General features: G+C 38.9%; 8 protein-coding genes and 1 long non-coding RNA gene across 48 annotated transcripts; 3 read left to right on the top strand and 6 right to left on the bottom strand.

Annotated features, from left to right (window-relative positions):
- Positions 1 to 25,164: 25,164 nt before the first annotated feature.
- Positions 25,165 to 48,065, bottom strand: LOC308185016 (sperm flagellar protein 2-like). Of its 2 annotated transcripts, XM_080572596.1 has the most exons (8): positions 47,936 to 48,065; positions 42,467 to 42,573; positions 38,621 to 38,803; positions 36,570 to 36,662; positions 35,712 to 35,876; positions 31,652 to 31,840; positions 31,403 to 31,525; positions 25,165 to 26,503 (listed from the first exon to the last, which is right to left on the bottom strand). In XM_080572596.1, the coding sequence occupies exons 1-8, from the start codon at positions 47,940 to 47,942 to the stop codon at positions 26,420 to 26,422; spliced, it is 951 nt and encodes a 316-aa protein (XP_080428722.1). In that variant the 5' UTR covers positions 47,943 to 48,065; the 3' UTR covers positions 25,165 to 26,419. The 2 variants fall into 2 exon arrangements, with proteins under 2 accessions (XP_080428722.1, XP_080428723.1); XM_080572597.1 differs by lacking the exon at positions 38,621 to 38,803.
- On the bottom strand, positions 46,666 to 115,160 carry SPEF2 (sperm flagellar 2). 5 transcript variants are annotated; one of them, XM_080572552.1, is made up of 33 exons: positions 115,002 to 115,160; positions 114,164 to 114,266; positions 105,648 to 105,900; positions 104,144 to 104,314; positions 101,583 to 101,723; positions 100,811 to 100,890; positions 99,650 to 99,866; positions 95,107 to 95,295; positions 93,756 to 93,943; positions 91,826 to 91,994; positions 87,616 to 87,835; positions 86,957 to 87,087; positions 86,676 to 86,745; positions 82,388 to 82,461; positions 81,321 to 81,424; positions 80,234 to 80,490; positions 78,435 to 78,543; positions 77,456 to 77,613; positions 76,293 to 76,432; positions 73,235 to 73,362; positions 72,992 to 73,130; positions 69,783 to 69,920; positions 67,092 to 67,252; positions 66,061 to 66,247; positions 65,104 to 65,266; positions 62,810 to 62,932; positions 60,461 to 60,599; positions 58,918 to 59,147; positions 49,513 to 50,705; positions 49,193 to 49,410; positions 48,898 to 49,106; positions 48,680 to 48,803; positions 46,666 to 48,575 (listed from the first exon to the last, which is right to left on the bottom strand). In XM_080572552.1, the coding sequence occupies exons 1-33, from the start codon at positions 115,126 to 115,128 to the stop codon at positions 48,200 to 48,202; spliced, it is 6,429 nt and encodes a 2,142-aa protein (XP_080428678.1). In that variant the 5' UTR covers positions 115,129 to 115,160; the 3' UTR covers positions 46,666 to 48,199. The 5 variants fall into 5 exon arrangements, with proteins under 5 accessions (XP_080428678.1, XP_080428679.1, XP_080428680.1 ...); XM_080572553.1 differs by having other exon boundaries at positions 87,616 to 87,676; XM_080572554.1 differs by lacking the exons at positions 46,666 to 48,575; positions 48,680 to 48,803; positions 48,898 to 49,106; positions 49,193 to 49,410; positions 49,513 to 50,705 and adding an exon at positions 52,216 to 57,166.
- On the top strand, positions 115,129 to 282,200 carry PRLR (prolactin receptor). 29 transcript variants are annotated; one of them, XM_080572586.1, is made up of 21 exons: positions 115,151 to 115,259; positions 117,160 to 117,242; positions 119,967 to 121,268; positions 135,756 to 135,841; positions 137,126 to 142,409; positions 153,078 to 153,126; positions 186,623 to 186,721; positions 187,303 to 187,396; positions 249,625 to 249,693; positions 255,031 to 255,144; positions 256,175 to 256,307; positions 258,454 to 258,623; positions 261,833 to 262,002; positions 263,265 to 263,406; positions 264,906 to 265,038; positions 267,072 to 267,241; positions 268,537 to 268,706; positions 269,690 to 269,834; positions 270,678 to 270,777; positions 273,050 to 273,119; positions 273,756 to 282,200. In XM_080572586.1, exons 10-21 carry the CDS (start codon positions 255,075 to 255,077, stop codon positions 274,776 to 274,778), a joined length of 2,496 nt encoding a protein of 831 aa, XP_080428712.1. In that variant the 5' UTR covers positions 115,151 to 115,259; positions 117,160 to 117,242; positions 119,967 to 121,268; positions 135,756 to 135,841; positions 137,126 to 142,409; positions 153,078 to 153,126; positions 186,623 to 186,721; positions 187,303 to 187,396; positions 249,625 to 249,693; positions 255,031 to 255,074; the 3' UTR covers positions 274,779 to 282,200. The 29 variants fall into 29 exon arrangements, with proteins under 29 accessions (XP_080428689.1, XP_080428712.1, XP_080428696.1 ...); XM_080572563.1 differs by lacking the exon at positions 119,967 to 121,268 and having other exon boundaries at positions 115,129 to 115,259; XM_080572570.1 differs by lacking the exons at positions 119,967 to 121,268; positions 137,126 to 142,409 and adding an exon at positions 145,228 to 145,285 and having other exon boundaries at positions 117,160 to 117,237.
- Positions 282,201 to 285,423: 3,223 nt separating this feature from the next.
- Positions 285,424 to 303,045, top strand: AGXT2 (alanine--glyoxylate aminotransferase 2). Its single transcript, XM_080572594.1, has 14 exons — positions 285,424 to 286,271; positions 287,307 to 287,392; positions 287,768 to 287,952; positions 288,286 to 288,409; positions 289,517 to 289,611; positions 290,722 to 290,815; positions 291,865 to 291,958; positions 292,978 to 293,078; positions 294,168 to 294,260; positions 295,083 to 295,215; positions 295,839 to 295,927; positions 296,903 to 297,052; positions 297,371 to 297,469; positions 297,765 to 303,045. Exons 1-14 carry the CDS (start codon positions 286,229 to 286,231, stop codon positions 297,873 to 297,875), a joined length of 1,497 nt encoding a protein of 498 aa, XP_080428720.1. The 5' UTR covers positions 285,424 to 286,228; the 3' UTR covers positions 297,876 to 303,045.
- Positions 298,514 to 312,842, bottom strand: DNAJC21 (DnaJ heat shock protein family (Hsp40) member C21). 2 transcript variants are annotated; one of them, XM_080572593.1, is made up of 12 exons: positions 312,386 to 312,842; positions 311,921 to 312,014; positions 309,098 to 309,221; positions 308,099 to 308,221; positions 304,895 to 305,199; positions 304,190 to 304,344; positions 303,744 to 303,831; positions 303,335 to 303,493; positions 302,700 to 302,739; positions 301,487 to 301,677; positions 301,013 to 301,085; positions 298,514 to 300,303 (listed from the first exon to the last, which is right to left on the bottom strand). In XM_080572593.1, exons 1-12 carry the CDS (start codon positions 312,480 to 312,482, stop codon positions 300,139 to 300,141), a joined length of 1,614 nt encoding a protein of 537 aa, XP_080428719.1. In that variant the 5' UTR covers positions 312,483 to 312,842; the 3' UTR covers positions 298,514 to 300,138. The 2 variants fall into 2 exon arrangements, with proteins under 2 accessions (XP_080428719.1, XP_080428718.1); XM_080572592.1 differs by having other exon boundaries at positions 301,013 to 301,088; positions 312,386 to 312,831.
- A 1,678-nt stretch (positions 312,843 to 314,520) lies between these two features.
- BRIX1 (biogenesis of ribosomes BRX1) lies at positions 314,521 to 319,372 on the bottom strand (the record flags this gene model as incomplete). Its single annotated transcript, XM_080572595.1, has 10 exons — positions 314,521 to 315,146; positions 315,452 to 315,580; positions 316,100 to 316,201; positions 316,443 to 316,493; positions 316,586 to 316,659; positions 316,755 to 316,804; positions 317,184 to 317,254; positions 317,896 to 317,939; positions 318,323 to 318,434; positions 319,139 to 319,372. 10 exons carry the CDS (start codon positions 319,370 to 319,372, stop codon positions 314,883 to 314,885), a joined length of 1,131 nt encoding a protein of 376 aa, XP_080428721.1. The 3' UTR covers positions 314,521 to 314,882.
- Positions 319,373 to 319,428: 56 nt separating this feature from the next.
- Positions 319,429 to 324,304, top strand: RAD1 (RAD1 checkpoint DNA exonuclease; the record flags this gene model as incomplete). The annotated part of the gene is made up of 5 exons (XM_080572598.1): positions 319,429 to 319,623; positions 321,085 to 321,193; positions 322,231 to 322,489; positions 322,851 to 322,949; positions 323,259 to 324,304. 5 exons carry the CDS (start codon positions 319,429 to 319,431, stop codon positions 323,440 to 323,442), a joined length of 846 nt encoding a protein of 281 aa, XP_080428724.1. The 3' UTR covers positions 323,443 to 324,304.
- A 12,260-nt stretch (positions 324,305 to 336,564) lies between these two features.
- RAI14 (retinoic acid induced 14) lies at positions 336,565 to 422,771 on the bottom strand. 6 transcript variants are annotated; one of them, XM_080572557.1, is made up of 18 exons: positions 422,592 to 422,753; positions 412,118 to 412,210; positions 373,049 to 373,179; positions 356,229 to 356,317; positions 354,464 to 354,528; positions 352,229 to 352,286; positions 351,428 to 351,498; positions 349,895 to 350,001; positions 347,285 to 347,463; positions 346,590 to 346,618; positions 345,454 to 345,540; positions 344,731 to 344,808; positions 344,000 to 344,060; positions 343,544 to 343,662; positions 341,496 to 343,022; positions 340,545 to 340,694; positions 338,863 to 338,928; positions 336,565 to 338,604 (listed from the first exon to the last, which is right to left on the bottom strand). In XM_080572557.1, exons 2-18 carry the CDS (start codon positions 412,151 to 412,153, stop codon positions 338,527 to 338,529), a joined length of 2,931 nt encoding a protein of 976 aa, XP_080428683.1. In that variant the 5' UTR covers positions 412,154 to 412,210; positions 422,592 to 422,753; the 3' UTR covers positions 336,565 to 338,526. The 6 variants fall into 6 exon arrangements, with proteins under 6 accessions (XP_080428683.1, XP_080428686.1, XP_080428684.1 ...); XM_080572560.1 differs by having other exon boundaries at positions 344,000 to 344,057; XM_080572558.1 differs by lacking the exon at positions 422,592 to 422,753 and adding an exon at positions 422,314 to 422,557.
- LOC308185018 lies at positions 373,186 to 412,111 on the bottom strand. The gene is made up of 4 exons (XR_013943073.1): positions 400,462 to 412,111; positions 397,145 to 397,286; positions 395,929 to 396,054; positions 373,186 to 395,716 (listed from the first exon to the last, which is right to left on the bottom strand). It is a non-coding gene; the product is annotated as an uncharacterized lncRNA (long non-coding RNA).
- Positions 422,772 to 463,220: the final 40,449 nt, after the last annotated feature.

The raw sequence follows: 463,220 nt of genomic DNA, 5'->3' as shown, positions 1-463,220 counted from the left end.
CAATTGCTGCTTTTTATTCTTTAAGTGTTGGCATCACACAAGTCCCAAACAAGACAATGCCAACCCAGAAAAGTTGTGATTTACAGGACTAATCCTGCAAAACCCGGCTCCTGAGAACAAAGTGGTATGTCTCCCTTTTTTTTTTTTTTTTTTTTCATTCTGTGGACAAAGCAGGGGCAGAAAAAGGATGATAAAGAGGTGTTAAATATTTCCTATGCACACTTTCTGTGGCTGTATACACCAACGCACACCAGAGCGTATTGCAGGGCCATGCACACAGCTGACTGATGTGGGTAACTACAAGCGAGCAGAAGACCTGAGAGAGGAGAGCAAGCTCCTGCATAGCACTGGCTGCACCAAGAAAGCTGCATGTTGCAGGCGTAAAGGAAACTGAGGGCAAAGTTGGTAACAATGCCCGAGCAAGCAGAAAAGTGGTGACACTATAAAAAGATACAACATGCAAGCCACAGTGACTTTTTTGTTTGCAAGGAAAGAAACCGCTCAACAGAACTATGAAAGCTCAGCCCTCCTGTCTAGAACAGTGTCCTTCTTGGCAGGGAGCTGGGGGCTCTTCGCCAGTGGCACTCCCTGCCCTGACCAGGGGCAGTGGATACCCCATGGTGTGCTTCTGGGCTCCCCCACACTGTTTTAATAGGAGGAAATAGCCCCCTTTCCATGAGAGCTCAGTGGGGCTGCCTGGAAGCTGGAAATTTCCCACTCCTGTATCAAGTCCCTTCCTGGGATGGGACCCTTCACCTGACAAAATGTAGGTATTTGCAGTGTATATTCTATGCTAGAGCTTCTCAGACTTTCCCCATGTATACTTGGTGGATAGCACAATTCATCTCATCCTAACACAGACTTTCAAAAGACAAAATCTAAGCCTTTAAATATATTCATTTATCTCCATGGCATGAAAAAAAAAAAACAAGCTGAAATAGGGGTAGACTTCTGCTTGGCAGACCTCCATGATACATCCTGCTCATGGACATGGAAGGGAACTATCCAAATGCAATGGACATGGCAGCACCTTGGCCTGACCAGACCCTGCTCAGGATGGCCTTAAAAAATTATCTGGGGCACTTCCCCATTCATACAATATCCCTTTCAAGAAATACCCTCTTTCAGAGGACTTTGTCAGCTGGCAGGACTTTAGGAGTAGTAAGACCCTCATCTCTCCCTCCTGAGTTTCCTATACTTGACTCCAAGCTCATTGACCCCAAATGTGAATCAAAGAGATTGGGTCTCAGTGACTTCATGTCCCTGTGGCCTACCCTATCTCATTAGAAAAGTTTATTTCAGGATTTCATCACCTGGCTTAGTAATATTCAATATCATATTAGTCTAGAAACCCTCAAGGTAATTTCTACTGCATTTTCAGCCAGAAACATCAATAAAGGAGGGCTCTTCCATGCAAACTGATTGTTATCCGGAAATTACACCTTCTCACTTTAAATTTTTCTTGTTTATAATTGAGTGGGCTATCATTTTGATCATTTTTTTTTTTCTTTTTTCCTGTTTCAGCTGAAGCAAAATAAAAGAAAAAGACTTTTCAGAAATAATATTTTGGCTGAGCCTTGAACAACCTTACTATCAGAGCTGCACTGCTCAGGGGATTTCCATGTTGTCATAGCTGCATTTTGTCTGGGTGGGGAAATGAGGGACCACAATGAAAAGAAAAAAAATAGTATAAAGAAAAACCCAGAAGCAAAAGTACATTTTGTTTTACTTCTGGGTCTTTGCTTCAAAAGTTATTTGATTTCTAAGAGGTACTTGAGTCCATCAGTCTCACTTTGTTGTCTTTCTCTAATATGCTGGAGATAGGAAATCAAATTTGTGCGAGTCCAAATTTTAGGGTAGCTGCAGTGTTAGTACTCAGGTGAGGCTGAAAGGAGACTGGATTAATCTTGCTATAAATTTACTCTGCATCTGCCTCCTTATTCAGGGTTCCATAAAAAAGAAAAATACATTTTTCTGAATCTAATCTTCAAATTTGACCAAAGGGATACATTTGTCTATTTTTTATTTAAAGTCTTAAGACCTCTGGAAAGCTGACAGATCAGGTTAATACACACATCTATCAAAAGCACATTGCTCAACAATGACAGTTTAAACAGGTAAGATTTCTGATGGTACAGCAAAAAACATACTAGTCCTTCAGTGGTGTGCCAACCTTTGCTGGTCCCAACACTTTGCTTGGAGCTTCTGAGCTACTCTGAGCCTTCTGACATTTTTAGCCATGAGCAAAATCCAGGTTACAACCCACCAGTTGGGTAAAGCAAGTTTTTCAGTGCACTGTGTTTCACAGCTACGTGCTGTCCATATGGTGTGTCAGCTCCTCAGCATGTCCCATTGACTGGTCCACATGACCTGGTACCCTCTTGGGTTATTGCTTACATTTCATCTGTTGATATGACTGATCAAGAAAGTAATTTACAAATTAACACTTCGTTCACTTCTTACACAGTTTGTTCACTTGTTTTTTGATTACCCTTTGGACACAAAAGTCTGTTTTAATTCTGTTTTGTCTCCAAAAAAAAAAAAAAAGGAAAAGGCCTCTGTACATACTCTAGAATTAAGTCTGCCACCACTACCTGTTTAGTAAGATGAAGATGGTAGATATCATTCTACCATCTATCCTCTTCAAACAAGCCAGTTCAAGGAGATTGTGGCACTTGTGGAAGCCCAGTGAAGCACGTTCTCAGACATCCCAGTGTGTAGACAGTTCACATTGACAGTGACAGTTGGAAGATATGGGCATCCTTGTGTTTGAGGAACTCTGTGTTTCCTGGTCATATATCTATGGGTAAATTTGTGAACCAGATTTGTCAGAAACTGTTGGGCTTCTTGGCTCTCTCCATGGTGTGGCAGGGGGTGAGGGTTCTATATATTACAGAACAAGGGTGCTGGTCCTTCTGCCTGACCTGACCTGACCTGCTCTGCCCTGCTCCTCAGGGAGGTGAGAGGCTGGAGGAGAGGATGGCACAATCTCTTTTCCCTTCTATGGGCCACAAGTGCTTATTCAAGACAGATTCTTAACACCGTTTAGGTCCACCCTCCTTCAATACAATATTTACATCTGTGCATAATCTTAACATGCTTCCAAACTGCCTTAATTAAAGCTTCAACACCCTGTAAAAATCTGCTGTAGGATGTTTCTTTAGATTATTGACAAAATGAAATTGGTGGATTCATTCATCTCTGAAACAAAATTTATAAAATTCAGTACACAGGAATTTGAGATGTTAATAACCATATTTGTAAGTTACAGATACAGATTGGTGCCTAAGACTAAAACATGGTTATTATTATTTTGTTGTTGTTGTTTTTAGGAAAAAGTTTGGTAAAGCTGAAACAAGTAAGAAAGCAGAATGTTGTTAGAACATATATTATATATATACTCAAGCATAATTTATACTTAGATTTATTTTTTTTTTTTACCCAGATATGCTGAGAAGCAGAAATCTTCCAGCTAGCTTCAGCTGTGAGCGGTTTTTCCACTTAAAAAAGAATTCGGATTTTTTTCTTTCTTCCTCACATTTCTCACTCTCACCTGCCACGAGAACTTGGTTCCTTGTATCTTCTTCCAGTGGAGCCATCCTCATTAGCTCATCAGCTGAGGGACTTCTCTTTAGCCTCAGGCTCCTACGATTCTTATTTTGCTAGCCCAGGAGCAAAAGCATGTAGGAGCTGGTATTGCTTAAGGCAGCATCACCATGGACAAACATAACTTTAAGCCTCAAAGAGAGAAAGTGTGTATGTGCACGTGTGTGTGTAAGAAACCATCTCTGGTAAAAGTGAAATTGAATGTAGTTACTCTGGAGAATATTTTGCTTCCCCCCTCACCAAATTACTTTGGGCTGAAGAACACAATGAGCAATGCAGGGTGGAAGGTATATAGTTCATTGACGCATTGTCCCAAAGAGAGGAGCCATGTGTAACAGAGAACAGAATATGTTCACCCCTTCTTTGAACTTCCTTTGTCTTTGAGATTTTGATACTTGAAATTACTGCTTTACATTTCCTACTTGAGGACTAACTTATAAATTGGTGCCACATTAACACGGAATCCAGTTACACTGAGAGAAGAATAAGGAAAAGTTAGAAAAATATCGCTGTGCGGAGGCTAAAACGGGGGTTGGGTGTGCACTTCAGGCATTCAAATAATACGAGTTCAGCCCCCTAAACTACAAGACTGGCTACAAGAGATGATTTTTTTTTTCTTATGTTCCAAATACAGCAATAGAGCAAGTATTGCTGCAAATACAGCAATAGAGCAAGTATTGCTGCAAATACAGCAATAGACAAGTGAGACTCACAGGGTTCTAATAAATGGGGTTACATGGGGCTGGCAGCCAGTCACCAGTGGGGTTCCACAGGGCTTCGTTTTAGGGCCAGTTCTCATTAAAGCTTTCATAAATGACCTGGATGCAAGACTTGAATGCATAGGAGGTAAGTCGGCAGACAATACTACATCGGAAGGAGCGGTTGACTCCCTCAAGGTTAGAGAGGTCTTGCTGAGAGATCTTGACAAATGAGAGAGCTGGGCAGTCACCAACAATATGAAGTTTAACAGGAGCAAGTGCTGGATTCTGGACGTAGGACAGGACAACCCTGGCTATACGTACAGACTGGGGGGCAAGAGGCCAGAGAGCAGCCCCGCAGAAAGGGATCTGGGGCTTCTGGTCAACAGCAAGTTGAACATGAGTTGAACAAGTGTGCCCTGGCAGCCAGGAGGGACAACCGCACCCTGGGGTGCATCAGGCACGGCACTGCTAGCTGGCCAAGGGAAGGGATTGTCCTGCTCTGCTCTGCGCTGGTGTGGCCTCACCTCCAGTACTGTTTGCAACTTTGGATGCCACAATATAAGAAGGACATAAAACTATTGGAGAATGTTGAAAGGAGGGCTACAAGATGGTGAAGGATCTGGAGGACAAGATGTATGAGGAGCGGCTGAGGTCCCTGGGTTTGTTCAGCCCAGAGCAGAGCAGGCTGAGGGGAGGCCTCATGGCGGCCTGCAGCTCCCTCACGAGGGGAGCGGAGGGGCAGGCGCTGAGCTCTGCTCTCTGGGGACAGCGACAGGACCCGAGGGAACGGCATGGAGCTGGGACAGGGGAGGGTCAGGCTGGGTGCTAGGGAATGGGGAGCTGGGGCCTCTTCTCACAGGTAACCAGTGATAGGGCAAGAGGGAATGGTCTCAAGTTGCACCAGGGAGGTTCAGGCTGGAAATGAGGAGACATTTCTTCTCAGAAAGAGCAGTCAGGCACTGGAACAGGTTTCCCAGGGAGGTGGTGCCGTCACTGTCCCTTGGGGGTGCTTATGGAAAGGTTGGATGTGGTGCTTAGGGGCATGGTTTAGTGGGTGATGGGAGGTGGTTGGAACAGATGACCTTGGAGGTCTCTTCTAACCTCAATAATTCAATTATTCTTACCTTCCTTCTACACCAGCTGATGCCCGCTGCCCAGCCCATGCAGTACACTACTGAGCAGCATTGAAAAACCAGCCATAGTCATACTGACCATTAGCCATAGGGATAACAGAATGTATCGCTTAAAATGACCCGCTGTCGAATGCAGCTTAATCCATAAAGATGAACTCATCAACATATTTTTAAAGAGTATTTAAAAAAAAACAAACACATAACATTTAAAATGTGTAAGCAGATAGGCATTAGATAACAAAAGGTCAAAATTAGAGAAATCATTTAAATATATTTAAATTTAAATATATTTTAAAATCTCTTTCCTGGCATGAAACCTACATAGAGTAACTGGAAAAAAAAAAAAAAAAAGAAAAAAAAAAAGAAAAGAAAAACACACGCAAGAAAATGAAATTGCAATCAAAAGAACCATACTGCAAACATACACTATCAAAGGTAACAAAAATATATGTAATTTAGGTAACCAAGATGTGATTCAGTTTGGCATGAATTCTGTGCACTGCGTTTATCTGTTCAAAATGAATTATAGCTGTCATCTCAACAATTTAACTATGAGTAATTTTTGAAGTATCATTACATTGAGACACTTCATGCAAGAAAACCACTGGAAATTTTGAGATTAAGCTGAAAGATTATCCCCCATACTATATTCAAAGACAAATAATAATCACACTTTTCCTTCCTGCTTGTCCCAAAAGCAGGGTGCAACAGCCAGTACCACAAGGCAAATATGCAGTATTTTTTCCTGGGAGAGAACACAAAGAACACTCCTCAACCAACTAAATAAAACAGATGAGCTACTAAGCTAATGCAGATCTGCTGTCTACCTAGTTCACCCGAAGGGAAAGGTTCTTATCTGTTTCATATTTTTTGTTTCATTCTTAAATTGCTTGTCATCCATGCAGATCAAAGCAGGCTAAAACCCCAAACTGAATATGATTAGTCTTTTTTTTCCCCTCTGGAGGATTAAATCTGTCTGTGAAAAAAAAAAAAAAAAAAAAAGAAAGGTGGCATAGTACTGAAACCTAGAATGTGTTGTCTGCCTGATGGGAGGGTTGAGCAGCAGCAGCACTACAGGGCACAGCAGAACACTGTTTGACATCCTACTGTTTCTTCCCATGGCAATTCTTTTTGAAGAATTGCTGTAGCAGTGTAGTTAGTGTAGTTTCTTAGTGTAGTTTCTAATGAGTAGCAGCATGGAACTAAAACCTGTCCAGCTCTCCTCTGGCATACACTGGGGCAAATCAGTTGAAAGACCCAAACAAGCAAAGGGAGTTGCATCATACAAATACTTAGAAAATACATGACAAAAGATAATCTAATTCAGTGGATATTTCATCCTAGCTAAAGTGAAGAAATGAGTGAAGGTTACAGCTAAAAAAAATTGCTCTCAAATTTGCTGAACTTTCAATGTAATTAGAAAGCTGATTTCTCAGGCACAGCAATATTCTCAGTGCACAGTCCAACAAAGATTACAGGTACAGGCGCCATCTCAAATACCGTAAAGCTGTAGCTAGGAAAGCAGGAAGCTATGTAGCATTATTAGCATACAGTTCTGATCCACCTAATTTACCATAATGAGGGGTGAGCTTAGATAGACTCTGTGTCAACACAATTCTATCATCAGTGTGGTTCACTCTTTGATCAAGCTAAGGTGTCTCTATCCTGTGCTTCACTGCGTACCGTAAACATTACCTGAGATTTTTCAGGGCAGAACAGGCTGTTAGGATGATGTGGTCTGCCCTGCAGTCTAAAGAATGTCACTCTCTCATCTGTCAGACTTATTTCTGACCTGTTACATTTGGTTTTCTAAAGACTTGAAACAGTTGAAGAAGCTACTGCACACCTGATATCAGCTGTCCTGACTGCTCAAGAGATATGTGTAAATTTGTCTAAACCCAACCCGTAGTGAGTGAATCTGTTGTTTACAAAAATTAAGATCCAAGTATTATCAGAAATCCTTTTCCATGCTGATAACTGTAGTCAACCAAGAAATTATCATTTTATCATGTTTTTGAACAAGTAAAATAAATCTAGGGGTTTAAACTTATAGCTCAGTAAGATATGTCTTCCTGATACCAAATTTTCCTTCCGCTTTTTATGAGTTTTCAAAACTGTTCACAATACTGTATCAGGAGTCTCACTTATCTCTGTATGCAGGGTTATTATCATCACTGAGGTTCTCCGTGTTCTACAGCTTACACATCCTGGATCACAATTGTCATTTTACCTACTGCATCTCCTGTTGTCACCTTCTGAACTATATGGCCAGGGTCTTACCTGACTCTGTTTTGGAGTCATTACTTCCCTGAGCTCAGGCCTTAATCTGATAAAAGGGATGAGAGAGTGCAAACATGGTCTAGATTGAGACTCTAACTGCTTAATCTGATAGGACTGTTACATACCTTGGCTTCTGTCCATGGTATAGTTAATAGCCCAGCTGCTTGGTCTTTCTACCTGGGTGGAAACAACGGATGTCATTGTAATTAAGAAGTAGATTTCATTACACATTACCTATGGTTCCAATGAACAAAGCAAGGGTCATTATTCTGACCTAACTCCAAGATTTCAGCTAAATCATTGTTCCTGATTTCAGCACTGTGGTTAGAGGTGTTGCCTATTTGGAAGGAGTAGAGGAGCAAAAGCAAAAGGAGGGCTGGAAATTGTAGTGCACGGGGAGAGGCGGAGAGGAGCTCTCAGCACCTGCAGGGCAGCACAAGCAGGGCAGGGCGACCTGCAGTGGGAGGGCTCACCCATCTCATGGGGTCCTGCACCCAGGCCTGGTGCAGAACACCACGCTCTGAATTTACACCTTCTTGTAATTTTGGGGGTGAATACAGTTGCAGTGTCACTAGGGATTTTCCTTGGTGCAACACAGACCAAGAAGCAGCCTTTTGTTTGCTGTTAAGTGAGCAATATGACTGCCATTTGTAAAAGAGCAGCCAGGAGAGCTGCATGCTGCAGAGGAGAGCTGGAAACCTGCTGCCCCGCAGCCCAGCCTGGTGGAGCCGCTTCCTCCCCGACCCCTGCAGCAGCTCCCTGCCACAATCTGCCCTGCACAGCATCAGCCAGGGGTTTCTGCCGGTCCACAAAGCTGGTTTCTCTCCACTAAAATACCTGCAGGAAAGTTGGGTGTGTGCTGGCCTTTACTGCCTACCATGCGTGCAGATTAACGTTACATACTGCAGTCTGGATGTAAGGGTGTGGCCCAGGGTTTTCTGCGCAAGGCACAATTTTTACCACAGGCTTCACTCCATGTTGATTTAAATACAATGAGCAATGTATATCGCTTTTTAAAGTCCGAATGGAAGGAAAAGGTCAAAGCCAAGCCATAAATTTATCAAAGTTTAATGAACCTGTGCCAAGGCGTCATATGAAAGTATTGAAAAGACGCTGAAAAGCGATAAACATGGGATTGCTTACAGGCTATGGAGGTTGCCCAACCTTTCAGTGACCTTGGCCTGTGGTGGAGTTTGTAGCAAAACATGAAAACAGGAATACCTACCTGGTTTCACTTTTCAAGGCAAACGCTGTGAGCTGAGCCTCAGCATAACTGAGATACAACTGCAGCTGGAGCCATCAGCTTCAAAGCGTTTGTGTTCACAGCCAGAACGTGCTGCAAACCTGCACTGAATCACCTTGACCTGGGAAAAACAAACAAACAAACAAACAAACAAACAAAACAAAACAGGGAGGGAAACAAAATCTTGAATATGAGGCCGACAAAAAGAGAAAACAAACCACAACAGACACCAGCTGCTGAAATGCACATTTGTTGCAATCCGAGATTCAGGCAGGAAAATGTTCAGTAAGAAAATAAGTGCAGAAAACAGAGGGATGGCTCTCACCATGGACATCCGCTGGGGTGGTGATACTGTTAGGCAATACCCACTATTTTTCCTCTGGAGCCAAGCAGAAAGGAGAAGCCATGAGCTCTTACTTCTGTCAAGAAGCAGTGAAAACCAGGTGAGGCCGATGGTTTGGGACCTCTGCTCTGCGCTTCCCACACCATGACTGGCAAGATGAAGTGAACTCTCACGGACAGGAGCTGCCTGCATCTTGGCTTCTGCATCTTTCAAACACTCCTCTTGTGATGACACAGCGCCATTCCTCATTCCCAGAACTGTGCTGTATAGTCTGACCATCATGTGGGCAATCCAAGCTTATCCCAAGCATTTACAGTTCCTCGGCTGGATGTTCCCATTCCCTGAATGTTTCATTTCCCTTCGAGTCTCACACCCAGCAGAATTTACCAAACTGTCCCTCAAAGACACAGCCACACTTGAAGAAAAATCAGGAGAAATTGTAACTGTTTGATGTTATAACTATTGAAAAGCAAGAGTGCACCATGAGATCCTCCACAATCACAGCTATCCCCCTTAATGGATCAGGATTTTGCAGCATCTGTTTATATCTGCAGTGAAGAAAGCCTTGCAAGGACAAGGGACTTGCATTATAAGTGCTACTGAAATCATAACTTTGCCCTTCCTCAGCTGTTACCTTTAACTTTCTCAGCTTTCAGATTACTGTAGACCAATGTTTTTCAAAATGGAACCTCCCAGTTTAGCTTGCACTCTAGGAAAAGATTTTCAAAGTATAGAAGTGAATGAGGAGAAAAAAAAAATCTCATTTCACAGGGATTTGTGCTTCTCACAGACACACACACACACAAAAAGTCTTTGGAAAACCCCACTGTAACCCTTTTGTTACATAATATTTGGCTTGATTTTCATAACTGTTCAACATCCTACACTGGTCTGTTAGAAGTTAGTTATTGCCTCTAATTATTTAACTATATATTTGGGTACCTAAAAATGGATTTTTGACTTCAAGTAGCTATTTTAGAAAAGACTGTACAGGGTTTCTTCCATAGATTAGTACAAACAAGGCTGTTGCTGCTCCAAATAACATTCCTTCCATTTTACAGCCCCCTCGCCTAACTACTGGGTTACATGTGGCAGTTTTATTGATCACTCTGGATTGCCATTCAGCAATTATGGGAAGCTGAATGTATAACATTTTGGAGAAATGCCCAGAATTGGAAGTGATTTTATGTTGACTCCTTCAGCACTTATACTGTGTAGGAGGAGTGCTGATTTGCCTCAACAAAGTAGTCAAAGAGGGGTAGGAAATACACTATTTCTGTCTCATTTCATTTAAGTGCTAACATTTATGAGTACAGATTTAAGGGCATGCAGGGTACAGGAGGGGTTGCAGTCATCCCACATCTGCAGTTCCCTTCCCAGCACAGGCTGGCTGCAGAGTTTCCCTCTGTCTGTTGCAGTTACCTTCGGTCCCACAGAAATGAGGATGTAGATGCCGTCACAGACTTTCTTTGTAAAAGCAAAGTAGATGGAATCGTGCTATCTACAACACACTGATTTGAGACTATTGATAAAAAAAAAAACTACAAACCTTAACTTTTTGAGATAAGTAAATATTAGCATCATTTGACAGAGGAAACTCACTCAGCAATGTGAGCTATAAGTCCTGCCAGGAACACAGAGCATCTCGATCCTTAGCCACTTGTTCTGTTCACTTGTCTGCCAGATTCAAACAGCTGAAACAGCTCAGGAGAGGAATTGGACACTGCCATGGTAGGTTAGGAAAGCAGATTGGAAAAATTGCCAGCATTTTTCCAGAACTGCATGTTTTGGAGTAGTTTGTACTTCTGCCCGACTGAAAACTTAACAAAGGCAACCACATTAGCAGTAATTAGTAGCTGAAAGCAATAGATGAATGAATAAACCTTTCCAGTGAAGGAATACCAGCTGTCAAACTGAGTTTGAGGAGGACAGGATTTTCACCAAACACAACTGATACATAATGAACCATGATTTTACACTTAGTAAGTAATAACAATAATAATAACAAAACTTTTCATTTCTGCTTCTTTTTGAAACCACAAAAAGTCTTTACCAAAAATGCAACTTCTTACTGTCAAGAAATTTGCACTTTCATCTCAGCTTTGCTTTACTTTCTTTAAAATTGTTCACTCATGTAAAACTGCAACGTGGACTGTGGATTTTAGCTATGCCGCTGAGCAGAGCAACAAGGGATGTAGTGTGGGAACTGTAGTGTGCATCAGAGCAGGACACGTGATCATTCTGCCTCTGCCACAAATACACAGCTTTTGGTCCTCTATAGGTATGTTGAATCTATCCCAGGCATCTTTGCTATCTAACAGTGGTTTACGCTGTCACAGAAGTGGTATTTTAATAAACACATGCAGAATCTTGAAGTTTCCTGACAATCAACTTGTACATACATGCAAAAGAGAAAACAGTGTTGGTAGGAAGCTATCAAAAAATTATGTTTTCCTGTTTACACAGCACTGCTAATACTTATAGCTTGAAAAGCGTATTATAGTCCTGAATAATATTAAAATGTTCTTACTAATATAAAAGTTACAAACACTTCGTGTGCACTGTACACCTGAAATTTTCTGTTCCAAGGTGAGAATACCCAGCTGATGAAACAGAGGATTAAACAACAGCTGTCAGCAGAGAAGACAGCAGCTCTGGGGACTACAGAGAGTTAAACCACTTGAACTCGTTTGAACTAGTTGCAGAGTTAAGCTAGAAAGCCTCAGAACAGAGATTTTGGAAACAGAAGGAGATTGATAACTTGTTTGTAACAGCATTTTCCCATGCTTGGTCAGTGGAATGCTGCAGCCAGTGTGGGTTTCTTGCACCACTGGGATTTTGTCAAGGGCTTACATGAGGCAAAGGTAGCTCTCAGCAGCTGTCCCATTTAGCTTTCTTCTCTTCATGTATTATTATCCAACATTTGTAGGAACAATATTTGTTTTACATAAATATTTGAAACTTGTCTTTTACCTTAGTTGCTACAAACATCTGTATTTGAATGTGAAGGAGATTGTTATTAATGTGTGAACCAGAATACCTGTTACTCATTTCCATCTCACTATCCCCAGATATAAATAGAAATGGTTTCATTCATCTGCTTGTGTGCATTATCCATACAAATTGCTAAAAATGTATAGGACTGATACAAACAAAATGAAAACTGTCAAATCAAAGTCTAAATGAAGTAAGGAGGTTCATGAATCACAAATATATTTCCACATCTTTGAATCAATTTGTGAAGGACTGACAATTATGAAAAGGGCTAACTTTTTTTTTTTTAAAATTTATTTGAAAATAATAATTCCAATAATTACATAGAGTGATGGGTTTGAGAGCTCTGCTAATGTTGTTTGTCATGCAGTTCATTCTGAAAGCCTTTCATCTTCAGTAAACCCACAAAAATCTAGTGCCTTCAAATCAGATTCAGGAGTTTACTACATCTGTAAATATAGTCTATGACAGCTATTTCGGATGACAATCTCCAGCTGATTACCTCAATTAAAACTTTACATCTCTTACACAGAGTTTCACATCTTCAAAGAGATACAGAAATTCATTTTACCATGTTTTGTTCCACTTCTTTTAAACTCATCACCTGATAGACTGTTTTTTGTGTAAAAATAAACAAAGGTACCTCTGAAAAAACATTGACCAATGTAGATTTTTAGTTACCCCAAAGATGTATGAGTGGTTCACTTAGGTGTGGGTGCGACGTGACACTTTTGCCTGTGGTTTATGTGTTATAACTTTTTCATCTAATGAGCTACTAGCATGCAGGCAAGCTGCTGCTGGTTGTACATGTTGGGAATGAATGATCGTGATCTGCATGTTTGTCATAGATCAGCACTATACAGTTATTTAATTACATAAGAAGAGAAATCTCTGTCTTTTGAAGAAATTTCACTTATGACAGGTCCTTCCCTTCCCTTCCCTTCCCTTCCCTTCCCTTCCCTTCCCTTCCCTTCCCTTCCCTTCCCTTCCCTTCCCTTCCCTTCCCTTCCCTTCCCTTCCCTTCCCTTCCCTTCCCTTCCCTTCCCTTCCCTTCCCTTCCCTTCCCTTCCCTTCCCTTCCCTTCCCTTCCCTTCCCTTCCCTTCCCTTCCCTTCCCTTCCCTTCCCTTCCCTTCCCTTCCCTTCCCTTCCCTTCCCTTCCCTTCCCTTCCCTTCCCTTCCCTTCCCTTCCCTTCCCTTCCCTTCCCTTCCCTTCCCTTCCCTTCCCTTCCCTTCCCTTCCCTTCCCTTCCCTTCCCTTCCCTTCCCTTCCCTTCCCTTCCCTTCCCTTCCCTTCCCTTCCCTTCCCTTCCCTTCCCTTCCCTTCCCTTCCCTTCCCTTCCCTTCCCTTCCCTTCCCTTCCCTTCCCTTCCCTTCCCACACGTCATTATCTTCCAAGTATGTTAAAATGGAAAATCTGTCAGTCTTTTGCTGTACAGACTAATCCTCCCAAATTCATTTGTCAATGCATTAATTTTTACCAGTATTTTCCTAAATAAGAAACTGAAGTCAGGCTCCTATGCCTCTACTTGCCTGTCCTGGAGACACTTGACTGAAATAGAAGATAGGTGTTTAAAGATCAGTACTCCCAATGAATATTCCCTATGCTACAGAGATAAAGAACATAGTTAAAATGGTAATATCTAAGTCTGTCAAAGTCAGACAGGGCGTGTTTACACTGGTTCATGAATATGAGTAGAGCTTGAGCACAGGACCCCAGGTCTGTCACACCGCTGACTTGTTGGATAACTCCTTGCTCTCTTTAAGGCCAATGCAATGACATCTCTCTAATACAAAACCTGCTCATGCTGCACTGTGGGACAAAGACAAAATGATGTATGAAGAAGCATGAGTGGGTTTTAGTAGTTTTGACTCTATACACCCTCCACAGTCTTCCGACACAATTTCAGTTGTAATTTCATCCTCCAACACCATTTCATGCCGCCATGTGTTACAGCTGTAAGTATCGCAGTACGTATTTTCAAGCTCATGCTATAGAAACACTGCCATGATGGGCTGCCACACACTCCTGCTTTGAACCAAAAAGACACACAGAAGATAAGGCTACAGGCACTGTGTGAACCTTGGAGGAGACTTAGGTTCAAGTGTGATGTAGTGTGGATGCTCTACGTATGTGGATGCGCTATGCTCTTGGGAGGTTGATCCTAAACAGCTTGGTTAGCAGCAAGCCTGGGCTTAGCATCAGGTCGGGATAGTCTTCAACCTTTCTTTGTTTAGCAATAAAGACATAGACTGTGAATCTTTCTACTGTCTGAAAATAGATCTCAGCGTTTCCTTCAGTGAAGTCTCTGGGATCTGTCAGCTTCTGTTTCTGTCCTTCCCCTCCTTTCTCTCCCAGTGATACTCCTCAGGAGCACTACTCAGTAGTTTTGTCCAAAATGCTAGTTGAACTACAAAACAACTATAAGACAACAGCAGAGTTGAAGAAAAAAAGAAATCATAGCTTCCTCCTATAAAGCCAAAATCACTTTTAAAAGAGCCTTTTAAACAGAAGAGGTTAACTGGACCTAACTTCATGTCCATTCTAGTCCTGCAAAGTTACAGGCACACTGAAGAAGGAGAGGAAATAAAAGCTTACTCTTTCTGACCAAGAATGCAGAAGAAAAAAGTTCCTAATTAATGTTATTGACTTTGTATTTGAAAAATACAGAAGCTTATATAAAAGAGGCTGAAGATGTCCTCCAGCACTGCAACAGTCTGACAAAAGATGTCTTTGCCATCTTTTCAGATAATAGGGGAAAAAAATGACCTGATATGGAATTTTCTGGGGATATTTCAAATGTTGATTAAACATAAAGTAGAAATACAATGTTTAAAGCATGTTGGCTTAAATTCAAATATGTAAATGATTATAACTGAGTCATTGCTGCTATAGCAATTACTGAGATGTTTGTCAAATTTGTTTCAGATCTCTGAAAAGTTTCCAAAGCACTTAACTTTTACATAAGCATGACAATCAATTGAATGCAAGGACCTTTTCACCACAGTAACACATGATCTAAATTAGGTCACCTTGTATTTGTGCGTGTTCGAAGTGTAACCTACTCAAATCAAATTAGGTCAGCCCGCAGTGTCCTGCTTATCAAAATACCCCTCTAGAACAGAAGATACAAGATCTATAGAAATATTAACTGAGGAATTAAGAATGACAAGGAACATACCATGGTCAGTTTCAGATCAGTTGGAGTTACTCAAATGTGTCTAAACTTGGCCTGTACAAATGGAAGTGAGAAAACATACTGGCAACTTACCTTTCCTTAGACAGTGTAAGGTTATTCTTATCCATAGCCCAATATTATGTATCTCCTCCTCCAATATTATTTACCTCTTTATTTCTATTGGATATCTGGCTGAATACATTTACTTAACCAGGCAGACAAAAATTGTTAAAGATATTCCACAATATAGTCAATGCTTGCATAGTAAAAACAACAATGTAAAACTTGCACTGGCTTCATCTTTAATTTTACCTTAATATTCTAGTCTTTTATTTGTTTACTTTTCATGTTCACACACTCTGGCTAAGGAAAAGCAAAATGAAAACATATATTGGAACTTTTTGCTTAGGTGTACAGCTTCATCCCTGACTAAGCCTTTAAACATGATGCTTTTGTTTCCTTTAACTATTTAAGTGTAAGCTGGTCTCCTTGGGTATTTATGTTATACCATGTTTCTGTATGTATTGACAGCTCTCTAATAATACAACACTACTAAAATAAGATTATCATGAAGGTGCAGCTTAACTTCAGTAATTCCCTATAAATACTTTTGATGCTGACACGTATCTTTCAGTTTATAAAAACATGAATGCACAGTAAAGTCAGTATTCTTGACACTTCACTATTGAAAACAGATGGCATTCCTTACACGAAGGCAAACTATTTAGTACACAAAAGCTTTTATACCTGTAATAGAAATTAACATTCTTTCTGCCAAGCTTCCTGAAACTCTGCCTGACTTCTGTTTTGTGTATGCTTCACTCATCTGAGATAAAAGCCCGATCGTGAGCAATAGTTTAACACAGCCAACTCCATTAACCTGCCATTGTAACAGCATTATCCTGAAAACCTCTGGTAAAATATTTTTCAAAATATTGTGCAACTCCTGTCAAACAAACCAAATTCTGTTTGATATAACATAAAAATTTGCAAATCTATGTTACATGAGAATGAGTTTGTACTTCTAAATATAGAACAGGTGAGTAATTTCACCCAGTTCTGGCATCAGCACTTGCCTACAGATTAAAAAGGAACAATGAATAATGGAGATCTGAAAACGCAAATTACAGCACCTAACTGCGCTTAACAGCTAAGCCTGCTCTCTGACTCTGAGAGTGCTTAGTCCACTCACATTGCATATATAAAACCAACACTGAGGTGAGCTCTGTGTTTCATAACTAAGTTCCCAAGAGTTTTGATGTGCTCATGACCAGCTCTAAACCTCACAGATAATGACTTAAGCTGCTAGAAGACAGCACATCCCCCAAATCCTCCTGAGGTTCACAAAGAGCACAGATGGTGTCAATAACACATTTTAAAGAAAAAATTAGTACTGCAGTAGTAAGGGCTCACTGATTTTTTTAAGCTGATATCGTGCTTTATAACTGTGTTACATATGTGTTTATATGTGGCCTCTTCTACTGTAAAAACATAACAGATTTTTTTGTTAGCAATTTATTAAATAGAAGATATAAGGTGGGAGAATTGTGAATATTGAATGATACATGGTTTCTAGATAAGTTTAATGCAAGTGAAACTGTAAAGTCTGACCGAATACTTGGGATGCTTGATTCCAGAATGTGAGCTCAGTAATATAAAAGAATGCCACACAGACAAATGCAGAGAGGCATCAGAACTTCAGTTTATTTGTTCACTTTAAATGAAGGATAAAGAAAATACTTCATCATTGTATCTAGCTTCCAAAAGAAATAAGGCCTTTCAGCTTGGAACATAAAGCATAAGCAAGTCCAAACACTGGACTCTGAAGGTAGAACTTAGTCTGAAGAAGAGGTTGCACATGAGTGTAATTAACTGTTAAAATAAACTGGTATGTGATCTGAAATCTCTTTCTCTTAATCTCTTGCAATCATACATGGACACTTTTCTAAAAAACACTCAGAGCATTTACTTTTAGTAAATTTTGTAAATATGTAAATGTATTTCGTAAATACTTTTTGTGGGGTACTCTAGGATGAGGTCTCTCACAATCAAAAAGTAAAATATCCAGATGAAAATTTGGCTTAGTATGAAATGAGTAACAAACAGTCCACTGATTTTAGCAGAGACAAGAAATCACCCTATGAGTATAAATGCTCCAAAACAAACTGCAGGTAGGAAACAATCTCTTTGATTTTATCTGACTACCAGCTCTTTCTTTTTTTTTTTTTTTTTTGATTTTGAGTTTGTCCTCATTTTGTTCCTTACCTTACCATTGTTTTTGTTGTTTGTATGTTCAGATGTGGGTAGTGGTAGAGCAGAGGAAATCTGTTTCTTACTTCTAATTCATCTGTTTCTGAGAAGCCACCCTAGCCCTTCCTTTGCTCAGCTTTGGATTTTTAAGGAGTCCTGCATTTTAACCTTTGGACTTATTATTGATCATGGCAACAATGAAGTAACAGGAAGATTTTTCTCTTTTGCCTTAGTTCTAGACTGAAGAAAGGTCAATTCAAACTAGGATAGTTTGCCTGAGGAAAAGAAAAGGTTGTTCTGACTATCAAGTAGTCTAGGTAATTCAGGTAATGAGAGGTGAAAATATGCCATAGGCTAAGCCTCAGAGGGTTCATCTAATTCAACAGATTTTAAAGGATGTGGTAAGGGAGAAAAAAAAGCCAAATAGGCTGAGGTACTGAAAACATATTTCCTTTAAAGTAAAAGTTAATTGTTGTTAAAAGTGTTAGGCAGAAAACATGAAGAAATAAATGTTAATCTAAAAATATGGAAAAAAAATGCTATGGATTCTTGGCAACCCCATTCATACTGAAATAAGCTAATACCCTCTATTATCTAATGTAAGAATGAAAAGATGAGAGGCATTTTTCAGAAAGCTGATTTTTGTCTCCAAAGGATCTATGCCTGCTTAACATGGTATGAAGTTCAGGTGCTCTAAATTTAGCCATGGCACTATAGTAAATTACCAGCCTCTGTTGCAGCAGGATTGCTGCCAGTGCCTGAATTAACTAATTAACCTATTTAGATCCAGCTTTGACACCTCTATATTGCATTACATTTGACAAAGTAGACATATCCTTATTGCAGAACTCTAACCACAAGACCATCCTTTTTCCCTTTCAGGCTTCCTCCCAGTAACAATGTGAATGACATGCCCAGTTTAAAAAAAAAAAAAAAAAAAAAAAAAAAAAAAAAAAAAAAAAGCTGTGTTCATTGTGTCACTATTAATCATTATGGGGCTGAAAACGAAAATACAATGCTAAATCAAGTCCAACATATCCTAATTGAACTTAAGCTGTCATGGTACCACAAAGTTTTGTTGTGTGTTAAATTCATCCCAGCGTACTCACAGAGCTGGCTGGTTAATGTCATTGAGACATCTCTCAATTATTTTTCAATGGTTTTAGGAAACTGGAGAGGTCCTAGTTGACTGGAAGCTGGCAAATGTTGTCCCAGTTTTCAAGAAGGCTGAGAAGGAATACCCCACTAATTACAGGCCTGTCAGTCTCACTACAATGCCCAGAAAACTCCCAGAAGATTATTAAGGGAGTTATTGAAACACACTTGAAAGACAACAGTCATTGCTCACAGCCAACGCAGGTTCATAAGGGGTACGTTCTGTTAAATGAACTTAATTTCCTCTTATGACAAAGTCACCCACCTGGTTGAACAAGGGAAGCCAGTCGATGTAATCTTTCTGGATTTCAGCAAAGTTTTTGATAATGTTTCTCACAGTACCCTTCTGGACAAAATGTCCAGCATGCAGCTAGACAAATACATAATACAATGGGTGAGCAATTGTCTGAAAGGTTGGACTCACAGGTTTCTAGCAAAAGGGGTCACATGGGGCTGGCAGCCAGTCACCAGTGGGGTTCCACAGGGCTTCGTTTTAGGGCCAGTTCTCATTAATGCTTTCATAAATGACCTGGATGCAAGACTTGAATGCGTAGGAGGTAAGTCGGCAGACAACACTACATTGGAAGGAGCGGTTGACTCCCTCAAGGTTAGAGAGGTCTTGCTGAGAGATCTTGACAAATGAGAGAGCTGGGCAGTCACCAACAATATGAAGTTTAACAGGAGCAAGTGCTGGATTCTGGACGTAGGACAGGACAACCCTGGCTATACGTACAGGTTGCGGGGCAGGAGACCAGAGAGCAGCCCCGCAGAAAGGGATCTGGGGCTTCTGGTCAACAGCAAGTTGAACATGAGCCAGCAGTGTGCCCTGGTAGCCAGGAGGGACAACTGCACCCTGGGGTGCATCAGGCACGGCACTGCTAGCTGGCCAAGGGAAGGGATTGTCCTGCTCTGCTCTGCGCTGGTGCAGCCTCACCTCCAGCACTGTGTGCAGCATTCGGTGCCACAACATAGGAAGGACATAAAACTGTTGGAGAGTGTACAAAGGAGGTCTACAAAGAAGGTGAAGGGACTAGAAGGGAAGGTGATGTATGAGGAGTTGCGGAGGTTACTTGTTCAGCCCACATATATACACATATTTGAAACAAAGAAAATATGAACTATTGTTATGAGAAAGAGAAAAGAGAAAAACCAAAGTCTTTGCCTAAATTAAACTTTGAAGTGGGCATGGCACATTCTTTGCTACTGGCAGGTACTGCTGCTATCTTTTAACAGGTATGATATTCATAGTGGGAGATAAGTACAGACAACCATTGCATTATGCTAAAGGAGCAAGGCCATCAGACAAAGCTGCTAAGTCGACGACCACTTATTCAGAAGTGCATGGACATCTGAAGATACTGCTCATGAGAAATGAAAGTAAGAAATCTTGAATGTAAAGTGACTACGGAAAACAAAGGAAATGAAACTGAGAGGGTAGACACACACTGGAACAGGCTCCCCAGGGACATAGTCATGGCACCAAGCCTGTCGGAGTTTAAGAAGCGTTTGGACAATGCTCTTAGTCATATGGTCTGAATTTTTGGGTAGACCTGTGTGGTACCAGGAGTTGGACTCGATGATCCTTGTGGTTCCCTTCCAGCTCGGGATGTTCTATGATTCTATGAAATTCAAAATGTTTGAGAGAGTTTTAAAATTATGAATGGAATAATCATAGGTCAGGAAAATCCCCTTACCTTTTCAAAATGAATGCTCCTAAACAAAATGTAGGTAGTGGTGTTTTATTTCTATTTTCTTTAACTTTATTAAATCAACTTCTAGATATAAATTATTCATAAAGTACATAATGCATATATGTAAAAGCCAGGGGTGAAATTGAGCACACACTTAAAAGTGACAGTGGAAGATGACATTTCTGCAGGACAATGGTGCTACCTGGAGATAGCCAAAGTCATACCTGTTGATCTGAGTAAAGAAAGGATGTATATTCACTTTTTCACTCCTCTCATTATGGTGCTAATAAGAAAAGCAATAACACTTTATAGGACTCTTAACCATTTTCATCCCCAGGAGAACTACTTATTAAGAGCCCATTAGTTATGCTTGTGCAATGCCAATGAAATCAGTGGTTTTGCATGGTATAACTGAAAATAATAAACATGATAGAATAATTCAGAAGAAATATCCAGAGGTCATCTAGTCCAATCTCCTACTCAAGAATCAGCAGCATGAGGTCAGCCCAGTTTGCTCAGGGATTTATGCAGTCAGGTCTTGAAAAACTTCAAGGACAGAGACTGCAGAACCTCTCTGGGCAACCTGTTCCACTGCTGGACTTTCATCAGCTTTTTCCTATGTCTGCTCAGAATGAGTCATATTTCAAATTTTGCCCATTTTCTCATGTCCTCCTGCCATATCCCGCAGCAAAGAGTTTGACTCCATCTTCCTGATAACTGTATCACAGGTATTGTAAAACTACTGTTAAATTCCCTCAGAGACTGCTCTTCTCCAGGCTGAACAAGCCCAGTTTCTTCAGCCTGTCCTCCCCTGGAAAGAGGTCAATCCTCCAACCCTCTTAGTGACCCTCCACTGAACCTTCTGCCATTTGTTAATGTCTTTCTGGTATCAGGAGTCCCAAAACTGGACACACTATTCTAGAAGTAATGAGTAATTGCTCAAGAACAGTGACTTTTCTCATTCTACTAGGTATGTTCCAGTTAATAGATGCCAAGATGCTGTTGGCCTTTGGTGCCAGGGCATGCTGCGCTCATGTTCAGCTTGCTGTCCATGAAGATCCACAGGACCTTTTCAGCGGAACTGCTCCCCAGCTAGCAAATCCCCTGTTTTTATCATTGCAAGAGATTACTCCTTCCAGAGGTGCAGCCCTTTGAATCTGTCCCTGAGTTTGCAGGAATGTCCAAAGATAAGATGCCAAACTACAGAATATTCATTATACGTGCTACTTAAAATCAAAGGAAACAAAATATTTTATATTCTAGTGCCAAGGGAAGTTTGTAAAATCAGGAATGAAATAAAATTGCATTTTATTTATGAATGAGCATATTTGTAATAGAATCTTTTGGAGGTAACAAAAGCAGTACCAAAGCAAGTAATTTGTACTGATAAAGTGAATATCTTTTGATTTTTTTTTGATTGCTGTTGCTTTAATTTCATAATTATAGCTACAATATTGCATACAAGCTTGTGAAGTATGCTTGATTTTTGGATTATATCTGCCATACTGTGTCTTTTGAATGGTTTGGAGAACTTCTCTTTGGCAGTCTTCATGCATTAAGAAAACTCAGCATAGCTAAGAAGCTTTTCACAAGATGGCTTGCTTCACTTGTAAAGAATGTGAAAAGAAACCATGGCTGAACCTCATGCTCAGTGGAAATTTTGAGGTATGGACCACAGAGCAGATTGAGGAACTTTTCTCGCTAGCATGGTGACAATGTGACATCACATAGCCACATTCTGAAGTGAGAAAAATAGTGCCTTAGAAAATGTTCTGGTTAATTGCAAAATGTTTTGAATCTTCCTGTGCCAGTCTGCTTCCTGAGAGATGTGCCCAGAGTGGTTCTTTTTATATAGGGAATTGATCACAGCCTGGATTCTTCACAGAATGAAATATTGAGCCATATTTATGCAGAGAAATTTTATGCCAGTCAGTAAGTGTTAAGAGACTTCCTAACTCAGCAGTATTTTCTGGTTAGTTGTTTTTGAGTTTTTTTTTGCAGGGATGGACTATAAGTTGTTTTAATCATGATAAGAGTATTGTTAAGATAAACTCTTGCATGCTTTCTAAGGTAGACTACCCAAGGCATTTTCTATGCAGCATACAAAAGAATAACTAAGGCAAGTGAAATTAGGGAGTACAGGAAATAAAATAGTAAGTTACAGCAAACTTTGAAAAAAAGGACCTAACACATTGAAAATGATTAACTGAAAGCTGAACTAGGTTTCAAGGTGTTTTTTTTTTGTTTTTTTTTTTTTTTTTTGTGTGTGTGTGTGTGTGTGTTTTAATATCAAAAATGCAGATATTTCATCCCAGCTTCCATCACAAACTGGATTTAAAAGCGTTATTCATCTTCATTTTATGACCCTGTGATGAGAAATTTTCCTTGACCTTGTTTCAACACTTGATCCTCTTCCCTGCTAAAAATCTCTGTGTTATTTTGAAGCCTAAAAGTTCCAGCCATTGAGTCTTGCTATATCTATATGTCTACTGGAATGGAGACTTTTTATACGGATCCTTGTAAATGGAAATCTGACATGACCACCCCTTAACTTTTCCTTTGATGAGTTAAAAAGAACAAGTTCCTTGAATTTTCGTGTACAAAACATGATTCCCCATCATTCTCATGGTTATTCTCTGAACACTTTCCAGTTTTCAACATTCTGCTTGAAGCTTAGATATTAAACTGAACAAGATATGACTGTAACTCCACTGCCAAAACTGAGTGCATAGCTACTTAGCTTTCCCCCTTCCTAAATACTGGACCTATTTTGTTCTCTGGGTCCCAGCATTATGCTGGGAATCAAAGTCTATTGGATATCCACTGTGAAACTCAATTATAATCAAGTTGTAACAGTTATAAAAAAATAAGTTGGTATTGTCAGGACATACATTCTTTGCTTCTTAAATTATGCCTTTGCCTTGACAATATAGAAATATGTACTGTCTTTCACATGTACTATTTCATACTTCACCATGCAATCCATTTCACTTTTTATTATTCAGCGTAACTTCAGAATTTGTGCTTATTCTCAAACTTTATCAGTAATGATTTTGTTCTATTCCAGGACATTGATAAAACATATACTGTGTGAAAAAGGAGCAAGAATTTAAGAATCCTACCTAAAACAGCAATTCACGATTTTCAGTAGCTGAAGTACCTGTTTACCTCATTGGGATTTACAGATCATAGGAGAACCTTTCTGAGAAGAATACCTTTCTAATTTCCCACAGAGAACATCAGTATGTAAAGTTGGAATTCAACACCTAGTGATTAATGCTGGCTTTTACTAAAGAAATTAGACATGGAAAAAAAGAAAAAATGTAAATTTACTATGCAGTTCTCTTTTGGAAATTTTTAATATCCTCATAGTATTTTTCACACAAGAAGAAGAAGACATAGTCTTGTATGAGTATACATATGTAATGTCTCAAGAATCTGGGGGATGAAATACAATGAAATTTTGACAGAGTTGTACGTGCTGTAAGAAGAAATTATTCTGGTAACAAAGCAGATTATTTTGTATGCATCGTAAAGTCTGTTGTCATAAGTAAAACGAGGATGTTGAGGTTTTAGCATGGTTTGCGGGGGCACAACAGGGTTATATCTGTTTCTAAGATAGTACTTAGCTACAATGTGCCGGTGTGGTTAGCACAAAGCATGTAGACTGCAGAGACACAACATTATTTGCCTGAAGTGATAAGCCTACTGGGTTCTATTTTGAATTTGTATATCATGTATAAATGCTTTGATCTGCTGTGCTAGTCTACCAACTTTTCTTTCAATATTTGACTGTCTGAAATCAACTAAAATGAACCTGCCATTATTGACACCAAGAAGTTTTAAAAATCTGACAAAATGTTTATAATTTTAATCATCACAGAAAAAAGAATTTATTTTACACGTTGGTCTGCTAGATATTGTCTAACTATAACTATGCCAGCTTCTCTTTTTTGCATGCTGGTATTCCTTTTTTGGTGCATAATTGTTTTATAGCTCAAGCAGGCCATTTAAAATCCTTGTTAGGAACATCAGAAATGTTGTGTAAGTGCTATACTGTGTCAAGCAGACTTCACTAAAAAGTTACAAAGATACATTAAAAATGTAAAAATATTCTGTGCAGAGAGCGCTTCTCAACAAAGGTTTGTGGTTCTCTATGAGCTAGCTGACTTCAATGGGACTACTTGTATTCTTAGAGAGCATCATATGTTTGAGTGCTTTGCTGAATCAAACCAGAGAAAGGAAGCTTTAAATGTTTTGTGTGATTGTTACCAGGGTACTGCCAAAATGCAGAAAAAAATACCCCAGAATGACGGAGCAGTGTTCAGGTATGAGTAGGCAGGCGTCTTGGAAGTATTTACTTATTAATTATGTTTCTAATCTAGTAATACATTATAGAGCGCACAAGGTTTGCTAAAAGCTTGGGCAGTTGTCAGATTTCAAATTAGAAGTTATACTGAGTTTGGATAATCACAAATACATTCTTGCCATGTCCAGTCTTCCAACAACTTGAAACCATAGATCAGAAGAATGGGTATCATTGAAAGCCAAGGAGATATTAGACATTTCAGTGTTGAATTCCAGAGGAATTAATTAGAAACAAAAGGTATTCTAAGATTTATATGAAAAAGTTTTGTGAAAATACACAGTTCCCAATATTTTATTTCTAGTCATCATTAGCCACAAGAGAATGAAAAGGTTGAATAAAACTGCAAGGAAACACAAATTTCCTATTAACAAGCACATTTCTATGAAAGCTACTCCAGAACAACCTCCAGGAGAGCCAAAAAGAGTCACATTGGATGTAGAAAAACAAACAACAACTTCAGTAGTAAATAAGGAGAATATCACCAAGACTGCTTAATCTGCCAAAGAATGTAGCAGCTGATAGGTGTCTTCAAGTGCCATAGACATTTTTAGACAAGCACCTATCATACATGAAGACCTGCAATTTGTGGCTGTTGTATGGAGTGTCCCTTAGTACACTATGCTGATTCAAAAATGAATTATGACCGATTACTGAAAACAATTATGTGGAACCCCAATATAAATTACAGTGACTAGCAAACTTATGTGCAGAATTAGCAGTGGAACCACAAATGGTATAGCCCCTACTTTGCTGCTTCTGCAACAAGATAGGAGGAGAGGTTATGGGGCCAGGGGGGAGGAGGCAGCAGCCTATGCCACCCAGCCCCTTGGGCTACATGTGGTGCTGCACCACACAAAGAGTCTGTGGAGTTTTAGTGGGTGGCAACAAAGCTGGGCTGTGATGGAAAGTTAGGAAAAAAGGGTTGGATAACAAAGATTCATCATCTCTGCTATTAACAAGCACTACTTTTTCATGTATATCATGTTGTTTTGGTAGTTTACACTGATCTTATACTGACCATGTTTTCATTTACTTATTTTATTAGCTATGAACTGCATCATTTTTCAAAAAAATAATTAATTTAGAACAAAATTAATCAATATCTTATAAACATTAACAAAATTTGACCAGATATCTTAATTTGTTTACAAAACTTTGATGTACTCTATTCTTCTACCACCTATTAATGAACACAAACAGCTCTATTCAAGTTCAGAAACCAGCTTTTTTTTATTCAGAAATTCCATCAGGATGTTTAAAATGAACTAATAATATTCTTTCCCTGGTTTTGTGTGTGTTTTTAAATTATTATTATTATTATTATTTCTTTAAAGTAACAAATAAACGTAAAATTACTACAAAATTTGTTTCTTTCAATGTTAAATGAATAAATCTTTCCTGTGGAAGGGAGGAGTGGAGATCTAGCACCCATTTCTTACATGCATAACAAAATATATGTTTTCATGAACCACAATTTTTCATGCATCGATATCTTTACATGTTGTGGTTTTCTCACCAATTGACTGTGCTTGTTCAGCTCTCTGGAGAAAGATTTTAATATCCTATGAAAAAGAAAATGAAAAGTTAAAAAGAGGTCATTTCACATAGCAGCTTGATCATCTTAAAACTTGTAATAATAAAGTCCGTCTTTCCATCGTGTGAGCTTTCTGACTAGTCACTACAAGTGTGTGATGAAAAATTAACTTCAACGGTGATACATTACTATAAATTGCATTTTTTCTAGGTTACATAAGATGTTTCCCAAAAGGGCACTTAAAACAGCACTGTCATTCAGCTTTAGCACTATATTGAGCACACTGATGAAAACATAACAATATAGTGGCAATTGCAGAAAGAACGTTATTCATAGCAAATTCTAGAAGAGTTACTGATGTCCCATTCTTATCACTGAGATGGTGTTTTCATGTTATCCACACAATCTCATTGCTTTCCATGGTTTTATGAAACTATGGTGTATTAAAACACAGTTCTCAAAGTAAGCAGAAACCTTAAGCATCTCCTTAACTGTATCATTTAAGTCATTAAAATTCTTGTTTAAAGTTGTTGTTTAAACCAGCAAATATCATTCAGAGCACACAGAGACAAAATTTTCAGTAGTTTCTTTTCTTGTGTGTTCACATTTCAGACTGAACTTAAACAACACATCAAGGAAATAAAAGAAAATAAGTAACTGCAATAGTTGGAATAACACATGCCCCCTTTTAGACATTATAGAGCTGCAGGTTTTTTTTGCAGTTCTGCATCTTTTATAACACAAACTGTGTTATAAAAATACTGTTTATTTTTTATAACACAAAATAAGCGAATATTCAGAATTTTTAAGAAAGAAATGAGTTTAGATTCAAATACATGCTCCCGTATGCATTTGGTGCCTATTTTGAAGATAGAGCCTTTTTTTCAAAAGCATAAACTGCTTGTATGGAATAATGCCTCACATTACTTGCAATGTATGAGCAGCATTTCAGTGAATACAGAACTTGGTTAAAAGATTAATTTTACCAGTCCTTAGTTTTAGAAGGTAGTGCTAACAGTTACCCTGACTCTAAGAAATACTTCAGTTTAAGGAGGCCTACTTCAGTACATTGAGTGAGAAATGAAGTTTCAATTCCGGTTCGACAAAAGTAAATGTTAGCAAATGGAACCTTCAGCAAGCTCATTATCAGTACTTATCACTACCACACAAAGCAGATGAGGATCTCAGTAAACTGTAGTGCTTCTGGCACGATAGAATGTGAATTATGAGTGTTTTAAATTTAAGTACGTGTTCTTGTAAAAAATAAGTTTGAGAAAGCTACTGCTCATCATCACGGAGCAAATGAGATATACAGTCTCTTCCAATACTGTCATTGTGTTCTTGCGTGTGGGAAGTGGAAATTTTATGCTCTAGCAATGCCACAGAAATATATGTTAAATATCAGTCTAAAAGTAAGAATGATATGATCAAAAATTATAACTGGATGAAAAAGAGAGTGATAGAACAGCACTTAAGAATGTGTTAAGCATATGAAAGAAGGTTTCCGCAGGACAGATTTAATTTATGTAGCTACCAGTTTTACAAAGGAAAGCAAAACTAAATAACCTCAAAACATGGGTGAAATAGTCCCCCACAGATTTAGTATGTCTGTATTTAAAGAAGCAGACATAATATTTCTGTTATATTAACAATATTTTTATCATTTTTAATGTAAGGAACATGCTATTTTTCTTGTATATTTGCACTTCTTGTGCTGTTTTTATTGTTTTATGTTATTTTTTTAATGGGATATACATGATCAAGAGAAACATACGTCTCTCATGTAGACCAGGTATTTAAACACTGAGTTTAATTTTCCTTCTCTTGCACACTGGGACATTTAAAACACCACATGAAAAAGTCTTCTCAAGTTTCATAAGTATTACAGCTACTGCCTACAAGTAGACAGTGATTCAGCAATGCTCTTTCCTCCAAAGCATTAAATGTTGTCTATGAACTATATGGTCTGCCTCTTAAACCTTACTGAATAGAATCTTCATGAACTCTTCCTGAGAGAGAATGCATTTTTACTATGCTAAATGACATGTGGAGTTCTGAATGCTTGTTCAGTTCTGCAGTATTAAATGGCTTCTGTGAGTATAAGCAGTTTTTGTAATATTTGCTCAACTTACTAATAAATGTTTTGATAGATATGTTTACTATACAATATTAGAAATCCTAACCCAGTGGAACTTCAATTTAAATGAATATCGGGGTAATGATACTGAAATGATTAACTAAATCAACAACAATAACAGCCATAATAATATGATAATTACTTTACAAGGAACAAGCCTGATGCATGGACCTATATTGAAAGTATTCAAAAAATAGATATATCAAAATACAATGTGGTATCCCAACCTTCAAAATTATTATTTATTTTTTTTTAAAGGAATTAAGTAGTGGCAACCATACTATTCAGGATTTGAAAGCAGGATAAAAAGTGTAACATAACATTATCAAATGCATAATAGTTTTAACTGAATGGTAATTATTAAGGTACCTTGTTGTCCTCATTAAATGTAAGAATGCAGTTCACTCAAAATAATAGATTAATGAATGTATTAAGAATTGTAGAAGTAAAATACAATGCAGACTATTTAAATTTATCACAATCAAAGCACAGAGTTACTAAAATGCATTATTGTCCTGGGTAATTGTATCTGTGATAGTATCAGGATAGAAGTAGGACAAGTTTTGTAACATGAAATAATAACAGCCCTGAAAATGACCTTAATTTTTATTTTGAGACCAACCCATAGAGTAGAAAAAGCAAATTTGCTTGTTTTTTTCCAGCTGGAAAAATATTCTCTGTTACTACTGAATGTATTTAAAATGATATCATTCAGAATGTAATGAAGTGTCTACATAAACATATAGGATTGGTCTGGCTATACCTAATAAATAAATTTCATCTGATAAGTGGAAAAAAAAATGTTGATAATGGAAAACCACTTGCAAGTTCTAGTCAGGATGAGAAAGACTTCAAATCAGGATGAAAAAGACCAAATGATAAAGTAATAGAATTTCCAAGTTTATTCACTTATTGGCATTTGTACTGTGGCTAACAGAAAGGTTGACATAATGCAAGTTGTTGCCAGACTACTGGTGTATGAACTGAAAAAACAAACTCCCTTCAGAAGACATCCATATACCTCACCAGCAGATAATATTCTTTATCAGAGATACTACTGGTTAGAACTGAATAGGCTGTCAAGAGACCAAAGGAATACGGTGCCCCAACATAGATTTTACAAATTGTAAGCTAAATATTTCATTTATGGTTTTCAGCAAAACATTTCATTTTCCACTGTTTATGACTGCAGCAGTAGAAACATTTTAACCTTAAAAACCACACCCTACCTTGCTATATTTATCTTGTAAAAGATCTCAAAATAACAGCACTGTGGTTGGATTTCATTTTTATAGAGATTTTTATAGTCTCTGGAGAATTTCTGAACAAATAATTGATGCTAAAAATATTGTTTACTTATTTTGGAATTGTTTCTTTAGGAAGAAAAAAGTTTACCTGTTCACCAAATATACTTCTATGAATTGTCAGAGGAAGGTCATTCCTGAACGGCATAGATTTCTGACTCGTTCTACATAAAACAATGGCCACTGGTTCTCTATGCATGTTTGCTGGTGAATATAATAATTTGTTTTAAAGTTGAATAAGAACTTGTAGTCTTAGCTCTTCCCTGCTTAAACAGAATTCGAAAGTAAGACTGCAATGCTGATTTCATGCATAAAACAGCAGTCGATATTTACCTGTGCAGTCATGGAATATCATCCTGTCATTCTAAGTACAGAATATGCATTTTAAATGTATACTACAAACTACTCTTCAAGTTGTATAAAATACTTTCTTCTTAAAGTGGTACTGGAAATTTTGATTAAGAATAAACATTCTGCTCTTGATATTCAGCTATTAGTTTGTGAGAAAAGGTTTTCAAAAACAGTACCCTTCCTTGTAAATAGTAGAATATATACATATGGCATTACTCTTTTCACACCATAGTTAAGTGTTACTTTTAGTTGCATCACACTTGCTCTTCATGGGGAACTCGCAGTACGTTGAGTGTGTGTAAAGAATACTTCTTGAGATAGATCATCTATACAACAAAGAGCTCGTTTAAGAAATGTTGTGATCTACAAGAAACTCAGTGAAATTGGAAAAAAATGTTCAAATTAGGAAATGCAGTACATGATTAAATAAAAAGGATCAGGCAAGATGGCATAGGGAAGGCGAGGGAGGAATAACTTTTCATTCCATGGTGTCTGTCCTCCCAAATTTGCTGAGACATACATTGCATGGGGCTTTGAGCAACCTGGTCTAGTGGATGGTAACCCTACCCATGGCACAGCAGTTGGAAGTAGATAATCTTTAAGGTCCCTTCCAACTCAAACCATTCTGTGATTATATGATTTTATGATTAAAGTAGCCAGGATAGATATGATTGATAGTTATAATATTTAATTGAGTGGTCTTTGTTTTATGTTCTCCTTTTGTATCTTTTCCTACTATAACAAATAAATTTTCACCCTAAACTTCAACAGAGTAAATAGATTCTTTTATTCCTATATCTTGTCTTTTACTAATAAGGAGTATGAGCGATATGATAAATACTGTGCACTTCACTCCTTACAGGGAAAAGCACTGCCACCTGTGACAAGGCAGTAGAAAACTTGGAGGCAGCCATAGGCCAGCTAGACAGGTATAAAAAATTGGTCAGAAAGCACTGCACTCTTTGATGGATGTTTTCATTGACAATGAAAAAACTGATCTAATCTACAATCTTCTACGATGTGTATTTCATCTACACTTCAAATTGACGGTATCTAAATCAAAAACATTTCTGGGATAATGCAAATTTCGATATGCATACTTACAAAGTTTGTGGTCCCTGAAAGCAATACTTACAATAAGCTTGTACTCTTGATACCCGTTGATCAAGTCTTGAATGAAAGGATGCTTCAAAAGGAATTCAACTGGAATAGGTGTCAGATCTTCAGCATCTAATTCTTTGTATATTTTTATGAAATGCTTTAAGAAAAAATAATAACTGTTCAAGTTGTTGAGTAAGTGTTTAAAAAAACAGGGGAAAGACTACAGCAGGTATTTGTGTAACATAATGTAAGGTACAAAACCTCCTTTGAATCACCAGACTACCTTATCATATCTGCCTTCCTTCTCTGAGCTACTAAATCTATGATTATCTTCATCTGTACACGCTCCATCATGAAACACTTTGAGTAGAGTTGCCAGTGAAATTTTTCCTTCACCTGTGTAATTCAAGACTTCACTTTCATCTTCTATTAAAGGTCCCTCATTTGTCACTACATCGATGTAAGGAAAAGCCTAAGAAAATAAAGCATGGGTGTAAAACTTAGTCAATAGGTCATCTGTTTCATGTAAGTATTTGTTAAGGATCAATGGATTATACTTTTAAACTTCAGTTCTTACAAAAAAAAAAAAAAAAAAGTCATCAACCTATACAAAATTATCCACCAAACTATGAGATGAAGGAATGGGTCCTGACAGTCCAGAAATATCTATGATGTTGACAACAGTAAAAACTGAATAATCATCTTTTTCCAGGAACCTGGCCAATGTTCCTCTGAGAAATTAATATTTTTCAGAACAACAAAGCATAACAATACTTAACAGTTACAATTTACAATACACTACCAAGAACTTTTTATTTACATGAGTAAGCTTAGTAATTCATAGAATCATAGAATTATCTAGGTTGGAAAAGAACTTCAAGATCATCAAGTCCAACCATAATCCTGACCTACCAAGTCCCATCACTAAACAATGTCCTTCAGTGCAACATCCACATATCTCTTAAATGCTTCAATGGATGGTGGGGGTTGGACTTCCCTGAGCAGCCACTTCTAATGCTTAACAACTCTTTCCACAATGAAATTTTTCCCCATGTCCAAAGTAAACCTCCCTAGTGCAACTTGAAGCTGTTTCCTTGTGTCCTTGTCACCTGAGAGAATAACACCCTCCTCACTGCAAACTCCTTTCAGAAAGTTGCGGAGAGCGTTGAAGTCTCCCTCAGCCTTCTCTTCTTCAGAATAAACAACCCCAATTCCTTCAGCTGGTCCTCATAAGTCTTGTTTACTAGTCCCTTCACCAGCTTCATTGCTTTTCTTTGCACATGCTCGAGCAACTCAATATCCTTCTTGTAGTGAGGGCCCAAAACTGAACACAGTATTCACAGTGCAGTCTCACCAGTGTCAAATACAAGGGGACAATCTCTCCCTGAGTGATTTGCACCAGAAAGTAATAAATCAAATCAAATACAGTAGATCATAGTTTGGAGAAATTTGCTTCCCACAAATTCTGGATGTTCACATGAAAAAAGCAGCATGAATTTTCTAGTCCAATACAAAGAGTCACTGTATGAAATTCATTTTGTTTAAGAGTTAAATAGGCTCACCAGCTCTCCGCAGAAAAAAAGTGAGAAAGGCTTTATGCAGAAAAATCAGGTGTTTGGTATATTGTTTGTTATAAACAAGCGACAAGATATCTTTGTGATGACACTAGAGATGACCAAAGAGAAAAACAAAGAACAACAACAACAAAAACCACTCCAGAGATTTGTCATCACAAAGATGAGAAAGGACCTCATGAAGCTGAACAACACTTTGTCTAGATTAGCCTACTCTGTAGGATAACCATTAACAACAATAGGAAAGTTCATTTAATTCAACATACCATTTTCCTCTTTATTAGGAAGGACACACTGCTGAGATTCAGACATGTTTGTGGTACATGCCTTGTGCATTAATACATTCCTTTTTCAGTACAGGAGGAGCAGGTCACTGATCCACTGATTTTTTTTTTTTTTAAACACTCCGCAGTGGAGAATATAAAAATATCAGCTCTTAGATACAGCACGCTCACTGTACCATTTACGCTTAGCTAAAAGATCTACACGACAAACAACGAAATAATTGAGACCTAAAAGCTAAGCATTTGAAGATAGTACAAGCAACAAAAATCTCTAGAACGTGTTTGCCTGATCTTCTCTCATTAATATAATTAAATTTTCAGAACTATTTCTTTAGGAAGCTTCCAGTCAAGAGTCATTACAATACCAGCAAAAAATGAAAAACAAGAAACAGAGAAGAGACGAATGAAATTAGGTGTCTTTGTATAAGTGTCTGTTTATAAACTCAGAATAAGCTGGATAGCTCTTTATATTCTACTGATGAATATTCCACTGATAATATTTATTGGATTTCCAGTATCTATAATGAGAATTTGGAGATTTAGATCACATGTAAGCAACCACAGGTAGACAACAGTTTAGGTTCATAATTTGGAGCTGAATACTACTTTGGATGTCTTCAGGGACCTAAGCCTTTCTATCTGATGGCTCAATTAAGGATGACACAATACCAACTCATAATTTACATTTTGCCCCCTTGTGGTTGTTGAATATCCTGCATGAAATGCTGGCCCTACTGAAGCCTATGGTTAAACTCACATTAATTTCAGAGAAGCAGGATTTTATTAATTCTCCCTCTCTCTCAGTATTCAATGGGACTGGTAAGGGTATGCATACAGAAGACAAGGTATAAGAAAAGAAAAGAAAAAAGATTAAAATTATGTTCTATCAGCCCTGTGATACCTACTTAGAAGAGACAACTATAAAGCCACATAGAATCTACATATGCAAGCAGTTCATTTAGAATCTAATTCTTAGATGTTTCTAGATTTCTAAGGGACTCTCCAAGATGAATTAGGCAAATACACTGTCCGTATAATACATTGAGAGATATGCATCATAGCACGTATAAATCTTGCCCCTCAGAGATAAATTTTTAATTCTAGATTGGAGGGAAATGTTTTCCTCCACCTGTGACTCATAGCCTTTCACGAAGCCTTTCACATTTAGGTGATAATGCACATGCAGTTACAGAAGTCCCAATCAAAAGAACAAAACCAAACAAAAAGCGCTGAGGAGAACAGGTTGTGTTGTTTTATATCCAATGACCAGAGAGCTAGAACTTTCCTCTGGAATATGGGGTACTAAGTTCAGATCTGCTGTATCTAAGTGGGAGCACAGTCTTCTCCTTTCTGTGCTCTCCTTTTTTTTTTTTTTTTTTTTTTAATGAAAGGTGAAAAGGTAATTGGTATATTCAGACTCTCACACTGACACTTTAAAAACTTCTATTACTTCCCTCTCCAGTCAATTGGAAATAATTCTTCACTCACTTCACATGTTCCCTTTCCAAAACTGTGTTGTGCAAAGCAAAAGCAGACAGAGGGGAGTACAATAATATATGTCATAAGTGATGAAAAGTAATTATGAATATGTATGAAATAACACTGTGTGGTAAAATAATGTCCTTTCTCTACTGTTTCTGGAGAGTATAGCAGTATTTTAAGTACTAGAAAAATGCCAGAGTCACTGTAGTTGTGACAGCATATGAAACATTTTATTATCTAGAAGAGCAAGCTCTTTCCAACGTGTATACTGATATATATCGTATGTTTCAAAAAGTGACTTATACTTCAGCAACATGCAATTAATGTATTTAGTGCATTTACTAATGGCAGTTAGGAGTCTTTAAAAAAATGGGAAATTAATAACATACTTCAGAAACACTAACATCATTCAAAAGCTGAGCTTTATGTGATGTGACCATACATTCATCATGTATTAAAAAAACTCATACTCTAAAAAAATTTTTTTAAATTATTTCACATTAAATAGTTAGTATTAAGCCTTCTGATTTACAGGCAAACTATAAAACAATAACAAAGGTGTATATACTTTTAAATATCTCAGAGAAACATAGTGTGAAAGAAAGTAAAGAGCAGCAATAAAGCAGGTTTTATATCATGAGATGACAATATCACAAACTACATCATAGTCCTACTCATGTGGACTGGTAGCCGGACTAAGACTAGGTCAGAGAATGTCCTCAGTTTTTACCCCCCAACCGTACAGGGAGTAGTTACCAGGAAATATCTTAAAATTTTGTTATTATTTAACAAGTAACATTTTAGACTTTTGGAAGAATACTTCTGAGTATTAGTACCAAAATTACTGGGACTGTTTGCAGAGTTCCCATGAAGTCAGTGGGACTGTTTGTGAGGGCTGGATCTACTCAGTATATGGATATGTACAGAAATCGAGCTAACCTATAATTTAGCAAGCATCACTACTATTCTCTAATATTTTACTTAAATATTTTACCCCACATACAAGAGAAGATTCTTCTTTTCTATGAATATATGTTCCAGCAGCAATGCTAAGTGCTCGGTAGACACCTTCAACAGGATCAGAATGAGCAGCAAAATAAAGTAGCATCTCAGTATAGTTGAATAGAGCAGGATCTTGTCTGGTGTCAGCAAATAAGCTGAAGAAAAACTACAAAAGGACAAAAATATTTACATTAATTTCTACTAATGAATGTTGATAAAATACAAATCAAAAGCTATACAGAAGAGGATGACAAAGTAATGACAGCTGAAAAGTGATACTATCCTTAAAAATGTGTTGAGGTTGTGTAAATTGAGATAAATAGTTGTGTCTGAGTCATTCAAGGAAACAGAAACTGTACTATTTTATTTTTTCAGAGTGAGGATTTTAGCAGAAAAGAAGAAATTCACCAAATGTGATATAATTATAGGTAGGCCTAAACCTTTTTCCTGTATTCAGATTACATCTGCATCTCCCTCTTCCACAGTGATGTCCATGAGCTTAGATGCAGGGATCATTTGCCTCTCATTCTTTACAAAGTTGTTCACTGTATAGCAAAATTTATGTGGTTCAACATAGTTGAACATGGTTCAACAGAGAACAGAAATAATTTTTTTCTGAGAAGACTATGATTTAGAATACTAAAGGACAATTCATAGATTCCTGTCCCTGATTTCCACATTATTTCTAACTTTGAGGTTTTTATACATGGAAGCCATATTCTGAAGTACCACCTGACCTTAAAATCCACTGAAACATTGCAGCAATTATGGAAGAAGAGACCTAAGAGACTTCAGAATGAGAACTCTTGTGTTAGAATAGTGAGTGGTCTCTTCAAAATATCTATGTTTTCAAAGTTACCTTTATGAGATGTCCTAGCCTATCAAAAGGCAAAGGTTCTGTGCAACCTTTTGTACTGTTTAGATCTTCATTTCCAGTAAACCATAAGCCAACCTGAGAAAGAAAAAAAAGTCATTTATTTTCACACCTTAAAAAAAGTGGTCTTTATGCTCTGTAACTGTTGAACAGACTAGTTACTGGGAGCTTGATTCAGGGATTTAATCAAGCTGAATTTGTTATTAATATATTTGTTATTAATATACAATGACATCAGTTTAATTAACTGTTTGGACTTTGTAACAGATACTTTAGGAATTATTGAAAATTGAACAGCGAAGTGACACTATGCTCTTGAAAAAGGTGAAAATTAACTAGGTAGTTCTAAACTTAAACTGCTCAAGAAGCAGAATATGATGCAGAATTTCTGTGTGTGTTCCTGTTAGGGTATCCTCTGCTACCCTGTTGCTTTTGTCTTAACTACTCTTTTGGAAACAATTGTCCAAACCCTTCAGTGCAACCAGGGAAAGAATCATAGCTGTTCCCATGCATGCCTACTTCCAGCAACAAATAAGTGTCCTGTAATGATTAAAGAGCTACATCTACTCCAGCATACTAAACCTGCCCACATTTATATAGGCCTCTTCTGAAAAAAAGGATCTTCAACTGAGAGTTACCTGTGTGTTTATAAACCTTCTAGTCCTTTTCAGTCCTTAACCAACTGCACAAGACTGTAGTTTTAGAGTCAGTAGTCTCAGGGAAGTTTGGAAGAACTAACAGGGGTAGGTCAATAAACAAACGAATGTACACACTTGCATGTTTACCTTGAGCTGACTGAATGGGAGCCATTTCTGATCCTGAAGTGCGTAAATATTTTGATCAGTTATTATTACTTTATAATCAGGATCCTATGTTTAAAATGTTAATTCGCAGCCTTGAATGTCTTAAATCTGTTTATTTGTATACTCTCAAATTTCAGTAAAAATTACCATAATAGACAAATAGATGCAGCATGTAGACCTGCAAATTTTGTGGGTTTTCTGGCTTTGCAGAATTTTACTTTTTTTTTTTTTTTTACCAGTCTTGGGTGGGATGTGGTTCTGCAGCAAGTTTTCAATTAATCAGAGAAGTTCTGAAACAGGCAGGTTTCTGGAATAACACAGCCTTTATTTAATTTTGGAATATATCTAGTGTTAGACATTTTAAAAACAAACTACATTAAAGGTTCTATGAAATTTGTTTAAAACATTTTGGAAATTATTTTAGTATCACCAAATCCAAACTGACAGAGCTATGAAATATTTGTGTGTACATTCATACACATACACACATATATACACATATATATTGGCTAGTGCACATTAAAAGACTGAACCAGCAGTCATCCTAAGATTAAAAATCCAAAGTAAAACTGAAAATTTATAGAAGTAGGTCAAATATGTTAAAAGGAAAAAAAAAAAAAGTATTCTTAATACTTTTTTACAAAACTTGCTTCTTTAAAAACAGTTCTAAACCTTGCAAAGTTTTAAATAGAACTTTTTTTTAAACAAAAGAATGGATCAAATAATTGTTTAATTTCCTATATATTCAAGGTCTGAAAAACAACCTTCATTTGCAAAAAATTCCTTATTGGAAAAATTCTCAAAATATTTAATTAAATTGGAGCTGGTGAGACCAAATTAAAATATTTGTTTTTGTTTGGGGCAATTTTTTTGTGTTATGGGACTTATACAGTGTCAATCAATAGTAGTGTCAGCTAATTGTAGTTCAAATGCTCACAGAATAGTTTCTTTAGGACAGGAAGGATTTTCTTTTTAAATTATTTTATGGCTTAAATAGGAAACAGAATTAAAATGTAAGATTAATTAGTCTGATTTTTGTAATTAATATATAAGGATAAGATAAATATTTGGCCCTCAATTTTCTGAACACATTTTTCACTAGAAAGCACCCTCAAATAGCAAAGCATTTAAAATTCAGGCTGATTTTTCTAAGTTTGAATAAACCTGACAATACATCATTCAATTCAAAGAGATTAACAAATGAATATTACTCAAAGAGAAAAGAATTATAACCTGCATATAGCGTTCCTGTGTAACTAAGCCTGATCCAGCTACATCAATAGACTTGAAGATACGGAGAGTTTTGAGAAGTTGTGTCAGAGATGGCACTGGCCAAGGCTGTGCTGCTGCTAAAAGGAATCTGCGCCAGTCAATCAGTTCTGAGTTCACTGTGAATGCAGATGTCAGATTTTGCAACTATAAAAAGAAAATAAATATTGTCAAATATGTATGCATAAACATATACTTTCTATATATTATGCATACTTAGTTCTTTTTCCTATTTAGGATGGACAAGATTATCCATTGAGATTTGTATATGTCAAAGATACATCAAAGATGTATAAAGGATTCAGAGTTCTTTCTACTTCCTCCTTGTCTGCACAGTGTAGTTACACTGACACATTTATGAAATTTACAGCTTATAGTGACTTTACAGTAACTCCAATGGAAGCACAAGCATAGTTCCACTTAGTAAATAAGAGGCTTTATACAGTAAAAACACTGATATTTTCTCACTGCCCTCAAGTGCTTATGCCTCATGTCCTCATGAGAAGCATCTGTGGTTCACCCCAAACTCTTGGAGCACTGCCACTCTCCTACCTCTTTCCCCTGTACAGTGAGCATCTGAGTTTTGAGGGAGAGCAAGAGCCTTACAAATTAGTTTCAAGACTCTGATTTCTTTCAGAATGTATGGCTAACTCTGTATCTGTCATGGATGGAAATTATATGTACTTCACTCGTAACAGAGAAGAAGCAATGTATTTTATTGATATAATGTAGTGATCTAACAAAGCTTAATCATAAATAAGACAAAAATAAGATTTGAGACAGTGAGGTACACTTGGATATTTACTGTATAGAGGGCAGGGTCAAACAAATGGTCAAGAGACCCTGACAGTCACGAGGTTCAGAGTGGACCCCCTTACTTTCTAAACTCCTGCTCAGAGAGGTGCCTAGGTGTGGCTGGATCCAAACTTAGTCCCACAGTTGGTCAATGATTTATGTCCAAAGGATTATATGTGCACAACCAATCTAAGATGTAATCTTAGCAAAGCTTACAAAGTTTAGCAAGCTATCAGCCACTTACTATCTGCTGCAGATAAGGAATCTCTCAACAGTAAGGAATCTCTCAGCCTTGAGGGGCAGACCTTGTGAGGCATCCCTACTCAAGGGGACATCCTGGCCTGCAGCCCACTGCCATGCAGGAGAGATCAAAGGGCTCTTGGCTCACTCTTTATAGGGTGAGATAGAATCATAGAATCATTAATGTTGGAGAAGACCTTCACGATCATCTGGTCTAACCATCACCCTACCACCAATAGACACCCACTAAACCATGTCCCTAAGCATTATGTCCAACCTTTCCTTGAACACCGCCAGGGATGATGACTCCACCACCTCCCTGGGCAACCCGTTCCAATGCCTGACTACTGTTTCTGAGAAGAAACATCTCCTAATTTCCAGTCTAAACCTCTCCTGGCACAACTTGATGCCATTCCCTCTAGTCCTATCTCTAGTTATCTGTGAGAAGAGGCCGACTCCCTGCTCCTTACACCTTCCTTTCAGGCAGTTGTAGAGAGAGCAATAAGGTCTTCCCTGAGCCTTCTCTTCTCCAGACTGAACAACCCCGGTTCCCTCAGACTCTCCTCGTAGGACTTTGGTCCAGACCCTTCACCAGCTTTGTAACCCTTCTCTGGACATGCTCCAGACCCTTGATGTCTTTCCTGTAGTGAGGGGTCCAAAACTGAACACAGTACTTGACGTGCAGCCTCACCAGAGCTGAGTACAGGGGGATGATCACCTCCCCGGTCTTGCTGGCTACACTATTCCTGATACAAGCTATTTACACTATTCCTGATACAGGATGATTGACTAACAGTCATATCTGTATACTATAGATGTTGTGTAACTATAGATGTTAGTTTCTTCCAAATTTGGCTTGAGACAGACATTGACCAGCACTGATGGTCAGGTGAGCACATTGCTCAGCTAGCCTCTTGGCTGTTGTATTGTTAACTGTCCCTCATGAATCCACTGTGACCAGATGGCACCCATCATGACTGCTGCTGGTGGTTATCTTCTTAAGCAGGGTTATGGAAAATAAAGCTGGGAAGGTTGTGGGGAGTTGGAGGTACACCATCATATTATCACTAAATAAAACAGGCCAGAGACCATTGTTTGTCACTGAGGCTAACTGGCATGTGCAGTTGGTAAACATCTAAATAAATACTCCCGCTTCCTAAATAGGGGGTTATACTTAAGCTGCCTATGAGATAATAGTCCTTAGTGTGTGCTAGTGGGGAACTGAACTGACAATTTAGTAGCATGAGTACAAAATTTAGTAAGTGCTTGGGCCTGTGCCTTGGCCCTATTTTGCTTACTCTTTCAGGTATTCACCACATGGGTTTTCTTTGTTCCAGAAGTGTTTTCAGTTATCAAAAACAATTAATAGAAAAGCTGCTTTGCAGCTTGCCATGTATTCTTTTACAGCTGAGGATGCAGTATGTGGATAGCAGGGTGAGGTCCTGATCACAAACAGGGAAATATATGTAAGATCTCCTGATAGAGCATTGTGAAGGACGTAACGAATCTGGCACAGTTCATTTCTGCACTATTGGTGTGGTGAGAACTTACTATGTTCCTCTATACTATGTTCTTCTCCAAATACTGATTTCCTTGTCAAGTGTCTGGTTGGTTTCAGACTGGATTTCCAGACGGAAGAAATGTATTTAGAGGGCTTAGGGCCTTAGGCAACACAGAGTGAATCAATTCAATAATGTTGTAGATGCCATCTGTCCTAAAACTGGCAAGTATAGCACTGCTTACTTTAATTTCAAAACTTATTTGAAATTACATTAAGTCACAAACTGTAAAGATGAAATGGTGACTTCAGTTCAGAATAGCTTCTGCAGAATAAACTTACACTTTAGGTCATGCTTCATTCATTTCCTTTAGCATGGCAATTCTTGCTTTCACAATAAATTTAAAAGTCTCATTTTAAAGTCATGCTATTAAGGAAACTCTTTTAAAGGAAATCCTCTTCTTAAAATAAAAATAGTACTTATAAGCACTAAGAGCTCTTAAAGAATAAAGAACATGGGATACATGCACGTGTGCTCCATTACCAAACTGAATATTTGACTCATACTTTTCCCCATATAATTAATTTCCTGTGCTAAGATTAGATTTTTTACATACTGATGACAGCTGTGACTAGTTTTCACTAAACTCAGTGGAAATCCATCACTCAGCAACTTTAAAATGGTTTACTCATGCAATTCATCTGTGTGAAGAATATTTGAATAAAGCTGCTTCCATCATGTGTGGTCCAAATAAAATCTTAATGTGAATTGTGAATAACTCCCAGAAATAATTATCAAAATATACTAAAAATAGCATACACTAGGTATTTTTGTCCCATACATTTTACCAACAGCATCTCAAACTAATCAATGGATTTTGTGATGAAAGATTTGGAAAGACTAAATTTTTTCATGTTTCTAAATCTGAAAATCATGGGTAAATAAGATTAAAGTCATACAGCTCCAGATTTTATTCTCCTATCTCATAACAAAGAACAAAAACAGTCTTAATTTAACATCTGGAAGTGAATTTTCCACGTTTTCTAAGGAACTGATGTAATTTGAAATTTGTAAATAAATATAGTGCTAACATAAGCATTTAATTCCTAGCACGGTGGTTTCTTTGGCTTCTTCTCTACTGAAAGGGAACAATTTTAAGGAAAAACTGATAATGCCCTGTAATAGTTATTCTCTTGACTTTGTCATAGGAAGGACAATGCTTCATCTTCTACACAAAGCAATATCTCAGGAAAAAAAAAAATAGTTGTTAACTTACATCTGGAAGTGTTAAGTTCATCCATGCATCAGGAAGGTAATTTGTTCCAAGGTTCAAATTAATCAGGTCAATAAAAATGTCAATAAATACTTTCTTATATATAAAACCTAATGAAATAAAATAAAAATCAATAAAAAAATATATTTAAATAGACTTCTTTTGTTAAAGGGAATCCATTTTTTTATATTAATGGCCATATGGGAAAATATTTGTTTTGCTATTCTGTAGTATTCATATTGGCTTTATCTTTGAAGCCAAGCATAATACATTCTCATTTAAAATAAATAATGTGGGGTCTGTTTAATAGCAAAATGTCAAATATTCCAATAAACTACAACTATTTTGATATTTGTCTTGATCTCCACTGTGATCACTAATCTATCCTCCCAGTTTACACTGGCAGTTAATAAGCATTTTAAAAATACCAATCACAATCACATACATATTTTGTATATTGAATACCTACCAACCTTTTCTTTCACTGTGCTCTATTTTAGTTAATCATAAATCCATCTCTACCCTTGGTAAACGTGCGCTAGAGAATAGGATGGTAAACACAGAATATTCTCTGTTAAAATTTGAAATGAAATTTAATTGCTTTAAAAGTTTTGTAGGATCAGCTTTTGGGAGTTAGAGATAAATAGCTCTGTCAATTTTAATTTAAAGCAATCAAAAGATAAATTAGTGCATGCATATATGACATGGATGTATAGATAACAAAACTTAATTTTGTAAAATAGGGATAGATTTGCTTATAAGCAAACAGTAACTTTGAATTTCATGTACATTATTAAAACACAGAATGAAGTATACTGAAATACAATAGATAAATATGAGTCTGTCCATTCAGAAACAGACTTTCTTTGCTCAGTGAGGATTCACTGTAAAATCTCTGCAGTAAAGATAAAAAAAATGTAAAGAAAGTTTCAAATGAAATTTTAAGAGACAAGACTGATTTGGTCAGGCTATGATCCCTTCTGCAAGGTCAAGACAGTAAGTTTTCAGATTATAAAGCAAACACAAACAATGAAAAACAAGAAGGAAAAAAAGTCTCATTGTTTTTTCCTTACTGCAGCCAAACTTTTGTCCCTTTTGAAAGGAGCCGTTATGTATGTTCTACAGCTAAAAGCTTTTGTCTTTGAGGTCCCTTCCAATCCAAATCATTCTATGATCTCTGAAGTGAAACAGGGAAGTGAAAATTCTTAAGTTTATGAAAAAGATTTAAGTGGTAGAAATAAAAAGAATGTGTTTGAATATTAATTTAATTGTGTGAGCATTCAAAGTCCAGTTGCCAATTTGATTTAGTAGGTCTGCACTCTCTGCTGTTTGCCTCCAATCCTGAATCAGGAGTTAAGCCCTCAGCACTTCTTAATACAGCAGGAAAAACCCCATACATATATAAGCTTGGAGAGAAAACGAAAAATAGATTTGGGAAGCTTAAAGTCTGTTGGGACAAGAAGAAGGAAGAAATATCTGGACTTGAAGCCATATGTTCTACCATAAATTTCAGCATGAAAGCAAAAGCTAAAAAAAATATTGTCAAACAGATAAGCATGCTAACAGTGATAACATCACCTCCTGAACGTTTTTGACTTACGTGTTTTGAGAAAGAACACATTTTTAAAGTCCTGTGAGCTAGGCTGTTTACTGAAAGACAGTGAATTGTTGATTTAATCACTTTAAGGTGATCAGAAACTTGTATGAGTACTTCAAACCACAAGAACCAGATAATTTCCATATGGCACAATAAAGCCTACATCACAAAAGTATCATTACTGGGAGACTCCATAGAAGATTAAGTAGTAGTTACCTCTATTCTAGGAAACTATTTATTGGTTCATGGGGAGAAAAGGCTATGGTCCACAAAGGAGGCAGTAAAAAGTTTATATGAAAATAACAGGAAAAGTTTTTACATCTTACTTGCAGTCCCAAGATATCCATTGCTTTACTATGTGAAGTCCAGCTATCATCATTTTTATTTCATATTTTACAAATTGTTTCCATTTTCACATCTGATCCCTTCTACTCTGGAAATTTGCAAACTTCTTCTCACTGTATCTTATGGCTTAAACTGTTGAATTCCTACTATGATTTCCCTATGTAACAATTAAAAATGCAGCTCCTGGATTTCCTATGTGCTTCTGGCTCTGCATACAATTCCAAAAAGATATAAATATCCTCATGTCACTTTCTGTGACACTATTTGACTTCAGAAACATACCAAAAAACTATTTGAGGGGCAAGGAAATTAAAGCACTTGAATCAAGAGATAATTCCTGAAATGGGATTAAAGGATTGGAGACTAAACCATTAATGACTATTTATAGAAATCTGATTGGATCGTAGAACATACTAGAAAATAGTTTATAGGTAAATTTGACCTTAGCTGATGTAAGCTAAGACAAACCAATAAATTATAGTGGGATTAAGTTTAAGCACTCTCAGGTGGTCTGCAGCATCTACCCATTTTTCCTTCTCTGTGGTAGAGCTAAGGAAGCTCTTCTCTCTTTTATTCAGAGTTAAGCTACTCTCTATCTGTTAATTATATAATTGATGATGTGCTGTAGGATAATTTCTTAAACTACCTCCTCATGAAATCTCTGATGTGGGACAATTCTGAAATATTTTTAAAATGGTATAATAGTTCAAAAACTTCAAATGTAGCACAACCTAATTCCCCCTCGTCACATACCTAGGTGGAAAAAGGGAGGTTCAGAGGAAGAGACGAAATCCCTCATATGCATATAAAGAGATACCAAATAACTGCCTTCAATGTATTTTTTGATACTTAGTCTAGAATCAATGTATTTGTTTTTATATTATAGAGCACGGAACTATTTTTAAATGTCAGATTAATCAGTTTTCTTCAGGGGTTGCCAATGCCACAGAACCGCTCAACAGTCATGGTGAGATGCTGAGTGGGCAGCCACACAGATGGTGCTGAGAAAAGAAGACTGGTGCTCCCAAATGAGGCTCTGCAAGTGGTAGGAAGAAATAGTGTCCTCTGGGATAGAATGAGAAAACACTTCCCAGGATCTTCTTTGTCCATCTAACAAGAATGGTTTCAAAACACGTGCTCTTTACAAAATCTTTTCGTTCAGTAAGTCCAAATTAAAAAAAAAAAAAAAAAAAGAAAGAAAAAGAAAGAAAGAAAAAATGTATTTCTTGAGTGACATAAATGACTGAATAGAAAATAAATGTATTAAATGTGTAGATACTGTCTTAACTAGAAGGGATAACAATCATTTTGGAAAAAGAATCAGAATTCAAAGAGTTTTTGAAAAAGTGGAGAGATGGTCAAGACCAGTAAGTAAATTTCACTGAAAACAAATCAAAGTGCTTTGAGGAAAAAGTCTGCAAAAATTATTGTGTTTATTACATTGCAGATAAAACCAATGTGGAAAAGATTTCAAGCACTTTGAAGAATGGAATTAGAATTCAAAATGAACTTTACAAATTGGAGGTATAGACTGGGATAAAAAGAACACTATCCAATACAAATAAATGTTAAGTGCTACACCGTGCTGAAATAATGCACTGCATAAATGTCACAGGCAGAATCTTACTGCCAAAGTACCAGTTCCGTAGAAAAGGCTCTAGGGATCATAGTTGATTACAATATTGCCAGAAAGTACATGTGAAGACACTGGAAACAAACTTTGTATTCTTTTTGTTTTTTAGGTTTTCTGCTGGCATACAATCTTGGAATTTGAAGATCTAGAAGGGTGCGTGGAAACTGAAGAGCACTCAGAAGAAAGCAGCGAGAATAACTACCAAGTTAGAAAACATGAGAAAAAATATTGAAGCACTTCTGTTAATTTCATCTACAAAAGGAACATTATAAGTAAACAGGAGTAGTTTTTCAGTTAAAATCAAGTATTACAAAGAAGCTAGTGATAAAGTCCTCTCCAGTTAAAACTGAGAAGTATGAGAGGAAATCAAATTTCTTTTCTGCAAAAATATTTCAGATATTAGTAAAAATATAGAGTGAACTATTTTAAAAGCTTATCAAAACAGAAACATGAGCAAATACTGACTACAGACTGGGTGACTTGGTCTTATTTCATTGCAGGATTTTTAATATTCCTTTCCAAGTACTTTTTATGATACCAAGATTTCACTAAAAAATGAGATGCTGCCCTGGCACCATGGAAGTGACTTCAAATAAATAGATTTAGATAGATAGATTCAAAATATAGTTTTATTTGTTATGGTGTTTTTGTTTGCCTTTTTTTTTTTTCTTTTTTTTTTTGTCTTCTGCTCTTGGACATTCTGGGTACACATTTCCAAAAACTTTTTAACTTCATCATTGCTAGAACTTCCCCACTTGAAACTTCAAGGGGAAAACCATGGTATTATGAGACTTATGAGAAAATCCTTATAATTAGTTATGCCATATATCTAAGAAAGTACCCTCTATAATATCTATCTTCTTGCTTATTAGGTAAAATATAACTACACATTTCTGTTATCTGAGAAATCACAAATGCACATACTTCAATGATGCATCTTTTATAATATACCATATAATGCACAGTACTGATTTCTTGCTCTGATCCCTACAACTTAGCTCTGCTTGTGTGGATTATCATACCTTAATGAGCTATGCATTCAAAATGTACTCTATTTCTGTTGTAGGCAAATATTTAGACCTATAAGTAGCATGAATATTTATGCAAAATACTCAGAATGACTATATAAATAACATACCTTCTGCAATTACTAGAAATGTCTAATATTGAAAGTTGAATGTTGAATCTCAACTTAGAAAAGGGTTGATTTAAAGGTGAATGACCTCAAATTTGTTTCTCCCGAATTATTTCTAGTTCATCACTGTTTGAAAAGTCTTCGATGATTTCACTTTAGCTTTCTCAAAATATATTCTTTTGGTATTCTTTTCCTTGACTGGAATTTAGCAAGCAGGAAGTTGCATTTAAAACATGTGGGTAGTGGCAAATTATGAAATTTGAAACTTCTCTGAACAATTCTCATTCTCAAGTCGTAGGATAAAAATCAACATATAACATTCTTATCGCAGCCTTCACTGAAACATTTTTACAGGAAAAAGAAGCAGTTTAAACTGTGAAGTATATTGGTCATATCCTGGCTATAATGTTATCTATTATGGGAAGACTGATTTATGCAATAAATAAACAGCAATGGAATATGGATCTGTTTTGCTTCTGCAGGAATCTTCTGAAGGACAAGTCTGACAAACATTATCCACAAGAGATTAAAAAGTAGCAACACATACAGAGAGAAGGCATGACACAAAATTCATAGGCCACAGAGGCCAAGCAATCATTAGACAGTAATAATACACCAATTTCCCATACATTTATCAAAACAAAAACAGGGTTTTCAGAATCAATAAAACTTCTTGAACCATTAAAGAACAAGATGACAGTTAACTCCAGTGGATATAAATGTGTCAATGGCTCAGATTAAATGCAACAATCAGATAGTTACCAGTCATCCCTCTGTCCAGGCGTCACAACAGCCACAATGTACTCCACATTTTTTGTTCATTCTTTTCAGCTTTGTAGGAATCAAGTAATGAATGTCAAATATGATGTTGATTCAGCAGTGAATACAGAAAGAAGAGCCACATTTTCAAATTGTAATGTTATGAAAAAATATAAATTTCACATTCATTCATCTTGCAAGATATGTTACTAAAGTGTCCATGTATGTTAAAAGAGTGACTGCGAAGTAAAAACTAAGAATTTTCATCTAATCACTTTCACAGTGACTCTCCACATCAAACTCAGAGGAGCAATCTGATCTTTCATTTGTCATCATATCACCTTCCTGTAGTCTTCTATTTCTCTGCCAACTACTATTCCACAAACGTATAGCTTTCTTGGGGTCAAACTTCTGGATATCTGGAGAGTTCATCTGAATTATCATGAGATCTGTCACACTTTCAGACACTAGTTTAGAGTGCAGATGCATCATGGTGAATTTCATTTGACTGAAGCCTCGCTCTGTCTCAGCTGAACTTGCTGGCAGAGTTAGGATCAAATCTACCAATGTCAGGATGTTGGGATACTTCTTTGAATAATCTGAGTTCACCAAATCCCATGTCAAGGTCTGGATGTTCTGAAATCTAAAAAACATAGTAAAAAGTATAATTATACCTATTCCTAAATATATTTCCATAATTTTTTAAAATAAATCAATAAACACAAGCAAATGCAGTATTCTTGTTACCTGTTATATAGCTCTAATTTCAACATGCTCCATTCAGTTTCAACTTCATTGATTTTCACACTAGCAGCTTCTAGTACGACTTCATAATGTTTAGTCAAGACAGACACTTCCTTTTCACCAAATTCTATAACAGATGCAACAGAAAAATATTTTTGTACTTAAAAAAAAAAAACTTAGAATGTGCATTTCTTCAACTAGCTGCTATCATAGTTCTATACCTTCTCTCATTTTGTCAGGCCATAGTTTAAAACTTCCAATAGTAGTTGCTCTTAAGACATCTTTACTTGCATCACAGAAACAATTACGTAGTCTCTTCACCAAATTACTTAGTACTTTGGTTCGTACTTCTGAAATATTTCCATTTCCAACAAGCTGGTGACCATGAAAGTGCTGAATGGTCTCCATTAGGCGTTCCTTTGGACCAGCTCTAAAAGATTCAAAGTACAAAAAGGTATATAATACTCTTTTGCTAGACTGTAAGAGATCAGGACTCAGTCGTTACAAATGTCAGACCTTGTTTGATACATGTGGAGTGTTTCCACTGTTGACTGCATGGTTGCAAATATATCTGCAATGGAGGAGTTGTGATCCAAAGTAACACGTGACAGAATGTTGAGGGCATTGATGACATCCAACAAGAAATGGGAAAACTTGACTATCTCCATTTGCAGAAGGAGGTGTAAAAGTCCTTTGACTTTCTGCCTATTTGAGGCTCTTGAATCTTTTTCAATCTGGAAATCAATATGGAAACAAGACGTATCAGGTAAGTGGACCAAAATTAACCATAGCAATTAATTTTTCCAAAATTTACATCCAATTTTTAAATCAGTTACCTTACTCAGATGTAGAACAATCGCAGGATAACCTTTAAGGAGAATTTGTAGAGCTGTTTGTAGACGAGGAAGCCACTGCGAGCCTCCAATGCGAGAAGGAATTGCTGGGCGTATCCTGATGGCTTCATACGTGGCTTTGAGATTATTCTTATTTAGAGGTGAGTTATGATAAAAATAATACATATTTCTCAAGCCATTGGTTAAGATATTGTATAGCTGAATATTTTTCAGTGCTCCTTTGTAAGCCAGCTTTAGGCGGTGAGCAAAACAATGCACAGACTGTACACAAGGCTGAATTTCCCTCAGAAGCTCAGCTACCCCATTGTTTTCTCCTATCATGACATCTGTCCCGTCACTTCCAAACCCAACTAATTTTCTTGACCAGTCTCGGCTTCCCAAATTGAGCTGAAGATTTATTTCTAAAATTTCCTCAATTGCATTTTTTATACTTGAAGCATCATTTTTTTGAACAGGTTGAACTCCAACAATCTGGCAATGGACTTTTCCTTCATTTGCAAAGCGCACGTAGACAACTGCAGCTGCTTTGAATATGCTATCTGTGACTTCATCACTAATGAGAGAAAAGAATTTACATTTCTCCAGTTTCTCTTTTAGAGCCCTTCTTTCTACTTCAGCGATAAAATGTATAAATATTCTTGCTGACTTGTCATTTCTAAATACAGAACCAATATCCACTCCTTTCATATCATCTAGTTTACACATCCAGTCAAGGTCTGTAAAGGGACGACCAGACTTAGCAATAGCATGGCATGTTCTAAAAATATTTTCTACTCTTCCTAATGTTATGGAGTTCATACTCTTCAACATCTGCTCAGCAGAAGCTCTATTTGGTGAGGCAGTACTGGCAGCTTCCATGCAGGTAGCCCAGGCATGAGCTTCACTATTCTGGTGTGTATTTATAAATTCAAGTTTGAAGTCATCAGTGCCAGAACAAAAATTATGAACGTTTTCCCCCAAATCCACATTATGCTTGCGACACAATGCACAGAACATTATTCCCCTTTCATCATCATATTTTAACCAGGAGTACTTTGTTAGCCATATTTTTGGAAACTGGCGATTCCTCTTTGTTCTTTGATATTCCAAATCTTTCTTCTCCTTCCCTTTGTCACCAACTTCTCTCTTGCTAGAAGAATTACTCTTGCCTTTAAATTGCTTCAGTGCTCTTATGGCTATAATTTAGAAAGAAACAACTAAATATAAACTAGTTTTTATTTAATAATTTATCAATTGCTTTTTTTTTTTTTTCTTCCACATTTAGTTTGTTAAATTGGGACTGGACTGTGATTTAAAATAAACAGCCATAAAAGGGAGTAAATAAAACTGAGATCTCCTCTTACACCACTTTGATATTACTCAGGACCCTTGTAAAAAATGGTCAGTTTTGGCTATAGTTTCCTTTTGACTACCAGAGGTTTGTCAGAATCTGCAACCAGTAAAATGCAGCAACATAGATACCATTTTTGAAACAGAAAAAAACAGAGTCAGGGAATGGAATTCAGTATTGTCTTTGAGGAAAAATGTCTCCAGAAGATACTGCTGACGTCACAAGCCTATTATGATGACAATTCCACCTGATATTAACAGAAAATTTTACTTGGAACAAGTTCATAAATACATAACCAAATATCTGTCCCAGAATGAATAAGATGTTCTAAAGCACATTTAACTGACCTGATCATCTTTAAGTATGTTTATCTGCAGAAAAAAATTATTACTGTTTTGAGAGAGAGGAACTGCATAAGCTTCACATTTTGTTTTCGAAATTGAGACATTCTCAAAGCATCGAGATTGTTCTCAACATTGTTCTTCCAAATTGTTTTCAAGGTGGTCATTCTTATATTTTGTACTAAGAAGTGCAATAAGCTGACATTTTTGAAATTTTTTTCTCTAGAGCTCATGAATCTCCTACCTTTGGCAGGTGATTTAATGATTCTTTTAGTATACAGTTGCCATAAGGTCACGGCTTGGAAAAGAAAGCAGCCAAATAACTACAACAAATTCCAAGGAGAACTTAGGCAATAAAATTTGAAATCTATTCATTGGAAAATAGGAGAAGTAAAGCACTGATGAACAATTTGACTCCCACCATCCTTGCTGTAATTTGTACCTCAAGAAGCAAAATTAACAATTATATTAAGACAATCATAGAAAGAACTGGTATTTTGGGTGTTTTCAAAAATCTTATGAGAAAGACTCCTTGTACTCCATTCTTGTCTATTGTACAAGAAGGGGCAAACTTTTATATATGCATTATAGAATTTCTGAGAACAGTTTGTTCCCATTTTATTATAAGCATCCTGAAAGGCTATAACAGTGAAAAAAATGTTAGGAACATGCAGTTTAAATATATTTCTAGTATGAGTAATTCTTTGAAAGAGCTGTTTATATCTAACAGAAAACTTTAAATCCATGCTAGCAGCTGTAGTCCATGTGAACAGCAAAAACAAATGGACTTCTGCAGAAGTTTTCTTTTTCTGAAGTGTGCCCAAGGACACCCAGGACCAAAAAGAGAGGAGGAGAACAATTCTTAATAAACAGTAAAGATTGAAAACCTTCCCTAGCAGTAGGCAGCCACAAAAACACAATAATAGGTTAAAAAGGAGATAGGAGGCAGGATTAAAGGGTCTGCAACTGCAGAGGTCAGAGGGTGGAAGGGGAAAAATGGTTCTAATATGATAATGTGTTATGATAACACCTCTGCAGTGCCTACTGCTTCTTGAGGTGTATGGGAACCTTGTTTTTTTTTTTTTTTGTGTTGGTGTTTTTTGGTTTTTGTTTTTGGTGCTGATTAGAAAAAAATAAGGATCAGAATAGGTTCTGTGAGCCACTGTCTGAGACAGGATTCCCTATAAGGTGGAGTTTCAATGTCACTAACATTTTTCAAGTTTTGATTTATTTATTTTTTTATTTCAAAACACAATGGTTTTAATCTCTTGGAAAATTCTATTTTGTACATCTTGTATTTACAAGTGATCAGCTGTATGTGTTTTTAGAAAGACAGTATATTCTACAGTATGTGAGAACAGTAAATGCTAAGAGGAACGAATCATCAGATCAGATCCCTAACCCATCTAAATTATGATGATCCCTATAAACCAGACTATATTCATTACAGGTCTTCTCTCGAGTATATTCTTACCACACTTACCTAAGGAAATGAAGGTTATGCAGCTGTGCTGTCTCTGCAGCTCTACATAAATTTATCTGCCTGCCAATTCTTCCTCACTGATAATTTCTAAATGGCCAGTTTGAACCAAGTTTGTCAGTAGGGTAGAGATATGAAGTTTCCAAAATTTTCTTCCAGATCTGTTCTGAGGAACAGGACAATGATACTCATATCATCCCTACTGAGGAAAAAGCAGGGAGATGCCAAGCTTTTAGCTGCTCTGTGGCCAAGACTTGTATGTCAGCCTACACTCAATTCCAGACCACACACAACATCCAGTGTATTTGGGCATCGCTGTGCAAGCAAAAAACATAGATAAGAGGACATGGAAAGAAGACAATATTTTTTTCAAATAAGGCTAAAAGACATGGAATGGAGCAGGAGGTAGGTTACTGGGAAGAAACTGGGAACATGGGAAAAGGGCTGGATTTATTGCAGTGGTACTGTGGAAAGAACACAGGATACAAAACGAAATCTTCAGTACTGAAAAAAGTTCAAAAACAAAACTTCGTCTTCTCTATTTATGGAGCTACTTCTTTTTGACAAAAAAAACTTTGTCATCAATGAAATGAAAGGGAAAGCATACGCAGAAAAATCTACATAAGTTAGCTCTTCATTAAAATCTGTTAAATCGGTTTTAAAGTTCGTATCATTCAGTGATATACCAGCTGACATTGACATGCATTTACATCTACTTTAATAAACAGTGCAGAAATATAATAAACAAATAAAAAAAAAAGTTAAGATTATGACCACATCTGAGGCATTTTGAAGTGTCATAAAAAGCATAAAGAGCAGTCACCATGCCTCAGTTATAAGACACAGGTACATACAAAGAGACTGTTTTCTAATGACACACAAGACAGCAGTATAATATTTTGATTTTAAATTCCAGTTCGGCACTGTATGAAAATAGGGTTCCTCTCTCTAAACTGAGGAACACTGTAGGAAATATAGAGATTAGAAATTTATACAAGCAACAAAACATGAAGAAATTGTAAACCTACACTAGAGACAAGAATTATTTTAACACTTCATTCTCTTTTTCAAGTTTACTCTACTCTATCCTATTATATTCTATTTTTTGGCTAGATGTTTGGATGACAGAGATCTATGCAAGTTACACACCAGACTCTGTAGCAATACTGCAATGGATAAATGAATGAACTAAAGCCTTAGGCTGAATTATATTCATCCAAATTTAGCATTTACACCACTAAAAGGTAGTAATAGGGGATACTGTCATTCAGTGAAAAAGACAGGAATCTCAAGAATATGATTCATTCCCAACAAAGAAATTGAGATACTCATCAGATACTCATCACCCCCTGCAAGTGCTTCTCACTGAAATTCTCGCTTTATTCACTAATTATTATTGATTCTGATGTGTTACATGCCTAATCTTTACTAATTATCAAGAATTAGGATTTTAAATTTAGAATCTCAGAGTAAGTTATGCTAGTTGCTGCACAGGTGAAATGAGGGGAAAGGAAACTTCCTCTGTTATATTCATAGGGATCTTGATACTGGGATATATATATTCAAGTGCACAGACACATACAAAGATGTTAAATGTTTCATAAAAGTAATTGGATACACAGATTTTTAAACGACATAGGCAGACAGTAACAGCTACTGAAATTAAATAATATACATGATATTTATTCAGTAAAAGACTAATGGGGGGTGTGTGTGGGGAAGTGAAAGTAAACGTAATTAGAATTAACAAATTTTCCAGTATCTGTAAGGAGAGGTATTGTACCTATCCTGGATATCTGATGAAGGGCTTTATATTTCAAAAGTTTAGGCATTTTCTATCTATATTACTGGTCGAGTAATATATTATTATCTATATTACTGGTCGAGTAAAAATAGTTCCTCTGCCTACAAACTTAGACTTTCTTATTTTCAAGTTTTGAAAAAAAACACATTGAAATCTAGTCTTAGAAAAGATAAAAGTTACAGATGAAGAACTTATTTCCATATTTGCATATAAGTTTCAGCCCCTATTCACACCAAAGTCAGATCATGAGGGCTACTATCATAAGTTCATGAGCTTTTTCTACAGAAGTACTTCAGAAGAGGTAGCATAACCTGTACACATTATTCATGGTCTGGGTGCAATTTGGACTGTGACACTAAGCAAAACCTTTTATGAAAAAGACAAAAAAAATAAACAGAACTACATGTACACTGATATGCTTATCTGTTCCGAATCTGACAGCGCAGCAAAACTCAACTGAGAAGTCTATAATTAGAAAAGAAATAGCAATACAATTTGGTCATTGATTGTCTTCTACGGTTGACAAATCTGGAATCACATTTGGCAAAATTACTGAGACTGTTCACATCTTAGCAGACTACTTCAAAGTTTTTTAAAACAGTCATTTTAAATTTTGGATATTGGATATAGAAGTTCTTAAAGCCTGACTGAAAATTATTTCAGATAAATAATCAGTTCTATAATTCAAATTGAGATTGCTCATGAAGATCATTGCTGTGGAAAAGAAAAAGAAAAAAAAATACAATTTAAAATTCACTCCAGTCATAAACTGAAGAATAAAAATCTAGGATAGAATATATTTTGACCAGTTTGGTAATGCAAAGCATTACCAAAATTGCATTCTCTGAAGCACCTTTAAACTTGAGAAATTTCAGACGCATGCTATTTGAATTGACAGTAAATGCGGTCATAGGCTGAAAATGGTGCTAAAGAGAATCAGAGGAGATGAGATCCATGGTTAGTTTAATTTTGTTCATAGGAACAGAACATGTCGAAAGAGACTGTAGAAGAGGAGAGGAAAAAAAAAAGAAAAAAGAGTGTTATCAGCTCCATTTCAGACCTGGCACAGTTCTTTCTATAAAAAAGAAGCACAATCCTGAGGCAATATATTAAACCACTGTTAACAAAAGGATCAAAGGAGTTAGTGAAATTAACAAATACTGCAGAGCCACCCTGAGTTGGGGCAATGGCACTTGAATTAATAAATGAAAACATTTAAATATTTCTTTATCAAATGAAAGACTGGGTCAGTATGTAGGAAGGTCCAGCAGAGGTCACAGTTTTTGTCCATCGGTGCTTAGAATGGCCAGTAATGTGCCTCCACGGAGAACCAAGCGTGCAGGATAGAACAAGTTGTCTGTGATGAATCCGCAGTTCTTTAATACTTTAAATTCCTAGGGAACACAAAACTGTTTATAATTTTATAAGATTTCTTTTGTAAATACCTAATAATTTTAAAGTATATTGGTAGTCCCATTTTTTGCTTTTTTTTTGTCAATTTGTTAGACATATTTGAAAACACATCCTTTTGACGTCTGCCAAATATCCTGTGAGAAAACTGTTTACTTCCAAACTCATAGTTTCTCCTTTTTACTCTTTGCTTTGCTTGGTTTTCCAGGTAAATTGAAAGATGATCTTGACCTGATGATCTTGAAGGTCTTTTCCAACCTTAATGATTCTATGATTCTATGATTTCAATTAATTCAAAATTCTTCTTTATGAAATCTTCACAATGCTATTCAAAATCAGCCTAATATTCCATTTTCAGAACAACTTTAGGAATTTTGCTATTTACATAGTATAGAGGATTGGTGGATTTATTTTATTAAAATATGTAGACTTGCCCTACAGTCTATGCCTCATGTTCTCTGATTTATTTCTATTACAAATGCTCAGTGGACTGCCCAGGCAAGTAGGAATTAAAAGATTAAGATGTTTGGCCAAAAATAATCTAGATGTTTGGAGATTCTGCAGTAGAAAGATTACTAGCTGGCTACTTTTTTGTATCTCCTTTAGAGCTAGCTGCTATCCAACAACTTCACCGCCAACGTGCTGGGTGCTTTAGTGTATTTCCTTGTTTTGTTCGATACAAGAGTAATCATGAAGGAGGCATATATTTTCTGTTGGGCATTCTATTAAACAAGGGGAGACAGAAGGATGTAAAGAATTTTTCCTGATTTTCTGAGAGGAAGGATTTAACTCTCCCTGTAGAGTCTAGTGCTTGTGGTGATGGGTAGTGGTTGTCTTAGGAAATCTGGGATACTTTTACAGTGCGTAAGAGAATGGAAAAAAATATTTTAAAGATGACTTGCACAATTCACATCCTAAATCAGCTGTCCAAAAAGGTAAATATTTTGACTTAATAGTCACCAGGCAGTAGAAGAATGCTGTTGCATGTTCTTGAGAACCTCACTTTAAATAATTTATTTTCATTGTTCCAGAGTGCAGGAAGGGGCAAGAGAGGAAGAAATTACAAAGAAATACTGTCATGCTGTGACAGCTGGATATCTCTGTTGGAGCTAGGGCATCCCAATGGAAGAAACAATGAAGACCTTATGCTAGAGGATATTTATCTCCTACATTACCTATACGCTTCCAATCTGAAAGTTTAGATGGATTCCTGTATACTTGGAGAAAATAATATTTCAGCATGAATCGGAATGAGTTTCTTCTATTTGCACCTGATAAAGAATTTGAAATAATGAAACAATGAAGGTTCAGGATAAAGTAGATGTCCTGCTATACAAGATACTTACTGTAGCAATTGTTCTGTCATTTGCAGTGTTACCTCTGCTGACTGCCCTGTGGTTTGCTGGAAGGAGTCTAAAGAATTGTTTCAATCCTATGGGATCCTAGCAGGCACCATCACTCCAATACAAATAAAAATGATTGTATATAACTTGGGTCCTGCCTAATTGTGAGATCAGTCCTAGATCATTCTGTCATTAAGTGAATGAAGAATGTTGGATAGGAGCCTTCCTGGTATGAATTATATGGTCTACCAACACTAAAATCATGATGTAAGCTTCCAGAGTTTGGAACCTATTATGTACTTAGTCTTAAAAAGACTGAGTCTTACCTTCCAAGCTAATTCACAAAGAAAAAGTTTGCTTTGTTGGGTCATTTTAGTGAACATAATATCAAAAAGACAATATTGTGGAAAGTTAAAGATTTCATTTGTATTTTTACTATCTATTACAAAGGCACAATGAAAACACTTTTTCTCTATCTTGAAAATTTCAAGAATATTCGAGTTCATATTAGACAATGTTTTTAGTTTTAAATATTTTAATTAAGGAATAATTCAAAAAAAAAAAAAATTAATGGGAATGACCAGTCAAAACTGGTATTTGCGTAGTATGTTTACCTCTATGGCACTAATGATTACAAGTGTACAGATTTTTAGTTTCACATGGCATTATATATGCAATAATATCTGCTTCCTTAGTCTCTGTAGAGGCATTTGGAATGCTTACACACACACAAATAATCTCTGCATTATAGATAGAATGATAAACATCTTTCTAAAGGAAAATTCTTAACATCATTCTTCTTAAAATGCGTTCATGTTCAAAAGCTAAATGGAATTTCTCCATAACTATGCATGAAAATAATTTCTGAATACAGGATTACATTCAACGTCATTGTGCCTTTGTGGCCTTATTATATTGGAAGAGTTGGATCCAAAATTGTAAGTACAGGTTTATGGATTCTGGTTCACAGTCTTAGTGGCACTTGTACTAAAGTCACAATTGTAATCTGGAACACTGATAGTAGGGCAAACCTCTGCAAATGCGTTTAACTATTTGGCATCTCAGTTTAAAAATAATGTTTTGACAGAAAGTATTTTTAAATGTCCTAAACTTAAAGTTCCCATAACTAGAGGGTAGGTACACAGTAAATATACTTACAAAGTAAAAAAAAAAATGAGTTAATACTTGCAAATCACCCAAAACAACTGGCATACATTTACTTGAAGAATATAATCATTAACAGTTTAATAGACCCTATCTAATAGTTTCATAAAAACAGTGTTTTCTTCAACAATGTTTTAAAATAATACAGCTTCAGTGTTTACTGAGTTCTGAATTAGTAAATGAGTTAAAGACTTGCATTTGAAATGATCTCTAAGCAAAATATGATACGTAGCACTTTAAAAAACATACTACAGTCAGAGTTAGAAGAATATTAAGCACATGGTCTTGAAGATACAAAGCCCATGAAAGAGACACTAAAAGCTTTCAAGTGGTCTGGTATTTCACATTTCTAATATTTTACACTATAACTTCGCTTCTACACTTAGTGCCATCTTTAACTGTAGTATGATCTTTAACAATATAGGTGACTAATATTTAGTACCTCCTTGCAGTTACTCTTTTTTAATTAGCTATCTAACTGCCTTTCTGGAATGAAGCTGATTTTTTTTTCTTACCTTTAGGTGCCACTTGTAGAAACTGCTTATGAAATGTATTAAGTTGTGAAATAGTTAGAGTACCACTTTCAGAGGTCTCTACTTGTGGAACATGTGGTGAAGGAACAGGATCAGGAATCACTTTTACATCACTGCTGAGGAAGAAATCTGTTTCTTCTAAAGTCATTTCATACTGGATTTTGCTAGAACACTCAATGTGGTGTCGTCCTATCTCAATGAGCTTTTCAACACTGTGAAAATGTAAATGCAGGAAACAGTAAGTACTTTTTAATAGAGAATGTTAATATCAAGTTCAAATTTTAATGTGTTTACACTCTGGGAGCTTTCCTGAAGAAAGAATTACAAATCCTCTTTATAAATTCTGTACTCAGCAAAATCATTATGAAGTGTACTCCTACTCTGGCAGCAAGACATTTTATTACTGTGGTAAGAAATTTAGGCAGATCTAAGCCACATAAGAGACCTGATGGAAAAATATGAAAGGATGAAACTTTATTTATTCCATAAATTTTATAGGAGAGATACACATTCCATTTGTAATCATCCTTTTGGTTATTCTCAATGCCTCATCCCCTACTCTGCCCCTAGATTGTAGATCAAAAAACACTTTCTAGAGTAGCATTCTGCAGAGATACATGAACTGCTGTTCCAAGTCTGATGAGCATGACTTATACTTTTTAACAGGTATAGGCACTGGATTGGCCTGGGGTCTCAGGATTATGCTTGCATCCATTCAAAGGACATGATATTCTGTAAATAACGTGTTTTGGAAGACATTGTTGTCAGGAGGGCCAATAAAACTAGCAGGTAGAGCTCAGCCTCTTTGAGCTATTGCCTGTTAGAGCCTTCACATATTACATTCTTGGGTGTGCACTGACATGAACCAACCAGGACTGCCCCAAGTATGCTTTGAAATTTAGCACAGGCCAGAAATATTTTCCATAAGGCAATGTGACATCTTTCTTCTGGAAAGTAAAACACTTTAATGATATGGACATAGGCCACTCTATGTCAGGTGGCCTAAGTGTCACATAGTGGTTCCAAGCACATTTTGCTAGAAGAGAAAAATGGCCAAGAAAAAAAAAAGACATTGAATTATTTTTTTGATAAATGCTATACATAGTGTTTATGACAGTAGGTGGAGCTTTCCAGTATTTGTATAGTACAGAAACAAAACAAAACAAAACAAAACAAACCTACAATCCAAAGTGACAAAAACCACTGAAATGATATACAGACATCTAGGAAATTGAATATCTGATTGTCTGATGATGCTTATAAATTGCTAAATCTGTAGTCTAGCAAAACAGTAAAACTGATAATTAATTACCTCTACCATTGCCAGCAGAACCTTCTAATTATTGAAGAACCGTGTTATTACCATTCAGTTATTTAAGATAAAATTAAATTTTAGCTCATGAAATGAAATGATTATTTTCTAATACATTTTGCAAATTATTTGCTCTATATAAACAACCACCTTTACCAGCTTAGTCCATTAAAAAAAATAAATGAATCCTGCTCAAAATTGGATATGCATTACCTGGACATTTCTGCTAGGAACCTGGCTCCAAGCCACTTTTCCATGTCTTTATAAGCTTCTTCTGCTTTCACTGTTAGTTCTTCAATATATGCTAACGCTTTTTCTTTTATAAGTTCTAGACGAGATTTTGTGGCTTCTTCTGTTAAAATATTTTTAATAATAATAATAATAATTAATACTTATAAAATTTCAGGAATTTTCACCCTTAAGCTCCTGATGTTTAACACATTAACCTGTACTTAGGCAGCAAAATATTTATTTCTCATGTTCTTAAATTATTAATTTTTCAGAATCACCCTTATAGCACCATTTATTTTACAAAACTGTGTATTCTATAAGCATCAGAATTCACAGGGTAACAAATATCTTAATAAAGCTAATGCAGAGGTGCAGGGGATGTTTAAGTACACAGTGACATCAAACTAAATTAACACTATATAGCAAACAGACCTAGAAGCGTAACAATGCAAGTGTAACATGTTATAGATAAATATTAAAGAAAACATTTCTAAAACATCATCTATGTTAATCATGACAAAGGTTTGCTTTTCTTTTCCTAACTTCCACTTCTTCAAAATTAACTTCATTGGTTTTGCTCCAACCTTCCTACATATGACTATTTTATACCCTAAAACTCAGCTTTCATTTGGTTAGTGACCACTAGGAAAGTAATTAATCTCTACCAAAATTATGCATAGAGTATCCAAATTAAACTTTTAAAAATGCTGGGAATTTCAGAATTCAGAATTTGTTAGTTTTCAGAATAGAAAGAACTGAGAGAGTCTTTCACTGAGAGACTAATACAGAAGAAAGGAGCTGAAAAGACAAGATGTGAGAACAATGTCCAAGGTGAAAAGGATATCAACTGGATGAAGAGACAGGTAAGGTAATGTGTTGACAGAGACATGAAACAGACACTGACAGTTTTTAAAAGCCTTAGAAAAGAAGAATGAGAGAAGAGTAGCTAGAGATTATTCTCAATCTTGAACATAAGCAAATTCAGTGTTCAGCTTGATTTTTTCTTTATATTTAACCTTCTTTGAGACAGAATCTTTCAAATAAGTAATATTATATAGTAATTGGCATAGTGACTTCAAAGTTAAAGAATGTAAAATTATTTATATTATAATTCTTACTCTATGTACTACTAAGCTTTCAAAATACTTAGGTTTGGGGCTAAAACTTTCTTTAGGCAGCTAGTGTAGAAAGATGAACTGTGAAAAGTATGAGACAGGTCCTTTTAATGTTATTTCTCAGTCACAGTAGAATGCAATACTGAGCACTTCCTATATTAAGCAAGAAAGAGTTGATCAAAATTTTACACCTAGCATCGATTTGGGTCTCATAGAAAGGTTATTTGATTTGAGGGCAAAGACATGGAAGTTCTAAGCAACTGAGAGTATCTTAAAGGAAAGTGGTAGATGTACAGACATTTGGTCTGGTGTGGAGCTAGAGAAGCCTTGTGAATCTGTGTTTTCTTTATTAACTGCTGTTTGCCCTCTAGTTTTCATAATTACTACGCAAAAGTTAGCCTAGCCAAGGAAATACATGATGGGTTAGCTAACTGCTGCTGAACAGAATGTGTAACAGATAAACTCTACCTATTCTTTAGTGAGAATGAGTTCTTTTTATTCTACTCAAAATCCATCTTCAAAGAAAAAAAAAATCAACTCATTTTCAGTTTGGAACTTCTGTTTTTCAGACATCCACTTTTTGTTGAAAGTGACCAATTGGCTTGGAAGTTATTGGGCAGAACAAAGAGACAGAAAACTGAGTCATACATGGGTTTTGGAAGGGTCTGTTTAGTAGGGGCTTTGGAAGAAAAAGCAAATATGTGTCTCTCTGCTTAAATCCTGCACAGCTTGAGGAAGAGGAAATGAGAGAAGAGCATCAATGAAATATGTAATTACCAAAAAATTCTTCCACAGATCAAAACAATTCAAATACTGAACTCAATTGAATACTGAAGAGTGGCCCATCCCAAACTTATCCTTTCATGAAGAATACTTGCTTAGTTGTGGAAATGACATGACATGACATGACATGACATGACATGACAAGAAATGAAATGAAATGAAATGAAATGAAATGAAATGAAATTAAATTAAATTAAATTAAATTAAATTAAATTAAAGAAAAACATTTCTATCTTGGTATATCTATCACAAAATTCCCTGATGACTACCACTCTAAAAAATGTCCTAATTTCTTCAGACACTATTTTCTCTACTTTACTTTACTTACGCATCCATCTTCCCCCAAAGAGCTTCTCGTTAGTTTTGACTGTTACATTACCTAAATTAGGAATAATGATCACCACCAAATGTAAGTAGCCAAACAGTAACATACCCTCATGTTTCAGGGCAGCAAAATATTCTTGCTGTATTTTAAGTGTCAGTTCTTGCTTCTTTAATTCTTCAGAGGTTAAAGGAACTGGACTGACTTCGACCACAGGTACGGTAGAAGGAAGTCCTGCAGAAAAATAGTCCCCCTCACAGTCTTTGGACTTTGATGGTAATTGTGTGTGTCGCATTTTTTGAAATGAAAAATGGCACTTTCCACCTCACTTGGTATGACCATTTATGAGCACGCAAATGTGTTTACACAGTTGTCTTATGTCAACAAAACAGCTAGTTTTCTTCAAATGTGATTTACATCTGCAAGACATGCTAAGATTAACACTGAGTAAAAATAGTCCAACATATACATCTGTATTAAAATTGGTTAAATAACATTCCAAAATGTATTTGTGAATGGAAAATCATGACTAAATAGATCCGCCTCCGTTGTGATCCTGGAAAGTCAAAATGGCCTCTTTGACCTTAAAATCTACCAATTTATAACAATCTGTACAAAAATACACCTCTTTTAAAAGATAGCTGTTCCTGCTGCAGCAAGATCAAGTTTAGCATTCTGTGAGCTACCTTTGCATCTTGTTTTAGCTTACCCAGCTGTGAACAGATATTGTAAACATGGTATTTTGTCATGCATAAAATTATTTCTGCATACATAACACCTTGACTATTATTCAAAAATATTAATCTTTGTAACTGCTTTATCCTAGAAGAAAAGCAGATGAAGCTGTTAGAGAAAATTACAATAGCATCTGCATGATACATAAGGTAAACATAAAGCAAACAGTCAAATCTTGAAGTGATAAAATTACATGCGATAAATTGCAACGCTCAGTTACTAGCCTGTAGTTCTAACTACGGGAATTCTTATGTTACAGGAGCACTACAGTAACTGTTTTCATAATAAACAATAAAACAAGCATCAGTTGAGATTTTATTTTGTATCATGAGGAGTTCACAGCTGAGTTGTAGTCACACATCTATAACTTCCTATTTTTATGACTTCAGGTAAGTCATCTAGTACCAGATCTGAAAAAAAAATATTTCCAAGAAGCAATTCACAAAAGCCTAACATAGCCACTTACCATACAATAGCTGATAGCTGCTGATTTCCTATCACAAAGCTTTTTTAGAAAACTAAACATCTACGAAATTCTTGGCTGGATTGAGGAGCTAAGTACATAGCTAAATCTCCCTGGAGCTCACAGATTCACTTAGTATTTGCAAGGCTATACTTGTTCACTGTACTATAAGCACAACTCAACCAGAGAGGCAGGACTGAGTACATTGCAAATAAAATGGCTGTCAAAGAAAAAATGCTACCTGCCTTATGCAAAATAACTCTGCAGTTACAGCTTTCTCACAGGAAATTGAACACCTGAATTTCAAGTTACCCCAACACATGGAGGGCTCAAGCCCCTCTCTTAATATGCAGAATGTCTTAACAAAAGACACAGGATTCATACTACTAAACTGACTTCTTGCATAAGCTATGACTTTTGCAGAAAGTTGTGGCAGTTACTTAAACCACTACCTGCTCAAGGAAGTATTTATGAAAAAATGTATAAACAGCACTGAATGCCAGGAGTCTTCCCAGCAGACTGTTAGATAATTACTAAGCTAAAGACATAGAGTCTTCTAGGTCTTTTTGTCTTGTGCAAGTAAAGTTTGTATTCTCACGTGCACAGTGAAAAATAAGAGGGTAGGACAGACTCTTGCTAGGCCTATGTGCAAGATCTACCTCAACAGAAGTCTGCTCTTTTTTAGGACTATAAATACTATTAGATTTTATTTTCTTCACACCATCTTTAAGTTATATTTTAAAATGATGGACCTTGGGAGATCTAAATTACTGTAATTACTAATGAATTCATTCAGAAATATCTTCAGATATTGGCTAATGTATTGATTTTGTTCTTTTTTTTTTTAATGTTTGAAACATTTTAGCTTGACTGGAAAGTATGAAGAATTCAATGGGAGTTTATTTAAGTTGATAGTTCTAACTCCCTAATTCCACAACAGCACATGGATAAAAATTAATATTTACTTTTTATTTTGAATATCGATCCATATATAATAATAACAATAACACATAAGATTAAATATACCCAACTGTCATTCAACACCCTCTGCATTCCTTTATCATCATCAGCTTTTCACATATTTGACATTTAAAAAGAGAAATTAAATATTAACTAAATACCTTGGTTTATCCCTTTCCATATTACTGTCACATTTACATTTCAGTAATTTCAAGCACTTCTAAAACAAAGTCTGCATTTCAAATACCTGTCTTTTTAGTAGGTGATTTGGGAGAAAGCTTTTTGGTATCTTTGGCATCCTTTCCAGTAGCTTTGCCTGACATTGTCTGAAAAGACTTCAGATCTTCTTTCAAATCTAGCTGCTGTTCTTCTTCTTCCTCCATTTCCTTTGACTTCATTTCAGCTGTTACCTTTACATCATATTCACACACACAGTCAAGTAAATGGTATCAGTACTATGTAATTATTGTTTTAAATAGCCTATATTTACTGCAAGTAGTTGCTAAGACATACACACTTAAATAAAAGAGATATTTAAAGTAATAAATAATCAGAATGTAATCAATGTATCAAAAATAAAATTGTACAGCAAAAGTGTAAGACAAAGATGGTAGTTTTAATTCCTGTAACCCACTCTCTATCTATCACGGGGAAAAATTGTGAAATCTGAGTCAGATGTGAAATGTAAGACTGTACACAAGCAACACTACAGTTACACTGTAAGGCTGCAGAATTTCAATTGTTTTTAAATGATCATTATGAAAAAAAAAAAAAAAGAAGAACAACCTAATTTACTTTTAGCTATATATAAAAAAGGATGTAACCATGGTTTTTGAAGTTTTTAAAGTTTTGAACAAAACTTGTATCCCAGGACTAGACATCCTTCTTCTCATAGTTCTATTGAAGAATTAGGGGAGAGTTTATCATGGAAGAAATAGATATATAGATCCAACATTCAAGTATTTCTCTCTGTACTGGAATGAAAGAGTCAGTTGCAAATATGGAGGTGCTGCAGATCTGATAATACACGGATCCCAACACTTACATCATAGAAATGCAAATGTATTCAATGGAAATATCAGCAGGGGAGTAACACACAAGAAACTGATACACAGTGTGAAGGCTGTGTGTCCAGGCTACATACTGAATGGGAATCCTTGACTGTCCTTTCCAGAAATCTTTAAGTAAACAAAACATTCCTTACCATATCTGATACTGCTGTTACTGCTGTTTGCCATGTATCAGAAATAAGATTTTCATCTTTGCCAAAAGCGGCTGCTACATTTTCAGAAGAATTCTCATCCTTAACACTCTTCAGTAGAGTTCCCCTGTTTTTTAACTTGGCAATATTTGTTTCCGGTAAAGGCAGTTTAGAAGAAACTAGAGGAATCCTGAAAAATAAAATATAAGGCATAAACCACTTCCCCTTTGTAAAGAGATACTGTATAACTATTTTGGAGAATATGTTAAGAGAATGAGAATGTTATTTTCAAAAATTATCACAGCAACAGAAAAAGGATGAACTTTCCTTATGACCATTAGTGGTAAAATGTGTGCATGACAAGAAAATTGGCTAGTTTAACTCTAGAAACCAAGGAATAATAATAGAGGGATAAAACTATGTCAAACGTCTGTGTGATCTAATGACATGGGCTAGAAGCACAGCCTCATTATTCAGATGTTTTCTAAATGAGCTGTAAATATTAAAAAAAATTGGTGTTGACAGCATTTTTGATATTGTGAAATTATTTGATGGTATCCATTACCTTTAATATTGCATTCAATTCTGTGAGTTTTTCTAGGCTGCTTTGGTTTATATTTGTCATTACATGACCCATTTCATTATGTTTGTCTGCGCACATATTAAAACTGTTAATGCTCTATAATAACATTTAAGTTAGTTGCATGAGGATTGTGCTGCAAACTGTCAGCAATGCAGAGGGAAGTAGGAAATATTCCTAGAACAGATTTCTTTCTAAGGCAGCTTTTGAAACATTTTACAATTCAGAGTTGTATTAGTGAAAATGATGTGAAAATGAAATGGTCAATCAAAAATCAGAAATAACTTAAACGGTCAAAATGATTTAAGATTTATCATTTGACTATAACCAGTAGTTTAAAATTCTTATTTCCCAGTCCTTTGAAATACACCCACATTTACTTCCACATTCACCCACAAAGCAATGAATGCCTTATAATTTTTTATATTTGCATGATTTAATAACGCATTTCTACCTTCTTGATTTGTTCTGATCTTCTTTCTGTTCTATATCAATAATATCAAGCAATGGGAGTCTAGTAAAATCTTGACTGTCATCTGTTGGGATTTTTCCTTCCATTGCCCTGTAGTAATCATGAAGAAGTCTCTTTGTATCTTGGAAACGATCCACTTCAACCTCAAGAAGAAAGAACATAAAGACTGAAATTCAAAACAGGACAGAACAAAATTCTGTTACATTTTTAAATACACAATAACAAAAGCGATTCTAAAACATAAGACTTTTAGGGAGAACAACAAACATAACCATATTTGTTTGAATATTTATACTGTATTTAACGCATATTTCCACTTGCATCAACAATGTCTTTGAAATTTACATTCTTAATTTTCACACAAGAATTTCTAAGGATGATAAAAATCATAGTTGTTAGAATACGAAAAATATTTCCAATAGGCAATGTTTGATACATTAAATTTAATTATATTTTCATGTGTACGTATTCCTGTGCTAGCAAGCATCCCAGCACCAACAACAGCGATCACTTTGGTCAAAATAATTAAAATCCTTAATAACATAAAATGAGTTAAGTGATGGAGAAAACAATTTATAAGCCACACAGTTTCTCCTAGACAATGAAATCAACAGACTTTACACACCTAAATACCTTGAAGGTTTTTTTCTGTGAATCTTCTCAGGAGAAATCAAGATTCAAAAAACATTTAACACCTGTCATGTTTTGATTTATTGATACAGAACGGTGTTAGTTTTTAACTGACAAAATTCATGGGAAAATGCACAAAACCACATTCACAAAACAAAGAATAAAACCTTTGCGGTGTAAAACAGCCCTTATCCATAAGTTAAGGAAAAAATATATTATGACAGTGCACACAAAGAAGGGTGGAAAGAAACCTGATGTAACCTTCCTAAGGTTAAGACTTTGTTAAACGGAATTTATACAAATCTGTATGTTTATACAGTAACAAAGCCACCTGGAGAATATATGTAACTTCCCACAGAAAAAGCCGCAAAAGGAGAACTCAAGACCAACACAGTCTATTTTTGGCTGTTTCTCAAACCAAGCCATAACTTAAAGATTTAGTTATTATATTTTTATTTTTGTAGTTGTAACATTGATAATTCATTTAATTTGGGGAGTATATGTAATATGGGAAAATAATATTTGGGAAAATGAATAAGGATAATAAATAAGGAAAGTATAAATGATTTTTTTTAAGGGAAAAACATAAATATTACATATTGTTAATATATTTTTCATTTTAAGTGTCTATTCTGCATATCCACAGAAGACATATCAAAGTAGATAGCAAATCTCTTCTGGACTGCATCTTACGTGTCAATGAAACTCTGCTAAAGAGAATTAAGCTTGCAAGCTTATACATGAATATTAAAATAGAAAAAGATAAGATTTAAGCTCAGCGATATCATTTTAATTTGGCTTCCTTGTGTGTATTATTTAAAATACAGAATTTAAATACACAATAATATAAATACCCTAATTAGAGGAAGAACGCTGTTCAGTTAGTCAGCAGGTATTTGATACTTAGATCTCTTAATTTAGTCAATGGCCTTAGTCTTTATTTGTGGCATTATTTAGGCTCTTTGAAAATAGGGTTAATAATTTCCCTACTATAGCAACTGAATTTACTTAGATTGCCACAACATTCATGTAAGATAAGAGAGTGGTTCCCTTGTTTAATAAGCCTGTAAAAATAAAACAGAGTTAAGGGTCAGGGAGCCCAACCAAAAGTGCTTCATCCTGACTTTTCAACTAAATTAGCATAACATGGCATGTGTTTAAAGTACTTATTTCCCCACCTTCTTTAATGCTGCCAAAACTTTTAAAGCAAGGTCACTCAGTTTACAGAAATGTCATTCCATTCCATTCCATTCCATTCCATTTCAGCCCTAAACCCAATTTATCCACCTAAGAATGGCAGTCACAGGAAAATAAATCTTACTTTACTTCAGGAACTGAAGTAATTCACAGTCTCACTGAATGAGAAGAAAGGCATACTGTTGGGAAGGGAAGAGCCACCTAAGTGAATATGGTCTTGTGAAAACTGTAAAGTTAGACGTGTGAAAGCTGTGCCACATTTAAATGGATTTTCTCAAGAATAACAAAAAACATCACTTTCTCAAAAACATTCCTCACAACTATATATATTTTTTTAAGACAAGGTAAAATTTCAAGCCACACTGGTGAAGTTACAACTGAAATAATTCCTTGATATGGGAAACACAAGACAACCTTAGCAGTAAGTGTGTCTACAACCACAGTGAATTATGTAATTTGTAAATAAAAAGCTGATATTACTACAATCACTCCAGTATAATCAGTTTTGACATTTCTGTTACAAAGCTCAGATGATTCAGTGGACTGATAAAACTGCAAAAGTAGCACTGTGCGTTACAGATTGAAAGTTCATGGTGTTGGACAATAACAATGGTGTTTTTCTTAAACTTTTCTGCTTGCAAAATGGGTAAGCATATGGATTGTCATCCACTTCTAATCTCTAACATTCTAGATAAAATCAGAAGAGGCATGAACATTTGCTTATCTTATTCTCGATCCCTCATTTATTCAAAGCCAAACATGAAATTCTTCTGAGGCTTACTGTCTTCCAAATCTAATTAATTGTCTACTTGCATTGCAAACTCTATAGTAGAGTCTATATCATACCTGCATAAGTGAAAAAAAATGGTTTATTGCGAGCCCCTTATGATCCAGTAACCAGCCGTCATTCATGATATCAGTACGTTCCTGCTCTGCTTCTTCCCTTCTTTTATCACAGATATCCCAGAGAAGATCTCTTAAGTCCTAAAACACAAAATAAAATATGAGAAATAACTATGAAATAAAACACACATACATTTTTATTTATTATTAAAAACTATATTTTTGCCTGTGCACAAGGCATCTTCCTCTTAATTTTTTTTTTTAAATTTTTATTACAGTCAAAGCCTGGTCCAAGAGTTATGTGCTTATAGAGAGCTGACAGAAAGTAGTTTTACAAGTGTACCAAACAGAAGAATCCAGAGGTATAAGATTAATGCATAGGACAGTACTTGGCTGCCTTGCTTTCACCAAGCAAAGACCTATCTAAGCCAGACAAAGAGTTTAGAACATGAATAGCTAAGCTCCTAACAGTACCAGCAACTTTCCACTTGAATGGTTTGCAATATAAATATAAGGAGAATTCTAAGCGGATGTGCAATATGAACGATCCTGAGAAAATCATCTCACTGTTCAAACATTCTGCTATTTGCATAGCTCCATTCTATTCTTGCTTTAACATGGATGGTGCTATGTAACTAAGTAACTAAGTGCTCTTCAACTAGTGACTATATCTAACAGCAGCTATGTAGCTCACTGTCAACACTGAGGACCTAGTAAGCATAAAACATGCATGAAAACCTTCTGTTCCCCACTACCATTTCTGCATGGAAGTGGCATGACAGACCTCTATGGAGTAAGAAGAGACAAGAAAAAGAAGCTGTTAAATGCTGTGGTATGCTCAGGCGAGCCGTTTCTCAGTCTCCAAGCAGTTCTACATCACCTGATTTATCCTGGGAAAAAAGGAAAGCTGTTCCAGACTACTACCCTTACAACAAGGCGGTTAGGCTTCAGGTGATGAGCGATTCAATATTCACCAGCTCTTGGTCTCAGCCTAATCAGTCAAATCCTGTTAGTCCCACTGTATCCAAAAACTTCAGACAAATTCAGCTGTCCTCAGTAGGACAAGAGCCACAGGGAAGCTGACAAATGAACAGCCCTTGACCTACTTTACACATCAGTGGCATAGATAGTAGGTAGCCAAATTGAATGCTATCACATATTTACGGTTGTTCCGCACTGTAGGATATACACATAAGGAACTGTTACTGAATAAAAAGATATAAGCTTACAAATGACTTGTTTTGTGGATACAAACAACACAAACTAATATTTTGCACAATCTGATGTACAGTTCTTTCCAGTATCTTCCTGCAACACGTAATGAGCAGCATTTTCTTCTTTGTTCTCATGTTATGCAGGTCACAGGTTTGATTTACTGTAAATGGTGACTACAGCTGGAACAGTAGATGGTGAGCTATCTTTTTTCAGGGAGAAGCCAAAAACATGTTTTATGTGTCTTTCTTTTTCTCTCTCACCACTCTTTCTTATTTCAAAGTGAAACAGCTTCTCTCTCCTTCTTTTTTTGTACTCAGGTAGGGGAAAAAAGAAAAATGAATGCATGTGCTAAGTTGTCTCCTATATGGGACAAGAGATGTAGTGGGGTCAAGTGACTTACCATATTAGATGATAGCAAAGTCATGAGCGGAAAGTGAGAGAAATTGCTAAAAGACAGTGTAACAGAGATCTTATGCATAGCAATTCTGTTATGAGTTTGGTTGCCAAAGCCTTGGATGTCAGAGCCTTGGATGTCAAAGCCTTTGAGGGATTTTTCACACATAGCAAGATGGGATGTATTTTTCCATTTTCCAGTTGGTATCAGAGAAATGTGGTTTATGTGGTTTCACAACGTGGCAGCTTCCATTGTGGATAGTGTTTCAGAAAGGGTCCAGCTGAGATGACAGAGTTCAGCAGTCTGGGAAAGCGGAAATGTTTAAGGAAAGACATTCCACAGATTCCAGCCCTCTTCATTTCCTCTCTCTCCTTTTCTAGTATCACGGAAGGATGAATGACAGAATTCTCACATTTGTGGAGGTACAATGGGCAAGCTTAAAGGCACAGAGGAAGCACCATCTTCACATTCACCCACAGGTTTGGAATCCACAAGGACTAGAATGGGTAATTTGGAAACAGAATTCCTGGTAGTCATGTATTAACTACAAACAGTCTTACTTATGGTGTTTAGCATTATCACAGTGCCTGAGACTCACTGCCTAAACGTCCAAAAAATATATCACTATCTCATCCTCTTAGCCTAATTTGAAATGGAGAATGTCAAACATGGATCTCTGTTACGAGTGAAAGGTCAAATACTTAAAATTCTAGCTTTCTAAAATATAAGACAGAGGGATTCCAGTCTTTTTTATAATTCCATTTACTGGAAATTAGGAATATGAATGATGATTTTTAAGTCTTCTATTTCACCCTATTGAAATAATGCTATATAGAAGGAGGTTCTATGTTTTTTTCCACTTTAGTGAATTCTTCTATAATTCTACCAATGTTCCCTACAAATAAAAACGTCTGTCATTTTTTTCTCTTTTCTGGGAGCATTTCCTGACATGATTTCAATGAAAGATTATGCAGAAGTACGTTTCTTCTGAAAGCAATATAGGATAGTGCAGAATTCTGTTTATGTCTGTTCTGAAGTGGGAATCCAATAAATTCAAAGATAGCTCCATTTCCTGCCTATGTTTAAATTGGCTCCAAACTTGTTAGGACCTTTACAGCTACGTATTTCTGTGAAGAAGAGCTCTCAGGAGATGTATGAGAGCAAAGACTTACCTGCGCCAAAACATTTCACAGAAATTCTCTGTACTTTGTATGAATCAGCTTTAGCACACATATATTACCATATCTCATATACGGAAAAACTAAATGGCTGACAAGATTTGCCAGAATGTTATAGAAATGACCAAACCTATAAGTAAAATTTCTGAAAAATGTAAAGAAAAAGAAACCAGAGAAATTCTTACTCTAAACTGTACCAGAATACAACAGTATAACTTAAAGAAAGAAGCAAGAGATAAGAAAGGTGTGGCCACAAGCCAGACCAGTTGTGACGTGTCACTTTATGTACAAGAGGAAGTGAAATAGTTTAAGAGGAGTGGTAAGAGGAAAAAAAATGTAAATAATAATATCATTCATGTTACACTAAGGTTGTATACAATCAAACAATACTTTAGGGTATATTATAACTTTTGTCATTTACTTACAGTAACTCTTTGATGTAGTTCTGCTTTTGTTTCCTCATCTTCTCGCAGGTCATCAGCAATTGAATTAAAATCTGATTGCCACTGAGATACAAATTCCTGCTTAAGATCTGGGCGCTTTAAATAATCTTGGAAATTTTTTCTGTAAATTATGGTAAAAAACTAAAGTGTTAAAATACAAATAGAATGCCAGATTAAAAATATAAAATATGAATATTAAAGTAGTAGGCTACTTTTTCTACTCACCTAACATCTGCTAAGTAATAAATTATAGAGTGCTGTTCATCCCTTAGGCATCTAAGTATAGCTTTGATGGTATTGACATATGCATTTTCTATGTTTTCCCAGTAAGGTACTAAAAAGTCAGATATCTCCTGTATTTTTAAAAACATCAAAATTAATTGATACATTTATTGGTAATCCACTTAGCTGTATCATTAGCAAATATAAGAAAGATCATTTCATGAAATCACATTACTGATTTCTTTCACTACGTATTTCTTTTGATTTACAACTATTTACAGCTAATTATAAACACTACCAACATATAGGTTATCCTATGCATTTCTTTGGAAAAAAGTGGCCATACTCAAAATGAATGGGAATTACCAGCAAAATACTGCTGATATCTGCTTTTTGATATATTCATAAATTCAGTAAAGAAGGATGAGTATTTAGGTGGTACACAACTGTTCAAACTAGTAAAAATTAAAGGTGACTGTCAAGTGTTGCAAAAGTGACATTTGACTGACTGACTGTCAAAAAATGACAAATGAAGGCCATGACCAGAGGAAACACAACATACTGACTTATGGGCTGTAGCTACTCAGAAAGAGATTTACAGCATATGCAAGCTAACTGCAGTTATAAAGTCAAAACTGGTAAACATTAGGAATGGAATTACAGAACAAAACACAAAGCATCATTATGCACCCCTCAAATCCACATCCTGAATACTGCAAGCAGTCCCAGCTCCCCATCTCAAAAAATTTTCGTTGGAACTACAACAGGCAGACAGAAAGTAGGGCAACGGTCATGACTGAACATATTGAACTGCTTCTGCATGAGGAGAATTAAACATTATGACTGTATTGGAAAAAGAATATCTGAGGCAAAATGAAGAAGGGAGATAGGTTACATGGCTCTAATACGTAAGTACCTTCAGAGGGTGAATACAGAATTATTTTCATTGTATCTCACAATACAAGAATGTAGAGTCATCAAATGACCCAAGCAGACAACAAGTTTAAAGCAAAGTGACAGAATTTTTTTTTTTTTTTTCAGAAAAAGCAGAATTATGCAGGCCATATCATTGAGAACAAAAAGTAAATTGCTTCCAAATAAGCAACTACACATAATGATGGAAGAAAAACCTGCTGAGGGCTACTGAAAACAAAGATGCAGATATAAAGTTATCTCAGGAAATTGCTAAATTTCAGATCTTAATTTCAATACTTCATGCTTTCTTTGCCTCAGCCTTTAGTAGTAAGACCAGTTGTTCTCCTGGTAACCAGCCCCCTGAGCTGGAAGATAAGGATGGGGAGCAGAATGAAGCCTCCATAATCCAAGAGGAAATGGTTAGTAACCTGTTACACCACTTAGATACGCACGGGTACTGAGGGAGCCAGCGGAAGTGCTCACCAAGCCACTTTTAATCATTTATTGGCAGTCCTGGCTGGATAGCCAGATGGCTGGGATGTCCCAGCTGACTGGAGTCTAGCAAATGTGACGCCGATTGACAAGAACGGCCAGAGGGAGGACGTGGTGAACTACAGGCCTGTCAGTCTGTCCTCCGTGCTGGGGAAGGTTACAGAGCGCCGCCACCTTGAGCGCCATCTCGCGGCACATACAGGACAACCAGTACAGGACCAAGCCCGGTCAGCTTTTTGTGAAAAGCAGGTCTTGCTGAACTACCCTCATCTCCTTCTATGACAAGGTGATGCACTTAGTGGATGAGGGAAAGGCTGTGGATTTTGTCTACTGAGACTTTAGTAAAGCTTTTGACACTGTTTTACACAGCATTCTCCTGGAGAAACTGGCTGTTCATGGCTTAGATGGGTGTGTGCTTTGCTGGGTAAAAAACTGGCTGGGTGGCCAGGCCCAAGGAGTCGTGGTGAATGGAGCTAAATCCACCTGGGGTCCAGTCACAAGTGGTGTCCCCCAGGGCTCAGTACTGGGTCCAATTCTCTTCAATACTTTTATCAGTGATCTGGATGAGGGGATCGAGTGCACTCTCAGTAAGTTTGCAGATGACACCAAGTTCAGTGGGAGCATTGATGTGCTTAAGGGTAGGAAGGGTCTACAGAGGGATCTCAATAGTCTGGATTGATGGGCCGACACCAACTGTATGAGGTTCAACACAGATAAGTGTTGACAACAACTCTGCTACAGGCTTGGGGAAGAGTGCCTGTAAAGCTGCCTAGCAGAAAAGGACCTGAGGGTATTGGTTGATAGCCAGTTGAATAAGAGCCAGTAGTGTGCTCAGGTAGCCAAGAAGGCTAATAGCATCTACGCTTGTATCAGAAATGGTGTGGCCAACAGGTCTAGGGAAGAGATTGTCCCCCTATACTAGTCTCTGGTGAAGCCAAACCTCAAATACTGTGTTCGGTTTTGGGCCCCTCACTACAAGAAAGACATCAAGGTGCTGGAGCATGTCCAAAGGGCAACAATCAGCTTAAGAAACATTTGAATAAACTGCAAATACAGGATTCCACAGGTACCCACATCTGCTGAGGGAGCTGGCTGATGTCATTGCTAGGCCACTCTCAATTATCTTTGAAAAGTGATGGCGACTGGGGGAGATTCCACAGGACTGGAGGAATGCAAATGTCTCTCCTCTCTTCAAGGAAAGAGTCCAAAGAAGGGCAACAAAGCTGGTGAAGGGCTTAGAGAACAAGTCTAATGATGAGCAGTTGAAGGAACTGGTGTTACTTAGCCTAGAGAAAAGGAGGCACAGGGGAGACCTTATCGCTCTACTACTACCTCCACAAGGGAGGTTGTAGCAGGGTGGGGGTCAGTCTCTTCTCTCAAGCAGCAAGTGATAGGCCTCAAGTTGTGCCAGGGGAAGTTTAGGCTGGATATTTGGAAAAAAATCTTCACTGAAGGGGTTGTGAAGCATTGCAACAGGCTGTTCAGGGAAGTGGTTGAGTCACCAACTCTAGTGGTATTTAAAAGACAAGTGGATGTGGTGTTTAGGGACATGGTTTAGTGGTAGACTTCACAGTGCTACAATAGCAGTTGGACTTGGTGATCTTAGAGGTCTTTTCCAACCTAAATGATTCTATGGTTCTATGAATTAATGTACCTTGGGAAGTGGTTCATCTACATAAATCCATCCATGTGATCCTGGTTCAATTGGTGGTTGTGTCACAGGAATAGGAGGAACCAAATCTTGAGATGTGACTGGTAAAGGCTTTTTTCCTGGTGATTTTTCTTGAGCAGAACCTTGTATTAGAACATAGAATTAGTACCTTCAAATGTATTTTAAGTAAACAAAGATAGACATCTATGCTACTCTGACACGTTGAAAATAATGGAACAGATTCAATATTTCATTGTTTGGTGTTTTTCATAAATATATATACTGATCAAACCAGTGATGCCATAGTTGTTATAACATTCCTTTCCAGTTAGGTTGTGTTTTGCAGGATTGATACTTTTCTAAAACCATCACTGTGAGAGAAACAAGAAGATAAAGATTTTGTGTGATTTTACAAAATATTCTTTACCAGGTAAACCAAGGTCAGCAGTATTGACAATTCTGAGATTCATTATAACTATCATTATTTCAATGATTCCCTGCTTAATTAAAGAACAGTTGTAAGCAATTATGGTTTCCATGTGAGAATGGGGAAAGAAAAATGTGTTGGAAGACACATAAAGACTGTCTTCTAATAATCCTGAAGAAATGAAACTGGTTATTCAAAAGTCTGCCAGTCCTGTTTTATTTGATACACCTTTTCCCTTGGGTATTTTTTTTCCTTTTTTTATTTTTATATGATTCTGTCCTTTGGGGTGATTAAGAGGAAATATGTAATAAGATGCACCAAAAGAGATGTTAATAACACTGCAAGTTATTCATATTTTTAAGCTGCTGCTGCTGTTATGCCACATGGTGAAGATGCTAGCCATAATACTTTAACCAAGAAGTAGGGACTGAATTTAGTAATCCGTTACTTCAGTGAATTTAAATATACCCAACTGACAGTTTGTTTTAAACGTTTTAAAACCTTTTCTCAAATTACCTTTGCAACTATGTGAAATCAGTCCACATCCTCTGAAACAGGATAACAGAAAAATTCAGAGTTCCAGGGCAGTTATCACTAACTCATAAATCTCCAAAGTCTTGCGGGGACAGTGAAAATTGGTAGTGTTTTCATATATTTATATATATTTATCATTAGTATTAATTATAAAGAATTAAGTCTTTTTTAATTAAATGCAAAAAGTAGGAACAAAATAACTTACTTCTATTCTGCTTTTTGGCAATTTCTCCCACTAGAATTTCCTTTACTGCTTCGCACACAAGACTTTCTTCTGTCTCTGCATTGACTTTCACTAGAATATTGTGATGGACTGAAAACCAGTTCTCTAATTTTGGCCATGTGTCTAGAAAGCCTGAAATTCTACAAAAATCATATTAAAATCTTAAAATCTAACTACTGAAATAACTGCAGGAAAAGAAAACATTTTCCCAAAACCAATAAACAAAAGAAATATCACATCTAATCCAATACTAAAGCAAATTCAGCAAACACTTTTTGAAAATATTTAAATTTCTATCCACATCAACCCCTTCATTTTCAGCAACAGAAAATTTTCAAAATCCTACTGTTATCTAGTTATACGTATTTGTTACTCTTTCTTCTCACAATGTAAGCATATGTTTTCTTCTATCACAACTAAAACAATAATAATCAATAATGTAGTAGTCTAAAATAGTAGTATTAAATATTTAGATATAAAACTTGGTGTTCTTGATTTTGCTCTCTATGTAAAATTAAGCATATAATGATTGCATAAAACATACAAAACTAATATATTCTTTATTCCTGTAAAAGTGGAAGATACCATTTCAAAAAGTCTGTAACCCAAACCATTTCACTCAAGGGCAATCACATTATATATGACATTTCTCAGATGTATGTATGCATACATATATATATGTAAGTATATGTATGTATGGTTCATTCAATACATATCTGCAAAAGAAATTCTCCTTGTAAAAATACCTTGGAAAAGCAAAACATATGAACTTTTATCTTCTAGGATTATTTGTATTGTGCCATGAATTCACTAGCTCTTTAAGCTCCACATCAGATAAACTCATAAGTAAAATCTTAACATTAGGCATATCAGTACAATCATGGATCACATATGAGGTTCAGATTAACTACATGCCTAAAAATATGGTTGAAGTAACTTTTTTGTACTTCAAGCAACATACCTATGCAGCACCTGGTCCCTTACTAAGTCAATCTTCTCTTCAAGGATTTCAGCATCTGAATTTTGATTGTTGTCCTCCTGTTCCATTTGAGATGAGTTTAATTTCTGTGCTGTGTGGAAAACAGCATATATGAGCATATGTTGAAAAAGGTACAAGTAGTGATTGGCCCCAAATAAGATAATTATTAAAAGAAAGATTTTAGCTTTCCTTCATTTTACATTTCCTCATCTAAAAACTGGGTGCCAGCTTCCTAAAAGAAAGGAAAGGTCAGAGAGAATTATAGAAATAGATCTGGGTAAGGACCTGGAGTCAGTGCCTTCCCTCCTTTTCTGTTTAAATGCAGTCAGTGATAATGCTAATATTTCCTGATGGATACTTTGCAGTTGTAGAAATCTCCAGGTGTAGAGATGGGAAAAATCTCATGGACAGACTACTTCAGGCTTAACTATTCTTACAGTTAGAAGCTGTTTTCGCAGTCTAATCTGAATCTTCCTTGAAGTAACCACAACAGCAATAGACAGATAAACTATTGCACCTGAAGACACGATATCCTCTTTCTCTGAGTCTTCTCGAGATTAAAAAACACTTTAATGACTAATTTGACACTTTTTTTTTTAACTTTATGATGTTTTTATTGTTCCTATGACTCTTTCTATCAACACATGACATCTTAAGAAATAAATTCTTTTTGGATTCTTGAGACTATATCATGTATTAACAAATTTTCAAAGTGTTTTGGCACACAAGGTCTTAAAATTAACACAAATTTTAAGTGTCTATACATTTATCTTGACTGCATTGTTAGCAAAACCTCTAACAATTTTGCCTCATTCTCATCCTACCTCTCCTTTCTTTTTTTTAACAAAAGTTAAATGCTGTTAAATTCAAGCCAAGTGCTGCAGTAAAAACAATAAAGAAGAATCTCCCTACAATTTGGATAATACAGGATGTATTTGTGAAAAGAACTCATGTTTTGCCAAGATGAATAAGATCAATGAAAAGTATGTGGCTTGGAACTGAAACAGCCCTCAAAAGGCCTTTGATGCCTTTGTCATTTCTGGTCAAAATCACCTACTTACAGGTGTTCACTAACTAACATACGACAAATGCAGTGTTCGATAGGGAATGAATGTTCGCACATGCCAGGGAAAGTTAGCACATCCCTTTGTTTACCTTTTCCTTTGTCTCTTTCCAAATGTGTCTCTTGGAGAAAAATACTATTTACACATACTCATTTGGAATGAGTCATATTTCTGCATTTGACGTAAGTTCTGTTTTTCTCAACTGCTGTTTTATGGGATAGTTAACACTAGCCACTGCACTATATCAGCTCTAGTGAGATTTCAGAACAAATAAAACCAAGAATATACACATGTACTTGCACACTTCTAATGTGCTTTTGACTGAAACACATATAAATGATTCTGTGAGATATAAAGAAATTGTACAATAATGCTATTTCGCTCCAATGAGCACCACGTAAGGGTAGATCTGGTAAATATAAGTTAAATTTATAAAGTCATGTACTTTAGACAAGTAAAAAAAGAACAGCCAAAGTTAGAAGAGGACTTACATATGGAGAGGAAAACTGCCAGGAAATAATAAAAAATATAATTTCATAATTATCAGAAAAAGTAAAAATAATATATAATTTTGTATCCTAATTTCACTAAGCAAATTGCCATTACATTGCAAAGTATTCACAATTTAGTAGTTTCAATATTATAACAATCTTTATATTCCCCTTAAATCAGAATCTGCTTGTCATTTAACTTTGTTAAGTGTAGTTGGAAACTCACACTTCAAGCTAGCCATGCGTTTTAGTACTGTCGTGTCTGAAATATCCAATAACACAGAAACATCAAATGCAGGTAAGGAAACAGGAGGCTTGTTAGGGGCTCTGGGATCTGTAACAAGGGAGAGCTTTCCAGGGTTCATATCTTCTGCTTCTGCTTCATCTGGATCGACCCCTGTATAGGCTTTTTCAAATAGCTTTGCCTGATTAATTGTCATTGGAAATCCATCCAGAATCCACCCCATCTCTGGCGGTGTTTGGCTATGGGCAAATAAAGGATCAGGATTATACGGTGAATTGATAGCATAATATTAACACCTAAAGAACAGCTTGTCCTAGCAGTCTTTCATTCTGAATTCAGTATATGCAATATCCTCATGAACAGAGAATATGACAACTAAATTTGTGAAACAATGGATTTTATACCAGGAAATTACATCAAGTATAGCTAAAAGTGATAAACAAAACAAAACATCTGTCTTGATGAAGTTTTCAAGAACAAATTCTATACAAACTATTATCAGAGATGTAATTTCACTGTTGTCTTGAAGTGCTAACTTTTGCACTAAAGAAATAAATAGCAAAATCTGTTTCATAACATAAAGTACTGATGGGAGTAATACAACTTACATGATATTCATGTGAGAACTTAAGTGCTATTTGCTTATCAGGAGAGTAGAGACAATTTTCTGTCATGTAAGAATGTAAAAAAATAAGTAACTTAACTGCCAAAGTATGAATGTTTGGATTATGTATTTCACATAAAACCTAGAAGAAAAAACACTAGAACATTGTGAATAGTTTCCAACTGATAAACAAAATAGAGACATAAGTTATATTTAATGACTATGTGATAGATATTTTTTTTTACTTGCTGTCAGTGGTGTACAATAATGTCTGCGTAATTTAGGGCTAGATTCTACTGCTTTAATATGAGGATTAACTAACTTCACTAATTAGCTCCACTTTCCCAGCAGAATACTCCAACGTTCCAGTAATGCACTGAATAAAGAGAAATGGCTGACTCTGGATCTACAAACTGGATAATTACACTCTCAATAACTGGGGAAAAAAGCTACACAATTTCATACTTAATAGCTTCCAATAGGATGGCAACTAGTAATTCATCAGGAATACTTTTTCCTTTCTTCAACAATTTCTGTGATGCAGCACCAAGCTGGGCACGTACAGAAAGCTGTGGAAGAGTGCAGTTAAAAGAACATGTAAGACTGAAGTGCTCAGAATGCTCATGACACTGACAGTTAAAAAGAACTATTCTACTTTACATAGATTCTACTTTACATACCTTACTTCTATGTTCTCTATATATTTATTTATCTTTATCTTTATTGTGTTATTTATTAATCTTCATTGTGCTATTAATTTATATTTAATGTTTATTTTATTATCTATGTTTATTATCTATTTAGGAGAAATAGTTTAAACTGATTTAAAAACATCTAATTTAACTGAAATCTCAAACTGAACATCATTACACTCATGAAAATGCCAGACAGAAATGAGGTAGAGAAACAAAGGATATTGAAAGCAGAAAGATAAAAAAATTAAGTGTCCAAGTTATTCTGATTTAACTGTGCAATAATTCTGACTTGTGTCCAAGGTTACTCTCATTTTCTCTGCTCTAAATCCATTGATGATTTCCTTTCTGATAGCTTAAAAGAAGCCTCAAACTGGTTTCCTATAGCAGCATTTAAATTTTTTAGTTCTATAGGAACCTTCCTAGCTTTTGAAGTACTCTTCAGCTCAACCAATAAAGTCAAAGAGATCACTGGAAATTAAGTATTTTTGAACATAAAGAAAAGAAATCTTATCATGGGATGAATTATTTGCTTTGCACCACCAAGATCAGGAATACATTTCTGCTAACTCAAAAATGAATAGGAAGTACCATATCTTACATAAATGTGAGATTAAACAGGGAGGTATTTATGTATAACTCTAGCTGTATGTACAACTCTAACCAACATACGCAGGAATAGATTTTTATAAGATGTCTTTCCAAATTTCATACAGAAAATGCTTGCAGTAAGGTGAACAAATAAGTGCAGAATGATGAAATGGTGTCACCATTCTGTAGTTTAATAAGATTTTAACTAAAGTATCTTTATATAGTAGCAGCTAAAATCAAACTACAAACCTTGGATAGGTCATTCTGACTGTTGTCTGATTCAGTTTCTTGACCAGATGGATCATTTCTGATAGGACAATTACCTAAAATAGGTACATTATAAAGTTTAACGCTTTTACTTCTATAATATTTCTTACTGTAGATAAATAATAAAAGGTATGTGCAATCATCAGAAACATAGGATCATTGAATAATTCAGGTTGGAAGCAACCTCCAGAGGTCACATAGTCCAACCTTGTGGTTAAAGCAGCATCAGCTGAAAAGTCAGACCAGGTTGCTCAGGTTTTTACCCTGTCTCGAAAACATCCAATGATGGAGACTACCTCTCCATACAATCTGTTTCAATGTTTTCACGGAGAAAAGATCTTTTCTTGTGTGTGGTGGAAAAGGGAAGGAAGACGGATATTTACAGATATCTCCACAGCAAAATTAAGACTAGGAAAAATATGAGCCAACTGCTGGAAAAGACTTTCGAAATGCTGAGCCTTCTCTCTCTCAGTCTTTAACAGTAAAACTTGCTTTCAGGAATCCCAGTCCCCTGAGATTAGCAGGGAAGTCTGCAGCAAGGAGGACTTACTTTTGGTGGAGGAGGACCATCTTAAGAAACATTTGAATAAACTGCAAATACAGGATTCCACAGGTTCTGATGGGATGTACCAACACGTGCTGAGGGAGCTGGCTGACGCCATTGCTAGGCCACTCTCAATTATCTTTGAGAGGTGATGGTGACTGGGGGAGATTCCGTAGGACTGGAGGAATGCAAATGTCTCTCCTCTCTTCAAGGAAAGAGTCCAAAGAAGGGCAACAAAGCTGGTGAAGGGCTTAGAGAACAAGTCTAATGATGAGCAGTTGAAGGAACTGGTGTTACTTAGCCTAGAGAAAAGGAGGCACAGGGGAGACCTTATCGCTCTCTACTACTGCCTCAAAGGAGGTCATAGCAGGGTGGGGGGTCTGTCTCTTCTCCCAAGCAACAAGCAATAGGGCAAGAGGAAATGGCCTCAAGTTGTGCCAGGGGAGGTTTAGGTTAGATACTAGGAAAAAAAATCTTCACTGAAGGGGTTGTGAGGCATTGCAACAAGCTGTTCAGGGAAGTGGTTGAGTCACCAACTCTAGTGGTATTTAAAAGACAAGTGGATGTGGTGTTTAGGGACATGGTTTAGTGGTAGACTTTGCAGTGCTATGATAGCAGTTGGACTTGGTGATCTCAGAGGTCTTTTCCAACCTAAATGACTCTATGATTCTATGAAAGCAAGAAGGAAGAATTGATCATGTACAAGCTAGTCAGCCTCACCTCAGTCCCCAGGAACTGATGGAGCAAAATAATCAGGGAAATATTTTCCAAGCACATTAAGGACAAGAATATGATTAGGAGTTAAAACATGCATTCGTGAAGAGGGAATCATGCTTAACCAACCTGACAATAACCTTCTACAGGCTCAGTGGATGAGGGAAGAAGATCAGTGAAGATCAGTGTGTGCTGTTTATCTTGATTTTCAACACTATCTTCCTTAACATCCTCATTGACAAACTGATGAAGTATGGACTAGAGAAGTGGCCAGTAAGGTGGACTGAAAACTGGCTGAACTACAAGGTTGTGATCAGGAACATGAAGTGCAGCTGAGGACCAGTGATTAGTGGTGTAGTCCAAGGGTCAATTCTGAGAACAATACTGTTTAACATCTTCATTAATGACCACATGATGAGAGAGAGTGCACCCTCAGCAAGTCTGCAAGCAACATGAAACTGGAAGGAGTGGTTGATACTGTCCAAGTAACAGAATCCAAGGGCAGAGACTGGGAGGATGAAGTACTGCCCACTGTAGAAGATTGGGTGCAAGACCACCTAAGGAACATGAATGTGTGTAAGTCCGTGGGACTTGATGAAATGAATCCAGGGGTCCTGAGCGAACTGGAGGACAAAGGTGCTAATTCACTGGATTTGATATTTGGACCACTTGTTAGATAAGGAATTGGCTAGTTGGCTGCACTCAAAGAATTGCAGTCAATGTCTCAATGTCCAGGTGGAGAATAGTGATGAGTGGTGTTCCTATGGGGTCAGTACTGGGACTAGTATTTTTTAATATCTTTGTCAGAGTGATTGAGTGCACTCTCATCAAGTCTGCACAAAGACGACACAAAGCTTTGTGGTGCAGTCAACATGCTGGAGGGAAGAGATATCATCCAGAGGGACCTGGACAGGCTGGAGAGGTGAGCCTGTGCAGACCTCATGAAGTTCAGCAAGGCCAAGGGCAAGGTTCTGCATCTGGACTAGAGCAATCCAAAGCACAAACACAGGCTGGGAGGAGAATGCATGGAGAGCAGCTCCAAGGAGAAGAACCTGGGGGTGCTGGTTGATGAGAAGCTCAACATGAGACGGCAATGTGCACTTGCAGCCTAGAAAGTCAACCATATCCCAGGCTGCATCAAAAGAAACATAGCCAGCACATTGAGGGAGGTGGTTGAGAGAGGTGATTCTCCCCCTCTATTCTCCTCTCGTGAGACCCCACCTAGAGTGCTGCTTTCAGATCCCCAACACAAGAAGGACAAGGATGTATTAGTACAAGGAGGGCCATGAAGATGATCAAAGGGCTGGAGAACCTCCTGTATGAAGACAGGCTGAGAGAGATAGGGTTATCTAGCCTAGAGAGAAGAAGGCTCAGGGAGACGTTATAGTGGTCTTCCAGTACTTAAAGGGGACCTTCAGGAAAGCTGGAGAGGGATTCTTTGTCAGGGAGTGGAGTGATAGGACAAGGGGTAATAGTTTTATACTAAAAGATAGTTGGTTTAGATTAGATAGAAGGAAGCAGTCCTTTCCCATGAGGGTGGTGAGGCACTGGAACAGTTTGCCCAGTGAAGCCGTGGATGCCCTATCCCTGGAAGCATTCAGGTTGAACAGGGCTTTGGGAACTTGATCTAGCGAAAAGTATTCCTGCCCATGCCAGGGCAGTTGGAACTAGATGATCTTTAAGGTCCCGTCCAAACTAAACCATTCTATGATTCTGTATCTCAGGTGGTTGTGGTTGCCATTCACAGGGACCTTGATGGGTTGGAGAAAAGGGCTGTCAAAAATCTCATGAAGTTCAGCAAAGGGAAATGCAAAGTCCTGTATATGGGAAGGAAAGTCTCATGCATCAATTTAAACTGGAGGTCAACTGTCTTGAAAGCAGCTGTGCAGAGAAGAGGCCTAGGGGCCCTTGAGGGCAACAAGCTGACTCTGAGCCAGCCATGTGCCCTTGCAGCAAAGAAGGCTGACAGCATCCTGGACTATGTTAAGAAGAATGTTGCCATCAGGATGAACTTGAGCTCTACTCAGCCCTGGTGAGACCGTATCTGGAATGCTGTGTCCAGTTCTGGGCTTCCAAGTACAAGAATGACCTGGATATATTGGAGAAGGTCAAGCAAAATGCCGTAAGAATTATTAAGGTCACAGAATATCTGACATACAAGGAGAGTCTGAGAAAGCTGGGATTGTTCAGCCTGGGGACAGAAGGCCTGAGTGGAATCTTGTCAATGCTCATAAATACCTGATGGGGGGGAAGTAAAGACCAAGCCAGAAACTTCTCAGTGATGCCAAGTAAATGAACACAAACTGAAACACATGAAATTCCATTTAAACAATAAAATATTAACTCTAAAGGTTATGGAACATTGGAACATGTTGCACAGTGAGGTTGTGGAGTTTCCTTCCTTACTGATGTTCAAAACCCAAATGGACACGGTCATGAACAACCTGCAATAGTGACCCTGCTTTAAGGAGAAACAATGGACTATGTGACTTCCAGAGCTCCCTTCCACCTTCAACCCTCAACACCTTCCTTTGGAAGGTGTTTTTAAGATGAAGCTCTCATCCTGGACTTTGTCTGTGATACATTACAGCTGTGTGATAGCCACATCAGCACTCTCTATTCTATCTCTTTGATTCTGACCCTGATCCATATCCGTGGACTTGAGTTTCTGATTTGACTCAAGACTTACTTCATCAGCAGACTTATCGCCAGACTGAGGTTCACACTGTCTCTGGACCTGGTCCTGACCCGGACTTCAGTCAATATCCTCACTTTTTGTTGGCAAAGTGTTGGCCCTGCCTAACTTATTTTTGTCCTCATCTCCTAGCTCAGCCTCCTTTGTGGAGCAGCCTGAACTTGCTGCTCTCAGACACTACAAATGTGTGGAAACAGTAAATTCATAATGGAAACTACGGTTAAAACTCAGACATGGATAACTGAAAGGCTAACTTCCATTTAAATTTAACAAGATAAGAGTAATAAATTATAATTAAATAATACACACACACACACCTTTGGTTCCATTGATAAATGTTTCTGTTAGAACTTTCAGTAGTGATGATTTTGACATGTTCCTCTGGACCTTGTATCAATTAAGAAAAGAAATGATGAGAAAGGAAACTACATGCTGCAGAAAACCAAACCTCTGAATTGAATATGTCTTGAAGTCTTCTAAGTCAAAACTTAGAACTAAGTCTGAAATGAGTAAGAAGTTGAAACAATATGCTTTTTTCCTTACACGTCACTCTCTTTTCCCTGTGGTACCCAAAACAAAAATTAATAAAAATGCTTACCTCATTTTGTTTCACAGAATTCTCTGCTTCCTGTGAAATTACGCTGTGTTCACATTTCATTTCATTTTTAAGAAAAGCTTGGATGGCCTTCTGAACCAGAGTATCAACAGATAGTACCTGAATATTGCAAACTAATATAAGAAAAAATTAGATAGTTTTACAGTTTGAGCTGAGCATACATAGACACAGACCACTATTGAAATTAAATTAATGATGAGAAGACATGCAAAAGTCTAGTACATGCAAAGCAATGCATAGTTCCTTTTGTTTGGGCTTTTGATGCAAGTTGTTTCCACTGTCTTTGCTCTGTGACCACTATACAGCAAATTGCCACAATCACACAGATGTCTGCTAGTCTCTTCTATAGAAAAAATCCTCAGAGAACTCAAAATCATTTTTAAATTCTCCAGAAATGCAGAAGTAATACTATAACAACACTTTATGAAAGTTCATGTGTTTTTATCTTATTTTGGAAGATAATGAATGAATGACTTACAAGGAACTCCTAGAAAATATGGATGCATGTGAGTTTCAAGGATTAGTAATGCAAGGCCTTGCCCAAACAAATGTCATTCTAAGAGTTGGATTTAAAAACAATTAAATATTTTAAAGAAATTCAGGTAAAAAAACAAACAAACAAACAAAAACCTGAACTCTACCTTTTTCAAGAAACTTTACACAGGTAGTTTTTCCACTAAAAAGTTTTCCCAAAATGCATCCCTTAATAGGAAAAGAAGGAAATACAGGTAGTGAAGATTTGGGTTTTGGAGGATAGAAAATCTCCATCAGTCTACGAAGTACATGACCCAATATGTTATTATTACGAGGAGGTTTGTATTCACTGTTATCTTCAGTTAGGCACCATTCCCCTGTCATACTCTGTATAAATGACAAATTATGAAACAATTTGTCAATATGCCTTGTCTTTCATCTTTCTATATATTCCATTATATAAACAAATATACAATAACCAAATATAAACAGTACTAAAAAATAAAATATTTTTAGAATAGAGCCTTGTTAAAATCAATAACTGTCAGTATCTCTAAGCATTTTTATTAATATTCACTAATACTTAGTTGAGAGACAAGTACTCCTACGACCATTTTTACAGATTGCTAGATTCGTTTTTTAAATGTCATAAGCATGAAAAGTCATTTCACCAATATGACAGAATGAATCAGTAGCATATTTGTGGAATATAAGTCCATTATCCTACCATTCAGCGTTCTAAAAAATGGGCAACATTATTGCTCAGTATCACACTGAAATCTTTGAAAATATGTACAGAGAAAGATCTCAAATACAGTTATCTGCCTAATATGCAGTCAATAGACACACAAACAACACCCCTCAAACCCTAACAACTTTCCCCCTCCCCTGCCGAATTTAATGAATCAGAAAAGAAAGGAAATACTGAGTAGAAAATTCCAGTTCATCTGCACTGAGATCAGTATAAATTTATCAGTGGTATGAATTACAAGCATACAGCTTAATGAGGTTGTCTCTTACTGACAATTGCAGTGGGAGAAATATGAATGGAAGGATATAGTCAGAAGAACTGAACATATTTTTTTGCTGCTGTGTTATTGCATTTTATAAGGCTAGGAAAGTAACGATGAAGTACATGTGCAGTTTATGCTATAACAAGCTAAAAGACAACATTCTAGTATGCAGGATAATACTAGTCTTGTTTCACTTATGATTTAACTGAAGGGTAATAAACAGCTGTCTGGAAGATATGTGGACTAGTATTATTCCCAATTAGATTTTGGCTTGTCATCTCATTTGGGGTGCACAATAAAGGGTTGTAAGGCAAAGTCAAATGTTTCAGTAAGGAAATTTCAACACAGAAAAAAATGAGGGAAAATAATGTTCACAATGAGGGTGGTTAAGCACAGGAGTAGGTTGCACAGAGAGTCTGTGGAATTTCTATCCTTGGAAATATTTGAAAGCTGACCAGCCAAGGCACTGAGCAACTTTATCTGATTTAGAAGTTGGACCTGCTTTGAGCAAAGATGTTGAAGTAAATGACGACCGCATCCCTTTCAATGTAAACTATTGTCTAATTCTATAAATTAAATATTTAATTACATCTACAGCAGCATCTAGTTTCATTCACAGTTCTAGTGAAATACAATACAATGTTTTAAATTCATGTTCTAGTTTTTTTTTTTTTCTTTTTTTCCTGACTTTGCTATTTACTTTAGGGCTGGAGCACCTCTCCTATGAAGGAAGGCTGAGAGAGCTGGGGATGTTCAGCCTTGAGACGGGAAGGCTCTGGGGAGACCTCACTGAGGCCTTTCAATACTTAAAAGGGTCTTACCAAAAGGAAGGAGGACTCTTTACTTGGATAGATAAAGATAGGACAAGGGGGAATGGTCTTAAACTAAAAGAGGATAGATTTAGATTAGACATTAGGAAGAAGGTCTTCACTGTAAGGGTAGTGAGGCACTGGAATGGGTTGCCCAGAGAAGCTGTGGCTGCCCCATCCCTGGAGGTGTTCAAGACCAGGTTTGATGGGGCCCTGGGCAACCTGATCCAGTGGGTGGCATCCCTGCCTATGGCAGGGGGGTTGGAGTTAGATGATCCCTAAGGACTCTTCCAACCTATGCCATTCTATGATTTTATGATTCTATTATAAATTATGTATTGCTATAGCATACTGTCTACTAACAGAACTAGATCAGTGATGAATTTGAACATATATGCATTAGGTAAACTAACACCATATAATCTGTTATTACTATAAATTAAAATGCAACCTTTTAATCAGTAAAAACAAATATTTTTGAGTTGCAAAATACCCCCCTCTAACCTATCTCAGAGAATGTACTTTTTAATATGTATTGGAAAAGATATGCTTAAAAAAATCAAATCCTTGTTCTATCTGAATCATTCTCTTTAAAATTATGAGAAAAGATGGATCAACTGTTTTAAATTCTATCAAACCTGTAGAAAAAATGAATTCCAAGAGGAATGAGTTTCTTATTTGAAGTAATCACCTTTCAAATTTCTTGTCTTTTTCTTTCCAATCTAAAAGATTGCTAGATTGTATTTGTCTTTGGTTAAAGTAGCTTACCTGTTAGAAACAAGGTTTCAGGTATTCAGGCCAGAGTTATACAACTGCCAGTCAACACCCTCAAAGGTAACTGCAAATTATTTGGTATTTTGTACAGTGCCTACTGTTATGTTTGCTTTGGAGGAATTTTATTAACTTATGAAGTGATTAGCCACAACTGATCACGTGATAGTTTCCAAACATTTCCAAGCTCAGTCTAATGTAGAATGCACAACATACTGATAGCGCTTTATTTTCTTCTTTTATTTTATCATACGTGTTTCTTTTAGTCAGCATTCTTAATATAAACTTATTGTTTTTGAGAGATGCCAAGTTGCTTGTGCCACGCTTTTTCCTCTGTGGTGAAGAAAATCAGCATAAATTTTACCAGAATGCCCTGCCAATACACTTTTGTTTAGATGAAATACACTGAAGGAATTAGCTGTTCACTTAGGTTTTCAGGTGACTTAAGTAAGTATTGGTGCCTATAGTTTTACACATGTCGTATGATATCAGCTTTTGATGAACACTCATTCAGAAAGGCATAAGACTGGAAAAAAAGATGTGAATGTGCATTTGAAACAGGCTGGTAATGAAAAAAATGCTTTAAACTAAATGTTTAAATGTTTGCTATCTTCAGTGCCCCTATATTGAAAGACTACCGAGACTCTGTAATACAAACAATATTATGACTGAAAAACTTCGTTTTTCATTAGTGTTCCCCAGTAACTGTTTCCTCCCTATCTGTCCTGTATGTCCTCCCTTTTGGTCTTGAATATTTGCTTTTTCTTTTTTTCCACCTAAAGAGAATGATCATGAATTTCATCACATGATTGGATATGGCCTGAACAAGTAACTTACAAATAAATTAATCAGAAAAGCACATATTAAGATTGAAAACAAAATAAACTGAACTGCCAGGCATTCACCACGAACTCCTAAAAAACATTTAGACTCATTGCAAAAAAAATGTACCAATTTGTTCAGGAGGTGGGTAAAAGGACATGTATATTGTAGTTATAATTTCCGAGACAGTAAAAGACAGGTTATTTGTAATGAATTTGACATATTATAGTTAAACAGATTATTTGAAAATACTGGTGTGTTTTTTTCCCCCAAAGAAAAGCATCAGTTACATTGTAATTTGGAAAATATTGTACAATACTTTTTAATTATAACAGGGCAACATTCATCCTTCATCTTTCACTTTTGAAATTACATAGTGTACCCTAAAGTTGAGGAAAAGATTTAAGGTACCTTGTATCCTAACAGAATGTTAACAAAAACATCAGCCATTTATAACAATGTTTAAAAACGCTGCCATATGAAAATAAAGAGACCACCCAAACCAATAAATCTTGTTAGAAAGCTTTCATTCAAAATTGCTAGAATTAAGTCTACCATGTTTTGTAACAGACACTATTTCTTTTCACTTGCTTTTGCTGTCTACTTCCTCTTTAATTTTAAATATGGTAGCATTAACCACACTTTCACATGCCAGTTGACTAAAATTCATTGCATTGCAATTTACTTGTTGGTTCTATGAACTCAGGAGAGAAATATAATCAATGTTATATATAAGCATGAAATTATAACTGTTTTAAAATTGTATCAGCTGTCCAGTGCTACTAACATAAAATATAGCCATGTATTTCATATAGAATCTCATGTAACACAAAGAAAATACATATCAAATTCTGATATCAGAAACTACTGAAAGAACAAAATGTAACATCACAACAAAATGTTTATGATTATGAACAATCAACGTGTATTATATTCCATTATGTCTTATCAGTTTGATATACCTTGTATTCACCATAATCTTTTTCATCTAACAGATTCATTTTATTCATTTCTAGAAGTTGTTCTGGGCTTCGTTCATTTGGCAAAGGCTGAACTGAGGCTTGTTCATATATTGGTTTTCCATTAAAAAAAAATTCCTTCCAATCACACATCAGTTTCAATGGAATTTTGCTGCTTAGAAAACAAACAAACAAAAAAATTGAATGAGTTCCAAGCCAAAAATTAAGAGTTAGGTGTTTGAAAATAGTGGACCCAAATTTACAAGAATTACAATCATGAAATAGGGATATGCTAGAGTAGGTATGGCTTATAATATTTTCTGTAATTACTACAGCTTGTCAGGGGGAAACCATAAAAATAGTCACTGTGTGTGGCTACTTGTATGACACCAGTAGGCCCTTGTAGGTTTTGGTATCTTCAGAAGTGTTTCATCACACAGTATTTGTCTAGCAGAGATGTGTGGTAACAGTTTTGCTACAACTTCATTTCCCTGTTTCAAAATACTCTTCTCTTTTATGGGGTAAGGCCTCCCCTCCCCAAAAATCAATATAATTTTTCCTGGAATCTAAAATTCATTCAGAATTATGTAAGTAATTAAACTCTTTTTTTTTTTCTTTTTCTTTCTTTCAGAAAGGAACAATATTCACATGAAACAAGATAAACTGCATATAGTACCAAGTTATTAAGCAATTATTGTTATTGCTAAAATACAAATAGGACTCTGACATCTATGAGTGCTAAACAAACCATATAAAACCAGCTTAAATTTGACAAATGCTCAGAATGTTCTAGGATTACATCAGTTTAGAGCTTTTTTTTTGACTTTTTTTTTTTTTAATTAATGCTTGTAGATAAGGGCTATAACATTAAGTAAACTACATGCGTGGTTAAAAAATAATTGAATACATACTGTATGCACCCTTTTCAATGAAGTGTGCAGAAACACTGACAAAACATATAGGTAGTGGCAGTAACAAAGATACAATCTTAATATGCATATTTTGCAAAGATATTTCAGGTATCTGTACATATTGTTAAGTACTCGGTACAAGCAAATATGACACTGGCTTATTCTGGAATAAACTGTATCAGACAAGGAAATCATAACTAAACTGTGTCTAGACTGACTATTTTATCCAGTACCCACTGGGCCAAAATTTATATGATTTCCCTGAAACATAGACATACATATTTCATATGTATATGGCTTTATTATTTAGCCTACAATTACATCAAAAGGCAAGGAAGTTTTTGGCATACTTTCTAATCACACGCCCCCCACTGTCTAATCACTGAATACTAATGAGAGAACTAGAGCAACAGAGAATCCAAAGTCCTGCTCTGTGGCTTTGGAAACACTACTACAGCAAAGGCATGTGGAGATTGCTGCCTTTTTAGGACATTCTCAGAAGCCCTGCAGATTTGTGGCATGTCAGAAGAGGGGATCACAGCATGCAGGACCCAGACTTTGGACCAAGTTGCTACTTTCAGGACTGTCCAGGCAGGTTGATATGTATTAGGAAATTCATCCTCTTTATATTACTGTGGGGAAACACTCAGCTAGTGGAGCAACCTACCGTGAGATGAGCAGCATTCAGTTTCTAACTTTTAAACAAAGGAATTGCTTCATATAAAAGGTAAGTCAGTATTTCCACAAGCTGTAGAACTAGTGAATCTTTGCTAAGGATTCAAGTTGTTTGAGTTTTCAAGGAATTACACTAGGGCTTTAGCCCTATTTCACCTTGTATTACACATCAGTGAATACTCACATGAAAGGAATATCATAATTTTCTTATGTAAAGTAATTCAAGCTGTCCTGTAAGATACCTGAAGATCCACATAAGACATGACTGGTGCTTAAAGCAGAATGAATCATTAAGCCTAACAACTACCTCACACCTGTTAGTTTTGCCTGACAGCTAACATACTCACTTGTTTGTCAATATTCGATATTCTCCTACTTTTGTTGACAAGTCAATGATTTGGTCGATCACTTCCCAACATATAGAATAATGCTTTTTATAACGAGCCTGAGCTCTTCCAACAGCAATTTTCTCATGACGTTCTCTTTCTTTGATAGTTTGTTCTTCACAATCAATTTTTTCTTGTTTTGCAAGAGCCTAGAATTTTTTTGAACAGTACATTTGAGATTGCAAAGAAAATGAAACTGCAGAAGTGCATGACCATGGATTAAGAAAAAGAACTTGCTCATTTAAACAAATAAATGAAAACAGAGTTACACCAGAGCTGGAAAGACAGCAAACATTGACACATACAAAAATCTAAAAACTTCTAAAAACTTGATTCTATAAGTCCCAGTTTGTTTGCTTTTTAACTGATAAAATATAACAAAATAAAGGAGAAATATATCACTTCTTTCATGACAAACAAATTAAGAATGTACTCGGTGCCTGGGAGGCATGGAAACGTGAAATGACATTGTCTGCTCTTCCTGAGGAACAATGCAGATGCATTGGTAAAGGCTTAGTTTCACTGAAAACTATGATGGAATACTCATTTACAATATGTGACTAGCGACTTAATTTATCAGATTCTGATATACAAATAATTTGAGATTATTGATGCTGTTTGACCTTTGAGAAGGATTTCTGGTCATTGTAGAGAAATATCAGCAGCTCCTGTGACAGTGTGCTCCTTTTGGCCAAGAGTGTTCTTACAGAAACACTGCAGTCAATAGCTATGGCTGCTGATTACATAGGAGTCCAGCTGCATTGATGGATTTAGAGCTGTTAATTGTTTTTGGCAGGAGCAAAGTAACATTCCTACTGCTACATTACAGCCTGCTGTGGGCATAGCACTTGGCAATTTCCCACAGGATTATGAATTCTTTTAATTTATTAATCTACTCCAAGATCCAAGGTAGAAATTAGCACGCATGATTGAAATTCCTTATTACGGCATTTTTCAAAAATGAATGGTAGCATATTACACCTAAAGGACATGAAAAACATAATTCTTAAGACAAGTTTTTCTGTAACTGTCTTCTGTCATTTTGTCTCTACAAGACTGTCTTTTGACCTCAGCATATAGAGATGTTTCTCTAAAAAGTTAAAATTACTTTGTAAGAAAAGAACAAAATGAGACTTTAACTTGCTCAGTTCTGTCCGTTAACTGAGCCGCAACATTAAACATATTTAAAAGTGATATATTCATCTTTGGATCACCCTAGAAAAAGCCTAAATTCTAACAGTTGACAATACAAATTCCACAGATAGGTACTGCAACATTCCTACAGTGACTCGGTGAGTAAATAATCACTTACTGCCTCTCTATCAAGAGCTTTCTGGAACTCTTTCAGTCGCCTATCTTCATACTGTTTTTCCCTGTAAATTCTGTTTTGCCTTAACACCTCTTTCTCATGTCGAACATGCATGAGTTGAACAGCAATCCTCCGCTCCTGCTGAGACTGTCTCATTAGTCTGTAAATAAGTTGCTCCTCTCGGTAAGCCTCCTAAAATGTATGTACATATAAAAAAATAGCATTAAGAACTGCTTATAAACGATTTCATAGACAACTCATCACTGTCTCATATGGGAAATATGAATGGAGTTATATAACAACATTCACTTGCTAATTTGATATACACGTCCAGAACAACCCATCTATTTATGAATACTACCTTTGTTAAATATACAAGAATTGTAGAACTATTCAAATGAATTCTAAATTTGTCTTAACAGATATACCGAGTGAAAAATACATTTGTTCAGATTAACTCAATTTTAACTTGGATAAAGCCTGTGTGCAAAACATATTTCAAATAATTCCTTCTGAATGTAAAGATATATCCCTTCCCTGAATTACATTGGTCGTTATTTCCCTTATCTGTCCTTGTTCTTTACCAGTCCCCATTCTCAGCCATGCTCCACTGAACCTGTTGAATAAGTCTATCCTTCTACGGTTTTGAACTTCATCCTTTTTTCTCAGGATTCAGGTAAATATCTCCTCCATTCAGGAGACTGGGAATATAGGAAAGCATTCCAACCAGAGGAAGATACAAGACTTCTAGGTAACAGTTTCAGCATTCTCACTATGACAAAGCATCATATATAGAATACCTTACTCAATATTATACAAAAAATCATTCTGAACCATTGCTTGAAGCATGGTCAGAGTATGCAGACAGTTGGAAGGCTGTGCACTGTTACTTTTCAAAGTTCTTGACAGAACATACGAATATCTTCCCACTACTATACTTCCTCTTTTCTGTGCTTGGTATCTAAAGCTTAACATAACCTAAAGTTTTGCCCCATGGCCTTCACAGTCCAGAACTATTTCTGAGTTCTAATCAAAAGCATCAACTTGCCTTTCAAGCCCTATTGCCAAATATCACTCCTAAAGGAGAACCTTAGAGGAAACTTCTGATTCCCTCGACTTTTGATTCAGATGCAGAAAAACTGCTATAAAATATAGGTTCAGATTTAAGGACATAAGTTGGGAATTGATCTGAAGAGTTCAAATTAATTTTCCTAAGAACAGAGAAATAGGGTAAAACCACTTAATAGTATTATAAAAATAAATAAATAAAAAGTATCACGTCTTTTATTTTCTTCTAATGTGGTTTATTTTTCATCAGCTCCCTGTGATGGAGAGAGGGCAGAACACACTATATAAATTCACCTATAAATGAAAATTCAAACTTCACTAAGTATAATCATGCCATTATGAAAGAAATAGCAGATTCTACAAAGAGGTCTAGATCATAGATTAGCAATCTATGAATACCTGGAGGGAAGGGTTGCCATCCAGAGGGACCTGGACAGGCTGGAGAGGTGGGTCTGTGTGAGCCTCATGAAGTTCAGCAAGGCCAAGTGCAAGGTGCTGCATTTGGGCTGGGGCAATCCCAAGCACAAATACAGGCTGGGTGGAGAATGCATTGAAAGAGCCCTGAGGAGACTAATAACTATTTAACTATTTAAATAAGTTATTTAACTATTTTAATTGCAATAATAAGAACAACAACCTTCAAATACATTGAAATCTTTGATGTTGATATTAGGGAGAAGCCAATATTTTTCAAGAAAATCTCGTTCCATATTTTTAGGTTCTGTTGTCTTTGCAACTGCTGGAAAAACTACATTCCAATTAAATACTGGTGATTTGAAAAGATTAAGCTGATATAAAATCCCTCAAAGTTTTGCTTATTTTAGCCAAAATGTGCTTTTTCCCGGCACAGTATCTCATGACAGGGTAGTATAGTTTTAATGGCAAAGAAACTATCATGTGGTCATCTCAGGCTTTAATTCCAGAGGGCTTCACCCACATGCAAGATCATCTCCCTGCAAAGCTTATCACTAAATGAGGATCTAATTTATAGCATACTCTTTGTACATTATGTTTCTGTGTACAGAATTATCACCACACATACAACTCTAAAATGGAAAACAATGCAACATTAACAATTTTAGATGCACTTTGTATTTTCATATTCATGCTACATGTCATTTGATATACTTTGGGTAATAAAATTATCCAATAGCACTGCCTTTTGAAGAGTAAATCTGTTCAGATGTCTTCTATATTCATTAAAGCAATGCAGTAAAAGAAGGAATGTAACTTTCTGATAGCTTTTAAAATTCCACAGGGAGAAAATCTAAACACCATTTAAAAATGAGTAGTTAGAACAAATATTTTGTTGAAACGGTGCAGATCAAAGATTCAACTGGGATGAAACTATGTTACTGTCAAACACTTCTATTTTCTGCCTGTGAAAATCTGACTGGCGTCACCACATGCTCCACATAGAGGAGTGCCATGTAATTTTAAAGTATGTTTACTCCTGGACTCAGACTTATACTACAGTTTTCAGTGTGCCAAGATTCAAAAACTGGAAAAAGGTTCTTTTAGTAGACGTTTATAGATATGGTCATAAAACACATTAACGCATTCTGAAAACATGCAATTCGTTTGATTCTAGATGATTCTATGGCCTGTCTTCAAGTTTTATGCACTATAAGCATAAAGCCTAATGACTACAAGAAAGCCATGATTTCAGCTTGCAAACCCATTTTAGTTCTGTATCTAATGCAGGGAGATACTAATTTTCAACTACTTTGTATAATGTTTTCAATCTTAAATATATATATATATATCTTCACTTATTTCATACTTCCTTAAATCAAGCAACATCTAATTTCTGAACTCTCACAGAATTCCAACCAGTAACTTCTTCCCCTGATAATTCAAAACAAAAGTGGCACTAAATAGGTTCTTTTATCTGGTCAGGCTATTGTTTTGGTCAACTGATCACTTGTCTTTCCTTCTAATCCCTGCAGTCCCTTTATTGTCCCTACACCAAAGATTATTTCCTGGGAAGTTATTGTTACTTTTGCCTTGCTTTGTAGCCACACTGGAGAAAGTCTGATTAGAAGAACACTACAGAAACTCCTCCATCTTGAACTGGCAAGGTTTGTTCTGCGGCTGCAGGTGGACCAGCCATCTGACCTGGATAGCACTGGCTGGCTTTGTTGGCTTAGTGCTGCTGTCTCTACCAAACATGCCAATAATGGCTGCTGATGCCACACGGCCATCAGCTGATAACCATGGCTATCGGAACCATTGGTCCAGGCTACTGGGGTATACTGGGGCTGCAATTGATGATGGAAGGTTTGAAACTACAGAGATTTCAGACAGCTGGGTTGCAAAACTTATTCACGATCTATGCATATCAACAAGAACGTTATACAGAATCACTCTGAGTGAGAGCTCAAATACAGCATGTGTGGATAGATATACACTCTTAGTCTAAGCCACTAGAGATATCCTTAGTTTCCCGCAGAATACAGACCTGGGAGAAATATTGAGAAGTCATTCTAAATGCCTACCCCAATAAACGTACATTTTTCTTAACAACTTCAACAACCTCTCCAGACAATATATGCCAGTGCTTTAAAATATATATATAATTAATAATTTTTCTTTTAAGCGGTGCCATGCATCTTCAGTGCTGTTATTATGACATGGCTGAGGAGACAGGCTCAGCTACAGTGGGTTCAATGTACTTGATCTAAGCTAAGGACTCAAAATGTAATAATACTAAGATAAAAGATAACTAGAAATTACAGAAACTCTCCAGTAAGTTACAAGGATATGTTTGATGCCATCATTTCTTACAGAGAAGATGTGTGAAGTCAATAATCTAAGAGCTACTTTTTGAAAAAAGAGTGTCTGAGGAGGAATCTGAAAAGCTTTATGCTTTCAAGACAAAATTCAAATGGAACAACCTGCAACAACCATTTTTGGACACAACAGAGACATCCTCCCAAGACACACTTTCTATTCCATAACACTTCAAAAATCAAAGCTCTGATCTGCAAAATAAGTATTTTGCTTCTTCATACTACCCTGCACAACCATTTTTAAATTACTCCAGTCTAGATATAAATAACTTATGTTACACTATTGCAAATATAGATTTTCAACTGTCACATTTGTTGGTTTTTAATTACTACCTTCTTCAGACCCAGTATGCATTTTGATAGTTTAAAGGTCACCTTTTTTTTCATTCTTTTCGGGGAAAATAGCAGGCAGGCCTTCAACTGGTTTTTAATCATCTTAGCTCTGCTGCTTTCATTTCAGCCTTTATGATTTATAAGGATGAAGTATGACATAAAAGTGGTGAGAAAGAATAGAAAACCTTCCATAATTTTCAACGAATAACAATGCATAAAAGTTATTTTCAGAGATAAAATGTATATATCTCCCTTTCTCCTCTCCAAATTTCATTCAGCCCTCAAAAACTAGTGTTACTTTGTAAGTATATATTTAGGTTACTAATTGTGCATGGGTTATGTACTTCTCTTACCTCCTGTGCTTCGTGTGCTATTAACTGTTCCACCAGCATTTTTCGTCGTCTTTTTTCTCGTTGTTCTCTAGCAAACATATCTTCCTCCAAACGTTTTTGAATTTTTCTTACATATTCATCATCTGAATAAATATTTAATAGCTCAGTTGCTGTCTGTGCTGTGGTTTCTAGGGTTGGTACTTGCAACTTCTGTGTTTGCAATGATTCTTGTATATCACTGATTAAAAAGATTAAAAAGAAAAAGTTATTGACTTTACGGGACCTATGTTTTTCAGAGGTGTTTTCATATAGATCACTGTGAAGTTGTATGCAAGTCTGACAAGTGCACAGAATTATCTTGGGCAGCAATGTTCATGAGCATTGTGGCTACTTCTTGTGGCTACCCTTATACCCCACAATCACCACTGAGTCCAGAGAGCTCCAGACTTTACGTAAGCCAACTGTCAATTAGCTCATTTGCCAATATTTAATACAGAAACCTTTCTGCAGAAAGAATTCTGCAGAAACAAGAAATTAGGATTGCAGAATATAAAACATAGTTTACTCTTTATATATAACCAAACACTCTGAGCACAATTTTGCAGTTATTAATCAGACGTAGTTTTCACACAGAAGTATCCACAGCAGCATGCATGAGTGCCACCTCTTCTAAATTTTGTATACATATCACTAAAGGTGACAGAATGCTTATTGCTTATAATTATTCACAAATAAATCAACATCTCCCTCTATATTAGTTGCCTATAAAGCATAATTAAGGAGAAAAGTTACTTTTCTTTGAAATGTGGTGCCATGTATATACATCCACCACCACTCTCTTCTTTCTGCAAGTCTAACCAAAACTACAGACTCAATGACTGAAGTAAACAGAAAAAAAGAGATATACTGTGTGTCCTCTGTTGCTGCATATATTGCAAAAAGGAGAGAGGGAAGGCTGATCCATCCCTAACACAATTATAAAAACACTAGGTAAAAATGCTAACAGCTGGAGCGGGAATACTTGTAATGCTAGCAGACATATAGACAGTCACTCAAAGGAGAATCACAGTTTAAACTAAGCAAGACATTATATTTCCTTCAAGTAGCTGTCTCCATAGATAGTAGGCACCTAAGGTGCCCAAGGTACTGTCTAAGCTTAACAATCTAATATCCAGATATTACCTATCAGAGACTTGGCTGTGTACGGCAGAGAGATTTCCTGCAATAGACTTCTCAAACTTGTTAATTTCCTTGTAAGTGTCCTAAAGAAATAACATAAAATGTAATGTTTTTCTCTTCACAAACTGTCTTAATGAAGCTTCAACTATTTTTTCACAGAGTAAATACTAGGAAATGATTTATGCTTCCTGTTAGTACCACAAAAAAAGTTTACACTGAAAATACATTAAGCCTACATTAAGTCAACTAAATCAAGATGAAAGGCAAGACTGTTTCCTTCTCCTACTTTTTGTTTCTATTTACTTTTTCCCTTTTTCCTATCTATACCTATGTTCAGACAAAATCCTAAATTTTTGCAGCTGTCCATTCTGCAGAATAATTACAGTTTGCATAGGACTCTACTAGTTCGTATAATTCCCACTATTCAGGGATTTTGAAATAAGATATTGTGGGCTATGTTCTGCTTTTACTAGCTTAAATTTATCCCTAGTAGTTATTCAAGCAACTCTGTTTGGATACTCTACATTTAAAAGCATCTATCTATTTATTTATGCAATAAGAACTTTCTCTTCCTTCAAAACAATTTTTCCTATGTAACAAATGTTGAATCACTCATATTTTGCCCAGTTCACATTGAGTCCACTATATAATTTCAAGAGTTGTATCAGCAGCTTTAGATGGCACAAGTACAGTATTCATACGTGTAAATGCTCCCAGAAAATAATGTTTTCCCAGTTCATATAATTACCATTAATGAAATATAGATGATAGTTACCTCTGCTTCTCTTTTCTTCTTTAGCAATTTTTGGGCTTCAATAGCTTTTATTGTGTGGTTTGGTCGTGGCTTTGGAACCTGTATAATGGCTGCTTGAATCCTGGCCATTATTTCATTTTGTCTCCTTCTTCCTATGCGATGCTGAATATTCAACATAATGTGTTCAGATACTTGAGTTGAAACAAAACATACTATATTGATCTAATACACTATACATTTACCCATGTAGGAAATGTGATTAACCCATAAGGAAAAAAATCTTTTAGGAAGAAAAAAAAGAAAAAAAAAAGTGACAGACTAGCAAATGATTATTAAAAAAAAAAAAAAAAAAAAAGATTCATTAAAATACCATGAAAGCTGTGGATGAACACCTCCCCGGAGGTGTTCAAGATCAGGTTGGACAAAGCCCTGGGCAACCTGATCTAGTGGGTGGCATCCCTGCCTATGGCAGGGATGTTGGAACTAGATGATCTTTAAGATCCCTTCCAACCCAAGCTGTTCTATGTTTCTATGATGAAACAGATGCATTTTAAGTTAAAGCATCACTCCACATTCAGAGTCATTTGACAGTTTTTCAATATGCTAGTACATATTCTCAATATTTGAGAATGAAGAAATATTTTAAGTACCAGTATCAGAAAATCTGATCTACGCAGTTGGACTGGAAGATCTTTGAAGGTTCCTTCCAACTGAACTTTCCTACCCTATCCTATCCTATCCTATCCTATCCTAGCCTAGCCTAGCCTAGCCTATCCTATCCTGGCTATGCCTGCGTTAACAAAGGATGAGGTGCAATAAAAGCATGTCTGTAAAAAACAAAACAAAACGAAACAACAACACAGTTTGTACTCAATGCCTGAGAGGCATTTAAAGGGTTGTATTAAATGTTAGCTCTAGTCTAGCACCTGTTTCTGGTTAGAATTCAGAACAGAAACTGAAAAACACACATACTGTGAGGCAATGCTACCACTCAATACTGAGTCTCAGATGATTAAGCATTAGCAAAAATTTAAATAACACCATTAAAGTGCACTACAGATACATGCAGTTAAAAGAAGAGTTGTGTGGGAAAAAAAATTTTTCTACAAATGTTCAAAGAAAGCTAAAAAATAAATATCATATCAAATAGAATTTTAAAAAATTCTTTAAAAAATATCTTGAAAATCTTTGGGATATTGTTCATATTTTCTTTTGTAGATACTTGAAGAGTCATTTCATCATTTTTTTCCATTCTTGTTCTTGCAGTGGCAATAGAATTAATAAATAACCACTGAAAGACGCTTTTAATTAGAAGCTCCACAGAAAAGGATCTGAGGGTGTTGGTCAACAGAAAGTTGAAAGTGAGTCAACAGTGTACCCTGACAGCCAAAATGGCCAACTGTACCCTGGAGTGCATCAGGCACGGTATTGCTAGCTGACTGAGGGAAGGGATTGTCACACTCTACTCTGTGCTGCTGCAGCCTCACAAGTACTACCTACAGCTTTGGGTGACACAATATAAGAAGGACATAAAACTATTAGAGAGTGTTCAAAGGAGGGCTACAGAGATGGTGAAAGGTGTGGAGGGGAAGACTTGTGAGGAACAGCTGAGGTCCCTTGCCAGAGGCCCAAAGAGAGCAGGCTGAGGGGAGGCCCCATGGTGGCGTGCAGTTTCCTCACGAGGGGAGCGGAGGGGCAGGCGCTGAGCTCTGCTCTCTGGGGACAGCGACAGGACCCGAGGGAACGGCATGGAGCTGGGACAGGGGAGGTTCAAGTTGAATATTAGGAAAAGGTTCTTGACTGAGAGGGTGGTCGGGCACTGGGACAGGCTCCCCAGGGCAGTGGTCACAGCCCCAAGCCTGCCAGAGTTCCAGAAGAGTTTGCACTACGCTCTCAGACAAACGGGTTGATTTTTGGGTGGTCCTATGCGGAGCCAGGAGTTGGACTCAATGATCCGTGTAGGTCCCTTGCAACTTGGGAAATTCTTTTGTTCTTTGATTCTAGCCATACAAAACACTTCTCAAATTAGTCATTTTCTTATTCATCATGGCTTAATATTCCTTGACTAGACTGCCAATTCTTCTGTATAAACTACAGCCTGTACTTTGGAAGAGTGTTCCCATATGCTGAAAAAATAGTTCATCTTTTTGATTTAATGAAAACATCTACACAGAGCTGGAAGATGGAATGAGGCCATCCATACCCACTATAGGTCCCCTTCCTTGTGTCTTTATCTTGCTTCTGAACAATGCTCCATCTTTTTCTTCAAAATTTCACAAAACCTCCTTTATAAGAACACTTTAAACATTTACAGTTGTGAAATTTACACTTTGTCTTCAAATTTATTATGATTTTTCTTGCATGACAACATGCAAATACTCTTAACATAAAGTATGTGATTTTGAAATATTAATGTTTTTAAGGGTCTTAAAAGACTGTATTGGCTATATATCTACACATAAATGCTTACTAAGAGCGCCCTCTTTCTTTGCTTTTCTATAAACATGATGGGGCAGAACAACTATGTATGTGACCTTAAGAAAATACTTCTTCAGAAGTCTCTATTAAATGTAATTAGTCACCTTTTCAATGTCTTGGGCTCTTTGTTCCTCTCGAAGCTTCTGAACTTTCTGTTGTTCTGAAATATGTATACGAGCTATTTTATCTTCCATTGCTTTAGACTTCATTTCAAAATGCTCTGAAACCTGTTGTAGCTGCAAATCTGCCTGACGTGGTGTTAAAGATTTCAAACGCTGAAATTAAATTTCAAGATAATCAAGTCAGAAACAGTAAGAAAAATTGTATTTAAATGTGACAATTTTGCAATAGTTATCTCAAACTGTGTTTTCTGGTGTTAATATCCACAGAACAATATCTAAACATGGTGGAGTATTTTTTTAAAAAAAATAAAGGACCAGCTGTGTTGAAAAGAACTTGCAGAATTGAACTTGAACAATGCCAGATGGAAATCTAAGACATTCAACTTAAACATAAGACAAAGTTTTTTCCCTGGAAATGTTGCTCAATAATTTGCCCAGGTATTTTTATGAAGTCTCCATCCTTGAAGATACTCAGAAACGAACTGGACAAGGTCCTGAGCAACCAGAGTTAACTCTGGTTAGAGGAGCAGGGTGGCTGGATTATGTGACCTCCAGAGCTCCCTTCCAACCTCAACGATTTTATGATGAATGTATCTATTTACAGGAGCAATCTCAGTTCCTTTATCTTCTTTAAGCTATTCATATATGTGAAGGGATGTCGTGGCTGTTTGGTGTTATCTCTGCATTTGTTGGTACACTTTATGTTTTGTTAGGATGTGTGCTAGAAAAAATGTGAAGTTTCACCCAGCTGAATCTGATTCGTGATGTGTGGCTTCTTAAAGATTGCTCGTCCTGGTAACAAATTATGGTCTGCACATGCTGAACATTACTGTTGAAGATGAGAAGAATGTCTTTAACAGAATGTACTACTTAGATAATGCCTTCCTCTTAGATACTCTCTTTGCCTTTTTTTTTTTTTCCCCTCTTTGCATTATTCAGCATATGGTTACTCGGCCAGCTGGAGTCTAGTATAAATATATGGGGAGACATGTAACAGAAGAAATCAAACCACCATGGCACATTGCTCAACAAACCACCATGGCACATAGTTCATCACAGACTAATTTCCCCTTCAGGAAACATTTATACCTAAGTTCAAACCTCGACTGCAATGCAGTCTGCAATCTGTACTGATCAAATAAGTAAGACAGCAGCCACTGAACAACTACTAGTCTTTGTTGCTATCCATATTTTAAGGCTGGAAAGCAGGTAACACAGAATAAGCCAAAACAAAGGAACACAAAACAAAGGAACAAAAAGGAACACAGGTGGTCATTATCCTCATGAATCACAGATAAACCAGGTAATCCCAGTGTCTATGTATAGGACATGGCAAAGGATTTCATCTTGTCCATAGAAGCACTCTGGTTTTGAAAAAGAAATCTAAAAAGCGGGGAGGTGAAACATGAAATATGCTTGAGAGGTATGTGTAAATAAGCTACCTTATTTTCCTATACATTTATACAAAATTGGCATAGTTAGCTACCTCTTGATACAAAACACTTCCAATAGACTTGAGCCTTGCAGGTGCTGTAGGTCTCATTGCTTCCATGGCTACTGCAGTGAGCTTTGTCTTTCTCTTTTTTTCTAAAGCAATATACAATTCATACAAAAGCTTTGTTGCAGCCCCATGCTGCCCCATCATGATGTCTTGGGCCACATTCTCATTAAACTGTACATCAAGGAGGTGAAGTGTGGGTTCCAGGAGAGAAAAATTGTTAAGTTTTGCACTTGCAATCCTATGTGATTAAAAACAAAGAAAAAATCAAAACATAAACGTACTTTCAATTCCAACTTGCTGCAATAAGCATTGTCATTATATGTATTTCATATCAAGATAGGAGGGAAAAAAAAAACCACAGCGGACTTCCTTAGAGTGACGTGATACACATTTTGTTTTAGATTTTATACTGTAGTACATGCAAATAGATTGGCCTACTAGGAATAACTTTGGGGAAAAAATAGAAGACATATATATATAAATCTTGATGCACGCACACAAGAAGTACAACTGACAGCAAAAGCTTACTCCAAATTGCAGCTAAAAGTATACCATCTACAAAAGGTACAAGGAACTAGAATGAAGTTTATTAAACTGTATAAAACCATGTGAGCTCTAACCAGCCAAAATACAGGAAATTATATATATATATGTGTATGTATATATATATATATATAAACTATTAACCCTCAAAACATCTTGTCACATTTCTTCCCCAATAAAAAGAAATGCACACGTGGCTTGGTGTAGTGTTGAAAAATAAAGACTGTGGTCCCAATGAGCAAAATTTTTTTTTTTTCAAAAAATAAATGGTGGATTCCAGATTAATTATTTTTCTTGATGTGTAGATTCTCCTGTGGAAACACTTGAGATCAGTAGATAGGCCAAAAAAAGAAGAAGAAATTATCAATATTTCACAATTAACACACTATCAGATTTCATTCAGCAAAACCATAACTACTAGCTGAGTCAGAACATTTCTATGCTGCTCTATCACTTAACTTCACAATAATTTATTTACATGAACCAACAAGGTTTTGAGGTTAGTAGAGCAACAGCATAATTCTACAAAAATGTTGAATTTTAACTTGAAGACCTCTTGGTCACACAGAATTCACCGTATTCCTAGATAAAACAGTCCTGGAGTTAATCAATCTCCCTATAACAATCCATGCCTTATTTGTTATACAATTATATATAAATGTAGCTTACAACTATTGAACATCTTTCTGCAATTGATTCAAGATTAAGGTGACACCTACTGTCAGAAGTCTTGCATGCATTGAGAAGCTGTGGTGACATGACCTCTTAATTTTTTTATTGTGTAAACAGATCAGATGGAAATTCTTAAAAACTGCTTGATAATACAAAGATGTTCTAAACCTTATCTCAAAATCATTTTCAGAGATAGACAAAACTATAATATTTCGTTTTTCAAACATGGACAGACTAACTGGAGGATGTTTTCCAATAGTATTCCTTTCAAAAAGGTAGTACCACTTTCTCAACTATTATTCCCTTGCTTTTACGTCTATATATATGCCCATGTTCTGTATAAAGAACTGCACAACATAAGCAGCTAATATAGTTAAGCATAACTTGAGAGGCATAACAAGCATAACGTAAGCATAACATCATAAGCATAACATAACATAACATAAGCATAACATCAAAATGACCACCCATTCTTTTCAGTTATTACTTTCTAGATTACAGTTGCCCATACTACAACAGGAATTTACATTTCCTCCACTGCCACCCCAGTAGGTACCATCTTCCCTTGGTCTTTACTAAAACATATTAAAGTGATGACAGCTTACCAAATGACCCTTGAATGATATAATACACTCAAAAATTAAAAGTATTACTTTATAGATAACTAGTAAGATTTGTCAAGCACGGGTTCTTACAAGATTCCAGGACTATATAATGACTATTACACAGAAATAATTGCCTTTAATGTGCGGGAGGAATATCCTGGAACTGAGGAAATATTGCCTCAGTTCTCAGTAGCTGTTAAAGGATCTATGTCACTAGCTAATACAAAAGGAAGAGAAGGCAGAAAATATCAAAATATCCTGATGAAGTCATGGAATATCATGGTAAAGAATACAGCATTCCTTCCTCTCATGTTGGATATTTCAGGACCTTAATAATTGTTATGGCATTTTGCTTGACCTCCTCCAATATATCCAGGTCATTCCTGTACTTGGGAACCCCAAACTGGACACAGCATTTCAGATAAGGTCTCACCAGGGCTGAGTAGAGCGTAAGTACCACCTTCTTCACAGAATCAGGGAATGGTTGAGGTTGGAAGAGACCTCCAGAGATCATCTAGTCCAACCCCCCTGCTGAAGCAGGGTCACCTAGAGCATGTTACACTGGATCACATCCAGGCAGGTTTTGAATATCTCCAAAGGAGACTCCACAACCTCTCTGGGCTGTATGTTCTACTGCTCTGTCACCCTCCTCATACATTCCCTTCCCAAGGGACCTTAAAGACCATCTAGTTCCAACCCTCCTGACATAGGCAGGGATGCCACCCACTAGATCAGGTTGCCCAGGGCCCCATCCAGCCTGGTCTTGAACACCTCCAGGGATGGCGCAGCCACAGCTTCTCTGGGCAGCCTGTGCCAGGGCCTCACCACACTCTAAGTGAAGAATTTCCTGCTAACATTTAATCTAAATCTCCCCTCTTTCAGTTTAAAACCATTCCACCTTGTCCTGTCATTATCTGCCCAAGTAAAAATTCACACTCCATCTTTTTTATAAGCACCATTTAAGTATTGAAAAGTTGCAATGAGGTCTCCCCAGAGCTTCCTCTTCTCCAGGCTGAACACCCCCAGCTCTCTCAGCCTTTCTTCACTGGAGAGGTACTCCAGCCCTCTTCTGAGCATCTTTGTGGCCCTCCTCTGGACCCGCTCTAACAGCCCCACATCCTTCTTGTGCTGGGGGCCCCAGACCAGGACGCAGCACTGCAGGTGGGGCCTCACAGGGGCAGAGCAGAGGGGCACAATCCCCTCCCTCCACCTGCTGCCCACCCCTCTGTTGGTGCAGCCCAGGACGCAGTTGGCCTTCTGGGCTGCAGGCACACACTGCTGGCTCATGTCGAGCTTTTTGTCCACCAGAGCCCTCAAGTCCTTCTCTATAGGGCTGCTCTCAATGGGTTCTTCTGCCAGCCTGTGCTCGTGTCTGGGATTGCCCTGACCCAGGTGCAGGACCTTGTACTCAGACTTGTTGAACCTCATGCGGTTCACATGGACCCACTTCTCAAGTTTGTCCAGGTCCCTTTGGATGGCATCTCTTCCTTCTTTGGTATCAACTGCACCACTCAGCTTGGTGTCATCTGCAAACTTGCTGAGCATGCACTTGATTCCACTGTCTATGTTGTCAATAAAGACATTAAACAGCACCGGTCCCAAGACAGACCCCTGAGGGACACTGCGCATCACTGGCCTCCACCTGGCCATAGAGACATTGACCACCATTCTCTGTGTGTAGCCATCAAGCAAATTCCTTATCCACGGAATGGTTCACCCTTCAAATCCATCTCTCTTCAGTTTGGAGATCAGGATGTCATGTTGGACCATGTTAAAAGCCTTACAGAAGTCCAGGTAGATGACATCAGTCAACTGATGCAGTCACCCCATCACAGAAGGCCACCAGATTGGTCAGGCATGATTAGCCCTTGGTGAAGCCATGCTGGCTGTCTTGGATCACCTCCTTGTCCTGCATGTGCCTTGACACTGCACCAGTGACTTCACCTGACTGCTAGGACTTTTCAGATATGATGGAGAGAGGCTTGGCAACTCCACCAGCTAGTGTCCTCAGGACCCTGCGATGCATGGCATCAGGGCCCATAGACTTGTACCTGTTCAGTTTCATCAGGTCATCTCGAACCTGCTCTTCACTTAAGCTGGGAGGGACTTTGCTCCCCCACCCTCAGGTACGCTCCCCCACCTTCAGGTACAGGGAAATGAGAGATGTGGGAAGCCTGACTGGCAGTGAAGACTGAGGTAAAGAAGTTGAGCATCTCAGCCTTCTCCATGTCTGTCATTACCAGTTCTCCCTTCTCATCCATCAGAGGGGACACACTATCCTTGGCCTTTCTTTTCTGGCCAATGTACCTACAGAATCCCTTCTTGTTATTCTTTCCATCCCTTGCCAAGTTCAGTTTCATCAGTGCCTTGGCTTTCCTGATCCCATCCCTGCACACCCAGACAGGAACCCTGTACTCTTCCCAGGCTTCATGTCCCTGCTTCCACTGCCTGTGCATTTCTTTCTTGCACCTCAGTCTGACCAGCAGGTCCTTGTTCAGCCATCCCAGCTGTCTGCCTTCCCTGCTTGCTTACATGGGGAATGGAGAGTTCTTGTGCTCTGGGGAAAACACCCTTAAAGAGTGGCTAGCTCTGTTTTGCTTCTTTGTCCCTAAGGACAGTGTCCCAAGTGAGCCCGTTGTCCTGGTTCCAGTTAGGACAGAGTTAATTTTCCCTCATAGTAGCTGGTAGGGTGCTATGTTTTGGATTAGGATGAGAAGAGCGCTGATAACATGCTGATGTTTTAATTGTTGCAGAGCAGTGTTTACACCAGGCCAAGGACTTTTCGGCTTCTCGCTCTGTCCTGCCAGCGAGCAGGCTGGGGGTGCAGCAGGAGCTGGGAGGGGACAGACCCAGGACAGCTGACCCAAACTGGCCAAAGGGGTATGGAATACCATCTGGCGTCATGTTAAACAATATATAGGGGTGGCTAGCCAGGGTGGGGGGCCGGCTGCTCGGGGATAGGCTGGGCATCGGTCAGCGGGTGGTGAGCAATTGCATTGTGCATCACTTGTTTTCTTACACATTATTATTGTTAATACTATTATCATTATCACTATTATTATTATTATTGTTATTATTATATTCCTGTCTTAATAAACTGTCTTTATCTCAACTCACCGGCTTCACTTTCCCGTTTCTCTCCCCCATCCCAGAGAGGGAGGGGGGAGGGTGAGCGAACGGCTGTGTGGTGTTTAGCTGCCAGCCGGGTTAAACCACAACACCCGTCCACTAGCTATTTATACGGCTGGAATTTTGCTCTTTGGAAGTTCAGGGTCCTGACTTTGCTCTTTGCCGGGCCCATATTCCTCACGATCAATAACTCAAAATTCAAACTTTGTTGGAGGATGACAAAAGTCAAGATAAGCAGCACATACTGATCTTCCCTCATCCACTGAGCCCATCACCTCATTGCAGAAGACTGTTGTCAGGTTAGTTAGGCATGATTTCCCCTTCATAAAGCCATGGTGATAACTCCCAGTCATCTTCTTGTCCTTAATATGCTTGGAAAATGTTCCCACACTCATTTGTTCCATCAGTTTTCAGGAACTGAGGCGAGGCTGACTATCTCGTTCATGACCAATTCCTCCTTCTTGCTTTCCTTGAAGAGAGCAGTGACATTTCCAGTCCTAAGAAATCTCCTCCAGTCACCATCACCTTTCAAAGACAACTGAGAGTGACCTAGCAGTGACATCAGCCAGGGCCCTCAGCATTTGTGGGTACATCCCATAGACTTGTGTATTTGTACCTTATTTAAATGTTCCTTAAGCTGATCCTCTTCCACTGAAAGTTTTCCTGCTAGTCTTAGGGGATTGGGATTCCTGAAGGCAAGTTTCACCAGCAGAGACCGAGACAGAGAAGATATTAAGTACTTCAAACTCTTCTTTTTTCCCCCCACTAGATCCTGTGCCCCATTCAGCAGTAAGCTCAAGTTTTTCCTATACTTCATTTTGCTGCGGAGATACCTGTAAAAGCCCTTTTGTTTGCCCTTCATGTCCCTCGCCAGTTTTAATTCTAGATGGGCTTTGGCTTCCCTAAAGCCTCCTGTGTACGCTCAGACACTGTTTTTCAAGTCCTTGTCCACCCAACACTACTTCCACATCTTGTATGCTTTCTTTTTGTGTTTCAGTTTAGTCAAGAGATGCTTGTTCATCCATTCAGGCCTCCTGCTGCCTTCATTGATTTTCTTCACAATGAGATGGACTATTCTCATACTTGAAGGTGGTGACCCTTGAATAAAAATTCAGCCACTTGTCCTGGACGCCTCTACTCTCCAGGAGTGATTTGCATAGGATTCTTCCAAGCAGGTCCCTGAACAAGCTTCTTTCATGAAACCTATGGTTGTGATACTGTTTTCAGCTTGTTCCCTCCTCTCAGAATCCTGAGATCACCATCTCAGGGTCACTGCAGTCAGTGCTGCCCGACCTCCCTCATTTGTACATATTAGGTCTAGTAGAACATGTCCCTTCTTCAGCCCTTCAACCACCTGTCTCAGAAAGTTATCATCGATGCACTCCAGTATCCTAACAGATTGCTCGTTTATGGCTGCATTGCCTTTCCAGCAGATAACAACTTGTTTAAAGTCTCCTATTCTGACTAAGATCTGTGAACATGAGAATTCTTGCAGCTGTCTCAAGGAGATCTTAGGTACTTCTTCCTACTCAAGAAGGTTTTGGTGGTTCCCATCTCTTCCTAGCAGTCCTCCATCTTCAGAGAGGATCCCGTGATTGTAGAAAACAAATCCCTACTGTTGACAGCAGCTGCACAACCAGTTGTTGACCTGTAGGATCCATCCACTCCCCACCAAGTCCTTCCACCTCACCAGCAGAATTGAGGAAAAAAATGCCTAGAGCCCCACGCCTCTCACTTTTACTCCAGAAACACATGGCCACTCTTAACATACTCCAGGCCTCCATGACGGCATCCTTGGTACCCACACAGAAGAGCAGCATGGGTTACAATGCTAGGGCTGGATGAGCAGTCCTGGACCCAAGCCTCTAGCAAGTAGAAAACCTTCCTAGCTAGCACATGAGGACAGAAGATGGGGGCCTCCATCCGCAGAAGAAAATCTCCCACTGCTATTACTTAGCGCTTCCTGTTGGTGATCCTGTGTGTTCAAGATTAGCCACCTCCGATGCTTTGCTGCACAGCCTCAGAGTCCCCAGCCTCTCATCTGCTACTGAAACTGTTTTGCAGCTGTGGATCAACAGGTAAAGCACGAGCCTTTCTTCTCTTGCCAGAAGGCACAAGCTGCCAGTTATCTCCATTTCCCAACCCTACGAACACAGACTCTGACTGCCTCTTCCTCAGTACAGCTGAGAGGTCAAGTTTCTGTATCTGCAGTGTCTCAGAGAAGCTCAAGTCAATCTCCTTTTCACTATCTGTGATGCTGCATCTCCTTCTGCAGCAGTTCTACTTAGTTATACAGATCCTCTGCCAGCACACACCTCTGCAGGCAAAGATACCACCTCCCTCCATCTAATGCTCAGCAAAGAGCCTGGACATCCCTAAAGCCTGAGACATGGAAAATTGTCTCCTTTCTCTGAAGATCAATCTGATTTGAGGTCTGACATTCTCGGGTTGTTGCTCCAGATCACACCCAGATCACCACATCTGCTGAGAACGCATACACTATCTCAGCAGAGTTTCTAAACCCTCTTGCATCTTTTGAAAGGGTGCTTGATCTTCCCTAATGAGAAGTCATCTGGGAACAAAAGCTCAGAGTACCCTTTTACCAGGAATAGTTGATAGAGCTTTTTAGATGTTGCTAGAGCTTGTAGAAGTAAAAACCTCCTTAAGCTACCGGTGGGTATCCTAATGTTCTTCAAAGAGCCCCCAGGAGTGCTTTAGTGTTCTGAAATATTCCCAAATGATCTAGAATTTTGAGAAACAGAAGCCAGAAACTGCTGTCTGCCTATTAGCTGCACTCAAGCTTCCCTCCTACAAGTTGGTAGGACTTGAATAGGAAAGGGTACAAATAAATGAGAAGTGCAGAGAACACAGAAGAGATTCAGAAGGAACAGGAAGAGGATGCACAGCCTGGCACATTTATTCTATCTGTGCACCACAGTCTATCTTTTGCCATAATGGTGCATAAGCCAGGGAACCCCGTGAACCACCTCATGAACATACCAAGCCTCACAGACCTGCAAATTTTTCACCTTTCTCTTATGTGGGTTGTTGTTTTTTTTCATTCGTCACCATGGATATTCCACCAGATTATTTGTAAATGTATGAATTATTGTATTATCTTTTCCCAGGGCTTTACTCAGAGCCTCACAACACATCACCACCATTTCTATTTTACTGAAGTAAATGTTCACCACCATACCAGACTTCAGTATCCTGGGCTTCATTCAGCTTATGGGGAGAGTGTCAGAATCTCCGGTGTTAAAGACATTCTGAAGGACTTCTATCATTCTGTGACTTGTAGAACCTTTGATCTAGCCTGCTACTATCTTAGTTACAATCAAAATGTGTAATTTTTGTAAAGTAGTATGATCAACTTTGGAAACAGGAAGCTTGGCTGTGCATCAAATAGAAATAGTCTTTGACTTATTGATAGTTGCTTCAAATTTTGGTAAATTCCAGATGTCTTTTCCATTCTGCATTAGCAAATTCCAAGTGAAAAAATGAATATTTTGTCTAATTTCTGCAAGAGACATGTTATCCATATGTACTGACCTGCTCTGTGAAAATTTATTAAAGTCATCCTGAAGGCCATATTTGTGTAGAAGTTCTCCAAGGAGGTAGCCATTAGAAAATTCTTCAGCAAATGATCCTGGAACTAAGTTGTTTATTTTTCCCAAAAAGAATAACATAATTAAAATAATTCATACTTTAATTTTAATATTACCTTTGTTTTTATGACAAAATCAAGTACAAGCCTTACTAAATAATTAAAAAGAAGTTTAGGAGCTGCCAGTGACTTTTTAAGCCAGTAACAGATTTTCTTTCAGTGCAGTTATTTTGCAACATAAGCTTCACGCAATCAATTAATACTCCTTTTCGGTGTTGAAAATCAAACTTTGTCGTGGTTGTCACTGAGACAACGGCGAGAGCTATAAACAACAATTGTTAAGTTTTCTGTAAACTTTGTCGTGGTTGTCATTGAGACGATGGCAACAGTGACAAATGATAATTGTTTTCTGTTAGAAAGTTTAAACAAAGATATCTGCTGCGCTTCCACGAAAGCTGCTTGCTCTCGTGGAACAGCTGCTTCTCCAAAGCCAGCACCACACCTGCCATCCCAAACGGGGCAGCGATTAATACAACCGTGTCCTCTGGAGTGGACATCCATCCTCCCCTCGCACCTCCTGAGGGTCTGTGGCGCCTGACGGAGCACCAGCCCCCCCCCCCCCCCCCCCCCCCCCCCCCGAAGGCCACCCACCCTCCTGAGGGCGCCCCTCAGCACCCCCGCGAGGAAACCGCCGGGCTTCGGGGCACGGCAGCGGGACTTATCCCGCGGGACACACACCCCCCCCCCCCCCGGCCGCAGGGTTTAGGGTCTCGCTGCACTCACCGACGCTGCGGGAGAGCCTCACCTCCCCGTTGAGCCACCCGCACAGCAGCCCCGCCATCACCGCCGGCCGCCCCCGCCCAGCCTGGCACCGCGTCCCGTTGCCACGGCGACCGGGAGCCCGGCGCATGCGCGGAGAGGGGGTAGCCTCCCCCCCCCCCCCCCCCCGCCCCTGCCCGCCCGCTCTCCCTGCCCCGCGGAGGGCCGCGCACGCGCCGCAGGTGTGGCGGGTGTGGCCGGGGCGGGGAGGCGAGGAGGAAGGTGAGCGCGCCGGGGGGGGGGGGGGGGAGGAGAAGGTGGGGGGAATGCGCGTGCCCGCCTCCGCCGCGAGCGGCGCGCGCGGGCGCACGGCCGTTGGCCGGCCGTTAACCGGCCGTTAGCGCCTCGTTGGGCGGGAGCGGGCTGAGGGGAGCCTCGTGGGTCTGAGGCGGGGGGGGGTGTTGCTGCAGTGGCAGGGGGCTGCCGTCCTGCTGGGCGCCCCTCTGCCCTTCTCCCCTCCCCGCTTTTGTTTAATAAGGTGTCACTGCTCCCCCGCTCCGCCCCGGCCGCCGGTGGCTGAGTTGTTTGCCGTGTTGGCGCTTCGCGGAGAGGGACTCGGGCTGAGAAGCGTTCTGTCGGGAGAAGAGAATGAGCCCGGGATACATTTTCCACGATTTAGAACGCCAAACCGCACGAATTGTCGCATTGGCTCGATGGGGAAGGGGGGAGGGAGCTCAAAAAGTGAAAATGCTGAGAGGAAAAAAAAAAAAAAAAAAAAAAGCCCTGCCAGTTCAAAGCGTGTGCTACGCGTTAGCAAGGCTGGTTTTCAACAGTGCTCCTTGTGTAAGGAGTCTGAGGCATCTGTGTGCCAGTACAGCTCCTCGCGGGGCTCAGCTCGGCCAGTTTGGGGCATTTCGAGATTGCTTTGAAATCATCGACTCTTATTGCATTACTTCTCTTTTTACTGGGTCATCCTTGTTTTAGTATCACGTTGAAATAAATACTTTGAGAAGTTTTGGTGCCCTCGTTTTAAAGGGCATGCTACAAAAATGTAGAAATAGAGAAGAGATCTACATCTGGAAAATGCATTGTACCCCATAGGAATTTAAATTCTTTCTTTCCAGGAATATCTGAAGTAGATTGAAGTTTTCAAGTGTCTTTCACTGCAATACAGAATCCTAAAGGATGACTTAATCTAGAGAAGAGCAAGAGGATCTAGTGGTTAATGATAGGCAGACAAGAAACTAAACACTTTTCCAAAGTGACAATGATAGATATTTGACATGACTTTGAATATTATAGATTCTGTACCTTTAGAAGTCTTTTGATTAAATCGCTGTGGTTTTACAGAAGGTGTGCTTTAAATCAAAATAAATTACTAGTTTTGTTAGAAGAAAGGTATAACTGAGCAGTTTATGTCTTAAGATTGTAAAATTAGTGGCACCTGAATGAATAAAGTAACAAACTTCAAGAGAGGGGAAGTACTTTCAGGGCAGATTTTGTATTCTTTTGAAGTTACAAAGTTTTGTGCACGTGGTAAACTATAAAATTACTCACACTTTAGAGGAAGTAGAAACCTTGATTTTTTTTTTCTAATACAATGCTCTTAGTGAGAGTATCTACCGTGTGAGTGTGTTTTTGATATGTCAAAGAACAAAGAAGAAATTTTAGTTTCATTGTGGAATTCTTTCCTCAGCTCCAGTAATTACATATATATATATAGTTACATATATATATATCACATATATATACATATATAATTATATATATAAATATATATAATTACATACATATATATATTTAAATATACTTAAATTTTGCTGTAAATAGTTATTTATATTAAGTTTAGAACTACTTTCCATATAACCTCTGACTTTGAAAAGCTGATAGTTGTTGTATCTCTAGGAATTTTAATGGATTTTTTTCAAATCTATTATCATAAGCAGTGGATCTCTAACATTGGTTTGATCTGCTCTGGTGGACATAATAAAATCCTACTTAGATAAGCTAGATTTGTGAGAAATGTGGAGTCCTTCATATGTTTAAACTCAGTAGTGGTTTGCTGTTTCATCTAAACCTGTCTTAGCTCTTAATAAATTAATGTAGCTTTCTAACAGAATTCTGAGTAGTGATAGGATGTTGTAGTAATCAATTTTTCCTTCATTGTCTCCCTGATTTAAAGAACTTGGAAAGATGTCTGCATTCTGCACTGTGAAAGCTGAGTCCGCAGTGTTTAAAGAAAAATACTTGCAGACAGCAAGTAAGGTAACTTTTTCCCTAATTCTGCCTTTCCTGAAGCTGCTGACATTTTTTTTTTTTAATAAGGTGGGTCTTGTGTTTTGTTAATTTCTTAATTCTCTGCTAAGAATGCCAGTGGGACTGTCATGGAAATTGCAAACTGATTTCCTGTGGGATACTGTACCATGGGATAATGTAACTTTAAGACACTAATACTAGACTGTAGAATGCATCTGCTGTTTTCACCAACAAATCTGTAGGTTTATTTTAAATTTATTTAAATTTATACATTCAAATTTATTTTAAACTTCGTATATCCTCCTATGGACTTGCTTTGAGAGAGAATTGTCTGTAGGTTATATCTGTAATGGTCAAAGGAACAGAAGACCTCAAACAGCAATCTTCTGAACATAGACAGAAATGAAGTTTCAGGGACTGTCTGCTGCTTGTCATTCCTTCTGGCTTCCTAAAAGAAACTGTATGTATGAAGATTATGTCATACGCTCTTTGTTATTCAAGTCTACAGCTGTCGTCAATATTAGTTTTTAATCACATGGAAGTAATAGTAGTATGTATATGGAATAAAAGGACAAGGATCCAGTTTTTAAAATTATTATCAAAAGCTTGGACTTTTATCACAAAATGGCAATTGAAAAACTTTTAAAGGTTCAAGATTCTACTCTGAAGGGGAGTTAGGAGGAATGATCTTCTGGATACAATGAAGATTTAAAAAAGGCAGATGGAGACGTTTGGAATTCTTAGATTGCATTTAGGTTGAAACTGTGCATAACAGTATCAGACTAAACTTACTGTGTAATTAAACAATGTGTGGTTTCAGGAGTTTCATTTTTGCACTGGAATTTATTGCTGCATCACTAAATTTTTTATAATCACACTAATTTCCTATTTTTTGTAACTATGTTTTTTATTGTTTGCTTGCCATGTCTCTTGGGAGGTTGCAAAAAGGCTAAATAGCATGCATGTCTGATAGTGTTTTTTTCCCACTTTTCCTTCTCTAGTTTGATTATTCATTTTACTTTGCATGTCATTTATGCCCTCTAGCATGATCAAATGACCACACCCTCTTTGAAACCTAGTTTCAACTATATTTGTCCTGCCCAGATGCTTTCCTCCTGTCACCTCTGGATCCTCATAAGCGTCTGTACTGAGAACAGAAGAGGATCGAGCCCTAAAGAAAGGTTTAGAAATTTCCATGATCTTGAGGTTTGTGCTACAGCATGTTTGCACAGCTGTTTGCTACTAAATCAGTCAATTCAGTTCCCCATACTGCCATTTTGAAGTCATAATTCTGGAACCCTGTCCTGACTCCTACCCTGGTTTTCCTTGTTGCCACAAGGCAACAGTTATGCTAATTCAGACCAGATGTCTGCCTAGTCCAGTCTCCTGTTGCTAACATTAATCAATAACAAATTCTGGGGAAGAGATTAGGGGAAAGCATATACTGAAACCTGTAGTTACTCCCTCCAGAACATTCTCCCAGCCACCACTGATTGTGGCTGAAGGACTTTTCTGAACCCACATAAGCTTGTACAATTAATTACTTCCATGAATACGTGCAGGCTGGTTTTGAATCTGTGTAAATGTTTAGCATTGACAGTGATCTGTGGTAAGGTGTTCCATTGCTTAACCAGGCTTTATATGAACGCATTGTTACCATGCATTATGTGAAGTACATTGTTTTGTGTATTTTGGAGTTGCATTCTCTACATTTTACTTTCAGCACTGTGGTAGTTCTGTTATTTTTAAACAAGAGCATTGTGCACCTGAGTTGCAGGCTGACCTGATGTTTCAGGTGCTATCTTGCTTCTAATAGCTGTGTCACCAAGAACTAATAAGTAATAGGTACAGTCTGTATGTACATTTGGTGTCAAGCTTTATTCTCTCTCCTTCACTGTATTGGGGTTGGGGACTTTTGTCTCTGGAGAGAAACTGAGGTTCCTCTTGCGTATTCAGCTCTTTTTATTTTCTGCATGAAGAAAGCTAAAATGTGAGTGTACTGTACAAGTACTGTAAAAAAAAAAAACTCCCCCTTTTAAGTACATGTAAAATAAACACTGGCAATGCTAATGTGGCTGTATACAATATATTAAAGAACTGCAGTTACTTGTTAAGTAACCTCTTTGTATTTTAATCAAGTGTGTCACCTTTGTTCAAATAGAAACGAGAATGTATGATGCAGTCTGAAAGATGCCAGGTACACTGTGTTCATGAAAATATTGTAACTGAGTGCATTGTTTTCTGTACTGTAAAGTAAATTGTCAGTGTGTAGGTTCAACTTGAATGTCAATAAATGACTGGGCAAGATTAAGGCAAGAGAACTGCAGACAAGTTCTGACATTATGAAGAGGAAACATGGTGAAATGCTTCCCATACGAGGAACAAATACAGTATTATGTCTGGCTGATGTTTGATTTATTTTCCTAACTGGTAACCAAGTAAAGAAAAAGATAATTTAGCCTGTTGTGCAAAATTGAACTCACTTCTTGCATCTAAAGACAATATGTTTCATGTTACTTCAGTTATAGAACTTCCATGTTTAAACTGAGGTCTGATAAATTTTTCAGCTTCAAGTAAGAATTCTCTCCAATGTGGTGTGTTTGTCAGGAACTGTCTACAGTAGATAGTAGTATATAATATTGAATAATGTGTGAAATATTTATACTGTTTGGTTTTGTTTGATAGAAGACCTACAGACTTGCTAAAGCATTTTTTTTGTTGTTGTTTTTAAAGTGTACTGAATTCCATTGAAAGATCTCAAAGAGGTTCTGTGACTTCAAGGTAGGAAGTGTGGCTCAACTGTTTCAAGAGGAAAGGAATACTGTGTTATAAAGCATCAAAACAGTACAATCTGAGGCATAAGTGATAGAAGAAAAGAACCAAACTGTCTGACAGAATGAAAATTCACGTAAGCAAAACAAAAGAAAGTAGAAAGCTTATTAAAACCTGTCTGAATAATGAGTATATGTCTTAAGGGCATGGTAGGATATGAGAAAATTAGAGATTAATGTGTAGATACAGCTTTAAGCAAATACATAAAGGAGTGGGGAATTAAGGGCCTATTTATTTTAGAGGCTGTTGTGATGCCACTGAATTGATTACTGATTTTTGAGCATTTCATTCTTAATAATTTATTTTCCTTTTACTACCAATTTCTTTCCTTTTATAACTCTATGTTAAGATTTTTTTTCCATAAAAAAGGCAGAGATTGTGGGATGCAGGCTGTTATCCCTTAGTGGGACATTAAGTGTAGTCGAGAAAGGCAGTGAGCAAGGGGTAAAACAAATTGAGCATTAGAGGCTGGAACTGGATAAAGATTCATAAAGGAATGTGACTGGTACAGATAGCTAGCCAAGTGGGTTCCATTATGGATGGAAAAAAAGGAATCAAGGGGATAGAAGGTGCTTTAGTTCTATGGCTGAGGTAGAATCTTCAAATTAAGAACCATAATTTCTCTACCATAGGAAATATAGAATGTACTGGCAAGGGATGTTTTTGGTAATTCCCCATAATTATCCATATCCACACACACACACACACATCTATTTTATAATATGGTTACAACTTACATTATGTGAACGTTTTTCTTGTAGTTGTTCATTTTTGCCTACATAGCAGGGAGCTAAGTAGCAAATAAAATTCAGATGGTTCATTTTTGCTGTGCATAGTTGAATTTATTATCTGGTATAGTGATTCTCTGTAAGATACAAATCAAGTTAATGAAGCCAGAGTTTTCCATCCAGTTAGAAATTGTGAGTTTATTTGAAGTACTCATAAGGTCTAATCACTTAGTGTTTAATCTTCATCATTCAATAAATGCTCATGAATTGGGCACCATTTCTCTGTAGCTTTTGTCTAGAATTACTAAAGAATATTTGTAATATAACTAGAATCCTTTTGGCTGCTACTGAAACGCGACTACTTTTTTGCTTAGAAATAGGACATCTACTGTGCATTAACAATTCTGTTTGATTCTATTTTTAAGGTATGAAATGAAGAATAGTGTGTTAGATCTGAAGTGGAGAGGGAATGCAAGTAAGCAAATGTAACTAAGTAATCTGGAATTTGGCTAGCATCTTTGCACCTAATGCCAGTACTTAAAAGCCTTAGATACTCATTCTTTCTCATTATGTTGAATGAGAACATTGGTCAGGCATTCTGTACATTGGAAATGTTCTTGGTAGAACATTAGACTTTCACAGTTGTTCTTTAATCCACAGTTGTTAGCAAATTAGAGTAAATTTAGACAGTGGTTGGCAGAGTCCCTTGGGAGGTGGTTCTGAAGGGCAGAGGAGTCCAGGAAGGCTGAGCGCTCTTCAAGAAGGAGATCTTAATGGCTCAGGAGTGGTCTGTCCCCACGTGCCCAAAGACGAGCCGGCGTGGAAGAAGACTGGCCTGGCTGAACAGAGAGTTGTGGCTCGAGCTTAGGAGAAAAAAGAGAGTGTATAATCTTTGGAAAAGAGGGCGGGCCACTCAGGAGGGCTATAAGGATGTTGTGAGGCAGTGCAGGGACAAAATTAGAAAGGCCAAAACTCATCTGGAGCTCAATCTGGCTACTGCTGTTAAAGATAACAAAAAATGTTTTTACAAATACATCAACACAAAAAGGAGGACTAAGGAGAATCTCCATCCTGTACTGGATGCGGGGGGAAACTTAGTTACAAGGGATGAAGAAAAGGCTGAGTTGCTTAATGCCTTCTTTGCCTCAGTCTTTAGCGGCAAAACCAGTTGTTCTCTGGATACCCAGTACCCTGAGCTGGTGGAAGGGGATGGGGAGCAGGATGTGGCCCTCCCTATCCACGAGGAAATGGTTGGCGACCTGCTACAGCACTTGGATGTACGCAAGTCGATGGAGCCAGATGGGATCCACCTGAGGGTACTGAGAGAACTGGCGGAGGAGCTGGCCAAGCCGCTTCCATCATTTATCAGCAGTCCTGGCTCTTAGGGGAGGTCCCAGTCGACTGGCAGCTAGCAAACGTGACGCCCATCGACAAGAAGGGCCGGAGGGTAGACCCAGGGAACTATAGGCTTGTTAGTTTGACCTCAGTGCTAGGGAAGCTCATGGAGCAGATTGAGTGTCATCACGCGGCACTTACAGGGCAACCAGGCGATCAGGCCCAGTCAGAATGGGTTTATGAAGGGCAGGTCCTGCTTGACGAACCTGATTTCCTTCTATGACAAAGTGACATGCTTAGTGGATGAGAGAAAGGCCGTGGATGTGGTCTACTTTGACTTCAGTAAGGCTTTTGACACTGTTTCCCACGACATTCTCCTCAGGAAACTGGCTGCTCGTGGCTTGGACTGGCGTATGCTTCATTGGGTTAAAAACTGGCGTGATAGCCGGGCCCAAAGAGTTGTGGTGAATGGAGTCAAATCCAGTTGGAGGCCAGTCACTAGTGGAGTCCCCCCAGGGCTCAGTACTGGGGCCAGTCCTCTTTAATATCTTTATCGAAGATCTGGATGAGGGGATCGAGTGCACCCTCAGTAAGTTTGCAGACGACACCAAGTTAGATGCGTGTGTCGATCTGCTCGAGGGTAGGAAGGCTCTGCAGGAGGATCTGGATAGGCTGGAGCACTGGGCTGAGGTCAACTGTATGAAGTTCAGCAAGGCCAAGTGCCGGGTCCTGCACCTGGGGTGCAACAACCCCAAGCAGAGCTACAGGCTGGGAGATGAGTGGTTGGAAAGCTGCCTGGCAGAGAAGGACCTGGGAGTACTGGTTGATAGGCAGCTGAATATGAGCCAGCAGTGTGCTCAGGTGGCCAAGAAGGCCAAGAGCATCCTGGCTTGCATAAGAAGCAGCGTGGCCGGTAGGGCTAGGGAAGTGATTGTGCCCCTGTACTCGGCTCTGGTGAGGCCGCACCTTGAGTACTGTGTTCAGTTTTGGGTCCCTCTCTACAAGAAGGACATGGAGGTGCTCGAGCGAGTCCAGAGAAGGGCAACGAAGCAGGTGAGGGGTCTAGAGAACAAGTCTTACGAGGAGCGGCTGAGGGAGCTGGGGTTGTTCAGCCTCGAGAAGAGGAGGCTCAGGGGAGACCTCATCGCTCTCTACAGGTACCTTAAAGGAGGCTGTAGCGAGGTGGGGGTTGGTCTGTTCTCCCACGTGCCTGGTGACAGGACAAGGGGGAATGGGCTAACGTTGTGCCAGGGGAGGTTTAGGTTGGATGTTAGGAAGAACTTCTTTACTGGAGAAGTTGTTAGGCATTGGAATGGGCTGCCCAGGGAAGTGGTTGAGTCACCGTCCCTGGAGGTCTTTAAGAGGTGTTTAGATGTAGAGCTTAGTGATATGGTTTAGTGCAGGACTTGTTAGTGTGAGGTCAGAGGTTGGACTCGGTGATCTTGGAGGTCTCTTCCAACCTAGACGATTCTGTGATTCTTCTCTCCCTCTCCCCCTCCCTCTCTCTCTCTCTGGAATAAAAAGAGGTCCAAGCCTATGCAAGTGCATCATACTGTTTATTAAGTTATTTTAAATCAAATAAGTTTTACAATTTGCTTTGAAATGTTAATTTATAGATTAATGTATGATATTACTTCAATGGGCCAGGTGAGATGTGGAAAAATAGTTTTAATTTTGAAACAAGAAATAAGTATGTCTGACAGACTTTACAGTTTACTCAGCTCCAACTTCATCTCATTTTTATATACAGACTGTGCCAATAAAATTTAATAATTTACTGCATAGTATAATATGTGGAACCTAATATTCATTTATTTCTGGGATTGTGCAACTGCTTCCTATGATTAACTGCCTAGGGAAACTCTCTTCAGCAATTCTTTCTATGCCTTTAAAAGTTTCTGATCCACGAGGAGAAAGAAGACATACTGAAAGCCCAGGAATGGCAAAAATAACCAAAAAGCAAATAAATTATATTGTGGCATTGTAATTACTTTCTTACAGATCCAGACATTCATACAAAATGAGATAGTGTAGGAGTTAAATTGATAGAAATTTTAATTCAAGTTCTTCAAAAACTGTTCATCTTATCATTTGTGTCTAAAGCTAAGGAATTAGTTTGATTTACTGTAGGTATTTTAATATGGAAACGGATTTAATAGTGGAAATGGATCTTGGTGGTCATAGCAATTCCAAACCACCTCTAGAGGAAAAATAAAGGACACTTTGAGCAGTCAAACCCAGGTTCCTCTGTTTTATGACACCGAGATTTACAGAAACCTGTAGGATAAGAAAAAATATTTGTCGAGTATATGTGAATATGCAAGTATGTGTGTCTGTGTGTTTTTAAATATTTTATGAGAACATCCTATGGTTTTGGAAGAACTTTTGCGAGCACTAAATTCATTATTTCAAATCATTAATAAACAAGCAAAAAAGTTCTTTCTTGCTGCAGCAATGTTGTTCATTTCCTATAGTTACTTATCTGAATGAAAATAAAATCACTGTATATTTTTTTCTGAATTGTAAATGTAATTCACTTAATATTTTCTTCCTTCATGATATAAGTATACATTTTTTCAAATTCGATTAGTTATACAAATACAACATTTGCCTTTTGAATTTATCATTCATCAGCTTGCTGGTGCAACAGTAGATAATGAATATGGGAGGTTTTTTTATCAATATGTCTTGTTCATTGTTTTCTTTTTGTGAGGTAGGCTCAGTAACATTGCTTGCCTATTTTTTTGAAATTAGATAATTTGTTTCTGTTGTCCCAATCACATCTGTGTTTAAGAGCTACTATTGATAACCTTTTGAAAGATTAAAAATAGGTATTTCTGTCCTATGTATAACATGTCAGCATATAGAACAGCAGCCACTATTTTTTTGATAATTGTGACATGTACATTTTGTTTTGCTTTGTGATTTATTATTCACCGTGTCCATATTACACAACAGAAACTTTCATATATGGTTAGTTTTTTCCCTTCATCTTTGAGCTGAATATGGCAATTCATTTTTATTTTATGATGAAGTTATCCTTGCAAGTGAAGAGGGCGTAAGTATTGAACGTTTCTGGGAGGATCCCTTATAATGTCCAGGTGTGGTTCAAGCCATGGTTTATGAGACATGTCTATAGTGTGGAAATTAACAAGCAGAAAATAAAATGTGTGTTTTGCAAGATGATAGGCTGTAGGAAATTCAGGACAAATAATGGAATCATAAATTATGTAATTACTAAATAATGGAGATATTAAATCTATTTGAAGATTTATTAAACATATAAATAAGTTTGTTATAACAATTGGCTTTAGCAAGAGATATTTGATAGTATGAATGTTACTTAAAAAAAAAAAAGAAAAAAAATGGAAATGATAATTTTGGTTCTAACCTAAATGTGTCTTCAATCATAAGGAGTAAAATACATGGCAAAATTCTATGAGTTATTTTAGCAAGAAATATGTATGGTAGATAATTAGAGACAGTGATAGTACTTGACAGAAATACTCAGAATTCTTTTTGGTCTGTAAATCTGTCAGGAGTTCGCTTACCAGCTGCCTAGATAACAGCCAGGATCAGGAGACATTTTAGACATTTAGGCTTCTGGGTTAGCAGTACTAGCCACAACTTTTAAGCATTCTGTTTGGTAATTTATTCTGACTTCTAATGGTGATCCATCTTTGATCTTTTTTAATGAATTATCACAAAGCATTGCTTACCACTTTTCCCTGATGGGAAATATACAGTTACCTTCTTTATCACAATCGTATGCTGAACCTGTCTTACTGGTGTCATGTCAAATAATTGTCTCTGCGCTAGTTTCGTGTAGGTGAAACAATCTAAGGTTATACTCAGCATTGAAACATAAAATTCTAAATTACTTAATTTCTTATTTTTTGTGTATTGTCCTTGTAAGCACCAAGTTCTTAAGAGATACTGTGCCATAATGTGCCTATTTACCTTATTTATCCTAATCTATATATTCAGGTATAGTATGTGTTACATATGTGTTCTGTGTACATTCTTAATGCTGTAACTGTAATTCTCTGGAGTAGTGTTTGGGGAAAAAAAAAAGTAATAGCAGTTCAACCCTTTTGTGTGTACTGGCAAAATTTCTAAAAATAAAAATAATTAAAAAAAAACCACACTTGTAATTCTATGAGAAGTTCGATTTCAGACCTGAGCTGAATTTTATCCGGATTTCTCCAACTTATGCTTTCTGGTATGTTCCTTATTTCCTCCTCCTCCTTCAACTGGTACTACTATAAGTTTTATTAAAGCCTGTAAGTTTTACTTGAATTTGTGACTACTCAGGAAGCATGCTGTTTTTCTATCAACTTTTATTTTCTTGAATGCAAGACCAGCTCGCTGTCTCGTCTTCCCTGTGCTACCTCTCTTCTTTCTATGCTGTCATTATTTCGTCACTGAAGAGCGCGTTTTCTTCTGCTTTACTCAGTAGATTCCATTTATTTTATTATTTACTTCTTATTTCAGAAATGCTAGAAGGCCTAAAATTCTTCTACGGTTTTCTTTAACCAGTCTATAAACCCATCCTTTTTCCACAAATTTTTCCTATTAGAAAGAGAATTATATAGATCTTTTCCATGCAAGTACAACTCATGATCTAAATATATAGGATACCTCCACAGTAATAAGAAGAGAATGTGTGAATTTAAGCAAGTGATTTTGCCCTCACGTTATGAAGTCTAGCAAGTCCAATGTCAGTAGTCCCTTTGCAATCTGCTAATTCAGAGCAGCCAGAAGACAATAACATATTTACATTTTTAAAATAGTGTAAGATTTACAACTTTGTGATCAAAGACATTGAGATGAAAGCCCTGAAGTATCTTAGGTGATATTCTAAAATATCACTGAGAAAGATAATTTAAAGCTTAAAAAAGCACACATATCACAGTAAATAACAGTGTACAACTTCTTTGATATATATAAATTTATTAAGATACACACAATTTTACTAGCAAACACTTAGTTTACTATACCTGGATTTATCAGTGTTCTCACTGGTTCATATAATTGATAATTAACTGTTGTTGTATGATTAAACACTTCAATGAACAGTAAGAAACGTATGCTGTATTGCTGACATACTGAAAGCCTGGAAATATTTCAACACCTTCAAGCTAGTAAATATGTAAAGCAGTAAGATAAAATCATTAATAAGCAAGTTCTAGATAGAGATGACACAATCATTATTGAAGCAATTCTCATTAAAGCACTTTTTCTGGGTATGGCATGCTTTATAGAATAAGAATTCTACTTGCTTTGTTTAGGAAAAAGGCAATGAATAAACTTTTATCTCCAAAAAAATAGAGGAAACGGTTCTGATCAGTTGTTTAGGAAAAAAATAAAAACCACCAGTTTGACTATATTCTTAAGTGTGAAGCTGTGTAACAAACAGATCAGTAGACCTATAAAATAGATGAAACACCTTATAAATGAGAGTCAATTCATAAGTAATAAGAAAGTGTTTTGAAATAGAAAAGAAAGCGGGGGCTGTTTGCTCAGCTGAAGGATGGTTATATATTTCCTTGTTCAGTCCTTAGCTTTCGGTCATCTAAAACTGTAAGAAAGGTTTTGATGATGAGTAATTTTTGATGGAAAGATAGCAAGGTACCTTTTATATGTCCCGGTCACATTTAAACCTATACACGCTTTGAAGCCTAACTTGGCAGTATTTTTCAAGCCACAGGAAGATCTGTATGTGTGCTGTTCTAGCTCGTGTTCAGAACAGGTATATAGTAATTTACTGCAGAGTTTCAATACAAACTACTGAAGGGATTTAGGAAAGTATACTGTTTTCCTTTAATCTTTTGGTGTGAGTACTGTAGTTACACGGATTTTTTTGGTTTGAAGATTTACTTTCAATCAAGTTATCAACTTGGATTTCCTTCATATATGTGAACAGTTTTATTCTTGTACACAATTTATGATTTTTTATTTACAAATTCAATGTATTTATAGTATCTTTTTTTTTTTTAAATTTGGGGATGTGTGTCCTATTTATTCCACTTTATAGTGGATCCATTTTATTCTTATTTTTAAAGGGAAAAAAATCAAATTCAGGGACAGAAGATACCATTCTTCACAATGAAATGTCAGCCTACTAAAACATTAGGAATCAGTCTGACTTGACATTATCAATGTACTAGTTCTCGTTCTTGACAGGTGTGGTCTTTTGATGGCTTCTATAGGCAGTGTTTATGTTCAAGTGGAGTAAAAGGCATGTTTTAATTTCTAGTTATTGCCAATAATTACTATTTAATTTCTACCCATGACTCAGAATTTCACTTATGCTAGGATTATGCTAGAAGAGCGTGTGTTGCCTAAGAAAAACGTATCAGAAGAAGATTAAAAATCTATTTTCTAGTCTGGGATTTTTTTATTAGGTTAGTGTTTAACTTTCATACAATCACAGATTTTTTTGGGTTGGATGGAACCTTAAAGACCATCTAATTTCAACCCCCCTGCCATGGGCAGGGTCACCTCCCACCAGACCAGGCTACTCAAAGCCCCATCCAGCCTGGCCTTGAACATGGGGGCATTCACAGCTTCTCCGGGCAACCTGTGCCAGTGCCTCACCAACCTCTGAGTAAAGAATTTCTTCCGTTTATCTAATCTAAATCTACCCTCTTTAGAACTTTAAATATTCTGTTTAAATTTAACTGGGATTTAAATCAGTTAAATCATAAATGGAGGCTAATTCTTAGTGTGCTATCCACAGCTGAATGCTAAGCTGTCCACTTTCTTTACTGTCCCTATCAAAATATACTGCAGTCTATCATTTAATTGACAGATAACCTATGGAAATCACCACAGCTTAAACTGACAGATGTAGATCATATTTCTTGCTAATGGACTATGCTGCTTTGCCTGTCTTAATGTTGCTCAACCATCTCTTTTTTTAGTTTCAACTTTAATGCTTGTTACAGCGTCATCAAAATTCTTTGCCTTTTCTGGTAGGTGACAGTGTATGCCAAGTTCTTCCTAATTCAGGCATATCTTCTGAATACTTGATATTAAATTGCTCCACAGCACTGACAGTGGATCTGGTGTTACAATCTTTTAAAGCACTATTCTGTATTTCTGTATAAGACTGCAAGATGTTTTTCTTACAAGGAATAAAGCTATCAGAGAAATCGTCAGTATATTGCTCTCTTCCACTGTCCCTTTTTCTGTATTATCTGTTTCTCTCTTTGATTTATCCCAGAGCAGTCAGTATCAAGGAGGAGAGTTTTTTTGTTTCACTGTACAACCCTTAACATGTTACCTGAACTTTTACTGCTAAAATAGTTATCATATAGACCTTAAATGTACGTATTTCTATTGACGATTTTGCCCGAAGTGCTAAATTAAATGTTATTATGACTGGTTATGTTTTTCTATATTCTATGTATGTTTTTTTGACAGTGTTTTTTTTTTTTTTCCTTCTCTATCATGTACATGAACTATTGGGTCTCTTCAAGAGTATGTGCTTTTTTTTGCATACGTAACTTCAAAATTTGATCTCTTGATGTCCCTTCCAACCCCTGCAGTTCTGTGATTCTGTGAAAATTTAGAAGCAGGTGATATGATTGTAAAAGTAAATGTGTACTTGCATTGTAGTGTTTTTTTCAAACATTGATAGATCACATACATTTTTCTCATATTTCAGAATAAAGTTTAGTGAGTATATCTATTTTCATATACATGCATATATATGTATATCTGTGTAAGCATATATAATTCATGTGTTACTCCATCTATATGAGGCTAACCCTTCATAAATCTGTACCCTATTTTGTGAGAAAATATTAATCAGTAGCAGCTTATTTAATGGCTTTATCTTAGAGCTTAAGAATGAAATGCATTTCAAAAAATGAAAAAAGGATTGACATGGTGTAGCTTGCAATTACTTACTTTTTTTGGCACCGGAAAAAAATATTCATTTTATCTTCACTTTAACATTAGTCATTGTCAAAGGAGAAAAGTGCAAAAATCGTGTAGAGGGAAAATTCATTATGAACTGGCATAAAAGTATGCTTGTTTACTTTTCGACTTTGTTTTTTAAAAATATTGTATTCATACTGGGAAATAAATGTGTCCTCCACTGTCTTTTCAGTATTTTAATTTAGTAAGCTGCAATGATAAATGTCTCGGTACGGTGTAATTTAACTGTGTGTGAGCAACACTAGCCTGGTATAAGGGTTGATGTAAAATGTAAACTTTGTCATAGTTGATGTTGTTTGTTGTTAATTTTTTTTTCTGAAGATTTTCAAATCAAGGTAAACCTTGCTGTAGATGCAGCCATAGAAAATGAACCTTTTCCAAATTCATAAGGAGTAGTATACCTATAAGAGTATTAGATTACCCTCCTATAGCTCTGAAAGGCAGAATTACTACTTCTGGCACACTAAGTAAAGCATTTCCGACATCAACCTTCCCACAGTCACTGGAAGTCATATTCCGTGTTACACATAGAAACCCTTGGAGTCCCCAAATGTAAAAATAAACAAGTAGATACAGAAATGTAAGTAAAAGCAAATAATTTGTATTGACTCCACTCACTCCTTATCCATGTGAACAAAGTAGATAGTGATGCTGATAATGTATGGGTAGGTCTACGGTGCCTTTAGGACGTTTTGTTTATGGAACACTTGGCAGCTGGTGGTGAGGTGCAAATTCTGGTCAAAATTCACACTGGATTTTTAATAACTGATACAGAGGGAGCATCAATAGCCAAGTCTGGGTATGTGAATAAAGTATGGACTGGTAAGAGGGTTTTGTTCCTGCACTTCAGCCTGTTTACCGTGTTTGTTTATAGAGTGATCTTTGCAACTGGGGAGTCAAAGACAAAGTTGAAAATAGAAAAAATCATAATGAAGATCACAGTCCCTGAAGGATTTGATCTGGATTTTAAAGAGACATGTCTAAGTATGGGTACATTATCTGTCCAGCAGCTGCCTCTGAAGATTTGCAAAGCAGTGTGGAATATTATCTGAATTATGAACTGAATGTATCAAGAGTCATTTTATAAACAATGAAAGACTGAATAGATGTGTGTAAAACCAACATTGATTTTGTTATATATGATGCACATTTTGTGTAACATACTTTACTTTGTATAAACATAGCTTTCTGTCTAAATTCAACTCCTTCCTTTGCTTCTGTAAGCTATGCCTTTCTTTTTTTCCTCTTTTAAGTCTACTTGGAGTAACAGCAGAACCAAAAGGAGAACATGGAACAATTATATTATTTAACTAACCTTCTCCAACAATTTTAGTAAAAATTATTGATATGCTAATCATATCAGTAGTGATCTATAGATCACTATAATAATATGACAATTGTTCTTCAGATATTAATTGGGCTAAAGCTTTGTGGCAGCCAATGTTAGAACTGATTCGTATTAGTTATAAATCCTTAATTGCATGTAATTATAGATTTGCTTATGAACCAAACAGCTGCTCCTTTTCCATGATCTGTTTTACTCTGCCATTTGGAAGGATTAAGCTTGAGGAATGTCTATGAAGTCTTTTTTAATTTACCTTGTCTTGGCTCTATTTTATATTTTACATTGCACCTGGCCTGAATTTTCTAGAGCTCCTTGCTAATCTAGTGAAGCTTTTCATCTAGCCACGTTAATGACATTACTTTTTTCATTACTTTTTGCAGCAATCCATTTGGCTTTCCTGTCTTGGCTCAAGATGGTGCAGATTAATTGTAACATCTCAATCAAAACAACATGTATAATCTGCAAGCAGCATTCTTAAAAATGTTGTAACATTTGAGTTACACGAAGTTGAGTGCACTTGAAAGTTCTCTAAGCAACTGCTGATAGATGCAATCTGGGCAACATTTTGCAAGAATATTTATTGAGAATATTCAACATTAGCTTTTGAGGGCTTATGAAATTGACTGTAAGCATGGGCCCAATATAGGGAGCTAAAAAGGAAGCTTGAATGAGATACGTTTCTCATGAACATATCTTCTCTTTCTCTCTCTCTCTCTCTTTTTTTTTTTTGTGTGGAGTAGTTGAGGACAGAATTGTAAGGTGGCAGAGTTGTTTAAACTTTTGTTGTTCTTTGACCATGAACACAAAAATGTTCCTTATGTACCAAATTACTGGACGCAGTTGTTTGGAAGCTGGTATTGTATGTATGAAAAGCACAGTTACTATGAAGCATGGTTGAGTGAATATGCTTCAAATCCCTGTATCATTCCTCAAAGGACTGATGATACCGGTCTGTAACTAAAAGTTTTTCACATGTAATCACAAAATCTTCAATTAGCTGTTGTCCATTGAATTCTGGGTTGCTTAAGCTTTTACTGTCTTGGAGACAGGAATGAGAAAAAGTGTATTTTGTCTTTGCAGATGGAACAATTTGCATTCAGGATTAGGTTACAAAAGATAAACCAAATAGTGCCAGTTTGTGGGCGAATTATATAGCACAGAGGTCATCATTAGATTTCCAAGTGTATGATTTGGATAGCATTTTGGCTGATATCCATCAAAATAACATTGCCTAACTAACATGACCAATCTTCAAGCAGACTGATTGAGTAAAAAATTTATTTCCTAAGGGGAACAGAAGCCCCAGGACGTGTTCTGGCAAGTCTTCAGTTGATAGAATAAATTATTAAGTACTCTGCAGCAACCAAGAATGGTAAATATGGTATTTTGTACCCTTAATGAAGGAGGTATCTGAGGAGCAGCTTACTCTTTTTTTTTTTTTTTTTCCCCTTCCTTGAGATTTTTCATTAATGTATTCTTTGCTGTTAACATTATCCATTCCTCCTCCAAGGGAGTCGTCAATAACTCCATCAAAAGGATCCTTATGACAGGGATGCCACCTTTTTGCATTCTTCTGGAAGTACAGTTTTGTTGTTGACTTTCAACATAGCTGCACACATTTCCAAAATTCAGGTCTGCTAAAATCTGAATTTCTTCACTTCTTACTATTGAACGACATAATCATAATTTAAAAACTGAAAAAGACCTGTACTGAGACAGCAGAATTTATGTACTTCACATAACAATTTAATGTTCAAGGCAGGAGGTATCCTACCTCCTAAATGTGAAGCTACTTTCTGACAAAAGAATAACATTATTAAAAAAAAAAAAAAAAAGCTCCTTGCAACTAGGAAGATAAGATAATCTTACAGTCAAGAATGCAGTGAATGAAGAGGCTAAGACTGGGAGCTGTGCCGGAGACAGGAAACATCTAAGAAGTCAAAGGATGGTACAGTCACTTGGTTTGAGAGAGTGGCAGTCTTGAAAGAAGTAGGAATGGTGGAGAAGCTAGAGTTTGCTAGCCTGTGAAAATATAGACAGAAGTGGACAAATGCAGGAAAGGGAGTAAGAACCAGCTTTGTATTGGTTTTGGAAACAGAATATTTTCACACCATGAAAATAATGTGTTTCCTTATGTCTGTTGTGATTAGCCTAGGGGTGTAATAACACTTATCTTTTCCATTAGGTTAAATGTCCTTAAAAAGTTAACCTTTCCTCATCTTGAGAATATTGTAATTTGTTGCGTTGTATATCTTGTGTGTCTTGCCTTTAGGCCCATCTATCTTCTTACAGAGAGGATTGTAGAATCACTTAGGTTGGAAAAAGACCTTTATGATCATCAAGTCCAGCCATCCACATAACTACCAAGTCTACAACTACACTGTGTCCATAAGCACAGGAAGGCCAACTTCAGCCTGGAAGACCAACTATGTCCTGGGCTGCATCAAAAAAGGGGTGGCCAGCTGGGAGAGGGAGAAGATTGTCCCCCTCTACTCTGCTCTTGTGAGACCCCACCTGGAATACTGCATGCAGGCCTGGGGCCCCCAGCACAAGAAGGATGTGAACTCTTGGAACAGGTCCAGAGGAGGGCTGCTAAGATGATCAGAGGGCTGGAGCACCTCTCCTGTAAAGAAAGGTCGAGGAAACTGGGCTTGTTTAGCTTGGAGAAGAGAAGGTTCCAGGGAGACCTCATTGTGGCCTTCCAGTACTTGAGGGGAGCATGTAAACAGGAGGGGGAACGCCTGTTTACATGTGTTGGTAGTAATAGGACAAGGGGGAATGGTTTTAAACTAAGACAGGGGAGATTTAGGCTAGAAATTAGGAGAAATTTTTTCACTCAGAGGGTGCTGAGGCACTGGAACAGGTTGCCCAGGGAGGTTGTGGATGCCCCATCCCTGGAGGCATTCAAGGCCAGGCTGGATGTGGCTCTGGGCAGCCTGCTCTAGTGGTTAGCAACCCTGCCCAGAGCAGGGGGGTTGAAACTAGATGATCTTTGAGGTCCTTTTCAACCCAGGCCATTCTATGATTCTAACTTCTTACAGAGAGGATTGTAGAATCACTTAGGTTGGAAAAAGACCCTTAAGATCATCAAGTCCAGCCATCCACATAACTACCAAGTCTACAACTAAACTGTGTCCATAAGCACCACATCCACAGGTTTCTTAAATACCTGCAGGGATGGCAACTCCACCACTTCCCTGGGCAGCCAATCCCAGTGCCTAACCACCTTTTCCATTAATAAATTCTTCCTGATTTCCAATCTAAGTCTCCCCTGGCACAACTTGATGACATTTCCCTGTGTCCTATCACTTGTCATTTGAGAAAAGAGACTGACAACCACCTTGCTACAACTTCCTTTGAGAAATTTTCTGACATGGAATTTCTTTGTAGTTTATCAATACGATCAACTCTGAGAAAGAATAAAGATACAGTAAGGTGTTTAATACTGTAGAAACTTTCTCATTTCTTAATAGGAAGTTTAAATATATTTGCTGTCTTGTGTTGAAATGTGTTCATTGTATAAATAATTTTTTGTTTTAAATCATTTTAATTTATTCTTTTAGTGATATTTTCTAAAGTGACTGAATTTTATCAAAACTAGAAACAGTAACTTCTTCTCTCGTACTGTAAAGACTACATGAGATTTCATGTGGGCTTTATTTCTACATTTGCATCTAGAAGTTTGCTGAAATATTACAAATTTTAAAGGGCACATTCCAACACTGAATGATGAAAGAGTTTGAGACTATGCTAGCACTGGTTTTAGAAGACTTACTGGGAGAAAGGTGAGAGCAAAAGATATCAGATGTTTGTGTTTTCTTGTAAGATGCAGGGGCCACATCTTAAAACTTCATTATTTAATGAAAAGAGATCAATTATGTAATATTTTTATAATTATGCAATACAAAAATATTGTCATACTGGAAAATTTTAAGCAAGGAATATAGAGACAAGCAGGTAGTTAAATTACTACTGTAGGACAATTAAGATTAGCAGAAACTACTTACATGTCTTAACATTATTATTGTAATGAAGGATAATTATGATATGGAACCTGAAATTGGAGTTGCAGTGATTGAAAACGTATATGACAGATACTTGAAGTTGCTGGCAGTTTGGGTTATTTCATTTTGCTGTTAGACTTTTGGTAATTACCTGAACACATGACAAGTTGTCATTAAGTACAACAGTAAGAAAAATCTATCAACAATCCTTTAAAAATACATTCTGTAATGCTGGAAGCTACATTGTTTTTAGGAAATAGAAAATGTTCTTTCTGATTTTAGTACCTGTATTACTGCTCCCTTTTTAACCTGTGCTTAGCTCTCCTTTCAGATACTGCAAGCTGAAAGAATCCATTGGGTTTTTGAAACAAGTATAAATTCCTGCTCCTGCCCAAGCTGCTGATTGTGTGACATGATGTAAGTCATGTAACCATTTTGTCTGCTTTTTCATTGTAGATGATGAAAATTTTCTGTTTTCTATACTTTGATGAAATCAATCAGAAATGTTTATACTAGATTCCCTGCCAATCATGATGAAAATTTTCATCTTACTTTAAAATTGAATTTAATTTAATAAACAAAACTTGTTTTGAAAAAAAATCTAAATTGAAACCTTACATTTCTGCTTTTTCAGCTGAAATTATTCGTTAGAATTGTAATACTTTCACAAATAATTTCACCTGACCTAACATATGCAAGACTGCTTACAGGTGCTTATCCTTTTTACACTGTTACTTATTAGTTTTAGAACGTTTTGAGCAATTAATATATATACCTGTTTAACAAGTATATGTTGTTGTTGGCTGGAACTTTATAATCTTAGCTGCAGTTTCATAATCTTCCAGTGTGCTTGACTGTGTTTTAAGTTTAATTCATTTTGAAGCTGGTGAATTATGACTTTGATTTTTTTTCAGAGTTATGAATTATTTCAGTCATAATTATCTGAGCTATTCACTAGTGGATCCAGAAAATAAGTGATCTCAAAGGAAAGAAACCAAAAAGTTTCAAGAAAAAAGATACAGGGAATATAGGAAAATATCAAATAGAGATTTCTTAGGAGAGAAGAAATACAAAGAGAATTCCCTCTGTGTGAATCAGGAATGACTAACAACTTTCAGTTCATTGATCACATTAACATGGTATTAGTAGAGAATCTACCTTGTAAGTATAATATCAGCATCTTTCAACTGACCAAAGTTATTTTTCACAGATCCATGTTACAATCTGATGAACATTACCTTCAATAAAAAATCAAGGAAATAGATAATGGAATTTTTGAGGAGTTTCTTGGTGAGCTAGGATGGTGGAACTCAGCCTGCAGTAAACAGGACATAATTACCTAGTTTAAAGATGAGACAATGGGAATGAATTGGGACTTCTGAGTAGCTCATATTTAAAAGGGATGTTCATGGCACTCACAACTCCTTCGGTTAGCTTATAAGATGTAAAATACCACCATATCTGCTAGGAAAGCCATTCACTGCAGGTCCTGATTGTGGTGAAATAACAATTGTGCTCGATACATTATTTTGTTTGTAACTTGCTCTTAGTATTATATATCTCGGTTCTTCTAGAGTGGGTGTAAACATGAACTACTTTGTTCTGTACATCTTGTTGTTAAACATGAACTACTGCGTACACTTGCATTCTTTTCTGTTAACTAGTGTCTTTTCTTCTTTCTTATTTCTTCTTCCATTGCAGAAAGACATATATTTGCTTAGCTTTGCAATTGCTTTTGTCCTGCCCATAACGTGCTGATCTCCGGAAGGACTGAACTTGAAACTTTTGTTTTTTAGTCATTCGTCATTCTTTTTAAAGAATTTTAAAAACAAGATTTGTAACATTAGTTGTTATTCTCTTTTAAGCATTTGTACTTACCCTTTACTGTGTTTTTCATCTGATGCCTTTAAGATGATTATGAAAATTAAGCTTCTTTCGTAACTATAGATTTTTTATCTGATACAAATACAAAATATATGATGCAAATAAATTAGTGTTTGCAGTTGTCATCTGTTTCAGAATTTCTAATAACTTTGGGGCTCTCTATAGATATGTTTTTGTATAATGACATGAGCTGTCTCTATGAATGTAGTTGTAGTTTGTGTAAAAATCACTCCTAGGTCTCATGAACTTTCTCTTCTGCTTGTTCATCATTAAGGTTTGAAATTGGTAATTAATGCTTTTTGATTATGTATTATTCTAACAATGTGTAGAATACTTTATAACAGTGTTTTCACAGAGAAACGATAACACAAGGTGCTCAATCTTTACAGCCTGAACAGTCTTTATAAAGGTACTTCAGATGACCTGTCACTTTCCAGAAGCCATTTAATCTCTCTTCACTGTCTTACATCTGCAATATATGAATTTTGTGTGGCTCAATCACCTTTGTAAATAACAGCTTTCTCAGAACTGGAATAAGCAATATATTTGATTGCTAATAATTTTGCTTAGGCAATATCTATCCAAAATAAGTTTTCACAAGTTTAAAGAAAGTTTTCACTAAATCAAAGACTTCTAACTTATAAAACATTAGGAGACTGAAGCATAAAAAGTATTCATTCACCAGATGCTGTTAATTAACTGCAATTATTTTACTAGGTCTGTTATATCCTGAAAATCACTGAACTGTCTTAGTATCAAATTGATATTTTCTCTCTTAATGCATTCTTTAAAAGATCCAAATTTTCTTTGTTATTTATGTAGCAAATAGTATGTAGGAAATAAATCAGATTATACACTTTATATTTTCTTCTGAAATCAATTAAATTTATAGTTTTTCTGATTTCCCAGGACTAAATTGATAAATATGGACCATCCAGCTGGAAAACACTGTTTATTGTATGTTAGGTGTTTAAAGAAACAGCTCTACCCACCCCCGAAAAAGACAAAACCAACTTTCCTGAAGTGTTCAGCTCTGTTGTTCTTGAAGGTGAAAGGTCACTGTCATGGAAGTCTATGTTCATGGTTGTACTAAACTGATCTTTTCTGTCATGTAAGCTTGCACACTTGAGGCATTTGAAAGGAAAAACTGAAAACTTAAATTTAACTGTATTCAATAGGAAAATAATTCTATGAGTGGAGTGATGTATTCTTGGTGACCTGCGTTGCTAAGAAACAAACTGCTGTGTTCTCAATTGATTAAGTCCTTCTCTTCTAAGTGTTTTTACCACAAAGTACATTGCAATGCCTTATTCAGGCTTGGACATTTCGAATCCATTAACTATGAGGTCAAGCTATTATCTGCTTCTTTACTCCCTTCAATCTTGTTCCATCTAAACTAAAATCACTTAGACACCTTTCAGTGAGTATCTAGTATAAAGTTCCAGTGCAACAGGGGACAAAGCAAAACTCTTCCTATTTCTCCAGACCTATCTCCGTATCCTGTTTCTTTTCTTGATCCTGGTTGAGAACACTGCCAACTGCATCTGTCACACAGAACTGTAGCTTGGATATCATCTTCAGCCCATTCTTGTTTCACTTGCTGGTACTGAATTTGCCCAGTGCGGGGTGGGTTACAGCATGTGGCCACATAGTGCCTTTCTGTGAAATTTGGCAGTGCACACAACAAAAGATGTGTAAAAGCTTGTTTATTTTTATACTGGCTGTGGAAGGATAGTTGATACATGATCAGATATAAAGTAAGCCAATACAGAGTTACCATGTCAGCATTGTGTGAACTAATTTAAACCAATAAAGTCATTTTATAAAGCATCTAGTCTATGCATTGGGGCGCTGCCTAACTTTTATTTAGTAGTAGGGATTGTCTGTCTAGATTTATTTTATCATTTTTCCTTATACTTTTTGAAGAGCATTTCTAAAATAGTAACTTACTTACTCAGCTACAGAGCTGATGCGTTTTCTCTTGCTTTACTGTTTATCTTAATTATTGCAAAATCATTTTTCTATAATTAGAAAAATGTTCTATGTGTATTTATCTAAAATATTGTTGCACTGTATAGTTTGTCACTATTTCGTTTTTGTATCCATCTCTAAACTGGTATTGAAACTTTTCGCTTTAAGCTTCCTAACTTCTCCCTCCCTTCCTCCCTCCCTCTCTATTGAAAGGCTAACTCCTGCCTATTTACCCATCATTGACCCACTACAGTGGGTCAGTGGCTGTTATTGCCTGCTTGTTAAACTTACAGATTTTCATAGTGTATTTCCCACTTGATGGGAATTTACGTACACATTCATTAATCCCCTTATATCCCAGTGCTTCATGCTATCACTGCTGCTCTTCTAGCTACACAGAATTGACCAAGGTTTAGATAAAAAGGTTTTTAGATCAAGGTTTTCCTGAGATCACTGCCTGCAATACTAATCACCATCTTCATTGTTTCCTACTTCCTACTACTATATCAATTTCTAGTCTTTCACCATAGATTTACACTTGATGTATGTGAAACTAGAACTTTAATCTCATTTTCTAAATCTAACCATTCAGAACAAATCATGTACCCAGAGAAGCTCTGAAATTTAAGTCAGCCAAAACTGATAGAACATTAGAAATTCCAGCTTGCAACATCTTGAGCTTATGAGTTAGTGTTTATGGCTGTTACTCATCACACATTGACCATTATTTCTACCTTTCCATCCTGTTCTTAATTGGATATATTTCATTTATTATTCCCAGCCATATATTTTCAGGCAGTACAAATAGCTTTATAGATCAGCAGTCACACAATCTCATCTACTTTTTTCTTGACTCTTAATACATACTTACTCTGAAATATTTTTAGGACAAATATCATAGGCTGAGTAGCTCTGCTGATTTATAGTAGCAGTAATGCTCCTTCTCAGAAGAAAAAAAAAGAAATCTTTTGAAATTTTCATATTCCAGGCTAATTCAGAATTCTTAGCTTGTTTTACTGAGGTGATTAAACTGATCAGTTATGACTTAAAGCACTGATTTGGACATCTGGCTTATGAAATAATAGAGGATTTCTGGCTTCTACTTCTGCAAATACATTTCTGGCTATAAATTTTTTTGTTTCTCAATTTCGAATTCCTTCAAACTCATTTTTTCTGGGGTTTCTAGATGGAGTCCACTGTTAGTGGTATTTCCATTGCTTGAAAGAGGATAGACTGTATATTAGTTCTAAATTCACCATTGGAGGTTGGTTGATACTATTATTCACCATTATAAGACACTGTTTTATTGACAGTTGGGTGCTGGATTATGGTCAGACCCCAAGCTCCAAGATCAGAAAGGTTTTGCCACATGAGGGATCACCACCTTTCTTGTGCTTGTGTTAGTAAATGGCGCTTTGCTAGGGAATTTTCACCCCCTCACTGGAAATAAGTTGTCCGTGCTGTTTCCTTATTAGTACAAGTGAGAAGAGTTTTGTCAAGGACATTGCTAAACATTTTCAAAGTTTGGGAGTTTCTACAGGCTGTGGGTTATTCTCAGTTGGCAGTTTGCTTGCAGACAAGCTGTTTTGGAAGATAATAGAGTTTAAAAAATTGGACTTCTGCTCTGTGGCAGTTAGTCCCAGAGAGTGGTATTTCTCACAGCTAATTTATGACTACCACTGTAACCTCTGTAGAATTTCCATGCATCTATTGTCCTTTAAAGTAGAACGTATCACCTAGAATACCATCCAAAAGTCGTACAGCCCTCCAGCAGTTAATTCCAGTAATGTTGAAATTCTGTACTTTGCTTCTGTTATGAATTTGTCTACCATCAACCTCTAACCAGAGGATTTAATCATACTTATACCTTTGAAATCTTCATCTATTGCCAAGTATTCACTTCCCATTTGACAGGCAGGACGTTTTCCAGCAGTCATGTGCGTATACACCTGGCAGATACAACTTATCCCTGAAATTTCCAGGACAATTTAAATCTGGAAGAATTCCAGTCATGGGTAAGAGCTCCAGGAAGATTTGGTATTCATTACGCAGAAACACAGGTTAGGCAAGGTTACTGTGTCATGTAACCAATAAATACACTGTGAGCATTTTAAAATCATATAACCTCTCTCTAATTAAGTGATAATAGAATGGAAAGGAAATTCACTGGGTCACTTTTCCTAATGCATTAGCTATTTCAGCAGAGAAACCCTATGAATGATTTTAATACTGTGTCATTATAGTGATATTGTTGAATTACAAATCTCTTACTTACATCAACAGGAAGGATAGTTAACTATTTCTGTTAAAATGTGAGGTGAGGCTTTAAAAATGTAATAGGCTTTGCATGCTCTTGCATGATTCTCAGCTTCAAAACTGGTTAACTGGAGATAAAGTATGTCAGTTTTTCATATTATGTGTAATCCTCTCACTGTTTGTAATATCATTGGTCATATTTCCACTTTCAAGATTATTACTGCTTTTTTTTTTTTTTTAATATTCCTTTCCTAATTCTGTCTGCCTTATTACATTTCACACTGACGATTAATTCTTACCTCCACATAGCATGCAAATGACGTGCCTTGAATAAAAAATGCCCTTAGACTGTGTGCTCAGCAAGACTAGAATTGTCATGGCTCCTGAGTTTCAGAAGTGTTCATCCCATATGGGGGATGGCTTTGTAAGTAATTAATAGCAAATGGTTTAATATGAACAGAAGAAGTATAACGTAAGGAAGATTTTCACTGATTTTTTTTTTTTAGCCTACAATGATTTGTAGAAAATAGCATTGAATAATAGATTTTCAGCTGGGCCATACCCTAAACCTGGACATCACATGTGGCTCCGGATGCTGTGGCAACTGCAGCTGTGTTGTCAAGGAAACAGCCTTGTGCTCAGTAGGCAAAACCAATGAGGATTAAGCAAGGCTACATTATAGCTAAGCCTCTGTGACCTTATCAGGGAGCAACAAGATCTGTCTGTTCTTCACCGTGCAGGTGTCCCTCAGGAGTGAGGGAGATATGCACAGGCAAAAACATACATGCAGTATATCAGATTTAAATGTCAGACCTGGATTATTCAAACAAGTGAATGCATTTCCCAGTTAGATGGATTAAAAGACTCCACTTGTGTAAGTAAAACATTGATATAAAATAAAACTAGATATTATAAAAGAAAGTAATGTGACATGTTTTAGTTAGCTATGAAATGAGGAAGAAATAATTAAAGTATGATGGACTTTGGAAATTTTTTAATTTTTGTTATATCTCTGTAGTCAGGGTAAAATTACATAAAAGTGTACCACTATTAAAAATATGTTAATTTCCCAGTGATAAGAAATATTGTAGATAGGACACTGAGATGCAGAATAGTTGTCAACATTTTCAAGAAGTCTTATTCTTTACTACTAAGAATTAATTAATGCATGGGTCACTTAAGTAAACTCACACTCCAACATACATGTTATTTCATCCCAGCATTTTATATCTAAAAGAATCAAATCCAAGTGGAACTGAGATAAATAAATGCAAGAGAAAAATACTTAGTATTTTTTGGCTTGTTGGAAAGGAAGTTTAAATAGAAAAGTTGCTTAAATTGCTCTCAGAAGTTGTCTGGTTTTTGCTTGAACTATAAAATATTTTTTGTTTTGTTTCGGAAGCAAAATAGACTGTTCCACTTGAGTTGAAGCTTCATAATAAATAAAAATGAATGAACAAGCAACTAAATTTTACTTGGTTTGGCAGAATCTCTGGAGTTCGTTGTGCTTATCTGTTTTAAATTGTCACATAACATCAAAGGTGATTAAATGTCTCTTTTAATTAACCCTATGTTTAAACCATTAATCTGGATTTACTAATATTAATTATTGTATTTTTCTTGTTTCAGCATTTCTTTTGGTGTTACATGACAGTATTTTCCAAAAAAAAAAATCAGTGTTAATTTATCTGCAGATAAAGCCAGATGAGCCTTTTTCATTAGTGATACTGCCAAGTGTCTCGTACAGAAAAGAAGGGGCTGAAGCAAACTGTGAAATGAGACATATCTGATTATCATAGTGATTTTTCTTTTAACATTATTTTATGTTTTATTTTCTTTCTTAGTGTCTTTTTTTCTACAGTGAATTTAATCTAAACCTACCCAAGACCATGGGGTTTGTCAAGTTTTGATGCTTCTTTTCTTGCATCCCACTCCTTTTTTCAGTGAAGGCAGTGCTTCTGCATTTCTTTTTTTCAAATATCTGACTTTTTTTTTCCCCAGAATTGTTGTTTTTAGCATTTCATTTAAGTTATAGAAAAATCTTATATATAAGATATTTCCAGCTAAATAGAGGGTTTCAGACATTTTGCTGCATGTTTAAGGCAGTTATAGAAAACTTGAAATTGACCTTATTTTATTGCTTCATTTCTAAGATACTTACCACTGACCTGATGAGAATTTATGCCAGCACATCAGGGGAAGAAATGAAACAAAGATGACAGGGAAGACTTGGCTACTTTTGTGACCTAAAAATGATTTCACTCTTATTAACTATGTAAAATGTACAACAGGAAAGTTAGAGACAAGAGCATACTTAATGCTGAGCCATTCTAACATCAGAGTTGTTAGAATACGTGCAACAGTTAGCTTTAGAAATTGTGGATTATGTCCTTGGAGAAAAGGCAGTATGATCCAGAAATGTTCAGAGAAACATGTACCTTAACATTGAAAATAAGAGGATTAGGAAATGTGTTCTGCTTCCCAAAAATGTACTCATTCCCATTTCTTCTTTTTTTACTCATTTTTTACTTTCAGTTTTTAAGTGGTTTTGTATGACATTTGATTTCCTTCTCTTGTGCTTCTGTTTATTACTGATGCATTTAATAGTTATTTTGAAGGTTGAGTACATAGCTGGATACTTTTCCTACTTTTTTATCTTCTTGACCTTTTCCCCCTCCTTGCATTTTTCCTAATTCTATACAAATACTTCTATCTATATTCTCTCTTGGTCTATCTTCTATCTTTATGGTCATTTTTCCTTGCTTTTCAGCCACTTGAATCCATGCATTGGTTAAATAGCCTGTCTTCTTTAAGGAGTTTGATGTGAATTAAATTGAATTTTTATTCTAGATCTTACTAGTATAAATGACATTGACCAATTATTATTAATTTAGGGAGCAAGAGGTGTTAGCCACTTTTTAAAACCAGTTAACTGCTTTAACACTGTGCCAGTAATTTAGTGCAAGTAATCTACTATCCTGCCACTTGCAGTCCTGAAGAATAGACAAAGCAGCAACAGTCTCTACAGTTGGATTATTTGTGTTCAAATAGGTAGATCAAGCTTTCTATGCTAATGGAGTGAGTTAGAAGCATTCAGTACATGTCATCTGTCCTGTGCACGTGATGTACAACTGATCTGTTTGTGCTTAACAAATCTAAGATATACCTGATGCTGTAGATTTACAGCAGGCCATCAGTATATGTCCCAAACCCATGTGTCTTGGTGTTCCACCTTCTACAGTAGATCTCTTTTCTTCCATGTGAAATGCTGGCAAGTATGATTTCCTGACTCCATTTTCAGTTATTTGTGTAGCTTTGGTTCATCTATTCTAAATGCCTTATATCAAGAAGATTTAACTTGTTTGATCAAATTCAGACATGAATTGAGGAGTAGATATTGGAACATATGGTGAAATCTGATAAATTACGTAATATCACTATGGAGGAAATCAAAACTAGACCTAGATAGTCTACTTACATCTAATTTTTCTTAATCTTTAATCTTTTTTAGCTATTTATGGTAGTGTAAAATGCCAGGGTAGTTTTACTAAATCTAAATACTCAGGATTATAGTGAATTAATTCAATTTTGTTATGAGATTATGCATTTATAGGAAATGTATTATTTTTGTATTGTAATATCTTTAATTTGGTTCACTGTTCTTAAAACATATATACAAAACTGTATTTCAGATTTTTTCTTCTACTTTACCTGAACTTCTGACTTCTGACCTGTTTTACTCATTTAAAAGTAAGTTTCTCAGGAGGGTAACTTAGTAGCTATAAATTGCTTTCTGAACAGGTTTTGATGAATGAAACATTCAAATTTAGACACACTTTCAGGTTGTGAAATCCAGATTATTTGGTGGGTATATTAATCAACAAGTATATGATTTCTTTAAAAAAAAAAAAAAAGCGTCTATATATATATGTGTATATATATATGTGTTTTTACCCATGAATTCTAAGTCAAAGGCTGTCAGCCACAGTAACTATCTGTGTGCAAGATATCTGAAGACATTTTAGTATGTATTTTTGTATCGCTGCAGTAATAGGTAGCAATATATAATCATGTGTCACTGAAATAAACTCACACTTGCAAGCAATGCATAACTTACTACTTCATTGTATCTCTTCATTGTCAATCACCTTAAGAAAGAGAGTGTTTATGGAAGCCCCAGCACCTGTTGTTTTTTTGATCTTATGATGAATGTTGTGTACTTCTCCAGATTGTTAATTGGAACAAATGCAAATGATGCATATTTTTCATTTCTACTTTTATTTAAAGTACCATTTTTCAGTTTAATATTTTAGAAGTGATAGAATAAAATCCAGCAAATTGCTAACAGAAGAATTGAGAAAGTGAGTTCAATTGTTTTGCTAATGTTCTTTGGTGCCTGCAATTCCAGTCTGCAGTCTCGATAAAACCCAAGTAAATATTGGTCACACCTCCACTGAGAGATACACTGGCAGTAATGTTCATCTTGTTAACAGACCTTCAGCTTTGCTGAGAAAAACACACAGAGGATCTTTTTGATTGCCAGCTCTGTTTTTTAAAAGTATTAACAGGCCCACATCCAAGAAGATGATTACTTCAGTGCTTGTTGCTTAGGATTTATACTAAGGCACGTGGTTGCTAACACAAAACCGCTTTGCTTCCTTAGGAGGTATTTAAGTCTTTGCAGACACAAGAACATAGAAATTGCTGTACTGAATCAAAGCTTTGGTTCATTTATTCAGCCTATGATCGGAATTGATTACCTGTTCTTCACAGAATAAGGCAAGAATCCATTACATTTACAGATTAATCATATTAAAGAAAATTTAATGCTAGCTTCTCCCAGTCATTGCTTGTGAGGCTTGCTTTATATGTGAAGACGCTGCTCTTGAGAAAAGGAAGGAAAGGTAAAAACTACTTTGTAATGCTGCTGGGTAAGGGGGAACAGTAAGGAAGACCAATAGAAGGAATAGGAAAGACATAGATCCAGAGAACGCCAGTGGCACATTAATGGCATAGTCAGAAGCTGTCTGTCTTCTGAATAGTCAGTATTTGATGGATACTACCTGAACAAGAGAAACAGGGTAAAATTCAGGATACAGTTTGAGGGAGAGCATATGATTGTGTCTGTCGTGAATGTGGTGAGAACCTTGGAGGAAGAGGCTCTTGGCTTATTGATTGATGTTAATTATATTTCCTGATATACAGATTATTAGGTAACACTGATAAGAGATGTATGTGATATCTGAAGGGCTGTATATTTGGCCCCAATAGTAAACAAGACATGAACCACAAGGTTGAGAAAAAAGCTTTTCTAAGCATGCCTTTTTGTCAATTTAAAATTTTCTGGTTTTCAGTTTGAGTAATAGCAGAAAAATTTATTTTCATTGTATTGTATGTTGTTTTGTATGCCCTGATAATAATCTCCTTTCTAAATTTGAGTCCAGAAATTCTTTTCCCTTTTGAATCATATTTTTTTCTATACCTCTCCTTATACTTTCAACATTATGTTTGGAATTCCTATTTGAACTTCCTTGTGTTTGTATTCTTCCTGTCTTCTTTTCTGATATGTGGTTCTTAAAACTGAAATCAGTATTGATAGTATAGATATGTCTTTGATTTCTGTAGTTCATATGAAAACTCTTCCACTCTAATTCTTATCCATTGCTTTTGCTTAAGCCTTTGAGCAACTTTGGATATGGAGGTTTGTTTTTTTAATAGGCTTATTTGACTACATATCCAGTATATGCACAAGTGATTTATTTTCTTTCTTTCAATGTCAACAGGGTTTGTAGTTATCAATAAAACTGTGTTTGCTAATGTGATTTTCCAAGTGGAAATGAAATCTGTCCATGTTTTGGGGTGCAGAGCAGAACTCACAGACAACTTGCATATCTCCTACACTGGAGCTTGTGGAGGTAGAAATAGAGGTTCTTGCTGTTAGCTCACTTAGTCATTTGTTGCTCTCAGTATATTCCTCTCTGCTTGAGATAACAAGATAGAAAGTGCTGTTTCCTTTCTTTCTCCCACGCCACCTCCACACTTTTCTTTTTTTTTTTTTTCAGAGTCTGTCTTTCAGCTCTTAATTAAATGACTAGGTTGCAAACTCCCTAACTGTCAAGGTAGATAATGTATTTAATGAAGCAATATGGTATCTGGACAACCAGAATCACGATTAGGCAAACAGTTATTCTCTCTCCCAGTTGTCCCTTTAGTCAGATGGCTGTCCTATTCTTGATTTTTTAGGATTGTAGAGTTCTTTCATGCCCTGTGGTATTAGGTCTTTTTTTATAGGTCCTACAGTTTGATGTGTTACATTCATCGACTGTAAATTAAATATTCTTCTTGAACCCCTTCCAGTGGTTTTCAATATACTTATCTTTTAGGTATTCTAAAAATATAGTTATATGCAAGCTTCAGCAGAACCCAACAGAGGAAAATTCATTACTTACATATTTTTCACTGTGCTAGACACAAGCAATTCTTATCTTACTTTCACAACTTAAATATATGCTTTTCTTAAAAATCCTTTTATATTAGATACTCCAATATTGACTAAGACAGTAACTAACACTGATTAAGACAGGTATTAAGTCTGTAGGAATGACAGAGTGTTCAACTCTGCTTGCCCATACAGGAGTGTTGATGTCTCTGATTATTTTTCATATTCTTTGGTTAATCTGCAAATTTTCTTTTTATTGGCATGTTTCCAATAACTTTGTCCTGTACAATACTTAAAGAAATGGAATTGGATAGGACATGAATCCTGTGTTGGACTGCAAATCTTTGCCAATCAATGGACAGAAATGTTACCAATATCTGTAATTCTTTGGTAATCAGGATTGATTCCTGTTCTTGTAGCTCTTAATGCCTGTGTCCCTGTGAAATCTCTTCATTTGGTTTTGGTGATTTTTACTTTTAAGCATAAACCATCTATTGGTCCATCTACCCTTTATAATTGGATTCTTTGGTGATAATTCACAGGTTCATATGGAGTCTAATAAACACAGGACCGATTTCTACTGAACATTATTTAAAATCAGAGTGAATTTATATTTTATCTGAAGAAATTGAATAGGAAGGACTTTTCTGGTTAGTGGTCCTGTTTTTGAATGTCATACCTCCTTGGGTTTTGAGAAGTTATGATTAAAACTTCTGCTATTAAGGGAAGAATGAGTGTACCAGGATCACTGAGTAGAATTTGCAGTTGTGCTTAAGTGTTGTTCCTTCGGTGTTTGAACTTTCATTGCTTTTTTTCTAACTGATAGTATTATTGCTACTGTGGTATTTCATCGGGATTATTTGATCCATCAGCATTTTTACTGATGGTTCTAGACTATCATCAGATGTTGCTGAGGAGGTATACTGTTGTTCAGGAAAGAAGTTGGAAAGCATTTTTGCACCATGTTTGGTGTAATGGTGGTACTCGTGGTAGGTTTTATAATTGTGAGAGGCCTGCCTTATAACAGAATAACGCTCTTCATTTGAGATATGTCTGAATATCAGATGGAGAAATCTAACCACCTGTAGTGCCTTGCAGCATCATACAAGCCATATAGTAAGAATTCCCTGATGACACTTGAGACACCTGAGATTTTTCCATCATTTGGGAAAAAATCTTAATAAATGTCCTTGCATATCATAATTCCTCCAGTGGTTTATTTCTCCAGTGGTACTTCCTTTAGCTCTTCCTTTAGCTCTTCTTCTATATGTGGGGAACTCCACCCTGAAAGTATTTGCTCTAATATGCTAAAATTAGGAATCAGCCTTGTAGTCTTCTGAGAGAGACACAAATTTTTAGAAAATAAGTTAGCTGCTGAAAATACAGACTTTCTTAATTACTTTCTGGGACTTGGACACTACTTTTCTTCCTATGTTCCAAAGTTAATAGACTACTTACACCCAGTTAAGCATCATATTGCTATGCAACTTCAAACATTAGCTGGTTGACTAGATATTGAGAGGATATTTTTAATTTATTGCTCTGGACTTTTGAACTGTTTTAAGTCAGCATAAATCACTTTTAGTCAGTGCAGCTAAATTGTTCTTAGGCTTAAAAACAGACTACAAAAACATGCCTATATTAGAAAGATATTTAAATGAAAAACATTCTGCTTTCTCAGGTATGAAAACCTGGGATATTTAATAAATTAATCTTTTGTTACAAATTTAGTATTCATTATTGTTACTTTGTGTTGGCTTCTTTCAAGAATAATTCTATATTCTTTGTACAAATACACTTGTCATGTTTATTCCATTCTTTTACTCAATGGCAAAATATTTGTATTTTCAACTTTTCAATTTCTATGCCCTAGAATAGTGTCCACTTTACAGTTTTGGAGTTTGTGAAAAAAGGTGGCACAGCATTTTTTTGTTCTTTTCTCAGACATCCAGTAACCATATACATGATTTTCTTTGTGACAGTTAACTTCATTTCCTGCCTGTATCTCATCTGCATTTTTCTTTCTTTCATTCTTTTTTGTCCTTACGTCTGTTCGGTTCCCCATGTTCCATTCTATGGATTACCTATAAGTTACTTGTGGAGTTGTCTGAGCTTTCTCCTGAAAATACAGTGATGAGTGCTACAATTTAAATCTTGATATGAATGCAAAAAGGAAATGCAATACTATTAAACTGATTTTAATATACGCCCAATATGTAGGCATAATATTTATTCACTGTGAAGCAATAGCAAAAGCAATAGCTGTGGGGGAGTGGGATAACTAAATCTCAGAATGCTTTGGATTCTGTGTGTTTCTTTTGTTATATGATTTGCTATTTTTCTAAGATACTGCAGGAGTCATTATTTTCATAAAATTGTCTGTTTTGTTGGTATTGATGTGCACTTTTCTTTTGTTGCTGTGGCTGTTCTATTCTGCAGTTTTTCCCACAGTGAACTGAATTCATTTGCAATGTTGTCAGACTGCAAATGAGTGGGAAACAGAACTAGTACTTAGCTTACATTCAGGGCAAAAGAAGGGGAACTCAAGCACATACACTAACGAGTTGCTTTGGAAAACACTGGAATTGAGGTTGCATTTCTACACTAACAATTCAGTTACTTTGGAGGTGTCTTCCTTCAAAACTATTTAGTATTTTTCTTTCAGTTTTGGCAATTTGTTACAGTTCGTTTTGCTACTCTGTTCCAAACCTCCAACTGTCACATACCTTTGCAACAGAATATTCCAGTATATTCAGATTTTCCAGTATATTCCCTATAAGAAAGCCCCTGTGTTTACTGAACAGCTCTTGTTGTGCCACTGAAGTCTTCATGGCACTTACAAGCAGATAATATCTAGAATTTCTCTTCTGATTTATTTTAATAAGTCCCCACACTTAAATGTAATTGCCTTGTTTGAAATTCAGCCCTTGACTGTTTTTGGTTTCGTTGGGTTGGGCTGTTTTGTTGTTGTTGGTGGTATTTTCATTTTTGCCTATGGTGCCTATGAAACGAAGAATGTGATGAACATGGTTACAGCTTATCTCCTTAGTAATTTTTAATCACATCCTGGATGTGGTGGAGGACTATCTCAAGAGTTGTTTCTTCTCTTGTGGCTTACCTGACTGGATTCACTGAAATAATCCATTAAAAATTTTGCCTCAGCAGTATACCCTTGTGGAATTTAACAGGTTTACATTATTATTTGCTTCTTGTTGTCAGATTTCCTGGTCTCCCAGAGTACGTCACAGTCACTGTCATCATCCTAGTCCCACCCTCAGTATTACAGTCTTAAAAATCCTGTGCTTTCCTGTTTAGGTATAGAATCCCAGTCCTGATCCTATTTTCCTTATTAATACAACAAACTGGTTTGTCTGATTTAACCCAGCTATTTCAGCATTTAACACTACTCCTGTGTTGGAGCGAGCAATTGTTTTTCCTGTTTTGTACAGTGAACTACAGCATTTCATTTATTATTACTTTTTCTCCATGTTTTAATTTGTAGTATGTTATTAACTTAATTTAAAACCAGTCATTCTGTTTCTCCCATTTTAGTTTTTCTTTTTTTCGTTTGCGTATTCTCATACATTTGGTAGTATTTTTTTATATTATGTATCCTCTATAAATAGGACTTTATTGTTAACTAACCAATAAACTGGATTCTTACATACCTACAAAACAATTCAGGTAAATATTTTCTTTTACTTTTAGCTGCTTTACTTGTAATTCACATCCACCAGTGCAGTATAAGCTGTATGATATTGATGTCTTAAAATTGAAGAGTACGCCTGAGAAAAAAATCACCCCATATTTATCTGCTGTAAGATTAAAAAGAAAAGTAAACACAGAAATTGAAAGGAAGCAATAAGATTTGAATTACAAAGTTGGAGTGGAGAACAACATTGGTGTAATGTATGAAATGTTTATGGATTATGTATGTTTTGTAGGAGGAGGTTGCAATTTTCATCACGCAGAATAGGGAAAAATGAATTTGTTATTGTAGGTGCACTAAGAAATGTAAATATGCAGTAGATGTTTCTACATTTTTTCCTGGTATCTTGAGTCACAGTTTTACACTGTCAAGAAACTGAAGAGACTATGAAAGAATAGTTTTGGTGATATTAAATAATGACAGGTCTCCATAAAAACTTGGAGGTAAATGCAGGATTTTTTGCCTAAATATTTATTAATTTCCTACTCATATCATCCTCGGATTTCCATATTTTATCATAGTCCTGAGAGTTTCAGACTGTTTTTATGAAATGGTACAGTAACTTTCAGGTTCAGTCTTATTTAGCATGCTTAACAATACTTTAAATCTGAAATAATGATAACCACACAGTCACTAAATTGTTATTTTAAACTCAGATCATCTGGGAAAGACCACTTAGATTTTAGCCCGGTGCTGGATGAGTGAAAGTCTCCATTGTATGCATGAAGAAAGTTTTGTTTTTATATAGCACTCTTTGGCTTGATTACAGCTTTTTGCAAATTATTTTGCTTTGGTTTCTTTGTTTGAGTGGAAAGTAAGGGCAACAAGAGAAGGATTTTTGATTTTGTTTAGTCTGTTTCATATTGAAAGAAAACACATGTACAAGGCAGTAAATCTTAACAGAAGGAAAGTGAAGTCTAAAAAATTGACTCAAATTTTTGTTATAAATGTGTCCAGTTACAATGCAGTAGCCCTTGCTTATGTGAAAAACAGAATTTACTTAATTACACATATTCAAAAAGTCTGTGTGTCATTATCATAACTAAAAAGCCATCATTTCTTTTCTAAAGCACTTCAGAAAGCAAAATTAAGAGTCTGCCAGCATCTTCAATTTGTCTGTCTTTCACAGAAAATTGTAGCCTAAGTTTAGTAAGCAAATTTTGTTGTTTTTTTTGTTGTTGATGATTTTTTTATTTTTTTATTATTACTTCTTTAAGTTTCTACATGCAGATTTCATAATAGGAAGTAAAAAATTAGTGTTCTTGTCTAAAGCAGAATAATTATCAGAAATTCTTGAAAACAAGAACATTATTCCAGTCATTCCTTGGAATTAAAAATGTAAATGTTTCTCTCCTTTCTGCTCCCTTCATCCACGAATTTTTTTCTTTTCATAGATACATATACCACCCAACTTCGCCTGATAGCAAGTTAAAACTGCAAGCCGTGAGTAATTTTCTACACATCAGTGAGATGATTTTAAGAATATTACATGAATTAATTGCTGGAGTAATATTCAATTTATAAAAGATATCATGGATACCATTTTACCATAAACAGCTTAGTTGTTAATATGAAATGATCTTTTGTCAGTAAAAATCTTAAATACTATGATTAGAGGGGAAAAATGTTGATTGTTTTTACAGATTATAAAAGCATACATCAGTATATTGTATGCCTGCTGTAAGAATTTGTTTTAGTTGGTTAAAATTAGTAAATATGAGTAGACGTGAACTTTCTGGCTGGTTCTGCCATCCATACTCACTGAGCTCCTTCTCCTTCTAAACCCATTTTAGTTCATCTCATCTTTTCCCAGCTTTCAAATCATAGATACAGGGAATGGTCTTTTACCCCCAGAAATGTGCATTCTATATACCAGGTTATGAGTTTGATTAGAGAAGTAAAATTCAACACAATATGAAAGTTGTCAAAAATTTTAATAAAAATTGACACTAAAAATAAGATTGCTTTCAACTGGGCTCATAGGGTAAGTGTTCTGTAAATATATGTTTTTGTTTTCTTAGAGACCATAATAATCATATTAAGATCCCAGTGAGCATAATCAGCAATTAAATATGATGTAAGAGGGAGACTGAAGGATAGTTAAATGATTTTATAAAGCAATATTGCCTAGCAGTGATTTCTTCAGTTTTCGTTTGAACTTCCCTTTCTATCTTCTGTGTTCTTTTAATATTTTCACAAAAGCCATGAAAAGTTCATTGGTCTTGTGTACTTTTCTCATCCATCCTCAATCTCTTGTTTTTGTTTTCTTAAAAGAAAGTCTAACCCTGTGTCTCATTCAGACTTTAGGTCCAAGTTCTGAGTTCATCAAGATGAATAGAATTTTCCCATTATTTTTGTGCTGGTTGGGGGGCAGATTGGGTATCATTAAAAAAGGCTAAGTATCATACCTGGACGTGAGTGATATCTTCAGTATCTGAAATTTGGCCCTTAGAGAGTGTTTGCAGTTGTCTTTGATGATGAGGCTTAGTTACTATCTCTTTGTATTTTTTTTTCTTATTTGGTGGGTTTTGTGTGTGCGTGTGTGATTTTTCGTTTGTTGTTTGTGGTGGTTATTTCTTTGTTTTGTTTTGTTTTCTGTTTGTCTTTCAACTCCTTCCTGCTCGTTACTGTGGCTGCTGTTCTTTTAAATGTGGATCCTTACAATAGCCTGTGTAATCTCCCTGGTCATAGCAAAGAAATAGGTACTTCTCAGACAAATTTGTCTCGCCCTTCAATATATATCTAAAACAGGTAAGATGAGTCACATTCTGTAATAGCCTGTTTCCCTTTATTGACAGTATAGGGACACCTATACAGCTCAGCTATAGGCATCTGGTTAAAGTGAGGTGAGTCCTGATTTGTCATTCTGAAAACATTATCTCTTAGAGAGCACACAATCTACTCAAAGTTCACCTCAGTCAAACTCATTAAAGAGAGAACATTACTTCCTTGTTCCAAGATGGGCAAGTTACAGTGACCTTTCTAGCTTGTTTTTAACTTCACAGAGTTGATTGCATTTTGCTGACCTCCAGTTGCCTGCAGTACTTTCAGGATTATTTCTTCCAACTATAGGAAGAAATATATAGTGTTTGCTAAATCTTCAAATTCATGGGTTTTATGCTTATTGAGCAGAAATTATTCTGCCTTCTTTTCTCTTTCTCCACAGGTCTTAATAGTTCCTGATACTAAGTTTGATATAGACTAGAAGTTAAATGAATGAGCAGTGTACTTCCTCTTGGAAACATGGTATACAAGATATGGTTACATGAAGTAGGTGTAGGCACTTTAACAACTCTCCAGTGCAAAGTGGGAACTCCCCTATCGTGTTTTTCTTTCCTCAGTTCTGGTCACATAAGCCTGTTGCTGACCTTGCACCAGCTGGCATTTATTTGATCACGTGAGCGAACTCACTGAAACATCAGGAAAGTAACTTGGGAAAAACAGAAGCTGTTTAACTCATTGAATGTTTAATCTTGAGATCACATGGATGCTGTATCTCCTGGACAGTGAGGCAGGGTAGGGAAGCTATTACTGAGGGTGGGAGGGAAGGAGCTGACTCAAAAACAGGAGGAAAATGAAAAAGTGAGGAAGCAAGATCTCACCCTTTCAGCACTATTAGACCATTCATTTGGTCCACATGTAAAGTGAACTGTCATCTCCACATTTAACACAGCTACTCTTCACTAAATAGAATAATTGCAGTTCATTTTGGTGTAATTTGTACTTGCTGCTGCTGCCAGGATGTATACCTGTGTCTTAGCTCACCTGAATTGTTATTTCAAGTATGATTCTAAATGCCTACATTTGCATCTACTGTTTTTAGGTAATTTAAATGGATGGATCTTCTAATTAGGTCTTTTGAATAAAGGTCACTGACAAGGTGCACCTGGTATAATAATGTTTATATTAATATTGAGCTTTTTCAGTGGCATAAATTTATTTCAGTAGTTTTCAATTATGTGACTTTAGAGTTAAATTAACTGTAATTAAGAATTAATTCATGCATTTGCTTTTGATTACCTCTCAGTAAATTTTGGTTTAAACTGTTTAACTGTGCTTATGAGGTACCAGTGAATACATGTGGAACTACATACAAAAAAATAACTACCTCTAGTAAGTTTTAAAAGAGTTCAAGGAAAATATAATATTTTCCTGTTTAAAAAAAAAAAAAAAGCATAATATAGGGTGATATTCTAAATATGGAATATTTAGGTCTAAGATAAAATTACTGTGTCAAAGTTGCTGCAGTGACAAGGTCTTCTTAATCTCTTCCTCGAGTATTTCTAATAATTCTTACTGAAATATAAAATGCAAAGATTAAGGAAAGAACTGAGAAAGAAAATAAGAATAAAGAGATACACAATGCTTAGTTGTCATCCACATAGGCTTACAGTATTTTGTTGATTACAGTATTTTAACTTATTATTGGGTATTTCCTTTGAAATGACTTGGTTCTCTCAAGAAGTTGAGGTAGAAAACCCTAACTCAGTGAAGTCAGCCTTTTATATATTATATAGATAAGTAGGAGAGTTCAGACTCCAAGGTGATCACTAAAATTACGAAAACTGTAAAGGATAACTAAACTTAATGGAAATATTTTTCCTGTGATTATGATGACTTACAGTGCATTTTGTTTCTGAAAGGATATGATTGTAAAACTGTTTCCATTACTTGGAGGATTTTTATGTTTGCATATTAAACTCTGTAAATGTCAGCAAAGAAATAAATATTTCTGATCACAACCATGGAAAAATGAAAACAGTTCTTTCCCACAGACTGCCCATTTGACATGGAAAATTCCTTTTATATTTTATATTTCTTTTTTTCCCACTTACCTTCCACTAGTGTCCTTTACTGGAGGATTCCTCTATGGAATCCTTAATTGTGAATGTATTCTTTTGCATACTGGCCCATCCCATCTGCGTGTTGTCATTGTTGTTTGTTTTGCATTTATTTTGTAGGTCAACAGTAAGTACGAAATGTATTGCAAAGAAATACTTTTTTCTGCATTAGGTGGAGAATGTAGGATTTACATTCAGTACAAGGTCTGTGCATAGCCTTTTGGTTGAACGAGGTTTTTTGTGCATTTAATTAGCTTTAAGTTGTACGTTTGTAATTTTTAATACAAGCTCAACCACTCTGTTATCAAAATAGAGAGTAATATAAAGTTAGGTAGCAGTGACTATGCATAGTGATGTAGTCCTACAAAATTTTCTTCAGGTATCAAAGATGACATCAATGTCTTGCATTTCTGGTACTATCTCTGGGCCTAATTGAGGGTCATAAAGACTATGCAGAAGCAATATGTTTTTTACTGTAACAAATTTTTAGACTAGATGAGGCTTTGATCTGAAAAAAAATATATATGTATATATATTTATATATAGTCTTGTCAATTTTGCTGTAGCCTTTTTTACTGTAATTTCTGGATTCAGTAGTGGTCTTACTCTGTAACTTAAACAGGAAATTTGGTTGCAATGATACCAGTGAATTGGAGCTGGTTCAAACTGATACCACATATTATTTATCCAGACACCATATGTATGTTATCTAATTCATGAAAAACATCTTTATTATAGTCAGTTGTGAGAGAAACATGGTAGATCGGTTCACCAGAACCAAAAAATAAGGAGAAACATGAAAGAAAGGAGAGTAGTCCTTTTCTAGGGCTGAAGAGAAACTCCAAGGTACATTGTTGCTTTCTGCTTCTTTTAAACTCTTTTGATTATTTTTTTTTCCTCAGAACAAGTATACTTTGTACTGTTTTTGCAATTAAACATCATATTGTAATGAAGCATTTAAAGAGATACATGGATACAATGTTAATTTCTTTGCATAATCAAAAATATATGAAGAGTATTGAAGAGTTGCTTGAAGTCTGCTGTGGTAAGATGTATTCCTGCTGAAAAACCTTTCTGCTTTCATGTCTTTGTTGTGCAGAGACTGTAGTTATGAATGCAGAGAAGAGATTTTCCTCTCTCTCTCATCTTTTGTTGCAGAACTACCTCATTCCCAACAATTAAAACGAGGACTGATGGCAGCAGGTATTTGAACATCAGGAAATTCTGTGTGAGGATGAAGGGGAAGATAAGGCCACAGACCTACTGGCAGTGCTGGAGGTTAGGGGTAAACAATTTAGTATATGAATTCCCAATTCTGAATCAGTCCCAGTTAGAGATGCCTGGATGGTGACAGAAAAGTGTCAGGGGTTGGGGAACAATGTTGGGGGTTGATCCCAACAGCAACAAACAAACCCTCTTAATTATGGCTCAGAGCTATAAAGTCTTTGCAGCCTACAGGTCACATTATCCGAGATTCTTCTCTCCCTGAGACTTTTCTATCCAGGATCTCCTTTTTAGGTCCTAAACCTGTAGTTTTGATGGTCGCTTACATACTCGTGGTCTTGTTGATTACTAGGATATACTGCATATGTATATTGTGTATATGTGTATATATATATATACACACTGTATATTATACTCTTAGTAGGTGTACAAGTCATTTGAGCCTGCCTGTTCAGAACTTGAGCTCAGCAAAAGTTCCTGCTTTGACAGGCATTTTAGAAAGTGTGACCAAGCTGCACCTTACCTGTCTGCACTGGAAATCTGAAATAGAAAAAATATGAGAAGACTTAAAATGCAATTGATATATAATTGCCCAAGGGCCTCTGCCGCAAGCTTTCATCTGCAAAAGCACATTCTCTGCAAAACAGGCTTTACAGAAAACATTAATGTGTCTGCATCTTCTTTCTGGCATGCAAGGAAAATGGAAGTGCCATAAGAGCTTACCCTGTTAGAGCTGCTGAATGTCTCTCATGCATAGCAGCTATGCTGTGTGGGAATTGCTGTGTTTTGGACCCACTTATACTGCTTGCACTGAGTGAAATGGTCCAGTGGACTCAAATAACGGAAGATGTAAGGGAGGGCAAATGGAAGCAGGAGTGGTAAGGAAGCAACACTGAAAAGTCTGTAGTGCACTGTCTGGCACATACAAGGTGTACATATTTTCATAAGCAAAGTTCTGCTCAGAGAGGTGAGCTCATCAAGTGGAAAATTAAAAGATAGGAAAGGACCCTGAGTTTAAGTAAAACTGTAGTGTTCAACTTTTAATTTTAATTAAATCATTTCATGATTGATTGGAATTAAAATCTAAACTGCTGTGTATGTTGATGAGAATATGATTGCATGTAAACACTCGAGATATTATCAATAACTTCTAATGGCTTATTAATGTCTGGGAAAGGTTGGATGATTGAAGCTGTATATTTTTTTTAAGTGTCAAGATCATAACTCAAGTTTCTTTTCAAAAAGAAATTTCTTCTAATCCTAAGAATCAAGTGTAAATGAAAACTGTTATGTACTGAAGGTTCTGAAGTAAGAACTCATGTTAATTGGCGTTCTGTTTCTTGATCATTCCATCCTAGAGAAAGTGAGTTATTTTTGAAGGAAGTAGGATGTTAGACATACAGAATGGCTTTATAAGCCCAATTAAATAGGGTTTTTGAGATTATTGAGAGCTGGAAGGTTGCAGTTCTTCAGCCTAAAAAGTTTATTTTGGTTCATTCAACCTTTGAACCCGCCCATGGATGTCAAGTCCTTTGTCCACACTGTCGCTCTGGGTGTTGGGTAGTTGAATGCTGTAAGTAAGGGCAGTCCATAATATAATGGACAAGATTTACTGGCTGCATATATGACTATGCAAAACTAACCAGTGAGATATAAACCCTGTTAATGAGATCTTACATCTTTTCTCTAAATGTCTGGAAGCCTTGAGACCTTGGCAAAGAGGCTATTCAGAAGTAGGCCCAGCTTTTCTTTGTTCTGAGTATTTACAAGTTGTTCTGGTCACCTTTAATTCTCCCAACTACTTGTTTCTTGGTGTTTTCACTTAATTCAGCGATTGTTTTACTTCTCTCAGCTATTAGGCTATTTTTTTTTCTCCTTCTGTCTTATTTAAGAAGTCATAAATTGCTGTGGCAGTTACTCTTCTCACTGTCTTGCTACCTTTTGGGATCGTTCTAGGTTACTGAACTAACTGCCAGCTGCTTGGCCTACACTGGACCTGATGGCAAAATCAGCTTTTGCTTTGGACTAATTTATATATAATTAGTTGTCCCTTAGTGACAGTTGCTCACTAAGGTAGAAGCTGTAACCTAACTTCCTTCCAATTCCCATATTTATATAAAACTAATTTCTTGTGTTTATTATTCTTTTTATTTTGACAGTCCTGTACATATATTGTGCATGATTATTCTAATGCTGTCTGTATTAAGATACAGACAATTAAGTATTAATTTTTAAATTAATTATTAATACAAATTAATTAATTTGTATTAAGTTTATGAACAGTTGAAAAACCAAATAAAAATATAAAATTAAAGACTACGAATGAGGAAGGTGCAATGAATAACCAAAATCAAAACTTCCATTTTTATTTCTTTATTTGGCATTTGGGTTGAACGTCTCTGAAAATCTTGGATTTATAATCTTTCTGGCTGCTTTTCTATTTCAACATGGTAAAACAGTTTGGACTTCTAATACACAAACTGGATCATACTCCGCTTTAGTAATTTTAAAGGTACTTTTATATCTCCATGTTTTCTGGCTGAAATAAGAAATGACTAAAACTGTACATTACTCTCAGGCAAATATTTATATTTTGTAAGAGTCTGAATTGATTTTTTTATCCATATAAAGATGGCTTTTTAGAAAGTTTTTGCTCTGCTGAGACAGACATCTAAAGAAGTATGTATCTTTAACCTTTTAAGTAATCTTTGTGAAGCCAAAGCTCCCTGGTGTTCATCTTAATTAGTTAATACATGTTAAATGGCACGTTGTCTAGCACACATCAGCTAATACGTGGGGCTGGGATTCTATAAAAGTCACCAGCTCTGCTAATGTCAAAAGGCAAATGAAATTTCTTTCAATTCCTTGGCTTTTGTTGTCTTATCTTATGTAGTATCATCATTTCCAAGTGTAATTTGAGACTGCCTGCAATTTTACCTTTAATCTGCAACAAAAGAACTTCTGAATTCCTTAATAAATCATAAAGTTCATAAATATCATACAACATACGGTAAAACTCATCTCTTAGAGATGGTGCAGATAAAGTCTGGATACCAATTATCTCAGCACTGTAGCTGTTAATATGCTGACTGACACCTTTACATCTATTATACATTTAGCATTTGCCACAGCCTTTCCTGGTATTTTATTTAATAGTCTAATAGGGTACATTGTTAATAAGTAGGCTATTTGGGAAAGCATACTTTTCTTCCAAGAGAAATTCATCAGATTTTCATTAAATAAATGCAAATAATATGTATAAGTATTATCACGTATTTCCTGGGAAATTGTTTTAGTGGTTGGAATGATTTAGAAGGAAGCTGAGGATAGCTCACCTCCGTTTATCATTTTGCACACTATACATTTGAAAAGTACATGTTTATATGGATTTGATAGTAATAGATTAGGCTGTCAATGTTCCTTAAATTGTAGATGATACCAAATGTATTTGGATGTGAAGTTTTTCTTATGGTATGCATGTATGTGCATGTTTGCATGCATACTGTATTCACTCTGTGCATCTTGTGCACAGCTCATTCTGAAATCAGATAATTAGTTCAATCTTATTAAAGTACTATCTACTCTGAGGGTATCCCCTTAATCCCATTTCTTTAGCATGCAGAAAATGTGGCAAAAGCAGTAATGAACATTAGGCTCAAATAACTGTTGCTTCCTCTTTACCCCACCTCTGCAGCTTTAGAATCAGAGACTTTGCTTGAGCTTATAGGGGTGGGGGGAAAACAAAAGCAAATGCTGACACCCCTAAAACTCACACACTTGCCTCTGCTGCCCTCTAATCACTTAGCTCAGTTTTACCAAATAACTATTTCATCAGCTGGGAACACTACATTGCTGAAACTTGTAAAATAGAAGGAAGTAAAGTATCATGTCTTGTAGATTGTCATACTTTATTAGCATATAACACTTTGATGTTGTATAAAACACCCCTCTTACAACTTACTAGTAATAATGTATACTTAAAAAATAAAATACTTGTTTATTCTTTCTTAAACATACTTACAATATCAGTAGGATGCCTATGCATATTGAAGAGTTTCATCATGCTTTTCTATCAGTCATTACGGTTGCATGATCTTAGCAAATTAAATGTGCCAGGAATATTGGCATGGGAACCAACTGATATTATATACTCCATGTCTGTACTTTTAAATTGTCTTGCCCTCCAAAACACTGTGGCTGCATGCAGACCACCTATTGGGACTGGTGCTGTGCAGCTCCAGATCTGTACCCAGCAGTTGTTTGGGGTAGTTCTGGTTGACTTGGACCAAATCTGTGCTAGGGACCACTCCAGCAGTTTATCAGTGTGGGTAACCAGGATCCAATACCCAGGAATGCTGGTAGGTAGTTTGATTTACAAAGGTGGATGTATCCATTTTAACTAATATGTAGCAGTTGCAGCCTGTAAAATTCAATTTGACCTTGTTAATTTCTGAGTAATGTGTAATGTGTTTTAAATCACACTAATAGGCACTTTCTGAATACTGTTGCCACCTCTATCAAATTCTGCAATAACTTCAGGTTCTGAGAGTAAAAAAAAAAAAAAAAATCATATAATCAGTCTGCTGTCTTCAACATGAATCACACTGACGACTTTTACTGGCACATCTAGAAAAAAAAAAATACAACCCCTAAATTTTTGGGGGTATTCTTTTACATTTTAATGGGTGGGAATGATTTTACCTATGATACTTTCTAATGTTAGTAAATATATTGTAAAATGTTTTGGTTTTGTCATCATCTCAGTAGATGAGTATTGCAATCTCTGCAGAGTCTTGACAGAGAAATAAGACCTCAGAATTTTGGCAGTTATTGTTTTGGAAGATTTGTACATTAAAAAAAGTGAATATTAAGCAATGCTATAATTAATACCTGTAGCAAAGGATAGATATCTATCAACTTGCATGGAATATTAAACTACTGTAAAATAATTCAATTCTAGGCCAGACATTTTGGCAGATCTGTAATGGAAAATAACTGCAACTTTAAGAACAGTATTTTTTCCAGTTCAGGTGCTGCAGGATTTCATCATGGCACCGACAGTCACTTTAATCACATAAAAGAGTAATTCACTGATGTAGTTTATGAAATTTTTAGACATGTAGAGACAGAGTTCTCTGTGCTGAAGAGCTTATGCTATAAGCAGGCAACTTACAGTTAACTGAAAGGTTAACTGATGATACAGATCAAAGTCCCTTCCTTTTCATGTTTTTTGATTGTTTCTTTGATTTTTGTTTCTTCTATTCTAGATGTTTCTTGCTTATGGTTTTAAAACTATCTTTCTTATTTAGGGAAATTCTCCTCTAACTGCATACATTATACATATATGGGCTTTTATGTTTCTTTTATACTGAAAATATTTTACACATCCTGTATTTTGCTGCATTACTCAGCTAGACCTGCTGTTTCTACCATAATTGAGATTTCTGATCCTTACCTTCCTGAGTCTTTTGTACTTAGACAACTTCTCTTTAGTACCCATGCCACTGCATTTTAACTTGAATTTATTTTACTTCAATCCGGAGATACAACCTCTGTTTCACAGCTTTCTGTTACCCTGAGCTTCAGGGCATTATAATGTTCTCTTATAAGCTGCTGGAAGCTTTCAGTAGGTTGGATGTTGAATGAACAGAATTCATTCGTTCTTGCATGCTGAGGCTGCCTTCCTTTCCGTCTCTTCAGAAAGCATGTTTATATCTGTTGGTGCATTCCAAACTTAAGTGCTCCTGTTTCACTGTTGTTCATGTGTAAAATTCATGTTTCCTAAAAATGCTCTCACAACTCATGCTTCAGATCATTTCCTCCAAATACATATAGCAGATATTTGCATTGCTTCTAATGTCCGAGCAAACAGCATCTGTTTTTCCCATCTTTGTCCCTTCCAAAGAAGCTACACTGTTTTATAAATATATATGTTATATATATATGATTTTATTATGTATATATTACATACATTATGTATATATATTATATACATTAATTGTCCTACTGATTGTCTGCTTTATCAAGTCATGACAGGCCGATTTTACTTTCTGTAATGACTATGTGAATTGATATAGAAGAGGCTCAATGGTGTCTGCTTGAACACTTGGTCTGAAATCTGTAATACAGTGCCAGATAAACATGCTGAAAATTCTGGGTAGTTTTTAAAGGGGACAAAAACATAGATAATTATCATGGTAAGGGCCTCCTAAACAGGCTAGCCTCAAAAGATTAAGATTCCAGGGCTTCCAGTAAGCAACTAGCAGAATGATCTACCACTACTAGTGATAGTGAAGGATTTTGAACATTAAGACATCTTCTGATGAAAGGAATACTGAGAAATAAATCCACCAGATTCCCAATTTGCAGACTTAAGCTCTGAAAATCAATATGTAATATTTCACAGGAACTAAGTCTAAGAAAAGAATTGAGGAAAATGTGTAGTACCTTAAATACACAATGCTAAGATTTTAAGTACACACTCCTCCAGTACAGAGGGTGTATGGTTGTTGTGGTTTAACCTGGCAGGCAGCTTGAGCACCACACAGCTGTTCCCTTCCTCCCTCCCTCCCCACAGTGGGATGGGGGAGAGAATCAGAAAAAAAAAAAAGAAAAAAAAAAAAGTTAAACTTGTGGGTTGAGATAAAGAAAGTTCAATAGGATAGAAAATGAATGAAAACTAGTGATAATAATTATGATAAAGGAATATACAAACCAAGTGATGCACAATGCAACTGCTCACCCTGAGCTGACACTAAGCCCAGTGCCCAGACCAACCCTGAGAAGTGGCACCACCTGAGCCAACTTCCCTAATTTCATTGTTCAGCATTATGTATCCCTTTGTCCAGCCCAGGCCAGCTGTCCTGGCTCTGTCCCCTCCCTGCTCCTGGTGCACCCCAGCCTCCTTGCTGGCAAGGCCACATGTGCCATGACCTTATTTTGTTTACTAGAGTAAATATTGCAAGTGAGTCCTTTTCACGTTTTACCAGAGAATATGTTTATTTTCCTTAGGGAGGTCCTTACATACCCTGCCTATCCTTTCACGTGGGGGACTGTTTTACAGCACGTTTGTCTACCTTGGTTTAGTCCTTGTTTAAAGCCTTTCAGCAGGAATGAATCTTCCGCAACTCTTCTAACAGCGTATGTTCTTGGCTTTCTTATAAAGCAGGATTATAAAGTTTCCCAACCACAATACACGGAATGAGATGTAACTAATGAGACAATTTGGAAAACACAAAATACCTCTCTAGTACAGTAGTTATAAGAGGAAGGCCAAGAGAATTACAGTTCTCTAAAAAGTGGAAAGGCCAAAGTTTTTAATTAGTTTTGACTGAAATAGTCAGTCTCAATGAGCTGCTGAATATAGTTAATACCAGAAGGGAGAGATAATGGAATCTGTTTAATGTTGAAGGAGAGAAGTAGAACAATATAATAAAACTATTTACCTACAAACATCGAGAAGGGATCAAGGACATGAGCTTTTTCAGGAACAAATGATGTCAAACCAGTTTAATTTATTTCTCTGAGATGGGAGCAGGCTATATAGATGGATAAACATTAATATAAATTAATGGATCTTTATAGATGGGTAAACATTAGTAATAAATATCATATATAAATATCAATATATAAATACATAAATATTAGCTATCATGACTTTAATAAAACTTTCAATGCTGTATCACATGGTATTCTCATAAACTAACAATGAAACATGATAAAGATGAACTTATGGTAGGGTGAAAATAAAACTAGTTGGAAAACCACAACCAAAAGTAGTTATCAGTGGTGGAGTTCTAGACATGTCTGTCCTGTATCCAGTACTATTCAAGATTTTTATTTACATATATAAAGGTCTACTTTGTAAGTAAACAAGTGAAAGAAGTTTAGTGTGGTCAAACTGCATTGGCAGATAGTCCAAAATAGCCTTTAAAAATTGAAATCATGTTATGAAAAAGATAGGATCCAATACAAAAAGAAAGTAAAGAAAATTATAAATGTAGGTAGGAAAAAATAACCACAGAGTGGCAGGATGGCATACAATTAGTTAAATACTAGTCCTGTAAAAATAACAGGATCCAGAGACTATAGTACATCACAAGCTTAATGAGAATTAAGCTCGATGAATACTGTTTGGAGTGTTTCACTTCAATTATTTGAATATGAAATTTATTTCCAAATTGAAACCATGTTTTGTTTTCAAAAGGAAGACTTTCTGTTTTGCCGTATGTTTGAGTTACTCTTTGCAGATAAACGTCCTTTATCTGAGTTAGACATATGGCTACTTCCTGATTTGATAAGGAAAACTATCATTCTGATGTTAGAAGGGCAAGTCTTAATGTTGGATATAAAAAGGTGTACTATTTGCAAGATGTGTGTTTTCCCTTCTATTCTTCAGCAATGGTAATGACTGAATTGAAGTATTTCATTCATTTTGGGGGCATTTTGCTTCAAGAAGAGGTAGAATAATTTCAGAGAGTCTGGGAGAAAGCAACAAGTTCTGACAGAAATCCAGAGATACCTATGACAATGCAAAAACTTGAAATATTTGATCTTTAGAAAATCAGACTGGGGGGGTAGGGGGAGGAAGAAGAAAAGAAGTAGAGAAGTAAGGAGAAGTAGAGGGATATTACAACAATTTTCAAATACTTTAAAGCTACTGCAAAAAGGAACAGGGCAATCTGTTCTCTGTCTGTGGTGCACAGAGCAAACAGTAATATTTCCAAATTACAGAACAGGTGATTTAGGATAGAGATTAGAAAGACATCTTTCATCTGACAGTTTATGAGAGTTTATGGAGAGGGCAGAATTATTTTTTAAGATTTCTAGATTTCTTGGCAGGTTGTGGAAATCCTTCACTAGATCATTAACAGCAGGTTAAAACAATATCAAAAATGAGAATGTGTTTTGGAGATAAAGCAGATGCTGTTTTAAGGCTATTTCTGACCCTATTTTGCAATGATTCTTAGGGTGAAGTTCTACACTGAACAGCAGCACTGATGTGAGGTCTTTGCATTTCCATCAACCTTTTCGGTATTTGAAGATATGTAATGTTTTTATTCAGTCTTCATCTCCTTACATTAAATGACACTTTCTTTAGTTTTTCTTTCCTTCATAGAAAATGAAAAGCCCCCCCCCCCCAATTTCCCTGGTCATTTCAAGTCATACTGCACTGCCTCTCTTCTGTTCTGACACAATTGACTGCGAAGCTAGACTGTGAACTGAATCAAGCAATTGACAGACTCTTACTTTGTGGAAGATCTGATCAAATTTGCAAGTTGTTTTCAGGTGGACAGTTGTTTTCAGGTGGGTCAGTTCCTAGATCAAGTTCACAGCAGATCCTGCAAAACAAACAGGTGTAACTAAAGAGGCATCAAAGGGGAGGAAACAGGCACATCTGTGATTAAAGACATTTAAATAAGCACTGTCAATATGAAAATGCACATGGATCTGTGGGGTCAGGGACACAGTTCCTTCCCTCCCAAGCCATTACAAATTTCTGTCTATACATTTCCATGTACTAGTTATCAAACATCTGTTACTGTTATTCTCAGAAGGTATAAGTTAAATTTTTATTCTAAGGACAATGCAAACCTTAATACCTTTGAGCCACTCCATAATAAGAGGACTGAAATTGAAGCTGTGGGCCACTTTGTAGAATTGGCTACTAATATTTCTCTCTCTTTATAAAGAAAGGCACTCTGATTCTTAACTACTTCAATAGCATTTTTGTTCAGTTGTCCTTCCTATGGATGAGTATGATTTTTTATATATGAAAATAATAGAAATAATATATTTATATGCTCATCTTAAGTGTTAGAGTATTGTTGTAAGTAGTCATCACTTTGTTAAAAGACCAGGCAAGAAATGGTCATCTGTCTAACTCAGATAAACTTTGTATCTCTGCTGAGATTAATAGGCATATTAGGGCTGGGGGGGAAAAATAGCCTATACTTACTGAATATAAAATATATTTTTATTACAGAAATAAAATTTTTGTTGAGATATTTGAGATAAAACACTCCAAGCAGGATTGAACAAGTTGGCCATTTTTCACCACTTCAAAGCTACAGCCTGTAAACACAATGTAAATATTTAGCATAGATCAAGCATGATCAATGATACCGAAGTTTTAGTTGGCATGAAACTATGCCTAGAAAAACAGAACTGTGCTACATTATATTGATAGTAGATAAGAAAATAACATGCTTGTATAGATTGACTAGATCTGTATCTTTGAAACGTGAAGTCCACCAAATGCAAATGCAAAGTTCTGCAGCTGGAACAGAATAATCGTGCCACAGTACAGACTGTAGCTCTCTTGTCGGAAGGCAGCTTTGCACAAAAGGACTTGGGGATCCTGGTGGACCATGAATTGAACATGAGTCAGTAGCGTGCACTTCCAACAGAGACAGCTAATGGAATAGTGTGCACTTGCAACAGAGAAAGCTAATGGAAAATAGGTCTGCATTAAAAACAGCAAAGTCAGTAGACTGAGGGAAATGATTATTCTCTTTTTAGCACTTCTGAGATCACATCTGGAGCACTGAACCTTTTCTCAGAAAAGACACTGAGAAACTAGAATAAGTCTGGTGGCATGCCTCCAAGATAGGAGATGGAGCATGTGATATAAAGGCAGAGACTGAAGGTCAGGGTTTGTTCAGCTTGGGGCAAAGCTTTTGGGGGGGATCTAATTGCTTTCTTGTGTCAGTAGAAAGAGAGTCATGCCACAGCAGTAATAGGGGTACTGTACAGTACAGATTCTTTCACCTGTTTAAGGGTCAATATATGCTTAATAGAATGTTCTTCACTAGGTACTATTTCTCATGCATTTTTTATCCATTCTGTTACACTCGCAAGAAGTCTTGTGCACTGTTAGGAGTTGCTGAATCTGGTAGCCCAACAGCACTGAGGTTGCTGTGGTTCCATGTCCCCAGATCCAGCCAGCAGTGAGTCTGAGTATGTGTTCCCATGCACACATAAATAAACTGACACAGTACATATATAAATATATATATATGGCTAAGTACACAGATCAGCGCAGACAGAAAACACAGCATTCATGCAAACACAAGCAACACCAATGGTCTCATCCTGTTCCCCTTTGTGGCTGATCAGAATTAATGCCTATTAGTCAAATATTTATATTTTATATACCAGCAAGTTATTCTAGATTAGCTGCCCATATCCTTATGGGTGACTTCAACTTGCAAGATGTTAACTGGAAATACCACACAGATGATAAAACAGGTCCAGGAGATTCCTAAAACACCTTGATGATACCTTGGTAAAGGTACTAAGGGAGCTGACCAGAAAAGGTACCCTCCTAGATTTGTTGCTTGTAAACAGAGAGGATCTCATGGGTAAAGTGGCAATTGGAGACAGGAACAGAAAATTCCACAATGTTGGAAGTCCAGCAGGCAGGGCAAAAAGACAACTTGACTGAGCAGGGATCTTCTTGAGCTGGAGCAGAAAAAGGAAGGAAGTGTATGGCCACTGGAGGTGAGATCAGGCGACATGGGAACACTACAGAGATGCTGTTCACCATTGTAGGGAGAAAATTCATGCAAACAACAATCACTTGGAGTTGAAGCTAGTCAGTACCGTGGGGGACAATAAAAAGGGCTTTTTAAAAATATGTTAAGAACAAAAGGAGAACCAGAGAAAACATTGGTCTGTTACTTGATGAGGATGGTGACCTCACGAATAGGGATGTAGACAAAGCAGAGACATTTAATCACAGAATCACAGAATGGCCAAGATTGCAAGGGACATCTAGTCCAACCCCCGTGCTGAGCAGGATCACCTAGAGCATATTGTGCAGGATGGCATCCAGGCACGTTCCACAACCTCTCTGGGCAACCTGTTCCAGTGCTCTGTCACCCTCGCAGTAAAGAAGTGCCCCCTCATATTGAGCTGGAACCTCCTGTGCTTCAGTTTGTGCCCATTGCCTCTCGTCCTGTCGCTGGGCACAACTGAAAAGAGACTGGCTCCATCCTCCCAACACCCTCCCCTCAGATATTTACACACATTAATAAGGTCTCCCCTCAGTCTTCTCTTCTCCTGGCTAAACAGGCCTAGCTCTCTCAGCCTGTCCTCCTACAACAGGTGCTCCAGTCCTCTCATCATCTTCGTAGCCCTCCTCTGGACTCAATCCAGGAGCTCCATGTCTGTCTTGTACTGGGAAGCCCAGAACTGGACACAATACTCCAGGTATGGCCTCACGAAGGCTGAGCAGAGGGGGAGGATCACCTACCTTGAGCTGCTGGCAACACTTTTCTGAATGCAGCCCAGGATACCGTTGGCCTTCTTGGCCACAAGGGCACATTGCTGGCTCATGGTCAGCCTGCTGTCCACCAGGACTCCAGGGTCTCTCTCTGCAAAGCTGCTCTCCAGCAGGTCAGCCCCCAGTCTGTACTGGTGCTTGGGGTTATTCCTTTCTAGGTGCAAGACCCTGCGCTTGCCCTTGTTGAACAAGACAGTCACCAGTGGGGTTCCCCATGGCTCCATTTCAGGGCCAGTTCTCATTAATGTTTTCATAAATGATTTGAACGCAGGACTCAAATGCATACTAAGTTTGTTGATGCACTAAATTGGGAAGAGCCGTTGAGTACCTCTAGGGAAGAGAAGCCTCACAGAGAGATCTTGACAAATTAGAGAGCTGGGCAACCACTAACTGCATGAAGTTCAACAAGAGCAACCTTGGCTATATGTACAGACCAGGGGATGAGGGGCTGGAGAGCAGCCCACGGAAAGGAGACTGGGAGTTTTGGTAAACAGTGATTTGAATTTGAGTCATCAGTGTGCTCTGGCAGACAAAAAGGGCCAACTGTACCCTGGGGTGCATTGGGCACAACAGTGGTAGCCGGTTGAGGGAGAGAATTGACCAACTCTGCTCTGTGCTGTTGCAGCATCACCTCAAGTACTGTGTGCAGTTTGGGGCACTGCAATGTAAGGACATAAAACTATTAGTGTCCAAAGGAGGGCTACAAAGATGGTGGAAAGTCTGTAGGGAAAGATGTATGAGGAGAGGCTGAGGTCCCTGGGTTTGTTCAGCCCAGAGCAGAGCAGGCTGAGGGGAGGCCTCATGGCGGCCTGCAGCTCCCTCACGAGGGGAGCGGAGGGGCAGGTGCTGAGCTCTGCTCTCTGGGGACAGCGACAGGACAGCACTGGGACAGGCTCCCCAGGGCAGTGTGATGTGACACCACCAAGCCTGCCAGAGTTCATGAAGCATCTGGACAGCTCTCAGTCATATGGTCTAATTCTGTGTGGTCCTGTGTGGAGCCAGGGTATGGACTCGATGATCCTTGTGGGTCCCTTCCAACCCAGGATATTTGATGATTCTCTGATGTGCATTCCTCCTGTAACTAGTCTTTAACAGTCAATCTATCCAGTAGCTGGCGCCTGGATTCACAGGTCTCCCCATATACTGGCAGCTGGGCATATGAGCCCCTGAGGCTCACAGCCTTGCTCCAGTAGTTGGTTATTCAGCTCTTCTCACATACATGCACAAATATGTTACAGATTCCTCCAGTAACTGGCATTAGGCAACTAGTCTGCCCAATAGCTGCTATTGGATACCCTGGTTTCCCAATTACCTTGCACACTGACGCATACCTGCAAACAGGTCTCTCCAGTACCTGGTCCAGACTTAAGACTTTATCCAGACATTATCCAGACTCAGGCCTCTCCTCTCAGACCTCTCTGGTCTCTCCAGTATCCATCCTAGATTTGTGGACATTCGTACGTGAGCATTTTATCCTACAGTAAAATTATGGAGTAAAATTTCCTGTAAACTATGTGAAATGTCTTCACTTGAAGCAGAAAATTAAGGAAACCTGCACTAAATACAGCAAAAGGTGGTATTGTCCACACAAATGCAATGTATAACATTTGCAATATTTTGAACATTTTTGGTTACCTTAGAATATGTACAAAAGGGCACAGATATCTTCTGTCTTTATTTTGTGCCATATTGTCTAGAATTTGTTTTAATTTCAGTACTCTTAAGCCTTGTATCTCTTTGTGTACTCGGTGTTCAGGCTATTTCACTCAAAATTTTACCAAGAACATGTTTGTTTGTTTTTTCACTGATGGCTGGCAGTGTGGAAGTTGTAAACTACTTCATACTGATCCAAGCAAGAAGGTGAACAGTGGATCACTGTTAAAAACAAGGTTTGCTATTAAATATGGTAGGATTATGCAAAGAAACAAGCACGTATAGATAAAGACAAAATGGTACAACAATTGCTTAATAAAACAGAGCCCTACAATCAGGAGTATGTCAAAGGCATGGGTAATACCAACAATGTGCCACTAACGTGTATCAGTGTGCACTCTGAAATTCATCCCACAATACTAGCAGCACACAAATAGTTATATAAAAACAAGCAGATCATCTCAGACCCCATTCAATATATTGTTAAGTATGGCAAGGGAGTATTATAGCCAAACATTAACAGTGCTTGAATGAGAGCTCCCACCAATTTTTCCTCCTTTCAGAGAGCTGAAAGACCAGACAGGCTATTACTTTGTTTTCACATTTAGACAGAAGCATTCCATCATAACTGCAGGTAAATAAATTTGGCAGTTTCTTAAAGGAACAACATGAAAGACACCAACACAAATTACTCTCTAAAAAAGCAAGAGAAGATCAAGTAAAAGACCAGTTTGGCTAAACCATGTGTCACATAGAAGGTGGAAACTAGGCTGGGTTACAAAGACTGAATGGAAAATTAATAGCATATGCACATAGAGATCAAATCCAACATATCATGGTGTAGAAAGATATACAACTAGTCCTTATTTTCTCTGCTTAGTTGTCTAAAGAAGCAATGCTATTTCATCTAGTTATTTCTGATAGCATGGATTATCTTTTAATAAGGAGTTTTGTGGTTTTTTTGTTTTGTTTTGTTTTGTTTGTTTGTTTTTTGTTGGTTTGTTTTTCCTGAAAACTGTATGGGATGCATTAGAAGCAAAAAATAATTCTCAGCTAGTGTAAGTCAAAGACAGTCAAACTAAGACAGACTAAGGTAGAAATTTTTATTTTTTTTTTTTAGTATCTCCCACTTAGTATGACTCGATGTGTTTCACGAGTATGTATTTTTATCCCAATAAAAATTAGGCAGTTCTATCCAGAATCAGTATAGAACAAAGATAAGGCTTGACATAAAAATATTAAATAGTCACTTTAGGTAACTTTTGTAGGAAGTGAAAAAACAATGAGCACAATTTATGGGAGAAAATTACTACTTTTATCAAAATTTCCAGTAGACACTCTGCATTCATGTTAAAAAAAAATACAGAAGAGAGGAGATTGAGCAGTGAAAATCAGTATGTGCTTGTCCATTTTTTAAACATCTAGAACAACTTATCTTCTAGTACTTTGCTTGAGATATACTACAATTAATCTATTAGTCTGTTGGCAGGAAAAGCAACAATAAGTTTTTTTCCACTATTTCTGTGAAGCATTTTAACTAGATGATTCCAGAGAATTAAGTCGTATATTTAAACCACAAACAAGGAATGGGAGCATTTCTTCTGTTTACTTAAAATGCACAGATTTTCTGTGAATTGCTTTTCATTTGCGTAGTACACTTGTAAAAGCAAACTTACAAATTGACATAGATACTTACATACTTTGCAATACCTATGAATCAGATACACAGATATATAGACTCTAAGTATAAACAATTGCAACTGTAGCCATCTACATCAGGTGTCTTAAAATCATCGTAAAAGGAAGACTTTTCAAGAGCAGTGGGAAAAACTAGCTTCAACATTGTTTGGAAATGTAGAATTTCGATTATCAGATGTCTTTGAAAACAGGTTAAGGAACTATTTGTTATAAATGACTTAGGTATATTTGACTCTGTCTTAGAATCAAAAAGTGGTTTAAATGGACCTCAGAATATTGCCTGTGCTCTGTGCATAATTGCATCAAGTCAAAAACTTTACCCCATTCCAACGGTTGGCTTTGTATTAAAAAAACAAACAAACAAACAAACAAAAACACCTAAGCTTTCTCCAAAAGTTTGGTACCTCCTAAATTCCTCCCACAAGATGATTTGGACTATACTTTAGATCTTCCATTTCAAAAGCATTTACTGTTTCTTGTATATATAGCTAAAAGGAGAAGGCAGACAATTATTGCATACACCAGTAGAACAGAACAGAATAGAATAGTGTAAAACAGAATAAAATAGTTAGCTGGGAGGGCCATACAAAGATCAAGTCCAACTGCCTGACCACTTCAGGGCTAACTAAAAGTTAAAGCATATTATTGAAGGCATTGTCCAAATGCCTCTTCAACACTGACAGGGCATCAACCACCTCTCTAGGAAGTCTGTTCCAGTGGTTAACCACCCTCACAGAAAATGAATTGCTCCTAATGTCCAGTCTGAACCTCCCCTGGTGCAGCTTTGTGCCATTCTCACACATCCTGCCATCAGTTCCCAGGAGCCAGAGACCAGCAACACCCACCCTGCTCAGAAAGTTGCAGAGAGTAATGGGGTCACCTCTGAGCCACCTTTCCTCCTGACTGGACAATCCAAGTGTCCTCAACCCCTCATCACAGGACACGTCTTCCAGCCCTGATACCAGCTTTCTTGCCCTACTCTGGACGCTTTCAAGACCTTAATATAATTTTTATTGTTGTCTTTCAACATCCCAGAACTGCACCTGATATTCAAGGTGAGGCCACACCAATGCTAAATATAGTGTGGGAATCACCTCTTTTGAGGTAATTAAACACCATGCTGTGTTCATTGTACCCCAAAATGCAGTTTTCCCTTTTAGCTGTCAGGGCACGTTGCTGGCTTACGTTGAGCCTGCTGAGCCTGCTGGTGTTGGACCAGCACCCCCAGCTCCCATTCTGCTGAGCTGCTTCCCAGCCACTCATCTCCCAGGCTGTACCTCTATGAGGTTAGACTAATGGTTCTGTAGTTTTCTGGGTCTTCCTTCATGCCCTTCAGTCACCAGGAACCTTCCCAGACTCCCACCGCTTTTGGTAAATTGTTGAGAAGGGTCAAGCTGTAATATCCACTAATTCCTTCAGCACTTGAGTGAATCCTATCAGGTTCCATGGGCTTGCAGACGTCCAGCTTACACAGCTGTTCCCTCTCAGTAATTTCTTTCAATCATCGGTCTGCTAATGAAGTGGTGTGTGTATGTCAAATACTGCACGTCTGTTGTAAGGTGTGCTGAGAACAGAATGTGTTGCACAGTCTTTCAAAAGTACTGTAAGGCTACAAACATAAAACCATAGTTTGTAACAAAGGAGCACAACTGTCACAAAACCATAATCATGCATTAGTCTCCATTTAATTATTTGTTCATAATAGCAAACTAATAATAGTGAAGTGTTTTGATAAGAAACCAGTATTTTAATTCTGCAGAACTAAAGCACCTTCTGCAGCAAATAAACTTTTCACAAGGGATCTTGCTCATCTGTGTAAGAAAGCTTCTGACAGTCCACAATAATGAAAGTTACGTAGAACTGGAAAAGCACTATAATCTACCATAGACGAGCACTGAAAAGTGAAGTTGCCAAACTATATTTGAAAATAAGTGTGTCATTACATAATTATAAATCATTTTCTTCTGCCATTTTGACATATACAAGATGAAAATTTCTTCTCTGCAATGGACCTGTTGAAATGGAAGTCGTGGTATTAGACTGCCTGCTTTACCATTCTGAAATGAGAAGCTATAAAAAGAGTTTTAAAACAAGAAACATTCTGCAGCGAAGAACCATTACTTTAAATATTTATCTATTTATTTATTTATTTATTTATTTTTGTAAGAACAACCTACAGTTCCTGCGATATCTATAAGACACTGTTTTGAACTATTACCACAGAAATTCCATGACGTTTCTGTGGATGTTCTGTCAGGTATTGGGCACCTAAGGCCTCTTCAGGTCATTTGAATTGGTCTTACATGCTGCCACATACTGTCCCTGAGCAACTGGGAATTATTTCTCTGCTTGTCAAACACATTGAGTGAAATACAGTCAGCAGGATTCTTTTCTAAACTAGGACAATAGCTCCTGAAATTTATCTGAATCCAGACAGTAATTGTGGCCACCTACTCCATCAGCCTACCCAAACATATTTAGGAATATTTGTTCTGCACAGGTGCATTTTTCTTCTGTTATTAACATCTAATATCTATAGCTCAGATGGCATTGGTAGACAGTGTAGGGGACCGTTTTTTCGGAGCTATTTTTACTTCCAGACCATGTAGAGTTGGTGTGATGTAATGTATTTTCCGGGATGATGACCCATCAGCATTAGCAAATAGACAAAAGTTATTAAGTTGGGGGTGAGGTCAGACTGAGAGGACAAGTGGCAGAGGTTCAACAAGGAGGACTGCTAATAGCCTTGGGGAGGGGCAAAAGAGGCCTTGTGTAGTTCTGCATCTAAGATGGAATATCCTCCTGCATCAGTACAGGCTGGGAACCAGCTGGCAGGGTAGCAGCTCTGTTGAAAAGGCCCTGGAATTTACAATGGATGCCAGGCTGAATGTGAGCCAACAATGCACTCTGACTGTGAAACAGGCAACTATATATTATGCTGTTTTATTACTGCATCTGTACTGCTGCATTCTCCAGTACAAGAGAGTTATCAACAACCTGCAGCAGAGGGTCCCTGGGATGGTTAGTGAACTGAGGTGTATGATGTACAGGGAGAGGCTGAAGGAATAGGATTTGTTTACCCTAGAAAAGAAAAAGCTAATGGGGGATCTAGTTATATTCTTCAACTACCTAAACGCTATATTCTTCTAAAAAGTGTACAGTTGGAGAAGACAGTGGTCAAAAGTTGCAACAAGGGAAATTTGGAGTGGACATAAGAAAAAAATATTCACAATGAGAGTGGCTAGACAATGGATGAGATTATCTAAAGGGGCTGCTGAAATCTCTTTGCAGTTCTGGAAGGTGTCTGTTTCCATTGACGCATGAGAAATTTAGGGATTTCTCTATAATTCCCCACTTAATGTCAGAAAGTTCATTTTAGATTTTACGTGTTAGAGGAGCAGTACCTCAGATGGGTGCTTAAATTTGGCAGAGCAGGGGAATACAGCAGTAATTTGATTTGATTTGTTGACTTTATTTTCTTTGCAGTACATTTCCTGTAATTTTGTGATGGTAGATGTAAGAAAAAATTGTAAGTAGAGAAAATTAGCATTATTTATTGTATTTGCTTCTGAGAGAGATTCATAAATAATCTTGCAAGGCTTTGTATTTTACGTGATTTTGCACAGAATTTTTAAGTATCTTCAAATATGTAGTTCTATTGAGAAAGCTATTTAATTGTTATGCACAAAGAGGGAATCATGTACATTCAACAAAAAATCTTTAGATTAAAGAAAAGAATAAAATATAAAAAAACAGCTTACGTCCCTCCAAATAGGCAGTCTTACTGGGATTTTTAAAGCTTAAGTACCAAGAAACAAACATAATTCATATTGCACTTGGAAGCACTTGTCAGAGTGCTTCCAGTGTACATTATATTGTTTATTCACCATGAATTTTATTTTTCATTTTGCCTTCCATTGAAGTTTTTCTGATTAGTGTGTTGTGTCACGTAAATGGCTTGAGCAAGTTATATGAAATAAATCTTATCAGTCTCCAGAATCTGTGTCTTCAGGTTGTATTGTTGTAAAGTTCAGTGTCTTAATTCCTTCTTTTCAGTCTGTGGTTTATAATAAGTTGTCACAGCCATTTTCATTGCTAGTTTTCTGCTGTCACTGCCTCTTCAGCTCTTCATATTAATATTCAGAGAAAAGCTGAAAATTGAAGTAGGGTTACCCTCCTAATAAAATATTTTTCCAAATTTGAACTACTACAGTAGAACAGCATCAGTTAAGAACAAGAACTGGGCATTATAACTATTTGTTTCTTCATAACAAACTACCACATACAAAAATTGATTGAGTCTTTGCAATAAAAGTTAATAGTTAACAAGGAAAGAGACGATTATCATCATTATTGACAAGTTGTTTTTTCTTGCAACTATACCCATCACTCATACAATACAAAGAAAAAAATAAAAGACAAAATTAAAATCAAAACACAATAGACAAGTAGGGGGATTGGACCAGATAACCTCCAGAGGTTCCTTCCAACCTCAACCATTCTATGATTCTTAAGTAATGATTAAATATTAATGACTATCAGTATAAAACTGATTGGATAGAATGCTTTTAGTACGCTGATATTCTTTATGAGATTGCTTCTGACTATAAAGTATGATTCTGATCAAAAGGTGAATCCGTGCCCCCACATGATCCTAAACAACAAATTATTTTGGTTTAAAATAATTATGTGGAAAATTGGATAGCCTTGAGAGGAGGGAACTATTTCCAAACTTCCTTCTTGGGATCTAGCTACTTTTTTTCACTAGATTCTGAAAGATCGGGTAGTTCACATGACAGACACCTCTTCCTTCAGACTCACTACCTGGAAGAGGTTTGAGAGTGTCCATGAATGGGAGGAAAAGATGCATTATACCTTCATTTGTTGTCATTTATTGATTTAAACTCTGTTAGAAGAACAAGTGATACCGGGTCAGATGAAACGTCCTCCTAGTTCTCTCTCTTCTCCAACCATGACCAATAATGGGTACTTGGGAAAGAGAATAAGCATAAGGAAACATATGTTTCTTCTTTGTAAAGTAGCATATTATTCATTCAACCTAAGGCAAAAATAATAGCAGTTTATTTGTAAAGATAAAGAATGCTCAAAAGGCAACGAAATACCACTCATCTGTATTCTTCTGTACAGTAATTATCCAGATAGTAAGTAAGATAGCAGTATGATTCTTAATGTTCATATAACACTTTGAATTGCAAAATATATTTTGGAAGTGAATATTATTTTGTATTTTTAAATTGATTTAATACGTTTATTGGATACAACACTTAAGGGAGAGTTTTCTAATATAAAAATATATCTCATAATATGATACATAACTAGACTTCTGAAACTCCTAATACAAAAAGGGAAAAGATTTTTCAAGTCTTCTTGGATAGCACAACTGTCAGGCCCTGAAGCAGAGACCTGAGATCATTCTGGAGCAAGGAACACAAATACACTTCAGAAAAGATTCTTGAATAGCCATTCTTCTGTAGTCAGGACAGAATTTAAAAATCACTCAGGAGGCATTGCTCTTGGCCATAGGTCCTACACTGATGGCCATCAGTAGCATGGCATTGACAAGTATATTAGGCCAAATTCATAACCCAACAGATTACGGAGTAATCTCATCATCATAGCTCTGCTTCCTACATATTACATACTTTATTGGTTTCACACATTTTTCCTCATCTGCTTCAACAGTTTGTGATTGATTTAGGGAGCAAAGACTCTGACTCAAACAGAGTTCTAATACTTCTGCATTTGAAGACAGAGGCTAAAAATTAAGAACAGAAGGAGGGTAGTAGAGCTTTTCAGCTAGTGTTATTAAGAGAATCGCATAAATTAGAAATTAAGTATCCTTTGTGTTTGTTGTCTTGTAAAAGGCTGTATCTGTCCCAGAATACAGGATGCGGCCATTCTGTAAAATATTTTAAGAGACTGAATGAATTTAGGAGAAATCATAAATAATGAGACACATCCTTTCAAAGCCTGTTTTTTATTAATGCCTCTTTTCCTGTTCAGCTTTTCAGACAAAAGGAGATTCTGTTGGACATCCTGTGTTAATTAAATGTATAGTTTTGTGAAAATGCATGCTGGTTTAAAAAATATAAGTAGATTTTTTGTAGCAGTAAAAATATCAAACAAGAAATGACTCCATGTATGACAGCATAACTCCAGTTATAGGTCAAAGAGATGAAATGAGTTAGACCCTAAAGGGGTGGGCTTATCTGGAACTTACTACCCTACAGAAAGACCATGTAATTGTGTTAAGTGCTACTTTGTGTTCATAGCATCATAGTTAATCATTTAGATCTTTTGGTGTTAAACCAGTACTTGAACATGTGCATCTCACATCAACCAAGCTGTTGTACTACAGAAATATTTTTGTTTATAGTTGAAACCAAAGAATATCAGTCAGGATGAATTTCATCTTTATTTCGTGAATGTTCTCATGAAAAGAAAACATTTGTAGACAATAGAGATTACTGTTTTTCCCTTTCTCTGCAGGATTAAATTAGAATAGAATAGTGCAGTTGGAAAGGAACTTCAAAGATAGAACCATAGAATATTCCATGCTGGAAGGGACCCACAAAAATCATCGAGTCCATATCCTGGCTCCACACAGGACGACCCAAAAATCAAACCATGTGTCTGAGAGCGTTGTCCAAACACTTGAACTCCAGCAGCTTGGTGCCATGACCATTGCCCTGGGGAGCCTGTCCCAGTGCCCAACCACCCTCTGGGTGCAGAACCCTTTCCTAACACCCAACCTGACTTGTGACAGTCCAGGTGGAGCAGCAGGTCTCTGTGATAGCAGGTCTCTGAGCAGCAGGTCTCAATCGTAGAAAGAGATAGTGAAGGCATCCATGAGAGAGCTAAGGGTTCATTACAAGTCCACAATTAAAAGAGATAGCAAAATTTGAAGAATGCATTTAGGAAGTAGTAAAGTGATCAAGAATAGCTTAATGAAGTAGGAAACTGCCACATTATACAGTGATCCCATCAGAGAAAAAAATAAGTATTTTATCTGTATCAATAGGTAATCTCATCTGAATGTGCCAGCCATGTATAGCTGAATAGGAATTTAGAGGGGTTTATAGAGCAAGTGATAAATGGCTGAATTAGATAATGCTACAGTCAATATTTGGTCTGTATTTAAAATATGTTATAGTATTTAATATGTATACTCAACATCATGAGAGAGGACTGATTCTTAAGTAACACCTGTCAGTGATGCTAGGCATATTCTTACATTTATATAAATACCAAAGGTGTGCTTACCATTTCAAAACAAAGAAAAAAACATATAGAAACAACTTCTTTAAAACAAGAACTGGCTAATTCATTTGTTTATGGATTTATTCAGGCCTTATAAGATTTTTTGCTTTCCTCAGCACAATTAGAGCTAGTTAAGCCTTCTCATTGTACCTAACTCAGTAGGAGCACAGTTTCCTCTATTACACAAACTGTGGTGGTTTCACACTGATGGGCAGCTGAGCTCCACCACACGGCTCTTTCATTCCCCCTCCTCAAATGAACACGGTGAGAGACTATGATGAAAAAAGGCTCAAGGGTTGAGGTCAGTCACCAATTACAGTCATGGGTAAAACAGACTCAGCATAGGAAGATTAATGTAATTTATTGCCTATTAGTAACAGACTAGAGCAGTGAGAAACTAAAAGCAAACTAAAAGTATCATTCCTCTATCCACCCTCTTCTACCTTCTCCCCCCAAGCAGCACAGGGGAACAGGGAATGGGGGCTGCAGTCGGTCCCTGATGCTTTGTCTCCACCGCTCCTTCACGGTCACTCTCTGCCCCTGCTCCACGTGGGGTCCCTCAGCCAGCAGCTCTTCAAGACCTGCTCCCACACGGCTCCGTACCATGGGGTCCATCCCCCAGGAGCAAACTGCTCCAGCACGGGTCCCCCACGGGCGGCAGCTCCCCCCAGACCCCTGCTCCTGCGTGGGCTCCTCTCCACGGGCTGCAGCTCCGGCCCGGGGCCTGCTCCTGCGGGGGCTCTCCATGGGCCGCAGCCTCCTCCAGGCCACATCCACCTGCTCCACCGGGGGCTCCTCCACGGGCTGCAGCGTGGAGATCTGCTCCGTGTGGGACCCGTGGGCTGCAGGGGGACAGCCTGCTGCACCAGGGGCCTCTCCACAGGCCGCAGGGGAACTGCTGCTGCCTGCCTGGAGCACCTCCTGCCCTAATTCTGCACTGACCATTGGGGCTACAGGGCTGGTTCTCACTCCCCTCTCTCCCAGCTGCTATAGCACAGCAGGTGGTTTTTTTGTTTTTGTTTTTGTTTTTTCCTTTCTTCAGTCTGCTCTCCCAGAGGCCCAACCAGCATCACTCACTGGCTCGGCTCTGGCCAGCGGCAGGTCCCTTTTGGAGCCAGCTGGAGCTGGCTCTTAACTGATCTGGGGCAGCTGCTGGGTTCTGTTCAGAGGCCAGACATGCAGCCCCCTTCCCCACCACCACCCCCCCCCCCCAAGAAAAAAAAAAAAAAAGCCATGTAAACCTAATACACCAATGTAGATAAGGAGTCGCACTGGCTGAAGGCATGAGCAAGTGTGGTAGACTGAATACTTTGTTAGTAGTTAAAGGACAACTTCCATACAAGATTAGAAGTGACCTCACTTCTGGCAAAAGTCCTGCCTGTCACAGTCACATGACAAATTTACCCCAGAAATATGTTGTGCTCTTAGGACCAGGAAGTCCTCCCTCTCTTGGCCCACCTGAGCTGTCACTTTGCTACAGTCAGGCAGAGCCCCTGCCATCCCAGGGCTCCACGTGCCTGCCTGGCACCTGAAGCCATGTCTGCCTGCCAGTGTGGCCCATGCACATGAAGGTCATGCTGAGTGAGAGCCTGTTGTTTGAGCATCTGTTACATGTTGACATAAAGATCATCAGCATGTCTGAGGGTAACAAGGACTGGCAATTTTTATGGCTAATGACAATCTCACGTATCCCAAGTAGTGTGTCATCTTTTCACATGAAAGACATTATTATGGCGCTAAGGATATCAGGAAAGTATATGGGACAAGAAACTTCTGTGAGCTTTGTCAGACACTGTAGAACCACAGGTGCTGCAGAATCAGAGCACGTTCTTTACTTCATGGCAGTAAGTCCTAGTGCTGGCTCTGGCCACTGTGTGGGTGTGCAGATAAGTAGAAGAATAAGGAGCCCTAGCTGCAGACAGCAGCTAGCAGTGACAGCAGCACAAGGCCCTGGCAATTAAAGTAATTGTGGTTTTGTTTGAGAGCAGCAAAGGATATGCAGAAAAGACTCACAAATGTAAAGGCTGAAAATGTGGTATGTATTGTGAGCAATCTTGAAGCACCAGCACCAGTGCTTTTTATCCATAACCAAAAATCCAGAAACATGGACGAGTGGTATTTTTGATGACATGGGGCATGTGCAGAATGCCCTTGACTTGCTGGCCTTGGAGCAAATGAGAAGGCATGGCAGCCTATCATAGGCCATTGTGAGATAGCATGGGATACATCTCTGCCAAAATGATAGTCACTGTGGGCTAAGGACATCCTGGTTCATCATTGCTATACTACTGTTGGAAGCTCATGTGTGACTAGAAAAGGGGAAGGACTTCTGAGGTGTGTGGATCATGTGAGAATTGTACTTGCCATGTCTTTGTGTGAAAATTGCCCTGTAAGTACATTTTTTCTGTCTCTAAAGGGACACATCAGAGGGTTTTGGCTACTGTTTCTTCAGAGGAAATTGTGGTAAGGAAAGAAGGCAGCAGCAAAAGAAAATATAATTCTCTCTGAAGTTCTCAGAATTCTTATTCCTATTTTATTTCTTTTATTCTTTCCTCTACATTTAAAAACCAGAGGCTTGTGCTGTTTGGAGGGAGGCGGGGACGGAGAGAGGAAGGGCAGGGACAAACAGTCGTAACCCCTATAAAAGCTGTTGCTCTCTGCGGAAGGCTTGAGGTTTTTTGTAGATAAGGACTGTGGGAAAGGGAAAGACAGGTTGCTGCGTCCTTTTATATGCTGTTTCAATTGTACTGTCTGCAACGCTCCTTTTAGCATTTTTCTCACGTTTAAAGTCCCTTCCCGAAACCTTGTCACTTATCTTTGATTGTTTCTTCCATCTTGTATCTTATTTCCCACCTTCCTCCCAAGCTTGTGTGCTTACTGTTCTGACACCTTTTTGCTCATTTTTGCAATGAAATTGTGTTCTGCCTAAATGTTTGAGAGACTGATACAGCTGTGGTGAAGAATAACTTCACTAAGGTTGGTGCAGTTATAGTGGTACAAAAGTCATTATATTGAAAATAAAGTTAGGCCCTTACTCTCCTAGTTTTCTAAGCCTTCCTTTCCGGAAATGATTCACTGACGTGTCTGTAAGGACTGCTGTCTGGAATTTAACAGCTTATTTTAACAGTTTCCAAACCTACTAACTTTTCTAAGAAAATTAATCTCTGGAAATGAAATTATTATGCTTCTAGACCAGCCACAGAATAATCTTTCTCCACTGACTATAGAGGCAGCTTAAGATCCTGACCTAAACCAGATTTCTAAAGTGGATACACCAGTTACATGACATGGGATGAGTCAAGTCCATAATCCCTTTCAGAGACCTGCCAAGTTCTATTCTAGAACAGCTATGCTTTTTTTACCCTGTTGGAAGTCTTCTCCAATTTTTCATACTCTGGTGGCTAGTATCCTTTTGGTTAACTGCCTGATATTATTTGTGTCTAGTTTCTATCTGTTTTTTATGCTCCAGCATTTCTCTTTAGCTTAAGCAGCTATTGGACTGGTCCAGTGTTTACTCTTTTTTGTATTGCTAGACATACACTATCTTCATAGGGACATGTAAGTGCCTGTTCCATTTTCCACCTCAACCTTTACTTTGCCAGGTCAAATCATATTAGTCACTTTTTAATAGATGGGCCTTAGAGCCTTTACCTCATCTTGGTTACCTTATTTTTCACCTGGCCTAATTTGAAAGAATCTTTCTTGAGCATGGCTTACCTGTGTTGTGAGATCTTGCCACTACCTTAAAATAATCTCCTTAATCCAGTGCTCCTTGGATCACGGTTGTCTTTTCTTGGCAGTATTCCACCAGAAGCTGTGTGTGCCTGTACAGACTTGCCTGACTGGCTTGAGTGCTGCTACTAGTACAGCCACAGGCATACAGTGCTCATTAAAAGCTGAACAAATAGCTCAAATTCTGGGGAAATATTTAAGAACCGTCTCACACTATACTGCCTGCTGCCACAGTAACTACGGTTGCATTACATCAGCTAGCTATAAACTAGATAGCACAGGTATAAATGTCAAAAGTTATCCTTGTTACAGATCTCAATGTTAGTTCTTAACTCACATCTTTCATCTTGTCTTTCACTAGATCATTAACAATTTAGTTTCTGTTCCATCTTCTTCCCTTCATCCAGATTCTAGGGGTATAAAGCCTACTTTCACTATGAAAAAAATGCATATGCAGACTTTAATATTACTACAGTCCTCTTATGGAAATTAGGATAGTGATGAGGTGGAACAGTACTTCCTTGATTCACCTTCATTTTGAAAATCTCTTCCCTAGGCCAGATCTTATCTCTCTCTCCCCCACCCCACCCACCTACCCCCTTCCCCCTGGTTTGCCCTCCCTGTTTTCAGCAGCAGCAAGCAGATACGGACATAAAGCAAACAGCCACAGCCTGCTACATCTTTTCTGTCTGGTGAAATACCTGTTAGGTCTGTTCTTTTTCACATTTCTGAGGTGATAGCATCCTTTCAAACACATTACCAATTTTCCAAGAGCAGTTTCATCCCTTTCTACACAGTCACTGGTGGAATTTGCTTACAGCTAGCTGAACGCACTGATATTTTAGGGCATAGTTTTATGATACCATCGACTGAGTCTTTACTGCCAGCTATGCATTCCATTCCCCTATCGCTAGCATTTGTTGGACCTCAGAGTGCGGCTGTTCAGATATTTACAATAGGAAGGGGAAAAAAAAAAAGGAATCGTCTTCTACCATTTTAGCTCCCTAAGCCCTCCTAACTGGGTCTCAAACGGGTAACACAACACACATGATGGATGGAAGGGAGCAAGCGAGTGGAGATACAGAGTGAAACTGTTCCTCTTGGCAGCAACTGGCAGTTAGCTTAGTCCAACCACACTGAAAAAACACACCTGAAGGTTTATAATCTGTGTGAATAGATCACAAGGTATGTGTTCCTTACTCGAAAATGTGTGCCTGTCTTGCCAAGAAACTGTTCATATGGTTGCTGCTTGTTTGTAATATTCTGCAGAATGTCCATTTGGTCACAAGATACGAACAATTATGACCTTGACTAGAAAGACTTGACTGTAATAACAACTAAACAACCACACCACAGAAATCTCACTTCATTATGAAAAAGAATGTTCTTGCTCAGTCTTCTTCCTTAAAAAAAAATCACTACATATGCATGTATTTTATTTTCACTTCACTGGCATGAATACAGAGAAGATAAAAATGTGAGTCAATGAAAGCATTAATAAGAACATGTAAAAATGCTTTCAGTTAAATAGAGGTGGATGACTAGTGAATAATTTAGTATGTTAGTAAAATTCAAAACCCCCTTGCATAATCTGAAATTCCTTTCAAATCACAAGAAAAAGCTAACAAAATTACCAAAAAAAGATTTTCTTCTGTTTAGTCAGCTTTTTGTTGTACAGTCACCTACTTTCATTCTGTTGTAAAAAGAATTTGTTTTTCTGCAATTCTAGACTATAAAACATGGACTACTGGTGCACAAAGGTTATTATGGATGTGGTTTATGGTAAGGGGCATTAGTTTTCCCTTTTAAAAAAAAAAAAAAAAAAACACCTTAGGCAACAAGCATTTAAAAGAGGCCACAGCAACCTGTAGCATATGTAGCCGATGCTTAAAAATATCCTTTTTCTGCTGATGCATTCCTATGCTTCAGAGTACACCTCTCACCTTTAAAGCTGTCACACTCCAAACATTGCTTGTACTGAAGAGAATCACTGTTTTGCCTCAAGCAAGGAACATAAGTGTTGCAAAACTGACTCCTCCTCTAATGGGGAGAGCATGTACAAGTACACAGAGTTGTATTTCTCCTGGAGCTGCCAGGCTGAATATTTTGCAGTCAGAGCTGTAAACCTTACAGGCTTTTTCTTTATCTTTTTACTTTGAGGTGTTTTGTTTGTTTTTTTCACTCTTTCTTTCTGGATTTCTTTTCTTTTTTTCTTTTCTTTTAGTATTTGTGAAACTCTTTGAAATGCTGGATTTTCACGTCCTTGTTCAGGAAGTATTCGTGAATTGACATGGGTCAACATACTTCTCGTTACGAGGCAAAAGTAAGTACTGCAGTTAAACCTGTTCCTGCCGTATGTTTATCTGACTATAAAGCGTTCAGTGTCATTGTATAAAGGACAGAGTAGATTAGTTCTATTAGCAGAACTGAAAAACTTTAAAAAAGTAAAATCAGTTAAAATTAACATGTTATGCTAAATATTGTATAGTTTACATTCTGTAAAAAGACCACTTTTAGTTGACAGTCAGCGGTCGCTCTTTTAAAATACTGAAAGAAGCCAGATGCAGAGATGCCACTTCTCGTACACAGCTTTTTAAAATGACATTTCAGAATTGCATTTATTTTTGGAAAATATTTCTAATGCAGTTGGTAGTACTGATCTCATGTTACTATCCCTTTATATTATGTATGTTCACTAAGTACTCCTTATTTATGTAATTCGTTAATGAAAATTTGCTGGTTGAAGAAATAAGCCTCCCGGAGCTCCCGTAACTGCTGTCGGTCGTATCTTCCCGTATCTACTGTTTCCTAGCTATTATTTTATTCTTCCTGCATCACTCTCTTCTGTGTTCATATATATATGCTCACTAGTTACCAGATGTTTTTCTATGTTATTATCTTCAGATTTCTTTGCTGTTGGCATAGACTGGAAGTCGAAGGTAGAAGGAAACAGATATCAGAGAGAAGGGGAAGAAAAGAAAAGCTGCTAACTGAGCTGGTGAGAATTAAAGAAAACAGTGTGATTTGATTCTGAAATCATCTTTTTAGCCATTTTTCTCTGCATCTTATTGAAACACTGCATTGTCGTCATCAGTAATATTTTCACTATTCCAACAGCACCTGAGAATTCATTAATGGTCTGGGAAGGGGAGGGGAAATGAATATACACAGTTTCATTTGCTATTAGTTCCCTCTAGAGAGCGCAGCAGCCTGCAAGACAGCGTATAGATTGTTTCCGTATAGCCAGCATAAGCTGCAGAATGTTATTCTGCAGCTATCAGTCTTTTCTTCTTTTGAGAGAGGGTTTGCTATTACTGAGCTGAAATAGGCACTCGCTTCCCCAAGGCAGGTGGGTGTATTGCCCGTGGAGTGAACAGGTTTAAGCAACAAGTAATGCTTGAGTATCTGTATAATGAATGCAGCCATTTGCTATATACACGTTCAGTGGCACCAAGTATCTACAGAAAGTCTTTGGCATGAGAGCACATCGGCCTTCTTTGATGAAGTACAGCCTAGTGAAAGAGTCTGGCACAAAGAATAATGTCTGCCCTCATCTGGCATGCAGCTTGCAATCTTTAAGGAAAACATAATGTAGACAAATGCAGATAGTATAAAGGCAATGAGGAGCAAAAGCTGATAGGTAATCCTAGTATTTTTTGTGTTGTTAAAATTGGACTGGAAATCTTTCAGACTAAATTTTCCCATGAAAGATGCGATGCTTTGACAGGGCAGCATTATCCAATGGACCGAGCTTAGAAGGATAGTTCAGGTTTCTGAATTTTCATCTTTAAATCTGAGAAGGGCTTTATATGTTTTTAAGCTATTTCCATCAGATTGTCATCTTTTTTGTTGCCCAGCTAAAGATCCCTTTTAAATTTGTTCAGCTTTCATGGCTCTGGATGAATTAACACCCGTTGCAAATGGAGCTCCATTGTCAGAAACAGCCCTCGTAAACAAAGCTGGCTTTTGAAACCTCTGGCCCTCATTTAGAGCTTGTGGAAGTTTCACTTTTGCACATTCCTTACTGTAGTGCAGCAAATAGATTTCAGCCATTTCCCTCAGCTCCATCAGGATTTCAGTCCAAACTTTTACTCTCCCAGGCATGTATTCCTCATCAGAATTAGACACAGGTTAATTAGAGACTCATAAAACTACAAAAACACTTTGTTCCTATTACCTCTTGGTTTTGTCTTGTTTGAAGCTAATATTCAGGTACTAGCAGACACTTAAATTTACAGACTTTAATGGTGTTTGTGTACCTGCATGTACATACATATGTATCAATACACTTATCCTTCAGGCAGGATTTTGTTTGGGTTTTCGACCAAATTCCTAATACCCTTCTTCTAATACCGTTCTTGCAAAGATCTACTCCGCCAAGAAAATCTTAATCTTCTGTGGCTTCAGCATCAGTGCCACTTCTGGTTCTCATTTATTCTTTCAGTACAATTGCCCTTAGAAAGGCTGTATGACTTCAGAAGGTAGAATCAAAGCACAACTCAGCCCTCAGCCTGTACCAGAACCTGTTGGTTGGACTGATTAATTGGGCTAATAGAATGCTCTGATTACATCATTCACAGAGACTTTCTTGTTTACCTTTTCCTGATTACACTTTTTGGGGAGATGCCTTCATTCCCCAGCTAGGTCTCCATTCTTGCATAGCTTTGACTGCTATCACATTTACCCTCATTCCGGCTGATCTTAATCCTTTTGAAGAACCAGCTCATGGTACTGCAATATTTTATATTGATTAGTCAGCTCTGGCTGTACCTATTCTGCAGTCTTCCCCCACCCCAAGTTATAATGTGGTGCAATTTAATAAACCATTATGAAATCAAGGATTCGGATTTTTCCATGAAGTAAATAATGACAGAAGGAAGGTATCTCACTTTCTCGGCCTTCCGCCTTGCTATCTTTTTTATTGCCCAGCTCTATTGAAGAGGTAATGACTTAGCTCTGATAGAATAGTATCTCACAGTTCTGGTAGATACTGGTTGGTAATGGCTCTATTTCACTTGACCTTTAATCCCTATAAAAATTTACTTGTTAAGAAACTTTCATATGAAGTTGACTTTTTTTTTTTACAACCAGTTTTTAGCCCTACAACTTGCCTTTAAGTAACTCTGTTGGTAAGAACATTTTTTGCAGACAATATAATTGGACTTTGATTTTTCAGTTCATTGGCAGTTCTGAAAACTATTTTTAAAGACAGTGTAATTGAAATTAGCAGGTTTTCTTAATTGTGTTTTGGCAAATTGGAAAGACAAAACAAGGCTGAACTAAGTATTCAGCTAATGCTGTCTAATCTGAAAGAAAACCATTTCATTTTAAAGATTTCTTTAGAAATAAAATTGAGTTATGAAAGTGTCCTATGTATGTAAAATGTAAAAGTTTTGTTCATAAAAAGCTGTGATTAGTGATTTGAGTATTTCAGAATATTGTTTACATTTTCTTTCTCTTTTGAAACAACTTCTTAAAACTGACACAGTGTACTTTGCTGTTTCAGATGACTCTAGCCTGTGTGGCTGGATAATAGTTCCAGCCAAAAATTTTGCTCAATGTAAATTAAACCTCTCCTTTTCCTTTTCTACAACTATCCATCATTTTTGTTATGGTCTGGACTAGTACAAACTTTCTTCTGAGAATCATGACCGTTTCAAATTGTTGCTTGTCTGTTATAAGGGAGTAAAAAGGAATATTTTCGAATCACAGAAGTAAAAGGACTTTATGAGACTTGCAGCTATTGCATCCTCCATCAAAATGGTTCTCCCACTTGTCAAGTGTGAATATTGATAAATACCAAAATGATCTAGTCATCTCATCTTACTTGGAACATTGCACCTTACTTACCTTTTCTTTAGGAATTACAAACTTGCTGTCTTCTGAAATTCAGTGTAATTGCATGGCAGTTCTCTGCAGCTGATCAACAAAAGTTTTCATAAGGAATGACAGTTTAATTCTTAGTGTATTACAGGTAATTTCATATTCACAGAAGAAATACACATGTGGTAGAATTCTGCACTAATAGTGATGTTTTTTATACAAACTACATTTTTTTGGAATTTTTTCTTGCAATAAAAAAAGTTTCATATTTTGATTTACAGGATAGCCAGTGACCTTGCAAAAGTTTTGTTTAAAATGTATTTCAAAATATACTAGCTATGTAGGATGTTTGGACTGAAGGTTGGGTGAAATTTGGATTGAAATTCTTAAAATGAGAAATCAGGAAGCACTGAACCATGATGAAATTTGTATCAGTTTCTGACTGCATGACTAAGGTTGTAATCTCGTTGTAACTACAATGATTCATCTGCAAAATGTATCTGGAGGTTAAATCTGGGCAAGCATACAGTAAGCTTACTTTTACTTAAACGCAGATACCCCTTTTGCCATCAAATACTTAACTCAAAATTTATTTATTGTAAGAGCACACCTTAGGATATACATTAAAATGATTAGAAAGGGGAGAAAAGAGAGGCAGTTGAGAGGCAAAACAATCAATTCTGTCTCAAATTATAATATTCATGAACACAGCTTACTCTTATGGAATAGTTCCACTTGAGATCTGCTGTAGTTCAAGCCTTGAAAATCCTCTTCAAGATTGCAAATTCATTTGCATTTATAGTATTATTTTCCTGAAATTTAAAGTCATGTTTTTATATGAGCTTATTTATTTGACAAACTATGCAACGCATAACAGAGAGCATATTTGTACTTAGTTTGGGGCAATAATTAATTACCTATTAATTAATTAATTATGTCCTAATATACTTGTCCTACAGAAGCAAAAACATATTTCCCTATAGAAATAAAATTTATATAATCACACTATCTTTTTACACTTTTTTTTTTATTTGCTATCTAATTGCAAATGACTCTGACAGTAAGGGTAAGATTTCAAATGATGCTTTCCTTCAAATTATATAGAAGTAAGTGTAAAAGAGAAAGAACAGTTGGAGCATTTGCATTAGCTTGATTCTGTCAGATGATTTCAGCAATTCAGCGTGGCAGTCTATGTATCACAACCACATTATTTGGTGGAAGGCAATTATAATATATATGTCTGTCTTTATTACACATGTATATAAACCTCATTTTTAAATTAAATATTCCAACTAGCTAGGAGATACAAATCCACAGCAAATCAGACTCAGCAGTTCTGATAATTATGGAGTTTCCAAGCAAGACCATCAGACAGACAAAAAGACTGAGAAGTCTGTACAGTGCAGTGTTCAAAAGAGTTCCAGACTCTTGACTCTGAGTGCTTTATTATGTGTATTTTTTTCCATATTTCATTGAGAATTGTCAAATTGACAGATAAGAAAAAATATTTTAAATAATTAACTCAAAGATACAAGTGTAAATCTCAAAGCACCTATTCATTTCCGTAGTCCAGGCCTCTTGTCTTACATCATAGGCATTATGAGGGACTGAATATTCCAGAAGTATTTGCAACACATAAGCATTACAGAAGAGTATTCAGAAGCTTATTGAATACATGCAGTCACATACGCACATGTGATAGCTCTGGTGCATTTGGATGAGCTCTGCTACATGCTCTGTGGGGCAGTTTGAACCTGGATTTAGCATAGGAACCATTATTCCCCTACCTGCCAAGTGCAGCTGTGGCTCTGCCTAGTGACCTTTCCTGTACTGTATATACCTGCGTACCTTGCAACAGTAAGCTGATAAAATGGACCAAAAAAGAAGTAAAGGATTATTTTACATTTCTAAGGGAACACTCTAATTTGTCTGTTGAAGACCCAAGGACACTCAGCTTTATTTTCATTGTTTTCTCTTCCTGCCTCTCTCCAGCTTGTTGAATTAAAAATGTGAAAGAATGAAAGTGTAAAATTGATGTTAAAAATACAGTTTTCTGAAAGATCTCTACTGTTCAGGATTGCATTTGGGGAAGTCATGCCAGCTTTGTATATAATTTAGATCATCACTATGATCCCCCTAGCTTCACAGTTAGTGATCTCTGAAAATATCTGAGTACATTTGTTATGTCTGATATCATTTGTTTTCTTTGCCTTGAGGAATTTTCTGATTTCCTGATTTTCTTCCCCCTGACAACCTGAGGTAGCCAGTTGTTTAGCAAAGCAAATCTCTTAGTGTGTTCATTGTTCCCCTGGGGTAAAGTCGTTCCATATTAATAGTATTTTTAATTCGTTGCATTTCCACTTCCAGTGAACACGTGATACATAACAATCGCTGTGAACGAGTGTGTACCGGTTCATAAAAACAGTCAATAAACTTTGCACTGATAATTTCAGAAAACCTTCAGGCCTCTAACTGGGGAAGAACAAATAGGAACAATCACAATATAAAGCCAGAAGTTTTATAATTTAGGACAGAATGATCTGTTTGATGAGTAACATGTGCTAGATGCTTCCATGTGGTGTCACACTTCTTCCTTGAAGAAAATAAGAGATGGTCTTTGGAAAAGCAAACACGACTTGTAGCCAGATCTCTTACATCTGCTCCGAGCTTGATCCAAAAAAATGGATCACTGCAGTCGCTACTTCTTGACCCTGAAACATTAGATGGGAAATCATGAGTTCAAGAAAGCCGATCCAAAGAAAGTAGGCTTTTTCTTTAGAAGATGTTTTATTTATCATGTGATGCAAAGAGAAATTAAAGAACACTGCACTTACATTATGGTAGGGCAAAGCCACATGCTCTGGTAATATGAAAGGTAGGTAAGTGAAGATTGTGTGAATACAAAGTTAAAATAGAAAAGATATTTTTAAAATAGAAAAAGAAAAGGTACACAATTCAAGTGAAGAGTAAAGATTAGTTTTTGAAACATCAGTAGAGAAATTACCTATTGCGATGGAAGTTTTAACTAAACTGCAAGGTTTAACTGAACAACTAAACTGCCAGGTTCAACGTCAAGGTCTGGGCATCTGAAGATAGGATCCTTATGTGGCCCCTTTATTGTTTTAAACAGTAACATAAAGCATCTTAGTCTATCTAAGGTGATTGGGTATGATAGTACTGTGTCTTAATATAAGGAAGATAGAAAGTGTTGGCTTCTTCCACTCAAGATACTTCTTTCAGTCTTCTCTCTAGGAAAAGCCCAGCCTCATGTGTCTTCTGTCATCACTATACCATAACCATCATATGTCTGCTTAGCCCAAGTGATGCTAAATTAACCCAAACTGTGTATAGTAATTACTAATATATGTTAAAATATTAATAAGTAAATCCTCTCTCTAGTGATTATTATATACTGTTTCATAGATTATTTTATTTCAAATATATCTTTATTCCTTGTTTGAGTGGTAGCAACAGGGCTCTCTAATGTGGTTCAGAAAGATGGAGGAGACGGTGAAGAAAGGCTGCCATCAAGAGAAATTATCAGTTAAAGAACAACTTTCATACAAGATGATGCAGCTGTGATTCCCCTTAACTTCTGCAGGAAGTCCTGCCCCTTAAAGCTGATGACCACTGTCCCCAGAAACCTCTCCTCTTTTTCCACAAGCCTCTTTTCCAGTTGTGTGATCCATTTAGCCCAGAAGTGTGTCACATATCTTATGACCAAGAAGTCCTCCCTTTGTCCGTGAGATGATGCCATTTTGTCATGACCATATCACATGTGCCATGGCATGTGATCTCAGAGCTCCCTGTAACATCTGAAACCCGTTTTCTTTATCCGAGAAGTATGTCAAAGGTCTTCATTCATATGCATATGCACATATGTGTATTGTATACGTATACATATACATATACATACATACACACATGCCTGCAGTTACAGAAATACAGTAAAGTTAACAACACATGGAAGACAGTGAGAAAGCACTTTATAAGTAACAGGTATTTGTGGCATATTCTGGACACCCTAACAGCATAAGCATATCTTAATAGTGATGAACATATTACAAAATGTGCCTGGACTGCATGTCTAAAAGGCAAAATGGGTTCTTAAATAGCTAAGGTCTTTCAAACAATTTTTGCTGCCTTGCAAATTACAACCCAAGCAGGGAATTGATTTTTTTTTTTTTTGAACCAGCCTTAAGACAAGCTGTTAAAGTAGTGTAATTTTCACCATTCTGTTGCTAGTAATGGGGTAGAAGCCTCTTGCAGATTGCTTTAACAGGGTATTAAAAACCAGGATGTGGGGATGTTTTACAGCATGCAATCCGTTTTGCTCATTTGGCGTATTACTGTAGTTTATAAACAGCTTCCAGTCTAAGCTACTGATGTGAAACCTCCAAGCTCTGCAAGATTTGGAAAACAAAGTCTAGGAATAAGTTTAAAATTACAGAAAATATGTCTCCAATCAGAAAGGAAGACTGTGTGAGGCTATCTATAACAAAGGATAGTTTTGACGATGGTTATGAGCAGATGTTCATCGTAGTAGTTGAAACTGTGAGAAAGGGGCAGATACCCATGTACTGCTTAGTAGAATATCATCACCAAGCTATCAAAGCTATGTTTTTCTCCAAAGAACTTCAAAAACTGAACCCTGATGAGGACAGGATCTGCAAAATTGAAAACTTCCTAGCAGTAAAAAGGAAAGGAAGAAAGAAACAGCTGTTTGTGGTGTGGCTAGCCCTAGAAGTTTAACAGCTGGATGAAAGCCTCTCAAGTCCATGATGTTTAGTAGTTGGAGCCATAGTGGGAGAAAAAGAAGGATGGCAGACTGGCAGACTGTGTTTTTTACATCGTGCTCCCCAGCAATGCCTGCACAAGGATTTTCCCACAAAACAACAGTTTGAACATTACCAAACAGGTGTCAAAGTTCACAGGAGCTGTCAGGCAAGCGATAGGTGGGGCTTGCAGAAATACAATGCCCAAACAGCTGGAATAATATTCACAGTGCTGGAAATAGCACTGCCGGGTAAGACATGGCAATATTCTTTGGGGTGAGTCCATTACCCATCCATATCCATACTGCTGGAGGGTATGAACATTTATTGTTCCAACAACAGAGCTTTAACTGTTGACCAGCCGTAGGTTTGGTACACAGTCCTGCAATCAGGAAAACAGAGATTTATCAGATGAAAATTCTTACACTTTTTGTACAGCTGGAGAGTTAGCAGATTTTTCTGGAAGCTTCTGGAATTGCCAGTGACAATTTCTCTTTTCAGCTGGCATCACTGGAAGGTTTATCTCAATCTACCTCTACACAAAACTTGTCGAGCACCAGGTGTTTACAGATTTACTGGTCCCATTATCAGCCTGTGTTCTGGCAAATGGTAATAGCAGTTAAATCATTGCAGCAACAAAGTACAACCTGCACTATATTCCAGTGAATCAACATCGTATCAATACAGACAGCATTGAACCAAATACGAATGGAAACAAACATACCTTACTTCACATTAGGCAAGGAGATGGTGAAGTTGCATCTGCCACCCTGGAAGGTTCTGGTATTTTAACAGCACACACCATTATGTAGAAAAGAGTGAGTAGTAAAGGGAATAGTAGAAGAAATAAGAGGACACATGCTTTTATCTGAATTATTACAGAGCCCAGATTGGCAATGGTATCCCTGATTTTCAGGGCATCACTGTGAAGTAAAAGCCTCTTTTCAAAAGCTGTATCATTTTCCCAGAAGAGATTGGAAATTATTAAGTCACATGTTAAAAGTGCTCTGAAAACATGACCAAAGATATGACCAGATGCATCTTCCAGGCTGTTGTGGCCAAGTTGCAAACATTGGCAAAGCAGGAGGTCTCTGGGCTTGTTTATATTCAGAGACAGCTTTTAAAAAGAGACACGTCACAGCTCTGAAGTGAAGGCCTTCCTCAAACCCTTAAATGGGAAAGGATGGGTAGAGCCAGGCTGCATTCCATCCACAGCAAGAAGTAAAAGAATAACAAACCCCACTGAACAATGGGATAGAAACAAGAAATCCAGAGAAAGACGGTCCATTCTACCACTAGAAACGGTGATATATTTTAGTGGGGCTGACTTTTGTTCACAGCTGCTCAGAAGAGTGTACCAAATCCAAACCAGATTTGTTTGAAGTGGCAGACAAGCATCAAGAAGAGCTTGTCCATTGAGATGCCATTACTTTCAGCTATGGCAGAGTTTGCCCCCTGGATATTTTTCACAACTGGGAATGGGGAGGACTCTGTAGCTCTGAACAACAGTGCTGTATCTTTGCAGCAAAACTGGGAAAGAAAAGAGTGGGTTTGATGAATTACCTGCTGGCACCTATTTTCAGCCATTTGGGTGTTACAGTAGAAGACATCCTCATTCTGAGTTTGTAAGGCACAGTCTGCTATGTAGGGAGTAGACGACGTGGAATTTCACTTTGAGCTTTCATTTTCTGTCCTCACGAGAGGCATGGTTACTGCTGCATCAGGTTCAGAAGAGCCATTCATATTTAAAAGATCTTTTGATAGATGTAACCCTCTGCCCTTGTCATAATTTGCATAATTTGCTTTTGTTTCAGAAATTCAAGCCCAACCATCATTTATCTAAATGATGTCTTTTGGAAAAAACCCTTTGCAAATTTTTCTTGGTGTCCCTACACACATTCCTTTAAAGCTGAATTTTTTTTCTGGCTTTCCATTTTACTAGGCAGCGTTGCCAGTAATGTGTAACATAGTGCAAAGTCCAAAGACTGCACTACCAATAAGACAGTATGGTGATCTGGTTGGTTTGAAGTTCGGAAAAGGGACCTTTTGGTCATACTGACAAGATTAGTCCTATGCCTTCAGACCTGCAAATTTTTAATGCCCCCACCCTCTCTGTGGTATACTCCCAATCCCTTTCAATTTACCCCACTCCAGACATATTAGGAGTTTTTCAGAAGTTTTTTTTTTTTTTTTTTAACTGGTGGTCCTGCAAGTCTATTTTCTTTTTATTTAATTTGCTTTATTATTGATTCATACAATACCCTGAGTTTGAAGGGACCCACAAGGATCATCAAGTCTAACTCCTGGCTCTACACAGGACCACCCAAAAACCAGACCCTATGTCTGAGAGCACTGTCCAAACACTTCTAGAACTCCAACAGCTCAGTGCTGTGACCACTGCCCTGGGGAGCCTGTGCCAGTGCCCGAGCACCCTCTGGGTGCAGAACCTTTCCCTGACATCCAGCCTGAACCTCCCCTGTCCCAGCTCCATGCCGTTCCCTTGGGTCCAGTCACTGTCACCAGCAATAGGTGGTTGTTATATACAAATTTAGTTAATTTCAATACCTCTTATTAAGCAAACTTTTATATGTAAACTTGTGCAAATACAAACTTGTTTAGACTTATATATAAAGAAGAGTATGAATGCATTTATAGGTATCTCTACACTCCTTTCTGTATATATTTATAGCAATATTTACATGTCTGTATATTAGATATACCAAGAATATATGAGGTTCCTTGAGAAGCTTCCAGGCAAGCAGGAATGCAAGGTTTCAGCTGCCAAGTAATCACCAGGTACACTGGGATCTCAAGGTTTGTGCCACTGACAAAATGGTAGCTGTGACAAAATGGTAGCCCTGTGCTGGGCAACATGATGACTTCCTGCTGCTGAATGACTGCAGCATGACTTCAGCAGCCAGCCAGTCCCAGGAAGCTCCGACACCATGTGGGTTATGGCTGTGCCAAAATGACAGCCTCACATGGGGTCAGATGGCATCATCTGGGGGTCCTGACTGGAAAACAGGAGGGGCTTTGGGGCAAATCAGTCGTGTGTCCATGAGGGGCTGGACTGCAGCAGGAGAGAGGGGGCAGGGTGATTGCCATGTCCTACCTGGGGGTGGTTGTCCCCTGACTCCTCCTGGGGGCACAGGGAAGTGTACGCTGGCCTGGTGGGCAGGGGAGGCATCATCCATTCCTAAATGAGGAAAAATGAGAGACACCATCTGCGTGTTGGTTACTTGGTTATAAACTGCTGGAGGAGGCTAAAATTAGTACGCTGGAAGAAACTAAAATTAATATTAAAAAAACTACAGATAAGCAACAGCAAAATAGGTTCCCGAAGAAAAGAAACAATCTTTTCAAAGTAGTCCAGTTTCTTTCTATAGATGGACATGTCTTGAGGACAGAAGAACAGCTGAGATGTCATACGTTTTGGCTATTGTGAGGCTTTCAATACAGTCTCATGAAATTTTTGTAAATTAGGTAGAAAGACATTTTCTGGATGAAACTACGGTGCTGGATGTACTGGTCCTTAGAAAACCATATAGAAGTGGTTATCAGTGGGTCACTGTCAGAATGAAAGGACAATTCAAAACAAGCTGCACAGTTATCTGGTTGGTGTAGGAACTAATCAATAGTTCATTAGTGACTTGGATAATGTCATGCCAAAGGTATTAGTAAATGCATTAGTAAGACAACAGTGAAATGAGAGGGGTTTGTTTACTGGAAAACAGGATGAGAAAGCAAAATAATTTTGACAGTACTGTTTTTGAAGAACAAGTGATGAGCAAGGGGCTGCCCTTGAACATGGAGACTCAATCACACTAATAAAGGAACAAGGTAAGAAGTAGCTTTATAAATAGGGGTTGTGATGATACACAAGAAGAACAGGAGTCAGTACTGCCATCCTGCTGTGCAAAAAGTAAATAACTTGTCAAGATTTATAAACAGTCTGTTTTGTAGTGTACAAAGTAGTTCTTTTATTCTCTTCATTCTCAACTGAAATACTTTGTCATTTGGAGCCACTGTACTTCACAGAAAATAGGCAGAGTGTAGGAGAGCAGAAAGAATTTTTAGAAATCAGGAAAATATGGCATATGAGAAAACGAATCAAGACTGGTAAATCTAAATGAGAGAAGAGAAGGGTGATATATCTGAACTGCTAGAAGTGGTGTTTCTTGGCTCTGCAGAAAGTCAGTAGTCTGTTTTTGTTGATTTTAGACTGCTAAAGAAATAATTGGATTAAGTTGCGGCAAGGAAGATACAGATCAGATATTAAGAACATTATAACAGTACAGATAATAAAGCAGTAGCTTACATTGCCTAAGGAGATTGTGAAACTCCCATAACTGGGACTTTTTATGAACAAGTTAAGCAAATCTCAGGAATTAAATTGGCATTGTTAATCCCTCTTTGGGATTAGAGGGTATCCATTCTGGGATCCCTCCTTGGGGCACTTAGGTGGTGTAGATGGCTTCCTGAGACCTCTTCTAGTCTATAATTTACTAAGTATGTTTCATGCATGAAATTACTAGGTTGTATATTCTTTGAAACAGGAAACATATATTGTGTATTTGTACAGCACACAACAAAGCAATCCAGGCTAGAGACTGTAGTCATTATAGAAACTATATAGTAATAATGGTATCTAATTATCATGCTATGTTTTGTAATGTTGGAACATTAATGTAAAACTGTGAGTCACTCTGCTGTCAGTGAGAGCCACATTTCAGAATTAGCTGTCATCATTCAAATAGTCTTGGCTAATTTGAACTTTATTGGAAACTCTGTCAGCAACTGTCATAGGTAAATATCACGTTGTGATATGATTTGTAATAGAAATCAGCCATGACAAACATTTTAATATGTTTTTGTCAATATAGTCACAAAAACAATTTCAGTATTTTACAGGTTAAAAGTTCAGGTGACAAACTAGTCTTTTTAGCACATTACATTTATACCTTCCATACATTAACTGCTCAGTCTTTACCCCTTCCACATTTTGATTGCCGTTTGCTTTGTCTTAGGCACAAAAGCAGTGATATGAGATACCCAACATAATGTTGCATGTGCTCAAAATGGTGTAGACCTGTCTGACTTTAATTCTGAAATCAAGTTCATCTAATGCCTGAAAATGTACTTGGTGGTGAAAGTGCCTCACTCTTCTGATGGAAGTCCTTTCTCAGGTTGGGGTGCAATGGGATGAGGTGAGGAGGTGGAATCCATTTGCTGAATTATCTGCATGAATATGTATGCTTCTTTTCAAGGACTGATGAGATATTCTTTATTTACTGATGGCATCTGGGTGTTAGGGTTTTATGATGCCAAACCTGCAATAACATCATCGAAGCTGAATCTAGTCAAGAGTGATTGCTATCAGTATCATTTTTGCAGGACCTTTATTATTTGTCTTCTATCAGAGCACTGAGCAAGCATTACTCAGATGATTAATAATACCGTGTGCCACTGAACCCAGGGGGCTCTTGACTTTCTTAACTGTTTTCCTCTATTCATCAATTGCCATTCAATCAAAAAAGTGTAGCAGGTATCAGTATGGCAGTGCTGTTCAGCCCCTTGAATAATGTCCAATATGTTGTGAAATGCCTTGATTAAAATGAGCTCTTTTATATATTATTTTAGACTCTTTAACTATAAGAAGGCATTTGTATTAACATGGTGGCATTTACATGCCACTGCCTGGTGATTATTTACATCTGTAGTCTAGAAGAAATGATACTCATGGCTATACTAATGAATGCTTTATCCTGAAGAACTACAAACCAAACGCTTTACAAACTGAAGCAGATTAAAGAAATAATTTCAGGCAGCCTATGGAAGTGAGGAGCACACAATGATGTTTCACAATACTTTTCAGAAGCAAATGTGGAAGAGGATCTTTCCTTAACTAAAACTGTAAGGGGAATTAGTTGCTTTAGAATATATTTTCTCAAATAGGAATTTGAGCCTAACAGTGGGGATTAGCACCATTTATTCTATGAAAGAAATAACTTATCAAATATAAGAATATTGACATTATACAAGACTAATAGTAGAATATATTATGTGGAGAGTTGCTTTAACGCAGTGATGCTAACTGAAATGCTTGGGATAATTTGCTCAGAAGTAGCTTGATTATCCGTGTATGGTACTGATACTGACATTTAGATAAACCCTTCGTTTTGTATTCCAGTTGATTATGATTTCACAATAACAGTATAAATCAAGATGAACTTGTTGAGATAAAGAGGTGCTTTATGGTTTAAAGCAGGGTGAGTTCTAAAATAAGTCTTTAGAGTGACATACTTGTTGATGTAGTGCATCACCTGACTCCATAAAATGTGTGAGGAGGTTGCTCAGAGGTTGAATGGTGTGCTTTAGTACCTGTTTTTGAAACAGTTTCTGAACTCAGTTGCTGTTGAATTACATAAGAAAAGGTATAGTCACTTCTTTAAATGATTTTATAATTCCTTGAAAACTAATTTCACTTTAAACTGCTTTCTTACTAAATCAGACTTGAATGTATACGTTATTTTGTCTCTTCTGTAGTATTAACTAGTTTATTTCAGTATAACAGTACTTTTCAACTTTCTGATGCTTAATTGGACATATTAATTCATGGCGGATATGAAGAAGTTTGTTGTAAAATATTGGGAAGGTTTATTTGCTGAGACAAATGTTCCATGGGAATATTTAAAAAATAATAATCAGTATTGTGTTTGGAAGGGAGATGTTTCTCATTATCATTTTTAACAAGAAATTCTAATTAAAATGCTTGAGAGGCTAGGGCATTCTTTCTTACAGGATTTTAGAGAATCATCTCCAGTTGTACGCAAAGTTCTCTGAACTCGAGTACAGCTTTTAAATGTAATATTCTATACCCTAGCTGACTATCTTTCCCACTAGTGTTACAAGTACTGTGATGCTTTTTTTTTTTCACTGTTTGAAAGAAGCCTGAATAGCTACTACAGATTTGTTTCACCACACATAGTAATATAGATTCCTGGGATTCATGTTTAATATTTACGAAAAATGAGATTAACTTCTTTTCTCAGTAGTCCCACCTTGCATAAATAATACAGTATGAAGTGGAGCAGGGATCCTGGAAGTCCAGTATCCTAAATGAAGGTTTTTGCTGCTGGATTATGTTTTGCCTTTTGCTCTTTGGTTCATTTAATATGTAATTGCCATATAAAAGGGAACACTTCAGGCATGCTGAGTTGAGATACAGAAGCTGAGATGTGCCCATAGCTCAGTAATAATGATTAGATAGATTAGATTGCGGTTTGAGAGATTATATGACTTTTTAAGGGCCAATCCTAATCTAATCATGCATACTCTTGATGGAGGCAGTGAGAATGTCCTGGCCACAATCAGTTATCTGTGTCTGACTTCATTTTTGCAGGTACATCCTATGACAGGCAGTGTGGAGATGTAAGAAGTACTCTTACTCTTGGTTGAGTAAAAGGCTGGAACTACGGCTAAACTGAAGGGCTAACTTTTCATTGGTATCTCAAAGCTGAATCTGTCGAAGAGCAATGAAAGCTCTATTTCAAGCTGCAGCCCTGAAAGAATCTCATTTCACTACACCTTCTAACATCTGCAGTCCCATGTCAGCACTTAGCTTTCCATTCCCAGTATCCCAGTTTCAACCCTGAATTCTCCGGCACCCAAGTCTTGAAACCTGTTGGTCCTTTCCAATGCATAAAACTGGCAGGTCAATATGCAATGAAATACACTCTGTTAGCTGGCACTGCTGAGCAGATTGATGTTTCCTGACTCCACTAACAGTTAACCAGCAGGTTTGGACCAGAACTCAGGAATGCTGTACAATGAGGAAAGAAACAGCTTTCCTTCCCCCTTTTCCTGTTCCCACAGGACAGGATCAGCTGAGCAGCAGCACTGTGAAATGCTTTTACAGGCTAATGCCAGAAAGTCGGAACAGTGGGGGAAAAACTTACTCTGCAATTAGGCACCAGTCTCAGGTGGAAGTGTTGACAGTCCTCTTTCAGCTGAAAACTGTAGTTTCTTGTGGATGCAACAGGTTGCGCTGAGTTGATTCAAAGTTAATGCACAGTATTGTGGATATAATATAGAAGACAGTATAACCAAAAGCATAATGGCTTTAGAATATATGACTCTAGGGTACCCACAACTATCCTTACTGGGGCTTGGTTTAATACCTGATGTCAAGTAAGAAGGAATATTTATCTCGAATAGGTGTCAACTAAGGAGTATTTCCATGACATTGAATAGCAAACTAAGGGAATTCCAGACTTAAGCTTTTAGTTCCTACCACTGTCCTGTAGTTCACTATCAGCGTGCAAATACAGCTCTTTGTTTAGTGATAGTATAAACTGAATCACTGAGATGACTCAGGCTTTAACAAAAATTGAAGGTTATTTTATACTATGAACCCTTTCTGTGGCCTCACAGACCCAGAAGCAGCTATATCAACCCAACTGAATGAGGAGCAAATTGCAGTATGGAAAGAGCAGTAAGTTTAGTTAGGAAAGCTTGCTAAGATACCTGTATTAGTGTACATTGGTGTATTGTAGAGTTACGCCTTCAGCATTAGACAGATCATCACAGTCCACACTCCCTGGTTAAACTGTGTTTGAGTTAAGGACTGCGACCCTATTAGCTGGGGAGCAGCCATTTTCATTCTGACCACTGACAACAGATTGTGCTTGACACAAACTTGAATTGACAGCATTCTCTATAAAAGAAATCAAAATTTTATACATACTACACATCCAAAGCCAGGTAGATGTGGTCTAGAGCATGTGGACTAGATTCACAGAATCACAGAATGGGCAGGGTTGGAAGGGACCTCTGAAGATCATCCAGTCCAACCCCCTTGCCGAGCAGAATCACCCAGAGCACATTGTGCAGGATGGCATCCAGGTGGGTTTTGAATATTTCCAGAGGAGACTCCAGAACCTCTCTGGACAACCTGTTCTAGTGCTCTGTCATGCTCACAGTAAAGAAATGTCCTCTCATATTCAACCAGAATTTCCTGTGCGTCAGTTTGTGCCCCTTGCCTCTCGTCCTGTGGCTGGGCACAACTGAAAAGAGACTGGCTCCATCCTCTCAACATCCTCCCCTCAGATATTTATATACATAAATTCCTTAAATAAGAGATCATTTTCACTGAATCTGTAGGACTGTGTGTCTCCCCACACCCCATTACCATTTTTTCCACCAGACCTTAGGGCTTTCTTTTTCTGACTGTAGTCACAGCTTAAGGAATAACATCATGTCCCCAGATCTTTTCATTTCTCAGACTTTGCTCATGCTATCCAATTGCATGAGGATCCTACTGCTACTTGATTGTAACATACTTAAAGAAGGTTGCTGTTCATGTGTTTCACTTACTGGTGTCATTATGAACTGTAGGAGTGGCTGATTTTAATCCTCTCAGGAAAATCTCTTCTTGGTTCCCACAAATAACAGGTAACTTTTCCCAGCTTACAGGGGTGTGTGTTGCTGTTTTCTGTGATTGTGAAGACAAATGTCTGAGCTGCAGGTAACATGGGCTTGGAAGCTCTTTAGTTGCGTGCTTGGCTCTTTTTCAAATTCTCCACTAGTAACTCAGTAAAAGTCCGGGTATGTCATCACAGCTGTACTTGGATTTGTATCTTGAGATGTCTTCATTGAAATAGACATGAGGTAATCTTGTTTAAAGTAATAAACAATACCCATGAATACCTGAAAAATGTCTTTACTGAATTTCCACTTATGTATTTGTTTTTTCAGCTAATTGCTGCTAACAGACTGCTTTCTAGGTTCAACAGCTCAGTGATTCTGTCCAAACAACTTTGATGGCTAGAAAGAATGGCTAGAAATATTATAATAATCCCTCAATAGCAGTCAGCAGAATACCAGTTTTTCATTGGCTTTTACATTGTCATATTGGTGTTAACTTCTAGCTACATCTCCATATTTGATTCAAAACTCTATAGAGATTACTCCTAATGTTAGACTGAAACAAGGGTACTTTAAACAGATTGGCCTTAAGTGTGACTGTGTAAGAGTTTAAAACATCTCCCCTTCCTCTACTGTTCTTCAAGTGTTTTTCATCAATTTGTTCACAGAGCTTTAGTTCCTTGAAATGACTCATTGCAGGTTCACGTGAGTACTGGAAAAGATGCTACAGAGAAGGCAGGAGTATCCGGAGTTTGTTGGGGAGGACTGCTGAAATTACTTCAACTTATCATAGGAGTATTCCATGTAAACTGACTTAACAGCACAGCATCATCAAAGAAGACCAGACTAAAACTACCCTCTGCTATGAAATGTGATTTTTATTTTTTTATTTTTTTTGTAAGTTAAGAGCTGTAATTTATAAGTCGGTTGGTGGTTGTTCTAATGATTTCTCTATATACAGAAATCTCTTTTGAAAATAGAAGATGTCCTTTAGCTATGCTGAACCCTTTTCTGTTTTACAGTTGGAGTAACTCTGCATGTTAAAATCTTATGCCCTGTTTTGGCTTATATATCATACCACGTCCAGTGTTTTAGGAATTTTCCTCCACTCTAATCCATAAAGGGAATAAGCTAATATTAGAGTGAGTTTTATGAGAATAACTTCAGACTGGTATAACTAGAATGATTGCCTCTCCCTTGCTCAAAATGTTTAAAATCTCATAATTTCCTAACTATTAACCTCAGTCCTGTTGTGCTGCAAGAATGAAACAAGCACCTAAGTTGTTTGGTCTGCAACTTGAATGTTCAGCAGTGACTGTCCTATGACTGATATTTGGCAGATCTTTAATTCCCATATAAACAAATTAAAGAGATTAACTTAATGAATAAGTTTGTTACCATTTTTTTCATTTTTAATTTCAGCTACATAAGTATAATAGAGTTAGTTAAACTTACTTGCTTTCCTTTTTTAATGCAGTTCACAACCTGCTAGTGTAGACAGTTGTGACAGGGTTAAGCTGAAGCAAAAAGAAACTTTTTGTAAGTCAGTGCCAGGCTAAAAACAGTTGAGTTGGGTTTGATACAGTACTGGTAGATGAAAAATTGCCTCTGGTCTCCTTGGCTCCTTGGTTCTGCTTTCTCTGTAGGGAACCTCCCGTGCTTAGCTTGGTGGAAGGCTACTCTTCTGTCTGCCCTGAAACTCAGGTCTGGGTGTCCTTGTCCACAGAATGGGTTGTTTATCACGCAGTGCAAACCTACTTAGCTACCAAGTAGCTCAAGAGTTGCCTCTTGGCCACTGTCCTAGCCCAAAGGCTGCATAAGCATTTCCCAGTACTTGCAACAGGAACGCAATGCAGAGCAGTTAATGCTTGTCACTGCGGCCTCTGAACTGCCAAATACAGTGCTGAATATGTGGTATTTTATGTGCATGCCCCTCGCACTCTTTTGTTTTCTGCTGCTTTTGTCCCCAGCTGTGCTGAAGCGTTTTGCCTCAAGAAGTCTGATGTTTTCCTTTAGAGAACCTCTAATGCAAACATTCTGGTGCACTCTACAGAGCGGATATATTCCTATAGAAAACATAAACTGAAATCAAATGTACAAATTAAATTACATGTACTGAAGCTGTCTTCCACTTTGCCTGAAATAGACCCTAGACATTAAAAATACAAAGGCAAGACTCTATGTTAGTCTTACAATCAAGCCAAGACTCTGTTCTTTGATTAGTTTGTTGGAGAATTCCCCAGGCAAAGCACATGATAGAGTAAACCACGACATGGCACCAAACAATGAGGATTACAGGTGCATGGAAAGTGCAGTTTGTTCAAAAGTCCAGTTAAAGCTGAACATACAGTTTCCCTGGAGACAGACCAAAATAATACTGATTTACAGGTACGCTTTCTGCTAGGAAACGATTAACTAATGCAATCTTCAGCTGATCTCGAAAACTTAAAAATAACCTGACCCTGTTACAGCTGACCAGAAGTCAACAGGGATAAATTTGGTTTACCAACCTGTCAGAAGAATATATATTTAAACCACTATATTGTTCCTTTAAAAATATACAATGGCTACTCTTAAAGGCCAGCTCTGAAGATCGATCTTGTTATGCTAGTTCTTTTGAAAAACAAAATGAGAAATCATTCTAGCCTGAAGATTTTTGTTTGGTCTTGTAAGTTTTCACCAAATATTCTCATAAGATAAAGTTTGTTTTCTTCTGTATCTACATACAGTACATACATATAGTTCAGTTTTTTTTTTATTTAATAGACAAAGACATTAAAGCTTTTCATAAGCTTTAATGCTCAAAAGGGTCAAGTACTAGTACAGTTTCATCTTTTACATGTTCTTAGGTGTTTTTTTTTTCCTTTGTTTCAAATGTACGTGGATATTTATGTATGAGAATTTTATTGTCTAATCATGTCAGCTCCCACAGAAAATGGGCACGATCTAGCAAGCAGAATGCATTAGGTGTAGAACTGGTTCTGTTGAGTTACATGCAACAACACAGACAAAAATGTGAATTTTGGGAGAATTAGGCTTTGCTGGATGAGAACACAGAAGAGCTGAAGTCTAGGTTATATCAGTTGACTCTGAATTTGATTTTGTTAACCATAGCATACACAAAATGAAAGAGAACCTCTTCTTGAGCTACAGAAACCAGATTAAATCCAAAAACAAGACTTCTTTGTAAGGATTCCTGAAGTTCTGAGTTACACTAATGATGTAATGTTCAAGAAAGAAGATTATCTTTGAGAAACACCTTAATTTGTTCTTCAGAGTTTTGTTTATAACATTAAATGCTTCAATAATATATTCAAATACACACTAAATATCCAAAGATGTCTCTTTAGAGATATTTCTAGAAGACTTGATTATTTTCATTATCATGAAAGAAACAATGAAATCACTCCCAAGTAAAATGGCCAATGATTTTCATGAAGGTAAATATGGAAGAGAAAAAAGTATTCGTATTCAGCAGTTTGGCTTACATGATAGTACAGAGCTATTCATACAGTGTGTTAAACAGGTACAAAAACATAGATAGCAAGGAAGTAGCAAGGAAGGCCATTCTTACAGAGTGGAAACTGATTCTGAAAATTACCAAGTCTTCAGAGAGGATGAGCAACTCAGGTGCTGTTGGTTTGGTACTGTAGGCTAACATGAGATCTCAACAAGGTTGCCTCCATAACAAGGTAATTTTGTACAATCTCTGTAATTACAACATTACAGAATATATTCTAATGTATTTGGTATCCTCCTACATTTTATGAATGCTGAAGAAGTAGAAAGGTTCACGTCATTTGCAGGGGAGCTGAAATCAGTGTCTTAGTGTGGAGGGAACCAGGGGCTCAGTCTGTTTACTCACAAAGAACAGATGACTTGATTTTTAGGTAACTGCATAAAATAGAAAAAGATATTAAAAGCCTGGGTGACCAGGGGGAGTAAGTTGTAGGAACTGATCACTAGAAGCTAAAACCAAAAAACTTAGAAATTAACAATTCACTTTCCGTTCTGAGCATGACTCTCCCCGCAGATAAGGTGTCAGGGATAATCTTTAAATGAGGACTTTATGATAGGTATCCATAAGGAGAAGTGATGCGTGAGCTGAAAATTGACACAGCATATGCTTTGTGTCAATTGACAGAGCAGAAGCCACAATGCTTCAGCCAGGAGCTTAGGAGTCAAAGAGGCTCTCTGAATTCAGTGAAGGCTGCTTGAGAACAGAGCCTGTTAAGATCTCACTATTATTTGTCTTTCTTTCTGGATGATACATATTATCTCAAATTACTTGGTTAAATGAATGAACTGTATTAGTCTCAAATGTGCCAATGGCACTGGATGTTCCATTTTCTTACTTTGTCTTTAAACTCTTTGTGGATAACTTGGGGATTATTTAAATAATAAGAAGTAGAGTATATGTAGTTCTGGGGTAGAGTCCTGCTACAAGCATTTCATTAGAAACTTAAGCTGTGGGAAAGTTACTGCTGACATGAAATTCCTATTAGCCTGGGATTATAGAATATTTTGGTATCATGTTATTACCAAAAGTGTATGCGTAATTTTTGAACAATTTCCTCCACGAAAAGTAATTCCCAATATTTTAAATTAAGTAATATACCTGATCAATAGTTTAATTATTGAAATAAACAACATACATCTTAGAAAACATCCACCAGGTTTTGTTTTTAAAGACAGAAACACAGAATTGAAAGGAAAGACTTCAGAGGAAAAAAATGAAGAACATTTGAGATGTTGTTAAGAAGCAGATTTAGGATCAAATCCACTTACAAGATTTTCAAGTCCATTTAAATTAATATAATGAAACACCCCTTTGGCTTTGGAATAAATCTATTGTTTCACCTTTTTATTTTTATTTTTTTATTTTTTTCTTACAGCAAGAGATAGTGCTAAATTTATGTATGTAGGTATGGAATTTCTTTTCAAGTATTTTCTCCAGGTTTATGGAATGACTCTGGACAAGCAAACCCGCAAAAGGTATATGAAAAAATTGTATTTCTTCAGAAACTAGCATCACTTGAAAACAAACAAAAAAATCTGTTCACGATAATTTGCTCTCAAAAAGACTCTTTGTATTTGCTTGGCATTTTCATTTTGATGTGAATGGGTACAACTATGTATTTTTTTGTGAGAATTTTGCCCTAGAATAAAAGGAACACACTTGAGTTTATAGCTTGAAACTATATGTGAGAAATTAGGATATTTTACTAAAAAACAAAAACCTTTGCTTTTAAAATTGCAGGGCATTTTAGAAGTAGCTGAAATGATGAATTGACAAACATCTGGACTAAAACCACTCTTCATAAAACAATGCCAGAAAACCATTTTAAATAACTATCTCTTAGCCACAAAAACAAGGGTATTGTGAACACAGTGACAGAAAGCCAGTCTATGCTAATCCAAAACATACTTCATGTGGATCTGGAAATAGTGCCCTAAGCTGCTAACACACAGCAACACAGAGAGACTGATTTCAACATTGTTCTTCATTTAATAAACTTGTACAGATTTAAAGCGGAGGTTTAACTTTTCTCCAGCATTGATTTGTACAGTTATAAATCTTTTTTTTTTCTCTCTCTCTAAAGGCTTTGCATAAGATTTCTTTTTACAAATGATTTGTTGAGCTCCCAAGTCATCCACTTAAGTTGAGGGACGGGCAATCTCCATCACTTAGCTTTATGGAAGTGGTACAAGAAAGCAGAGAATGTAATCATAAAGTCTGCTCTTCTGGGACATTATGAGATGAGTCAAGAATGTTGTGTATATAGAATCTATACTAAAGGGGAGGTTGGGAGAAAGAGATGCAGGCAGCTATACACTGGTTAGAGTAATTTTAAAAATATGCAGAACTTTAGAACAGTTTTATTCTGTTTTTAAGGAAATAATAATATACAGGAATCAAGGTAGAGTAGAATGGATGAGGGGAGAGCAGGGGAAAAGGCTCCTGGACTTCTGTAAGGCCTTTGACTCTGTCCCCCATATGACAGTCATAGAGAAGCTGTTGATGTATGGACTGGAGGAGCAGACAGTGAAGTGGATCAAAAACTGGCTGAACAGCCTGGCCCCGAGGGTAGTGGTTAGTGGTGCAACATCTAGTTGGAGTCCAGTAATGAGCAGAGTGCCCCAGGTGTCAGTATTGGGTCCAGGTCAGTTTAACTTCGTAACAGTCTGGACAATGGGGTAGAATGCACCCACAGTAAACTTGTAAGTGACGCAAAACTGGGGGAGTGGCTGACTCACCAGAGGATCATGCAGCCATCCAGAGGGACATCAACAGGCTGGAGAGGTGGGCTGACAAGAATCTCATGGAGTTAACAAGGAGAAGCACCAAGTCCTGCACCTGGGGGGAAACAGCCCCAGGTACCAGTATGTGCTGGGGGCCACCCGTCTTTAGAGCAGGTTGGTAGAAAAGGACCTAGGGGTCCTGGTGGACACCAAGTTGCATATTAGTCAGCAATGTGCCCTTGTCACTAAGAAGGCTAGTGGTATTCTTGGCTGCATTAGGCAAAGCATCACCAGGAGGTCAAGAGAAGTGATCCTTCCCCTCTACACAGATCATCAGGAAGCACTTCTGTACTGTGCAGGTGACAGACCACTGGCACAGGTTGCCCAGAGCAATGCTGTATTCTCCCTCCTTGGAGATATTCAAAATGCACCTGGACATGGTCCTGGGCAACCTGCTGTAGGTGGCCCAGCTTGAGCAGAGAATTGGACCAGATGACCTCCAAAGGTCCTTTCCAACCTAAACCGTTCTGTTATTCTGTGATTCTCTAATGAAAGGGAAAGAAAAATATATGGAAGAGGGGAGGGTTAGGGTTGGAAATCCTCAGGGTGAGCGCTGGATCTGAATCTTTAATACTTGTTTTGATCACTTCAATACAGAAGGTAGGAATATGTTTATGACATTTCCCAGTTATGTGAAGTGCACTGTCAATATCAAGGTGCTATATGGGAAGAGCTAGGTGACCTTGAGAACTACAGTAGCGTAAACAGGATGAAATTCAGTGGTACAAAATGCAAATCCGAATGGAAAGGAATGCAAGGACTGAGAGTGAACTAACAACAAAGATTACTGTTTCAGCCAGAAGCTCATTAGCTGGAAACGCAGGCAAATTACTTTGGCAAATGCAGTCCTAGAAGCTTTGGGTTGTCTTAGCTGAGTTATTTCTAGCAGAATTAAAGGAGTGTTAATGATGTTATGTAAAATTCTAGTGGACACATCAAAATAATTTGTGTACTCTCATTCATGGTCAGGAAACATAAATTAAACTACAGCAGATGCAAAGACAGGCGCTATTCTTCTAGTAGCCTTTCTTACAGGAAGATACCTTAAAAAAAATGATTGTTAAACCTAGTAAAAAGTCTGGGAAGGAATATATGGCTGCTGTCTGAGAGGGGATTGTATTGCTCCATAACATGCCATACAGCAGAGGAAGAATGCCAAGGGGAGGCTGGAACACTACGGACACAGAGGAAAAGAAGATGGAAAGCTCTTTGAACTGTCTGAGCCACAAGAACAAGTGGATGTAAGACAAAGAATAAAATTAAGTGGGAAATTGGAAGATGATTCTTCTGAATTAAAGTAATCAAGGGCTGGATCACCTCCCAGTAAGAACAGTGAACACCAGAGAAGTAGCTACTTCTAGATGTACCTTGATTGGTTCATTAACAAAATTATGCAATGTGTTTGTTTATAGTAGCAAGTGGCTTGGCTGAATCAGGTGGTTTCTTCCAGCCTTTGCTTCTAATTGCTGCCTCTGTGAGGGTGGATCTGCAGAGAGGTCTGGGGCATTACTCTGATGGATTTCTGATGTATTACAGATCCACCTTAACTGAAAAATTATTTCCTGAAGACCGAGCCGTTATGCTGGTATCAGCCCTTAGGAATTCTACGGTTCAGCTATTATTTCATTTGCCTGCAGCGCATATTTTCATGGCAGGCCCAGGCAGTGATTGGAGCTGGCTGATGTATGCAGGAGTATGTTTTTCTCAGTTTTGAGCTGAAGTGAAGAATGCGAAGGGCTTAATTATGCCGTTATGGAGCTGAGGTTCTGCCTGTGGTGGGAAGGAAGTGCTTTATGCCAGCTGGGGAGGCTGTATTCCCCTTCAGCTCTCTCGGTAAGAAATTCGGTCGGCACCTGTAGAACAGGTCTGGCTGATGTTGCCTCAGCTTTCCTCACTGTCCTTCCAACTACATGTGAGTGAAGGAAGTTCCTTGGAAAAAAATGGAAGGAAAGGAGGAAGATGGAGAGGTACAATCCCTCCTTTCAGATACCTCTTCAGAGTCACTGTTGCCCATTTTAGTGGTGAACAGTTACTGAGTTTATAAAGCCCCCTGTTGTTGGCCTCTTGCTTAGATTAGTACAGGTTATTAAATTGGTAAGTGCACAGTTGTCATGTACTTGTGTTTTTCCTTCTGTGCTCTGTTGCTTTTCTTCCATATATATATATAAAACACCTGTTAACGTTTTGGGGGGCTTTGCTTAGGGAACTTGCATGTTTAACTGCCTAACTAAATAGGGGAATGTGAAAGAGAAGTGCTATATGTGCTTCTGTAGCTCTGTATAATGGAGATAAGCTTTTAACATTGTTCTCTTTGTTTGCCACCCCAGTTTTTATCAGGAATTCAGTAGTGTTCCTGGCCTTGTCCAACATACTGGAATCCTGCAATGTACATTCGTGTGGGAGTAGTTATTACATAAACACTTCTGGTGTTTATGGACTTCCCACAGACCTCTTGGAGCCTTAATGCAGTGATTTTCTTCAGTAAAGAGAACTGTATAAGCATTAATCATCAAAATGTAGCAAGATCCTCTAGTGGGAAAGTGGGGAGTGGGAATCAGGCAGCTTGCCTGAGCTCTGCAGAGTGCAGTTCAACACTTTTTGGCATTGGCAAATTCCGGAAGGGTTGGGTTAGGTGAGATTAGCACTACCAAAGCTACAGGCTTATTTAACTATTTAGGAAGCCTGGTGAGACCATGTATGCCTGCTGTTCCAAGATCTGAACTATTTTATGTACTCTCTCTTGTCTCCTTTTACAACCTCTTAGAAAAATTTAGCGTAGCACAATTTGATTTTACAATGAGCAGTCATTCAACTGGCTACAACTTTTGAGTATTGGGTTTGACACTGCAGTAAACCAACAAATACTTCTACAAATAAATAAATACAAATACAAATAAAAGGGAATGTCCTTTTCACCCCTTCCTCCCTCCTCTCTTTTGTTACTTCCTACCATCAAGTGCCACCTCCTTTGCTCTGTCATTGGTGCTCACAGGACCTTTAATGAAGCTGATTTAACTTGCTAACCCAATGGGATTTTTTTGTTTCTTTTCTGCCAAGGTAGTTGCTTGTCATTTTGGAGTTGAGCTGGCCCATGGAGAAGTGGGAGCATGAGTACAGAAGCGAGAAGGGTGAAGGAAGGGAAATGTCCCCATGTCTGTGATCAGCACAGCCATATTGTCAGAATGCTCCAGCTGCAATCTCAAATACATGATATGCTGCCCAGCAGGACCTAGGAAGAGACATAGGAATGTAAGGTGTGCTAGGTATATATGTTCATGATTTGTTCATAATAGAATTGTAAGTGGAAAATTTAAATAGTGAACTAACGAGCAGAAATAGCCATTAGCTTAGGAGAAATAGGAATAATAGGAATCAGCTGTATTAGGAGGGCATTGTCCCATCCATATGCTTTTTGTAAAGCACTTCAGCCAGACTACGTCCACCTTGCTCTGGTCAGTGAGCAGCCTAGACTGATGCTGTGCTGCAAGAGGAGCTGAGAGCTGAGCAGGGGTGGACAGGCAGGCAGCGGTTGCTCCAGCCCCAGGGTGACCAGATAAGCCCTGTGATGGCAGGCAGGTCCAGCCTTGAGCCCAGATGGCTGGACGAGGTTGTAGTGACAAGGCAGGGTCTGAGGTTCACGTTCAAAACTCGTCCAGATCAATGGGACACCTGGGCCAGCACAGGAGTATCTGCAGCACTTCTGCTACATAGCTCAGGTCAGGACAAAATATGAGTGCCTTAGCTCAAAAGCTACTTCAGAGCAGAATGGTGGAAAGGCCCCACTGAGGCTTCGTAGCAGAGCTTCTGGAAGAGCTGTTTTCAAGGCTAGATACTTGCACCATTACTGAAGTTGACCCTGGGCCGAGGCAACCAAACCTTCAGCCAGTGGGAAGGTAGGGGAGGTGCCATAAGAGCCCCAACAGCTTTAGCAAAACATGCAGTAGCTTAGAGCTAGAACTGCGATGGAAGTAATAAATGTTTTAACTTTTTCCAGGGGTAGGGGAAGTGGCTACAATGTATGGTTTTATGTTCTCCATAGAGTATGTGGAGAATCAAATAGTATTACAAGAACTTTAAGTATCATTTGCGTAATCCAGAAACAAGTTGGTGTGTTTGGAGACTGGCATTTCCTTACAGTCAGGTTTACCCAATGCATAAGAACCATGGCAATATTTATAGTGTCTCCTTTCACAGATGATGATCTACCTTGTGCATGCACTGTAGGAAGGCTTGTACTCTGCTTAGTGTCAGTTCTGAATGGGAAAGATAGGCAATAGGATCCTGGGGCTTCCCTTTCATATATACATTAAGCAGAAATATACAATAACAACAGAACTGACAGTGGGTCACATGGGATTGTGGTTGTAATTCAGACTCCTAAAGCCATTTTAAAAATGAAATACATAAAACAAGAAAATACATATTTTCAATAAGCTGTCCTGCACTCAATTAACATATGCAGGACAATGACATGGCTAATGATTGGTGAATAGTTCATGACAAAATGTAAAGAAAAATGTGTTATATTTCAAACATCCTGTCCTTACAAGAAGAAAGTACTTGTCATAGTCATAATGCAGCAGAGTTCTTAAGTAAATTGAAATAATATGCATGGTCTCTTGAAATGTCTTTGGGTAATCAGAGCCTTCTGCTGACTTAATTTTAGGGAAACATTTCTTATATTTAAACGTCTGTTTTAACATATTAAAACTGTTATTTGGTCTGCAATGAAAAAGACAAAATTTTAAAATCCCACTGTTTTTATCTATAATTATGTGGCTGTCCATCTGAATGCAGTCTTGACCTAGTCTGGCAGATTGTCACTGGTGTAATTCTTCCTTCGTGCTGCCTGCTATCCTGAGATCAACAAGATTGTTTCTAGAACAATGTTCTATTTCAGTCAAGGCTAGATTACCATGATGGATGGGGAAAAAAAGATTGTACTTAAGTCATTCTTAGCAGTCTACATGTGTAGGCATTTAATTTTTTTTCACTATAGCTAGAAAACACCTTATATTTCTGTTACAAGAGAATAAAATCAAAATACATCCATAAGGAAGAAATATTCTGGAGGTTTTATATTTTTTAAAAGTCTATAAAATCTGTGTCTCTTTTGTAGCTATTTTTAAGTAGAAATATATGCAAATATATGTAGTTCAGATTAATTCCCTTCTCTTTGTAGTTGCTGTATAAACTGTGATTTTGTTACTTTAGTAACATAATTATGTTTTAAGATTATGTCAACTGCTAGAGGTAGAACAATGAAACTAGTTTAGTTGTGAGTGCTTTAACTTGATTGGAGAGTAATGCTTCCAAAGCTTAAAACTTATTTATCCCTTCAAATTCAGTCCCTCTACATAACATTTGAATGTATGGGCAAGGGTGGCTTGTGATATTCTGAGTTTTGCAGACTCATGTATGCAAAACTTATAGATACAAGTTGAGTGTAGTGTGGTATGTGTGGAGCCTTGAGTGTGGTGAAGATGTCTGCCCTGATTTCCATAGGTATGCCTCTAATTAGAGCTAAGCTAACCCTTGAGTGTTTGTCTGCAGTCTTTTCTTTACTCCCATCTCTCTTTGTATGACAGTCAAGGGTCTGGGTTTTTTTCATTGTCTTTCATTTTCCAACTCAATTCACTCGTCTGCAGGGAAGAAGTAACTGCTTTTCACTTCAAAGTACAAAGGGTTTGATTTTGCTTTTGCCAGGGTAGAAAAATTCCAAGTGTGAAATATCTTTCATAATCTTTATAAACTCTTTCAGATAAGGCTTATCTCTGAGGGAATCTGGAACAGCATGATCAAGATAAGATTTATTCTGTATTACAATAGTAGCAAGTGCCCTTGCTAAAGAGTATTTACAATTCAAGCAATTGCAAATACCTACTGATTGCTGCCACCCTCTAAATTCAGAGTTGGATCCCAGCAGCAGCCCTTGCAACTTCTGCATCTCTCTCTTTTCTGTGTATAAGGACCAGGTTTTTAGTTTTATTGTATTGGGAAAAGAGGGTACATAGAAGACTGCTAAATAACGATCTAGGAATGACATAATTTAATGAATACTTCATAAACCTTTAGCCCATACAATGCAATTATTGTAGATTTGGTTTTAAGAATGTATTGTGAGTGTGCATTCATCAAGCTTTACAGGAACTGTGAGAAGGATAAACCTGAAGCCAAGTAAGAACATCTTCCAACCAAATATTTGAGGATTATGTCTACTGAATAGTAATGCACTTCCAGGATTGTGGCCAGAGTGACGTAGTGGTATAGTCAAGGCTGAGAAAAAAATAAAATAAAATAAAAAAGAGGAGAGAGAAGAGGAAGAGAAGAGGAAGAGAAGAGGAAGAGAAGAGGAAGAGAAGAGGAAGAGAAGAGAAGAGAAGAGAAGAGAAGAGAAGAGAAGAGAAGAGAAGAGAAGAGAAGAGAAGAGAAGAGAAGAGAAGAGAAGAGAAGAGAAGAGAAGAGAAGAGAAGAGAAGAGAAGAGAAGAGAAGAGAAGAGAAGAGAAGAGAAGAGAAGAGAAGAGAAGAGAAGAGAAGAGAAGAGAAGAGAAGAGAAGAGAAGAGAAGAGAAGAGAAGAGAAGAGAAGAGAAGAGAAGAGAAGAGAAGAGAAGAGAAGAGAAGAGAAGAGAAGAGAAGAGAAGAGAAGAGAAGAGAAGAGAAGAGAAGAGAAGAGAGAAAGGAAGGTAGGAAGGAAGAAAGAAAAAGAAAGAAAGGAAGAAAGGAAGGAAGAAAGAAAGGAAGGAAGGAAGAAAGAAAGGAAGGAAGGAAGGAAGGAAGAAAGGAAGAAAGAAAGGAAGAAAGAAAGAGAAAGGAAGGAAGAAAGAAGGAAAAAGAAAGGAAGGAAGAAAGAAAAAGAGAAAGAAAGAAAGAAAGAGAAAGAGAGAAAGAGAGAAAGAGAGAAAGAGAGAAAGAAAGAGAGAAAGAGAGAAAGAGAGAAAGAGAGAAAGAGAGAAAGAGAGAAAGAAAGAAAGAAAGAAAGAAAGAAAGAAAGAAAGAAGGAAAGAAAGAAAGAAAGAAAGAAAGAAAGAAAGAAAGAAAGAAAGAAAGAAAGAAAGAAAGAAAGAAAGAAAGAAAGAAAGAAAGAAAGAAAGAAAGAAAGAAAGAAAGAAAGAAAGAAAAAGAAAGAAAGAAAGAAAAAGAAAGAAAGAAAGAAAGACTATTAAGAAAAAACTTTTTTGGATTAAAAATGGGGAGGGCATACTTGTGAGCTCCTCACTGGAGCACAGGGAGGTATCTTAAGGTAGTTGAAGCTTGCCCTGTCTCTCAGGGGGTGCTGGGGCTTAACGAGAAAAGTGTGTAAATAGGCTTTTTAGGATAGAGCAATCCAAAATACAATGCATTGCTGAAAGGAAGCTGTATAGTCACTGCTCACCAAAACCATTGCTTTTGTGGGATGCAAATGCTGACTCAATGCATAGGAGGAAAAGCTAAAACTATGGAAAGGCTTAGATACTTCTTCCCTGAAATCAAAGTGTCCTATACTAGGGTACACCACTTTCGCTTTTGTTCACCCATAAAACCTAAGCTGCTATTTACCAGTTAAGATATATTTGCTTTGTTTTGGTACATATTCATTTCAAAGGAATCTTCTGGTAATTACATTTACTGTTTACTATCCCAGAAGCTTAGGACTTGTTGATTAAATCCTCGTCTTTCAAAATCTCCTTGGTAATCCCTGCTGCACAACGTTACAAAATGTTGTGCCTAGCTTGTGTACTTTAAAAGGAAAATCAGGCACAGATTTCCCTAAGGAGATCGTCATTCCACAGGCTGTAGAATCTGCTTCTTTCCAGGATCTGGAAACAAATTTGTTGGTTCCAAACTCCCCAGGCCAAGGGCTTATGTATGCTTCTCTCTGCTGCCTGACCTCCCTGTGCTGATGCTGGAGGTCACTGCTTATTGAGACAACTGTTTTGTCATTTGGAATGTAAGCTGTTTAGAGTTACTTAGACACCTTCAGAGTCCTTCAGCTTGATCCAAGCTCGCTGGAAGACCTTTGGGCAGAACAGCTGTCCCAGAAATCATGTGTTACTGCTAGTAATATCCACCTAGCACTGGCCTCATTTGTACTGTATTACTTCACAATCTCAGCATGTAAATCTGTATAGGTTGTCCTAATTACTTATATGCCCACATTTGATTTTGTTGTGTCAGCTTGCTGTCAAGAGGCTGATACGTATGAAGCTGGAGAGGGTAAAGAAGCAGTCTGGCTGACTGCAAGGTCAGCAAGTTTCCTTATTTCTGTAGCTGTGAAACAGTATTACTTAGCAATACAAGATTGCTTGCTACCCATTTCACTGAGAACACAACTGAACAGTAAAATGATGACAGCACTGAAATCTCACTAGCATCTGCTGGTAGGTCATCATTCTTCAGGCACTGGACAATTAGTAAGGGGTTACTAATTTCAGCATATTGAAGGCACCTCTGGACCTTATTTCACAATTTCCAAATTAGCTATTCCGCCTTTTCGGAGCTGTTCCTGGGCATTCATACTGATCCAGAGGTGGGTAGGCAACATCTTCTGGAATTTGACCCCAACATAATTCTTAGATATTTGGGGCTATCTTATGGTTGGCAAGCTCTGTTACTCTAACCATTCCTGTAGCAAACATGCTTATGTGAACCTCATGAAGTTCAACAAGGACAAGTGCAAGATCTTGCACTTGGGTCAGGGCAGTTCTCAATATCAGTACAGACTGGGGGATGAATTCATTGACAGCAGCCCTACAGAGAAGGACTTGGGAATATTGGTGGATGAAAAAATGAACATGAGCTGGAAATGTCCACTTATAGCCCAGAAAGCCTGGGCTGTAATGTCCACTTACAGCCCTGAAAGTTGTATCCTAGGCTGCATTAAAAGCAAAGTGGCCAGCAGGTAGAGGGAGGTGATTCTCCCTGTCTACTCCACTCTCATGAGACCCCACCTGGATTCCTGCACCCAGCTCTGGGGTCCCCAATACGAGAAGGAAGTGGACCTGTGAAAGCTGGTTCAAAGGAGGGCCACAAAGATGGTCAGAGAGATGGAGCACCTCTCCACTGAGGAAAGGCTGAGAGAGTTGGGGTCATTTAGTCTGAAGAAGAGAAGGTTCCCTTCAGACCTTATCGCAGACTTTCAATATATGAAGGGAACTTGTTAGAAAGATGTAGAAAGACCATTTACCAGGGCCTGTGGTGACAGGACAAGGGTCAACCTTCTTAAACTGAAAAAGGGTAGATTTAGATTGGATATAAGGAAGGGGTTTTTGTTTGTTTGTTTGTTTGTTTGTTTTCAGTGAGACAATGAGAGGGTGAAACACTGGAACAGAGAAGTTATGGATGCTCCATCATTGGAAGTGTTCAAAGCCAAGATGGACAGGGCTTTGAGCAACCTCATCTAGTGAAACATATCCTCGCCCATGGCACGGGAACTGGACTAGATGACCCTATCCAACCTAAGTCTAGATGGTCCTATCCAACCCAAACCATTTCATGATCCTATGACTTTGATCAAGGCCATCCACTAACTGTTCAGTGTTTTGGTCATTGCTGTCCTGACATCACTGCTGCTTTCCAGGGAGACAACATGACCAGCTGGGCCAGACTTTTGGTGAGAAATATATAACCATAGCTTTTCTCTGAAGCTATGGTTCTGCTGACACCATTGCATGATACTCTGGTATATTATAAGCTACTCTAAGCAATTCATGCTCAGCTTTGTAATATATTTTCTGAAACACTGTGATACAGATATTTCAGGATTTCAGGGTCTCACTGTAGGTTGTGATGTTAACTTGCACCCATGCAGAGATTTACAGTCAAGACATGAATGCTATGACCTAAATTATTACTACTTATGCTTAGCTCTGCTGCCATGTTCCACCATGTTCGTATGTTCCACCTACTCTGATGACAACATCTTATCAGATATTTACTGAGTAGACTATCAGGTGATTTAAGGCCTACTAATATTGTCCATAAAATCAACTGAATACAAGCCTGAGTAAAATTATCAAAAGGCAGCTGGATACTTTGCAGCCCGTGAGAGGCCATTAAAAATCAATGGCCCTTTCCACTTGCATCTCCAGGTCCACTCCTAAGCTGTTGTCTAGTCTGAGACTGTCTTTGGTTACAAAACCAGCAGTCTATGAGGAAAAGATCTTGCTTGGGATCTACAGCACAGTCCTTACCTTCTTTTTCTTTCTCTCTTCTTAACCCATGAGCATTTTTCATCTAATTTTCTCCTCCTGTTGTGTAGGAGGTTGCTGAGAGTAGCTGGGTGGGCATTTGGCAACTGGCCACAGTCAACTCACCACAGTAAATTTTTTTTTAGGTTTCTATCTTAAAAAAAATAAAAAAGTATATTAAATATAAATATATAGTATATATTTTTAAAAATTATTATTACAGTACTTTGTAACTTGTAACTTGAGGACTTGCTTAGGTTTTAAACACATTTACATTCATGCTTAGTTCCTGGTTTCATCTGGGATAGGGTTAGTTTTCTTCATAATAGCTGGTGTGATGCTGTGTTTTGGATTTAGGATGAAAATAATGTTGATAACATTATTTATGTTATATATGTTATAACATATATTATTATACATATGTTATAACATATATATGTTATGTGTTATAACATTATTTTATATAATGTAAATAATGTGATAATAATTATGTTTTAGTTGTTGCTGAGCAGTGCTTGCACTGAGTCAAGGACTTCTCTGCATCTTGTGCTGCCAGCGAGGAGGCTGGGTGTGCACCAAGAGCTCAGAGGCAACAGAACCAGGACAGGTGACCCCAGCTGGCTGGAGGGATATCCCATACCTTATGGCATCGTGCTGAACAATAAAACTGAGGTGGTTGGCTGGGGGATGGCTGTTGCTTGGGGATTGTCTCAGCATTCATCAGCTGGTGGTGATCAATTGTGTTGTGCCTCATTTATTTGTTTTTTTTTTTCTTGTTTTCTTTTGTTTTTTTTTGTGGTTTGTTGTTTTTTTGTTGTTGTTGTTGTTTTTGTTCTGTTTTTTGTTTGTTTGTTTTCTTTCTTACTAAACTGTCTTTATCTCAACCCACGAGATCTTGCACGTTTACCCTTCTTCAGTTCTCTCCCCTTTCCCACCGTGCTGGGAGGTGAGCAAATAGCTATGTGGTGCTTAGTTGCCTGTTGGGTTAAACCACACTCAGATAGCCTTAATTTGTGTCAGAGCTCAGAAAGTACTCTGCCCAAGGAACAGTGTGATGGGGCATACAGAACATTTGGCTGTATCTGAATGGATTTTTGCCTCCAATTACTTGTATCAGCAGGACTTTTCCTATTACATTTTCATTGCCGCCCAGACTTTTTGTGCTTGCTGTGTTGCTTCTCTGTCAAGGGAAAACGAGCAGCTTCCACAAAAGCTGGCACTCAGTAGGGACCCAGGAATGACACACGTTTGCCCCTTTCCAATTCTCGTGTTCTGTAACCTGGTTCTGTTGCCTTGTGCCTGCTGCTTCTGGTATTTCTAGAGGGCAGAACTGGAGCTGCCCTATCTTCTAGAGAACACTGCAGACCTGCCTTTAATTCAGGTCATGATACACTCACCCAAAGCCAGGACTCCCTTTGATGGGCAATGTGATATTAGTGTTTGAGTGAAGAGATTACACATGCAGGCTGGAATGCCTTATAAGAAGAGATGGCATGATATGACAAGGTCCCTGGCCTCCATGTGGGAAGATTCTTTGGAAAAAAAAGTACTGGCCAAGGCTGCCAGTCCTTGTTGTTCTAATCAGCCTCCTCCACTTGGCCAGAGCATTTCTTGACAGCCTTGCATGTGTGTACTTGCTAGCACACGTGGTTTTCCGTAATGGCTCAAAGCACTTTCAGCAAGCATTACAATGGAGATTTCTCTGTAAGAGCATGACTAGGCATGACACTGAGTTTCTGTCCTGATCAGGGCTCTGCCCCATCCTTTGTGAAGTCCATAAGGACTCCTTGTGAGCCATGGTCTACTGCATTGTCTTGAGATTTTTGTCCCTTGTGTTAGGTGATAATTAGACATTATGAGAGACTGTAACTCTGTTCCTTTTCTTGGTTGGATCATTTTTTTCAGACAGATCCTTCAGAGAGAAGGGGGTCTCTTTGTATGTGGTCCAACTAACAGGCAGGGTGGAGGCCAGTGAGCTCAGTAGTGTATATACTCGTTCCCATGAAGGGAAGGGATGTCCCAGATGAATTAATGTAACTTTTAATTTTGTCTTGTTGTTTCTGAGATATAAACCTAGATGGGCTCATGGCTAGAGGAGATGTTGTTGGAATAGTGGTGTACCATGATAAAGAATTACAACAGTTATGTGAATAAAAGTTTTGCCACTGCCCTCAAAGGAGTTATCTACAGGATATATTGAAGGCCCTTTCTCTTCTCCATCACATTATGGCAACAAGTTTAGGCACAGTTACAGGGTCTGTAGTTCTCTCCAGAGTGAGGACCTCTAACAAGAATTCTTCCTCCCAACTCCTCTTCCAGTTGTCCCTATCCTCAGATTGTGATAGTCATTGTTTCTTTACTTTTATCTTACACTGGTATCCAGTCCATTTGTGGCATATAGGCAGTGATGCCCATGTAGTAGGTAGCACTTTTGAAAACGTGATCTGGTACAAACTTTTTAAATAAAGTAAGGAAGGTACCATACTCCCCTTGGATTCACGCTGCCTTTGCCTCCAACCCAGAAATGATGTATTGCACCGTGTTCTCCATTGTGCAGGAGGATGCTATGGAAAGTATAGTAAGCACTGGGCACTCACGAGGTTTCACTGTTTTGCTGCTGTCAGGGAGTGTCTCGAATGTGCAGAAACTTGTCTCTCTTCTGAATATGACTGCCAGAATCCCTCTGGTACTTCAGATGTAGAAAAGGACTGGGCATTATCCATTGCTTAAAGAATTTCTTCTCCTGCTGGCAGCACAAAATGTTCCCTTTTTACATAATTATGAAACTCTCTTATGTTTATACATAAGCAAAGAATTATATTCATTTCTGACAATGAACAGCAGGCCTATCCACTCTATAGATTGTTTTACTGCTCTTCTTTTTCTTTCTTTTTTTTTTTTTCTTAAATCAAAACCTTATCCAGTCCCTCTGTAAGCTTCCATTTAGTTTGACAGACTCTAGGCCATTAATCTTTCTGCTGTGGTCTGGAAAACATCTCCAGACTCCTTTCCAGATGTTTCGTTCACTGTCGTATCCAAAATGTGCACTTTGTTGGTGAATCTAAAATTTTAACCCAATCATGGGTACTATTTTTCATGGTACTATTATAAACTGCATATTTTCCAATACTTGCAAACAATGCATAAATGGCTTTCTTTGTAAAATTTACCAATCTGAATTTCCCAGGATGTTTGCTAAATTTATTCTCCCTCACCACCACCACCACCACACTGCTTTTTATTTCATATTAATTTGTCAGTGAGTAGGAGAGGCAATTAACTTGCACTGGAGGACAAGAACTACTTTTAGTGAGGGCACGTGTATTTACTAAGGAGGCCTCTTTGGAGCAAGGCCACAGCACCCATTTTGAAAACTCCTCGAGCTTTCAGTCAGACAGTAGCTGTTTTGCTGTGTCTATCAGGGAGTCTGCAAGATTTCTGTATGTCTTTATGTGGCACATAAATGTTCATTTCGTAGAAACTCAAGTAAAAACATTAGTTTTTATCCATAATCTAGAAGTGTGCTCACAGATCTGGCAACTAGACCCTGAGAAATACCCTGGTATCATATGCTCAAAAAGTAAGGCTTATTTATTTTTCAAGAGCTTAGTCTGTTTGATTTACTTCCCTGCACCTTCAGAACAATGGAAACTATTTCTGAATGCTGTAAGACATTCTCGTCTCCTCCATAACAGCACCTCTGCTTTGTTAATGGGTTTTAGAAAGCTGTATGTTCCAAGCAATGTGTAAATAGTATATGACATGCTAGTCCATCTTTTCAGTTGCTGTAGCAACATCACACTAAACTATGCATTAGTCAGTAGTCCAGTCCAGCAACTGTCTTGTTTCTAAAGCATGGTTTACACATTATGAACATGATTAAAAACAAATGCTGAAACAGATAATTGACTTCATAAGCCGTTCCAGCTGAAGAATGTACATGAGAAGGCCTTACATTGATCGGTTGTAGAGCTGAGCCTGTAGATTAAGCTCCATACATAAAACTTTCAAATTTCCCTCACTTCCTGTTTGTGCAGGCGGTTACACATAACATTTTTTATATGAAGAAAAAAAAAATGCTTCAAAGGTAGGTAAAAGCAGAGAACTAGTAGTTCTTTGTTATTCCTTAGGTATCTGTTCTGTATCAGAGATACAGTCATAGGATGCTGAATTTGTTATAGTCCTTTCGTTTCTATATATAATATAGTACAGATTTTAGGAAAATTGAAGAGAGGGATTACACGTTAAAAACGGCTATCAAAACATCCCTTCTGTCAGAAATAACATGAGATATTAAGGAGCAGTAGTCGGGAAATAGAAAACAAAATTTGAATGCTTAAATAAGTTCTAGATAGAAGGGGCAATATTATCTTTTAAATTTTGTTATGGTCAAAAAGGAAACACTCTTTACATAGAAAGCTGTGAATATCATTTTATTATAATAGAAATCCAAATCTCAAAGTATTCTTATTTGTCCTTACCTAATTGTTACGGAAAAAAAAAAAAAAAAAGAAAACAAAAATAAAGAGTACAATTTAAGTCTCAAAAATATTAGTACAATTAAAATTGTTTTGCACGCAATTCCTAGTATATACCTCTTTTTCTTTGCTGTTATGCTCATACCTTTGCTGCATCCCTGGCTGGTAAAGTCATCAGTGCTAGTCTATCTCAAGCAGAAAGGAACTGGGGAGCACTGTAGGAGATCAGAAATGTTTTGAGTCTTTCACTGACACGAGTCAAATGTTGATGGTGGGATTACTTTTCTTCTTTGGCAGGAGAAATATGATATTGATGTTCATGGTTTTTTTCTTCCTGTTCTCTGGGATACACTCTGAGCCACTGTTACATATTTGCTAATGCTCTGCACCTTGCTATTTATTCATCAATCTACAAGTTTATGTTACATCCAAACACATGGTGCATTTTTACATATTTTGAATACTGTTCTTCATTCTCTTCATTTCAGCTCAGTGTAGGCATTCTTTAACTGGTCGTTGCTGAGTTGTTTATAGCCCCTGGGATCTCAAGTGTCAGCTTGTCCTCCTTTTCTGACCAACCCATGCCTATACTCCTCCACACTGCACCATTATGTTTTTATTAAATATTTCATTGTACAAGAAGAGTTACTTACTACTGCCATATATAAAAATGATGGTTATACTAAAATAAGTAAAAGTAAAATAAATTAGAAAAAAATGTTACTACAGCTAAACCAGAAAAAAAAAATACAGGCAGACCAAGACAAGTTCAAGTAAGAGTGATAAGCTTCAGTTGTGAGGACTTGCAAAGCCAGTACAGTACTCAGCCCCTTACTAGCAATTGCAATAGCAAGTTTACAGAGCAACAGGACTACAGCAGAAGAAAGCTACATGTTTAGAGAAAAAAAGAAATTTAATTTTAAGTAGTTTGGTCTTTGCCCACAATATGACAAGTGCTGGGATTTAAAATATGGTGAATTGTGTAAGGGAAAAAAAAAGGTGGGAAGTCTTACATTAAATCAATATTTGGAAATCCAAATGCTGTTAATCTGAACTGACAAGAATTTTTTATTTTGCTTGTCAAGTAAATGCAAGATAGCTGTGGCAAATATTCAAAGTGTTGCTATTCTTGAAAGAAAAGATTCAAATCTGTTGCTCATGTGGTAAATTTTTACATAAGTAATCCTTCCATAGTTAACTTTTCCGAATTATGGTTCGTCTGAGTGAGAAAGAGGTGTATAATTTGACCATAAAATGAAAACGAACATGAAATCTAAAAAGTTGCTTGAAATTACACTGTAATTAGCAAATACTTCCAGTCTTACTTTCAGGAATGACACTGAATGTGTAGATGTGGCCACAATCTTCAGATCTTCTGTTCATTAATTTCTGACTAATAGTTCCCTTTTGTTGCATCACATTTTTCTTCCTGTTTGAGGGCATATCCGTACTTACTATGTGAGAATTATTACCATTAAATTTGGCACAAGTTGTAGTGAGATCAGGGGGATATTTCTGGTCTCCTGTCAAACTTTTTCTTTAATCATGCAGGTTTTCCATAAATGCCATTCCATGGAAAACCTGTTAATTAGATCTTTGTGGGTTTTTGATATTTTGCCCAATGAACCAGAAAGGTACTCACTCAAAGTCAGATGTACTGCGTGCATCTTCAGCTGTCTCTAAATTCAGTCAGAGTTTTCTGCGTGGACAATGCAGAGCAAAAGAAGAGATTAAAGTGTACATGGGATTGGTATAGCAGGTCAAATAACTCAGTATTTAACTTAGAGGACTGCTTTCCATATTTTTATTACTGGTCAATGTTAGAGATAAGATAATGACCTAGATGAAATTCTGTCTAACTAGTTAGAGAAAATCCATAGATTTGCAAAAGAAAAATTTATGTGAATATCTTACTTGATTTTTTTTTTCTGTATAGTATTTTAAGTGACTGATCAAAACTAAAGTTCATTATTGCGGACAGAGAATCATAGAATGGTTTGGGTTGGAAGGGGAACCTTAAAGACATTATATATATATATAATTATATATATAGTTCCAACCCCCTGCCATGGGCAGGGCCACCTCCCACCAGACCAGGTTGCCAAAAGCCCCATCCAACCTGCCCTTGAGCACTTCCAGGGATGGGGCATCCACATCTTCTCCAGGCAACCTGTTCCAGTGCCTCACCACCCTCTGAGTGAAGAATTTCTTCATAATGTCTAGTCTAAACCTCTTTTACTTTAAAGCCATTACCCCTTGTCCTATCACTACACCCCCTGACAGAGTCCCTCCCCAGCTTTCCTGAAGGCCCCCATTGTCCACCCAGCCTGTATTTGTGCTTGGGATTGCCCCAGCTCAGATGCAGGACCTTGCCCTTGGCCTTGTTGAACCTCATGAGGTTTGCACAGACCCACCTCTCAAGCCTGCCCAGGTCCCTCTGGATGGCATCCGTTCCCTCCAACTTGTTGGCCACACCACACAGCTTGGTGTCATCAGCAAAATTGCTGAGGGTTCACTCAATCCCACTGTCCATGTCACCAACAAAGATGTTAAAACAGCTCTGGCCCCGTACTGACCCCTGAGGAACACTTCTGTTTACTGATCTCCGCTTGGACATTGAACCATTGACTGCAGCTCCTTACATCCAACCATCCAGCCAGTTCCTTACCCACTGAGTAGTCCATCTGTCACATCCACGTCTCTCCAATTTAGAGACGAGGATATCATGGGGGACAGCGTCAAATTCTTTGTACAAGTCTAGGTAGATGGTGTCAGTTGCTCTTCCGCTATCCACCAGTGCAGTAACCCCATTATATAAGGCCACCAAATTTGTCAGGCAAAAATATACTTTCTTTGCAAGTTAACTACAAGGTTTAATTGACTTATTTGTCTGTGCTTACCAACTGCTGTTTTCATTTCTGTACCCCACTTCTACTAGTGGAAAAATTGTGAGGTGGCATTCACAGACACTGCAAATATTGAACTAAAAATTAGAAATAATTTAAATGAATGCTTTATAATTAAAAGGGAAAAGTGGAGACACAAAAGTCTTTTATTTTGGAATTTCTTTTATTTATCTTATTCAATCTGGAGACATTTTCAGGATTCATGGAATATTTTAGTATTTAATTTGGTGTTTTGCATTAAAAGTGGATACTGACAATGTCATAGAAGAAATAATTTTGTAATTAATAAGGTTTCATTTTGAGTCTGAAGAAATTGAATATGCATATTCACCATATATATTGCAAATATTTTTTTCCTCTTTAATATCGAGTTGACATTTTTTACTCACAGTAACACAGATTTTGACAGAAGTAGTTACTCCAGATAGTTTTGCAAGATTTTAAGTAGTCTTACAGGCATCTTAGGCTTGTTGCAGTCTCATTGGCATGGTATGTCCAAGCTCCACTTCATGCAGTTACTATTTTGTTGTAAGAATACCTCAAAGCCAACTCTTCTTTTGTCAGAAGTAGATGTAATAGCTAGCTTAATTGGAAAGACAATGGACAAGATGGAGAATCTATATTCTTAATATAGAACTAGAAGTTAGATTTATTTTTTTTTACTGTTTGAATAAACTACTATTAATAACAGTTGTTTTCTTGGACAAAATGATGTTGAATAAGTCTTAAATTGTCTTAAGACATTTTGAAGACATGTACATTTCAGCCAAGCAGTATCATAATTAAGCTTTTCATCCTTCAGATCTTAAGATCAGATATCCTGATCTTACATCACACCAACCTTAATTATCAATATTTTAGTCAGGATCTGTATTTTTCCCGGTAGTCTCATTATTAGGTATCAGTATAATCAAGCAGAATAGAACAGGATACCTATATAAATTTAAATTTGGAACATTCGTGTTACCAGGGACCAGTTAATTGGCTTTAGGCAAGATAATAAAGAATTTCTACTAGTTTTAATAATCAATATGATACTGAATTTAAAAATAACATCCAGCAAGTAGGGGAGTATTGCAAGCTTGTGGATGCTACCAGGAAGAAGCAGATAGAAGTTAAGTTGGAAAGCAATGTTTATGTCTGGTAGGGTCCGTTACCTCCAGATAGGAGTAATCTTCTGAACTATCTCATGTAAGATTTCACATGGTCCATAGGTACCTAGCATGGCAGTCATGCAAAATCAAAGCATATAAATCCAGCATTTGCAAAATCTGTCAGGTTATTACATTTTTATATTGGACGTTCCCTAGGTGTTTAAGCTTAGGCTTCTGCGTGTACGTCAGTGGTATAGCTAGAAAGAGTGGCTCTATTCAGCATCATGAAAACACGCCTTATAAATACCAACTCTTCTTCATTCCTTCTTTTCCCAGCTATGAAATACATTCTTTATTTAGGAGTGCTCCCAACATGCCCCAAAGGAATTTGTTGTCCTTTCCGTGAAGTATGAAGATTATAACTTGGGTCTTATATGCAGAGGTATAATGAGACATTTTGATAATTAGGTCACAAGTCTTCTCCCTCACGTACCAGAATACATGGGCTCTTCCTATGGCAGCCCAGCTGCCTTTCTAGCTCCTTGCTGGAGATCTCTTCCTTCTGGGTAGCATTAACAGCAAGACCTGCAAAAGGAGCTTGAGCCACATCAGTATTATGCACCTGTTGAGTCTCTTTGTTGTTCTGCTCTTGCAGCTCTTCTTCTACTACTACAGTGGAACAAAATAAAAACTTGGGAACTAAATTCCAAAAATCTTTTGGAGAAATAGGACCTGGAATTTCTTATCCAGGCCCAAACTTAATTAATATCTCATTTTCTTCAAAAGTGAGTGAGATCCGCTTTGTCAGCCAACAAAAGCTCTTTGTCTCATTGCTCTGAAAGAAGTGGTTGTTATTTTAATTGAAGCTCAGTTACATATTCTGTATCAGTAAGTCCTAGTTCATCTCATATTTATAATCTTGTTTAAATAAGACCAAGGTTAAAAGGATACCGATAGGCATTTTTCCAATGTTTTTAAAAAGAAAAGGCATGGTTATTTTGTCTCTAATGATGCCTCCTTTATTTTTAAGTAACCTTTTTTCTCTTGGCAGCTTGCCCATACAGTTTGCTTTTTATATATTCTGTGCCAGCACCCACATAGCAAAGAAAATGTTTGAAAGTCGGTATTTCATGATAATAAAACTAGAAACTGTTACCTCAAGCTGGTTCATTCATAAGTATTGTATTCACCCTTTTGTCTAGATTCAGAGCTGAAAGAGTTCCTGCATTAAAACCGTACTTTTCTGCATTAAAATTCTCTGTAGTGACTTTTTTGAGAAAACAAAAAAATAATAATAATAGCTGAATGGGTCAATGCATTTGTGACTGAGTCACAAACTGTAGTGAAAAATTTCCTGGAAATATTTTTGAAATTAAAAAAAAAAAAAAAAAAGAATTACTACTTGCAATAATACATTCCACTTTTTAGATATTACATTTTTCAATGTAGTAGTGCAATTTTCCATTGTGGGAAGGACTGAAGATTTGCACTTAACAGCATTGAACACTTTGATGTTTGGATTCACTTTTTCATGGGCATTTTGTGGTATAATCAGTCTTGGTTCTGAGTTTCAAGTATGCTTTTATCTGCACCTTCTTCTTCAAGAAGTCCTTCCTAACTTATTTTCTTCGCAGTTTTCCTCATAGCTTCCTTAATTTGATCTGCTGTTTTTCTTTCAACTTTGTGTTTGTCTACATAGTCTTTCTTTGCCAATAAGGCATTAGGATACCAAGACATCACAGTAGTTTCTTCTCATTCTGACCTTGTTTATTCACATGACCCTGTTACAGAGCAGGTAGGTCTAAAAGAGCTTGGATTAGCAATAGCAGACAGCAGGATGGCTTGTGACTGGCAAGAAGAGTGTTTCAGTGCTTTTATAGACACAGCAGTAAAAGAAAATAGTCTCTTTGTTACCTCAAGGCTGCAGAATTTCTTGTAAATGTGCTTTATGGTGGTGGTGTACATAAATATGAGGGCTTCTTTTCCTGGATGTGTAAATCATTAACAGTATGTGTGGTCAGTAGTCAGCTTACATTTTAGGTAGTTCTTACTTTTATGACGTGGTTACAGAACAGCGTAAAACTGGTAAAGGTTCAAATTCATCAATACCTCGTATTTAGCTGCAAAAATGGCATCAGGAAATTTCTCTTTTATATGTACAATAATTGCTCAAAATTACTTTTTTTTTTTTTCCTTGTAGACAAATTCTGCAACTGAATAGCAGCCCATGCATAAGAATCTGCTTAAACGTATCTTCTTTTCCTGCTTCACTCCCTCTTCCTGGAGTCAGTCCACCCAAGCCCTGTATTTTCTTAAAGAAAATTTAAACTGCTTTGTCCTCAGCCTTGAGGTGATACAATCGCGCTCCAGTTACTCATACAACCCCTCCCTAACCTGTGGCTCCATTCTCTGCCTTTTTTGTACTATCATTAGTCAAGGTTATTGTTCTGTGCCTATTTCTATCAAATGTGTTAAGTTCAATGTAAACATTTTTTTTTTCCTCTTCACTTCCTTAGTATAAAAGACATTTGAGGGACAAGTTAGCACTTGATCTAGCTGTGAAGTCTTGAAATTATAATCTTGAGTTTTGTGATACTCAGGTTTACTTCTTTCACAGAGATTTTTATGGTGGAGTCTCCAAGTTAATTTCCAAAAGTGCTTTTATCTACAGCAACTTCTTCTGGAAGTTCTTCCAAACTTCTTACTAATTTATGATTGTCTGCTTGAGCCTTCTTAGTTTGTAAGGCATAAGCCATAAGAATGCATCTTAACCTGAAATGTGAAAAATAAAAGATAAAAATGTAATGTTATAAAATTGTTTTTATTGGAAGCCTGTTTAAGAATATTATGCAGCCAAAAAAAAAAAAGTTTAAAATAGTTTGCATTACTTCATTTTCATCCTCCAGAATCATGTAAATATACACCAGCTTAAAAATAAAATGGAAGAAAGACAGTAAAGCAAATATTTTTCAAACTAAAGGTTAAGTTTTCATTTCACCCTGTTTGTTTTTTGTTTTGTTTTGTTGTATTTTGTTTTAATGCAGAAAGCAACATAATATTTGCCTTGCAAACTTTGATGATGAAAGAACATTCCAGGTTTTGTTTTTGGCCACATCCAATGCATCCTACTTACTACATCTTCATAGGAAATGAAAATAACAGTAACTTCCATACATTTTATGACATCTGAGAGAAATTCTGAAGTTATTATGAAACTTGGGGTGGGAGATTATCAGTTGTTCTTACTATTTTTATATATTGGAATTACCTCAGTGAAGTTGGAATCGGCTGCCTACTATAAGGGATGTATAATGTCTCTCTGTATTTAGGTAAATAGTGGTTTATTTACCTGATAACAGGAAGCATCCGAAAAATTATCCTGGCTGATGCTACAGGTTCTTCTAGAATCTTTGCAGAAAACATAGAGAAATCCAACCAACAAAACGAAGAACAATTGTGTAGATACTGGCATTCAAAAACGCAGAAGGTAGATGCTTCGAGAGAGGAATCCCAAGGAGCTACAAGGAGTAAAGGGAATATTTTACACTACTGGAATGTTAAGTAGTGGGACAAACTCCCATAGCTAGCTAAGATGAAACTGTCCTAGGACAGACAGCTGTGAATTATATTAAATGTTTTCATATTTTCTTTTGTTTCTATTATTCTCATGCCATCTGAGTACAGATGTGTTTAGATGCCCCATGTGCATGTCGGTCTTGCCATAGAGAGGCTTTATTCAATCTGTTGGGATGGCTTGGAGGTCAACAGTGTTCACAGGAACGTAAAGCTGGAGCCTCCATTTTGTGTGTGTCCCACCAGCAGCCCATAAGCAGGTACCAGTCACAGAGCAAGCAAAGCTGTATCACTTCAGGCTGGACAGACTTGAAGAACACCACAGCCCAATATACTGAATCCCAGCTCAACAGTCAGGTGAAGGGAAGACTCAAGCAGCACCAGGTTACTCACTTGGTATAGAATATTTTTAATTGTTAAATAGGTAATGCTATGTGAGTATGCAAGATGCTAATGATTATCTTTCCATTGAGTTGAGCAGTCTCTGAAATCAGAAGAGACAAAGTCAAATGTAGAGGACTTTGTCATTCAAGTGAGATTCTAATCTCACTGTTTTTAGCTTCAGGTCAATTTTAAGTTTCATTAGATTTGGATCTGGGCTCTTACTGGTTTACTTATTAGAACAATGGAGAAAGACTAAGAATTTGCATTTGGATTTTCATTTCTGCTGTATATACACAAAAAGAAGGAGATGATGATTTTATCTTCAAATCAGTTTTATAACTGAAAGCGCTACTGGTGCCCTGGTGCATTATCATATTAGAACATTTATGAGCCCATTTCCAGATTGTTTTCACATACTCAGCATGGGTTTGTTTAAAATAAACATGTTATATTCCCAGTGATATAGAAATCCTTATGAGTCACTGTGCAACTTTTTTTGTTTTTCTGAAGTGTTCACAAGCTACTTATATTCTGCAGATATGTTGCATGAGAAAAATGGCAGTGCACTCCCCTTGCAAGTAAAAAATTGGTCAACATCAGCCAAAATTGCAAAGCTTACAGCACATAAGCACATGCTCCAGGCAAAATAAAATTGGGAAAAGCATATGAGAATCGCAAAAGCATATTATATTTTCTGTGGTGAGTAAAGGTGCTGCCTTTTCTCTACACATAAAACTTTATTGTATCCCTCCTTGAGGAAGTAGCTTCAGTCTCTTGCCATAGTAAACAGAATAGTGTACATAATCCCAGGGCCATGATACCTTAAGCTTCATGATCTTAGCAAATGAGGACAACTGATTAATAATTAATTATTGATATAACTCCATTCACTTCAGCAATTTCAAACCTAAACATTTTTTGTCTAGTAATCTTATTTGACAGGCAAGCAATCTTGCTGTAATAGGCTTCATTCTTCCAATGCTGCCCAGTTTAGTGCAATGCTAATGCTGCACGGTAAATTGTCTCTTATTCTGCAGCTGTAGTGATAAATGAGCACTTGCAGAATATCTGCATCTTTAGGGAGTAGGACTGTGATGTTCAAAGGAATGGGCTGAACCTAGGAACATGCAGCTTTTACCAAAATGACAATGAAAAATTAATTCCTACCTATATTGGTCTCTTTCATCTGAAACAACCAGCAGCTGCATTAAGCTAAGCTCTTTCTAATCTTGCAAACTTTCAGGAAGTACTTTTTCCATAAGTACGAAATGTTCTTGAACAATTTACTTTGCATGCAAAGTTTGAGAGGTTCTGTTTTAGCAGTTAGTTGGCAATTTTTTTTTGTGCCCACTTATTCTCATGTAATTTTTTGAGTATTCATCCTAAATTAGCTGGGAAAGGCTGATAATACTGTATCAGTCAAAATATAAAGTCTTTCTTTTCTGAGCCATAGTAAAATCCTTAATTTCAAGACTGTTTCACTACCAGCCATGTCTCCTGAGACCATAAGAGCCAAGAAAGTGATCTGCTTCTTTGCTGAACTCCTGGTACTGTTTAGCACGCCAAACCCCCAAGACCACTTAGTTTAATTTGCAGCAAGATAGGTTTCTAATTGCATCCATACTATGCATGAAGAGAGAGTTGATCAAAATGCTCAATGTAAGAAGGCCTTGCAGAGGGATCTAGATAGATTGGAGCATTGGGTGATCATCAATGCTAGCCAAAAGAGGAGATTCTCCCACTATACTTAGGATTGGTGTAGCCTCACCTTGAATATCAGGTGCAGTTCTGGGCTCCACAATATAAAGAGGATGTTAAGGTCCTTGAAAGTGTCCAGAGGAGGGCAACAAAGCTGGTATCAGGGCTGGAAGGCATGTCCTGTGAGGAGAGGCTGAGGACACTTGGGTTGTTCCATATGGAGAAAAGGAGGCTCAGAGGTGGCCTCATTGCTGTCTACAACCTTCCTGAGCAGGGGAAGAGGAGAGGGAGGTGCTGGTCTCTGCTCCCTGGGAACCGATGACAGAACACACAGGAATGGGACAAAGCTGCACCAGGGGAGGAGGTTCAGACCTCCATGAGGATGGTCAACCAGTGGAATGGGCTTCCTAGCAAGATGGTTGATGCCCCGTGCCTGTCAGCTTTCAAGGGACATTCGGACAATGCCCTCAGTAATGTGCTTTAACTTCTGGTTAGCACTGGTGTTGTCAGGCAGCTGGACTCGATGATCTTTGTAGGTGCCTTCAAACTGAACCATTCCAATTCTGATTCTAATTCTCCTTTAACTGTTGTGTCAAAATACAACATGCCAATTATTTCTCACATACCTGTTTTCAATATTTTGGTCATTTTTTAGATGTGCTTAATATTGCAGTTGACAGTTTTTTTGGAGCTAATGAAAGTTGATCTCATTTATATAACTCATTCCAGAAAAATTAATCAAAATTATTGTTTCAAGTTGAGACTGCTGTGAAGAAACAGCAGTAGCTTACTGGAGTTCCTTTCTATGATCGATGAGAATTTTGTTTCCTTTTGTAGAAATATACATGTTCATATTAAGTTGCTGCTGACCTCCTGTTTTTTTAAGTAAGTTAAATGCATTTTTCATTTTTTCCCTGCGTGCTGATACTTAGCCAATTTGAGTGAAGGAACTGCAGTTTTTAGTTAGTGCAATTTTCACTTGCTTCTGAGAGCGAGAAAGGGCAACAGACATCATAGTAACCTAAATGACTGTGCAGTTACTGTATAAGGAGGTCAGCCTGAAATTCAGATATGTGCTCCAGGAGAGTAAAATTTTTGGATAGCAACTGAAGAGTAACAGGACAGTAGAGCAGTGGACAAAAAGGAAAATATGGTTCTGCATTTTCCTGATGGCAGCCTTCCAGTATCTTTAAGGAGCTTATCAAGAAGATGAAGCCAGGCTCTTGCCTCAGTATATGGTAGGACAAAAATTGACAGACAGATTTTGGAATGAGAGAGGTTTCAGCTGAATATAAAGGAGTATTTGTTCACCTGAGAACAGTCAAGCAGTGAAACATGTTGTCCCAGGAAGGCTGTGCAGTGTCCATCCTTGGAAATTTTCAGCCATGAATGGATAAACCGTACACAGCCTTGTCAGTTCTCATAGGTGACTGGTTTGAGTTACCTCCTCTTTTGGTGTTCTTCACTAGCAGTGCCCCCAGTTAAAAGTAAAACTGCAGTAGCTTGGACCTGCCCGGTCTTATCAGTCCTGGCAATAAGATTTAACTGCTACCATCATTCAGCTTAGTGTAGTCAACACATAGGGGAGAATAGGTGGATACAAGCGCTTCCTAAAAATAAACCTTGCAGATATGTTTACTACATACCGTGTAGCTCCAAATGTTCACATAACTTCATGGAATTGTAAATAAACATGCTGTATTTGGTTTTCCACTTTCTTAACTTAAACAGCTGTTGTATGTCTAGAGTTAAGGTCAACTAACTTGGCTTTCTTACTTGTGTTCAAGCAAATACCACTTATTTGTTCTTCCAGACTGATTTTTGAACGTTTCTTTTGAGTGGAAAGTTAAACAAAGATATGCTTCTGCATGTCTAATTTGAGAAACATGGATAGTTGGCAGATTTCGGTCTCCAAGGATGGTGACTCCACAAGCTCTCCTATGCAAGCTTTCATGGTTTAATTCAAAGCTTATGAAATACCAATTAAATTGCTGAGTAATTAATTTCTCTACAAAAAGAATTGCAAAAGAGATGTTGCTTTCTCCCTTTTCTCCCACAACTTCTCTTCTTCTTCAGCCTCCCCTGCTTTCTGGATGCATGTGCACGCACACACATGCACATAACAGGTGATGGAAAATTTTCCTTTTATCTCTGTCTACCGTACTTCTCCTGACTACTTCAGCTACTTCTCTCTTCTTCCTTTACAGAATTCTACTCTTGATCTTTTGTTCTCCCTCCACATCTTATTCTGCATAATCTCATCTGAAAAGATAACTTTATCTATCCTCTTGTGTTGATTACCCATGAATCTACATCTCCAAAACTTTCCCTTTGCCTTTTAACCAAATAAAAATATTGGCCAGCCTCTCTGATGTTTCTTTGTGAATTTATCACCAGCAGACCAAGCTGGACATGGCTCAAGGACAGTTCTTGATCAGTCACCCAAATCCTTTGTTTTTCACTCTCTTTCTTAGCTACTGTAGAAGACAGAACCACCCTGCCTCTTAAGCAGCAAATCACTTTTGAGATCTGAATTCACATCCAGGCTGTCTTGCAGATTCTTCTGTTTTGCTGCTGTAAAATATTGTGCTTTCTGCTGACTAGATCTCTTCTTGTATGTTACACTAAACAACCTCAGAAAAATAAAATCAAAACCATTCTAAAATTACAAAATAATCATTGGAGATTCTGCTGGATGAAACTGCTTTTTGTTTGGTTTACTGAGGAAGTGAGGCTGACTGATCTCATAATTTATAGTCCCTATTCCCTCCAATAATGTATTATCCTGTTGCCCAGTTTAAATCACATTTAAAAGAGGATAGAATTACCAAAGATAATGGAAATGTACAGTTTTTTAATGAAAATTGCCAAATGAATGGAGAAGAGAGAGACCCTAATTAGTGCACCTCCTTATGTTGGAGGAACGTTGTGCAGAATTTCATTAACATTACATTCCACTAGGCAAAAGCCAGTTGGACAGTCAGCATGTCTCCTATAGAAGCCACCCCATGAGCTCCATCCTTTCTGCCTGTTGGCCAGCAGAGTACCATGGAGGACGTCAGGAGGAAGGAAGCTGGTATTACAGTGGAAAGGTGACACAAAAGAGAATCAGGCTTTATTAATTCCACTGCTCAAAGAAGAACATGTTTTTTTTCCGTGCTGTTCTCTGCTTTAATCGTGTGTTATTGCAACGTTTTAGAACTTAACTCCTGTTGACTCACTATTGCAAAACTGTTTCTGAAAGACTTTTTGTTCTCTTAGAAGTACAGACTTATTTTATTCAGGGGCACAAAGTGTCCACAAGAAATGGGCAAGAAATATTTGGTGCAACTGAGGGGATAAAGGAGAAGCAATGTCTCTAAGGCACTCATCACACCCTGGCACTACTCAGCAAAGGTGTAAAATGGAACTACTTGAGAATAATTTTGCTTCATACCAGCTGTCTATGACTCAAACCTCATCTCCTGTCTTGAGAAGGATGGAAAAAAAATCATTACAAAATCCAGGATAAGAATTGTCTTATTCCATTCTTCTATTGTCATAGCTGGCACAGAGCCCATCTCCCCAATTCACGATGTCCTTAGTCAGGTACTCCACCCAACTATATAAGTTTGTACTACTTTCATCTTATAAGTCAGAGGTTTTGCTGGGTTTTAATGTCAATCACTGTCATATAATTAAAGCTGCAGGAAAAAACATAGGCATTCATATTATATAGGTGCTAAAAAGGACGAAGAATTATGTTCCTCAGTAATGCGAAATGTGCTGTCACTCTGAGCTTTCGGTAAAGTGATAACTATTAAAGTGTACTAGGATGTAATTTCAGTGCGATCACTCAAAGAGAAATACCAGACAACCTTGTTGGGGATTACCATTCTGCATAGTAATGGGGGGATAGGAAAAAAAAAAAATAAGAAATGACAAAGTATTTATTTTCCATGCAGTTAGCCAAACACAAGCAAATGAACTTTCTGAAGAATGACAGTGTGTTCCCAGGTTGAGAATTTATATGGTTTATTTAATGGTTTGGCTGTAAAGTCAAAAATAAAGTGGTTTGTAAAGGAATTCGGTCATTGGCTGCTGCTCTTGTTATGAGCACAGCTCCTCTAAAAAAGAAGTCAGAATTTGACTAATGGAAAAATATGATATAAAAGAAAATAAAAAGAGGTTCAGGATTAGAACCAGAATTTCCTGAACCTCAGTGCCAGTTCTTATACATGTTCACCAGTGGAAAATGAGCATAGCGGAGCTCTAGCGCGAAGTTTATTTCAGAACTGGCCTCATAATCTCTCCCTAATAAATGGAATTAGTAATATATTTTAGCTTTGTTTTTGGAATGTTGTCCTGAAGGGTCTCAAGGGTAAAGTATCTGGAGTGTTGTGTCCACTTCTGGGCTCCCCGGTACAAGAAATACATGGACATACTGGAGTGAATCCAGCAAAGGAGCACCAACATAATTAAGGTACTGGCATATTTCTTGTATGAGGAGGGGCTGAGAGTGGTGGCAGTGTTCAGCCTGGAGAACAGCAGGCCCGGGGGATCTTATCGATACGTATAAGTACCTGATGGGGGGAAATAAAGAAGGTGGAGCCAGGCTCTTCTCGGTGGTATCCAGTGAGAGGGCAAGCAGCAATAGGCACAACTTAAAGTACAGGAAATTCTCCTTAAATGTAAGAAAAAAAACTTTTTTACAAGGGCAGTAAAATGGTTGAATTGGTTGAGAGGTTGAGACTGTAGAACAGAGAGGTTGTAGAGTCTCTGTCCTGGAGATATTCCAAATCCAACTAGAACTGATGCTGGGCAGCATGCTTTAGCTGATCCTGCTTCAAGCAGTGGTGTTGGACTAGACAACCTCTGAAAGTCCCTTCCAGTTTCATCCATGCTGTGATTCTTTGCAATTTTTTCAAAATTCCTGCCACTTGGATTTTTTTTTTTTATTTACAATTATTCATAACTAAATTGCTACTAGCAATATTTCTGCCTTCTATCTAAAGACCTCAGTGTATCTTGGAAATTCATTTTATCAACATAGAAATTATAAATGTGATTTAAAAGATACACATCTCAGTGAGATTTGGTGTCTGCGCATTTTGCGGGTGTAAAAGAGGTGTCCAATACCAGAGACTAAGCTGTCAGCAGGGACAGGAACAGAGCTCTGGAGCTGAGTTCTAGTTCTCCTTCACCAGCAGAACATGCACATGCATCCCAGCACTTCTGTCTTTTCTGCCTCTGGGACACTATCTGGAAGGTTTCGTGTCCTCCATGATTTTCCACCCTTGAAATATATTTCCTTCTCCTATCCACAGATTTGTACATCAGAACATATGCTTTCACTAAGGAAATTAAATATAGATTTAGGTCTTAAGTAGCAGCGGCAGGTCTCCAAGATGAAAGACAGCTTGCAGAAATTACTCTGATTTTAACAGTTATGACCTGTATTACTGAGAATTTTTGTTTTTAAGATAATGATATTAGCAGTGCTAGCTGTACTTCCTGCTGATTGTTTGCTTATACAACTGATGCATGTAGCCCATAATCTAGAGTATTTCTCCTGTCATGGTACCAAAAGCATAAATCATTTCCTACCATTTTAATTTCTAGTAATGGACTGGTTATACCTAATTACTAAATACACTGAGTGGCAAAAATGTATGCATTCAGTGTAATAACATTGATTTAATATCAGAGTGTGTACTGGTGAATTCAACCCGATAACAAAACTGACTTTGAGAAGCTGCTACTATACCTTCCAATTCCTGCAGGGGGATGCTTGCTTCTTGAAGAATTTGAGCAAAGATTGTGTCAAAGAAGGAATTAATATGTAAAATTTTGCAGTAATTCATGTCTATTTAGTTGCTACTGTTTTAAGACTCCACCTAATGTAGTATACTTCACATGCAGCAGTTCATATTTTGTAGGTACTGTATGAAAAAAATCCTGATATGCTATGATACTTAGCATTACAGTTAAACAAAGCAATGTGCATTTCCCATTAAATTCTTCACAGAGGAGGTTGAGATATATTGGAAAGGAAGTTCAGATCAATAGGACTCTCGAAAGAGTAGAGAGTTTCATACAGATAGCTTAGTAAAGGACTAAGGCAATGTGCTTTTTTTGCTGAGCCATGTGAATTATGAACATATCATTCGTAGAACTTATGCTTGACAGTAACACTGAACTACAAATCTGACCAGCCTGTGAAATTCTCATTAGAGTGAGTTAGTTTTAACAGGTGAAATTATCACATATAGATGTAAAGAAAATACAGCATTCATGGTATCTTGTGCATATGAAAATCCATCACAGGGAGAAATAGGATAACAAGTGATTCCTGAAAAACAGGTGGCCTTAATATCATGTTCCTCAGTAGGAGAGTCTTGCCTTTACCACACAAAAGATCGTAAGACTGCTTTCTTCTTGCATCTGGCTATTTGCACTTTTCCCATGAATACATAACTGACATACGATAGAGCTTTAATACTACGCTAAAAGGAAATCTACATGCTTATCAAGTCTTACGAAGTATGTGCTCAAATTGTGATTCTGTAAAATGAATCACAGCATTTGTTTATGCTTTTGAATGTTGCAAATGATTTGAAACCAAGAAGGTGATTTGGGATTGAGTATTGGAATTAAAAGGAGCAAGCTTAGGTTCATAAACAAGTGTTCATCCTAAGGATAAATGTTCACACTTTGTATAGCAACATGGTTGTTATTGTGTATATGTTTATTTGCAGATGCTCTGCTTGTGTATGCTACTCCACACACATGATTGTGAAACTATTCTAGGTACACTCAGGGATAAAGTAAACAATCTTTCTCATATCAGAGCTTTTGAGAAGTGAAAAAGAGCCAGTGACCTTTTCCTTTCAGCTGCATCTCTGCATACTTAAGAACTTTCAAGTACCAGTTTCACCCATCAAATAACTATTTTCTGTTTGAGCAATAAAAGAATTGGGCAATTATACTAGAGTTGGGAACTGAAGTAGAGGAGTACTGGAGGAGGAGTGTACCAGCAATCTCTCTTAAAAAACCTATCCCCTCAATTTGGTTTTCATATCAAAGATAAAACACGGGTTTGAGATGTGGATAAATGGTACTGTGCTTATTTAACCTTCCATCACTGGGGCATTGCTAATCTCTTGTCTGTATAGGATGCTACAACATTCAGACTGAACTTACAGCTTCTGTAGAAGGACGATAACATGAGGTTTATGGTTGTGTTCAGATCTGTATGCCCGTGGCTCTCAATTTGTCATTCTTGGTACCTTTCCTGAATAGCTCACAACATAGTCTGGAAAGGACAAATAAGATCTGCACCAGCGTGTTACTTCATTGACAGTAGCTGTCTGAAGCAGTTTAGGAACATAGCAGAGGTGGCTGTTGAACTAAGTATGTTCATAGTGTGTTTTACTCAGCCGCATTTAACTATGAAGAAGAATAGATCTGTGGTACTAAACAGCTCGTAATTTTTCTACCAGTCAGCATGCTTCAGAAAAGATAGCTATGTACATGAAAAGTAGGCTAGCAAATGTTTACAGGCAGCTAGGGCTCTGAAAATGAGGTAAATATCAGCTTGATAAATCTGAGCAAGAAAAGCAGAAAAGCAGTACACTGAAAAGCTCCATATAATCCAATGGACTTCTGTGACTCACTTGGTGTATTTATTTCTAAAATATGTGTTTACATCTAAAGATTTCTAAGTGTGTTATTCACCCATTCATATTGTCTGCAACTAATTTGCCCTTTTAAGGTCCTATTTGCACCATCTTGAAAGACTACCCTGAGGCAATCAAAAAACCTGTTCTTCATCCAGATAGCAGCTTTACAAGCTGAGTCTCCTGTGCTCTCTGAGCTGCACTTGGGACAAAACTCGAGGGGGGAGGAAGGAAAGGCGCCAGGGGCCTCTTTTACCTGCTTTCCTGGCTGGGTCTTAGGGCATTAATAGTTTCTGTGTACTTGAGATGCTTTGATCTGACTGCTGAAGATAGCCACCCAAGAGTGTTATGTGGGCAGACGTGTCGGGATGTACCCATCCTTTTCTTCTGGAGGGGCCCCTCTTCAGTCTGAGGGGCCCAAAGTTTTCATATGGAAGAAGACCTTGAGGGAGACAGAGGCCTGACTGTTCAGGCTCAAGGATTCTGTCATGTCCCTTTAAACAGTCTGCATTGGATTTGAAAGTCTGGTACCAGTGTCTACCAAACAGTGTCAAATCATGTATCGGACATAGTTTCAGTGGAGCAAATCAAGGATTAAATGAAAAGAGCAGTTTAAAACATGGCTGTGTTATTCTTCAACATATTTTCCGTTGGCATTACACAAAATATGCTTCTAAGTAGGATGTGCAGCCAAGATGCAGGCATAAGACCATAAAAGGCACCACTAGAAATGCAACATGAAAAGATGCAGGTAACAATAATGACTGAAGGTGTGGATCCAAGTTTCAATAAAAATTACTTTTATATCAAGTGAAAAGGTCAGTCTTTGTGTAAGCAAGGACTTAAAAGCCTGGGCTGTGTTATTACGTAAAGTAAAACCGACAGTTATGGCGTTTTTTCCTCCTGCCATTTCTATGTGCTTAAATGTCAGCATAAGGTTTTTATTTCGGGAATTATGGAAGCAGTGTTGTGGATTAAACACAAAATGAATTTTATTACCATCTGAAATATGACTGGGTAACTATGGTTGGGTAATAAATGTTGATTGTAATGGGATATAAAACAAAGTGGGCTGATGTTAATTACAGAGGCTAATGGCTGATTTCCAGTGGTCTAAATTACCATGCTTAAAATTATTTCAGCTGTTAGTAACATTTACTAGTTTGCTGCAATTTACCATGAAATCCATTATACCAAGGGCAGGCATGAAGGTTCCTACTGCTTATGCCCTCTCTTTGATTCCATGTAAATATCAAATACTTCTAAAAGAAATGTCATTGATGCTTCAGGTTTATGACCTTCATACTTTCTCTCTCCTTTTTTTTTCTTTTTTTTTTTTTTTGACATTTTTGTGAGGTATCTTTTATCCAAATAAAGCATGTGGATCTGACATTTCAGATGCTTTGATATAAAAAGCCATCTTTGCCTACCTGCAGTTCTCAGAACTTTTGAATTTCAGTCAGTTTTCTTTTACATGAAAATCAGATCATTTTGCTTGCAAACAGCTCTGAAGTGGCCCCTCTGATACTCTACCTTCATACATTCCCCCTTAGCCCTAACATGGATGGAGGTTATATCATGTTGAAGAAGTATGCCATTTTAAAGGGAGAGAACTCCAGAGCTGACTCCCTTGTTCCAAGATGAAGTCATGACCCTGTATATCAGTGTATAAAAACTGATAATTACAATGCACACCATGGGTCCATTCTGAGACTGAGTGAAAAAAAAAACTCACAGTCACTAAATCAAGTCACAGTAAACAGTGAATCAAGAACATTTACTGAAAAATCAGATGTAGCCTGATGCATTGATACATGCTATAGCCAAAAGCCCTTCATTTCAGTTGGAGTTTTTTTTTTAATCACCAAATAAAACAAACATACAGAAGAAAAGTGTTAAAATTGATTTTACTTCAGTAGAATGTGTATTTTTTATTCTATGAAAGCTTTTCTTCTCCAAATTCTGCTTAGTAGCTATTTCTTCATTATTTAATCAAGGAATGTACTAACTCCACAGAGGAATCAGGCCAACTGAAACATCCGTGTTAAATCTAATTTGACATATTTGCTATTACAGCAGAGGTAAGGGAGAGGCTTATGTCCTTAGTTTGTTAAAACTAAACACTATCCATAGCCTGAAACCTAATATTCTGTTTTTAATTATTCTTTATTTATGAAGCCATCTGTTTGCATTTGCTGCGCAATGACGATGCCTCTGTCTTTGCAAAATGGATTTCTTCAAGTAGTTTCTTGGCATGTTTCATTTTTCCCTGTCAGGGATGCAAGTATCACCTGCTAGAAATCCATTCATCAGTAGGTGACACAGCACTGTCCTTTCAGCTTCTCAAGAACAGAACGAGTGAGTTAATGTATGAACGGGTTAATGAATGAGTACATTAATGAATTTACCTTTAACCTCTGGAGATTGCAGTGTAAGTTTTAATTCTGTAAACAAGTACATAAAAGTCTCACAGCCTACAACCTCAGGGTCATTTCCTTATTCTTACAAAACAAACGAAGAATCCAAAATACAACTCACCATGTCTGAGAATCTCCAAGAATAACAGCCTGGGATGAAGATTGGGGGTAGATCAGGTCAGTGCTATACTTCATTCAGTTTATCATGCAGAAATGAGAAGGGAAATTCATACTGCTGACTAAAGGGTGAATTCAGTTCCTTCAGAGATGCATATCTTAGCTTTTAGGAGTTCGGTATTTTCTTCCCTGCAAACTTGTAATTAAATAAAGACAGTTTTGCTACAAGCTGAGCATCTAGGTGCAATTCAACAGGGTTGTGATACAGCAGTATCGATACTTTACCAGTCTGGCTCTCTGGGAGCTCAGAGTAATATGAACATTTGATTTTCTGTAACGAGAAATTATGTGGTTTCTACTCACATTAGGGATTAACACCACCTATCTAAACACCTGCAGAAAATAATTGTATAAAATGTGTTAAACTCTAGTCTATTTAGGATTTAGGTACTGGAGAATATCTACAAAATTCCAACAAGATTAGAGCTAGGCGGGATAGATACCTCCCTGCATATCCATGTAGTTCTAATATTAAAGGGAATATAATGCTTTAAGTCAGCAGTGCAAAAAGATTAATGGTTTGAAGCTCAGTAAAATGAAGGTTGAAGGTTAAATATTGTTTTATTCACATTATTGTCAGCTGTTTCTCTCAAATAATTGTAAGAAAAAATTCTCTCCATTTTAGATTTCCGGGATAAGGGATTTCATTACCTTAGCTAACCAGTGTGCCATTTCATCTGCATGTGGCATTAGTAGCCTTTAGCATGCAACTACAAAGCTCTTCTATCAAGTTTGAAGGTTGGGGAATATGTCTGGGAAATGTTCTTGTTCACAGATCATAGTACATAGAGTGTTTATATCAGTTTGATTGGAGTAGTACTTTTTGGTAGTTACGTTCTTCATGGAGTAACCCTACAGTCACTTAAGCAATACAAGTTTAAGTGTACAGCATATATTTGGAAAAAGACAAAGAAACAGCTGCTTTTACGACCTTGTACTGAGGGCCTGCTGAAAAAGAGAACATTGAAACAGAAAACAATTACTTGTTCAATAGTTTTCTCTGCTCCCGCTGCTATTGTTAATTATTGAATATATTTGTGATTGAAGAAAAAGATTTTTTTCCCCTGCAGCCAGGTTCCTTCTGTTACAGCCTTACCACAATCATAAGGCTTTGAAGAGAGACTTCAGCCAAAAGGGGTTGTTTCAGTGACAGAGAATAAAAGAGTCTGTGCTAGAGCTAAGGTCACAGCTTTCTTCAGCATTACCATACTGATGCTTGCAGGCACTGAGATCCAGAGATTTTTCTCCTCTGCTCAAACCCATTGCATATGTTCGCCAAGAAAAAGCTATCTAGGGTAGTATCCAGTGGAAGAAGCTTTGAAAACCAAAGGGGATACTAGAATATATTTTAAACTACACTTTTATCCAACCCTTTACTGCCCATTGCCAACATTTTATTTGTTCTTCCCCTCTTCTCTGTCCTTCTGCATTACCATTTTCCCTTATATTCACTCCACAAATCTTTCACAATTTTCTTCATTACTATGTTTCCTTTACTACTTTCAAAGTCTTGTTCCTTTGCTTCCTGAAACGTTTTAGTCATTCTAGCATCTGTTACCAAGAATATGAAGATAGCAAAAGAATTCATGCCATTGCATTGCTTGTTGAAATTCTGTGTATAATTGAAGATTATCAGAAATTTTTCATCACAACATCTTATCATGGAAAAAAAAAAAGTTATTAATGAACTGAAATTATTTGCATACTCCACTTAGATTTCAAAAAATGTTCTACTAGAAAATTTCAAAACAAAATATTTTCTGTTGATATTTACTTGGTGATATTTATTCATTTTAGAATTTTGAAAATCTGCGTGCAGTGCTCTTAGCTGAAAAAGAGTTTTTGACATTCTAAAGTGAAGATTTTCCAAAATTAATTCTTCATAGGCAGTTTCCATTTTATGGGATATTTTGAAAATATTTTGTAATGAAAATAACCCTTAGTTTCAAAACAAAAATATTCAAGTTTTGACCTGTTTGTTGTATCCCTTTCTTCTACTCTGTATTTTTACTTTGTTATTTTTCAGTTCTTAGGATCATGAATTAATCCTTGTACTATACTTAACACGGTCGGATTCTATCTTTCTTCTCAGGGCTATCATAATAAATATGATTTTAGCAATGACTATTTGAGTGTCTTGGTTGAGTGTCTGTGTTTGATATGACCAATTCTATCATTTACCTTTCTGATCACTGAGATACAAACAATCTAGTAGCTACTATACAGCTACTAGTGTAGCTGTAGTAAAAATGACCTTTTTAAGCAAGTCATATTACACAGGGATCTGTCACTAGTTCATAGTATCACTTCCTGATGAAAGCAGTGAAGAGAGCAGAATAAAATTTGGTGGCATGATAGAACTTTTTTTTTTTTTTTGTAATTATGAGTTACAGAAATCTGAAAAAGTGGAGGAAAGTTTATTTCTAAACATAACAGACTACAGGAAAGAGTGATTTTCACAATTTTTAATTTAGCAATCATAACTATGCGTTTTCTGTTAGAACTAGACTTTCTTTTAAATGCGGAATAATTGCTTCATTTTTAAAACGTCTTTATGATGTGATCAAGGTCTACAAGGCATCTTGTATTTTGGGAGAAATCTTTTATTTAACCAAGCTTGAATCAAACTCTGTTCCCAGCTCTGAAACCGATGATCAGATTTCTGTCCTCCTTAAAACATGAATGATTTCACTGAGCTCCATCTTTGAACTACTTTTCACCTTATGCCATAGTTGAGTAACTTCAGTGCAAACATATTTTTGCCATATTCAGTTGTAGGTTATCTATGCAATTTTATATATGCACATAAAAAAAAATGTTTATTGCCCTCAATTAAATCTGTTCCTCTGTAACGGCATAGTGTCTAGCTGCCGGATGATTTCATGGTATTTTTATTGTTCTTATTAGCCTTACTGAAATGAAGCCAAACAAAAGAATACCCTGGTAACTGAGTAATACAGCTTCCCACCTGGTCTCCGGGCAAATCCAGACCATTCTTGATGTTAGTTGTATAAATATTCTATTGTTTCAAATTGTTTAAAGAAAGACAATTTCATAAGAAATAGGATGATGGAGTTAGTAATATCATGTATAAATAGTTTTTCTTGCTGTGGCAGATAAATTGCCCAGTGAAGCTGATCTAGACTATTTCTTAACAGCAGAGTGTAGTCAAATGGGATGACAAAGAAGGGTCAACTGCACACAGTGGCTCTTTTAATAAACCACTGAATTTCAGTCCGTTAGAGGTAGCTGAGTCAGGTAGCTCAATAGATTTGAGACTGCTGCACGTCCATGTCCTTGGGGCCTGACAGTAACAAATCTGAGCATCTGCTCCCAATGGGTGGGCAGTGCTATAGATTTGTATGTGCGTGTATTTGCACAAAATGTGGACCACTCTAGTGGCTGGTGTTACGTTGGCTGTACATCCAGTAGCTGGCACCCCGTCCGCTGATGTCCTCAGTTGCTGGGGAGTTGCGCACGAGCCTAGAGACTTGCAATCCCACTCAGAGCTCTCTCCCTCCTTGCCGGCTAATCTAGCTGGAAGTTCACCAGCACACAAATGCACCCACCCAGCACAGAGCACACCCAGACAACAGAAATAGAACTTAATGAGGGTATAGGGTAGACTATGGTGATCAGGCACACATCCCAGTCAAACAAGCTTACACTTGACTGGCCCCTTTATTCCCTTCTTCTCCTTGTTTTCCCATGCTTGTTTCCCCCCAGTCCACTCTGATCCCTTCCTTTCCCTGCTGTTTGTCCCTCCATTAAATATCCCATAATAAGACTGCCACGTTCCCCAAATTCTTTTCTCACTGCATCTCCTAATGAGTGCTATACCTCCATCCCTCTGCAACATGTACTGGGAAGGGAATTTGGTTGACTCCTCCTGGTGGGTTCTGCACAAGGGACAATGGGCTGATTGTTTTCTTTGGTAGTTTTAGGCGTAGCCGATTCCCTGTGCCCCATTTTCGCTGATTAGATTGCCAGGGTTCCTCCCCCTACCCTGTCATTTTTCATCTGATCCTGTCCCGGCTTTTGTGTATATGGTGATTAGGTTTTAATCATATAACCTAGCACAATCTACTAGTAAAGCTGGGCTGCATCCTAAATTGCTAAAACCAAAAATTATGCTCTTACTGAAACAGATAATGGAAAGACTGTACAGTAACACAGTATTTTACAATAGTTGCTATTGCTCTCAGTGTTTAAATGTATTGACTTGGACTGTCAGTATCTGAATCAGCTAATGAGTGGGGTTTTTTTTGCTCTTTGTGTTTTATGAATAAAGTAGCAATACTTCCAGTAATATACAAATCCTGGAACTACTCTTTTTTTTCTTGCAGATTATCAAGTGATCTGACATTTGCCAAGGAGACGAGCAAAAATCTTCCTTGCATACATGAATCCTTTAGGTAGGAAACTAGACTTTATATTTCATGACTATGCTATGTATAAATAATAATTAAAAGTGTCATAGTAGGATAATGACTGTGGAGTAGGACTTAGCAGTTGGTTGAGATTAATTTCCACCATATTTAAAGAGCAATTTTCAAGTTCTAACTTAAATTCTAATTTTCAGTCTCTAAAATTTTTCTCTTTACAGCTTATGCTTTTCTTGTCTGAAAAGATACAGATAAAAATCATGAAATTATGACTAACCATACAGACCACCAGAGAAGAAAACAGAATCTTTGAGAGCCGTGAGACTGGTGGAGGAAAATTACCATTGTTAGCTAGATCATGTTTAACAATTTTATGGTTTTACAAAGATGGAATTGGTGATATTCTGGGGGAAAAAAGATAGTGAGAAAGGATCAGTTTTTAGCTTGTACATGTCTAGTATGAGTTTGAGCACAGCACTTAATCTTTTTCTGTATTGGTTCCCAATCTGCAAAGTAGGGATAGTGGTGCTTTCTTCCAGTTGTCTTGGCCTGTCATGTCAGTTTAGATGTTGAGACTTTTAAAAAGAACTCCAGGCTCAGTTCTGTAAAATCAATAGGCATAGATTAGGTTAGGTGCATAAATACTTCGTGAGTGACTTGTATATATAAAATATTTTCAGGAGTATGGGCTTTCATGATTTTGTCTTTTCCAAATATGATTTAAGTCTTCCACACTAAGAAGTCTATCTCCATCAGTGAGCAAAGTTATTCCATTCATCATCCTGTACTGACTGCTAATCAAAAAAAAAAAAAAAAAAAAAGGACTACAAAGGGTCCTTAGGACCAGATTTATTTGAGAGGAACTTAGGAAAAAAATATATTAGAAAACCTGATACAGGCTTTTCAGGTGAAATCTAAAGGAATGTATAGGTGCCTTCAGGTTACACAACATAAAAATATGAAGTGTATGGTCCCAAGAAATTAACTTGATGTGTCTCTGCAAAGCAGCCAACAAAACCTACATGCTAGAAGTAGCCACCTGGAATTAGTCTCAAGAAATGTAGATCAGAGGCATGTGTGAACTGCCTGCCTTCTCTAGAACTCATATACCTCCATGAAGGTTGCCTGAGGGAATTAGAAGTTGGAGACTTCCAGTTAGGTCTCATGCAAGGTGGGAAAGCAGAGCCCAGAACACACTGCACATACACACCTTTAGTTTTCAGTATAATCCCAACCACCATCATTCAGAAACACACCTAATGATAGCTATGCCTTAGTCATGGTTAGGGACGTAAGTCATCAGTGTTGGCATAAGAACTCAGCATAGGAAGGCAGACTCATGCAATGACCACAGAACAGTTGAATGAATATTCAACATTCAGCTATAGGCCAGTAGGATTCTGGATGGTATAGGAAACTGCCACATTTCTTGCTTTATTCCGTTCTTTATTTGTACTCGGTTTCACACAGCTGTAGTTCACCCTTTCAAATGATAATGAACTGTGGCATTTTGAGAATCCTTAAATTGCCTTCCCCTAGGCCTGAGAGACGAACATTATTTATCATCGTTAACTAGTTGGAATGTGAATCTTGTTCAGTATGGATTGGTAGAGCACTTCAGGCTTCAGATCCCTTTGGCAGCACAAACAAAGCCTGTGATGGACAGAATACCATTGACAGCGGGTGCTGTGCAATTGTTTCCCCTTCCTGCAAGCCTGAAAATAGCGCAGATGGAAATATTTCCATTTGTGTAGAACTAGGTAAAGACTTCTCTGTCAGTCTCAAGAAATGTATCTATCAGTATACAACAAGAGCTACAAATAAAGTAGGACAAGGACAATCTCTCAACCCTGCTTCACAGCACCAGATTCAGTATTTGTATTTAACTTCCAGCTTCATCTAGCTGCAATGTAAGCACTGTTTTCAATGCTAAAATTTCATATTATTATTAATTACACAGTAGGGTTATTTTACAGTAATATATAGCACTACTTGCTTCTGTGCTTTATAATACCTCGGTAATGATTTCTGTCCGCATGCACAATTTTTGGGTGTTCGATATGCAGCTATTGAAGACTGCATAACAGCTGTGTTAAAAGGAAGAAATTCAGCTACAGTGTCAGAATGTAATAACTCTGTTGGAATTAAATCAAAACCTTCAAAAAGGAGGCATATGATTTTTAGTTATCAGTTACTGTAGCCTTGGTTTTGCATGATGTTCTAGCAAATCAGTGTCCATTGTATCCCTTATAAAAGAATGCATTCAGTCCAAAAAGCGAGTCTTTCCCTACAACATATTCATAAATACTAGTTAACCTTTTATGAAAAGATTTTCAAGTCAGATACAGGGAAGGTACCCTTTTGATGTATTTACAACAAAGTGGACATTATTTTTTTTCTATTAAAGCAAGTATTTTTAAAAACAAGAGATCTCTTCAGAGGCCTTATAGGAAATATCTGAACCAAAAATACCAAATACCAAGCAACCATGGAAACGCAGGCACTGGAACAAATGGAATATGGTTAATATGCCTGGAGCCTCCTGGCCACTGCTCTGCTGCTGCTGACATTCCTTCAGAAAGCAATACAAATCACAAATAGAATGATGCTTTTCTTAGATGCTTTTAAGGACATATTTATGATCAAATAACCAGAAGTTCTCATAATTCTTTAATAGAAAATATTTTGAAAGCATTAAATTCTGAATGTAAAATAGGATATCCAGCCATCTCATGCTCGTGTACAGTTTCCTAATTGCTAATAATTCAAGGTATATAAATTGAATTGAAATAGCCAGGAAAGCACATATCGGATCATAAAGCCCACTCCCCAGCTATCATGAACAATCATGGCATATATATTTCATAATACATCTGACTCCCTGGGAAAACTAAATGGGATTTTTGCTTCTGGAAGACTATTCCAGAAATTCATTTCTGTCTTTTCTTTCTTTCTTTCTTTTTTTTTTTTTTTCCTAATTTTTGGAACTAATTACAGCCATTTATTCTTGTTGCAACATTTTGTAGAGTTCATACATTCTTAAGTTCCCTCTTTTGATTCTAATCCCCTGGTATGCCTATAGAAGACAACCATATACTTGAAAGGAGTAAGAAGCCAGTTCTTTAAATCTCAGTCATGAGACAGCCTCTGTGTCCCTGCTCATATCAGTAGTTTTCTATATCCATTCTAAATATGTTAATCAGTTTATTTATTTGTGTTTCTGTGTTTTTGTTGTTGTTATTGTTTCCCCGCATATGGAGTTTTTATGTCCCATACATTTAGTATGTGGCAGTAACAAGTCCACAATCCTCCACTGTATCTCTCCTGTTCTTTTTCACAGCCACATCACAGTAGTGGCTCATGATCATCTCATTTTTAAACAACAAAAGATCCCAAGAAAAAATATGTGCTTACAAATTAATTAATTTCACCTTATTTCTATTAATTTGATTCTCTGGGTATTCAGTTTCCAAAATTATCCTGCTTTCATTGTAGTGTGCTCTACTTCAGCTCTTTCTGATGATGCCTCTCTATCTTTCATCACACAGAAAAGATATCTCTAAAAGAATTTTTTAAAAAAAAAAAAAGGTATAACATAGTCTGTTTGAAAGTGGTGTATTTTGAAAACATTCAACTGTTGTTTTTGTTGTTGTTGTTTTGTGGTTTTTTTTATAATAACAAAATATTGTGTTATCGTATGTACATGAAACGGCTGTTGTTTATAGTTCAATATTTCACCTTGAGAAGAACATGCTTCTTCCTTGCATGAGCTCAGTGGTCTGCATTCTGCATTATGTAACACCAAATTTTCAGCTCATTTCAGAAGTTAAACACTAACAATTGGGCCTGCAGTTTGTTTACAGACATAAAATTTGCATGTGATTACACAAAACTGGAGTTTATATTTAAATGGTGTGCTCCGCATTGACTCTCTATGCACAGATTGCTGTAAGGGAGTTTAATACAGATGCAGTTCTGCAGTGTAGCTCAGTTGCATAAATGAAGTGTGCCTGGATATTCAGAAGAAGCCTATGAAAGTGTAGCTGACTGTGGTTCTTTAGCACTTTGTCCACAATAAACACATTTTAGAATCAGTTAAATTGACTGATACTTCATTTGCCTGTGCACTTGAGAAACATTTGTGTGCTGATGGGTTGTAGTTTCTTGATACAGAAAATGAATTGCATAATGAAAATTGAGTCATCTGATAAACCACAAAGAATTTTTCCTCTGCAAAGAGACAGCTTGTTCTCACGCTGTTCTACACTGAACGGGTTTCAAGCACAAAATACCTGTCGGATGTGCTTGGTAGGAGTGGAAAGCTGAGGTAAGGAGTTTCCTTTTCAGACAGTAAATCGTTATTCTTTAGTTTCATGGAGTAAGGTTGGCTACAAAGAATCTAATAGCAGACACCAGTCACCATCTCCACGCAGGAAGTTTGCTGGTGGGACAAGCAGGAGGTTTGCTTCAAGTCATAACTCAGCCTTTTCTTCAGGCTAGGCAGATTTAGCAGCAGCAGGGGCTTCCGATTACCCTGAGCTGTAACCTGAATGCTGAGGACACCTAGTGGTGTCAGCCCTCTGCAGGCACTGGGGCTCCACAGCTGGTGGCCTCCCACTGTATTTCAGCTGAGTTCTGCAATACTGCCTCTGGCCTTTACAGGCTGAAGAAAGAGGGATAATTGCATCTTGTTTTGCGTTTCCACCTGGTAAATGAACTGTGAATTTACACTACTTTTCCCTTGGTTTCTTTTCTCTGTTCTTGGCATTTCCACTTTCCAGCAAAATTAAATGCAGTAAAAACAATGAGCTGAACACAAAGAATGAGTAGCACTCTTCAGCTCAGGTGGTCTGAATTCAACACTGCCAGTCCCAAATATTCAGAAGTCATGAGATTGGCTCAAAAATCCTTAACATATACATAAATCATGAATATTTTCTATTTATCTTCTCTTTTCAGGACCTTCAGAGTTCAGAAATGTTGAGTTCTTCTTTATATTAACAGGGATAAACATATATTTTTTGTTATTAAGAGTCTGATTCCTCAGGTAAATTAATGAGTCAGATGTTAGAACTTTAAGAAAATCATCCTGTGTCCCAAGATGAAAAATAAATATGCAAGATTAGTTAATGCTGTGAAAGCCTAATCCCAGCACTGCTAACCATTCAAAAACCTTAAGGATGATCTACTTACTACTCTTCAATTCAGGTTTTCTTCCTCTGAAGTGGAAATGCAACTCATGCCACACCTCTGAGAAATAACAAGAATCAATTAGCTGCAATTCAAAAAGAACTTTGATCAAGCCAAGGGATACATATTACATGTTACATATTTTTATTGACTATTGCATGATGGTATATTTTACAGTGATCCCTTGATCTGATACTCCCCCCTGGGGAGAAGTGGACAACATGAAGCAGAAATTGATGTCATCAATTCAAATTATATTGTTACTTCCTCTGACTGCAATGGGACTAACTGGTAAGTACAAAACTTCCTGAAACACTTGTTTTCCTTAAAACACTTCTTTCAGAAGTCTGAGGCTTTACCTGATCTATCCTGACCATCACTGGAACCTGTACATATTTAAATTAAATTCTTTTAAAGTTTTGTATGGAGATTTTGAAAATGGCTTGAGTCCTCTTTTCTTTTTATAGTATTAATTTAATGATAAAGTGGTGGTGACGATGAAAGACATTCACTCCGTCCCTGCACTCACTCCATCCTTGTCACCTTCTTGGGAATTAGCATCATTTGAATAGTAACACAATTAGAGATATGGTACGGAACTTTAATGAAGTAAAGGTAAGATTAGGTTGAAAAGTCACATGCTCATCATGTCAAAAAGTCTGTAAAATTATGGTCTATTTTCTTGTTGGAAGTTAACGACAAGTAATCTTTACAGGAAGTATTCTAAAATGTATCAAGATTATTATGGAATATTCAAATAATTAATGAATACATACAGGTTGCCAGTACACAAAATATTCCATCCATCCCATTGATTTCTTCTTTCTCTAATTTGCCTTACCTACAATTTACCCCAAATATGTGATAATTTTAGAGTTGTGCAAATAATGGAATTTTGGTTCAATTGCAAAGTTGGAGGTGAAATTTAATTCTAAGATGACCCAAAGATAAAGATTTGGGATATTTTAGGAAAATGTATATATATATATATATATGTCATGCATTTGACTCCATGCTTTTTAATTCATTTTGGAGATTACTGAACACTTTCAAAGTTTAGGTTAAAATGACATTTTTATTTTCAAAAAGAGAAGTAACAAAGTATTAGAAGCTGTTTCAGAAATTTGAGATAATATATATTTACTTTTCTGAAAGTTTCGGCCCTTTTCCCAGGCAGATTTATTTACCAAATTCAGTCCATAAGTTCAAATAATATTATTTTTTTCAAGCATTTCTTGTTGAATTTGCCATTCAGCAACAACTACAACAAAAAAAACTGTCCAACCCTAATATAACTAGCTGGATTTCTGCACTTCTCTAGGTCAATCATATCCTGGAAAACCTAAGATAATAAGATGTCGTTCTCTAGAAAAGGAAACCTTTTCTTGTTGGTGGAAGCCTGGTTCAGATGGAGGACTTCCTACCAATTACACCCTGTTCTACAGCAAGGACAGGTAAAAAATGATGAATAAGTAAGTTGTCAAGTCATGATTACGACAGAATGAGGGAATGATAACATTAATTTGTGAAAGCCAATTTTATGAATCCATGTTACACCTCAAATAGCCAACAAGGGCTATACAGATGAATGGCTTTCCCTTGGTGGAAAAAAACATGGCTACAACCAATACCAAACTTTCAGCCTGTCCCTACTGAAACTCATCTGAGCTAATTGCCCTGCTCTGAACACATACTGGGAAAGACATAATTTGTCCCTTTATCAGAACGCACACAGCTTTTATCTGAAGCACATCCTTCTCTGAGGAGGGGAGTATCAGGGCACCATGAGGAACAGAGGCCACCTGGGGGTTGCAGGGGCTTCCCTGGGGCAGACAAAGCAAGGCCAGCAGCTAGGGCCCATCCCACCCCTGAGCAGGGTAGCCCAGGGGCAGACCCAGGCATAGAGCACCACCCTGGGGACAGGAACAGGACAAGGTGGGGCTGGGCTGAGGTGTCAGCCTGCAGGCCAAGGCTGTCTTGATGGGGCCCACGGCACAGTGGTTGGGAGCTGGAGACCGGCCCTACTGTGGTGGGCCGAAGTGGGGTCTTGGCCACAGGCAGGGTCAGGGGAGGCCCCAAGGGAGGCTGGGCAGTGACAGTAAGGGCTGGTGGTTCCCTCAGGGCCCTGTCATGGAATTTTCCCTTAATATGCGCAGCAAACCCACATCTGGAGAAAATCTGAGAGACTTTACTTCCCCTTCTGGATTCGTAGCCAGCCTGGTTGTTCACAAAATGGAGTAAAACCAGGTGTGGGTATTGCATCTCAAAACTTACTGTTTTGGTAAATCTGTGACTCCCTCATACTGTTACAAATAAAATGTGTATATGTTTATCTACTTTGCTTAACCTGTGCTTCTTTGTATAAATGCCCTTTCTTCCTGAAAAAAGAGGTCTAAGAACACGTCCAAGCAAGCATGGAGGCTCAGAGATTGAATATTTTTGAATAAATCCAGTGAGGTTCAGAACAGATAAGGTAAAGCCTCAGACTTCCCTGCTTAAATTAAACCAGCTCCAGATCATATGTATTAATTGATCAGGAAAGATGCAGCTTTTAATAAAGTTACCACAATCAACAATAATCTGAGAGAGATGATGCTCCCCTCATCTATAGTGAGCATATCTGTGGAGCTTTTATTTTATGAAAGTCCAGATGTTTCAGTCTTGATCAGAACAGAACTTTTTTTGAGCCTCTTAAGTCACACCAGTCACAGCCCAGAACTGCCCCACCTGGAGATGGTCATAGATGCTCGTCAGTTTTATTAGATCTGCTGAAAAACAGGCATTGCCAAGCACTCCAGATCTGAGACGTAGTTACCTTTCTTAGCTTACTGTCTCTCAGGTGTAGTCCCCTTACTTCCATCTTTGCTTTGTGAACCCAGACAAAACTACCTGAATACTGAAAGACCTTGTTACTAGTGATGTATCGAGCGTAACAGTGGGACTAAGACCTACCTTGGAGCCATCTCAACTAGTGCTTTGGGTTTGTACAGTTCTTCACACCTAGAAAAGGCTGAGTACCTCACCTAGTTCAGCTTTAATTGAGTACAAAACAATCCCTCTGCTAAAAAAAGCTGAAGACTCATATGAAGGTAATAGGTAAGAGACATGATGATCATCATGTTCAAAAGCAGATAAAAGAATACATTGCTGAAAGCAAAATAATCAATAAAACACTCCTTGGCCTTAGGGCCCATCAGGTTACTTTCCAGAGAATGGAAAGAAGGTATTTAGTAACTTTTCTTCTGTAGTCAAAGTGAATGTATTTAATTTGCTTTTTAACTTGCTTTCAAACATTTTTAAAATTGCCTCATGCTGTCTCTGGAAATTTCTCTTTCCATTCTTTTGTAAACATGTTCCTGTGTATAAAAAAGCGGATAAAAGCTTTCATCCTGAATAACTGCAGTAAAAATAGCTTATGATTCAATGCAGCATTTATGGTAATAGCATTTGACGCTCACTGAACTGTTTCCCAGAGGGTGGGATTATATATATAGACTTAAACATTTTAAATTTCTTTGCTGAACCTAGGCCATTACTAGAAAATTATCTACATTGATTCATTTTCTAAACTTCTGAACTTTTTAAATCATTTTATTTCAGTGAAGAAAAAATCTATGAATGTCCAGACTACAGAACGTCTGGTCCCAATTCCTGTTACTTCAATAAAAACCACACTAATCCATGGACAACGTATAATATCACTGTAACAGCAACAAATGAGATTGGAAGTAACAGCTCGGACCCTCAGTATGTGGATGTGACCTCAATAGGTAAAAAGGAAAGAATGAAATGGAAAAAAAAATAGTTGGAGATGTATCTGTCTTTTAATTCCAGAACAAGTAGTCGTGAAAGTTTTCTTTCCTCATGATGTGAAGCTTGCTATGGAGAAGTGTTTATCTACAGATGATCTAAAATATGTGCCTGTAATTTATGTGGAAAATGCATTTTACTTACAAATTAAGTAACTGCATATTCTATTATCGTTTTAATCTTGGCTGAAAAATTGTCGCCAGTTTCTAGTAAACTCCAGTATGTCAATTAGTCTCAACTGAGTTTAGACAGTTTTGTAGGTTCCTAGCACAGCAGATTATAAAACTTTCAAATTAGGTCAAACTACCTGAAATGTTCCAGACTAAATTTTCCAAATATAAACATCTTTCTGGCTGCTGGCATTGCAATCTTGGGAGGGTGAAAATAATTGCCCAAGCACTCAACTTTTTTTTTGTTTTGTTTCCAAGTATTTCATGTTCTTAATTCCATTCTGTTTTCTGCGTACATACATTGTAGAATGTACTCAGTTTTTTACCTATGAAATATCTGACTTTTTCATTTTGCAAGAGTAACCTGATGAAATTATGATTTGTATTTCCTTAGTCTGACAAATTCAGAATGATGTCTAAGATCTGCTGATACTGTGGTAAATCAGTATCCACTTAAACATTATTAGGGAGGAAAAAAAAAAAAAAGAAAAAAAGGGGTTATTTTACTATACTCTTGTAGAAGGGCATATTCATCTGAAATTAATATAATGAAATACAAAACAAATCACAGAAATAACATAATGGTTGAGGTTGGAAGGGGCCTCTGGAGGTTGTCTGGACCACCCTGCTCAAGCAGGTACATCTAGAGCGGGTTGTCCCTGACCACATCCAGGCAGATTTTGAACACCGCCAGGGAGGGAGAACACCACAACCTCTCTGAGTAATCTGTGCCAGTACTTCATCACCCGCACAGCACAGAAGTGCTTCCCAATGTTCAGACAAAACCTCCTGTGTTCAGTTTGTGCCCATTGCCTCTTGTCCTGGCAGTAGGAAGCAGTGAAAATAGTCTGGCTCCATCCTCTTTGCACCTTCCCTGCAGGTATTTATACACATTGATGAGATCCCCCCTGAGCTTCCTCTTCTACAGGCTGAACAGTCACAGCTTCCTCAGCCTCTCCTCACAGGAGAGGTGCTCCAGTCCCTTTGTCATCTTGGTGGCCCTCCATTGGACTCTTCCCAGTATGTCCATGTCTCTCTTGTACTAGGGTACCCAGAAGTAGATTCAGTACTCGAGGTGCAGCCACACCAGCGCTGAGTAGATCATCTCTCTTGACCTCCTGGTGATGCTTTGCTTAATGTAGCCAAGAATACCACTAGTCTTTTTAGTGACAAGGGCACATTGCTGACTAATATGCAACTTGGTGTCCACCAGGACCCCTAGGTCCTTTTCTACCAACCTGCTCTAAAGACGGGTGGCCCCCAGCACATACTGGTACCTGGGGCTGTTCCTTCCCAGGTGCAGGACTTGGTGCTTCTCCTTGTTAACTCCATGAGATTCTTGTCAGCCCACCTCTCCAGCCTGTTGAGGTCCCTCTGGATGGCTGCATGATCCTTTGGTGAGTCAGCCACTCCCCCAGTTTTGTGTCACCTGCAAGTTTACTGTGGGTGCACTCTACCCCATTGTCCAGATCGTTAATGAAGAAGTTAAACTGACCTGGACCCAATACTGACACCTAGGATACTCCACTTGCTACTAGACTTCAGCCTGACTTTGCACCATCGACCATTACCCTCTGGGCCCAGCTGTTCAGCCTATACTTCAACAGCTTCTCTGTGAGGATCTTATTGGCAACAGAGTCAAAGGCCTTACTGAAGTCCAGGAAGACAATACCCACTGCTCTCCCCTCATCCATCAGGCTGGTCATTTCATTATAGATATTTATCAGGTCAATGAAGTGTGACTTTCCCTTGGTGAATCCATGCTGACTACCTCACATGATTTTCTTCTCCTTCATGTGCCTGGAAATGGTTTCCAGAATTAGCTGTTCTATCATCTTCCCAGGGATCAAGCTGAGGCTGACCAGCCTGGAGTTCCCTGGGTCCTCCTTCTTGCCCTTCTTGGAGATAAGAGTGCTTGCTTTCCTCCAGTATTTGGGCACTTCTCTTGGTTGCCAGGATTGACCAAAGATTATAGAGAGTAGCTTCACAGTCATATCTGCTACCTCCCTCAGCACTTGTGGGTACATCCCATCAGGGCCATGGACTTAGAATGTCCAGTTTGCTCAGATGTACCCTGACAGGATCCTCTTCCACTAAGGATACCTCTTCCTTGCTCCATGCTTTCAGCCTGCACCCAGGGACCTGGGATTCTTGAATGCTGGTCTTTTTGGCAAAGACTGAGGCAAAGAAGCATTCAGTACCTTAGGCTTTTCACTGTCCTGTGTAGCCAGGCCTCTGAGGGCCCACATTTTCTCTAGTCTTCCTTTTGTCACCGATTTATTGGTAGAAGCCCTTTTTGTTGTCTTTGACATCCCTGGCCAGATTCAATTCCATTTGGGTTTTAGTTTTCCTAACTCCATCCCTGGATGCTCTGACAATCTCTGTTTTCCTCCCAGGTTACCCATCCTTGCTTACATTCGCTGTAGATCACCTAGACATGTCTTCCCATAAACTCACTGTCAGCTCCTCATCCATCCCCAGGCAAAGCTCCACACTCCAGCTGGTCATTGACATAGAGGGCAATGCCCCTTCCTCATCTCCCCAGTCTGTCCTTCCTAGAGAGTCCGTATCTTTCCACTGCAACACTCCAGTCATGGCAGCCATATCACCATGTCTCTGTGATTTCAACGAGAACATAGCCATGTAACCACACATATGCGTCTAACTCATCTTTATTCCCCATACTGCATGCATTAGTGTACAGGCACTGAAGAGGGGCACCCCAACATGCTGTGTTCCTATAAAGTTTTGGGGGGATTTCTCCATAATGCTGTTTTGTAGGCATATCTTTGCTAACCTGCAAGCACCGGGGGTGACCCTGCTTCATCCCCATTTTGTGATCTTTTGTGATCCCTCCCTATCACGTCACCCTATGCCCTTTGTTCAGCAGCCTTGTTTGTCATTAATTCACAGGGCTACTGTTTAAAGGAGGTAGCCTTTCTGACAGAAAATTAAATCATTACATTAAATCATTAATGACAAACTTTTCATTTATACAGTTCAGCCAGGTTCTCCTGTGAATCTCACTCTAGAAGCAAAAGCATCTGCTAGTATAACCTACCTTTGGGCAAAATGGTTTCCACCTCCATTAGCTGATGCCAGCTTTAATTCCCATGTGTATCACTATGAACTACGACTAAAACCTGAGGAAAAGGAAGAGTGGGAAGAGGTAAGGGAAAAAAACATTTGTTGTATAAATGCTTTTCAATAAGTTCTCTTGTCAGAATTTAATTGGTACTATAAAAATTTTAGTTTCTATAAGGATACAAAAATACTGTAACCAAATCTGTTTAAAAAAAGAGAAGTACTGTTACAGCTTACAGAGACAGTGAAAGTAATGGTATTTGTATAACTGTCCTTGATATGTCATATACTAAAAAGTAAGATAAATAGATCTATTTAGCCCTATTTAGTAGATAGATAGATCTATTTAGGAATATTTAATTGTACATTTTCATCAACGTGTCTGTTGCCATCACAGTAAGAGACTGCTCAGTTCTCATAGTTTAAGCCAAATCAAGATCAAAGCAGTTTAATGATTCATTAAAATATAATTGATGAGCAATCAGTTAACTATGCAGTCAAAAATCAGTGTCAGCAATACAACAGATAAATCATAATACCCACACTGCCTGGAGTGCAGCTACCCACAGCATCAGAGAGAGAGGCTGCGCTGCTCTGTCTGGCTCAGGCAGAGGTCATGGTACTAGCAGAGCAGCTTCTGATAGCGTCACAGCTGCTGTTTCCAGTCTCCCCTCACCAAATTTTCATGCTTCTTTAGTGCTGTTTTTCAAGCTGACTGTGTTTCAGATGTCCGTAATTCCCTAGTTACAGTTTAATTGGGCTGAGAGTTGTCATCCTCCTCAACATGATTAATTGGGGCAAACCTCCAATGTCTGAAAGCTTGGGGTGTTCTACTCACACTATTTACATTGAAATTCCCAACTGTTGTCATTTTGCTAGGAGTGGGCCACAGTACTCCCACAGCTGGGATACCAGGATAAAATATCATTCTTAAAGTTATATTTAGATGGCCTCAATGCTACCTAAATTGCTGATGCCTTACAGATGGAGAAAGCTATGTATCTTGAAAGACTTCTGAAGAGATGTTTAAAGGGCCTAAGGCACTTAATAGTAAGACCTAAAACTAACCACTAAGAGGCGTTAAACAGATTGTCTGAGTCAAACTACCTATAATGTTCCTTTCAATGTTGATCTGATGAAGTACTTATTAGAAAGTCTACAATTCTTGAGCATCAGAACCTCAATGTCACTGTTTTTCTGTTCATTCAGCCACTACCTTTACTACTTTGTAATTAACATCTTAAAAAATATCTGATTGAAATCCTTACCTTTCAAAAGTCAGTGACGCAAGCATACTTCTTGATGTCTTATTCGTTAAAATAGACCAATTCTATATTATTTTTCCAGACAATATCTGTTGGAATGCAGACACAATACAAAGTGAGTAGGTTAAATGCTGGGATGAGGTACATTGTTCAGGTCCGTTGCATGTTAGACCTTGGAGAATGGAGTGAATGGAGCTCTGAAAAACGCATTCAGATCCCCAGTGGTGAGTTGATGATTACTGTTCTGTTAATTGTGTTTACACTCTAGTCAGTTCAGTGTTGTGAAAGGTGCCTAAACGGCAGCCCTGAAAACCGGGTTCCTCACACAGATGCTTCATAGTGCTGGAGGAACAACTTAGCGCATCTTGCCATATTTTGTGTGTAATTATATATTCAGTCTTGCTGATCCACTTAGTACTTGGCCTCTGCCAAAACTGGCTATGACAAACAGACTGGGATTTACTAGGAAGTCACTTTGGATACAGATGTGCTTGCATAATTTTTGGTCTTGTCCTGCCATTTAAAATCATGTTGATTTCACCTAACTGAAGATACCAGGTAGCAGTACTTGTGTGAGAGTCACTCATTTGTTCGTTAGCAACGGGACTGAAATCATTGCCAGGAGCATAACAGAGCATAGCACTGCAGCTGCTATCACATGGGAATAATTATCCGTGTTCTGTTGGGACATTAAATATGTATGACTTCATATCTTGTTGTCAGACACTTTAGCCAGGTTGTCTCAAATCTTCTTCTTCTGTCACTAGCTGCATTATTCATTATTTGACATGGAGATTGCTGAAGTACTGATAATAGAAAAATATTTTGTAAATGTCCCATTTTCAGATTTGCCTGAGGCAATTATAAATTTGGAAAATCAATGGCCGCACTCTAAATAGTAGAAAATATATATTATTAATATAATGAGAACATGTTTTGCCACAAATACATAACTACAAAGGTTTCAAGCACATCAGGGTTTTGACAACCATCGAAGTATTCAAAATTTAAGCATCTTCTTCAGCCCAATTCTAAATGCTTTGATTGAGTCTATAACAACCATCAGGAATCCAGATAATTATAAATTGCTTAGCAGCAATTAGGCAAATAGAGTGAGTACTGGGCATAACATCACTGTAGGAGGAAATACAAGAACTACTTTGTATCTTTTGAGTCAGCTCAGCATGGGCACTTCAGGAGAGAATTACTGGCAGGGACATAAACACAGGGGTAAACATGTTCTTGTTCATTTTTTCTTTTCTTGTAAAAGCCAAAACAACTGGCAGCATTATTATTTTTTTTTTCGAATAATCAACCAGATCTTAAAACACATTTCTGAAGAAAAAAAAATGTTTACGTAAATAACAGATCAAATAGCAGAATGTATTTTAAATAATTTTACAGAACCTGGTATGACAGCATTTGAGAACCTTTTGTCAGATTTGGGAAGCCAAAAAGAGCTACAAACAGCGAAGTAAAATGTAGTTCCTCAGTGTAGCTGCAGTGGAAAAGGATTTTGAAGCCAGGTCAAAGTAAAAGGCTGCTACCCTAATCACTGAATGCCCTTTCTTTCCTGTGTAAATAATGAAGCAAAACATATTCTTTCTTTGTAGAAAAAGAAAAAAAATGTAGTTTCCCTGCTCCAATTGAATTTGTTTTATAAATTCAGAGTTGACCTGATGCGTTAAACTTACTAATTAGTTCGTTTATGTATCTCTTGCAGAAGAGTCACCTCCTGAAAAGCCTACGATAATAAAATGCCGTTCTCCAGAGAAGGAAACATTTACCTGTTGGTGGAAACCTGGTTCAGATGGAGGACGTCCTACCAACTACACTTTACTTTACAGCAAAGAAGGGTAATAAGTTGTATACAGTTATTCAGTATTATATCAGAAAGACATGGAAAATCAAGCTTAATCGGTTTTGCATTTAGGAGAATTGCTTTTCTATAGTTTACTGTAGGCTTTTGTGCAAGTGACATATTCTGGAATAGCACTAGTAACTACATATTTAAGGTTAAAAAAAGATCTTTTTGTAATGTTGGGTTTTTTAAATTACTGTGAATTCTGCTGGCATGGATAGATTGCCTTGATAGTTGCCATGGTGCTGCAACAGCATAACAGTGTTCACAATAAAAAGGCATGGTCCTGTAGCTCCTGTAGCTCCTTCGCACCATAGACAGAAGCTTTCCCAAATGACCAGAATTAGCTACTTGAGGGGTAACTAAAAGTTGAAGCATATTATTGAGGGCATTATTCAAATGCATTTTCAACAATGACAGGCATGGGGCATCAACCTCCTCACTAGGAATCCCATTCCAGTGGTTGACCACCCACATGGTAAAGAAATTGCTCCTAAAGTCCAGCCTGAACCTCCCGTGGTGCAGCTTTCTGCTGTTCCCACACATCCTGTGATCAGTTCCCAGGGAGCAGAGACCGGCACCTCCCTCTCCTCTTTCCCTGCTCAGGAAGATGCAGACAGCAATGAGGTTGCCTCTGAGCCTCCTTTACTCCAATTAGACAAACCAAGAGTCCTCAGTCTCTCCTCACAGGACATGCCTTCCAGCCCTTTCACCAACTTTGGTGCCCTCCTCTGGATTCTTTCTTAAATGCTTATTTTTTAATTTATTTTTTTACATTGTGGACCTTAAAATCCTCTTTATATTCTGGAGCCCAGAACTCCACCTGATATTCAAGGTGAGACCACACCAGTGCTAAGTATGGTGGGAGGATCACCTCTTTTGGCTGGCTGGCCATGCTGTGTTTAATGCACCCTAAAATGAAGTTTGCCCTCTTGGCTGCCAGGGCACGCTGCTGGCTCACACTGAGCCTGCTGTGGACCAGCACCTCCAGATCCCATTCTGCTGAGCTGCTCCCTAGCCATTCGTCTCCCAGCTTGTACCTGTGTCTGGCATTGCTCCATCTCCAGTCAGCCGGCATTTTCCTTGGCTGAACTTCATGCCATTGATCTCCCAGTGTTTCAGTCTATGTAGATCCCTCTGCAAGGCCTCACATCCCTCCAGGTCATCAGCAGCACCTCCAAATTTAGTATCACTGGCAAACTTGCTGTGAATGCATTCCACTTGGGTATCCGAACACTGATAAAAATGTGGAACAGGACTGGCCCTGGAATTGAGCCCTGGTGAACACCACTAGTGATCAGTCACCAGCCAGACATAGCCCATTCCCTGCAACCCTTTGAGCTCTGCTGTTGAGCCAGTCCATTAGCCAGCATAGCATCAACCTGTTCATCTCACAGTTGGACAGTCTGTCCAGAAGGATGCCGTGAGAGACGGTACCAAAGGCCTTACTTTTGTCACACTGTGTCTCAGAGGATCCTGGAAACAAGTGCTACATATTCTTCATCAACTTTGCCTTCTATACCTGCTCACTTTGGGAAGTTTGTGAATGGATTTGGAGGACATGTACAAGTTCGATTTTGGAACATTTGGTAAAAGACCAAATAGATTCTGAAAGCATATGATGTGGGCAAAAATTCATGTAAATGTGAAATGAACATTGAAAATACTCATTTTTAACAGATGGGTTAGAAGACTAGCAATTATGTCTACTGGTGCTCTGAAACATGTGGAGGCTAGGTAGTAGACAAGGGCATTCAGAAAAGATTTGTACTCTACTAGCCACTATGACATGTACCGCAGCCTAAACTCTCCAGGCTTCGTAGTCTTCATTTTGCAGGGGAAAAGCTTAATACAGTCTCTGGAATTGTTCAATTACTCTGTAGTCTGAAAGCAATATTCTGATTTTCTTCACACTGCCAGGCATAAAGATTCTGATCCAGCCCTAAACATGCTGGATCCAAATGCAACTACTAGTTATCAAAGTCAGGTGTTTCAGTCTGTGTAATCACTATGATTCTTTTATTTCAGAGAAGAACAAGTTTATGAATGTCCAGATTACAGAACTGCAGGCCCTAATTCCTGCTACTTTGATAAAAAACACACCTCTTTCTGGACCATATACAATATTACTGTCAGGGCAACTAATGAAATAGGAAGTAACAGCTCTGATCCTCATTATGTGGATGTGACTTACATAGGTAAGAGATAATAAGTGTTTTCTGTGGAAACAAATAATTCAAAATTATGGGTTTTGACACAAGAATTTTCATTGCAGCTCTTCTCATATATAGTAGTATATCCAAGTTAAAAATATATGAGAGCAAATAAGATCTTATCTGGTAAAATAATAAATCAATATTCATCCTTTTAGCATTTTATTTTTAAAGGAATCATAAAAATGCTGAAAGCTTTAAAACTGTATTCAGAAAATCATTTATTGACTTTACATATTTCCTTCAGTCAAGCCCTAAGAAACACCACCCAGCTAAAATCCTTTTCACCACCAACTGAATTCAAATTGATTTTTTAACTAATAATACTTAAATTTGACTACCTATAAGTGTTTTTCTGAAATTTGCTTTTTTTCTCAGATCCAAGAGAAGTTGAATCAGTGCTTTTTATCGCAATGTACTGATACTCTCTATTCTCAGACTTTTTACACAGAGTAACTGTGGACAAGTATGTAGGTTATGTTCTAAGGGAAAGGAACATTATCACCAGTAATTACTTTGTTATCAAGGATGTGGCTGCTGGGAGCCTGGTATCTGGAAGAGGGCTCATGGAGAAAAAGCTTTACATTTTACCTCTATGCCCTGACTACTTACCTGGTGAAGCTTTGCATCAGACAGTGGTAAAAATCATGCACTATATGTGGGAGTTCTACCTTCGAACTGAGGTAGCTGCAAGCCTGAGTATGGCAGAAACCTACATTCCATTTTGTTTTATTTTTCTGTTATAGTCGTGTCTGTCTATAAACAACTATTTTGCTTTGCTATTAAGTATTTCTATCTATGCATGTTGGGATTATGCTGCTGTGTTTTCTGAATGTTAAAGATTGAAGGGGGCAAGTTTTATCGGTTAAATCTGTTTGTACAGCATTTCTAATGGTATATGCCAACTTTGATAAGTTTATGATATACCACAACTTCTATAACACGGCATTAAAGATGTTAACTGGTTCTGTTAACTTTGAAACATAGCTGTGGGGAACAGCAACAATAAATAGTAATATAAGAAAAAAATATTTCAGGTAATAAGTGATTAAGGCAAATCTCAATATGAACTCCACGTATCTGATGTTCTCCAGTTTCTCCAAATTCATAAATCCTTGCTTAGTTTATCAGGAAATTCTTGATCCCTGTATTCCAGCACCAGTTCCAATATAATGATATAATGGAGATGGCAACTCACCACTCACAACAATTCATATCTCCTCGTAAGATGCAAAGAAAAATCATTCAGACTCTTACTGTCAGCTCTCTTATTTTAACAGTCCAGCCTGATCCTCCTGTGAATGTAACTCTAGAATTAAAAAAGCCAATGAATAGAAAACCATATCTGGTCTTGACATGGTCTCCACCCCCACTGGCTGATGTCAGATCTGGATGGCTTACCCTTGAATACGAGTTGCGACTAAAGCCTGAAGAAGGAGAGGAATGGGAGGTAAGAATGTCACAAATTTTTGCTAGATGATCAATTACTGTTTGTCAGTTAGGTCCCATGACTGACTGTAATGAAGCGGGCACACAATATTTAATCCTATTTCAAAAGCAGTGCTTGTGTGATCTACAGATTCTTACTGACAAATTAGTATCTCAGATACTGCTGTATGATAGCAGGTGATGAAGTACTTATTTTTAATAGTGACCATTATATTTTAACCGTATTGGCATTTTAGTGTAAATTGTTAGTTCTCATTTAGTCAGGTTTCTTTTCTGATAATTTGTTCTCAACCACAAGCACTTCTTAGGTAACAGAAAGCTCAAAGCATTATGTAAAATCATTTAACTTTGCACAAATGACCACTAGGTAATAGTTGTCATGGTCACCTAGTAATTATTGTCTGTATCCAGGATGTGCAACTCAAACAACTGGGGGACAAATTAAAGACTCTAGCTATTAGTATATGGTTGCATTACCTCCTTGTCTGCTGTAATACTTCCCAGCAATCTCTGTATTGCCTTCTGCCTTCCCTTGCCACTGTACTTTCCAGCTCCCCGGCCATTGCATGATCCACTCTTTATACAGTTCTACCAGCTCAACATTCCTTCTTTCCTCTCAGCATTTTTCTTCCCCAGTCACTATTTCTTGCCTCATTCTTCTCTTCTCGCCATTGCAGTTCCCACCATTACTACAGATCCTTCATACCTGCCATGTGCTCATGATGTGTCCTTGCAGTAGTTTAATTTGCACAGTATAGCAGGGCCAGATATCATTCCTACTGCACTGTTGGAAAGATGAATTTAGAAATAAAATAAATGTACTGTTACTTCAATGACTTGCATAACGATTATTAGGAAGCTATCCAGATAATTTCTGTATTCCCAACTTGGTTATCAAGACTAAACTAGCTATGATTTTCCTAGGGAAAAAAAAAAAAAAGTCTTAATTATATATGGATTTTATGATTTTTAATTCATTTCCAGACTATTTTTGTTGGACAGCAAACACAATATAAAATGTTTAGTTTAAATCCAGGAAAGAAGTACATTGTACAGATTCACTGCAAACCAGACCACCATGGATCATGGAGTGAATGGAGCTCAGAAAAGTATATTCAGATCCCTAATGGTGAGTGGCCAGGCATCCTTTCAGTAATTGTTATTAAGTGCAAGTTTGTGTAATACTTCTGTTAGCTGTCAGTGGCGCTCGTGCAGATTGACATCCCATTGTTTCCCTAGGAAATGTAGCAACATCATTGCTAAGGTAACTGATTTCTCAGCTTTTCTGCACCATACTGAGTTAGCTGTCTCATTTGTTACTTTTAGGAGTTAAGCAGGTGAATGAATTTCCTTACTTATTTAAACAACATCCTTTCTGTTTATTGCCTCATCTGTTCTCATGATGGTAGTTTTTAATTAGGAGAGTTCTGGTAACTGCATTAGAACTGCTATCAGAACAACAAAGGATCACTGCCTTCAGACAGTAACAACTCTTCATTACACATTATCTGGAATGAATTCAAAATAAACATCTCAATGTAAAAAGTGTCATGTTACAATAGAAATCCTCAAAAACATTTAGTCCGAGATCGTTTTACCCACCATTTAATTAATTATACGATATGTATTTGATAATGAAATAACTATGTTGGTATAAGTGGATTTGAAACCAGTTACTATAACGGACATTGACAAAAATTTCCTTCTTCATACATTTTTCTATATTTTTTCCAAGACAGTTTATTTCCTACACAGTGCTATTAATACAAAGTATATTAATTACCACATATTGCAATGAATATTGAGATCTGTCTATGCTAGTAGAGCCCTCCAGATTCAGTACTAAATTTGGCAGCTTAGAACAGTTTTTCAAATAAAAGTCATTTGAGACTTTTTCTTTTCTTTTCTTTTTTTTTCATTCTGATTGTATATATGCTAGGTGCATCCTTAAATAATTACATTTCTTTCATAGATTTCAGAGTAAAAGATATGATTGTGTGGATCATCGTGGGTGTCTTGTCATCTCTTATATGTTTAATCATGAGCTGGACAATGGTTTTAAAAGGGTACAGGTAAGTCACAAATTTCACAATCCTATGGAGTTAAAAATCTCAGCAAACTTTTCCAAAAATAGGTTATTAACATTTGATTTAATCTCATATAGGTTTTGTGTTTTCTTATAAGAGTGTTATGTAGTATAAATTACAGGTATTTGATTTTAAATTCACAAATGGTAAACAGGTATTTCTGTTCTGAGAAAACAGACTAAAAATGAAAAACTAAATTCTTAATTGGTAAAGACATGTCTCTATTAGATCTGGACATCGTGGTTTGCCATTAAGTATTCAGCAAATATCATTTGGAGTATCCCTGCTGCTATTGAAGACACATGTTTTGGGTTTGGCCTAATTTTCTAAATGAAACAAAGTTATGTTATGAAGTTATCTTTCTACATACTTGTCAGTCAATTCCCCAAATAATTTATAAAATCTTTGTCTGATTTCACTCAAAGGTAAAGGTGTTGCAAAGTTTCTCTCTTCTGTAGAAGTATTGCAAAAAATAGTGGATGAGTAGAGGAAAGAGAGAAACTGCTGATGGAAAAGCAATCAGAAGTTATTCGTCATAAATCCTGTTTAGTACCAGTCAAATGACAGTCAAGTACGCACACAGAGGCCCATTAGTCCTCCAGGACTGCGCCCTACATCACTGTGTTGTGGTCAGTGATGAAGTTACAGCGGTTTGAGAGAGCTGGAGTTTAAGGGACAAAGAATAATAAAAGGACGTTAGTAGTATTACATTTCCAGTTCAATAATTTTATGCTGTTCTATTTCTTATGAATATATCTAAGGATAATTTACAAACTATACCTGGCTTAGTAAACTACCTGGCTACAGAATGCAGGCAGGAAACAGATGTCCAACAGGGAGGCAACAGATAGGTGAGAAGTATTTAAAATTTCAGTAACTTTCTGAGGAAATGGGAGAACAAATACAGAGAGAAAACATAGAATTTAGAATAGCTTAGTTTCAAGGATCTTACAAAGACCATTGAGTCCAACTGCCTGACCACTTCAGGGCTAACTAAAAGTTAAAGCACATTATTGCAGGCATTGTCCAAATGCCTCTTCAACACTGACAGACATGGGGAATCAACCACCTCACTAGGAAGCCTGTTCCAGTGGTTGGCCACCCTCACAGTAAAGAAATTGCTCCTAATGTCCAGTCTGAACCTCCCCTGGTGCAGCTTTGTGCCATTCCCACACACCCTGTCATTGGTTCCCAGGGAGCAGAGACCAGCACCTCCCTCTCCTCTTCCCCTGCTCAGGAAGATGCAGAAAGCAATGAGGCCACCTCTGAGCCTCCTTTACTCCAAGTACACAAGCCAAGTGTCCTCAGCCTCTCCTCACAGGACATGCCTTCCAGCCATTTAACAGCTTTGGTGCCTTCCTCTGTCTTTTTGTTTTTTTTTTTTTTTTTTATTGTGGACCTTAACACGCAGTGTTAATAAAGTGGGAGAATCACCTCTTTTGGATGGCTGGCCGTGCTGTGTTTAATGCACCCCAAAATGCCCAAAATGAAGTTTGCCCTCTTGGCTGCCAGGGCACGCTGCTGGTTCATGTTGAGCCTGCTGTGGACCAGCACCCCCAGATCCCGTTCTTGCCTGCTGCTGGGCTTTTAGAAGGTGGTTCTTGAACAGTGACCAGCTCTCATGGACCCTAAACCCTCTAGAGTTGATTCCCAAGGGACGCTGCTAGCTAGCTGCCTGAGAAGTTTAAAGTTTGCTCTCTCAGGTCCAGGTTGGGCAACTCCACTGACCTTTTTGCTCCCTACACCAAAAATGTTGAACTATTTCCACAAAATGTTCCACTATTTCATTATGGCCACTGTGGCCAAGACAGCCACCTGCCATCACCTCTCCCTCAAGGCCTTCCCTACTCTCAAACAACAGATCCAGGAGAGCACCCTTCCTGGTAGGCTCACTTGGTGCATGTGACAGAAAGTTATCTTCAGCATGCTGTAGGAATTTCCCAGGCTTGCTTGTCCTGTCAGTATGATATTCCCAGTGTGTGCCTGGGAAGTTTAAGTCTCTCAGATGAAATGGAGACTTCAACTTTTCTTCAGTCATCTTCTTCCTTTACTTGTCTTCCTAGGGCCCAGAAACCTTTTTTGATAGCACTCAGACTTCCTGTTGCTACACCACTGGTACCCACATGAAAGAGTGGGAGGGGGTAAGAGAGGGCCCATATTTATATCTTTTGTATTTGTTCTGTTGTTTTTTGTCCATTTGTTTGTTTGCTTTGCTTTTTGTTTGTTTTGTTAATTTTTGTTTGTTTGTTTGTTTTAGAATGATAGCCTTTATCCTACCACCAGTTCCGGGACCGAAAATAAAAGGCATTGATACACATCTGTTAGAGGTGAGTACTGCTGATGACAGCAGAAGAATTTGCCATTACTTACTTTTTAAAATTCAGTACTAGCAAAAACAACTACCATAATTAAGTATAAAACAGATTTAGTTAATGTAATCGATGTTAAAAATAAGCAAAGCTTTCAGGTTGATCATGTGGAAGGTATGTATGAGACATAGTTTTGCCTGGCATTAATAGGAGGGCATTTATCTACAGGGTTTGTAACTTCAGTTGCTACCTGGGACACAGTAAGAGCTTAATGCCTATGTGATCTAAGTTGTTCTTAGATAAGTCACTCTCCACAGTCTCTTGCCATGTTGAGGAGACAAGGGCATGGCTGTTCTGTCAATTCTCCTCCATTACCTTCTTGCCAAACCCTTGAGACCCTTATCTGCTAGAAGCTCCGTAGTCCTCCCATTTTAGAAACATGAACTCTGGGATCTCTCCACTGACAGAACTCAGGGAAAGTTCTTCTGTTCTTTTGCTATTTTCTGCAGTAGTAGAAAATCAGGTTACATCTAGTGTAGTAGCTATTATAGTATTTGCCTATTAAATATATAGACTGTTCACAATTGTTCTAGTTATATAAGCCCTAATGTTAACAGTGGAAAAATATCAATATCTTATTTATTATGTCCTCAGACAGGGAAATCTGAAGAATTATTGAGTGCTCTTGGTTGCCATGGTTTCCCTCCAACATCAGACTGTGAGGAGCTACTGATAGAATACCTAGAGGTAGAGGACAGCGAGGATCAGCAACTCATGCCAAGTCACAACAATGGTAATCCCAGTAAAAAAGCAAAAACAACACCCAAGGAAACAGACAGCGACTCAGGACGAGGGAGCTGCGATAGCCCTTCTCTGCTTTCTGAGAAGTGCAGGGAGTCCCGTGCCCTTCCATCAACACTTCAAACACAAGATGTAAGAGATGTTCAAGAAAATAAAGCTGTGAAAAGGAGCCGGGAAACTCAGTGTGTAGCCTTAGAACGGAAAACACTCCTTTCTAACAGTGAGAGCACAAAATCATCCACGTGGCCTGCTGCTCAATTACCTGATAATCAGCCTCCTATATTTGCCTACCACAGCATTGTAGATGCATGTAAAATAACACTGATCACCACAAATGTGAACATTGCCCCAGTTTTGGTGGAAAATGAAGAAAAGCATCAGTCACGATATTCTATTACTGAAACCGTCCCTGGAGATATGCAAGAACATGGAGAGATGGAGAATTTGCATTCCAAAACTGAGCAAACGGCAGTGCAGGTCAAACAAAACAGACCTAATGTAAAGTCACCTTTTTTGGATGCTACACTAATGGATTACGTAGAAGTCCACAAAGTCAAGCAGGATGAGCCAGCAGTATTACTGAAACATAAAGAAAATAGAGGAAAGACTGAAAATTACACTATTCCAGGAACCAGCAAAGAATATACAAAGGTCTCAACAGTTGTGGACCATAATATTCTAGTATTAATGCCAGATTCACGAGTCCAGCACACACCTATGTCTCAAGAACCTGCAAAGGAAACATCTCAGAACCTTCAGCAAGGTCAAGCTGAGAAAAATACGAGCTACTGTCTGACAGCTCCAAGTGACTGCAAAAGAGAGACAAGTGGATCGGAGTATATGGACCCATCCTCCTTTATGCCCTCTTTTAAATAACTAAAAGTTTGTTCACTCTTCATCAGGTAATGCTACAGAATAAGTCAAATACAATCAGTATAATAATGCAGTGGTTTAAGATTATGCTACTACGTTACGATTGTAGCTTACACCATTTTCTAGCTGACAAGTCTGTGATTTGCATATCGATTTTGTTAATAGTTATGTACAGTAAAATAAAACCACACAGCAAATAGTTCCCTAAAAACAAACAAACCAAAAAAAAAACCTAGGCTCCTATGTGTATTATACAGAGAATTATAAACTGTGGGTTGATAAAACAATTATAGAAGTAAACCCTGGATCATTAACACATTTCTCAGAGAGGGAAATGAGGAAATGGATACTACATGCCATGAAAAATACATTGCAAACTAATTCTTCAGTTCTGCAGATCTTCTGTTATTTGATTCAACCTAAGGGAATATTGCAGTTTCAACAAAGACTAAGAATGTTACGAGTCAGTACACCACAATTGTCTGAGCAGTTTCTAAATTGGATAAATCATTACACAATGACATTCTGATCTACAACGTATTTTTTTCTGAGTGTATTCTGACAGTAGATTAAGATTTCTCTATACTTTTTCTCAACCCTTCAGAAAAATGAAGCTCTTATATAAAGAAAAAACATATAAAAGAGAATATATTCAACTAATTACAGTAAAAAAAAATCCTCTAAATATATTTTGCTTTGTTTCAATGTGACAGAAAACTTTGCATCCCGTTCATAGCCTATTCCAGTCAAACCAAACATGAAAAACATAGCAGGACACTATTTGATATACTGCCTTACTGTACATAATATACAATTCTACTTTAGTACAGTCCCATACATTTAACAATGTATTTTTAAAGGCTATTTTTCTATTACCAAAAAAAAGCAAAATAAAATATTTTTTAACTTCCCAATGTTATTTAGCTATTTAGCAACTTTTCTGTTTCCTTCTGCTGAAACAGAGGTAACAAGTAAAGCTGCCATTTCTATACAAAGCATAAAATTAAACTTTATACTAAGTAAAAATATGAAGTAATTTTTAAACTATATTTCTAATATATTACAAATGTATTACTATTTGAATTGTAAATTATTTATTTCTGATGTTTTTTACCAGCTGTTATTATAAAATTAAAATAGAATCTAGGTTTTGAGAGCAAGCTTCTTTCCCACTTAATTCGTACTCTCATGCCACTCATGAATGGAATGATGGTCGCCTGCATCCTTAGCCATTGTGTACACTTTTCTCTTAGCCTGGAAAGAAAGTTTGAAATTTTTCAGATATTTCATAATGAACTTATCAAAATTAGTTTTGGAATCCAGCCTCAACAGTCAGGGATACGCGGCATAAAGTCAGAGTCAGTGCTCTGCTGAAGTAGCAACAGGAGTGAGAAAAGGAGTCCATGTAGTTGGAAAGCAACTGTGGAAAGAGTCAGGGTTCCTCTTACCACATGTAACTAAAGGCAAAATCAAAATGATAATGGAATGGCTGCGTACTTATGGCCCTTCCTTCCTGAAGCAAAAGTTTAATTTACTCCATCAAAGTATGAACAAGTAAGTCATGGCTAATTAAAGCTGGGCCAAGCATTTAGCCAACACCACTAGCTTCAGTGGGAATTGGAAGCATAAGGTAAGGGAAATTGTACTGTACATGTGATGGAAAGGTCTTGTCCTTCCTGAACAGTGTCATATTTCTCAGCTTTTTCTGATTTTATGCACTGAGCCAGCCTTCCTGCAGTATCAGGTAACCTGCTGCAGAGCCAGCCAAAACAGAGCCTCTGATTTTGATCCCCAAAAAAACACATCTGATTTGGCAAATCAAATTCTTATATAATACTTCCATGCAATGGAACTGCTCGAGTACAGATCGGTCAAGCTGTCCAGCCCTTTCACTGGCTAGACTTTAGAATTTAACTATCTGTGTGTATATAAACATGTATGGTAGTGGATACTGTAACATTTACTTTAGGCATCAAATTTGAAGTCTGTGACCTCTATACCTGCAATTTACTTCCCCTTTCTAGAGGCTGATTGGAGCAGTCTGGATGATCTGCTGAATGCACAGAGAGGGATCTTAGATTCTTAATTCAGCCACTCAGTTTATTGCTTGAAGACATGAAGTGGCTACGTCAGAGAGCAGCCAAGCATAAAATTTTGTTTAATTACAGGTAACAGGACAATTTTACTGTAGCATTTGTGGTATATCTTACAGATTTTCTAGATACTAAAAGTACTGCAAAGAAACTATTAAGTTATCAGTCAAAACTGGAATGTTTTACAGGACAGCAATCTGTGTGTCCATGTGTGTAAGCTGATAGTATACTGTCTGACAATGCTTAATTCTTCTGACTGAATGCTTCATTTTTCTGACTGAATTTGACAAGGCCAATCTGAATCAGACACGTTCTCTTTCTTTACACAGATAGTCATATCTGAGCCAAGCAGTTGTTTTCTACTCCCAACAGCATGCATAAGGACATGCTGCTGCAGGCCTTTAGCATCCCTCTGGTGTTGTATAGAGGCTATAGAATCTTATCAAGCTACATCCTAAAGATTTTCTTTATGTAGTGGATTACTTAGGGTAACTTACAGGTAGCTACAGAGATGCTACAAACCAAAGCAAGGGTTGGATAATGTGTCAGCAGCAGACTGTTGCTGTCACAGTTTATTTTGGACCAGAGGCAGACAGACACAACTTTGAGCAGATTTTAAGTGTATTATTGATCCCGCCTAAATGGAAGTATCTATATATGTACCTGGTTGCTAAGTTTTTATTGTAGATCATGGAGTCTAGAGCATGATTCTCCTGGCAGAATACAAGTGTCTGCTTTAGGAAGAGAGAACTCATACTCTAAACTCCATTGACTGTTACTAAGTTTGTCTATCCTAGCTTGCTCTAATAGAGAAGTATGACTCTCTAGACCAAAAATGAGAATTTAAATAATGTTTATACAAATATTTCCTATGCTGACATTGCTTAAATGGAAAAATATGGGCTGTATTAATATTATGGGTTATGTCCAATTCTGTGGCAGCTGGTAGGCCCCATTAACATCAGTAACATTAACACCTTGAGTTCATAAAACCCAAAAGATCAGCTTTTCAGAGGACCTTTAGTTTATATGCACATGCAAACTGCAAGTTGCCAGAAAGAAAGAAAGAAAAAAAAATCAGTATTATTGCATGAAAAAACAGGATTGCAAGATATCAAAAAGAAGGCCCCTCCAGTAATCCACAAATTCTCCCTCGGAAAGAGAACTGAGTGAAAGCATTTCTGTATGCCTAGCCATAAACTGGTACTGAAACTGCAAAGTATCTGCAGGCATAAATTACATTATGAGGCATAGATTCTTTCCCAACTTTGCCAATGAAAGTCTCATGATGCCAAATCATCATGGCTTTCTGTGAAAACAGAAATTCAGCCCGAGTAGAAAAGGTGTATTTGTTGGTTGCTCAGATGTAGCTAAGCTTTTTGAGGGATTTGCTAGCTAAATAGAACTTTAAAACATTTTTCATAAATGTATTTCATCCTTTAAGCTGAACAAATGTGCAGTTTGATTATTTTCCCTTTGGACGCACTTTTATTTTCCAAAACACCCTGTTACTTCCCAGGTGGGAGTGACACCTTCTGAAAGTGGCCTTTAACATCCAAACTGTACTTTTGCACATCAAAAGAGAATAAACTAGTGTCCTGTAAAATCAGGATAACCATCAGCTAAGTTTGAGGGCCTTTGGATGTTCAAATATTTCATTGTCTTGTTTGCAACTTTAGTTTTTATTACAGCTCTTAGCTTTTAGGTAGAAAATAGATGAGATTTTGTAGCAGTTGTACTTAGTGGATTCTTGTAAAGTTATGATACATCAGTGGGGATAACAGGCACATGACACCTCTTTTGATATACAGTGATGAAGTATGTAACATAATTTACCCCAGGAACAGGGATTGTCCCTCTAGGTCTCATACCGTTAGTTAAACTTCTCACATGGATTTATGTTTCAATGATGCTTTCAAAGTTAGATCTATATACATGTCTCTTAAAGTGTGAACTACCTATTAGTAACATAAAAGCCCTAAAAGGCTCTTCAGAAGTAATTCATTTTATAAATTCATAAAATTTAATATATATATTTCAATTAAATACCTTTCCTTTGGACTCAGAATAATTTTATTTATAGTTTTTCTTCAGTATTGAGAAATATAACTCATTATTTTAAATTTTCTAATTAAACATTTTCCTTTAGCAAAGACATATTTAATGTATATTTTTAGTATTTCAATATAATGTTCCTGACTCTTAAAGAAATATGATTTATTCAAGTGGGGCATGTGCTGCCAAAACTTATTTTCACATAAAATGCAGGTTTGAAGAATGGTCTTGATGATACTATGTAACTACAGAGGATTATTTAATAAAAATGCAGTAAACAGACCTTATAGAATACTAATAAGAGGATGTATGTGTTTATGGAACAAACTGAAACACAAATATGTAGTGATAACTGGTTTATGTTAAAGCAGTGAACTCTGTGGTATATCTGTTTATGTGTATATGTTTAGATAGCTGGAAAATCTATAGTTGCTTTAAATGTCATTTAAGTATCTAAAGTCTAGTAACAGTAGATGTTAAAAATGAGTAAGAATCATTTTATTTGTGATCTCTGGAGCACTGTATATGTGCAGCTCACATCATTAAGCCTGTAAATGTGTTTGATAATTTCTCATTAACCGTAAACAATTTGAAAGTGTTGTGCAAGGAAACCAAAGTCATCTAAGCCAGTTAATGAATATTAGACATCTTCTACAAAGCCATAAAGAGAAATGAAATGAAAGCGTCATGAGATCAGGCACCATGTTTTTAAAGAATCACTACCTCAGATGTTGTTTATTTTTGCTCCCTTTAAAAAGGCAGACAAAAGCATTTTACTTTGTGTGTCAAATTGCAGATTCTTTTCTAAAAACGTATTTGTAACGTTCAAGTTGTTTCTCTTAACTAACAGCTTGTTATGGAATCATCACTTGTGTTGCTTTAGTAGTACTAGGATGGGATATTAGACATTTGTAGCCAAATATGTTTTTATGTGAAAAAATAACAAAGAAGTTTCCATCTTTTCGGGAAAGCCATACTGACCAGCTTGGCAGTTGCTATTTTCCTAAAGCATCAGTCCCTTTTCTGCTTTTTGCTACTGCCTGTGTGCCCAGCTTGCTAGGACTGAATGAGCTGAGTTCTCAGAGGTGATCTGATCTTGGATCTCACCAATGGGAACTAAGCATTTATCAGTACTTACTACATAGAAAGACCTGTTTTCAGTTGCTTCTGAGAAGTTAATCTTCAAACTCTGTTCCTAAATGAGTGAAAATGGAGACTGCCCCTACTCTCAGCTATCTCAAACCCTCATACCATGTCACTGACTTCCTTCAGACTCTAGTGCCTATGGTGCAGATGGACAGACTGAATTACACTGAGCTGGAACAATCTTTTGTCTCTGCCTTGAAAATCCTTTTGAAATAAATAAGAGATTTTTTTCATCTTTCCAGTGGATGTCAAGCAAGAGATTAAAGATAAACAGAATATAGAAATACATCATGTATTGGGACAGAAAGGGAAATTAGTAATGGGAGGAAGGACATGGCTGCTGCATGTGGCAGAATGGAAGAGGAGCACAGTCACAGTGAACCCTGCAGGAAGGTGCACAGGTAGTTGAGAAATCAGAGTGGGCAAACATGCATATTGACCGTGGTTGAGAAGAGAGGGAGGGAGAACAGAAAATGAAAGCAGAAGAATCAATGTAAGAGTAGATAGGAAAAAATCAGAAATGGTAGAGTAATAAATGAGTTTTTAAGAAAAAAATATATATATATATTTTTATATCAAAAGTGGGAATACGTACCGTTGCTTGAGATAGTCCACAAAAACTGTAATGCCTTATTAAGCACTAATCAGTCATCAAGATGCTGAAATTGGCTACTACAGATCAGCTGTTAGATAAAAGCTGAAAAAGACATACACGAGAGCGGGTCATTCCATTTATATTAATTACAGGATTTTCTTACAAGTATCTGATATTGGTCCCTGGCAAACAATGCTTGAGCAGCTAGACCCCTCATCTAATCTGCTGTTACATTTCCTACATTCCTAAGGAAAAAAATCAACAAAAATACCACATGTACCACATGGTTTTTAAAAGCTACATTCAATTTTTCAGACAGATTTATGAATTATTTTTTTTTAATCCATTTACACTGTGTCACACATACATCTGTCATTCTTAATCATTCTTCTGTTTTCTATTTACTATGCAATGACCTAGAAGCCCCAAGAGACAAAACATTTTGTGGGTACTAATAAATGGTCTCTTGACATTTCTGGGCATTGTATAGTTTACACCTGTGACAATATTAACATATATGACAATACATGACAATATACCAGTTGACATTTTCCTTAATCACAAAGTCCATATCTTGGTGATAAATTCTAGAATTACCAAGACAGACTTAAAATACATTTCTCCAATTTAAGCTAAGTTTTTAAGAGAAACTACTACATCTGTCAAAAGTAATTCAAGAAATAACTGAATTATTTGTGTCGCGTCTTGCAGTGCTGATAGGCTTTTAGCTGGATTTATACTCGAGACATCAGTACACTGAGAAGTTAGAAATAAGGAAGTCTTTTTCATATCTTCCTGTTTTATTTTCAGAAGGGTTAACATTCTGTTCTGTTCTGTGATGGTGCTGGTCTTGGTCTTTCTCTTTATTTGACAACTTTATTTTTGGACAACGCTGCTTCTATTTTAGAGAGCTGCTGACTACCTTCACCTCATTTTGACATCAATAAAAATGTATACAGATTTTACTTCATTTCCTACAAAGATTGTAATGGTCAGTTTTATAGATAAAGCACTAAGTAGAATTTTTAGAGAATGCTGGAAATCTTTGTAGATATCAGTGGCAGAAAATATCCCTTGAGTAGGACAGAAAACTATACATGTCTAGGAATATGCAGATTTTTCTATAGAATACAGGTGGAAGTATAATGATGTCAAACCACATATTTTAATATTCATAATGCTATAAAATACTCTGAATTCTCATCCCAATGTCCTTCATTCCAAAAGGAAGAGGAACTACTGCTCAGATATACTGAGAAGGGACCTCCTGGGCTGCTATACTGTTGCTCATTTTTCATCTCAGAAAGTAATTTTTTATTCTGACATCAAATACCATTCTTCATCTGGAATAACACAACCATCAGTTTCATACATGCTATATTCATTTATATTGCTCATAGATACTCAGCAACATGTGGGTTTCTCAAATCTTTATATTGTGCTCCACATATTTTTTTTAGTCTGTGTAAAACAGAAATACTGGGGATGCTGCTCTGAAAAAGTACTACCAAGGGAAAAAAAAAAAAAAAAAAGAAGTCAAAAGACACTAATAATTTGTATCTGTTCAAATTTCTGGCAGGGCTGTTAAATGCAGGAGAGTCTCTAGAACTTCCTTGCCTTTGATAGTGCCAGCAGATCTCTCAAAGAAACTTATTTATAATTTGAATTGCATGTTCTGAATAGTATGCACAATAAACAAGATAATTCCCAACCAAGAAAGAGACCATCCAATATTTAAAGCAATTTTTTTTTCCATTTGCATAAACCAATTCATTGCTAGCCTTGCAATAAAAGCTAGGCATTTCCATTACATTTTCAGAATTTGTATGCAATCTGGAACATCCAAGTTATTGTAGTGTCATTAGTTTAGCAACAGAACAACTTGAAGCACAATTATTCTATGAACCAGATCCAAATATTTTGTAAATTTCTAAAATTTAAGAAATTATAGAAAGTAGATTTCATATGCAGTATGTACATTAGTTGGAGCGTACTGGTACAAAAATAGTTGCTCAGGAATTCTTCATTGTTTCTAAGTGTATTTGAAGGAAAATGCTTTAAAAGTATGTATTTTTTAAGTTCTTAATATTGAAACTGTTGGCTTTAATAAAATCTGTTAGCAATTTCACTTGTAAGATCAATATTGTTACTGAAGTCTGTAGCTTTCTGGTGGACTTTTCTATATTTTGTCATTGTAAAATCTCTCTGCAATGATGTTCACATTTCAATTTAATAAAAGTTCTTGAATAATATTCTCAAAATCTTCTAGCTTTCCTCATAAAATTGAGCAATTCCATTATATCTAATAACAAAAAAGAAAAGTCAGACATCCAGCACAGTTTGTGGGATGGGCTCCCTCTGTTCTCCAAGTGGAAAGCCCACTGATAAATGTTTTAACCCACTTTGTGTGCACTGGACAGTTGATTCAGCATGCAGGAAGCTCCATACTGCATGTAGTGAAAATGCAATATACAGCCATCCATGCATACAACCTTGGGTATAAGAGAAACTCCTGTGTGAAGAAGGACTTCTGACTTCTTGGAGAAGCTGTTTAGAAAGGTTGGTTTAGTCATGCTTATTTTCACTCCTAGAACATATTTTTTGGACACAAGGCAGAACTGGAGAAAAGTATGAGGGTTATTACCACCTAGAATCATAGAATCACAGAATATCCCGAGGTGGAAGGGACCCATAAGGATCATCAAGTCCAGCTCCTGGCATCACACAGGTCTGCCCAAAAGTTTAGACCATGTGACTAGGTGCACAGTCCAATCTCTTCTTAAATTCAGACAGGCTCGGTGCAGTGACTACTTCCCTGGGGAGCCTGTTCCAGTGTGCAACCACCCTCTCGGTGAAGAACCTCTTCCTGATGTCCAGCCTAAACTTCCCCCGCCTCAGCTTAACACCGTTCCCACGGGTCCTATCACTGGTGATAACAGAGAATAGGTCACCTGCCTCTCCACTCCTCCTCACGAGGAAGTTGTAGACTGCGATGAGGTCTCCCCTCAGCCTCCTCTTCTCCAGGCTGAACAGGCCCAGTGACCTCAGCCGCTCCTCATATGTCTTCCCCTCTAGGCCCTTCAATCAGTCTTCTAGGTTTCATAGAAATCACAGTATTAACACAGATGGCTCCTTCACAAGGTCACAACTCTCAGACTCTCGTTACTTTATCTTTTTTTCTTTCTTCCTTCGTTCGTTCCTTTCTTTCTTTCTTTCTTTCTTTCTTTCTTTCTTTCTTTCTTTCTTTCTTTCTCACTTTCTCGCTTTCTCGCTTTCTCGCTTTCTTTCTTTTCTTTCTATAAGAAAATAATCATTATCACTGAAATTCAGGCATTGCAAGTTTTTGAATGTAAAGTTTGATTGAAGAAGTCTGAGTATTTTAGAATCTTACCCTTCTTATCTTCTCTCAGAAGATTCACCATCCTTGCTGGTTGTGATGGTAGTCTTTAAGGAAGAAGGAAAAAAAGAAAAAAAAAAAAAAGAAAGAAAAAAAAAGGGGGGGGGGGGAAGGAAGGATCTTAGAATCATTAAGGTTAGGAAATACCTCCCCAAGATCATCTGGTCCAACCACCACCCTACCACCACTATCACTCACTAAACCACATCCCTAAGCACCATGTCCAACTTATTCTTAAATATCCCAGGGACGGTGACTCCACCACCTCCCTAAGCAACCTGTTCCAATGCCTAACCACTCTTCCTGAGAAGAAATTTCTCATAATTTCCAACCTAAACCTCACATGGTGCTACTCAAGGCCATTCCATCTTGTCTTATCACTAGTTATCTGCGAGATGAGGCCAACCCCCAGCTGCCCACATCTCCTTTTCAGGGAGTTGTAGCGAGCAAAGAAATTGGTCATTGGTCAGTTATCCCTCCCCTTCTAACAATATCTTTCAATTTCTCTTTATTACCCAGATAATATTTTACAGATAAATGCTCTTTATCACCCAGATTACAGATAATATCTCATTCTAGTTCACTTCTTTTCCTTAATGAGACTGTTTTTATGATTTGTCCCCATACTCATTTTTGCTTAGGTCAAGTGCAATTTGCCACACTCAACCTTAGAAGTCCTTTCTCTGCTGAGCGTGAGATGAGCCATACGAAGATGGCAAACACTCAGAAAAATGATCAGTATTTCATAGGAATGAAAAGCACTCCCTTACAACCACATTTTAATGACTGCACATTAAAGTTTTTCCAGAAAATTACTAAAGATGGGGGAGAATTGGATTATGGCACAATTAAGCTGTGAAGGAAAATATTAATTTTAGCACTGTTTCTCCAGGGTGAGCATCTGAAAACAAACTCTAGTGGGTTTATGTGGCAAGGTTTTGGTCATGGGGGGCTGCAGGGATGGCTTCTGTAAGAAGAATCCAGAACCTGCCCCACGTCAGATTAGGGCCAGTTTCAGCCGGCTCCAAAGGGACCTGCCACTGCCCAGAGCCGAGTCAATAAGCAATGTTGTTTGTGCCACTGTGAGAGCAGATTTAAGAAAGGGGAAAAACGAAACAAAACAAAACAAAACCTGCTGCACAGCAGCAACTGGGAGAGCAAGGAGTGAGAACCAGCCCCGTTGCACCCAAGTCAGTGCAGTGCAGCAGGAGGGCAGGAGGGGCTCCAGGCAGGCAGCAGCAGTTCCCCTGCGGCCTGTGGAGAGGCCCCTGGTGCAGCAGGCTGTCCCCCTGCAGCCCACGGGTCCCACACGGAGCAGATCTCCACGCTGCAGCCCGTGGAGGAGCCCCCGGTGGAGCAGGTGGATGTGGCATGGAGGAGGCTGCGGCCCATGGAGAGCCCCCGCAGGAGCAGGCCCCGGGCCGGAGCTGCAGCCCGTGGAGAGGAGCCCACGCAGGAGCAGGGGTCTGGGGGGAGCTGCCGCCCGTGGGGGACCCGTGCTGGAGCAGTTTGCTCCTGGGGGATGGACCCCGTGGTACGGAGCCGTGTGGGAGCAGTTCCTGAAGAGCTGCAGCCTGTGGGCAGCACCCACAGGATCAGTTCGGGAAGGACGGCATCCCGTGGGAGGGACCCCATGGGGAGCAGGGGCAGAGAGGGACCGTGAAGGAGCGGCGGAGACGAAGTGTCAGGGACTGACCGCAGCCCCCATTCCCCATTCCTCTGTGCCACTCGGGGAGGAGGTGGAAGAGGATGAATGGGGGAAGGTGTTTTTTGTTTGCTTTTAGTTTCTCACTGCTATGCCTTGTTAGTGATAGGCAATAAATTACATTAATCTTCCTACGCTGAGTCTGTTTTGCCTGTGATGATAGCTGTTGAGTGATCTCCCCGCCCTTATCTCAACCCTTGAGCCCTTTCCATCATTATTTTCTCCCCCTTTCCCTTTGAGGATGGGGAGAGAGAGAGCGGCAGTGGTGGCGCTCAACTACCCAAAACCACCACACAACCAACCAAACAAAAAAAAAATTACTGTCCCCCAGGGCCCGCCCAGCCTCGCTGTCCCTCCCTATAGCTGCGGGACGAGCCCTCGGGGGCCGGGGCGGGGCGAGGGCAGCGGGCCCGGGGCCCGGGGCCCCTCAGGCCGCGCGGTGCCCGGCGCACGGCCGGCGGCATGGCGGCGCTGCGGCGGGGGGGCGGCCGCCGGCTCGGCAGCGGTAAGGGCAGCGCCGGGAGCCGAGCGGCCCCCCGAGGGACAGGGACAGGGACAGGGTGGCGGCGTTACCCGGAGCAGCGAGGGGCTGAGGCGGCTCTTACCCCGTCCTTGGGGTCGCCTGGCCGGGGGCTGCCCGCAGAAACGCGTTTTGGCAGCGGAGCCCTGAGGGCCTTGGGCAGATGGGGCCGGCCGGGACGCCGAGGGGCTGGGGGCAGCGATTCCCCCCCATACGCCGGGATTTCTCCTCCCAGCGCCGTGTTTGCGGGTGGGAGATGTAGATCCCCTTGGAAAAGATCTACAGGCAGAGCTGGGTCCTAGACCTAGGGCTTTAATTCACGTTTGTTGAGTCTGGACACTCGTGGGTCTTTAATTCGTTCAAGGTAGTGGCAGTCTATCTGGTCAGTATTGGGAAACTTTATGTTTCATTTGTTTGATGTGTTTTCAGAAGCGTGTGAAGCCTCAGGTGTTGAAAAATAAAGGGTGTAGCTCTCGGCTGATGGCATTAGGGATGCAGAAGAAGGATAACGATTTTTGATGTCCGCTTAATTATACTTCAAGTTAAGCTAAAGATAGGATGGCACGGTGACTTCGGGATATTGGAGAGAGAGCGGAAGGTGGGGACAAGAGCTGTGGGGGCCCTGAGCACCCCTGGACAGCTCCAAGCTCCCCAGGACCTCCACCCGTGCTCATGTCCCTGTCTCAGCCGTGCCACGGGGGTGGGCAGCCTCGCCACCAGTTCTGTCCCCGGCCCCGTCTCCTGCATGGACCTTGGACCTGTGTCGTTGGCTTGTCTCCAGCCTTGTCTCTGGTCTTGTGTCAGAAAATGATTTTTCTAAGATTTTCTCTGTCAAAATAAAGCAACATATGTTTTGCCTTTCTGCAAACAGAGTTCTAAAGTATTTTGTTTTTCCCAAAGGAAAGCCCTCAAAGTGTTTTCCTTGTCTGTAGCTGTTATTTTCTGTGAACAAGCTTGTTGCGAAATGCTTTCAGATGTGCACTTTGATACACGCTTGATAGTTCTGTTTCTATTTTGTAGTTGCCTTTAGGCAGCAGAAGTGGAAAAGCATTGTCTCTGTACAAGCAAAAATGCCTCCTTGCAACTTTGTACCTGAGAAATACCAAGTAAGTCATATATCCTACACTTGAATTTAAGTAAGACTCCACTACGAGATCTAAGTGATAGGCTCATCTGCTGTGAATAGTCTGTCCGTTGAATAGGACTTTTGCTATTTGCTTGTTTGTTAGAACCACAATATAACCTATAGATGCATCTGTGTGACATTTCTATAATTAAGGCTAAATTGTTGATTTGGAAGACTTCCAGGAAAAAAAAATAAATAAATACAGAACAGCAGTCTTGTTTCAAAAGGTTGTTTTGCAGAGCACTGCATGTGCCAGAATTTGTTAAAATCTTTGTCCTGTGAACAACTAGAGCTGTTCCATTAGTCTGGATCTTTAGAAAGCATGAACAGATACTGACGTTTTTATTCCCCCCAGTCCTATCCATATGAACGTATGTTGAAGATTCGTGAACAAAATGTTTCTCCTTCACTGCGAACATTTTACAAGAAGCCTTTGTTGCTGCATCAAGGATACATGCAGTGGTTGTTTGATTATGAAGGACGAAGATACCTTGATCTCTTTGCTGGAATCGTTACTGTCAGTGTTGGTCACTGTCACCCGTAAGTGTGTTACTATTTGATTTACACGACAAAATACAAGAAGAGATGCTGTTGATGGCTTTGTTCTTTCTTAATCCGTGGCACAATGAACCAAAAAAAAAAAAAGAGAGAAAAGAAAAGAAAAAAACAATGTAATTCACTGGATTTTCGTGCATTACATATTAAGGTCAATTCCCACTATGTTTTGAAGAATTCATTCATTTTATCTATTTGATCATCTATTGGGCAAATGGAGCAGTGTGTGGATTTTCAGCATTAGTAACAGAGGCAGGGGGTTTGTGTTTATACACGTGTTGAATGAAGTCCCTGTGTCTCTTCTTGTTCTACCTGCAGGAAGGTAACTATGGCTACCCAGAAACAGCTTGCTCGCCTTTGGCATACCACTAATATTTATATGCACCCATCAATCCAGGAATATGCTGAGAAGCTAACTTCACTTGTTCCAGATCCACTTAAGGTACTTCACTTCTGACAGGAGCAGGGATGGGGAAAGTGTGTGTCTGTTTATTAAATGAAAATATTTATTACATACATAAATGAGAGCCACAATATCTGCAGCGAGAAAAACCTCTCCAGAGACTGTCAGATAAAGAGAGCGTGATGACCCGCAAGGCCTTTTCTTTAGATTTGGATATAGACAAGCATAATAACACAAGCTCCTCTTCTGTTTGGCTCTCTCTCTCCAGTCAGTGCTGTTAAGGGGTGTTCACTGGAGAAAAATGACTGAAGGAACTGAGACGTTTTTAACTATTGTTATATGTAGTCAGCCTTAAATTTCTTGATCTTACAAAAATTAAGAGTGAAAAGTATTTGACAGTATTTTATGTAGTGAGCTTTACTGACATTTAAGTAAGCAAACCATATAAATGTCAAAATGTCATGTGCCGTATGCACAGAAACAGTAAGAAAAGTACTGTGTTTCTTCAGGTAAAAGAAACTGGTCATAAAAAGAGACTTGGTTACCAGAAGTATGTGAAGCTGTTGCAGTCTGAAAAAAAAGGAAGGAATTTCAAAAATAGATGTAAATGTAAGACATCTGCATAGCTTAAGCAGGGGAGCGAGTGTCTCAGTCACTTCTGAAAATTAAATTTAAAACCAGTGACAGCAGGATTTGAGCTGTTTTCAAATCTTAGATCTTATATTCAGAATGTTCCCCTTAATTCTCAGTGGAACCCAATGAACAACCTCTTGTTTTCCACTGTTGTTTCTCTGTGTTGCGCTCCTTGTAACTAACACACAAGGGTATTTTGCAGCTGATATTACTGGTCTGAAGGTTATTGAGTTAGTCATGCTCAGTTTGACCCAAACACCCCTATTTTTCTTTGAATCATTGTTCCATCTCAGATGTGGGACGAAAAACCTGAAGAGTCCAAGTCTTAAAAATTTTGTATACTATTTGGTGTCATTGTGATCTTTGTCTCCATCTGTACCCTATGGGCACCACTGAATTTACTGCAGTGAGGTCACTTAGCGGCAGTGAAAAGTGATTCCTCATACTGTTACAAAGTGACATATAAATAGGTGGTGGTTGTGCACTCTATTGATCCTAAGTGTTCTTCCACAGGTGGTTTATCTAACCAACAGTGGGTCAGAAGCCAATGACTTGGCGATGTTCATGGCAAGGCTATATACTCGCAACTTCGACATCATCTCTTTCAGGTAATGGTGGTATGGTCTATATCAAACTTACTGTGTTTGTGATAAGTCTCTATATGCCTAAAACAAGAAGTATCTCCATATCTGCTGAGGACACCCTGCTGGACAAAGAAGATCAAAATAGAAATTCAAAATTTGATGCAGCGTATTAGGACTTTTCTGCAGAGAAGACACAATCTGTAATTTCTGCTTTTCTTACTTAGTAAAAGGATCTAGTCTTTGTGTTCAGGCTGTGCTTTGGTGGACCTTCGTTCAGGGTCAGAGCAGGCTTCAGCAACTACTGTTCTCTTCCTTTGTTCCACCCCTGCAGTGCTCCTCTTTGTGGGGGCACCTCTGGAACAGCGGTGCAGTGAACCACAGCAGGGAACTGGTCTGGCTGAAAATTATCTGGAAGAAAGGTTTTGTGGTTTTGTTTGTTTTGCTGCCTTATTTTTCTGCCTGATCCCTGAACCACAGTTCACTGCACAGCTACTCTAACAGCTCTTCTGGCTTAACTACAGAGGTGGTGCAGGGGTGAGGACTCTGTGAGAACCAGTGTAAGCAATTCTTCTCTTTACTGTGCATCCAAGGCAGCCACAGATATTAAAATAAAAGGCCTTGTTATAAGGAGCTGTATTTTTATGCCATTCTGTTCAACGGAACACTGGGCATCCACCTAGCTTGTATATTCTGCTTAATGAACTTCTGGTTTGATTATAAAACTAGCAACAAACCACCATGCAGTTTAATGATTGGCAGCATCTGTTTGAGAGAGCAGCAGTTCCCATGATTCAAGGAACAGAGATGTTTGTTCTGTGGGGCTCAGGTGCTGCAGCAGAACTCTGTGAGGCGCTTGCATAAAACTGTCTGAATTGCTGTCGATTCCAGTCCTCATTCTCTTCTCCTTGTGAACAATTATAGCATATGAAATCACAGGAAATAAATGCAGATGGGCAGTCATGGACTTTCCAAGACCAAAGCAAAAGAAATGGCAGCAGGAATCTTGTTTTGAGTGTAGCAGCACACACTTTTCCCAATAATATATATCTCAGAGGCATGCCTTCTCAGAACTAATACTGCCACAGTCTCTTTTTGGAAATGAGTGATGTTCTTGTGCTTTGTCTGTTTGCACAGAGGAGCATACCATGGAGGCAGCCCTTACACACTGGGATTGACATCCATCGGTCCTTATAAGCATGGCGTTGCCAATGGCTTTGGCTGTTCAACAGTGAGATTTTAATTTATTATTTTTTTTAACAATCTGATGAACTAGCACTTTATTTGAACATTTTGATGGTTAGCAAATTTTTATCTTCAAAGTGCTTTATAGTTACTAACCAAACTGCAGTGTAGCTATTCCTGCAACAAGAGCCAGATACTTCATTGCTTATGCTAATTTAGATTTGGGACAACCATAACATGAATAACTGTGATTTTCAGTGCTTTACTCTTGCTTGGTGCTTGCATAGAAATCTGAGGAGGGTGCAAAAAAGTAATACTTGTACTCTTTCTCAAGTTTGCTTTGGCAAATCTGTGTAAAGCTGCTTTCTGCTGATCTGAAATATTTTCTACCCTGGAATGAAAAAGAACCTGTCCTTTACGTCAACAAGAGAGGAGACATATCTGTGACAGAGCTCCATTGGGGATAAGTGACAATAAGTTACATCTGTGCCCTTGGGAAGATGGGAATGGCTTTCTGTTTGCTAGAAGCTGGCTTTGGCTCCTCTGGTCTGTACTGGTGGCAGCTCAGCCACAGCACTGGCTCTGGGTAGGCTCCTTTATAGCAAACTCCCAACCTGGTTCACTAGATGAAGACATTACATGTCTTCAGGTAACTCATTAGCAGTCAGGGTTAGAAGTTCCTAGTTTTCAGTCTGTTTTTACTCTGCTGTGATATCTACCTGCCTCCCTGTATTTTGCATATTTCATCATGCTTTGGATTATTGAAGCACTACTGGCAACTCTGAAAATGTTGCCATTAATCTTAGATAACCATAACTGCTGACTAACTTAAAAACTTAAAGATCAAAAGAAAGGAAATCATCGAGTCACTACTACAGGGATATCCTTGTGGGAGAAGCCTGGTATTATTCCACAAGTGTTCTTTGGAAAAGTCATTGGAACTAGTTATGCTCTTTGTCTCTAACAGCCTCTTCTTTTTTTTTTTTTCTTTTTTTTTTCTTTTTTTTTTTTTCAATCAGTCATCCCTGGGTATGATTAACACATCTCTTAGAATGATGTTACCAAATCTGTAGCTATTTCTCTTATGCTTGACAGACAATGTTGCCAGATGTTTTTCGTGGTCCGTGGGGAGGCAGCAATTGTAGAGATTCTCCAGTACAAACTGTTCGAAAATGCAGCTGTTCTGAAGGTTGGTCAATGACAAAAGTTATTTGGTTTTTAGATTAGAGAGTAACAGGGGCTGTAGAAGTCAAAGCGTATGCTCAGGTTATTTTTACCTCCTTAAGAAAGGTAAGCATTCCTCAGTAGACCTCTAGTTTGGGTTTGCAAGGGCAACTAAAGAAAATATTGCAGAAATCATGGGTATCTGTTTCTCACAGGAAAAAAAAAATGGGCAAGCAACATCTCATATTCTCTTTTTTTTCCTTTTTTTCCTTTTTTTTTTTTTCTGAAAATCCTAGCCTTCATTTCAAGCATTTGTCAATATCAGCTCTGATATTCAGAAAGCTGTGGTTCTCAAACCTTAGTGCATCTGGAAGTACTATTTGTTGATTGGTATTTTCCAATAGTAAGAACAACGTGAAGCCAGTGATAAGAAGTCGTCTTTATGAGGCAGAACATCCATTCACATACAGTGTGAAAGCTCCTCTGCTCCTCTCCAATTAACAAAAATTATGGTATTTTTTCCCACTGTTTCAAGAGGCACTCTGTTGTTTTAATTCACATGCATAAAAAGATATTTCCTTCTTATCTTTGCCCTCCCCAGTGAATGGGAGGATTAGCTATACTAATTTCTCTGTTCTTTATTAGTATAGACTTACATGCAGCTATATTCTCCAGAAGCCTTGTATCTGCACTAACATAATGTTCCTTACGTCTTATTCTGATGTTAATTGAACCCTGAAAAAGTATCTGCTTATTCCTTCTGTTGATGTAGGTGTTTCACACTCTCTAAGCTACAGCTTATAATTTGTAACATCTCATTGTCTGGCAGCTTTACCTTGCTGTTTTAGAACTGGCAGTCTTTAGGGTATAAATGGTTGAAGAGAAAATAAGGGACTCTCTCATGACATTTAGCCATTTTTATCTATTTGAGAAGTAATATTTACCATATAGTCAGATAATACTTGTAGATGTACACTTTCGTATTTTAAAGTTGCTATTGTCATTTTAATTAAATTGTATTTAAAGTATTTTCCCTGTAAACAGGTGTATGTCATGCAAATGAGCAGTACATTGAACAGTTCAAAGATACTCTGAACACTTGTGTGCCAAAGACAATAGCTGGATTTATCAGTGAACCAATTCAGGTAGGTAGTTTCGCATTTCTCAGTTGTGTTACCACAAATAGTATGAAATATTCAAATCTGGTGTTCTTTAGCTACACCCTAAATATGGATGTCCATTGATTTTTATGACTTATACACGTTAAACATTTGGAAGAATGAATGCACTCTCTTAAAAGTTCAGCTTTTGTCACTGATTTTGGCAGAGCTAGAATGTTCCTCATGAAGTTAAACAAAGAATCATGATTAAGTGTATATGCTTTTTCTGTATTTAAATAGCACGTATGGCACACACTATTGTTTTGTACCTCAGTACCTTCTTCCAAATTTTATAGTGCTTTTCTATTTACTATTTCTGTAAACTTTAGCACAATTTCCCTTCCACCTCTTCTCAGCCATGTTCTCCACTATGTTTTTAGGAGCTCTCCAGCTGGCCACAGTTCATTCTCTTGGTGCTTCACTCCAGTTACAGAACTGCTGTAAATGTGGTTGTTAAATAGGAGGAATGGAGAATATATCTTGAAAGCAGGAAAGGCAAGAAAAAAATGTGAGAACTGTGACCAGAGAAAACTGCACCTGCTCTGTTTTTGCTTTTTCCTAAGCCTTCACATGTTTTAGTCTAAGAAGCCATTGCAGTCAAGGTATAGCATGGAATTTCTGGCAACATGCACAGAAATTGAGGAAACAGTATTCTAAACAAATTTACTAAAGAAGGGATGTGAATTCTCCATTTACATTTATCATGAAACACAGTTTATGGATTTCTCAGTGTGCAGGTTTTCAAGGTACTTGTTTTGGCAGTTAATCTTTAATCCACTCTATTTTACAGTGGTCCAGTTTACAGTATGGCCTCACAGACATTTGTACAAACACAGCTAATGGAACAGCAAACTGCCCTGTGGGATGGGAACGTGTGACCTGAGCAGAAACTATTTCAAGCAGTTTCACTGCTGAAGACTGAAATTTGAGACAACTGTTTTGCTATTACCTGAGAGTTGCTGGTATCTTTTCTTACTGTAGGATGGTCACCTAGTAAAACCACTCTTTCATTTCCTGTTCCTGAAGGCATCTTCTTTTTATTTTATTTATTTATTTATTTATTTGTCTTGGCAGGGTGTTAATGGAGCTGTTCAATATCCGAAAGGTTTCTTAAAGGAAGCATACCGGCTAGTACGGGAAAGAGGAGGTGTTTGTATTTCAGATGAAGTGAGTTTTTTCACAAAGAACTCTAGAGAGTTTGGGGTACCTCTGAAAGTCTTTTTGAAAGAATCCCCATGAAAGCAAACTGAAAGCCTGGAAATAAAATAAGCTGTGAAATACATAGGATTTCATTTAAGGTTAACATGGTGCCTCTTTCCAAGCTTAGGTGCCTCATAGTTTTTACTGCCTTTATTCTGCAGCATGGTATTCTAATTTTAGACATAGGTAAGGCTTGTAGCAGACTTGAGTCCTTCAGTTTTGGAAGAAGTCTGGAGTAAATTTACAAAAATACGCAACTAATAAATGCCAGCTGTGATGTGGTATTGTCACAATAACACGGTTACAAGTGTTGTTTGCATACATTGGCAACTCTAGAACGGGGTTCTTTTCCTGTCCCTCTGCAAATACATTTCATAAATAAAATTTGCTTACCTAAGGCCATTTTGACATATTAGTGAACTCTTCAAAGTGACTGTGATACATACGTCAAGCACTGTAGTAGTAGAAATCGGCAATCATGGGACTGCAATTTTGAAATGTGGTAAGCAGTTGCATTTCCTCTCCATTTTGAAATGGAAGCTGCAGCATATTTGTGCATTTCACCATGCCTAAGACATGGTGTGATGTTAGCTGTTTAATATGCAATACACAATTATAAAAACAGTATTTTGTGCAAAGTCACCTGAGTAAGGGTCTTTCTACAATAGTTGATTCAAGGTATGGTTGCAGTGCAATGCAAATCAGCAAGAATAGAAAGAAAAGAGAAAGAAACCATATTGTGAAATGTGAGAAAGTGATGGGGATTTCTCTGGATTTTTCCTTTGAAAGGTACAGACAGGATTTGGACGAACAGGCAGCCATTTCTGGGGATTTCAAACGCATGATGTAGTCCCTGACATTGTTACTTTGGCAAAAGGAATTGGTAATGGCTTTCCCATGGCAGCTGTTGTTACAACAAAAGGTATAAGTGTTCTGTCCTGCTAAGAATTAAAGTAGAGCAAATACAAAATGTACTATACAATAGTTCCTTACTGGAGTGATGTGTATTCAAACAGCTGAGCTTTATTAATGATCTTGGATTCAAGCTGTCTTTTGAGGTAAATGAATTGGTTTCTCGTTACTGACTGGTTTTACCTAGAGCTGTGCTTATACCAGTGCAAAGCTTTATTTAGATGGGGTTAATTGCATAATTGAAGCAGAGATGACCTTGTCACAGAGCCTGGTAAGAAATCCTGAAAATCTTCTCTGAATTCTCCATTTTAATAATCAATGCACTAAGAGAAGACAATATGTTAGCCGACTACTTGATTTGTATGAATGACTCACTGAGTCTGGTTAAGAAAATTGGTAGATGTTGGCCCAAGGAGACAACTGACTAGATTATTTTAAAGTTTGACCATTTTAAAGGCTGTCTTTCGCGTCTGTTAAACTCTGTAGTTTTAGCAACGTATTATAATCTATCACTTAGGAGAATCAGGGTAGAAACACAGCAATATTTTAAGTTAACACATGTAAGTACTGTTACCAAATGTGAAACAACTGTAAGACTAACTAATGTTTTTTGGTTTTGTTTTTCTCTTCTAGAGATTGCAAATTCTTTGGCTCAAAACCTTCATTTTAATACATTTGGAGGAAACCCTTTAGCCTGTGTAGTTGGAGCTGCAGTTCTTGATGTAGGGAGAATGTTATGAATTAATATATTCCAAGCTTTCTCTGGATAAAAACTGCTTGCATTTGTTCTTATTATAAAGTTAAATGTGGACAATTTTGTAACTATATAAACATATACAAGCATTATTTATACGTAGGCAGGGTGCTTTATGTGTAGGAAAAATATAAGTTCCTGATTAGTTCCACTGCAAAATTTTCATCCCTTTAGCAGGAATATGAGTCATTTGTAGTTTTCATCTTGGAAATAACACAGAACCTTTATCTGAAACAAGTCTGAAGAGGTTGTCAGTTAGCAAAAAAATAAAATGGAGTTGAAAGAAAAAGAGTTAAAGAAAAAAGAAGAAAAAAGGAAAAGTATCATTTTAACTTTTGTAATTCTTTGTTTTCTTTTGTGAATTTTATTAAATTAAGTTGTGCATGTCAGTGCTGATAGCTGGTTGCATGTCAGAACTTTGATAAATAGAGCAAAGTATGAAAAAATGTATATATTGCATTTAAAAAGCATTGATGAGTGTTGATGAATCTAATTAAAGCACTCAAACTGTTTCCTAAAAGGCTGCCTAGTACCCATAGGTATGCCTTGTCAAGTTATATTCTTCTTTTGGTGCTGGAGAAAGATATAAAATATTTTGTGTAAGATTTTGAAAATAATCCCGATGGCCAGGTATTTTTCATCTATGACTGTATGTGAGCATAAATTACTAAATTATGATTATGCAATAACAAGTAAAATGTGCAAAAGGAGAGAGCAACCTCAAAATATTCTGTTCAGTTTTAATCTAATGCTATTAGTGGATTGGAAGAGATGAAATGCCATAGCAGTAAAGGTTTTTTATATACCATAGTAGTGAAGGAACATAGTGTGCAAATCTATGAGAGTTAGTGAGATGGTGATATGTCATTGATCTAACTGGGTATTAAACAGATGTGTTAGAAGCTTGTCCTGCAACATTGTCATTGTGCATCATTTTCACCAGGCTATTGAAGAAGATCATCTGCAAAAAAACAGCAAGGACGTGGGAACATATATGCTACTGGAGCTTGCTAAACTACGGGATAAATTTGAGATTGTTGGAGATGTCCGTGGCAAGGGACTTATGATTGGAATGGAAATGGTGACAGATAAGGTTGATGATTTACTTTATTCCTTAATTCCTTTCAATGCCATTGAACGTTTTACTTAAAAAACAGTTGGTGGAGTGAGAAAGCATTGCTCTGGCTAAAAATGAGCCAGAACATTCCAGCATTTCAAATATATCACAAGCTTTGTGTAAACAGTGACTTGTGCACTTTAATTGCATAAAGCCATCTTAGAAAGCAGATTAAATTATGCAACTAATGTTTTTAGACAGAGATGGGAGTGGGATATATTGGAATAACTGGAATATACATCTTTTTCTTAGAATTAATTTAGAATATCTAAATTTAATGTTCACTTTCCCTAGGACAGTCGCCACCCTCTTCCAGCTGAAGAAATCAGTGAGATCTGGGAAGACTGTAAAGATATGGGTGTTCTGATTGGAAGAGGAGGACTCTACAATCAGGTACTGAACTTCTGGTTAAAATAACTTTAATGATTTTGCTTGGTTTACAAACCAAGTAGGAGCTATTTGTTTCTTTTCTGAAACTAGTGCTAGAACTAGTTAGAAACCAGTGCTCAACTAGTTCAGGGCACACTTCAGAGAAGCCTTGGTCCCAGCTCTGCAGTTCTGCTATTATTTTTCCATATTTATGGTTAGATTGTTTGGCAAAGGGTGAGCACTGACCTAGAAGGGCTGTTAGAACCTATGTTCTTTCCACACAAGTGTAAGGATGTCTTTTTTTTTTTCTCATTCTCAGACATTTAGAATTAAACCTCCTATGTGCATCACTAAAAAGGATGCTGACTTCGCTGTTGAAGTAATTCATGCTGCATTAGAGAGACATATGGAAAGAGCAGATGCAAAGTAGACTGGAACTGTTTATTATGTATACGAGATGCAATTGAATGAACCCCTGATACTTGCCATCCAGGCTCTGCACTAATCTACGCTAATCTACACTGGACAAGAAGAATCATAGTCTGAAGATAAAATGTGTCAGCATCATAAGACTACTCTCACAGAGCCAGACTTCAAAGAATGTTCTCTAATCTATTTTGTAAAAATACTGTTCAGTCCTACAGTTGTCTTTAACAGTGCAACAGGTGACGCTAGGACACAGTGGTTTAATTCTGCTGCTCTTTGTTCCTTACTCTTTTCTTCTGCTGCTGCTGCTATCTCACTTGTTTCCTATGCACCAGTACAGGTCCTCCAACAGGCTACCATCACTCTGGGGGTGTTACAGGTACCACCATGGAGTGCCTCTTGCTGCTATGGCCTTGTTCCTGTGTCTCACAGCATTTGCTGCCATTTCTTAACTAGGTTTTCACAGAGGCAACACAAACTCGTGCTTAACTGAACTTTGGCATGTGGTTGGACTGTTGCAGAGCCAGCTGTAACCAGTGCAGTGTAGTCCCTGACCACCTTCCACTATGGTCACCCCCACAGCCACCATAACCTTCCCTCTTACACCCAGTACTCATGAGCATTTGTAAAGACAGACAGTGACGAAGTATTTGATTTTATTTAAATAAGAAAAATAATTAACTCAAAGGTAACATTGCAGTGTTTAAGTCTCACCCTTAGTCCCACGATGGGAAATTTCACAGTTATTTGGGCTAGGAACCACTCTGAACAGAACATAAGTGCAGGTTTCAAACAGTGCTAAAACTGTTTACCCTTACTACAAGGAAGCACTGTAATTTGTGCACTGTAAAAGCACAAAAGAAATCTGTGCACACTAATTGTAAAGGTTCTAATTACACTAATTATTTTTTATATGGGGCTCTAATCCAGTCATCATCCTCTCCAAAAATGCTTTTATTTTCCTCTTGCTGCTTTTAGGATTGTACAGCACACCAATTAGTCATTTAGCAAGATGCAAAATCTGGCTGGGGAAATAAGGTGCAGCATTTCTTACATAACCACTTTTGGGGAAAAAAAAGTTCATTACCTCCCTCCCTCACTCTCAAAAAAAAATTTCTGGCTGTTAGCAAGAACTGTACATCAGTCATTAGTCATTTTACTTTAGTTCAAATTTTAATGTTTGAGTAATTTCTTACTCCAACAATGGTACTGTGTTCTGCCATTTTCTCTGATGAGTTGAAATGTTAGAGCAACTTGAATAAGGCAAGATCATTGCTTTTGTCAACTCTAAGGGTTTACTATTAGACTAGAGCCCCAGCCCTCCCTGAGCATTGCATTCTCTAACTGCATTCACAATTTGTTTTGTAAAGTTCTTTCATACACTTACACTCCAAAATCAGGTGTTTGTCTCACTTTTTTTTTTTAAGTGCTATTCAAGATGAAGCAGATTATGCATTTAAAAAGAGGCATAATACCAGTTCCCATTTTGTTTTTCATTAGAAATCAAAAGAAAAAATGTAGACAGCTGTCTAACTCACACCATTCCCCAGTCAAATGGCAGTATGTAAGTTATACGTGCTGAGGGACAGACTTCCCACATGCAGCTCACCTCACATACGTTAACACCAACTTCTCAGTTTTCATAGCCCTCCTCCCCACTTATTCCAGCAAGGTTCTTCCACAAGATTATCCCTCTCACACACACCTGGCATGCAGGTGCACACACAGAACTAATATGGACTGCTAAAACTGTGATTAACCAGCTTTGTCATCTTACTCTTCTCCCTTTTGTCTGCTGATTAGTTTGAAAGGGCCATTGAGGATGGCAGAAAAGCCTGTTTTTTCCCCTTGTCCTCGTTCATATTTCATCTTTAACAGATGATCAAAGCAGCAGAGTCCATTCTTAAATCAGTTTTCTCTCAAAAAAAATAGCAACGTGTTAAAATAATTTATTCCCTCTGCATAGGTTGCATCCATGCAAGTTTCAACAAGAATGCAAGGCAACTAGCTTTGAATCACTATTTTTTTCCCTTCAACATGAAAGCTGCTGGAAGGGTAGGCCAAATTCAGTCAGTAAAGGCTGGTAAAAACAAACAAAAGCACAGCTTGCTTCACAAGGTAACATTCCTTTTGTTACATTTTTTTCCTTCCTCCTCCAAAAGTTGGAGTTGTGTGCCCTGTTTACCTCAAAATATAGCCAATGCATACCTCTCCAGTTTGGGAGATTTTTCATGTATGATTCTGGAGACTGTCACTGTATCTAAGTTCTATCTGTTTTTACGTTTCTCTTTTTTGCTTCTGGTGTGTACAGCTCCATTTACAGCTGGTGCTTGTGTTGCTTTTGCATGTCCTGTCAATTTCAGATGTTCAAACAGTTTATTTCGGGATGGAAATGCACAGTTGCAGGTTACACAGTGAATGGGAACTTCATTCTACAAGGAAAAAAAAAGATTCATGTTTTTACAGAATGCATAATAAATAGAACGCACCAGCTGGTTACATGTAGCTTCTCTTAAACAATGAAATGTGATTAAGTTGTTTGTTTCTATAATTAAAATCCCATTACTGATTAACAATAAAAAACAAACAGTACAAATATGGCCTCTTAGAATTTTAAGGAGTGCTAAGTAAAGCATAGAACAAAACAGAAGCTTTGCAAAGCCCATTTATGATACATTGGATTACATTTGATCTCACCTGACTAAACAAGACTATACACATACTACTCTCATTTCTGAAATTTACTGAATTCAGTATGTCTTAGCTCTAGTTAATATAAGAGTTCACTCTTACTGGGAATCATCAAGATTGGGAAAGATGCAAATGGTACTGCCTGATGACAACAGCTGTCTTGTTTACTTTTTTGTTTGTTTGTTTAAACTGCTTTGAATACTGAGTTCTTGCCACTCTCTTAGAACTGAAATTTAGTCCTACTTTTCTCTGCAAAGACAAGATCTGATGTTCCAATATCCCAGATTCTAATAAAAATCACAGGAAGAGAAGTTACCTGTTTAAACTACTGAAAAACAAGCAGTAAACTGTAATAGAATTTGTGGACTGGAGTTCAAACCAACAACCCTGTTTGAAATTACGTGTTTGTAATTACATGACATGATTAGTAGCATTACTAATTTGACATACCGTTGTTGGGTGCTCTGAAGATGCCTTGGCAGACTTTTTTGCATCCTTGGCTTTTTTACCTTTAGGCTTAGCACTGCTGATAGACAAAGAGAAACCAAGTTCAGTGCACAAGATATTCAAATTAACACTTAAGAGTAGTCTTTCAAAGCAAAGTTTGTACTAATTTCCCCCGTTCTTCCTTCGCACAACACAAGTGTGTCCAGAAAAAAAGAATTGTCATTTATATGATCAACTGTCAGTCTCAAGATTCAGCTAGACGATGGATCAGATACTGATAAATGTGTGGCACTGATTTGCAGTCTAACACCATTTCCAGAGTAAATCCTAACACTCCTTGGTTTGTACCATTTTTATTCAACCCTGATTTAGTGGAGTAGCCCCCCCAATTCACTAGGTGAGAAAAATCTAGACTTTTTTAACAGTATCAGATGTGACACAGAATGTCAATCACTGCTATATAGCAAGTCAGCGCACCTTTTCACTTCACTTTGTGCTTCATTTACTTGGCTGCTATCTTCTGTAGCACTTGTTTCCTCTGACACAGCACATCTTTGGCCATCATTTACCAACTCCTCTGCTGAACCACTGTCCTTGTCCACACATGGCACCTCTGTTTGCTCAGCTGCTTCCTCATCAGCACTTTTATCAAAAGAGTCCTCGTAAGTCTGTCCAAGGAGAAGAAATGCAAGTAAGCGACTTTAAGTTCATTAGTGCTTATGTTTATACTGTTATACTAATTTACCTCAAAACATGGGTGTGACACGCAAAGGATCAACCCTCTGAATTTTACGCTATGTTTTCTGTGAGTGTAACAGGCAAAACCTTAGTTCTCCTGTTTTGAAAGATGAGACCACCTGTGATGAAGGGCAGAAACACCAATAAAACGGCCTCAAAAGCTAGGGAAGAGAAGAATGAAGGTAGCTTTTAATTACTCACACGGCTCAGTGACAGGGCTCCCATTTCACATTCTAAGATAGTAGCCCTGTTTACAACTTTGCCAAATGGTATTTGTTCAGGCTAAAGTTTTTTTGTGCCAGATGTTTGCATTAGGACACTTAGGCCAAAACTCTACTTACTGACTGAAGCTAAACACACTGTATTTCCCCCCCCTTAACTTTTGAAAACACTGTTAAACTTTTCCTAAAGTTTAAGGTAAAGATTGGTAAAGGAGGGAAGTTACGTTTCCAGAAGAATCTCTCTGCACAAGAAGGTTCCAACTCAGCTATGCAAGAGTGCCACCCACGTTCTGGTGGGTGGCATTACTGGTGTTTGCAATGCAAGTGAAAGGTGGAATGGATGTGTTCATTCCAACAACCACACAGTGTCAGTAGGATGCCAAAAAAGTTACTTTATGAACAGTACACTTTACCAGGTATAGCAGCCAAAGCAGAAAACTATCACCAAACAATTAAGTTGCTAATGCACTAGAGCCATTGCTGGTCTTTCTTATCAATTCCTTGTGTTCACTCTCTATCTGCCTGTTTCCCTGTATTCCCTGTATCTTTTTTCTTGAAACTCTTTCTATCTCTTTTCCTTACACTTCAGCCCACAAGCTCTTTGGAACCAGCACTACATTTAGTAGGATCTGTACAAACAGAATAAAGTTATGTTTATGAGATATATTGTCATATTATGTGATAAAAAAGATTGTAAAGTTCCCTGAATTTCATTACGTCTGACTCCCTACCATCATTGTTCTCTGTTTCTTCTTCTGCTTCTTGGAGAGCCTGTAAAGATAAGAATGCAAAATGAACTCTCTTTGAAAAAATGAAAATGAATACAATTTCCAGAAAGTTATGAAGTTATATTTTTGTTTAACATCATAACATGGTATTAGAATAGTAGCCACAACTAGAAAATGATTCATATCTGAAGTGAAAAGAACAGTTCTCCTAAACTATTCATTGCATTTAGAAAAACACTTACTCTGTTCACACTGAACTTAAAGGTACTAATGAGCTAGTTTGCTTTATGCTTTGTCCAATCAAAAAATGAAGCTGTACAACTTATTAAATAAATTCTATTTAATTTCAAATACACTTATTTTCTATGCGTGCCAGCATCCAACTGACAAAAAGTACCATAACTAAATCAAAAGACACTGGGCCTGCAGGAAGTTCCCGTTTGAAAAATATCCTACATCTAAACTCAGCCAAACAAACGCATGCATTCTATTGATACTCTTACACAAAGAAATATTTCAAATTGCATGATACTACGAGTTCCAACATGATAATAAATTCAGTCAGAAGCTCTCTCTGTGGTCCTTCAAGATTTAATTAAATCATTAATCATAACATAATTAAAAATAATTTTAAGTACTTTTGTTTGGGCATCTCTTCTGTTTCTTCATCTTCTTTAGTATCTATTCCATTTGCATCATCCAAAGATGCAGGAAATTTCCCTTCTTCTTCTTCCAGTTGCTGTCGTAACAGTGCTACCATCTCTCGATGTTTCTTTGATTTTTCATGGTTCTTCATGCTGTGAAGACCAGCAAATAGTTACTGCAGGTAGCTGAGCAAATACTGTTACATTTGCATATAAATTAATAACTGGCCTATTATCCATCACTGCTAAGAATGGAAAATTATGCCCTGACAATGTCTCTGCTGGAAAGAAGACAATGACCATGATGTGAAGTTAGAGTCCTTAAAAGGCTTTTTAAAAAGTTAAAAAGCAACAATCTCCACCCCCAGCACAAAAAAAATCCCAACCATACACACACACTTACGCTTTCTCAGTTTTGAACAATTTGTCACAAGCAGGGCAGTAGAGATCATCAGCAAATTCACCTTCTTCAGCCTCATCACTCAGTTTGTCTGAAGAAACGAATGGGGATTGGGGAGACAAAGTCAGATGACCAATTTTTGAGTAAGTTACTCTTAAAACCCCAAGAAATAGTCACAACACTGACATTCAGCTTCTTCAGTATTGCTAACGTGCAGACAAATGAAGATCATGTCAGCAAATCATATATTAGCATACATTAACAGTTGTAGCTTGATGTCTTCTCATGTTCCATGGAAAACATCACAGGGCCAGCCTCTAACCTGGCACACCTCAGCTGGAGGCACAGGACTTGCACCAGTCAGAGCTGTGAAGCTGTGGCTTGAAGTGCAGTGAGCCAATATTCACACAGTAATGACCCCCCACAGCTCACACCACCACACCCTGTACCTTCAATGCCTTCTTTTGTCTCTTGTTCTTCTAGTTCACCTTCATCATCTGATCCATCTCCAAATTCCTTTTCGTATTGTGCCTCCATCTCTTGCAATTCCCTCTCCAGATCTGACATAGTTATCCAGCTCTGCTCTTTATACTGCTCAGCAAGCCTGTAAGTAGAATAATACAGTAACTTCTACATCACATTTATGAGCTGGGAAATACAGAAACTGTATTATTTAAAAGATAAGTTGCCCTTCTCCAGTATTTCAGGAGGGCCTGGAAATCTGAGCAGGTACTTGGTTACGTCAGTGGGCATACTGACACTGCAAGTAAGGAGGTATCAACATAATTGGATCCTGCTTGAACTTCAGGCAGGAAATGTACTGCAGCATGGTAAATATCAAGCTCACAGCGGGAAGAGCCTGCTCGATCCTAAAAGGAAGTACAGCTGCTTTTACCTGCTACACGATCCCATGAACACCATAGCAATGCAAAACCCACTAGCACATTGCTACTTGACTCTGTGCTACAGAATTGTGCTTGGTACACTACGATACAATTTTTAAAAGGTTACACTTGAGACCAAGACTAATATAAAGAATTTTCAAGGATTTTTGAAAGAACAAGTGCAGCTATCATTAGAATCTAACTCTACATGGCATCCACATGGATAGTTGTCCAAGTTTGAAATAAACAATTTGTTCCACATTTACATACTTGGCTTGTTTGAGTTTCTGCTGCCTCCGAAATTCCTCTGCTTTCCTAAGTTTTTCTGCATTCTGTTCTTCTACAAGTTTTCTATGAGCCTGTACTCTTTTATCCCTTTTACGAATAAAGGCTACCAGCTGACGGACCAGTTCATTCCTCTCTTTTCTTGCTTTATCTCTAGTTTTCTTGTTCTCTTTTTCCATAGCTCGTTTCTCCCAGCGGTTTGCTGCTTGTCGTGTGTCATATTCTTCTTTCCACGCAAAGTTTTTATGAGTACAGAAACTCTGCCAATATGCATAGAAAGGGTGGACTACCTGTTAAAATCAAAAAAAGAACAAACCACTTTATTAGGGAGGGGGCTAAGAACTCACCAAATAAATTAGCTTTTTTGTAGCAGTTTTGCATACAGATTTCTATACAGGCCACTGTTTTTTCCCCAGAGTATAATATAAATAAATCACACGAAGGTTTAGAGAAATCTGTAGTATCATATTTAAAATTTCACAACACAGCAAGCCAACAACCTATCTGTTAAACTATTCCAGACTCCAACTTCTAGAATTATCTGCTTTTAGGAATGGACCATGCTAACACTAGTGCCCAGTTACTTTATCTTTGCTGTACTTTTCCTTTCAAATGGGAAAGCAAAACCAGAATCAGATATTCTGTACATAAACAGACAGACGCATGTATTGTGTAACAGCCACCGTGTGAAGACACACTTACTCCTGTTTTGTTCTGTTATATAACTGCTGGTTAAAATGATGCCCTCCAGCTCTCTTGTTAGAAGAAACGGTAAGTCGTCTTTCCTTATTCTCCTTTCGTTTACTACTCACAAGTAAAGACCGAATTAGTAAGGTTGCATAATGATTTTTTGTTTTATTCTCTATATTCCTCTCCAAATAATTACTAACCTTCTGCATTTTACACATTTGGGAAACAAAATATGTCTAAATTTTTAAAAAATTTACTTGTACCGTTAAACTGACTTTTTACTACTTAGCCGTGCTCACTACTGTTCTGTATATCGGAGCACCTCACAGCATAAGTCCTGTTCTTTAATGTAACAGCTTCACATCTCTTCTGCCAGTATTTCTTCATCTCCTTATGTCACTGGTATTCATTGGGCTACAGCTATTATCTCCTCAACACTAATTTCTAACAGCTTATCTACATGTGAAGGTTCATGGCTGTGGCCTCTGGCAGATAAGTAGCTATGAAGTTTTTCTCTGCTACCACTAAAATCCAGCTATACATATATATGTTGGACATACATATATATAGGACATACATACATATTGGACATTTTGTCCAATAATCTAAGTGATGATAGACTATTAGCTCAAATTTGTGCTCCAGAAGTAGGAATCTTCTGTGCAGAAGGATGCATGGCCATCAGCTGATGACAGGGACCACCTGTCCCTTCACCAGCTGTATGAGCTATGAGATTTTTCTCCTCCTCTGTGGCTACCTGAAATAGAAGTCCACCTCAGTACTCACTCCAGAAGACTACAAACCAGCTCATGCTGAACTCCCAGGTGGATTTTGCTTTGCTTACTACATATAATTGGAGCTGATTGCTTTTGTTTCTGCATCTAACTGACCTACAATTATTCTCTTCTCATGAAGTCTTGTTAAGTCATCACAGACTTAAGAATTATCTTCCCTGGCTGCCTCGTGTTTTTTGAGTCACTTCTCAAACTTTCTGGGAGTTAACTCAGTAGGCTGAATCAGAGAACATTCACACCACAGATTTTAAAGCCTCTGTACAATTTTTGTAGCTCCCTTCTAAATCTCTTTTCCCACCATACTCCCACCGAGCAGAAACTTGGCCACTGCAATGCTGGAATCTTCTGTCTCTTTGAATATAAGCAAAGAAGGATTAATGACTTTCCCATCTAAATGAGTTTACCTTCAATTAAATACTTCCAAAAATCATTAGATCCCATTCAAAAAAAAAAAGCGAGCATTCACCTTCCAAAACAGAGTGAACAAGGCACATGTATAATGATGCTGCTTCTATAACTACAGCCATTTTGGCAGTTACTAGTCGATAGCATTGAAAACAATTTTTGGTCTATAATCATATTTATTCTATGGTTTCAACACAAGGAGCTCCCAAAAGATGTTTCAAGCTTTTTCTAGCAACAGATGGATTTTAACAATTTCATAGACACTAAATATACTCTCCCAAGGAAATATTTCAATTTTTAAGCCATCCTGTAATGTTACCTCAAATTCAAACACCCATTCTGGCACCTTTTAGTCTAATTTGTAACAGTGTTTCTAACTCCAGCCTAGTTTTGTAATGTCAGTTTCTCTTTTTTAAGGTATGTATCATTTTATGTTTCATAAATAATTAAGCACACAGTACAATGCTACTAAAAGTGACAGGGAGAAGTAGCAAATTAGGAGGAATATTTGTGAGTACCGGTACTATGCAGTTATTCACTGGAAAAACAAATATTACTTTACTATTTCAACACAGAAGAACTAGCAACCATTAAAAAATAGAAGTCTGATAGAACGCAAAAAATGCTTGGTAAACCAGATGGGAATAATTCAAGTGTCCTCTACTTATTATCTTCTCCAGATAAGGCAGGCATGCAATATTCTGCAAGTTGAATCTTACTACAGAATAATTGTAGATGAGAGGAATATCATAGCTGGAGCTTGCACGGCAGGTCAACCAAATATCTCATTTCCTATAACAGGCTATGTTATGCAGTGAATGAGTCTTAGTTTTCCTAAATGAGGCACAATACTATATGTTATTAAAAAGTAATATATTTCTCTATCTCTTGCTATAATGTATATTTATTTGTACATTGCATTAGAATACTGGTGAACTACTCTCATGAAGATGTAAAGAGAAAATCCTTTTTTTTTTTTTTAGGCCTTGGTTCAAGCTTAACATTGCACTTAATTTTCATTGGCATAATTGATGGTTAGCCCTGTGAAATATTTGTTTGCCAACTTACCACTAAAAGCCTGACTACTAATATAGTCCAACAGGAAATGACACTTTTGATTCATCTAAGTATTATGAATCATATTACAAGCACTTCCTTTATAGTAATGGTCTAAGAGACAGTAGATACTTATTTTTTGTATTCACCTCAGAGATCAGCAGGAGCCTTTTCTTTGATTTCAGTGTGGGACAAAGTAATTACAACTGTGTTACTTTTAGTTTAGTTTTACACTTGTTCTTACCGTATCATAGTCACTTTGGGAATATCCAAATGTAGGGAATTCTTCAATATCTTCCTGGGTCATATACTCCATCTCTTCTTTTGCAATCTGTTCAAAAACGTGTCGATAGACTGTAAAGAATCCCTAAAATTAAAAAAAAAAAGTCTATGAACATCAGTGCAATTATTATTGAGCAACATAGAATGAATCAGTTACAGTAAGTAGCATATTTCAAAAAAATTACAATTCAGAGAAAATTACAGTTTGCAAGAGCAACTTGCAATCAAGTAAAGGCCTTGTAGGCATCTGCTCAGCAAGACCCTTCTGTTTAACAAAGTTCCCATCCTCTCATTCCTCAACGTCTGTCTCAAAACACCTGTATTCAACTTTAAACAAAAACAAAAAAAATGCTACAGCATGCAGATGTTGATAAGTTTCTAGTTACACAGGACCAAGTTTTGATGAAGTTCCAAATACAAAATTTGCTAAGAATGTATCCCAATTGTATCTTTATTTTTTTAAATTAAGATGTTGCTAACTCACTCCTACTGTAGTAATGCAAAGACATAAGGATTTTCTCTGAGAGGAATTATTCTAATCACCTAGAGCTTTTTAAATTATGATTATCTCAAAATCCAACAGGGAATTCAATTATTGGAAGAACACTTCACCTAAGCACTGTTATCATATTGTCTTTCCTTAGCTCGAAGCATTCTAGCTTGTTAAAGACATTACTGAACAAACTGATGTTATTGCAAAGCAATGGAATGCCTCACTATATAGCGTATGGAAATAACATACACAAACCCTGTAATTGTACAGTACACTCAGGAATCCTGACTAAGTAATTTTTAACAAGCAGGAATCAAAGCTTGCCTAGATAGCCAGTGTGGATTTATACAAACACTTCTTATACCACCTGTGCTCAATAACTCCATGCACAGCTTTTCAACTCTAAGCAAATGCTGACATTTTTCTTGAAAATTAAATTGATTCATTAAAGATGAACTAATTCATTACCTTTTCATCATCTCCGTATCCAGAGTAACAGCTGACAGTGAAGTAGCGCAGCAGATCCAAACTATCATCTTGATAGTCTCCATCAACTCCTCCTTTCAGTAGGGCCTCCCTGTGATTATCATACCTAGCAAAAGTTCATAGCATCAAAACGTAAGGAAACAGATCCCAGTAAAAGACAGGTAACATCAAAATCTCTCGATAGTAGATAGTAACCCTCATCTTTATGGGAAACTTAAACTTCCCTGGTACACACTGGGAATATCATACTGACAGGACAAGCAAGCCTGGGAAATTCCTACAGCATGCTGAAGATAACTTTCTGTCACATGCACCAAGTGAGCCAACCAGGAAGGGTGCTCTCCTGGATCTGTTGTTTGAGAGTAGGGAAGGCCTTGAGGGAGAGGTGATGGCAGGTGGCTGTCTTGGCCACAGTGGCCATAATGAAATAGCAGAGTTCAACATTTTTGGTGTAGGGAGCAAAAAGGTCAGTGGAGTTGCCCAACCTGGACCTGAGAGAGCAAACTTTAAACTTCTCAGGCAGCTAGCTAGCAACATCTCTTGGGAATCAACTCTAGAGGGTTTAGGGTCCATGAGAACTGGTCACTTTTCAAGAACCACCTTTTAAAAGTCCATCAGCAGGAAGTCCCACTGTGCCACAAGTCAAGCAGGTGGGGAAGAAGCCTGGACTGGCTGAACAGGGGAACTCCCCCTAGAACTAGGGCAGAAGAAGAAAATTTATGACCTCTGGAAGCCAGGTCAGGCTTCACAGTGAGATGACAGAGCTCCAGTTCGCAAGTGTGGGGAGAAAACAAGAACAGCCAAAGCCCAACTTGAGTTGACACCGGTCACTGTGGTGTCAGACAACAAAAAGGCTTTTTCAAGTATGTCAACAGCAAGAGGAGGCCTAAGGAAAACATTGATACTTGGCAAAGATGGTGACCTGAGGAGAAAAAGGCAGAAGCCTTTAATGCCTTTTTTTGCCTCACTTTTTAACAGTAATTACAAATCTCAGGCTGCCTGGTCCTCTGAGTTAGAGGACCATGACTGTGGGAACAGTCGCTCTCCATATGAGGTCACCAAAATTGGAACAGCTCTATCAGAAAAACATTCATAAGTCCATTGGGCCTGACAGGATTCACCCAGAGTGCTGAAAGAGTTAGGGATGTTACAGCTGGACCCCTCTCAACAATTTACCAAAGGCTGTGGGAGTCTGGGAAGATCCCTGCTGGCTGGAAGCTAGCCAATACTATACCTTTCTACAAAAAGAGCTTGAGAGATAACCCAGAAAAGTGCTGACCTGAGATTAACCTCAAACCCTTGAAGAGTTATGGAAAAGGTTGTCCTGGATGCTACTGAAAGTCAGTTAAAGTACAAAGAAATTATCAGGCATAGTCAAACATGGGTTCAAGAAGGTGAAGTCCGGCCTTAGTAAGTCAATCTCCTTCTATGATAAGGTCACCCACTTGGTGGACGAAGAATGTAATTATGAAGACGTAATCTTTGGGGATTTTAGGAGGCATTTGATAGTGTCCCTCACAGCATCGTTCTAGACAAGTTGTCCAACTGTGAGATGAACAGGCTCACACTATGCTGGGTGCTCAGTGGCAGAGCTCAGAGGGTTGTGTAGTGCGTGGGGCTGCATCTGGCTGGTGGCTGATCACTAGCAGTGCTCTCCAGGGCTAAATTCTAGGGCCAGTCCTGTTCCACATATTTATCAATGATCTGGATGCATGAGTGAAATGCATCCAGCAGGTTTGCCAGTGAAAGTAAACTGGGAGCTGCTGCTGACAGCCTGGAAGAATGAGAGGCCTTGCAGAGGGGTCTAGATACCTTAAAATACTAGGTGATCATCAACGACATGAAGTTCAACAAAGGAAAATGCTGAGTGCTGCACCTGGGACAGAGCAATGGGACACAGGTACAGCCTGGGAGACGAGTGGCTGGGGACCAGCTCAGCAGGATGTGACCTGGGGGTGCTGGTCCACAGCAGGCTCAACGTGAGCCAGCAGCATGCCCTGGCAGCCAAGAGGGCACTTTTTTCTCTCTTCTCAGAGAGAAAAAAGCCAGGGTCAGTAAACTTCTCTTGACCTTTAGTTTACCTGCTACGACTTTGCCTGCAATAACTATAGTAACAATTTCCCAACAGAAACCTAGCACTAGCATTAGAGCAAGCTGTTTCAGTGAGCTTTCAGAAACGAGGAGGACAAATCTAAACCACCCAAAAATTACACACACACACAAAACACCATAAATTAGCACATTTAAAGTGAAAAACAGCACTTTAAAGAAGGACAAACTTAGCACATGTTCTTGACTGCATAAGCTTGTATATGCTTCAGCCCGTTTGAAAAACGTTACGCAGAGCATTTAAATTAGCAGCCTCTTAAAAGAGATGTGCATATCTCAAATTAGGACTGTTACAGAAACATAGGTAGGAAAGACTGGGGTGATACCATGTGAGCAGGATACCTATGTTAACATGCAAACTGCTTCCCACCCTAGGAGGAAGAAACTGATGCCAGCACTAACATGTCCCCAGGGAACCTCCTCAGTGCCCAGTCCTACACTGCCTTGGAAAATACAGCAAGAAAGGTGTCGGTCTGTAGCTACACCTCCTGAGGAAGCTTCAGGCCTCTCAACTATGTATTTGCAGGTGCAAAGCACCATGAAGGCTGACGCCAGCTGTTACACAGGCCCCACTCTCACCACCAGCAAAGCCAGATGAGCGGTGAATTCAAAGCACAGGCCAAGAGAGAGAAAAGGAAGGGGAAAAAACGCACGCAGAAGTATCTTGAAGTCTGCTACCAGATAAATATTACTTACCAGGCTCTCTCCTGCGGGTCACTGAGAACATCATACGCTGCCTGGATTAACTTGAACTGTTCTGCCGCTTCCTCGGCGTTCTCTAGGTTTTTATCTGTGAAGTAATTTATTAAATTTTAATCAACTCAAAGCGTAACAGCAGCAACCCGTCACAAACGCTGAAGAAACCCGGGCCGAGAGCACGGAGCCACAGGTGCTACCGGCGGTGCTGCCACCCTCCCCACGCCAACCCATGCGGCCCCATGCGCCGTGCCAGAGACACGGCGGCACCAGCACGGCGCTCGCACCACCACCCGGGTCCGGAGGCACCTCGGAGGCTTTCCCAGAGCCTCCCCTCCTCTCCCAAGGCACCTTCTCGCCCCACCGCACACCCCACGACTGCCCACCGGCCGGGGAGGCCGAGGCCGGGCCGCCTGGCTGGGGCCTACGGCCGGGCCGGGCCCGAGGCCGGCGTCCGTACCGTACCCGGGTGCCACCGCAGCGCCAGCCGCCGGTACGCCCGCTTCAGCTCCTCCTCGGCGGCGTCGCGCCGGACGCCCAGCACCTCGTAGTGGCACCGCATGGCGGAGGGGACGCGGGGCGGAAAGGGGACGGCTGCGGGGAGCGCCGGCCGGCCGGCAGCGCGGGCGGAGCGGCGGCGGGAGGAGGTGGAGGAGGAGGAGGAGGCGGAGCCGGCGGCGCAGCCAGAAGGAGCACGAGCCCCAGCCCGAGCCGGGAGGAGGAGGAGCCCCGCAGCCCGGCCCCCGAGGGCAGCACGCCGTGCAGGGCGAGATGGGCGTGGAAGTGCTGGGGTGCCCACAGGAGGGCTGCAGGGGTGGTGAAGGGTCCGCAGGGCAAAGTGCGTGAGCGTCTGAGGTCCCTGGGTTTGTTCAGCCCCGAGCCGAGCAGGCTGAGGGGAGGCCTCATGGCGGCCTGCAGCTCCCTCACGAGGGGAGCGGAGGGGCAGGCGCTGAGCTCTGCTCTCTGGGGACAGCGACAGGACCCGGGGGAACGGCATGGGGCTGGGACAGGGGAGGGTCAGGCTGGGTGCTAGGGAAAGGTTCTGCACCCAGAGGGTGGTCGGGCACTGGGACAGGTCCCCAGGGCAGTGGTCACAGCCCCGAGCCCAACGGAGCCTTTGGACAACGATCTCAGACAGACACACATGGTCTGATTTTTGGGGGGTGCTTCATAGAACCAGGAGCTGGACTTGATGATCCTTATGGGTCCCTTCCAACTTGGGATATTCAGTTATTCTGTGCACACAGCATTATATGTCCCAACCACACATGGCCTCCAAAGCAGCAAACCGGCTCCTGCAGTGATCTGCTCCTTCTGAGTTACTTCCACTACTTTCTTCCAGCCAACACCACTCCTGTCAGGTTATCAGTGTTAACTTTTGCTTTGGACATCTGTGCTCTTCAAAGACCTCAGTTTGACCCAAGTCTCTTTTTCTTTGGATTAGATGCCCTATTTCAGAAACTGACTAGATGCCTGTATTCACCACTCTTTCTTTCGAAGATGGAGAGGTAACACAGAGTTGCCCCTGCCCTGTTATCCAAGGCTGCAACAGAGGAACTGACTAGATGGCATAAGCAAAACCTTGAAATATGCAGAAGCTGGGGAAATGGGGAAAAGTGGGAGACAGGGAAGAATTAGTAAACATAACCAGAAGGCAGATAAAAGGACAAAATAACCTCAGAGAGGTCTGTGACTATTTGCTTAAGTCAGTCAAGGCAAAAATCCTTTGCAAAGTCAGACCTTTGCAAAAGCACTACAGAGAAAATCTCATGCCCTTACAGTTAGAATTCATGTGGTTGTTTGGACATTATACTTTCTGCGAGAGACAACCTAGTTCTATGCTTCTTCCCCCACCTATTAACTTATGAACACAACAATTCATTTAACTAGATCTGGCAAAAAGGCAGGCTCACTGACAGTTCCCCTAAAGCTTTAGGGAAGTATAACCCCAAATCAAGAGGTGCTTCAAAGCTGCAGTGTGAGGTTAACAACTTTTAAGCACTATTGGAAATATATTTAAAGCTTTTATATGGAAAAATCTCTATGACTAACTCTTTGAGAAACAAAACCTAAATAGTATATACAACTGAACCAAGAGAACAGCAATTTTTGTACAAAAACATTGTACAAAAAAATTGTCTCTATAATTGTGTAACAGAATTGTGCATTCTTATGCATAATCTGTGCTTTAAAGCACTGTTCCTGTAATATAAGAATCACAGGTAGTTATATTTCGGGCTAATGTAGGCACACGGTTTTGGTACTCAATCAGAGGTAGCTTTTACCTCTTACCTTTATGCCAAATTCATTGCAAATTCCCTAAAAGACTAGAATCTTATGTTAGCCTGTTTCTCCCCAGCAGGTATATTTCAGGTCATAAGAATGTTATACAAGAGTTACCATAGGCAAAAGAAGCAAGGAAGCGTTTTTGTTTGTTTTGTTGGTTTTGTTTGTTTTCTTTTTTTAGTTGTTTGGTTTTTTTTTTTTTTCATTCCCCAGTGAGACAATTCCTGTAAAATTAAAACTTTACAAAGGATTATCTGCTGCTGTAAAGGACTAGCAAAGCTATCTTTCAAATTCGCATTAATGATAACCACCAGTGACAACCTGGTTACTTTTATTCCTTGTATGTGTTACAAGTTGTTTCCCAGAGGTATTTGAATGTAAGACTAATTTCCAAAAGCAGAAATATTTGGAGATCCTTATTTCCCCTTCCACATTGCCATGTTTTTCAAAATCCAGAATCAGCTCACAGAAAAGACAAAAAAAAGTGAAAATCGAACCCCAATAAAGAAACTGGTATTTCGTTTAATTAAAACTGAAGCCCGGTTAGCTTTACTTGTAAAAAAAACAAGTATTTACAATATTATGTCTATATAGCTAAGAAATATACATAATATAGCCACACCAGACTAAAAGATGACTTGAGTCTGCTTAGTTTCTTCACTTGTAACTTTTAAGCTTATGCTTCAGTTCTGAAAAGCTTTTTTTGCCTCTTCCTCTCAATTTTGCGTGGCTTCCTCTTATCTTTTACAATTCCCTTTGACTCTGGTTTCACAAGCTGTATTTCCACTGGCTTTTCTTCAGCTGGAATTTCAAAGACCACTTCAGTGGGATCTTCTTCAATAAGCATCTTACTCTCCTTTTTCTTAAGCTTTTGTACTTCCTTCACTTGATGTTTTTCTCTAAATTTAGCAGCCATTGACAACCTTATCAACCTTCGATGCTATTGAAAATAAGAATTTAAATTAAAACAGGTGTCAAACAAGCAAGATGGAAGAAATCATCAGGTATTATAATAACAGGTGCAGATTTCTCTGCTTATTTGCCAAAATCCACAATGTAATGTCATCTTTCCACTGACAGGAATTTTGCATTCATTCAATATTTGCACAATTACTCTGTTCTCAAACTGTGATTAGTTAGGGCACTCTTTCCTACAAAGAGGTCCAGGACATATACGGCTTGAGATAGAGAGATTGCAATCTTCAAATGAACTACTAAAGAGAAAACAAAGACAAGGCTGCTTACCATATTTGGGGACTGATAATAGGGATTTTCATATAAAGTTGGTCCTCCAAAGCTACCCTGGAAGATTTTTATGAGGTTCAGGACAAAACGAGGCCCAATTTCTACTAGAGATGCATCTTCTTCTATTATCTGCAGTAAAAGAATACCCTCTTTATTTCTCATAGATTAAGTCAATGTATACAAACTCATAGGCACTTCACACATGGTGATATGTAAAAACTTATATCCAAGATATGATGCCACTGAATTTGATAAGCTAGACTTCTACAAGCAAAGTTCTGTATACAAAGAAGTTCTTACACGTTCAAGCAAGCACTTAAAAGAGTACTACGCATTTATGAATTCTTCCTTTAGAAAGTAAGTGCCAGCATACTTTCAGCTGAAGTGTGAAGTAAAGTTAAAAGACAAGTGAAGCCATGGCTTTGGCTACCTACTACTTCTTCTTACCAAAACACCCATCAAAGAACTGCAACTAAGAGAACATAAGCTTAACTGGACAAAACTGAAATTATCTCCAGAGATACAGAAGGTTTGAAGTTACTTTGTACAAGCAATGAGCATTGGCGTATTTTGATTATAATTATTGTAATTGATATGAAGTTATTACTCCACTAAACACCAGTGAAAGAGCTAAAAGAGACCACTAACCTGATAATTCCGAAACCAGATCCTATTGTCTGTAATGGTGAATGTGAAAACATGATCCACAAAAGGCTGGCTTTTCGGGTGATACTGTGGCGTACTGAATATCTGCAACAAAAGACAGTACTTCTAAATAACGGTAAGAGGCCAAACATAAATAGCTTATCTTTATTTTATTTTAAGTTTTTAAATTCTGATCCCAGGTTACATAAAAGAAACTTAAGAGTCCCAGTGACTAAGCATGACTCTAATCCTTTGAGGATTTTCTGCAAATTCAGAACTGTAAAGTTAACATAGAAAAAAAATTTTAAATAAGTTGCCAAAGAAGATTTCTAAACTAAAGACTGACCTGAATAAATAACTCTTTTAGCAGGGCATAGTGTGGCTCCTTGTCAAATGTCTAAAAAGGAAAAGAGTAATGTTATATACATAATTAAATACAATAGCCATGTAAAGAAAATGAACACAATCAAATATAAAACTTGTACTTACTGGATCAAAAGACAAAAGGGGCCGTGAGCCTCTCAAGCAGTTTCCTGTCATCTTCAATTCAGCCAGTGTGTGAACTACAGTGATTTTTTAAAAGATCGTTTTACTACTTAAAGAAAGCTGTGCAGGCAAGAAAGTAAAAGTCTAAGAACAATAACATCAACCAACTTACTGTTCTGCACTAAGAATTTAGCTGATGGTCCCTGTGGTGTATTTGAAAGCCTGCACAAGAAAGGCAGCGGGAAAAGAGAAAAGCAAAATGTTAGTAGGAGACAGAAAGATACACTGGATTTCTACAGAACACTCCAACAAGTTATTTCTGCATTGAAGTAATTTCAATCACTTTTATAGCAGTATCAAGTTCCTTCAAGATATTTGTGCATACTTGCTTTCTGAACAGTTTTGTAAAAACGTTTCCATAAGTAGTATGAAAACCAGTCATGTGTTTTAAACTTGCACTACCTACAACAGAAGCGCAGGATTATTTCACATTTAACTAAGCAACACTATTTCATGTATCCACGCTATTACAGTAACAAACCACAGACAGAAGCATCACCAGTTATATACAGAAACATGAGAAAAACATAGAATTACTTACCACACATAGAGATCTTGTTTCTTTTTGGCTTCAAAGAAGATGCACTTATTGCAGTTTTTCATTTCACACACCTAGACAAGATATATCAAATCAGCTATTTACAATGCGGTGAAGACATTTTCAAAAACTTTCTATGTTTCCATATCCATTTCCAACATCTTTCCTCCTCACAAAATAGAAGTTCAAAAGCAACAGTCTCATTTTAACAAATTACACTTACTGACTCCCACACAAAGTTTCAAGCACTTGTTTTGTTAAAAAAATATCAAATCCTTATTACCACAAGTAATAACTTTACTACAGCTACAAGCAACCTGATATGCTCTCCAGAATACGAACATTAGAGCAGGAATTGCAACATTAGGTTCTGATTTCAGCACTACCAGTATCTTACTAAGCCATTTGGCCTGGTCGGATATTTGTTCTTTAATTTCTTAAAATATAAATTGTAATACATCCATCACTTATATAGAAAGGCATATTCTGTTTTATATCTCCATGGAAAAAAGCCTGCGTTTAAAGGTTTTATTAATCAAAAGTCAACTTCCCGTTTTATCATTAGCACCTTTTCAGTATCAAAAATTTTCACTTTTGCAGTTACACAACTCCCTTAACTAGTAAAAAAAAAACTTTGAGCTTGGCTGCCTTTTTCTCTTGCATGTTAAATTTCTACAGAAAATTAAAAGGAAACACTATTTAAATACTGAATTACCTCATTAATTACAAACAACTTGTCTTTGCGATCCATTTTAGTATCTGGAAGACAAAAACAACATTGAGAAAGCTTGTACACTGATTTAACACGAGTAATTTTTTATCAGTCTGCATAATTTTTTACTAGCTGTACATGAAAGATGCATAACTATCAAGTTTTTTCAGCCAGGTTCTACAATAAATCGGTAAAGCAAAAAAAGTATTCTTACAACACAGAAACTATAGGTGTTGTTTTCCAGAGAGTATTATGATACAACAACATTTGCTGTATTTGTTTGCTCAAAAAGGGTTTGTTGTTTTTTTAGAATAAGAGGCCACAGTTTCATCAGAACAGTTACATACAACATTTTAAAAAGAACAAGATATTGGAAGTGCTTAGTTTAAAACTACTCTGAAAATGCACTAGGAATGATGCCTAGCCCTACCTGCTTTAGAGTGAGGCATCAGCGTTCTTAAGTCTTGCATTAGGTGCCTTGTTCTGAAATTAATTCCACGAGAGGAGAAAATAAGCACCCGTTCCTTGTTCTTCCATTTGCCCTAGGAAAAAAAAATATTAAGCACAAAAAGTGAGCTTCTTAAAGCTACTACCACACAGCAAATGTTTCAACTGTAGTAACAGAAAAATAGAGTAAGAGTATATGTTACTATCTTGACTCATGCATAAAACCTCTCTGCAAGAGTGCTGAAACATGTTTTGACATGAACAACTGCTATCTGTAATGCTTCACAAAGTCCCTACGTTAAGATCTTTTACTACAAAGCATGTTAAGTATTAACAAAGCCATATGCAATACTTAGTCTGAAAGCATTAATCTGAAGCACCTCCTCCTCTAGGAAATGTGCTGCGCTACAGCCTGGGCACAGGAAAACTCAACCACGAGGTCTCAGGCTTCCGCGTGCTTCTTGGCTTTCTTTTAAGCTAACTACAAGGCTGTTTTCGAAGCCTTCTCAGGATGATCCCGACATGATACACGCATAATATCCATCAGGCCCTCCGCATATAAGAGAATTACAGAAGTTATATGCTATACATATATTACATAATTATTGAAAACTCTTGCTTTTGTTTGTGCAAGGATTAATAAGTTAGGAATGTGCCCCTTCTCCCTCGCACATCAGCCGGGTCCCCGTCTCCCCAAACCCCCGACCCCTAACACCACACCACTCGGTCGCCGGCACCACGTTGCTCCGGCGAGCGTGGAGCCGCCTCCTCCCAGCCGTGTGCCACGCCGTGCGGCTACCTGAGACACCGGGGCCGGGATGCTGTACTCCTGCGGGCCCGGCTTGGCGTCGGCAGCCGCCTCAGGCTCGCCCGGGCTCCCCTTGGCTCGCTTCTTGGGCCGGGCGCCCGCCGCCGCGCCACCCTTCCTCTTGGCCGCCGCCATCTTAGGAGGTGCCGCGCCGCTGCCCGCCCTTCCGCCCGCCCCGGAACCGCTCCCGCTGCCGCTGCCTGCGGTCGCCACGCCCCAGTACATCGCGATAGATCGCGACAGAGCCCGATAGATCCCGGCGGGCCCTGCCAGGCCTCGGCATGCCGCTCTCCACGCAGCCGCTCGGCAGCGGCGAGCCGTACGTGCTGACGGCCAGCTTGGACAATGCCCGCCACCTGTCCAGCCTCCTGAGGGCCGTGCAGTTCCAGGACCACGCCACCTGCTTCGCCACGGCCAACGGGCTGCGAGTGACGGTGGAGGATGCCAAATGCATCCAGGCCAACGCCTTCATCCAGGTAGGGGGCAAGGCCGAGCTGCTAACGGTGGGACCCCCGTTAAAGGGTGAGAAACGGGCTGGTAGCGGTGTTAGAGACCTTAGGAAAGCCCAGACTGCGTAATGGAGGTGTACAGGATTTTACCAGTGGAGAAGGGGAATCTTTGGCAAAACTATGAAATAGTTGCAGAAGCTGATGTGAGGGAGGTACGCTGAATAGGCTGTCTATAAGATAGACCACATATGTATAGATATATCTATTTTATAGGTAACAGAATCGTTTAGATTGGAAAAGACCTTGAAAGTCATCAAGTCCAACCGTCAAACAGACCTGCTGTGTCCCATCCCTAAACCTGAATCCCATCCCTAAACCATGCCTCTTAGTGCCACAACCACACGTCTTTTAAATACCTCCAGGGATGGGAATTCCGCTAGTTCCCTGGGCAGCCCGTTCCAATGCTTGACCATCCTCTCCATGAAGAAATTCTTCCTCATATACAGTCTGAATTTCCTTTGGTGCAATTTGAGGCTGTTTCCTCATGTCCAATCACTTGTTAATTTGAGAAGAGAGACCGACAACCCTCCTTGCTGCAGCCTCCTTTCAGGAAGTTGTAGAGAGCAACAAGGTCTCCCCTCAGCCTCCTCCAGACTAAACAGCCCCAGTTCCCTCAGGTGATCCTCATACATCTTGTTTTCTAGACCTTTCACCAACTTTGTTGGTCTTCTCTGCAGAGTCTTGAGATGACACAGTACTGATAGGCTGAACTCAGCACCTAGTTCATTCATACCTGCCTGCTTGTATCCTTTAATGGGCCGGCACCTGCTAAGCCCATGGCTCTTTCTGACATTGCCATGCCTAGATTTGTGAGTAGGTTCCTGTGAGAGTGTTGAGCTATTAGGTTAGGTGAGTTCACCACGTGTGCTGAAACATGCCCGTGACTAGTCTTGGTACTGGGTAAACTCCATACTACCTCTTGTTAGTCATTGGGCATCAGCTGCTTTGTGGTGGCCACCAGAACAGAATATCTAAGAAAAAAAAGCAGGGTAATTTGGGCTGCTTGTGAAAAAGCACTTACACATGCTTATTATTTGAAATAATTATTCATACTCCTAAAAAGCAAGTCTCGTTTCTGGAGAAGTGGGGTGTTTACATTGCATAGTTTCCTGAATGTTTCCGGCTCGAGAAATAGACAACTATAGGCTTTAATATTTGTAGCTTGTATTAAGCTATAAAAGACAAGTGTTCAGGTTTCTGTGCATATGCTGTACTGTTTTGTTTAAACTGTGACCTGATTTATTTATTACTAGTTTTTGAGGATGAAGACCTATTTTTCTTCACTGGATATTGTGTTACATTTAGCAATTGTTTTGTATTGCACTGGTCTCTGGAAGCAAAAGCATTCAATTTAAGAAGATAAAGAGTAAAATGTAAAATAATTACAAAAGCTTCCCTCTTTTCATCTCTCTACTTTTTCTCTCATAGGCAGAAATTTTTCAGGAATTTTCTGTTCAGGAGGAATCAGTGACATTCCGGATTAATTTGGCTGTTCTTCTGGACTGCTTGACTATTTTTGGTGCCAGTTCTACTCCAGGTATGGTGCATATTTACCTTGACCTTTATGTGTATCACATGTAATTACATAGTGAAATCTGTGCACAGCCATAGGGAGCTTTTCAGTCTTTGCAAAACTTCTCACTTCTTCACTTGAAGTCCGTCTGAGAATGGCAGCTCTCACTGCTAAGCAGAGTCCATCCCGTTTGCCTAACCTATTGCAAGTGTATGCAGTGACAGCAGTCAATGTGGAGATGAAAAGGGGATGATGGGTGTGTGTCAGGGTCTGCTGCAGAATGATATCGTAAAGGAGGCTGACTCAGCTTGGAAGATGGAATTAAAAATACATGTGTGTGTGACACGCTTGGGGTAACTGAGAAACAGAAGGGTCTTGTGAAGATGTTTCTTGCATCTATGTAAGACAAAACAGCCACTTGTTTTGGGAGAAAACCTTTTTGTGGCACGAGGTGCAGTGAACAACCCCAGTTCACATGCTTGCTGTGGTTTGGGGCTGAAGATCTCAAATGGTTTTGTAATCTCGATCAGAAGACATGTCAAGTAATTTGTTTGGACAAGAAAGTCATATGATGACTTGCTTGATTAGAACTCTGACTGGAGTTCTAATGCTTAAGCCAATACTGTCCCCCAGGACTGATAAACACCACGAGCACCTTTTTTATTTTCGGTCCAGAGCCCAGATCACCAACATCATACAAATGCTAACTTCACTTAAGGGTGAAAAACTTAGGCACAGCTGGCAGAGCTATTAACGCTGAACTATTTATAGCATATCCAGCTTTATTATCACAGCTAGTGTTAACCATTTGGTACATGACAAAAGTTGCATGTGAACTGCTTTACGTGTACACATCATTTCATTTTACTGCATAAGATAACACTTGAAAGGGTGTATAGGAGGCTACACTAAACATGCAATGTTAGCATATGGAGGATGGACTAAACATGCTAAATTAAAATGATCTGTGCCCCATTGGACAGTAAAATCTGAATTTCCTGAAGTTATCAAATACACTAATTGTTTTTTTTGAAGAATGTGTATTTCTTTCTCTTTTTCAGGAACACCAACAGCTCTCAAGATGTGTTATCGTGGCTATGGCTATCCCTTGATGCTGTTCTTAGAAGAAGGAGGAGTAGTGACAGTGTGCAGAATTAACACTCAAGAACCTGAGGACTTGTTAGACTTTGATTTCTGCAGTACCAATGTTGTCAATAAAATTATCCTGCAGTCAGAGGGACTACGAGAAGCATTTGCTGAACTAGATATGACAAGTGAAGTTCTGCAGATCACCATGTCTCCAGATAAACCATATTTCAGGTACGGGAAATGAGACTTTCAACTCAAATGTTCATGCTTCGCCTTTTTGCTTTTCAGTGGGTAAAGGCGCGAATTTTCCAGGGTGAAGAGGGGGAACTGTTTTGGAATATTGTTTTATTTCAAGGAGAATTGTAATGAATATAGCAAATCACAGTATGTAATTTCATTAACATAGAAATGAATATATGGACTACCTGATAAATGTGACTGTAGTGCACACAGTTTAGCATTTATAGATAAGTAAAGCAGAACAAACAGTAGTGTTTTGTGAGATAGCCATAGAGATGTACAGGCCGACTGCTGACAAATTTTCTGTAGAGCTTCTGTCAGGTGTTTTGAGATAGTGCCTTTTGTCTTCCAGGTTATCCACTTTTGGAAATGCAGGAAGCGCACATCTGGACTATCCCAAGGACTCCGATTTGGTGGAAGCATTCCACTGCAACCAAACCCAGACAAACAGGTGAGTAAATCTGTAACCAGTGCACTCTGTGGCAGGCCATTCATTCTTGATGGAAAGTATAAGAAACTGTTTTTGTGCTACCGTGACATTTATTTCATTAGTACAGGTGAAAAAAAAATACTTGCTGTCAGATAAAAGTCAGAGTCTAATCAAAAGCTAAGCAATAACAATGTCTGATGATGTTACCAGGAAAAGATCAAATTAACATGTTGCTAATTGTTTTTTAGTCATTCTAGTGGCTTTAACTGGGAGTAGTGTTCCAGCTAAACTCCGCATATTTTTTTCAAATGGTGTTTTTCTCCGCTACAGGTACAAGATTTCTTTGATTAAACCATCTACAAAGGCACTGGCTTTATCTTGTAAAGTCTCCATTCGAACAGATAATCGAGGATTTCTTTCACTGCAGTATATGATTAGGAATGAAGATGGACAGATCTGTTTTGTGGAATACTACTGTTGCCCTGATGAAGATATTGCTGAAGCAGAGCCGTAGGTGTATGTTCTGGTATCTGTATTATATTTATGAATATATAAAGTGCTATATTTTTTTTAATAAAAATGAACGAAAGCTGTAAAGATTGATAGTCTTTATAGTTGTCTTTTATTTTTTAAACTGTGGAACAATAAATACAAAGACTTCTTTCATATTCCCCTGCCAACATTTCTTAGCCTTGACCCAAAAAGCTTCAGCTCAAAGAACAGAAAGGGGAATTAGTCTCCAGTAGTTATTGGTGTTAAAAGTGGTGTTCTTGTAAAACACCGCTTCACTTTTGGTGCTCTCCAAGCATTTTTGTTTGTTTTGTTTTTTGTCTTTTGTCTTGTTCCAACAACTAGACTAGGGAAAATCTGAGTACTAGCTGTATGTTAGACAGTCAGTTAACTTCCAGTGACTTAAAAGTAAACCCAAATTTGTCTGGAAAGAGAATGGCATTTTCAGTCTGTTTTCTTAACAGCAGCAAGTGGTTTCTTTTTGGCAAATGCTGGCTTTTTTTTTTTTTTTTTGGTGAAACCACTGGGTTTTTCATCAACATGATTAATTCCTAGTCTAACTCAATTTCTTAGAATTTTGCCTGAGATCAGTTTACCCCTTTGTCTGCAGTACTGATAAATTGAATTGTTAAATTAAGGTAGAGTCCAGGGTGTACTTATTCATTACTCATAAATGTTCTAGCAATGTTACTAGTTTGTGCTTAAGTAATTTATTACACATCCTCAAGAACACTGCTGCTGAAATGTTTCCTTACGTACGTGTTCCCATTCCTACACTGCTATGCTGCAACCCAAAAGCTTGTAAAGTCCTGTAAATTTGTTTATATAGTTTTGTAAAAGACTTCATTAAAGGTTCTTTGCCTTCTAGTCATGACTAACTGGAATTAAATTACTTGTACGCTCTCTTTCAGTGTTTAGGTCAGTCAGTTGCACAGAATTTGACAGCTTTCTTTATTCTAAAGTTCTATTATATGGGGCCTGTATTGGGTTACAAAGAGTGCTAGACTAATCCAATATAAATCTGTTAAGAATCGTAAGACAGAAAATTTTTGTATTTGAAATTAGCTCTGAAATGAATTTCCCTTCTTAGTAGCCTTTGTCAGCAACAGGATGGACTCCTGAACCACGCTAAAGGAATGTCTGTGAGATGAACTCATACGACTGCTAAAAATGAGCCTAATCGCTTGGTTGCCAAAAGGAGAGTGCAGTTTCTGGAGAGTTTTCTGCAGTGCCAAGCTCTGCAAAGCAATGAGATGGGCTGTACTTTGATCAAAAGTTGCACTACTTCTTTCACATTTCTCCTTTGCAAAGTCTCCTCCAAACGTGGTCCACTGAACCAGCTGGGTCTCGAACCAGATGCAGACACTGCAAATCATGCTGCAAGAGCCTGAAGTCTTGCTGCTGCAGCATGGGATCCAGAGAGTCTGATCAGTGGATGGTTTCTGTGGCTTCGGTCAAGTTTTGGTGTTTGTCAGAAGATGAGGTCCTTCCTTGCACACTTGGAAATCAATATATTCTTACGTCACCAAGTAGGTTACTCCACAACTCAACAGAATCCAAATCCTTTGGGTTTATTTCATGTTGTTGATAATAATGTTTTTGTAGACCATTCTTGATGGGTGAGCAATTGGCTGACGGGCAGGGCTCAAAGGGTTGTGGTAAATGGGGCCACATCTGACTGGCGGATGGTCACTAGTGGGGTCCCTCAAGGCTCCATTTTAGGGCCAGTCCTCTTCAATGTTTTTATAAATGATTTGGATGTAGGACTAGAAGGTGTTCTGAGCAAATTTGCTGACAACACTAAACTTGGAGGAGTTGTGGACTCGGATGAGGGTGGAAAGGCCTTGCAGAGAGATCTGGACAGATTGGAGAGCTGGGCGATCACCAACCACATGAAGTTTAACAAAAGCAAGTGCCGGGTCCTGCACATGGGACGGGGCAACCCTGGCTATACGTACAGAGTGGGCGACGAGACGCTGGAGAGCAGCCCCACAGAGGGGGATCTGGGGGTTGTGGTTGACAGCAAGTTGAATATGAGCCAGCAGTGTGCCCTGGCAGCCAGGAGGGCCAGCCGTATCCTGGGATGCGTCAAGCACGGCATTGCTAGTCGGTCGAGGGAAGGGATTGTCCCGCTCTACTCTGCACTGGTGCGGCCTCACCTCGAGTACTGTCTGCAGTTCTGGGCACCACAGTACAAAAAGGACGTTAAACTGTTGGAGAGTGTCCAGAGGAGGGCAACAAAGATGGTGAAGGGCCTAGAGGGGAAGACGTATGAGGAGCGGCTGAGGTCACTGGGCCTGTTCAGCCTGGAGAAGAGGAGGCTGAGGGGGGACCTCATTGCAGCTTACAACTTCCTTGTGAGAGGGAGTGGAGAGGCAGGTGACCTATTCACTGTTATCACCAGCGACAGGACCCGCGGGAACGGTGTTAAGCTGAGGCAGGGGAAGTTTAGGCTGGACATCAGGAAGAGGCTCTTCACTGAGAGGGTGGTCGGACACTGGAACAGGCTCCCCAGGGAAGCAGTCAGTGCACCAAGCCTGTCTGAATTTAAGAAGCAGTTGGACTGTGCACTTAGTCACTTGGTCTAAACTTTTGGGTGGATCTGTGTGGTGCCAGGAGTTGGACTTGATGATCCTTATGGGTCCCTTCCAACTCGGGATATTCTATGATTCTGTGATTCTTCACCTCTTACTTATGTCAGCAATCCATTTAGCTGTACACTTTCATGGTCTTCTGTGCAGATCATCCATTCAGTGAAATACATTTATATTTTAAAAATAATTACAAATCTTTAAACTAGAAGACTGATAAAGATAACTAAAAATGTTCTAAATTCCTTTTATTTACTGTTTGTTTGTTTTTCAAACTGAAGTATTCAGTATAGGTAAACTTCATTCTGACCTAGCATCTCAATTTCTTCAATGAAAAGAATTAGTATTATGGCCTCATTGGGAATTATTAATATGATGCCTGACTACTGACTGTTAAGGATGATCTCTATAATCTATGGATGTCAGGATAAAAATGAAACTGAACATATGATTTTTCTCAATGTGATTTATTTTAGAGTATTGAAGTTCCTTGTATTGTGTTCAAGGACATTGCTGTGGCTTAACATCTGTACTTTTACATAATTGACTACAGATGTACTGTATTACTTCTTAAAATAGTACTTTTAAGAATTTCTTCTGTAATTACCAACAGTGATCATGGAAATAATATCTTGAGAAGTTAAAACACATCAAAATACCAAAAGCTAGCTGTTCCATTTCATAAATAACTGCTATTACAGACATGCAAAATCTTTGCAAAACTTTGGTTTGTAGCCCTCAGGACCAACTCAGGCCCTAGATTCACAGAGGTGGGGAGATGCTTGTACACAAATGCTTTTATGGATATACTTGTAGGTAGGGAAAAACAAGAAGTCTGGGTAACGAGAAGAAATTACTGTGCAAGCAAGGCAAGGAAGGGTTTTAAGAAGCACCTATGATGGCATCTATTACATCTCTGTCTTCAACTACAGTAAAATAAAAAGGTTGGTGCCCATCCACCACCATTTGGTTCTGTAAGGACTGTTGAACACAAAATCACCAGAAAGGAATTGAGTTCTATACCTCTGTTAGTCGTGGGAAATAATCCATTATTTAGTTATGTATGGATTTATCAGGAAATATATTATTGTATTATTGACTAGAAAGGTCATTGATGATGTTAGTGGAGTAGCTGGAAAAGTTGATATGAGGCACGAGCTAATTTCTGTAGGTGGCTATTTTGAGCATCTTGTAGCAGCTTGTGAAGCCCTAGGAATCCAGCAGGTGGGCATTACTGACAGAAATATGTAGAGTGTGCATAAAGAATAATAGCACTGAGCTGTACTTTTGCTGATGGACCGCTAACATTAAACTGAATAAATATGGAATTATTAAAAATAAAAAAAAAAAAAGTCATTACAAAATAGAAACTTGATATCATCTTCTGGAGACAGAAACCCATTTTTATATGAATTAATCTTTGAGGGAGAGCAGGGCTGCTTAGGTAGAAATGGAAGCAAGGGTCCATTGCAGACTGCTGCAGCATCTTTCTGCTCTACTTCTCACTCTTGTCAGGCTCTAACAACTAATGTGGCAGTGTATTAGCACAGCTAGATCAAATTGTAAGGGCTCTGCAAAGGAGTGAGCATTGTAGGGAAATGTAATCAAGTGCCACAAAGCTCTGATCTGCGGAGTTAATACACCGTGAGGATGCATGAATATCCGAGAGGTGAATGTCATTCTGTTCAAGCCTCCAAGGAGAAATAAACCTGACAGTAGCATAGAAAGAGCTGAACTACCTTTAACACAGCCAGTTTTGATGCAACAGCCCAGAGCACTGTGTGTATTCCTTTAAACTTCAGAGAGGTAATTAACACAAAACAAAACAAAAACCAGAAAAGGTGAAGTGCAGTATTACAGCTACCCTACTGAATAGGTTATAAATTTATCCCGTTTTTCTATCTGCTAGACAGATACTGCCCATTGTATGGTCACATTGAACCACTTGCTCACTGATGTCCTCATGACAGCTGCTTTACCTTTCAGGAAGTCTTTCAGCAGAGTGCAGGCCTGCTAGACAGAGAAAGCTGCAACTCAGATTATCTGCAAATATGCTAAACTTATAAAAAACATATCATTTTTTAGAATGATTTTTCAGAGGCTTGCCTGGTGCGTGCCTAATGCACTTCAGTACTCATCGTCATTCCCAGGCATGAGGAACTTTTGTCACAACAAACAATTCGTACAACAAACAATTCCAGGAAAAGTTCCCCTTTTCCTACACCGTCAGAAACCGGAACCTCTGTGAGGCAGGTCACCTCTTAGGAAATGCCTTGCTTGACATCAGACATACAAATGCCAAGTCATCTGTGTACAGGACATGTCTGGTACTTGGACAAGCACGTCAAGCATTTTGAAGCACAAATGTAAAGATACAAAAAAGAAGCAACATATGCATATAAATATATATATTTACATATGTTTTTATATTGTAATTGCTGTTTGGAATATAAATTCATTCTACCAAAACCCCATGGGGATGTTGCCCTTTCCTAAAAATATATCTGGCATCAGTTCAGCACCATTAATCGGGACAACCAAAAATGTTACCATTGCGTTGCGTGTCTCTCTCTCATCCCTTACTGGGCTGGAGTCACTTGCAGCCAGTGAGCAGCTCGTGCCAGCATTCAGATTTGCAGAAAAAACTCTAAGCAAATATCTGTCCTTACCTGATTTTTCCCCAGCCAGACTGGCCCTTTGCTGAATCCCTCAGAAGTGCCAAGAGCCTGTGAATTATCTGCACCCAGTGTCACTTGAAAGGCACCGAGGCTCTCTGTAAAGCACGTTCAGCAACCTCCAGGAGAAGTGCACAGTGATGACTTCCATCCAACCCCATTTCTCCCAGAACAAGCCTTCTCCTCACCAGTGCTGACCTCAGGAATCAGGAGCAGCCATGCGAGAACAAGAGGATGCCACAATGAACCTTTGTGCTTTGTGGACATGAAGAGATGGGGTTTCATCTCCCAGGAAATCAAATCAAAGATTTTGCTGCCTCTGTTGTCTTTGGAGTGTTTTTTGTTTCTTTTTTTTTTTGTTTTTTATGGCAGGGCCAGAATTGCCCACTGTGGGCAGCATGAAGTGTGAGGAACGAGCCTGAAATGGAGCAATGGGTCTTGGGGTGGCCCCTCACCAAAACACACAGGTGAAGGACTGCCCACATAAGCAAGCATGATGACATTTTCCTGGACAAAAGAAGAACAGGAGATCAGCTTATCTCCTGCTGTTTGATATTATATGTCTCATCTACATTCAGACTTTACCTCTCCAAAACACATAAACAAGATGTTTTAGTTTTAAAAATACACCCTGAGGGTTGAACCTATGCTGACTATTTTCAAGCTGGATTTCTAGCCCCACTGGAGTTTTTGCTTCACGAGTACTTGAAAACCGAGCTCTGTTTTTATCATTCAGAAGGTCCAGAAACAGATTTCAAATACAAATGTCCCAAGGTCCTTGACTCAGAGTGGCCTAAATCTTCCTATGCATTGGTGTACCTGCGTAAGTTACTTACAATGGGCTACCAGTTGATGAGATTGCCAAAATCTTTCTTACCTGTAGCAAGTAACTCAGAGTGCTCCCATGTTTTTCCTTAGGCTGTTCAGTTTGGACAAGGTCCTGCATAGATGCTGGAGTTCAGGTGATGCCTTTCCTTTGGGTGAAGCCACGGCATCGGCTGCACTTTCCCAGGCCAGCATCATGGCTTCCAGCTTGTTTTGTTGCAGAGGAGATCTGGAAAAAGAGTGGGACACCAGAAGCTCCTTGAAAATTGGCCGCATTTTACTGCGAGCACTGGCACTGGGCTGCTCAAATGTGCTCTTTTTGAACACTCACTTCAGCTGTTCATCGTGATCAGTTTTTGGTTAAACAAGACCATTTCTCTCACATGTTGCTGCTGTTCCTGACTCCACAAGGTGCAAACATCCAGGTCAGTGCTTTTGGGCTGAACGTGGTGTGGGCTTCATGGGTGAGGTCATTTTGGGGCCAGAGCCTGCACAGAGATCCACAGGGCTGGGGAAACAAAGGCACAGCTTTGGCACAGATCTTTCCATCTTGTGGCACCCATAGCTTGGCCCTAACTTTCTGGAAATATTTAGCCATTGGAAAAAAGTCTTAATTTCTGCTCTTTACTTCTTTGACAAAGCAAATGCCCCAAAAGACGGGCAGTCCCAGCCCACTCCGTGGGTGCCTGAAGGCAGCAGGGAGACTTTGTTTAGGGTGCTGTGCCTGAGAGCAGAGCTAGGAGCAAGGTTTCTCAGGAGGTTTTTGGCCAGCAGAGGGCATGAGCTGACCCTGCCTGCTCTCCTCCGTCCCCCGGGCTGTTCCTCGCCTCCCGGCCCGCGCAGGAGGCTCAGCACCCGTGCTTGGCTGAGAAACGCTCTGGAAGCGCCTCCCTGGCTGAGCCAGGTGGTCGGTGTCCTCCAGCTCTACATTCGCTTCTACATTCGCTGTCACAAGGCCGTCCCACTCACTGCAAAAGGATGTCGCTGCCTGGATGGGAGAAACGTGAAACGAAGTTATGCACCATTAACGTGCGTCTGTGAAGCCTTTTGTAATAGGTACATTAGGAGAAAAGTGCTTTCGAACACAAGGGTATTTGCTCTGTGCCAGATGTGCTGCATCCCCAGCGAAGCAAGGAGTCACCAGGGACCCAGATTTTTCCCCCTTCTCCTCCACAGATGCTGGCAGTGACTCCGTCCCCGTAAGGATGCATTTGGCTGAGTCAGCGTGCTGCAGACCTGGGAGAGGACACATGTGGTCTCTAAAGCATAAAAATCCACACAGATACCCACTATATGGTTTGCTGCCATATAACCCTAGAGCATGCATGAGGGTACAGTTTGAATTTGTTTTAGACCCAGTCAAGTCCCACTTTGGCACCATCCCCTATTGATACTGAAATGCTTACAACAAAAAAAATGGAGACAGTGCGTGCTGACAACAGGATTTTTCTGCTGCTCCTTCCTTATCAGCACTGCATTTCCTCACCATCCCTCTGACTAACTCAGGGAAATGTAATGCCTCGCAAGCCGTCTCTCCCAGAAGAGATATGGGGTCCTGGCTCAGCCTAATTTTAGTTTGCTCATTTGTAGGAACATACAGCTCTGGGAGAAAGGCAGCACACACACCGTCTCCTCTGCCAGGTGACTCAGCAAGCACACCTGTGTTTGGGTTACAGATTACACTTCCTTCAAAATTTTCTTCAGATGTAGACGCTGAGGTTGTGGCTGAGTTTCAGTGTCTACGTCTTCTCTCAAAGACCTACTGTACGACAAGACCTGATACCAGGTAGCAATTACTCAGACTAAAGCTCTCTTTCCCCAAGGAAGCGTGGCCACCCGTCGGTGACTTCTGCCAATCTCCCACTTCAAGGGCTCTGTAAACAGATGTATGCAAGTCACTTGTACTCACCTCCTCATCCTACAACACTTTTTTGCAGGACCCCATTAACAAAGCCAGTTTAGGGATTTTTTCAAGTGTTTTTCATGCAGTTCCCCAGGACCATGACACATGGACCTGAAGGTAACCAGAGAGCTGCAGGCGAGCACCTGCGCCAGCTTCCAGAGCCAGCCCCACAGATGATCCTGGCAAAAGCCCTGCAGAGGATCAGCTCCTGAGAGGCTCCAGTTTTGTTGGAGGCTGGCTTTTACTGACAGGCCTGGAGGGGGTGCTGGGCTTTCCAGTTTCCTGCTTTGAGGCTGGTGAAAGGGGAGAGTAAAGCTCTCACTGCAGAATTTTGCAGCCTCCTACTCTTTCCAGCTGAGACTGTGGGCTTGACCAAAAACGAGCAAGCCAGCAGAAAACTGGAGGCATCAAAATGAACCCTGTATTTACATGATTAGATAACATATAATTGTACATATGCAGATTTTACCCTGTAAATACAGTGCAGTGATTGATTTGATAAGACAGTAACGATGGAGTTTTTGCAGCAGCACCAAATTGCACTGCCTCTGCCTGCTTGGAAAGCAGACTGATGGCGGAGGAGACAGACTTCTAAGATTTGTACACACCTCTGTGCCGTCCCAAAACCAGAGGAGCAAGTGTTTAGGTTCAAAGCTGTTCCCTTGAACCCCACAGGGCCATGCTGAAGGCCCTGGTCCAGGCTGTGCCTGCCCATGCAGATGCTTCCAGGCACGGACAGTTGGGGTTTGCACTGCTGGAAGCTCACCTTGCAAAATGCTGGGCCACCTTCAGAAGGGAACAGGCTGATCCAGAGCTGTGCCTGGCAGTTATCTGCAGGAACCACTGGTTGGCCTGGGCCAAAACCATGCCATGGACCATCCCAAATAATCTAATGGTAGGGATGGTCTCCTTTCAGCATCAAAGACTATTCCCGACATTTGTATAGGTATAGCCTGATCAACCACCAAGAACACATTTCTTCTCCCTGTGGTTTTGCAGCCGTTTGCCTCAATGCAGGGAGCTCGCTCTCTCAAATGCTGCCTGCAGGTAGTTGGAGGCATGAGGCATGAAACAGGTCCTGGAGGAGATGGGGGCACCCCCACACTATCACCTGCTTGTGGCACTGATGAGCACTGAGGTCCCCTGCAAGCAGCTGAGCTCCAGGGATGCCCCGGTGTCCCCGAGGGAGCAGCACAGCCTCTGGGGAAGGCTGGACCCTGGCCGGCTGCCCTGGGGTGGTTGGAGGCCCCTTCCCCCCTGGGGTAGGATTTGTGACCAAGGCCACGTCCTGTTGCTGCAGGGATGAGATGCACCGTGCCAGGCTGCAGCCTCAGCTACTGTACAGCCTGGGCAAGGTGCCAGCGGGAAGATCCTCGATGAAGCCATGGCAGAGGGGAAGCCAAGGCTGCATCACAGCTGTGGTCCCCAGGGGCACCCAGGCTGTGACTTAGAACCGGGGCACTCAGCAGCTGCGGTCCTGAGCAGCGGTGCTGAGCCACCAAGGAGAGCTGCTGGAGAGGGACCCATATGGCAGCTGTGTGCCATCCCCTCCAGTGTTATAGCCCAGACCGGGCAATCATGCAGGGCTTTAATTACACTTGTATTTGCAAGGGAACACGCTGCCAGAGATGCATTAGCCAAAGCATCTGCAGAGGAAGTGCTGACCCTTGCCAGCAGAACAGCATCAAGCTTAAAACCACTGCAGATGCCACACAGCCACTGTCCTGCAGTGCAGGGCTTCCACGGCCTGCTCCTGAAGCCACCTCACACGCGGTGCAGGGGACAAAGTAGGGGCACATGCTGCCCTCCCCAGGGAGGCAGCAGCCCTGCTAACTCCCCCACACCACGACCTTCAAGGCGGCACATGGCTCCGCAGCATCCGCACAGCTGTGTTGGGCCCAGCTCTGCAACATCTGGCCAGACGTTGCCCCCACCCAGCTGCTGAGCACAGTGTTGCTCCTTTGGGAGCTGCACTGCTGAGTGTGAAAACCTGGAGGAGCTACTTCTAGGAACAAGGGCAGCCCAGACTTTTGTGCTCTGTGCCCTCAACCCCCACAGCATTTTCACCTGAAAATGAAAGGCTGCTTTAGCTTTCTGTCCCTCCCCAACTCTTTTTCTGCCTGGAAAAAGCAGCTTAATCCAGTCATCCCCTTGCTCCCCAGCCTCTTCTTTCAGGGATACCTCCTGGTGGGCAGCAGTGCTTACGGAGAAGCAAAGGCATCCAAACATTTTTGGACGGGGCTTTGGCATATGCAGCTGGGTGCGAGGCATTCTCTTCTTTAGGACAGGACGTGCAGGAAGAGCGCTCCAGCTGCAAGCCCAACCATCACCAGGGAGCACTTCGGTTACCTTCAAAGTGCAGAGCAGCCACAATGGAGCAAGCAGCCTTGCAGAGGAGCACATTTGCCTACAGACTCAGGCGATGCTCGCCTCCGAGGGCTGCTGAGCACAGGGTACCAGCCCACGGCCCCGCTCCGAGCAGCCAGGCGCCGGCCCCGAGCTCCTGGCGGGGATGATGTCAGCGGGCTGTGCCTGTTTCCAATCTCCAGCTGCTGGTAGGAGGCCCCATTACCAACCGTCTGAGCATTTCAGGCTGTTGGAAAATGCACGAGGAGGGCCAACGCTGTGAATCTGGACAGAGCAGCGTTCAAGCAGGCTTTTAAAATCAAACACTGAAAAAGTGATGATTATGTAAATACCTGTGTTAACCTTGAGAGCAGCCAAAGGCTTGTAAACAGGGTAGATGTGTTGCCTTAAAATGCCTCAGGAAATACAGGCTGCATCACCAACAGACCCTCCTGAAGCCACCACTGGGATTCAGGATGTGGCATACTCAGGACTAAAAACACAAACCTGGACAGCTTCTGCAAAGTGGCAAAACCTTACGTTGGCCACACGTTGTCCCAGGATCCCATCACTGGATCCGTCATGAGACAGAGGCTGTCGTTTTTCTTAGAAAACGTTTTGTGACATACTATCGTAACTTGGGAGGATTCAACACTCAGAGGCATTGAGCAAAACACTCCCCTTTCTTGCCAGCAACAGGGTCTGCCTGCAGTAGCTTTCTGTAGTTACAAAAATCGTACCTTGGGCCTCCTCAAATAAGGAGAAACTTCTTAAATCACAGCTTTGAATTAACTTCACCTGCAGTTTACCTCTGTATGTAATTCTAAGATTATGAGAATGGTTGTTAATACAACAGGAATTAATTTGTTACTACCCTGAGAAGAAAAAGTACGGTTCTAGTCTGTATTTGGTATCTCTTACTTGCTTTCAAAAGGACCAGTGAAGGACCCAAACGGGGGAGGAAGAAACATGGATAGAAAAACCACTTGGATAATTCACTTCTGTGAAACATTTTTGCTGAGAGTTGGCTTGCACCCACAAGTACAACCGCTGACCTGTGTTTGGAGAACAAGACAGTGTTACTATCAGTGAAGTTTTCAAAGTACTCAAGTTCTTGAACGGTGGCTTGACATTAAATTGAGAGCACTTTTAGTGCTCTCTGTGGCAGATCAAAACCAAAGTGCATAGAGGATTTAAGCCACTGATCTGGCCTAAAAGCCTTGCACCAGTTCCTATTTGTTTGGAAAAATATGCTGGGTTAAACGCTTGTGCCTGCAGAATTTTTGCTGGGTTACATCACATCCATCTATGCCGCTACTTTGCAACCCCCCCCCCCCCCCTTAAGACCTAACACACAGCTCCAGGAGCTTTTCCATGACATTCCTCATCACAAAGCATCATGACCTACAGCACAGCTGCTGCTTTGAAGCCTGGATCCCCGAGACATCCAGCAGCAGGCCCAGGTCCCAGCTCCACAGAGGGCCAAAACCACAAGGCCAAAACCACCAGGACCGGCCCTGTGCCGCAAGGCCTGACCACACAGCTCAAGTCAGAGCTTCCTCCCCACAGCGCATGGGTCACTGCCACGTTTAAAAGGGCAGATTGCTTCTGCCTTTCACATCTGCCTTCTGCTCGGATGAAAGTTGGCATCAGAGTGGAGAAAGCCTCAGAGATGAAGAAATGAGCTATTAAAGTGCTGCCCAGGAAGGGACCCCTGCTGTCATGACCGTCCAGGCAGAAGAGCAGAAATAATTAACAACCAGACCAGTGATGCCCAGGAAGCACTTTTATGCAAGTGTGGCAGCAACCAATCTAGGAGGCAAAAGGCAGGAGGACTGTCACACCATGGGTCTGACCCTAAAAAAAAAATGTTATGCAACAGATCTGGCATCCAGCCATCCACAAGGAAAACAAATGGCAATTCAGATGGGAGTTCCCAGTCAGGAGGTCCACTGCTTGCAATGGATGGCACAAAAGAGCTATTTTGCGACTTTACTAATCCAGCAGCAACTATTAGCAAAAAAATCATTAATCCACAACGTGAAATTACTCAAATCTGCCCTGCCAGATGATCTGACCTCACACAGACTCTGCATACCAGTTTGTCAGCACCCTTGTTCAAAGGAAACCCAGTACTGAGTAAGTTACAGAAATTTTCTGCAGAAGTCTAGAGAGCTACTTGACCTCTTTTGGACGTAACCAAAAGAGGTGCAATTCCTGTCATGTATGTGGTCTGCACTGAGGTCAAAAGATGTAATTAGCAAATAAGGTATTGAAAAACTAGTTCCTCCAATAAAACTCAAGAGACAGAGATGATAAAAAGACAATACTTACATAGTCAACACTGTTAAGTTTAAAGAGATGTATACATATCCAAATATATATATACACACACACAAATACACTTTCACTGTAGTTCTGTATACGGAGTGAAGTGCTAAGTGATAAAGAACCACAGTTTTGAGAAATTGTGGGACTTAGCCCACCTCTAATACTGGTCTAAGGTCATTTTAAACTTAGTTGGAATACATCCAGTGGTGAGTGGGAGACCCATATTACTTCTAGCAGGACACCCATGGGAGAAATAGCTCAACATATCAATCCAACACAAGGCATAATCTACCAAACTGGTTGCACTGGGTTTGGTGTAGATTCAGTTCTACCTGTACATCTGACAGGTATCTGAACATGGAGTATAGAACACATTTGTACTACATTAAAGCAGTTGAGTGTGGCGAGATTTCCCTTGGCATAAAAAGTAACTGAAGACACAAAGAGAACCAAGATGAAAAAATTGGAAATAGTTTATTTTGCTGCATAAGGAAACTTCTGGTAAATTACATATAAAGAAACTTGCTATGCTGTAGTGTATAATTTTCAATATTCCACAAAGATAGTTGTAATAAATATACAAACCAAAACAAAGTAGAAGACTAAATCCATCAGGCAACTTACAAAATGGTTCATCAAGTTTTATACTTTGCAGCATTGGCATGCTTAAAATCTTGTTGTTCATTCTGAAGTGCTGCAGCAAAATTCTTTTCACATTTCTTTGGAGCATTTTCAAAATCATCTAACTATAAAATACTGTCCAAAATTAGCAGGCATTAGTTAAACCACCCAAGAAAAGTAACACCAAGGTCTAACTGATGCAAAAGAATGTTTTATTTGTTTTTAAAATCCATTTTAGCTTTGCCAGGGTTAGGAATTATCCAATAAGTGCACTATGAGTCCAGTCAGCCTCAGGCACTGCTGACTCTTGTCATATTATGACTCTATATAAACTTCAGATTATATAGCTCTGGAGATTTCTCTATTAGAGACATATCTACTACCAGAAATAAGACAAATATCATAGTGAAGCTGCAAGCTAGTTCAAATGGTTGTACCCTCAAGTGTAGTGTGTGCTTAGAAGAATTCTTCCATAGCTTCATAATAAACCATACATCATTCATTAGGCATTTTTATTTGACTTCTAAATTTAAAAGTGCTGACAAAGGCTTTCTTGATGCCCCTGGCCTCTAGAAACAACATGTAGAAATTTTTGACACATTTGCTCTTCTCTACCTCTCATTTCTACATTTGTTGAAACAGCAGGCTAAATTGTATTTTACACTTCACTGCTCTGGACCACACCAATGGACAGGTCTATTATTCCGTACAGATCTTTTTCAAACTGAGAACACTTCTCTATGCTTCACTATTACTGAATACTTGGGGGTATAGAAAGGAACTCTCTAAAACACGATTACCTAAAAATATTTGTTAATAAGCTTAATGCAAACATTACGTAGAAAAATGGTTTAGTTACAAAAAAAATTCATTAGAGGGCCAATAAAAATATACTGAAGAGAAGATCTTTACAAAAGTGAGGTTAGGAAATATGAGGCATTGACATTCACTGTAAACATCCTGTGTTCACTAGAATCCCTTGTCTAAAGTATATGTTCTGGTTTTGTTCCTGAGCTTCATGGCCAACACTTGCATAGATAGCTAAACCTATCATAATGAGTTGTTTCTACAGACCTTTCTGTACTGCTTTGTACAGAACTTCAATAGACTAATTACTTTACCTTTTGAAATAGTTTCATTCCACTAGCAGGCAGTTCAAGGAAACTATGAAGCATGGTATGATTTTTGTGTACTCAGTGCATTGGATGGGTTGGGACAGCTACAGTATGGTGTGCTAATCTAAAATAAAACTAAGTTAAGAAGTATAGCTGTTTGACGTTCTGGCTTACCATAAATACCTACTTCTGCTCACTGCTGCAAGGCTCGCTTCTGCTCTGCCAAAGAGTGCGTATGGCAAAATGTCTTGAATCTGAGTGCTACAACATCAAGCATTTAAGCCTATCCCCAATAACAATATGCAGCTTATACACCGGTAAAGGAGACATAGAGAATTTCACCTTTACCCAGGTGACATGAGTGCTTGCCTCCATATTAATCTCCCTCTGGGAGGAAGCTAGAAAGCAGTTTCAGGGTAAACATGACACATAGTGGCCTAAGTAAAAAGTCTGAAGAACATACTTGCATTTTGGCTATGAAAAGCAGGCATGTGTTTAGTTACTGCACATGTCTATGCACATGGAAAGTGGTAGAGACAGACAAATAAATCCACCTCACAAACAGCACAACAACAAAAAAGCAGCAAATTGCCTGTTTTAAATCTTATTTTAAGGCAAATCTAGATAAACACCCACAACAGGATTAATGAAAATAGGGAGTTTTGCTTTTTTTTTGTTGGTTTACTTTTTCTGCGATTGGCTTTTGCACATTGATAAAATTTGTTTAAGCACCTTCTGGACATCTTCATCCATTTGACCCTAGACAAGGGGAGAAAGAAGAAAAGGTGATTGAATTCAAGCATTTCCCAACTCCTTGAAAAAGTTTACAAACTATTTTTAAGATATAAGAATTATTCCAATTTTCCAAAAGAAAGCAGTGTTAAATTTGTGCTTAAACCGTCACATCTTTCAGGTATTGTGTGTTCAATACAACCTGCAATGTTCTGAATAGATCTGCAGCAAAAACATCTTCCATTAAAACACCAACACTATGTAATGAGTAATATCTAACCATACCTGCACAGCGTAGAGAAGATGCATCCGGTAAACTGACACAATTTCCTGATGCTGTTTCTTTGTTTCCTAGAAAATAGTTAAGCAGAAAGTCACAGAGTATTCAGAACTGTGGAATTCAGAACTCCCCACCTAGACGTATGGAGGTCTGTGAAATTACAAGTGATAATCTAATGCACGGGTGGAAAACTAGCTCAGACACAGGACTGTGCTGCTAGCTATCTAAAACATAATTTGCTGGGAAACTTAGTCCACAGAAATGCTGTAATTCTAGCCAACTTTGTAAAAAAAAATAAATGGTGAGATGATATTGGTTGCAAGAAGTGCTGAGCTGCAAAGACATGGAACAAGCACATACTCTGCTTCTAAGTTTATCAGAAACCAGAAGTGACCGAGGAAAGCCGACAATATTCTGACAAATCAACCCTTGACTGCAATTGATTGCAAATCAACCACTTGATTGCAGTAACCCATCTGTCAGTAAATACCTTTCTGGTGAAGGAGATGCTTACAGAGGTCTTAATCTATGAAATTCTCAGTTAATTACTATACATTCAAACAAGGAAAGTCAAACACCTTTTTTGTGATCAGAATGCCACATCCCAGAAGCCATCTTTCCAAATAAACATGAAGCTGCCAGGAAAGCCAGTGTAAGAGAAGGAAAGAATGCTTCTCTCCTGTTTTAAGTCCTATGCATCTTCTAATTTGTTGCATATCTTTGCACTACTTTGGCTGACCCTTGAGCTATGAGAGATGAAGACTCCTTACAAATTTGGTGGACTGGGATAGGAAACACCCACAAGCCTTCACACTGACAGGACATGGTGTTCAACTATCTACCTATTTATTTCTCCTCACTGCAAGGGAATTTTTCTGGCTCATGTGCATATTAACTCCTACATCTGTCTGCTGGGGATGATAGGACAGCAGACAACAGTTAAGGCATTTAGTGTGTCAGGCTGGGAATTTTCCTTTCAAATATTATTCCAGAGCTCTCTACAAATGAATCTCTGGTGGGAAGTACCTTCTCTTCACCCTCTCTAAAGTGAGTGAAAATGCTCCTTTGGACAAGCAAGCTTTTGGAAATAGTAATTATGGCTCAACCTGACTTAGAAGACTGAGCCTCTCACACACAAACAAGTACAATTTTAAAAAGTCTTTAAGCAGTTCGGAATTTCAGAAAATGAACTGCAATCCCTGTAAACAGATGGACTTGCTTGATTTGAAACTTCACACTTTCAGTGACTATTTTCTTCCAAAAAGTCAAGTTTCTTTTGGCTTAAAATAACAAAAATATTTCATCTTTTAATACATGTTCCTGAGAAAACACAGCGTTAGTCCGCTGCACACTGACCAGATTTTTCACAAATCAGGGTCTCAGCAGCAGGTCTGGTCACTACATTCCACTACAAGTGCAGAAATTTTGATCCATTACTGATCTGAAGAAATATATGCAGAAAAATAGTTTTCTTTAGTTAGACTATTTCTGGAAAAAGAAATCTGAAGTGACTTGAGGATTCCTACATGTTTCAGAGCATTACAAAATTTCTGTATGAAAATTCTTTCTTGTACTTATTGACTGTACTCCATTTTAAATAAGGCTGAGTTAAGAACGCCACACATGCTTTTGGAGAACTGGGAATAATGGTGGGTTTATGAACTATTATTTATGATTATCTACTTACAGTCAGTTGGTTTTGCAACTGCTTCACTTGTTGTTGTAATGCCTCCAGCTGTTGGCTTTGTCTTTTGGGGGCACTGGTTGAGTAGGAAAGCTGAGAAAGGCTGTTCAATGCTTCTTTTAATTTGCTGACCTCCTTGGACATTTCATTGATCTAGGAAGGTAAAAAATAGGTTTTCATGAAAAGCTGCAAGGCATACTATATTCCCATGGGTCTCATCCTATACAAATAAGTATTTGTGACTTATATTAAGAAGTGGCAGAAAACTAGATGAAAACTCAATGGACAAACAGAGATGTCATGTAAGCGAAGGGTTACAATGCTTCTCTACCGCAATCCCAGCAGTCATTCAAAATGCATTCCTGGCTCTGAAGGAGTAATATTTACGAACAAAGACTGTATTTACCACCTTCGCAGATGCTGCTTCTTAACACAAGACCGAAACATACCAAACAGGCCAGCTATTCACACTAAGCAAAATGCATAGCTTTTTATAAAGAAATTGTGACAGACATAATTGCACAGGAAAAATAGCTGTCACGCTGAGGCTGAGATGATACAGTAAACTCAGAATAGTGAATGTCTGCTGTTTCCTGATCCTGATGTTTCTTTGTCTCTTCATGAACCTCTTCCTGCTGTAAATTCCACTTTGAATTTGCTCAATTCAGGCTGAACCTAACCTGAACAGAACTTAGAGGTGAACAGAAAGATGCTTACCTCCACCAGAGAGGAAGATAACTAAAGTCAAAAACGCTGAATAAAAACTCCTTTGACATTAAGATCTGTGAGACAGTACTTTGGCATCTGAATTTTCAGATGGCCACATGAACTCAAATGTTACTCCGCTCTGTGACACCTTACACCAATTGGGGTTTAAGGTCACTTATGCACCTTCCAATATGTTCTGTAGTCTGAACTCATGTAATACTTCCTCCACGGCAGTGAATCACTAACCTTTTTATCTTTGTCCTCTTCTAGTTTTGATGTGCTTTCAGAGTATCTTTTCATTTCAAGTAAATCTTCTTGAGCTTGATGGTACTTTTGGTGAAGACCAGTCACCTCCTGTTCCTTTGCTTCAAGCAGAGTATGCATGCCTTCTTTCTCTTCTTTCAAATGCAAAATTTCATTTCTCAGCTGCATAACATCTAAGGACACATTTTCCTTCTCTTTGATTACATCCTTCAGTTTGGATGACAAAGCACTAACTTCACCCTCTAATGAAGACTGGAGTTTTTCATACGTAGCCTTGGGTACCATTGCTTCATTAACTGCAGCTTTTTCTTCCAATAATTCCTTTTGCAGGTTTCTTACTTCACTTTCCTTGTTGGTAAGCAGTCCTTTGAGCTCATTTATTTCCTCCTCCATTTCCTTTACAGTACTTCGGAGTACATTCATCACCTGATGGTGTTCAGTAATTGGCAAAGAGTTTTGTTTCTGAGTGTCTAACAGTTGCTTTAGTTCTTCTGCTTCATCTAATACTTTTGTGTACTGGGATTTCATTTCTGATAATTCATTCTCTGCTTTGTATTTCAAAGAATTTGTTACCTGCATCAGCTTCTCATGTTCATCTCTAGGAATGTAGTCCACAGCGATATCATCCAGAGTTTTTCTCTTCCTGTAATCTTCAAGCTCTATTTGTGCCTCCTTGTACAATTGTGACAATTCACTAAGTTGTCTGTTGAGCTCATCTATCATTCTGTGCATTGCATCTTTCATTTCTTCAGACTCAGCACTAGACTCTAACTGTGTCTGATTTGTCAGCTTGTCCTGTAGCCTTTTAATTTCCTCTTGCCCTTCTTTGTACCTCTCAATCAACAGTGCCTTCTCCTGATTAATATTATCAATAACTGAACAATACGAATTCCTTATTTCCTCACATTCTTCCACAGACAATTTGCTTGCCACATTCTGCTCTCTTTCTTCAAACTTTTTCTGGAGCTCTCTCACTTTCTCTTTTTGTCTTTCACTTTCCTCCAATGCTTTCTTCAATTCTTGCTTAAGCACTTCAACTTCTTCACATGTCACCTTCAACCTACCCAGCTCAGAACTGGTTTCTTCACTTTCAGAAGAAACGAGACCCATTTTCATCTGCCTCTGTACATTCAAAACATCTTTCACAGTTTCCTCATACCTGTTTTGAGTTTCTTGGAACTTCAGATTAAGATCAGAGCCATTTTCTGAAATATCTGTGTTATTTAAGCGATCTGCTTCTGGAACTCTAGACTGGAACTGAGCTTCTAAGTGCTTTCTTTTGGCTTCGGAATTTTCTAATTTCCTCTGCACATCCTTTAAGTCTTCCTGGAGGTACTTTATTTTTACTTCACTAGGGCTTGCCGAGTTTTCTTGAATTTGGGTGGCTTTTAATGTAGGCTTCAGCTCCTGAGCTAAGAACTCATTTTGTCTATCTACTGCTTGATCAAACTCCGTTTGGGTTGAATGATAAGAATCTATGGCAGAATCCACTTCCTTAGGTGTTCTTTCCTGTGCAAAAAGAAACCCAAACAAATGCATGATAAAAACAAATACATTTATTTAAAACAACATATATAGGAAAAAGGAAGCAACCCTTGCCACATCCTACAAAGATGGGCAATTAAAGCACCATGGAAGAAACCGTTAGGTTTCAACTCAAAACCCAACTGGTCCCATTTAATCATCTACAGCGATAGAAGGCAGCAAGTGCCAAGCTCCTCTGAAAGTCTGTTGATCTCCATATGCTAATAATCAAAGCTAATAAATCAAAGCTAAGTAAATTAAAATCAGATCTGCTAACACAACTGTTAACAGCATATTTTAGAATGCAACTATCATAGTAAGCAAAGATATTCAGTAATTCATGGGGAAAGGATCAAAACACTAATTTTAATCCTTTGGGGGCAGAGTGCTTCAATGATGAGCACCACAAGCTCTTTATATTTACAGAACATCTCTTTAAATTGGTAAGCAGCTCTTTGTTCTACTAAGAGGTTAACAGAGCACTAGAACAGCACAAAATACACCACCTGTAATTTGTCCTGTAGCTCCTTATTGTGTAATGTCAAAGAAGCAATTTTTGCTTGCATCAGCATAAGTAGATCTTGCTGTTCAGTTTCAGAACTCACGTCCAATAAACTATCAGCACCTTTGGAGGAAAAAAAGATTCAAAAACTTTCAGAAGTTGAACTGATCCCACAGCTAGCTAGTTATTTTGCTTTCCAAATTAAACACTTTGTTTTCATGACTATTAAGTGCAGTGAACAAGTGAACAATTCCTAGAGCTGTTTCCCCAAAAATGTGTTAAGTCACCCAACAGAAGCAGGTGGGAGCTGGTAGTGAAATTACATAACGTTATTCCCAATACTTATTGTGGCTCACATTCTAAGTGGAAAGACACAGAGCACATCTGACCAGACTGACTTTTCACAACACCTAAAAGACCTAACCAAATAAGAAAATAAGTATTAAACTTTATTGTATACCTGTTGTGCTGTCACTCAGTCTGTCTTTATTATCTCGAAGCAAGGAGCTGAATTCTTCCTGCTGAGACATGAGAAAAAAATTTAAAAAACACTTTCACAGAAAGCAGATGTAAAGTTGGACAGCTCACAGAAGATAAATATAAATAGCATAGACCTTGTTGGATGAAACCTGGCAAAACTTTTTTTTTTTTTTAATTGTAGCATGTGCCAGGACAGGAATTATATTGCCTAGTCCTCATTAAATGTTAATGTAATTTGGGCTACTATCCCACAGATAGTTTGGAAAAGCTGCAGCCCCTGTGATAAATCGCTGCAATATATTGTGGTGTACTTAAAAAGAAATCTTCAATACCATAAGATAAATATGAGACAGAACATGCTCAAGTATTTGCCTGATGTCTTTTGGTGACAGGCTCACTACTTTTTGCAATACAATCCCATGTATTTCACTGGTATTAGCTAATGAGTTCTCACACCATTAATACTTTCACAACCGTATTCCTACATACTGACTAGTTTATGACTAATTCTATTTAGATGTTCATTAAACATTAAAGCAATCCACATCTGCTTTGTAAATTACATTGAAATAGATTTGGATTCCTTTTTATTCTTAAAATGCAGCTAATTAATTCACAGGAGATTCTGCAGTCAGCAAAATAAATTGCTATGGTATTACACGTTCTTCCCCCATACTTAGTAAGAACAGAAAACTTTGACATCTTGCATACCTGGTCAGCAAAGAAAGCCTGTCCTTTTCCCGTCATGGGAGTTGAAGTTGATGAGCGTGGAGAGGACAAATCACTAAGCTGTAAAAGATTATATATAAATAAGTATATGTATGTATACATGTGCGTACATATAACTAATCCTCCAACATGTGCCGTATATAGACACAAACACATGCGAGCACTTTTCCTTGCACTAACGTAAGTCACAACTCTGGGTTAATTTCAAAGAGCAAATTTAATTATTCAGTGCTCTTTTGAGCCAGTATCACATTTGCAGTGTGCTTGTTGTACAGATTACTTTTCTGTTTAACATTAAACATGTTAAACTGTATTTTGGTACTATACAAATCTATTTAAGTGTTTTACTATCATATGCATATATGCATATAATAACGTGTACATACATATGTAGATTTAAAATACATATAATTTACTTAAGGAAGTCTGCAAAACAAGGAAACCTTCAATTTTAGATGGAAAAAGCACCTACACAGTAAAATTTGTACTACTGTATCTTAAACCATGATATATTTCAAGCAATTTTCTTAGTTAAACTAACCAATGTGTATTTTCATGGTGTCATCTTAATGTCAGGAAAAGCACTCATAATATGACAGGCATATAAAGTAGGAGTGACAGCTCAAATTCAGCCCACATAATTCACATAATGGTCAAAATGCTCTTCATCCCCTAAAAGTATCTCAAGATTGGTCTTTTCTTTACCTGAACAGGACTGATAGGAGGAGGTGGGGCTTTGCGTTTTTTTGGAGTTCCACTTCTTTCTGAACTTAATTTAGAGCCTTGATCATGCTGAAAGTTTCACCAGCCAGAGAAGGTAGGTTTGTTAGTTTGGTTAGTAAAGTCCGAGCAAGTTGTTTCACAAATATATATATACATATATATTTTCCCACATTAATATCAACTTTAGCAGCTCATGCAGTTCCTTTTTTTTTCTATGTAAAGACTACATCTCTGATAACACAAAGATATTAAACATGCCTGACAATAAGAATATGTTCCCTTGTAATCCATGCTTCAGTGAAAACAAACAAGATTTAGTGAAAAAGCAGAAGCTGACAACAAGTTTAGCACTAGTGATCTTGAATACTTCCAGAAATTCATTCACAGTCCAGTCATGCCATTCTTAACAGCTACCATCTTTCCTCTCCATCAACTTCCATTCATTCATATTCCAGTCACACCACTCTTAACAGCTACGTTTCCTCTCCATCAGCTTCTGCCTGAACTCCCTGAAAAACCCAACTTCTCCACTCAGAGAAAGAATGAACCAATACATAGCACCCTCTTCTAATCTCCAGCCACCAGCAAATCTACAAGATACTTGCACTCCAAGATAGCATGATACTAAATACAGAATGTAAGAAACTAATTTAATTGCCTAAATCTGATAAGAGTCTCACAGATAGGGGTCACCAGTAAGGTGCAACCAGGGAAAACCTTCAGATAGATGTTCTGGAAACAGAAAACTTTTCTAGATCATTTTCTATACAGTTTGAAGAGACCAGAGTCCAGCAAAGCTCCTGCAATACATGAGAATGGTGGAATATCTTCCTGGCACACATGTGCGCATGCACATGTATCCTCCCTTCCTTTTCTCACTGAGAAATCTGGCAGCTACGTCAGAGAGAAGGTAAACCCGAAACTGATGTTCCTGAAACACATTCCTTAAATAAGCAACAAAAACTTTTCACATTATAGAGCAGTTATAAGATATGCATCTCACAGTGACTACTAGCTACTAGTCACATCTACTGCTACTAGTCACGGCAGTTACTATTTTTCCCATGAGCTACAAGCCTTTAAAGCCTGAGTATTTTTAAAATCAAAAGGATAAATACCTGCTTTGATTTAGTCGGTGATTTTGTATCTGTGAAGCAAAAAAAAAAGTGGAATTAAGAACAACGATCAAGGAAAAAGTTATTTGCCTAACCCTTCTCTCAGCTCTACTTCCTGGATCATAAATGCTGTTTCTTTTTTGAACTCCTGTTTGAAATCTGAGCAATATACTTAAAATTCAAAATTCCATTTAAATACAACCTCTCTGCTGCTTTTTTTTTTGTTTCGTATTGATATAAAATTCAAAGGATAGTGACAATTCTGCTTCTACTGTAGCCTCTCACCATTCTTTTACATTAACTTCCTACTTCAAAAATCTTTTTTAGCTTGACCACAAAGTCCTGTCTGCATTAGTTCCTTCTGAATCCCTCTACTGAGGAGCTAAACATAGTCTTTCACATAATAAGGAGAAGATCTAGTTCAAATTCTACGCAAGCCTTCACTACGCTGTTACATCAGCTTACCTTTTCTTTCTCCAGAACACCTGTTTGCCCTGCTGAATATTTTATCTCACATTTGATATTACCATATACAGCAAATACCACATTTTCCTGTTTTGAAAAGCTTCAGCCAGACCACCTTGAAGATAGCTTTTAAAATTTTTCAGGTTAATTTAAAAAGTAAATTTGTTCATTACTAAACATAAACATAGCCAAAACAAAAAGTGACAAACAGCATATCAGCATCTCTTACGTACCCACATCCTGAGATAACTTTGACGATAGGAGATTCTGGATCCCTGCATTCTCAGAGATTTTGGAGTAATGCAAGGCATTCTGCCCAAAGACATCCACTAAAATGACATCTGCACCTTTCTTAAGGAACGCTTCCACCATGTTAAGGTTACCAGCTTCACAAGCCATCATCAAAGCAGTTCTGGACAACAGAAACACAAGGTAAAATTATCAAGAATAACCTTTGAAGCCGCAGCTCATTTTGTCAGGAAGAAAGTGTGACAGGTACTGTGTAATGAAGAGCAAAATTTTATCAACATATGTATCAACACATACATGCAACTGTTTTTTCTATGCACAGACACCTGCCTGCCCCTCCTCCTCTTCCCCATACGCCCCAGTTAGACCTTCTGCAAAGACCTGTTACGGTTTGCACGTCTCCAAACATTTCTAAAAATGGTTTCCTGAAGCTAAAAGGAGAGAGAGAAGTGGATGAAGGATCAAGTCAGACTATCAGATGTCACTGTCACACTTCAATTACAACAGGAAAGCCTTTATTTAATCACTTCTCTCCTTCACATGTTGTTTTTAAGCAAAATAGACAGGTATCACCCAAAAACCCAAATATATTTCTCAAAGCTCTTCAGTGAGACTGAAAGGTGGTTTGACCTCAAATCCTGAGCCATTCTCAAATAAAAAAGATAAAGAAGTTCCTTAGAGCACAACCAATTCCCTCTCCAGCACCGGGCAGCTTGACCGTGCCTCCTACATTAAGGGTAACATACAGAAGGAGCATTTTCCTAACAGGTTGTATCTGTTTTTCCTCAGTGACTTTTAGGGATCATACAGGATAATTACAAAAACACAGAAAACCCCACCTCTCGAGCATGCTCTAATATTGCTTTTCTGCCACAGCAGAATTCTCCCTTTTAAATGTGAACTCATTCCTAATAGGCTGGCCAAGTTCACAGGCAAACACGCTTCTCAGTGCAGATATGAAACTGAGAAGTTACTACAGAAATTTCTCCCAATATCCAACCTAAACCTTCCTTGGCGCAACTTGAGGCCATTTCCCCTCATCTTATCACTTGGTGCTTGGGAGAAAAGTCCAGTCCTCACTTCAGTATAGCCTCCTTTAAGGTAATTGTAGAGTGCAATAAAGACTCTCCTGAGACTCCTTTTCTTTAGGCTGAACAACCCCAGTTGTTTAGGTATTTGCTAGATATTAAGGCAACCATTTCACTGATGAATTAAACACACTCCCTGTAACAGGTGAGCCCTGGGGAAGTGATGGCTGTTGCAGTACTGTGGTAAGAAGTCAAATGTTGAGTGGTAACTTGGATAGCAGTTCCACAGGGATAGTTTTAGACTACCAAAATGACTAGCTTAGTCTGGACATCAGAGGGAATTGGACAAGCCATTTTCAAAGGCTCTCTCTTTCTCCTCCCATTAAGACTTCTACTTTCTCATTAAATATGCAACCAATTCTGTGAACAGGAGATGACTAAGTAGTTCTTCTCCTTACCATAAGGAGTGGGAATTAAAATGGTACATTCCATGTTATATAGTTTTTCTTGCTTTTACACACTGTACTTTCTTTAAAAAAATAGAGAATACCAAACTTGCAAGTACTGTCTTATCTATAACAGAAATACCTTCATCCAACTAAATTACAAACTGTTAACGCTACCTGTTGATTAAAAGTAAGCTAGTGAGAGAAAGGCAGAGGTCCCAGAATGGTAGCACCTCAAGTTCAAAGCACCGTGGAGGCCATTTAAACAAACCAACCAACCAAGAACCAACAAAGGGGTTTTCTTTAGGCAACTTAAAACAAAAATCAAACTAATAGAACTTTGAACTCTCATAAACCAAGCTAGGGCCCAGCCTCATCCTCCCAGGTGTTCCCAAAGAACAATATGGACATTGTATCACATAATAACCAAGATAATTACTAAGTGCCAAGTCTTCTCAGCATCCAGCTTTACGTTTGCAGTTTCATCATTTATAAAAGTCCATAATTTTCAAGAACTCTTGAACTTCATCAGTATCATCAAAATGAGTACATTTTTTCCCACAATAAGGATGCTCTGGTTTAAGAACGATTTTCTGACACGCTAGATGTCTATTCAGGCAACAAGTCTCTAAATGGCACTTTCTGAGAATACAGCATCTCCACCATACAACAGTTTTACTGTGTTTTCTCTTGGTGCTGCGGCTGTGTTACATTAGAAAAGAGAGCTCTCCATGAATGTCACTTCCAAGTAACAGTTTTCAGATTAAAATTGGAGAAACTAACTCATGCCAACAACAGAGCAGCACTGAAAACTGGGACACGTACAAAGTGACGTGTGGGCAAGTGCTATCATTCAAACTCTTGTAGGAATGATTTTAAAATGGGATTTGCTGCTCTGGTAACCCAACGAAAATCTTACAGGCATGATCTAGTTTTAGAGTTATTTAGTTTCTGTTTCACCTTTCCCTTTAGGCAGAATTCTCTAAGCTTTCTTGACAACTGGGATATTCTCTCTGGTATTGAAAGCATTAGTTCACATAACAACAATTTCGGGAAGGGAGCATCGTTTGACAGTCAGCCCTGGGAAAGAATTAACATGGTGATGGTTAACCTGCTGTACCTTCCATTTTTATCCCTGGTGTTGATGTCTGCTCCGTGATCCAGAAGGTATTTGCAGACTTCTGTATGACCACTTTGTACTGCAAGCAGCAGAGGTATGTTCCCATCCTAGGAATGCATTTAAAGAAACTATAAACAATAATTCGACAACTTACAAATACCACCATGAGATTTAAAGGTCAGCTATGAACCTTCCTTCTACACAGCACAAACAAGGCACTACCTGTACATTTTTGTCATGTACCATAAATGTAGCTGGGTTTATTTAATTCCTTCCTTTAGTACTGGGAATGGAATCACTCAGCAAAGCATTAAGAACAGGAATGCTTTTTGCTGTCTGTACTCCCTTTTCTGTTTGCTTAATGCTATAACACGGTGATTTTGCAACTATACAATACCTATAAATAAGTCCACAACAAAAAGGTTAATTTTAACTAAGTACAAGGCAAAAATACAACATTTCTTAGAATAACAGAGTAACTTCAATTGGAAGACAACTTTAGAGATTTTTTCTTCCTCCTTTGCCCTCACTCCAGAGAAAGGCAAACTTCATTTCACAGTACATTGCTCAGAGACTTGTCCAGTCAGGTTTTAAGCATATCCACAGACAGAGACACCATGATGTCTTTTGGTCCCACTTCCGATGTTCCACCACCTACATGCTAATAATTCTTTTTTTACTTAACACATAATTGGAATTTCCCAGTCAGGTCTACCGCCCAAACTGTGACCATTGCTTGACATCATTTTGTTGTGCACCTGAGGTGGGTTTAGCTCTGTCTTTCTCATGATCACCAATGATGCAGTTGAGGGCATCTTAAGATTCTGCCATAGCCTTCCTGATTCTTAGCATTAAAAAAAAAAAAAAAAAAAAAGACAAAATTTTCTGCCTTTAAAATGCATCTACTGAAATTTTAGATCTAATGTTCATGAGTGTTTTGTGTTTTTTTTGTTTTGTTTTGTTTTTTTTTTAACTCATCAAAAAGACCAGATAGGAAGATAAGATGGAGGAAAGAAAAAAAAAAGTTAAATGCCCTCCTCCCCCTTCTTTTTTTTGGTCTATTTTCTGTCAGGTCCACTCTCTTTATCATCAGAGTTTTCTACCAGGCAACTGCATCATTCTCAAAGACAGATCTGGTTGTTTGTAGTCATTTCATAATAGAGAATATACTGTCCCTTAGCCTTTACATTATACCAAGTATAATTTTTTTTGCAGCACTTGCCACAAAACGTGTGTTTCCCACAGTCTACTGGAGTGAGTGGGAAGACTTTTAATCATGTTTTGAATATATCAGAATCGATTCTAGACACTTGTATCAAACCCTCAATTTAACAAACAGCAAACCCTACCACTAGTGTATGATAGTGAAGTGGTTTCCCACATCTACTATGGCAAGCCACAAAAGGAATATTCTCCGCCAGAGAAATCCAAAATTTAATACAACAGTAACATTGCTTTGAACTATGATACCTGAGATTGACTGAAGCAGAAGGTAAAAGCTTTAAAGTGAACAATGGGAGAAGAGGTACTTACCAAATCTTTGACGTTAATTGGACATTTGTGTTCACAGAGAAGTTGAACTGCCTGAAGACAACCACATGCAGCTAAAAGAAAGAAAAAACTAGCATGAAAGTCCATGAAACCCCGTTTTTTTGAAACCTGTGTTCTACACTTCCCATTTGCAATATTGCATCATTACAATGGCGTTCAAGAAAAACAAATTAAATCATATCTCTGTTTTTAAGAAAGATGGAGAGAGACAAAGAGGATGAACAGCAAGCCGTATGCAGAAATAAAACTATTATTTATAGTCTAAATTAACTTACGATCTTTAAGCACTAGAGTCAGAATCAACCTTATCTTAATTTTTTAAGTATTTCAATGGCTTTGTACATGTAAGAGTGAACTTGCTAGCTATAAGTAACTGAAATTTGCTATTCAGTGTTGAAAAATACCCCAAATTTATAAGCCATGAGAATGAACTTGTATCCCTCAGCTGCTCAAATCTTCAATTAGCCAATAATATATTAATTTTAGAAAAGTAAACAAACTTTCATTGTCAGATTAAAAATGCAGGCATTCCAACAAATCTGACATTTCAAGTTGGAAATAAAATCAAAAGATTAGTTAAAGAAAGCTGGAAAAAATGGAATGACAGAGCAGAAATAAGCCAACTTTAATATACCTCACCATTCTACCCACTATTTTTCCAATCAGCAGAAAGGGAGTCACTATATTTATGCATTTATAACCTACAAAGCTTCACCAAGCTCACGAGCTAGGAATATCAAGCATGACAAAATACATAGTACACACTTTTAACAAAGAAGTTACCTGCATAGTGTAAAGCTGTTTTCCCAGAATTGTCAGTGCTGTCTACTGAACATTTACACTGCGTAATTCAGAAATGAGAAAAAAAAAATTAGAGAAACACCAAGAAAATAAAACATATGTTTGATGTTAAGGACAGAGAGCTGAACATCTCTGAGAATAGTTTTATGAGTAATTCCACAAAGTTCAGCCCATACAATAAAAGTGAAGAATACTGATGAAAAGCACAGCTTTCCTCTCTACCAATCTGGTCTATCCTTTCTTGGTAACAGCTTATTCTGAAGTCATGGGAAACGCGCATGGGGAGAGAGATATCCCTAGAAAAAAAGTTATAGTTTTGGAACAGTTTCTATCTGGAAACCAAAAAGAATCTCTCCAACCCCCTTGCCTGAGAAAAGCAAAAGCTTCATATTTTACATTACACTAGGAGCTAGAGCAAGCACATTCTAATGCATTAGTATTAAATTGTTTCTGTTGAAGGACATAATGCTTCACTTCCATTTGTAAGAACTAAAGCATCTAAAAGCCAGTTATATTTTGTAATATTTTAAGCCACCTGCTTACTGATTAAGCTAGACTTTGAAATAATAAATATAAAAATACCAAATTGCAAATCTTTATAAAGACTTGTTTTGGTACAGAAGATTTTACTTCTAGTTATGGCAAATAAAGATATCACACTGAAATTTTTAGTTTCTAAAAATCAAACATTAGATACTGTAACTTTCAAATGTAGCACTGCCTCCAATTCTTCCATGGTTTCCCAAGAAAACAATTTTGTGCAGGCTACCAAATTATATAACAAAAATGTCAAGATTCAGCCTGTGTAAAATAATTATCTATGTTAAGATTAGACATTTCTCACGTGTACAAACACCTTATAACACCAAGTTGGTCTACAGATGCAAGAAAACAATCCAAAGAGCATGAATTACTGGAGAATACTACCAAAGGGTTTGGACTTACAAACTTGTTTGGAAATACATATGTTGTAATAAAATTAGCAAGATATCAACAAAAGCAGTTTGTAGTTACAGTGGGCAGGTGAATAGGCAGCAGATATTTAAACACATCTAGTTGCTGAGTTGATCATGCTGTTGCATGCGATACAATTAGTGACAGCTTGATGTCACTGTTTATGCTCTAAATAAATGGGTTTGCTCTAGAATCTAGTAGATTTTTTTAACCAAATCACAAAGAGAAGAGTCTTGCTGCTTAATCATAACCCCTTCCAAGTGTGCAAGAATGGTGGGGGAGAAGGGGGTGGGAGGTTCAGCTTGCAATGAGTGGGAGTCAATGAAATTTGACTCAGTATGGTCAGAGACATTGACAGGCATCAGTCACAACAGACACGGAGAGCCCTGAAGTAACCAATGGAAAGGAATTTGGAGGTTGAGATAACGGATCCAATCCCTTTCTGTACCACTGCACTCAGGCAGTGTTATTTTGTAGGTTCATTATTTCATCCGTAGTCTTAGCCACAATCTTACTGATAGTTCTACACTCCTTTTAAATATCTATCTATATATAAATATCTATCCCATTACTCTGATCACCTCCATCAACAAAACTTACGTGGCTTTCTGCAATGGAGCTGAGATGAACAATGTTTCTCCTTGCTTACTAATACACATCTTCAGCCTCCCTCAGTGTCCTAAGAATCTTCTCTTTTATCTTCATTTTTGTTTTTCTTACCCACCTCCCACTCCCTTCTTTCTACTTTTTCTAACCCCTCACTGTCCTTCATGTCATGTGGTTGAGGATTAGTACCAAACTCCTTTGTTTTCTTTTACCTTTGACTCTAAACTTGACAGCCATTGTTGACAAGGTCAACAATTGATTCTTTTATATTGCACAGACAGAAAACATTCCAGTCAATATCAAAGTCCCACCACACATTAAGAATCCTCTTTCCCTACACCTGTTCTATACCATCTACTTCCAAGCCATCCAACCACTTAGATTAAAATTGGGAAATTAGAAGCTGCAGTCTGCTTGAGACCCAGCCCTGCTATGTCACATCAGTTGCACAGAGAAAACTCAGGGGAGATACTTCTATCATCTGTTCACAGTGCCTAAAAGGTCTTAAACTCAAGCACATCTCTAGATTGCAAGGAAATGGGACAACAGTATAGGAGTGTGGTGCAGATTATTAGCAGGAAATGTGTCAATATCTAGTGAAGAACTACCAAAGTGAAATCTCAAAAATAATCAAAATGAATTTAATTTTTACTTTACCTGAAGTAACCTCTTAATGCAATCAGGGTGGCTGTTCTTTGCTGCAAGATGTAAAGCACTGTGCCCTAGATCAAAAAAAGCAAAGCAAATTAAGCATTCAATCACTCCAAAGTACTGGAATTAGCAAGATTAAATAAAATAAAATCCTGCATCAAGTAGAATACAGTTACAGCAGACTATTCCATTATCTGCCTGACCAACAATCCTAATGTCTAGCTTCACATACAGGAATGACACAAACATTGTGTCAGAGTCTGCCTTAGCGGAAGTAAGTCTAACATTATGCATATATGTTTTGTTTCATATAAAACAATTTTCCTAAAATACACAGCCTCCCTTGCAGATAGATGTCTGTCAAGGTGTCTGTATGACTTATTTATTTTTTTTGCAATGAAAAAGGAATCTAGCACGAAGAGCAAAACCAGCCAAATTCATCACTACAACAAATTTTTATCATCCACGAAATGCAAGTATATGAGTACTCAGAACACATGACTACTTCAGTTTGCATCTTGTAGACATCCCTTTTTCTTAATTTACTTAGCATCTGTGAGGTCATATTTACTTATGCAATACAGTGATTTACTGACTATATATTAATGATGAAAGATTTTGCAGTCTCTCCTCTAGTTTTATCTTACAGAGCCCCTGAAAAATTAAATAGGCCAAAGACAACAAAAGAATAAATTATTTGTGCAAGAAAGAAGGAAGGGGCTAAGATTTAGTACTCAATAACAGACAGTAGAGCCACTTATGACAGTGGAACCTCACAGCAAATAATGAGACTTTTACAGAAAAGATGTTTCCTGAGAAACACAGGGTTGACACTCTCAAGCAAGAGCAGGCAACCTGTTATTTATCCAAATGACTAATAAAACCTGAGACAAGATGAAGTATGAATTCTGAGTAATACTATTGGGTGTATATATTCTCTTATCATTATGTATAATCTGAGTACTTCTTGTAGTATCACAGACACTTCCTCATGGAGGCAAATCATTTCAGTGTGTGACAAATTCATTAGGGCTGTAATTGGTGGCTAAAACTGAACCCAACATTTACAGATCATTATTGCAGAGGCAGAATACTGACACTTCATTTAGGTGGTCCTGATAGCCAGACAAAATGCTGGTCACAGATTCCACAGATATGTCAACTGAAATATACTAAGAAGTGTTTGCCAGTTTCAAATTCAGCTCTCATTATTGTCCTAGTGGAGTAATAATTAAAACATACACTTTCAAGGGCTGAAACAGCATATTTAATAGTTCTCTTTCTGTTTTAGCCCATATCAGCTCTTTTCAGTATGTCATAATCCTAAAGAAATGTCTTACTGCAACTGCAGTTAATGGAGTTAATAGCTGGATACACATAAAAGCAACACACAAGACCTTGATTTAATCTATGCAAAACTTCACATGAAGTTAACAAAAAGGTTTTTTGTTTGGCTGTTTTTTTTTTTCGGGGGGGGGGAGGGGGTAATAACAGCAATAATTAATAAAATCAAACTATTATTTTGCAGCTGGAGTCCACTATAAATTCTGACATTCATAGTATTAGGGCAAAAATTTTCAAGTGCATAGAATCTGAATTCCATATGCAGAAAAGGGAGCATACCAAGCCCTCAAAGGTTACAAGTGCTTTTCATACATGGTGTGCAAGGGAGGGGAAGCAGTGCTGTCAAATTTTCATTGCAGTCTGCACATCAAGATCTATAGGCAAATGAAGCATATTATGCTATATGTTTATGTTTGCAGAGGCATACCTGCACCATCTTGGGCTGTCACGTCTGCACCATGTGTCACCATAATCCTGAGGCATTCTGCGTGGCCTTTTGTAGCCGCCAGGTGAAAACTGAAGGAGAGCATTTACACGTCACTGTTCTGTTACAGACCTCCTTTCTCCTTCATTCATACACCAAGTACTGGCAAGTTCTCCCCTCCCTGTCCTTAGATCTTTTGGCAACCCTCCACTACCTCCCAAGAAGATAATTGCTCTGAAAGTCAGAAAGCACATCAAAAACTTTTGTGTTCATACATTTACACAGGCTGATATTTCATTAACCCAAGCCATATACCTAATGTGCATCTATCAGTCCAACACGATTTGTAAACTAATGTTCCTAGTGATGCAATATATCCCCACAGAATTCCTGGGCTTAGGAAATTACTGAAGAAAATACTCTCAAAAAATGGCTTTGCTCTAGACACTCAGGGCAATCCTAATTGTGCTCTTTCAGCAGACAAAATTTAGTTCCTCTAAAAGGTAATTTGGTTTCCTGAATTAAACTAAATCAAATTCTGTTTCTGAACTGTCCTCTATAGAGCCAATCTTTCTTCACAGGGGAGGTGTGCGTGTGTGTGTAAAATAAACAAAAAAAAAAATCAGTGTATGTGAATGTAACATGGAGGAATGAAAGCTAGTGGATATTTTTAAGACTATGCTAGGGATGTATTTTCCAACTTTTGGTTTTGCTTTCCCATCTCAAGCATCTGCTTGTTTGAACATTGGAAAACTGGAGAGGTTGCCAACCACACCATTGCAGGACATGCTGAACAGCATAAATTACTATTATATTACTACATATGATTACAGAATAAACCAAAGAAGTTACGCTGAATTCATGACTTTTTATACTGAAAGCTCATCTTTGACATTCTTGGCACCTCAAGGATTCACAGAATTTAATTCATAGAAGCATATACACATGCTACTGACTTAATTAAGATGAGAAGCAAAGACAAAGGAAAATCTTTTGAAAATGGAGTTTATAACATCCTGATGCATATTGTGCCAACACAGGTGAGTCTCAAGATATGGACAGAGTACAAGCAGACACATTACTTCCCCGTGGTCTTACTAATATCAGCTTAATATAGAGAGCTGTTTTCCAACTGGTGTAATGTAGAAAAACAAGTTAGAGACAAAACACTTTCAATTACTATTAAATTGTGTATGAAAAGTTGGTACATTCATAAAGCATGTCCCAGACTGAAAAAGCCAGTAATCCTGGGATGTTTTCTAATATCTTACGAAGTAGAAGTTTATTTTTAACACACCGCACTCCTACATTAAAGGCTTTTTCCCCCAGCATCTAAAGGGAGCCTAATTAATCATGTAGACACATTTCCGCTGTATTTAAGAGTTTGCATTTTGGACAACTGCTTCCTTTAAATGTTAAAGCGAGCACGGAAAATTCAGCCTGCTAGTCTGAGCAACCAGGAATACCAAGCAAGAATGAAACAGATATTTCTGGCGCAGAGTATGTGAACTGCAACACTGTGGTTCTCTAAGCTGCAGACTTTTTCTTTGCAGCCTTCCTGAAAACCAAGCAGAGGAAAAAGACCTACAGACAAGATCTGGCAAAGGGCTGAGAATTAATCAAAGCAGGAGCGCTCCTGGAACAAAGTACCAAGTACAGCAACTACCTCCCTTCCTACACGGAGTACTTCCCCGCTGCCTGCTGCTGACTCCAAATGGTAGGCAGGCAGCGCTTGAGCTTTGAACTGTTCTCTGCAAGTATAAAAATATCCTGTGTGCTTGTCCACTTGCTTACTACTGCCATAAACAAACTGAAGAGTTAACACTTCTAAAAACATAAAAAGCCCTGCTGCTGGCTGTTCTCTAGTCATTCAGATACCAAAACTTCATGTACTTGGTGACCAATGCAAAGTTGTGTAAACATTCTTCAGAAAAAGAAAAGGTTTCTCAGGCTCTGGGAAAATGGCTAAGAGAGGAAGGCAAATGGAGTCTGATAAATTCCAACACCTCTAATTTGGCCAGCACAACATACTGGTAAATACTGAAACAGATTCAGATACATTTGTGTAGACGCACGATACAATCAAAGTCACTTAAATATCAGGAAGGCTATGAAGCACACACGTGGCTCTCTTACATTTGACTATATTGATAAGAATAATAAATACTTGAATAATAATAACTTGGCCAAATCGAGAACATCCAGGTTATAGAGACAGACTGTGGAGGATAACTCCAAATGCAACAAGAATATGCAAGAGCAAAAGAAGTTTGGTTTAGGTAAAATCAGACTGCAAAGAAAACAGAGAATAAAAACTTAACTCCTTTCAGGCTATGTACCTATGAACACATCAGTCCCACCAATGCAAACAATTCCTGTGGCAGTTCTCAGCAAGTCATCACACATGCACATGCTTAGTTTCATGCTGTCAAAAAATTTACACGTCAAGGAAACGCTGATCAAAAGTATTGCTTCTCCCAAATTGATAGGATCAAAGAAACATCTGTAAGCAGTGCAGGTGGTGAGAAAGATGAGAGAACACGTGTGAAGGATGTAAGAATCTAACTAAAGCAAAAACATAGAAGCAATCTGTGGAGTCCTGGGAAAAGAGAGGGTGGTAAGGTTTAACTCGCACTCATTTACACAGTTACCTGAGCCAACACTGTTGGGCCTGCTACTGCTCTCTCCCAGATGCTTACTGTGTATCTATCCCCTCCTTAATGCTATCATCTCTTACATAACCCTACAAACAAGATGTTTTTTTCTTAATAGTCCATAAGCAATTGGGGTGGGGGACACAGCTAGTTAGCTACAGTTTAGTAAACTGAACTGGTTCACTGGGAAATCAGATCTGCTTACAAAAGAGAGGAGAATGATTCCAGACTAGGATGAACCTATTACAGTCATATTTAAGTCAGTTATTTGCAGAGGACTGGACATAAACTTCGCCTTCAGGAGTAATTCTATCTGATTTTAAAGTTATGAGTCCCTCCTTCAGCCTCCTCCACCAAAAAAATGAAAAAAACTTCAGGAGTGGACACTGAGAGCTGGTGTGTTGCAAGGGAAGCTCTTGAAACAAAGCCTGGAGAAACTGATTTCAGTACAGAATAATTCTTTACAAGCTACATAAACTTTCCTAAAATACTTGAGGCAAAAGCTGCAGGTTTCCAAACAGTGGAGTTCTCACCATCTGGAAGCCTTGAGCAGTGGTGTCTTTTACTTGCATCCTTCATGAATAAACTTCCCTTTATATGAAAGCAAACAACTTTTCCTCCCACTTCCTGGTTTTGCAATGATTTAGGCAAATAAAAACAAACATATAAGTTTTGATTTGGAGCAAGGGCCACACTGAGGGTTACATTCTCACTCAGCCTAAAACCCCATTCCAACATAGTTCATTTTTATTCCACAAAAAAGAAGCCTGTTGCTAATACTCCCAGCTACATCTTGGTACCTCAGACTGAATTGATTTGAGATAGATTTCTTTTACTGCTACCAAACATTTCTACCATTCCTGTGGCACAGGGTGGACTTCTACAATAATCTTCAGACGTTTCAGTGCAGCGGAGTAGCAGCTACCCTTCCCACTGTATCCAGAAATGAGGCATGTCAGAATTCAGACCCACCTCTGCAGCAGCTGATAAAGATCAGTTGTTCTGACACTGCTTTTTTCCACTGGGAATGTACAGGTCCCACAACTCCTCAGTTATGAACAGGATAAAATGAAAAATGACATTCTTCAGGAAAAAGAGAAAGCCCGTTTGGAGCACACAGTAAGCAGGAACATAGCAAAATTTCATCAGATTTGGAGTCAACTGGAGAACAGCTGCAAGGCTATCATCTCCAAGTCCTGTAAGGTGTAATTTTTTCCTGACCCAAAAAGGTTACTCAAATAACATTTTCAAATGCATCGATAGATGCTTTTTATGAATGCTTGGTGACTGGATGGTGTGGACAGCTGCATAAGACATCCCTGAACTAGTTGAAAGCAGATTTCTTACATATAGATGCCAGTGAAACACAACTGTCCTAAGTAAGCCAGTCGTTTATTCAGTGCTAAAGATCTTTTCTGTGTTTCAGTTATAAAGTCAAGCTAGCAAGAGAATGGAGATTTCTTCAGCAAGTGTCTGACAGAGAGCACAAGCGTTCAGATACAGCTCGTCTTTGCTAAGAAGTCAAGAATGAGTATTTCCAGAAATTATTTAAACGCCAGACAGTAACTCAAACAGAAAAGTGCTGTAATTTTTACTACTCAGCTCATACAAATCATTTTTTACAAATAATTTCACCACAGGTAAAAGATCAGAATTAATCCACATTTAGAGCTTAGACTTGTAAAAATTGAGTTAACTGAGCCTGCTGAGGTGGTGTTAGTAATGAGACCTGTGTATGCTGAATCCAGGTTCTCTGCTGAACCATTTACACAGCTACATCCTGCGAACTGAGCACAATCCTCTTACTGAATGTTATTTTGACAGCTGGCTTAAAACAACTGGGTGGTCCATATAACTAGAGAAAATACCACAAAATTAGAGTGGAGCATGATGAAATAAGAAAAAATAAATATAAAGTCTTAATTTAAGACAATAACCTTTTAACACTAAGAAATTTTTATTTGTGAAAAGAAAAACAAAATCAGAAGACCAGAAAAATTACATCCTGTTACAGGCTCCATTTCTGTATGGCAGGGTCATGCTCCAGAGTTCTTTCAGGGCAGAATCAGCATTCTCTGTAGCACAGAATTTCTCCAGGGCCTGAAAGTAGTCTGACACGGCATTTGCCAAAATCCAAAGCAAATAAAGAACATGGTTGAATTATGGATGCTAAGTGAACAGAAAATAGCAAATACAGCATTACGACAAACACAGAACAAAGTCAAATGTATATGCAAGAGTACAATACTATTGTTCTCTGCCATTTTAATCTGAGTGCTCTGAAAATATTTTAAGTGCAAGAATGTTTGAAATACACTATGAACTCACATATACTCATTGTCAAGGTTTATTTTGAGTAAAAACATTCCTCCCCAAAGCACATCATTCTTCCTCATTTTCTAGTGTACATCAAATTTTTGTTGACTTTCAAAAAATCTGACTTGTCTGCCAACGGTTTGATGATTTACAGTTTTCAAACTGACCAATACTTCCACACAAACAACAACATTGATAAAATAAGATACAGAGCTGCTTGGAGTCTTTGCAATGCTGATAAGACAGAGAGAAATGGAAAACATTCAACTCTTGCTGCTACCAGATGAGAGAAGTGATTTTGCCAGGTATCTCAGTCACGAAGAGACCCATGGATTATCTGGAAAATTTTCTGCACTGATTTAAACCTTTATACATTTTAGAGGTAGCATCTGGCGTATAAATGTCTACAGTGATTTTCACAATCAGTATTATCCCTCAAAGCCTCAATTTCCCCTTTCAATAATAACAGCAAAAATACACTGACTAGAGGCTACCTGGCCTTTGATTGCTTTCCACCACAGGCCAAGTGGCAGAAGTGCTAGAGTGTGGCAGAGACCTGACCTGGATGGGAAAGGTCTGCAAGTACAACGAAAGCAGCGTATTCTGTGCACAGATGTGCCTGCAGTGACTGTATTCCCGAGTGACTAATGTCTAATGTGGTGTCCTCTGGCATGTAATATGATGACGAGTAATTAGAGAAGAGTACTGTTTACTTTTCTGTGAATAGTTTGGGATTTTATCAACATAAAGAACAGTGAAGGAAGTAAGCCTTTTATACACAACATAAAAACTTCTGACACATCCTGAACTTAATTCATAGAAAAATAATCACTTTCAGATTTAAAGAATGGGAAAGGCCAAGAATTGTCCTGACTGAGAAGGTGTTTTCTGCCTTCCTCTGCTGACCCAGAGAGGGCTCTCAGCAAAGCAGTAACTCTGTTCCAGCAAGGATTATACTTCCAGGGCCAGCATCTGCTGATCCAGCTGCTGGTTCTGCTTCTTCCTTGCATCTGCATAGGTAGGTAGGTACCCACATGAGCTTACAGAGGGAACAAAACCAGTTGAAAAAAAACAAAGCTGCTTTCCACTGTTTCATCACAGTCACGTGTGCGTGCACCCTGTCAGTGCAAATGAAGGAACAGGACCAGCCTCAACACGGTGAAGTTTGACAAGATGTAGACTTTCACCTTAAAACTAAAAACTAAAATGAGACTCTGAACATTTCCCTGTGAAAGCTGCTGTACCCTTATCTTTCCCTTATCCTTGCCTTTCATAATCAAGTGACAATCACTCACTTTGAGAAGATGCATGTCTTAGAAACAGCCAGTGATTGAACTACAAAGGAAATATTGCTGAACCTCACTATTGGCAAGCCTGTCAATACTAACCATCTGGATGTATGTTACCAATCCTTAATTTGGAAATAAAAGCATTCTTCCCTCCTTCACTAACGGATTTTCTTTTCATACTTATTAGCTGAGTGTGAAAATGGCAGTAGCAGACTGCAGCAGAAGTACTAATTTAGATTATCCCCACCCTACAGCTGCTCTTACTCACCTCTTGCCGTACTGTCCTCCTGCCTTACAGTGTATCAGGGAACTGAGTTCTTGAGGCTTGCCCCCCACCCCAAGCCAGCATAAAGATCTGGGAACGGGACTTGCTCACATTGGCAATCCCACACGGAAAGGTCTTGGCAGAAATAGCTTCAAGGTGAGAACCAAATTAAAATTGAGAGAGAAAGACAAACATTGAATATCACCAGATAAATCCTCATGAAGATACATTTCAGTTACTATAGACATTTCCATACTACAGAGAGAGAGGCCATGAATACCATGATAAGCCCATTCAGATATTCAGCAAATCATAGGTTGTTTTAAAGGCATATCACACATCTACAAGCACAAATATCAATATTTACTAGGGTTTTTTGTTTACTTTTTTTTTAACAATTAAAATCCATAGCTTTACACTGCTTCCATTTCACTCCTGTTAAGAGTAAATGTAGTAAATGTGGCTTTTCAGTAAATGCAGGAAGTCCATGTCATGCTCCTGTCATGCACACATGTAACCACAAGTGCAAAAATTATCATAGGAAAAACAGTTCTAGGAAATACACTTCATTTTCAAGCCAGTGTTGGTACTATTAAAACTCAGAAAACAAAATATTGATTGAATGTCTTTTAAAATCCACAATGAGCTGCTACTGCCTTCTGGATTGTAGACAGACAAAGATTTCAAGAAAGGTGACATAAGCAGTAATGGATTTAGGAGGAGCTGTGAGTGTTTCTTCCCATCTGTCCTTCTTAGTACCAGCCACTACCACGTAAAGCAGTGCACACAGCTTCTGTTCTCCTATCCTCTATTTAAACATGAGATGGTATCTGCTTTCCCTAATACACACAAAGCCCTCTGGCATAAAATATATGGGTCTTCAATGTTAGCATATATTCTGGAACAGCTTTCAAAAATCAGTTTTCATTTAGAGCTTCCAGCTTTGCCTCACAGCATAAAAAGTCTTGTTTCAGTCATACACACCTCAAGGTATAGGACATGAAAAAAAGGCAAGCCTGCTGAATGGCTGTTTTCTTAATAGGAAAGAAGCAATTGCATCATGCACTACAGAAGCTGGCAAGCCACAGACTCCTGATTTTAGCCTTCAAACTCAGCAAAAATATCCAACCAGCTGCTCTGCGGAGAGATTTCTGAGATCCCCAGAAGCTTTATATTTTTCATTCTCAGGTTGTGTTCCAGCAGTTCCATTTTCATGCACAGTTTTCTTTGGCAAACTCTATTACCACATTACCACAAACTCCCCCTTCAAGTCTGAAACTTATAGATTTTTCTTCCACGTACCATTTATTGTAAATCTAAGTGCTCACAATTTCAATTTGTCATATGAAGTTTCCTGCAGACTGTCTATTTTTAAAGGCCCTCAATACCTAACATCAGCAAATTGAAACAGAGATTCTGCCAAGGTCAAGCTTTAGGGTACTCCTAGGTGTTGACAGAAAGTCTAAAGATTTGAAATGCTGCTTTTATTGTTGATGTTTTGGGGTATGGAAAAGAAAAGCCTAGAAATGAGAGCAGTGTTACCTGTGCCTCTAAGGCTAAGGTCTGAAGAAGAAACCAGAGCAGGGAACAGAACAGAATAGTTCAGTTGCAAGGGACCTACAAAGATCATCGAGTACACTTCAGAGCTAACTAAAAGTTAAAGCACTTTATTGAGGGCAGTATCCAAACATCCAAACATTGAGCACTGACAGGCATGGGGCAGCAACCACCTCTCTAGGAAGCCTGTTCCAGTGGTTGGCCACCCTCATGGTAAAGAAATTGCTCCTAATGAACCTCCCCTGGTGCAGCTTTGTGCTGTTCCCACACACCCTGTGATCAGTCCCCAGGGAGCAGAGACCGACACCTCCCTCTCCTCCTTCCCTGCTCAGGAAGATGCAGAGAGTCACAGAGAACCTCTTCAAAGCAGACAACCAAGTGTCCTGAGCCTCTCCTCACACGACATACTTTCCAGACCTTTTACCAGCTTTGGTGCTCTCCTCTGGATTCTTTCTTAAATTCTTTTCTTATATTGTGCTCTGGATCCAGTGCAGCACCCAGCATTTTCCTTGGTTGAACGTCATGCCATTGATGATTGCCTAATGCTTCCATCTATGTAGATCCCTCTGCAAGGCCTCTCATCCCTCCCTGCTGCTGCTGTCAGCAGCACCGCCCAGTTTAATATCATCAGCAAACCTGCTGAGGATGCATTCCACTCCTGCATCCAGATCACTGATAAAATTGTGGAACAGGACTGGCCCTAGAACTGAGCCCTGTGGAGCACCACCAGTGACCAGCTGCAAGCCAGACGTAGCCCATTCCCTGCAGCCCTCTGTGCTCTGCTGTTGAGCCAGTTCATCACCCAGCACAGCATGACCCTGTTCACCTCACAGTTGGACAGTCTGTCCAGAAAAATGCTGTGAGGGACAGTATCGACTGAAATCCAGAAAGATTACATCCGCCACCTTCCCTTCATCCACCACATGCGCCACCTTATCATTTGAGATCAAATTACTAAGGCAGGACTTTCCCTTCATGAACCCATGTTTAACTATGCCTGATAATAGCTTTGCTCTTTAAATGCTTTTCAATAACATCCAGGATAATCTCTGTAAGTTTTCCAGGTACTAAGGTTACACTAAACAGACTAAACAGGTCTATCGTTTCCTGGGTCCTCTGTCATGCCCTTCTTTTAGATCAGTGTAACATTGGCTAGCTTCCAGGAAAGCTTCCTTCTGATTGTTTCTCTAAAAGCACATCCCACATCTTGAGTCCAAAGTGGTGGACAATTAGCTTCTCGATATATATGCCTTCTGGCAAAGCATCTTTTCAGCTCAGAGTGAAATCTCTGAGGATACCATATATGTATCCAGATCCGTTCAACTTTCTCCCTAGGGCTAGGTAAAATCAGCTACCATCTGCTGCCCTTGCTTGCAAGGGCAGAAGAGAGTTAAAACTTCATTTTATGTCCAACAATGAAAGCAATGACTAGCACCTCCCTCAACCTCCATCCTGCAACACAACGTGCTTGGTATTATTGTATATAGGCCAGCAAAAGCTAATAACCACCCTACAACACGAAAAGTCATGAAATTAGAGCCAGGAAATCCCGAAGCATGTTAGCATAACAAGAAGCCAGGAAAAGACTGAAAAAGGCTGAAAACAACTGGGTAAAAGTTAATCTAAAGAAAATATTTTTGTTGCATGAAAATCCAGCAAGGCTTAAAAACTGCATACAGTACTCCAAGAACCAAAGAGCATGGATATCCTTGTTCAACATCAGGGATGTTGACAGAGGATAGCTCAGGGTATAAGCTGTGTTTGAAGTTTGTGATTTTTAAACTTCTAACAGTTTGGACCTTTTCAGATTTGAAACAAAAAATAACTATTCAATTTTTTTTTTATCTTTTTTTAAACTGTATACAGTGAACTTCTCTTCATAGGGAAATTAAAACCCAAGTGCATTAAATATACACTCATAGTATTAAATCCACTAGTAACATGCTCCTCAGAGACTACTGGTTAAGATGACTTGTTAACATTTATTCTATAAACTATTATGTCTGTTATGGTAACATATTTTTATTTAGCATTTCAGAATAATTATACTAGTAAAGCTTTTAACAAAGACTCCACAATTGTGGAGAAGAGAAAGGAATGGAATAGAGACATGTGAAGGAACAACCAATTTTTACACTTTTTCCTAACACAGCATGCACCTGTAAAGAAGGTAGCAGAAGATGCAGAGTGGTGTACAAGCCAGATAAGCATTTTGAAGAAGAAAATCCAGCTTTTACATGTTGCTCTGTTTTGGCTGTCTGTTCCCTTTCTCTTCCTAGATCAGAGCACTTTAAACTAGCAGCAGCCAGTTGGTGTAATTAAAATCTACACATACAGCTCATTTGGTTGCATAAGTCTTTGAAAAACACGTAAAACAACTGCAGCCCATTATGCAGATATAAATCTGAAAAACAACTGCAGCCTTAGCCCCATCCCCTCCAGCCTTGGCGGGCCTGGTTCTGGCCCAGCCCACGGGAGGCACGCTTCCCCTCTGCTCCCTTGCCAGCTCGGATAAGAGGAGTGCAAGGAGCTACCACAGCGCTCGTAACGCAGAAGCAGGGCACCGTGCTCTGTCTCCACGTGAGCCAAGCTGCAGCTGTTTCAAGCCAGGCACACAAAAACTCCCAACCATCTAGGCTATGCTCCGATTCAAGCATCTCAGAAGCTCCTTGAAAACTGTCCGGGTCTGGTAAAATCTGGGTATTTGGCAACTCTGCTAACGGAGCTGCTTTACAGGGAACTCGGCCAGCTGCCTGGTGCTGCTCTACGGGTTTGGCCAACCCTACAGGAGCGGGGCCAGGTGGCTCACAAGGTACCCAAACACACGCATGGAGGCCCTTCAAAAGGCAGCTTACTTTCTCCTGAGATGGCCTACTCACAGACAATGAAATGTAACAGCTTATTAATAACAGCCATCCTATCGGTCTATTGGAAAAGCAAGTATAAAGCAGAATACATAAGCTGGTTCCCAGAAAAAAATGTATTGTTTCCTCCTTGAACTCCAACTATCATCTGCAGGAAGTCCTGCGCATGTAAGACATGAAAGTCACGGGATGTTTCTCAGCATTCAAAGAAATTTATATCAAATAGAGTTTGCTTTTCAAATTAAGTGGAATTTGTTTCATTTTACCATATATGAAATTAGTAAAGAGAAAGTAAGAAGTTTCACTTTCTCAGATGAGAAGTTTAGAATCTTCATAATTTAAATCAAACTAAGGAGCATTAACTTCTGTCTCTTTAGAAGATCGCTTAATGTTTTTTTTTATTTTTAAACATGAAGGTAAAAAATACTAAAACGTCTTGCAAAAAAATGCTTCAAAAATGCACATAACAGAACATGAATGGTGTTAGTTTAAAGTCCTGTGAAAAATATAGCTAAGAACTAAAAACTGAATCATGGTACATCTCAAAGTCTAAGTGACAGGTCGTATACTCAAATCATTAGAAATTCTTTCAGTCAAGAGCCAGAAACAAACCACTGGCATGAAATGCACTCCATGGATCTCATTTAAAAGCTTGCATAAGGTATGATTGTCAGTACAACAATGTTTGTATGAAATACAGATTTTTTTCATGTATTGCCAAACTCTAAAATCAAAGTTAAGTATTGCTCCTCCATTGTGGAGATACAAGCAATTCCTCTCACTATACATTAACAATTGGCTCATACTGAATATAATGGAAAGTTAATTAGCCCAATTTACTATCCTGGCAGAGCATGGTTTTGCCTAACCATGCCCAGATGTTTCATTAGCATTTCTAAGAGTTAGACGAAAGTGGAAAGTAATTTTTCAGGAAATTTAATATCAACATCTCAATTGAATTATATTCATAACAATGCTGCAGGGGATAATGGGAACTAAAAGGAGCAATCGGGATTTTAACCCAAAAAGATCTTCAAGGAAGCTCTGGAAAAACAAAAGTTTTTACACCCAATCTCCCATGGAAACAAACTTTACAAGAAATTTTGAAATAAGAACCAGACTCCAGCTATCTTTTGGCTAGCAATAAAACACAGGTTGACATCTCTGCGGTTGTCTTTATTTCATCCCTGAGCTGAAACCTAGACGTTGTTACCATCTGGACTACCATAAATTGAAAACTATGATAAATGCAAGACAAAAACAATTTTCTGTCAGGGATCTTATCTGGTTATTGGAACATCAATGAACTACATGGTTTGATGGTTGGACTAGATGATCTTGGAAGTCTTTTCCAACCTTAATTATTCTATGATTCTATACATTCCCAGACAGGTTAGGAACCTGAGGTACTAGACATTTCTAGTAGCAGCTCCCACCCTGGTACAATTTTCAAAATAAGTAGGAAAGCATACTAGCATCGTATAAGTGTTTGGTCAGTTTCTGGATATAACACAGTCCGTGCAAAAAAAACATCTCCTAGTGCATGATGTTAGACTGAGGATCCCCAGTATGTACACAAAAAAAAATGTGGAGACTGCCTCAATTTCAAAGGTCTTGTAGAAGATTTGTATTATTCCGAATCGACAAAAGGAGGATGCTGTGATTCTTCTTCAAACTCATAGGCACTAGACTCACCTGACAAGGTACTCTGATTTTGGAGGTAAACTAAATCATTTCTATGGTTTTCTTTCTCAACCAGAACTGTATTATAACTGTATAATAAATAAAAATAAAAAAGCTTCCCTTAAGATAAATACTATTACATAAAAGGAAACAGGGAAACGGTCCCTCTCAAAAAGCATTTAATATCTAATTTACTCTTTGAACAGTGACGTCCTTTGTGCCACTCACCCCACCTCCTAATACAACAAGATCCAAAAGCGAGAAAGGAAAAATGAATCCTATATACAGAATAAAGTACTTGGGGATGGAATATGCTCAAATTTATTTTCAGCTCAGCCTCTGAGGCATGAACATTCTGATTCAAATGAAAATATATCATTTCTACTGACTGCTATTGACAAGAGTTTTGTGAAAGAGTCCTTAGAAAGTGCATTTGTAGAGGTTTCTGAAGCTTTTTTGTACCATTGTCAGACTCATTTTATTAAGCAACAGCTGATTCAATTGCAGTAAAAAAAATTACAGAGACCTATTGTTTCATTTAATAGCCATAAGCATTTAATTCTAGTTCAGTACCTTGCAAAAACACGCAAACATGGCAGTGATGCACTGGCACACAGACAAAATAACTTCAGGACACGGAAGTGCTGCCATTTATACATTGTGAATCATTTCCAAACTTTTTTTTCCTTCAATAACAACAGCCGCTTCTTTAAATAACAGCCCGTTTGAACACTTGCTCTTGTGGAAAGAGTAGTACATAAATGAATTCTATCCCCTCCTGAAAAGGCCCTTTTTAAAAAGCCTTTTTGTTAGTTTAAGTGGGATTTAAACGATCAACTTCCAAATTGGAAAGCGCTGTTTTGTTGTTTAAGGAAGCTGGACCCCAAAAAAAAAAGAAAAAAAATAAGGAAAAAAAACCCTACCATCTGGCAGAATAAGACTACAATGGCAGAGTCAGATTTCCAGATAGGTTCTATTACAAATGTGCTTGGCAATAGTCTGTGCACTGTAAGTGGGAACAACAATGGGGCTGTGTCAACTTACGCCAAAGGTGGATTTGCTCCATGGCCTTAAAACTGATTTATTGTTTATAGAAAGGACTGAGTCAGAGGCTGTGTGGTGGCGAGGAAAGTCAAGCAAGTCTTAAAAAACTATGTTTTGTTAGTTTGACACCTTTTTTTTTTTTTTTTTTTAAGAGGTACTGCTGGAGAGTTAAAACTCCTGATGAAAATCTGTAAATACTAGCTCAAAGCAATTTATTGATACCTAGACCTCATTAATTTAAACTTCTGTATTTTGTTGCATGTGGGCAAGCCACAGAGAAAAGAATCTATAGGACAGAGGCAAACGAGGACACAGGCCAAATTTAGACAGTTATGTCCAAACCCGAGACAGAAGTGGAGCACACTTGAGCAGGACTCAGTAGAATGACCATGCAGTACTCCACAGAACAGATGCAGAAAACGCTAGGCTGTTGTCTCTGTGCCTTTCAGCTCAAGGATTTTACATTAAGAAGCCATTTGATTATAAAACAAAAATTTGGAAGAACCCCCTTAAGCATGAAAACTTAAGTCTTCTCCACCTTTTGTTTAACATAATTATTAAAAGGTGTGCTTCAAATAAAATAAAAGCAATATCAAGAATTTTGTTGGAAGAGTTATTAAGAGAAGAACTGAAAAAGAAAAGACCTTAATAGAAGCAGTCACACCTTAAAAGAACAGACAATGGGCCTAACAAACCTGTACTGCAGTGTGTAATTGTTTCTCCTTTTGTGCTTTCAAGCACATTCTGAAGTTTTAATCGCATTATGCAAGTTGTTATGTAATTGAATCCATCATGTTTTTCTAGTCACCTTCAACCTAATTATGCAAACAAATGCATCGATACATACTCACTAGGATCAATAGACCACTCATCCAAAGAGTGTCCTTCCCACATAGCACTGCAGACCGTTTTCTAACTAACTAGTGGCATTTGCATATGATGGTAGCCAGTTGTCCCCATAAGACCTCTCCAGAACGGTTTTTCCCAGCACGAGTCCCCCATGCTCCAGGTGAGGGAGCTGTCAAATTAGTACCACGGTCTTGAGGAACACTACCAGAACTCAGTACTGGGCGGCTGCTGGGTCTATGCTTCTAAGCAGAGTTTGAAAAATAGTTACGATAGGCACCCACGATTCATTGCACAGGCATGAAGCCCTGACATCGCACTGCAAACATAGGAGAGACAAGCCTACCAGTACGGAAATGATGGCTGTGCTTCATTTTGCATTTGATAACATTGCTTAGGCAACAGTATTTTGGTTTTAGAGCCTGCATGCATACACGTACATACAGAGGCATCTGTACACACACGAACAAAAAAAAAGACTGAAGTGGGGAAAATGCAAACAAGACATTGCCCATTATTAATAAGCCATACTAGAGTATACTTCTAGGTCACGATACTCTTTGGTAGCTACATCTCTCCAGATCAGTGTCATGGCTTCTACAACTGTCAGTATCTATCTTTCAAAACTGAAGCAGAAATAACCTGAGTAGATTGCTAAGTTTCCCAAAGCACCTGAAACAGAATGAGAGTTGACGCACTGTATTTCCGTAGCACACCAGTGGTATTTTCCTTCATTTTCTCTCAAGTTTTCTTTTAAACCACTACACTAAACAATAATTAAATTAGCATAATGAACTAGCAAAAACAGAGATCTTCACAGCACTAATTCACACATCCTAAGCAATTAAAAGTAGTTGCATCTGCGTCAGTTGTAGCTGCATCATTACTATAAATGTAAGATAATCAACTTCTTTGCAGTTGCAAATAATGAAAGAAGGTAAGTTTTGAAATGTTTCCATGTGAAGATGAAAATCATTGCACCAGATCCTTACAGTTACAATCCCACTTCCTAGAGTCATGAGGCTTGTGTGTATTTAATAATTTTAGTCTTGCTTAGTTCCCTAGAAAAAATCAAAGTATCAAATTATATGTGAAACCTGCAAAATATTGGTGTTACGTTGGAAACAGTCCAGTTTAAGAATCTAGCTCTGTGGTTATGTTGACTAGAAAAATGCAAGATGCTAGACATATCTTTAATTTAGAGGCTTCAATAGAAGTCATGCTTTGATTATGTCTGATTCTCCATTTCAAAAGAAAAATACGCACATGCAACTTCTAAAAATTAAAATCATATTGAAGTGTGGAGAAAGCCCATCTGAAGTGATTAGAGGACACGGACTTCTGCAGTAAGAAGCTGCAGGTCATTCACTATGAGTCACTGCCAGTTTCCTCAGACGCAGAACAGAAATATAGCAGATGTAGAAAACTGAGACAGACCAAGCAAGAAGCAGATCATGACTCAATAAATAATCCAGGAGGTAATTCATTGGAACTTATTATTTGGTATAAACAGCCTTTTTCTGTCTATCCCAAGACTAGAAACTGTTTTCGTTTCTCCCCAGCTAGCCTCAATTTTACAAAGGCTTTGGTTTTCTCATGGGATGCTTGTTTTTCATTTATCCATTTAATCATCTTCCAATGCCTTAAGAAAAAAAGTTTAGGGATAGCAATCCCATGTTGTAACTTTCTTACTGGAATCTTTTATCTTCCACAATTCAGAATGTTCACAGGATAATAAGAACAGAAGAGGAAAACATTACATTGATTCTCAATAAAATATACTGAGACTATGAAAGGAATCTCGTTCACTCAAAACTTTCACTGTCCAGTTTCAATCACAACAAGGAGGAATTATCATCTGCAAGATTTTAAAACCCCCATCACCATAATTTTTGTTTTTAACAGGTTAGTTAGAACTGAAGATAATTTCAGTTCTGTATCGTAAAACTAATGTCCATGGGAAAAAATAGCCCCACAGATTAATGCCTTTTGGAGTGTGCAATCTGTAGAGTGTCATGAAATTCCTGAGTCCCAAAATATCCTGTCCTAAAATGGCACCAGTCTGCCCAGCAGACTAGCTTCAAGTTACCTTAATAGGTTTCTGATTATGAAATGGAATTTTAAATGTAAAATTATAAATACAGACCATCAGAAAGAAGCTTTCCAAAATGTATCGTGCTTCAGGTGAAAATACCTTTATTTTCAGGACAGTCCCTGGTGCTTAACTACTGTAAGTGTCATGGACATCCAAGGCTGTTTACTTCTCCTCTATTACATTTAAATCACAAGTTTAAGTTAGACTTACGCAGTTTTGCCCTCACTATCTTGTTTGGTGGCACTGGCTCCCTTTTTACCCAACAGTGAAGCCACTTTTTCAGGATCACCATTCTCCACCGCTTGCAGCAGCCGATCATCATTCTTATTCCACTCATTGGTCTAGAGTAAAAGAAGAAGGGAGAAACATTATTAGCACTAGTGCCCAGGCTTCACTGAATGATTCTACACACATTTGGCACATCTGGAAGCCAAAACAGAAGCCCAAATCAAAGAAAAGACACAGAGAAAGCTACATAAAATGAAGTTGCAATCCATGTAGCACAGGCTCCCGAGAATTCAATGGCTCAAGCCAGGACCTAAGTACTCACTGAAGATGACCTCTGACATAAAAGCTCTACAGAAGAACTGTGCAGATACAAACCCATTTGTTCTTGCTTTGTTTAAAAGAGTTCTCCTTCACTTGCCTAGAAACAGGACAGTCCTAGTTTCTCTTTCGGAGCTGCACTGGCCCCATGAGACCTTCATCACATACATCATGTCGATAAGCAATGAGCTGTCTCAGCTGATTCGTACCCCACCTTATCAACCCAGGTCAATCAAAACTTTCCATATTCAAGGCTTTCCCCAGCTCAGTTTAACACAAGAGATTCACAGGTTAAGAGTCTTCCCTTTGCTGGCTGTAATTAGTTTTACTGAGCTTTTAACCCACCATGTTTGCCTTTAAAACAAAGGAATCAACCCGAGATAGACAGTACATCCATATCACTGCTGAAAACAAAAGATGACCACCCTATATTTAAACCTTTCCAAATCCACTACATCTTTTTTAATCATTCTCATCACTTGAATTAATGAAATGACACTATTTCCTAACGTGATGATCCCCTCCCTCCCATTCCCAATTCTCAAGGCAGGGCCTATTTCCTCTACCAGATTTCCATCCAGGATCTAGCACGTTACTAAGAAAACAGAGTAACCTTTTGTATCCCATGTAATCACAGCAAAAAAACCTCTGAAAATGACTGAAAGTTGCACCCATGCTTTCTAGCTTGGACTCACAAGAGGGTACAGTCTTCAGTAAGAGCATCTAGTTCATGTGCAATTAAAAGCTGCTTTTGGATTAGCTTGAAACCCTGCTACACTCAGGAGAGCATCTTCAACAGACTATGGCTTTCTCTTTGACATCAGTCAGCTCATCTCCGGCATGACTGTCTGTTCAACAGCACTGGATTTCTACACAATTTTGGCAAAGACTGAATTCCTATTAATATGCTCCTTGAGAAATATTCAGCTTGAAGAGCACTTTGTTCTGACACTTTGCACAGACTTTTTTTTTTGCTGTTAGCTGAACAAAATGTTTGATACTTTTCCGTCTGGACTCGTGAGAAAATATGAAGTGCACGCTGATACAAACCAATTCTCAAGGCTCTGCCCACCCTGAAAAGCAAAAAGGGAAGAAAGTGTTCCACCTTGCTAATTGTTTAAAAAACTAGATTAAAAAAAATAAAACAAACATATAAGGATGAGAATGCAGTCCAAGCAGGAAAGTAGTAGTTGAAAGAACAACACCTGCAACCAAGAGTATGAATGGCAGCTCTGCCAAAGGAGGCGGCATGCAGAAGACAAAGAACAAATGCAGTCTGATGGCAGTGTTTTGACTGGTGGGTAGATGCACATCAAACAGGTTGTGTTCTTTATTCTTACAGCACTGGAATAAAGCTCTGTAGTTTCCAGAGCATTAGTTACATCTGCAAAAAATGATGTTTCCCCTAGCAATATTTATACTCCATGGCAATGAGTGCCCTTCCAAGCAGCAAGCTCCACCTAATATGAAACTCATTGCATATTCTTCATTTGGGGATTTTTGTGCTTTTAAAGGGAGCGTACTATTAAAAACAGATGTTAAAAAGATGTATATTACTTTTAAATAAAATCTTGAAAATTAACATGGTTTGTTTGTAAGCATATTATGCCTTTTGTTTTGGACTTCATCCTGTTTCTAAGTTTGTTTATTGTTATTATGCAGTCATATGAGATACTTAAATATAAGCTATTTGATCAATCACCCACAAATCACCAAGATGACTGCAAAGCATTAGTAGCACCTAACTCCTACACAATTTATTTATTTATTTAATCTTGGAAAAGAAAAGAGGAGATAGCAGGTAACATGATTATCTACACACACACATCTAACATAATACTCACCTGTACTTTGAAAAAGAAATACAATACCTAATTTAAGATTTTCTCATGACCTAAAATAACCAGTTTACTACTGAAACATGAAACTGGGTAAACTACAGGAAAATGTGAAGATTAATGCTTGCAGAAAATCCATAGCAGAACAACTTCCAGCAGGGTATTCACTTTTTTAGTGCAAAAATGACCATGTCTTCCAGAAGTAGTTGCATGGGTATTTCTTTAATATTCAGCTATTAAACTGAAAAAATGAAGTATAATCCTATACCCAGTATTCTGGTGTAAGCATACAAACATGCTAATGCCAAGCCCCAGGTTTAAGAAAGACGTCTATTTCCCTCTGGACAGGCTGCTTTGATAACCATATCCCTGTCTGTAGTTACACTGTCATTAACATTCCACAGCCAAGAGAAACCAACACAGCCAGGTCCCAAATCATGCCTCAGTATTTATATAGCGTGGAAGCAGCACCTGGGAGATTTAACATTGAATGGCGAAGCCTGGAGCATTCTGAAAGCGATTCTAATGTTGCGCAATGATGCCATGTTCATGCCAAAAGCAAAACATTTTATGACATATGGTATTAGTCTCTTAAAAGAGCAGAAACTTTATTTCATTTTTCCTGTAGTTTCCAACCATACTTGTTTTGATTAAAAAAAACAAACGCACTCACACAGCTAGAGAAAGATTTAACAGTGCCTCATTTCAACAAATGCTTCCTATTTATCTGTACCACTAAACAGAATCCCTCGTCTCCATGAATTAAACAGACCCAAACTTGGACAAGCTGTTAGGTAAAGTGGTCTCTCATGAAGACCCTGAAAACAGTCAGTTCTGTCAGATCCATCTCAGTGTCAAGGAAAGGCTATCAGTGTACATTTCCTTGTTTTTCATGCAAAGATCGTAATTCTTTTCCCTGTTCAGAGGACAGCCACAGAGACTGGAGGCTAGAATAGCAAGTTCTGTATTTGGTAATCATTTTAGACACCCTCTTTTTCAGGGTCCTAATTCTGTATCTAATTAGTACCCCTTCTTCTAAGCACTATGACTCAGAATTGTTAAAGGAATTAATAATTTTAGAAACTGCCTGATACCTAATCAGCTTACATTCATTTTTCCAGTTGCATGTTTTCAGATTTCCTTAGTGATTCTATAAGATCTTTAATATTACCATATCAGCTCTTTTGTTTTGCTCCTGGAATACAAAAGGATACATGTAGTTTCTCTTCACCATTGTGTAGCAGAGTTATGCTCATTTAAAAATTAAAATAGCTGTGTTCTATGCAAGATGCTTAAAGTCATCATGCTGTATTGTCCATATAAAAGTTATGCATCTTTCCATTAAAGCAATAAGGATTCCATTCTAGGGTATCAATAAACATGTCACTATTGTAAATGAAAGGCCCATTTTCTATTCAAGCTCTCTTATACATATTTAACAGAATTATATACATTTAACTATAATGTGAGTTACATAAACCTATTTATAGACCTCTTTTTTCTGCAAAATAAGATCAGGGATACATTTGTCCACATAAACAAACAACTATGCAGACATCAACTGTTGCTTAAGTATTCCTCTGATATGATTCAACTGTTTTTTCTTCTTCAGTACACTCAAATCAGCAGCATTGTACAATGAATGCATTCCAGAAGTTAAAGGTAGAGCTAATGAAGGCCTACAGCAGGCTTTCAAAAACAGCTGTTCCTGTAGGAAATTGTAGCCCTACTATCAAAAAAAAAAAGAGAAAAAAAGCAAAAAAAGGAAAAAAAACACAGAAGGAACCCACGCAGAGAATATGTACCCAGAAATACAGTGTCCCCTCCCCAGGGTTGGAAGCAAGTTGGAGGCATTTAAGTCACTAAGGCTTTCACAGTGGTGCCTCATGTAATCAACAACTGCACGGCCACTGGTGCACAGAGCAGACCAGAAAATACAGAACCCTCAACAGAGGCAGTGACCTCTGCATTACACACAATTTCTGGTTCTTTTATAATATTAGCCTGGTTTTGACCCCACAAGTCACACAAACAACCACCAAAGACTTGGAAAGTAACTTCTGCCAGTACAATACAAAATATGGCTAGTCCCAAACACAACTACTATTGCTCAGTAAATGTTTCTAAAAGCCACCTTGAGCTGCCATTTATTGTGCAGCACCAACATTTTTTTGTCCAGGACAATGTGCACATGGGAGATGGATGCTCATTGACCAAGAGCACTGGAAGGACCAAGGCAGCCAGCATAACTAGAGACCTCAACTTGTTAAAACCTCTGCATCAAGCTTCCACCACTGCAACCCCACAAACCATCCCATTCCACTTATTCAGGCAGCCCAAACATTTCTGTAAGGCTCTTTTGTTCAGCTGCCCCACATCCTGCCTCCTCTATTGCAGGGCTCGCTCAGCACCGACTCCTTGCTATTATCCACACCCACCGACACAACATGCACATTTCAGCCAGGCAGCACAGACAGCACCATGCGGCAAACAGCCCCTGGGAAGTTTCAGTCCTGTCGCCGCCGCCACTCTTTCAGGTAGCATAAATGGATGCTTCCTGTTCTGTCAGAGACGCCTAGACATGCATTGTTCTGAACAAGCCCATGTAGGGCACGAGCTCAAGGTTAACACAGAATAGCAGCAGTGTCTCTTGAGCATAGCATCAGAGCAACAAAAATGTAAGACTCGAGCAGTTAAGCAGATACTTTTCATCAGCATTAAAACCAAAGGGGATTTTTTTTGTTTGTTTGAAGAGTGTTGCAAATACGCAAATTAGCCAATTGAGTAACCTGTACAGCATGACACATGGTGCTGCATGCAAATAAAAAACTGAGCAGCTCAGCATGAAGGCAAACACATGCATGTAATTAAGTTGGCAGAATCAACACGGAAAAGACTGCACATGTGGGGTTTCTTTATTCCTTCCTCAGCAAGCACAAGTCCCCCCAAACAATTAACATTCTGCAATAACAATGGTTTGTAAACACATGCAAAACTCAGCTGATGAAACACACATTTCAGCTTCATATAAACAGAATCAGTATTCCACATTGTACTTCTTCAGCTGCTTTTTCCCCCAGTTGAATTTTTAAGTATCAGCACGCTGTTCAGCTTAGGAACATTTTTAGGAACCTTACAAAGAAGTTGGCAGGACACAGCTAGCCAAGCTCAGGAGGGAAAGCCACTCCTACACACAGCACTGTCAGATCAAGGTTAATTGAGTGAGGCAGAAGGCAGGAGGGAACTGATTGACTTGATTTATACTATCAATTTATGATTACTTATTAAAAAGGGCATAGTACTGAAGCCAAAAGCAGAGTGCAGGCAGTACCTTCAATGATAATGTTCAGGACAGGTATATCTGTCCAAACCGCAGCTTCATCAGCCACAGATACACACAGTACTTCTTCTGCAAACCTGATTATCAGTATTCTGATTATCAGTATTTGCAGCCATTGAATCAAGGAGTTACTACATGGAGCAGGAGCTGCCCATTATAAATCCTTTGCCATTGGGATCACATAGAGTATGTTTAGATGGCAATTTGTTTTGAGTCCACAGATAAAACCTTCATGTCGAAACCTATTTTTCCCTAGTCAAAACAGCTAATGCAAGCTTTAAGCATTGTTTTGTTCTTCTGATGCAAAGTGAACATATTCCTTTCCAGAAGAAAAGCTCAATAATTTAAAAAATGTTTAAGGAAGATACTTTCTTAATTTCCTTCATGACCACATCAGGATATTAAACGTCAATTGTCTTGAGATTATCAGTAAATGTCATGCAAGAAATGACAACATATAACTAGAGGTGATAGTTCTACTTAGCACTTGTACACAGTGTTTCCCATTTGCAAAGACCTGAGCAAACATTAACCGGACAACAACTGTGTTTCTTTATCTTTGGCATGCAGCCTACAGGAGATGGTTTAAGTGACCTTGCATTGTTGCAAACCTACTGGAGGCAAAGTTATGTTATCTCCACTGAAATCAGAACTGCAGGGAAGCCAGGAGTAGCAAATTGAAATTCCTGATAACTTCAAACTCAGCAACTTGCTGTCTGAAAAGGAAAGGAATACTTAAGGACTGCCATGCAATTGTTTGTGAAGCCAAAGACGCTGAACCCACTGCATCACAAGGTCATCCACAAAATTCTGTGTGTGCTGGACTTCCCAAGAGAGTCTTAAAAACAAGAACAATCCTATTGTAGGGAATGCATTTGCTAGACAAAACATCCCCCAAAGTTAAAACAACAGATGATGGCTTTTCTCAGAAGAATGGCTTATCTGAAAACATTTAACCCAGGAGTCAGTGATAAGTGGGTAAGAACTCTATATCTTTCCCAGCCCTCCATCCCCAAGACTGAATTGGCCACTAGCAAACTTATGTGGTGCAGTGAAAGTCCCCTTCACAGAGTGGCAAGATGTTGTTCAACTCGCTGTAGCGAGGTAGGGGTTGGTCTACTCTCCCATGTGCCTGGTGACAGGACGAGGGGGAATGGGCTAAAGTTGTGCCAGGGGAGGTTTAGGTTGGATATTAGGAAAAACTTCTTTACTGAAAGGGTTGTTAGACATTGGAATTGGCTGCCCGGGGAAGTGGTTGAGTCACCATCCCTGGAGGTCTTTAAAAGACGTTTAGATGTAGAGCTTAGTGATATGGTTTAGTGGAGGACTTGTTAGTGTTAGGTCAGAGGTTGGACGAGGTGATCTTGGAGGTCTCTTCCAACCTAGACGATTCTGTGATTCTGTGATTATCAGCAACAGCTTGTCCAAGTTTGTTGCAGCAGCTCCCAGGACATTTGGAGCTTAGCATATGCCAGAAGCTGCTGCCTCCAAGGCCCCTTTCAATTGCTGCGGCTCCAGCTCTTTCCTGTACCTTTCAAAACCTGCCCAGGGGCCATGTATGTCACCAGTGCCACTGCAAGCTGACCTCTGCTGCACAGCACTGCACTTCACTGAGGCAGCACCCTGAACAACTGTGCCAAAAGACGCTATGTTCATTAACTTTACCACAAATAAGGTCCTGACCTCCAATTAAGTTGTCAAAAAAGTAAATTGTGACAATGGCTTTGAAAGTAATTCATAGCGATATTATCTATACGTTACTAATTGCTATACCAGAAAGTCTATTCCAGCTTCTCTTGTCCACCCATGTTCCCTACTTGAGGTGACTGACAGCTAGTAGCATTAATTATGTTTATATAAGCAGATGAAGCATTTCTTTAAAGGTGGAAACAGCAGCAGCAATGCAAGTAACCTGTGAACCTTCTACAATAAAAAGCGTTACTCCATTGTTCTCCTCTTGCTACTCTGCTTCCTTGGAACGACTGCCTATACAACATGCGCAAGGCCTCTTTAATACTGGAGACTGTATTTGTGTCAGAGCATAAATTCAATTTGAAAAGTAGATAAAAACCACCAAGGGGAAGGCAGGAAGCAGTTGGAGTGCATGAACCACTAATGTTAAAGGACTAATGGTAGCTTGTCAGTAAACCTTGATAATTACGCATTCATTGGGTAGCTTCTGCGGATAAAGAAGTGATTATTATCCAAGCAAACCATTTTTTCTTGCTGAACCCCAGAATAATACAACTGAACCGCAAGTCACTCAGCAGGGCACTTTTATCAGCCAGTAGGACTGCCTGGAAAGTCTCCAGGCAAAGGGGGACTACAGGCTGTGAAATGAAAGGGCCTTTTACCAGCAGAGAACGGGAAAGATGACCTGACTGAAATGGCCATCTGAAACTGCAAGTTTGTGGAGGGGAAGGAATAAGAAACAAAGATGTTGTTGAGAAAAAGTTAGCGTGGTCTTTGCTTAAATCATGACTTGCAATTTGCAGCTGGCTGTGAGCTGTGCTCCAAGAATGCTCAAGAGGGTAACGAAAATTGAAAAAAAATGCATTGAAGAGTTTGCTGTTTAGCTGAGATAACTGTATATACTATTGTTAATTTCTCGTTATTTTTGACAAATTTATATGCAGAGTAGCCATAAAGTCAGTGTAGGGAATGTGCACAATTAATAACGCAGAAATCAGTGGCTCTTCATAGCTTAACTGTGAGATTTCATTTCTGTAACAGTAAGACAGTGAAGAGGTTGAGCCCAGAAACTCTGCAAGGGAGGCCAAGAGAGTGACAGCGTCCAGCTAAGCCACATCAGGGAAATGGCTGGCCCACATCTAGTAAGCCTAGCAGCACACGGTAGAATCCTAAGCAAGCTAGGAGGCACACAACTCACAAGTGCTGCTCATTTCACTTCCTAGTAAAGGCCACGATGTATTTTTCCTTCCGATACCACTTAAATGCCTTTTAACAACATAAAGGAAATCAATCTCCGCACTTGAGGAACAGCAAGATTTCCTGTTAATGTTACATCTAGGCACATCAGGTCTTTTATTTTCTTTTAAGCAATTACTGTTTTCAAGCAACCAATTACTTTCCAGTGGAGATAAAGGACAAGTGATGTGCAAAAAGCTCACTTTGTTCTAATGTCTAGCATGTGGTAAGAAAAACTACATCGAAATCATCAGTAACATATAGCCAGAACATTGGCAATATTTGAAACTACTGCCCGTTATTTATCACCTCACATCAACAATACAGCAACTGGAGATTTATCTTTACTTTCAGATAGGGAAGGATGTAGCAGTAACCACACCACATGCAACTGATCATTCTCTGTAAGACAGGAGAAAGTAAAGCCAAGAATTAATCGTGGATATTCTTATAAATAAAACAATGTTTATCTTAACACAGTAAAAAAACACAAGGGATCTTAAAAAAAAGTCAAATCAATCCTCTTTGAAGTGATCATCTCCCACTGTTTTGCCTTTTCCCATAGCTTTAAAGATTTGAGCTACAATGAACATGAACTCAGATTATTGTTCTCATCTTGAAGTCATTCAGTAAATGTTACTAAAACCAAAATACAACTAATAGACTGCTGTTTACTGCCAAGCACATGGCAGTCCCTCAAAAAAAATCCATGGGGTGTCAGAACACACACTTAAAAGAAAACGCCTCTCCAATTGTTACTCAAAGACCACAGAGAATCCTCAGGTCTTCCTTATGCTTTAAAAATAATAATAATAAAATCTATAAACAACACTGATTTTCAGCATTACAGGCCTTGTGAAGACTACTTTCTAACAGTTTTAAGACTGAAGAACTACTGAATCAACAGATTTTAGCTAAATATCAAGGTCAAATTGCAACTCACACTAAGGACATTCAGTCTTTCAAGTCTTCAGGATTTCTGTTGCACAACTGCTTCACACAGTTGGGAAAAAGAATCGTGAGATTTAAAGTGAAATTGGTTAGGCAATCTAATCTCACTTTTTATCTGCTAAGTATTTTTCAGCGATAAACAGGCTACAGGATACAGGGACACTGCCAACTATCTGCAAGCAAAGCTTGTTTTGTTTGTTCAGCTATTGTGTTGACTATCTTGCATTCTGCAACACTGTGCTAGACACAATGGTCTCTGAGGACCAGAGTGTGCCTAATGACCAGGACATAGTTCTAAACTTTCTGGAGTTGAGACAGTGATCAGAACAGCCTGTCAGCTTTCAACATCCAATGCTGTACACATACCACTTCCTTAATGGATTTGTTTTTACATTCAACGCCACCTATATTTTGGTTAGTATCTGAGCTGACTACATCTACTCAGATGTTTAGTAACATCTTTCAGTTTCTGTTGATGACTGAATTTCGCAGAGGGAACCAGTGCTTGATGCATATTCCTGCTTCCAGACGAGCAAGAGGACATCTATCATGCTGGAACATGCTCAGCTGCAACATTACCTCATTTGCTAGGACTGGCACTTTGTAGACCCATGACTCCGTGTTTCCTCCTGCCTACTGCTGAACCTCTCCAACCATTGTTCTTCTTGCCACTTCTACATAGAGATGATTTTTTTACTAGTTTTAGGGCTGTTGCCCTTTTTTTCTCTCTGTTATTCTGTAAAGGGGAACAGAGACACAAAGGCTAATTGTGACGCCTGCAGACAAGGAAAAAAAATCTTCAATACTAAACAGAATCACACAGTCAAGAGTCACATGAACTGTCTACATGATACCAACAGCTCGTAGTGAAAGCTGTTTCCATTGTTTTCATTTTGTTTATTCTGCTAGCAAGAAGACTGCAGTAGATTACTTGACAAAACTCTACCATCTTAATATTATCCAAATGTACGAGAAAACATCATAAATGGTTGCTTTAAAAAACAGCTGACACTATTTTTGATACCTTTTAAACTGCCATTGTAGGAAGCAATACAATTTCAAAATCCATAACAAAATTTATATTAAAAATCTCAAAATTATTCAGCATAGAAAAACAGTCTATTTATAGCTGAATTTGCCCTTCTTGTAATGGACATATCCACTGTTACTGGGTTATAGCCTTCTATTCTGAAACCCAAGACACAGCCAAACAAAACACAGTGCACACATAGAAACAAATCCCTATGCCAAGAAGTTATTTTGTTTGGAGTCTTCAAGAGCTCAGCTCAATCTCTAAAAGCACTTCATGGCTACAAAAGAAGGCAAAAATGTTTCACTGTCTGTCTGATCTTCAATAGGCCACCGACGGATACTTGTGTCATGGATTGACCTCTAGGTCCAATACTTGTCAGGTCTCCAAAATCAAATATTAAAGCAGCTAAGCTTTGCTTGCTGCTTTAACTTCCATGGGTGCAATGAAGGATAATCTGAGAGTCATGGGGAAGTTACACCTAGGATTCTTTCCAAATTTCTCAAGTCCTACTGGGAATGTAAGCAATTGTTTTTGCATGAAAACAAAATCCAGTTCAACAGCTAGAGAAGAGTATGTGAGATTTCACACCACCACATCTTCCCACGTTGTTTATCCTCCGCATCACGTGCACTGACAATCAGACAAGGCTTTTATGCGTCAGATCTTCTATATGCAGAACATCAACTGCCCATGCATGGCAGGCCTCAAGAAAAATGCGGGAAAGAGCAGGCAGGCACTCACCCCGTTTCCTTCCCGTGGTCCTCATCTGCAGAAGGAGCTCCTTTCTGTACAGAGTTGAATAATAACACTTATCCCCCTTATGCGGATTTTCTGTTTGCCAGGCACAGATGGCCTCACCTTTCATCTGATCAGGGCCACAGCTAGCACACCACCTATCAGGCACCCTGTAGAAATTGAGCTATTTGCCCCAAGCTAGTGGTGGAGTTTAGCACTTGCCTGTTCAAACAGCAATTGAGCCATCTGCTGTCTGCCACAACTTCCCGGATCAGGACTAATGGACCAGTATACATGTAAAGAACCCTCTGATCTCATCTGAATATTCTTATCCACATGCAATTTACTCAAGCACTAAGTGCTATCTCTACCAAGCTCTTGCTCATTTGGATATTCTGCATCTCAGTGAACACGCTAGGATTAATCACACAAGATGACAGAAATCACAATCTGTGCCTTTTTTGTTGTTGCTAAAAAAGATTCAGTTAGCTCCTGTTAATTAGTCCTAGGCTGGATTATATTGGCATGCCACAGTCTATTTACTCTTATTGGAGATAAGTGCTGCCAATGGTTTCACCATGTACTCTTGATCCTGCTCTGTGAGGAATACTGTTGTTATTACATTTAGAAACCCTCCTAGGGCTGTCTAGCTTTTATTGTGATTTCTTCAAAAGCTTCATGCACAGTTCCTATATTAACAGGGATCAGCAGCTTAACTACCTAGAGGTTTTCACCTTTCCAGTTCAAAGTCACAGTGAATTAAATTGCTACAATGAAAAGATGCACAAAGCACAAAATCCTTAAGGACAGCACAGCCCCAGAGTCTGTGAAGACAGAGAACACAATCCCATGTACAGTGGGTCTGCTGTGCTATAAACCCATTTTCGATCATCAAAAACATTCCTGTTACAGCTAGAACTTCTTCATCAGAGCCCACAGAGGTACTGACATGAGGAAAAAAAGTGCCTAGTAATAATGCCAATCTTATAAAACATTTCCCTAAGCCACCGTTCCCCTTTGATGCTTACAAGTAGAGCAGTCTGACAAACATCCCAAAATATACACACTCCCCTCCCCACTACATTCCGTTTACTCTACAAACTTTTAGGATTGCAACTTCACACCAAGGCTATGCTGGATTTTGTAGAGAGCATCTAATGCAACAACTGTGAATGAATAAATGCTCAATTCAGACTGCTCCCAAAAGAGCAAATGGCCAGTCAGCAGTAAGTTAATTCTTATCCTCTTCAAAACATGCTTTTCAATAATTTATGTGAGAAGGTGGAGGGAGAGAGAAAAGGAGATCAAGGATGTTTAACAGATTTCAAGTCTTCAAGGAAGAAGAGAACGCCTAACAGCTTTGTGTGTCACGAGCGAAATGCAAAGAAAGTGTATTTTTTAAGAATCTGCATTACATACCTTTGGGGTTCCCTTCTACTTCAAGAGACATGAAACCCAAAACGACAAACGATACAAGTGTCCTTTTCGTATCCTCTAACAGCATCTTCAACAGATTCAGTAATAATTGCAAATAATTGTATAAATAAGCTGAAAACGGGGTAGTTTTCATTGCCAGAAACAGCAGAAAGCTTCCAAATTTTATGGGTTAAAAAAAAGCCAATAAATTTAACAGTCTTTTGAAGATGTTAGTATAATCCTTCCAAAACTGAAGAGAACAGATGACTCAACCATATGGCCAAGTTCCACTAAAATTCTGTCTCGTAATCATAAAACATGATGTAATGTAGCTTGGTCCCAGGAGAAGGAAAGGCGTTAGACGTGTGACATGCACAAGCATTCCCTGAATCCATCTGACTAGCTAGTTTAAAAAGGTAATACACAAATAATCAGGGTTTTTTTAGAAGTTTCCAAGATAAATATTCTCAAATCTTCTCTTGGAAAAGGAATAAGTATTGCTCTTCAAATCTAAATCAATGCATCAACCATTATTGTTACAAACACTGCTCACCTAAACATGTACAGTGAAGTACTTGCTACACCTTTCCACAACAATACGTCTTTTAAAAGGTTTGCCATTACAAACTTTGAAAGCAATCTGTGCTGGATTACTACCTCAGTCTTAATGAGCATGAAGTTTAAAGGACTATTTGCAAATCAAAAGAAGCTTCCCTTTTAAAAATATCTAGGGAAAGGGAAGGAATACACACACACCAAGTGACAAAGAATATTATCTTCTGCATTACATAAAGGTTGAATTGAAATAACTGCTAAGAAAAATCAGAGCCATCAGCTCTGACAGGTAAAATACCTTCCAAATCATTAATCACCCAAATATACACAACAGAAGACATCAATACCATCGTAACTCAAGTGTTCTACAATCACCTGGAATTAACAGTGACCACTCAGTACATGGTTCTAACTCTGGCCCTCATTATATTTAGGACTCCACTTGAGCAGGTATGCACAGATGTCTTAACATGTAATGTGTAACAGCTTTATAAGAACTCCACTTTTTATTGTGGGTAGTTTAAATCTGTGATTTGAGTCCAGGCTACTAGAAAAACAGACCAATTCCAGAAAGAAAAGTAAGGAAAAAATGACAAGCAGCAGTAGTTTCCTTTCTCAATAGTGACAAAATTGGCAAGGGAAAATTACTGGGGGCTGGGATATAGAGACAATCACTCCAAAGCCTGGCTGAAACCACTGTGTTACAATCCCACCCAGCAGAGACAGGGCCCAAGCAGCCATTACACTGAGCATCCTTTTTCCACACACTTAAATGTTAGGGAAAGAGCAGAAATTGATAAGCCAAGTGGTTACACAAGCGACCCATGAAAAAGTTCCAAGCTTCCTGACTCTCCACCCAAGCCCTATCAAATCAAGAAGTGTTAGAAATCAACAGGTCAGGCATAAAGAAAAAAAACAATCAGAATGGACTGTATACCAACCATACATCTCTAAAATTCCATTAGAGCTGGAAGAGGTTAAAAAGTACAAATATGATCCAAAATGGCATCTGTGTGAAGAACAAATTGGACAGGATGCCTCAGTCTCTAAGGTAGAAAAGTTAAGGAAGACGGAAGTCAACAAAATCATCAGTAACATGGACAAGATGGATGGGGATCAACCGTTGTCTTTTTCGGCACAACGAGGGAACATCAAACAACAGTGGGACCAGGTCATAAAGAAAGTTAACAGCAGACTTGTAGAACTGCTTTCAAGGTAAGTTGCAGTTGCAAGACATCTATGCGGTTTCAAGGAGGAACTTGTCACTTATTAGGTAGAAAGATTCAGTGGAGATATTAGGCTGGTGGGACCCTCAACCTGGAACAGTAATTGCTGTTATGTTGCTAACAGAAATCTGTTCAGCCCTGTCACCTTTTGCATCACATCTCCTATTCGTCCTCCTGCTCTGTAACAGCAGACACACCAGCCTCCCCAGGGCCTTGACTGGGACCAGAACAATGTCATGCTAGGAACACTGCCCTAGAGAAGAAGCTAGTGACACATGATGACAGTGCTTTTCCTCTAGTGAGGAGAAAAGCATAAAGAAAAAAAAAAGAAAAAAAAAACAGCACTGCTACCCCTTGTCTGAACTTCCCTTTACCAACAATCATGCTCTTTACTCAAACCTCTGTGCTCAAGAAACCTATGTGCTGTAGATCGCTAGCAATCCCTTAACCACTTCAACAATCCAAAGCTGATTAAGAAAAATAAACCAGTAACCTTGAATTCAGCAGGCCAGCTCTGTATCACCAACCCAACATTTATAAGAAAACTGCAGAAAAAAAGCGGCCTAAAGCCACCATATTTGTCCATGACGCCTCAACCACAGAGCATTACCCATGCAGAAGCCTGGAATGCTTTTGATTGTATGGTCTTCTCATACTGCAGCTACCCATTCCAATAATCTTCTGGCAAGAGCTTTTATTGGTAACTTGAGTCAAGGGTTGAAGTACAAACCAAGGACAGGCTGCAGCCACGCTCGTAAATCAGGGATTTAATAAAAACCTAAAGACATATAAAATGATCTCTGTCACATAGGCTGAGATCACATCCACACTATGAAAGGATACAAGTTCAATGGACTATCATCTTTTATATCAAGCATATTTTATACCATGCCAGTCCAGCTATAAAAATACTGAATTACTTGTTCAACATGTGGACGTTTTGAAAGTTAGGTATCTTGTTTTTGCATCTAAATATGGATTTGAAAAGGAAGCTCTCAAGAACTTGACATGGATGTTAGCAAATTTATTCTTTTAACAGTTGAAGTGTCAATTACTACATATCAGTTCTATTTTATCCTTTTACTACACTATAGTATTTCACAACTGCCCTTCAACTACCTCCAAGAAATCAAATCTAAACATTTTGGCTTGGCACGCTGTTTGAATGGGAAGAGACTGACTAAACTAAGATAAATCGTCCTGCTGTTACTTTTCCAGAAAAGGTTACAGTGAAGATACTGCTATTAGCAAAATATGGAAGCAATATTACTATAGTGACTACAGAAATTTTAGTGAAGTGTGAACAGACAAGACTTCCATAAACCCACCACAAAGCACTGCTATCTGCTTGAGAAAAAACAAAGAGCTCTTCAGCATCTCCAAAGAACTCTACAAGGCTGAGCGACTATGTGCTGGAAAGTGTTTCCTTAGGAGTGAAGAAAGTTTTGGCACATGCACTGCAACGTCACTATAAATTAAACCTCTGTGCTGCAGCTGTCCAAGGCTTTGTACTCAGTCCCTGACACAACACGTTGCCTCGGGCTGCTTGCTGCATGTCTGCCCAGCCACTGAACTGGTTTTACTATGTTCCCCTTTGCAAAACTGGGCTGTTATGCTCACTGTGGGCTGGCCACCACCTCTGCCACTTTCTTTCAGCACAAATGCTCTAGATGGCACAAGACATCAAATACCAGGGAAAGGCTTCATGATTGCTGGAAGGTTACCTGCAGCCTCCACGGTGTGTTAAAAAGAGCAGGGAGAGTTCCATGCACCAGCTTTTTACACTGGAAATTAAACAATCAACATCAGACGTAAGTGACGGAGGGAAAGGAAAATTCCACCATTCGGGTTCAGATTTGTTTAAAAAGTAGGCAACAAACATTTTGGCAAAAGAAGAAATTTCTGAGAATTATATATTATTTGAAAATAAATTGTAAGTTTTAGATGAGTATTGAGCTTCAAGGGTAGCCAGCCACTTCCTGAGCTTTGTTTTATTTTCAAATGCGTCATTCATTTATTTCTATGCCCATGCAAAAAGTTTTCCAAACATTTAATGTCGAACAGGAAAACTGAAGTGGAAAGTGGATGACAGCCAGTTTAACTGAGCTTTATCAACACACTCCATACATCCTGACACACTGTACACACTCTGAATTACCACAAGCACTATAACCAGTCATGCCAGTGCTATTTTAAGAGAAGTCATATTTTGCAAATAGAAACGATAGAATTTCAATAAAGTGCAAAATAACATACTGTGTTGTTTATGATCCATATGTTGTTTGCATGAGACTGAACATGCAATAAAAGAGCAATAAAATAACCCATGCACATCTGTAGACCTTGAAAAATTAGGTGCTGTAGGGCAACATTTTAATGATTTTAAACCATCAAATGACTGTTGAAGAAATATATAAATTTAGAAGAAAGAAAGAAAGAAAGAAAGAAAGAAAGAAAGAAAGAAAGAAAGAAAGAAAGAAAGAAAGAAAGAAAGAAAGAAAGAAAGAAAAAGAAAGAGACTTCAGGTTTCATTATATATTTCACTGTCTGCATATACATCTCCCACCAAAGCAAGTCAATATTGCCTTTTTTTTTTTTTTTTAATTTGGCTGAAGGAAAAATCTCTGGGAGACAAACACAAACAGATTTATTCTCAAGTCTAGAAGCTGAGCATGCTTTAACAATTGGTTTCCTCCAGCCCTGGGAGCTTGGGACTATGAATCCTTTCAAGAGAGGTGACAGAGCCTGCCTCACATGGATGATGTCTGAATAAAACACTAGCCCATGAGCAGAGAGCGAGTTGCTTGTGTCTAAATCAAAACTGATGCATTTCTTGCTGCTGCACCAACGCAGCCCCTACCAGCACTTATTTTAGACAGAGCTGTTGAGTTATGCCAGGAAAAGCCTGGTTACCTTGGAGACATCTCCCAGCCAGCTCCGGCAGAACTCTCATGATATATCTCACCAAAATGCATCTCTCCGCTGGGTACAGACAACTTCCATGTGCTTGAGCAGAATACTATGACACAAAGGAAAATGACCAAAGTATCCCAGCATAGCTAGAATATCAGCATAGGATAAAGGATAAAAGGATAAAACAATTACATCCAGATCCTAGCATATATGGAAGTATTAAAACTGTGGTGCAGTAGGAGCCTGCTACACACAAAGGCTTTTTTGTTTTGTTTGGTAGGGATTGCACAAATAACAAGTGGATACTGAAAACTTTCATCCAGAGAAGGCTTCCACCCCAAATGTAGAAAATATACCAGTTACTTTAATACTTACAGTCTCTGGGACAGAAAGAGAGCTGGTGTTTAGGAACATATGCTGGAATGAACACTTTTATTTTTAAAAAGAATAGTACAGCAGACTCATCTTGACATTGTCCCTTCTAAACCAAGCCTAAAATAATTTGTATCTGGGAAACACAATGTGGAGCCCTGCAGCAGTCAGATGAGAACTAAGAAGAGCTACAGAAGAGCAGACCAACACAGAGCTAAAATGATGTACACTATTCAAGAATACTTTTTGTTGTTTTTTAACTGAAGGAATCTCTGTCGCCAAATTCTCTTGCTGTCAGAAGTCAATCCCACCATAAATCAGGAAAATTGCTTTAGTCCTGTTTACAAAATTGTCGAACAGAACTCTTTCACCAAAGATGTGTCCCCTATTAATAGTATCTCACACAACATAACACCCTTCTGCTTCACAAGACTGCCTGAGGGTGTACAGTGTGATATGTGGCATCTCGTCTGCCTTTATGACACATGGCATTATTACTGTTAACACATATATCACGGCAGAGGTGCTTTTGCAAAAAAATAGATGCTCCTCTTCTTTGAAGAAGCCAAGTAGAGTTTTCTAGCACTCTACCACATTCAATCCATCACCACAAGTTAAGGTCTTTAGCTACTTGCATGAGACTTGCCTATCAAACTCTCCACCCTTCAGATTTTCAAAAGCACAGCACAATTTGTACCTTTATTACTACAAAAGCTACTTCTTAGACTGTTTGGTCCCTGGGCTACAAAAAGCTGCAACTAGAAGGCACCAGCAAGAACTTCAAATCCCATTATGCAAACAGCTCAGCTTCTGCTTGGAACAGAGCCAGACAAGTAGTGAGCAACAGATACAGCAGAAGCCCAACTTAACCAGTTCAACATCCACACAACTTGCAGACAACATGCTTTACAAGGCATGAAGAATTTCAATGTTTTCAATGGAAAGCACTGATTGCAGAAGGTTCCCCTTCCTCTCGGCTGACATGCCAAGGCTAAGACAGTCAGTTATCTTGGCTTATTATACATAATTACAAATCTATTTTCAGCCCTCAAAGGTGTATTTTTCACCATCTCATAAAATACTGTAAAGTTGTAAACAAACATAAGATGGCTTTTAATTCATGACTTACATTCCAAAAATTCAAACAGGCATCAAGTTTTCTTCTCAAGATAAAAACTCTTAAAATTCTTTCTGGTTTTAATTTCTTTTGGTAAGAATGTCAGGAAGAACAGAGGGTTGGAAAACGAGCATATTTCTGTTCATATTTTCTGAGTTAAGTCCCCCTCTCCCCCCGAACTTTCACCCCCTTGCAGAAGTTCATGCCTGTCAAAAATTAAAAAGTCTGCATTGCAAGATGGGCCATTATAATTCAACACATGCTGCTTTGGTGGAGAAAAAGCATGTTTTTGGAATAGCTCTGTTATGGGTCAGGAATGTAAAGCAGAGTTCATATTTCAGATGAAAATGGGAAACAGCTTTTTCTTGCAAACCCAACTCAGCTTTCCAGTACAGAAGTCTGCGCAGTAAGGTCTTTGTAGCGTACTGCATCAGACCTTTAAGTGCAATAGAGAAGAGATCACCAACTGTTTGCGTTCTACAAACTGCAGCATTGCAAATTCCTATTTTTAACACTGAATGCAAGTTTTCAGCATTTGCTTTAGAGCATACTCTCCTGCTGCAATGTTTGCACTGCCACAGATGACTCAATGGACAATCACATGCTCTATATCATTCCAGAGAGCATCCCAGGCTCACAAAACAACTGCACTATTGAAACACAAGTAGAAACAGCACAGCTCAAATGAGATGGCATCACAACAGTGTTCTGTTCCTCAAAGATGTGCAAACTGGAGTTTGATGCACTACAAGTCCCAACACCTCCCCAAAGCAGAGTACAAAATCTCTTTGCACCCAGTCCTGTAACTGTTTTATTCTGTGTAAACAATCCTTTTTTTGCACTTAGATCCATGTGTGTGCTTAAGAAAGATTAAGAAAGTTACTACATCTGTACAACATCAATGTCAATACCATGTAGAGGAACATCTTGGTTTCTGGTCTCCTGGAAAGATGGATGGGGACCTAAGGGAGGGGAAACAAGTTGAAAACGAGTTCTCTCACAGTCAGAGCATCTTCCAAGCTATCCAGCAGAATTCAAGTTGTAGAAGTTGTCCAACTCTCACATGTATTTCCCTAAGACACAGGAATCAGCCTAATAGACTTGCTAAAAGAGTAACATATCTTGGCTGTTCACTAGATCGTAGCATCTTGAACAAGTAACAGGTTTGTGGAAGAAGTTCTTGAGGAAACCAACAAGAATGCCGTACCTACTTCCTGCACAGAACATGCAGATGTTACATGTGAGCCATCTAGTCACTATCTGCTTTTAGCCAAAGTTTCCTGAGACAAGACTCTCCCAACACATTTTTCCCCTAAAACCTTTGCTGCTCAGACAGGTTGGAGGAAGCAGAAACCTGGACAGAGCAGATAGCAGCCAGCCACCATTCCTGAGATCATCTCACTGATGTGTATGTGAGAGACCTGATCTTCAGACATAAGAGTCAGTGGCATCCATCCCTGAAGGGTGAAATGGAAAAATTCACATCACACAATGAAGAAGGGTTAAGATAATGACAAAATACCCTATTTTAACTCTTTCATTTCTTGTCTGCATCAACAGTGTAAGAGTACCAAAAAACAAGATGTAAGATGTGCCATTTAAGTTCACAAAACGGTGACAGTAACAGAGTATGATTTTACCCTTTGGGTGAAAGGTACACCCACAAACATAACATGCAAAATGTCAGGCAGAAAAACATAACTGCAAAAGACTGAGATCTATTTATTTTACAAGAAACTGCAGCTAGATGCATGTCAGAGTTCAAATTATCCTAACATTTCAGGGCCCCAGTCATGGTTGAAAGCGCTATTGCACAAAGCACCAAAGAAAACAATCTACCCTTGATTATTCTCAAATTGCAAGTGTAGCCAGATCCTCACCCAAACAGATAGTCTCCAGAACAGCTATGTTAAGTAGCTTTCTTAAACAAGTTCAGTGTGACACTACTTTTAGTGTTCCATCTATTTTACAGAGTGGAATCAGATCTCCTTACAAGTTTATTTAGCATAGACAGAAACCACATCCCTATTCCTCGATATGAATTGTCAGTTTTAAAAACCGGACCCAGCTGGTAGCTTTCTGTTAGCACTGATGGTATTCATTACCAAGTGTCAAAGAAACTTACAGTCCTTAGTATGGCTAGTTTCAGCAAACTCAGCAATACAGGTCTGAAGGTCCTGTTCTTGTTCCAAAATTATTTATTTTGAAATAGTTTTTAATTTGATGCAGTTTCCTTCCTCACCACAGAAAGAGGTTTATGCAATCATTCTATACCAGTACACCTACTCCCAGATTACTTAAAGCTAGGAAGCAGTCTCCAAGATAAATAAGCTCATGCAAGTTTCATGAGAAACAGAGATTATGTAGATGAGAATAAGGCAGTGCTTCCACCAAAGGCTGCAGTTTAAGCTTAGCTGTTTTATTTGATCTGTCAAATGCTAAACGTTTAACTGCACTACCTGTTTTAGCAATTCAGAACAGCCTCAACAGGCGCTGCCTGATGCCCAGCAGGCACATGGGGGAACACTGCAGAGAGCTGTCTCTACATGTATGTCAGAGAAAGAGCAGAAAAGGCAGACACTGAAGGTCAGAGTGGGAAAACCACAAGTGCTGTGATGCAGTGGAGATGGAATACAAACCAACCAAGCTTCAACAGTTCTGCTGCTTCCAAAGGACCTTGTGAAATAGAAGATATCTAAAGACTGACTCTGCCCAGTCTCAAGAAATACTGCAAAAATGCTCACATGATGTTTCTTGAAAGGGTTGCTTTATTTTCTTATAGCTTTTACAGAATATGTAGTCATATTCATAACATAAATCAGGTAGACCGTACCAGGAAAGAAGGTTTAAATAGTGGGATTGAGGAGGAAGCTATGGAAAATCTCATAAGGACTGTGTTCTGGACTTAATGCCAACAGCAGCAACTCCAACCCCATCATCTTACATATAATATCAATGATCAGTTGATAAACTGATTTTTATCAATCGATAAAAACTCTCCCTCTATTGAATCACTGAAGGTAGAGAACTCCACGAACACTAGACAGTTAACCACACTGCCTTCAGCTACTGGAAATAAGATCCTCTCCCTGTCATTCTCATCAGCTGAAATTATGTTCTCCCCACCAACTGCAGTACATGGCAGGTCTGGCAAGCTTACATACTAAAAGACTGAGACAGTTAAGCATTAAGTAAGAGAACACAAATTAACGTCAACTGCTGATTTTCCCCACCACTGGGCTTTCTTGTAACAAAGACTAAAAACATTGTAATTAACTTTGCTCGTGAAATGCTATGTTCTAAAGTTGGGCCTAATTAGATGCAATATAATTCTTGCCAGAAACAGATAATGTGCGTCTTTCATCAACTCGGGTGATTGGAATTTATTAATGTTCTCAGCAAGTCTGCATAACGCGAATTATGTTTACCCGCTGCTCCGCAAAAAAGCACGGTGTCTCTTTTAGGTACGATCAACAGTATTTGATATTTTATAAGAGAGAAATGTATCTCTCAGTTTAGAATGAAACTTTACAAGAGCACAACTCAAACTGCAAGGGCAAGAAGGGAAAATAAAAATAACAGCACTAAGCATAGCAAGATCCAGGGCCAGTACTAGCTTTCTGTAGTACAGATACATAATAAGTGTGTGGGGAACAGCAAAGGGATATGGAAACAGGAAAGAAGGAACGGCTTAGCAGTGATGCTTTTCATTACAGCAACAACTAAGATCTATTGGTAAGCACAATGCCTCAAGGGCAGCATGAAAAAGCCACATGAAGAAGTGCCAAAAACATCCTCAAAGTTACAGTAGGACAATGGAGGCCCAGGCTGATGGTAGCTCTCTCCCAAGTTAATGTCTTCTGAAGTTAGTTTAGCTTGAAATACTTCAGCACTCCACCCACAATCAGCTAAAGAGAAAACAAGAAACAGAATGTGAATGATATTCATGCTTGTGCAAGCTCTTTTATTTCTTTTTTAAATACTACTCAAGCTGCGTGACAATAGATGTATTTTCCTTTGGTTTGTTTGATTGTATTGCTTCCAAACAAGAACTGTTCTCCAGAGCTCTGCTACAGAAGGTAATCTTGAATGTCCCAACCTTCAAGAAGACAGAAATTACCTTCCAACCTCTGTAGGAGACAAGCAGTGTTAGAGATGCAGTTGAGGTCTCAAGCAGATTTCGCTATAGCAGTCCTGAAGCAGGAAGAAAAATGGTTGTTTTCCTCCCCTCTGAATGTCTTCTACACTAAAACAGCCCAGAAACAAACAGAAAAGTGAACAGAAATGTGGGGGAGGGAGGTATGTAACACCAAGTGTTCTATAATTTCGAGCTTCCCCATACAACTCAAACTGTGACAAATTACAGCTTTGATAAGGACAGATTGTATGGGAAACTGAGTAAGTTTAGAATTAAAATGAATATAAAGAAGACTGGAAAAAAAACCTCTAATTTCATAAGGTACTGCCCACATGCCTAATGAGTTACAATTTTTAACAACCAAGGTTTTCATGTAATGTAGCAGGCACTCAGTCCTAACTGTAGATTCTTAGCATATTACATGCCTTCCACCCAACCATTCAATGTTAATTATTGTTATAGGTGTTGGGTTTCATAACCAGAGCTCCTAGTTCTCTTTAATAATTACTGTTGTGCAAATATTTCTGACTTCTGTAAACACGGTTAAGAGAGACCTTCTAAGCCAGGCAGTCAGTAAAGCTGCTGAGTTGTGGAAAGCCAAATCTAGGTGTCCATGAGCTACAAAAAAAAAGTTACAACTACATCTTCCAAATAACAAGGGAGGAAAACATTACCACGTTTAAACTCCTGAATTTGTACCAATACTACTAGCCAGCTTATCTAGTTTTGTCATACTTCAGACATCTTGGGTTCATATCCAAGTTGGAAAGAGCACAGGATAATCTCCAATGTGACTATTTAAGGATATTTTAAGATAAGCAATAGGTTAGTTTTGAAACTTACACTTATGCATGTGTTTGAAATGACTCATGAAGAGACAGTACTGTAAAAAAAATACACACACACAGTGAAGGAATTCAGTAAATTTCTGTTTTAGCCTTGAACTTTCTGTGTGGCAAGATTCTGGAAAAGGCAATGAATATTTTTGCAAGATTTGCTCTACTAGCAGGACAACAGATACTACCAACCACCACTTACACCACTAGTAACAGCCACACTGGGTATGAAGAGATCTATGGGCTTTTTAGATCAGGAGCCAGACGTTAAGACAGTGTTCATTACACCTGTTCAAAGCCTCAGAAAGAGAAGACTTGCTCTAACAAGTAACCTTCCCAAGAGAGGAAGGGACTTGCCTTACCTATGAGCATGAGCAAGTCCAAGATCATGCTGCGTACAGGTCACTGCGCCTCCAGAAAGCAACTTATTCCCCCCGCAGAAGTTTGAATTATTTACTTCTATTTTCTCTTTTCTACAGGGAGATGTTCATTCGTGCATCTAAACTGGATATTCAAGGTGAAAAGCAAAGACAATATATACATAGTATATATTAACATATAAATAGAAATATAAACATAGTAGAGAAACACTTATAGAAATTGAAGTTTGTTTTTGTTCATTTTTAATAGTTTGTGAAGGTCTGGATTTGGCAATATTTAAGTTGCCTTGTTTTTTTTTTTGTTTGTTTTTGTTTTTTCTTTTTTTAAATTAATTTCTAGACTTTTTTGCAGCAGGAGATTTGGAAAAAAAAAATCAAGACTACTCTGAAGAAAAACCTAGCAAGAAACAGAAAAAATAGAATTCATGGAATAAAATGAAAAAATGGGGCTTGTACTGCATAAATTCAAACCGTAAATTCCTGAGAACAGTAGTAATAACTGGGAACTGAGATGAATATTCTTGTTGCATCGACCTATCACCATTTCTTGGTATTAATAAGGTATCACTCCCATCATTTCTAACAGATCAGAGATGATTACAGTACCATTTCAATTTCCCCACACCTGGTCTCTATACAGATGTATTTAAAATCCAGTCAGCCAGTTTTCTTTAAACCACTGGCAAAGGAACCTGGGTGATGTAACTTAAGAACACATTGAAATCTTCCCCTCTTCTCAACCCAGAAATGCTCACAGCAGCTGAAGCATGCAATGTGAAATAAAACTGGTTAAAAGACGACAAGGGAATTGGTTAGGGAATAGGGGCTTCTTGGCATTCCTTTAAACCATTTCCCGTTCACCCTTGTGGAGTATAACATAGCCCTAGGAAAATACATCTGACCTCACTCTTTTCAGCTGCATTTAAAAAAAAGTTTGGAAAGCAATTTAAATATCAGATTGCACATTCATAAACTAAAAAAAATAAGAAGAGGTTATAAGTACTATTGCCTTTGTCTCCAACTAAGACAAGTTGGTTTCCTTTTTTTTTTTTTTTTTGTAAATTTAATGAGAACTTTGATTTTCCCTGGGAGACGAGGTCAACAGACTAGGGCATTTCCTGTCTGCAGCAATGCCCTGTGCATATGCAGACATGAGTCTTCTGACAAACAACTGATGTATTTCAAAGAGGGGGGTCATTACAATCATGGAATATAGCAAGATCACATTCTTTCCTATTTGTTTTGCTTAATCACTATGGATTACTCAAACATACTTGAAAAGAGGATGCATTTCAGTTGTGTGTGTGAAAACAAACAATTCATCGAAAATCCCACACACACTGAAATCAGAGGAGGCATGTTTCAGGTCAGACCGTGACCATGCATTGATGGAAACTTGGAGCAAACATACTGAAAGCATCTGGGATACAAAAACATAAAATATCTGATTCTACAACGTCCTGAGCACCTTGTCACTAAGAACATAGGCCCCTACTGTTCAGAAAAAAAATAAAGGAGGCTTTATGATCACGGCCATTTATGGCTTCCATATTTCAAATCAGCCCTCTGAATCCTCCTGATGGAAGTGTCCATGCAAACCCCATGCAGTCCTATCACATATTTGGGACAAACCCAGAGCGGCATGCAAGGAATGTCAAATCTTCAGAAGAATCAACAGCAACACCTCACCTAACTCCCCACAGATTTTTAATAGCAGGAAATTCAAGAGACAGTTTACAACAGCCAGCAGACATACAAAAGTCAGAACATGCTGAGCAGTCTCAAGCTATGTAGAGCTATGTAGAGACAAAAATAAAGCTAGGCAAGGCAGAAGCTGGTTGTCTCTCCTTAACAGAATTTATGCAGCCCCCATGTTTCCACAGTATTCAAGCACTGCAGAATCACTTCTTTTTTTTTTAATCCACCACAATTACCCTGTATAAATATCCTTACACACCACTCTCTCATCTTAAATATATGAAATGTGGAGTAACAAGTACCTGCACAAGATTACAGAAACCTGCACTGAAAAATGAGCAGTTGAGTCCTTCTTCCAATCTTCTAGCTTTTCCTTCCTTTACTGCACCAGCTGGGCAGTTCTCATGCTGATAACCTAGGAGCTTAAGTCAATCCTGACGGTGAGATTTACACTGCCCGTTCTCCTTTTCTAAAGGAGGCAGTATACTGTTTTACAGCCACCTTCAGTGAATTCACAAGCTACTTAGAATTGGTTTGTTTTCCTTATGTCAAAGAACATAACTTCATAGTTGTGTTTACTGCATGTACAGAGAGCTGAAACAATACTACATTCATAAAGCTGGAACTACTAAGCACTATATAAGTAATTTACAGACCAAAGATGCAAGCCTGACAAAACAAGAAAACAACAGCTATCAGTGCTAAAATAGAAACATAAATCTAAGAAAATAAAAATGCCGCCTTGAACACAGCCATTAAGCTTACGAGAGTTTGCCAGAAGAGGTGAACGAGTAGAAGAATTACTACTGCAGAAGAGCAGGAAGAAATATGTCATTAAATAATATCTATATACAATTTCTAGGTAATAGAGGGTTGGTTGTGTCATCCCCCCCAGCTTATAGACAGACACAACCTGAATCTCACTTTGCAGGAAACAGGCAACTTAGCATTTCAAGGATAAATTGTAAAGTGACTTGACCTTAACCTAAAGCAGGAGGGGAGGGGGGCAGATTATAAATCTATACTCCAGGTATGGAAAATCCTTTGTATGAATTGGAAAAAATACACCATGGCAGAACAATTACATTCTTATGCTACCAGAAGAAAAACACCAGTGACTGCCAAGTACATTTCAGCTACATCTTAACTTACTGAACTTGCCTTCCTGCACCCTAACGAACAGCTACCTAATGTTCTTCCATTTCATCTCATCAGGAAATCCCAGACTGGACTCGATGCCTTCATTTCAAAAACACAGAACTGCTACCCAAAGCAGATATGGTGCATTTGGTGGTTACACATAGTGTGTAACAACTGAGCAAGCATCCATACTTCAAAAAATGAGGAAAATTATACCACGCACTACCCCAAAGTCCTAATCAATACAACAGAATCTGATGATCACCCTTCAACAGGCGTGAAGAAACTTACCTGCAGACATTTTCCCCACACGATGCTTATGTTTGCCACATCTCATTCGTTATGTCACGGTTCACCCAGCATTACACAAATGACTTCCAACTCAAACGATCCTCTAAGAAAAGCAGCTCTACTCATAAACAAAACAAAATCCAGCCTTCATCTAATTTCATGCATCTTACCATCATCTGAGTAAATGGAGATAGCTGACGTGCACCACCACAGCAAATGGTCAAGAAATCTTTGCTGTAACATTAATCTGAGCTGCCGGTCCTCACAAACACATGGATAACACAACCTCCTTCTCAAGAGCACAACATGCTAAATAACCAGCACAGCAATCCAGCTGAAGCGAGACCTGGCTTGCAAACAAGGAACCTACATTAAGAGCAACAAAACCAAAACACCCTGAGCAACTTCAAGTTTACCAGCAAACAACATATGCATTAAGAAGTGGTATTTGCTACTGCAAAAAGAGAGCTGCCCAACACCAAGCCTAGGACAGCTTTGTTGCTGTACAGCACTTTGCACGCAGAGCCCTGTTTGCAACACCTATTCCAACATAACTGCCAGGGTGCACACCTGCTGCTTGTTGTAATTGTCATCATGCACTGACACACGATGGGAGACAGCTGTGACAAGTCCAGCAAAAACAAAGAGCAACAGGCTGTTTGTACCAAAACAGGGACATAACTGGGTGGGCAAAAAGAAATTCACAAAAATGCCACCCTTAAGTATGCTTGTACTGTGCCAGTAAGCACACTTAACACGTGCTCCAAGATAGCTGAAACTTGCAGCCTGCTCAAACAGTTATGTTGTACACAGTGTTCAGATGCCCTTAGTCCCAGACAGAAGGATTACAGAAAAATATCCAGCTTCCTCACCTGATAAACACACAGAATTAGTTTGGTCAACCCATCATACTACAAAGGCCTTTAAAACTCAGCCTCCAAATCAAGTGTACATTTACAGATTCAACAGCTTCTATGTATGTATTCACAAATCACTGTCTTCAACCAAATCCCCTCTTCTCTCATTAAATGGGTTGTATTCAGAATTATAATTTCAAATTGGACTGCATTGCTACACAATGTTTTTCCCTGTTGTTAACTGCATGTTGACAAGAAGCAACTAAGGCAAAACGACAGAAGAGATACACTTGCTTCTCCTCCCTGACCTACCATATGGCTTAACGGTTAATTAGGTGCATGTACATGATTCAGTTTCTTCTAGATTGAGTATGTACCAACCCGTTTGCAACTGGTGCATGCGGTAAGATTTCCTGCAAGCAGTGCATTGACTAGCACTCCATGAGCTCACACAGTTGCTCACTTTTATCCCCAAGTTCACCCAAGTCTCAAGTGGTGCACTTCACTTAGACTTCTGACAAATCTATAAACTATAGATCTGAGATTCATGTTAGAAACACAAAGTCACTGAGGGGCTGACATTGTTCCTATCGAATGGAATTATTTCAGATCACAAGCAATCACCCCCTAAAGAAAACTAAAAAAAATAATTTAAAACAGACACCCAGACCCTATAAAGAAGCCACTACTGGATAACCCGTCAAACTAAGTATCCTCAACAGTCACGTGTATTTCTATCCTAGACTCAGAGGAAACCCAAGCCTCATGGAAGCCCTGCCATTTGCTTCCATGCAGTCAGCATTTTAGTTCTGGTTCTTGATTCAAAGCTCAGTCAAGCAGACTGAAGTCTTTCTCTAACTTCAAAGGGCATTGTTTCAGTCTCTGGATAAGCAGACAGGTTCCCAAAGTTTATGAGATTCCTAAGAGGTTTCCACCGCACACAGCAAAGGAAGCAAAGATGAAAGAAAAGTACGCACCTGTGAGCAGAGCAGAATGAGCATGTCAGACACACATTTAAGTACTGGTAACCACATTATTTGCAAAGTTATGAAAACACCCTGGCTTCTGTCATCATCTGTACCATTCCAGTGTTCTGAACAGTTAACTGTATATTCCATCTGAGATATGCACGTGTAGCGTATCTAGGGAGTGAGACTCCTCAGACAGCTATACAGCAGTAAATTTAGCTTGAGTTCCAGATTGTTTTTGCCTCCCCAAATCCAAATAGCATCAAGTATCACTAGCGTTAGGTGCTACACATGAGCAGCACTGAAAGAGGTTCCTACCTCAAAATACTTGAGGGTAAAGTATAAAGTCCATGTAACACGCAAAATGTAGGAAGAGAATAGTACTGTTGTAAGAATACACAGAATATCCTCTTGGAAGGGGCCCACAAGGATCATGTCCAACTCCTGGCTCCACAAAGGACCACCCAAAAAAACAGACCATATGTCTGAGAGTGTTGTCCAAACGCTTCTTGAACTCTGGCAGGCTTGGTGCTGTGACCACGGCCCTGGGGAGCCTGTTCCAGTGCCTGACCAGCCTCTCACTGAAGACTTTTTTTCCTAATAATCAGCCTGAATACAAAATATGAATACAAGCCATGAATCAAAGAGATTAAGACATCCTGCAGCTGTAGTTAAAATTTGACATTCAACCACAATGGCTTTCACCAACACAGTCTACAGTGCTTTTAAAAGCTTAAGTCTACATAACTCTAGATGGTCTAGATCTAGAAACACGAAAAAGATAGCTCCTTAAATAGCTTTTCATGTGTCAGAATAACTACATGAGTCCAGGCAGCTTTACTACTAATAGTTGGACAAGGATACTATAGCTTTTCCTGAAGCTAACCCTTAAGCTTTTTTTCAGCAGCTGTGAAAAAAGTAGAGGTATCTTGTTCTAGACTTAAGAGAATTTTGTATCTTCTGTGAGGATCAGCATGATTGCAAGCTTCCTACATGGTATGCCAAGATACAAATCTTTATACAGAATCACAAAGTGGTCAAGTTTGGAAGATAATCTTCCCTGCTAAAAGAAGGGTCAACTAGAGTAGGTTGCTCAGAACTTTATAGAATCATGGAATGGTTTGGGTTGGAAGGAACCTTAAAAATCACCCAGCTCCAAACACCTGCTACAGGCAGGGACACCTCCCACCAGACCAGGTTGCCCAAAGCCCCACCCAGCCTGGCCTCAGAACGCTTCCAGGGATGGGGCATCCACAGCTTCTCTGGGCAGCCTGTTCCAATGCCTCACCACCCTATGCGTGAAGAATTTCTTCCTAATAACCAATCTATATCTACCCTCTTTTAGTCCAAAACCATTACTCCTTGTCCTATCACTACATTCTATGATAAAGAGTCCCTTCCCAGCTTTTCTGTAGGCCCTCTTTAGGTACTACAAGGCCTAAGGTCTCCCTGGAGCCTACTCTTCTCCAGAATGAAGAACCCCAACAACCTTGCCCAGTCAGGTTTTGGCTAGTTATACGACCAAGTTACAGCCAAGTACGTAAGAATGACCACAAATTATTAGCTTTGCATCAATTCACAATTAAGTGATATATTTAAGAGTCTGTAGTATTTCAAAGTTCATTAAAGGAATATCATCTGTAAAAGAAAAAAAAGTTGAGCAGTTGTTCATAGAACACCTTTGCCACTGAGCTATAGTACACATACACTGTAAGACAGACACTGTGGTACTATAGCATTTTCTCACAAGACAAAAGACAATTTCCTTTTAGCTTTCAACCTTATATTCATCCCAATTTTGTGTTTTCCCTCTACATAGGTCTGCAGTTTTTAAACACTCCCTTAATCACTACAGCTAACACAGAGTGGTGAAACACAAACATCAGCCATCAATCTCACATGACACAAAAAATCTTCAGCCCACAGAAGTCCTCTGCACAGCTGTGCTAAAAAAAAAAATGCAACTTCCTTATAACCACCACAATCAACCACAATACAGGAAGTCCTCTTCATCCCTATTCCCTCTACCTGTCTGCCCAAACCTTTGAGCAAAGAAGGCATCTTCAATGAGGTGCTGGCAGTCCAACTGTCTGAACTGTCCCTAATCACTACATGGTATTTCCTGGGAAGAATGCCATTCTCCTCTACACTTAAGCTTCATGGATCCTTCAGAACATGCATGTCTTGAAACTCAAGGAGATGCAAAAGTGTGGCAAGCCAGGGAACAGAAAAGGACTTAACATGTCTCTAATGCTAGACTCAGCTGAGCACTTGACTACAAGCAAGCAGAACAGCTCCTTGAAGAACAGGACCAAAAAAGGGTTGCTAAATAAGGCAAACAATACACGTGTTTCAGTTTGATAAACTTTTTTTTAACATTTGCTCTCTGCTTGTACCATTCTCAAAAGATAAGCATGGAATGAAAAGGCTCAAGTCTTGTCTCCAACAGAATAAGATGTATGGGTGTTTTATTGTTTAGTTAATACTACAGTGCCTATTCTCAGCAAATGTTTTTATACTTAGTAAAGACAAGAGACAACACTTCAGATGAAGACTAGACCACTCATTAAATCCCTTTAAATGAGTTTTAACTGACAGCTGGACAGATTTTTTTTGTTGTTCTTAAAAAAATCAGACTAGGCACAAATAGTGCCAAAAAGGAAGAGCAAGGATATAGTGTACCACAGTAAGAACGCACAGACAGCTAATTTATCATATTTTTTATTTATTTTACTTTACATTTAAATCTTACTAAAGATAAGCAAATAAATGAAAAAAATTACAATTGCTTTTTTGCAACTCTTCCAAACACAGGCCTTTGAACTTTTGTGCTTTGTTTAAAGGGACACAAAAGACATGTTTCTACACAACAAAAATTCCTTTCTTGTTACCAATATATTTAAAAATACTATCTTTTTCCCCAGTGTGTATATGCCAACTTGCTTTTCTTTTTCCTACCCACCCCCACTTCATGCTGCCTAGTTTTCGTACTTGATTTAGTCTTGAACTGTGAACAAACTGGCTAGTTTCACATTCTAATTCTTCTGCATTGATCTAATACAGTTTTGTAGATCACTGTCCCAACCACTACAGGGTTTAACTCTAAAACAGCTTTGTAAATGGGGGGAGGGTGTCCTTTTCATTTCTGCAAAGGTTTTACATGTTCTTTTTAATGAGGGATCACATGAGGATGGCATGTGCAGAACACAGATGCAATGTGTTTAGCTGGCCAAGCGCTGCTCAGGTTAGCAGGGCAGAGTAGCGTTTGAGGCCAGCTAGTGACTAACCAATGTTTCTGTTCATACAGCCTCCAATGTTCCTCCAGCTCCAAATGGGAGAACAAGTGAGGAGGCATCTGGGATAACGAAGTCAAGAGGCCTGGGCAGGCACTTGGGAAAAGGAGACACCTTTCCCTTTCCCCTTCCCCAACCTAAATTTACACAGGAGTCATCGTTATTGTGTCACTCTCAGCTGGTAAGAATATGACTCTACGGCCAGTAATAATGGGAGATATTGTTCCTCGTGTAACTTGGGGCACAAACATGGGTGGAGGTGGGAGTCAAAAGAAGTGCAGGAGCTATGTATCATGTCCTTAGCCAGCCCTGCAGGTTTGATCTGACAGTCTTTCAGCCCCAGAGTTTCTTCTGACTTCAGTCACCAGATTTAACAGAGTTCCACTTGCCATGCAATGACATTGTGGGGCTAGCTGATCAGGGCTGCAGCTGTCCGTGATTGACCCAGTCTGTGGATGAACAATGCATACTTAGCAGACAAGGAACTAGCACCATAGCAATAACGAATTTGTAGCTCAATGACATTTTGTTACAGACTGACAAAGCACGGCTGGGAGCCCAACCAGGATGTTCTCTACTACACTCCCGACTATAATCCTGTTTTAGGAAATAACTACGTTTGTTCAGAGTAATCCAACTCCAGCTCAGGTTCCTCTGCCATAATTTCAACCACCACAATACATTTCTCTTTTGATCTACTTCCCTTTCTTTCTGTCCCAACCATTTGGCGATGCTGCAGGTTGTTTCCAAATTGTGACGTGATGAGAACCTGCAAGTGACCCGTTTTCATGCGCTCTGCCAAAGCTAGACACTTTCCCTTCCAGAGCTAGCAGATAGCAGGCATCCCACAAGGGCCCAGTTATTCCTTCACACAGAACAGGTACCAGCTTCAACATACCCAGCAGCTTCAACTGTCCCTGCAATCCCTTTCAGACCTTTCCTTTTTCCTTTCTGTTTTCCCCTACCCTTATCTCTAAGTCCTTGCTCACATGTTTTCTCCATTACATTTTCCTTCCATCACTAAAAGAGACGCTACATCACTTATGTGTCACTTTGGCCCCCTCATAGAGGGCTGAAATGCACAAGAATTAAAGTTCACATGAATAAAGTAATTTTCTTACTCTAAGTACGTTCCTGTTGTCAGTAATGTCGAAGAGACACTACGTGATGTCAAGATATTCACACTGAATTGACTGCAACAGGCAGCAAGTCCTACTCTATGGACTGTAAGACTCTGAATACATTTCACTTTTTTGCACAAACATGTAAGTTTTGCCTGGGAGAGCAGGCTGACTAGAGCAGAGTTGTACTCTGTCCAGAACTGGAGGCGTGACGCCAAACAGCTCCCATGCTGAAAATGCAGTGGAAGGTAAAATCCTCAACTCCAGACAGAGGGAGGCAGAAGCAGGAGCCATCACATTCGTTTCAAGAGAGAGGATAAATCCTCCTTTTCCAAGAGGAGGTGGAGGAGAACGTCCAATACATTCCAGAAAGTAAGTCTCCTCCTACACACTGTATAGTGGAATCCAAAGATCCAAAGACACTTACACACAACTTTCAGTAGTTCATTTTCTAAATAACCAGGGAGAGTGATCAGAAAACATTGCTACTCCATTTTATAGCCAGAGTGAATTTTGTATGCCTTTTTTGTAACAATTACCCTGGTAGAAAATAATATGTGTACACGGGGTGGATAGAGCAATTTTCAACAATCCCATGTTCCTTTTTAGGTCAATTGCAGTTTTCAGTGGACAAAAAAAAAAAAGGCTATTTAAAAGAGATTCTGCTTCATTATTTTTAAAGTTGCCCCACCCGCATTTTGTTCTCCCACACACTCACTCAGTCCAGAGCACATGGGAACACAGCAATTTCAGTGGAATGTATCCCAGCAATCTTTCAGTTCCAGACCCCCACACAGCATTTTATACTATAAAAACTGTTGAATAGGAACCTACTAGTTAGAACGTTGGGCATTAAAAAGAAGTGCCAAGCCTTAATTAGCATAGCCTCTAGGTTAAGACTGAGATATTTTATACTACAGCGTACCTAACAGCCTCATTACTTCAAGATTTATGGAACAATGACTACAACACAGGCCAAAAAGAAGAAATTTCCATACGAACTGAGAACTTTTCCTCCCTCATTTGATAGCAAAACAAATAGGCATTTCCAGAAATACCAGAAGTTTGAGCTGGCAATTAGCATTGGGAAATCCCAGCCTGTCTTGGCTCTGCTTCTGACAATAGTTACTTTTTCTGCTAAACTGCACAGTCAATTCTAAATTTTAAAGACACTGTAATATTTTAATTATTCAATATTGAAGGTATGCAGAAACAAATCCCAATCCTGATCTTCCACTTGCCCAGTCAACAGGGGCTATGTTGTCAAATCACAAGAAATGTTTATCAGCTGATCTTCAGTACTCACAGCAAACAGTCCTAAAACTTTTGAGTTATTTTCCCACTGATATAAGTCAGTGTGAAAAAAATCCAATCCATCACAACCTTCACATCCTTTTTCTAGAAGAATTATAAATACTGTTAAAAACAAATCACCTAACCAGGTCATCTAGCTTCCTATGATATCTTAGTATCAAAGAGCAAGATATGTAAATGTATGTAGGTGCCCACAAATTTGGATGAGCATCTTGTCATATTTAAGAAGCAGACAAAACATGTTTAGACAGGTTTGATATCTGTGTACATTTGAAAATCCACCCGGCCCTGATCTGCCTGTTTCAGATTCTAGACCCTTTTGAAGTCAGGCCACAAACTGACTAATTACTACAGAAAGCATTCAAATCTCAAATATTAACAACAATTAAGAGGCTCATTTAAACACCTGTAACACTGGTTTTAATTGGATTATTTCACATTCTACTCCAGACAGAAACACTGAAGAGCTTCTGAATTTATGGTTAAGGACACTTATTCTCCACCATATTCCTACAGTCTATTCCTGCAGATAAAATTCCTACAGGCAGTCCATAAATAAATTCAAGCTCTGAAATGATAGCACCTAATATTAACACAACAACTTTTTTAAGTATCACATGTAACAGGTGCCTTGAAACAATTAAAATGGCTATCCATTGGTCTGCTTTTAGATGTTACCAACAGTAGATTTTGAGTTTGATAACGAGGAGCAAAGAAGTAAGGAAAGAAGTGAGAAAAAACAGCTCCCCAGGCAGAAAAAGAGCCTAGTTGCTTTGTCAAGACATATGTGCGATTTCTGTCATTTTGTCTACAGATACTTGAGTATGCACAACCACTACCTGCCTTCTAGTCTCAGTGTTTGCTCCCACCTATGCATCCTCTTCAGATTTCTAGACTACATACATCCTCCTGTAACTGTACATCACACTTTGACAATGCTTGTTTGTGACAGAGCTATAAATCTCACTCCTCCACTTCAAATACACATGTTCACATGGCAACAGTCACCCTAAGGAAGGATTTCACAACAATTAAATGTGTCAAGGGAAAAAAGATTCTCCAGTTAATGGAGCTGCCTGTGCACACAGACAGTGAATCGGGCAAAGGAGAGGGGAGCTGAGTAGCAAAAGCATAAAATGCAAAGCCACAAGAGGACTAATGCTCTTGTCTCTCAGCTGTGGACTACACCAATTCTGCTAAATATCAGAATTAGCAGCCTTTTACTCCTGTGTTCCTGCAACTCCTTTGCAGTCATTCTCAGCCCAGTGCTTTTTAGGCCAATAATCTGAAGGCGTGATCTGACAACACAGTTAAAACAAGCAAAGAAAGGGAAGTCCTGCTGCTCCTCCTCATTTCACCATTCCTCTCGGGGCTGACCACATAGAGAGACAAAGCAGGGAGTTAACCAACTAACCCAGCTAAAACTAACCCCACAATGTAATTTTCCATCACTTTAGGTTCCTGAACTGACTCACTGTTACCCTCAACAAGGTTCAAACATCCTTAAAAACAGAAGGGCAGAGATAAAAGAAGAAGGAGCAGGGCCATCTCTTTTGAAGCTGCAAGAGTGGTACAGACATGGCACTAAAGCAAAGCCCCAGAGCAGGGAGACTTATACCTATGGCTAAGTATCTGCAGTTGTGCCCACTTTCAATTCAGCCATTCCAGAGCAGCCTAGAGAGGTTTAATATACCACTAAAGTTGCCTACCCGGTCTTAGCTTTAGCATACAGTTTTGTTATCAGACTTACTGCTAGAGAAGTGTTTGAGTAATTCCTGTCTCCCACGCATACCTTAAAGACTTATTCCTACTCCTCCCCTCTTCCTACGTTTTTTTTATGCTAACAATGAGGCTAAAAAGAGAGGTACCATTCCCTACCCCAAAACACCTCCAGTTCTACAGAATAAGACATTGAAGATTTCCTCCAGAATGCAGTACAGGGTAGGCAGAATGAGAGGGAAAAAAAAAAAAGTCCCTCTATCCCTGCTGACTTTCCTCTTATCCCCATCCTGAAAGCAGTTACCACATTTTATATAAATTGAGATACAAATAAGACTAATTCCAATTAAAACCACCTCCTTGTCCTCCTCCCAAATTATAGCTAAGGGCAGCTTCTAGAAACTAAAGAAAAGAAAGATAATTTTCCTTGCTTATCATGCACAAAATACAGAACAGCTCCTGTTGGCTGTTTTGAATTATGCCCTTAAGGTTTGGCTTCAACACTGAGGAAACAAAACTGTCTTGAGTTTAGACTGCTGTGCTTGTAGAGCTACATATCTAAACATTAGGTATCTTAAAAATCCTTTGTGGTCAACTTTGCAAGTTTGTTTCCAGCCAGTAGACAGCAGTAGTATCAAAACAGCAATTACTTTCAGACCTCCCTTGGTTTTGGGGAGAGGTATGAGTGAGCTATCAAGGCCAGGCGAGTAAGAAGTGAACCAGTGGAATTTATAACAGTGGGTGGACTAGCTACAGCAAGATCTAGTTGCATCACGCATGTCACTTAGCCTTTGCTCTAGAGCAGCAGCCCAGCCAACAAGCATAAAAGTGTGAATGAAGTCATCCTAACACACAGGCACACCTAACTTCCATTAATACCAAGTGTGTTCATGCTTTAGCCAAGGGACTCCTCTCATTACTCAAGCAGATGCCTAAAGGAAGTTTTACTGGTGTAGGTCAACTCGAACAGCAACTACTGCTACTCTTTGCATCAGTGGTGGCAATTTCTGACCACCAAGTAAGCAACTGAAGACCGAGAGGCATATGGAGTTAGATAACCGTGCCACTGGCCAACGTGTCCTGGTGAACAGCTAAAGCAAAGTATCTCTTAAACAGTTTAAAGTGTTTCACTCTGCTCACAAAGGTTGGTTGACGTATTTAGCTTGGTTATAGAGTTTAGCAAGGCCTCTTGCTAAAACGAAGGGGTAGAACAACCACCAGAACTGTTGCTACAGTGCCAGCACAGCAGCTGCCCGCACCAGATGCTAACCAGCAGCTCAGAAACTTTGTATGCTGTAATCAGCACATCCACAGATCACGGCACAACATCTCTTCCTTCCTTCCAGCTACTGAAGCTCATTACAAGCTGAGACCACTAGACTACAGAGATCACTCTAACTCTGTACCACAGACCATCTTTACATCAAAGTGCAGCTTGTACTGCTCCCAAGTGCAGTGTGTGATGAATATCAAAACTTCTAAAGAAGCTTTACTTTCAAATCTAATGTATATTCATCAAACTTGGCTGCTCTAAGATCCTGTGGGAATCTGGCAACAACAAACAACACCGCATCGTTTCTCTCAAAGCAGCACACAAGTTGCAGAAGGATGAAACATCACATTCTTTGTAGATCATGGAGGTTTTTTTGTTGTTTGGTTGGTTTTTGCTTGTTTTTGTTTGGTTGGTTGGTTTTTTAAATTCCACACAAAATCAGGAAAGTCAATTAAATCCAAAGTCACCTACATCACTGACTGCTCACTGCACTATCACATGAGCATCAACATTAGTGCATAGCAAGAAGCTGGAATGAGTAGCAGTAGGAAGAGGAAGAGAAGGACAGGACCAGACTACAGCAGTCCCACTGCTCCAAGGGAAGTACACTTGCTGTACAATTTCAGGCTTGGGTCCCCCCAGTACTACCATTAGCAAGAGACAACATGTAAAATGCGGGATTATGTCTCTCTAAATGCAGCTGTGAAGAGCGTCCTGTAGGACCTCTGTATTTATGCCTCCTGTCCTCACTGATCAAGCCTTGTATCCACCTCTCCTGTCATGCTGGAATTGATAAGCCACATCTTGCCCTAACTGTACAGCTGGTTCCTGTATTCTTGCTGACAAAGAAACCCCGACACAGGCTGGGGAGACCTTTTGTTAAGTGCTGAAACACCACACTGATAAGAATGATGATATGTTTAGACAGAAATGTGATTGGGCAGTAAAGTCTTTACTAGGCGTAATCCTGTACCTGGAACCAAGTTTCAGTCTGGGCACCAGCACAATCCAACAGAAGTTCTGCAGACCCTATATGTACATGTTTGATTCAGTTATTCCAAAAAGGGAGCAAGGTAGTGAAATACCATTACTTTGCATAACAGAGACTTGCACTCCAAAATAGAAACAGCCTACTACATGCTGTACTCAGCTGTTGCCTTTGTGCTTGGAAAAAAAGCTGTTATTCTCTGTAATTCATTAACCTACAACCTTATCAAGGTGGGAGTGAAGAACTTGTTTCCAGCATGGAAACCAGCAATCAAACCGAGCAGAAATACTTACGTCACTCTTCCTGAACTTTGCTTTTAAGCTCTTCATGCTGATCACATTCAACCTTCCAAATCTTTGAGGAGTTTTTTTATCCTTCTTCAATATCTAAACAAACAGAAAAAAAAAAGAGAGAAATAAGATTCCAACTTGATACCTTTCAGTTCATTGGCAGACAAGTCTGAATTCAATTTGCATACGTATATCACCCTTTGAGGGTTTAGCCCTCAAGCTCTAAAAAAGATTAACAGCCAGCTAAGAGAAGTGTTCTGTACTTCCAAACTTGAAAGCAAGCCTAAGTCTGATCACAGAAGAACAGAGGAGGCCTTTGCCAAAAACTCAAATGTACATCACATTATTACTTCCTACCTATCACTATAAGTACATCACTCACACATTCATACACGTAGCACCTCTCTCCCCCCACAACCAATTTTAACATTAGTGTCAAGGCAGCCATTTGTGAAGAAGAAAAAGCAGAAAGATATATGTACAGTCATTCAATTAAAACCTCACTATCCTACAATTGCAGGTCTGTACTGGGTAGACAAAGTACTACCTGCAAAAATTTAACCACTAACCAATTCAGAAGTACACCAAAACCATGCGTAACGCATACTAGTTAGGTCAATGCAACGTAGCAGGTAGAACCATCTAAGCAAGAGGGGTCATCACTGGAAGAACTGTTTCATACTTTTCCCCAAAAGAAATTGTATGTTTAATCTTGCAATCATAGCTATTTTTAATTTGACAATGCGCTATCAATTACAAACAGTCATATTCCCCTTTCCTCTCTTTCAAATGAAGAAAAGCAGCAGTAACACAAACATATACATCCAGCATTACAGACAAGCCGCAAACTTTTACAGGGAAATGGGGAAATAGCATCTAGAGCAAAGTTTCCTACAGCAAGTTACAATATACAACAATCCAAGATAAATGTAAATGGGGAAAACATAATAAAGTAGCATGGTGATGTGTTTATTCATATACAACAGTAGAAAAACTTAATGAAACAACTTGTGGACTGGACAAAGCCACCTGTACAAAAAATTTTCCAGCTTTCTTGTTCTACAGTGTGTTCAGTGGAATAGCCCACACACCCCATCTACATAGTTTAGCTGTTCTACAAATTCCTGCTGAAAGAAAAGTTTAAAGTGAAGGGTGTTCAGCTGTATAAACTTCCTCCCTCCACCATGGAAAAAAGAAAAAAAAAAGGAGAAAAATACTATGAGTCTAGCCAAATAAATAACTGAAAAGAAGACTGAAACATAAATTCAAACAGGTCATGGTGGGTCACTAATGTTTTGCATCACTCTTCAGAAACAGCAGATTACAGTTTGATTGGCAAAGTAAGATTCAATTATTCCATAAGAGAAAGTCCCTTATTATTATGAAGAAGGTTGCTACATTCTATGATTCCTCTACTATGAGCGAGTTTCAAGATGTAACTATGCAGTACGCTCTTTATAGAGTATATAAAAACGCTCCCACAGAACAGAACATGGAGCACCATTCAGGAAGAGGAATTAGCACTAAGTAAACATGTCACTTTGTTCAAACCCATATTTAATTGGCAGCCATTTAAGACACACACAAGTACATTTCTTTAAAAAAAAATAAAACAAACAAACAAAAAAAATCCCATACACTGCAGATACACAAATACATTTCCCACAGACCTCCAACAGGTAATTTGGATGGGATAATTCTGTAGGCTGTTAAAATATCATTAACTCTAATTATATGACTCTAATTAAATAATCATCCTAAAGTCATGTCAGATTCCTGACTGCTTCCACATAATACAAACATTAGGTTTTACTCTAAGTTCTTGCTGTTCGTCTCAAGGTACGGGACCACGGAGAATGAGATTGTGGCATTGTGTTTAAATCTTTATCGTGCAAGGGGGAAAACAACTGCAGAAGCTTTTCACTCCCTGCCTTAAGTGACAATTTCTTAGCTTTCTCCTGGGCTGAATGAACTAAAAAATTGGAAGCTCTGAAAAAGCAAAAAGAAAGAATTATTTTAGATTGCTCTGATAGAAGCATAACGCTTTATTTCTGCTACACCTATTCAAACTTTCAAGGAAGTGTGAAACTGCAGAACAGCTGTCATAACCTGCAGTGGAAATGAGCCTGAACCTCAGCAAGAGCCCAATAATCTCTTAACTCATTCTCTAGCAACACCAAGGATAACGAGCCTTGCAAAGACCAGAAATGCCACAGTACAGAGAAGACAAATGCCATTATATTTATCTAGCCTTCTTTATATACCACACCAGCAAAAGTTTTTTGGGGAAGAAAGATTTAAAAGAACTTTAAGCTCAGAAACATCACACAGTATCCTACATAATCCAAGTTTAACAGGTCTTTTTATAATTAGAAGTTAAACAAAAAGGTATTCAGTTTAAATAGCCTATTTATTAGGGTAAAAACAAAGTTTTTGCATGGGGAATTAAAAACATGAAGTCTTTCCTCACAGACAGATTGCCAAAGAATTGCCTGCTATAGGTCATCTTTCCCCTTCCCACCCCCTACAGCATTTTTGGCTCCCACAAACGAAATATTTGTTATAGCTCCCATGGAAATGAAGTACTGAAGTACAGAGCTATGGGAAAGACGGCAAATCCTTGTAGGTATACGCACGGAAGAGCTGCAAAGCTGAACTCTCTTCTGCAAGGAACCTGTAGCAGTCTAACAAGCTTTGCAAGCACTCCCAGTATGTTACTTTTCCCAGTTTCAGGAAGGAAGAAGGGAGGTGAGCTGTGTTTCTGCTAGAAGCCAGCTTATTTTTTCCCACAGGATACTTCACTTCTTGCGTAAGTGCATTTTATACATTAAATTTGAAACTTAAATCCACAGCATAATTAAAAAAGCATGCACAAGCACACAAAAACAGCATTCCTAAGTTTAGTGTGTGTCACATCTGTATTTTTTCCATAAAAGATAGTTAAACACAAACATTAAGATTACAGCTCATGTATCATAATGCCCATAATCCCTCAGCTGTAGAGATAAAAACCCATGAAGCAGTGAGGGCTGCCTTTTCTTGGCACAGTTTAAAGGAGGAAGTCACCTCTCAAAGGGTGTAATTATTGGAACTGATGCAAAAAGAGGTCAACATTCTGATTCAGCAGAGCTTTATGACAACTGCTCATTTGCCAGAGGGGGATAAAGGAAGCACCTTTAATAAACTCCTGTTTTACAAGACAGGAAACGACAACTAGAAATTCACTATGGAGAATCAAGACACTTCAAAACTATTTCTGCAATGAATCACAGGTATTAACAAGAAGCAAGTTCTACCTATGGCTGCATTTCTCCCCTTTCAAAACAAATGTGGTAATAAATCCTCAGGGCTGTCATTTTGTAGCTGCAGCAAGTTTTGCAGTAGAGAATTGCTTAACTCCAGAGATTCTCAACAGCTAATGCTGATCACATGTTTTTAAACATTATCTCCAAAATGAAATATCTGGTCCTCTATCTCATCTTCCTTTAGCTTAATATTAATAGCTTTCAGGAAGACAAGCCACAGAAAACATCTTAAAGTCGGCGGTAAACCTATCTAGTTAAAAACAAGAGACATTGAAGTGGCAGTAATCTTCAGCCTCAATAATTTCATTGAAACTGTGTCTTAAAAGACAATAGACTCTTTGGGTTTAAATGTAGGAAGCAGATTAAGATAATCTCCCCTACTGATTCCCAGTAAGATTTGGGCAAACCACAGTAAACAACCATACTGACATTTTTTTCCCTCTTTCACTAGTTCACAGCAAAACCAGAGCAGGGCCTTTCCTGCTCCTTGAATGGCCAAAGATCCACTGAGGCAACAGTAAAACAGCCTTAGGATATTCAATGCATACTGTTCATGGCAATGACTGCTGCCCTTTAATAATTGGCACATGCTGAATTTGATTAATTTTAGGTGTCAAAAGTCCTGCATCTCTTTCAGAACATAATGAGAAGCTTCCATGTCAGGCAATGCTATTTTAAAGCAAAGCATCATTTATAATGTGAACTAATTTCCCGTTCCACTCCCCAAAATATCATATTTTTTCCCCACCATATTAGGCTACAGAAAAGAACTGGAGACTCCATGCAAGGTTGAAGAAGGAGAAACCAACATATATGAAAAAAATGGTCCTGAAGAGTACCATTGCTGCTGTACATTCACATCTCCTTTGTGTGAATATACCTCCTCTCTCAGGGGAAAATAAGAGGTCTCAGAAGTCACTTCTACCTTGCACTCCAGCACCTCAACATCATTTATTCTCTGGATGATCATCATCTTTCCAAACCACAAGCCCTGCTCTGACCCAGTAGAACAAGCCTTTGCGGCAGCCAGCTCTGCATGGCCGCCAGAGGCATCCACAGCACTAGCTTTTCTTCTGCTGCCCCCCTTCAGTACCCAACCCATCAAGTGCTTCACATGCTTCAGCTACCCTGACCTACAAACCAATACTGAGAACATGCCCAAAAACAAGCTTCTCCTTAGTACTGCCAAAGCCCGCTGCACCACCTGGAGGCATTAGCCACTACCCAGCCTCTTCAGTTTGCACATGACTGCAGGCAAGTCCATATTGTGCTACAAATATCCTCCCAGCACTTCATCTTGGACTACCTTCTCATTTCCATCCCGCTGAGCATATTCCTCTCTCTACTGCTCAGGCCAAAGCAGGGAAGCATGTACAATCTGACCAAAAGCAATGGGAACATTTCCCCGCTCTTTATCAGCACAACTCAGTTTTTCCATCTTGAGTAACCCGTCCTCCTCTTCCTCCTCCTATCATAAGGAAAGTCAAATGGAACTTAGTGTCACCTATAAAGACAAATAATTCTTGGCTTGGCTAATCTATTATTACTTACCAACGAAAACACACTGAAAAATGCACTGAGAAGCCCAAGTACTATACAAGAATGGGAGTGATTTATATACAGTTAATCCCACTCCAAACAGAATCAGACATCAGAGATAGCAAGGGCCTTGAGTAACTTAGTACTATCCCTCTATCTGTTCACAAATCACTGGCAAAGATGTGCTGAACTGTACAAATTTAAGCATTTGAGCCCAGAAGTTATGGCTCCATAGATATTGCAGCACTAACAAATGCAGTTATTGCTCCTCCCTCCAGAATGCTTTGAATCAGCTTTCTACTCTTACATGTCCTTCTGATACTCAAAATTTGCAAATATTTTACTTCATTTCTGATGTATTCAGCTGAAGCAATATCAGCCTCTGGGGATGTAGCACAACAAATAGAATTGTTACAGTGTGTCCAGAGGAGGACCACAAAGATAATCAAGGGGCTGGAGAACCTCTCCTACGAAGAAAGGCTGAGAGAGATGGGGATGCTCAGCCTACACAAGAGAAGGCCCCAGGGTGACCTCATTGCAACCCTTCAGTACTTGAAGGGGACTTACAAAAAAGATGGAAAAAGCGACTCTTTACTCAAGCAGATAATGACAGGATGAGAGGGAATGGTTTTAAACTAAAAGAGGAGAGATGTAGGCCAGAGGTCAGGAGGAAATTCTTCACTCAGAGGGTGGTGAGGCACTGGAACAGGTTGCCCATAGAGGTTGTGGATGCCCCATCCCTGGAGGTGTTTAAGACCAGGTTAGATGAGGCCCTGAACAATCTGATCTAGTGGGTGGTGTCCCTGCCCATGGCAGGGGTGTTGGAACGAGATGGTCTTTGAGGTCCCTTCCAACCCAAGCCATTCTATGATTCCATGAATAAAAACCAATGCACAACCGTTAATGTGGGGATATGTGCAATTTGTTAAACAGCGTTTTATCCTAGTTCTAGATGACTAGGAGAAAGTTCGAATCAATAAGGCCTTAGACATAGTGAGTTACACAGGAGATTAGAGAAAAATCATCAAAATGTGACACTGCTCTGATTTGTTTACTTGACATATTAGACAGCACTCCAGGCAAAATCCTTGCTCAAGAGAAGTCCAAGCAAATTTGTCATTCGCTCATTACACTACAACTTTACTCTGTACTTACTCCAATTCTTTTGTCTTGAAGTATCTGTCAACACACATACTCACAGTAAGAGACAAGATTTGCTGCATGAGCTGGCACATACTGCTATCTTTCTCTGCTTTCATTTTCCCCACCTCTAAAACAAAAAGCCCACCCTCTACCTTGTGTGCTGCTCCATTTTAAGAGAATATTCTCTGGGTTTATTGTACACAAGATAACGTTGCAGTCCTGACGACTTTTCCCATGTTCAATGCTTAGTCCAACAAGGCTGGACTGGAACTGAAGCATAAGGCTACAAACAGAAATAGAGAAAAATGATGCAGAGTTCCACTTGTTAAATGCCAGTTATTTAAATGAGAAACCCACGTGGATAACAACAGCTAGCACTTGTTTATACTTACTGCCTTCCTAGCATTCTGTATCAATCACTCAACTAAGTGCTGTTCAGAATCAGCAAACAATGAGAATCTGCACAGATGCAACCTTAAACCTGAAAACAGCCAACTTCATCAATGTATAAATGAATATTCTGAAATAGCATCAATGCAGAACAGGCTCCTACTGGGCAGGAGCTGGGAAGACTGGAACATCAATTTAACACCTGCCAAGCCCCACTCCTATAAACTCTGCCCTTAAATTTTTTTTGAAAGGCCTCGGAAGAATATCCTCCTGAAAACTTTCCTAATACAGAAATGTTCAGAGATGGTGCTAATAACAACTCTCCTATTCCCCTTACAAGTTTTTGGGTAGGGAAAATATTTTAGTTGATGAAAGTGCAGAACATTTTTAAACGTTACCTGAAAAAAAGAGTTGGGTGTGTTTAGAAATCAAAAATTAAGTACATCCACACGTCAAAAAACATATTCGAAATTCAGATTTTTTCTATTCTGGAAGACTACCAATGCTATAAACAAGCAGAAGATCAGCACCTACATCTTAGTGATAATCAAGTGAGTTTTATCTGATTTCATTTTGGCTGGTAGCAGCACTGCTAGACAAGTATTGGAGGAGATGCAGTGTGCAGGATACTCTCCCAGGTTTCAGAGACCTGTGAATCTCTAGAACCTCCTTAGAGTTACCCTGGTAGGAACTCAGACAAGTCCTTGCAAACAAGGTTCTCAAAAAGCACTTGAGTGCCAAACTACCCAGAGACTTTTCAGGCTGTCCCAATGTTGCTGGAATCAGATGTAGGCCATTGTTTCTGCATGCCCATCTGCAATAGCCCACCATCACTCCCTGACACTCAGCAGTTATAAGGAAAGAAGTGGAAAGGTCTCACCTCCTTCTAAAGTCCTACAGAGTCATAGACAGACACAGAAGATCTTTTTCTTTGTAGTGACTGGATAAACTTTGCTCTCGCCTACAGGTTCAGGTGGAAAACAAACGCAAAAACCCTCCACACATCCTGTTCTACAGAATTTTGAATATAAGCAATGGCTTCCAGGCATAAAACCAAAAAAAGGAAACCATGGCAGCTTTAGAAAGTATGTGTAAGTTATTAGAGCATTCATCTAAAATGCAAGACCTGCTCTATAGAGGAAGGATTTGAGTGAAGATCTAACACTGCCCAGGCAAATGCACTAACCATCAGGGTGCTGGCTCTCCCCTCCAGAAGTGGTCACACCAACTAGCACAGTGCCACCAAGATGACAAAGGGACTGCAGCACCTCTTTCTTCTCTGAGGAGAGGCTGAGAGAGGTGGGACTGCTCAGCCTGGAGAAGAGGGGGCCAGGTGGGATCTCACTGATGTGGAGGGTACCTGAGGGGAGGGTGCAAAGGGGATGGAGCCAAGCTGTTTTCAGTGGTGCTCAGTGCCAGGACAAGAGGCAATGGACACAAACTGGCGCACAGAAGGTTCACAGAAGGTGAGCATCAGGAAGCACTTCTGTGCTGTGTGGGTGATGGAGTGCTGTGACATGTGGCCCAGAGAGGCTGTGGGGCCTCTCGCCCTGGAGATCTTCAAAAGCTGCCTGGACACAGTCCTGGGCATCCTACTCTGGGTTGGACCAGATGGACCCAGGGGCACCTTCCAACCAACTGTTGGTTGATTCTGTGACCGACACCATCACCTCCAGGCATTACTGGACATCGTGGTCTGGATCTCAACATGAGGAAAAGATGCTTTCTTTCACTGCTGGGTACTTCTGCTCCAGCATTCCTCTGCAGGTGCAGAGGATTAGATTTTTATTAGATTTATTAGATTATTTTATTAGATTTTTACCTTAAGTACCAGTGGAGATCTTCAGTTGCTTTCACGCTTTACCAGCCTCACATTTGTCAGTGTGACACTGTCAAGCTTTGCTATAACATATTACCTGAATCGCAGCTATTTGCGCTCTCTCTTCTACACCCTAAAGCTGCATTATTAGGTGACCCTCAAAACATGAGGAGCAGCAAGACTGACGACTCCATAAACAGTCCCCAAGCTACCTTGCATGCAGAGCTATCACCTGCACACATGCATTCACAGGCACCTAGACAGCAACCCCATGGAACAAGTTAGAGGGACTCGGCTTCCCAGACATGCGGGAAGTATGGGTATTCAAACCCATAACCCCAAAAGATGTGACGGACTGCTCTGCTCCCACCTACCACCCAGCTAATGGAAGCTGCCTGAGATTTTCGGTAGTCTACTATTTCTGCCACTAAGCAAGGCACCAAGCCTTGAATTGATTTGTTCTAATTTTGCTTGTTTTTCCTCTATAGCTATTTCAAGTATTATCCCTACGCAAAAAGAACCAGCCCACAAGCAGCTCTCAAAAGGCATGTGATTAGGGTATTGTTGCAGTAGGATTTACAAATTGCCAACGTCTCACACAAGAAGTTAGCTTTCATGGTCTCCTGGCACTGCTTCCCCATTAAGAAAGGCATAAACTCCTTATTAGAGAGGGGGGAAAGAACAGCAACGTAACAGGGAGCGTACAAAATAAAAACAAAGATGAGGCAAGTGAGTAAACCCTCCTGTGAAATGCTTACATCCCTTTGAGAGACCAGCAGCCTCGTCTCTTCTTCACTTGATGCGATCCATTTCTTGGTTCAGGGAAGGAGAGGGGAGGAGATAGCGCTTTACTGCTTCGCTAGCAGATGTGCTCTTGGAAGAGGGAAGAGAATAGCACAGAGCCAATATTTTTAGAGATTGGAGGGATGGACATCTGCTACTGCATAGTGACTTATTGGCACTGAGCTTGGCCTGAACTCAAGAGAATCCTGAGCTCATATCCAGCCTCTTTCTACTCAAATGCTCTTTTACTCTGGTTCATACGGCTCTTATGCAATTCTTCTATTAGTAAATAAAATCCCATTGACAGCTTTCCATGAGTGTCCCACGAAAAGAGCCAAGCAGGTCATTGACAGATATTTACTAGCTTCATTTACTCCTAGTTAATCTGGGACATCAGACGGCCCTTCTAAGATGACATATGCATATTTTTTGGCATTCCATTTATTTTTTTAACTTGAAATAAAACACTCTAATCTTAAACTTGCTGGCATACACGGAAAAAAAAAAAAATCAGCTTCTGCAGAAGTAGCACTCACTCCAGCTAGGCTGCGTTTCACATCAGCTCTGTAATGAGTGCGCTCACGCTCCCTCCAGAAATAAACAGGGGAATGTGCTAAGATCCCGCAGCGCTGATAAAGCGGGATGTCGCCGGACTTTTCACGGTCTCAGGAAAACTTAAGGCTGTCACAAGAAGCCATGGCAGCCTGCGGAAGGCTTTGCCTGCCAAGCGCCGTGCAGGGGAACGGCAGACCTTTTGGTGCTGCTGAGACTTAGAAGAGCAGGGCTCTGCTTAAACTTGACGCGACCCCTCGCGCAGCCTGCCTGCGTTTTAATTACATTTAATTATTGTTATTTCGGAGCAGACACAGGGACCCCCACCCCCCACGACCTCCTTGAGCACCCGCCGCCACCCGAGCGCGGACCCCGGTGGGGAGGGAAGCGGTGCCAGGGGACCCCGGGGGCTCCGGTAACATTAAAAAAAAAAAATAATAGTCATAAAAAATAAATAAAATTAAAGCCCCTGGGGGAAACCACCCGGCGCAGGAGCCGCCACAAGCCCGTTCCCGGGGCCACCGCTTTGTTCCACCGAGGGGACCCGCGCAGACGACGCTGGCAAGCAGCTGTCACCCCCGCCAGCCCCCAGGAAACACAGAAATACACAAATACATATAATTTATATTAAAAAAATACAACGGCACAGCCCAGCGGCGGCGACTCACGGGCTGCTCCCCGCACCGTGCAAACGGGGCTCTCCGGCAGCAACGGGGGCGAGAAGGGAGAAGTTTCCTCCTGTTGCGCCGAGCTGGCGGCTTCTCCCCTCCGGAGCAGCTCCGGAGCAGCTCCTTCCCTGCGTCCTTCCTCCTCCTCCTCCTCCTCCTCCTCCGCCGGCGGCGGCAGCAGCAGCCCCCGGGCGGCGGGGGCAGGTGGGCGCCGCACACAAAGCCCCGATTCACGCCGTGCGGGCGTGCGCTCCCCCCCTCCTCCGAGCCACGCTCACCGCATGGAGCCGCAGCAGCAGCCGCCTCCCGCTCCGGACCGGTCCCGCTCCGGCTCCGCTCCGGTCCCGCTCCGGTCCCGCTCCGGTTCCCGGCGCTGCGAAGGGCGGAGCGGCGCCGCCGCGCGCCCCGGGACACTCGCGCGCGCGTCACGTGGCGGCGGCGCGCGGAGCCCGCCCGGCCGCTGCGCGGCAGCGCCCCCGCGACCGTTAGCGCTGAGGAGAGGGCTGAGGGGGGCGGCGGGAGGGGCTGCGCGCTGCCGTGCCCACCGCCCCCCGTCCCCTCCCCGCCCCGTCCCTGGAATTAACCTTTCTCTGGGCTTAGAAAATGACAAGTGGGCTCGGTAGCTGAGCCAAGGTAGTGATTCGCTGGATGTGCTCCAAAAAGTAGCTTTCCTCCTCTCAAAGCTGTGCCTCGTCCGATGGCAAGCCACTGTCCCACCTCCGTATCTCACCACGAATATTGCGGTTGCCTTCTAGACCCTGTGGAATTAAGTCTGGACACTTTGTCAACAAATTCACCTCTTAACATTGGTGAGCCTTCACCTACTGTCCCACCACAAGAGTCCACCGTCAGCCAAATTCCCACCTCATCTCATTGGAAAAGCCCATCAGCTAGTCCCACTCACCACAACCACGTTCCCCACCTCAGAAGGTCCCCTATAATCTCTTAATCTTTTCTGTTCCCAGCCATATCCACACATGAAGTGGCAAACAGTAAAGGGGAGGAAGTAAGCACTTGAAAACTTTAGGTCATTATTGTAATAGTGGCAAGTATTATTGAATAAATACACTCGGTTATCGCCAGAAGCATACTTTCCTCTCTTAACATGCAGTCCTTACCTCAGCCAATTTATTCTGCGTGTGTTTTACCTTTGAGAACAGGCATAATCGTGCTGACCCGGTTACCCCTCCTTTTTCTTGTAAAAAAAACACCAATGTTAATCTAATATAGTTAATGCTGAAAATTTAATTTGCACGGAAAAAAAAATAATAGGAAAATTAAACTTCTCCAACAATACTATCTCAGCAGCTACAAAACTTGTAATTATTGTGCAATTGTTTTTAATTCCGGTTATTTTTAAAAGCAAAATACACGTGTACAATACGGTTAGAAAATATCCTGCCTGCTTCTTCAAACACCAGCAAAATTACATGTAATTGTGCGTGACCAATATGAAAATGATTTAATATGCAAGTATAATCTCTTACATTTTGAATAGTCTGACCATTATGAATTTTTACTTGCTTTCTTAATGCCAGAATATCAAAAAGATGTTTTTTTCAGTATGTTTGCATGTCACATACAACACCTTAATAACAGTTAATATATTTCGGCTACAGTATGATAAAACGTTCATTTCTTGAGGACTGGGAAATACAGTATTTACTAGTTCCCAGAGAAGTGTTTTTCACCATCTCATAAACTGTGGTCCAGGATAAAGACTTCGGGCTTTGTAGTGGCAGCTAGCTTAAATTTGTTAAACCAGACTGATGCCTTACAGGTCCTGACTGCCCTCTAGGTTAGTCTCCTTTAATGGAAGACTGCACTTTCATCTTTTTTTTCTCTGAGCTCCCTTTTGGGTTCCTCTCCAACTGCAGGGCACTGCCTCTGGTTCAAAACACTCCTATGTAATTTTGTGCCTCTTCAGGCACATCACAAGACTCGGAGTCAGGAGATCTCATGCATAAAGCTCTGGGATAGCCACCTGTGCCACTACTATCTGTCTACAGGGTAAGAACCATTCTTTGAAACCTGTAGTTAACAAATGCTACCTGTGAGCTAACAAAAGTTGTTAGTAAAATGGAGATAATCTAATCTGCAAGAGGCGGAAGGTGGAGCATATCCAACACACAAAAGCAAAGTCAAAATCTAAGTATTAGCATGTCAGCTGTGTGACGTGCCTGTCCCATCTCCCTCCAACCCTTTGTACCACAGGCATGCAAAGAGGGTGGGAGAGGAAGAGAATATTGTCTTCTGCTCAGCCTCTCCTGGAAAAGCTGGGGTGCTTGCTGCCAGTTGTGACTTGGAGCTGCTGCCCACCACAGTGAGGGTGTAATGAAACCACCTGTGCTTTCCTTGCTGCTTCTCCAGAAGGGAGAGGCCTGGAAGTGGCTTAAAGATGTCTTCAACCACACCTTATCACTCTACTGCCTTGATAGCATCTGCTAATTATCTTACTTGGCATTGTTAATTTTTTTTTTGCTGCTTCTGGCTACTGCCTCCTGTAGTACACAAAGTGCCAGTCACATCTCCGCTTAGAAATCATTTGCAAAGGAAATCACGTTCCTGAACAGGTTCATCACTTCCCTGCCATCTTGCAAGCCGCGTAAACTTGTTCTGTGCGCCCCAAGTTCTGCATATTGTCTTCCCTCATTGGACTTGTTCTTGTCTGATTGCTTCCAACCTGGATACAGTTTGTTTCACTAATCCTGGCTGTTATTTTTTACTGAAGAACAATTTAAATAAAGTTTATTTTTAGATTTTGAGGCATGCTTTTTTTCATGGGCAGTTCTTTGCTTACGGGAAAATATTTTCTTCACACTTTGTGAGAGATGTCCCCCCAAAATGCAGGAATCTCTGTGGTAACAAATGAGAGATAGTTAAAAAGTGTGTTTTATATCTGCTTCCGCCAGAGCACTTTCTTTTTTAAAAAAATTGTTATCACAGTACAGAGTTACTTGATGCCTCTCTTGTGTCTCAGTTCACAGCATGACACATTTCACCCAGTGGGGAATTTTTCTCCTTTCCTGTTCCGGTGTCACTTGTGTAACACCAGCAATGGGCCTTCTGATGTGTAAGAGGAACAGGGACAGCGGAGGAAAATAATGAAGACTGAAGAAAGTCACAACTGGAGCTGCTCAGACAAAGCTCTTAACTGAGGTGACACCTGGAGAGAGAGGACAATCTGTCTAGGGATTTGTTTTCCTCTGAAGTGATCTTTTAAAGGCTAGACAAGAAAAGTCCAGAAACAGTTGCAGGGAATTTTCTCGATTATTTCAACTTTCACTTATTAGATGGATATTTCCTTTGCCTCCATCAGTCTTCCTTCTCCCTTGTGGCTTTTACATCCGCATTATCCTCTTCACACCTTTCTGCATGGAGTCCCAGTCCCAGTCCCACAGAGTCTATGACACTTGTGGGACCTCTTTATGGTCCCAGGTAATATTTCTAGAAAAATCGCACAGCAATTCACTTGTTTTGCCAGCTCCTTTCTGCGCCACCGAGACCTGCTTTGCCATGGCAGGAGGTACTGCAAGGCTGGGCTGCCATCGGCCGGGACTCATAAATCTCTATATTCCTCCTCTACCATAGGAGCAGAAATAGGCTGTTTGTGTCACTGTTGTTACATTCTTCAGGAGTTTTGCAGCAGAGATCACCTGGACATTGGGGAGCCACCCTTAAAGAGCAGCCTTACCTGGGTGGAACTGAAAGGATCAGAGCTTGAGCACGTGTCTGGTTAGGAAGGCGAACAGCCCTCCAGAAATATAGTTTACTCTTCTATCCGTATGAGACGAAGGACATTATCTGCCTCTGGATATGTTTTTTTTTCAGTTTAGCTTTAGCCACTGGGATATACAAAAGGAATTAATGCAATCCTTCTTAACTACAAAGAGTAAAAATCCTCTTTTTTCCTTTCACTTTCTCACATTATTATGGAAATTTGTGCTTGCTTTGATATGAATGTGCATTCTGTAGGTTTAACTAGGAGAAAAATCATTTCTTGGCCCTTTCACTAACATCCAGTGCAATGTAAGTTTACTATCTTATACATCTTCGCTGTGGGGACCACAGCTTGGAGCTGCAAGGCAGTGAGCTTGATGATCTAATGCAGCTTTCCCACAGAGACTCATCCGCAGAATTATCCCATAACGTATTTCATTTTAAAATTATTTTCAAAGCACAAGTCCATGGAAACAACAAAAGAGGATTACACACTCCCCACACAAACAAATCGTGCCTAAAATGGCAGTGCGTCTATGTGAATAATTTAAAAAGGAAAAAGTGTTTCTTTTCTTCTTATAGAAAAGTTCTGCAAGCAGAAAGGCAACACTCCAAATAGGCAAGAAGATTTTTGTAGGTAAAAAGTAAAGCTTTGTTAAAAATCTATCTCAGAATCAAAACGGTGTATTTCAGATTACCATAAATGAAATGTTTTTCTGGAGCATTCCCTGCTTTTTTATTATTTTATTTTATTTTATTTTATTTTATTTTATTTTATTTTATTTTATTTTATTTTATTTTATTTTATTTTATTTTATTTTATTTTATTTTATTTTATTTTATTTTATTTTATTTCATTTTATTTCATTTTATTTTATTTATTTTATTTTTTCTAAGATAGTATCTCACCTTCACAGCCATTCCTGCATGGAGCTGTGAAAATTCTGAGTTTTGGTTCATTCCAATTTTCCCCTTTCTTTCACAAGCAAGAGGAAGATTTTCTCACTGCTTGGCCCAATAGATGCTCCAGGAACAACTGGGGACCAAGATCACCCGTGAGGAAATCCCTTGTTTCCCAGACTCTGCACAACCCAGAGACTTCCTTGCAAGCTTGAAGGTTTAAGACTTCTGTAAATCCTGATGGCAACGTCTGCGTGAAGCTAACCGACTGCCAGAGGCCAGGCAAAGCACACACTGCAGAGAGCTGACTTCAACCCCTCTGCAAATATAAAGGTCTCTTTGAAGGCCCACCACGGAAAGTCCTGAAAGGCCAGTTGCCCGAGAATAACCACGAAGATTATACTAATCTGCAGATCACTAAAGAGTAAAACCCTAGTATTCAATTATGCTGGAGAGCACCTTGATTATGTTGTAACAGCACAAAAGTCAAAGCAGTTCCCACAGGCAGAGGCAGTTATGTGCCATATATACTCCACACCATGCCAAGAGTTGCTTTGTCTCTGCTCTTGCTGTAAGGTTTCTCTTCCATTCAGGACTTGTAAATCAATTTCCTCTTCCCATTCAAAACGAAGAAATCCACATTCCTGCATATTTTATATGACTATTTGCATTACAGAGAAACCAAGCACCTTGCAAATGGCATTTCCTAACTGTTTTTTTTTTTTTTTGGTCTTGCTTCTTACAAGATTTCTTAAAGTACTTGGCATCTGCAAGCTGAAACTTCAGCTCTGTCCCACGCTGTATTCCTGTGACACAATTTCTGCTGCTGATTTTGTGGTGGTGGTGCAAAATTCAATATAAATTCTATCTTTGTTGTTGCTCTTCAAGCTTTTGAAACAGAAGTTTCACTTACATCTCCAGAAAAAAACAAAACTATGTCAGTCATCTGTTTTGTTTTTAAAAATGCTTCCTCTGATACAGAGACTTTCATACCATAATTTTGTTCTAAGATTCTTCATTTATTTTGAGGCATTAAGATCTTTCTTTTGTATTTATAAATCATAACTTCTTAATAAAAGAAGAAACTAACAGCTTGTTTGGAACTGATTCATATTTGTACTCAAAGCCCCCTGCCTCTGCTGGAGTTGTAGTAAATGAGCATCAGACCTTCCATTTTACTTCTCAGAGATGGCTATAGCGTACATCCTCTATCATAAGAAAAAAATATCAAAGGGTTGGAAATTGGGATGGGATCCAAGGTTAAGACTCTGCGATTTAGTGTGCAGACCTTGGAGATTTCTGCACTTTGCACAAGGACAGATATAAATCTTATGTAATCCTGCTCCAGCAGAGAGGCTTTGTGAAAGGACTTCTACAAATGAAGCAGCTAATTGCCACCAAATATGTAGCAAACAAAGGAGTGAGAGTAAGCCTTTGATATATTGTACCAGTTCTTAGAGATCGTGACAAGCCAAAAGATCACAGAGGAATGCAGTTTTATATCGAAGATTATGGATATGGATCCAAGGACACAGTTCCATGAACTGATGAGATATGGGTTTGGCACATCAAGGTTAAAAAAGCTAAAGCCACGTTTTGCAGAGCTGGACCAGTATTGCATATCTCTACAATGCTATGGCTGAAACTTCCTCCACTCTCAGAGTTCTATATTATGTGCGTGCTCTGTCACTTGAGTGTTCAGTCTCAGGCATTTCATTGCCTACCACCAGAGAAGACTCAGTCAGTCTGTTCAGCAGATTCCTTTAGCCTAGAGGGAAGAAATAGTTTTGCTGGCCTGGAACAACTCACAGGATCACATCACCCTGTGCGAGGGTAATGTCAAAATGTCATGGTGGTCACCAGCTGGGTTATCCCCCTCTTCCTTCCTACATGCTCAAGCACTTTTCATGACCCATTGTGGATTCATGTGTCCACTACTGAGTCCAGGCCAAATCTCACCCTCCTTTCCCAATCAGAGGAACACGTACAACAGAAGTCCCAGCATGCTCTCACCACAAACCCATCTTCTGCTTTCCCATTACACCAATCATACCATGAGTCTTTGTTTCCTAAGAACCATTGAGACTTGTTCCTCTGCCTGTCCTTCCCTTCCAGGTGGAGATCTGGGGCAGACAGATAGGTCTGGTATCAGCAACACTGTCCCGCTCACCAGATTGTGGTATGGAGGAGAGGGGAGTTTTATCTCCCAGGAATTGCTGTGTGAACCTCTTTTATTCTCTTGCTCAGAGAGTTGGCATCTGGGAATGAAGACACTCAAGGAGCAGTCATTTTCTTTAAAGTTGCTGAGAATGTAGGCGCTGAAAGAATGCAAAAAGACTAAACAAAATGAATGGTCATGATCGTGGGAGTGGGACATCAGTCCACTACAGGCTTGGAGCCCTTCCAGAGTGTATTAGTGGCTAAGTGGAAAGCAGAATGCAAGAGACACCCAGCAATGCACTCCTTTGTGCATCACCATGCTAACACCATGAGGCGGCTGTGCTGTTGTCACCAGGTTAGGTGTGCTCACATTTCAGGCAGATCGAGTTTGTGCTGAGAGGTGACAAGCCATTCATAAATCCACTAACAATCACGCTGACACTAGGGGTTGTTATAGCGGATGGTGTACAGAGATCCTAGAAGTCTAGCAATATCTTGGAGTGTCTTACGGTTGTCTTTCAATATACAGGAGGTCCAGATTTGGATTCAGTTATACCAGTTCTTTCAGTTTTAAACTTTGCCTGGATCTGAACTGCTGTATAAGAAATGAGAATAGAACGCCTTTTTAGAAAGTGTTCCAATTTATGCAGGAAGGTCAGATCTGGTCTGGTGGCACCAGCCTCTGAGAAAATACAGAGCCCGACACCATATCCGGATAGCTTTTGCCCTGGGCATAGAATTCAGTTCTTGCAGGCCATGACTGTGAGAGCCCAGCTGACAGTCTGGTGCTGCTTCCATTTCCTCTAGCTTTCAGGTTGAATAAACATCATTAAATATAAAAAGTCAACATTTGTTTCTAGTCAGTTGCTAGTTATTTCCTTCTGCTGCCCTGGAAGGAAAAATGCAACTACTGAGAGATATGGATACACTTTATTAATTAACTTTTAAGTGCGTTTAAAAATAAAAGCCAAGAAACTGCAGCCTCGGGTTGAAATTGTTACTGTAAGGAATGAAACTATTTACAATAAAATGTAATAATAAAGCACAGACAATAATTAAGATAGAATTGTTTACTTGGGTACTTGCCTGCCATTTTATTTCATTTTGTAATTTTAGAGCAAGAAAAATATATTTTGAAAAAACAAAACAAATCAAAAAAAAACTGTATAGACATTAGCAGTAAGGATGTTGTCAATTCCCTTTTTAGTAGTTGGATAACAAAAGTGTGGCTGCAGTTGGATACTGAAGAGTGGAGACAGATGGATACACCAAACACTTTTTCTGTGAGCATTAGATAGTTGGTACTTGTTGGAACTGAGTAAATACCAAGTACCTTAAAATAATTTTTAATGGATTTTCTCAGCATTTGTTTCAGCAATCATTCATGAAAGCAAGAGGCTTCTGTTTTGAAAATTCAAAGAAAGGAAGAGTTTTAAGAACATTTATGCATATGAGAGTTCACAAAATATCTTGTAAACCATCATTTTCTGCCATGGCATCAAAAAGAACTAGGTGCCCTTTCCAGTTTTATCATAAACCACTTTCTGCCTTCCATACTCTGAAACATAATTTTCTCTATAGAGTTGCCCTTAGAGTAGCCCCATAATTGAACCTGATTGTTACGTGATATATTAAATGTATTCATTGTAAATATTTTAGATGGAGGTTTTTATTTTCTGTCATTAGATGGAACTATATCTGTTCCTTATCCAGAATTTTATTCCTGCTGGAAAGTCTCAGCCTCTGCTATTCTGACTTTTGGAATAAGTTTCATATACCTCTTTTTGTCTCATTGAAACTCCAAGTTTCAGCTCAGATCACCTTTTCCTACCACTCCACCCCCTGACAAAGAGTCCCTCCCCAGCTTTCCTGCAGGTCCCTCTAGGCACTGGCAGGCCACTGTCAGGTCTCCCCAGAGCCTTCTCTCTTCCGGGCTGAACACCCCCAGCTCCCTCAGCCTGTCTTCATAGGAGAGGTGCTCCAGCCCTCTGAGCATCCTCATGGCCTCCTCTGGACTCATACATCCATGTCCTTCTTGTGCTGGGGGCCACACAGTGACTTTATCAGGAAAATCTGTTCTTCAAAGGTTGCATTGCAAAGAAATGGTAGCTGGTTGCAATGAGATGCCTACTGGGGAAGATGACAGCCTCTGGTACTGAATTCATCCTTCAATATGTCCTGTGCTTTGAGAGGTTTTTTTTGCAGCACTGCTGTTAATGGAGAGAGAAAATAGGTCTCTTTGCTTTGAAAATCTCTGTTAAGGTAAATAATTGAACCAGCAATTCCTTTGTGAATGGCAGTCTTGTCTTTGAATTCTATTTTTATTTTTTACTTTTATTTCTGACATGACTTGCATGCAGCTTTTGAACTTCCCTCGACCTCTGTTTTCATCAGCATCATTCCCTCCCAAGACTTTGCTGAAAGTTCCAGGAACCTGACCTTCCCCAGATGTCCTTCAGAGTATATCAAACCATCCCTTTTCATCGTCTGTAAAAAATGCATATTATATAAGTGAATTGAAGGTCTCAGTGAGAGACATCTTCTAAATGAGGATGGTAATGACCTGTGTCTATTTCACCAAACCATTTGGTGCTTGAGGGAGGATGAGAGCAGCTGGAGCTAAGGCCCCTGTATTTACACTGCAAGCAGCTGTGCGTTTTTCCTTCAGACATCATTCAGTCTATTCCCCTGAGCAAAGCATCCCCAACACAGGTGTTTCGAAGACCTCCAAAGTACAAATTGTTGACTTAGACCCATGTAATCCCACAAGAACGTGGAGCATGTTTAATGAGAATTTGTAATGGAGATTCTTCTACATCTAATTCATGTGGACCAGAGCTGCTCTGCATGCAGATCAAGCCAACGTGACTGGAGGTTCACTCTCAACCACACCAAACCAAAATGTTAATATAAGCACAGCCAAATCTTCCTTATGTATATTCAATTTGTTTACTTTAACTTGATTTAGGAATCGGGACAGCCCCTTTGTCTGTCTACATACTAGAAAATGCCTGTCCAAATTCCTTCTCTGCCTGCAAGGAGGTGAGATTACATGATATGTATCCGTGCATGAAAGCTGTATCAACCTAAATTGAATCCTTGCCACGTCAACAGGCTTTTAAGCCTCAGTTCAGTTCATGATGGAGTGAGATTGCCATCGGTATTTAGGAGAACTGAATCTGCAAAGTAGCATGTATTGTCCTATACAGCCAGTATTCAAAGAAGCATGGGTCTACTAGGAATGGCTTCATGCTTCACTAGATCAGAAGGCTAGCAAAGAGTGTGATGTTCTTTATAAATGTCATGACTGAGTAATGTATTAAAAAAAAATAAATAAATCCTTAACTATGTTGCAGTTAATGCCTGAAAAATATAAATAAATAAATAAATATACGACCTATCATTCCTTATGCTTTTTGGCTTTTTCCTCTCCTGGACAGTTAGGGAACAGTCTACATTGTAAATTTGTTCTTGGTCTGAAGGTAAAAGTATTAGCACAGAGATCTGCTTTGCAGGTTTCATGCTGTACATGGGAATTGCTTTTATTAGCCTCAACTTTTTTATTTCAAGAGGAAGATTATTAGTCAAGAATTCTGAGGAAAATTACAAATCTTAATTTTGTGCCAATTGGATGTAATATAATAATTGTATTTTCATTTACATTTATAGGGGTGATTTATGCTGTTTATTGTGTGTAAAGTTCCTTTAAAGCAGATCCAATTACATTTTCACTGCTTTACTTGCCTTGTAAGTAAGAATCTATCCATACATCTCATTCTTTCCTTCAGCTAATGTTAAGTAGGTATCTGGTCTTGTAGCCATATCTGCTTTCATATACACAGTTACAGCTCCCAGTGACTTTAAAACCAGTACGGTGATTGGATCCTTAGGTTTTATCTCATTATTAAAACTAATCATGGGAAAGTTAACAAAAGCTGAGTAAGCGCTGAATCGTAAGATGGTGACTGTATCCTTACCAGCATTCCAGCCATGCCAGTATAGATGGCAGATTGGACCGCTGCTTTTCATTGGTTGTGGTTTTTAATTTTCCTTACTTACCAACTACAAAATACAGGCTTGGATTTACAGTCTGTAAAACAAAATAAAAGTGAGTGAAAACACTAATAATCCCAAATCAGAATGTACCATTAATGCAGACCTACTTATCTGATTATGTACTTGCTGTTTGTTTAGGTTGCATCTCAAGAGACCAGCTCAAAAATGGTTAAGCACACAGCCAAGCAAGCCACATCTTTGCACAGAAATGTTATAATTCTTGTTAGCAAAACTAAATTATATTTATAAATTGCTCTGTCAAAAAAAAAAAATCTTTTTACTACATTTCCCATCAAATTATAATTGTTGGAGTATTTGGTTTGAAGCTGCAAAAGAGGTTTATTGCTGCTTCCTGGTCCTTGAAATTCTCAAAGGGCAAGCATTCAATTATGGAATTAAAATGAAAAAACACAGATGGCCAGTGTTGATAACCGTACTAAAAGCAGTTAGGGGCCAATCCTGGAAACATTTACTTACTCAGATAGCTTATTCTCACGCAAATAGCTCTAGTAAAACAAAAGGGATTACAGATATGAGAAAGGACTGAAGTGCATAAATATCAGACAAGTAGCTAAAACCTGTAGCTATATGCATATTATGTCTAATTTGAAGTATCACAATACAGTCATACTCCTCAATCTTTTTACTTTATACACATGTACTGATCTAAGATTTTCCTTTCTCTGCTACTAAAGTGATCTAAAGATGTGCAAAAGGGAGCAAATGCTTCTCATCAAATCTCTAGGTAATGGCACATTGAGACAGAGATAATCAATAAGATCAATTTTTGTCTAATTTAAATTTTAATCAGTAGGAACATATCCTAAGATTTTATTGCTCTGAGATGAAATGAAATCCATAAAAAGAAAGAATACATGAAGAACATGAAATATTTCTATTGAATATTGGGGCAGTGTCAAACTGGAGATTCAGTGTGTAAGATTCTTTCATAGACTGTCCCCTTGGGGCTATAAATCAGAAGTGAGGGCAATCTTTTCTAATGTCAAGAGCAGCCATTAAACATCATTTATGCTGACGGTTCCCTTCACTGATCAGAGGACAATCTGGGCTTCATAGCCAGGCATGCAAAGAAATGCCCTGCGTTCAAATCTTCCCATGGAACACGTGCACATTTTTGAGAGGACCGTGCATTCATCAGGTTTTTTAAGACGTTTCCATTAGTAAATGACAAAAACTGATGGAATAGGTTTCTCCCATTCCTTCTCTCCCTTATCCCTCCCCCGCACCTTTTGTCTCGCAGTCTCCATCCCATTTGCTCTCTCTTTGTCTGGACTTTTTTGCCTTTACAGCTCCCCTTCACCTCTGTGCCCTCTTCCATGGCCTGTGTTTTCTTTTCTCTGTTTGCCTCTGTGTCTCCCACTGTTGATTTAACATTCTGCCTCTCTCCCTCACTCTTTCTCTCCCAGCCCATGATTTCTTCCCAGGCACTGTGTCAGAGAGGACTGCCACAGCAAAGTGATTCAGTTTTTCTAAGGTTTTTGATCACAGACTGGTCTTTTTAAAGACTATGTTTTAATGAATATACCTAGATATATATGCAAGCCTGTGTATGAGAATTGTTATATTGTAGACAAACAGAAAAAAGAAAGCTTCTGTCTGTCACTTAATCTATTTATACAAGCCATCACTGCTCAAGACACACTGCATTCCCGGAGCCCAGACCTCATCACTTCCCCCATTAATTACCTAAGAAAGCAGAAGCAGACTCTTGAGCATGCCCTAAAGGTCAGAAAAATGTGAGCAAAATCCCAAAGCTGGTAATAAATTCCCACTATCTACCAGGCTAAATTGGGTAGGATATTCAGGGGTGGACAGAACAGTTTGCTGCTGGGCTTTCCCATCCAGCTCACCATGTAGCTATAGCCGACCTCATGTACCTGTGCAATTTTCATTATTTATGCATTTGGAACTCAGTTTCATTTATATAAAGCCTTCTTTATGTGATGAAAGAGGAGCTTGGAGTGGCTGTAAATTACATTCATATCTCAGGCTGATGTGGTGGGGCATTAAGAGCACAGTGGTTGCTGGCCTCCAGAATTCAGCACCAGCTCAAGAAGGAGTTGCCAGGAGCAGATGGGTGCCTTTCAGGTGAGCTGTATGGGGCTGGGTGAAAGATTAACTGAGGGAATTCTGTGACGCAGGCTACACCTATGATGAGATTGAATACTCATGGTAGACACTTATAAGAGTAAACATCCATTCATCATTACATTTTTTTAGATATTTATCTCTTTTTTATTATTTGCAAATAATAGGTACAGCACTTTTGCAGTAGTAGGTGGATAGATACAGTAATGTTGTTACCCTTAAACAGGATTAACATAAAAAATCATGAATAAATTTTTAATAGAAGGAAAAGCCATGTGAGGGACTGTCAATCTGAACATGATAGCTAGTTTTGTATTTATAAACTCTGATGTTTCTGAAGCAGATTTTGAATGGAAACTTCATGTTCATACCGAGGTCATTGATGAAATCATTGCTATTCTGGTACTGTGATTAACTTTACTCTGTGTCCTTCCCATTTGGCTGGAATCTGCCCCTATCCCTCCACCACAACCTCCTCTGTCTTGGAGGATTAACAATCTGGGAGACAGGAATACATGATAATGATGCTATTATGCTCTGAATGCTCTGTAAATGTTTTTTTAAGCAATAATAAAAATGTATGAGCACAACCAGATAACCTTGGAAAACCTCTCTTATTACATTTTAAACTTCACTGAAATGTGTTTTCTTTTTGTGTCAACGAAAAGAAATTTCTCAGAAGTTTAGGTCTAGATCAGGATTTCCTAAATTTGTAATCCCAGCAAGATATTCAGAATGGGTGGAATATTGGCTAGGGCAGCTTGACAAAATTCTGTTGTTGAGTAAATGTAACAGCACAGCCTCAAATAAAAGATTCTTCTGTGGCTGATGCAAGGTTTTGCAGACTGCTGGTGGCCTGAGAGGAGGAGAAGAGGTGGAGAGAGAGTGTTTTGAAACCCTTAAGCTAATGATAACCCTGATCTAGATCAGTTACAAAAACACAAAGGTCATACTCCTGTAAAACCTCCACATTGGAGTGAAAGAACATTCTGTCTTTGAAAACCAGGGAGAGTGTTACCATATAATTTCTATAAATACCACAAAAATATGTACAGCATGGCCTCCCAAGCAATTGTATCAGCTCAGCTATGGAAACTGTGAGCTATAAACCCAAGTCTCGGGGTGGAGTGCGCAATAGGGACTCTTTATGCTGGCCTTACTACCAAGGAAAAAGAGGAAAGATGTAGAATTCTGTCCTAAAAATTGGGCTGCCCGTGCGTTTTTGAGCTGTGTGTATGTTTGGTTTAAGAACACACCATAATCAACCCGAACTTCAAATAAGAGTTTGAGAGGGAAGGTTGAAAATGTTTGTGTTTTTGCTTTATAACTTAATTAACATTTACGCAGGTCAGCAAAAGCAGAAAACATACATTTTTTTTTCTTTTATGTACATGCATGAACAGAAATTTACTGCTGCCTGTTTGTGAGTATAGCTGTATCCAGCTAACATTGAGAATATATTATGAAGTGGGTGTGGGAGTTTGTTTTCTGGGTGTGAAAGAACAAATAATACTCACCAAAATATAAATGACATCTCAGTTCATAAGTGTGCACTGAACACAGCTTCAACATTTATTATTTATTTTTGTTGTTGTTGTTGTTGTTCTGCTTTCCAAATGGGTCCTTTCCAAATTTTTCTTCTCCTTTTTCCACCTATTAATGTTTCATGGCTTTTCTTTGTTGCTCCTTGTCTCTTCTTTCTCTATATTTTTTCCACTCTGTCCAATTTCCTCCTTTTCCTCCTCTGATTTCTCATTCCCTCTTGCTGGAGGTATTCTTTTGAAAATACTACTACTACTATAGAGAAAAAAATAGATCCACACAACCATTCATCCTTACCATTTTTACAAGTCTTTTGCTTTCTTCCCATAGCCTGTCTGTGTAATCACTGCACGTGTTGCCCTGAAAAAAGCCTGTGGGCTGCTGCTATTAAGCTGATGCCTGCGTACTGGTGAGCATGGTCTGCCATAGGCCTTTGCTAGCTGAAGCCACACAAACATTGAAGCAGAACAAAAGGTTGTGGTTCAATTACTTGAGAAACTAACCTTGGCCATAGTCAGTAGCTGTGCACACTCCCAAATGAACTAGCAAGCTGGAGCTGATCCATCACCTACAGTCAGCATTAAGACCTAGGGATGCAGACATAAGACGTGTGCAGAATTTACAAATGGAAAGGGAAAATGGATTTTAAAGATTAAATAAAACAGAGTAGGCATGGCATTTCTATACATAGTGCCATAAAAAGGGAAAGTATTAAGCAACAAAAGCAGAAGAAATAAGGGAAGGTCATTCTTCTGTGTTTTGGGGGTGTCGATGCACATTGCTGGCACCAGCCATAAAAAGGTTCTCGCAGGCTGGTTTCCAGAGCCCAGGGAGAAGTGCTTTGCAAGAGGCTGAAGATAAATTAGTATACCCCCATTGTGCACATTAAAGCCCTTCCTTGATGTTCTGGAAAAGCAATTTAGAAAAGCCTCTCTGTCCCTTCAATGCAATCACAGGCTCCATAAACAGAAATTCCTCACGCATTGAAATCAATCTGTCTGTGTTACTCCTACCCCATCGCAGACAGAGCAGTAAATCCCTATTTGGTTCCAGAAGCTGGCCTTGGAGAACTGCTTTTAGGGTCCTTACAAGTTCCAGTGTATTCATATTACATAAAAGTCAGTGACTCCAGGACTTTGCTTTTACTGCCTGACCATGGGGGAAACAGAACTCCCTGTCTGTAGTTTCTAGCAAAATTAGATAGCTATGTCTGTCTAATTACAGGAGGGAATCGGTGTCTTTCAGCCACAGACGTGGTGCTTTGTCAGTCCGCTTTTCCTTCCCTTAAGACCTCTTGAGGTTCTGCATCTTGTCATGCCTACCCAAAAGGCGGTCAATACCTTGTTGGCCTTACATTGCTTCACTGTGGCATGGCCACAGACAACAGCAACGTCGATAGAGATGGGGGAGGCTGCCAGAGCAGGGCTACTCTCCTCAGCCCATAACCTCGGCAGGGAGAAACACACATTTTTAGAGTTACGAAAGCCTGGACCCTGCTGATGGTAGGTATTTAAAAACTGCGTATCTTGATACTTGGGAGGGAAAACACAAGAAAACTAAACACACAGCCTCTTACGGCTGCTCACAGAGTAAAAATCATACAGTTCTTGCTTCACCTTTATTCTGGACAGACAGGCACACACAACCCATAGACAGTCTGCTGGAAAACTCCCAAATTCTTAAGGCAATAGGCAAGTTTGTCTCGAGCAGTATCAGATTAATCTGTCCCAAATAAAATAGAAATGAAAGCCACAGATGTTGACTGCCTTTTTAAAGGGAATTTTAGCTGCCAGCTCCCTAATTATATTTACATGTTTCTCTGCCCAAAATGCAAGTCATGGTACACTGGTGAAATAGGAATCTTTCGCATTCCAGAGGGTCCAGACATCACAGAAACCACCGTGAAAAGTTCACACGGCCGGTCAGCTCGTCCCATATGTCTTCAGCCAGGCACCGTGTGTGTGTGAACTGGGAGAGTCATCATCAGAGCAGCCCTGGCAGGAGGGCAGGCACACCAGAAAGTGTTCCAAAACACCACTGAGGGCTGTGCGGGTGTGTGAGCAAGGTGGTGTTTAAAACCATTAGCTGTCTTACATGAGTGTACTCACTGTTAACTGAGAACATTACAGTTAGGTAATCCCCACTTGAGCTGATTTTTAGCTGTCAGGTAAACTTTATTAGAGATACAGTGCAGTTCTTTCCTTGGCCCATTTCCCTGACACAGCAGCATTCTCTGCAGCTACTTAAAAATGGCAGAAATCAGTCTAAATTCCTAATATGATGAACATAAGCTCTTCATGTCATATATATATATATTACTTTCCAGGCTTGACCACAGGACCATTTAGCCTTCAGCCTTTGTTATTCTGAGAAAATTCATCAAATACAGGGCTTAAATTAGAGAGGAGACAGAATCAAAGACCTGGATCCTCACCAGCACTCTGACCTTGGGCGTGTTTCAGTTATTTTCCAAGACTTTCAGCTGGGCCACTTTCTATACTCTAGACCAAACCCAAACCCTTGATCTGGACCTGCTGAAACTTTGCAAAGAGATTTACTTTCAGATCTAACCAACACAGTTAGAGCTTGCAAAGAACTGAAACCCAAGTTTGTTGGTACAAAATAATCACTTTGCGTGACTCCATTTTGGGGTGTTGGAAATGAGATAAAATTAAAGATCAAAGATCATGATTTTTTGAATGCAGGTGCTTGAAACATTTTGAACATCCTGTTGTTCAAAGAGATATTTAGAGAGAACTACACCTCAGTGATGGTAGAGGTGGTAGAGAGATTTACACCTCAAATCACTTATCACTGTTTAAAAGTCTTCTCCACAGAACTGTTTAATGGTGGGCATACCTACTTGGGATTCATTATTTCACAGGGAAGTAAAGTATTTAATAACAGAAAAATGTCTGATTCCGTATATATTAACTCATCTGGCACATCCTGATGTATTTGAAAATCTAGTTCAATGTGTACAGCTCTATGCTTTCTGCTTTACTGATTTACCAGCAATACAATCTGTATTGTTCACTCAGAGATGTCCACTTAAGTTTTACCCTTGTGAAAATGGCAACAGAAGTGAAGCCCAAAGTGAAGTCCATCCTAAAGTTAAACCAGTTTTATTATTTATTTAACATTGATTATGTTGTCCATTACACTTCAAGCTAAACTTCATGTCCATAAAGGTCTGCAGTTGCCTTTCAGCGGAGAAGTCTATGCTTTCTTCCTTAAAATAGCACTGCACCAAGACTTTTGCTGTAACGCTCACTGTTTACTGCCCTTCCTCTGTCAACGGCTGTGCTTTTTGTATGAAAACAAAACATACGTTTTTCATTTCCTTAGAATAGCAAGAAATCTTTTTACAGAAACTGCCGCCTAAGCAAATTACAAGTCTATAATATTTCCATTAAGAGATCTTACTTTCCCAATGTTGAGTGCTTTTGGTGGTGTGTTATGGAGTCCAAAAACATGAAGTGAAAATTATTCCTGTGGCCACAGAAGCATTTTAGATTTTTCCAGTGAGGCCCATATCCAGGTCATTTAAATATGTTTGATTTATGTTTCCTTTTTCGCCTCATAAGTTACAGGGATATGAAAGAGATACAGATTTCTTTCTGAAGAATGTTGTCTAAATCAGAGCAGAATAACTTTTATAGGACTTATGTTACACTTTGCCTTACTGGGGAGAAATCGGCACATCTGGATGGTAGGTGCAGCAGCAGACCACAACTATCTCAGTATCTTTATGGGATCATTGCTGGCCGATGCAAGTTAAAACCATTGTAGCTTTCTGATGGGGCAGGACACAGGGAAGAGAAGAGAGAAGCAAACCCTCAATTCCCAAAGTGATTCACCTCACTTTTGCTCCCCACAATGGTCCTTCTTTTGGGAATGAAAGAACGCTTTTGGGCCCAACATAGAGAAACAAGGCAACAAAAGTTTAAAGCTGTCTGTGGTAAAATGCACTACAGTGTAAAATACATGGCCTGAGAGCCTGATTTACATATGCATGCAATTAGGAAGCTGTTGGCCTTTTTATACACATACTGTAGATCCATGTCACACTGACCATCGCACTCACTAGTCAGGTTTCAGTATAAATGCAGGTGCAATTTCACACAGTCATGTAATCACTAAATGACTTTTGCAGGTATTGTGGTTGTGTGTCAATGTCCTCAGAACTTTGTAAACTGCTTGGTTGTGTGCCTGCAGACTGCCGAGGACCAGTTCCCAATGTATGAGGCCTGTAACAATATGTGTGTGTATATCCAGTCACAGTTTTCTGCAACTGGTTTGCCACTTCCCATTTCACTCAGACTGAAGGAGTCAAGGGAGGGTCCTTGTATTTTATGAAGCTGAACAGATGTCACAGTGCAAACACCCCAGAGAGGCATGGTACACAGTACTGTATTTGCATTAGTTATCGGAAAAGAAAAAAAATCACCAAATCTGAGAGTCCCACTTGGACCACCTCCAGCTGCAAAGGAATGTAAGGATAAAGACAGAGTAAGAGTTTACTCAGGAAGAAACGCAATCTGTCTTTGCATTACAAGGCTGGAAACAAGGCTACAATGAGTAAACAAAAAAGAAAATCTCCTTCTTCACCAGCCTGTCCTTCACCTGTAATTCCTCCAGCCTACTCTGTACTGCAGAGGCTGGGGCACACATGCATGGCACCCACTGCCTCAGCAGCCAGGGGATCCCATTAGAGTCAGGCTTCTCTTCTGCTCCCCCAGTCACAGCACCCCAGCTCGACTGGTCCTTTCATGCCCCTTCATGAAAAGCTCCATCAGGGCTGTGATATTCAAGCACTGTTTGAGTCCTTCCCTTCCTGCCTGTCCTTTGTGATTAGGAAGGCCACTGTCTTACATTTTTCTCCAACCTCTCCTTCTCCAAACAGCAATATAAACATAGGAAAACCCTTTTCAGCTCTGCCAGTTTTGCATGCTGCTATGTACTCTCTGTAAAACAGTTCTATCCTGTCTGGTGGTTGTAGTTTGCTACCAAAGATCTCACACGGGTGTGTTAAGAAGGCAGCCCCTGCCCCAGCTTGTTGCGAGAGGTCACTGTACAGGATGCAGGTTCAAGCTGGTCGAGTTCATTGCCCTGTTAGCACTGGGTTTGGAAGGAGAAAATAAGAAAAGAACAAAGCAGGAGCTGCATGATTAGACCTAGGGGGAAGGCATCTCTGCATTAAGGTCGGGATGGACTAATGAACAAAGGTACCCACCCATGTACCCACCCATGGTCATTACTTCATTGGCAGAGCTGGGAAATTCAAGTACTCACACCTGGATTGGATTTGACACTAGTTGTGAAGGGAAGGGGAAAAGTCTGGTGAACAGAAGCTGATTAGGTTGGGATGGGACTTACCCCAAGGGACCGCAAAGGGTTCAGGCTGAAGCTAGCAGGGACAGGCAGGGCGGCTCTGTGCTGACAGCGCAGCGGGGCTCGGATTAATCTCAGGGGAGCTCAGAGATAGTATTTCAGCTGTCAGGAGCTGACGAATTGGGCTGTGGTTCAGAGGTTGTGCTGAGCTAGGGGAAGCAACTAACAGCTATATTTCAGATTGGGGCTGGCTGTACACACGTGGCCCACAAACCCGTTTGCTTAACCTTCCTGTTTGCCAAGAGTGAGTAGCCGGCTGGCCAGTCAGATTTCCTGTATCTCTGGGTCTCCTGGCTGGCTGTGAGTGCCTCTTTATCCACCCCTCAAGTTAAAGGAAAAAAAAAAAAAGGAAAAAGAGGATTTGGAGGAGAAAGTGGAAAGCAGAACTAGCATGTGTTGGGAGCAGGGAAGGAGAGGTGCGAGCAGTCTTTTCTTAAACATGCCTAAAGATTTTGAGCCAGTGTTAGATTGTTAACCAGTACGTCCATTCAAGTGAGAAGTGAGTTAGGCACAACTGCTCGATGTACAGGCACAGTGCGTCTTCCAGGCCTGGTCCTTGGAAATGTGTGAATCACGCTGTGACAGCAAACAACCTTTCATTCTCTAGGCTGGATAAAAGTAACAGTGATGCATAAATCCATCATCTCTTCTGCCTCAAGAGCAGAATCAGGAGGAGAATCCACAACTTAATCTCAAATCTGTCTCTTCCAGACCTGTCTGACATGCCATCAATCTAGCTCCTGCTCCTTTCGCTCCACTGACACTCCTCAAAATATTTTTCTCCCTTGTTTTCCCTGCTCCATCCTCCCCTGGCACTCCTTAGACCTCCCTGATTTTCCATAATTGCTCTGTGGGTTCCTGGTTCTCTCCATGCTCTAGTCATTGGTCTCTCCATCATATCGGGCTGATCTCCGTATTATTACCCTGTCTCTCTTTTCCCTACTTAGCTGTGGCTCAGCCCCTCCATTTCTGAGTCAAACTTGGTAGATGCTTTTCCCAACAGCTACACCTGCCTAACCAGTTCCCACCCACACTCCTGGTTGTGTCATCCTCACGCCTCCCTCTCCTTCATGCTAAAACAAGCGTAATGGTGTCACATGTGGTGTTACATGTCGGAGCTGATCAGCCAACTCCCGTACACTAGGAGCCTATGTGGATGTGGAAGAAAAGGCTCTGCCCATTGCAATTTGCCTCTGAACTCCTTGGGAATAACACGGGGGCAGTGCTGGGAGACGAACGACTGCTGGGTGTGCTCGAAAACCACAGGCTTCACTTGGCTTCCTCCAGACAAATGCATTGCTCTGGGCAGTTTTCTGTGCCGTGGTGAGCAGAAACAGCCTCTCCTCGCCTGCTCTCCATGCTGCCTGCGAGCTGTGTGACAGGGACCATGCAGCCGAGGGTCTGAATTAACAAGCTTCATTAAAGGCAGGGCGTGCTGCATCAGCCTCACGCCACCCTCCCCTCTGCCTCGCGTGCTCGTCCCACCACTGACATGGACAGAGACGAATTCCTCTCTCCCCGGCTCTCTTCCTCTTGCAGCACACAGCACCACAGGGGCTCCACATCAGCCATGTCCAGCACATTTTTCCCGTGATTTTTTGTGCATTCCTTGGATGTCAGTCTCACAGACTTCACACAGTCTCTGTGCATAACAGTGGTACTACCTAGCAGCTCTGGCTTGCTGCTTCTTTTCTTCTTTTAAATGGAAAAGCGTTTAGCATTTAATAGGGATGAAAATAATAGTAATATATTGAAACAAAGCTGGAAGCCTCTGGGATATACCCAGCAAATGAAAATTCGATGCTGAATGTGATCCTTCCAGGCGAACTTTTAGCCCCATCCAAGGAATTTAATAGAAAATTCTATCCCTATTATAAAATGCTATATATTGGTTTAAATATTTTGTTCAAAGGCACTAACCTTCTGTGAAATTCTCTTGGACTTTTCCATAACCTTGGACCTTTCCATAACCTCCATCTGCTTAGTATTCTCATCCCGGAGTACAGGGTTTTCTGAAGATGCTTCTTCTAAAGATTCATATTCTAGATGACACTTTCTGTCCACTGGTCTAATGGCAAAATTAAATAGAAATCTTAAAATATCAACTGATTGGCATGTTGGTAAGAAAATATTCAGAGATGAAAACTAAAAGGTTGCTTTGCTATGATGACTGGAATTCTTTGGCATGCCAACAGAGTTGCCAGCTGGCTATAGTAGAAGAAAAATGAGCAGAGCATCTGCAAGATATTTACAGTAAGGGTAGAGGGAGGAGGGGAACAGCCTTTGGAGTTTATCAGTGGTATGCAGAGGTCAAAACGTTTATCAAACCAATTTGATGTGAAAAACCCTAATGAGAAAGGGATTCTGAATATTCTGAGCAAGTCTTGGACTGATGAGTTGTGTCTCCCTAAGTTCCCTTGGGAATTGGATGGAAGGGAAGGGAAGGGAAGGGAAGGGAAGGGAAGGGAAGGGAAGGGAAGGGAAGGGAAGGGAAGGGAAGGGAAGGGAAGGGAAGGGAAGGGAAGGGAAGGGAAGGGAAGGGAAGGGAAGGGAAGGGAAGGGAAGGGAAGGGAAGGGAAGGGAAGGGAAGGGAAGGGAAGGGAAGGGAAGGGAAGGGAAGGGAAGGGAAGGGAAGGGAAGGGAAGGGAAGGGAAGGGAAGGGAAGGGAAGGGAAGGGAAGGGAAGGGAAGGGAAGGGAAGGGAAGGGAAGGGGTAGAGCGTAGGGCAACAGTGCAGAATCACTATCCTGTCACCTTTGCACAGCCAAAGGCTTGGCTTGGGCTGCCTGTGTTGCCTTACCCACCACCCCCATTCCCTCCACGCTGAATAGGTTTTGTTATTGCTGTCTGGAATGTACAAGACATTTCTTCCAGACGATAATATATATATATAAACAAAGTGAAAAGGTGGAAGAAGCAGATGCTGGTCCCCCTCAACAAACTGCTGCATCTCAGTTGACCCCTGGTAATTCCTGTCCCAAAAAGGAGGCTGGGGGAGGAAGGAAAAGGAAAATTCCCCTGCAGCCCCCGGTCCTGCTGTGTTGCAGCATACACTGCTCTGCCCCGCTGCCAGCAATGCTCCCTGCAACCCCTGCTCCCTGCTTGGGCTTTCTGGGAAGGCAACAGTGGTCAGCCCTGGCTCTCCTCCCCAGCCAGGGCTGCTGGAGCCAGCGGGGGATTTCCAGGAATGGAAATTTGCCGTCACTGCCGGAGCACAGGGGGCTTTCCAGTGTGCAGACTCTGCTTTCTGACACTGACTCAGAAGGAAGGCAAGGAGGTGTGTGTGTTTTAGCCTCTCTCTCAGAGATGAAATGTGAGCTTCAAATCCCCACGTTTAGATGAACTGAGGTCCTCTGGTATGAAGGGTACGAAAGCTGGTATGAAACACGTTTTGTCTTCCCACGTTTCTGCTCTCATTTTTCATACACGAAGGCAGGCCAGTTCAAGGTTTCACCTCTCCCCACTGAAGAAAGCGCGCGGCTCTTTGCCCACTTCTTCCTCTGCACAGAGAGAGCTGGGGCTCTGCTGAAAGGGAAATTTCAAATTTCATTGCCAGGGGAGTTCACACCATCCTTTCCCTGTCCTCTCCGTGTCCAGTCTCCACCCAGCATCTCATTAATGCTGATCAGTGCAGCCAGAGGCAAGGTGCTCAGGCTGAGGAGGACAGATGGGAAAGATCACTGATATTTGCACTGTTATTGGGCAATGCAAAGAAGTGTGCTCACTATGGAGCTCCTCGAATGCTCCTCAGAGGCGGGCTGTGGGGCAGCAGGACTGAGCAGCAGATATCTCCCACCACAGCCATTCCTGGCAGGTTAGTCACTGGCTTCCCAGGAAATGGGACCAAGTCCTGAGGGTCTAACATTATTCTCTGGTTTGTCCATGGTGGTTAGGGTGGTTCCTCTGAAGCAACGCGAGCACAGAACTGGTTTAAACAAGAGCCTTTGGCTTTGTCCCTCCACGCCCTGCCCAAGGACTTTTCTTAGCTGCTGGTGGTGGTTGTTGAGAGGGACACAAGTGAAAGCACACTCTGTAGACCTCAGCTGTGAGCAATGGCAACTGGTTTCAGGCTTGTGACTTCCAAGGAGTAGTGGCACCTCCTTGTTCCTCACGCTGTGCTTGCACTGCTTGCAATTGTAGTGTGAGTTAGAGCTGCTTTCTGCCTGCTCTCAATGAAGTTAATTAATCCTGAGAGACCAAAACCACAGCAGCGATAGACTGTGTATAGTCTGTTTTCCCTCCTCTCCCTGCCCTCTTTTCCTTGACAAGCAGCCCTAGTCTGAGACCTACCTGAACCTCGTGTGGATGAGTCCCCTGACCCCTCTGCCTTCAGCCCTTTGGAAACATCCATACAAAATCCTGCAGCAAAGTGCTCCAGTTAAATGTGCGTGATCGAGTCTGTCAAGGTTAGCAGGCTACATACCTGACCTCCCAGTAAAAGTTACATTAGCTTATTAGCTGCTGGTAATTTCCTTCCTGCAAAATTAAAACCAAATAGAGTTTGCAGGGTGATTGTTTTCATTAAAAAGCTACCAGCTGCCTAGCGTGCAGAAAGCCTGGGCAAGCTGCAGGCGGAGAGGAGCAGAGCAAACTCATACCCTGCTTCTGCCACATCCTGTGCTAAGCTTTCCTGGCATCCACAAGTCTCTCTGCTGCCCTCCTAGTACCCTGAGATATGCTTTGAGAGAGGAGCAGTGCCGTTTCGGAGAGGGCAGCATTGGCTGTGCAAGGCTTCATGAAGCCTGGAGGACAGCTATGCAGGAAGCTCGCAGGCCCCTTCCTCCACCCCCGGTGGTGGAGGAGGGTTTGGTGGGGAATTCAGTCTGAGAAAACAGTGACAAATGACTGGTCTGTGGAGAAGGGATTAGGAAGAAGGGGAGAGGAGAGAAAAGAGAAGATAATAGGGTAGGAATGTTGTTCTTGGAAGAAAGTTTTAAAGAGGAAGCAGATCATGTAACAGCCATGGGCAATACCACTTGCATCTTTCGTAAAACCAAGGAAAAACAGTGTAATGATTCACCTCATAGTGTGATACCACCAGTCTCGGACAAAGGGGCAGTGAGGCTCAGGGCCCACTGTGCAGCTGTGCCTCTTGGACAGTCACAAGCCGCCTGCTCCCCTCGCGACCTGATTTACCTGGGAAATCGAATCACATCCCTGGGACTATCGCTCCACGGTGCAACTCACCTCTGTCCCCCTTGTAAACAGGGCATAAACCCACTGCAAGGCTCCACAGCATGCAGACAGCCCTGCTCCACTCCAGCTCTTGCCAGAGAAGAGGGATGAGTGCTGCCAGCCCAGGGAGCAGAGGGGAGAAGGTGTTTTAATATATGTTTTAATATTCCTGTGTTTCATTGCGTTTGAAGTTACAGTCACTGCCCCATTGTTACTCAGCTCACTTTTGCATCTGGGACTCCTGCCTGTGCCTCTAGCCTATTTAACTACCCCTGTTACATCAGGGAAGAAACCAAACCACGTGTAGGAGCCCTATCATGCCTTCCCTATGCCTCTTTTCTCCTCAGGAGCTGCCTGAATGTTTCCACTCCCTCTGAGGCTGGTGCCGCCTGCTCTGTAACCCGCTTCCTCCTGCCACGCAGTTCCTTCAGAGTGCAGACTCCGTCTGGAAGGGTTGTGATAGCTCGTTGTCTGGCAGGACTCATTTCCTTTAGGTAAAATGCCTGTTTTTACGCTTGGCAGGGATGACAGTTCCCGAAACAACTTTCTGCAGGGCAGCGTTAACACAGAGCTTTTTTTCCTGTTGCTTTGCCCCAAGGTCTCAATCCAAGGAGACCGTTCAGATGGGGACCTCTCCACAGAAGCGTGGTCTCTGTAGGGTGTGAGCCCACCGGGCTCCTCGCTGCCCCTGCACAGAGCTGCAAACAGTGTGCCACTGCCCTTGTCCTCCCTCTGGTACCAGAAAAACACTTGTCAAGCATAAATAGGAAGGCACACCCAGCACTGCTGGAAGGGTTGCTCCAAGAGCTGTTAACTCGCTGCTTTCATAATTCTTTATTTATTTATTTATTTATTTATTTTTCTCAGTTTGCCACAGACTCCAGGGATGGGAAAGTAAATGCAGAATAGTCCTGGCTGGACAAGCCTGCCTCACAGTGCTGAGGGATGCTGGGGACATCGCATCCCAGCGTGTCCATCCGTGACAGGAGCAGGCGGCCGGAGGGCTGCCGCCAACCTCAAGCAAGGAGCTCGGGGAGGATGCTCGTGGCAGCCTGGCCACGCTGGTCTCTCACCACAGCACGAATGTGGCCTGAGTCTGGCCCAGAAGCCCACATACCACAGGCTGCTTTTCCTTCGAGGCAACCACAAGCAGACTGATTTGTCTAAATGAAGGGGAAGCAACAATTTTAACTCCTTGCTGGTGCAGCTGGTCAGTAGATTGCTCCCTCGTGTAGCTACCTACCAGGTGGTCTGAGCCTCCTGAGTCAGAGCTCTGGGATGGTGGGATGTTTTTTTTAATTCTTCCTGTCCTTGGAAGTGATGGAGACCTCCCTCGTCACAGGAGTTAACGCTTTAAACCACCACAGCTGTTTCAGAAATGATTGTGCCCTGAAAGCCCTGAAAGCATGTTTTTGCTATATGAACCTCCCCAGTTTCAAAGTAACTGTGCTGATTTTTTTTTTCTCCTTTGTTTTGTGCTCCAGACACTTCCAAGCAGCAGCTCACCCTCATCCTGTAGGTGCTAAGTCTGTGCCCACGCTGTGCCCCTTGCAGCACTAAAACTTCTGCTTACGTTGGGACTTCTCAGCTTCCACCACAGGCTCCACAGAGAAAATACCACTGACCCTTGGCTTTGTCCTTCTGCAACTCTGCTACCTTAGCATGTGTCACTTGGAAAATGCAACCAAAGCACGTATCGATGCTGCAGGAAATGTGCTCGGTGGTGTGAAGGCTTCGTTCTGCTCCCCGCCTCAGCATGGGAACTCAGCTCGCTCCCTCCATCCCGCTGCCAGCTTATTTTCTGGGCTGTGACATTTTGCTGCGTAACCTTCCTGCTCCATACCTTATCCAGCAGAACTAACCTGACTTGTTTTTAACAGCTTTGCCCTGAGCTATGCAATGGTCTATTATTTATAATTCTGTAAAACATACTGAAGCTTTAAGAAGGTACACAACTACATTTCTACTCTTCTCTGGCAAGCCTTGCTCCTCTATCAGAAGGTCAGAGACTACTTGAAACGCACGCAGTTTCTGTGCAACTGCTGTAGAAAGGCATCAGGAGAGGAGAAGAAGGGGAAAATGGGGGCCGGGGTGCAGACTCCCTCATAGTGTATTTGTTTAGCCACGATGGCAAGTGGTGCTGGGGACTCTGGGCACATGCAGGGGCAGCAGATGTGCCCGTGACACCCAAGGCTCCACCGCTGCAGCACCCAGCTTTGTGTTGTGGTGCTGCTGCCCATCTCCTGGTCTGCTGGATGTGCTGCTGAGGCTCAGACCCCAGGAAAATCCCCCCTCACTCCAATCCTTGCCTCTCATGTTTTCACCCCGCATGTTGATTGAAGGAAAATGTTCCAAGAAAATGCTTTTTTTTTTTTTTTCCTGAAAATAAAGATTCAGCATTCTGCTAAGTGATTGTGGACCACAGATAATTTAGCCTGGATTTTCTTTGGGTTCAGCTGCCTGGGGCCCTATTTGTCCTCCTCTGGAATGCTTCTAATTGCACTGAGAGCTGAAACCCTGCTTGGACCATGCTTTTCCAAATATGCAAGAACATTGATATCATTTCACTGCAAGTGAAAGATGGAAAAGCTGTTATCTTTCAGAAGAATCACTGGGCAGAAGACCTAAAGACCTTTGTGACTACAGAGTGGAATACCACTCATTTAATTTTAGCCATCTAAAAGCCATGGCATCTCACCTAAGCAATTTGTCTGGTCTCTCTCTATAATCGGTGGCAGGCGATAAGCCTGTCTGAGGATGACTCACTCCATCTATTTTAGGGTGGGCTGAATCACCCCCTTTGCAGCTGCCATTCTCTATCTGTTCACTACACGAGGAATCAAAACAAATCCCTCAGACCAGAGATACCTAATCTGAAGGAGCTAGAATTACAGCTAGAATCCCTCACCCCTGGTAATACTGAGAAGCACAGCCCAAGAACACATTCTGCTGCCTACATGTTGTCCCATCCAGCATCTTCATCTCATTTCTACACGCTGCTATGAAGGACACAACAGTGCCTTTTAACCTACAGCATTTTCACTTTCTGTATCTTCTTTGGGTGCCAGGGGCATTTTAACAGTTAAAGAAGATGACTGTGAGGGCAGCATTGGAGCTGTTCCAGCTTGTGTCCTGCGTGCTCCCAGAGGCATGGGGTGATGGAGAGTCTCCCCAAGCCACACAGCAGAGAGGTGGAGGAACTGAAGTCCATTTCCTCCGCAACTTAGCCCTGGATTGCTGGCTGGCTGCAGGAGCAGGAAGAGCATAACGTATGATATAATGTATAGAGTAACTATACGTGCAATTAAGCACCACCGTGCCTTTCCTATGACTTTGACCCAGAGCTGCCTCTGTTCTCTATTTCCTTTTGTGTATGAGAGCTCATTTTGACCTTGCTTACAGCAGCTGCACACCAATACATTCCCAACTGAAATATTAGTCCAAGCGAGATGTGAATCAGGTCCAGCTCCTCAAACCATTGCTGCTGTCTGCTGATTCAACAAGAGCAGCTGTAGGGGAAAACTCCTTGCCTGGCCCAGGTGGCCCAGCTTTCACCGAGGCTGCTGCACCTCCACCCAAGGAGGTCTGCAAAGCATCATTGGGAATGTGTTGGGGGATCAGCAGATGCACCATGTGGACACATTGGCTGGCTTGGCCCTGTGGGAAGCTCCTGTGAAACTGAAGTGGGGTGGTGTACAGCAGAAGGAAAAAAATTAAAGAAAAACAATTTGGAGGGAGAGGCAAGTGGTTGTTTTTTTAACGGGTGTGTAACATCACTCTGTAATCTCTGTCTTCATGTCTGTGTAGGTGCTCAGACAGTCTCGTTACTCTTTTACTTTTGTCACCAACTAAAAGTGCTTAAGTTGTGTGTAAATTACAGTTACAAAGTGTCCGTGCTAGCTCGTCTTATGGCTGGTTTTGTTACTCAGAAGTACCTGGTCCCAGGCCAAGGTCTTTTCCGCAGGATGCCAATGTGCTACGTGGCGAGCAGCTTCTGTTTCAGAGTTTTCCATCCAGGCCTTTGGATCCTAGGCAATTGCCAAGCCGCCTGCCAGGCCAGTTAAGAGATCGCTCAGGGTAGCAGCCCAGCATCTGTTTAACCAGCATTTTCCTACAGTTACGTAAGGGGGGTGTAGAATACCCATTAGGAGGAAAATTCCAGCTTGTCCCTAAAAGACAAAGTGAATTTCTCCCATCTCACCTGCAATATCTGACCTCACCCTCTACTCTAGTACCACCGGCTCTCAGTCACTCGATAGCTGTTTTCACCCTTTATGCTACTGCTGTTGTGGAAACCTCTTGTAAGAGCTCACTCTCTGGCCAAGAATACTTGCTTACTGAGTATTTCTTTATCAGTCCTGGCTGATGTGTGTTCCTGCAGATTGCAGCTTCTTCTTTACCTTCTTTTCCAGTATGTCCAAGCTGGCAACATCGTCTGCACTCGTTCTGCACCGTGTCTAGTCCCACCTCAGGTTCCTTCCCCAGGGAGGAAAGGATGCTGCTCAGCTGGAGCTCCTATCTCTGCAAGTCAATGAGCATTCAAATTCTTTCTGGCCATTCTAATATTATTTTTAAAAGAGCAACGATGTGAACCCTGGCATACCTGGGCAAATTCCAGCTGGAAAATCTTGCTTAAATGAACTTCCTTTGGTAGCAACTACAGGAAACGTTATTCTTCCCTCTCTGTCCTACTGAAAGTGGGTGTGATCTTGTTGCTGTCATCCCATCTTTGGCTGAATTTCAGTGGGGGGATGGAAACACGATGAAAATGGTTTAACGACAGATTTACACGAAAGTGTCCTCAAATAATTAATAGCAGGATCAGTCTAGGGAAAAAAAGTTATTAGCTATTCACATGTGGGTGTTAAGTATCAACCCCCATAAACTTCTTCCATGAGTCACCTTAGAATACCCCGGTGATACAATGAAAAATTGTATCTGAAAAAGAGTTGTCATGGAAACACAAAAATAGCTCTAGAAGGGATGTTGAAGGGCCAGCCAGTCACTTCCCCTGTTACAAGATAGGATCAGATATAATTTAACCATTTCCAACAGAATTTCTCTAACTTGTTCTTAGAAACCTCATCAGCCTCCCAAGGTAACCTACTCCATTATCTCAATTTCTCTGGAAAGAAAACAGTTTCCAGACAGCTGATCGTTCTTGTTGGCATCTTTGCACCACTTTGTCTACCTCTTTTATGAAGAACATTTTCCCAAAACAGATGGGTTCTGTAGGTGAAGCTCTACCAGTGCTGATTTGAGGTGAATTATTACTTTTTGTGTCTTGTTTGTCACGTCAGTATAGAGCTTTTATTTTTGCATCAGGATAGCACTGTTGGCACATGGCAGGTTGCAATCTGCCAGAGCTCCCAGATAACATATTAATTCTCCAAAACAGAGTGAATGAAACGGGAATGCATTGTGTAGTGCTAGCCTGTGTGCATTACCAAGGGAGCCTTCCCTTTCAAGTGCAGAGCTTTGAAAGCCTTATGTAGCAGGCTAACATGGGTAGTGGGAGTCACAGCTTCTGGAATTGAAGGAACATATTTCAAGGTTCAACTTCTCTGCCAGTGAAAAGCTATCTCTTGCTCCCAAACAAAATTTGATTATACTGTTATACAAAAAAAATTAGTTTGTGCCTTGAGCAGCTCTGGGTTTTGCTGTGGATTTGAGAAGTGTCCATGTGCAGCAGAGCAGGTGGGATGCCCTTTGGTGGTGGCACATGTCCCTTACAAAGGAAATCCTTCCATTTGAAATTTGCTGCTTAAAGGCATCTCCACACACCTATTTTTGGAGTCATCCTCCCTTCACCAGGGTGGGGGCCTTTGGGCCTACACCTGGATGTGGGAATGACTTGGTGCCCAGGAGAGAGCAAAACCCTGTGTCTTCCACCAGGTTTTTCTACTGAACTGGACCCAGTGGCTCAAGCACAGCAGCACCACACTACCTCATCCCCTTTCCCCCCTCGGTAGCTCTGTTGATCCTGCAGGTACCTGCTGGGCTCTGCTGGCTGTACAGATACCCTTCATGCTCCAAATTGGCTGTAATTACTCATTAGTACTGCTCACCAAGCTCAAGGAGACATGGCAATTTCACATGTCAGAAACAAGAGAGAGCAGAGGTGTTGGAGGCAAACTTCCTGCCAGTTTTTGTCAGCTGTGAGCAAAGAGTTAAAGCTCCTCGGCTTTACATAGCAGGGGTAAGCATGTAACCAGTAATTTCAATCTGCTTGCTATCAGAGAAATGAAAACTCTGCAGGGACATTGTTGGTTTAGTGCTTGAACAGGCATTTGACATGTGGTGAAGTGGCGGGTGAGTATTGCTCAGGTGGAGACCTGGATATGGTTCAAGGGAAAATGTGCCTGGCAGGAAAGGAGAAGGAACCTGCAATAAAAGCAGCTTGTGGTGACCTGAGAGTATCCATTCCAACCCTGGCAAAGGGTATGGAGGGCCACCACAAGCAGCCCCTGGCCAATTTGGGACACACGTTGTGTCAGGAAAGGGCTTTGTGCAGGGGGACTGCGAATCCAAGTCACATTTGCCTGGGCCAGCTAGAACCAGGGGCAGGGGTTCACACAGCCTTTCCCTGCTGCTTAATCATGAGCTCACATCTCACACTGTCCCAAACAACACCAGGGGCAGTGGGAAGTATGAACCAGGGGATGGTTTTGTTAGGGCGGGGGTGAGGCCACCCTCTTTTTGAGGGAGAATAGCTGTGAATATGAACATTTATGTGCTTGTAGCTCTCAGGATACCATCATTTCCTTTCTGAAGAGAATGGGGATCAAATGAAAGTGTGGGATTCAGAGAACAAAGCAGGCAACCTCTGAGCCACAATGGGCCACACATCCACTGCAGAAGGTGTTTGAGGGAAACACACCATGTCTTCTCCTCCAGCATCTTATCAGATGTGCTCCAAAGAAGGACTATCTCATCTATGACCAGAATCTGTTGTGTGTCCCCAACTGGATGTGTGTCCATCACATCCCTTCTGGGTCACAGGACTGAGTGTCACATCAGCATCCCGATGGGTGACTGGAGGATGAGGGTCTTGTGCCTGTGGCCATGTGGTTGCACATCTTGGGGACTGAGGAACAGGTAGAGCAGTTCAGACAGATCTTAAAAATAGATGGTAGAAGACCTGGTCAGGGCACAAACCTTTCTGGGACTTCTCATTGATGTGGGCAAAGGAGGGCACTCTTGCTGCTTATGTTGGCATCTGCTTCCCTGTGTTTACCCTGAGGCATCATTCTGGTCTCTCCTACCACTGGCTCTCCATGCCAGCACATCCCCATGATATCACTTCTAGTTTCTGTTAGGCAAAAAAAAAGTAGCAGTGAAAACATTTTCCCCATTTCTAAAGAAAAGACAATTAAAAGGCTAAGCTTGATCTCTTTTCCATTCCCCAATAAAGACTGACTTTTGCATAATAAAATTATGAGCACCCAAATGGAAGAGGGGCAATCACTGAATTAGAGGCCAGATTTCTAAAGCTAGAAATATGACTCAGTTGTTTGAATACCTGCATCTCTCTAAGCAATATAAAAGAAGTGTGCTATCACCTTGCTTGCTACAGTCGATAGAGCCAAGACTTTTGAAAATGTCTGCCTGAAGCTGTGTCTCCAAAGTCCACTGTTCAGCCATCTGAATAAGCCGACTGATTTTCAGACATTCTGAGCATTTTACAATTCCCACGTGATTCTGCTAACAGAAAATCTTGGCCTCAGAGCCTTGCTGTTAAATTAAGCAGCACCAGGTCTGGCTGCAATTATTAGAGCTGAGAAAAGCCTCCATTTGTGTTTCGCTGCATGCCCAGCAGAGCTGGCCCATGTCCTGAGCAGACCTATGCTAGGTCGTTTTTTCAAGCAGATTTGCACAGCTTTGCTAAAAACAATCCTCCCGAAAATGTGATCCCACGTATAAAAGAGCTGAGTGATAGGACTCCTGTAACTCCAGTATTGCTGCAAAGCAGCTCAGAAAATAGAGTAAGGCACCAGCAGTGGAAAGGGTGAAACATGCTGCGGTGGAAGAGGCTGCTGGGATCTGCCCGCCTGTGGAATTTGAAATGTTCTCAGAAGTGGAATTGAATTTGCTGAGGTTTCAACTCAAAAGACAGGAAAAAAAAAAAAAAAAAGTCCTGTTTCAACATATGTTTCTAGTTTGTATGCTAAATGCATTTGCTTCAATGTTTTTGTGTATTTAAACATCTTTAAATCGTATATTATATAATGAAATAAAAAATACAAACAATTCCATTTTGTGAAAATGAAATTTGCATAGGCTTGAGAAAAGGTGGTGTTTCTTTTTTGTAAGATAAATTCAGAAAGTTTATTTCAGCTTCAAATGAATCAACCAAAAAAATTCTTTAAATATTCCATAGAAGAGAATTTGCTTCCTCCAGACAAAGCTCAGCAGCTGCCACAGCTGGTGTGTCTGCCTGGATCAAAGGGACCTGGAAGGGGCAGTGAGACGGTGTAACATTCGTCCAGCATGTGATAGTGAGTGCAAAAGTTAGTGCCTGGAATCATGATGTCATTGTATGAATTACAGAAAATCATAGGAGTTCAGGGAAACTTTCATATCCCTTTCCTGTTGTGGAGAACACTTACGTTGCAAACTGGCTGTAGCAATATTTAATTACTAGTTATGGTCAGTCAAACCTTTACATTTCAGTGGGAGTTTTGCATTAATCAGGAATAAAGGATCTGAAAGATAGACTGTCACTTCTGCAGATCCACTCTACTTCTTGCCTATGGTGCCTTGAGTGAGTATTGAGGACAGAGACTTGAGTATATTGATTATCCACTCTACTTGCCTATAGAATTCAGTATTTTGTTTTCACTAAATGAAATAGTTGGCAACAATACTGGGTTATAGAATGATAACATTCATCTTGTGCTCTGTTTTTTGAAGGAATATTACGCTGTCAAGGTTAATTCAAAGTAACCCAGAAGTTCGCACTTCCTCGGTGGCTTGTTTTGAACATAATCAGTGAGTTCATGTGACTTTGAACTCCTGTTGTACTCCTCCCTCAGTTTTAGTTCTTTAATGATGTCTTTTTGTTGATTCATTGTCTGTGAGTGCAGAGATAACCTCTCATTTTCCTTGTAGCTCACATCATGAGCACAATACAGACTATATGATTCAGCTGTGATTATCAGAGCTCCCTGAGTCTGGAAATGAAGCTTCAATTCCATCAGTCCATCAATTTCCAGATAATCTCCGAGCAAAGCAGTTCATGAATTATAGATCACAGCCCTCATGCATGGAAGAAAACCAAAATTGGTGCAGGTTTACCTTCACAGCTGGTTTATAGTTTATGGCAGTGGTGTTTAAGGAGACCTTTAGCTGTGCCTGCAGCTGGGGTGGGAACATCCAAAAGAGGGTGGGGTAAAGGGGGATCAAGAGGTCGGGTCAGCTCTCCCAGACTGGTAATAAGCCCCTGTTAGTGAGTCAGAACCCTCACCCCAGCTGAAGTCATTAAAGCTTTATGTGTGGGTGTCAGCTGCTAGTGTTGCAAACCACACTTCCTTGAATGGGTGTAGTGAACCGCATAGGGGCAACCACAGACACTGATTTTTTTTTGAAGAAACATAAAAAGCTTTGCTTTGGGACCAATGTATCAGACAGGTTTATGTATGTAACTGCCCGATGCTTTACAAAGTTTTTTTTTGGTTGCTTTTTGACTTTTTTTTTTTTTGGTCAGAAACTGGAAAAAGTTATTTTAAACTAAATGAAGTTGTGATGATACTTGATAACAAAACTCTGTTGGTGTAAAACTTCTCTGGGAGTATATTATTTGGGAGGTGAAGGTGATTTAATACTGTCTATAGTTATCTAGGTAACTAGTCTATCTAGGTAAGGCTGATCCAGTCAACTCCTCACAAAAGGTGTGCGGTGGTAAGACAAGAGGTAATAGACACACAAGCTAGAGCATGAGAAATCTTCATCAGATGAAAGGAAAACCTTTTTCTTTGTGTAGGGGAACAGATCTTCAAACAGAGACCAGAGATGTAGGGAATTTCCATATCTGGAGATCTTCAACAATCAGAAAAGCACCTGAGCAACCTGATCTCACCTGTGTTGAGCTGTGTGTTGGACTGGAAGACCTCCACTTTGGTGTCCCTCCCAAAATAAAATTAATTTCTTTGTATCCGTGGCTGAAAACCCTATGTATTCCTCAAAGAAAAGCAGATTTGTTAAGAAAAAGTTTCTAAAGCTGAAGTTACAGGTAACATCTAACAGCTCCCAGCCACCAAGAATGGTAAGTCCTGCCCCTCTCGCTCACTTCTCTGATCCCAGACATGTTTTGCCCTCTCCCTTGTGTTTGTTCTGGCACTTGCTCGGCCTTTCACAGGTCCACCTGGATCCCCAGCCTGGCAGAGCACTGTCGGAGTGGCACAGGCCCAGGGAAAGTCAGACCTGGCAGAGCGAGGGTGTTCACCATGTTTGGGATGGGAGGGACGTGGCAGAGAAGGAGCCTTCCTCCTTCCTTCTGGCCTTGGTGACCTGCTCGATTAGCTCAAGTCAATCCGTGTAACTGAACCCTGTTGAAGCATCAGTGAAGGAGACAGTTTGAAAAAGCACAGCACTTCTAATACAGCATATGGCAAAGAAACCTCACATTTATTGGACAATTATCCCTAAGTAGCTCTCAGGAAATATTAGGAAATCTGAATACCAGTGTGCTCATGATACAGTCTCTACATACAGTCTGTTTTACACTTCCGGAGAGCTAAACCTGAGGAGCTTTGCAGGGATCTTGGCCATCCTAGACCTGTGATTGCCATCTAGTGGGCTCTGCTTTTCTTGCAAACTCAAGAGAAAAGTTGCCTCCTGGAGCAGCCTGCTGGAAGCGGCTGTGCCCTGCATGCCTTCTGCCTTGGCTGGCTGGTAGATTGGCCTTGTCTGCCCCTTCTCCAGTGCTGTGTGTCCCCCCTTGCTCTGTCCAACAGGCATTTTCAGCCAGGGCTGTCGCTGACCCCACACTGCCCAGCCCTGTGGCTGGTACCCAGCTGAGTCTCCATGCAGGGGACAAGGCACGTACAGAGGAGACCAGGAGGATGCACGCTCACCCCTTGTGCCAGGATGAGTGACCAAGGTGTCCTCTAAATAACCCGAGACACCATATTGATCCCCTGCCATATGACACTGTCCAGAGAGCAAGTCTGGGAGGTCTCTTGCTCAAAGAAGGTAACCCAGGGTATTTTCTGAGCAGTGACAACGCACAACACCAAGCAGGCCAGATATAATCTCCTGGGGCATGAGACCATTTTCCATCTTCTGCTTTCTTGCTTTGCAAACTGCCTGCATGGATGGTCATCTCCAGTGGTACAAGATGCCTCTTCTCTGGCAGGAGCAGGTGGCGTGAGCTCTGACATGGCCTCTGCTAGATTAGGCTGCCTAGGGGACTGCAGCTCTTCCACACAATGTCTTCCCACAGTAAGGGATGATGTATTTAGCCTTAACCAGAGCTCTGTATGGGAGACAGAGACGGGAACCACAAGCTGGGTGTGGAGACTTGGGCCTCCCACCATGTGCCAGGAGAGGGAGAAGTCTGTCTGGGCAGGGACTGAGTTTGCGTGTCACCACGCATGGCCTCATGTGATACGTCTGTGGCCTGAAGATGAAACTGCTTTATTTGTCTGACTTGTGCAATTAACTGGGCCTGCTTGTCCTTCCCATAGACTCGATGGATGAAATCTTCCCTTCAGGGGAGGACGGGGGGGGTAATAAGCTGCTAAGGGAAGCCATGTAGAGGGATGAGCAGCCCTCACAGGATTAGGCTGTAAGGCACAAGCCAAACTTGAATATGACCCATGGTCGAACCTGAGCTGTGCCACCCTCCTTCCTGCTCACAGGCATCACTAGAGGGAGACGGAGCACTGACTTGTGGCAATGCCCAGACGTAGCTCCTTAAACCCCAATTTTCTGTGCCTTTTCTTTCAGATTATTGCCTGAAATGCTGCACTGTGGAGTATGACAGACTCATGGGGCCCTCGGCCTCTTCCTACTAGGACCATGTGGGTTTGCTCCTGCCAGCACCGGGGACACAAAGCCCTGTGATGCCAGATGGCACCAACACACATGCACACCCTGTCTGTAAAGCAGCTAAGAAGCTGTGCATACATTAGTGTCTATAGCAAACATGCAGGAGGACATGAGAAAGAAGAGCCAGCTGTGGAGGGTTTGGGCTGCTGTAGAGAAAAAGCGGCAAGATGTTGCCTGCTGGTCCCACTGAGCAGGAGTGTAAGGGGCAGCAGGGGGATGTGAGTAGCTGAAAATGGCCAAGCTGCAGAAAAATACATGCTCTGAAAAAAGAAATCTGTTCTTACAGAGAAGAAATGCTCACATAAATACAGCCAGGAGAGACTGCTCTTTGCGTGCACAACAGATAACCTAAACCTTGGGTTAAAGCTGTGGGTGACTGGGAGCTGAGGAAAGCCTGAGTAAGATTTGCAGCTGGCCTGCTTGGTCACTCCAGATCCAAAGGGACCATCAGGCAGAGCTGGGACTCACCTCACATAGCTTTGTCCCAGAGTTCTAGACGAAGCTCTCTCATTTTCCAGTCCAAACAACAGAGAAAGACAACCCAAAAAGGCAATTCATCTCCTCCTGAGATTGGTGTTTGAGATAAGTGATGTGATTCATTCTCTTGGCTTACCTTCCCTATTGACTACAGAACAGCCTTGACACCTCACCCACAAGAGCTGCCTCGCTGTTGGCTTGTGCTGGCTGGACTGAGTGTAACTTTTAATCTGATCCATGGTGTATCTATCTTAGCCCATACCACAACACCCTGTTTCTCCTCTGTCAAGCAAAAACAAACATATCTTCCAGCAGAATATCTGCCAAGCATATCAAAGACTGGACAATGCACTACTTTAACAGTTTTTCTGATTTCTGATTTAAATTCACCTGGTTTTAGGGTCTAGTCACAAGTTTTTGAAATGTGTTTCTCCATTACTGTTTTCTTCCCATTTATTTAGACTCTATGTACAAATGTGCTCTCAATTTTCTTTTTGATAAAGAGATGAAGAAAGATAGTCTTTAAATGTATTTTGAATAATTTCATGATGCTCTTCTTACCTTCTTCATTTCTTTTGAAATCTTGAAAAACACTGCCAGCAGAACAGTTTGCATGGTTCCAGAGCTGAGCTCATCAAGACTACATACAGGATCAAAATTAACTCCCTGATCATGCATGTTTGTCCCTTAGGTACAAACTCAGTTTTGTCACATCACACTGGGAGCTAAGGTTAAGCTGTTGGACCACTATGGCTGTTGTACTGTTTCACTGCCAGAGGTTCCCAGGATAGGCTTCATAGCATATGCCTGAAATTTTTGTCTACAACTTTGTAAATTTGCTTTGGTTGTATTAGAAATACATTTTACAAGATATTTGCAAGATAAATACTGTAGTATTAGAAATTTTGCCCCTGGATTTTTTCCTAGTTGAAAAAATAAATGTTTTTAGAAAAGGCTAATTCTGTCCTGTATTTACACCTTTTCTGCCTTTCCTCAGGACAGACTTGCAGATACAGAAGAATATGCATCTCTCAAATATTTGTTTTCTAGTCTTTGTCATGTGGATTATATTACCAATTCAAAATTTAAGGAGAAGCAAGTCAGAGTGTTTGCATTCTGAAATATGTATGCCACATTATATGAGAAGATTATAGCAAACAGCATGAAATCCAGCTATCATGCTGTTCTCAGCAGTTATTTTTCTCTGATACATTATACTTTTAGATTTATGTCATTGCTGGTGTAACACTATCGTATGTATAAAATCACTGCAAATTTTGTTCTTGAGAAGTTCTTGTGTTTTCTTCAGACTTTTTTTCTAGAGAAAGGAAGAAATGCCAGTGACAGGAGTGGAAGTGGGAGATGCTTGGGAACTGGGGACTGAATTTTAGCACTGGCTTTGCCCAGTGGTGAAATAAATTCTCTTTTTATTCTATTTGACTTATGCATTTGTCAGGTAACAGCAACTATAGTGCCATACTTCAATAGCTCACAAAGTGATATGAGACTTATTGACAGAAAGGATGTTTATAAATAGAGGCTTATGATTAGAAACAAACAATCTGCATAGCATCAGCTATCAATGTGCAGATAAAGGAGGTTGGCAAAAGTACGCTGTTCTACTCGTATTGTCATCACAGTCCTGGGTAAAAAAAAAAAAAACAAGGCTCCCTTACTGCAGCACAGCTGTGGTGAACGAAGAGGAGGAATGCTGGTGTCTGGGAAACAGCCAGCTCTGCTCCAAGGACCACACCAACCGGGGATGTTCCAGACCTGTCGGCAGCGGGAAGGAGAAACCTTCCTCGAGCTGCAAGGCCGTTTGGTCTGCCCAGAGGAGACTTGTGCTCTCCTCTGAGAGTATCACTTCTGACCCTTTGGGTCCACAAAGCTTTCCACAAATGCCCCCTTCAGTGGGGCTTGGCTGCCTGCCCTGCCCGGCTGTGTGAGCTCTCAGTGAGGCTGACAGCTGCCTTTCGTGCTGTCAAACCAAGCTTTTCATCATCAGAAATCATTGCCTCCCTGGAGACCCAACAAACCACCTCCCAGCTTTCTCAGAGACCATTAGAAATGCCAAGGCACTACAAGCCTGCCTTTTTCCACCTCCGGGCAGCCTTCCTGGCTAAACAGAGCCCTTCATCATTTCCTGCCGAGTGCAAGCGCTGCACAGGGTACTGCAGGCTCCCAGAGCTCTCTGCCCATTAGCTTGTGTTACTCTGCATGCTATCTTGTATCTATCTCCTCTTTCCTGAGCCAGCCTGATCACCATCTCCATTATATCTTTAAAGAAATGTTCGTCTATGGAGTCTCCAGTGGTATACTAGCCAGGAAAAGAGAGGGAGAGGGAAGGCAGGAAGGAAGGGGAGAAGGGAGGAAGGGAGGAAGGGAAGGGAGGAAAGGAGGAAATGAGGAAAGAAAAAAGAAAGAGAGAAAGGGAGAAAGGGAGCAAGAAAGAGAGAAAGGGAAAGGGAGAAAGGGAGAAAGGGAGAAAGAAAGAGAAAGAGAGAGAGAGAGAGAGAGAGAGAAAGAGAAAGAGAAAGAGAAAGAGAGAGAGAGAGAAAGAAGGAAAGAAGGAAGGAAAGAAGGCAAGAAGGCAGGCAAGAAAGAAGGAAGGAAGGAAGGAAGGAAGGAAGGAAGGAAGGAAGGAAGGAAGGAAGGAAGGAAGGAAGGAAGGAAGGAAGGAAGGAAGGAAGGAAGGAAGGAAAGAAGGAAAGGAAAGAAGGAAAGAAGGAAAGAAGGAAAGAAGGAAAGAAAGAAGGAAAGAAGGAAAGAGGAAGAAAGGAAGGAAGGAAGGAAGGAAGGAAGGAAGGAAGGAAGGAAGGAAGGAAGGAAGGAAGGAAGGAAGAAAGAAAGAAAGAAAGAGAGAAAGAAAAAGAAAGAAAGAAAGAAGACCCCAGCATTATTTCTTGGTCTGAAGGAATGGAAAGTAAGGGGCAAGCTCTGCGCTTTGATGTGGCCGTGCTCCATCAACAGAGGCAGCTAAGCAGAGGCTGACTAGAGCTGTATCTCACATGTATGTAGTAGCAAACTGTGCCTTCACTCGTGGTATCAGGAAGCATGAGTAAAATTTGGGGAGAACAGAAAGGGAGGAAAGGGAATAGAGAATACTATCTGTTCCAGTGCAGATTTCCGGAATGTTAGTGGTGCAGTGAGACCCTCAGAAAATGCTCCAATTCCCCCTTTTTTTTTAAGAAGACAATGAAGATGAGCAAATTTACACAACCATCATATTTCATTCAGTCTTCTCAGAATCACTGAATGGGTGAGGTTTGCAGGACCTCTGGAGGTCATCTGGTCCAAACCCCTGCTCAAGCAGGGACACCTACA

Source organism: Anser brachyrhynchus, assembly GCF_964034855.1.
Source record: "Anser brachyrhynchus genome assembly, chromosome: Z".
Classification (NCBI taxonomy): Eukaryota; Metazoa; Chordata; class Aves; order Anseriformes; family Anatidae; genus Anser; species Anser brachyrhynchus.
The sequence above is the reverse complement of the archived record's forward strand: the minus strand, read 5'-3'. Positions and strand labels throughout refer to the sequence as shown.

What these genes read in the sequence shown, in the direction of transcription:
- LOC308185016 (XM_080572596.1), bottom strand. An exon ending in AGGAAGGCAGATATGATAAG is followed by an intron (nt 31,526 to 31,651) that starts GTAGTCTGGTGA and finishes TTTTTCTTAAAG; the next exon opens with CATTTCATAAAAATATACAA. An exon ending in ATCAAGAGTACAAGCTTATT is followed by an intron (nt 26,504 to 31,402) that starts GTAAGTATTGCT and finishes TCTTTTTCATAG; the next exon opens with GATATTAAAATCTTTCTCCA.
- SPEF2 (XM_080572552.1), bottom strand. Translation starts at nt 115,128, where the DNA reads ATGCGCCGGGCTCCCGGTCGCCGTGGCAACGGGACGCGGTGCCAGGCT. An exon ending in TGCCAAAAAGCAGAATAGAA is followed by an intron (nt 76,433 to 77,455) that starts GTAAGTTATTTT and finishes TTCTAATACAAG; the next exon opens with GTTCTGCTCAAGAAAAATCA. An exon ending in TGCTGCCCTGAAACATGAGG is followed by an intron (nt 60,600 to 62,809) that starts GTATGTTACTGT and finishes ATATTTTAACAG; the next exon opens with AAGAAGCCACAAAATCTCGT.
- PRLR (XM_080572563.1), top strand. Translation starts at nt 255,075, where the DNA reads ATGAAGCAGAAATTGATGTCATCAATTCAAATTATATTGTTACTTCCT. An exon ending in CTGTTCTACAGCAAGGACAG is followed by an intron (nt 256,308 to 258,453) that starts GTAAAAAATGAT and finishes ATTTTATTTCAG; the next exon opens with TGAAGAAAAAATCTATGAAT. An exon ending in GTATATTCAGATCCCTAATG is followed by an intron (nt 269,835 to 270,677) that starts GTGAGTGGCCAG and finishes TTTCTTTCATAG; the next exon opens with ATTTCAGAGTAAAAGATATG.
- AGXT2 (XM_080572594.1), top strand. Translation starts at nt 286,229, where the DNA reads ATGGCGGCGCTGCGGCGGGGGGGCGGCCGCCGGCTCGGCAGCG. An exon ending in CGGCCGCCGGCTCGGCAGCG is followed by an intron (nt 286,272 to 287,306) that starts GTAAGGGCAGCG and finishes TCTATTTTGTAG; the next exon opens with TTGCCTTTAGGCAGCAGAAG. An exon ending in TGGAAATGGTGACAGATAAG is followed by an intron (nt 297,053 to 297,370) that starts GTTGATGATTTA and finishes CACTTTCCCTAG; the next exon opens with GACAGTCGCCACCCTCTTCC.
- DNAJC21 (XM_080572592.1), bottom strand. Translation starts at nt 312,482, where the DNA reads ATGCGGTGCCACTACGAGGTGCTGGGCGTCCGGCGCGACGCCGCCGAG. An exon ending in GATACGGAGATGATGAAAAG is followed by an intron (nt 308,222 to 309,097) that starts GTAATGAATTAG and finishes TTTTAATTTTAG; the next exon opens with GGATTCTTTACAGTCTATCG. An exon ending in GCACAAAGTGAAGTGAAAAG is followed by an intron (nt 301,089 to 301,486) that starts GTGCGCTGACTT and finishes TTTGTCTATCAG; the next exon opens with CAGTGCTAAGCCTAAAGGTA.
- RAI14 (XM_080572557.1), bottom strand. Translation starts at nt 412,153, where the DNA reads ATGAAGAGCTTAAAAGCAAAGTTCAGGAAGAGTGAC. An exon ending in CACCGACTAAATCAAAGCAG is followed by an intron (nt 345,541 to 346,589) that starts GTATTTATCCTT and finishes TGAAACTTTCAG; the next exon opens with CATGATCAAGGCTCTAAATT. An exon ending in AGTTGCAAAACCAACTGACT is followed by an intron (nt 338,929 to 340,544) that starts GTAAGTAGATAA and finishes ACTATTTTCTAG; the next exon opens with GAAACAAAGAAACAGCATCA.